The 552,818-nt window shown below is 39.2% G+C and overlaps 2 protein-coding genes and 2 long non-coding RNA genes across 7 annotated transcripts; 2 read left to right on the forward strand and 2 right to left on the reverse strand.

The window, feature by feature from the left end:
* Nucleotides 1-323: 323 nt before the first annotated feature.
* COG6 (component of oligomeric golgi complex 6) lies at nucleotides 324-89,029 on the reverse strand. 3 transcript variants are annotated; one of them, XM_078070418.1, is made up of 20 exons: nucleotides 88,824-89,029; nucleotides 85,926-86,069; nucleotides 81,547-81,618; nucleotides 76,555-76,613; nucleotides 70,818-70,929; nucleotides 69,084-69,166; nucleotides 68,647-68,717; nucleotides 65,424-65,517; nucleotides 60,121-60,249; nucleotides 59,951-60,042; nucleotides 58,350-58,414; nucleotides 54,509-54,600; nucleotides 49,320-49,437; nucleotides 22,343-22,474; nucleotides 21,839-22,006; nucleotides 18,996-19,103; nucleotides 17,403-17,456; nucleotides 15,897-15,991; nucleotides 14,574-14,653; nucleotides 1,937-2,076 (listed from the first exon to the last, which is right to left on the reverse strand). In XM_078070418.1, the coding sequence occupies exons 1-19, from the start codon at nucleotides 88,974-88,976 to the stop codon at nucleotides 14,611-14,613; spliced, it is 1,884 nt and encodes a 627-aa protein (XP_077926544.1). In that variant the 5' UTR covers nucleotides 88,977-89,029; the 3' UTR covers nucleotides 1,937-2,076; nucleotides 14,574-14,610. The 3 variants fall into 3 exon arrangements, with proteins under 3 accessions (XP_035970496.2, XP_077926545.1, XP_077926544.1); XM_036114603.2 differs by lacking the exon at nucleotides 15,897-15,991 and having other exon boundaries at nucleotides 324-2,076; nucleotides 88,824-89,027; XM_078070419.1 differs by lacking the exon at nucleotides 15,897-15,991 and having other exon boundaries at nucleotides 324-2,076; nucleotides 85,926-86,019; nucleotides 88,824-88,964.
* Nucleotides 89,030-117,372: 28,343 nt separating this feature from the next.
* Nucleotides 117,373-122,050, reverse strand: LOC118550000 (uncharacterized). Its single transcript, XR_004924356.2, has 3 exons — nucleotides 121,885-122,050; nucleotides 121,112-121,204; nucleotides 117,373-117,532 (listed from the first exon to the last, which is right to left on the reverse strand). It is a non-coding gene; the product is annotated as an uncharacterized LOC118550000 (long non-coding RNA).
* Nucleotides 122,051-125,677: 3,627 nt separating this feature from the next.
* Nucleotides 125,678-365,051, forward strand: LHFPL6 (LHFPL tetraspan subfamily member 6). Of its 2 annotated transcripts, none has more exons than XM_078070421.1 (4): nucleotides 125,678-126,103; nucleotides 127,615-128,184; nucleotides 332,990-333,088; nucleotides 334,448-334,533. In XM_078070421.1, the coding sequence occupies exons 2-4, from the start codon at nucleotides 127,800-127,802 to the stop codon at nucleotides 334,516-334,518; spliced, it is 555 nt and encodes a 184-aa protein (XP_077926547.1). In that variant the 5' UTR covers nucleotides 125,678-126,103; nucleotides 127,615-127,799; the 3' UTR covers nucleotides 334,519-334,533. The 2 variants fall into 2 exon arrangements, with proteins under 2 accessions (XP_077926547.1, XP_077926546.1); XM_078070420.1 differs by lacking the exon at nucleotides 334,448-334,533 and adding an exon at nucleotides 363,927-365,051 and having other exon boundaries at nucleotides 125,753-126,103.
* Nucleotides 365,052-474,362: 109,311 nt separating this feature from the next.
* Nucleotides 474,363-488,545, forward strand: LOC144381481 (uncharacterized). Its single transcript, XR_013446730.1, has 3 exons — nucleotides 474,363-474,468; nucleotides 476,533-476,594; nucleotides 488,394-488,545. It is a non-coding gene; the product is annotated as an uncharacterized LOC144381481 (long non-coding RNA).
* The last annotated feature ends 64,273 nt before the right edge of the window (nucleotides 488,546-552,818 follow it).

Below are 552,818 nucleotides of genomic sequence, written 5' to 3' on the forward strand. Positions count from 1 at the left end.
TCATTTTGAAAAGTGGAGAGGTGAGGTTAGCTAAGAGACGGAGTAGAACTACAAAGCAATACGATGCCATCTCAAGACTGTGATCATGAATTTAAAAAGTCATTCAGTCCATTTATGTGATTCTTCTCAGGTAACATTCATCTGTTCAAGTACAGGTGCAAAGAAAGAAACAGAAGAATTCAACCAGAAGTTTTTGCGAGGCAAATACCTTTCTCTGAGAAAATGCTAACATGTATTCTCTAAGGTTATACTTATGCCACATCAAAACAGCTCAAAATGCAAACCAGGAAGTATATAGCAAATATAAGCGTTGTGTCCATGAATTCGCACTTATAATCTTTTATTTTGACTTAGTACTCAAGATAATATTGATAACACATTCTGCTCATCAATCTTCCACCATCTCAATTTGGCTCTATATTGTACTTCCTTTTCTATTAGTACATTTTCTAAAAACACATTGATGAGATGTATAAAAATATACTTCAATTATCATTGTTCTAGAAATAGTTTTAATATTTTGAGGAAACTGTATAAAAAGCCAAATACACTTTTTTCCTAGAAAACAAAGGGATTAATTAATGATAAGGTAGCAATCTTTTTTCCATTGTAGAAATAAATTATATAAAATTTAAGCTCTCAATTTATATCATACTTTATTTTCTATCTTTTATATATCACACATACTCATTGAAGGAAAAAGGCTAAAAGCATAGATTTACACCAAAAGAGGTGATAAATAACTGCTCTTACTCCAAAAGAATCCTATTAATATAAACAATTACAAATTTCAGATACATGAATAGGCCATGTTCTATAAATAATGTGTTATACATTATATGTTATATAAATATTAGTTTTATCTTACCATTTTGCAAAATATTTTAGCTTTGTCCATTTTTTCCTTATGCCTCAGTTTTCTCATTTATAATTTAAGGACTCACCTCTTTTTACAGTTTTACCAGAAATTAAGATATTTTGCTAATAAGAATCATCCTTGAAATCTTACCAACAAAGTAAAGTCACATCAAACACATCGAGATCTATTTTTTTGAAAAACACAGTGATTCTGAATCTTACTCATAGGTAAAGTTCTAAAGTCAGAGCCCAAATCATTCTTTGTGAGGGGCCACCAGGGGGTATAGATACACTGTCAGTGAGCAGTTGCTACTCAGTATTTTTCCTCTGGTGTGAGAGTAGATCATTTTTCTTTGGTTTGAACACCAGATAAAATCCGTAGTTGGTTAGGTTTAGAGTTCATACTATATAACAAATACCTATCATTAAACACTACATTTACATGCAGCACAGGGTGCCTACATACCTAAAATCCTTTTGAAGTGCGAACTTCACCTTGAATTCAGTCCAGGGTATACACAGAGTGACATCCACCCTCTTTAAATTACTTCTCATTCTCTCTCTTTTCCCACTTTTTGCTAAGTGCATATTTCTGCTCCTCAGTTTAAATATGTCAACTCACATGAATAACTAATAAGAAAGCAACTTAATCTTTAGGTAAGGAGATGTTATGTCCCATCTTTGTACTAATTCTTAAGTTTAGACAAATTTTTTATGTATGATTAATTTGGAACTAATGTTGTAAAGAAAAATCTCTCAAACCTTTCATACGACTTTTCCCCATACATTTATATTCCAGAAAACTGCAGAGCTGGGGAGGTGGCTCGCAGAGAACACAGCATCTCTACATAAGGAGCAGATACAGAGCAGCACTAACTCAGGTCGAGATTATCTTACTTACTTCCATGTATCTGTGATCAAAGAAAAGAAACCACTGGGACCTACAATGTTATGATACAAAGAAAATCGTAACCATCAAATTTCAAAGTGAAGATTAACAGACTGAAGAACAAGAAAACCTTTAGAGTTCTAGGGATGCACTATTTTGCTAAAACATTCAAATAAGATTATCAGGAGAGAAGCGTGTGCACTTGCTGCGGCGATCGGTGTAGGATGCTCTCTGGATCTCTGTATTCATTGACTGGATTCATCACAGCAGCATATACTTCACTGTAGGCTCTGCAGACTAATTCTGTAGACTGTTTTATGATCTGCTCTCTATTGATAAACAAACAATATGTGAACACACAATCCGAAAATAAAATACTAAGAATTATAAGAAGCTTCGTATTTGAACCAACACATTTCATTTTCATAATTACCACATACATACTATAAAAAAAAAATCATTGTACAACTACACAAGTTACTTACTTTGGTTTGAGGATCAAACATACTTTTTCATATTCATTATATGTTTACTGTTGCAGAAGGGCAGGGACTGTGTTTTGTTTACAGCTGTATTTTTAGGATTATTAGACAAGAAACAGAAACTGTGACCTGCCATCAATGTCCTGATCTTGCAAACGTGACTGATAACACATTAACTTTAAAGAAAGAGGCTTATCATCATTCATATTTATCAAGTCTTCGAATCTCAGAATAACTTACAGTAAACTGTCCTTTCAGCTATAGCTCCTACACCAGTAACCACATTTTAGATTTCTCAACTATTTATATTACCAGGTTAAAATAATGTGACCCTCCAACAAGTCAGCATTTTCCACAAAAAGAATTTCTACATATGCACATAAAAGAATAAAAAGTTTTCAATGAACTGAAGCAAATTTTTAAAGATTTAGAAAAAATAGCACTGGGTTCATAAAATCTGCATCAACTCTCTCCATGTTCTCATGACATTTACTTCTTGTCATTCTCAGCTACTTCTATTCAAGTATCACTATACCTAGTGATAAAAACACTATCTTTTCTGATTTTTACAACTAAATTTAAATGTGTCTTTCATGCTTCACTCCCACACCTACTTTTTTGTTCTTATTTCTGTCAGTGGCATAACCATGTTGCGTCACCTCAGTTCAGACCCTAATGAACTCTTGTATGGAGTATAGAAAAAAGCTCCCATCTGGTCTTCCCTCTTCTAGTCTCTTCTACATTCAATCTATCATAAGCACTGCTGTTCGATTAATCTTTCTAAAGCATACCTATTATCTTGTCTCTCCCTCACCCAGGGCCTTCCTTCAAGGGGTTTCTCTGGTTTCCGAGAAGTCAAAATCCCTCATCCTGTCATTTAGAATCCTTTATAATACCTTCCATATCACAACTCTAATCCTGAGGTCCGACTCCTGACTGTTCTCTCTGCCCTGCTCATTTCACCTGAATTCCTCTGCTCTTTTCCTCCATTTGCCCAGGATGCTTTTCTCTCTCTCACCTTCAATGCCTTTAATTCTCAGTAAAAATGTACTCTCTCATTTCCTGATCCTCAGAGCTAGAAATAATTATTCCATTTTGGAAAGTCCATGACCAAAATGATACTTAAGAAGACTATCTGTGGAAACATGTATCTGTGGTCTAAGAAAGAATAAAATTAACTGGACGGAATGAGAAGGGAAGTACACTTATGATCTTTGATCATCAGCACCCTGTTCTGACAGGGTCTCAAACTGTTGGTGAGGTGAAACAACTTGACATTTCTCCCAAATTGCTAAAGCTTTCAAAATGAGAACAGGCAGAAGGAAGGTACACTGAGTGAATGCTCTGAGCAGCGTGGAGAAATGCTACTGGCTACACTACCTTTTCACTGGAAGGGAGGATGGGAGAAAGTGGTTTGGAAATCTACTTAACCAGATGAACCTTCAAGATATTTTTGATTAGTGATCATTCCTATAATTAACTGAACATAATAAATGCATCAATATGATGCAAAATTATTTTCCATACATGAAACAGATGAAAAATACTATAAACTGATTTTTAAAAATCTGTTAAATATAATACACATTTGATGCCCATTTTGCAACAAGTCACATAATGAATTTTAGGCATAGTGTTTTTTGTTCTTTACTCAAAGCAGTAAGACAGATTTTGGAGGAGTGTATAAAGCATCCATTACTTATACCTAATACTCTAAAATCTATACTCAATCTGAACATAGTGTGTTATTTATACTATATAAGGAATACAAAGAGACAAGGCTATTCCCTCTCACAAGAAGTTTAAAATCTGAATATGGTACAATAATGAATATTAAATATAATTTTAAAAAATCCAGAGTAACTGGTAAATGTAGACTGAATTGTTGAAAAATCTGAATAAATTTTAAATTTTATTCTCAAGTTCAAATAATGAAAAATTTTAAATTTATTGGAGTTTAATTGTAACCCAGAGCATGTTTCTGTTTATAAGCTAAACTAGCTTACAAATGTCTACAACTCACAATGCAGCAGAAAAATCATTATAAATCTGAAATGGAGAAAACCAGAATAAAGCAATATTGCTAAGACATAAATAAATAAAATCAAGCCAATAAGACCAAGTAAGAGTTTATAATTTATTTTCAATGTTGGTATTTGATAGTACAGCATTTCTCATTCTGTTCCTCAGTTTAGGAAGCTACCAAGACAGGGAAGGGATTAAAAAATGAACCTGGCTGTACAGAACAAGATAAGAGATACCAAAGCTCATGGAGAAAAGAAGTCTTCCATGTAGTGGGGTAAATAAAGGAAAGGGCAAAGAACTGTTCCTCCTGGCCTGTCAGCTAGGTGCTAAAGCCAAACAGGAGAGAAAGGCAATGGGAAGAGAGATTCTCCAAAGTGAATCTGAGTCAAATCCAAACTGTAAAGAGCAAGAACTGTGACTGATAATGATTTTTCACATTTCTGGACAAATATAAGAGTTCACCATCACTACCAAAGCCAGGTAAAGGTCCACACTCACATTCAATAATTTTTTTCTAATGAACTACATATAGTAGAGATCAAATGGTACAGTGATGGACATTACTGTCAGAAGACCTTGACTCTAGTTGAAGCTCTGACACTTCTTAATGTTGCCTTGAACAAGTAATTTAACATTTCTAGGACTAATTTCACTACTGTAAGGCAATATATTGAGCTTGATAATATTTACAGGGTACTTTTACTCTTAAATTATTCCATTGGATTAAGGGCATTTTAATGATCTATTTTTTAAAAAAACCTCTATGTGCATCTATTTATATGCATACATACATACATGTTATTTTGGGGAATTGGGTTCCTTAAATAATGATTTATAATAAGCATATCAGTTATTTGTATATAAATATTTTTACTTTTATATACAAATCTTGTGTTAAAGGTTTTACCTTCTTGCCATTTTACTATCCCCTTTTTATTTATAGTGCTAATTATTATGTAATTAGTATGTATCTTTTATCTTAAAAAGAATATGCATGTATCTGTATATCTATCTGTCTGTCTGCCTGGTGTCTTGGCCCAAGTTATTCACTAATATCATTTAAGAAATGCAGAGTCTCGAATAATGATGAATCATTATAGTGACAAATAATCAATGCTCAAAATGGAAGTTTCAGGTATTCTCTAACTAAATACAAAATCACCAACAAATCATGTCATCATGTCAGTCATGTGCTTCTGAAAACCTGGAATGTGCTTATCTACCGATCAACTCGTGTACAGATAGGGGGAAAAAAGCAGTATTGTTTTTTAGTGGTGTATGCTGAGCACTGGTGCTAGCCTGGGCATCCACCTCAGATCTACACACTGTATTTTGATCAATCACAGCCAAGTCCATAGCTGGTGGATGGAGAGTACTTTTAGAATTATTTCTTTTTTTTCCAATTTGAATTCAATTAATTAACATATAGTGTATTATAGTTTCAGAGGTAGAGTTCAGTGATTCATCAGTTGTATATAACACCCAGTGCTCATTACATCAAGTGCCTTCCTTAATGCTCAACATTCAGTTACCCCACCCCCCACCCACCTACCCTCCAGCAACCCTCAGTTTGTTTCCTAGAGTTAAAAGTCTCTTATAGTTTGTCTACCTCTCTGATTTCATCTTATTTTATTTTTCCCTGTTCCCCTACGATCCTCTGTTTTGTTTCTTAAATTCCACATATGAGTGAAATCATATGATAATTGTCTTTCTTTGATTGACTTATTTTGCTTAGCATAATACCCTCTAATTCTATCCACATCATTGCAAATGGTAAAATTTCATTTTTTTTTTTTTGCTGGCTGAGTAATATTCCATTGTGTGTGTGTGTATGTGTGTATGCGTATATGTATACACACACATACACACATATATATATACACACACACACATATATATATATATATACACACATATCACATCTTCTTTATCCATTCCTCTGTTGATGGACATCTGGGCTCTTTCCATAGTTTGGCTATTGTAGACACTGCTTAGAATTATTTCTGTAGGTTAAAATCTAAACATAGGTCCTGCTTTTCACATAATCAAAGAGTATGAAAAAAGGCCAGTTGAAAGGGAAAAAAATTTTGAATGTAAGCTATGATCATCTATAAAGTTAGACCATTAACCTCCTTCGTCTCTTTACTACCCATGAAAATCTCGTAGGTAGTAATTTATTAGGTGGTGCTCTATTGGCCTTTGGACAGTTTAATTATCTTCATAGTGCAAATAGAACTTTCAAAAAATAAAAACATAACTCATACAAATAAAGAATGAAAGAATGTCAAAAATTTAGTAACTCCTTCATGAGGAAACTATTAAGATGGTAAAGCTGGTCATTTTGAGGAACTGGTCATTTATAGGCATTTGGAAAGGAAGGTTAGAATAAAACAGTTTAGACAAAAAACGGGTTAATGTCCCATGGAGCAAAAAAATACACAGGACATGAGGAAGCATGGGGTCTTTAATCAACAATAAGCAGAGCATCAAACTATGAAACATCCCCCCAAATAATTAAATAATTCTCAAAGGGCCTGTTAACAATGCTTCAGTGTGACATGGAAAGGACACACTGCTTTCCCAGACCCGATTTGCCCTATTTCTAAGTTTCGGAAAGTCTTTCTTATACTTAGAAAGTAGTTTGCTATACCAGTGTATCATATATCAAGGATAATAGTCATGTAGTTAATTAACTACTGGAAAAAAGAAAAAAGAAACTGAAGGAGGAAAAGATGAGGATGTTATAAAATTGTACAGAAGGGCAATACCTTTCTTATGCATCAGAATACCATGCATTAAGAAATTCAATTTGTCCAGTTATAAACATCACAATGTCCTAAAAATTTAGTATTATAAATCTCAAAAATATTAATAAAGACTAATATATGACTAAATGGAGATATCATCCATTTTAAAACATGTTCACAAAACATTTTAAATAATTATTTAAAGCATTTAGCTGTGATAAGAAATGAACTGCTTACTTCCAGAATCAGTGAGCTTGTCATTAATCAGTACTTTAGGATTTTGGTTGCCATAACAACATGACACAACTTTTATCATTACCATAAACCCAGCATTTCTAAAAATAGCTTATTTCAACATTCAGGCTCTGTGATCACTAAATTGAGCTTTATTACAGAACCACAGTTAAGAGTGCAATCAAATGCATCACAGGAGAGAAGAAGTCATTAACAGTTTAAGCCTGAAAAACTAAAAAGAAAAGATGATAATATACTTATAAATAATAGATTGGTTAAAGAATTTTGATTTTTCTTTTAACATAATACAAACATCAAAGACGTCACAATGGGTCAAGTTAATTTTCATCCCAGGTCAGTTTTCTATCACTCACTGTAAAATTAAAGTATATCTTAGGGGCATTTGGTTGGCTCAGTCAGAAGAGCGTTCAACTCTTGGTCTTGGGGTTGTGAGTCCAAACCCCACACTAGGTATAGAGATTATTTTTTTTTAAAAAGTATATTTTACATAACACCCTACCCACATATCTCACATAAGTGTTACCTATCATGCAAACATTTTTGAGCTTCCTTTAAAAATAATAAAATAATATAATCTCAACATAGGACTAATAAAAATACAGTACAGGCCAGTGTTAAAGAGAATAGGTTCTGGAATCAGAAATACTGGATTCAAATCTTGGCTCTGCTTCTTACTAATTGCTTGCCCTTGGTTCATTTAACCTTTCTAAGCAATGTCCTCTTCTGTAAAGAGGAAATAGTAATTCATGGACTCACTGGGAGGATTAAATGAAGTTAAAGGATCAATCTTGTTGAGGTATTCAGATGGATTACATTGTAGGGGTTGGGGTGGGGCAAGGGTGAAAACAGAATAGTTCAGAAGCTAATGTGATAATACAGGCACAAATGACACTTCTTTGGACCACAGTGATAACTGTGAAGATGTTCAAAAGTAACTAGTCTCCTCTCACATAACTTTTTTTCTAGATAAACATTTAATGAAGTGGTTCCATGGGAATTTTGATTGAAGTTATATTGAATTTATTGGTTTAACTAGATCACATAACCAGTTTGAGAAGAATACTATGTGACTATGTTGGAACACTGAAAATCTACAGCAAACATCACACTTAATGATGAAACATCAGAAATATTTTCACTAAAGTTCAAAATAAGATATGCACATTCACTATTACATCTACCATTTACCTTGGAGCTCTTAACCAATATAATGAGTTTAGTTATAAATACTGAAAAAGATTAATGAAACTCATTGTTTGTAGATGTCTTTACCAAAAACTAAACAATTGATAAGCTAATAGAACTAAAATAGAGTTTAGTTGCTTGGCCAGATTCAAAATTATCATATAAAATTTAGCATGCTCCCTATATACCAGCAATATCTAATTAGAACAGGTAATGGAAAATAAAAGATCTTATTATAATAGTCACAGAATAAACCTGATAATATATAGAGAAGATTATATGAGGAAATTACAAAACCTGATTGAAAATTCTAAAAGATCTGAATAAATAAAATTCCCATGTTCATAGATGGGAATATTCACTAGTGGATTATACTTTTTCAGTTCTTTTTTTGCTCATTCTTACATTAGCGTGGTGAATGTTTCATATGCACTTGAAAAGAATGTTACCTTCTACAGTTGTGTGTGGTATTCTGTATCTTTCTATTAGGTTGAGCTGATTAGTGGCATTGTTCAGTTCTTCTACACCATACTAGATTTTTGTCTACTTTTTCTATCAACTACCAAGATCGCAGTGTTGAAATATCTACTTCTAATTGTCAGTGTATCTATTCTTCCTAAATTTTTTGAGCTTATACTGCTTGTTTTTTGAAGTTCTGCTATTATTTGCACATATTTAAGATAATTATATCTTCTTCATAAATTGATTCTATTATTATTATAAAATGTCCCTCCTTATCTTTGGTATCTGTCCTGCAGTCTAATTTTTCTGATATTAATATAGCTACTTTAGCTTTATTATGATTAGTATTTGCATGGTATATCTGTTACCATCTTTTTACTTTTAAATATCTGTATCCTTATATTTAAAGTGGATTTCTTATAGATAGGCCATGCTTTTTCATCTGATCTAAGAAGCTCTGCCTTTTATCTGGAGTGTGTAAGTCTTTTACATTTAATATAGCTATTTATAAGGCTGAACTTAAGTCTGTCATCCTGCTATTTTTTTTTTTATATTTGTCCCTCTGTTCTTTTTCCTTCTCTGCTTTGTTATGATTGTTTTTTAGCATCTTATTTTATCTATTGGCATGTTAAGATAATTTTTGTTCAAAAGCTTGCTGCAAGGTTCACAATGTACCTTCAAAAATATTATATAACCTTATAACATCACAAATGTACATTTCTACTTTCCTCCCACTCCATCTTTTGTGTATTTGTTGTCATAAATTCTATTTCTATATGTTAAAAATTCCACAATTCACTGTATTTTTGTTATAAATGGTCAACTATCAACTATATTTATATTTAGTATTTCTTGTGCTCATTATTCTCTGTGAGTTTTCTTCTGGTATTCCTTTCCTTTAGCCTGAAGGACTTCTTCTATCATTTCTTACAGTGCAGTATACTAGCAATAAATCCTCTCTGCTTTTGGTTATCTCAAAATGTATTTATTGCTCTTTCAGTTTGAAAGATACTCTTAATGAAAACACTATCAAAGTAGATATTTAAAGATGATATTCTATTGTCTTCTGGTTTGCACTGTCTCTAACAAGAAGTCAGTAATATAATATACTTACCATTATTCCCTACAAATAATCTGTCTTTTTCCCTCTGGCTGCTTTCAAGATTTTTCTCTTTATCACTGGTTTTCAGTAATTTGATTATGACGTACCTTGGTAAGGTCTTCTCTGTTGGGTTATTTAACTTCTTGAGTCTGTGGGTTCATGTTTTCCATCACATTTGGAAAAAGCTGTTTTATTTCTTCAAATTTTTTCTGACTCAATCTCACTATGACACTCCAGTTATACCTACTTTAGATTGCTCAATATTATGTCACAACTCACTAAGATTCTCCATCTTTTTCTAGTATTTAATTTTTTTTATCTGTGCTTCAGTTTCTACCATACTCTTTTCAGGCCGACTGATCTTTCTAGGTTTCCAACTGACAGGCCTACTCAGTTAATTTTTCATTTTAGATATGATACGTTTTGGGTATAGAATTCTCATTTTGTAAAATTCCTTATTTTTTCTCTCAGTATGTTTTCCTTTAAGTCCCTGAACGCACCGTAAATAGCTGTCTTAAAGATTTTACCTGCTAGTTCTATAAATTGTCATTTGTCAGTTTGTTTCTACTGACAGATTTTTTTTCTAGTTTTGGTTCATATTTTCCTACTGCTTCACCTAAGTTATTTTTTATTGCATTATAAATGCTACACTGTTGATTTTATTTGTTGTCATCTTTAAGAGTGCTAAGTTTTGTTCTGGAAGGCATTTAATTTAGTTAAAGATCAGCATGATCTTTTGGAGTTTGTTTTTAAGCTTCTTTGAGTCTAAAGTAGCCTTTACTGTAGGACTAAATTAACTCTGTTTTTAAGGCTTGGACTTTCTGAAGTCTCTAAAGCATTATGCAAGTTCCAGTTATTTTTCAGCTCACAGGTTTCCAGTAGCTGTTCTTTCCCTAGTAGTCCTATTTTCCCCCCAAACTTACTTTATTTTTATTGATACAGGTATCCTGACAGTTAATGCGGGCGGCTTAAAAGGAGGCAGTTAAAGAAAAGAGGAAAAAGAAAAATTATTCTGTCTACCTCTTTAAAAAAATATTTCCTTTAAAGGCATTATTTTTTAATTATTACATTATTTTCCTAGTATATATAATAGAGGAAGATCCCTGAACAAGAGTTCTCAAATCACATCCAATTTCTGATATGCTCACTTTAGGAAGCAACTATAATTTCCTTTATTTCTTAAATTACTCATAGAAATAATTCTGAATCATGAAGAAAAGACATTGAGAATAACTTATGTATTTTAAACTATGGTTTCTGTAATCTAATCTCTATATTTACACCATTGAAAGGTGAATATTGGAGTTTGGCACTGAAAAAAGAACACACCCTTCTAATTCACCCCAAGGAAGAAAGAAAGGAAGAATTCCTTAAACCTATTTTCTTTCCCTTTTCTTCATTTAATATACGACTTTGCTTCCTGATTATTTAAATTTATTCAATAGTTTATTTTGAGGCTGAGGGATTCAATCAAAATCTCTTTGAAAGGAGTCAAACTCTAGGACAAAGAAAAGGGAGACAAGAGTGATAGGTGTCCCAAAGGTACTGCAACCATAGTAAAGTGCAGGAGAGCAGAATATTAACAAAATTTTAAAAAGATTAAAAAAGAATATTTTACATTTCAAAGTTATTTCAAATAAACAATTGACATTTTAAATAAAATATGAATAGAAAATAAATTGGTGACATAAAAATATGAAATTAATTTTGATTTAAAAATGAATTATCATTTTGAAAAGGTTCAAAATTTAGCTGAATAAAAGGTCTGGTCCTATTCTCTCAAATGTTTTATAAATAAATACTGTGCCTCTACAGTAGCAGAAATAAGAATAAAAGTTAATTTTGAAAATAAGAAAATGCCATCAATCAAAAAAAAAGGGAAAAAAAGCAGTTAGAAAATCCTTCATGGTGCATCTTAACTGTATAAAATGTCCTTTATTTTCAAAACAGCCCTGATTTTTAAAATAAGTAGCCAAATTGCTATCACATTTTTTCTTCTGAAAATATATTCACAGGTTACATTTTAATTTTAGAATACTTAGAATACTTTGCAAATAACATCTTAGAAATTTTCTGAATGAAAAAAGTGATATTGTTAAGTAGGTAGTAACCAATTTCTCTTAGTTGTCCTATTATTACTTATATGTGTATCTCAATTTTTATTTTATTTTTTTTAAAGATTTTATTTATTTATTTATTTATTTATTTATTTATTTATTTATTTATTTGACAGAGAGAGACAGCGAGAGAGGGAACACAAGCAGGGGGAGTGGGAGGGAGAATCAGGCTCCCCGCCAAGCAAAGAGCCCAAGGAGCCCGACGCAGGGCTCAATCCCAGGACCCTGGGATCATGACCTTAGCCAAAGGCAGACACTTAACGACTGAGCCACCCAGGCGCCCCACGTATCTCAATTTTTAAATGTCACTATATTAGTAAGAATTTATAACAGGATGTTAGGTACACACTATAAAAACAAAATACTAATTAAAAAAATTTAGATTTTAAAACAATATACCAAAAACTATGTTCATTTGGTTGTTAATAAAACAACAAAATTTACATTATTATTATTAATCAATAAAGCAGTAAAAGTAAATGGAAAACTAAAATACTTCAGTAATAGAAGACAAACATCTGATTTGAAATATCATTTAAGCTTTAGAAAATCTGAGGAGTCCTCACAGATAAAGAATTCAGATAGAGTCATAGAAAGTGCTTAATCCCACTGCTAGTTCTGTAATTTTACTTTAAACTATTATTAAAGTTTATGAAAGGGAGGGAAAAATCTATTTAGAAGTATCCCTGAGTCTAAGGACGTACACTTTTAAAATTTTGATGAATGCTGTCAAATTGCCCTCTAAAAGGATTGTACTAATTTATATTCTCATCAACAGCATATGAAATAAGGCCCATTTTCCCAGACCCTTTCCATTAGCATATAACAAACTTTTTATTGTCAGTAATCTGACAGGCAGAAATTCTCATTGCTGTTTTAATTTGCATTTTTGATCATTATTATGTTCTCATATATTTATTTGCCACTTGCATGTCTTCTGTGAATTGTCCAAACATAGTGCCTGTTTTTCTACTGTTTTGTCCTGATTTGTGGGATTTTGTTCAATATTAAGGGTAACCTGTCTGTTACATAACTTGCAAATACTGTTCCACATTACTGTTTATATTTTAACTTAGTTTATATTATTGTTTTCTGTGAAAAAAACAAACTTTCAAGTGTTTTGTAGCCAAATCTGTCCATTTTCTCCTTTATGGCATCTTGGCTGCATGCCATCCTTTAAAAAACACATTAAAATTTCCCCTCAATTGGCATATTATGAAAAGAATAATGGTATGTTTTATATTTAGTGATGCCCCAAACAACTCAACACTCAAATACTAAGACTGAAACATGTGGTTAAATCTAAAAGAGCTGCAGGTATTCATTTAAAAAAATAATTTAAGAAACGCACACGACAATTTGAGCCATGGCATAATGGAGTTTCTTTTACCATCTCTCAGGTCTTTAGCCTTCCATTATGTAGATAGTATGAGATCTTTCAGGATAATAAAATATAAAAGTAAAAAAAAAAAATTAAAATCATTCACTCTAACTACACCTAATATGGGAAAATTCCCTAATTCTATGCCTGAGAAAAAAATGGTCCATCCCATTTCCAGCCAATTCTAATTGATATCAAATTTTTCTGCATGTTGAGCCAAAAGCTGCCTCCTTGCTTTATTTCTTGCTGTAGACCTACTCTGCGGAAAAACAGAAAACAAGTGTACCACCACCTCTGTACCACTGCATCCTTGCAGATAATTGAAATATTTTCCTCAAGTTTGTTCTTTCCTTATTGTACTTTTTAATATAAATATCTGTTCACATGTCTAAATGACCCAACAGACTATAATCTCCATGAAGACAGTGCAAACGTCTTTTAAATCTTAATCCTTGGTGCCTGTTATACAGAAAGCATTTAATACACAACTGGGTGAATGGAAAGAAAAAAAACGTATAGAGTTGTCTAATTTCCTACTTTTACAAGATTTAAATTTGTCAATATTTTCCTTGTAATCAAGAAAGTCAGACAATATGATCTGTTTCTTATGTGATATTCTAAGATTTTAATGTATAGTTCTTTGTCTTGAACACATTCCAGATAAATATGTGATATTGAACAATTAAAAATATATCTACAGATCCAAAATAGTCCATAAAGTAGTTCATCTGCACTGTGCAATTAATATATTATTGATCCCCCATGACATTTTCAATGTCATTGTGACATGTTAGCTAATATAAGGGAATTTGGTATTATGGCTTTACACATCCAATTATATTCACATTAATTTTATAAACCACTCACTAAATAGAGATTTTGGAGCTGTATACACGCAAGCAATAAGTATGAACAGAGTCAGGTCAGATCTCCTAGGGGACCTCAGGCATAAAACTATAGATCTTCAATGGTAAATCTATTCCGAAAATAAATTTTTTCTAAGAAATGTGCTTGGTATTTTTAAAAATATATGAATCTTCACCAACTAGTTGCAACCAAAAAATACTTACTTCACTGTGGTACTTAGAAGAAAGTTCAGCTGTGGCATCAGCAAGCTGTCTGGGGCTGAGAGGTAACGATCAAACTGAACCTACATGAAACAGAGAAAGAGCAAAACATAAAGTGCATATATTTGCTAGTAGACATCTCAAATACAGCCATCACTTATAAGGGTTAAATCTTAGCAAATATACCATGGTACAAATAATGAGTTCTTTGTGATCAAAATGAGATATTGCTTCAACATTCTAACTAAAATTCCCTAAAGTGTCAACTTCTTAATGTAGTCAATATCAGCAATAACTACTTTTAAAATTCTGAATCCAAGTCATTCATCTTAATCTCCTTCACCAAACTTTTGAGTAACAATATTAACAAGAAAGGTCATCAGATTTCAAGTCTACCTTACTTTCTTAAATCCACTGTATTTGTTAATTGTTAATTTACCTATTCATTCAACTAATATTTATTGAGTACCTACTATTAGGAAGGTACTATATTAGGTAAAGTGTGTATAATGGTGAGCAAAAGAGGCCAGACCCTAGCTTCACAGAGCTTATGATCTACTGAGAAAGGTAGTAGACAAATAATAATGTAAATAAATATATAATTACAAATTGTGTTAGATGCCATGAAGGAAAACACCAAAGTACTATAAAAGTGTAAATCAGGAGGATGGACCTAGTTTCTGTGTTTGGCAAAAGAATCTGAGGAAAGGACATGTGAAGTGAGATCTTAAGAGATGAATAGGGATTAAGTAAGAGAGTGTGTAGTGGGGGCTCAGGGGGTAGCATGGGTGGGATAGCATGGATGAAGGCTTGAGGTGAGAAAGAGAATGGCTAACAGAGATCGGTTCATGTAGGTCTCCTACACTTTTTTAAAGGATTTTAATTCTTATTGGTAAAAGCATTTAGGAAACCACTGAAGGAGGGGAATAATCTGATTTAAGTTTTAAGAAGCTACATCTGGCTACAGCAAGAAGGAGGGAAGGTTGTAATGGTAGATGCAAGGATACCAAATAGGTGGCTATTGAAGCATCTTAGACCACAAGGACAGTAACATGGTAGATAGAAGAGGAGGTATTTGAGAGAACTGGATAGTAAAACCATCAGCATTTGGTTAGTGACAAGATGTAAGGGCTGACTCCCAGATCTGGATCTGTATAATTTAATTCACAGCATTATCACAATTCATAACTGTATTCTTTTCACATTTATTTAGTTGTGCAACAGCTACACTCCTTACTAGATCACATCTATTTTCATCCCAATTCTTAGCAGGATGCCTAGGAAACAGCAGATAATGTTGAAATGATAATGGACAGATGCTCTTACCACTTTCTGTGTTGGGAAACGTGGAAGAGGACCTGGGGGTGGGGCAGGAAAGACTCAGAAGAGTTCAATTCTGGGATATGCTGAACTGAAGTGCCCTGAAGCAATTCAAGTGAAGGCAATAGTTATATATAGAATGATGGACCACACACAAAACAAGTTTAAGACCAAGCACAAAATAATTTGTAATGGGGTTTAAATATATTTTGTAGGTTTATATTATGGACTGGATATGTGTTGGTGGGAGAGAGAGAGAGGGAGGAAACACATTTATTGAGTACTAACTAAGGTTACTGATCTTTGTAATGTGTAGACTTATGTCCTCATTTGGGAGGGGGGTGGAATACCTTGAAGTGGGACTACTGGGTAGTATGGTGAGTGTATATTTAACTTTCTAAGACACTTATCTTTTTTAATTAATCTAAAATTTATTCATTTTTATTTATTTTTAAACTTTTTAGAATAAAATCTTCGTATTTTTATAGTTTTTACTGTGCTGTTTGATGAACAGAAGTTGTAACTATTACTTCTCTCTATGTGTATATATATTCTTTTATCATGACATAATATTCCTTATTTATCTTATTTAGTGTTTTTAAAATCTATCATCTAATATTAATATTGTTGGCTCTGCATTCTTTGCATTGTTAGGTATCTTGTGGGCTTATCCCTTTCATATAATTTAGCTCTGTAAGATGATAGGTAACAAAGCCTTGGTATCAAAAGTAGTCCAGGAGAACTGTGTGCTACAGTCAAGCCATTGTGGTGAGTATCTAAATACTTCGGATAGGATAGGCAGTATAGTAGTTCAGAGTGTCAGTACTAGGTTGAATGGGTTTGTTCAGAGGATTAGAGTTAACATATGAAAAACACTAGCATGCTCAATAAATGCTAAAGACACTGTTGTTATTACTGCTGCTAGTGTATTATTACAAAGCTTCCAAACAAGATCACCCTATGTTGGCTAAACGAGTGTCATATGACTGGTGGATATACATACATGCCAAGTATATATGTAAGACGTGGAAACATGCTACAAGAAGTGACGCTCACAGATGTGCAGGCAAGCTCTTCACTTGAAAAGAAGGAAATAAAGTGGAGTTTGAGGAGTCTCACACTCAAGAGGAATATGTTATTTTAAGACTGGAATCCAATTTCAGTTATCACCTCAGGAAGAAATCAAGAACTATAAGCCAAAGATCACTAACAGCAGGAAGTCTTCAATGATATATAGCCTAACAACTTTTGATCTGTCATTCCTGTTTCTCCATTACGTTAGAAGTAAGACTCTGAAAATCAAGAAAACCTAAACAGGAATGATGAGGAGTTAGGGTAGAGTGGAATATTACTACAAACGTATGTCTTGGTCAGACCTTAGTTAAAGGAAACATTATTATCGCACCCAATGTGAATGTAGTATATCAAGAGATAAAAATTACCACCCAGGACAAAATTAATAATAATCAGTATAGAGGAAACCTATGTTGAAATGCTTTACTATTCACTTACCATTGCAGCCTTCAGTGCCACAGAATCTAGGTTGGGCAAATTAGCTAAAGAGCCCTGAAAAACAAAACAAAACGGCAAAAACAAGATGTAAAAAAAGGTGCTATAGTTTCAGTTCATTTACGAAATATAGTCTATTAATAGATTCCCCAAATTTGGAAATTCAGCTCCTTTCCAAAGAACTCAAGTGTCATCTCTTCAACCTCAACTACAGCAGGGACTATGACTTGATCATTTTTATGTAACTAGCACGAAGGCACGCAATCATATTTGTTGGAGGGAGTGACAAACACAAGTTTATTAACAATGGGAATACCAGGACATTTCAGATTTACATATAAGGAAGGCAAAACGCAAGGAAGCACTTAGAAAATGTCAGTAAATCATGGAGGCTTGAAGTTGCACTCTGACAACTTTAGGTAGTATAAAACAGCAGCAGAACTGATTCCTCTTTGGTAGAAATTTGCTTGCTGCTTTATCAGAATAAAACATTTGGAACTGGTGATTTTTGAAAGCCCCATTTAAAAGTTCCTGGACTATAAAATATTCTTCATGTTAATGCCATTTAAATGAGTTCTCTGCTTTTTATTTTATTTTTTTAAATTTTATTTTATTATGTTATGTTAATCACCATACATTACATCATTAGTTTTTGATGTAGTGTTCCATGATTCATTGTTTGCGTATAACACCCAGTGCTCCATGCAGAACGTGCCCTCTTTAATACCCATCACCAGGCTAACTCATCCCCCCACTCCCCTCCCCTCTAAAACCCTCAGTTTGTTTCTCAGAGTCCATAGTCTCTCATGGTTTGTCTCCCCCTCCGATTTCCCCCCTTCATTTTTCCCTTCCTACTATCTTTTTTTTTTTTTTTAACATATAATGTGTTATTTGTTTCAGAGGTACAGGTCTGTGATTCAACAGTCTTACACAATTCACAGCACTCACCATAGCACATACCCTCCCCGATGTCAATCACCCAGCAACCCCCCATCCCTCCCATCAGAGTTCTCTGCTTTTTAAAGAAAGATCCTGACATAGGTTTCTCGGGTTCCCCCATTCCCTTCTCTATTTCCACTGGGGTTCTATAGCTTAACAAGATTTTATGCTGGCCTCAAAGTATTTACCTTTCCAAAGTAATAGATCAAGATTCACTAAGTTAAAAAGGGGACGACTGCATTTACACAGTAATCTATGCATTCAATTAACTGATAGTGATATAGGACTCTGGAAAATTTATCAGTATGAATATCCTTTATACATTTTATAATACTAAGTTTTTTTTTTTCATTATTTTTAACCAAAATTACCATAGTAAAAAGGACAGTTAATATTTGGGGGCACTCTACTACATCTCAGGTAGTCATCTAGGAACTGTACATGTATTTTCTCACTTTATCTTCAGAGCAACCCTATGATACAGATATTAATATCACCCCAATTCCACAGATGAGGAAATAGACACAGAGAGATAAGTCACTTTCCCAGTGAAAAACAGCATTAAGTGGCAGAGCCAAGATTCAAACTAGAGTCTAGCTCTAGAACTACCATGCTCTAAATGGGCACTTCTCTAATTAGGATCTCCCGTGTGCTTACCTGTTCAGGCTTATGTTGCTGTACGGTGTTATAGATAGAACTCAAGCCTGCTCTAGTTAAAACATAAGAAGCTTGCTCATTTATAAGTGTGTCCAAATGTGCTTCAATCTAAAATAAAACACAACAGAAAGAAAATATTTTAAAAGAGGAATAGGACTGATGAGAGTAGAAGTAGACCACCCTGGAGTGAGCTCTTCATCAGGGACTTGCTCCTTGCCGTGGCTATGAGGCCAGACCATGAGGCACAGGAGCTGCTTCTGTGACAAAAGCTTTTCCTTCCCCAAAGAGGAAGTCCTTCTACAAAAGGGAGAGAAAATCTCACTTTAAAAATGATAACTGAAGAGGACTCCAGGACTAGCCACTAGTCAAAAAATCTGAGTTGCCTGTCAGCTCTTTTAAAAGATGGCACTAAGCAAAACACAAACAAAAAACAAGAAACACTAAAAAATAACAACAGTGTAAAATAAAATATTTAGGAAGACTTCTGGGAAGATGAAGGCCTTATGTTCCTGACCTCCACATTCCCTTACCCTCCCAACTTATTGGACTGACTCAACCAATCAAATGTGCCGTCTGGAGAAGCAGGTTTGTTATAATTAGGGGAGAGCTGAGGACCCAGCAGAAGGTTGGTCAAAGATTTCAGGTTTAGGAACTGCCCATGAAGATGTGAACTAGCAGACGTGAGTTGTATATGCTCACCTGCTTTGTATTATCTTTGAGGAAGCCATCCAATGCAATGGGGGCAGAATCCACACAAATGGACTACCCTAATGGGTTGAAGTATCCCCTAGTGGGAAGAAGTCTGCTGCTCCCTTACTTTTACCAGTATAGGCCCGAGAGTTTGGGAGTCTTCCACTTTTCCTGACCAGGGAGTTCCCTCAGTTTTACCAGTTTGTTTGCCCACGCCACAGTATACTAACTGTGCTCTTAATATCCGAATGCTTGCCGTTGTCCAAGTAAACTCCAATAGCTGAGCCCTTCCCTCTTAAAAAAACTTAAACTAACTTAAAAGAGGTGAATATGTTCTAAGAGAAAACCCATCTGAATAATTAGAACAAATATCTTTTCCGGAGGCAACTCTATTAAAAGACACAGAGTACTTTAATTTTTTTTTTTAAGTGAATGTCCAGGAAAGTACAATTAGAGCCCTTAAGTCACTAGACTTACTGGAAATCAAAGAGAAACAAGATGTGCAAATATAAACATTTAATGAAAGAGTTACTGCTAAGAACCGAATGAGTATCTGAAGAAGAACAGAAGAAAAGTAATACGTAACATCAAAGAAAGATTAAATTAAAGAGATATAAAAAGAAATTAGAAGAGAGATTCTGGAGATAAAACCAACTAAGGGCAGGAGCTTCAGAATATAAAAAGTAACAGATGGAAAAGTGATAATTAATTAGATAGTAAAAAACTTTATTGAGCAAAAGAAAGGGTTGAATCTTCAGACTGAAATGGCTCTGCAAAATCCAAATGGAAATAACAGAAAAAGAGACATACCAAAAAATATCCTGAGGAAATATCTGAACTCAAAGGAAAATCCGTACAAGCTTCTAGATGGACAGAATAAGTCACCACAAAGAAAAGAGAATCAGACTAGCCTGAACGCCTTACTTGAAACACTGGAAGAAGGCAAGTAAGAATGGAAGAACATTAATAGACTACTGATAGAAAAACTCTGAAAATCAAGAATCTTTTTTACTCCACAAGGTGAACTTTCTTTGGAGGGCCTAAATAAACCACATCTTCCAGTATCTGCATCATTGTACAGTCCTCTCTCACACTGACTCTGGGCTGGCCCATGCAACAAGCATTGGCCAACAGCCAATGAGCAAGCATGGAGTAAGTACAGGCTGCCTAGGCACTTACACACTGGGGCTTGTCCCCTTGGAATGCAAAACATGACCACGGAATAGTTAAGAAACACAGATAATTGGGGATAAAAGAGATTGATGAACACCTGATATATCTGAACTTCTTGAGAAAAGATTTAGACAAATGGTAGAGTTTGGGGGTTGAATTAGTGATAAATACAGTAAAAACCAATGAATTAAAAAAAAAAAGAATTTTATTAATTCCACAAAAAAAGAGTTATGTAAGGAAGGAAAATTAATCATACTTCATTATATTTCTTTTAAAAGAAGGAATTAGAAATTAGAAAATATCACAAGTTTAGATGTATCAAAACTTATTCCTTAGAAACCCCTAAAACTTTAACAAATGAATTTTTACCATAGCCACTGCCAAATTACTTCTTTACTTGTAATAACACAGAACATTCAGAGTTTTTTCTTAAAAACATATTTACCAAAATCCACTATTTCAAAATCAGAAGCCAAGTATCTGGTAAATTTTACAAATGGCTTTGTTTTAGCCACTTTACAAACTCTTAAGCGATACCATTTGGCTTATAGGACTAGAGTCACTGGTATAACAAACTGTAATGTTTTGCCTAACACTGGTTTACACATAGATAAAAATATATCTGTCCTCTGTAACACCTTCTGCACTAGCTAGAAAGCTTGAAAAATATAGCATATTATTCACAGTTCAGAAACTGAAATCTGCATACAGAATAACTGTTCCAATCAATAAGAAAAGCTTCATTCCATCATCACAAACTATGGTTTGAATAAAATGTCGTATTTATTATATATTCTAGCTTCCCCCAAACAAATCCAAACTACCGAGTGTGTGTGTGTGTGTGTATGGACTTCCATCAGATTATACCAAAGGATTTATAGAAAGTAGGTCACTAAAATTGGATTAAAGCCAGTAACTGAGATCGTATACAGAAAAAAAGGCTCCATCACAGTGAGCTGTCATCTTACGGTAAAATTTACCTGAAACTGTAGCATTTCTAGACGTCTGTCAGTGAACTCAAACAGAGCTAGTGTTGTCTTCATCATATATAGTGAATTGACCATGAAAGTGGCCATGTCAGCTGTGCCTAAATTGCTGGCAGATACAGTACACATTTGGAGGAGAGGATCCAAGACACATGATAAAACCTTTAAATGAAAAATAAAATGAAATTTATTTTTTATTCCCCAATCAGTGATACAGGACCTGGGTGAACAGTACTTCAGAACGAATATCAAACTAACTGGAAGGGGGCCAACTTACAGAAGTACATTTTAAAAAGATTAAATGGTGCAGTAGTCATAATGTTTACAATGAGCATCACTGAATAAAATACTTTTCAAATTAAAGAGAGCTGGTTTAATATTTGAAGGAAAAATCAATGAGAAGGATTGTTAAAATGTATGGGTTATAAAATGCCAGAATTTCAACAGAATGTATAATAGGGAGCAATAAGTAATTATTAAAAATGATTTATAACATACTTGCACAAAGTCAGCTTGACGGGCATCTAATGGTACAACTGAAGAATCGTGAGATGCCAAAACTTCACGCAACAACATGAGTGTCTGATTTAATGCAGAACTTGGTCCAAGATCAGGTGGTGGGAGTTCAACCTAAAATAAAGGGTGGTTCATCCACTGCTTACATTTTTCCACTAAATTTTGATGTATAAATAAATGCAATTCATAGTAAAATAATACATATAAAGATGTAAAGCTTTGACATATTATAAAACCTATAATTTATCAGTAGCTTATACTAATAAGCATAGAAAGTGACACAGAAGTTTTTTGTTATATTATTACAGAATATATTCTTCTCATAGCAGTGTAGAATTTGTACTTCCAAAATTCAGAAAATTATAAGAAAACTTAGTGGTCTTTGAATTGTAGAATTATATTTTTATACAAACTTGAAATGGATTACTGTTTTGTTTTTTTTTTAGCCCAAGTCATAAGAAAAAGGCAATCCAGAAACCACCACTCCCCCAAAAGTAACATAACTGAGAATCGTCATCCACCCCAGGCCCAAATCTCAGAGATTTTGGTTCAATATGCATAGGTTTGGGGCCTAGGTATCTATCTTTCAATAAGCACCACAGGCGATTTTCAAGGGATTGGTGTATGGGCTACACACTTCACAAAAATGCAGTACACACTGTATTCTACACAGTAGAACACTGCCACTAAAATCTTAAGAACTCAAGTTAAAGATTAGTTTTACATTTTAGATTACCATTTACTAGTTGTGTGGTCCTGGGTAAGCTCTTTAACTTCTCAGAGCTTCAGAGAGATTCTGTAAGGACTAAGTTGGATTGTTGCATCTAAACTACGGGTAGAGTACTAGGCACTTAGTAACTGGAAAGTATGCCAAGTTCATTACCCCTACTTGCCAGCATCATGATATCCAAGAAGACGTCCCTGTGAATTTTTTAAAACACATTTTTCTGAGTACTTATAATATTAATATAGACAGATTTTGTTTTATTTATAAAATCTCATACTTAGAAGTCCATGTAAGAGACTATAGCCTTGTGGGTGCCTGGGTGGCTCAGTTGGTTGGGCAACTGCCTTCGGCTCAGGTCATGATCCTGGAGTCCCTGGATCGAGTCCCGCATCGGGCTCCCTGCTCGGCAGGGAGTCTGCTTCTCCCTCTGACCCTCCCCTGTCTCATGTGCTCTCTCTCATTCTCTCTCTCTCTCAAATAAATAAATAAAATCTTAAAAAAAAAAAAAAAAAAAAAAAAGAGACTATAGCCTTGTGTCAGATAGAAAGGTGTAAGAATTTATAAATATCTGGATTTATATTAAGAATGTTTTATATAGAAAAGTTAATACATAAGTGACATCAGCAGAAATGGCGAAGTATGGACCTCTGAAAATCCTCCCCTCCTTCACAAAAGCAACAAAACCAAAAAATATAAGACATGCAAAGAAACAAAAAAATATGGTCCATGCACAGAAAAAAAAAAAGTCAATAGGAACTTTCCCTGAGGAAGCCCAAACATTGGAGTTACTATTCAAAAACTTTAAATCAGCTATTTTAAATATGTTCAAAAAACTAAAGGAAACCATGTTAATGAACTAAAGTATGAAAACAGTGTCTCATCAAATAGAGAACATCAATAAAGAGATAGAAATGATAAAAAAAAGTAACCAAATGGAAATTCTGTAGTTGAAAATCTCTAAAATGAAAAATTCACTATAGGGATTCAATGGCACATTTGAGTAGGCAGAATAAATGATCACTGAACTTGAAGATAGGCCAATTAAAGTTATCCAGTCTGCAGAATTGGAAGAAAAAAAAAATGAAAGAAAGTTCACAGAGCTTCAGATACCTACAGAACACCATCAACATAAGTACAATGGGGATCTTAGAAGAGAGGAGTGCAGAAAGAATATTTGAAGAAATAATGACAAAGACTTCACAAATGTGATTAAGACAAAACATTAATCTAAACATTCAATAAGCTCACAAACTCCACACAGAATAAACTTAAATAGATCCACACTAAGACACATCACAATCAAACTGTCAAAAGACAGAGAATTTGAAAGTAGGAGAGAAGTAACTGATTATGACAAAGGAAGCTCGTAAGATTAACAGCTGATTTCTCATCAGAAAACATGGAGGCCAGAAGCCACTGGATGGCATAGTCGACGGCTGAAAGGCTGTCAACAAAAGATTTCTATATTCAGTAAAACTATCCTTCAAGAATAGTCGACGGAGAAATTGACATTCCCAAGAAACAAAAACAAAAACTGTTCACTAGGAAACCTGTTCCACAAGAAATATGGGAAATCCTTCAGGCTAAAGTACAGGGACACTAGAGATAACTTAAATTCATATGAAGAAATAAAGAACACCAGTAAAGGTTCTGACATAGATAAACACAAGACAGTATTAATATACTTTCCATTTGTAATTCCTTTTTTCCCTTATTTACAGGACAACTGCATGAAGCAATAATTATAATTCCATGTTAATGAGCACATAATGTAGAAAGATGTAATTTGTAACAATAATAGTGTGAAGGAAGAGGAAAACTAGGCTATGTAGGAGTAAAGCTTTCATGTGCTATTGAAAGTAAGTTGGTATTAACCTGAACTGTTATAAATTAAGATGTTAATTGTAATTCCCATGGCACCACTAAGAAACTAACTACACACACAAACTTTCACTCACATATATTTAAATAAATAGTAAGGGAATTAAAGTAGTATACTAGGAAATATTAACACAAAAGAAGGCAATAATAGAGGGACAGAGGAACAAAAACAGTTAAGACATATAAGAATAGCGAAATGGTACTACTTTATCAGCAATTAAATTAAATATAAATGGATTAGACATGCCATCTAAAAAGCAGAGTGGCAGATGGATTTTTTAAAAAGAATAATCCTACTATCTATATGCTGTCTTCAAAGAAACACTTTAGATTTAAAGACACAAAAAGGTTGAAAGTGAAAGGATGGGAAATGATAAACCTTGCATACAAAAACCAAAAGAGTTACAGCAGCTATACCGATTTCAGACAAAATAAACTCTGAAGACAAAAATTGTTACTAGAAACAAAGAAGGGTATTTTATAATGTTATTAAGAAGACATGACAATTACAAACACGTGAGCATTTAACAACAGAGCCCCAAATACATGAAGCCAAGTTGAAGCCAAAATTGAAGGAAAAGTATCTCTCATGGCAAATATTTATTTCAAGTTTCACATCTCTTTCAGTTTTATTTCTTTTTTTGTATTAAATTCAAATTGAATTAAGAAAGACTCCAGAATACGAAGTCATCTCCTATAAAAGTATTTTCTATTCATTCATCCAATTTAAAAAGATATATAAAATGTTAAACTGATGGCAATGAGGGGCACCTGGGTAGCTCAGGCAGTTAAGTGTCTGCCTTTGGATCAAGTCATGATCCCAGGGTGCTGGGACCGAGCCCTGCACTGGGGTCCCTGCTCAGCAGGGAAACTGCTTCTCCCTCTACCACTCCCCCTGCTTGTGCTCTCTCTCTGTCAAATAAATAAAATCTTAAAAAAAAAACTGATGGCAATGATGGTTATTTAAAATTATTTCTAAATGAAGGAATTTTTAAAAACTTTCATCTTTGTGTTTTTCTGCATGGTTTGAATCCTTATCATGAATTTATGCATATCAATTTTACAAAAATAGAGCAATCTATCACCCAAACTGAATGAAACGTGTCAACCTGTTAATAGCAATTAATTCAGGATTAACAAGGGATGGATGACCATTATTTTGTTCTTTGTGTTTTCAAATGTTTTAAACTAAACAATTTGTTATTAAAGTAAGTGTACTTAAAATTTTAGAAATTTTAATTAGAATATACAGGTATTACATATACATGCATGCATATACATAATATAAAATGCACAGAAGCTAGTCAAATAAAAAATGACTCAGGAATCTTTAGATAAGTATAAATCAGTAAGATTTGCCAGCACTCTAACAGCTTTAATACAGAAATAGGCAGCTATATAAACCAGAGAAATTTGTGTGTGTGTGTGTGTGTGTTTGTGTCAGTTTCCCAAAACCTTTCATAAAAAGAAAAAATAATAACCAAGAATTAACAAATCCTCCAGGGAAGCTTCAGTACAGCTACATACACTGTATGATTAAGACCCTAATGTTTAATGTGCAATTTTCTCTTCTAAGTTATAAACAATAGTATTATTTGGAAACAAACAAACAAAAAAACCTTAAAGATTATCTTTCAAAAATTCATAGTTTTTCAATTGCCAATCAAAACAGAAGGCCGATGAGAGAAATCTTATGTACCAATAAGAGCTGATGAGAAACCTCTTTTTACCCTCTTGAATTAAGGTCTTTAAAAGCTGTGCAAATTTAAAGCAGAAGTCATGCCTCTGTTAGCAGAGCCAATGATAAATGATACAAGTACTACTTGAACTCACTTAATTCAACAAACTGACATTCTGTGAAGCGATTTTACACACATCTATCAGATCAGCAATAGCTCAGAATCACACTTCAAAGGCAAAGTGAGAATTATGGCAGTTTCAGATAAACACGATTTATAATTTTATAATAATGTAGTAAAAATAATGGATAGAAAATTCAAAGAAGAAAAACATCTAATTAATTCAATTTAATTTCATCCAAGTGAAATGTATTTCTAATGGTTAAACTTTATACAAGATAGTGTGGTATTGGTGCAAGGACAGACAAACCAATGGGAGTAGAATAAACTTTATAAAACAAATCCACACGTTTATGGTCTTGTGATTTCTGACAAAGTTTCCATTGCAATTCAGTGGGAAAGGCTTGCCTTTATAATAAATGGTGCTTGATCTACTAGATATTCAAATGGGAAAGATTTTAACCTTGACTCCTACACCTCATGGCATACTCAAAAATTAATTTGAGATGGACCAAAGACCTAAATGTAGAAGCTAAAGCAACGAAGTTTCTTAGAAAATACATGTAAGGATAACTTAATGACCTAGGGCAGGAGAAGATTAAATGACTAAAGTTAGGATATAGGACAAAATTAAAATGAAGAACTTCTGTTCATCAAAATACACCATTAAGAGAGTGAAAACACAGGTTAAAATTGGGAGAAAATATTTGTAATGCTTATTTGTACCCAGAACACATTTTTTAAAACCCTCACAAATCAATAAGAGAAATACAGATAATCCAGTAGAAAACTGGGTAACAGACTTCAAAATACACTTCACAAAAGGGTAATCCAGCAACCAATAAACATATGAAAAACTGTTCAACATCATTAGTCTTCAAAAAAGTACAAATCACAAATGAAATACCACCACACAATTTCCACAATGGCCAAAATTAAAAAGATTAGCAATATCGAGTACTGGAGAGGATGTAGAACAACTGAAATTCTCACACATTTCTGGTGGATTAAATTGATACAAACACTTTAAAAAATGAGTGGCAGTACCTACTAAAGCTATCAGTCCTATCACCCAGATATTCCATTCCTGTATATACACACGAGAGAAATGAGAACTTACATCCATCAAAAGACATGGACAAGAATATTCATAGGATCCTTATTGACAATACCTAAGAACTGGAAACAATCCAAGTGTCCATCAATATACTGTGGTGTATTTATATAATTGAATTATTACACAATAATTTAAAAATGAACTACTGTAGACCACATGGATGAATCTTATAGATATGTTAAATGAAAGGAGTTAGATCCAAAAAAGTTCAATTGTATCAAGCTATTTATGTGAATTTAAATAGCACACAAAAACAGGAAATAGAAGTCAGATAGTGGTTTACCTTCGGGGTTACTGAGAAAAGGCATAAAGAAGCCTTCTGAGGTGCTGGAAATGTTTTATGTCTTGATTTGGGTGGAGATTAATGAGCATATACAAACAAAAAATTCAACTAACTGTACACTTAAGATCTGTGTACTGTCAGTTACATCTCCACTTAAAAAGAAAGTTCATTTGATACTTCTGTTTATATTTGTAAACACTGAGAATCAACAGTGTTTTATAAAAATATCCAAAATTCATAAACAAAGTTACCATTAATAATTATTAATGTACAAAAGCGCTTTATGAAACACAATTCATAACTATGTACATTTTCCAACTGATAAAGTTGAACTATAAAAAATTCACTTTTAAAAACATTTAGTCTACTGAAAATTTCACATTCCATATGTTAGAACCTCTCTTTTTAAAAAATGTATAGAGCTAAAAACTAAACAGTTATTCTTCCTGTAACTGTTCACCATGACACTTTTTATCCCTGATATAGAGAGGTGCTCTTTTTTAGAAGCACCATAAAAATTCCAAAAGCTGTTTTTAAGACATCATTCCACTGTAAACTTTAGTTCTGTTTTTTCAAATACCTTCCATTTAAGGTCTTCTAATTTTCTGTTCTGTAGTTTCTTAGAAGGCCACTCACCCATCTTCTTTCAAAAATAAAAACAAAACCAGCAAACCAAAAAAAAACAAAACAGAAAAACCAAAAACCCTCCTATTTTTAAACTCATTTCTTCATCTTATATATAGACTCCTTCACATACATGTATGCTCTAGCAACTGACAATAAATAGAACTGAAGTGTTTTTTAAAACCATTTTACTGAGGTATGACTGATATAACAAACAGCTGTATTTATTTAATGTATATAATTCGATGAGTTTGGAGATCCGTATACACCCATGAAACCATCATCAAATTCTAAGCTGTAAAACATATGCATCACCTCCAAAAATTTCCTCTTGTCTTATATTTTTACTTATGGAATTAAAGTTTTTAAGTCGATAAAAATATCCACAATGAATCTTAAAATGCAAACTAACATCTGTTTGAAATAACTTCAAATAATTACAACTTTTTATTTCACATAACTTTATTTAAAATTTAAAAAGCATTTTAGCTGAAAATACTGTTTTTGTTTGTTTTTCCGAACAGAACAATCTGTAAGGAATAATGTAAAACTCAAACTATTCATCTAGAACAGCATTTCTCAAACTTTAACATGCATACGAATGAGCAGGGAATCTTGTTAAAATGCATATTCTGATTCAGTAGGTCTAGGCTAGACTAAGATTTCCGAATGTCTAAGAAGCTCAGAAGTGAGGTCCAAGCTGCTGGTCCATACACTACACTTTGAACAGTAAAAGGAGGTTCCGAACACTAACTTAATACTAGAATTTAAGTCACAATTCATTTAAAGGACCATTTAGTTTAGTTCCCCCCCCCAGAGATCTAGGTAAATTAACCCTATTAATTTGATTTGGGTTTCATGTTTTTTAAAGATTTATTTTATTTATTTGAGAGAGAGAAAGAGAGAGAGTGCCTGTGCACACACCAGTGAGTGTGAGTGCGGGGAGGGGCAGAGGCAGAGGGAGAGGGCAAGCAGACTCCCGCTGAGCCAGGAGCCAGAGTTAGGCTAGATCCAGGACCCTGAGATCACGACCTGAGCCAAAACCAACAGTTGGACACTTAACTGACTGAGCCACCCAGGTGCCTCTGATTTGGGTTTCATTTATGACATATCATATACTTTTAAATTAGAATTGTCCTATCGCTATAGTGAAATATAGCAAAATAGTGAATATAGCAAATGTCTGTCTAGCTTAAATTGATATGGCATTGTGTATTTTGCAGCATAGATATATATAGAGAGTTCCCAACTAATGACGACTCAAAGTAGAATTTTTTGACCTTACAATGGAGTAAAAGCAATATACATTTAGTAGAAACTGTACTTCAAATTTTGAATTTTGATTTTTTCCCCCAGGCTAGCAAGCTGCAGCTCCCAGTCAGCCACACAACCACAAGGGTAAACAACTGATAACCATTCTGTACCCATACAACCATTTTGTTTTTCACTTTCAGTACAATATTCAATAAATTGCATGAGATATTTAACACTTTAATTATGAAATAGGTTTTGTGTTAGATGATTGTGCCCAACGCAGGCTAATGCAAATGTTCTGAACATGTTTAAGACAGGTTAGGCTAAGCTATGATGTTCTATAAGTTAGGTGTATTAAATGCATTTTCAACTTTTAATATTTTTAGGACATAAACCTACCATAAGTAGAGGAAGATTGTATTACCTTTAGACATTGCTAGGTTTGCAGTTACGAAAGTTTCAAGACAGCCTGATAAGGAAGGGAATATACATACTTGACTACTTAAGTGCTTCAAACTGCTTTGTTAGGGAAAATGTACAACTGTCAATAAAATTATGTCCTTGAATTTTTTTTTCATGGTGAATAAAGAATTAGTTCCGAAATATGTCTTTTTAAAAGCACAGAAGGACGGGCGCCTGGGTGGCTCAGTCCTTAAGCGTCTGCCTTCCGCTCAGGTCATGATCCCAGGGTCCTGGGATCCAGCCCCGCATGGGGCTCCCTGCTCAGCGGGAAGCCTCCTTCTCCGTCTCCCACTCCCCCTGCTTGTGTTCCCTCTCTTGCTGTGTCTCTGTCAAATAAATAAATAAAATCTTTAAAAAAAAAAGAAGCACAGAAGGAATCATATAAAGAGTTCATTTCTGGCTATGCCTTCATTTTAAAGGTTATTCTTCCCAACAAATTTACTATCCACTTAAAATTTTATTAACAAAAATTTCCGCTTGGGTGCTTTGCTGATGAAGACCATTCTGAGTAAGTGTTGTTTTCTTTATAAGGCCAGAATCTTTTTAAAAGAATTGAATGATTTACGAGATGTAGAATAAGAGAAAGATATAACTAATATAAAATATGGAACATTAAAATTTAATGAAAGAAAGATAATTCTTGAAAGAAACCTGAAATGGCTGCAGATGTAAGCAACATTCAAGCTGTAAAAAGTATCATATTCCAATCTCAACTTAATGTTAAAATATCCCTAAATATAGCCCAATTCATATCTGAGAAAAACATTTCAGGGCACAATTACTGATAATGGTAACAAAAACCAAAAATAGTCAAAACCCATGCACTGCTATAAACTCACGTAACTTGTACTTAAAATATTCAAATTACAATTACTTTCTTTCCCTGTTTATCCCCTATCCTGTTCTAGGTTTTAATTGAAAGATGCCATCCCTTATTATCCATTTTATTTTTCTATTTTATTATCCATTTTATTTTCCTATTTTCTTGCAACTTTCATTTTAACTTTATAAGAGAAATAAAACACAGAAGAACTTAGTAGTTTTTTGAGTAAAAATAAAATAAATGGGTAACCATTTGGGAAAAATAAATAAGATCCTTCCTCCCCAGCATGGACAAAAATAAACTTCAGGTAGATTAAAAATTTGATGTAAAAATGAAACCACAAAAACACCTAAGAACATGAATCTAAATAATTTTATTAAATAATCTAACATTTTCCCATTGACAGATGCTAACTTTATCACATATTAAATTCTAAGTGTATTTTCTGATTGTCCAGAGTTTTTAAGCATCACATGCTCCCAAGGGAGAAACCATATAGAAAAACTTGAGACTTTGCTATGTAAAAATTAAAAGTAAATTTGTTAGAAAATACTACAGGCAAATTTAAAGGCAAATGATGACTTGGAGAAAGTATTTTTAATAAAAATGACAGTTGATATTCTTTACACATGAAGAAGAGAAAACAGTTAAGACAAAACCCAGTAGAAAAATGGCAGAGGACATAAGCAATTCACAAACAGCCAATAAACATACTTTAAATGTTCATTCTCAGTAGAATCACTGAAATCCAAATAAAAAAACAGTGATACCATTTTTTGCTCATATATTGGCAAAGATATTTTAAAATGTCTATTATCCATTGTCAACAAGAGCTGGCAGTTCAAGTAGGAGGAAGTATGGTAGATTTGAGGAATAGGTAAAAGAAAGGTAAATGGGAGTCGCCGCTTAAGAACATGTAGGACTGCCATTATGGCGGGCTTTGCTGATGTTGGAAATGGTGAATTTTAGTGAATCCACTCTGCGTGGTTACATGATTTTCTTGAGCAGTGCTCAGCAGTCAGGGTATACAAAAGAGAAATTGAAAAGCTGAATTCAGGGTGTTTTTGCAAAGGAAGGATGGTAAAATGAAAAGGGTGCAAGAGATAATAGGCTAGCAGAAAACGAAGGGAAGGAGTCATTCTTGTAACCAGTATTTATTAAGTCCCATGTGATTTTTTCCTTCTTTCTTTATTTACCTATGTAACCATCTTAACCATTTGTGTGTATGTTTGTGTGTCCAATATTAAGTGCTCACTAAATGTTGGCTATGATTTGTAAAAGGCATCATTCTGATCAGTCATTCGTTAACTGAAATATAATACACTTTTTTCCCTTTTATTGAAATATATAATTAACATATATCATGATTATTCATTTTAATGCGTACAGCATTAAGATCTGACTTATATATTTTGTGAAATGATTATAATAAATTTAGTTAACATCTACCATATCATTTAGATTCAATAAAAAGACATGAAAAAGAATTCTCGTAATGAGAACTCACAGGATTTACTCTTTTAACAACATCATACAGCAGTGGTAACTACAGTCAACATGTTGTACATTATATCCCTAATACTTATTTATCTTATAACTGCAAGTTTGTACCATTTGACCATCTTTCTCCAATTCCCCCTCCCTGCAATCCCTGCCTCTATAACCACAAGTCAGACCTCTTTTTCTGAGTTTGGTTTTTGTTTTGTTTTTTGGATTTCACATTTAAGATCATACAGTGTTTGTCTTTCCCTGTTTGACATCACTTCGCATAATGCCCTCAAGGTCCATCCATGCTGTCACAAATGGCAGATTTCCTTACTTTCTTATGGCTGAATAATATTACAGTGTGTGTGTGTGTGTGTGTGTGTGTGTGTGTGTATACCACTTATGTATCTGTTGATGAACGCTTAAGTTGTTTCCATGTCTTGGCTATTGTAAATAACGCTGCTATGAAGGGGGTGATTTTTTGAGTTAGTGTTTTCATTTCCTTTGGATATATTCCCAGAAGTGGAATTGCTGGAACATATGGTAGTTCTATTTTTAATTTTTTGTGAATCCTCCATACTGTTTTCCATAGCAGCTGTACCAGTTTATGATCCCACCAACAAGAACAGAAGTATTCCCGTACCTCTACATCCTCACCAGCATTCGTTATTTCTTGTCTTTTTGATGGTGGCCATTCTGACAGGTCTAAGGTGGTGGTATCTCATTGTGGTTTTGGGTTGCATTTCCCCATAATTAATGATGTTGAGCATCTTTTCATGTACCCACTGGCCCTTCATATATCTTCTTTGGAAAAATACATATTCATGTTCTTTGACCATTTGCTAATTAAATTGATGGCTTTTTTCTATTGAGTTGTATGAGGTTTTTTTAATACGTTTTGAATAATAACCCATTATTAGGTATATGGTTTATAAATATTTTTTCCCATTCGGTAAGTTGTCTTTTCACTTTGTTGATGGTTTCTTTTGCTGTGCAGAACTTTTTAGTTTGATGTAATCCCACTTGTTTAGTTTTGATTTTATTGCTTGTGCTTTAGGTGTCATATCCAAAAAAGTCATTGCTGAGGCCCACGTCAAGGAACTTTTTTTTTTTTTAAAGATTTTATTTATTTATCAGAGAGAGAGAGAGAGCACAAACAGGGGGAGCAGTAGGCAGAGGGAGAAGCAGGCTCCCCACAGAGCAAGGAGCCCAATGCGGGTCTCAATCCCAGGACCCTGGGATCATGACCTGAGGTGAAGGCAGCCGCTTAACTGACGGAGCCACCCAGGCGTCCCAAGGAACTTTTTTCCTGTATCTTCTTCTAAAAGTTTCATGGTTTCAGGTTTCACATTTAAGTCTTTAAATTTCACTTTGAGTTAAATTTTTGTGAGTGGTATAAGACTGAGGTGAAGTTTCATTCTTTTAAACATGAGTATCCAATTTTCCCAGCACCATTTAAGATACTCTCTTTTCTCAATTGAGTATTATTGGCTCCCTTGTCAAAAATTAATGGAATGTATATACATGGGTTTATTTCTGGGATCTAGATTCTGTTTCATTGTTTCATTTCTCTGGTTTCATGCCAGTATCATATACTGCTTTAATTATTATAACTTCATAGTATAGCTTGAAATCAGTAGGTATGAAGCCTCCTGCTTTGTTCTTTCTCAGCATTACTTTGGCTTTTGGGGGGGTCTTCTGTGGCTCCATATAAATTTTAGGATTTTTTTTTTTTAACTTCAGTAAAAAGTGCCTTTGGAATCTTGTTAGAGATTGTGTTGAGTCCATAGATGGCTTTTGGTAGTATTTACATTTTTAACAATATTAATTCTTTCAGTTCATGAACACAGAGTACCTTTATATTTATTTCTGTCTTCTTCAATTTCTTTCACCGATGTCTTAACAGTTTTCAGAGTAGAGATCTTTTCCCTTCTTGGTTAAATTTATTCCCAAGAATTTCATTGTTTTTGATGCTATTGTAATGGCATTGTTTATTACTTTTGCAGATAATTCATTGTGTACAGAAACACGACTGATTTTTTAAAGATTTTATTTATTTATGAGAGAGAGAGAGAGAGAGCAAGCTCGAGCAGGGAGAGGGGCAGAGGGCAAGAATTCCAAGCAGACTTCATGCTTGAGCACAGAGCCCAGAGCCCAACCTGGGGCTCAATCTCACGACCCTAAGACCATGACCTGAGTCAAAACCAAAAGTTGGATGCTTAACTGACTGAGCCACTTAGGCACCCCAGAAACTATTGATTTTTATTTGTTGATTTTGTATCCTGAAATTTTACTGAATTTGTTGATTAAATCTGTTTTTATTTTAGTCTTTTCTATACATAAAATCATGTCTTTTGCAAATACAGACAAATTTTACTTTTTCCTTTTCCAATTCTTTTTTTTAAATTTTTTTATTGTTATGTTAATCCCCATACATTACATCATTAGTTTTAGATATAGTGTTCCATGATTCATTGTTTGTGCATAACACCCAGTGCTCCATGCAGAACATGCCCTCCTCAATACCCATCACCAGGCTAACCCATCCTCCCACCCCCCTCCCCTCTAGAACCCTCAGTTTGTTTTTCAGAGTCCATCGTCTCTCATGGTTCGTCTCCCCCTCCAATTTCCCCCCCTTCATTCTTCCCCTCCTGCTACATTCTTCTTCTTCTTTTTTTCTTTCTTAACATATATTGCATTATTTGTTTCAGAGGTCCAGATCTGAGATTCAACAGTCTTGCACAATTCACAGCGCTTACCAGAGCACATACCCTCCCCAGTGTCCATCACCCAGTCACCCCATCCCTCCCACCCCACCTCCCACTCCAGCAACCCTCAGTTTGTTTCCTGAGATTAAGAATTCCTCATATCAGTGAGGTCATATGATACATGTCTTTCTCTGTTTGACTTATTTCGCTCAGCATAATACCCTCCAGTTCCATCCACGTCATTGCAAATGGCAAGATCTCATTCCTTTTGATGGCTGCATAATATTCCATTGTATATATATACCACATCTTTTTTATCCATTCATCTGTTGATGGACATCTTGGCTCTTTCCACAGTTTGGCTATTGTGGACATTGCTGCTATAAACATCGGGGTGCACTCCAATTCTTTTTTTTTAAAGTAATGTCTATACCTAACGTAGGGCTCAAACTTACAACCCCAAGATCAAGAGTCACACACTCCACTGACTGAGCCAGCCAGACACCCCCCTTCCTTTCCAATTCTGATACCTTTTATTTATTTTTTCCTGCCTCCTTGCTCTGGCTAAGACTTCCAGTACTATACTGCATAGATGTGGTAAGGGTGGACAGCCCTGTCTTAGGAAAAGCTTTCAACCTTTATCTGTTGAGTATGGTGTTAGCTGTGGGCTCATAATTTATGGACTTTTTGTTGACATACATAACTTCCATACTTAATTCAAGGGCTTTTTTTAAAAAAAATCACAAATATGTTTTTGTCAAACGTTCTTTCTGCATCTATTGAGATGATCATGTTTCTTTTCTTTCATTCTATTTGTGATGTATTAGATAGATTTGGGTATGTTGAACCACCCTTGCATCCCAGGGATAAATGCTACTTGATCATGGTGAATGATCCTTTTAATGTGCTGCTGAATTCAATTTGCTAGTATTTTATTGAGAATTTTTTCACCTATATTCATCAGGGTTATTGGACTGTAGTTTTCATTTCTATTAGTGTTATTTTCTGGCTTTGGTATCAGAGTACAGCTGGTATCACAAAGGGACTTTGGGAGCATTCCCTCCTCTTCAATTTTTTAGAAGAGTTTGAGAAGGACTGGTGTGAATTCTTTAAATGGTAAAATATACCAGTGAAACCATCTAGTCTTGGGTTTTTCTTTGTTGAAAGATTTTTGATTACTGACTCAATTTCCTTACTCGTAATTGGTCTATTCAGATTTTCTATTTCTTTTTTGCTTTTTAAGATTTTATTATTTATTTGACAGAGAGAGAGAGAGCACAAGCTTTTAGTTGTTTTTGCCAGATGGTGCTAGGAGCCAGGCTTCACAGCAGGTGGGGCTGTGACTCAGCTCTCTGCCTAGGGAGAAGGTAGGGAGGGGTCTCTCCAAGCAACTCCCAATTTTCCCAAACAGGCTTCTCAGTTGAGAGCTACCATCAGCCTCAGGTGAAGCTATGGATTAATTCCCCTACATGGATATAGCAGGTGAATGGTCCATGCCAGAAGCAAGCAGCTCTGCTTATCCATTTCTAGGCTTGAGTGTTGCTAGGTTATGCACTATCAAGTGTTCCTGCCAGCCCTTCTAAGTCGATGGGACAAACAGTCATGCTTTGGAACAGAAATGACTACGACTCAGCTCCCTTTCATAGGTGTGGCAAACCAAGATCTAATGCCATCAAAACTCTTCAATTCAGGATCCAAATCAGGCAGACCTAAACCTTGATGAGGTCACTGGTCAGAGTGCACCTCTGAGTTGGTTCTACAGATGGGCAAAACCACTGGTTCGGACTACTACTTGGGCTCTACAGGTATGAACTTCGTCTGCCAAGATCTGAGTGCTTGTTTCAACCCCCACTCCACTGCTCCATCAGTCAGAATCCCAGTGCTTGACACCTCAAAATTCCCCTGTAATCCCCATGGGGTAAGAATAGCATAGGAGCTCCCATGAAGCAACACTGGGGAGGCTAGATGTCCACCCAGACTCTCTTTTCCCACTGGAGGAACCACATGCTTGGTGGGGGGGCTGTCTGTATGGTGCTACTCTGAGCTGGATTGGGGGGAATATATAGTTAGCATGTAGCTACTTCTCTTATTCTTGTATGTCTTGATCTCTGTGGTGCAGGGGGGTGCTTCAGTGTCACTCCAGAGTTCTAGGATTCTCTCAGTGGTGCTTTGCCCGTGAAGAGTTCTTGTGAAAGGGAGCAAAGCCAGGAATGATCTATATCACCGTCTTAGTGACCTCACCCTTCCATCTTAACCATTCTTAAGTGTACAGATCAGTGGTACTAAACATATTCTTAACACTGCACAACCCTTATCCATATCCATAACTCTTTTCATCTTGTAAACTGAAACTCTATACCCATTAAACAATAACTCCCTATCCCCCCGCCTTCCCAATTCCTGTCAGTTACCATTTTACTTCCCGTCTCTAATTTTGCCCACTGTAGACTCTCATATAGGTGGAATCATATAGCATTTATCTGTCTTATTTCATTTAGCATACTAATCTCAAGTTTCATCCATATTGTAATAATGTCAGAATTCCCTTCCTTTTCAAGGCTGAATAGTATTCTGCTATATATATATATTGCTTATCTGTTCATCCATTGACAGACATTGGCTGATTCCACATTTTAGCTATTATGAATAATGCTGCAATGAACATATATAGCTACACAAATATCTTTTTGAGACCCTGTTTTCAATCCTTTTGGACTCCCAGAAGTGGAACCGCTGTATCATAATGGTAATTCTATTTTAAATTTTTTGAGAAACTACCATATTGGTTTCCATAGCACTGCACTATTTAACATATCTACCAACAGTGCACAAGGGTCCCAATTTCTCCAATCTTGCCAACACTGCTACTTTCTGGGGGTTTTTTTGATAGTAGCCTCCTAATGGGTGTGAACCCATTAGACCCATCCTAATGGGTCTTATTGTAGTTTTGATTTCTATTTCCCGAATGATTAGTGATGTTTGAACATCTTTCCTTGAAACTTTATTGGCCATTTATATGTCTTCTAGAGTCTTCTTTTTCTCTTAGTCCATCTAACTAAAGGTTTGTTAATTTTGTTGACATTTTCAAAGAACTATATTGTGGTTTGACTGATTTTCTCTATCGTTTTTCTAATCTCCACTTATCACTGCTCTAATCTTTACTATTTCCTTTCTGTTAGATTGGGTTTAGTGTATTCTTTTCTCATTCTTTAAGTTGTAAAGTTAGTTGTGGATCTGATATTTTTCTTGTTTTTTAATGTAACTGTTTATAGCTATAAAGTTTCCCCTTGATACCACTTACACTGCATCCCATAAGTTTTGTCATGTTGTGTTTTCATTTTCATTTGTCTCTAAGTGGTTTCTAATTCCCTTGTGATTTCTTATTTGATCCATTGGTTGTTAAATTTCTACAAATTTGTGATAAAATTCCGAGTTTTCCTTTAAAAAAAAAAAAAAAGATTTTATCTGACAGAGAGAGAGCGCACAAGCAGGGGTGATCGGCAGGCAGAGGGAGAGGGAGAAGCAGGCTCCCCAAGGAGCAGGGAGCCTGACGGGGGGCTCGATCCCAGGACCCTGTGATCATGTCCTGAACAGAAGGCATACACTTAACCAACTGAGCCATCCAGGTGCCCAAATTCCGAGTTTTCCTTTTGTTACTAATTTGTAACTTTATTTTGTTGTGGTCAGAGAAAATAATTTGTATCATATCTATCTTTTAAAATCTACTGAGATTAATTTGTGGCCTAATGTATGGTCTACCCTGGAAAATGAGGCAGTGTACTTCAGAAGAATGTGTATACTGTTATTTTTGTTGGGTAGAATGTTCTGTATATGCTGTTAGATCTGGTTGGTTTACTGTGTTACCTTCTGTTTGGCTGTTCTATCCATTAATGCAAATAGGCTACTGAAGTCTCCAATTATTAATGTAGATCTATTTCTTCCTTCAATTCTGTCAGTTTGAGCTGATATTATTATAGCCACATTTGCTCTCTTTTGGTTAGTATTTGCATGGACTTTTTCCTTCCTTTCACTTTCATTAGGTGTCTTGTATCTAAAGTAAGTCTCACGTAGACAGCAAACAGTTGCATCTTGTGGCTTTATCCATTCTGCCAATTTCTATCCTTTGACTGGAGAGTTTAATCCATTTACATTTAAAGTAAATATTGATAAGAAACTTACTCCCATTGTTTTGTTATTATTTTCTATATACCTTATAGTCTTCTTTTGTCTCTCATTTCCTTCATTACTATCCTCTTTTAAGTTGGTTTTTGCAGTGAATAAACATTTAAATTTTTTTTCTCATTTCCTTCTGTGTATATTTAGCTATTTTCCTTGTAGTTACCATGGGGATTACATTTAAGGTCTGAAAATTATTTAACACTCTAACTTGAATTTATACCAACTAACTTCAATAACATACAAAAAACTCTGCTTCTTTACAGCTCCATCTCCACTCTGTCAGTTGATGTCACAAAATATAAATTAATAATCATTTTAAATGATTAGCCTCTTATGTAGAAAAAATATGGAATTACAAACCAAAGTTACAACAATACTAGCTTTTAGAGTAAATAATTTTTTAAAAAGGTTTAGTCTCTTAAATCATAGAGAAAACAAAAAGTAGAGTTCAAACCTTTGTTACAATACTAGCTTTTTTTTAAGATTTTATTTATTGAGAGAGAGAACACAAGCAGGGGGAGGGGCAGAGGGGCAGAGAAGCAGACTCCCCACTGAGCAGGGAGCCCGATGTGGGGCTTCATCCCAGCACCCTGAAATCATGACCTGAGCTGAAGTCAGATGCTTAACCAACTGAGCCACCAGGTGCCCCAGTACTAGCTTTTAATTGCTTATGTATTTCCCTTTATTGAGATCTTTATTTCTTCATAAAGCTTGAAGTTACTGTCTCTTGTCCTTTCATTTCACTCTACAGGGCTCCCTTGAGCATTTCTTTGCAGGGCAGGTGTATTGGTCATTAATTCCCTCAGCTTTAGTTTATTTGGGAATGTCTCACTTTTGTGAGAGAATACCCTCACTTTTGGAAGAGTTTTGTCAGATAAAGAACTCTTAGTTGACTTTTTTCCCTCCTTTGAGCACTTTTAATATATCTGCCACTGCTTTTTGGCCTCCAAAATTTTTGAAGATAATCTGCTGATAATTTTATGTGACAAGTGCTTTTCTCTTGGTATTTTTCAAGAGAAATTTTCAATTTTCAAATTATAATGTAATTATAATTACAATGGGTCTTGATATGGGTCTCTGAGTTCATCTTCCTGTAGTTTGTTGACCTTTTTGGGTATGTTTACATACATATTTACCATCAAATTTGGGAATTTTTCAGCCATTTCATCAAATATTCTCCACCCCCACTCAGCCTTCTTCTGTGACTCCCACAATGCATACGTTGGTCTGCTTGATGGTATTCCACAGGTCCCTTAGGCTTTGTTCACTTTTCCTATCTTTTTTTCATTTATTCCTTGGATTCGGTAATTTCCAAAGTCCTGTTTTCAAGTTTATTGATTCTGTCTTCTGCCTGCTAAAATCTCCTTTGAATCCTTATAGTGAAATTTTCATTTCTGTTAATGTACTTTTCAACTCCAGAATTTCTTTGTGGTATCTTTTTAGGTTTTTACAACTCTTTATTAATATTTTCATTTTGTCCATACATTGTTCTCTTGATTTTGTCCACATCTTCCTTTAATTCTTTGAGCATCTTTAACATAGTTGTTTTAAAGCCTTTGTCTAGTAGATCTAGTAGATCTACCAATAGATCTTCTATTTTTCAGAAACAGTTTCTGTTTATATTTTTTCCTCTGAATTGGCTTACTTTCCTCTTTCTTTGTATACCTTGTAATTTTTTTGTTGAAAACTGAACATTTCAATGTAAAAATTTGCTAACTCTGAAAAACAGATTCTCCCCATTCCACATGGTTTACCATTTTCTGTTAATGTTTTTGGTTTTTTAAAACTGTTATCACTGTACCAAGGATCAGCCTGAGATGTAACCTTAAGGTCTTCTCAGTTCTCTTCTGAGCTGCTCCATTCCCTGGACATGTGTGGTTACTTTCTAATCATCCTTGTGTATGGAGTTGCTTTTGAATTCCTACTCTTTAATGTCTAGGCTCCCAAAAAGGGGAAAAAAAGAAAAACTAATGGGGTGGGAAAATTGAAATTCCCAGGAAGTCACTCTAGCCTGAGGAGGTGTTTGCAACAATGGGGGAAGTGTAAAAACAATGGCCCTCCTCTTTGCACCTGTGTGATCAGAGCACAGATCCCCCTGAGGTTTGGAGGACAGTCTCCTTTTTGCCAACCCTGGCTCAACAAGCTGTGTGCAAGTCTTCTCCAGTGCCCATGGAACATTCTCCAGAACAGATCACATCCTAGGTCACAAATCAGGTCTCAACCGGTACCAAAAGATTGGGATCATTCCCTGCATATTTTTGGACCACAGCGCTTTGAAACTACAACTCAATCACAAGAGGAAAGTCAGAAAGAACTCAAATACATGGATGCTAAAGGCATCCTACTAAAGAATGAAGGGGTCAACCAGGAAATTAAAGAAGAATTAAAAAAATTCATGGAAACAAATGAAAATGAAAACACAACTGTTCAAAATCTTTGGGATGCAGCAAAGGCAGTCCTAAGAGGAAAGTATATAGCAATACAAGCCTTTCTCAAGAAACAAGAAAGGTCTCAAATACACAACCTAACCCTACACCTAGAGGAGCTAGAGAAAGAACAACAAATAAAGCCTAAACCCAACAGGAGAAGAGAAATAGTAAAGATTGGAGCAGAAATCAATGAAACAGAAACCAAAAGAACAGAACAGATCAACGAAACTAGGAGCTGGTTCTTTGAAAGAATTAACAAGATTGATAAACCCCTGGCCAGACCTATCAAAAAGAAAAGAGTAATGACCCAAATAAATAAAATCATGAATGAACGAGGAGAGATCACAACGAACACCAAAGAAATACAAACAATTATAAGAACATAGTATGAGCAACTATATGTCAGCAAATTAGACAATCTGGACAAAATGGATGCATTCCTAGATGTATAAACTACCAAAACTGAACCAGGAAGAAGTAGAAAACCTGAACAGACCCATAAGCACTGAGGAAATTGAAGCAGTAATCAAAAATCTCCCAACAAACAAGAGCCCAGGGCCAGATGGCTTCCCAGGGGAATTCTACCAAACATTTCAAGAAGAATTAATACCTATTCTTCTGAAACTGTTCCAAAAAATAGAAATGGAAGGAAAACTTCCAAACTCATTTTATGAGGCCAGCATTACCTTGATCCCCAAATCACACAAAGACCCCATCAAAAAGGAGAATTACAGACCAGTACCCCTGATGAACATGGATGCAAAAATTCTCACCAAAATACTAGCCAATAGGATCCAACAGTATATTAAAAGGATTATTCACCACGACCAAGTGGGATTTATTCCTGGGCTTCAAGGTTTGTTCAACATCCACAAATCAATCAATGTGGTACAATACATTAATAAAAGAAAGAACAAGAACCATATGATCCTCTCAATAGATGCAGAAAAAGCATTTGACAAAGTACAGCATCCTTTCTTGATTAAAACTCTTCAGACTGTAGGGACAGACGGTACATACCTCAATATCATAAAAGCCATCTATGAAAAACCCACAATGAATATCATTCTTAATGGGGAAAAACTGACAGCTTTCCCCCTAAGGTCAGGAATATGGCAGGGATGTCCACTATCACCACTGCTATTCAACATAGTACTAGAAGCCCTAGCCACAGCAATCAGACAACAAAAAGAAATAAAAGGCATCCGAATCAGCAAAGAAGAAGTCAAACTCTCACTGTTTGCAGATGATATGATACTTTATGTGGAAAACCCAAAAGACTCCACCCCAAAACTGCTAGAACTCATACAGGAATTCAGTAAAGTGGCAGGATATAAAATCAATGCACAGAAATCAGTTGCATTTCTATACACCAACAACAAGACAAAAGAAAGAGAAATTAAGGAGTCGATCCCATTTACAATTGCACCCAAAACCATAAGATACCTAGGAATAAATCTAACCAAAGAGGCAAAGAATCTGTACTCAGAAAACCATAAAATACTCATGAAAGAAATTGAGGAAGACACAAAGAAATGGAAAAACGTTCCATGCTAATGGATTGGAAGAACAAATACTGTGAAGATGTCAATGCTACCTAGAGCAATCTACACATTCAATGCAATCCCTATCAAAATAAGATCAACTTTTTTCAAAGAAATGGAAGAAATAATCCTAAAATTTGTATGGAACCAGAAAAGACCCCGCATAGCCGGAGGAATGTTGAAAAAGAAAAGCAAAGCTGGCGGCATCACAATTCTGGACTTCAAGCTCTATTACAAAGCTGTCATCATCAGGACAGTATGGTACTGGCACAAAACAGACACATAGATCAATGGAATAGAATAGAGAGCCCAGAAATGGACCCTCAACTCTATGGTCAACTAATCTTCGACAAAGCAGGAAAGAATGTCCAGTGGAAAAAAGACAGTCTCTTCAACAAATGGTGTTGGGAAAGTTGGACAGCCACATGCAGAAGAATGAAACTGGACCATTTCCTTACACCACACACAAAAATAGACTCAAAATGGATGAAAGACTTAAATGTGAGACAGGAGTCCATCAAAATCCTAAAGGAGAACACAGGCAGCAACTTCTTCGACCTCAGCCACAGCAACTTCTTCCTAGAAACATCACCAAAGGCAAGGGAAGCAAGGGCAAAAATGAACTATTGGGACTTCATCAAGATAAAAAGCTTTTGCACAGCAAAGGAAAGTCAACAAAACCAAAAGACAACCGACAGAATGGGAGAAGATATTTGCAAATGACATATCAGATAAAGGGCTAGTATCCAAAAATCTATAAAGAACTTATCAAACTCAACACCCAAAGAACAAATAATCCAATCAAGAAATGGGCAGAAGACATGAACAGACATTTTTCCAAAGAAGACATCCAAATGGCCAACAGACACATGAAAAAGTGCTCAACATCACTCGGCATCAGGGAAATCCAAATCAAAACCTCAATGAGATACCACCTCACACCAGTCAGAATGGCTAAAATTAACAAGTCAGGAAATGACAGATGTTGGCGAGGATGCGGAGAAAGGGGAACCCTCCTACAGTGTTGGTGGGAATGCAAGCTGGTGCAGCCACTCTGGAAAACAGTATGGAGGTTCCTCAAAAAGTTGAAAATAGAGCTACCCAACAACCCAGCAATTGCACTACTGGGTATTTACCCCAAAGATACAAATGTAGTGATCTGAAGGGGTACGTGCACCCAATGTTTATAGCAGCAATGTCCACAATAGCCGAACTATGGAAAGAGCCCAGATGTCTATCAACAGAAGAATGGATAAAGATGTGGTATATATATAGAGAGAGAGACAGACAGACACACACACACACACACACACACACACACACACACTGGAATATTATGCAGCCATCAAAAGGAATGAGATCTTGCCATTTGCAATGACGTGGATGGAATTGGAGGGTATTATGCTGAGCGAAATAAGTCAATCAGAGAAAGACATGTATCATATGACCTCACTGGTATGAGGAATTCTTAATCTCAGGAAACAAACTGAGGGTTGCTGGAGTGGTGGGGGGTGGGAGGGATGGGGTGGCTGGGTGATAGACAATGGGGAGAGTATGTGCTATGGTGAGGGCTGTGAATTGTGTAAGACTGATGAATCATAGACCTGTACCTCTGAAACAAATAATACATTATATGTTTAAAAAAAAAGAAGAAGAAGAAGATAGTAGGAAGGGAAAAATGAATGGGGAGAAATCGGAGGGGGAGACGAACCATGAGACTATGGACTCTGAGAAACAAACTGAGGGTTCTAGAGAGGACAGGGTGGGGGGTTGGATTAGCCTGGTGATGGGTATTAAGGAGGGCACGTATTGAATGGAGCACTGGGTGTTATACGCAAACAATGAATCATGGAACACTACATCAAAAACTAATGATGTAATGTATGGTGATTAATATAACATAATAAAATTAAAAAAAAAAAAAAAAAGCTGTGTGCAAGGTGGTCCAAGAACAAGTGCACAGCTGCCTGCTGCATGGCACCAGGCATGGAAGACAGGTAGTTGTTACTGTGCTAAGTAGAAATTGACCAAAATTGATCACAATTTACTGTCCAAGCCTTCCCCTAAACATTGCAAGCTTTCATTAGACTCCAGAGTTAGAAAATAATGACATTAGCCAGATTCTACCAGTGCAATTTTTGTCTAGGTGGGGAGATAAGATTACTGCTGCTTTCAACTTTGTCACCCTACCTGAAAATTTATTTTTGTATATTGACCATGTCATCAAATAACTTTCTAAATCCATTTACTAAGTTTTACAACTTCTCAATTAATTCTCTTGGCTTTCTGAAGTAGACAATCATAGCATCCATAAATAATGTCTCCTCCTTTGAAATACTTATATCTCTCATTTTTTTAATCTGGTGTTTCTATTATTTAAAAATGTTATTGGCAAACATTCTTGTCTTGTTCTTTCTTGACTTAAAGAGAATATATTGGTAGTGCTTCTGTGTTAATTATGATGTGGGCTATTAATTTTATCTTCATATGGTTAAGGAAGTATTTTTACTTTGTTATTTACTAAGATTCCCCGCCCAACAATTTAATATAAAATTTTCTTATTTAACACTGAAACATTTAATGTATTTCTAACACTTAAACATTCTTGTATTTCTGAGAAGAACCCATACTTGGTTTTAATAAAATGCTGGATTTGACCTGATGGTATTTTAACTATTTTTATTTTTTTTTTAACTTGAAGTGACTGATTTGTGATAACTGTCTTTAAAACGCTTTTATGTCAGCATTAAAACACCTAAAATGAACTGGGAAGTTTTCCATATTCTCCTACATTCTGGAGAATTATCTGTTTGTAGGTGTGAATAAATCTATCTGTATAACCTGAACTAGGCCTAGCAGCATGTTCTTTAATAGTTTTTCTTCCCTTGCAAGGTGTATTCAAGTTTTCCACTTCTTTTTCATTCTTTTTGTCAATATATATTGTTTTAAAATCAGTCTTTTTATTCAGATTTTCAGATTATTTCAGCATAAAATTGCTGTATTTTAATATGGTATTTCCTAATAAATTTTAATTATCTCTGGTTATTTCTGATATTCTAATTTTTAATTTTCTTTGGTTAAAAAATTGCTAGAAGGTTGTCAATTTTGTTGATCTTCTCAAAAAATCAATTTTTTCCTGTCTTCTAATTGATCATAAAAATTTAAGTCCATCTTTCCTTTTACCATAGTGTTTTGTTCTCTTTCAAATTTCATAATATGAATGCCTACTATATTATATTTTCAGTCTTTAGTCCATATATTATCTGACTGGTGAAGCTTTGGGTAATATGCACATCCATATGCTTTTCCACATACTGCACTCTTGCTCCTGTCCTCACCACACAGCTAAAATTGTTCTCAGTAAGTCATGGATCATCTATATGTTGTCCAGGATAACAAATCTGCTGTCCTTGTTTTACTAGAACTCTTTATACAATACCTGTCATTAACAATGTCCTCCTTCTTGAAATTCCATTCTTTTGGCTCTTCTGATAAAACTTTCCTCACTTTTCTCCTGCCTCTCATGTCATCCTCCCTCAGCATCCTACCATGGGTGGGCTTCTTTTCTTCTCTTAAATGTTAGGGTTTCCCAAGACTGTATGTCCTGTGAACTCTACTCTTATTAAACATGACTTCTAGTGACCTCATCCAAATCCATGGATTCAACTATCTTTTACATGCAAAACTCTCTAAACCCAAATGTATAGCTCCCAACTAGATTAGACAAGTAACAATGGGATATTTCAAGGTATCCTACCTAACGTGGGCAATATCATCTTTATCCTGTAAATTTTACCCTCTTCCTATATTCTATATATTTGTGATTACTATTGATATTCCCAGGTTGGTAATGTAGAAATTATTTTAGGTTCCTGCCTCTCATGTACCCATATTCAATCAGTCACCAAATTTTGAAGGTTTACCTTTACCCCTTAAGAATGTGTTCCTTCATGGCTCTTCCTAGAATCTCTACTTTAGATCATGTATTTTCATAAAAACTACCTTGATACTCCCCTAATCTTTCTGTCTGCAACCTGGTCTCTCTCCTATCTACATGCTATACCACTTTCCAAGTGATTTTTTTAATAAATGAAAAATTTGTTTACCGGTGACTCACAGCTTATGTTCTTGCCTATTCTTTTTGTTTCCTCTACTTAGGATGACCTCTGTCCACCCCCTTGTCTACCTATTTAAATTCCACGTCCTTTCAAGTTCAACTCTTCTACCTCCCTCTCTGGAAAGCTCCTCCTTTTGTGCTGGCACAGCACCTTGGCCACATATCTTTCATAAAATATGTGATTCCATAGCAATCATTGATTAATTTAACTATTCTCCACTAAAAGGGAAGCAATGTGAGGCTAACCAACCTTGTTTGCCACTATAATCTCATCAGCCAGCACATGTTTATTCATGTTCAAAGTACGCATGAATGATTTTTCAAAATTTTTGTTTAAATAAGAACTCATATAAACACATACAAAACCAGCACTGACTGTTAGTAAACTTGCAGTGTAAACAAAAATCCATATAACAGGAAAAAATTTAAATAGGTCCAGGTCTATAAATCCATATTGCTTTTCCAAAAGAATTTGAGTTGTGCATGGGGGTCAGAAAGTAGATTCCTATTAAGGCTTCTCTGAGCTTAGGAATATAAAAATTGACCAGGAAACTCTGGATTGGAATGCTACTCACTATTCTATACTATATTACAAATCTGTGCCTAATACAGCCAGCCTATTAGATTGAGTGGTATAATTAAAAGAAAAAAAAAACCAACCCAGTACAGTGATTGTGATGCATCCTTAAAAGACTTTGAGTCCTTAATGAAACAAAAATAAAGAAGGATGGGGCTCCTGGGTGGCTCAGTCGTTAAGCATCTGCCTTTGGCTCAGGTCATTATCACAGGGTCCTGGGATTGAGCCCCACATTGGGCTACCTGCTCAGCGGGGAGCCTGCTTCTCCCTCTCCCTCTGCTCCCCGGTTCCTGCTTCTTTCTCTCTATCTCAAATAAATAAATAAAATCTTTAAAAAAAATAAAGAAGGATTTGCTTATTGTAAACCCATTCATTAAGGTCTTGCCACAACACACTGCTCAAGTGAAAAATATTAGCTCTCAGGACTATTTCAGATTTTTGTTGTGGTTGTTTGTTTTTTTGTGGGAAGTTTTTTGTTATCTTATTTTCATAATGAATTGTAGTATATTACTCAAAGGAGCATAAATTTCTTAAGGATAAAACTGGACCACCAGAGAGTAAATACATAAAGCAAGCTGTTTAGAAAAAAACATTTAGTAAGAGTTCCAGTTTTCCAATCTGTATGTCATCTTAGCCCTGACCTAAATATAGTAAGTTTGCTTTAATTACAAATTAAAGCAAATTTTCTATAGAAAACTGGTAGTGAAACTAAGGCTTGAGATTCTATCTCCAATTATGACTCAATGTTATACTGTTCCAGGAACCCAGCCTATAAACCTAGATCCAGTAAAGCCATCTCAAAATATATTTTGTCGTTCAGAGGAAGAACTCAAGAGAACATTGTATGGAATGGGAAAAAATTGTCACCAATGTAAAAACTGTAAAACAATATTTTTAAATGTGAAAGATTCACACTCACACAGTTTAAGAATCGAATTTTTCAAACATACCTTGTCCATTAATTTACTTGCATGAAGACTCAAGCAATTGAAGAATATTTTTTTGCTTAACAAATGCATTTCTTCAATGGTAGTCAATAATGTAGTTGCACTATTTCCAACAATGCCACTAAAAGCAAAGAATATTTCAGGTTGCAAAACAGAAGCTAAAACAATCAATTCTTTAACTGTGTATAATTCATTTAAAAGACTGATCTAGATTTAGGGGCACCTGAGTAGCTCAGTCAGTTAAGCATCTGACTCCTGATTTCAGTTCAGGTCCTGATTCAGGGTCATGAGATTGAGCCCCATGTCAGGCTCTGTGCTGGGCGTGGAGCCTGCTTAAGATCTTCTCTCTCTCCCTCTGCCCCTTCTGCCATACCCCCCATGCTCTCTCTCTCTCAAAACAAAACAAAACCAAAAACAAACAAAAAAAACCAAAAAAACCCATCTAGATTTAAGTAAAAGTGTGTATGTAGAATATAAACTGTGAATTAACAACAACCCCTCTAGTTTCATATAAAAATGACAGGGTTTTGTGTTTTTTTTTTTAAGAGTTAGGTGATGAACAAATGGTTTCAATGTTGTACAATCTCTTCTAGAAAAACAGACACTCATGTAAACCCATCTCTCTATTTTTCTCTATTATAGTAAATGCATCTCTTGATTATCCAAGAACTAATTTTAATTTTAAGGAGGCCATTCCATCAAGCTCTATTCATAAAATATTTAAATTTTATTAACACTGAGTTATTCTTCCAATTAAACTCTTACACCATATCTAAATTATAAAGTTTCTCAATTTTTATACAACTGCCTTTAGACTAATTATGAAAAATCTGGTAGTATTTTAAAATATTTAATTATTAGCACATTCGGTACTCCTTAATTTGCTATGATATTTCTTACACCTATCCAAGGAGTTTCTCATTTTTGCCAGAATATAAGACAAGCATGTATATAAAACAATTCCCAATTTTATTCTCCAAATTCATGTATTGAAAGTCATTTAAAAATGTGATGTTAGGTGAAAAAGTTTTTTGTTGATGTGAAAGATTGCTCAAAATAAATATAATGGCATTGATAAATACCAGTAGATAGTAAGCAAAAAAAAAAAACAAAAAACCAGCAAATTTAGAGAAAACTGGTATGTTGCACATGATATATTATAAAAGCAAATACTAATACTACATATTTCAATACATTCTGAAACTGAAACAAACTGGAATGAATTCTTACATATTTAATGCACACAAAACAAATTAACAGTTAAAAATATACATATAAAGCAAACAGCAAAGTAAAAGCAAATTCCTAAACAGGCAGCCATAATACCTACATTAAAAAAAAAAAAAAAAGTATTTCGGTTAAAAATATTATTAGCTAAACACCAAAATAAATTGAAAGAAATTCTCACACATGCCTATACATGCAATAAAAGTAAGTATGCCTCTGAATAAAAGTATACCATCCTAAGCAACGGGGGGAAAACACTGAATGTATACAAACAGAAACTGATATTTTATTTATTTTTATTTTTTGGTTTTTTTTGAAGATTTTATTTATTTATTTTGGGGGGGGAGTGGGAGTAAAAGCAGGAAGAGGGGCAGAGGGAGAGGGAGAGAATCTCAAGCAGAATCCCCGCTGAGCGCGGAGCCCGACACAGGGCTCGATCTCATGACCCTGACATCATGACCTGAGCTGAAACCAAGAGTTGGACACTTAACTGAGTCACCTAGGCGCCACAGAAACTGATATTTTAATGAAAACTTTGGAGAGATACCAAGATATGTTTACATTCATTTAAAAAAAAATGGAGTTATCAGCCATATTTTGCAGTTACTCAGATCTAGAATTTACCAGTGTTTACTAACTACTCACTAGGTACCAGTAACTGGGCTAGATACTTGTAAATGCTTTTTGTATTTCACGCCATATTTCTACCCAACATCCTTATCCTCCCATTATATTTTTCAATTTTAGATATTATATAGAAAAGTTACATCTCTTACATAATGCTCATCCCCCACCACAACATACCCAAACTTCATCTTTCCCAGGTTCCCTAATACAGTTATATCATAGGGTTCTGGTGAATAAATACTCAATGTTTACATTATTACAAGCATGTAAATACTATTCAGAGCTGTCCAAGGCATCAGGGATTTCAACATAAGGGAATGAGCAGGCTGATAAAGAAGACAAAACCCTGTGTCACAGCCTTGTAGTAGGTCTAAAGAGCAACCAATTCAGACTGGAGAAAGAGAATGGCATCTCCAAGATGGATGTGGGAAGAGGTGAGGAGAGAGAAGTTAGGAAGGATTGGTTGATGTGCTTGACTATACGGTGAGAAAATGTAGAGTCTACTTAAGAGTTTGGGTCTGAAATAGTGATAAGGACATAGGAAAGGAAGCAAGTACAAAAACAAAGTGATTATTAACCACAGAGAGAAAGTTTTACAGGAAAGGAAATGTAATCAAAGTATGCTGGATTCCCTGTTTTTATGGATTCTACATCTTCCTTTCCTTGGTTTACTACGGCCTTTTGATGGAATCCATCCTTGGGGAGTTTTAGTGTATAAGATGCAAAATATTTTTGAAAATTGTGTCACCCACTTTTCCCCAACATCACTGGCTATTCTTTTCCAATTTTCTTTGTGGGTTTCTTTTTTTCCTAACCTCTTAATATTAGGATTCCCCAGGACTCAGTCCTAGGCCTCTTGTTTATCTATACTCACGTAAGTTATCTTACCTAGTCTTAGTGTTTCAAATACCATCTATATACTACAAACTGTCAGATTTATAGGTTTAGCCGATTTCTCTGTTGTCTGCTCACTCAACACCTCCCACTGAATGTTCATAGGGATGCTGAATCCGACAGTCAAAAGTGGGCTGGACTCTTCATTACCCACCCGCTCCCATCAAACTGTCCTCTCTAGAAGCCTCCCTCTCAGCAAATGACAATACCACTAATCTAACTGTTCAAACCAAAAGCCAAGAATTCATCCCTGACTCCTCATATCTCACCCTCTCTAGTCCATATATATCCTCTTGTCTCTGGAAATAATTACTTTTCACCCCCTACAAGACTATCACCCTACTCTGATTCATCACTGTCTCTGCTCAGAATACAAACAGCTTCCTAAATACCGTCCCTGTTCCCCTTTACCCCACTACACTACGTTATCCACACAGTGCCCAGAGTCACCTTGTATCATAAATCAGCTCAAGTCACTGGAACACACCCCCCCCCCCACACACACACATCTTCTTCAACCCATTCAGTATAAAATCTAAATCCTTACTAGAGCCTACAAAGTCCTACATGATCTGGCCTCTGCCTACCTCTCTGATTTCATCCCTCCCTACTTCTTCCATTCACTCTACTCCAACTACTGGCCTTCCTTCTGGTTCTTTAAAATGGAAGCTTTTTCTGGCCTCAGGGCCAGAGTGTGCCCTGCCTAGCACACTCTTCTCTGAGATCTTTACATGCCCAACTCCTTCACGCTCTTTAGGTCTGTATTCAAACATCACCTCCACCAAAAGGCCTTTAAAACAGCCACATGCACATACACCTGCTCATATGTGGTCACTCTCTATGCTTTATTTACATTCTCCCGCTTTATTTCTCCTCAGTGCCCTTATCACCAGTTAAAATTATTATTTTATACTTAGTCTTTCTCCCCCATTAGAATGTAAGTTTAAGCTATTTTGTTCACTGCCATTTCTTTAGCATCTAGAAGAGTAACATTTGTAATCAGTTTTTTAATTGACTAAATGAGGAAATATGTGAACTAAAAAAAGTACACAAAAAAAGGTATCAAAAGATCCAACTGTCATCTTCAAAATCATCACCTTCAAAGACAAAAATTGTAATTCTCAGAGTCTAAGGAACCTATTACCTTCAGAATCCAAATGATTTTTTCTTAGCATTATTTGCATTAGAAACTGAGTTATCATTATCTTCAAATAAAAATTTCATGCAGTACCATCATGGGTATTACTACATAAATAATGTAAAAATGATTTACCACTACCTTTGCCTAGTACAGCATTAGTTACAGTGTTAGCTGCTTTCAGTGGCTCTTGTGTTTCCTCAGTATGGATCATTCTCTTATTTTAGGAAGCCTATAACATCACAATTGAAACTAATTTATTGCTTTTGAGTCATAGCAAGTGGTGGTAATAAATTTATATCTAAAATGTTAGAGGACTAACCCAAATCCTATCTCTGATTAGTTTTATAGCCTGTGGCTTGTTGGTTTTGTTTAAAAATGTGAAACCCATCTCTTAGCTGTGAAGTTTTGGGTGGCTAATCTCAGCTACTAGAAGGTAGGTAACATCATTGCCATAGTCTTTCGGTGCTTCTTGAACTACTGATCCCTGTACCTCTCCTGGATCTATTAGCTATAACCCTCTTGGATTTTAACAATTGAACTTCTGTTCTTGATTCTAGCATACTGGATGAAAAGTAACTGTTAAATCATTTTTAATGGACTAATATGAAAACTATCCAAAATAGAGCTTGAAATTCAAGACATTGTTTTAACACAACTACGCATGGAACAAGGTCTTATAGTGGCATAATAAAGCTCAAGTGTATACCATAACTGCAAAGTGAAAATAAATGCACACTTTAGAGTCAAAGATCGTACTATAGAGAAAACAAGTGGTTCCTAATCAGATAAAAGAACTTTTATTTAAAGAAGATAAAGTACCTTTTATTTAAAGCAAATAAAGCTATAGTTCTGCTTTATCACTAATAGGAAACTAAATGATAAAGAATTTACATTATTTACGTCGAGGATAGGACACTTCACTTATTGTGCCCTATTTTGAGTATAATGTATAGTTACGTTAGGTGCCACGTATCTCTTTTACTGATGCAAGAAGATTAAAAATATACTCACCCTATAAACTCACACTGTTATAAGTTGTATGTGTACACGTGCATGTGTGTGAGGGTGTGTACAGTTATGTTTAGGGAAGAAAAGGAAATGACAGACCTCAAAATACAGCACAAATAATATATATGTAATGATTCATATGGTGTGGAGGTTCTGCTAGTTATATGTAGTTGTACAAATGGTACAAAACAAAACAAAATGAAAAAAACAAAAAACAAAAACCCTTATACTGTGTTCTAACTGAAATGATGTATCACATAGGATTTAATAAAGCACATTTAACCATTCCACTTACCTGATTGTATGATGGTAAAATTTGAGGAGGTTAGAAATTTTATATAACAAAACTGCCCCAGGTTCAGCAACTATTACTTGTTCAATTCGAACCTATTAAAACATGTGAAAAAAAATTAAACATTTCTTAAAGGTATAACTTTTCTTCAATAATCACATGTGGTATAAACATGCATTTAAAAAGATAAAATTTAATTATTGCAGAAATCACAAAATTCCTTCTAAGTAATTTCTGAATATTAAATTATAGGGGGGGCGCCTGGGTGGCTCAGGCGGTTAAGCGGCTGCCTTCGGCTCAGGTCATGATTCCAGGGTCCTGGGATCGAGCCCCGCATCAGGCTCCCTGCTCAGCAGGAAGCCTGCTTCTCCCTCTGCCTCTGTGCCGCTCTGCCTACTTGTGCTCTCTCTCTCTGTTAAATAAATAAATAAAAATCTTTAAAAAAAATAAAAAATAAATAAATAAATTATAGGGGATGGTAAAATAACAGAAACATTTTAACACAGATATACTCTACAAAAAAAAAACAAAACCTAGATCCAATACCTACAGAATTTGGCTGAAGGCAGTTGCTACCAGAAATAATACAATGATGAGGTCATTGTGAGGGTTTTCACCAGATTATAACGTAATGTAGTTCAGCACTATTTGCAAAGCAGCTGTTACACCCTAAAAACAGATTATCAGTGCAAATACTGCTATATCACCAAATATTCAGAAAAAAATGAAAGAATTCTTATCTTCAAACTATTACACCAAATTTCCTTTTTTATTAGACAGTAACAGACAAATCTTAAATTAGCACCAACATGTATGTCTAATTATGGCTACCAGGGCAGTATCAGATCTACTGCAAAGTTAACTTGATTACTCTTAAGATTAACTACTAGGAATTCTTACTGATCTTGCCCTTACTTTATGTTCCCTAATTAATGGATACAATCTAAATCACACTGATAATGTGTTATTTACGTATTATATCTGTTTCAAAGCTGCTGCTTACATTGTGTTTTCTTGTTTCCTAACCAGATTCTAAACACAGACAATTTGTTTTCTGCTTCTTTTACATCTCTACAGTACATACACAACAGATGCTTAATACACACTTTTGAAAACTGAAGTTTCTCTATACTTAGATTTTGGAATATGTCATAATGCCAACATATGTGATTTGCTAAAATAGATTTTACAAATGTATGTATATGAGCATATAAAACCCTCTTAGATTACAGAAAAAAAATGACCTTTACATGAATATGTTTATGAAATTCATACATCATACATACATACTGACACAAATTATAAGTCATGAATGCTGTGTGAATTTAAAAACCATGATTTTTTCACATTACATTACAATTTCTCTCTAGGTCCAAGGCCTGGATCAATAGTGATTTAAATTATATATTATGTCAATAAAAGTGATATTTTCTAAATTTTAATATAATTATTAGGACAAAATATAAAAGATATTAATGTAGATACACAGCTCTTCTCTAGCAGATTTATAACAGCATAGAACCCACATAATTTACAAAGCTCAGAGCATATAGTACACTAAAGTTTTTATTAAAGAGATGGGATTCAAATGTTAGCTGAGAATATTAGATACCCAAATGAGGTCATATAGGAAGGAAATTCTTAAAATAGTGTAAATTGTCACAAGTATATAAAGGAAGGGAAGAGTTGTTGGATCATATAATGTACCACTATCAAGCTAATTTGATATGTAACTACTGTGAACATCTGTTAAATATTCTCTAGAGTACGCATTTAATATTACTATCATATGAAAAGATCTAAGGTTTCTGTCACTTCAGAAACTGAAAGAATTTTTATTCATTTTACAATAGAAATATTTTTGCTTGCTTACGAGTTTTTTCTTCACCTTTTGATATCTTACATTAAAATTTTACAGACAGTCACAATAATGCCCTACAATTGTTGAAAACACCTTTTGGAACATAAACATTTAAGGAAAATGAAATAAGGTACATTTTAAAACAAAGGCATACTTTGGTATATAATCTCTTTATATAAGCAATGGGTATTAATTTAATTTTTTTTTTTTTTTAAGATTTTATTTATTCATAAGAGACAGAGAGAGAGAGAGAGGCAGAGGGAGGAGCAGGCTCCCCACTGAGCAGGGAGCCCGATGCGGGACTCGATCCCAGGACCCTGGGATCATGACCTGAGCCGAAGGCAGATGCTTAACCATCTGAGCCACCCAGGCGCCCTATTAATTTAATATTTTTAACATCATAATAATATTTCTTACTCAGACCAGAACAAGAAACTCTAAAGTCCATTCCAACCCTCAGATCCTAGCATTATATTTTATACAATTACTTTAACAACAACAACAAAAGGAATCAGTAATATAAGGAACATAATATCGTAAGTAAGGAAGGGGGTAAAGGGAGGTAAGGCAGATAAAATACAATTTATTCACCAAAGCAATTTATTCATTGCTATGACTCCGAGTTTCCTTTAACTCTATGTAGTTACAAAAAAATATGCAAAGTGTAGAAAGAGAAATATTTTTATACTCTCTTTTTCTATCTTTCCAATAACTGCTAGTATACAAAATAAGCAACATTTACATGAGTATAAATGTCTAAAAACCAAACTATGGCAAATAAATATTTCACTTGAGAGAACTAAGTAAAATAATTTCAAAATATTTTGCTATTTATTTACTGAATATGCAAGTGAATCCTAAGATGATCAAATTACAGTAATAATTAAATCTGTAAATCAACTGTTACAAGGGTGTGTTATCTGATATTTCCTTGCCTACAACAAAATACCAAAGAAAATCTCAGAAACAAAAAAAATTAGTTTTAAAATTTGGTTCTTGGTAAGAATAAATCATAAACCTTCTAGATTTCAATTTCTACATAGTAAGTTGAAGTCAATCAACAAGGAAATTAAACCAACAAGTACAAAGTATTCCATAAATATTATTAAAGAAAAATACTGCTGCAAGCCTAGTAGGTATCAGGAACTATGTACTTCATCTACACAGTTTTCTCATTTGATCTTCACAACCACCATTAATTTAATAGTAGCTTTTTCTTTTTTTTTTTTTTAGATTTTTATTTATTGGAGAAAGAGAAAGAGAGAGCACGAGCAGGGGGGAGGGGCAGAAGGAGAGGGAGAAGCAGGCTGCCTGCTGAACAGGGAGCCCAATGCCAAAGGGGACTAGATTCCAGAACCCTGGGATCATGACCTCAGCCAAAGGCAGATGCTTAACAGACTGAGCCATCCAGGAGCCGCACGGTAGGTATTTTTATATACAGGTTCAACAGAAGAGGCAACTCGAACAAGTGAACACAATTAAGTGGCAAAGTGGAAATTCTAACCCAAGTTTGACTTCAAATTCTGTTCCTTGTACTATAAATAGTATTGATAATAAAACTTACACATGTTATTTTATCCTTGTATTTATCATCATTTATTGTTAGACAAAAAACGTACAATGCTTGAAACAATAAAGTAAATGGAACATGTTCTTAGAAAATTTCTGTTAAGAGTTCATAAATAAGTTATTTCAACTTAAGGGACTTTTTCTCAATTGATTAACATAAATTACCATGGAAAACATAATATGGTAAAAAAAATAAGTGAATATATATAAACTAAGAATATTTCAAATTTTCTTCCTTAAAGAGAAAATTGACAATACTTACTTTAAAATGTATTTTGTTATCCTACACTAATGTGTTAACTTGAGAAAACTATAGCTTGACTTCAAGCTGTTAACAGTTCTTTTAAACTCACAGGAATAAGGCAATAATTTAGCCAGATGCCATATAACATATATAAAAAACAAAATATTTACCTTTAGAGGCCTGCACACACCCTCAGTAATGTGCCCAACAACTTCCTGGATATTTTCTTCAACACCTACAATTAATTACAACATAACTGAAAATTTTTTTCCATATCACACATAAGTTCAAAAAACTAACAAACAATAATGCATATGATTAATGGCACTAATAACAAACATTTAAAGTAACATAGTATTTTATTAAGTTCAATATCTTTTAGGACATTATTAATTATGTTAATGTCTGGGTCTAGAGCCTTGTTAATTTATTGCACTGCTGACTAATAAAATGAACATTACTTCTTTGTGAAAAAGAATAAATGTATGTATGAGTCACAGGAAAAAATGACTAGGAAACATATTAACTGAAGGAAGTGATGTAAAGACGTATTAGTATTTGTTCTACAAACGCCTTACTCTGGGCAGGGGTGCTGAACACAGAAGCTGAGGATATAAAGACGGAAAGCACACCTTGTAATCTAATAGAAAAACTGGCATTTACTAAATACTGACTATTTACCAAGGTCCTGTGTACTTGGCATTTACTGCCTGTGACCGCCTTCTTTTTTACAGATAGAGAAACTGAGGCTTGGAAGAATGAAGCCATTCCCAAAGAATAACTTGTTTCATCCAACTCCGATCTATATTCTTCCAACCTCTTCACATTGCCTCTCATATATACTTCACTAAAACATCTTTTAAGAAATTCATTCTTTTAAACTAGGTAATTAGGATAACAGAAAACAACTTAAAAAAGTTCAGACCTTGTGCCAATCAAACAGACATGCTGAGTTTAATTTGAATATCAAAGAGTAAAAAAAAATGAGGAAGGGTAAATAAGGATCTTCCCCCAATTTGTACACTAGCCTCTCCTGGAGATCACGTTGTGAGCCAGAAGGATGAGGGGCTGGGCAATGCAACACAGTCAAGTGATACCAGTCACAATATTTCTCTTTAATTCCTATCAAAAATAGAGTATCTTAATTTTCCATTTACCCCTCAAACTCTAACAAGCATCTTAAGATAGTCACAATACTAAGAAGATCTGAAATTCTGTAAGAAACAGACATAGCAACTCAAAAAGCATCATTTTTTCTTCCTTGAAATCAAGACCAAAATTTTAAGTACATTTAGTACTACCTGAGTAATTATTCAAAAAACTTTACAACAGTCACGTGAGAATGAATAAGGGGTTGGACAGTAGAAAAGAATTAGTAGCTTAATGACCTTAAACAAGTCCCTCAGTCTGTTTACTCATAGATAAAAGGAAGATAATACCACCTCCTGCCTTTAAAGCGTGGCGCGGAAGATCTGAGACAGTGTACGCTACACACTTAAAAGCAAGGCAGGGGAGCGCAGGCCTGATATGGGAAGGCTACAAGGGACCAGCACACAAGTGTGAACAGCTGTGACAGGAAAGTGATGGAGGAGAGAAGTCTATTAGCAGAAAAGGGGGGAAACCAGAGAGGAAAATTAATTAGCGTGCTTAATGTGGCACCTAGGTGTGAAGAGCTTATCTCTGTGAAGATGACAGCAATAAGAATAGAAACAGAGAAGCCTTGGGTTATTTTCTATACTTAGACATTAGCAATAACAACCAGAGGACCCACCTTGTATAGTTACATGCTTTAAGAGAGCTTCAAGGTGTTCTTTTTCAGAAGCAGTAGCTTGATGGAGCCAAGCCAACATATCTCCTACGTATCTAATGTAAAAACTAAATGTTAGTAAAGATTTCCTTCAGAAAACCATCAACTATTCCAACACTGTCTGATTACTATACCTCAAAGGGTCATGGGAGTGCATTTCAATGGGTCTTGGTGTGCCTCCTGGGCCCCCTCTCGTAAGAGCATCAATAAATCCACGAACGACAGTGCTTCTTCTGGCTGTCCCAAATTCATCTAAGGTATACCTAGAAGAAATACGTTATTTGAAAAACAGATGTGTTTCTTTTTAATGAGTATATCAAACTATTCATGCAATTTCTGAGATAACCAACACATCTACAGCTTTTTTACACAACTCTCTCAAGCAATACTGTTTTTAAACAACAAAAAAATATCTATGAAATAACTTTATCATAATGAAAATTCAGTCTAAAGGTACATATTTTTACTCCTCCTCAGAAAGAATGTTGGAATTTGGGATCAGTAACAGGGGCAATGGCAATAAGGGACAGAGCCATTGGGTCTGGTAAAAGTAAAAAGCAAGGAAAGGTGAAAATTCGGGATTCTTCAGGTTTCAGCACCCTTGGAGTCCAAAACATGATGTTCTAGTGTTCACATGGGCCATAATATCTAGTTCTCAGAGGACTGCTTACAGTTAGAACTCTGCAATCCAAAAAACAACAATTTTTCTTCTACCATCAATTTTTTCCCAAATATACTATCCATATCCAAAAGCTTATTTTGACTCCAATACTAGACATACATTCCTTAAATTTACTGACCAATGAGGCATACAGAGCAAAAACTTTTTTTATGTATATTTAGAAATCATCTATTGTGGTTAAAAGAAAAAAAAAAAAAAAGGCTTCCTAAAGTGAAGGAGTTTATAGGAAAGGGAACTTTGAACTGGGAGATCAGACAATTTGGGGTGAAATCACAGGATGGCCTGGAGTTGCCAAGAGTGCCCATTTCTTTGACTAGAATCAGCCTTGGTTTCCCACTATGACCACCATTCCTTACACCCACCCACCAATTCAAAGTTCTTGCTATTTTAAAAGTACACAGGAAAACAAGAAATTTTTTCGCAGTCCAGTGTCAGCAGATTCTAGACCCATGAACTTCTAAATCTCTAAAGAGTTTCTAACAGACTTCATATTAAGAATGATTTCATACCCTACATATAAACCAAAGTTACCAAAATTTGGGATTTGGGTTTCCAAAAGAATTAATTTCTTCTACTACTATAAAAGCTATACTGCTTTCTTTAATATGCTACTGATTTAATAAAAAATCCACATTTTTTCAGGGGTGCCTGGGTGGCTCAGTCAGTTAAGTGACTGACTCTTGATTTCTGCTCAGGTCATGATCTCAGGGTCATGAGATTGAGCCCCATGTCGGTTCCACACTCAGCAGGGAGTCTGCTTGAGATTCTCTTTCTCCCTCTGCCTCCCCACCCCCCTGTACTCGCACACACACTCTCTTCCTCTCTCAATAAAAAAATCTTAAAAAAAAATGTTAAAAAAATAAAAAAAATAAAATCCACATTTTTTTAAACATAAGAAAGCTGGAAGAGGGAATATTTTTAAATAAAAGGGAAAGTGTAGTAGAGTGGTCAATATCTACAAATTTGTAGGAATCTGAACCTTTTTAAAGGGCTGTTCACTAGAAACCAGATCATGGTTTTTTGTGTTTGTCTTCAGTTAAAAGGAAATGGGTCTGAAATTCTATGCAGTGACATACTAGCAATAAATCAAGATGAAATGCACTATGCTGCTAAGCTCTAAGCACGCAGTGACCTTGCAATCACTTTCTATTTTTTAAAACAAATTAGAACCGGGCGCCTGGGTGGCTCAGTTGGTTAAGCAACTGCCTTCGGCTCAGGTCATGATCCTGGAGTCCCGGGATCGAGTCCCACATCGGGCTCCCTGCTCAGTGGGGAGTCTGCTTCTCCCTCTGATCCTCCCCCTCTCATGCTCTCTGTCCCCCATTCTCTCTCAGATAAATAAATAAAAAAATCTTTAAAAAAAAAAAAAAAAAAAATTAGAACCAAAATGCTTTGATTTTTTCTCATGCTCTTAAACTATAAATATGTTTAGTAAAGAATGTGTTCCTTTAAGTATCACCAACTCCATGAAATGACTTATGATCAGATGATTACTTACAGCACAAAATTCACAAACTTTTAACTTCTCAAATACATAAAACTCATCCTTAGAACCCAACCTGCCACAATAAACAGAAGCAATGTAACTTCTGTTTCTAGGCCTATTCACTCTGACCACAAGTTATGTTAGAAACCAGTGAATTCACTAGCATTTTAATGGGGGTGGGAGTGAATTATCAAGCCTGACAAACACTGGACTCCGATCTGTGTAATTATATGAAATATACTTATACATTAATATGAATGTTAATCCCCCTGCAACAATAGATATAATTTGAAGCAAAACCAGCATGCACTACAATGAATCTTCAATGACATCTATATATATGAAACACCTTTTCCCAGAGAAAGAAGAAAATTTCTTTGACTAAAAAGAGATTATTTCCCAACAAAGGTCAAAAATTCAAAATGGAGCTTTACAAAGGTGAATGTTAAAATGATATAAATATTCTAAAATGCCTCTAAGCTAAAAGTAAAAATTAAAGTCCCCATTTTTAATGTCTATAGCAAAAAAAGAAAAGTTTTGGTCAAAAAGCAAATTAAAATATGAAAAATGTTGGTCAAAAACAAATTAAAAGAATAGTTTAAAAGCCTCCAAGAAATGTAACAAATACATAAAGAATGAAGAAGCCAGCAAATTACTACATTCTTTAACACTTTATATTCTGAAGGTCTACCAAAGGAAGATGTCAATCTATTCTACTTATAATAAAGTTCTTTATGAAGACATTTTTTTTTTCTTTTGAAGATTTTTTTTTTTAATTTACTCATTTGAGAGAGAGAGCACGAGCACAGGGGAGAGGCAGAGTGTGAGGAAGAAGCGAATCCCTGCTAAGCTAGGAGCCTGAGGTGGGGCTCGATCCCAGGACCCAGAGATCCCAGGACCCAGAGATCATGACCTGCGCCGAAGGTGGCAGCTTAACCACCTAAGCCACCCAGGCGCCCCTATTGAAATTTCTATACCTGATTTATTAAAAATAAATAATGCATTAGCACTCTAGTTACATACTACCTAATAAAAACTGGGTGGAAACTTTTCCCAAGGACTTCAATAATTACCATTTTTCTTGCACATGATACCTACACATTTGAGACACACTAAGGGCAGTGAAGCTTTTACACATTACTTAAATAAAGTTCATATAGTGCCATCTGGTGGTTAAGAGATACATTGTTAAATTTTTCCTAAATTTAAAGAAACTACCACTTTGAAGATAAATGATTACTTAATGAAAGGCCAATTTCCTCTTTTTTAGCATCCATCTTATGGGAATCAATTGGTCTTAAAAATCCTCCTTCTTCCCAAGTTAACTTCCAAATGCCTCTTAAAATCTTCCCAACTGCACTGCTGCCTTCCTTATTCCCTGGCATGTGCCCCTTCAACATAAATCTTTTTCGCCTATTATAGTTCTATTCTTTGTCTTTCCAGCTTTTCCTGGCTGTCACAACAGACTCTAAATACACCCCTCTGTGGTTGACAACTTTCTAGTTTATCTCCTTTCAAAATAAAAATAATAGCTAATACTTAGTGATGAGCAAAGCATTGTGCTAAACACCTTATGTGAACAATCTAATTTAATATTCACAAAAACCTGTAAGATAGGCACTATTTTCATCCTCATTTAAGTAAACTGAGGTTTCTGAAAGTAGAGGGGCTTATAAAAAATCAAATTCAGAGCTCACCTTCCAAACTATTATGCAATACTGCTCCTTTCCAAGTGTTTCTCAAGAATCAAAATTTAGTAAAAATATATTTACATGGTAGAAGTCAGCTGACCAAAACACACAAAGGCATTTTTTTAAACAAAGACTAACTTTATGAACAAATAGGAATGTGTGGACAATGTAACACTTGATTAAAATCAAATACCAAATATTTTCAGTATAAAAGACTCTCATAATTAAACACCAATACCTTAAAGTAAAAAGGCTGGGAAAGAAATTCCAAGGTAGATAAAATCTGCTGAGCTGGTGATCCATAGTGAACATGCCTTACCACATACACATGCACCACATTCAGGGCTATGACAAAGCATCTCTTGCTACCAACCCAACAGCCAGCGCAAGCTTTTGCAACCAATTTCCCCAAAATACATGTTCTTTCTCAATCTACATCTTCGCACCTGCTGTTCCCTCAACTTGGGATGTTCTCAATTCCCTTCTCTTCCTGGAAAATGCCTATTCAATCCTGAGAACTCACTTTAAACCTATTTCCCAGAGGAAACCTTCCCTAATGTTCATCCCTTTCCCCTACCACAGAACACCTGAGCCACACAGCACCTGACACAGAGACTCTAAAATAGCAATTAATACAGTCATTAAAATGGATGTGTATCTGCTCCCATAAAATAAAGCAATTTGAGGGTAGAGTTTTATTGATGTTGTGTCTCTAGCACATAGAACTGTGCTTAACATATAGTAAGTACTCATTAAGTAGTACTGGAATGTTATTATTTTACACAGCTGTCCCAGCATTTGTGTTCTGGAAACTTCTTATGGGCTAAACAATGTTCCAATCAGAAAGAATAATGGGGAAATCCTCTTAAACTATTACAAGCCTCTGAAAGGCATGACTCAGAGCAGGATTGAATGCCTATGTAGAAGTCCCCTGGTTTTCTGTTTCCTGTATTATAACTCCCCACTGGGTCTCCCTATTTCCATACTATTGCAGAAATTAAAAATTTAAAAAAAATACTTCTATTTTATATAAAGAACAAAATTAAAATACAGAATAATAGAAAATATGTGAACAATTAATAATGCATAGAATTCTTATACAAATTATCATCATACATCTCTTGGCCAGCATAACTTACGGAATCAAACACCTGAACTCTAAATCCTATTAATGGAATCCTGATTTTAAATCTCCTTTTTTCATTTCTGGGAAATTATATTTCTCAGTCCCCTATTTGACCTCTTTCTCTCTAGGGAAGGGTTGATAGAGGAGTTTTAGTTTCATGCAACCCTAAGGTAGTGAATGAGATGACAGATTGAGGAAAAGCCCCTTAACCTCTACATAAATAAAGGGTAGTCTAGATATAGGGACAGCCTGCTTTTCCCCACCTTATGGCATTCTATAATACACATTACGCAAATAAGCTGATGCTCCAATGATACACATATGAGATGAAAATATCACTGTAAATTATATTACTCAAACTAGTGTATATAATTTGATAATACTGAAAGCTAGCATAACTCATCAAAGAAAAAGCAGATTTATTTTTTTTAAATTAGGAAAAAGTCACCAACTTATATAAGACAGGTCTATCCTGCAGGGCTTCCATAGCCTGAGTTAATACTGGAGATATGTCACATGATTCTTGTGTCAATGTTCTGGATTCACCTGAAAAACAGTTAACATATAATTATAGCACTTGTTAAATTAAAATTAGGTCTTTATTATATCCATTGTACAGTCTAAATCCTTTAACAAATATTGCATAAAAAAAACGCTCAGGAAAACTTACAGAATATGCCAGTCAAAAACTATTTTATGCTGTCAACCAAACTAAAAATGTAAGCTTAAGTATTTGTATAACTTTATATGACCACACATGCTATCCAGTGCACCCCAAACCTCTATTAAACTACAGTTCCAAAGAAACCAATCAATGAACAAATTCACGGAGTAACTGCTACACACATGGCAGTGTTCAAGGGGAAGGGGGGTGAATAAAAAATACATTACCAATCCCTTCCTTTGGGAGCAAACTTTAAGCAGTTTGCTAAAAATGTTTATATAAATAATATATGGCAATAAGATTATAATTTCAAAACAGTTTAGATTCTAAACTTTTAAAAATCTCTACACCAACATCTTCTTTACTATTCTAATTTTATGCATAAAATGCTAACTAAATGTTTACTATGTTCAAAAAACTTAGAACTTGTTCAAAAATACCCAAACATTTGGTATATGTGGACCTCATACTAGCAGTATATTTTCTAGCAAGCACTGAGAAAAATGTATGCATGTTTGGAATTGAAAGTATCTTTTTTTTTTTAAACAAGACTGTTGACTATATTCCCTATGCTGTACTTTTCACCTGCATGACTTATTTTATAACTGGAAGTTTGTATCTCTTAATCCCCTTCACCTAGTTTGCCCACCACCCCCATCCAACTCCCCTGTGGCAATAGCCAGTTTGTTCTCTGTATTTAAGAGTCTGTTTGTTTGTTTTGTTTTTCAGATTCCACATATAAATGAAATCATATAGTATTTGTCTTTCTCTTTCTGACTTACTTCACTACTTCACTTAGAATAATAATTCCCTCTAGGTCTATCAATGTTGTCACAAATGGTAAGATTTCAGTTGCTTTTATGGCTGAGTAATAGCTGATTGTATATATATACATATATATACGTATATATATACATATATATACGTATATATACACCACATCTTCTTTATCCATTCAGTTGACCCTGGGTTGTTTCCATATCTTGGCTATTGTAAATAATGCTGCAATAAACATAAGGGTGTATATATCTTCCTGAATTACTCTTTTCATTTTCTTGGGGTAAGTATAATCTAGTAGTGGAATCACTGGATCATATGGTATTTGCTTGTAATTTTCTGAGGAACCTCTATACTGTTTCCCACAATGGTTGCACCAATTTACATTCCCATGAATACTGCACGAGGGTTCCTTTTTCTCCACATCCTCACCAACACTTGTTATTTCTTATCTTTGTGATATTAGTCATTCTGACTAGTGTGATATCTCATTGTGATTTTGATTTGCACTTCCCTGATGATTAGTGATGTTGAGTATCTTTTCATGTGCTTGTTGGGTCATCTGTAGGTTTTCTTTGGAAAAATGTCTATTTAGTTCCTTTGCCCATTTTTTAATCAAATTGTTTTTCTGGTGTTGAGTTGCATGAGTTCTTTATATATTTTGGATATCAATCCCTTATCAGATATATCATTTGAAAATATCTATCCCATTCAGTAGGTTGTCTTTTTGTTTTGTTGATGGTTTCCTTTGCAGAAATTAGGTATCTTAAGATGACTCCAAAGTCCTTAGGAGTCAGAAGGCCATAGTTTAGAACCACTATGTTAGGTGTTGTGGAAGCACAAAAAAATGTGAGGGAATGTCCTTGCCTTTGAGAAAGTAGAAATCTAACTGGAGAGGCTAAGATATACATATATGAAAAGTTAAGTATAATGTACCGAATGTCAAATATTTCCAGCAGTTAGAGTTTAGAGATGGGAAAAGTCACTGTGATTTAATGTAGTCATGGAGAGTTCCAGAAAGATGCAGAACCTAAGTTCAGTCTAGTATAGGTATTACTAGTTAACTGTTTGTACTCCTAACTCCTTCCAACAGTCAGTTGGTAATACCTATTAAAATGTCATGTACTTTTGGGCGCCTGGGTGGCTCAGTTGTTAAGCGTCTGCCTTCGGCTCAGGTCATGATCCCAGGGTCCTGGGATTGAGCCCCGCATCAGGCTCCCTGCTCAGCGGGAAGCCTGCTTCTCCCTCACTTCTATCCTATCCTGTCTTAACTGTCTTAACTTGGGTTTTAACAGGCAATTCTGTGAACAGATTACTGAAACATTTTAAAACAAAACTAAGAATAAACCACTTGTGGCAGGCAAAATAATGGCCCTCCAAAGATCTCTAATTCCTGGAACCTGTGAATATGTTATAGTACATAGCAAAAGGGACTTTACAGACAAAATTAAGGTGACAGATCTTAAAACAGGAAAATGTTCCCAGATTACCCAAGCAAGTCCAATGACATAGGTCTTAAAAGTAGAAGAGGCTGGCAAAAGAGTCAGTCAGAGATATGATATGGACAAAGAGGCAGGAGAGATTAAAGTGAGAGACTGACTCAATCCATTATTGCTGGCTCTAAAGACAGAGGAAGAGGCCATAAGCCAAAGAATGTAGGAAGCCTCTAAAACTGGGAAAAGCCCTCAGTGACAGCCCGCAAGGAAACTCACACCTCAGTCCGTCCTACAGACTCAAGTTACTAAATTATGCCAACAAACTAAATGAGCAAGGAAACGGATTTTTCTTAGAGCCTCCAGAAATGAAAGCAGCCCTACCAACATTATTTGTGGTGACACCATGTCTGATTTCTGACCTACAGAACTATAAGATAATAAATTTGTGTTGTCCAAAGTCATTAAGTTTGTGGTGATTTGTTAAAGCAGCAAGAGAAAAATCAATTCACCATGTATAAAACAGTTATTTAAATAATAAAAAATGTCTAATCAACTCTAAGATAATGTAGGGCAGAAATACTGACTTTATTTTTTTATTATCATCCTTAATCATACAGAGCTTCAATGATAGAAGATGCTCATGATACAAACACAGTATGTTCAAAAGTAAAGTTCATTTTTCTTTTTAAAAATACTTTTTGATTACTAAGATCAAAATATGATAACAAAGGTCAGGTGAAATAACCAAATTGAAAACTAATATTCATGCATCTAGACCGTATGAAAGAAATCACTTACTTTGAGCCCACCGATAAAGCCTTTCATAAGCTGTTTCTTGAAGCAAGGCCATCTGTTCCATAATTTCTAAACTAAGAAAATTAAAGATTTATTTTAATTTAAAGTTTTAGACAATAGCTACACCTAAGAATTTAATTGTTTTAATTACAGAGTGATCTGGTTACAACATATTAACTTTTTATCATTTTATGGAATGATTTTTCAATAATTTTTTTATGACTTAATAAATGTCAAATTTTAATACCATCACTTAGATTGGCAAGTGTTGTTTTACTCTGTAAGTATCAGGGCTAACTCCCTCCTTATCCAAAGATACATAAAGATTAAATTCCTATTTCACAAAATGTCATTATTTCAAAAAGGACCTCGGATGCCTTTAAAATTTTAGAAATATACAAGGAAATGATTTGAAATAAACTGAAAAGGCTACTACTCACCCTGCTGTTTGTTGGTTTGTACGCAAGAGAACTTTGACATCGTTATGAATCCGTTTTACTCTTCCCAATGCCTTGAAAAAATCCTTTAAAATTAAGAATGCAACTTTAAAATGTCCATGTTTTCAGGTGAAATTGCATTACTCTAAATTGAAATATCACTACAAGGGAAAAACAAATCCTTTCACTTACTCTAATGAAGGCTTCCTAAAACTGACCTCAACTTTCTCTAAATTTTTAGAGAAAGTGTAACAGATATTTATTTACATTTTAAAACATACATTAATTCAATGTCTGCTAGTACCAAATAGTATGCTAGTTGCCGGGAACACAAAATTTATAAAGACAAAAATCCCTGTCCTCAAGAAATATATAGTCTAGTGAGAGAGAATGCAAACCTAAAGATGACTACATAAAGAAAAACATGCTACGTATTACACACCTTATGACTTAATTAACCATAGCTTTGTTATCACTGAAGATGATGTTTTACATATCTTTTATATACCTGTTCCTGCCCCCTAATCCAAGAGTAGAATGTAAAGTTGGAGGTATAAAAGCTGCTCATAAATATACAGGAACTGACTGATGCTGAACTTCAAGATTTTTTTTTTCCTTTAGAAAAAGGCACTGAAGCCTTAGTTTCCAGTCACAATGTTCCAATCATGAAAATAATGAATTAGTTATTTTTCTTTGATGAGTGAAATTAAAAAAAAAAAAAAAAACTCTTCTAATACCGTTTACTATTTCTGCTAAGTGGAGGAAAGGTAAGATGTCAAATATTTCAAATGTGCAAAGTTCCACAAACTATAAAGGGCAATAACCACCAATAAGTAATGTACAAACCAATTCTCTACCTACTTAACTCCTTACTCCCAGATGACTGATTCCACTCTAGCCTAGCAGTAAGAAAAGAGTGACATCTATCAAGAGCAGCTCAGCGAGCCCCTCCCCCTTCTGAGAACTTGTCCTGTTCTCAACCCTTGAACGATGACAACGGGCTTAGGTTTATAGCTTTTCCCAGTGAGAAGACTGCAAAATTCCTTTTTGGAGAAAGTGAATGTCTTCAGGAAAAACAAAGAAACAAAACTTTAACTGGTTGTTTAGCATTTTGAGGGGCTTTAGAGTTTTGTGTCAGTTTGGAAAGAAGGGCATAGATTCAGAAATTAATTAGATGAAAAGAGAAGGAATTTCAAATTCCAGGAAAGACAAGAAGAAACATGTATTCATTGTAATGCCATGGTAATGAAAAGAGAAAATGTCATGTAACTGTACTGTAAGATAGGAAGGAAAGACAACATGTATGTGTGTAAGAGGAGGGTAAGAGACTAAAATCTCCTATTTCATGATAGGAAATCAATAGATAATAGGTAACATAGATAACCAAAGCCTTTTTTTTTTTTTTTTTAAATCAACAGATCCAGGATGCAGAATTTAGAAAAGAAGCAATTAACAAGGTTGAAAATGGTTGACAAAGGACTTAGAGATGAGGAGGAGTAGGTTTTCTTTATAAATCTGATACTCTTTGATTTCTTAAAAAAAAAGTTTAGATATTGCTTTGAATAAACAAGCAAAAAAGCCAAATTAAGGTAATTTAAGATGCATCTTAGTTTCTAAACTTAAAATACATTTTTAAATCAAACTTTTAAGATGGTAAAATAAAGCCTTAAAAAAAGTGATTTCTCTGCAAATCAGTATCTGCTATGCTTTAAATGATTGTAACAATGAACAAGATACCTCAGTAATAGGTCCTTCTCTAGTGCCTCGGAGGAGACCCATTTCATCAGAAGTCAGCTGGAACTTGGATAAGAAGGCATCTGCGACTTGTGCTCTTATTTCTAATCTTTGACTATAATTTTAAAAAAGCAATAAAAAGTCACGCATGCTGTGAATTTGCATCGCCTAAAACAAGTTATATCTCTGACATAATAATTTCTTAAAACAAGTGTGAAAGATTCTCAACATCTTTGAAAACCTCATTTCTGCCTCAAACATTAGAAGCTCATCAGGCATGTAGTTAATAAAATTAGCTGAACTTGTTCTACCTCAGATACCTGCAGACAGTAAAAGTAGTTAATCATTATGCAAAAGAAGAAATAAGTTCACAAATGGTCCCTGCACAACAAATTCTCAGCCATTTACATGTACTTGAACTGTTCATCTTGTAGTAACAAGGTTATCTTACAGGAGAGAAATATGCCCATCTTCAACTAATTTCTTCTTAGTCAATAAAAATCCTAAGCTTCTGAAGTTTTCACATGAAGTACACGGCAACCAAAAATCAGGTCTACTATTTTTTACTTCAGGTTAGAAACAGAAGTCAAGAACTCATTTACCAATTCTTCATAAATCCATAAAAGCACTTCACTTTTGTCTTCCCCACTTTTTCTGCATGATACGGTAATAAAAAAGCCTTTTAAATTACATTATCTGGATGCAACCTCTCTAGACTAGGTTGACAATTAAGAAAAGGCATGCTTGGGCACCTGGGTGGCTCAGTTGGTTAAGCAGCTGCCTTCGGCTCAGGTCATGATCCCAGAGTCCCGAGATCAAGTCCCTCATCAGGCTCCCTGCTCAGTGGGGAATCTGCTTCTCCCTCTGACCCTACCCTCTCTTGTGTGCTCTCTCTCTCACTCTCTCTCTCAAATAAATAAAGTAAAATCTTAAAAAAAAAAAAAGACACGCTCTCCTCTGGAATGTGGTCTGCAAGGACCTGAAGGACTGAGTCGAGTCACCATCTAAAAGCAAGTTAGGACTACAAACTACCTGAATGAATTTCAACATTCCTGGCTTCTCTATCTTAGATTTAAAGATATATAAATAAAATTGGGTTTCACTAGCAGTATTCACAAGGCAGTAATATTCCACAATTTAATAATATTCAAATGAGAGTGAACAAAATAAACATGAACATTTTATGTATAGAGAGTACAATGCATCTGCCGTGTTTGTTTTGTTAGTGTGGTGGGGTTGTGAGGTTTTAAATTCAGTCAAATGCTCTGAAGTAGTATAGCAAGTTAGAAAGTAAAAGTCCTCTAGGTGGCAGTAACATTCTGTTTATCTCAAATAATGTAAATCACCCAATGAAATCTACATTAGATAAATGGCATATGTCCTTAATCATCTTATTATGGATATCAGAAAGTTACCTTAACAGGTTTTGTTTTATACTCTTAAAGCTCCAATCATTAACATACAGGATTTAAAGTAATTATAAGAATTCATAAAATTCCTTCAGATTATACAGATCAATCATTTTGACTAAAACCTTTTTGATGCTTCTTTTGGATCTACCTTTAGAGTCAATTTATTAGGCACAAAGGAAATAAATTTCTTTAGTTTATAATTTACTTTTGTTTTAATTAAAGCTAGTATTACCTATCTTGATATTACTTCTTAATCATTAAATTTCATTCCAAATAATATTGTTGACTATTCTAAAAAAAAAAAAAAAAAATCCATGAAATAAAGACTTTGAACCAGAGGCTCTATATCTACAAAAGATTTGGTCCAAAAATATGTTGAACAATGGCCATACTGCTAAAACAAGGGTTTGGTATCTCAAGATGAGAACTTTTTTTAAAGTAGTGATGAAATAAATTCTAATATATTTTTTAAATCATATTACTCTTTAGTTACCATATATATTCTTCCCAGGTAAAACTGCAAAACCATTCTGATAGAAAGTTACTGTTAGATAGTCCATAGGAGCATCTGTGCAATCCAGTAACATTAAGGGGGAACCTACGATGCGTAAGAGCCCTAAGTCAAGGTCTGGTGTGACAAAAGATACATATGAAACAGACTTCATCATCATCTTACATCACAGGTGAAATATGGTATCTTTGGGAGAGCTTTTAATATTTAAATAAAACCATATGAAATAAATGTTCATATAAAACATAAATGGCTATTATAAATTACAACTTCTTTGAGATGTGTTCATGTAATCACTGCATATAAATAAATATAGCAAATACATACTGTGAAATAACATGCAGCAGATAAATATAATGTAGATCTGTATATATTAACATAAAGTGATCTACAAGGCATTTTATAGGTGCAAAAAGCAAGTCTCCAAAAAATATGTAGAGCAACACACATTTTTTTTTAAATACATATAATACACCCATCAATGAATTTTCAGGACATGTATCCATATATTACCTAAGTATTTAAAATAAACTGATTAATCCTTCTAATGATTCTTTCAAGCATTCCCAGAACATGATTTATTCATCTTATGGTGCTTCTTTTTTCTTCCTGAAAATATACCTCTATCATATTTTAACTCTACCTTTCAGACTCACTCCTACCAAATAATTTCAAAATAATAAGAAAAAGACTTTAAAAACAGGCAAAATATATAAAACAAAAAAGATTAGGAAATATAAATGGCATGACAAAATGAAAAAATACTGATTCATCAACATTCAATAAAATGTAAATTAGAATTATGATGCTATTGTTCATCTATAAAATCGGCAGTTTTTAATGACAATACCTACTACTGACAAAGGAGACAGTCTCATATATTGGTGATAGAAGTGTAAATTTGTATAACCTTTTTAGAGAGGAATTTACACAATATACGTCAAAAGTCAGGATATTTTAAAAAGTTTCTACCATTTGGGGCACCTGGGTGGCTCAGTGGATTAAAAGCATCTAACTCTTGATTTCTGCTCAGGTCATGATCTTAGGGTCCTGGGATTGAGCCCCACATGATCAGGCTCCAAGTTCAGTGGAGAATCCACTTGGGATTCTCTATCTCCCTCTCCCTCTGCCCCTGCCCTCTGCATGCTCATGAGCACTCTCTCTCTCTCAATACATAAATCTTTAAAAAAATTAAAAAGTTCCTACCATTTGATTCATTAATTACAATTCTAAGAGTATTTCCTAACGAAATAATTTGAAATGCACATAATGACTTAAAAACATCTGTCAAGCCATTATTTTTAGTAATGGAAATAATATTAGTATTCAATAATTTAAGAATGTTTAACATACATGTTGGTTCATTCACAAGATGAAATATTACCAGTAAAGTACATGTTTTTTCTAAATAAAAGACACAGAAAAATGAACATAAAATATTAGGTGAACAAAGTAAAATGGAACTACATACATATACTCATGCTGGGAAGAAATATGCCAAAATGTTAATAGTGGCTATGTCTGTGTAGTGAAGGTATATCTGATCTTCTTTTTCTTTCTCTAAATTTTATATATATAAACGAGACGAAGAAGAAAAGACGTCTATACTCTCCTGCCTGAACACATATGCTTCTGCAATATATTTTATATGTAAGTTTGTGCAAAATAAAGTTTTATATTTTTTTACAAACTTCAAAACCTGAATTAGTTTATAACAAATAACAGAATTAAAATAAAATTAGAACTATTAAAAAATAAAATAGTAAGAAAGGATGAGAAAGTAAGTAACAGCTGAGGAAAGCTATTCTAATTAAATTAGGCACAAAATAGGGGCGCCTGGTGGCTCAGTTGGTTAAGCGTCTGCCTTCGGCTCAGGTCATGATCCCAGGGTCCTGGGATCGAGCCCCGCATCGGGCTTCCTGCTCGGCGGGGGGCCTGCTTCTCCCCCTCCCTCTGCTTCTCCCCCTGCTCATATTCTCTCTCTCTCTCTCTCTGTATCCCTGTGTCTCAAATGAATAAATAAAAAAAACCTTAAAAAAAAAAAATTAGGCACAAAATAGCCTAAACTAGTTCCTACCCACCAAAGCCAATGTAGAAACAAGATGTGCTGATAGGTTTATCTCATAAAGGCTTCAGAGGAGGATGGAAGGGTAATGTTCCTTGACGGATGTCAGGCAGTGTGTTCAGCACCTAGGCATATCATCCAATCATCACAACCACCCCGGGACACAGATGTTAGTCCCTTTTTTCAGATGTGAAAACTGAGGCTGAAGGTTAAGAAGTAACTTCTACAAAATTAAAAACCTAATAAACTCTTACTCAAGATTTAGATTAGAATTCAGGGTTTTATCTTCAAAGCTTACCTTCTTTCCACTTTAACAAACTACACCTCAAAAAGAAACAAACATTCATCACAGACTATTTTTCTGAGTCCAGAAAGAAATCTGGTTGCTGGGCCTTCGCAAGAGACAAGAAAATCTATAATAGTGACTTCAATAGTATTAAAAAATATAGAAGTATATTTATGTGGATATCATTTCCTGATTATCACTGAAATCCACCCTCTATCAACTAAATAGCATAAAGAAATATTAGCTGCAGTTCTGTGAAGACAATGGAACTTTGCCTATTAGAACATCAGCTGTCACGATGACTGACCTTCTTCTAACCCAGTTGGGAAAATATTCATATCCTTTATATATGTCTCAGTAAGAATGTCATGTTATCCAAATAAGCCCACAGAATTTCTATTTCTAAAGCTAATCGCTTGTTTAACAAGGTTTCTTGCTAAAAAGAAAAGGTAATATTTAAAAATGGAGAAACAACTCCCGGCCAGCTCCCAGGAATCTGTTATAATTTCTACTATGTAATTTTCCTAAAATACTTTCTGCAAATGTTCACTTGGCACATCATATCTACAGCTCTTGGGATACTAAAATGTCAGAAATTTTCACTCCCAAAAGCATACCAGGCCAAAACGTTTTCATCAGCTTACTAAAATTATAAACATGAACAACCCTGCCTAGTTTTGAAAATATACAGATAGAAACACAATATTCTAATGTTGCCTCCTCTAGACATTAATTAGGGTCCCATATATGGTATAAGCTCCAATACAATGCTTCTTTTTCAGTTTTTATTTTATGTTCCTTTCCTGACATTAGATTAGTTGCATTCCATACTCATTTACTCAAAAATTATTTATTGAATCTACAATATATTAGGCACTGGAGACACAAAAAGCAGGTAAGAAACTGTCATTGTTCTCAACAAGCTCACAGTTTAGTAGGAATAGAGACAATCAAACCAACAACTAATTATAAAAGACTGTAATACACAGTAAAATACATGAATCCATATTCTACTCACCTTCATTAACCCATTTATTCAGTGAACAAATATTAACATACCTATCTATAAACTACCACAAGAAAAATTTATACAGTGAACTCTTAATTATATCAGAGAGGATTAATCATAGCTAAAAAAATAAGAGACAATGAGTGTGGAAAAAAATAAAATTACTAAAACTCTAAATCTACATTTTAAAAAGCAATCTTTTTAATTCCACAGCAAACAATACACAACACTGTCAACTACAAGAATGAATAATCCCTCAACCCCAGTATCAAGTTTGATACTCCTAAATTATCGTTTATGCTTATTTCCTCTTGGATAAGAGCTTAGAATCTTATATGCTGTATGAATTTTGAATCATCTTTTTTATTATCTTAACTCTGATTTGGAGTTACCTATAATTTTCTTTCCACTTAATCTCCAAATTAATGAAGAGGTAACTAAACAAAGTAAAACTTACCTTTCAGCTTGAAGCTTAGTGGTTTTTACTATTAAATCTTGCGTCTGTTCCTTTGCTGCCTAAAATTATAAACATATCTAACATCAGTACATTTCAATATTTTTATACTTCAGAAAACTAATAGTATCACTTACTGAAGTTCAAACTTACAGTGTGCGAGATCCAGAACTCAAAAGTTTAATAAAAAAGGCCAAAAAATAAATAAAATATAAACCAATAAATAAAAATTTAAAAGGCCAAATAGCTGACACAGATGTTTAAAGGCTCATACACTACCTTTACTAAGAGGAACCCACTCAGAGTTCTCAATAGACACATAATGCTAAGGCTTACAAGGAGAAAGGTATCAGGGTGCTAAGGAATTTAACAGTTCATGATGTTTTTAGTGAAACAGAAGTACTGGAAAAGAAGGCTAAGAATGAAAAACGTGAATTCTGTTATGCACATGTGACTTGAGATACCATGAGACCTCTAAATGGAGTTGTAAGGTAAGTCACTGAAATGCTAGTGTGGAACTCAACAGAAATGCCCAAGATGGAGATAAGCATTTGAGAGTTGGAATATACAAATTACTCCTCATATAGGGTTTTGGGGATGATCAGAGACAGCCATATCTAAAGGACAAGTTCCTGGCCAAGTTTTATATTAAGCAATCCTTCCTCCCCCAAGCCAGAGCTAAGAGGATCGGGAATGAAAACTTGATGAAAAGCTATTCTATCCTAAGATTAGGCAAATATTTTAAAGTGGACTGAAACAAAATTTGGACAAATGTAGCTACTTAGATTCTCAAAGAACTAAACATAAGGCAGTTAGAAAAGAGAGGAGAAACAAGTGGATGTACGGCAGCTGGAGACATGGGGTCCATGCCCTGAAAGGACACAGAGTGAGTTAGAATTATGTATAAATAAAGCCACTAGTAAGTGGAAATTACAGTTGAAGTATTTTAACTATGTGGGTCCACTTACACAAGAACTATAGTTCTGTAAATCTCTTTTCTCTTCCTTATGATTTTCTTAGTAACATTTTCTTGTCTCTAGCTTACTTTATTGTTAGAATACAGTATATAATACAAATAACATATAAAATATGTGTTAATGGCTGTTTATGTTAACAGCTTCTGGTCAACAGCAGGCTATTAGTAGTTAAGTTTTGGGGAGTCAAAAGTTATATGCAGATTTTTTGCCTGTGTGGGGGTCAACGCCCCTAACCTCTGGCATTGTTCAAGTGTCAACTGTATAAAGTAGTTACACAAACACATACAGTGGAACATCAGTCTGTTAAAGATAGGATACCAGAGCAAATATGTTAAGATATGGGTCATTTTCATGCTGGAACACTACAATAAAGAGCCAAGCTTCTGCTGCAAATGTTTCTAGAGCTGCATTAGATCTAGACAAAAATCCCTAGCCCACCGCAACTTCTGGGTTCTTAGAGGCCTAATCCTCCTACAGTCTTTCAGATTGTCAATGAAATTTTCTACCTCATTGCTTCATATGGGCATCCCAACAATAAGAATCCCAATCCCATCTCCAGTTGAGTCTGTGTTCCTTGCAACCAAATTATGTGCCTAGCAAATAGTAAATATTTTAAGAAAATAGATTTGAATCTAGGTAATTCAGCAGATCAATAACTTTTAAGGAATGGAGTCGAACACAATGGCTCCCATGGTACTATTCTAAAATTACTACTCTTTAAATCTACTAATTTCTTCAAATTCTTCCTTATCTTTCCTAATGTTGCTTTGCTTTCAAGATCCACTGCCATTTATTGTTGCCTAATATAATTGTTTAAAATATTCCCTCAATTCTAAAATATATTTATATTTTAATATTTGTGAAAAAAGAATGCTTCACAAAATCAATATCAAAAAATGCTTACTAGCTTCTTTTTTTAGTCTCAGTCATTATTAAATTGAAGGTATATCTTACAAAAAACACCATCTATTAATCGCTGAAATATGATACTTGATTACAATGGTATACAATAAGAATTATGCATATTTCCTGACTCTTCATTTATAAATTGTGGTAATGATTCCAAAATAATGTTTAACAATACCAGTGAAGATCATTATCCTAAAACAATTTCCAATTTATCTTAAATGTTAAGGATAATTATTTCTCATTAAATAATAAACACAGGCCTCTAAATGTAATTTATCCAAGCAAATTCACAAAGGGATAAACCACAGCATATAACAATTACTGATTACATTTCTTTTTTTTTTCTTAACATATATTGCATTATTTGTTTCAGAGGTACAGATCTGAGATTCAACAGTCTTGCACAATTCACAGCGCTTACCAGAGCACATACCCTCCCCAGTGTCTATCACCCAGTCACCCCATCCCTCCCACCCCACCCCCCACTCCAGCAACCCTGTTTGTTTCCTGAGATTAAGAATTCCTCATAACTGATTACATTTCTAAAAGTATCTTGTAATAATCATTTCTAAAATGTCCTAAATCCAAAGTATTTTGAAAAATATGAGCTAATTTAATTAGTCCTGTGTACAACATCCTAAAATGAAAAAATAATACTTTTTTCTATGAATGAATAAATTAAAAACATTATTCTAGAGTTGATAGTCTGAGTGGGTACTATTAAAATTCCAACAACACTACATGCAAATAAATCAGTGCCAATGGATGAACAAAACTTTCAAAATCACAGATCTAATCCCTAATCTGAGAATCAAAATTGAATGTAAACAACAAGTAGTATAAAATATTTTTAAATATTCAGTTTATTTTTTTATTTTTTTTTTTATTTTTTATTTTTAAAGATTTTATTTATTCATTTGAGAGAGAGAGAATGAGAGAGAGCACATGAGAGGGGGGAGGGTCAGAGGGAGAAGCAGACTCCCTGCCGAGCAGGGAGCCTGATGTGGGACTCGATCCAGGGACTCCAGGATCATGACCTGAGCTGAAGGCAGTCGCTTAACCAACTGAGCCACCCAGGCACCCCTAAATATTCAGTTTAAAAAGCTATGAGAGAATCTTTTGCAAGTGATGAAAATGTACATCTTCATTATGGTAGCTGTTTCATGGGTATAGAATTGTCAAAATGCACTGATTTGTACACATCAAATGGATGCAGTTTATTACTGTAAATCAATTTTTCCTCAATAAAATTGATATAAAAAAAGAAAGAAGGGCTCACGCCATTATAAGGAAAAAATAGGACTGGTGGGTGCAAAGAAAATACAAAGGACAAAACCAAAGAGGATGTTTTGTGGTTTAAAATACTTATAATCTGTTTTGAAAATAGCATGAAGAATAAAAATACTTTGATCTTTTCACATCTACAAATAGCTATGATAAAAGGATAAAAATACAATTAAAGATAAAAATTAGAAAACAAGAGATGCTGCCCCCTAAAACAGGAACTTAAGTAATCCCACAATACCAAATATAAAAATAATACTACAAAAGAAACACAAGTGTATATAATACAGAAAACCTTATAGAGTGTAATTTGAGAAAAGGCATTAAATCATGGAAGCCAGAAGATGAGAAAAGGAAATAAAGAGAAAGTTAGAGAAACAGAATAGTCATATAAAATTACTAAGCAACAAAAGTAATATTGCAAAAAATGTAAAATGACAATAATTAGCAAAGATTTTATGACTATTTAAGTAATATGTAATTCATAAGGACCTAAGGTTGAACAATAGATATGCCAGTACTGAAATTTAGTTAAGACTAGGAAAGCTAAAATCTTAGAGAAACAGGATACTGGTTCTAGAGATAGATCATGCAAGTAGCTTAGGACTGATCTGTGGAATATGCATAGATTAATGATTCTTCCTAGAATCACTGTAGCTGTCAATAGTTCCAGGAGAATCTTAAAGGTATAAGTTTTAAATAAAAATGTGAAGGTATTAAACATAATCATGACTGACTCTTAAGAGGAACCCTATTCTATTCACTATTCCAAAATTATATAAATGGGGGTAATTAGGTTAAATCTTAACTCTGTAATCAAACTAGAAGTTTCAAACTACTTTACTTTACTTTTATTTTTTTTTTTAATTTTATTATGTTATGTTAGTCACCATACAACCTATCATTGGTTTTTGATGTGGTGATCCACGATCCATTGTTTTCATATAACACCCAGTGCTCCACGCAGTACGTGCCCTCCTTAATACCCATCACCAGGCTAACCAATCCCCCCTCCCCCCTCCCCTCTAAAACCCTGTTTGTTTCTCAGAGTCCATAGTCTCTCATGGTTCATCTCTCCCTCTAAATCCCAGCCCCCCATGTTTCCCTTCCTTCTCCTAATGTCCTCCATGCTATTCCTTATGTTCCACAAATAAGTGAAACCATATGATAATTGACTTTCTCTGCTTGACTTATTTCACTTAGCATAATCTCCCCCAGTCCCATCCATGTTGATGTAAAAGTTGGGTATTCATCCTTTCTGATGGCTGAGTAATATTCCATTGTATATATGGACCACATCTTCTTTATCCATTCATCTGTTGAAGGGCACCTCGGCTCTTTCCACAGTTTGGCTATTGCAGACATTGCTGCTATCAAACTACTTTAATAAACAGATGTAGAATTATAGATATTTTCCTGAGATTTTTTTTTTTTTTTGTGGGGAGGCTGAGCACAAAACATAACTAAGCTGGGTCTTTGTTAGGCATAGCTTTAGTCTGGACTTATTCCTAAGACTTTCTACTAAGGCACTAATTCCTGCTAGATTGGGGATATTATGAGATTGAGAGGTTTATCAAAATTCTATACAGTTAGCTCTACACTGACTAGATCAAAATATAAAGGCATCTGGAGTTAACTAAACATTATCAGTAAACCATCACCCAAAATACGCATTTATAGTTAAAAAAAAGCATAATATTTATACTTGCATTTCCTATAGGACATGATATATTAGCTATCCATACATCTTGTAGATCTAGCTAACAATTTTTGAAAGCTTACTTTGAGCCAGGAACTACACTAAAATCCAACCATTACACAGTACCTGTAGGCGACTTGTCATATCTTGACAACAATTGCTCATTGCTTGAACATCTTCATTTATGCTTTCAAGTTCCTGAAAAGGAAAAAAAGTAACAGCAAGCATTACATATATTGTTAAAGAAATTCTTTTCTCTTAGCCAAATCCTTATTTTCATCTCATGAATTTTTTTTTTTTTTTTTGCCCAAGCATGACAAAAGATCCCATATTTAAGATTGGAAAAATTAAAAAGAATAACATCTAGTGTTAGAAAAGATATAAAGAAATTAGTAAATGCTTTTTGAAGAGGGTGACAATAGGAAATGGCAAATGCTTTAAGAATATTAATATCTCTTCATTCAGGTATACTAACACTAAGATTTATCCTAAGGAATGAATCAGGTAAGTGTGCAACAATATATGTAAGAAGATCAACACAGAGTGGCCTAAAACAAAAGGAAAATGTGAAACATTTCCAACCACACAATGGGAATCTGTGCATATATTAACAATGACTATATACATGTATGTGTGTACATATATATATGTTTATATATATAGGCATAAAAGATGTCTATATATGATTTTTAAAAAGTATTATGAAACAATACATATCATACCTCCCATTTTAAAAAAAGTACATATATATATATATATATATACACACACACACACACACACATACAGAAGAACACAAGAAAAGCAAGGCAATAAAACGCTGACAAAAGTTATTTCTGGGTGATAGGATAATAAGCAATTGCTCTGGCTTCTGATCTTATCTAACTTTTCTATAGTGAATTATTTGTAACTTTTAATTAATAAAAACAAGCAAATATAAAAACCCAATAAACTAAAAATTGTGCCTCCTCTACGTTGTGGAAAGTCATCACACAGTAGATCATGTCACAAAGCTGGCAATCTTCTCAGTAACATTCTCTCCCTGTGTACTTCCTCCTCTAGCCCCCTCCAGGTACATGGGAATGTAACTGGTCATTAAGTCCTATCATTTATACCCTTACTGCATGTATCTTATCCATTTCTTTTTTTTTTTTTTTTTTAAAGATTTTATTTATTTATTTAATTGACAGAGAGAGAGAGAGAGACAGCGAGAGAGAGAACACAAGCAGGGGGAGTGGGAGAGGGAGAAGCAGGCTTCCGGCCGAGCAGGGAGCCCGATGCGGGGCTCGATCCCAGGACCCTGGGATCATGACCTGAGCTGAAGGCAGTCGCTTAACCAACTGAGCCACCCAGGCACCCTATCCATTTCTTTTTTACTACTCTAACAACTACTACTTTAGTTCAGGTCAATTGGTATCTCTTATGTGAACTGATAAAAAAAAAAAAGTTTTCCAACAGGTCTCCCAGGCTCTACACTTTTTACCAAACCATCCTCTCCAGTCCTTATTGAATCAATGAAAAATATTATATGAAAAAATGACATCACAAAATCATATTTAGCTTTATACTGCACTACTACCCTTTTTTTCCCCAATTCAATTTGGTGTCACACAACAGAAAGACACACAAGGAAGTTTCAGTGGTAGACAGCAGACAATCCCTTTCAACAGAATACCCAGGCCTTCAAATAGAAGCATGACCGGCTTATGAAGGAATGAGCCAATCAGAGGGCAAGAGATAAGAAAGCTGCCCAGTGAGGCTATAAACAAAGTGTGAGGATAAACCAGTTAGAAAACCACTTATCAGAATATGAGCATAAATCTAAGTTCTAGAAGTAAGATTTTTCTCCCTTCTTTCTATGAAGTACTTTGAATTATAAATATCATAGCACCAATATTTTCAAATGTTACTCACCATACTTAACAACAAATAGCATATAAATCAAATCATTAAATGAAGTCCTAAATTGCTTTGAGGTGAACAGTAAAAAAAAAAAGAAAAGCATGATTTCAAAATATCAATATTAGCAATAGCAGAAACCTAAGTAAACTAATCTCACTATTCCCTTAAATCTCACTGTGTAATCTAATACGAATAGCACTATGACATTATCAGCCAGCTAGGTCAAGAATAACTACTCCTAATATTTACTTTAGCCATAATAATATACCAAATGGACCTGATTTGTCAGGTCCATGTATATGGAATAATATAAATTACATCTCTGAATATCTGACTTCAATGCAGAGTTTTGATGACTGTAATTCAATGGCCTGTATATTACGTATAAAGTCTTTATTTGAACTTAGGGCAAATTGTCTTCCCCTGCCCCCCAATTAAATAAAATTGTAGGCTGGGAAATACAACTGGTGTATGATAAACTTTTTAAAAACTTTTTATTGTGGAAAATTTTCAAAAATATCCAAAAGTTGAGATAATATGAATGCCAATATACATATCACCCAGCTTCGACCATTCTTGTTTCATCTATTTCTCTACCCACTTTCTACTTCTCCCCCATTCCTTTCTCCCTCCCTCACAAACTGAATTATTTTCTGTTCATGATATTTTATCATTTCATTCATAAACATCAGTATATGCTTCTAAGAAGATTCAAAAAACATAATGCCATTTTCACATCTAAATATTTAACAATAATCTCTTAATATCAAATATCTAGTCAGTGTTCCAATCTCCCCAGCTGTCCCAATTTTTAAATAATTATTGCAAGTCAGGAACCAACTAAGATTCACAAATTGCAACTTGCTGCAATTTTTCATTTCTTTTTTTAATCTATACAGTCTCACTTCCCCCTACTTCTCTTTTTCTTTTTCTTACAATTTATTTGTTGAAGAAACCAGCTCATTTGTCTCTACAGTTCCCTACATTCTATATTTGCTGACTACATATTTGTGGTGTTAACATATTTCTCTGACCCCAGTATTTCCTATAAACAGGCAGTTAGATCTAGAAGCTTTATTATATTCTGGTTCAATTTTCTGGCAAGAATTTTTCATAGGTGGTGTTGTATACCCTTATTAGGAGGGACAGATACGGCGTTAGCAGCTTTTTGTGAGGTTAGCAGCTTTTTGTGAGGTTAGCTGCTAGTGATGACCAACAGCTAGACCAGTGGTGCTCAACCAGGGCAATTTTGTCCCCCGATGGGGCATTTGGCAGTGTTTGTAGACATTCTTGGGTGAACAACTGAAGAAGAAGTGGTACTACTGGTATTTAGTGGATAGAAGCCCTGGATGCTGTTCAACATCCTAAACACAGAGGATAGTCCCCACTTGTCTGACCCAAAATGTAAAATAGTGCCAAGTTGAGAAACCTTGAACTAGATCCATAAATTTAACAGTGGTGGCAAAATCTTCTCATCTTCTATCATTCCTTCTTCATTTATTAGAATAAAGCTATAAAGAGAAGCCTCCCCTCAACAACTGTATGTAAATGGAACAAAAGACAGGATAAATGCTTGACTCTTTCCTTTTATTTAGCAGTTTTCAAAATAAGTTAGATCCCTTATATCCACGAAATATAACCAACGAGGGTTCTGTTCGGTTTTTAGATCAGTATGAATTTGTGGGTTTAAACATGTTTGATATGTTTTAGTCCACTGAGTTATTCTTATTGATGCTCTAATCATCCTATCTCTGGACAAGAGAAGCCTCATCTAGTTAGCTCCGAAGTTCTTCTGTCACTTTCCCAAGGGTCTCAGATAGCTTCCCTGCTTTCTGATATTTGTAAGATTGTTCCTTTCAGTGGGAAACGGTATTTAGGACCACAATCTGGATGTGCTCATGGATACCCTTTCTATTCTTACAAACACTACCAAACTGTCCTTCCAACCTTCCAGATTTTTAGCCTCAGTCAATGAAATCTTTCTAAACTATTAAATATCATCTGTTTATTAATTAGTCACTGAAACTATATATAACACTTTCATACAACTCATACAGAATATGTGATATTAATAAAATTAACAACATATTGCAAAAGTAAAATATAATAACATAATAAAATTCATTTTTACCCTACAGTGAGTAGTCTGCTCACTCAAGTATGATAAATTATTACTTATGCCAGAAGTAACTGATATTAATCTGAAAATTTCCTAATTTATGATGTGCTAAAGTAACTCAATCCTAATTAATCTTCAATGGAGAAGTGATTATCCAAAGGAGGTTTATTCAGTGAGGAAAAATTTCCACTGGAAAATCATTTAAAGAAATGTTTTTTCTTGTTTTTGTTGTTACAAAAGCAAAAATTTCTAAGAGAATATCCTAGAACAAATGTTACAACTTTCTAAGAAGCAGCATTAGTGGAGGTCACAGATTCCAAAATCACACTAATTGAAGGACCTGATGCTTCTGGAGTAAGTAGTTTTCTATTTGAACATGGTATGTGAACAGCAAACATATCAACCCAATTCATAAAAATACTTAGCACAGAGTTAGGCATACAATAAGTTCTCAATAAATGTTCAATGAAAAGAATTTACATACTTCCTTCACCTCCTTGAAAATGCTGACAAATTCTTCATTGATGGCCAAACTTCTGCGTTCAATATCTCCACGTAAATTTCTTCGAGTCCGTAAACTGTTTTCAACAAAAAAGGTTGAAAGTGCCTTGAGAGCTTCCAACATCTCCTACACAATTGATAATAGAAGACAATTACTGGGGCCAATTTTCAAATGTTTTCTTAATCTCAAGCCAAATTTTAATGAAATTATTTTCAAATGTTTCCATTAAATAAGCAAAAAATACCAGGTGATCTTCACATTACTGAATAGTAAACTTATTTCCAAAACACTGTTAAGGATCTACTTACTTTTATATTGCGGCATGTATACATGTATATACATCACTGCAAAATAGTTTGTAATTTTAAAGACCGCAAATACCCTTAATGTCCGTCTAAAGTGAACTGGTTAAAGAAATTATGATATATCCATTTTAACAAAGATGAAAATTCTTTATGTACTTATATAATACAAACTTCAAGATACAGTAAGTGAAATAGCAAGGTACACAAACAGTTGTAATACCAACTGTTAAAAAAGAAAAAGGACTATATACATGCATACTTCCTGATGAATGTGTAAACTATCTCTGGAAGGATATATATAAGAAAGAAGTACCACCTGTAGCCTCCAGGCTAGGAACTGAGTAACTGGGAGCAGAACTTAGAGGAAGGCCTCTCTGAGGTGACTTTTGAACTGAGGCCTAAGTAATAGGAAAGGCATCCATGGGGACAAAGCAGTTCACAGGCAGAAAAAGCTGTGAGTACAAAGACCCTAAAGCAGCAGAAAGGCCAGTATGACTGAAGCTCTGGGACACTACTAGACGCTTTGGGGAAAGGAGTAATGTAATGTGTTTTAGATGTTAAAAGTTTATTCTAACTTTGTGAGGAGAGCAGATCGGGGGGGAAGGCAAGAAAGGAAGCAGGTAGGAAGAAACTAAAATAACCCAAGCAAAGATTTGATAGTGACTTAGAACAAGAAAGTAGCACTGCAGGTGAAAAGAAGGAGATATTCCAAAACAACTTTTTTCAAGGTAGAGCCGAGAGGATTTGTTAATGGACTGAATGTAAGAAGTGAAAAAAATGACAGGAATCAAAAATTATTTAATACACTTTTTGCTCGTCTGGGTAAGTGATGTTCTTTACTAACAGTAGAAAGCAGAACCAGTTTGGAGAAAAACCAAGAGTCTGGCTATGTTAAGTTTTTATGATGTTGATCAGGTAACTAATTAGAAGTGTCATGTAAGCAACAGACTATACAAATCTGGAGCTCAGTAGAGATGTCAAGAACAGGGTTATAAATTTGAGAATCATCACCCTTTTTGTTATTTAAAACCATGAAAGTGAGAGTTCTCCTACAGAGAGAATATGCATAGAGGAGAGAAGGGAGAAGACCAAGCCCAGAATATCTAACTCCAAATATAAATTCCTACACCTGAACTAACATATATTGTAATGGGCTTACCCTTCTATGTTTCAGTTAAAACGTTATTTTGCAATATTGGCTGGACTGACAAAAATAGTAAAGCTATTTAAATTCAATTTAATATTTAAGAAAACACTACAAAGATTTATGTACAAAAAAAAGAAAAACCATAAAATGAAACCATTTCTTTTGACTATAACCTTGAAATGTCCTAGGCCTGGCTCAAGGAAGTAGTCCGAAAGCGATGAATGAACAAAATCACATAGACAGCTGCAAATTACAGCTCCACCGGTTATTGGTTACATGATTTAACCTTGTTACACTCTTTCAATACGTTATTTTTCTCTTGAGTAAAAAGGAGATAATGTTATCTACATCACAGCAGCTGTATTAAATGAGATAATAGGTGTCAGTATTAGACACATTAAACAATAAGCTGTATGATAAAATTAACATTTAATAAGAAATGGTAAGTGCTGGGCACTCTGCTGAGCACTTAAGATTCTCTTGTCAATTGAATCCTCACAACAACCCTGAGAAAGTTACCAGCAGTATTCTCAACTTAGAAATGATGAAAAATAAGCTTAGAGAAATTAAGGGGCTTACTCAAATCATAATGCTTCAGTTTGATGGTTATATCTAATAAATAGGTGGCCCCAGAGCCCGTCTTACTATATTAGGTTATTTTTTTACACACAAATTCTTATTGACAGCTTATTTTCGGTTACCTACAAATTTATCTATAAAGTTCTCTCACTTCTACATATATTTTTTCTTTATGGCATGACCAATTGACCTAAAGACTCAATGATACAGAAGAGACAACCAGCTACGACAGAAGCTGGATGGATGAGTTTCAGGAGGTACTTGGGAGAGGATGTGGACGGTTTATCTTGTGAAGAAACACAGCATGAGCCCACATATCACAGGCGGAGCTTAGCTAACAACAAAAACTAGTAGTACATAGTATTTCATCTGAGCCCTGAGCAAGCAGTTCTTCCGCGCTGCAAATTATTTCAGTCGTTCTCACCCGTCAGTGGAAATGCTCAATTATGCCTACCCCGGTTCTCCAGTTCCTCCTCACCCCCATTGACGTTGCCTAGTCTTGTAATTTACTCTTGCATGGGTTTCTAATCCTGCCCTGGGTTCTCCTCTCCCCCTGTTCGGACCCCCGAACACCTCCCGGGTAGGAGACTCCACCGTTTGCCTCCCGGAGCGAGAGCCTTCCAGGAACAGGTTTTCCAAATGGGGGGGACACCCAAGACACCTCTTCGCTTTTCCAGGGACTCCTCGGCCTCCCCCTTCTTACCGGTCCCACGTCGGATCCCGCGGGTCTGCGGTCCCCTCCACGGAGGGACGAAGGGATGAGGGAGTGGGTGCCGAACAGACGCCGCCCCCGGCCAGCCTCAGCTCGGCGGGCGACGCGGGACCCCGGGCCCTGCCAGCTCTGGTTACCTTGTCGTTGTCCAGCCGCGTCTCCAGGATCTTATTCAGCTTCCGCGACAGCGGGTTGCTGGTCTGCGCCGGGACCCCGCCTGCCCCATTGCTGAGGCCGTTGGCAGCCCCGGACGCGGGTACCGCCACTACCTCCCCGCCGCCCTCGGCCATAGTGTCGCAGGCCCCGCCCCCAACTCCGTGGCGGCCACCTCAGCCTTAGGCTGGGACGCACGCCAGCTGCGCGACTACTGCGCATGTGCACGGTCTGCCGCGCATGCGCCCCGGGTCGCGGAAGGCTCTGTGCGCACTGCCTAGCTCAGCCGGGCTGCTGGAAGGGCGGGGCGGTTAGAGAACTTAGGGCTAAGCGGGTGGATCCTTAGGGTGGGAAGGGGAGACTGGTGGGAGGTTTCTCAAAATGGTCTGAAATTTAAATTATGTTTAAAGTTTGGGTATTAAGATTTATGGGATTAAAAGGATTTCGGAATCCTGAATCTATGAAAGTCTAAGCTAAGCATGAGTAACACACTGACACCTGTTCCTGGCATATAAATTCAGTAAAAGTTAGTTCTACAGTAATTAAATCCACTTTACCTGAATTCTCTTGTTTTTTAAGTATTTATTGAAGCATATTACATGCTAGGTACTCAGGTAGGTATTGGGGGATCTACATTATATGTCTGAGAAAAAGGAGTTAAATGTTAACAAGATTGTGATGAGCGCTCGGAGGGTGCTGAAATGCAGTGAAAGAGAATAGTGGAAGGAGGGTCCTACTTTACCCAGGAAGGTCTGGTAAGGAGTTGACATTTAACCTGAGCTTTGAAGGAAAATCTGAAACATAGGGTGAAATCATTCCCAGGTAGGAGAAAGTGTAAATGCAAAGGTCCAAAGACAAGAAGAAACTTGGGTGTTCCACGAATTGGCCAAAGCCAGTGTAGTTGTAGAGTAACAGATGAGGAAGTGAGTAAGAAGATGAAAAATAAATTCTCAGGAGGGTCTAGATAACAAATATGGTTATTTTTAAATTTCTTCTCTCACTTTTTAAAATTTGGATCAGAGTAAAATATCTGAACTTCTTGTTTAGTATTTTTCTGAAACACTAACCATTTAGCTTTGGTCCTTAATCTGCCTTATGCCATATGTGTATGTATAGATAGACACATATACATATATGTGTGTGTGTGTGTGTGTGTATTACATATATATACCTGGCAAAATCACTTATCCCAATTCTGGCAAATAAAGAAGAAATGGCTCAATTAGCAAAAAGAAAAGACCCTAAAGGCCCTGTGAATTCAATAAATGTTGAAGATAATTTTAAAGTGCTACTGAGGGAAAATAAAGAGGAGGGAGGGAGGGGAGCAAGAGAAAGAGAAACTGGAAACAATCAGTGTCCATCAGTAAAGTACTGAATAAATAAATTATGGTCTGTTCACTCAGTACTATGCTATGCAGTTTATCTGCTGTGAAGGAAATTTAAATGCTAATGTGGAAATAATTCCAAAATATAATATGTGAAAAAAGCAAGGTGCATTATAGTGCATATAGTGCATATGATCCCTTGTAGATACATGTAAATTTAAGCTTTTTCGTTTTTTTCAGGATGGCATTCCTGTGAAAGGGAGGCTTTCACTTTTTATTTTGTACCTTTCCAAATGGATTGAAAATTTCTAATCTTACCCATGTGCTACTGAATATATTAACAGAGATTATTCAGGTAGAGTAATATGGCCTAATTTTCTTTGCTCACTTGTACTTCTCTGAATTTGCAATTGTAAAAAAAAGAAACAAAATCATTTGAAAATTAGAATAATATGTGGTAGTATGGGGATGGAAATTATTGTACAGTTTAAACATTCAAAGCCATTTGTATGTTTTTTAATGTTTACTTAATTATCATATGTTCTATAAGGCTAACTATAAATTATAAGTTAAGTGCTTAAAATCAGTATTTTTCCAAAGTTAAAGTAAATATTTGGGTGAGCCTCATCAGAAACCTGTTATATATGTATATACATAAAATTAAACATAAAGGTTTTCTTTTCGTGAAAATGTGAAAGATAAGTTCATATATTGAGCTCTTTAATATACTAGAGCACTAAAAGAATGAAAAAACAGGCTCTGATTTAAATATTTTAATTTCATGGGAAAATAAATACATGCATGTTGAAGAGTGAAGGAGTCTCACGTCCCTACAGAGGAACCATGCTGTAGAGTAAAACATGGAGATTCTTACCTTCCAAGTCATGGTTGAAATGAGGACCTCCCCAAAATCCCCCTCTTCTCCTTTGGATGGTTATTTAAGCTTTCTTGCTCTTTGGCTTCTGAAATAAGTAGAAGTCACGTAATAGTGGTCACTGTGGCTTCATCAAAATGTATGATTTATTAAGCCACATCTGGTGAGTGGTAGAATTTTCAACCCTCTCTACTTTTCACTGCATTAATAGCAATAGCTCCTATTCCTTAGCATTCAAATGTATTGATAATCAGGCTCAATGCTAGATCTTTTTAATATGCTGTTCTTATCTTGATAACAACCCTGCAGCATAAGGATCATTACCATGTTATCATGTAACTAGTACTCTGTTATTGATGAGTAATCCAAGACTAAGAATCTTTGTTCATGGGCCCAAGTGAACAAACTTTGTGGGTAGTTAGGAAGAAGGATGACTGACATCCAGAATCATTTTGTTCATCTGATTATTAAGAACTTCCATTGCAGGGGCGCCCGGGTGGCTCAGCCGTTAAGCGTCTGCCTTCGGCTCAAGTCATGATTCCAGGGTCCTGGGATCTAGCCCCACATTGGGCTCCCTGCTCAGCAGGAAGCCTGCTTCTCCCTCTCCACTCCCCCTGCTTGTGTTCCTGCTCTCGCTATCTCTTTCTGTCAAATAAATAAATAAAATCTTAAAAAAAAAAAAAAAGAACTTCCATTGCAATGGAGGCCACATGGTCCTCCAAAGCCTTGCCATTAGTAGGCGTATTATTCCAGAGTGGCCACAGGTGATAATTTGATTAACTTATTTAGTCATTGCAAGCCATAAGCTGCCCAAATCCCATCCCTTAATATTAGCCAGTTTTATTATTTCAGCACCAATTAGACCAGATAGAAAATACTTGATTTTCCCATCTTTTCCTTAGGGATTAGTTGCTATTGGACAAACCAAATAATCCTGAAAGCTGGAGAACCAAGCTCAGGAAATAGGCAGAAGCAGAGGGAAGCCATGTAGCCAGAACTATGGCTGAAATTACTCCACGACCAATTTGTTGAAGATGTCACTAGCCCCCAAGCTGAACCCTAGATTCTTTGGTTGATTCCGTACGTTGCACCCACCACTGGCCATATTGACACTGCTGTCATTGGAAATAGCTGTGCCACAGACCCACCTCTGGGAAAAATTCTCCACAGTGCCAGTTCCTTTGTGTCCTTGGATTGTGTTTCTATGTTTGTGTGTCTGATTAGTTGAACCTAAAGCATGTGCCCATGCTCTAGTTTCTGGAAAAGCTGAGAAATCGAGTATGAGAGTTTTAGCTTTCATTTTTAGTTAAATCAGTTTCTCTGTGGAAGTCCTCCTACTCCTAGTGTGTTCTGTCTTTGCTGCGTATTTCTCTCAGGGACTTTGAAGTAATGATCCCACGTTTCCTATGCATCTTTAATAAGGACTTCCTAACCCTTTCTTCATACCTCTTATTATTTTTTTTAAGATTTTATTTATTTATTTGGGACAGAGAGAGAGAGAGAGGGAGAGAGAGAACATACAAATGGTGAATGGTGGTGGGGAGGCAGAGGGAGAGGGAAAAGCAGATTCCCTGCTGAGCAGGGAGCCCGAGGCGGAACTCGGTCCCAGGACCCTGAGATCATGACCTGAGCTGAAGGCAGACGCTTAACCGACTGAGCCACCAGGCGCCCCATTCATACCTCTAATTATTTGCCTTTACTGCTCAGTCCTCACTCTTTAGGCATTGAGGCTTCTCACATTGAAATATATCCTGATTTCTCTGTTCTCTTTGATACTCCGTGAATTTTGAAAGCTGCCTCAAGTTTCTCATTTTCTTTTTTATTCAGGCATATGTCCTGCTGTAGTTCTCATCCTTCCATTTGTCTTTAAAATTCTCTGGAACCTTAGCAATCATGAGTGTAACGATCTCACACCTTTGTAGCAATACAATGATTTCAAATCTTCTTCAAATAAAATTGGCAGGGTGGATAACTGTGTGTGGCTGATCTGACTGAAGCATGGGTCAGGCCTCCTGCCCTTTCTCCACTAAGTATAGCCCCTTCTTCATCTGTACAGCCTACTCTAGGCTCCTGGATCACTTGGAGTTTGGGGTTGCAAAGTAACTGACAGGGTAACTTATTAGAAGGATCTGAAGGCTCAAAGGACTGAAAGGAAGGCTGAAAACTCAACTGGGAACCAGCAGGAATAGATTTCAGTGGCTAGAACCACTTGGTGTTTAGGACACTCCTGCTGGTTCTGTTTTGTGTGTGTGTGTGTGTGTGTGTGTGTGTGTGTGTGTTCATTTTTTTTGTTTTTAATTTTGCCTCAGCTCAACATTAAAAGTCCTGAAGCAAGTCCACTTTGGCCATATGCCCATCCATTGGTCAGGACATCATGATTTACAATCCCAACCCAATAGTACACAACACCAGAAAGGTAATTCTGGCCAACCTAACAGCTATAAATTTGTGGTCTGGGTGACAGATAAGGAAGGAATCTATATAAGAAAGGTGCAAAAGCAACAACATAGTAAAGATATTAGTTATAACCACAGCACAGGGGAGAGGTGGGCACTGTCCTGCAGATTTCATTAACTTTGAGCTGACAGCAGAAGTTAATTGCAACTGAGTGGGGTAAGAGCTATAATTAGGCAATTATATTTAGGAAGGAGTTATAGTAAGAGTTGTATCAGAAATTAGAGTAAAAATAAAATGGCTAAGAATAGCCAGATGAAACCATTTGTGAGAAAATGCAAGGATTTGAAAAACCTCCTTTCTATATGAACAGGTTTGGTATATTAACAGGCAGCTCAGGAAGTTATTCTGGAAATGACCACTAGGTTCCAAGTCCCTGTCCAGAATCTCTGATCACCATCTGAAATTTTTTGAATAAAGAGATGATAAAAGACTTAGCAACTCCAGGAAGATGTAAATATAACCAGAGAAAAGAGAATGATAAAATCAAATCCTTGGAATCGCTATATCTATACCAAATTTAAAAGGTTAAGTGCAAATCTAGGTGACCACAGCTGCAGAAAATAAATGAAAAAGAAAATGGGAAATTTGAGCAGTATATAATCATCTAAAAAATGTGTGTTGCCTTCTTTTTAAATCTGATATATTAAATCTGACATATTAAACATAACTTTAAAGTGTTTTTGTGATTTTAAATTTAATAGATACAATATTTGATAAATTTTTAACAGTATTTATAAGTTTAAATAAATCTGAATCATCAAATCTTTATTATTAGGTGTAAAAGTATCATTTAAGAACTTAAGGAAATTTTGTATGTTAGATTTGTAATTCCACTTATCTGTTTAAAGTACTTTAGAAAACCAGATATATTAAATATTTTAAGTTGAAAAGTTTCAGATAATTAAAACAATCACATTTACAAGGACCTTAAATTATTTAGGAGAACATACAATTTGCATGACTTTACTGTGAAATGTTTAACATAATATATGACTTAAATTTGTAAGTTGTATTTAAGTGCTTGGGGAAATTTGATATCTTACATCCAGAAACTAATTGAGCATTAATTAGCAATCACTAGATTTATAAGAGGATTTACTTTATATATAAGTTGTATCTACAACTACAAAATTTTATTATGTTGACTATTAATGAAAATGAATGCAGATGTAAGGATTTCTTTCTGCATACAAAAGCTATCCATATACATTTAAACAAACAAAAAAAAACCCTCAATTATCAAAAGATAATTCTCCAAAACAATTGATGTATTTTCACCGCAGGAAGGGAGAATGGTGCTTGATGGCCCACAAGTTACAGAAGTCTCCCACGCCGCTGCCCCTGATGTAGAAATGTCAGACCTTAGGCCTCCGTGGAGCCCATTCGAAAACCGCTACTGAAGTGGGAGATCCTCTGGTATGGGCGTCAGAAAACCCAGCTTGAGTCTCACCTTGCCACTGTATGACCTTGGGCAGCCACATTTTGCCTGCAAGTCTTAGTCTCACCTGCAAACTACGGCAGCCACCACCCGACTTACTGAGTAAGAAGGATCTGATGATATAAAATGTGTGCAAGGTATAATATATAATCTGTAAAGTGACACACACTTGCCAAGTTTATTCTGAGCGATTGCACACCACCATCAGTGGAACTAAACAATAATCTTTCATTTTTGCCCATCTCATGCAACGGTTTCACATTTTCAGGCAAAGCACATTTAGTTTCACACATCTCCTATCCTCTTTCAGCTTCAAGTTTCATCTGGCACACACATAAATACACGCTTTAATAGTAAGGTATAAACAGGGGCGCCTGGGTGGCTCAGTTGGTTTAAGCGTCTGCCTTCAGCTCAGGTCATGATCCCAGGGTCCTGGGATCAAGCCCTGCATCGGGCTCCCTGCTTGGCGGGAAGCCTGCTTCTCCCTCTCCCCCTGTTTGTGCTCTCTCTCTCTCCCTCACTATTTCTCTCTCAAATAAATAAATAAAATCTTTAAAAAAAAATAGTAAGCTGTCAAACTCAACACCCCAAAAACAAATAATCAAGTCAAAAAATGGGCAGAAGACATGAAAAGACACTTCTCTGAAGAAGACATACAAATGGCTAATAGACACATGAAAAAATGTTCATCATCATTAGCCATCAGGGAAATTCAAATCAAAACCACACTGAGATACCACCTTACACCAGTTAGAATGGCAAAAATGGACAGGGAAAGAAATAACAAATGTTGGAGAGGTTGTGGAGAAAGGGGAACCCTCTTACATTGTTGGTGGGAATGCAAATTGGTACAGCCACTTTGGAAAACAGTGTGGAGGTGCCTCAAAAATTTAAAAATAGAGCTACCCTATGACCCAGCAATTGCACTCCTGGGTATTTACCCCAAAGACACAGATGTAGTGAAAAGAAGGGCCATATGCACCCCAATGTTCATAGCAGCAATGTCCGCAATAGCCAAACTGTGGAAAGAGCCGAGATGCCCTTCAACAGATGAATGGATAAAGAAGATGTGGTCCATATATACAATGGAATATTGCTCAGCCATCAGAAAGGATGAATACCCAACTTTTACATCAACATGGATGGGACTGGAGGAGATTATGCTAAGTGAAATAAGTCAAGCAGAGAAAGTCAATTATATGGTTTCACTTATTTGTGGAACATAAGGAATAGCGTGGAGGACATCAGGAGAAGGAAGGGAAAAATGAAGTGGGGGGAATCGGAGGGAGAGATGAACCATGAAAGACTATGGACTCTGAGAAACAAACAGGGTTTTAGAGGGGAGGGGGGAGGGGGGATTGGTTAGCCCGGTGACGGGTATTAAGGAGGGCACGTACTGCATGGAGCACTGGGTGTTATACGAAAACAATGGATAGGGGCGCCTGGGTGGCTCAGTCGTTAAGCGTCTGCCTTCGGCTCAGGTCATGATCCCAGGGTCCTGGGATCGAGCCCCGCATCGGGCTCCCTGCTCGGCCAGGAGCCTGCTTCTCCCTCTCCCACTCCACCTGCTTGTGTTCCCTCTCTAGCTGTCTCTCTCTCTCTCTGTCAAATAAATAAAATAAAATCTTAAAAAAAAAAAAAAAAAAGAAAACAATGGATCGTGGAACACCACATCAAAAACTAATGGTGTATTGTGTGGTGACTAACATAACATAATAAAATTTTAAAAATTTTTAAAAAAAATAGTAAGCCATAAGCATCCATGTACTTTCTGGAGCTCTGCTTGTGGCCTCTTTCCCTATATGGATGCATGTATTCTCCAGAAGAAAGCTTCTATTCCCATGATCCTCATCTGCAGGGGTGCCAGCTAGCCTCTCTCATTTAACACTGACCACATTTAATTACTGGATAGCAATGTCTCCAATTTAAATAGCCACAGTTAAAATTTTCATTGTTCAACTTCCGTGCTGCAGCTTTAGGATATAAACTATATTTTTTCCCTTCATTTTATTTGCCTCCTCCTGTTGCCGTTCTGCGTAGACCTGACAGCCTTCCAAGTTTCATTGATTGCTATTGATTTTCTTTTCAGAATAGATGAGCCCATGCCCTCTTAGCAGAATTCAGCTGTCCACCTGTCACAGGGATTCTGATTTCTGTTGAAATCCTTCTGCTTGAGCTTCCCACATACCTGCGCCATGCCTTGGCCACTCTGTCCCCTCTGCCTAGAACACATTCCTTTCTTCCCTTGGCTACCAGCACGTAATCATACTTTTACTTTTCTCCAGAGTCTCATCTTCCAAAAATGTTCCCAGCCAGCCCAGGTGGCCCTTCCATGTGCTTGCAAATCCCCCTACAGATGGTTCTGTAATTGCACATCTCCCATTATACATCATTATCGATACATTTTTATTATTCCCACTAATCTGTGAGCTCCCTGAGGCTAGAAACAATCTCGTTAGCTTTGAATACTTGGCACTTTATGCAGTTTCTGAAATGTAGTGGGAGTAGATTAAGCATTTTTGGAGCAAATTAAAAATTAATATGAATAAATGGATAGACTGATTTATTTAAATAAACCGTGACCCAAATTGAAGAAAATCTATTCTCTTCTAAACCAAACTGAAAACATAGCATTTCTATTTTTGTCTGAAGGTTCTCATCCTGTGTTCAATTATCCGGAGGAGAAACTTGCGGCCACCTTTGGTTTGCTTCTGTGACTCCCCTCACTTTCTCTAGTAACGAATCACTTACTGGAATCCTGCAGATCTTACTTCCACAGTATTTACGGCATCTAGCTTCTCCTTCCATTTTCCACGGCTTTCTCCTTTATTCAAGCCCTGAATTATCTCAACAATTTATCAGTCACCTCCCTTCTTTCTCCTTTACAGTTCATTATCAAATAGTCTCATTTTTAGCACCTCTGGTACCACTTTTTCCCCTAGAGTTCTTGATCTTTCTTGATGCATTGATGTATCACTTCCTGGATCAAAACGTTCAATGAATCCCTAGTCCAAAATGTAGAATAGTGGTTTCTCGAAATTTGAAAAGCTATCACCCCTCTATCAGGTAAAACATTTTGAGAATGTGCTGTGTACAGACATACACTTATTTATAAATGTATATTGAAGTTATGACTGTCCTAATAATTAGATATGTTCTTAAACAGGCAGAGAAATGTAAAAAGTTGAGCTAAGATATAATAAAAAATATTTGAATAATTACTTTATTAATGTTTCAAAGAACGTTCTAGCTCTCTAAATTTTTATCATTAATATTATTTATGTTTATTTAGATAGCATATAATGTATAATTTATGCTTAATTGTTTTATATGAGTAGATTTTATATATATTTATTTATATTTAAGGCATATATATGACTAATTATTTCTGAAAACTTTGGTTAATACTTTGTGGTACAGTAACTGAGGTCGCTGTTCTTGTTCCAAGCTTAGTTTATTTCAATATCTACTTTAAGGGCTATCATGACAAAAAGAAAAAAACAATGCCTCAAGATTTCACAAAGGCATCATGTATCTCTTACCATTCATGAGAAGGTTCATTGTAAATAAAATTGGATCTATATCCATATTTCAAGTATCACTTTTTGAAACAGTTATTTCTTGTCGGATCTGTGTTTTGTAATGTGGCTGATGAACATCTTGCACATAGGGTAAAAGGAATGTCAGCTCTGCCACTTTTTATTTATCTGTGATTGTATCATTAGTCTTGTCTTCAATCCGTGGATTCTTGGAAGGAATCCTTTAAAACTGTGTATCATTTTGTGATCATGCATTTAATTAAAATTAGATGACATAGTTTATAAATCCATCTGGGCCCCCAAATCTGCAAACTCCCTGAAAGCTAGATAGCATGTTGCAATGAGCAGCTTAGTGAAAACTAGCAGAGGGAAGAGCCCCTCCTAGCCTCTCAGCATTCCGGGGCACCCACTCTTCCCTCAGGATGCCTCCCATACTGGACATGAAATAAGACATGTGACCTTGAAGTATGGTCATTGAGGGAACCAAGAGAGTAAATTTTAGTAACGCTTACTTTTTTTTTTAGTTTTTAGGTTTAAAAATGAAAATTCACTGAAGTTTTGACATCTCTTCACACCCCAGTGCATTCTCTTACGTACCTCCCGGAGTTGACGCCCCACCTTGGAGAACGCTACTGTAGAGGATCAAATCCATAAGGCTGTCTCTGGCTTCCGGGTACTCTGTGATTTGACCCCAAGCCATCTGAGAAAGAAAGCCTTCTATTTTACTCACATCTTTATTTTATGCTGCATTCCAGGTGTTTTACTTTTTATTTCTAAACATGCCCGATATTTTGGTACCCACGATGCACACGCCCTCCCTTCTGCCTCAAATGTTCTCCCCATTTGACCTCAGTATCTCTGCCTATCAGGTTTCTCTTCCATGAAACCTCTTTCCATCTGGGTATAATTCCTTTTTAACCTTATCTGAACAAAAGTTCATGGAACTTAAAGATTCTCTTTGGCACATGAATTAGAAATAATTATGTGCATGTATTATTTCTTCTATGAGCAGATTATAAACACCTTAAGAAAAGGCACTGGGTCTCATTAATGTTTCTGTTCCTAACAATTATCCTACAAATTTCTTGGCACGCAGTATGCATGCATTAGGAGGCATTGTGATACTAGAGAACAATGTGAAGTTGGGAATCACACAGACCTGACTCACAGAAGAATTAGCATTTTTGTGAAAATTTTGGAAACAAAATTACCTTCCATCATTTAGAGCTGCCCAATAAGAGAACGGTTATACGTTCATTGTCACTGGAAATTGGTAAAGCAGGAGCCAGCTGACAATCCCTCAGGGAGATGCAGAAGAGACTTCTCCATTTGGTGGAACATCAAATTGAAGTTCCCTTCAGTGGCATGACTCTATGATTTGGAGGAGAAAGAAATACCAAATCTCTAAAGGCCATTTGCAAGGAGAATGCTGTTCTATTTTGAAGTCATCTGCCATATCTCAGTTACATTGACCACTTCCATTCTTATTTATTGACTAACACTTATAGAAGGTACTGTTTTAAAACAAGAAGTGATTTCAGGTTTTGATAGGTTTGGTCATATTACATGTTAACTAGATTTACATATTAACCAGTTCAGTAATTGATTACATACAAGCTGATTTTAGAGGACTGGCTGTCCTGTTGATAACAGGAATTATTAAATCAATTAATTCAGTGTGATATCATCTAGCCATGTTCTGTAGGCACAGACAATGAAGGCAATTTAGGTAATGGAAGCTACATCACTTTTTGCAGGGCTGGTTTTGTCATCTTCCATATTCAGCAATCAGAAAAAATAGTTGCAAACACTGTTTATGACTAAGACTGTTACTAACCTACCAGCATAAAAGTATAAAATACACACACACACATCTATGGTGCTTGAAATAGTCACCATTAGAGTCTCTTTTGAGAAATAAGGTAGCAGTGCACTTTTAATTAAAGCTGATGCTCCCTGAAGGTGCCCCATAGTTATTTGTGGTATTCTCATAGTCTAGCTTGGGAAACACAAAGGATGGGTTACTGGATTAAGAATAGTAAGAGTGAAAAGTGACAAAGGACCTTGAAGCTGCTTAAAAATAGAGAAACACCCCTGATGTGGAGGAGGTGGAGGACGGTTCACATTAATTCAAACTCATTCATCATGACTACACTATGCATGACCACCCTTAGCTCCTTATGACCCCCAGCCCTGGGAGTGCATAGTCCATCAGCAGTCAGAACTGGCCTTTTAGAATGTTCTCAATCCTGCCACGTTTGGACACCAGAAAATTCACCTGTCGGTGAACCAAATCAAAGAGTACAAACAATTATCCACTTTATTTAACCAAACCCTTTATTTTACACTTACCTACCACATTCACTCAATCCTCTCCCCTATTTAATTTTCCCCAGTACAACGGAAAGGAAAATTAACTAACCCAGAATTCAGCAAACCATAGGGTAAGCTTTTTGTAAGTGTTTATTTTTGATCTTTGGCACAGACCCACTGTATCTCTTAAGAGTAAGAAGGAGGAAGATCCATGTTCAAAAGGAAAAAATGAATAAGGAAGGAAAGGAGAAAGGGAAGAAAAAGAGACAGTTTTCAGAGGAAGGAAGGAGGAAAGAAAATGCTCCCTATATAATTTTTCTATTAACCAATTTTGGGAATCTCTAACCCAGTGGTTTTTCAAAGTGTGGCTCCTCCACCAGGAACTTCAGCATCATCTGGAAACTTACTAGAAATGCAAATTCTTAGACCCCACCCCACCCCCGTCCTAGACTCATGGCATCAGAAGCTCTGGGGCTGGAGCTCAGAAATCTGTGTTTTAGCAAGTCCTCCAAGCGACTCTGTGACACACACACTAAGGTCTGTGTTCTACTGCTCTGGCCTAAAGCATGTGTTTTCCAGTGAGGGCGTACCCAAATATGACAGACCCTGAGAGGAAGCTTCATTCCTACAATAATTTTGCCCCCTCCCCTCTGGTTCTCACAGTCTTAGGGAGACAGTAAAAAAAATAAATAAACAAATAAAAAGTTGAATTTGTATTATGGTTATTGCATACGTGCCTCAACAATTTTCCTTGTTTATAGTAAGATGACTTGAGGCTAAAGAACATGTGTTATTCATTTGTCTACCCCACTGCAAAAATCAGCATAATGCCTTACACATTCATAAATATTTGTTAATGAACAAATAAACTATTGTCTTATAGAAAGCACGATTTCTGTTTGGAATTTAAAAACACACCCAGTTAGGGTGGCGGATCTTTAATTTCTGTTCTGTGGGCACACACTCATCTAATGTTACAAACATGACATATGTATTTATAGCTTAAACGTAATGGAAGTTAATTACACAATCAAGAAAAGCAATTCAAATCCCTACCAATGTGGGATCAATAGCATAATTTTCCTATATGAAGGAAAATTAGATTCTCAGTTCAGTCCTAAGTTCTTAAAACACATTCAGTAAATCATGGTTGATAATGATATTGATATCAGGTAAAGATTTGCATTTAGGTAAAGATTTATCAGAAAATTTTGTATCATTCCTGGCAACCTAAAACAAATTTATGCTGGTCAGAAAACTGGAAAATTGGGACCCCCCGGGTGGCTTAGTTGGTTAAGGTCTGCCTTCAGCTCAGGTCATGATCTCAGGGTCCTAGGATCAAGTTCCGCATCGGGCTCCTTGCTCAGTAGGGAACCTGCTTCTTTCTCTGCCTGCCGTGCTCCCCTTCTTGTGCTTTCTCCCTCTGACAAATAAATAATCTAAAAAAAATAAAATTGGAAAATATTTGCTAATAACTAACATACTAGAAAAAGTACATTGCATGTTATTAATGAAATACGATGGGTTTTGAAAATGTTAAGACCATAAAATCAAACACAGATGGTTAAGAGCAATTTTTTTCATGATTACAGATTTATGGCCCGGTTAATCAATATTTGAATTACATGTGTGTAGCTCAGTTGTTAAACCATTTCCCTACAAACTACAAATTAATATTAATGAGAAATCCAATAGCATTCAGCAGCAGCATTCTGTCACTGTGCTAGAATAATCATTGATTTTAATATTAAATATTAATGCAAGGCAATTTTTGTCAGCTTAAAGCAATAATTGCACAGAAACAACAAGACCTAAGTCAGGTGAGATTCTATTGTAGGAGATTTGATAACAAAGCTGTCCACAGTGACTGGTTAGCAAAATTTGAACAGTGCTCTCCAGCAATTGGCATATGATTATGAATGATTACCTCCCTTATAATGAATAGCTGACCCCTGGGGTTATTCAGTTTGCAGTTTTCAGCCTGTCTGTTGAAAGAGCTGCCTGGTGTCAGAGATGGAGTGCTTCCTTCCGAATAAGAAATTTGATCATGAGACTAAGGAACAGAGCCACCAAAACGGCTGGCGCTTGGTCCCAGGAGAGAGAAGAGCAGAGGAATGATGGGGAGGAGTAACCGTAGGTGAGCAGCGATCTTTGTGAAGTCCCAGCATCTCGGTGTGAGAGGCCTGATAAAATATGGACTGTGTATTATTGAGCCCAGCCATACTCTTTAGGTCTGAAAGAGGGAAAAGAGTGTGCTCTGATAATCTCAGGTTAGAGAAAACAGATTTCTCTTTCATTAGGATGAGGCAAGTCCAAAGCCCGATAACAAATTATAGAACAAAAAGCAACCAGATCTTTTCCCCCCAGGCAGGGGCCCCAAACCAGACCCGCCTCTCCTTGGGACCTCAGACCTGCCTCTCCTTGGGACCTCAGACCTAGAAAACATTATCAAATGGGAGGCGATGTACAAAGAGAAATCCTCTCTGTTTCTCCTGTGTAACTCTAGTCTGGCTTTTCAGAATCTTGTTTCTTAAGTCCATCTCCTTCTTATTTTTTAGGGTAAAGTATAAGCAACGTCATTATTCCTGTGATTAACAATGAAAAGCTTATAAATCCCTAGCCTCTGATAGGAAATCGATGTCAAAACAAAAATTAACTCGTGAGGTATATGTCTACATATTTTCCATACTTGACACAGATTTATGATGGAATTTGAAACTGAGAATATCTTTTAAACTTGTTGAATTGATGTTCATCTCCACTTAACTTTCTGAAGCAATGTAAAATTTTTGTAAACTCTAATGAAGTTAGTATCAGCCTTCTTAAAAAAAATGAAAATACCATAAAACGCCATGAGTTTGTTTTAATTCCATATGTTAATTAGCCTTTATTTCTGAAGAAATACATGTGAATTCACAGGATAATTTTCTTAAAAAATAGAAATTTACCTTAATTATTGAAATTATATCTTTCAAAAGGTACGAGATAATTTAAATTAAGTATAACAAAAGAACATCTTGTTAACTACCTATAACTCCTTATAAGCAATAACATTAATGATTTAATAAGGAAGGTGTTCCCCACCAGAGAGAGGAGAATAAAATACAGATACTGGACAGAAAAATTAATGCATATTATTGAGCCTAATATTTCCATTTGTTACCGGTAGGATGCAAACAATATACCCTGATAAAGCCTTATGTTTAATTCAAAGAAAGTACTTTCCCCCAATTCCTCATATAATATTTGAATTGTGATGAGAAATAAATCTATCCACACTATTTCTACCTTTAAAATGCTGTAATAGTTGTGTGTATTTATATAATATTTTGAATTTCGGTCTACTCTATGGAGCTTTGATTATTCACTGAGTGAATGGTACATTAAATGTGTTTTGGGAAAAGGTAGAGTAGAAATATTAAATAAAAATTGTAATTATGGGAATACTAATGTGAACATACTTTATACATTTATATATAAGTTTTTGTTTGCTATACATAAATGATTACATATATACATTATATATTTATAAATGATAATATAAGCAGGGAGAAAAATACCAGGTTGTTCGAGAAGTAGGAGGGATCGTGTGGGGAAAGGGGGAATGCATAGAAATAAAAAAAGTCTTCACTAAAAATAAACACCAGCATGTCTTCTTATTTCTGTAAAATTATGAATGTGTGGATAGACAAATTAGAGTTAAAAGTTCCAGCTACAGCTATTGACTTACAGAAAATCCCATGACAAATTACCAAATAAAAATTAGATTTTAAAGTTGACAGAGTGTGTCAGATAATGGTAAACACAAATAATGAAACGAAAGAGAGAAACCAGAGATACGTGTGTAAAAATGACTGTATTTGCCTGTTTAACTAGGAGAAAATAGGAAAGGGTGCCTACTGTTCTATTAAAAACGGATGCCCCTGGAGATTAGGAAGATGGGAAAGTTTATTAGTGTTTCCTGTAAACATCTTTGTATTATTTCACTTATACAATATAGATACCACAGGAGTTTTTTCACCTGTAAATCTTTTGTTAAGGTACAACCGTGGAAACGGCTCATAATCTTAAGTATTCAGCTCAACGAACTGTGACAAAGTGAATGCAACCATGTAACCATCACACAGATGAAAAAAAAAATTATCAGCATCTCAGAAGACTTCCTCGTGTCCCTCCCAGGCATTACCTCCAGGACCCCTCTCTCTTTCATCTTCCCTCTATTTCCGTAAATTGGGGCCTTGTCTGCTTTTCAAGTGCATATAAATGAAACAATACACTATACATGGTCTGTCTCTGGAAGCGGTCATTTCACCTTATGTTTGTAAGATTCATCCATGTTGCTTTATGTACCAGTAGTTCATTCCTTTTCATTCAGGTAGGAATACACCGTAATTCACTTAGATTCTCTACTATTGATGGACGCTTAAGTGGCTCACAATCTTGAGATAGTAGGAATAATATAAACACTGCCAGGTTCTGTTGGCAGTGAAAAACCTTGAGGGACGAGGCAACGTTCTGGGCAAAAATCAGTCTAGCTTAGCGTTTGCTATATAACAACAGGTTCCCCGAGTTCAGTGTTGCTCTCTGTATCGCCATCCGCTGTGCAGGTGCCATCTGGACCCTCTGTGTTGCCCCCATGGGACTTTGGGGGAAAGAGGAGAGACGAAAGTGATGTTCATGCTGCTTCCTGTGCCATGAGTAATAAATTCCTTTGTCTCTGACCCAGAGGTCTTGGGTCTTCTGTCAGCATCAGTGAAGTATCAACAGGCAAACTGGTTAGCTCGTAGCAAAGTAAAATCAAATCCCAAATGGATACCTGCCGCACCAAATATTCCAGTGTATGTCCCACAAACATAACTACGATAAAAACATCAGCATCAGGAAAATGACATTAAAAATGGCCTGGCTGCGCGTATTTACTGACTGCGTGCCCACCATCACAGCCCCATGTCCTGGTGGAGGACATCCACCAGTGCAGGGAGCGGACGAAGTGGGTGAAGAACTTGGAGGACCTGCCCATGGTGCTGGTTGGGAACGAGGGTGGCCGGGCGTGTGCACCGCGGTACAGCCTTCCCTACGTGGAGACATAGACCAACACGCGCCAGGGCAGCCACTCTGGCTCTAGCTCCAGCTCCGCGACACTCCGGAACCCCCAGGACAGGTATGACCCAGCGGCGCCCAGAGCTGGAGTGGAGGACCTCATGCCTTCTACTCACCGGGAGGCGAGATGGGGCAGCACAAGGTGTGCGAGCTGAGCCCGTGCGTCCGAGCGGTGGCAGTGTCTACTCTCCTGAGGTTGCTGCATGCCCTCTGCAGTCCTGCGGACCTTTGGGTCCCGCCCTGCCCAGGCGCTGGGCCGGCAGGTGCCAGATGCAGGGAGGAGGCGCAGATGGAGGAAGAAGGAAAGTAGGAAAGGAAGGAAGTGCGCTAGAGCGGGACCAGCCCAGGGACTGCGGACAGAGGTGACCACAGACCCTTCCACAGATGCCTTGCACAGGCTGTTAGGATCTGTCCCAGACGCCACCAGCCCCCCAAGCCGGTTACTCTCCTCTCAGCCCTCTCTCTCGTAGCCCTTCAAGCAGAGGCTGAATCGCAGTAAATTATCTGATAGTCTTGAAAAAGATCCTCAGATCCCACTCAAGTTTCACTGAAGACATAGTTTGGAATTGCATGGTCTTTATTTCTCAAGTCTCTTTATTCTCCTCCAGTCTGGGACAGTTTCTCCACCTTTTCTAACTTTTATGACTTTGACATTTTGACAGAGAGAGACACAGTGAGAGAGGGAACACAAGCAGGGGGAGTGGGAGAGGGAGAAGCAGGCTTCCCACTGAGCAGGGAGCCCAAAGCGGGGCTCGATCCCAGGACCCTGGGACCATGACAGGGTCATGAGCCGAAGGCAGACGCTTAACGACTGAGCCACCCAGGCGCCCCTGACTTTGACATTTTTAAAGATTATAAGCCAGTTATTTTCTAGAATGTCCCTCAATTTCACTGTCTCTGCTTACTCATTCAGTATGCATTATTGGTAGAACTATCAATGTAGTTGATGCTATGTTCTTATTGCATCTTATTAGGTGGTACAGTCCAATTTGTCCAATTTACTGATGGTGTGCATCTTGATCATTTGATTAATGTGTTGTCAGCCAGGATTCGTCACTGTAGTGTTACGCTTTTCCTGTTTCTATTTAATAAATGTTTCATGGGAAGTAATTTGAAACTATGTAAATATCCCATTTTTCATCAAACTTTAAACTTGTTTGTTTAGGACTTAGAGTTTTTTATTTTATTCAATGAGTCATAATCCATTGCTATTATTATTTATTTTTATGCTCAAATTGTCTCAGACTTGGCCAGTGGGGGGGGGGCATCCAAATTGGCTTCTGTGTCTTTCTGATACAATTCCATTTGAGTTTTTGCTTGCTTCCTGTCATAATAATATATTCCAGGCTCATCTCATACTTTCCCTGCCTACATCGATATCTACATATCCATTTACATATGTTGAAAACCATGAGTTCACATCAATCATTCTATTTCCGATCAACACCACAGGGATCATTTTAGCTTTCTACCTTTCTGTGATTATAACTCCCTTCTCCAACAGTAAGAAACTTGGCATCTACAATCCCTAATATTACTTATTTGTACATTCTGTCCTATGTAACCTAATAGAAACTGGGCAAAGGGTTTAGACAGGCAACTCACAAAAGAGAATATCTAATTGCCAAGAAGCATTAAAAAAGGCACTCAATGTCACTAATAATCAGGAAATGCAAATTCAAACCACAGTGAAATTTCACTACACACCCAAGTGGGTGAGGATGGAGAGCACAATATCACTTTATGTTAGTCAGGTATATTTTTTATTTTATTTTACTTTTTAAGTAGGCTCCACATCCAGTGTTGAGCCCGACATGGGGCTTGAACTCATGACCTTGAGATGAAGACCTGAGCTGAGATTGAGAGCCAAACTGACTGAGCCACCCAGGTGCCCCTATGCTAGTCAAGTATAAATTAGTACAGCCATTTTGGAAAAGATTTTGGAATTCATTATAAAACTTGACAGAACAATTCCACTATTAAAGTACATTCAAAGAGTAATGGATCTTTGTAATGAATCAAACTGAAACTACCTGAAAGTCCATCAACATCTGAGTCCATGAATAAATTGTGGTATATTCATACAAAGAAATATTATACAGCAATAAAAGGAACAAACTCCAAGAGATATCCAAAAACACAGATTAATTGAACAAACATAACATTGAGCAAAAGAAGGATGACCTTAAGTGATAGTATCATATGAGGTTTCACAGAAACCAGACAGAACTAAATGTTGACAGAGGTGGTAAAAGTCAGTTTGAATAGTGCTTGCAGAGGTGAAGGAAAGAACTGTATTCAAGGAAGGGCAGGGGAAATTTCTGGAATGCCCAAATGGTCTATTCCTTGCAATTTTCTATAGACATATTATATTTTATAGTTTAAAGATGTCCAAAATTGATTGGCTGTTCCTAGATGCAAATAATTGATGTAAGGTCTTATTGTGTAATAGACCAGATTCAAATTGTCAGTCAGGCTTTTAAAGCCTTCTTAAATCAGACTTAATTTATTCATCCAGTCTCAGCCCTTAGTTCTCTATGATATGTATTCTATAAATAAGTCACTGCCAAAGAAAAATTGGGGACAAGTCAAGAAAAGGCAATTCACAAAGAAGAAATACAGTAAAAACCGCTTAAAAAAATCAACCTCATTGTAAACAAAGATGCAAATGTTTAATACTTACTTACCAGATTGGCAAGATAATGATAACATCCAGTATGGTAAAGGTGTGGGGAAATAGGAATTCCCATTAAAATCTAGATAAGAAGAATAATTAAAGGAAAACAGAATATAATTAGGTGATAAAGAAATCAGCTGAAAGGAATGAAGTGATGTTAGTTGAAAAATATACCTAAGAGACAAAGAGGAGAAACCAAACTCAGTCAGTATTGAAAAAAAAATCACTTGAGAGAAATACCCAGCTCATGCAATCCAAATAATACATGAACTTATATTTTTTTTCCTAAATTCATCATCCTTTTCCCAAATGCTTTGACAATGGTCAGTTCCCTCCTTGTTTGGCTCTAAAATTCTTTGCCAGGGGACAGGGATTCCATAAAAGAAATGCAGAACAGAAAAATATTCTAATGATGAAGTTAATCCTTGAATAACTTGAGATGAGAATTATAGAGGACCCTCCTGAAAGATTCAAATATTGCCCTGATTATTTCTTAAATTACCAAATAGAAGCAATCAGAGATTCATTCAAGCGCTGAGATGTCCCGCAGAGAAGCAGCTAGGTAAGAGTAGGTGGGAGAACAGAGGAGGATACTTCCAGAGAAGGAAATAGCACTGTCATATCTACTCACAAAGCTAAATACAGGCAAAATAATGACAAAGATTGTACGTCCTAGCCTTTTCAATTCCCCATGTCTGGTTTGGGCCTCCCTTCTTTTTGTCCTTTTATAAAAAAGTTAAATACACTGAGGTAAGGCTGCCCCCATACGGCTGAAGATTTCTCAGGGAAGTCCAGCCCCTCCCACATCCCATTCTTTGTGGCCATTTCTCATTCTTTCAGGTTCCCTCTGCTGAAGTCCTAATGGATTGACATCATCCCTCTCATTGGGTGCATTTTAACCAGGACTCCGTGTCTAAGGAGGAAACTAAATATTGCTCCTTAGCTGTTAGAAGAGATATATATGGTGGGGCTTTTGTATGAGCTCCATTTATGAACTTCATCTACAAGTAATCCTTGCCTCTTCGTAAACATCTTGGCATCTGGAAACTGGACACTAATCAAGGAGAAGAACATTCCATCAAAGTGAGACAGTCTCCATCTTTTTGTCTCAAGACTTATGAAAAGAACAATGATTGCCCACTGGAATTATCATTAAACATCAAAGTCAAGGACTGACTCAAAATGAAGTCATGAAGTAGAAGCTTTAATTTTAGAACCTAACACAGCTTTTGGTTCATTCTTATCCCGGGTGGCTTGTTCCTCTAATCTGATATGCTCTGTTCAGTTTCTTCCTATCCTCACATCTTATATATCCAATAGTTTAAAAGGATCTAATGTTGGGGTGCCTGGGTGGCTCAGTGGGTTAAGCATCTGCCTTTGGCTCAGGTCATGATCTCAGGGTCCTGGAATCGAGCCCCGCATCAGGCTCCCTGCTCTGAGGGGAGCCTCCCTCTCCCCCTGCCTGCCGCTTCCCCTGCTTGTGTGTGCGCTCTCTCTCTGTCAAGTAAATAAAATCTTAAAAAGAAGGATCCAATGTTATCATTTACATTAAGGTTTACATCACTAATAATAACCTAATGTGTTACTTAAGAGATATTTGCATTTTGAATAGAGAGAACTCTTTTTTAATTCAGAAGAAGAAGGTTCAGTCCTGGAATTGCTGAGATCCGCTCCAGGTTGGAGGACAAATGTCTCTTTTCAAAAACTCTCAAAGCAGGTTTATTTTTTTTTTATTTTTTTTTTATTTATTCATTTGAGAGAGAATGAGATAGAGAGAGAGCATGAGAGGGGGGAGGGTCAGAGGGAGAAGCAGACTCCCTGCCGAGCAGGGAGCCCGATGCGGGACTCGATCCAGGGACTCCAGGATCATGACCTGAGCCGAAGGCAGTCGCTTAACCAACTGAGCCACCCAGGACCCCAAAGCAGGTTTATTTTGATATTAGTCTTGACATATTATTGAAATCAGAGACTGCAAACTGCCACACCTGGGCCAAATTTGGGCCACATACATCTCACTTAGCACAGAATTTGAAGTAAATCTAAGCCAAAACTTAAAACCTAAAAATTTGAATGAATTTCCAGCTTCTCTTAAAGAAGAAGGGGGAGGAGGAGGAGGAGGAGGAGAAGGAGAAGGAGAAGAAGAAGAAGAAGAAGAAGAAGAAGAAGAAGAAGAAGAAGAAGAAGAAAAAGAAAGAGAAGAAGAAGAAAAGAGGATGTTTGTAAATACTGACAAATTTCCACAAGGCAATAGTCATTTGGAACAAAATAGTTCTGTCTCTTTAAACGGGCCAGGAACTTTCCAGTTTGCCACAATTCACATCACACGCTTGTTCCCATGCAAATACTGAGGTCAAATGTCACTTGCTATTTATTATCAAACACCATTTGCTTACAGTAGAAAAACATCAGTTTCTTTGGGTTTTCCAAAAGTAGAAAAATAAGAGACAGTGAGGGCCACTGGACTTTTCCTAGACTCAGGCCTACTTTACCCATTTATACTCATTTGCTGGTCTCTGCAGACATTTGAGTTCGAGATTTTTAACTTAAGTATTTTAACATGCTTATCCATATTGAGCCATTCAACCAAAAAAAAAAATTTTGAGGATTAAACAGATTGGATAGAAAAATTTGCAAGAAAAGAAGAGGTGGGAGAGTCATTTTATAATTTCATATATAACAAAAATATGAATGTATATTTCTAATATATATTGCCCTCCCCCCCAAAAAAAAGAAAAAACAGCATGAAAAGTGCTAGGGAAGTGCAGAGGCTGAGGAATGTGCCCTCTGGATGCAGAGGGGAGCCTGGAGGAAGGACTGACAAAGTCATTCTTGAGCCAAGCCTTAAAGGATGAGAGAGATTTTTCTTGGCGGAGAGAATTTTATTACTTTGTGATGAAGTCTGGGAGTAAATATTGAAACTTTGACTTATTCTTTCCCATTTCCATTTTTTTTTCTTGTGGCATTCATTATAATTTTCCACACTGAAGCCCTAACACAGAGGGGGCAGGATCACATGGATACATGGAATCCAACAATATTGAGTCAATCAGTCATGCCCAACAGAATCATTTCCATTAGAATTTAAAGTTGACAAACTTGTGGGTGTAGAAAGAGTCCTGTGTTTGGGCTGTGGCCCTGCTCCTTCCTCCCTCTGTGACTTTGAGCAGGATGAAACTTCTCTGAGTCTCAGCTTCCTCCTCTATATGTTATAGATGGAAAAATTGCATCTCTCCTGTCTTGCAGAGCTGCCATGGGAGTTGAGAGGAAAGTATAAGAAAATCCATTTTCATCTGTGACATGTTCTTCAAATATGAGGTGTGATCCTGGAAAGTGTCCAGCATAGAAATGGACACACAGAAGGTACTTGAGATGTTTTTTTAAATACATTTTTTTTTTTTTGCTTTGTTTTGGAATACTTGGAAATTTACAGAAAATTTGCAAAGAGAGTTCAGAGTATTCCCATATACCCCTCACCTAGTTTCAGTTTTCTGCTAATGTTTTCATCTTACATTACTGTGGTACATTTGTCAAAACTAAGAAATCAACATTGGCACCTTAGTATTAGCTAAAATCCCAGATTTATTTGGATTTCTGCTAATGCCCCTTTTCTGTTCAGGATCCCTTCCAGGAGGCCATATTGACTTAGTCATGTGTCTCCTTCGTCTCCTCTGGTCTTTGACAATTGCTCAGTCTTCCGTGGTTTTTTTTTTTTTTTTTATAACCTTGGCAGTTTTGAGGAGTATTAATGAGGTATTTTGTAGAATTTTCCCCAATCTGAGTTGGTCTGTGGTGATTAGACTGGGGTTGTGTGTTTGAGGAAAGAATACGCAGAGGTGAAGCGCCCTTTCCTCACATCACATCAGGGGTATCTGGTATCCACACGTCACTGGTAATGTTCACCTTGGTCACCTGAATAAAGTGTTGTGGGCTTTTTACTTTTATTCCTTGCAGACTTAACCTCTGGTAAGAATGCTAAAATTAGACTTTTAGCCAACCGGCAGACAATGGGTGAGGGAATGAAGAGTCACTAAAGACCTACAAAATCCACAAACTAGAAAATAAGCCTCTTTATGCCTGAGCATTAACTATATTTCCAGCCACGTCAGAGTGCCAAAGAGCAGAGCTTCCTAGTGTGGCAAGCCATACTCCTGGGTCACCAGCAGATGGCGCGATTGAGTAACAGCCAGGCAGTCTCCCACTTAACCCGGCCTTTGTATGAACAGCAAACTCGCTGTAGACCAAAGAAACGGTGCGCTTGTTATACCCATTATTTTAATTTTGCCCTGGAAGGATATTTCCAAATTTTAATAATAAAAATAGTATTTATTTGGTTTCTGAAAACTGATCAAGATAAAATGGTGTCTGCGGTTTCTATAGCAATTCTAAAGTCTGAAGTCTATTTTCGTGGGAACAATCTCTTCTCGTGTTTGTACTCAGATGTCAGACTCTATTCTCATAATGGTCAACAATGTGAAGAATGAGAAGGTCATAGATATTTTTGCAGACTCGTATGCTTTGTATTTTATCCATAAAGGTCATTAATTGTTATTAGCTAGTACTTATGTAAATCAGGAAGAGCTATACCACTTATGAGCTGATGCTATTTAGTAAGGATTTGGGGATGGTATTAACATGCCTTCGCTATAGAACCCAAATATACATGTCCCCATTAAGCTGGATTGTCAAGATAGACTCAGAGATGGGGAAAGAAAAAGGAAAGAGAGAAGGGGGAGGGCATGGTGTAGAATCGGACTTGATTAGAGGAAAGAAAATAGACACATAGAATCTAGCTTTGGGGGGCTTCAGCCTCAGATTTCCTGAGATGAGAGAAAACGTGTATTTCTACGACATCCCCAGTGTTCAATTTTCATTAATTTAATGTATTAAAGTATCAAAGATTATTTCCATTGGAAAACTTGGGGGTTACCATTTTGTGGTATTTTATTTCACATACTGATTGAATTTTATAGAGCATCAAAGTTGGGGTACATTTTGACAAGTTTATTTATATGAAAAACTTGGTCAGAATCTGTCTTCTCTTTTCAAAGAAAGTGGGGAAAACGTAACAGATTGTGTATTGAATAATCATGTTTAAAAAGAAATCTCACTGTAATTTTTATATAGCAATCCATCTTAAAAAAGGCAGACCTTTTTTTGTAGGTTGGAATGTGTTGGATTATTTGTTACTGAGAGAATTCTAAGAGTAGAAAAGAAGTCTCACTAAAATAATAGCTTCAATCACTTCTATTTATTGAGCAGTGACTACGTGCTTAGCACTGTGGTAAGTACTTTACATATATTATCTCATTTAGTCTTTAGAATAACACTACGGGAAGGTATTATTATTTCCATCTTACAGAGGAGCAAATTGAGTTTTAGACAGGCTAAATAACTTACCTATCCAAGATGAGAGAACTGGTAAGTAGCTGAGCCCAGAATCTGCCTGCTCTAAACCATAACAGGCCTTCCTCCCCATAGGAGGTATTTCTTTCTTCCATTTTTTTCTTTTAAGATTTTATTTATCTATTTGAGAGAGAGAGAGCACAAGAAAAAGGGCAGAAGGAAAGGGAGAGAATCTCAAGAAGATTCCCTGCCGAGCATGGAGCCTAATGCAGGGCTTGATCTCATGACCCTGAGATCATGACCTGAGCCAAAATCAAGAGTCGGACACTTAACCGACTGAGCCACCCAGATGCCACTCCCCCCACCCATAGGAGGTATTTCTATGGCAAATCTAATTCAGATCAATCCTGCTTTGGTGGCAGCAAGTCATGATGCTATATCTTATACTTCTATTTGCCATTATTATACATCAACATTTAATCCAAGACACTCTGGAAAATATCTAGACCAAAACCAAAACCGAACAAAAACAAACAAACAAACAAACAAAAAACCCTTTTCTCTTTAAAAGAAGAAAGGCAACTGGACTTAGGTCCATTATCCTTTGTTATGACCTCTAAAAGGGTCCTGGTCTTTGCATGCTCCTTGGCAAACTCACTGTACCCTGAAATTCATCTTAAAAGGATAGGTCAGATTTTTATTATAGGTTTGAACACGTTGGATTTTTTGCTACTTAATGAATTTTAAGATGGCAGAAGAGAAATTCTACAGAATCTAAGAAAAGGAAATGATTAAAAACTGATGGCTTAGATTGATTTATCACATTGGAAAGCTTGACATCAGGTTGTTCTGACATGACCCAGTTCTGGTTAGTGCAACTGAACTGTTATTAAGGCTTCAGGGTGCTATTTTTATATAAGTGTAGGAACAAGAAATAGGAAAAAGTTAATCCCTGGCAGAATGGTGCATCTTTTCACCTATATAGCTGCTGGGGTTTGCTGAATCCTTGAGAAGTTTACCTCGTATACTTTCAGCTAACATGTTACAGCAGAGCATTTCCGGATACTGGCCTGATTAGACTACTGATAATCATGTTCATGTTCTCAGTCTCATTACAAAACCATGCAGCTTTTTTTTGGGCGGGGGGGGGGGGGAGAAAACAAAAGAATGATCAGATCTCTCATTTTACATTGTAACTTGCTCAAGGTCAAGCGCCAATTTAGCAGCTAAACCAAACCCAGAACTGCGTGTTCCTAACTTCAACCCCTGTGTTCAGCTCTCCCATTGGAGTCTGAGCCTCTCCCTTTTCTGCCTCTTCACAGACAAAAATGAAGGTGAGGAGCATCCATCAATACCGGCATGTTTGTTCTCTGTCCCTTCTGTTTAACTCAAAGGCTCCTCTGAATCAAGGAAGCGCCGTCTTTCCTTTCTTCACTGCGCCGTAATTGTTTTCTAAGCAACACTCAGGATCAAATAAGACTTAGAAGACTTTTGGATCAAAAGAAGGTGGTAAGTGAAGACTTAAAATTTAGCAGTGAGTACATTATACATAATTTCTGGTTAGGCGTGATGGCCATGAAAGAAACAATAACCACATATGTAAAAACCAAAGAAGAAAAAGAATTGCATCAGCAGGGAGTTTATAGCCAAGATAGAACTTGGGCTTCTCTTGGCCTGATGCCATTTTCAATATACCTATAACTGAACCACGTCTGCTCCCATGTTAATGTGTGAGGAGTGGAGACACTGGGATGCTAATCAATTTCTAACAGAAAAGTCACACAAGCTTGTGCTACAATCTAATTCACCCACACATATCTTAGAAGAAAAATTGCTGAAGGTCCATCTGGTTTGCTGTTTTTCTGCCACTAGGAGGCCTCTGGTATAAAGAAATAAACCCTTAACATTCAGGAAAATCACATTCTAACACAAGCACAACCACTAATTCAAGATCTACCCGTAACTAAAATGAGTAAGTTAATTGATTCATTTCACTTCGGGCAAGTGGTCAGAGGACAAAGAGCTTGATTAAGCAAAGCCTTGGCCTTGGTAAATGGGCCATGACAGAGCTGACATCTGAGTCATAGCCCGGTCAAGATCCAGACTCTGAATCTGAACTCAGCTCTTTGAACCCACAGCTGGACACTCTGAGTTTTGATTTTGAGAGAAGCTGGCTCTGACTCTTCTTGGAAAATATATAATTTTTTTTTAAGGCAGCAGAGTGGTGTATCTTATATATTCTTTCTTAAACCACTAATGTGGGCTTTTTATTTTAATATTTTGGCTCAAAGCGTCTCTAAGAAGATATGAAGCTCATGGTAAGTGGATGAAAAGTTGTTTTTAAAGCAATGTCTTTTGGAACATAGTCTAATAATATATTTTAAATAAGTTTGTTTTATTTTTTAAAAAGCAGACTGAGGTTTGAGCCAGTGAACACCAGAGGAAGGCACAAATCTAAGTCCCTGAGCAAGAGAACTTTTTTTTTTTAATTGGGTCCCAAGGAGGGGGGATTATCACAGTGCCTCTGGCCGTGATCACCCCCAGAGAATGAACACCAGTAAGATAAGGGAGAAAGCTGAAATGCTCAAAGAAGAGAGAGAAGAGACTTAAGTTTCCAAGGCCAACCCCAAGTGCTATGGGATTAAGGAAAAGTTTGGGGTGCAGGAAGGGGTAAATGAAGGGAGGGTCCAGAAAGAGGGACCCAACTGGCCTTGACAAATGGCCGTAGATAATAAGGAGGTAGTAACCCCTGTGAAGCTCCCCACTGCAGGGGGCTCTGGGATTAGGAGGCCTAATATTTCATTTGTTTGCAGTGCTAAAATGCAACCCCCTCCCTGGTCCTCCTGGAAGCCTTTAAAAACACTGCCACCTAGTGGAGATAAAGATGAAGGGGTCTTTTACCACTTGGGGCTACATAGGAGAATCCTGGGGTGAGACAAGTGTGTGACCCACAGCTTAACAAGAAGAGAGAGAGGGGCCCCAAGCAATCTGCAGAAATAGGTAGAGGCCTCACTGGATATGGCTTTCAGCTATTACAGAAGGGTTCGAGAGAAGGTTGACCCCAGAACATGGGAAAGGGAACAGAAAAGAATCTAATAGAACTTCAGAGCAGATCTGGATTGTTTTCTATAACATTCCTGACACATGGATATGCTCTTTGAGTGGACACCTATTGTGTTGCAGTTCATGAGTTTTTGAAATGTATGTTCCCTTCAGGGGCAACTCCTACCCCTCCTTACTCTGATCCGAAATACACTTCTCCATTAGCTTTTCTGTCCAGTGGGTTGGATTTAGTTATTCTGTGTTTCAGAGAGCTTGTTCAATGGATAATTGCCTTCTGCTTCTATTAAACATTTTAATTCTGGAAGTCATCCAGGTTATTTGAGGCGGATTAGAAGTATACTGATAAGTCAAAAGAAAAAAAGTCTCTCAGTCTTACCACACTTTAATTTTAATAATGTATATAGAGTTGTTTATTTCGATTACAACAGTAAAAATTTTACATGCAACAATCAAGGAGTGGCTGATTTGGTTAATATGTTTGTAGATATCTAAGCATTTCACATTCTGAACTTTCAGTTTTTGTAGAATGGAAATGTTTCCAAAGCACCTCCTAAAATGTAGCACCTTTAAGAAACATAGAGATGTATAATGTAAACTTTTTTTTTTTTAAAGACATATTTATTTGAGAGAGAGAGCACGAGTGGGAAGGGCAGAGGGAGAGGAAGTGAGAGAATCTCAAGCAGACTCCGTGCTGAGCAGGGAGCCCGACGTGGGACCTGATCCCCTGGCCCCGAGATCATGAACTGATCCGAAACCAAGAGTTGGATGCTTAACCGACTGAGCCACCCAGGTGCCCCTGTAGTCTTTTTTGATGATATGATGATATCCTATCAATCATGGTATCAAGTATTTTTTATCAAGTGTTTATTCAGCACTTTCTGATCACCTCACTGATGAGAGAGGGTCCCCCACCCTAAGTAGCATGAGATGGTGAACACCTGACACCTGGCACTGGCCAGATGGGATGACAGCAGTTCATTGGTCACATCTACTCACAGGCTGGGGGAGGAGGATCCTGCACGGCATGCAAAGCCACATTCGGGCTGCACCTGGGAGCAGACTGAACCAGCAGGGGCAGTGGGAGGCAAGGTTTGTAGTAACCAGAGGGGGAAGTGTCCCCGGTCTTGCAGGAGGATGCGATTGACTTGCCTGAATAATTTTGTGGGCTGGAAGGGAGCTGAGAGCGGTTAGGTTGAGGACCCGGTGAGGTGCGGCTGACCTGGCTAACAGGGAAGCTAGTCAGGTGAGCAGCCTTTCCTTCTGGGTGCAAGGCATACCTTGTAAGAGTACGGGACTCAGAGCTAGGCCTTTGGGGCCTACTGAGGCTCAAAGAGATCAAGGCAGCCCATGAAACTTTAGGCCCGACACTGTAAACACCTGCTATGTGCTTAGCAGGATGAGTAAGATGGGCCTTGAGGAACTAACGATCGAGTTTGGGATACACGTTTACAACCAAATAGTTATAATGCATTGTTGTAAGCTCTGCAGTAGAAGAGGTATACATTGATTGGAAGCATGGCAGAAGGACTGGCTGATTGCCTGGGGCACTTGGAAAAGGCATCATTTCAAACCTCAGTTATGATAGAGGGTTGTTACTGTCGGAGCTGACAGAGGGCTGGGAAACACAGCCCCCTTTCCCTGCACAGAGCAAACGGCCCTTTGCTTACTAGTGCTTCCGGGTTTACATGTCCTTTTCCTGCATGCTACTCCCCCTGGAGTAACGATTGAGACATTGGATCCATATTTTCCCATCCCTCCCCAGACATGGCAAGAACCCTATGCCTGTGCCAAGGTGGAGGACCCACAAGTGCTCTTTATCCCTCTCTCCCTGGAAACAAAGCAAAACAAATAAAAACCAAAACAGAACGGTTGTCTTCTCTCTCTTTCTGTCTTTCCCCGCCTCTATTCCTCTCCTCCTCCCTCCCTCCTTCCTCTCTCCTCCCTACCCCCTGCTGTTAGCACCCCACCAACACTTCTAACGTCTGTCGGCTGAAATGGTTGGTGCTGTATACCGCTCTTAATTCTATTTTTATTCTTGTATCTTCTGCTTCTTGTCACCTCGCCTATGTTCTTTAGCTTTTAACCCACAGGGACATTGATCTTTGGAAGACAGAAGTAGCCAAAGAGCATTCTCCTTTCATCCATACGTGCACATGTATTCTAGCTGGCAAGTCAACCAAACACAATCTTTGACAGTTCAACTCGCTGCTAACTGCTGAAGTCAGCTCCTGTCTTTTCTCCTGACCCCATTAGTACAGACCTGGTGTTGCTGCCATATTAGTCACAAAACAGTCATATTTAATTAGTATTTCCACATGTTTACGTTCAGTTTGTGATAGTTCCTATTAGGATCTCTGACAGGGGCCAATAAATAGTGCATCTCTTCCCCGATGCAATCTGGACAAATGAAGGGGAAAAAGTGGCAGACGGAGATCAGAAGATTATGGTTATTACTGTTAGAGGCTAAGGTGGAGGATGTAGCTCAGCGAGGGGCAAATGGGCCTGCTAAGTGGGTCCCAGAGCTCAGCAGAACTCTCCCAGACTCTGCCTCTCTAGAGTCTTGCCTTATGTGGGAGATTCACTCATAAGAGAAGGGTAGTACTAACCGAGCACACAAAGGGGCTTCCTCCCCGAGCCTCCAATTCCCCCAGCTGCTTGGATGAGTGGAGAGAGACCAGATGCATTTAAGAAAAATTTCTCCTGAGGAAAACTAGAGAAATGGGGAAAAAGCATTTCTCCTCTACCATTTCACAATGGCTGTAATGTGAAATTATGTACCTCAGAAAAACCAGCGTTTGTTAACCTCTCTTGGTGTTATAATACTAAATTAACTGTTTAAATTTTGGTTTTCTTCTCTTAGATCATTCTATTAGTATATTCAATACTTGCAATGCATCTTATTTTGATGAAGGGGGGATTTACAAATTTAAAATGTTGCAGAAACACATCTTTGTGAAATCTCTCAGAAGGTATGAGTGATTGGTAGCAAATATTAGTACAAAAAAAATCTTATCTCTTTCTATAGAATTCATTATATCCTCTTTCTACATATTCTGGAAAGTTTTTAAAAACCCATAAGACATAATCATAACACTGAAAAAGCCTGAGATGAATTTTGATACAAAAAGAAAAAAGAAGAATTTAAAAGTAGCAAACACATGACACTGATTCAGTATTAAACATAATTATGTACTACTTGAAAATGCTTACTGGGTCCATTAGCAAAAAAAATATATAATGTATTATGGACATTTTCCATTTTGATGGCTTAATGTGAAATATTTGCTATGTTAAATGCGATTTAACACTTCACATTTTTTGCTTCTTATGAATAAGTTATTGATTTAAAATTTGTATGCTGCTTTAATTCATAAAAGAATAATATAGAGAAATTATATGGCACTTTAGATTGCCAAAGTAGTTTGCAAACTTTAATGAATAATGCAGACAGCACCCCTGGGAGCAGGCCACAGACTCTCTGCACCTTATTTCCATGAGAGTTCCTAGGGAATACAGTCATACAAATCACTATGTTTAGAAACTGTACATAACTAGACATACACAATTTCTACAGGGAAGAGGGGCCTTGAGTCTATCAAACCCATGACAGACAGCTCATAGAAAATGACATAGGCAACCCTCCTATAATAGGATGTTAGGGCAGCTATGGTTAAATGTATGCATAACCATGTACGCAAGGAGAAAGAGCCTTCTAAAAGCAATCCATGATCTCACTCCGAGACTACTTGAAATGGAGACCAGGAAACCTGAGAGCTCACTCGTCCTGTGAGATTTTTTCCCCCTCTATATAAGATGGACACAATGCAGTAAAATACCATAGCAATACACATTTAAATTTGTCTTGAGAAGAGATTCATGGGGCATCCAAGCTCAGTTGGTTAAGCATCTGCCTTCAGCTCAGGTCATGATCCCAGGGTCCTGGGATCGAGCCCCACATCGGGGCTCCCTGCTCAGCGGGGAGTCTGCTTCTCCCTCTGCCCCTCCCCCCCATGCATGTGCTCTCTCTCTCTCTCTCTAATAAATAAATAAATTCTTTTAAAAAGAGAGAGAGAGAGAGTCATGAAGGGCAAGGGTAGTTCAGGAATGAACAAAGGAAGGAAACGGCAAAAAGAATGAACTTACCATGATTGCCAATTGTTTATTTTACACGCTCTGTCCTGAGAACTGCGATTAGTTTTCAGCGAGCAGAGCCTCTCTTCAGGCGTTTCCCTGCATCTGTGGAGGGAGCAAATGACCTATTCTGATAGAGAACTGATAAGCTCTAGGCCAGGAACAGTTGCAATCTCTCTTCCAGGGCTCTATTTAGAGCCTCACTTTTGTTATGCCCTGATTCTCTTTTACACCCTATAGCTTCCTGCATCTCTCTCTTGCTGGCCTGTATCCAGAGGTCCTTCTGGTAGCCGGTCATTTGATAATGCTGGGAATTCCTGTCTTTTTTTAATTTCTCAAGGTTAAGACTTTAATGGGAGGTATTTTGTAAACTGTGTTCATGGCTATTCCTGTTTCTATTGCCAGATGTTAAGAAGGGTCCACACCTTCTCCAATACGTGCTATAGACAATGAATGCCCACAGGAATAGCCAGGAACACAGTTTACAAAATTTGCTAGAAAAAGAATCATCCCCCAGCACTATTCTGTCCTTTCTTTGCTCTGCTTCGTGCCCCCTCACTCTGTGTCGAATCCACTTTCCCATGATACTGGCTCCTGGACTACAAAAGAACAGGTCATTTCAATAGTCTAGCGGGTGCGGGTTTGTTGCCAGTAACAGGGACTTAAACAGCTAAGGGTGTCTGAGGGTAATAGAGTAGCCTAGTGAAAAGACCAAGCATCCAGACTCTTGGTGCCATTTTACTCCATCATTCTTACTGTGTTGGCTTTTGTCATCATCATCTCACCTCATGGCTGAAGAATAGCTTCTGTGCTTCTGGTGCCATTACATCTGTTTTCTAGGCTGGAAGAAAGAGGAAGAGGATGGAGGGGGCCAGTACCACTCCACTTCCATCTCACTGGCAAGCACCGGCACATGGCCACTCAAACATCAAGGGAGGCTGGGCAATGGAGATTTTTGCTTTCACTGCTTCTATTGGAGAGAAAGAGATAGAAGAAGGGGGTTGGATATGGGCATTGTATCAGCTGAACTGTAGCTTTCATCACAAATGCCAACTGAAGAGGTCCCTTTCCAACCTCTCCCCAATGGTCAGAAGTGATTGATTCCATAGTGTTTCCTCTATCCCACTATCATACTCCTTCCCTAATTTTACATGGCACACCCTATTTGTTTAAAAATTAAATATGCACTCTGTAGGCTGCACTGGAACAAGGATAATAATCACAGTGATATTGACTTGTTCATTAATTCCCTCAGTTAATGTTCAATTACTGAGTATTTATCTTTAACTGCAAAGCACTCAGGTACAATGCTGTATTTCCTGTCATGGAACATATGTCTTACCTGTATGGTGCTTTATCGATTAGGAATGCTTCCAGCAACTACAAGCATAAGATTCAAATGACAGTAATTTAAACCATATTAACAATATATAATTTACTTTTTAAAAAAATTCAAAAGGAGATGTGTAGCTCCACCATGTTAGGGTGCTGGGATTATATTTCTGTGATTCCCCTCATGGTTGTAAGAAGGCTGCCACAGCTCCAAACACCTCATCCTTCAAGAATGTGTCCAAAGACAGCCGTTCTCTTTTATCAGAGAATACAATCTTCCCTGAGGCCTCCTCAGTAGACTCATTGGTTAAAAGGGTCATGTGGTTACCACTAGCTTTAAGGGAGGTTGGAAGGGAGTTACTCACCTAGTGAACAAGGACAAGGAGTTGGGAGTTAATCTTGGATAGCCAACCAAGAGTGTTGTCATAGATGCTTTACAGCTTCATGATCTCATCTTATGACTCAATGAGACTACTATCCCAACGTACTAGAAACTCAAACCTGGAATAAGAGGTATAAGCAGCCTCTGCTATGTGGGAGCTTCTGGCTGGGAAATAATTTAAAGATCCTTTGAAGGTGCAAATTTAATACAAGGGTTTTAAAGACATTATAATGCATTTTGCCTATAAAGTATACATACAAGAACCCAAGGAGTAATTCAGAAGATTTTATAGTTTGGGAAGATAATTACATGGTGGAATGAGAAGAGAAATCAGGATACATTGATTCTAGGCTCAGCTTTGGTTAACACACCAGAAAGATTCTAAGCCTCTGCTCCCTCATCTGTAAAATGACTCCTAGACTCCTCCTCAAATATATGAATAATTCTATAATCATGATGCTAGAAGTCATGAGCTAGAAGAACGATAAAAACCATCTATTACAGCAGCGCCTAGGTGGCTCACTCTGTTGAGCATTGCTCAGCACGGAGTCTGCTTGAGATTCTCTCTCTCTGACCTTCCCCTGCCCCCTCTTTCACCAAAATAAACCATCTGTTACAGTCTCTTTTTACAAATGAGAGCACTCAGGCTCGGAAAGGTCACCATTTGTCCAAATGCATTAATCTAATTTAGAAATTTGAGTCCTAGTATATAACATACTATACTTTCACAAATAATTAATATTACATCCTAATAGATCTTTAAAAAATTCAACCTCTTCCTCTATCTTCTTTTTCATTTTAGGCAGAATCTCTCCAATAGCATTTTACTCTATTTAATAGAATGCAGATAATGAGTTAAAGCCCACATTTTAGCTGTAAGGTCTTGGGCAAAATACCTAACCTCTCTATAAAATAATAATTACACCTTCTTCATAGTTTTTTTTTCCTTCTTTTTTTGAGGACTAGATAAAGTAATCTAATAAGAAAAGTTAGTATAGGGATTGACACAACAAGGATGTAATCCCAGCCATCCACCTCAGCGCTTAAAATTCCTCCAAACTTGAGAAATGTCCTGGACCAATTTCCCCAGCAGGTTGTGTGGAGGGTGAGTCCAAGTCTCATGATTGTAATTTTGTCTTTATATGGTTCTATCTTCTACCTTCACATTATACAGATCTGAAGGCTCTGGGTAATAGCTAAGGGCGTGGTATATAACTGGAAATCAGACCCATCATCTGAGCCATCATGGAACTCAGTAACCGGTGATTTGTATGAGACAATTTAAATCACTTGAATCAGGGATTCTGAACCTGGGATTCTTGGATGGGTTACAGGGGAACAGGGAACCACCTGACATTTCACTGAAACAGGTTTTCTTAACCTCAGCAATATTTGCATTTTGGGCTAGGTAATTCTGAGGGGTTGTCCTCTGCATTATAAGGTGTTTAGCGGCATCCCTGGCCTCTAACCATTAGATGCTAGTAGTACCTCCCTCCTCATGATAATCAAAACCTCTCCAGAGGCGCCTGGGTGGCTCAGTCAGTTGAGCATTTGACTTTTGATTTCGGCTCAGGTCACGATCTCAGGGTGGTGGGATTGAACCCAGGTTGGGCTCCGTGTTCAGCGCAGGGTCTGCTTGTCCCTCTCCCTACCTCCCTTTGTACGCTTTCTCTCTCAAATAAATAAATAAAATCTTTAGAAAAAAAATCTCCAGACCTTGCCAAATGTTCCCTAGGAGGCATAGTCTCCCTTCTCCCCTTGAGAACCACTATGATAAAGCTAAATATGTATGTATATATATATATATATATATATATATATATTTTTTTTTTTTTTTTTTTTTTTTCGGAGAGGCTTACCAGTCTCACCATATTCTGAAAAAGTTCTATATGACCTCAAAAGGGTTGGAAGTGATTCCTCAAATCCTTTCAATATGATAATGAGAGAACACATATCTCCAGCTGTGGTTGTGGGAAGAATGTACACCATTACGGCTAACTAAAATGATGCAATTTGAAAATTTACTATGAAATATCATATATACCTACCCATTTATTACTTCTAACTACTCTGTGAAAAAGCACTTCACAGACTATCTGGAGAAGTATCTGCTTTACATACTGCTATTCCCAGACGGCGGGATTCTTCAAATACTGTCTTTAGCTGAGACTGAATGTAGCTCTAAACTTCGAAAGGGGTGAGCGCTAATGACAAGCAAAAAAAGAAATCTAATGGTGGTATTGATAACAAGAGTGATTGGATGGAGGGATGGAACGGAAGGGAAGGTGGGGGAGAAGGGAAGAGAGGGAGCGGGAAAGACAGAGAGAGAGAGAGATAGAAAGAGAGAGAGGGAGAGAGAGAATACGATGGCTTGAAAGAGGTTCCCAGAAAGGCTATCTGTTGGGAGAGGCTCGCTCGCTGGAAGCCTCCCCCGCCTTCTCCCTGGCATGTCTGGAAAGACGCTTGCCAGGCAGAATCCCTGAGCCTTAGGCTTCCCGCTCTTATCTCTCAGTCCACACTGGCTTTTCTCACTCCTTCCAAAGTGACCACATCCCAAGGATCTCCTCAAAGCTCCAAAGGGTCACTTTACCCAGTTTTAAGGCCCTCCTTTTCACCTACACCGCCGGTAGGAGCCGGGCGCTTCAACCGCAAACCCCAGACCCAGAAAGGCAACCAGGGAACGTGTCTGGTCTCCCGCGGCCCCTCGGGAGCACCAAGAGGACCGGCAACTTTCTCCCCTACTTCTCGGTCTGCGTGCCTCCCCGCCCTCCCCTTGGCAGGAGTCGCCGCGAGGAGAGGGCGGGAGGGGGCGCGGGCTGGGGGAGCCGCCCGAGCTGCCCCCGGGACGGGCGGGGACTCCCGAGTCCCACGCGGCCACGCCGCGTCCCCGTTCCGCCGGCCGTGGGTCCCCGGGCGCGGGAGGGGAGGGGACAGGAGAAAGAGGAGGGCCGGGCCGCCGAGGGGAGGAGGCGGTGCGTGCCTCGCCTGCCAAAGGGAGCTCTGTTCCTCTGCGTGCGATCCCGGGCGCCCCGCGCGTGGCCACCGCGCTCCGCCCGAGCCGCCGCCGGAGAGCGCGGGCAGCGGGGGCTCCGCGGGTGGCGGCGCAGCCGGGCCTTCGGGAGACCCTCCGCCTCCGGCCGGACGCTGTTCTCTGCCCCGAGGCGGGCCCGGGGTGGCCGCGGCTGTTAGGGACAGCGGCGAGGAGGAAGGACGCTCTTCTGCGCCGTTGATTTTTCCCCCGCGGAAGACGGCAAGTTGTGTGCGCGCCCCGGCCGCCGCCCGCCAGCCGTGTGAGTAGAGCGCTGGCTGCCCGGCGCCGCGGGCTCCGCTCTCTCCCCGCGCCCCCTGCTCCCCCGCCGCCGGAGTCGGGCTGCTCCCGGCTCCGGACTTCCTGAGCCCGGCGGCGCGGTCTGCTCTCCCTGCCGCCGCGTCCGCTGTCGGCGGCTGCCTCCGGGGGGTGCTGCCTTCCCGTGCTTTCCCCTCCCTTCGGGCGGGCCGGCTGGAAAATGCCCCTCTTCCCCCTTCGGGGCTCAGGGATCATAGGGTGTCGTCCAGGGTGGGGCCATTGCGAGGGGCCGACTATGGGCTTGGCCTCACCTCGGGGCGCCTCACCCTAGCTCCAGATGAGAGCCTTCCTCCCCCCAGGCTGCCCCCCCTGCATCTCCCCCAGCCTCATGGCCCAGGCAGACCAAGTTCAGCGGCTAACGCTGACGCTGACCGCAGTTGACAAGATTAAAAAAGAAAAAAAGTAGTTGGAGCTTCCCTGGAGTGACATACTGGACTGGAAATGGGGCGGCGGGTGGGGAGGAAACGGTAGGGGTGAGGGTTGGGTTAAGGGGAGAGGCGAGGGAGAGGGAATTTGCTGTGGACACTGAGAAGCTGGAGTTACAGGTTCTGGGAATGGAACTGTGGGGTGCATGGGCTCTGCTTCTGTATTCATTTCTTTATGGAAAGTGTGGGAAATGGTTCAAGAACTCCTTTTGAAAGGAAGGGAGGGGTGGAAGTCAATGCGGTTGAACTATTTGAATGACTGGGGTTCCATGTGGAGTACTGGAAAGTATGGATTACTTTTCAGATTAGACACTGACAATCGTTCAGCGGGAGAGATAGTCCTAACAATTTTATTGGAACCAATGAATCAGAAGGAAGTCATACACAGCCTTTCTTTCATTTCCACTAGGAGAAAGAAGGGAGTTAAGACTGCGGGAATTCACAAATACTACTGAATGAGTACAGGGAATGCCCAATAGTTCCATCCATTCTATGTGCCTAGACAGTCCGTAGTATTTGTTGAATTTATGGTGCTCAGCCACTGTGAAAATTATCCTAATTATTTTGTTTGGGCTCGTGCAGAGTTAATGCACCTAAAGGGACATGGAAAAGTTGCTACAAATTATGAGCATGAACTTGCAAGCCAAATAAACAAACCATGGCATGGTTCACTTTATTCTAATATTTGGAATCATGTTTACTGCTAGTAAAAATGCTATATTACTTTTACTGCAAGCATGTGAAATAAATTCACTGACTTGGCAAATAGAAGCCATGCATTTCTTTAAGTAAATAGCTGTCAGAGTTAATTTGGGAGCATTTATGGGAGATAAAGACATGAAAAAGCTTTGAGCTAGTTTGACAAAACTTGAATTGTGGACAAGTTTCTAGGGAGAATTAGTTCTTCCCACTTTTGAAGTGTTGAGGCAAGTTTGAATGTTTATTCATTGAGAGTTGAAGCCCAACTGAATTGGTGTTATCGTTTCTCTAAAAACATTTAACTTTTAATATTTATTTATTGTCTTGCCAGGGACCATCGTCCTTACTACAGAGGATGGAAAGTTGATGGCCAGGAAGACTGAAGATCCCATCTGTTGCTAGACACCCCCCATTACGGAAGTGTGGACTACCTGCCATTCCCTGGTGGTTTCACGCCTTCCCTCACTCCTGCAGTCCCAGAACGGTTACTGTGGGTCCCCGTTGCCCTGTTGAAAGATGGCATCCAGCCTGACTTGTACCGGGGTGATCTGGGCTTTGCTCTCCTTTCTTTGTGCTGCCACCTCCTGTGTGGGGTTCTTCATGCCTTACTGGCTCTGGGGATCACAGCTGGGCAAGTCTGTGTCCTTCGGTACTTTCCGGAGGTGCTCCTATCCTGTGCATGATGAGAGCCGGCAGATGATGGTGATGGTGGAGGAATGTGGGCGCTACGCCTCCTTCCAGGGCATCCCCAGTGTGGAATGGAGGATCTGTACCATCGTGACGGGCCTGGGCTGTGGCCTCCTCCTCCTGGTGGCTCTCACTGCCCTCATGGGTTGCTGTGTGTCGGAGCTCATCTCCAGGACAGTGGGAAGAGTGGCTGGAGGAATTCAGTTTCTGGGGGGTAAGTGACTTGTTCAGTTTGACTTGTTTCCTGGAATCCCAAAGCAATATTGAAAATGATGTAGTGATCGTCTGCTGAAATCCTTATAATTGCCACTTGGAATGCTCTGGAGAAATAGACATGGGATGGCTTTGGTGATAGACTGACAGAGTCAATGTTTTTTTTTTTTTTTTTTACTGGAATAGCTTTAAAACTTGAAGAGATCTTAATTTCTGTACATCCTTAGACATATATATGTCATTGGCCTCCTAAGTACAACCTATATGAGGTGGTAACATGGAGATTGTTTATAATGTAGTAGGGGAGATAGTTTAGATTTTATAACTTCCTGCTCTTCTTGTTTGACAGTAAGCAATTAGATTATCTGTGTCTTACTGGCATCTTCAGGTCTTTAGAGATGAAAAGTAGAAAAGGTTTTTGAGTCAACATTGCTGTCATAAGCCTTTAATACTCTTTGGCAGGTATAAAATTGACCCTTGATGAATCTTAAACTATATTTCTAAATAAATGATTACGGTTTTAAATGAGAGATCAGTTTTACATGAACAACTATGGATTTCATTCTGCTACAAATACAGCTATAGGCTTAATTATCTTGTTAGGATTTAACTTCCCTGGATGCTCTTGCTGTGAAGAAAGAAAAAAATAGCGAATACTGAGTGCTTGTCCCAAATGGACTGGAGAGTCTCACTAACACCAGAAAAGGTTTGATTTTTACTTGGGTTTCCTCCAACAAGTATTACTTCAATATCTCTGGTCATATGGTTTTAATTATATTTTATATATTTTCCACTGAGCTTTTCACTTCCATTCTTCAAACTGACGGGCTGAACTTGTCTGATTTATAGTCCGTCCTGGTAAAATATGACAACCTGTAGATAGCACAGAATGAAGGGAAATAGGAAGCCAGGAAAACGTATAAAATGTATTTGTAACTTCATTACAAAGTAAAAGTCTGTTCCTCTTCGATGTGGGGTTTACTTACAGTCTTTTGTGAAAAATCCAGAAGAAGAATCCAGAAGAAGAAAAAAAAAATTAAAATGGATAGGTCTCAGATAGACTCTGTTGGAGAAACCCCAACAGATGATTGTGGGTTATTTAATAGAACACTTTCAAGTAACATTTTGAGTAAGAAAATCCTTGCACTAAAAAGGCAAGGGCCAAAAAGGTTTGTGTTTTAAAACAAATGACAGAGTTGCTTGCAGTTCTTTATTCCTGTACTGGATTAATGCTGTTCTCATCTGTGTTTTTCCCTGAAGTTTTGCATCTCACTCCGCCCTAGGAGCAGTTTGGGGGACTTAACTGTCCTTTCTTTGGTGTTTCAGTGTTCAACATTGAGCTAAAGTCATGTGTATGAGATATATATATATATGCGCGTGTGTATGTATGTGAATATATATACATTCATATAGAAATATAGTAAAACGATTAGAAAACACAAAGAGGTCATTGAAAGCCGAGATAGAAATCCAGAATTTGAAAACTTTTTGATACCACAGATTTCAGAAATAGAATGAATGCCAGGAGTATTTAAAATTTGTTTTTCTTTAAGAGTAAACTTGATTTGCTGTTTGTGTTTCACTTGGCTAAGGAAAAATGCTTAAGCAGTTTCTTTTTCTCCTCTTACGGTAAATATTACTTTCCATTTTTCCTTCATTTTAGGGCAGGGAATGCTATTATTTCTGGCAGAACAGGAAAATGCTTACAAAGAGAAATCAGTTTTTATTATCTTTAAATGTACAATGAAGGAAGGCAACAGGAAGTGAATCTGAGACCTATGAGACGTATGCTCCCCTCTTTAAGCTATGTACAGAATTTTTGGAATGATATAGAGCTAAATGTTCTATTTTACAGAAAACTCAAGGGGAAAGATCACTGGGGAAGTTATGTATATTTTTAAAAGTAACTTTTCCCCCCTTTGTACATGATTTTCATGAACTGTGCTTGGCAAGAGTCACTGACATTAAGCTAAGGATATAGTTTATTATTAGCAGTTTGATATTCTCTCCTTTCTCATATATATTTCTCCTACCTGCCAAAAGATAATTATGAACGTAAAACCTAAAAGAGTTTTTTTCTGACTAGAACCTCTTGAGGGCACAAGTAAGTAAATACATCCCATTACTCAAGATTTAGAGTAAATTTAGAAAGAAAAAATGACTCGAGTTATGGAAAAGGTTTTGAAGAACCTGCCATTTGTCACTATTGCTTAATGGTAGACGAGTTAAAAAAAAAAAAGCTTCCAAAAGAATTCTTCCTGTTATTCATTCCGTAATTGTTTGGGGTTTTATGCATAAAAACTTAAGTGGTCAGTAATTTTATTTTATGAAATTTTTCATAAAATGGGCCAGTTTCATAAAGACTGCAAAATACCAAGCCAGTGGGTTCTTCTGCATTCCAGAGATGGCCCTGCTTTCGAAATACAGTCAACATACAGTGAACTCTGCTATAAGGCGGATTCTCTTACTAAAAATGATTCACCCAGAGGGGTTATGTTTAGCTAAAGTTAGGGTTGCTCCAAAAACAACAGGAAGCAGGAGAATGGCAAAGTACAGAGGCGTCCTGCTTACCCCCGCCTGCTGTGTCTGGAGTTTGCACATATGGTGTAACATCAGGCAGTGAAGCCCCTGCAGTACGTTGGAACTAGTTAAAGGACAAAGTGTCAACCTTAATTTTGAATTGTCTTGCTGTGGTTGGTTAGAGGTTAAAATGTCACCTGCCAACTGGCAGAGCAAGGCAAGACAGGACTGTTGCGTATGACATTTGCCCCCCGTCGAGGAGTACTTCAAGGAATCAATGACTCGTGCTCTTCTTGGGGCAACTTGTACAGCATCTTCAATTGGCACATCTCCATCTTATGTTTCACGTCATGTTTCTGTCAGAAGTTTTTCGAAAACTGGCCTTGGTTGAGTTTTACCTGCAATTGAGGTTTTATTTTTATTTCTTTTATTTTTTTTAAATTTTATTCATTTATTTGAGAGAGAGAGCGCGAGTGAGAGAGCAGCAGAGGGAGAGGGAGAAGCAGGCTTCCCACCGAGCAGGGAGCATGACGTGGGGCTCGATCCCAGGACCCTGAGATCCTGACCTGAGCCGAAGGCAGACGCTTAACCGACTGAGTCACCCAGGCGCCCTTCAATTGAGTTTTTAAAAGGCATGCCGAGAGCCTCAGAGAAATAGAGTGTAAAATAAAAATGGGTCCATGCATATCGGATGGTGATGGTGCTAGGAGAAAACAGGTTTTCGTGTTGGGTTCGTTTGTTGAATATAAAATTATGTGCTTTTGGGCGCCTGGGTGGCTCAGTCGTTAATCGTCTGCATTTGGCTCAGGTCATGATCTCAGGGTCCTGGGATCGAGCCCCGCATTGGGCTCCCTGCTCCACGGGAAGCCTGCTTCTCCCTCTCCCACTCCCCCTGCTTGTGTTCCTGCTCTCGCTCTCTCTCTCTCTGTCAAATAAATAAATAAATAAAATCTTTTAAAAAAAAATTATGTGCTTTCAAGGACTGCTGTAGTCATGAAGTGCTTCTACAAAATTTTTAAATGTCAGTATCATACTTTTAATGCATGTGTTAGGGAAATGCCTTATTTGCGTGCTCTGTCAATAGAACATGGGGCAACGTTGTGAAGACAGATCAGGTCTGCCTGTAAGTTCTCTTAACTGGTGCCTGTGAACGTCAGGATCTGAGTGTGCCCAGCTAGTCCTAAGAAACTGCTTGCTGCTGTCATTAAGGGGCACGGAAGGGAGTCCCAAATTTATACTATGTCACATTTAGCTTGAACGTGTGTCACATGTATGTATAAAGTGGGTGGTCAGCAGCAAACAACGACCTTTCCAGTTTGGAAGGTGCTCTGTTCTGAGAAGCAAGGGGAGACCATCTTCTCAACTAATTGATAGTTAAGTGCTGCTGAAGACAGTAATGATGACGGAGTGTTTCTTTGAGCATCCCTTGCTCTGTGTGCTGAAGGTATCACTGCCTTTCCAGAGTCCCCTCACAGTAGGGTCCCACCCGAAGCTGTCTGTCATCCCTTTAGGATGAGGGCTCATGACTCTCCTTCCCTTGCTCCCCTTTAAACCTGACTTGTCATGTGATATGCCACCTTGTGCTTTCCTTCTTTCTGGCTGTCATGCATCAGGATCACCCAGGACCTTTAAGACACAGATTGCTGGGGCCCACCCAGAACTCTGATTCAGTCAGTTTGGGGAGGGGCCCGATACTTTGCATTTCTAACAAGTTTCCAGATGATGCTGGTTCTGAGCCCCCAGCCCTAGAACCCTGTTCTAAGTTAACCATTTCGTATTTTAGGAACATGTGACTTCTGGGAGATGGTTTACTTTCAGAAGTTAGTTAATGTTTACTTGTGTTATAATCTGATATAAACTTCTGTAATTGGGCTGTGGAAAGATCTGTATCATCCTATTGGCTGAGGACATCCTTGTTCTATCTCTCCCTGTTTTTGTCACAGAAAATCATTTTCCTCAATCTTAATACGTACTATATACATGTTATAATTGTAATATGGACATTATATAATATAGACATATATATATTCTTTCATTTACCATTGCTCTATGACACAAACAAGATTTTATAGATGGGACAACTCAAAAAAGACCTTCATACACCGTCTGTAGTTTTCATGCAGTGGATTTTCAGTCACAAATTTCTCACTGACAGACGTGAAGACCATACTGCAGCCCAGAGAGATGGGTGAAGCCAGCCCTTGACCAACTCCATAAAGCCATGTGTGTATTGCAAAAGCAGAATGACTAGGCCAGGAGGACACTCGGGAGCCAGCAGTCAGAGCTTCTGCCAGTAGGCAAGATGGCACTTCAGTTGGCTCTGACTAAGGAACGGGTCTCCTGATCTTAGACATCTGTAGGGAAAAAGATGATGCACTCTTGCTGAAGAGTGGTCCTTTCTAGGGCCACAAACCACTCCTTTCCGCACAGTCGTATGTCCCACATACATTGCTCATTGAGAGGAACAGGCTGCAGATGGAAGCTAGGCAGTGTGGCAGCGTGAGCAGGGCTTTGGCAGCCAGGAAGGGGCGAGAGGGAGCGGCAGTGCGGACAACCGACAGCGAACCCCTCAGGTGCCATCCACTCTGAGCTCTGGACTCGTTAAGGGCAGGGATGTCAATGAATTAGCTGATCTTTCATAAAACCTGAAATACCAAATTTTATATGTTTGTATTTAATGTTTTAAAATTACATTTTCAAATAGCCATAGTCACCAGTTTTCTTTTCTTTTTTTTTTTTTAAGATTTTATTTATTTATTTGAGAGAGAGTGAGAGAGAGAGAACATGAGTGGGGGGAGGGGCAGAGGGAGAGGGAGAAGCAGACTCACTGCTGAGCAGAAAGCCCGATGCGGGGCTCGATCCCAGGACTCCAGGATCCTGACCTGAGCTGAAGGCAGACACTTAACTGACTGAGCCACCCAGGTGCCCTACCAGTTTTCTTCTTTTACATACTTTTTTTTTTTTTTTTTTTTTTTTTTTTTGCCCAGAAGAACTTGTACTTCTAAGGCTTACTTTGGAAAGTTTTTTATGGTTTTCAAATTTTCCTATGAAGCTTTCAAGTTCTCCATATCAATCACTGACATCAAAATTCAATACAATATTCTTAATTCCCTAGTGGGCCTTAAAGTGCCCTAGGAGTTTATTTCTCTGGGAGAGTCCAGCTCTGTCCCAGACAGTCTGATTCGTAGGCAGGTCTGGGTGGGGCCCAGGTGAAGCCCTTTTAACGGACGCCCCAGAGGTTCTAGAACACAGATGGTCCCAAGGCCACATTTTGGGAAACAGGACCCAATTTTATTCACTTCAAACCTCATATAATACCACTGTTGTGGGCCTAGGCTTACGTCCACCACTAAGTGAAATATGGATTATCAATCTCTTTCTATCCATAGTTATTTTGGGGATAATATGATATAAGCAGCAAAATATCATAACTAATGTAGGAACAGACCAGTTTATAGCTGTGTTCTCCCTGATCTTAGAGATTTTGGGTGTTACTGGTGGATAGTCAGTCCCGTGTATACGCTCAGAAGGCAGAAGGACCAAATCTTTTCCACACTATGCTTAGATAAAGACTATTTTGATTTGTGACTTCACCTGCAAATTACAAACCTGCTATCATTTCTTGTGCTGTGTTTGCATCCTTCAACCGGAGCGTGTGTTGTTTATGTTCTGTGAGGGTGTGCTGGACTCTCTGGTTTCTTTACTGTGAAGTGTACTCCGTTTTTACCTATTTTGAATTACAGGTTTTTTACTTCCTAAGTTTGTATTTGTGAAAAAAAAATGCTAATGGTAATAACTGGTTAAAATGGTGGAAGAAAGAGTTATTCATTGCACTTGGGTCTATCATGTGAGCAGCTAGGCAAGCCTTTTAACCTAGAATTATTTAGATTGATGTTTTCGACAGGGTCCAAGCCTTCATTTACTTTATGCAGAGTAGAGTCTTTCCCAGAGAGTCATTTGATTTTTAGCTTACTTCCCTTTGTTACCACCAGCTAACATAGCCATGCCTAGACACTGCTGAGGCCAGGGTTAGCATGGGTTAGTCAGCCTCTCTAACACAGAGATTGCACATTGGTTCACCGTCAGGTAAAAATGCGTTGTCATTCACAAAGAAAGCAAACTGAGGAACGTGATTCAAAACCATTCCTATTAAAAAAAAACAAAAAACAACAACAACCCTCAAAACACACTCTGGAGAGCTTTACATCATCCTCTGTGATATCCTGAGATGCATAAAATCTGCGCTCAGGACACAGTAACCATCGGTGCCTTGAAGTACTTGACCTCTCCAGCTACCTGCAGCTTGGCAAGAGTGTCTTATGGCGTGTGCTGGTTGCAATCGGAAAGACTACCAGCCTCAGGTTCAACACTTATTCATGGATGTCATTAAAGGTCATCTTTTTTTTCTTAAGATATCACCCTCAGTGCGTTCTGAGAGACACTGATTCCTGGGTGTACCAATAGATGTTAACAGGAAAAAGCAAACAGGAACAAATAGATTTGAGAAACATTTGGTTATGGAAAATTAATCCATTTCATTACAGCAAAACTCACAGAGCATTCAGGATGTTGTCTATTACCAATCTCCTGGGAGGAATGGGGAGGGTGTAGTATTAAGTGTTTAACTAATTTATTTAGGCCCAGCGTCCTGAAGGGACCAGTAATCTACAGAACTTCCTTCGTTCTCATTTTACCCCATTGAGGCAGGCAATTTATTCTTTTTCCCAGCTGAGAACACTGAACTTTAGAGAGTGACACCCAAAGTTATCCCATTAGTTATTGTTTGTGCTGTGAATGCTATCACCCATAGTAAAGTACAACATTTTTTACTGTTCCTTGGTCCTCTGTTTATGCTTGTAGTACGATAAAACCACTTGTAGTAACACAATCTAGCAACTTTTTGCCAATTCTCAAAAAATGTTTTATAGGGGCGCCTGGGTAGCTCAGTCGTTAAGCATCTGCCTTTGGCTCAGATCATGATTCCAGGGTCCTGGGATCGAGCCCGTGTTGGGCTCCCTGCTCTGCTCGGCAGGGAGTCTGCTTCTCCCTCTCCCTCTGATCCCCCACCTCTGGCTTGCGCACTCTCTCTCTTACTTTCTCTCTCTCAAATAAATAAATAAAATCTTTTAAAAAATGGGTGCCTGGGTGGCTCAGTTGGTTAAGCGACTGCCTTCGGCTCAGGTCATGATCCTGGAGTCCCAGGATCGAATCCCGCATCGGGCTCCTTGCTCAGCAGGGAGTCTGCTTCTCCCTCTGACCCTCCCCCATCTCATGCTCTCTCTATCTCATTCTCTCTCTCAAATAAATAAATAAAATCTTAAAAAATAAAATAAAATAAATAAAATCACGTTAAAAAAAAAATCTTTTAAAAAATGCATTGCGGGTTAATGTTAATAATGTAATATGCAGTAGAGAGGCCATTAGGGGAGGATGCCAAAACATTTGACCAATGTCTCTTAACAATTATTTAACAGAAGACTGTTATCTTTCATTATTACATGCTGGCCGAGTTTTCTAGTGTAAGTGCCCCATTGTTAAAGCTAAAGATAATGTTAATTCCAGAGGACACACGTCTTAGATAACAAAACCAAGGACCTTGTATCTTTCTATAGATAATATTTGACGTTGTCAATCTTCATTATTAAAATGTTTGTGATAGAAAAAAATAGAGTTCGAGGTAGATCACTGGGAAGGAGTCTAGGGATTTCCCAGGGACTTCTGAATGGTTATTTTCAGAAGATCACGAGGTTGGATTCAACATTGCTCTAGTTCTGGTGCATTGATATTGCTGACTAATTATTGAGGGATCTGTTACCTTCTTTATATGGTAGATGTCATACCAGCTAGTGATTTGCTTTTACAGTTCATGAAGCTCAAAGGTAATGTAAGCGCCAGCACTGACCTGCTTATAACTCTAGTAAATAATTTCCCTTTCATGTGTCTCATACTTTCAATAATCAGGCAATACCAGCTACTTTGATGTACTGAAATATGTATAAAAATATTGTTGGATAAAAAGAAAGTTGTTTTATGGTTCTCTGTTTTTCTTGTATGTCTTATGTCTTCAAATAGAGCAAGAACTAAGACAATTTTCTCCTAGCCCTACAGTGACTACGATAGCAAATGTCGTCTTATATGTTCAATTAATATTTGATGATGTACTATTTAGTTTTAATTATTTACTAGCAACATTTTTATCTATAAGGTGTGACCTTGTTCTTTCCTATCTCACAGAAATATTTCAGAGATGAAATAAAGTAATGCAGCGAATATGAGGACATTTAAAGCAGTGTCTCCTTATGATGTCCCTGCATGATGTTAGTCCTTTGGGAAAAAAGTGTTCTGTGGTCATCTGTGTTGAAATGATGCTGCATAATACAACTCTCTCTTCAAGCACACTTTAAAAGCTCTGAGTGAGCTTTGTTAATTTTCTGCTATAAAGAAACCAGCTGCTATGGTCTGAAAATGTCCTCCCCCCCACCCCATTTCATTTGTTGAGGTCCTGATTTCCAATGTGATGGTAGTAGGAGGTGAGGCCTTTGGGAGGTGATGAGGTCATGAGGGTGGAGCTTTCATGAATGAGATTAATGCCACTGTAACAGAAATCAGACAGCTTCCTTGCTCCTTCTGAAGCCTCTCGAGGATAACAATAAGAGAGCCTCCACCAGCCACACTGGCACTTTAATCTTGGACTTCCAGCCTCCACAACTGTGGGAAATAAATTTCTGGTGTTTATAAGCCACTCAGCCTGTGGTATTTTGTTATTGCAGCCCCAGTGGACTAAGATACTATCTGCTTAACACTGTGTTTCACAAACTTACTTGGGAATGGCAGAGTCCTACTTACCTGTAATAGGCAATAAGATCTCTTTGAATTAATGGTCAACAGAATAAGCTTTAGGAAATGCTGAGTTAAAATACATTGTAAATCCAGGGAATTAGTGTTTATGGGCATTTAACAGTATTGAGTGCCTATAATATGCCAAATAATGTGCTAGCTGTTGGGATACAAATTGAGATAAAATCCCTGCTATTAAGGAGCCCACAGTCTTTTTTTTTAATAGTGTTTTTTTATTGAAGTATAATTAACATACGAAGTTATATTAATTTTAAGCATACAATACAGTGATTGGACAATTCTATATATTACTTGGTGCTCACCACAATAAGTGTAGTTATTATCTGTCACCAAACAACATTATTACAATATTATTGACTATATTCCCTATGCTGTACTTTTCTTCTTCTTGACTTATTTATTTTATAACTGGAAGTTTGTATTTCTTAATCTTTTTTTATCTGTTTCACCTATCCACTCATCCATCTCCCTCTGGCAACCACCAGTTTGTTCTCTGTATTTATGAGTCTGTTTTTTTTTTTTTTTGGCTTATTTGTGTTTTTATATTCCACATATAAGTGAAATTAATATTTGTCTTTCTCTGAATTATTTCACTAGCATAATGCCCCTTAGGTCTGTCTATGTTGTCACAAACGGCAAGATTTCATTCTTTTTTTATGGCTCAGTAATATTCCATTGTATATATTTACCACATCTTCTTTATCTATTCATCTATTGGGGGACCCTTGGGCAGCTTCCATATCTTGGCTATTGTAAATGATGCTGCAGCAAACTTAGCAAACTTAGATCTTTTCAACTTAGCATTCTTGTTTTCTTTGGGTCAATACCCAGCAGTGGAATTACTGGGTCATATGGTATTTCTATTTGTAATTTTTTGAGGAACCGAGGAGCTCACAGTCTTATGGAGGAAACCAACAGGTAAGGTTTAATTACCATCTAAAGGACTCGTGATACCTCCACACACATCCACGTTTTGTTGAATACAGCGACTAGCTGGTGAGGCTCACTCAGCAGCCAAGCGAGGTGCTTGCCAGCTATTTTCCATCCTGCCCTCCTCCCGCTTGGCCCTGTGTTGCAGGAGTCCGCATTTCCCAGAAGCCTTGGCACCTGGCTTCTGGGTTGCTTCAGCCAATGGGAGACCCTTTTGGAAGAAGGGAAGCAGGGAGAAGCCAGGGTATTTCTCCCTCTCCAGCTCTTCCTTGGGCAGTATCTTCTGCAGCAGTTATCTCTGTTCCTGGAATGCCCTACCTTCTGTGGCCCCTGCTTCCGCCAGGAAGCCACTGGGATGATCTTACCCCAGCCCAGTTCTTCCAGTCCCTTTCTTTTCCCACTATCTCACCAGTCGAAAGAATGGCAGCAGTTTCCTGCTGTTGCCAGTTTCTGGGTCACCTCTTTATCTCCTGTTTGGCTTTTTAGCTCTTCCATCCTCTGCGTGACCAATTTCCTATGCTCTATTAAATTGTCTATGTTCCAAATACCTTAAGATGGTTTCTGCCTCCCTGGTTGGACCCTTGCTAAAATACAATACATAATTGCAATTTCTCCCTCCAGCCAGTGGAGGATCATGTCATACTGTGAACTTTTGGGATTTGCGATGAATAGACAAAAATCACAGACGTTTAGTCAAGAATCGCCGGAGTCCATTGACATGTGAACAAAATGCTGGGGTGGGGGGGGCACAGCCTTCAGTCTGGAGGGATCTGCAAAGACTTCACAGCAGAGGTGCTAGTTGAGCTGGGGTCTGGAGGGTGAGCAGAAGACTCCCTGGGCCTTCAGGCAGGAAGAACTCCAAGCTCTCAAAGCCAAGGAGTTGTGAAAAAGATCTGATGTGAGTTTGGGGAATGGCCCCGTACTATAAGGAATGGGGCAGGTATGATGTGACAGAGGCTAGAAGTGGACAGGACAGACGGAGTCAGGTTGTGGAAGTCCTTGTTTCTATTCCATGGTGGGGATTCCATACTTAACTCAATTGAAACTTTTGAGTGGTTATGGGTAGAATTGACTTAAGAAATCTATCATCTGTAATCTAGTAGCTGTGAGGAGTAAGACTGATTTGGGGAATAACCAAAACCAAGAAAAGGGAGGGAGAAACCTGTAACAACAGTCTTAGCTGGAGGTGGTGAGAGCCTCGTGGAAGTTGTTGGAATACAGAGAACAAGAGTTTGAAGACATTTCTGAAGTAAACACGTTTTTAGATGAATAGATGAGAGAATGAATGGATGTCTCAGTAATTTTGTATTTCTATAATATAAGAAACCAGACATTTTCAAAACATTTTAAAAAGTAATAAATATTGTGGTTGCCACCGAATGTAGATATAATTTACTATACAACTGCACAATTTGAATATTTCTGCTTTAGGATTGTTTGCATGTTCATCTCTGTGTAAATGAGGGTTGCGTCATGTGCTCAGCACATTTGGGGGCTTCGAAGAGGAGCATTTTGATGACAGCTAAAGTAACTGTCAGTGTCATGAACTTCGCTAGCTTCTCACAAGCAGACATTTTCCCTTTCTGTCCCTAAAATTGCAGAAATAACAAATGAGTAAATACATAAACAGTAAGTAGACGTAAAATTGATTTTCTACATCTTATTTTCATAAAAATTGTTGACATTTTCAATTATACTTTTATTTTACCTATAAAGAAATAAATGAATGTTACTGTCAACAGGTTTATAACAAAAATTGCTGCCAGTTACCTGTAGTAAATGAATCTTTTAGCTTGGAGACCTAATAGATTACTGTCCTGGGTTAGCTAGTCATGTTACAGCTGCGTATTAAGGCAGAGCAAGAATGGAAACTAGGCATCCCTTGGTTATTACCTATGAATTAATATTATCTGTGATTATTGTCTACATTCCCTGAATCAACTGCATTGAAGGCCATGAAACACGAAATGTAGTTTTATCATTCCAGTGTAATTTATAATTCTTATATATAGGTCATATTGAATTTTTGAAAAAAAAAAAAAAGAAATAGCCCTTAAGCTCTAAAATAGTCTAATTCTGTGATTACATCTAATCCTCATCTCTAGAATGCTTCTTGGTGCAAGTCACTGTGTAAGACGCAGATCTCTACCTCTCTGCTCTAGAGTTTCACTAAAACACATGCCCCTCATGTATTTAATGATGACATTACTCAGATTGTCCTCCCAGCCATCCACGAATGTCCCTTCTGTATGGGCAGCAGATAGCAGTCAATGATGGGATTGGGCACACACAGGAAACACCGGATTCCCTATGGGACCATGGCTTTCCAGCATACATATGGCTGGAAAGGGCAAGTGTTCATGGTCAGGCTTGTTATAGCTTTTCCTTATTCCTGGCCACCATTGGCTCCCCATAACAATCCAAGCTCCCCAGATTATTTCTCCTTCCCTACTATGTGTGCATAGTTGTCTTGGATACGAATATAAAATTTTCCACATTCTCTTCATGTCTAGAAGGGACCTACAATGAAGTTATTATTTTCTATGATGTGATGTATGGTTAGCATGTCATTTTTGTTGCTGTTTGTTTTGTTTTGTTTTTCCCATTTGGTGTTACATAACCTAATTTAAGTGGAAAATTATAATCCTTAGGTAAAGCCAATTCCTTATAGTCTCTATAGTCACTTCTAAGTAAGAATTAATTCTCCTAAAAGTATTCTGAGGAAGAATATCAATTTTAGCCTCAAGGGAAGTTACTCTGGTATTTACAAGGCTTAAAAGTGTAGGCATACTGGATGTGACAACATGAAGAAATATTTACTATATAGTGGTGCTTTTCTCACTCATTATTTATTTTTTTTAAAAGATTTTATTTATTTATTTGAGAGAGGGAGAGAATGAGAGAGAGAGAACACATGAGAGGGGATAGGGTCAGAGGACGAAGCAGACTCCCTGCCGAGCAGGGAGCCCGATGCGGGACTCGATCCAGGGACTCCAGGATCATGACCTGAGCCGAAGGCAGTCGCTCAACCAACTGAGCCACCCAGGCGCCCTCTCACTCATTATTCAGCAAATGATTTTTGAGTGCTTACTATGTGTCAGGCTCTGTTCTAGCTGGAGATAGAATGCTGACATGGTAACGTATGGTTCCTTGTCTACCTAGAATTTTAGTAAGAGAGATGAAGATTAATCAAATACTTCCCCAAAACGACTGTAAATCCACAAACTTGATAAATGTTAGGAGGAAAGGTACATCATGGACAATCATGATCTAGATGAGGTGCCAAGGAAGGCTTTCCGAAGGAGAGCAGGTTTGAGTTGAGACTTGAAACATGGAAGAGGAGGAGGGGAGAACGTGCCTGTGACGGGACCTCAGGGAGGAAGCCCACCAAGTGGTCACGCAAGTTGCCTCCGAGGCATCGGCAGAAAGCACAAGGGAGGGTGGGTGGATGAGGCTGAAGAGGGAGGCACTGGGAGGATTCGTGCTGAGGATCCTGTACTCAAGATACTCCTGAGATCAGAAGCCAATGAAAAGATGAAGATATTTGTGCAGGGAGATGCTGTTTATACCTATTACCTGTTTATATGAGAACTTTGTTCATTTAAGGCAAGTTACTGGAGAGTTAAGTTGAGAGGTAGCTGGTTGGAAAGCTCCTGGATTCCTTTCACTTATACCGGTCCTTTTGAGGTAGAGGTAATCATTAGTACATTTTGAAAGGAGAAAAAGTCATTGTGGAATTTCTCTGTGTATTGTTTGAATACATAAGTAGAACCAATGTCCAGGTATTTGGTTAAGGGACACAACTGTTAAAATTGTGCACCCTTCGAAGGAATGGAATGGAATGAAAAATGAGTGGAAAAAGGTACCAATATGCAATCGTTGTTTTTTTTTTCATGTTGCTATAATCTATTATGTCTACAGTTTTCCTTCATGGCATTTGGTACACTTGTGATTCCTTAATCTTTACAATTATATGTATAATGTCTTTGCTAATCGGTTGTAATACCCCAAGGGCAGTGGCCTCCTCTGTTTTATTTGCCACTCTATCCCTAGAGCCTAGCAAAGTGCCTGAGAGAAAATGGGCAATGAGAATTTTCTGTCTGCCTGATACTTAATATAATATGATCTGTTTGGAAAGCTACTGTATATGTATTTTTTTAAAGATTTTATTTATTTATTTGACAGAGAGAGACACAGCGAGAGAGGGAACACAAGCAGGGGGAGTGGGAGAGGGAGAAACAGGCTCCCCGCTGAGCAGGGAGCCTGAAGGGGGGCTCGATCCCGGGACCCTGGGATCATGACCTGAGCCAAAGGCAGACGCTTAACGACTGAGCCACCCAGGTGCCCCTACTGTATATGTATTTTTAACCCAGTGCAACTTTGCAGGTATTGATCAAGATCTTACTTTGCAGAATGGCACAGGTGCTAGGCCTGTGTTGGATACTGACTTGAGTCAGACAGTATCTCACGTCAAGAGGCACAAGCTCTAATATGAGGAATTGTACGGACAAATGTGATACGGGTGCTGAGAGGATGCAGAGAGATGTTATTTGGTCAATGTCCTCAAGATCTTGCAAGAAATACATGTGGAACAGGTGAGCTTCTGCTAGTCTTCGCTAACCTTGGCTACAGACCCTGAGTCTTTTCTCCTGAGTCTTCATCACTGCCCGTCGAAAAAGTCGAAAAGGGCCAAGCAAGGGTATAATGGGTACTCTGAAATGTTTTGCTACTGATCCAATTCCTTTGTAAAATCCTTTCCCATTTCTTGGGGGTCAGCCTAGGTGCCATGTAATCACTGAATTGCGATCTTCTCCTACCTTGCTTTATAGGGTCGACTCTGCCCTGATTTCCTTGTTTCCCTACCCTCCACATCCCTCAGTAAGATAAAGTCTCACCAGACTACGCTTCATTTGGGTGGGCCTTAGGGATCTACACAGTGAAGCTCTGGACTCTAGGAAATAATAAGATAGAAAAGATAGGATGAAATATCTTCAACATGATTTGGCAACTGATTGCTGTTGGTGAGAATGACCTTCATTTGTGGCTCTCTGTTTTCATGTCTTTGTGTGTCTTGGAACGAGCCTGCCATTAGGAAGAGTGGGATGTCTGTAGGAGGCATGTTTTGTTGAGGCAAGGTTATGAGTTTGGTTCTGGACAGTTTGTGGTTCAGGTTCTGGTGGGACTTCAAGGTGAAGGTCAAGTGGGTGGCTGGAACGATCAGGGTTAAATATATAGATTCATGAAAATATGTCTTTGAAAACCTTCTTATGAGAGACTACTACTTCATTTCCTTTTCATAAGGCATGACTTTAAATCCTGACACTTCCTTTTGCCATGTGGCTGTCCTGGTTAGAAGGTAGGCTTCTAACTATGTCTAACTTAATCATTGATTCTAAGCCACCCCTTTGGACAATGCCGGCTGCTTTTAGCAGCTGCTATGCTGGTAAGATTATAGAGGAGTTTGCACTTTGTGGAACTAGATTTTATTTTTCTGGACAAAACAAAAAAAAAAAATCACAAGAAAAACCAAGGTAGGAAAAAAAAAAAACATTCTCCACGATGTTCACTACCCAAAGGTGCCTTGGGGAGGAGTCTAGAAATGACCATGTAGTTAAAAAAAAAAAAAAGAAAAGGAAAAAAAAAAAAGCAGAGGTGGAAAGGGTGAATAGTTTAACTTTTTTTTTTTTTTGGTGACATGCGTAAAGATGGCATTCTATTTTGATTGCCTGGTGGAAGAAAGTCAGTTCATTTATCTCATCCACCCACTGGTGGCTATCCTGATTATAGCCTCCTGGTAGGCACCATTTAAAATTCAATTTGGCTCCCTGTGCCCTTGGTGCTCAGTAGGTTTCATTAAATTACACAGCAGCAAGCTCTTCTTCCCTGTGTGGCACCATTTTATGTACATTTGACTTTAGTGTAATTTCAGACAATTATGCTTTGTGTGGAGTGGTTTTACCATAATCGTCTTACTGTCCAGTTAGGGCCGATCTGGGACTCTGAATCTGATGAGATTTTAAGGCGGTAGAAAATATTGGAGGAGGGAAATGTTTTTATTTCCCTAGACTTGCTCTTTTTAGCTTGTTCGGCTTGTAAATTGTGGCAGATTGTTTTTGTAGCATTACTTACAGCATAAGATTAGAATAACAACAGTTTTCCCCACATGGGATGCTTCAGAATTTTACATGCAATCAGATTCTGGAAACAACTGTGTTTGTGAGACTGTAAGTAAAATGAAATGTTAGTACTTTTTTTCTTGTATTAGCAAATCTTCAAGTGCTGCCTTCTGTTCGTGTGTTCGCATTACTCTCTGGCCATATGTTGTGGTGTGAAGCAAGTGAATGCAGGATCTGGACGGACAGGGTTGAATTCTGCCACTCATCAGCTTTGTGACCTGGGCAAGTGACTGCCTCTCAGCCCCGGTTCCTTCAACTAAGACAAATAGTAACCCCCACGAGCTGGAGTTTGTGGAGCTTAAATGTGCATAAGTCATGTAATATCATGATAGAGTAGATGCTCAGTAACTGGTGGCTATTACTCATAGCTCATTTGCTTTAAAATTTCCAACTTAACTTTAACTTAAAAAGCTAATATGCTTCATTCATTACCCACATATTTATTGACTCCTGCTGTGTGCTAGGGAATGTTCTAGCTGTCGGGGATAAAGTAATGAGTAGAGGCAGATTAAGAAAGAACTATAAAGTGAGAACTTTGGTATACTTCCATCTACTTTTAGTTGGCTATTGTACCCTACTGCATTTCTCCAACCAAGTTTTGAACTAATAATCTTACCTACAGGTAACTTATCATCCAGGACCTCGTAAACAGACTTTGTAACTGGCTGTATTTGACAGATCATTATTTGAAGTGAAATAGATATCTTTATAGGTATTCTCAACAACTGGACAAGTGGGTTCCCTCCCTCCCTCCCCTTTCCTTCCTTCCTTCCTTCCTTCCTTCCTTCCTTCCTTCCCTCCCTCCCTCCCTCTTTTTCTTTCTTTCTTCTTTCTTTCTTTCTTTCTTTCTTTCTTTCTTTCTTTCTTTCTTTCTTTCTTTCTTTCTTTCTTTCTTTCTTTTTCTTCTAAAGCAGATGCCCCCATATTGTGGGTTTTCTCCATCGTGATGATATTTTCTATATCATTCCCTTTAACCCTCCATGTCGTCTCTGATACACCTCCATGTATTTGTAACCTGATTATATATTTGTCTATATTTTTATCTCTTTTGAATAACCACAGAGACCAACTGAAAGCAAAATTAGTTCTTTAGAGTTCCAAGTCAACTAACGTCAGCTACTTTTAATATGGCATTTTGCAATATGCAAACACTTTTGTACACATTTTCTCATTTAGTCTTAAAATCCTGCTGCAGCTTTGTTCTGGAAACTGTGATCGCTACTATGGGAAATAAAAACGTAAATATAATACAGGCCTGTGACCTCAAGGAGTTTAAAAATTCATGGCTTTGGTCACTCGACTCTCCCTCGGAAAGATGTCATTGTTATTCTATCAACAGCCAGCTTCAGTACCGTGTTATATAGCTAGATCATTATTTTATCTTCACACAATGAGCCTTGCCAGTGATATTTGCAGGTGTGTGTTGAAGTGATGTTCTCTAAGATTAGAGCTCAATACAAGGGTTCTGGAGTTTTCATTTCGGATTCTCAGGGGAATTGAATTGAACAAACTAAAAAGAAAATATCTTTGATATTTGTGTATAATTCCTTAAAAACTACAAAGTATATTGTAAGAGGAAGATGAAATGTGTTTTGAAATTGAGGATAGAGATGGGGCAGAAGAATATGCTGTAACACAGTAAATTATTTTGACATCAGAGGCTGAATCTTATAGAATGACGAGAAATTTTATTGTCTTGAATGTACTATGAGAAAGTTAATGGCATACATAACTGTGTGTAACTGAAACATGCTGCTACCACAGTCATGATCTCTGAATGATCACTTACAAAGTCATTTGGTGTTAAATATTGTTCTCATTCAGTGTCATGGGACACCATCACATTATTTCAAATGACTCAGAGGACCTGTGCTGGTGGCGAATGTCTGTCATTCTGGGCTCCCTTCCTACACACCTGCCTTCCTCCCGTCCATCCTCACGTGGCCTCCGCAACAATCCTCTTGGCTATGATCATGGACCTTCATTCCCTAAATACCTCAGTTGTTCCCTGTAGGTTAAGGACCTTCTACGGTGTGTTCCCAAGCTCCATTTGTCACATTACCACTCACTGACATCCTTCCTGTGCATCCCACTTGGGCCAAACTAGATTTTGTTGTGTTTCCTATGCATTTTCTATGTAATCCCACTTTTGTGCCTTTGCTGACATTGTTTCCTTCACCTTCTTTCCCCTTTTTCCCAGACCCAGAATCTCTGCCTTTCTTTTTTTTTTTTAAAGATTTTATTTATTTATTTGAGAGAGAGAATGAGATAGAGAGAGAGAGCATGAGAGGGGGGAGGGTCAGAGGGTGAAGCAGGCTCCCCGCTGAGCAGGGAGTCCGATGCGGGACTCGATCCCGGGACTCCAGGATCATGACCTGAGCTGAAGGCAGTGGCTTAACCAACTGAGCCACCCAGGCGCCCGAATCTCTGCCTTTCAAGGCCTGATTGGAATCTTGACTTCTTCATACAGTCTTCTCTGGTTGTACAACTTGAAAGAATCCTGCCTTTCTTGAGCTTCTTTGGAACTTATGTTTTTTTTTTGTTTTTTTTTTCCCTCCTGGTGGAGGCCTGGGGGAGCACTCTCTGCCATGTATGATAACCAGCCGCCCTGGCTGTCATCTCTCAGCCCACCCTGGGCCTATCACCATTTTTACATTCATTTGGCTGATGATTTGCTTAAAATCATTCTGGACAATTTTAAATCTAGGTATTCAATTTGGGGTCTATGACATGTTTGACCTGTATTCTCTATGTTACACTGTTATTAATCCCCCCTTTTTTTCGGGTAGGTCACTTCTGTGTTCCGTACTCTCACACCTCATTGCAAAAGACAGATGCTGTGGAATTTTCTGTTTTGGATGCCAATAGCCCTATGTCAAAAATAAAGATCTGTTTAAATGTAAATATTCCTGACTAGGTTAATTTCGAAAGATGATCTCGTGGGGCGCCTGGGTGGCTCAGGCTATTAAGTGTCTGATTCTTGATCTCAGCTCAGATCTTGATCTACGGGTTGTGAGTTCAAGCCCCACATGGAGCCTATTTAAAAAAAATAAAAAAGATGGTTTTGTTTTACTTGTTCCTGTTTTAGTTACATTCAAACCAGCAGACAGCGCTAAAATAGCCAGCAATAGAAAATGTTACTGTGAGCTAGTCCACAGCCATTGCTCCATGATGACATGTTGATTTAGGCATTTTTGCTGGGGATCTTTAGTAGGATGCTTTTGTCCTGCCACTCCATGATGACTGATTCAGCCATTTACTTTAGATAAAAACTAACTTGTTTGTTCCTCTCCTGCAAAGGAAAAAGAGAAACTGTCTGTGATATGGGTTGGGACATGTTGCCAGTGTGTATTTTAAAGGTGGTGAATGTAGTACTAAGAAACCTTCTCTTTATTTCAATCTGTGTTGATGGAGAGCATGTCTTATCTGGCAAGCTCCCAGGACATTCTTGCTTCTGTGTTGCTGACCATTTGTATTTTAAAATATTAGCAAATGTAGCCGTCAATTTGGGGTTGTTCGAAGGAAACCCATAAGCCATCAATTAATGTGGATAATATGGTATTTATTGGGGCTGCCCTTCCAGACAGTCTGGTAGATGATCATAATACACCTAATGGGACAGTAGCTCTTGGGAAGATGTGGGACTTGGCTCTTTGGAGACAAGCAGAACACTTGAGTGTGTGCCCATTGAGATTCTTTTCTTGAACTTGTATTTGGAAGTACTTTGTACTCCTTCACAAAATGCTAACTTTTCAAATGTGTAAAATGATTTCCTGAAACCGCGGGTGACAGTTGGCCCTCAAATGTTACCACGATTTGCTTGGAGAGGCCACACTTTGTCACTCAGTGTGTAGCATGGAGGAGAGAAGGAGAGGGCGCTTCAGAAAACTAAGAGGAGCAGCAAAGTTGGGTATATTCATTCAACTTAGGACTAGATCCTTTTGAACTGCTATGTGGAATTTTTGTTCGAATTTTAAATGTTAGTTTAGCATTTAAATATTTTTTCTTCTTTAAATGTTATTCTTTTCCACAGTTCTGTTTTTTCTTTTTCCTGTTAACTCCATGGGGATAATGACTATAACTGTCTTATTAGAGTTTCTTACATCTTTGGCACATAGTATGTCTCAACAAATAGCCACTAAATGGATGAATTCTGTTCTGTTAGTAGGGAAGGAGGACAACAGATTAGTAGTGTTCACACCTCTCATGCAGGACTGGTGATATAATTGGCAGGGTCCAGTGCAAAAGGAGAACGTAGGACCCCTTGTTCAGAAGTTATTAGGAATTTCAAGATGGCGGTAGCGGAGCCTTGAGACCAGGTGTGGCCCCATGCAGTTCCACAGGCTGCATGCCATGAAGCTGCCTCGCCCTAATGCAGAGAGGAGCCAGAGGTTCGAAGCTTATGAATTAAACATATTTTATTCCCTCATTTCTGGTTAATAGTATGAAAGCTTTGCTTCTTTGATTCCCAATGAAATAGGAAGAACAAGTGCTTTATACTAGTACCTGTCACAGCACAAATTTGAACTAATGCTTAATTTACCATCTTTGAAGTCAGCCCCTGCCAGTGTTCTTAGCATAACATTTAAAGCAGCAAACTCCACCAACCTGAGCAATCTGTTCTCATCCACGGCACTAGTATTTTACTGACTTCAACTGTTTTGCACTAGTAAATCATTCTGACCCAAATCTAGTCTGTATGAACTCTGGTAAAATGATTATAAATTAGAACAGTGAAAAATGAGCTTATTTCCTCTGTAGCTTTGGAGACAGAGGGACAAATTCAAAATGGGATTGCCGGAGTCACTCGTCCCGGGTAGAGGTAAGAGAAACCTTTACATTTAAAAAAATCCCCTGGGGTAGGTTTAGTTTACAAGCGAAATTGAATTCTAATAAAGCAGAAGGAAGAGGGATCTCCTCCAGGCCTACTTGTATACTACATAAACCTGAATGGAAAGTAAATGCTAACTCCGCTGCGGTCTCCACAGATGTACAAGTAAATGGGTGATTTCTAATCAGACTTGTCAGCACAGACTATCCTTCAGCTGCTGAAAGTAAATCTGAAGATCAGGAGCTGCCTACAGTCTGCACCATGGCTAGAGATGAGCCACCAGGAGAAACTGTGTGCAGCCGGGCAGAGGGAGCTGGACCTGCAGAGGCAGGTGTGGTCCCCCCTATCCTCCTCACCTCCCACCTTGAACTTTTGGAAGGCCAAATCGCAGCTTCTCATCCCTTAGTTGACTGTCTTTGTGCCATGTCACTTATTACCAAAAGATAGACCTTTTGGGGGCGCCTGGGTAGCTCAGTCAGTGAAACATCCAACTCTTTGGTTTCCGCTCAGGTCATGATCTCAGGGTCCTGGGATCGCCTCCCCTCCTTCCCCACCCCTCGTGGGCTCTGTGCTCAGCAGGGAGTCTGCTTGTGATTCTCTCTCCTTCTTCCTCTGCCCCTTCTGCTTGTCTGCGCGCACGTGCTCGCTCTCTCTAAAAAATAAATAAATCTTTAAAAAAAAAGATAAACTTTTTGGAATTAAAATGAGGCTAAAAATAAATCTGGCCACCTATGCTTCTTGATTTCTGGGCATAAAGAATCAGGACTGAAGGAGGAAGATGTGACCCCAATGATATGTCATGACTATCTGTGGATTTTCATTATACTAGTCTTTAATTTATACAGATAATGAAGTGCTAGTAGACTGGGAAAAATGCGTTTAAAAAATCATTACTTCACCATATGTTAAAGTGTGAAATGCAAGTAAGTACACCAGCAGCTTCTGAAATGATTGTCCTGTGGGCATTAGCTGGATCATAATCCGGGGTTTATTAACACATTATGTTTCTGCCTTCGCCTCTATGCTCTGTGCTCTGCTCCTTCCAGGAGAGGTAATATAGCTCTGGTCACCCACATACATGATCATGAGTGTGTGTTTTCATTTGATGAAGCAGAGCAGGGAGGAGGGAATAGAAGTAAAACTTGTTGGATTCGCCTCCGTGCCTGAGAAAGGAAGACACCATGTCTTGAGTCCTGCTTGTACCTTCCCCCCACTGCTCATGCAGCAGTCTCAGTTACCAGGACCTCAACTGGGCATCCAACTAAATACTGATGCTAGACCTTGCTCTGCAGTGGAGCTGGGAGGACAAGATTTAAGCACACAAACATAGATGAATTATCTAAATAATATGAAATATCTATTATATACCCACTGGTACGCTGGACACTTTTATTTGTAATGTCTACCACATTTCTGTAAGGGAGGGTTGGCCCTATTTCACAGATGGGAAAGCTGAGGTTTAGAGAGGTCAAGAGCATGGAGCAAGCTAGTGGCCAAGCTGAAATACAAACATGAATCGGGTGAGCCCCAAACTGTTCCTCTCCCCATGATAGCATGTTCCTTCCCTCTCTGTGACACAGATGAATTGTGGTAAGACTGTTCCTGTTCTGCTTGGGAAGACCCTCAGTTTTCCCTGAAATAGGAAGTAAATCATTCTGACCCAAATCTAGTCTGTATGAACTCTGGTAAACTGATTATAAATTAGAACAGTGAAAAATGAGCTTATTTCCTCTGTAGCTTTGGAGACAGAGGGACAAGTTCAAAATGGGATTGCCGGAGTCACTCGTCCCGGGTAGAGGTAAGAGAAACCTTTACATTTAAAAAAATCCCCTGGGGTAGGTTTAGTTTACAAGTGAAGAAGATGATCAGAGAAGGTGCCACGGACCACATAACAGGTTTTGAATGAGGCCTGGAAACATCTATGACTTGAATAATTAGGAAATTGAGGAAAAATATATCAAGCTTCCTTTTTTATATTTTTTATGTATTTCCTATCAAATATCAAAAAGATTAACTATTAGCCAACTCATAACTATTAGTATTAGAAAGGATTTACTAGATTCAAAATTATTACCGATACTTTCTTGTAGGGCAAAGTAGAATAAAGATACACTGTCATTTAAAAACTTGTAGATTTAAGGGGCGCCTGGGTGGCTCAGTTGGTTAGGCATCTGCCTTCGGCTCAGGTCATGATCCCAGGGTCCTGGGATCGAGCCCCGCATCAGGCTCCCTGCTCTGCGGGAAGCCTGCTTCTCTCTCTCCCACTCCCCCTGCTTGTGCTTACCTGTCTGTCAAATAATTAAATAAAATCTTTAAAAAAAAACTTGTAGATTTAAAAGTATTTTGTAAGAGGTTATATAAACATAGACTTATAAAGTTCTGACCTTCAAGCCTGGAAATTTTTTGTTCATGACTGTGGTTGCTTTTCCTTCATTCTTAAATTTAAATTGTAAAATAATCTACTCCAGGAATTAATATGTTTCACCTACTTGTTTTTTCTTAATATAGGAGTAATAAGAAGAAATAATCTTTATTCTTCATTTTCTCTTATTTTGACAAGGAAAAATCTGTATCTATCCCAAAATTATTGCATTTAGGATTGTATGCTGTACATTTTTAGAAATCTCCAAAAACAGAAGATAAGGTTTTGGTTAGATGAAAACAATGTGCGTACAATACACTTAGTTTCAACCCCGGTTGTTTTTTTCTTTTATGAGAGTGTAAGCTAGGAAATTTGCCATCATCAGACATTAGATTGTGTCCCTTACCTTTAATCTCAGTGACATCATTCATTACTTGCTGTGGATCCTGATCCCCTGGCTCTAGCTTTATGACCTGGTGGGTGAAAGATCACATGCACTTGGAGAAGTAGAAACTAATGGTCACTAACTGACATCTTCCACTAATCCTGTGATTTAGGAGAAAGATAGCTTTTCCATCAGTGTTTGATGGCTCAGGCACGAAAGCTCACAAGGTTAAGGTTTGGCAATTTGTACAGTAGCTGAGGCTTAGAGGGGAAGGTGACCGTCACAGCCAGCAGAAGGTAAATAGGGCAGGAAGACAGAAAGGTGGAGGAGACACAAGACAGTCAATGTACTACAGAAGTGAACAGAAGGAAGACAAGTGGTCCAGACTACCCTCTGTAGAAAATCGGACTGTGGTGTGTTGGCCTTTTCAAAAGCCACAAAAGCTAGGTATAGAGCTTTTGCCTCTTAGAAAGAGGTTTTTGAATAACAGGTGATGCACATACTGTATAATGTTTACTGAGCATAGGCCTGGCTCCTCTGAATTAGGGCTTCTTATTTCACACATTTGTCGATTTTATGTCTGTGCTTTGCATATGTGCATGTGCACATATTGCTGGAAAGAGGTCTCAGATTTTCATCTGATTCCCAGCGGGGACTGGTACATACATACAAAGTTTAAAAAAACAACCCTGTATTACAACTGTGAGCCTTAGGGGAGTAACTCTTCACCCTGCTCTATGTCTTAAATGTTTTATTTTATATTCGATCGTATACAACTTTTGGTGACTTTCAAGTGTTTCTATGAGAGCTTACTGTCTTGCTGTCTGATTATTACTTATGTAGGACACAATACCACTAGACTTGGGAATTCCTTGTCCTGTGGTACAATATTATGCTCCAGTTCATTCCCCCAATTTATTTTTTTATTTAATAATATATTATTATAATAATTATATTATATATATATATAGAGAGAGAGAGAGTAGAAAATGGAAAAAGGAAGCAGTGATTTCTTGGGGTGCTAGAATTGTGAGGAATTGCCACTCCCCATTTTTTAATGTGTTAAAAAACACATAATGTAAAATTTAACATCCTTTTTTTAGAAAGATTTATTTATTTATTTTAGAGAGAGAGAGCAGGGGAGGGGCAGAGGGAGAGGGAGAGAACCTCCAGCAGACTCCCTGCTGAGTGTGGAGCCCAGCATGGGGCTTGATCTCAAGATCCTGAGATCATGACCTGAGCTGAAATCGAGAGTCAGATGTTTAACCGACTGAGCCACCCAGGCACCGCATAAAATTTACCATCTTAGCAGGTCAGCTGTATTAACTATATGCACCCTATTTTGTAACTGATCCTCAGAACTTTTCTTATCTCACAAGACTAGGATTCTATACACATTGAACAACAGTGCTCCTTTCCCCCTCCCCAGCCCCTGCAACCACCATTCTATTTTCTGTCTCTGTGATTTCGATTACTCTAGGTGCCTCATATAAGTAGAATCATGCAGTGTTTGTCTTTTGTTTTCATTTAGCATGACATCCTCAGGATTCATTCGTGTTGTAGCATTTGACAGGATTTCCTTCATTTTTTAGAATGGATCTTATTCTGTTGTGTGCATATGCCAAATTTTCTTTATCTATTCAACTGTTGATGGGTATTTAGATTGATTCCTCCTCTTGGTCACTGTGAATAATGTTGTAATCAGCATGGATGTGCAAATATGCCTTTGAGATTCTATTTAGTCCCTTTGGAGATGTACTCAGAAATGGGACTACTGGATCATGTGGTAATTCTGTTTGTAATATTTTAAGAAACCTCCGTATTGTTTTTCATAGCAGCTGCACTATGTTTCATTTATCCACATCCTCGGCAACACTTGTTCTTTACTGTTTTCTGTTTATTACATTTATAACCTTTTACATATATGTTCACAAACATTGATTCTTTAGCCTGATTTGTAGTGGGAAGCATCTCTTGAGAGTTCCTAAAAAGAATAAGCTTGGCTAAAATTTGGACTATCTGAAACAGTTTTTTGTTGTTTACATTTTCAAACGAATGGTTATATGGTTGTCCTAATGGGAATTGAGGCTTCTTGTTCACTGAATCTGATTGGATGAGAAGATAAAGACTGTAAACCATGAGTAAAAGAAATTATAGGGTTTTTCCTCCTTTGAACATTCCCCTTCAAGAGATAGTCTCATTTATTTTAGGCTGTGGTCTGAAACTCTTAAAAGGAACACACCACCATCACATACATAGACACACACACACGCGTGCAGTTGTTACGAGACTGATAGTTGCTATGATTTAAAATGAAAGCATCTTATATCTGCCATAGCTTCAATCTGCTTAAACTGTGGTTGCCACAAACACTAATTGCGTGGTTATTTTCCTGCTTAGCTCTTTGATTATCATTCTATCATATAAGGTTCCACCTCTACCTCCTCTGTTCTTGACATAGTATTTATGAATCCTGCTGGGTATTTAAAAATTATATAAGTCTTCTTAGGCATGAAGTAAGATTTCAGTTCTCTAGATTTTGTGAGGTTGTGGTTTGGAATGTAGAAGAAATCATTGTGGGAAGTATGAGTTTTCCTTTTTTCAAGTCCCCAAAGCCTTCCAAGAACATGACAGGGGAATGGGAGATGCAAAACGAAGAACGATTTGCTTGTGTTTCCTGCTGATAGGTCCTGATACAACTTTGGCTCCCTGTATTCTGTTCCTGAAGAAGAGTTGGCAAACACAGTATAGCAATGTGGCATTTTGGTTGAAGAGGGCTTTGGGTTCAGAGTGCCTTTAGGTTGTAACACTTACTCTTTACTATATAACCTTGTGAGCTTAACTCAGCAGATGAGGTCCTCCTTAAGGCTGTTTTGAGGAACTTGAACTAGAACTTGATATGATGGGGAGACACTGAAGGGTTTAAGAAGTGTAAAGTTATTGTTATATGTATGTTTCAGGTAGACCGCCTTCTGTAGAGTAGATTTATAAAGAGTTATGATTTGGGGTAGAGGATCATTAGGAAACTAATGGGAGAAAAGATGAGGGTCTAAATTAAAGCAGCATTAGAAGTTGAGAAGAGGACTTGGATTAGAATCTGTTGAGGACATGAAATCATCAGGACCTGGTATTGGGAATGAGTCTGTGGTTGTGTCTCTGACTAAAATAAAGAGTTCAGGGGGTAAAGGTGTATTGAGGGATATTGGTGATTTCAATTTTGAACACTGTTGTGTTTGCAGTGGGGATGTCTTGCAGGCGGTTGGACATGTGATGGTCACATGCGAAGGAGACATCATGACAAGATATAAATTTTGTACTTGTCAGTATTCAGTGATGTTAAAGCTTGCGAGAGCAAATGAGATTGTTAAGAAAGAAGGTAAAAGCCCATAGACCATTAAGCATAGTATATGCCAACTAAGATATGCCTTGTAAGACTTACAAACCTGACATTACAAGAGTCCAGGAAAAGTCGAGGTAAAAAATATTTTTTTGGGTGGACAGGATGAAGAAAAGTTTAAAGATAGCTTGTGTATGGGCCTTTGGCCATGAGGTGAATTTTAATAATGGAAGAAAATTAAAATATTAATATAATTAACATAAAATATTAAAGATATCCTCCAGGAAAAGAGGGAAGAATCTGTGAAGGTGGGAAGTTGTAGAATGTGTTTGGGAACCTAGACACAGTATCATTTTGCTGGGGTGATAAATACAGAAGGAGTAAAGAAAGATTACACTTGAAAAGCTAAACTGGAGACAGAACCTGCATATATGGTTTCCCATTATGCCCTTGTTCCCCTTCTATATATAGTCTATGTTCATAGACTTACGGAGTTTTAAAGGGAAAGACACCTAAGAGTGGATTTATCTCTGGCCATTATGAGTTTTCACTTCTAGACAGAGCCACCTTGCACTTGAGCAAGTGCGAAGACTTCTGAAAGTTGTTTCACTCATTTTACAACCTTTCTGGTTGTTAGTGTTTTCATTATTTCATTTAAGCTTGTGCTTTCCTGTCACTTCTGTTGTTTCTAGTTGGACCTCTGTGCATACAAGAAGATTAAGATACTAATTAATAACACTCCTATTAATCATTTTTTAATCAGTTTGAATCCACTTTATTGTCCTGCCATCCAATCTAGACTTCTCCATCTTGACCATAAGGAATATTAAGTTGTCAAATATCCTGCAAAAACGGAGACACGTTATGTCTGTAGCATTTTCTTAACTCATCAAAACTAAAAATGAGGTGAATATAATAAGTTTATTCTAAGTGATATAGTGTTATTTTCTGATAATCTTCTTTCTCTTGAGTAAATCTTTTAGACAATTTGGTTAATAGTTAAATCTGTAGTTTTTTGAGAGGTTCGCAATATAAAATTATTGATCAGCATTTCCAAAAATTAAAGTTTTTCCCTTTTGAAAATGAGAGCAATCATTTGAAGGGTTCTAAGATCTAGCCATCTAGATTATGCTTGTTGACATCCCTGTCATCAGTTTATTGGTAATAGAGTCCTTACAATTATAAACTCCTAAAACACCATTATTCAAAAAAAATATGTTCATAAAAACTTTTGTGGCTTAACACTGCATAGTTTGAACAACCAGCACTATTCTAATGTTTGCAGTTTGCATCCACCCATCCATTCATCCATCCATTCACCCGCCAGCGGTATTTACTTTAGTTATATATACTGTATGCCAGGCATGGAGCTAAAGGCTAAGGATCTTGGTGAGCAAGCAGACATGATCTCTACTCTCACGGATTGTACTTGGCTGAGGTTTTCAATTTTAAAGCAGTAATGAAAACCAGTACAGAAAATGCTTTCAAGCACCAATGAAAATGGTTAACTGTTCAGGTTGAGGAGAATGGGTAAGGGCTCAACAGAAAATCCTTTCTGCTTGGTGAATCTTCTAGCCCTGCCTGATGGCAGTCACTGGATAAAGTCAACACAGATTTCTGTCTGCTGTTGGGCCGCAAAGCAGGAGCCCTTCCCTGGAGGTTGTATTGGCCTCCACCTACTCTGGACAGAGCAAACGGTGGCAAAAGGCGTGGCAGAAGAGCTAGAGCCTGGAGCTTTTGAGCTGGGCTGGAAGGCGTTTGGACTTCATGCCATCATACGCAGAGAAAGTGAAATACAAGATATGAAAACAGTTTCATAGCGCTTTCCAAATTTAATTTCTAGGATAAAATATTCTGTTTATAGAATTGAGATAAAACTGGCTAGTTGGTATATGTAGCTTTTGGAAACGATTTGATTTGGATTCGATTTTTGTATTCATATAGGCAATATGTATGTATAGTGCTTTTGCTTTATTGAGATAGGTTTATAGTTTTTTTCTAGGCTAAATTGAAATTGAAGCAGCATTTTCAGAACTGACCAGGTCATTGTCCTGAGTGAATTGAGCAACTGCATTCTAAACACTAGGCAAGCTCACCCAACGTTCATGTACCACAAAAGGGTGATTTTCTTGCTTAAGTTTATGTTGTATATCCTATTTTGGGCTCTTGGACAGGCTATTTCAGCTTTGTATTGCTTTCTTTCAAAATTTCATAAGAGGCAATATTTCCTATTCTCTATTGTTACAAAAACTATGAAAATACTTGCCACCCATTTAAAGCAACAAATAGGTATCTGGAAATTTTCTCTACCCAATGCTAGTTTTATGTATAAAATTTAGTATGTTTGGCTTTTATGGAGTTTAACAATGGGGAAAAAATGTCTCAACAAAGTAACTAAGGCCATTTGTTCTAGTTCTCCCCATAGTGGAAAGGAAGAGTGAAAAGTTATATAAATGAAGAATTCTCATTACTCTAGAACAGAGATTGGCAAACATTTTTCTATAAAGGGTCAGATAGTAAATGTATTTGGCTTGTGGGCCCCTACTGTCTCCGTTAAAACTACTCAGGTCTGTTTTTGGGGTGGGAAAAAGGCTGTAAGCAATTCGAATGGCAGTAATTGTGTTCCAGTAAAACTTTATATAGAAAAGCAGGCTGCAGGCAAGATTTGGCCTCTGTTGTTGTTTTCCCGATCCCTGCTCCAGAACCAGGATTGGAAATGGCCTGTCAGCCAAATCTGGCCTGAGGCCTGTATTTTGTATTGCCTTAAAGACCAGAATGGTTTTCACATTTTTAAGGAGTTGTTAAAAACTGAAGAAGCTGGAGAGGGGGAGAGGGAGAGGGAGAAGAGGAGGGAGGGTGAGGAGGAGAAGAAGTGAAAGACCTTATGTGGCCCACAAAGCCTAAAAATATTTGCTGTTTGGATTTTTATGAAAAATGTCTATTGATCCTTACTCTAAAAGTCTGTGTACTTTTTCCTTGATAATTTCAAGTTATGGATTGGATTTTGTGCTCATTTTCTCTTTTCCTGTGGTTAAAGTCTTAGTAATATGGGGCAAGAAAGTTTGTTAGATAAAAATGCAGAACTTAAAATTTTGATAATACTTTGATGAAAAAATAATACTGATAGTTTTCTTTGGTCACTTTCATTCTTCTAAAATTTAAGATTTTACAAGGAATTTTAAAAATCTAAGTTATTCTCTAATCCTAAAAATGTTTTTAAGTGGGAATATAGAACACCATTACTGCATCTGAAATTTGGAGTTTTCTAAACTTTATTTGGGACCAAGCATACTCTCTCAATGCCAAGACCTTTTCAATAATTGAAGTGTTCTCTGATGACAGCCAAAAAATAATACTAGTTAACATTTATTCAGTGCTTACTATGTGAAAGGCACCTCACTAAGTACTTAGCATACATTTTCTCACAAAGGTCCTGGGAGATGAGTGTGATTATAAACCCCACTTTTGAGCCTAAAGAGATCAAGACACAGAGAAGTTGAGCACCTTTTCCAAGATAACACCCCAGCTAGTGGCAGATGTTGGATTTGAACCCAGGTTTTGGACAACTTCCCCAAGTAGAAGTCACTTTCAGTTTTCCTTCCGTGCCCTTCATTATTTATTACTTTATTACTTCATCAGTCTTTCATAAAGCTTTCACATGTGATGCCACAATAGATAATATATATTGGGAGTTATTGAGATACTACTTCTGCTTTCTAAGGATTTATTCTCTCAAAATGATGCTTGAGGGATAGCAAGTAGAAAAACTGGTTGCCTTAATAGAATATAAGGAAAAGGAGGAGCTAACCAATTAGCAGTCAAAAGTTCCTTTGTTCCTCTCTCCAGCTAAATACAATTTCCTTCCTTTAAAAGGGATGGCTCACACTTCCATCTGAAGACTTCCTCCTCTTTCTACTCTTTCCAACAGGATAAAATCATGCCTTGACACTTTGAACTTGAGAGGCGTATAGTTGCTATAAATATCATTCTCAGTTTCATGAGTTTCCAGAAGCTCTTTCTTGCATTTGGTTGAGTTTGTGTCTCAGATATATTTTGGGGTGGAATAGTTTAAAAATTGAGTTAAAATATAAACAAAATGGCCTTCTGGCTTTTCTTTGATTTGGCTTTTTTTTTTTTTTTTTAACTTGGCAACAAGCTTTCTCATTGTGTTTCTTGTGCCCCACAGGACTCCTCTGAGCTGGTTTGGTCCTGGAATCCCCCCATGCAGTGGGCTGGAGCTCACTGGCCTGGGAGCCCCAGTGTAGGTGGCAGAGGCTGTGAGTCCACAGGACTGGAATTTGCTCACTTCAGAGTGATAATTCTCATGCAAATAGTTCTCAGATTTTCTAAAAGAAGGGCTTGTCAGCCTTATACTTTCAAATTGACTCTGCCAGGAATTTATAGTTTTACTAGACTATACGGACTGTTCTTTTATAATAATCACATGTTCATTCAGAAATAAGCCAATTAATGCAGACCGAAAAAAAAACCCCATTGTTCCCATTAAAATCCCTCCCACACTACCCCTCACTTCTCTACTCTATTTCTTTGGTCACTTTCTCCTCATTCAGTAGCTTGTTTTCTGCTCTCGGTCATAGTTGTGCCAGCATTTCATCTTATTTTAACAACTACACAAATATAAAAACCACAACAGCAAAATTATAGTTGGGGCTTCCTTTTGCACTTTTTAAGAACTGTATTGTCATATGTAGTTTGCAGCAAACTTGAACTCAAAACAAACAGAAAACAAAAAAACCCCCAAAACAAAAAGCGACTCTTTCTTTTTTGACCAGAGTATTTGGAAATGATACTCTCTATGACATAAACTGGATTGTTTTCTTAAAAGAACACTTTATTACTCTATCATGGGCTACATTGTAGTTTAATTTAATGGCTTCTCCTCTATCTTTTCTTCCTTGGCTTATCTTCTTCTGGGTATGGGATGAGCTGGATGGCATACTTATTTCAGGATAGTTTGTTTTTTATTCTAAGTAAATGGTATCTTTTAGTGGCATGGGTCATTTCGATCTTTGGAGTTATTCTTAGAACTTTGGAATGTGGAAGAAATGTTTATAGTTTGGGATTGCCACTCCATTCAGAGGATATAGTCTTTACTTTATTGCCCTTTATTTTTATTTTACTTATTGAGGAATGCTAGCTGATATAATATCAAGATATAAAAGGCATATAGCCAGGTTTTCCAGAACCTTGCCCCATCAGCATTTTTTCACTTTGTCACATAAGAGTTGGTATATTGTCCCAGTTTCCAGAGGAGAATTGCTCGCTGGCAGAGTATGGAAGTGGTATTGTTAACCCATTGTACACAAAGGCTTTATGTTTAAATACGCAAATTTAATCTTTATCAGTGTTTCTCTTTCCTGAGGTCCAAACTCAATTCACTTGCCCATGTTTAGATGCTTTCAACTTGTATATTTCCCAAAGGCCACCAAAGTAGTTTAACATAACAGTGTAGTTTTTTCCCCAAAGGTTTTATTTATTTGTTTGACAGAGAGAGTGAGCACAAGCAGAGAGGAGGGGCAGAGGGAGAGGGAGAAGCAGGCTCCCCGCCGAGCCCACCTCTAGGTGGGGCGGTTACGGGTGACAGTGCAATCGAGGACTATTAGTCAGTGCTGTTAAGTTTGTACTGCGTGGTCCACTTACCACTGTTGAGACATTTGAAGAGGCATGAATACTTGTTGCTCTGGCCCAGTCTGGATGACACAGTCTAGATATACAGACAGATAGATATTTAATATTCATTCTTTCCTTCACGGCCTCCATTTGGAAGGAGTCCAAAGAAGGCACCTCATTTAACTCTGGCAGTAGACTTTACCATTTTTATCAAATACTCCTCGTTAAGCACTCTATATTTATAATGGTGTGTTAGGTGCCCTATTCAGAGTGCACTAAATAGAGTTTATCCCTGGACTTGGCAATTTATCTACCAATTTGGCTAAACCTGTACTGTATTTCTTTAAAAAAAAAAAAATCTCTCCAGAGGAAAACAGCTCAGAATTTCCTGTATTTAATGACTCTCGATGGCAGGAAGCCTTCCAAGGCAAGAATAGCAGCCCATGTTTACTGAGGGCTCACGATGGGCCTGGCCTGATTCTAAGAGACTCACATCTCTATCACAAAGTTTTGGTTGCCCATGGGGAATATACAACGAATGTGTGTTCTCTTACTGGACAGCCTGAGGTGATGGTGTCTATTAACCTCGTTTTACAGGGGAGGAAGCAGAGGCTTGGAGAAGTAAAGGAGCATGCCCCATTCTTTATTCCGAATTTGGTTTCCAATCCCCCGATTTAGCTGTTACACTTTATGACCTGAGATCGTGGCCATAATCTGTTACCCTGGTAGGAATAATAAAATATGGAGACATGATGGTGGATTAATAAGGATCTGAGGAGGAACAAAAACCTCCCAATCGTCTTAAGAAATGCTGCTCCCAGGAAAGTAAAAATGATGTTCCAAGTCCCATACCTCTACTTTGCCTCTTGTTTTATTATGATGAGCCAAGAAGGCATTAAAATATGTAACCACGCTGCTCTTGAGAATGCTTCCATCCTGCTGACTTGGAGGCTTTTACCCCCCAAGAACATTTTCGGTCCCTTGTCTAATTATCTAACACCTATATGGAACTGTATACGTCACTTATCAACCTGCCGGACGCATTTATTCTAGTCACTTAAGAATGTGTTTGCTTTTTCCTCTGCACAAAGATACCTTCTTTTATTTTGTTACAGTCATCAACAGATTTAGTGACTTTGGGAGAATGGAGTCTCCCAGAAGGGGTTTTCTTATTTGATCCATCCTTGTGCTTTTCTGGGTTTTTTATTTGATCTTTATAATTTAAAGTTATTGGAATTTCTGCTCCCTTTTATTTTCATTTCATCCTGATGTTTATTTTTAGTTTATTTAGCCCTGTACTTTAAAAAAGCCATTTTTTTTTGTCATTGCTACTTTGCTGGAGAATTTAGAGATATTGTATGTGTGTGTGTGTTTCTAGTATTGCCCTGTGACCTTTATGACTCATTTAATGAGGAATTTAAAAAATTATTATTACTCCTACTGAATTCATTATCAGCTAGCAGTCATCAGCCTCCTGCATAAAATATTTTTTTTTTCTTTGAATACCCTCTATTTCCCCTCTGTGAGGAATTTATTCTCCCCTTGGTGCGTGGGGACAAATTATGTTCATAACAGCCATTAATGATAATGGGAAGAGTGTGTAAATCTTTGATGCATTGAAAACCGAATGGCACCCTGGTGGGTCTTTTTCTCTATCTTACCTTCCAGATTTTGTTTGGCAGCATGTGCTATAGGCTGTTTCAAACGCCTTTCCTCATGTTTTCCCCTTTCCTGTATGCACATGGCGTACACACGCACACACACGCACAAGCGTGGTCTTGGAAAATTAAGAGATAAATGAAACAAACAGTTTTAACATGGGATTTTTTTTTTCCATAGACAGCCCGACCCTACGTCTGACTTCTGGGTCTTTCCTTCACGCTTGCCCTGCATCCTGGACTCTGGGTCTTCTCACACTGGATAAGGAGGGCTCTTTATTTGTTGCTGTCCTGCATGAGGGCACAGACTGATTTGGTCACGTCTTTCATTCTGACTACACTGCACGGCCCACGGTGGCCGGTCAGTAAGACTTTACAGCATAGAGGAATGAATGAGTGTGTGGACATTGAAAGCAGAGTGTCTGCTAATCTCACCTGGGCAGTATCCTAATACTGAAATCAATGTCCTGTGAAATATTAGATAAATACTGGTTCTTATTTATAATGCATGGAGTATAGTAGTGTAGGGAAATGAAATAAATAAGAAGATGTGGACCTCATCCTGCTAATCACTGGCTGTGTGAGTTTTAGGAAATTTTCTTTTTCTTTTTTTTTAAAATATTTTATTTATTTGAGAGAGAGAGAAAGAGCAGGAGCAGGGGCAGAGGGAGAGGGGCAGTGGGAGAGAGGGAAAAGCAGTGCTGAGCACAGAGCCTGCCCAGGGCTTGATCCCAGGACCCTGAGATCATGACCTGAGCCAAAGTCAGATGCTTAACTGGCTGAGCCACCCAGGCATCCCTAGTTGTAGGAAATTTTCTTAAATCCTCTAGCCTCAGTTTTCCCATCTTAACATAGAGAGAGTAGCTCCTATCTTAGAAGGTTGTTGTGAGAATCAAATGAGATCACATATTCACCTTGACTTAAACATTTACAGAGTATTCACTCAGTGCTGGGTCTTGTGCTGAGCTCTGAGGATACATAAGATTCCACTCATCTTACCCTGAAATCCATAGCCTGTGAGAGAAGTTCTTCTCCAAGTCTAAAGTGCATCGGAGTCAAAGAGACCTTGTTGGCAGCATCAACTCTGAGGCAGCGGGTTTGCGGAACACCAGAGATCCCTGGGAGGTGTCCCCACCGCAGGTGCATGGGTCACACCTTGATTAGTAAGGCTTTAGGGAGAGGTTGAAGACAAGTGTTGATGCAAGGAAGTAAGTGCACCTATGCTGGCATTCTAAAAGTGAGATGGAGGGAGCAGTCAGTGCTGGGGAGTGGGGAGGAGGCAGGTAAAGCTTCTGGATGGGGACCATCTGGGTCCTGAAGAGCTGAGGCCATTGGTCAGGCAGAAAAGTGGGAAAGGCCTTTGGTCAGAGGAAGCCACGTGGGTGTGGACAACTGCTGGTTCGAGCATAAGAGTGAAGAAAGCAGAGGGAGGGGAAGGATGGCAAGAGAGGAGGCTAGCGTGTCACCAGGGGCCAGTTGGTCAAGTGTCAGTCGAGTTTGCCAAGCTAAAACCTTAGGCTCAATGCTGGAGCCAACACAGAGTCACGGGGTTTAACGTAGCCGTTACATGATATGTGTAAAACTGCTTTGAAAACAGCCAAATGCTATACCATGTTAGGTAATTTCCATAACAAACTAGATCGTGCTGGAGTATTCCCAGGTAGTAAACAAAAAGAAGTCTGTATGTAGATGAGAGGCAAGCTTGTAGACTTCCACAGTTGGGAGACAAACAGCAGGAATTAAATTCTGGCTCCACTAGAAGGATTTTATCTTCTAGTTATATAACCTTGTGAAAATGTATTTACTTTCTGAATCTTCGTTTTCTCATCTATAAAGTGGAGGTAATAAATACTCTCTCAGAAGAATTGTGGAGATGAATCATTTATTCATTGCAACACCATTTAGACAAAGCGTGTGGTTTGATGCCAGCAGAAGGTGTTTGCTAACTTATAATCATTAATAATGTTGATTTTGAGCTCATACAAACTCTTGCCCAGGAAATAACGTAGTAGCGGATTTGCATGGCAGCCGTGTTGATAGATTTTCGAGGACCGGTTCTCTGCGTGGCATCGTGATGCCTATGTAGACCAGAAGCTCAGTTGGTCTTTGTGGCAGAGATCACCAGTTGAATAATTCAGCAGTGCTCTGACAGAATTTAGAAGGTGTTCTGGAAAGAATGGGAAGGATTTTCTTAAATGTTTAATGTAAGAAAGTCAAAGAAATGTTTTCTCCCGAGGGAAGAGAAGATAGAGGACTAGAGGACTGCCGTAGTAATTGTCTGAGGATTTAGTTCAACAAAACATATTGAATATATTTGAGGAGGTTTTCCTGACTTAACCAGCTCTAGGTTAGATGGCTTTTTCTGTGTCCTGCAGCATGCGGTGACCATCTGCAACAGAGTACTCATCATGTTTTGCCTCTTCCACTGGATTTTGAGCTTCTTAAGGTGGAGACAGTTGTCCTCCTCAGTTTTGATTTCCCACTGCCTGGAGCAGGGGCACAAAGTTGGCTTTCAGTGAATGGCTTTCATCTTCACAATTATTCTGTGGTATATATTGTGTTTGCTAAAAAGGAATGACACTGGAGGAGGTGGGGTTTAAGGAGCTCCATCCCATTTGCTTTGGGGATCTGCAGTGTCCTCTTCAATTAATCCAATTCTGACCCTGTGCCCTCTTTTAGATATTGTTTTTAAGATCCAAGTGCCCATCTTGAACCCGATCTGCATCCACATCTTGTTTCCTGCTCATTAGGCCAATTACATTGGAAAAAAGACCTTGTCTCCTCCATAAATCCTGTGCCCAGAAACCAGAGACTGTCTCTGAATCCCAGTCTAGGGAACAGGGTCAGTGGGTCTCTTCTATGTGTAGCTTTCCTGGGAAGGCATCTCCACCTGCCCCTAGAGGAGAGGCACTGGGTGCTCCTTTGGCCTTGAAACTGATATCACCCTTGCCACTCTCCATCACTGAGACTTCTAGTACGTGCCTGTTATCATTTCCTTGGATGCTGTGTTTGGTCAGATAGATGGGCCTCATCTCAGCACCTAGAGTGACACCTCTCCAATGGGAACTCTGGTTCCAGGCTCTGTCCCTCCCTGTCTGTTTTGTCCAATTAAACTTAGTGCACCAAGACCGAAAGCATGATTACATTAAATTAACAGGAATTTCATCAAAAGGAATGCTTTCTAGAATGTTCCTCTATTTCAAATAAAGATGTTAAAAGCTCAACTCTGCTTAACTATATGCAAAGAGAGTGACATTTAGAGATCAGAAAACACCGTTAAGAAAATGATAGATTCTTCATTTCCTGAAAGAGGATATCCTGCCTAGTACTGGGGAGAGTTAGGATGATCAAGGGTTTCTACTCTCTATGGTATTTCTATTAACCAAAGTTATTATCAGATATTCCCTAACTTTATTTCGTATGCCAGCATATGACTGAAGCCCAGACTTGTGTCAGATTGCTTTTATGAGTAAATTTATTATGGCTCTTTTAATGGCATCATCAGCCTACCATCTAGTAAACAGGGGGAGGATAAGTGACTTTGAAGCAAGTGTTATCTGTGAAAATAAAATATTTTAGCATATGAGAGCATGTTGAGTAATAAAAACAATAATAAATACAGTGGAGAGGAAACTTCTAATCATGTACTGTTGAAGTGCTCTTGAATTTTCTTGAAGATGGTGGAGAAAGGGAAATTAACATTTATTTGGTATCTGCTATATTCTGATCACTGCATGGACATTATCTCATTCGATCTTTACAACCTCCAACAAGGCAGGAATTATTCTCCCTATTTTTCAGACAACGAAATGGAGATTAGATAACTTGTCTAAGGCCCCACAGCTCATCTACAAAGCTGTGGTGGTTCCATTCTCCATAAGACCAGTGTTTTAATATTTACAGTAGTACTTGGATTAACTTGACTGTTTGTTCTTATTAATTGAAATTTCTTTTTCTTTTTTTTTAAGATTTTATTTGTTCATTTGAGACAAAGATACAGAGAGAGAACCTGAGCAGGGGGAGAGGCAGAGGGAGAGGGAGAGGGAGAAGCAGACTCCCCGCTGAGCCGGGGGCTCGATCCCAGGACCTGGAGATCATGACCTGAGCTGAAGGCAGATGCTCAACCATCTGAGCCACCCAGGCGCCCCTGAAATTTCTAACTAATTGAAAGCCATGAAAATACTCTATTTTTCACCTTTAAAAAAATCTTTCAAAATTATAGTGGTGTCTTTTGCTATCTCTTAAAGTATATTATGCATAATTTAATACTTGAAATTTTTATTATTGAAAATCTTTCATTCCCTTATATTCATTATTGTGAACATTAGTTTCAATAAACTAATGTTGAAAAAACTCACTGAGGGGCGCCTGGGTGACTCAGTCAGTTAAGCGTCTGCCTTCAGCTCAGGTCATGATCCCAGCGTCCTAGGATTGAGCCCAGCATTGGGCTCCCTGTTCAGCGGGGAACCTGCTTCTCCCTCTGCCTCTCCTTTGCCTCGTGCGTGTGCTCTCTTTCTCTCTAACAAATAAATTCTTAAAAAAAAAAAAAAGCTCAGTGAAGAGGAGCCTGAGTGGTGCAGTTGGGTAAGCATCCGACTCTTGGTTTCTGCTCTGGTGGTGCTCTCAGGGTCCTGGGGTCGGCCCATGGGCCCACGTCGAGCTCTGTGCTCAGCGTGGAGTCTGCTTGAGATTCTTTCTCCCTCTCCTTCTGCCCCTGCCCCTGCTTGTTCTCTTTCTCTCTAAAATAAATAAATGAATCTTAAAAAAAAAAAAACTCACTGAAGTTTAGTTTCAGTCACTCATTTAACAGATGAGCAAATAGGGACATAGAGGAGTTAAAAGACTTTGCTCAGGGTCGCTGTGTTTCTTGTTTCTTTTTAGAGGGGAAATGTACATGTGATTATAAAATTCTCTTCTGAAGATAATATATGCCTGACAGTAGCTAGTGCATGAGTCTTGATATCAACTTATTTTCCTTCTTCTTTTCACAGCAGCATTTATTTATTTATTTTTTTTAAAGATTTTTTATTTATTTATTTGAGAGAGAGAGAGAGAATGAGAGACAGAGAGCACGAGCAGGAAGAGGGTCAGAGGGAGAAGCAGACCCCCCGCTGAGCAGGGAGCCCGATGTGGGACTCAATCCCTGGACTCCAGGATCATGACCTGAGCTGAAGGCAGTCGCTTAACCAACTGAGCCACCCAGGCGCCCGTCACAGCAGCATTTAAAAATAAATGGTTTGCTTAACAGAGAGCTCTGTTTTTCAAGGTTTTACTGTATTTACTGTATTCAGAAGTTACCCTTCACTTATCTGATTCTGCCAAATATGCCAGACAGACAAGGGTGAGAATGGATAGAGATTATAACACTTATGGGTCCTGATTCTTTTTTTTTTTTTTTTTTAAGATTTTATTTATTTATTTGACAGAGAGAGACACAGCAAGAGAGGGAACACAGGCAGGGGGAGCAGGAGAGGGAGAAGCGGGCCTCCCGCTGAGCAGGGAGCCCGATGCGGGGCTCGATCCCAGGTCCTGGAATCATGACCTGAGCCGAAGGCAGACGCTTAACGACTGAGCCACCCAGGCGCCCCATGGGTCCTGATTCTAAATGAATTTAACATAGTCTATAGCTGTCAGTTTCCTGAATAGGTGTGAAATAGCTGATGGTGTATTGTGATATTTAAGTTTAGAATTTTGAAGGAGTCAAAAACTTAACTTCCTCTATGCATAACTTTCCATTTCTGATCAGGGAGCGAAGGGATTTATTTGTCCCACATCTAGATTTGTCTGTTGGCCAGAAAACTAAATTCGCTCTGAACAGTTCCTCTCCCTCTGAGACCCCAGGATCCCTAGCATATTACACTTGACATATTAAGCATTGTGCTGGGCATATGAGGGGTGCAAAAACTCATGTACCATGCTGCCAAAGAATTTATAACCTTCGGGTATTCAACTAAGCATAGATTAAACTGTAATGAAAAAAGGACTGAAATAGAGGCCGGTGCGAGATGTTCAGCGGAAAGGACAAATCCACCCAAGGCACTATTGGGATGGAGGTGTGAGTGGAGGGGACCACAGAAGAGGGTCAGAGAGCAGTCAGTAGTGGGGTTGGTTGGAGTTTGATGGGGAAGAGGGGCTGAAAATAACATCATGAAGGCACAGAGATGTCAAAGGGTCTGGGTAATAGTTCAGCTTGATGGTACTGAAGACATGTAGAAGGAGGCAGTGGGGAGTGACGAAGAGGGGAGATTGGGATCAGATGATGGAGCATCTCGAATCCCATGCTAAGCTGTTCAGAACATTCTGAAGGCAACTGGCAGCTATTAAAGTATCTGAGATGGGGAATATGTCCTGACATGCGTCTTACTAAAATAATGATTTCTATTTAGTAAGAAAATGACTCTGCTTTAGTGACTGAAGAATGTATTAAAGAAACAAAGGAATGAGGGAAGGAAAGCTTTGAGAAGACAAACGAAGGACCTTTACCAGTGGAATGCGGAAAGGATGGAGAAGAGCAGATAGATTTGAGACCCGCTTCTATACAGAAGCTGTAAGACTAAGTGACTGATCACGGGAAATATGAGAGAGGTCAAAGTACATTGAATAATCAGGAGTCATAGGACTAGCATTGGTGGTAGTGGTAACTGAGAAAACACAAGGGCAGGAAAAGAGAAAGATACAGAATGAACCTGAAGTTTCTTACTGTACTTGGAAAGGTAGGTGATTGTATCCGCGAGCTTGTCCTGAGTAACGAACCATCCCCAAATTTCATGGCAAAACAAGAACCATATGTTAATTATGCTCATGAGTTTATGTGTTGGCAGGGTAGTGCCTCAGGTCTCACCTGTTCTCACTCATGTGTCTGCCATCTGCAGACAAGTTGCCTGGTGGCAGGTTGGTATAGGATGGTCTCAGTTGAGATGGCTCTTCTTTATCTGTTTTGCATCATCCAACAGGTCAGCTCAGGCTACTTTTCATGACAGCAAGGCAGAATTCCCAGACATGCATGGCCTTTTGAGATCTAGTCTCATTACTGCTTTCTTTTGGCCAAAGCAAGTCACAAGGCCAGTCCATCTTCAAGGGGTCAAGCAGCAAATTTTCATTTCATGGAGGGTAGATATAGGAACGAATGAAGAATGGGGCTATTATTTTAATCCGTTTGCCACAGTGATTCTGACCATCATGATTATTAAGCGGTTATCAAAAGAATTTAAAATTGTAATCCATTAATTGTATTCATTTGTTCCCGATGAAGATTAAAATGAACAATTTTGTCATATAAGCATAAAAATGTTCGTATTTATTGAAACTTCTCATTTTTTTCGAGTTATAGAAATATTATTCTGGCTTCCCTTTGCTTGGTTCACGTGGCTTCCTATTTCTGCCATTTAACTCCATTCAAAGGCATTCGTAGAGTTTTCCCCTTTTATTTAAAATTATCCACAGAAACCTAATAGTTAAGTATACAACCAGGACTGCAAGCGTCAACCCCACTCTTGGTCACCACCTCCCAAAAAGCACCCATTAAATAAAAAGAACTCGACTAAATGAATAACTGTGCCCTCACTGTCTCTAGAAGCCCTTTGTTCCACATGCTTCCAAGACTGCATGGGCTGCTTTGTAAGATGTCACCATTGGCAAAGGTGTGCTTGTCTCTGTAATTCTTCTGCATCCTTCTTATGAATGATGTTTTGCTAGCCCCATGCAGACCCTTTGAATAACTTTCCCAGAAAGGACCACCCACAGTGAAAATATTAAGCCTATCCAGTGGACTTGAATGTATGCCTTATGAAGTGGAATCTTTATGTAAAATAGACACTTGGGAAGCAATTATTATTAATTACAGGCCCTTTCATCACAGCTTTTGATCTTGTGCATACACCAATACTCCCCACTGCTGGTCCTGTTGGTGACAGTGGGAGAGCCCAGCAATGGTTTCAATGCCATTAAGAACAAAAGGGACTCTTTTGAAAAATATTCAGTTAACCAATTACTGTCATAAACACGGTCTTTGAATATGGTCGTGTGTGTTCCTCTTAGTTCATAGATTCCTCCTTATATTAATGCTGGCCCCTGGATCTGACAGGCTTCAAGGGTCCATGTTTAAGCTGGCTTGTTGACATTGGGGGTAAGTTACCCATGTGCATAATTTATTTTGATCAAAAAACTTTGTGAATGAGATAACCGCAGGCTGTTTCTGATCCATGAAGGGAATGGTAGCTGGCACAGAGGGTACTGATTTTTAAAATTTTATCTTCTCATGAATTTTTTCTGATGTTTGAACAGTTGCCCTGTCCAGCAAAAAGCTCAGGCCAGCTATATTTAGCTAATTCGAGATATTAAGGAAGTTAACCAAGATATTTTGAGTCATTATTAGGTGGAAACTTTTAAGTACAGAAGGCTGTCATTACGTTAGTAGCTGAAAGTTTAAAAATACAAAAATATTACTTTTTATCCATGTCTTAAGCACATTCTTTAATGTGTCGAAACTTGACTTTGGGGAATGGAGTGGGGGATAGGCAGTGATGGAAAAGAAGATGCCAGAAATAGAAACTGAATTTCCCCTTAGAAAAAAAAAATCAAAGACCTACATAAAGGGAGAGACAAAATATGTCCTTGGTTGTTGGAGGAGTCAGTATTGATTGTTAAGGTGTCTCTTATCCCCCAGTTGACCTATAGATTCATTCCTAATCAGATTCCCAGTTTGACTTCTTGTAGATTTGGGGGAGTTGATTCCAAAATTTACATGGGAAGGTAATGGTACTAGAATAGCCAAAACAATTTTGAAAAGAAACACCAAAGTCAGAAGACTCATGCTATTTGATTTCAAGCTTTAGTAGAAAGCGGCATTAATCAAGTCAGTGTGATTGGGTTGGTCAGAGGATAGCCACATAGGTGAATGTAACGGTCCAGACAACCCAGAACTAGACGCATATATATGTGAGAGAACAAATGACAACAAACAGGGTAATAGGTCAGCATTAGGTAAATCTGGGTAAGTGGTATGTAGATGTTCTATGCACTGTTCTTATTCTTGCAGATTTTCCTTATGTGTGACACTTTTCAATATATAAAAAAAAATTGGACTTTGCTATTCGAAAAATCCAACATGCTTTAAGAAAGTTTACAAGAATGAAATAATTTGATTTTGGAACATTTCTTTTCAATAAGCAATTAAATTAAATTTCCCTCTGCATATGCTTTTTAAGGCTATAAAGCCCATCGTTAACATAATAAGCACATGTAAACTGAATTTATCTTATTCCTAAAACGATAATAAATAGACCCAGAGGTAGTTAATAGCTTTATAATTGTGTCTGGAAATGCAGATTACTGCATTACCTCTTACATTTATTCAAAAATGTTTTAAAAGTGGAATAACACCACTTCAGTGATAAAAAATGTAATGACAAACCATATATATTCATAGGTGTTATGTTTGTGACATACCACTGGTAATACAATATCTGGGAGAAGGTGAATAGTATTGTCGTTCTAACATGTAAATTAAAACCCACCAAAGTAATGACTATTTTTCTGATAGGAAATACAGTTGCATTTTATTTTTAACATCAGGTTTATTCAGGTATTGTTTACTTGCAGTAAAATTCGTCCTGCTGAGTTAACTGTTACACGAGTTTTGACAAACACACACAGTTGTGTACCCTCTACCACAATCAAAAGTTCCCCCAAGTCCTTTGTAGCCGATTCCTCCACCCCAGCCCCTGACAACCAGTGATTTGTTCTCTGTGCCTATAGTTCTGCTTTTTGTAGAATGTCATAGAAGTGGAATTATATAGTATACAACCTTTTTTAAAAAACAGCTTTATTGAGATACAAGTCACATGCCATACAGTTTACCCATTTGAAGTGTCCATTTCAGTGGTTTTTAGTATATTCACAGAGTTGGGCAATCATCACAATCAATTTTAGAACATTTTCATCACTTCCCCCTCCCCCTCAAATGCCGATACCTGTTCGGAGCCACTGCCTATTTCCCTCCAACCTTCCCAGCCCCGGGCGACCATTCATCTGCTTTTTGTGTCTCATGCAGCCTTTTGAATCTGGCTTCTTTCACTTGACATAATGCATTTGAGATTCATCCATGTTGTTGCCTATGACAATACTTTGTTTCCTTTCATTGATGAGTAGTATACCATCTTATGGATGTACCACTTTGATATTATATATGCTGGTTGAAAGACTTATTTTATTTTATTTTATTTTATTTTTTCGGTTGTTAGTGGATATGAATAACACTACTATCAGCATTTGCCTGAAAGTTTTGTATGAACATACAATTTTATTTCTCTTGGATAAATGACTAGGAATAAGATCGCTGTGTTGTATGTATATGTGTGCTTAACTTCATGAGCCAAACTGTTTTCCAAAGTGACAGTACCATTTTGTGTCCCATCCGTGGTATATGAGAAATTCTGGTTCCTCTGCATCCTTGCCATCACTCTGTGTGATCTGTCTTTCTAATTATAGCTATTCTTATATGGGTGTAGTGGTATCTCATTGTGGTTTTTGTGTTGTAGCTAAGAAATCTTTGCTTAACCCAAGGTCACAAAGATTTCTTCCCTGTTTTCTTCTAGAAGTTTAATTTTTTAGATTTGACACTTAGGTCTATGGTGGAAGTGAAAGGGTTTGTTGTTGTTTTCATACTGACACACAATTATCTCAATATCATTTATTGTGAAAATTATCCTCTCTCCAATGAATCGCCTTTGCATTTTGGTTGAAAAATCAATTGACCATACATGCAATTTCAATGTGCAATCTCCTAGCGGTCAGTGAGCATTATTTCATATGTCTAGTTGCCATCTATGTATCTTCTTTGATGATGCATCTCTTCAGAATCGTTGTTAATTTTGTAATAGGATTGTTTTAGTAGATTTTTTTGAGAGATTTCTTATACACTGTGGTTAGAAGTCCTGTATTAGATCTGTATTTTGTAGATATTTTCTCATTCTGTGACCTGTCTTTTCATTTTCTTGTGAATGGTATTTTACAAAGAGTAGAAGTGTTTTTGATCAAGTCTAATTTCTCAATTCCATTCTTTATATATTGTGCTTTTCATGCTTTCAAGCTGGTTCCTGCATCCTTGTGACATACACTCATCTTTTTTTCAATTATTTTCTTTCTTTCTTTTTTTTTTTAAGATTTTATTTATTTATTTGAGAGAGAAAGAGAGCACTAGAGAGAGAGCAAGCATGAGTGGGGGGCAGAGGGAGAGGGAGAAGCAGGCTCCCCTCCGAGCAAGGCCCGAGGTGGGACTCACTCCCAGGACCCTGGGATCATGACCTGAACTGAAGGCAGATGCTTAACCAACTGAGCCACCCAGGTACCCTCTCATTTTCTACTATAACAAGATGTCCCAAGTCTCACCTTGGACTTTTCCTGACCACCCTGGAATCAGCCGTCTCTCCAGACAATCCCTGGTTTCCTTTACTGAGGCATGGTAATAGGGAGGCAGAATTTTGGTGATTTTTAAAAATCTCTTTCCTCTCCAAACACACACTGTAGATTTCTGAGTAACTCTGCATAATAATTTTGGGTATGAATTTTATTCTGAAGTTAGAGAACATGACTTTTCCCGCGAAGAAATAATAAGGAAAAAAGTTTGTTAGTGACTGTGAATTAGTGACTGTGATCTTAAGACAGATCCTAATATGTCCCATAGCTAATCTACCTCAATTGCTAACTATGTAGAGATGTGGGGTGGAATAGGGTGAGGGTGGGTATATGTAGATCTGTTTTCTCCCAAAAAGAAAATGGCTTAAGTTTATGCTAAGGCATGGGATTACATAGCATTTCCCACTTTGGGGCATTTTGGCTTTACTTAACCTACCAGTTCTGATAATTGAAATAATTTATATCAGAATAATGCTTCATTCTTTTTTTTTTTTTTAAGATTTTATTTATTTGAGAGAGAGCGAGCACGAGCATGGGAGGGGCAGGTGGAGAGGGAGAAGCAGGCTGGAGGGTTCGATCCCAGGACCTCAGAGTTCAATCCCAGGACCCTGGGATCAGGACCTAAGCCGAAGGCAGACACTTAACCAACCGAACCACTCAGGTACCTAGAATGACGCTTCATTCTGAACAATGTTAGAAAACGAAGGAACAGATATTGAAAAAAGAACTTGGAATCATTAGGGATATTCTTCGATTAGTAAAAAAATTTGTGATTTCAAAGTTAGCTGAACCTTCTTGTCCATGGATTTGTTTCAGGTTTAGCAGCATCCAACAGAGAAGCTTCGTTTCTCGGTTGCTGGTACTGCTCAAGCTTGCTGTAGTATCTCACTGTTTTGCAAAATGCTTAAGAAATGTCTGTATTCGGGGCGCCTGGGTGGCTCAGTTGGTTAAGTGACTGCCTTCGGCTCAGGTCATGATCCTGGAGTCCTGGGATCGAGTCCCGCATCGGGCTCCCTGCTCAGCAGGGAGTCTGCTTCTCCCTCTGACCCTCCTCCCTCTCATACTCTCTGTCTCTCATTCTCTCTCTCTCAAATAAATAAATAAAATCTTTAAAAAAAAAAAAAAAGAAATGTCTGTATTCACTGTTTAGCTAATTTGAGCATAGTGGGAATGAATTTAAGACCAGTTCCTTGGACGGACTCTCTACATCGAGAAGTACCTGGCCACAGATGGCACCGTCCATCTTGGCCAAAAACAGAGGAAATGTTTGTTATTGGTGGATTAAATGGGTCAGCAAGTCAATTTTGATCTCTTTTTGTGCTCAAGCACTGTGCTAGGTACTGGGGACAGAAAGATCAATGGAGCAATGAGTGGACAAAACAGATACAAGAAGATAGGCAGACAAAAACACAGAGGCGGTGTGTTGGACACCATGGAGTGAAATGTAACTCAGCCTTGGGAGAAGAGAAAAGAGTGCTTGGAAATGTTTTCCAGAAAATAAGGAAATTAAAGTTGAAGAACTAGTCAGAGTTAGCTAGGGCAGTAGAATTAAAGTTGAAGAACTAGTCAGAGTTAGCTAGGGCAGTAGAATTAAAGTTGAAGAACTAGTCAGAGTTAGCTAGGGCAGTAGAATGGAGAGAGCAGAACGTGGGGAGGGAGCGGCAGGAACTGAAGTTTAGAGGTGGAAAATAGCAGAATTTGTGGAGGCAACTCCCAAGTGGTTTCATGCCGGTAGGGCAGAAAATTAGAGGCAGGGGATGGTATTGTACAGGCTGGAATGGTGGGCAGAGCCAGAGTACAAAAGGATTCATAAGCCATGCTCAAGATGTTTAGCGGCAAAAGCTATGGGAAGCCACTGAAGGGTGCCAAGTAGGGAAGTGACATTGGTCGATTTGCAGTTTTAGGTACAGCTCTGGATTGGAAAGTAACAAGATTGAAAACCCAGTGATTTGGTAGGAGGCTTTTATGTAAGTCAAGGAGTGGGAGGACAAGACTTGGAATAGAGAAGCAGAGGGAGGGATAGAGAGAGGACAAAATGAAATAAAGGAGAGAGATGGAGTGGAGTCAAGAGTGACCCCAGGTTTCTGGTGCCTGGGGCTCTCTCTCAAATAAATAAATAAATCTTTTTAAAAAATGCAGATTCCTATGCCCTAAGATTAATTGAGTTTCAGTTTCTAGGGGTCAGTTCAGGAATCTGCATTTTTTATAAAGACCAGAAGTGATTTCTAATGCTGGTGAAACCATAGACCACATTTAAAAAACAAAACAAAACACTGGTCTGGATTAAGGGTGATCTCTAGAGGCAGCCAGACATGGATTACCAACTGGTCATTTGCCTTGCATTTTCTTATCTGTAATCTCATCATAAGATTTCACAGTCTAAACGCTGGTATTTATTGTGGGCTTACTATGGGCTAGGCTCTGTATAATCACTGGTGTTCAAGGCTCTCCACACGCTGTCCCCCATCTGTGTGACATTTATGTCATCAATTATGCATAAATGCTAATGCTAATCATATTTACAGTATATTATTTTATTAAAGATTTTCCAAACTTTATAAAGTAGGTACTATTATTGTTCCCACTGTTGAGGAGATGGAACTGAGAGAGGGTAGGAACTTGCCCAAGATCCCAGAGATAATAAATAGATTCATGCCTATCTATAATTACACTGTTCAGAGTCACTGAGTGTTTGCATGGTGGATAGTTCTTGAGGGTGTGAGGACTGGCATCCTGACACTGGAGTGCTGGGGCCTTTTTGGAAGGTGTAGGCTGGTGGTGGGTGCTGAGGAAGCTCTGTGAAGTGACCATCCAAGCAGAAATGACACTGCTGTGTGTGTTTCTATGTGTGTGTGTGTCCATTGTTGCCATGTTTTTAGAGAAAAGCAGCCTTGTATATTTTTTGCTGCTAGTTCATTCATTCATTTCGTCCACTATACATATATATGTATATATTTATAGCCCAATACATTTTTATTGTGTAAATACCACATCCCATACACCATCCAGGTGAAGATTTAAAGAAGATTCCCAGCACCCCAGGAGGCTCCCCAATCTCTCCTTCCATTCAACCCTTCCCCTACCACCTGCCCGTGGTAATCTGTTCCGTGCATTTTAAATGGGCATCTACTATGTGTCAGGCGCTATTCTAGACACTGGAGTAGATACAAAGATGAATAAGGTGATCTGTGCTCTCTAGTAGATCAGAGCTCGGGTGGAAATAAACACATAAACAAATAATGGGGTCACTACTCCAACTGATGTATGTAGAAGGGGCAGCGAGAGAGAAGAGGATCCACATGAATTGGAGTAGTTAGAAAAGGCTGTGCATTAGAGGTGAGAATTTAGTTGGACTTTGGAAGATAATGGATAGGATTTGGAGAAGCAGAGTTAGATGGAGGCCTCCAGATAAGGAGAACACCACGAGGTAAGGCTCAGGCAGGAGTAATTGTGGCAGTGGGTTATAGAGGGTATAAAATCCTCGTGACTGCATAGTTGATGACAAGTGTCACACGGGTGGGGGACAACGTGTGGAGAGCCTTGAACACCAGAATGATGAAACATACCTGCAAAATTTAATTTGTTAATTTTTTTTTTGGTCCAAAATTTTTCATCAAGAGCAAACATCAAAGAATGGCAGGATTTGATTTGTCTTTGTAGCCACCAAAACCAAACTCCCCCGGTGTGGTTGTCCATGTGATCCATCTCCTCGGCAATGGCCCAGCTGGAGAGGGGAGACGGAGGGTGCTCTTAGGAACAATATCGGGTTGCCCAGGGACAGCTGAGGTTCCCATGCTGTGGACCTTGATGGTCACCATTAACACAACCTGCTAACCTACAGCAAGAATAAGCCTTTCTTAATCTTGGCAGATTTACTCATCTTGTAGAGAAAGTATACATCCAGTGTAACTCAGTGACAGTACTTACTGTGTATTAGCCATTCTTGTTTCACTTTAAACTTTTATTCAGCACTGAAGTGCTCAAGGGTGTGTTTTAGTGTCCCTCCCAGTTCATTTGTGTCCTAATGTTTGGTTGAAAAAAGTGGTAAATGCATTTGATTACTTCCTCTCAAGCTGTCCTTGATCTGAGTTACTAATGAAAGAGGTAATCTCAAATTAGCTAAACAGAGATTGGGCAATTTAAAATATTTTGAGAGGAGTGTAACTTTATTATTTCTCCATTGAAAGATTTTTTTTTTCAACTTTTAGGTAAATTCTGACCAGTGGAAGCCGATTTTGCAGAAGGATGCAACTGTTTTACAATTATGATATTAATTGCTCACCCAAAACACTCCATATGGGTGAAAACTTACTGTATTAAGTAGATCACTTATATCCCCGATGATTTTATTTCTCATCAAGAAATCCTTTCTGCTGGGTTAGAGCAGAGATAAATCTCCCCTCCTGTCAATACGTTTACATAAATTTCAGGGCACAAATTATTGTGTAAATACAATAGTGTTTCTAATAATGTATGTATTATGTTCTGGGTGAATACCATCCTTAGAAGCAGATATTTGAAAGACAAATAACATGTTTCTATAAACAACTTTCTCATAAGACTTAACAGTAGTAATTTCATTCTTCTATCTTTTCTTATGCTAGTCAATTTAAATTTAGAATGTCAAAATAATACATAGAATTAATTAGAAGACTCTAATGTGTTTCTTCACAAGTCTCCTATTTAACTGCCCAGTTTGAACCATAAAGTATATTACCATGAAAAATGTGGTCCTATATATAGCTTTGTGTTTTATTTCAACTACTTTTATGACCTTGAAACTTGGCAGGGATTCTACTCCTCCGCCCCTGCCCGCCCCCCATTTCCAAAGAATTTATAGGCTATCTTAACTCCATAGGTTTTCTTCCCTAAACATTTGAACCATGATTTAGGTTTCTTTTTATTAATAGAGGATCTATAGAACATGAATTTTCTCTCAGTTTTTACTCATCATCTCTATGAAACTCCTTTAGGAACTAAATCTATTCAAACTTCATGACATGCCATATTCTATAAAAGTTTATTACATGCAGTTTAAATGGCAGAGCACAGAGGTGGACAGACTAAAGCTTTCCACTATAAGTAAACTTTTAATAGGCAGTCTGAACCAATGGTGCAACTTAATTAATTCTCTAAATATTTTACCCTGGCTTCTGTATTTCTAATGTCATCTTGAAAAGATATTTGAGTCTGTGGGAATCATTCTTTCTTGAAGGATTGCTCATTTATGAGCATCCTGACAGACAGACACGTCCTTGTATTTGAACCTGTACCTACTTGGGGAGAGATACTGATCTCACCTATGCTGTGTGCAGGTTGAGTCTAGTTTTCTCAGTGGCTTTATCCACTGATGGTGGTTTACGCAGACCATCAACACGGGAAACTGTGTTTACTCTCCCACACCACTGGGCTCATGCAGCATACTGTACAGGAAAGTTTGGATTTGCTGCATAGCCAATATACCAAGGAACTGAAAGAGTGAATTTAGTTTCAGTGATGTAATGAGGTGAAGGGTCCAGTGACTATCCCACTTGTCTTCAAAAGCTGGTCAAGGGTTAATCAGTTCAAGAGCCGGAGATCCCTGGTTGAATTTGGCCCATAGGTTAGGAGAACCTTCTCGGTTGAATTTTCTTCTGATACGGTTATTTTGCTTTATAGGCGCATTGATTTTATTTTGTTTTTAATGAAATCTCCGAGTCACATGATGGAGAAAAGACTAGCTGCGTAGGAAACCACTTGCCAGATATAATGGATCTCAAAGGAGAAATATATACCACTGCTGTTCCAAGTGCAAAGGGAAAAAGAACTTAAAGGCTAAGGTAATGCCATGTTGTATATTGTGGCCAAGGATTGTACTGCTTATGAGCCCAGCATCTATTTTTAAATGAAGGGGGTAGATCAGGGGTCAGGAAACTATGGCCTGGAGGCTCCTGCGTTTGTAAATAAAGTATTGAAACATAGCCGCACATGTTTATTTATGTATTGTATATATTTACCTTTGTGCTACAGCAGTAAAGTTGAGTAAAAGCAACAGTGTCCGTATGGTCTGTGAAGCCTGACATATTTACTCTCTTGCCCTTTACAGAAGAAGTTTGCCAATCCTTGGGGCAGATGAATAACTGTGTGGCAGATGAATAGATCACATTTATGCACAGATATTTTAAAGTAAATTATAGATATCCTCACATTCTTCCTCTAATTTCTTTAGTGGATACCTCAGAAAAACCCACATTTTCTGCATAGTCAGTTTAAAATTATCATGCCTCACAGAGTTAATAGTAATTCCTTAATGTAATTTGAAACCAGTTCATATGAAAAATTTCTGAATTGTTTCTAAAATATCATTTACAACTTTTTTTCCCAAGCTAGGAGCCAATTGGAACTACACCTTGCATCTGATGTTTGTGTCTTTCAAGTCCCCCTCACTCAAGATATGTCCCTTTTTTCATGACACTGACTTTCTGAAAAGGCCATGCTATGTGTCCAGTAAGATGTCTCAGCTTCTGCAACATATCTGATTGCTTTTGAGGGCTATCAACTATTATGTTCCTGTCTGCCCTGGGTTTACTGTCAGCTGAAAGTTAGATCTCTATTGAATTCAGGTTAAACATGGTTGTCCAGGAATCATAAGAAGTGATCTCAAATATGCATCAGATCTGAAAACTTGTGCCACCTCTGGTCACCGTGAGATTGACCATCAGCTTAGTCAACAAGTTATTTTAAAAATAAGAAAAATGGCATCTAAGAAGTGCAAGAAGCAAAGTGCAAGAAGCAAAGAGTTAGAAATGGAACTTGCAACCTACCATTGATTTTCTGCTCTCTGTACAGTTCCGGGCTGACCCTCAGTATGGTCACCTAAACTTGGCTCTCCATTGCCTATTTTTTTAATTTAATTTTTAACTTTATTTCCAGTAGAGTTAACATATCCATTGCTTTTCAGAGTGGTTTTTGTCCCTGGATCCCATTCTGAATCAATGAAGTTCTTTGGTGATGGTTTAGTAGAGTGGGTGTCGCTGTATTTTCTTGGTAGTTGTGTCTTGTTTGGGTTCTGAGTTGTTGAGGGTTTTGCTTTTGTGGCATTTCTTCCTTTGTTTTTAAGTGAAGTAATATGAGAGAAAAACAACAAAATGGATAAAGATTGTAAAGACTGGTAATGAGATGTGAAGGAAGTTGAAAGGAGCTGTGATTGAGATTTAAATAGATAAAGAGGGAAACCCAAGCCCTAAGTTAACAATTGCTTTTAAGTAATTATAACTATTTAAAAATTTCAATGCAGTTTTTAAGGCACTGAAGTTTCATAACATGGAAAGTGGTAGAGGCTCCTTCTCTGGCATGAAATAAACTGGACGGGTAAGGATAAATCTGCCTAAGGCTGACATAGCTGGAAGCTGTGACCTTTGATGCTGGACTTCCATTGTGTTAGTCTAAGTTTTCTATTTTGCCTTATAACTCACATTTCTTTGGTTCATGGACTTGTGTTTTATAGCCCAGGTCTAGTATTTTGTGCATCTTAGCTAAAATCATGTAATATTGTTTGATGTGTATGTTTTGAAACTTGGAGCTCCAGTGACCTAATCTGTCCCATTATTTTTAGGCAGGAATGCATTTATGGGTCTTGCAAGAGGAGGGATAGAGTGTGAGGTAGAAAGACACTATAGAGAACAGTGAATGAACTTTAAAAGTTCCCAAGGGGCTCCCATCAGTAGGAAGACAGTTAATCAAAATGACAAATGCAGCGGTGTAAGCCTGTCAGAGGGAACATGATGAATAGCCTTGTAATGACCTCAAGAAAGTGTCCGAGCTTCTCTTGGATGTTGGATGTATTAGAGTAGGCATGGAGAAGAGATAGGTAAGGATGAGGAGTTGAAAAATAATCATGCTTCGTTGTTTTAGGACAAGTGACTGCCTAAAAAGAAACTGTCACCTGCCCATGAAGTCCTAAGTAGACAAAAAGTAAATCAGAACTGGATTCATTACTGATTGATTCACTACTGTACTGGTTTAAGTAGAATGTGAACTTCACTCTGCTGGTCGAGCCTGCAAGAGAGCTGAGTTGGTACGGGGAGGGAGGGAAATGCTGGTGAAGGTTAAAAGGAGAGGGATCAGGAGAAGGTGGAGAGAGCGCCTGGACTGAGCCTAGGTCTGATGCCTGTGAAATAGAGGAGGAAGGAAGAAGGGTTGGATGGGGAGAGCTTCAGACTTCAGTATAGTTCTGAGAAGACTGCATTGAGGCCAGTGGGAAATTTTCCATTAGAAGAACACTGAACTGGGTAAGAATGCGTAGAGTTAGTATTATCCTCACAGTGCTCAATCATTGGCCGGGAGAACCCTGGGGAGCCACAGCTCTGGCATGAGGTCAGAGGGCCTGAGGAGGGCAACTGGCATCCTCTGTTGACCCTGCTCCCCTGTGAGTGTTGCAACTCCATGGCTACAACAGACGGGATTGTCCATGAAAGCAACCTCTGTCACTTCTTCCTCTCTTCACTCATGGTTTCCATGTTCTTGTAGGATTGCTTGGTTGTATAATTTAACAAAGAGAATGACACTTTGCAATGTATATTTCTTTAGCATTTTAGAGATTGCTTCTATGTTTCGATAATGCAAGTTTACTACTTTCTGCTTGTAAACTTAGGGCTGTGACCTGACAAACAGGTAGATGTTTGGCTAACTGGGTAATCTAGAGAGAGCAGCGAGATTACTGTGTTTCATTTTCCCTTTCCTACATAGTGTCAAGGAGAGGGCTGAAGTAGGTCATCAATTAATGCTTTGTGAATGGTTGAGTAAATTTATTCTGACCTCTACTTACTTGAGTTATTTATTTAGAATGCTGATGGTCTCTATGTCACCTCATGCCCCTTCTTTCTTGCATCCTGACCTTAATTGTTTATTCAGTGTAATAACTAAGAACAGGTAATCGTGAGTCAAAGGAAGAGATAAAACCATAGCAGAAGAAAGGTGTTTTTGTCTCTAGAAAAGCTTCAATTTAATTCTTTATTTGCTTCAGTTTAGCTATAAAATATACAGCATACATATCTGTGTAGGTCAACTTCAACCAGGTAAAAATTGATAGCTAGTAAAACAGAGTGTGCATACTACCCCTGAATTCATACAGTAACCTGATCAAGTGCCTGATACTCTGGTTTAGTGTTATATAATGACCTTCTTTCCCTATTAATATAGCTAAAACACATCTACCCTTCTGTTCTTTGGAATTTGTACTTAAATTCCTTCCACCAAAAGATGCATGTTCATTTTTACAGTGCCAACCAAATCTGTAAAGGAAGACAAGTGATCACTGGAGTCACCCAACCACTCTGCTGTATTGAGCTCCGACCCAAGAGAAGGGGCCGAGAAATAAGGTCTATAGAATGTAATGGGTGATGATGTAGATTATGGTAGTGTTATGAGTTGATTGTGTCCCTCAGAAAGATCTGCTGAGGTCAACCCCGGGTGCCTGTGAATGTGACCTTGTTCGGAAATAGGGTCTTTACACATGTAACCATACATCTGTAAAGTTAAGATGAGGTCATACTGGACTAAAGTGGACCCTAATCCAATGTGACTGATGTCCTTATAGGAAAAGGGAAATTTGGGTATACACAAACCCCAGAAAATGCCATGTGACCATGCAGAGATTACAGTTATGCCACCACAAACCAAGGAGTGCCTGGGGCTACCAGAAGCTGGAAGAGGAAAAGAAAGACCCTCTCCTGGAGGCTTGGTGGAGAGCATGGTCCTGCCAGCATCTTGACTTCCAGAACTACAAGAGACCATATTTTTGTTGTTTTAAGACACTCAGTTTGCAGTATTTATTTGAAATTGATGCATGGATATGGGTCACAGTTATAAGTGAGGTGGGAGATATAGGCTTCCAGGTATGGAATGAATAAGTCACGAGGATAAAAGGTGGAGCATGGGGAATATAGCCAATGGTATTGCAGGAGTGATATATGGCGACCGATGCAGCTACACTCGTGGTGAGCACGACAGAATGCATTGAGTTGTCAAATCACTGTGTTGTATAACCTGAAACTAATGGAATGTGTGTCAGCTATCCTCAAATACAAAAAAAAATTTTTTTAAAGAAACAGTCAGAAAGGAAGGTAAAGTGGATCTGTCATTAAATGACTTTTTAAGACAGTTAAAAAAAAGTATAAAAGCATCTCTTGCTGTATGGCTCTGACACAATTTCAGGGTCTCCTCTAAAGGACGTCCACTGTTACCACTTTCTTGGGCATCATTCAGAAAGTGTGTAATGCATTTACATGCATAAAAGAATATCTACTTTCCTTTCCCATCCCCTTTCAACAAATGACAACATGCTTTTTACACATTTTGAACCCTGTTTATTATTTATAATATAACTTTGAGATCTTTGCATGTCGACACTTACAGAGCTACTTTGTTATAAGAAATATTTAAACTTGACTTATATAGAATTCTTTGTTTATGAAACCCAGTAATTATTTCTGTTACTATTACTTGTTAGTGTAGCACATAATCATATGCGAAATGCTTAATACTACCCTGTTTTGAAAACTATGATGGGTTACGTACTGTACAAGGTGATTTGCATATTTTACTTAACTTGAGTGGAGGTAGGATTAACAAGAAAGCTTCTATTTCCTTGGCCTAAAGGACATCAAATAATGTTTACTGTTAGAACAGGATCAAGTTCCATTTGAACTGTACGCTCCTGAGAAGAATAAAAAATGGAAATTTTTATAGGTAGTCCTGATTACTGCCAAACTGCCTCAAGGTTAGTTATATGTTAAAAGTCTTATCTCTTGTCTTTTACTTGTCATTACTGAAAAAAAAACATTACTTCTTTGGTGCCATAAATCTGATTTTTCTTTGTACAGAATTTATGCTCAGCAAAGCCGAGCCTGGTTTTGATTTTTCTGAACGTTCTTTTTTTTTTTTTTTTAATTTTATTTATTTATTTGAGGGAGAGAGAGAGAATGAGAGAGAGAGCACAAGAGGGGGGAGGGTCGGAGGGAGAAGCAGACTCCCTGCTGAGCAGGGAGCCCGATGTGGGACTCGACCCTGGGACTCCAGGATCATGAGCTGAGCCGAAGGCAGTCGCTTAACAAACTGAGCCACCCAGGTGCCCCTGATTTTTCTGAAAGTTCTTAACTAGGATCAAAGCAAGGGTACATATATATTTTATACTGAGATTGTGAGCCAGTTTTTTTATTTTTATTTTTTTAAGACTTTATTTATTTATTTGGGAGAGAGACAGAGAGAGCATGAGTGGGGGGAGGGTCAGAGGGAGAGGGAGAAGCAGACTCCCTGCTGAGCAGAGAACCTGACACGGTACTCGATCCCAGGACCCTGGGATCATGACCTGAACCGAAGGCAGACACTTAACAGACTGAGCCACCCAGGTGCCCTGTCTTCATAAAAAGAAAATGATATAATCTGACTATGTAAAATGAATATGTTCTAATAAGAAACCACTGTATCCCCTTCATATTATTTGGATTATGTGTAAGGTTTTATTGGGATAAATGGTTGGGCTGCAGCAAAGATTAGTTGTAAAACCGTCGTTGGTGTTAGTAGGAGCAGTGGTGATTGTGAGGTTGGAAAACATGAGGTGGGGCTGTACAATGGGAGAGGCGACCTTATATTTAATTTGGGTAGGCACTTGGGAGCCACTGCACGGTGTCTGGTCTGGGCAGGAGCATAATTAGTGCTGTTGTTTAAGAATAAAAATCTGACATCAGAACAAAAAATGGTTTGTGTTGTCAAATACTGGAGGGAGGCCAGGTTGTCAGGCAGGAAGCCGCCGCAATCATCTGGGGCAGAGGGACGGGAGGAATTTTCAGAATTTCCATGTTCCACAATCCTTCTGTTGATATGACATTTTTTATAGAGCTGACATGTGGGCTTTTAGAAACAGAAAGTAATAATAAAGGATCAAAAGGTAGAAGCACACCACTACACCTGGGACTGTAAGAGCCCCATCTGTTTTCCTGGTTGGACAGCTGCTGATGGAGTCCGTTGCCTGGCGCTTCACCACCTCAGCTTCTGTCCTGTGACCTTTTGTCCCTAAGTCTCTTTTCTCGGGCCCACTGGTGGCAGAGGGGGTTGAGTTATGAAATTATGTTCTGCAAAGTGTGATTGGTTCAGCACAAGTTATTTATTCTTTAGTTGAATTTCTCATGCTCTTAATGTGATGTTTGAACTTCTGTGAGGAGATTTGCAAAGCCTCCAGGCCACGCATAGCCACAGTTTGGCAGTTGATGGAGAGCTGTGGTACTTGCAGGGAATCCACAGCAAGTCCAGCTAGCTTCTCCACCTAAAGCTCAGGGTTTCTAAATTTCTGCTTTAAATGTGGTACTTCTGTGTGGTACATTTTTATTTCCAAATGTATATGTTTGCTTCGTTCCCACAGCAGTGTTTTGATTTGAGTTGTCTGGAATCTTACCAGAGCTTCCAAGTACATTTTGTTAATTTAAAATAACCTTTTCCATTTTATTTAGGTGTGCTCTAATTTTTTCTTTGTTTTTAAAAGGCTGTGTGTCCAAAGGGAAACAGAATGTAAGCACAGCTATCTGCACAGAGATGATGAGATTCATTCATTCTCATCTGCATGAAAAACACTTCTACCAGTGTAGCCTCTTCTCCTATTACAAACTAGATGCAATTTATCCAGAAAGAAAAGGACGTTTCCTAATGGTATGGTCCATATCTAGATTGTTTCTAATATTGGTTCTTAAGTTAGGCCAATAAACTTTCCTCATAGAGATCGCTGGAAAAAGCTGTAGTGTGTTCATTTGCTATAATACATGACCCTGGCATGAGTTAACTTGCAAATAATTTGTGCAAAGTGGAGGCAGTTCAGTGTCATTTGCTTGTGATCTGTAGGTATCTCATGAATGCCACCCTTATGACAATTTTTAATTAACCGAATGTCTTCCTATCTGTAACAAGCAGGAGACAGTGGTTTCAGGTGGAGCTTCTGCTGGAGTCTATCACCAGCACTATAGTTTTGACAGTGAATGTCATTTGAAGAACCTTCTTTGTCTCTGATGTTACGTAGTTGGAAGTTTGGACCCTGGCTGCAACTTTTAGGCTCTTTTCCCTATGCTCTTTCCCTCGGTGCGGTCGGAGGTGTGTGGTATCATTCATTCATGTCCTTTGTTAGGATTTCCATTTGCCCAATTCCTATGAATATGAAGAGGGTGGTGTGCTTTGGATTTGTGGGATGGGAGGACGCTGATCTTGATTCCCCACACTGTAAGCTTCCCAGTGGTGGAGTGCCATCTCATCCCCGGTGGGATTCAGTTCAAGTTCTTCAGCACAGGCCGGTGCGATGCTCCACGGTCTGCCCTTGCCCATCCCTCCAGGCCCCTCTCTTCCTACTGCCCTCCTCACCTTCTCCCAGCTTCGGAAGGGGAGCTGGGATTTTCTGAGATCTGCATACCCATACATAGCTCTGCTTTCCTAATGCTTTCCCCACTTTATGTTCCCCTAAAGAGATCCTACCTACTCATTCAATAATTCAGCAGGTATTTACTGAGGACCTACTGTGTGCCTTGCATTCCGAGAAGCACATAGAAGTGCTCAACTGTAGTCTGGAATTGGGTAAATTAATCCTTGGAGAAGCCTCAGCATAAAATTACCTCTTTTTCTGGGCCCTTTGTACAAAACTTCCTTTAAATTATCACATTGTGTTGTGGTTGCTCAGTTTATCCGTGTATTTTTTTCTCTCTAGACCGTAAGTACTCTGAGTACAAGTTATTGTTTTTTATTTATTTCCCAACAAGTAGCTCCGTGAATTGGGAAGAACAAAAATTAGAGTAGAACAGACCATTTGAATTCCAACCCCACCTCTTACTAGCTGGGCGAGTTAATTAACTTCTCTAAGTCCTGGATTCCCCATTTGTGTATCAGAGATAAGAACATCAAATTAAATCAGTTCAACAGGGTTTATTTGGTTTTACTGTGTCCTTAGACTTTAAATGAGAACATGTTTGTCCATGTCTGGTTCAGCGCCTTACCACTGAGTATGAATATACCAAGTGTCTCCCTGTAGTAATGTTCTTCTTTCCCCTTAGGGGGAACATAGTAGGAACTCATGAATGTTTGTTGAATAAATGGACAAAACACACAGGGTATCTATCACTAAATATTTTTACATAGAAATTAGGAAATAGGCATGAATTCTATGTATTATTTCTTGGCTGTTGCCTTTCGGCTAAGTGGGTATAGGCAGATAGCGACGTTGCCCTAACTGGTGCTGGCTTGAGTGAGGTTTCTGTCTTTCGATAAAAGAGAGCAATTATTTGAAAATCTAGTCATATACATTTTTCCCTCCCAAAGAGTGTAAGCGACACAATAAATACATTTATTATTCATTCCCTGTTAATTCTTGTTGTCAAAGAAGAAAAATAATTTAAAGAGAATTCCTGGAAGAATATCTGGGGACCTAAAAATAAAAATCATGGTTTTATTTTAAGCTTGTCAACAGGGGTGACAAGTGCAAGATTTGTAGCTCAGATGTACGGGAAGCAGCTCATAAATTCCATTTCTCACTGTGTTTTATCTTGCCTTCCACTTTCCCTAAAATGGAGCTTATTTTTAATATCAGAGAGAGAGATGGGAAAAATTCCACTTTTATTTGTAAAGGTGACACTATGGTGAATGAACATTTACAGGAACACTTGTCTATTTTAGTGTCTGGCTTTTGGGACAGAGGGATGCTCTACAGCCTGGCACTCAAGCCCTTCAGGATGCTACTGGGCCTGTCATCACTGTTCCTCTCGGGGGTCTCCAAGCTGCTGTGAAGGGCACTAAGAGGTGATGTGGGACCCAATTAGAATTCCTTTAATTTCCCTTGCTAAGTCAGCTTGTACAAAATTCAGAAGCCACATTCTTTTCAACCAGAGGGGAGAGGAAGGATTTGTAAATTGAGGGGCAGCAGTAAGTTTCCTCTTTGAGAAGCAGATTTAGCCCATTTGGGGGGACAGGACAGGACTAGAGTATATCAGTGAGTATAGAGCTGGCTTGGACTTTGAGGCATAGAATGGAGAAGGGGCCACATAGAGCTTCTGTTTGAGTTCTGGCTTGAGTCATGGCGTGGGCCACTCAGTCCTTTTCCTTTCCCTCAACAAAAGCTTTTTTGTAGGGTCATCTCAAGTGGAAGGAGATGAGAGTCTGTATGATTTAGAAGTAGAGCACAAGCTAGCAAATCTGTACAGAATAGGAGACAGGTCAGATACAAATTGTCTAGCTTAAATGTATTTCCTAGCTTAAATTTTTACAACCACAAATCTTATTTCTAATGCAAGTAACTGGAAGTTACTAAGTCTGGAATTCTGAAAAGCGGGTCAGACCCCTGGCATGTGCAGTAAAGTTTCTGGGATGTAAATAAAGACAACTATGAGAGTATGTCCCTGTCCTACTGATTTTATAATCAGTTTGGGAAGACTCAAAGCAACCGTTAAAGCTAAGTATAAAGGATACGGGAAAATAACAACGCTAAAACTAGAAGCATGCTTCAGTTTGATACCAACATGGGGAAGCTCTTGGGTTCAGTTCAAAACTTGAAACCTGACATAATCTATATACACTTTTTTTATTTATAACAGTTGGAGCCATGTTGTCTATAGTTTGAAGGTGGACAAGAGAAATTTCTTATTAACATGAAGTTATTCATAACTGAAATTATTTATTGTCTCTTCCCTAAGTACTATCCTCGTGTCCCATGAAGCTGCTGTTGCTTATTGCATGATATTTATTATATTTATTGAAAGCAGACCACTTTGGGCAATAGGATGAAGGTCAAAGGCTTCTTTGCTAAGAATGGACATGCGAACACGGTGGGTTAGGGATTAGTTGAGAGAAGGAAGACACTGGGGAGGATGCATACAACCACCATTTAGTAAGAAATGATTGGACAAAGGAAAATATAAAAGCTTTTAACCCAGAATGCTAATTTCTAGATAGTTATGCTTTTTAGTATATCAAAAGTCATTGAGCCATATAAGTACTAGCATTTAGTAGAATTTACTGAGTACCATTATATACTAGTCCTTGTACTAGGGACTTGGGGTATAATTGTAGCTAAGCTCCTGGGGCTTCCATCAATCAATATAGGCATGGTGTCTACTGAACAAGATTATAGTTAGATTTCTGTATGTTTGATGATATGATAATGCATGTATTTATTCCTGACCAATACAAAGATAATATTATGAAACAATGTTAGTGGAGGAAAGTGAGAGTTTTCATTTTAACTGGAATAATTTGGTTCTATCCAGAATGCTGCATTTGTTAAGGGCTAGTACCTATTAGGTAAGATTCTTTTTCTGTGACTGATCAGAAGTATTTCTTTTAACTTTACTATAGCATATGCTGAGTTTTAAGCAAAATGAGAAAAAGTTATTACAAATTAGAAACCTTGAGACTTTTTATGAGGATTATGCTTTTACTGTGTTGGTGATAATAAAGCCTTTTGCATGAGTGTTGCACTTGTTGCTATCATAGAATTACGAGATTGTCCTAATGGTTCAGCTTAAAAAGAGATAAAGGTTCTTGAATACATAATATGACTTTGGGATACATGTCTTTAGCTTGGCCATCCTTATTTTATATCATCATTGTTCTTCAGTGTCAAAGTGTGTAAAGAAGAAGATGCAAGGTGATGTAGGCACTTAAGAAGGCATTTAGCCATCACCCTCCTTTTCCAGTGGCTCGATGCTTTTTAAATCACCCCTTGAGCAGCTCGTCTGGAATTAGTGCATAACGGTAAACTTAGTATGGCTGACATGAAGGCTTAAGATAATATTAAATGCAGAGAAACTCATTACCGAATTGGATAATATCCTTCCAGAAATACAATACTATGACAAAAGATGTTCTTATGGAAATGAGTTATTTGGCCACCTTCTGCCTGTGGACTGTGGCTCTTCTCTAGCTCCTGTGCAGAACTCAAATGCCCTGAGCATTTACCAGAGGTGGTCCACAAATGCATTTTTCTTTTTCTGCCAGTCATGTTCTCTTGCATTTCTGTCAGCTGGGCTGACAATTTTCTCGCCATAATTTTATCAGCAGGGTAGCAAAGTTGCCACATCTGGTAGGTAATAGAATTTTATTCAAGAAGTTTTGTTTCCTTTGCTGATTTTCTCCTCATTCCATATATTGCAGACTTGGACAGAACCCCCAGTTATACACTATGTTAGTGCCCCTTTCTCCTTATTAATGGCATTTCCCATGAAAGTAGTTCATTATTTCTGTGCCTAGCTGTGTTAAGGTCCACCTCTCCTGATGGCCATGAGAACAGGGGACCCGTGGTCTCATTTCCCACTAAACCCACTGTTGCATAATAGGTGTTGAGAAAGGCAGTCAAGATGGCTGGTGTTTATGACATTCCTTCCAAGTGCTCTTAGCTCAAAGAAGACAGGGGTTTTCTAAAAGTCAAGGTACCTTTCTCCCTTTGTATAAAGGTACTGTCTACAGATCAAAACAGTAACTGCAGAATGTTCCAGAAGGTTGAATCCAGGTTTTGTTCTCTTTCCTCTCAGTGAACCTCTGAGTCAGGCAATGGTACCGTCTCCAAATATGCTCAGTTCCTATAAATTACATGACCTAAAATTGTAATGAATTTTGAAAGGCGTCCTAATAAATGTGGTTCCTATGGAGCCACTTAGAATCCCCCCTCCCCCCACTTTTCCAGTCCCTGCTTGTGAATTGCATCTTTCCTAAAGAACTGCTGATTAAACTATACTTATTTGGAGGAAAATCCAGTCTATATAAAATCAGTATAGGCTGGATTTTCTTTCATAGAGGCACTAAAGAGACATTTGCTGAATATTTAATTCTCCAGGATGAAGTGGCATTCCTTAGGCACAGTCCCTTAGCTACTTTATTTTCTAATCTAAGCTTGTGGAGTGCCTGGGTGGCTCAGTCGGTTGAGCGTCTGCCTTCAGCTCAGGTCATGATCTTGGGGTCCTGGGATCAAGCCCCACATCGGGCTCCCTGCTCAGTGGGGAGCCTGCTTCTCCCTCTCCCTCTGCCACTCCCCCTGCTTTTGAGCTCTCTATCTCTCAAATAAATAAATAAAATCTTTTAAAAAATAATCTAACCCTCTGTTTCATGTTTCATGCCATCAGTAACATTCTTTACATCTTTAAAGTATGACCTGTTTGTATTTCAACCATCCCATCGTCAACCTTTACTTTTTATTATCGTTTATTTGGACATGTGGCATCTTTACCTGTTGTTCCCTGATATGACTATTCAAACATCCTTTCTTTTCAGTGTAACGATAATGTTGACGGTCCTTTAAATTTCACCCAGCACATTTATGGAGTTTCTCTTTACTCTCAAGATTCGATTCCATGAAGCTCTTTTCCATCCTTCTCTCATTTTTTTCTAATACCTGCCTGAATTCTAGAATTTTTACTTGCTTTTTCATCTTTTGTGAAATAAATGGGCTCTATATTGTTCTACCTACTTGAGAGCAGAGCTGCTGTGGTAGCAAATGATGAAAAGTAAATTCTATACCTCTCTCTCAGGTCTTTTATGTTTTCTTTTTGACATTACTGTCGAATGTTCTCCAGAATCCAGTCCCACAGCCAAGTTCTCTGACCAGTGAGGAGTCCAGTTGGCTCATTCCTCTTATGCTTTGGATCTTCATATCTATTAATGCAGCTAAAGCCTGCACTAATTTTTTAATAATCATGTCACATCATTGGCTGGTGTTGAGTTTTCAGAAACTTAAATCCCTTATGATATAATGACAATCGTAGTGACGAGAAACTGCATACTTTCTATGTAACAGGAACTTTAACATGTATTGGTTCCAAAGCATAAGATTATATAGAGGATTAAATAAAGTCTCAAAATGAGTATGTAAATTGTCCAAAGCGATGCAATTAACACGAATCAAGGCAGGTTTTTTTTCTTCTTCTTTGCAAAGACTCATGAGGTTCTATTTCCCTCAACCTACATTTTAACACTGCTGATTCCAGGTCTTTATACTTATTCATATGATATTCCAATTATGTTAGTTTCAACCTATTCTTTGAGGTTGATTTTATCATGTTATTTTCTTTTTTTTTCTTTTATTTATTTTTTAAAGATTTTATTTATTTATTTGACAGAGAGAGACACAGCGAGAGAGGGAACACAAGCAGGGGGAGTGGGAGAGGGAGAAGCAGGCTTCCCGCCGAGCAGGGAGCCCAATGCGGGGCTCGATCCCAGGACCCTGGGATCATGACCTGAGCTGAAGGCAGACGCTTAACAACTGAGCCACCCAGGTGCCCCCGTGTTATTGATTTTCTATTCCTCTCATATTTTTGCATCCTCCAATGACCTGATAAATATTCTTTCTTTTTCTGCCTGAAAGTTACCAAGTCAAGACAGGACCAAAAACATAGGAAAGTTGTCCACCACCAGAAGCTTCCTATTAGGGTGACTGTCCATTAATGGACACATTTGGGTTAAAAAGTGATTAACAGTTTGTGATCTCATTTAACCATACTGTCAGTCAGCCCATATTTCTACATTGTCTATAAGAATTTATGCAACTGAAATCAATAAGCATGAGGAACTACATTAGATCCTGTGAAAAGGACACACAGAGAAAACATAGCCTTTTTGTGGTTGGAGGGGAAGAGATAACAGACATGTACCCAGGTAATTATGAGTAAAACATGATTAATTTCCTCTCAGCTAAAGACCTAGTGAGATTTGAAATGGGAAAGAGTAGATCTTGCTTGGGGGAAGATATAAGATTACATCTAGATGGGGATATGCCAACTGAATCTTAAAGGTGATGTAGAAGGCTGTGTTGGCCGAGAGAATATCACCTGTACATGTGGAGATGGACTGGTGCAGGTCATGTGTATGGAACAGTAAGTCATCTGCTTTCACTTGGGAAGCATGGGGTGCATGTTGGGGAGGACTGTATAATAATGTTGTAGAGGTCGGTCATGGACTGTGTTGGGGAGAAAAAAATTTTCTCTACTTTACAAGATTCCTTTGGCTGACCTAAGAATTAAATTGACATGAGACGAATTATAGGAGAAAATCTAACTTAATTACATATGTATGAGGGCTCCATAAGAATGTGAGTCCCACAGGGAATTGAAGCAATATGTTATCCAGAGGTAATAAGAAGGAAGTAGGGATCTGGGACTTCAAAGGGAACAAAGACAATTCACAGAAAGGTGCAAAACAGTAAATGTTTGGTAAACAAATGTTCACTGGGCAATCCAGAAACAATGAAGCACAGAGAGGACTCTAACAAACAGGCTTTGCTACATTCCTCCCTGTCTACCACACCTAGTTCATATTATACTATAGTTATCTATGGTGACAGCTCTCTTACTGGAGCAGGTCCCCTATCTAAATTCTTTTAGGCAGTTGGGGGGAAAGTCAAAGTTTCTTCCTGAACCATCTGTTTCTTAAAAATAACCAACCTAAAATAATCTACATTACAAAGAGACACAGTTTGTGTGGCAAATTTTGCTCCCCTACAACTGACATGGGGGACTTTTGCCATGCTAAAAAGCTTGCACTTGGCCGTGCTAACAGCAGTGTACTGGCCAGGAGCATGGACTCTGGAGCCAGACTGTCTGGGCTTGAATCCTGGCTGTCTAACTTTAGGTAACTTATTAACACCTGCTGTGCCTTGGTTTACCTATCTGCAAAGTGAAGTTAAAATGTCACCTACCTTTTAAAGTTTTTGTGGGATTAAATGAGTTAATATTTGTTAAGCACTTACACAATGCCTGTCAAATGGTAGATGCTAAGTGCTTCTTAAAGAAAAGAAAGATTTCGGTCTTTGGAGGAGGAAAGTGACATGACAAGAGTTGGATGGCAAAATGCTCATTCTGGTGGTGGTGAGAGTGTTGGGTTAGTAAGAGGCTGTGTGTGCGCAGGAGGTTGGGGTAAGGGAGAGGTTACAGTGAAAACAATTAGAAAACCAGTGGAATGGGCAAGAAATAATGAGGGAAGGTCTCAAAGAGAATAGTGAGAGGGCCGCTTCATTCAGTATTCCATTCATTCCCCTTCACTAATTGGCTTGTCCTTGTTGCTTGGTCAGAATTAAGTCTCAATGAGCAAGCCCTCTTCCTTCACCTTCTGAGAAAAGAAGTTATCAGCAAAATCAGTCAACAGTCAAGAATCCTTCGACTGCTCTGCAGTGGGCACAGTAAGACATGTTGTCGATATTTGGAGAGATGATGACTCTTTATCACGACTATAGTTTACTTTTATAATTCAAGGGAAGCACACAGTTCACTGCTCTCTGTAAACATGATTACAACACACACAAAAGCTCCAGCTCACAGCATATCTTATCAGCAGTCCCATTGCTATGTAAAATCCTGTGTCTGCTACTGACCAAATGACATGAACTTGATAATCAAGCCAGAAATTCTTCATATATAGTAGAGATATTTGTGATTCTCATTTTGTAGCTTCTAAATGCTTTTTCATCCCATGAGATATACATGAAACACACATCCAGCAAATGAGAGGTTAACAGTAGAACCCGGCTGTACATAATGTGGTATTTCAGGACACTCTGAAGTTCTGCTTTCTAAGATTCAATTCAAGATAAAAGGAGCACAGAAGTATTGTAACATGCAGCCCTGGATAGTGAGGTAGTTTAAAAAGAAGGAGTCTTCAAACTTGGAAGAAGTATTGATCGAAGCTCTGAGTGGGGGCTTTTGTTTCTGTGTCTGATTTGTCTAATGATCTGTCTAAAAGGCTGTAGGCACCTAATGCTGCCTCAGACCTTTGAAGGCAAGACAGTTGTTAAAGGAGCAGAACCGGTATCTGGGTAGACACAGTATCAGGATTATGTAGAATTTGAATATGGGCCTCTGGTTTTAGATACTGCCCTGGGTCCCAGCATGCTTTTGATTTTGGGTCCAGTCGCCTTTTCCCTATAGCTGGCACTGCACATGCCCCACCAGTGCTCCTCTCCAAGACCTGCAGTCATTCTCAACCCAGGCTGCACAGTAAAATCACCTTGAAGGCCAAAAAATAGCAATGCTCATGATCCATACCCGGAGAGCCTGGTGTGATTACATTGGTAGGGGGTCCAAGTATTAGTGATTCTAATGGGCAGTGAGGGCTGAGAATCTCTGCTTTAGAGACCATTTACAGCTCATGCAAGAGGAATCTAAGGAGAATGAGGTGAATGTTCTTTGGCTCAGAAATGCCACCGTTGTTGCTATTGTCTGGCCTTGATGTGGCTACATTTTTAAAGCTGGTTTCTTTACCAGCATCAAAGACCCAAATCCCCTTTGACCCTACTTTTAATAACAAGAGTCCTGCTTTCTCTCCCTGTGGTTGAGTTCACACATTGTTAATCTGCCCAGTTCATCACAGTTTCTGGAAGACCTAAACTTTTTACTTTTTATTTTATTTTTGCCCTGGAGGAATTGGAGCCTTGCTTGCTGAATTGCCACTAGAATTCCCTGCTGTCAACAAGATGTTCCATATAGTACTAAAACTGAATGCCCCCTCTCAGTATTCTGTCTCCTAAGATACACTCTTGCTCCCATTGGGTGTCCCAGACATGGGACCTGAGACAAAACCAAGAGTTGGACACTCAACCGACTGAGCCACCCAGGTGCCCCTGCTTTGGGTAGATTTAACGACATTTCAGCTTCTTTTCTTTGTTAATCATACCCAGAGTGCTTCATATATTACCTTATTTGTCCTCCAGAAATCTCTTAAGATATGAGGATGCTCACTTTTTTGACACAGAAGAGGAAAGTATGAGGCTCATCTACAGGTCACAGGAAGAGTAGGAATGGATTAGAGCTTCCATTCTTAGCCTTGATGACATATTTCTCATGTATCATGCTTAGCTTCACAATTTTAGCTGGTGGAAATGCTTAGAAAAAACTCTCTATTCGTGTTTGATAAGTAAGGACTTTTGTTTGTTGCTAAAGCCACTGAATGATGGAAGTCCCGGGTCTAACTGATCTGACATCAATTGCAGATGGGATGTGGGGGAGGATGTAATGTTTGATAACTCTTTTAATATTCAGAGTGTTAGGGACTTTGATGCTGACCTCATCAGCAATTTGAAGAAAGAGTCCTTGCTGGCTCCATTGAAAAATTCATATGTTCAAAAACCACACTTAAGACAAATAAATTAGTGACTCTTTAGAAGTAGATTCATTGTAGAACTTCTATCATTAGCAAACTCCTCAAACACATTATATTTGAATTGGACTTGCAAAATTTATAACTTTGTGTATGTAATATTTCTGTGGACATGTTTATAATCTGTGGTTCTGAGGCAACATAGTAGAAACATTATAACAACAATATTTTCACTTTGATGAGATGTTGCTTGCCTTCCAAGATTTGACTATTTTATATTAAGTGGTTTTTATGAGTGGGTTTCTTTTTGTTACTGTAATTGGTTTGAAGGGAATTAGACAGAACGTGGTTATGTTATAGTATCCCCAAAACGGCACTAAATAGCTTTGAGTGCCCTTTCTGAGTGAGAGCCTCCTTTTATTATAATATGCATTGATTTGAGAAATCTTTTGACAGGCAGGTTGAACTGTGACCCTGGTGAGAGAAACACGTAGTTGAATCAGCTTGTGGAAGTCATGAGTTAGGGAGAGCTGGGATTTGGGATTCACTGAAAGCTGACACAAGGGAGGGTTATCAGACTTCCTTTTTTTTCTTTTTAAAATCAGATAGCTTTCAGTACTGTTTTGTTTTGTGATAACTCCTTTTACTTTTTTGGCAAGAGGAAATGCTTCTGAGAAATTTGGCTTTATGGGTAATGATGGATAATACTCACATTTTTTTGAGCTCTTACAGGGTTAACTATTTTGACCATAATTCTTAGCCCTAAAGAAAACAGAAATGTTGTTAGGAGAATAATGCAAGTGAATGCACTTTGGCTTACCCCTCTAGCTTTCTTAGTTATGTGTATTTATCTCACAAATTAACATCGCTGGTATGCATGAATATGTCCTTAAAGTTTTCCCTGGACCAACTGCATCACTAAAATAAAATAAGTAAAACTATATGGATCATATGAAACTTATATGTTCAAGATAGAAATCCAGTTTGAACTCAGCATCTGCTTTTCTCTTAACAGCTTTTTATGTACACAAATTGATAATAATCTTATTATCTCCACTGTGCTCTTAGCATGTATAGGCATAATTTTAGGATTGTGTACATTTGACTAGTTTGGATAGTATGAAGCAAGATTATTAGAAATAAACCCCAGTTGTAAAATATTTACATATCAGGCTTAACACCTGATTTATTAATCCATTCTCACGTTGAAACCAAATAAGCCTTGGTTCTGCTTATTTGCCAGTTCTCTGGGTGTTCTGTTATGGATTGGATGTAACTCAACATTGTCCAACCTCAGGGAGCATCAGCAAACATACCTGTCTGGGCCTCATCTCTGGAGATTTTGATCCATTAAATCACAGGTGGGGTGCCTGAGCATCTGCATTTTTGAAAAACTCTCCAGGTGATTCCAGTGTATCTCAAAGCTGAGACACCTTTACTCAGGTAAATACCAAACAGGTGTGGCCCTTATAGACTTTTCCAGCCCTGAGATTCCCTATAGACTGGCCCAGTGGGAGGTGTCAGACAGCTTTAGAAAGGTTTGGAGAACCTATGAAAATGAGAAGTTAATAAACAGAAGAATACACATTATAAGAGATTTCTTTATCATGCAGGATTTTTCTGCAGAGCTATTTCAAATAGTAATCTTCTCTAGTACATTCAAAATTTAAGGTGTTTAAAAAAATTAAGCTATTAAAAATATGAGAAGACTGACATACAGTTTTTTAAAACACAGCTACTGGGGACAGTAGCCAGATTGGCCCAAATCTCTTGTTTTTATTTACCAGAAAAGTTCTTTGGGACCTGAAATGTTGGCTCATCAACACCTCAGAATCTGGGAAAACCGACCCTACGTTTGCATTATCACTGTTACTGGGGTGGTTCTCATAAAGTTAAATTCAACAAACATGTAATACATTTTTTCAACAAAAATGTAACAAATATGCAAAAAAAAATTATTATTGTTCTCTCCTCTCAGTTAGTACTCTTTTTTGTTTAAGCAATTTTTTTTTCAATTTGCATCTCTCCCTACCTTCCCTCTTCAGCATTCAAGGGTTGGTGTGGCTGGGAAGACCACATTTTGTTACTGAATAAAGTCACTTCACAGAGGACTTTGAACTTTAGTACTCTAAAGGATTCAAGCTTTATTCTGAAAGTAGACAAAGCCAATGAAGGAGGGAGGTGACCTGATTAGATTTTCGCTTTAGAAAGATCTACCTATACTGGATGAATCGGAGGAAGGGACCGGAGATTGTATGCCCAGTTAAAAGTATTTCAGCAGTCTGAGCTAGAGACGATGATGCAGGCCTATCTCAAGCTGGGGTGGGTGGAGTGAGGAGGTGGGGAGTGTGGATATGGTGTGATCACAGTAATTTATCCTTCCAATCTGGACCATTCTGAGAGAAAAAGGAAGCACTATTAATAATTACCCCAGGAGAGCAGGCATCGACTGGAACTATCCCAGACAAACATACAGTGGTACTAAGTGTGGGGAGAATAGAGACAACTTCTAGGGATTTTCAAAAAGTTGAGGAAAGTTGGACAGAAATTTGGATCTGGAAAATGTCTGGGCTGGAGACATGTATTTGGGATCTTTAGTATAGAAAGTAGTGATAAAGGTTAATGCTTGGCTACCTTGAGGTTATTTCAGATTTTGAAGAAAGAAAAGAGAGCCAAAGACCCCGTATCTATTTGTGAAATCAGTGCCAAAAAAACATTTTTTCATCAGATCTTCTTGAAAGTGTTGAATGTTTAGAGCCTGAGCAGATAGGATCCTTGTTTCCCACTGCCCCTCCCCCCACCGCACCATGCACGTTCCCCTGCTTAACAAGTGGTATCTTCATTTATCCTCTTTGTACTTCATTATTTCTTTCCTTTCCAATCAGCGAATTGCATTTTAAATAGTCTTGGGTACTCAGGAACTAATTATATAATGTAGAAGTGTGAAAGTTCTCATTACCCCCCTACAGTCTGCAGTGTTTTTCTTTGGAACCCTCAGAACACTTGGCAAGCCTTTCCCTTTAACACCATGGTAGGGTTTCTTTCAAACAATTTCTAGGAAAAGGTATTATTTTTGGATCACGTAGGGGAGATCAGGATTTTTTTTTTTTTCCAACCTCCTTCCCTCCTTAAAATTACATGGCACACTATATTTCCAATATGGAAGGTTTAAATTGCCACCCTGGCATGTGCTTTACATTACGAGAATGCTACACAGGCTGATTTAAGAGACTTTGTGTAATATGCTGGACAGTTGAAGTGACACATGTCCCTTCCATGCTGCCACTTTTGATGTTTGCTTTGTGTTTTGACTGTTGTCTCTGAGACTGTAAATTATCCGGGAAGCTCATCAGAAGAAATTAAAGCCAACATCTGATTTTCATCAAGGTTTTTGTTTTATCCAGTTTTACTGTTCAGCTAATCGAGGCTTACCGAGGTCAAGCGTCTTGGCCAACGTTGTCCAGCATGTCAGCGTCTTAGCTCCTGATGAGTTTGCTTTTAGTCCCCGTTGATTCCTGCATTCTATATTCATCAATCTGTTAATTAACATCCAAGTCATCCTTTTGCTCTCCCTCTGAACTGGCTGTGTTTAAGGGCCCTCAACACTAGTGGGACTCTATGGGAAGTCTGCGTGCTCATGCGCTATCTTTTATCTGCGAATGAGAAACATAGAGAGATCAGTTATGCTAATCTCCTGCATTGCAGATGCAGCTCTCTAGGGATTTGTCACCCCGTGCCAGCAAAATCAAGCTGTGGGCTGCTCAGGCTCACCACTAGGATGCCTGTGTGCGGTGGGATGATAAGTCATGTGCTGTCTGGTATTTGAAGTTGGCATGGCAGAAGGCAGAATGGCCTGCAAATAAATTACTTCATTCCAGGGGCATGGAGCCTTTGCCAGGAGAGAAATGTTTTGCATTCATTTCCTAGAGGCTGCTGGAAGTGTGGCATAGCTGTTAGACTTTTGTTGTTGCTGCTGTGTAGGGCTTTGTCTGCCCAGATACCAAATGTGAAGCTCACAGGAATCCAGCTAGCCGACTGTTCCAGAAGGATTAGACAAGAGGAACCTGTAATTAGCCTCCACAGTCTTAAGTCTTCTAGGATATGCTAGAATGCAAAAACACTTTGAAACATTCCTCCGTTGGACTTTAATTTAAACATATTAAGTGAGTAGCGTGAATAAAGAGAATGGTATACTGTGATTATGTACAATTCTTGAAGTGTTAATTCATCGAAAACTAGACACTGGCTACAGTTCTCTCCTGTGAAACTGTACTCCCATAGTAATTTTTTTTTATGAAAGCACATGTTTTCTATTATTGGTGTCCCCTCTCCATTAATAACGCTTTTTATTTAAGCAATTCCTTCAGTTTGCGTCTCTCCCGACCTTCCCCCACCGCCACTCCCGTGTTGGTGTGGCTGGGAAGACAACGTTGGTGTTGACATAGGAGCGCTCGGTGAGCCCGTTAATCACCTACCTCCGCATAGATAGCCAGGGAACTGCTCTACTGTAGGGCAGAGATTAAAAATTAGAGAGGGAGACAGATGATTTAAAGCAATACTTTCAAATGGTTATCAAACAAAGGCAAGCATTTAGGAAGCTGTTATGCCAGAGAGAAATTCCCAAGAAGGATAAGGTGACAGCCTTTATCTTGCAATAAGGGCAAATGGTAAAAATAAAGTGTCAGCCTCGGCACATTTTCTGTCAATTCAAGTGATTAAAGGCCAATTTGGCACAGCATGTGTTCGGATCATATGCCGCAAAACGCATGACCTTGTTTCCTGATGCTGACTTACAGCTTGGTGTGCTTCAAGCTTTATTTTGCCTTCTGGAAAAATCCCGGACCCTTGATGGAAAAGTGGGCAAGACCTGAAGTGGCTGCCTAAGTTTTCGGACACGTGACTTCTTGAAGGCGGTGGGGCTCTAACCCGGTTTAGATTGCTTTATAAAGTGGAGCCAATGGAAGAAGACAGCATTTTGTCAGAAAAACCGAAAATGTAAAACAGAATAAGATCCTTTGCAGGTGAAGTGGACAGAGCTGTTAGAGGTGCAACCACTCCATTTAAAGGGGTTTCAAGTCTCATCAGGATCAGATGAATGAAGTTCAACAGCCGTGGCTCAGGCAGCCCTAAAGAGAATGTGTAGGATGGCTTTGGTAGTTATCTATTGATTTTTCTATTCCTGCAAATGTCTAGAAAACTCCCATGTTCATCTTACACATGCTTTGAGCTTGTTTCAAATTTGTGGCGTCCTTATCCTGTAGCACTTCACTGTTTTTCTTTTGTGTTTTGGCTGGCTGGAATTAAATATCCATCCATCCATCGGTTGTGTCCTTGGTCAGTTTCTTCAGCTTTGGGAATATTAAATTCTTTACTGTGCAAGTGCAGAAATGCATTTGCATTTTAGTCGGTGCCTTGCTGCTCCTTCCCTGCCCCTGGTTCTGGAGTTCTGCTGAGTTGACAAAGTGGTACGCCTTTCCCTCCATCCATCCCTTGGCACTCAGTTAACTTCACTGAATGATAATGAGCTACTCAGGCAGGTTTTGTGGCTTGCATGTCTTTGGTAAATTTTGTTGTCACACGTAGCATCGTGTTCCAGCTTAGATTATTGTGGCATTTGTAACAGGTACAAACGGTGTCGGTGCGAGACCTCTTCTCCTTTGTCAGTGTCAACTGTGAGTCAATAGATCAGACTGAATAAGAGAGATCACCAGTCATTGCCCCGCGGGGGGGCAGGTGCAGCGAGGGCAGGATGAGGCTCTCCTCCTGTGCCTTTAGAGACGCCCTTGCATTTGGAACCCTGTCCCTTGTAGCTCCACCCCTTCCTTTACTCCCTTTTTCTGTCCCTTCACAGTCCACTGATGGGACTTGACAAGCCATCTTTCCAGTCATTCAGTTCACAGAGGAAGGAAATGACCCTTCATACTTTAATTCAACCAATTTAAATACTCAGTGTCTGAGGCTGGACCAGAATGTGGGTCTCCTGACTCTCGGTCTAAACCATCCTTCAGTAATCACTCAGCTTCTCGTGGAGCAGAGTCTAACAACCAGGAGTAGGGATTATGAAGATTAGTGGTTGGATTTCAAGAATCAGGTTGGAGAGCGGGCTCAGGACGGGGCCATCAGTTTTGTTGTTGTTTTTTTTGACTAGTTCTCAGAGTTGGAAAGAGGGGACCACTCTTTGGATATTGCACGAGGCTCGGAGTCGTATTCTTTGTAACACTTTTCAATTGTGCTTGGAGAAACCTGACCTCTTGCACTCATTATTAGTCGGGAGACATGTTCTTGGACAAGCCATTGATTTTTTATTTGCCTCAGCTTCCTCATGTGTAAAATCAGAATAATAGTACTCATTACTACTGGTAAGAGATGATATGAGCCACCCACTGTCCTAAGTTTCTTGTATAGGAGGCTGTGCATTCTGGGGCTGATCTAAATCAGTGGTTCTCAGGGTGTGGTCCCCACAGCAGCAGCATCCCTTGGGAACTTGTTAGAAATGTAAATCCTCGGTCCTGTCCCTTAGTTGCTGTGTCACAAACTCTGTGGGAGAGTCTAGCAATGTGTGTTCTAATGAGTCTTCCAAGTGATTTTCATGCACACTGAAGTTTGAGAGCCCCTGATCTAAACAATTCTTTCTGCTTTCCTGAAGCATAGATGATAATCGTGGAACTCAAAGTTAAAGAAAACACTTAACATGAAAATAGACTAATAGTCACAGATCACTAACATCATGATTTAAACTTTAGGAAGGAGAAAACAAATGTTCTGTAGCTCTATTCTGTGACTTTATTGGGGGGGAGGGTGAGAATCTGTATCTATAAGCTCTGCAAGGCAGAGTTCCCTATTTTTTCTCCAGCATCTATCACAGGATCTGGAACACACTTGGGACTTAATATTCTTAATATTCTTTGAAGAATGAATGAGTGGATGAATGAATGAATACATCTTAAGAATGTGCTGCACTAAAGCATGTGGAAGAAGCATAAAACTGGATAAGGGACAAGTTCAAAGTCCAAGTTTGATCCTCTTTAGCTGGGTAGATTTTATTGAGTTGCTTCCTCTGGACTTGAGGGTCCTCATCTGTGCAAAGCAAGATTGAGCTACAGTTGCTATTGGGAGGAACCCTTTTCCCCCCAAAGAGTGAATCATCTGTTAAAGAAGGTGCAAGGGCAAGGTGAGTATAGATGAAATCTTAAGCTCCATTAAGACTTACTTTAATTAGTCCTTTTCTCAAGGGTTTCCCACATCTCCACCAATCCATCAAGACTTTCCTTTTCTACCATATTGATTCTGTTTCACTCTCTGCTGTCCCCTGCACTCCCCCCAATTTTTTATGATTACATGGCTCCTAATTGAAAGAAATGGAATATATTCAGATTAAAGCTGTTGAGGACAGGGATTAACTGTATATATTATTTATCCCACAGTATACTGGTATAGTAGGGATCATAGAACACATAATAAATACCTCCTGAGTGCAGCTGGAGAAAGGCATTACTGGAACTAATGAGCATCACATACCTGTTGTGATCATAAGGGCCAGGATCTTAAAGCCCTGGGTTTAGATCTTGATTTAGAAGATATATGACCTTGGGCAATGAAATTATTCTCTCTGAAGTTCAGTTTCCCACCTGTAAAGTGGATATAATACTTTATAGAGTTATTGTGAAGAATAAATATGGTAACATGAAAGCTTCTACTATAGTGCCTGGCACATAGTAGGCTCTCAATAAAATGCAGTTTACCTTCCTCATTTTCCCATTTCTCCATGAACTGGCTTTCTAAGCATCCATCCAGTAGAACATGGACATTCATTTCTCTACTCTCAGAACTCTCTATCTTTAGGTACTTTTAGCCCTTGATATTTTCAAAGACTATTTTGAGACATTCAAATAAAGAAGGCCACTGGAAGATGTGGAAAAGAAATATAACCGAGAAGCAGGACTGTGTGTAGAAGATGATGCAAACTTGGGAGTCTAAGGGATGGGGGCTGAGAAGACTTACCTTGATGGTTAAAATAAAAGAGTTACTTTATTTTTTTTAAAGATCTTTATTTATTTATTTGTCAGAGAGAGAGAGTGAGAGAGCACAAGAAGGGGGGAGAAGCAGGCTCCCCGCTGAGCAAGGAGCCCAACGTGGGGCTCAATCCCAAGACCCTGCGATCATTACCTGAGCTGAAGGCAGATCCTTAACCAACTAAGCCATCCAGGCGTCCCTAATAAAAGAGTTACCTTAGGTCAGAATTCCGTGAATGCCATAAGAAGCATCATTCCCTTCTACTTCCAACTGGGAGTCATTTGATTTGATCTAAAATGATTAAAACACTCTCCCAACCAATATTTCCAGCTAGTAAGTTTTTAAGCTTATTTACTATTATTCAAAAAATGTCCTTTGAGCTTCCAAAGGAAGGATATTGGGGTCAGGGAGGGGAAGGCCAATAAATAATGAGGGTATTTTTCTCTAACAGCACCCAGCACATTTTGGCCATAGGTCTTGATAAATGTGGTCTCTCTAGGGGCCAAAGCAGAGAAATGAAAGGCAGAACGGTGTAGCACATGACTGGGCAGTCCTTTCCAACTCCTGCCTGCCATTTAAACCCTGCAAAGGCAAGGGATAGTTCTCAGAACAGAACTATCAGGAAGAGAGCCTACATTCTTATCTCATCTTCTTCCAGATTCCAGACATCCCAGGCTAGTCAAGCTACCCTAACTGTTTTTAGAATTGAAGAGCAGTTGGAAGATATGAGTATTTTCCAAAACAACTTCACAGAGTAAAATAGAGAAGGAGGACGAGATTGGCTTGATCATTTTGTAACTGATGACAGAGAGAGGAATTTGATTTTATCTGTTTCATATTCTACATACTATGAAAGGAATGAATGGAAGCGACTACTTGATCCTCAGGCAAGGAAACAGACAGCCACAGAGACGGAGCTGTTAGCGTGAGATGAGAGGTTACATGAAGCCAGGGCATTAAGCATGAAGGAGAAGGTAAGGATTGAGAAGTTGTTGGAGTCATAGATAAACACTGAAAACTTGATATGTTCTTTGTATTATGTCTTCAAATAAAAAAGCATTTTAACTACTCATCTCACTTCAGAACTGGAAAACAACAGGTATTAGTACATGGTCTCAGGGAGAGTCTTGAGAACCCCTTGTCTGGAGAAGGAAAGAAGCCTTTCTCAAGGACAGTTCTACACCTGTTTCTGGTGCATGAGGCAGATACCTAACAGTAGACAAAATCTTACTATGGAGCACCAGAAAAATAGATAGCAAATACCTTTTCAGTATAACTATAGATCCAGAGAAAATCAGACTTTAAATTACTGATAGATTCCAAAAAGTTACCAAAGTTCAGACAAAAAAATAGTTTTTCATTATTTTCCTAACCTTTGTCTTTTCGTTAAACACTGTGGATTTTTCACAGAAAGAAAGTGGCCTGGCTTGAGGTTATTCATTTTTCATAAAGCAAAATTTCCGTAATTATTCATAAAGTCAAGCTAATTGGTCTAGAAAGTTCAATTTTTCCCAGTCTTTAGGTTGAACCCTTTGTTTATGCCTCTTATTCATTTGTCAGGAATGGTTATTACATTTTCTTTTTCTTTCTTTCTTTCTTTTTTTTTTTTTGAATGAATTTTAATCAATTGATAGACGTTAGGAACAAAGAGGGCCATGAGTGATTACCAATGCCTGTGGAAAGTGGGAGGAAGTATATTTTTTATGCCTTACAGTTTATTCTTATTTGTCAATTTTTAATCAAGAATGATTATTTTAATAATGTATTCTATTAAGAAATAAATGAGTTTGGTAAAATGTTAAGATTAATAAATTGGACAGTGAATGGAGAAATGTTCATTATATGGTCAAAGACTTAAAATGTCCATGATTTTTGTTATATTTGAAATATCCATGAGAAAAAATTTAAAAAATAATAATCAAGGATACCAGTTCCGGTAATTTAATTTCAGGTTTAAATTGAATATTTTAAATTGATGCTTTTCTCTTTGATTATTGTTTTGTTTTACTTAACTTTTTCCACCCAGGAAGAAAAGTTACCAATTTCTGTAAAGAATACTTACTTTCAATTAATTTCTGTGACCCCCAGCTTTTACCTTCTTCCCTATTCTATCTTTTGCCCCCCTTTTTTTCTGGAAAGATGCATGCTGACCCCTTGATTAACATAGGGTTCGGTGAAGAATTTAAGCTACAGATCCAATGATTTCAGATCTATGTAAAAAATACAGTTCCCAAGTGCCCACCATTCTCACCTCCCAGTGTTAAAATTAGAATCCTGGAGCAGCAGGATAAACGGTTTCTTCTAGATTTTGAGTCTCTAGTGACCCACCCCTGGGAAGGGACAAAGCAGTGCTCTTGGCAGTTACTACAGACATTTTCACTTCAGTCTGCCCCAGGACAAAAGTAGCATTTCTGAACAACAGTGTCATGTAAAGCAGGGTCTTCAAATGGGAAGAAAAAACAAAACAAAGATAAAGGAAACTGGAGAAATGTTATTTATCAACCAGCACTGCTCAGAATGTATAATTTGATAGACTGAACTCTACCTTTAATAGATGTTATCTTTAGTTTTTCAGTTTCCAGTGAGGTTCTCTGATTGTATAGGACTTCAGAACAGCATATTCACTGTGTTAGCCTTCACTTTTACCACGTGCGGCACCATTGGTAACCCCCAGCAGGTGGGCTTCAGCCTTCTCTCAGGATGCTCCTCTCATAAAGCCTATTCGATGTCTGGTCACTTCTAAGTTGTTACTTTAATATTGTCTGGTTTATGCTATTGACTATCTTTATTTTAAAATCTGTTTATTTATCGTCTTGGCATTCCTAAAGAAAAAGAATTGCTAAAAGAATTGGAAGAGAAACATGCCTTAAAATAGTTAAAAATAGGGGCGCCTGGATGGCTCAGTCGTTAAGCATCTGCCTTCGGCTCAGGTCATGATCCCAGGGTCCTGGGATCGAGCCCCGCATCGTGCTCCCTGCTCAGTGGGAAGCCTGCTTCTCCCTCTCCCACTCTCCCTGCCTGTGTTCCCTCTCTCGCTGTGTCTCTCTCTGTCAAATAAATAAAAACCTTTAAAAAAAAATAGTTAAAAATAAAACATTTTTATATCGGGGTGCCTGGGTGGCTCAGCCAGTTAAGCGTCTGGCTCTTGATTTTGGCTTTAGTCATGATTTCAGGGTCCCGGGATCCAGCCCTGTGTTGGGGAGTCAGTGGGGAGTCTGCTTGAGAATTTTCTCTGTCTCTCGTTCTCCCTCTGTCCCTCCCCCACCCTCTGAAATAAATAAATAAATCTTAAAAAAATTTTTTTAAATAGTCAAGTATAGAATAGCAATGTAAAAGTAATCAAATAAAAAATACATATGCAATAAAGAACGTTAGCCCACACCTCATACCATATGCAAAATTAACCCCAAACATATTCTCTTCCTAAATGTAAAACCAAAAACTATATATAAAACCTCTAGGAGAAAACACAGGAAGAAATACTTATGACCTTGTGTTAGGCTAAGATTTCTTGGATACAACATCAAAACCATGACCCATAAACACACACAAAAAAATGACTAAATCTGACTTTGTCAAAATTAAGAATGTCTGTTCTTTGAAAAACACTGGGAGAAAATATTTGTAAATCACATATCCAATAAAGGACTTGTATCCAAAATGTCTAAAACCACTCAAAATTCAATGGTAAGAAAACAAACAGTGCAACTAAAAATGGGCAAAATGTTTGAACAAAGAAGATACATGGATAGCAAATAACCACATGAAAAGATGTTCAGTATCATTTGTTGTTAGAGAAATGTAAATTAAAACCACAATGAGATATCATTTAGCACCCGTTAGAATGAATAAAGTTAAAAAGACTAACCATACCGAGTGTTAGTGAAGATGTAGATGAACTGGAACTTTCACACTCTGATGGTGGCAAAGCAAAGTGGTACAGCCACTTTGGAAAACAACTTGGTGGCTTCTCAAAAAGTTAAACATACACCCGCCATATTTCCCAGCCTTCCACTCCTAGATATTTACCAAAGAGAAAGGAATGCATATATTCATAGAAAGACTTATATATGAATGTTCATAGCAGCTGTATTTGTCATAGCCCCAAAGTGGAAACAGTCTAAATGTCCATCAACAGGTGAATGGATAAACAATTTGGTATCTCCATATATTGGAATATTATTCAACAATAAAAAGGAATGAATTTATGATATGTGTGACAACCGGGATAAGTCTCAAAATAATTATGCCAAGTGAAAGAAGCTGGACAGAAAAAGAGTGTATACTGTATGATTCCATTTATATAAAATTAAAATTCAAACTAATCCATAGTGCAAGAAAGCAGATTAGTGGGGGCCTGGGTGGCTCAGTCGGTTAAGCGTCTGCCTTCCGCTCAGGTCATGATCCCAGGGTCCTGGGATCGAGTCCCATGTCGGACTCCCTGCTCTGTAGGGAGTCTGCTTCTCCCTCGGACCCTCCCCCCACTTGTTCTCTCAATCTCTCTCTCTCTCAAATAAATAAATAAAATCTTAAAAAAAAAGAAAGAAGATTAGTTGTTGCCTGGGATGGGAGAGTATAGAATGGGGACAGGGAGATGTTAACAAAGGATCAGGAGGGAACTTGATGGGCTGATGGATATGTTTATTATCTTAATTATGGTGATGTTATTACTGTTAGATACACATCACAGTTGATAAAGTTGTACACTTTAAGTTCAGCTTATTATGTGTCAATTATAACTGAATAAAGCTATTAAAAAGAAAGAAAGGGAAAGAAAAGAGAAGGGACAAGAAGGACAAAGGAAAAGAAAGGAGGAAGGAGGGTGGGGCACCTGGGTGGCTCAGTCAGTTAAGCGACTGCCTTCGGCTCAGGTCATGATCCTGGAGTCCCAGGATCAAGTCCCGCATCGGGCTCCCTGCTCAGTGGGGAGTCTGCTTCTTCCTCTGATGCTCCCCCCTCTTGTACACTCTCTCTCTCACTCTCTCTCAAATAAATAAAATCTTTAAAAAAAAAAAAAAAGAGGAAGGAGGGTGGGATGCAGGAAAGACTTGGACTGAGAGCCCGAGACCTGGGCTGCGGTCTCGGATCTGTCATTTACTTGCTATGTACTTGTGAGTAAATTGCATTCTTCGAGCCTCAGCTTTCTTTTTTATAAAATGAGTTTAATAATATCCATCTCATGCGTAGATAATGTATATAAAATATTTTGCAATATGCCAAAATTTTCAATAGCTATCGGGCATTATTATGAATATTATTGGTAATACTTATCAAGTAGATACAGCAATTTGGGGCATTTCACACCCACTTTGGGAGGAAATGTCTGGAGTCCTTTGGGGTAGGAGGGATGTTAAGATGGGTGTGGGAAGGAGAGAAGAGGCAGGTATGTTCATCTTTGGCTATGAGATGGAATATAAACTTTGAAACTTGTTAGACCGCCCATCACACAGGAAACATACTGCAGCTGCCCTCTTGTTTAGGGTCTACAGGTCCCAGCATGCAATGCTCCAATTTAATGTGGGCCACGGAGCACTGCTTGTAGGGACTTGCAGTTTCTGTGGGCTACCCCCAGTAAAGGAACTGAAGCAGAAACGGGCAATAAATTCTTAATGCATTGCACACATTATGCTTCATGTTATTTTTAAACAAAAAGCATATCATGTTTTTTCCCTGTAAGCTAAAATACATTTATGCTTACCAAAACATGGCCACTTACTGCTTGGATAATGTAAAAAGCTTTTATAAACATAAAATGTTTATAAAGAAGTTGTTTAGAAACATGCGCATACTGTTCCAAAAAAAAAGATGTGTAGTTTCTCTTTCTATTAAACATCTATTCCTTGGATAGCCCAGAGTGTGGAAGTAAATGCAAAGTACTAAGCCATTTAAAATCTAAATCAGACTTTAATAAGGGAATGTCATGTTTCATTTAAAAGCTTCTCTTCACCTTCTTTTCTTGTGCTGTCAAGTGAAAGAAGAGCTAGCTTTATAATTACATGGCTGCCTCAGCTCCAGATTATACGTGAGATCTCACATTATTTTGACATCTTTCTCTCTCAATCCCTATCCCACCTCCTCCCTTCTCTGCCATGCACCCCTCCCCCAGCCAGGCTTTCTCCTGCACACTTCCTTCCCTCCTAAGGGGCTGACAGAATGATGGAGTTCTGTTGATTAAGCTGCTGAACGGTGGTGGCCCTTATTAATTTAGGGGTGACGAGCAAAAAATAAAATCAAATGAAATATAACGATTGTGAAATGTGTCTCCCTGTGACCATCCTCTTAGCCTAGCTGGGTAGAAAATTAGGTGATTTTGGTTTCCACTGCTCATGGGAGCATGAAATCAGATGGAACTTAACTTTGGCAGATGTTTACCCTTTTCCATTCGGAACTCCCACCCCTGAGGTTGGTTCTTAAGGTTGGGTTAGCGTTCACCACTGAATATTAGGATCCTCAGCCCTTGTTAACAACTTGGCAAAGGTATTAGCAGCAGTAACAACAGGCCCCCTTGCAAATACATGGTACAGTAGCCTCTTTCCCCACCTAATCTCGAGTAACTGCCTCATTGGTCACAGTATAGGAATATTAAGTCCATGAAGCTAGTGCTGAGTACTGGAGACCATCACATTGTTCCCAAGAAAGTGGTATTGTAATGAAGGTACCATCTAAGATCATAGGGTAGAATGGAGCTACGTTATTTTAATTCTATTTCCTGCATTGATACACTTGGGGTCATTTTTGTCTGGGTCACCTTAGCGACAAGGTGGTTGGTTTTGATTGTAGGCTTGATCTGAATTTAGTGGCAGGGGATAGAGGGAGAGATGTGTCACAGATCCTTTACAGTGACTGGTAAGGAGTGAAGAAATTATGGATAATTCCACTGTATGGAATGTATCATTGAATAGACGATAGTATTTTTATTTCTACTGTAGACAAAATATTATTTAGACAATGCATAGAAGTAGATACTGTCTATCTGTCTGACTTTATCACTGGAAGCCCATAGAGAGAATGAACCTAATGGGTTTGTAAGGAACCAAGGGAGTGGTTTATTCTCTCCCTGACACGTGAATCCCTCCATGCACCCTGAGCCTTCCTTTTGAATATATTTGGTGAGAGGGAACTCATTATCTCAATGTTACTAGATAGTTCTGTTAGACAGTTCATCTTTCTTGTAGCCAAAAGCAGCCTCTCAGAGTTTGAACCACTTGATCAAACTCTGCATTCTGGAGCCTCTGAGAATAAATTGAATCCTTTTTCTGCCTGCAAGCCCTCAAGTTTTTTGAACAGCTCTTATGTCTCCACCAAATCTTTAATTCACCTAGTAAAAATTCCTCACTTCTTCCAGTACTGTCTTGCTAAATCTCCTCTAGGGTCTTGCACAACTCCTTGCACATAGTAGGCCCTCAGGGAATGTTTGACTTGACAAAATTCTCACACCACTTTGTTCTGAATCCCACTGAGATGCTCCTGACAACTGTATTCCATTCAGAGTCCACACTCTATGTAACGTGGAGACAGCAGTGTTTCCTAGGATGTTTTGATGCCAAAACATCTATACATGGTTGATTTTAAACCTCCTGTTTTCCTCCTGGATTGACTGGCTGATCCTCCCTCAGATGGATGTTCCTTTCTCTTTTTAATTTTCACCAAATGCCCAGAGAAGACTGTTGAGGAGAAAAAAGGTGTCTGTGTAAACCAATCTAAAATGAAGTATCTAGGAAGAAAGCCCAAGCTTTGAGTAGAAGTTCTTTTATTCTCCCTAGTTGATGAGAAAAATGAAAAATCTTAGTTGTAGTTAAATTAACTTTAATTAATTAATTTGTATTACTAGCCAGTTCATTTCCATTTATTATTTTGGGGATGTCATGTACATTGAATGTGAAGTTGTGTATTTTTCTTTTGCTTTGGTTGCATATATGACAGCAGATGAAGATGCAAAATAATACGCTTAATCCCGAGTAGGTTGGATTAGAATCAGAAATGTAGGTGGGCTAAATTGTGTTTCCCCCAAACTCATATGTTGAAGCCCCGAGCTCTAGTAGCTCAGAATGCAGCTACTGTATTTGGAAGTGGGGTCTTCGAAGTTAATTTTAATTAAGTTAAAATGAGGACATGAGGATGGACCCTAATCCAGTATGACTGGTGTCCTTATAAGCAGAGGAATTAAGACAGAGACACAGGCAGGGAAGACCCCATGAGGACATGGGGAGAAGAGAGCCATCGCTGAGGAGAGGGGCCTCAGAAGAAATCAAATCTGCCAGCGCCTTGATCTTGGACTTCCAGCCTCCAGAGGTGTGAGAAAATACGTTTCCATTGTTTACCCATTCAGTCTGTGGTGTTTTATTATGGCAGCCCAAGCAAACTAATACGGTGGGGAAATGCTTACAGTGTCAGTTCTGAAGTACGAAGACAAACTAAGGTGAAAGAATACTTAAGATCCCATAAGATACAACTACAAATAACAATTGGTGATATCGGGTCTACTAATCTTGTTCATCTGAATGTATTCATCTGAAATAAAACCAGTCCTGTCCTTTTAACAGTTTTGAAAGGAAAATTCACAAAACATGGTGATTAAACTTTAGGTTTAAAAACATTCTTTGTGTAACTAACAATATAATTTAGAACATGTTAGTGTTCCTCTTGCTGACTCACCCATGCCTTGCCTACTATCCTCGTGTATTTCTCATGGCTTTGCTCTGTACCTTCAAAGCTAAGTTAGCATTGTGTCAAAGGACTCATATGCCAAAACTTCTGTTTTTATCATCTTAGCATCTTTCTTATTTGTGCATGGACTGTTATCATGTATAGTTGTTTGCCGCCATTATGGTCATTTACCTTTGGGGGAGGCTTTCGTCTTTGCTGGTCAAATAGCACATTGTGAGAATTGGGGCCCTGTCTTGCACCCAGCAAGATATTGGCAAACAAAGCAACAGAATTTTAATGATGTCAGTGCTTTTCACTGGCCAAGTCGTGAATTATACCCAACGCTTGAATAAAATAAGTTAGAATAGAATTGGATTGGCTGCCTCAGAGCGCGGTGATGTAGTAAGGTTAAGTGTTGTTGTGTGAAGTTTTGTTTCCATTACAGTCATTAATTCAACATGCATTTATTGAGCACCTGCTATATGCCAGGCAGTGTTCCAGGTGCTTGGGATACCTCAGTAGACAAGCAAGGTCCCTGACCTCACGGTGCTTACTCTGTGGAGGAGATGGTGACCAAATAAGAAGCAGCATAAGTAAATTATTTGGCATGGTAGAAGGGGATAGTGTACGACAAAAAGAAAAAAGTGGCAGAAAGTAAAGGGTATTAGGAATTACAGGAGCGGGGCACGGTTGTAGTTTTAAGCCAGGGCCATCCTTACTGAGCCACAGGTGAACAGAGAGTGACAGCGGATGAGGGAGTTGGCTGTGTGCATGTCTGGAGGAAGAGTGTTCTGGGCGGTGAGAACAGCAAGTGCAAAGGTGCAGACAGGAGTTCCTGGAGTGTTTGTGGGATGGCAAGGGGCCGTGTATCCAGAGAGGAATGCGTGGAGGAGTGACAGTGGCCAAGAAATAAGAGTGGACCAGAACACAGGGCACTTGTAGGCCATTATAAGGATTCTGGCCTCTATGCTGAGTGAAACTGGGAACCCCTCAGAGTTCTGGGTGGACGACTGACATGTATCTGGACTATCATAGAAATGAATCTGGGTCTCTGAGGAAAAGACTAGAAAGAGACTGACACGTCATGAAAGTGTAAAGTTCCCATGCAATGGACTGGAATAAAACAGAAAGTTCCATAGACGGTCTCTTAAATTTTGCAATTGGTTTACCAAGCCTCAGTGAAAGTAAGAATCACTTGGATCCTTTTAAATATCCTGCTTCCCAGCCTCCTTCCAGACCTACTGGAGTCATATGTGTATTGTTATTAAGCAGCTCAGGAGATTTTTTTTTTTTTAGGAATCAAGAACATTTGCAAATCACTGACTTTTTGAAAGATCTGAGTTCAAGTCCTGCCACTTCCTAGAAATGAGGCTTGGTCAAATCACGGGAGCTGGAGCCCCAAAGCCCACCTGGGAGGGTCACTCTGAGGTGTTCTTGAGCAATCTGCAAGACGCAGTAAACACTCAGGAAACGGGAACTATGTAAGTCCTGAACATTTTCTCCAGTGCAACACTTCCAACTGGGAATAACTGGTAAAGGACTCAGAAGGGAGTGATTTATAAGAAAATGAGTTCTGCTTGTGAACAATTAATTAGTCTCACTGAGGATCTATAGTGCTGTTTGCTAACTGCTCTCAGAGAGTGAAGCAGGCCTGCTGAAATCTGTAAGCCCAGGTCCCCTTTGATCTGGCTAATTATAGGGAAGCATGAAAACAATGTTAATTGCTTGACTCTTGGCTCCTGCTTTCCCGAGCATCTTGCTTCTGTGCCCTGGCTCACTCTGGGCCAGCCCCTTGTCAAGTTTCTGAACACATGGTTGATGCCTCTTCAGAAACTCCACGACCACACTAAGAGCAAATTTCCAGCCTCTACTCCATGGAGCGAATGAAAGAGAGCAGGAGACAATGAATCTTGTTTTCCTCTTGTTGCTGCGAAATGCCACAAATAACCATTCTTCTCCACAGTGCTAATGTGGTAGAGAATTCCATAGATAAGAGTCTCTGGGAAGCCTTAATGTATTTTGTAGGAAAACTGTTAATAATTGTCAGGGGGTGAGAAAATGGGGGCTATTTTAGGCCCAGAATCTAATTTGTTTTAATGCACAGACTTTCTAAAAATGGAATTTTAGCTGAACTAGGCTGAAGGGAAAAGTACATTTTGTGATGGAAGGAAAAAAATATCTGGGCTGTTCAAAGAAAGATAATTTCCAATATTGTGATGGAACAGAGGAATAGCATGAGATGGGAGACAGATAATATTAGAGGCTGTGCTGTAGTGAAAGGTGGATTCACCTAAAAGAGATGGAAAGTTAAAAAATGTCTGAAAGGGATATTGTTGAGTGAAAAGAATCTCGGACTGGGAATCAGAAGACAATCAACCTGCAGTTGTCAACAGTGATGACGACACCCCGGTGGTAACAGTCAGAATTACTGTGCACTTACTATGTGCTGAGCCTCGTGAGAAGCACTTCAGTTCTAACCCTTGTGTGTGAGGCAAGGACATAAGTTCTATGATTGCCTCATGATACTCAGAGAGAGTGAGGAGTTTGAACGATCAGTGTCACCTGGCAACATGGCAGATCTGGATGGTCATGTCTTCTGTGTGGCTACCGAGTTCATACTCCGAGCTCTGCGCTCTGTTGCCACAGATCATAAGTTCACATGGTCATAGAGAGGCAGAGATGGAGTTCTGGATCCAGACCTCAAAGACGTGCTCTTTTCATATACGGAATGGAGGGAGGAAGGAACATGCTTCCAGTACAACCGTTCTCAAAAGTGTGGTCCTCAAACTAGAGCCTCAGCATCACTTGGGAACATGTTAGAAGTGCACATTCTCATGCCCTACACCAGACCCACTGAAATACAAACTCTAGGGGCCGGGCCAAATACAAGCTATACGTGTTTTCCTAAGCTTTCCAGGTGGTTGTGATGTTCACTCAAGTTCTGAGAACCACTGGTCTCAGGATACAACCCAGATTTCTTGTCCAAGTTGAGTTTAAAAATGCATATTTAATATTATACCAAATATTGAGTTTGGTTTGGGTCACCATATTTAATTTGTTTTGAAATTTCAGATAAAATTAAAAGAGCTGTGGAGGGCGCCTGGGTGGCTCAGTTGGTTAAGCGACTGCCTTCGGCTCGGGTCATGATCCTGGAGTCTCGGGATCGAGTCCCGCATCGGGCTTCCTGCTCAGCAAGGGGTCTGCTTCTCCCTCTGACCCTCCCCCCTCTCATGTGCTCTCTCTCTCTCTCTCAAATAAATAAAATCTTTAAAAATAAATAAATAAAAGAGCTGTGGAATTTTTAGTTATCAAAAAGAATAGGGTAGATTTCAAAAGGTTTGAGAACACTCATTGTACAATTCATGGACCTTAAGAAATTTCTAATTTAATTGAGGAATCAGCATCTCCATTAATCTATCGTCAGGTGCCTGATGAGGGAGTACGGGGAATGAATGTGCCAATGGGAGGTAGCAAGAAGAAATCAGTTGAGTTCTGAAAAAAGCCCTGAAAGACACAAAGGACTTTTATTTGGGAAGGGAGACAGTACAGGGGTTTGAGGAAATCACTGAGCCAGGACCTGGAGGGTCAAGGCAGACAGGAACTGGCATATATCTAAAGGGAGCCAATTGGAAAGAGAAAAGAGTTTGGAAGGAAGAGTAGACCAGTTTGTACATTGCAGGCAGGTCTGCAAGAATGTTGAACCAAACAACCCAGGAGAAGAGTTCTCAAGTAAGAAGGCCTTGTCAGATGTGTGGGTGGGGTTGATCACTCAGGATCCCTTCAGCTTCAAGTGACGGAAACCCGATTCAGACTGGCCAAATCAAAAAGGAAGAATTTATGGACTCCTGTCACTGACATCTAAGAATAGTCCAGGGGCCCCAGCAAGGTCATTTCTGATGGGTCCCCCTCTTGCCATTCTCTATGTCAGCCCTTTTCTCAGGGAGGTGCCCTTCTTGGGGCAATAAGCTGGTAGCCAGAAGCTTCGGGCTTACATCAAATCCCCAAAAATGCAGTCTATGTCCTAGAATTGAGCTTTGGGTTCAGATCAGCTAGAGCAAGTGCATGCCCCTCCTGGAAGCGGGGTGGGTAGAGCCGCTGACCCCCACACCTCGTGCACTACACACAGCAGTGCGGGTACTGGAAAGGGGCTGCCTAAGTCCTGGGCAGAGGCATGTCCTCTCTGTAGGGATACTGAAGTGAGGAAAGTTCAAGGAAGGAAGGTCAGCAAGGAGGCTCCTGCCGGAACTCAGGTACAGACTGATGAAGGCCAGGCTCGGAATTGTTTCTGCAAAATCTCTTGAAGAGAACAGACTCTGACTATCACTGGAAAGAAACAATCACCATGGCTTTAAACAGGGCAATTAAAAAAAAAGGCACTTCCTCGTCTTGCCGGGAGCACAGGAAAGAGATTAGTTGGTGCTCTTAACGGCCATTGTGGAGTTAAGAAGTTGGGAGAAATGGCAAAGCCTCAGGTCTCCCACTGGGAGGTTTGTGTAGTTGCTGGTGGGAGATCCAAGAGCACCCGTGTGCCATGGCCAGAGACGTCAACGGTGGACATTTGCTCTTGTATCCTTCCTCCTTGAATTCTTCGCCCAGAGAACTGGCAGTGCTTATGTGCCTTTTTGTTTCCTTTGTTAAACTAAGTATTTCGGGACTTGTTTATCCCCTCCCGATGTAGCGCTAAGCTTTGAGAGCCGGGCTATGTTTTGGATTCCTAACTGCACTCCAATGCCTCAGACTTGCAGTCTGTACTGATTTTCTCTCCCTGATTTTCACCTTTGAAATAAATAAATTTCTGGAGGAAAAGTGGCTAATAGGACTCCCTAGAGTTACAAGTATCCCTGATAGTCTGAGTTCTATATGTAGATGAAAAATGTGCAAAACGTCGGAAGCACTTTTTAACAAATGGAACGTGATGAGCTCAGATTAGCCAGGTTCGGGCTCAACCCTCTACCACGTAGGTGCTTGTAAATGCTCTTTATCCTAATGGAGCTGTGGACTAGGGAATGAAGTTTTCAGCTGATTCTTCAGAGGGCGTTGGATAATTCTGATTTGGGGAAAGTCACTTAACCTTGGTAGGTCTTACTTAGGACCCAGACCACTTAGTTACCTTCTATGGGGTGGTTTGGAAGAATGACCAAAAAAACAGGGTAAAACACTGGAAAATAAAGTGATACTAAAATATTAAATATGCCGTAGGGTAATAAAATTTTAGAGTAAAATGGGGATGTTCAATGGTTTTTGGGTTCACAACTGACAGGCACGCTAGCTGGGGTTGATTTATCATGGTTCACAGCAGAAGCTCCAACAGTAGCGAAGAAGAGCAAAGCTGCACAAGTGTGTGCTGGCACTGGAATCAGATAGTGTCTTCATTAGAGTATTAATCGCAGTAGAAGTTGGAATTAAACTTGGCAAAATGACAGAGAAGCTGACATCAGAGTTATTAAATTGAAAAGATTGCCACTCAAATCAAATCAGATAATGCTATTACTGTCATTTCCAGTGCTCTTAATGCTGTAAAGAGAGTGGAGAAAATAAACCCTAACTTAAACAGCTGTGTGCTTCTCTCCCTATCTTTGGGATTGCTGTCAAAATACCAGAAGATTAAGTATGAAATCAAAGCAGGAAGGCTTGTGACTGATTGACTCCTATACAAATATTAAAAATTCGTTAGTCACCAACGAATTTTTCCCATGGCTGTAAAAGTAAAGGAAGAACATCTTATTGCGTGAGAGAAGTAAATTATGCCAGTAAATTTTCTTTAAAAATGCACACTTGGCTCTTCTGAGGGGTATGTTCCTCATGCCTGAGAGCATCTCTAGGGATGACATGAAATTTCTCCTGAGGATGTCACTAGGGTTCCTGTGAATAGGAGTGTTCTCTTTTCATTTCTCTCCCTCAATCAGGGTGAAGTCAGTAAAATTAGAGCCCATGTATCAAGAATAAAATCAGTTCTTTCAGGTCTCTCTCGCCTTGACCTTTTCCTCTCTTAGTGTTTGCAGTCAACGCCAGTAACTAAAGTCCTTGTGGTTTAGCGATCACCCGATTTCCTACCTCATTTTTGCTTAGCATTACCATAAAACCTGACCTAGTGCCCAGTCTGCCTCTTGTGGAGACCGTAGTAAGTGGCGGTTTGGCTTAAAGCCCATTAGTAGATTTAGAAAGTAGCTTACTTGCTCAAGATCATGGGCATTCAGGAGGGCACGTGATGTGATGAGCACTGGGTGTTATACGCAACTGAGAAATTATTGAACACTTAAAAAAAAAAAAAGATCATGAGCCTAATCATCTCACTAAATCCATACTCCCGCCTGAAGTTTAATTGTTCCATCTTATTTTTCTGGCGCCACGATTTACAGCCAGCTGTTGGATTTGGGATAAGGATCTGCATTTGGGGTGTGAAGTGTTAGGATTCCAGTGAGTACATAGGTTTCCTGGGGCCACTTGCAGCCTGCACGGCAGAGATGCTGCCAATGCTGTGCCCTTTGCTCCTGGGGATTGCACTACACCAGGAGCTCCTGGAAAGTAACACCTGCACTTTATGCCTATCGGTCATTGGAAATGCCTGTGGCACGAGAGACCCCTGGATCTCTGTAGTGGCCAGCGGGGCAAATATTTTCAAAAATGGGATGTCCTTAGCCTTTTCTCTAATAGCAGATCGCCTGCCTTCCTGGGGTGACTGGGTTGGGTCTAGCTGCTCACGAAGCTGCATACTCTTTTCTACAGCTCTCTACTGATGAGTTCCCCAGTCTGCTGTGTGCAGGAGGGATGTTTTTCTTTGGCACTCATACACTTGGTCCTTCTCTGCATTTGGGAGGTGTAAATGACACGCACGTATGCATTTCTGAGGTGCTGGGATGGAAAGAGCATATTCTTTGGGGTCTGTTATATCACATTTCATAGCATTCATCTCATCAAGTATCAAGGGATTGAGTTGGTTGAGCTCTCCTTTTTTTTTTTTCCCCTTCCTGCCTAATCTTTCCTGCCCACAGAGTTCCTATTAATTGAACCACGTGCCAGAAACTTTATATCCATCCCCTTATTTTCCCTATACGTTTGCCCCAAGAGGTTGCTTCCATTGGCTCTAGATAAAGAAACTGAAGCATGGAAAAGTAAAATGACTCTCAAGGTCGCCTGGCTGGTAAGCAATTGAGACAGGATTTTAATTCCAGGCACTTGGTTTCTTAAAGCTTGGGCTCTTTCCACAGCACTGTTGGTCCCAACCTTGGATGTGCAGCAGCATAGGCTGGCGAGCTACACAAAAAAATCCTTGAGTTACATCATAGGCTTTTCCTATTCTGAGCCCAGGCTGGGGGCCTGGCTTGAGTTACATCATAGGCTTTTCCTATTCTGAGCCTAGGCTGGGGGCCTGGCTTGAGTTACATCATAGGCTTTTCCTATTCTGAACCCAGGCTGGGGGCCTGGCACTTAGAAAGCATATTACAAATATTAATTTGATGCCCAGTAATTCTTGGCAGGTAGGAAGCAATCTATAATGTTTGAGTCATGGGATGATCATATACTTATCAACAAATCCCAGTATGGTTGTTGAAAAGAGGTATGTCCTGCTCCATGTAAGACCACAACCCTCAGCTCTTCACTCCCAGCCCCTAAAAGGGCCATTGTTTCCTTTTATGCCCATAACTGAAATGCTACGATCACTCAACAGATGCTTTGAAAACTCTAAAGTACAAGACAGACGATATTCTTCTTATAAACCATAATTTCCTGGATGTACTGAATCCTATTAAATGAAATCACAGGTCAGAGAACAAGAGGTTATAAACTAGGAATGTAGCCTAGTAAAGAGGTTCTGGGAGATCCACACCCTGAAATCTGAAAAGATCCATCAACTTGAGATATGTTTTCATGTTAATAAAATGTGTTAACAAGGTCTCAAGGCAATACAGTGAATGTACGGTCGGAGTCACAACGTCTGCTTCTGAAGGCCTCTTTTTCTTTTGCGTCTGAATGTTGATTGAGTTCAACTGTTTTCCATCACTCCCTCTACCAACAGATATGAATGTGGAGAGCGAGGAGAGTTTGGGATGGGAGAATGCAGTGCAGTCATTTCACGTTCTAACTAAACGCCTGAGGACGATGTGGAGTGCGGTGCTGGGAAGGTACAACAGTTCATAGTCACGGAGCTAAACGACTTTCCTGCTTCCAGCTCAGGTGATCAGTGGTACAAACAGTGGGCTCATAAAAATGGACAGTTCTGTCCTAATTAATTAGAAGAAGAATGCCCATAATCTCAGTCAGAGAAACATCTATTTTGGCACTAGACAGTTTTCTGTGAGTGCTGTAATACAGTAAGTTTGGCCAATTTTATTCAAATTAAATCTTAAATGACTGTAGAACCTAATTCAAATGAACTGCTCCAGTGAATCTCTGGTTTTGTGAGCTTTATCTATTAAAAGGGGGTTCTGTGAATTATTATTCACTTTGATGTTAGTGGGATAATTGTTCACATTAGCTAGAAATGGCTTACAAATAGGTAAGTATGTAAACTTCATTTTGATTATGTAAACAGTGTTCAGAGCAGAGGTTAAGAGCTTGGTGGAGCTGAATGGGGATGAGAGAGAAAGCAGAGGAGCCAGGCTCCGGAGGCAGACTGCCTGGGTTGAAATCCCACCACTGATGCTTTTTTTTTTTTAAAGATTTTATTTACTTATTTGACAGAGAGAGAGATAACTAGAACAGGAACACAAGCAGGGGGAGTGGGAGAGGGAGAAGCAAGCTTCCCGCTGAGCAGGGAGCCCGATGCGGGGCTCGATCCCAGGACCCTGGGGTCATGACCTGAGCCGAAGGCAGACGCTTAACAACTGAGCCACCCAGGCGCCCGCTGATGCTTTTTTAGTAAAGGACCTCAGCCAACTTACTTATCCTTTCTACCCTTCAAGTTTTCCATATGTAAAATAAGGATATTAACAAGCTCTTAATTAATATTTCTTCATCTGCAAAAGGGGGGCATGAATGATGAAAAATAAAGGGAACTGCTTAGCATAGCATCCTCCTTATGGGCAGCACATAAAGGCAGCACTGGTAAGAGTCCTGCAAGTGGTAACAGTAGTTTTGGAGGCCATTACGCTTCAGCCATGCTTACTGCCTTTTCACGCGGGAAGCTGTTCCAGCAGTGTGGTCACGACTGTAAACCATACCACCTGCCCAGTGTGTTTGAAAGGTCTTATGGGAGACCCTTGGCAGAACCCCCTGCGTGGGACCTGAGACTCTTTGACATGGTAACACCATGATTTTTCTTTCTAATGGGAAGCAGATGAAGTTAACATTCTATGATTGTTGTTCAAGGTTTTCAGCAAGGTCACCAAGTCCTTGTGCCGCCCTCGGAAGAGGGATGAGAACGTGCACTGTGGTGAAAGTCCCCAAGTCTCCGTTTGCTTAGAGCTCATGCTCACTTGCTTCTCTCTATAGGAACAGGGACAAACTTGTCTCACAGTGTTCTAAACAACCTAAGTAAGTGACATGGATGTCACCGTGGTGTCTTCTTTGAGGACATGGTGACAACATCAGAGCACTCTGAGGTCTTAACCACAACACTCGGTGGACTCCTTAACAGACAATTACATCTATTACAGAGCTTTTAATGTATGGAAATGTTAGGGATGGAAGCAAATATAATTACTGTCTGGTCTCTCAGCTAAGGATAATCATTGCTAATATTTCTGTATTGTACACTTGGAACTAATATAACACTGTATGTTAACTATACTGAAATTAAAAAGAAAAAAAACCTTGTGAATATTTTTTCTATGTGCTTCCCAGGCTTTTTTGTTTGTTTGTTTGTTTGTTTGTTTGTTTCTCTATGCGTAGGTTTGGGTTTTGGTTTAAAAACTGGTGCCTATACTACCTATGTAATTCGATATCATGTTTTTCACTTACTCTTACAAGTATTTTCGATCTTATTTCAAAATTTTCAAAACCAACTTTTGTAAGTTTTAATATTCATATGACAAAATTTACTAATATTCTTTTATTATTTGATGTTAAAGCCTTTTAGCAGCCTTATACTATTATAAATCATTCTTTGATGCCCATGGAGGACTATTTCCTTAAGATATTTTCCCAGAAGTACTTACTAGCTATTTTAAGTCTCTTGATACAAATTGCCAAATGGCATTCTAGAATATTGGAAACAATGTAGATGACCAATAGTAGGGGTATGGTTGTATAAATTATGGCATTTTCACATGACAGAATATTATGCAGCTATTAGGATTGTTTTAGAAGAATGGGGACATTGCTCATGCTATGAAGATTTGCCTCATTTAGAGAAAAAGGATAGATAGATAGATAGATAGATAGATGGATAGATAGATAGATACAGAAAAAAGACATAAAGGAAATATAATATCTCAACAGTGAATGCCTTTGGTTATAAAATTGTGAATAACTTTTATTTTCTCCTTTATTATTTTAATGCATTCCAGCGTTACTATAAAAAGCATGTATTGCTTTTATAATCAGGAAATTGCTTTCTCAAAGCATTAAACTAAATGTATCATGGTGTTAAGGTTCTACCATTCCTATGAATCCTTTGACTCTTTTAAAGCTCTTGAGCAAAAAAAGCACTACCAGTTTCACTAAGAAAATGAAACTTCAATTCTTCCAGCTGTTCAGTTCATACACTCTAGTATTTTGATTTTTAGAGCAGTTAAGCAATGAAGTTACAGAGGTAGTCGACAGTTGCTACTTCACCTATTAAGACGTTTTCCTAAATTCAACTCTTTAAATGGTGGACTCCAAGCTGCATAGACACTGTGTTCATGCATTCACCCATTCATGTATTCATTCCAAATTGTTTACTTTGAGTACTTTATAGTGCTTAGGACTGTACTCGGGACTAGGAAATAGAAAGAGGAATGAATATTCCTGCCCTCTAGAAAGTCACAGCTAAATGTCCTTCAACAGGCACTTGACTCATGCCAAAATTTTAGGAAAGCTATCAAGAGTAATGTGAATTTCTGCCTTGTGCTATTTAAACATTTTTAATATTATGTCTCTTGATTTCTTTGACAACTTACCTGTGCGATAGTTGTTACTTGGCAACTGTCCATGTCACTAGATACATGTAGCTCTTTATATTTAAATTGATTACAATTAAATAAAATTTTAAATTCAGTTTCTTTGTCACCCTAGCCACATTTCAAGTACATATTGGGTATATGTGGCTGGTGGCTACTACATTGAACAGTGCGGGGAGTGTTTCCATTATAGCAGAAAGTTGTATTGGATGGCCCTGTTCTAGAAGGAAGTATATCACTCTCCTTTCCCACCACCCCCACTCCACAGCCTCAGCAAGTCCTTCTTATGCTTTCATCTTTCATTATAGCCCCCTATGAGGACTCCAAGGATTTCCCTCACAAGCCATCCTGCCCATCCTCATCAGACAGATAATCCTTAAAGGGCGTGATGAACTGTGGCTCCCAAATTAAAAAAAAAAAAAAAAGTTGCCTTCTCTCTAGACTTCCAAAGAAATTCCAGACTCTTCAGGCAAGTCTCCTGTAACCCATCCTCCATCTCCCTCCATGGCCCTATCTGTGACTTCATCTAGTGGCCACCATTCCCCATCTCCCAAGCTCCCTCTGCTCTCACCTGCCTCTGACTTACCCGTCATGCTAACCCAGCTGTTAGAAATGTCATTTTCCCTCATTGTCCAGACTAGGAATCACTTCAAATGCCACCTCTGCCATGAGTCTTTCTTTAATCCCCATTCAGAAGTCAGCCCTTCCCCCTTCTTGCTTATGGCTCGGAATCTGTCCCGCCTACGTAACATTATTGCATAACAGATTGTATCATATGTCTTGCTCATTCCCTTTTTCCTCGTCTAGACTGTAAAGTCTCAGAGTGGTTTAAGTGTGCCACGGTATGATTCACAGATTTTTGTTGACTAAATTCAGAGGCACACAGCAGTCACTATATTTTAATTGCAACGTTCAAGTGTGTTAAATACCCGTGTGGCCCTCATCCCAGTGAAGTTTGCGTTGATTGTCTGTTTTAGAGAGCTAATATTTTGCTCACATGCCGGATGTAATTGGAAGTACTGGGATTTAACACCGATCTTTTTGTAGGACTTCCAGGAACATCAGAGTTCATTAAACATGGAGGAGAATTACATTAACAATAGAAAAATTTCTAAAGCCAAATAAATAGGAATGAGTAAAGAAAAGCTTTATCTTTAGCAGCTGTACTCTTCAACCTTCCTTTCCAAATAAATGAATAATTAAAGACTTCTTGAGGCTTTATAGTGTTATCATTTTAATTGTTGCTGTTATCAGTTCACATATCATAGTTGCGGTTTTGTGGCAGATACTTGGCTTTACAGCTAATCACATGGCCACAGATGTGGCTGTAATTCCAGCATTAGCGACTATCTGCTTCCCTAACCACTCCAGCAGAGCTGCTTTCATTGCATCCAGCATCAGGTTTTTCCAGCGTGGAGATGGAGTTAACACAGAGATAGACACACCTGAGAAACACCCTCCCACTGGCCAAACCAGGACTCTCTCTCCTTCGGGCATCCTATTAAGGCTTATCCATCCATGCACCCATTTAGAAACTATGATTTTGTCCACCCTGCTTTGTTCCCTAGCTGGCTTTTTAAGTACCTATTCCCTTCCAGCTTTGTACTTGTATTGGCTCTGTTCTCTCTATTCAGGGCATAAAAAATACCGAAACAATTCTTGCGTCTTTTGGGATCAGTGAATAGGAAGGAGAGAGGTAGAAGAAGAGGCTGAGTCCCCCATAGAATCCTCTTTATCCCATTATTTTATCTGTTTTTTGTTGTCATTGTTAGCTATTGCTCTTTTATTTGTTGTCTCCAGCTTTCCAACTTCTGGTACAGAAATAGCAGTTTTTATTTTATATTTAAATTGATGCTTGCTTTTTAATTTCATGTTTTATTTATGTGGACTGATTTTTGTTGTTTGTTTTGTGAATCTCTAAATAGAAGTTTATTTATTTTTTATTTATTATGTTCAGTTAGCCAACGTATAGTACATCATTGGTTTTTGATGTAGTGTTCAGTGAATCATTAGTTACATATAACACCCAGTGCTCATCACAACACATATCAGTAGAAGTTTATACTTTCCAGCTCTCCCAAGGTTGCACAGAAAATTGTAATCATTCTTTCAAAAAACCACAGAATTCTCCATTCCTTTAGTATATTTTATTTTTATTTATTTATTTTTCTTATTTAAAACTTTTAAAAATTTTTTTTAATTTTAATTTTTTTTTAAAGATTTATTTATTTATTTTAGATGGGGGAGGAAAGGCAGAGGGAAAGGGAGAGTGAGAATCTCAGGCAGACTCCCCACTGACCATGGAGCTTGACTGGAGGTTCAATCTCACAACCCCGAGATCATGACCTGAGCCGAAATTAAGAGTCAGATGCTCAACCGACTGAGCCACCCAGGCACCCCCTTTATTATATCTTTTAAATACATAGTATGAAAAGTCATGGGATAATATTATTATATATCTATCTTAAGATTCATAGGGAGCTAATAGATCATCAAGTTCAACCCTTTTGAAGAAACATTGGCTTAGGGAACTGAAGTACCTTGTCTAGTACGCGCTCCTGCTCAGGGGCGGCACTGAGACTAGAATGCAAGTGCCCTGACTTTCAGGTTAGTGCTCCATCGTAGAGATTCTTTGGCTCTAGAAATAGAAGAAACTATCAGCTTTGCAAAGCAATTCCTCACAGTTGTATAGCAGTATCCTAGACCTCCCAGTCATTAGTGTTCATGTCTTAATGCCATTGTTCAGTGACTTCTGCACACCACTTATGATGTGGGCATCAACCACAACCACTTGAAGAGATGCCACAAAGCCTTCCACAGCAAAGAACAGATCAGGACTTCACAAACTTGCTGGCAGATCTGTTTCTGTAAGAAACAACAAAGAGGGGTCTTTATACGGTACTGTGCAGATCACTCATGAGAGATGGGGCAAAAGGAAAGTAAACTCAACAGATCAAGGAAGGTATAGGGGCCACATAAAGTGAACAGGTTTCCATTAAGGAGGTGTTTGCCTACAACTTCCGTGTTCATGATGAAGGACATAGAATCTGAAATGATCCACAAAGTCACATGTATAGAGTCCAAGTAGTATGTATTTGTGACAATGTACTTTTGAAACCTGTGCCATGATAAATACCTAGACTGTTTAAAAACTAATCAGCACCATTCATTGCATGGTCCCCGAACTGAGAGTGCTGTATTCGGTGGATGCTACTCTTCAGGAAGTGGGGCCCAGGGCTTGGACCTGTGCTAACAGTCTAACAGGGTCATGTGTCAGCATAAAGTTCATCACAGTTAAGAATGTATTACATGATCTAACAAGACATAATTAGGCTGCGTTTAGTAGTTAAGATTTCCTCCATATGGCTAGAGTGATAGAAGCAGGGTTTATCTAACCCAGAAAGTCTGCTTAGAAGTTTCATCTTTGTTGGGAGAGAAGAATGTGCACTGGTGGAGAGTGAGAGAGGGCATGGTGACAGTGTGAAGGGTGGGATTGGGACAAGGAACAAACTTCCGAGATAACAGGAAGAATCACCTCACTGGCCATCCATTACCTAGTCTCAGGGCTCCCATTAAAACTATCAGAGGCTGATTTTTTACTTGGATACTTTTATAATCCTCACTAAACTGGGTAAGATGTTTTAAAATTGCTTTTTCCCCTGTTCCTCCCTGGGGTAAATAGCGAGAGCAATTGTATTTCTTTTAACGTTACCTAATGTCTTGCCCACAAAGTAAGCTGCATGCACGTACATTGCAAACCCTCTCAGGTAATTCTGTGGACCATATATGTTACATTAATGTGGGAATTTGCTAACTATTGTCAAATGCTTTTAAAGCATAAAAGCCCCTTCCAAGCCCAATATGATGAATTCATGAAACACTTCAGTGAGGTGCGTAGGTGCTAAGCCTTAACGTTGTTGTCATTATCTTTCTTATTTCACAGTTGGACACACTAAAATGCAAGAAGGTTAAGTGCTTTACCCAAGGTCACTTAGGAAACCAGTGGTGCAGCCAAAGCAGGACAGGAGAGCTCCAGGCTGAAGCACAATCCTTTGTCTGCTAAAAAATGGAGAGGTTGCTCTTTTTCTACTAAAAATCAAGCCCAAAAGTCACTATAAAATTTTTGAGAATTGAAGAGCCTATTCCATCTCCCATCTGTTTCTTGAATAATGTTGGAGGGGTGCATAGTATCGCTCAAATGGATGGATGGTCCATTGGTCATTTTTAACACTTTTTGCAAGAAAGCTTTCCAGAATGACCCTTTCTGCGGTGTGATAGTTTCCAAAAGCTTCCAAGATTTTATGTTTCGTTTCTGAGAAACAGCTGTCATTTCACTGATCAGCGAGTTAAGGTAAATATGCATTCATTGAGTTGGGTGTTGACCCTTGTCTCGGCCGTGGCTGCCTGTGAAGATAGTAGCCTTTGTACTAAAGTCTCTGTTGTGCGCCAAGTAAGAACCATTGAATAAATTAACAAGAATATTCAAACAACGTTCGTATTTTTGTAAGCAAAGACACAATTTCAATTTTTTCTTTGGGACTACCCGCTTGTTCTAAATTATTGAGGCAGAGGAGCTACATTGTTTTCTCTTTTGAAATTTGACACCCTGGTATGTTAGCATTTCATTTTATTCTGTACAAGGGGCTCAGAGTGACCCCTGCATTTCAAGCTGGCGAGATTGCCTTTCCACTTGTAGTGACAGATTCAGATGTCCGTCCCCCTGACAAATCCATCTTTAGAGCAAGACACTCTGACCATAGTCGTCATGTCGGCAGCCAACCTCAGGGACCACTTGGGACTATGCTGCTTACACTCCTGGGTCTGTCCCCGAGGGTCCCCTGGGGTGGATTTGTATGTATACTAGCCATTGATAAGTGATAGCACAAGGTTGTGATACATTAAAAAAATAATAATCTCTTTTGTTGGTCGCAAAAGCACTCATACAGCAACTGCATTGCTGCCTTTTTATAGAAACAAAAATGATGCCAAAACAAACAAGAATCCCCAACCAAAATGGAGACACAATCAATAGTACTTATTGAGCATTGTGCAGAAAACAATGAGAGATGCAAAGATATGGGACTTCTAGGTCCTTGTCCCCCTAGGGACTCCTCTTCAGTCTTCCACTGGATGCTTCCAGTCTCATTAGGAAAGAGAATGAGATCTGTAAATAGTTACACCTGCCATTGAGAAGACTGTGTGGAGAGGGTTTGGGGGTCAGCCAGTTTGGGTCCAACCCTTATGATACCACTGATCCAACAGACTTTGTGGTATCGAGCACATTACTTATCCCTGAGCCTTTGTCTTCTTGTCAGTAAAATGGGAATGATAATACTGGAGGGGTTGCTATACCGATTAGAAACATTGTAAGGTGCCTTACATAGCCCAGAACTCGGTAGAAGATCAGTAAATGCCAACTGGTATTATTACTAACAGTAATAATGGCACAAACCAGTATATGCTAAGTGACAAGTTGGTGATATAAATGTGAGTGCTGGAGGAGGTCAAAACAAATTGAATTTCTTTCACTACAATTTCTAAATTGTTAAAATTGGGCTCTTTAGCCATTTCCTTTAGTTCCATCCCGATTTGTTGTTCCCTGAAAATGTACTGATTTTCATATCTGCCTTGGTATTAGCTAGCTCTTGATCATTCACCGTGGTGGACGCCAAGGAACACATGCATACAGGAAGTTCCAAAGTAGAACATGGGGAAATCTTATGTTAGTCTGTTTTCCAGTCCAGTCTTGCATTTACCAGAATTCTATCAGAAACCTAGTAAGCAACAAAGTGAGCTGTTTTAATCCTCTTTTCCCTATTTCTTTCCTATTGTCCACGGCACTGTTAATGTCTGCTGAAATGAATAAATAAGGACTATTGGGTAGAAGAAGAACAGATTTCCCTTGAATCATTTATAAATTAGATAATTAATCATAGAATACTTGAAATAACCCAACCCATTTCTCCGAATTGGACATGCACATAAGATTTTTAGAGAGTATTAAAATGCTTCCATGACATTGTTCAGTTACAAAGTAGTGGTGCTGATAATACAAACTATGAGATACACCCCAAATATTCCTTTTTGTGTTTTGTATGCAACACTGTTTTTCCTGCTGATTCATCTTCCTATATATTTTGCTTAATCTGGTATTAAATGTAGTTGGTATTCCCTGAGCAGTAACTGACTAATGAGGGGAGAGTGACCCTGAAGGATAGGAGGTATCAGTAGAAACCTTTCTGGGATTGAAAATCTGCCATGGAAAATCCACAGGCTTATAAGAGGATAATTGTGAATTGACTCTAGACGAAAACTGCCACGTTTGGTCATTTGTCTTCATCAGTGTAAATATCAGCAAGTTTTCTCTTGCTATGCAAGGAAGGAGGGGGGAGGAAGCCCATCAGTCCTTCTGAAGGGTAGGGCGAATGTAGGCCGTCACGTATACAAATCTCAAGAGAACTCGCCTCCCACACACACAGGCCTTCACCCCCACCAAAGTGAGAACTTCTGCATATAATAAAAGATAATTTTGAGAGTAGTCTATTGCAAACACGGGTGAGGTGAAGGCTGGTATTTAGAACCCTCATAACTGACTATAGCCTCTTTCTAGGATGCTTTGTTTTTTTAGAGGAAATTCACATTAATGGGGAAAAAAAAAACCCAAAAGGAAAATAAATCATCTCGGTACATGAAAAGAAGGTGGGAAAGAACATAAGGAAAGGGAGAAGAAAGGAGAAGGGCTGCTGGTTTTCTGTCAGTGGCTGCCTTCCCCCAGAAGATCCACCCTGTTTATAATTCAAGATCATGTGTTCATTGAAGAGATGACTTGTCTGACCAGCCAGGGTTTCTTCTCATTAAAATTTCTAACAACGACAGCAAACTAAAGTGAAAGTTAGAAAACTATTTGTGGAAAATAGAACTGAAAAGTACCTGTGTAATTGTGCTCCTCCAAGTGAATCTTCTCAAACTGGGAACAATAATTTATTACTCAACTGAGAAGATAACTAATAATGCTTGTGGCTGTGGTCAGTAATGTTCTCTTCCTTATGGTATGCCAGATTTTAAACTACCTTAAACATCTAAAGTCTCTTATAAACGTGAAAAGGCAAATTTCAATGAGTGTCAAGCCACTTTTTTCCATGGCAGGAATAGGGTGATGGATACTCACAAGAAGTGATGGTTGAATATCTTAGCCCCTTTCTGCTTTTTAGTCAATAAGTTGTATATATTGGCATCTCTGTCTTTTTCCTCTCTGCATTGATTATTTTGGTGCTATTGTAAAATCCTGAATTGGGTCTACTTGGATTCTGAAGCCAACAAAGAAAACGGCATCACTATTTCCTCTAAAAAAATTAAAAGGAAATACAATCTATACCAATAAACTGTGTGTTTCATGACATCATAAAATGCTTTTGCCTGAGGCAGAATTGGATGAAAAGCAACAAGATGTGATTTTGTTAAAAAATTGTGACCAGACAGACAGGGGTTTGGGATAATGTAGACCTATTTTTTTTTTTTTTTTTTTTTTTGTATATGTGACAGTTTTGTGTTAGACTTGAGTGAGCAACAAAGAAAAGTTCTGTTTTCTGGCTGAGTTTCAGAGTCACAATACTGGTGCATTTTCTTAAGCCCTTGCCCCAGACACAACCCATAGAAGGAAACAGATAAGGAGGGAAGTGTATTTGATCGCTAGAGAGCTGGAACAGTGCAGAGATTATGCCATAAAAATACTCCCTCTTTTTAACATATGTTCAAATAAATCTCTTATGCAACATAAATAATATTTTTAAAGTCTTCAGATGTTTCTAGTGTAGTTTTAAGTTTCATTCAACATTTGGTTTATAAGTAATGTTTGTTTTTATTCTGAGTGTGATATATATTCATTAGAGAAGCTTTAGAAAATACAAAAAAGAGGTGTTGTAACACGAAAATAACATTCATCAATAATCCAGTCCATCAGAGATAACTACTACTAGGATTGGAAAGATAAAATGTGGAAGCTCCCGTACTCATCCTCTACAATGTTCACCAGCTGACCCTCTACATTGACTTCCCTTTTGCTGCAACAGATGAAGGGCAACCCCTCCACTTGAGCGAGCCCTCTGTCTAATCCCTTCCCCTTCAGTCAGCTTTCATGCCTCCCTCCTTTAATGAAACCCTAAATTCCCTTCCAACTTCTTTAACTTTCATACAACTGAGTTTTCTATATTTGCTCTTCTTGCTTCCTTCTCTCCCATTCTTTCCTCATTCTGCTCCAAATGGATCTTACTTCTTCACCATTGTATTAAAATTGCCATTATCCAGGTCCCCCATGACCTTAATGTTGCAAACCCAATGGTTAATTCTCTATTCTGTTTTATTGGACTTCTGTGCAGCGTTTGGCACATAGTCTTTCAGGTCATCTTGCAAGATATCATCTCCCCCTAGTCTTTTTGATAACTTACTAGCTATTCTTTTTATCTTCTGTGCTCTACCTGTTCATTGGGACAGGATCAATTCTTCTCAAATATTCTTTATTTTCACTTACTTTTTATGTGATTCCATCCAGAACTATGCTTTTAACATCATTCATATACCAATAATTCCTGTTTTTCACCAGTCTTATCCTCTTCACTGAGCTTCAGATACCCAGCTGCCCACCACGCCCTTCATTTGGCATGTCCAACAAAACATGGCCAGAATGAACATTTCATTCTCTAGATCCACATTCTACCACCCTGAGATGTGTCTCTCTCTGTGTTAACCTCACAGTATGGCATCACCATCTAGCCATAGCTCTACGTGTTTGGGGTCATGCTTGATGTCTCTTCCTCCCTCCAACTTCACCTCTACTCCATCAGCAAGTACTCAGATGATGTCATACCCCTGTTTAAAATTTTACAACGAATTCTCATTAATTAAAATAAAATGCAGACTCATCACCCTGGCCTTGCATGATCTCACCCTTGCCTACTCCTCTCAATGCATCCTATACCAGTCTCCCCACCTTCTTGCTCCTTGTGTCCCAGCTCTAAAAAGCTCATTTCATGGAGGGGTCTTTGCCCTCATTATTACTTATTTCTCTGTGTCCTTACATCTCCACATGCTGGTTTTCCTTACTATTTAAGTTCCATCCCAGATGTCTTTCCCCCAAGCATCAATCCCTAACTGCATAGTCTAAAGTAGCTTCAACCCTTGCACTTGACTTCCATTGCTATGCCTGTTATATTTTCTTCACAGCATTTACCTGCATCTGGAAAGATCTTGCTTTACCACTCAATACTCAAGGAATAGAAGAGTGCTTGGTATGAAATAGGTGCTTAATAAATATGGGCTGGATGATTATTGAACAAATATTTTGAAGTATTTTCCTTTAGTCCATTTTTACTATGAGTGAAAATACTATTTTTAACTATATCCTATATAGTTTTTCATTGCCTGTCCAATTGCCATCATAAAATTATCTTTTCCTGTGTTATTAGACATTTTTTACAAGTATGTTTTTATTATAAAACTAATACAAGTTAGTTAGGTAAACTTAAAAATATATAAGTAAAGTTAAATAAAAAGGAAAACTGACCCATAATACTCATTAATACATATGCATTCACATATGGACTTATAAATATTTAATATATTAAATTAAATTATTCACGCTAATAAATACAATATTTATTTTTTATTTTTACTTTTTAAAGATTTTTTTCATTATATTCAGTTAGCCAGCATATAGTACATCATTAGTTTTTGATGTAGTGTTCAATGATTCATTAGTTGCATATAATACCCAGTGCTCATCACAACACGTGCCCTCCTTAATACAATATTTAAAAGCTAAATAGTGGTTTGTCTGTATGACTATGACATATTCATTAGTGTATGTTAATTCCAGGTTTTTGATACTAAGAAAACAATGCAATATGTACCTTTTTTTAAGTTTATCTATTTTTTTTTTTCATAATCTCTACACCCAACATGGGGCTCAGACTCACAACCCCGAGATCAAGAGTTTCATGCTCTTTTGACTGAGCCAGCCAGGTGCCCCAATATGTACCTGTTTTTTAACCTTTAAAAATAATTTTTAATTCTGTGATTCTAAGATTTGTTCTTTTAATAATATTGGTAAGAGATAAGCTTATAGTATTGTTGAGTTTACCCCTTCTATTAATCATAATATAATGATACCGTAGTTGCCTGATTCTGCTTTGATTTACCATGTCCAAGCCTATCTTTCCACTGGAATTTTTCTTGAGTGAAAAAGGGTAACCTCTTAAACCCAAGCAGTGTCTGTGAATGGGAAGGACTTGAATAGCCCCCACAAAGATAGTCCTATTGTGGCATTTTCTCTAAGATCTATTCACAAGCTATCAAGACATTTCTTCTGGGTAAAAGTAAATAGCCTTCATCTAAATGGGTTCGGCTTGGTATCCTTCCTTCTTTTTTCTTTTTTCTTTTTTTTTTAGAGAATGAGAGAGAGGGAGAGAGCACAAGCAGGGGGAGTGGCAGGCAGAGGGAGAGGGAGAGGCAGGTTTCCCGCTGAGCTGGGAAGCCAATGCAGGGCTCAATATTAGGACCCTGGGATCATGACCTGAGCCGAAGACAGGAAAGCAGACACTTAACCTACTGAGCCACCCAGGCGCCCGGTATTCCTCCTTCTTAACAATGCCAGAAAGGACCCTTTATATTGGGACAACAGTGGACAAATGACAAGGCCAGTTGAGAAGAATTATAGTAAATAAATGCTGTGCATGAATTTTATATATATCTAATATATATATTATAAATATATATATAATAAAATTCAGATGCAACTATCATATGTTTTGGGGAGTAAGTACTTTCACTTAAATATACATAAAAACCTTTATCCAAGAGGTTAACATGATGTATCTCATAGTCTAGGTCTAATTTCAGATTTTTTTCTTCTTGTATTTTTCTGATATTCTTTTCTTTCTTGAGACAAGAACTTTTTTTTTTAAAGATTATTTATTTATTTATTTATTTGAGAGAGAGAGAATGAGAGACAGAGAGCACGAGAGGGAGGAGGATCAGAGGGAGAAAGAAGCAGACCCCCCGCTGAGCGGGGAGCCCGATGTGGGACTCAATCCCGGGGCTCCAGGATCATGACCTGAGCTGAAGGCAGTCGCTTAACCAACTGAGCCACCCAGGCGCCAGAGACAAGACCTTCTTTAAATTGGCGCCTTTGACGGGGCACCTGGGCAGCTTAGTCAGTTAAGTGTCTGACTCTTGATTTCAGCTCCAGTCATGACCTCAGGGTCCTGAGATTGAGCCCCAGGCATGGGCTCCCCACTTTGCAGGGAGTCTGCTTCTCCCCCTCTTCCTCTCCCTCTGCTCCTCCCCCCACTTACACACATACTCTCTCTCTCAAAAATTAAATAAATAAAATCTTTTAAAAAAAATAAAATAAATTGACACCGTTGAAAGAATCTGTGCAAAATATTAATGAGGGTTTTCTATGCTTGTGGAATTATGGGAGGAGTTTTCCCTTCTTTTTATTTATCTGTATTTCCTAGTTTGTCAAACTAACTTGTTTGCAGAGTTTCCAATAACATGGGAAGATGCTAATTTTATACCATAGGTTAAAAAGAAATCAGGCTATTGTAAGAAACAGTGTATACATGTGCTGGGATCCGTGTTAATGGGGCTTTGGCTCTTTAGTAGTCTGCCTTGTCCTGGCACTTATGTGACAAGTGAGGTCAAGTCAGTCACAAGGGACTGTCAATGTCAATCTGCCCTTAAAATATGTTTTCTGACCCCACTATACACGGTGCTGATTATTGTTGATGGCATTTCTGTTACATATTCCTATTTTATCCTTTCTTTTTATCTGTCCCTGTTTTTCTTTCTTTTTTTTTAATTTAAATTCAATTAGCCAACATATAGTACATCATTAGTTTCTGGTGTAGTGTTCAGTGATTCATCAGTCGCATATAACACCCAGTGCTCATCACATCACGTGCCCTCCTTAATGCCCATCACCCAGTTACCCCAACCCCCCACCCTCCTCCCTTTCCACAACCCTCAGTTTGTTTCCTGGAGTCAAGAGTCTCTCACTATTGGTCTCCCTCTCTGATTTCTTCCCATTCAGTTTTCCTTCCCTTCCCCTATGATCCTCTGTGCTGTTTCTTATATTCCACATATGAGTGGGACCATATGATAATTGTCTTTCTCTGCTTGACTTCTTTCACTTAGCATAATACCCTCCAGGGTCCCTGTTTTTCTATTCCAAATTGTTATCACACAGTAGCTTCACAGTGACCCCGACACAACTCTGGAAAGCTGTGCAGTCCCTGCCTTACATTATGGCTGACTGAACTCCTCTGGGGAAGGGATCAGAGACCTCTTCTATGAATTTAGATAAAGTTCTTCGCAGTCTACTTCTGCCTAGTTTCCCCAGTACTCAGAAGATGTTTTCAGGATTATTTCCTCTCTCTCTCACTCCAAAAAGACATTTGTGTGGAATTGCTATTCTCTGTTCATGACCACTATGGGTAGGTTTTAACTAGGTAATTGAACTAGATTTTTTAAAAGACCAAATAGTCACACAAAGTACATTTAATGTGTTATTAGTATGCAAGTAATGTAGTGACGCTTGTGCATTCATAGGTCTAGTCTGGGAGTTCGTTCAACTGTTATTTTATTAATTATTGTATTTCCAGCATTTAGCACAGTGCCTGGCACCCCACAGAGGCTCAAAGAATGTGTATAGTTTAGTTCTGGTTACCTAAAGGAAAAATCCAATAACTATCCAAGTGACTCCACAAAACCTTCTGTGGATATCCTAAATTCCGTTTAGGTACCACTTCTCGTAACTTCCATTAATCATGGGGTTGAGCATGCCCACTCCTTGACGGGAGGGATATTCACTTCTTAGAAGCCCCCTCCACTTCCTCCTTAGGATGGTGCTGCATACATAGTAAGTGCTCAGTAAACACTGATCCATCTTTAGTTTGGTTTTGAAAATGGGAAGACTGTCCTCATTTTGGAACTTTTTTTTGTTTAATTCCTATCAAAACTAGACATTGTTTTCCAGGTCAATGCTGTTAAATTGGCATTGATTGGCTTGTATCTTCATAATTTCATCAGTTTTTTTTAGGTAAGTTTATCCATGACTAACTTTTAGGGAAATCAATATATAGATGATTCACACTTGGTAAGACCATCATTATTAGCTACCTCTTGTCTCCATGACACCCTACTAGGGTGCTTCTCATAAACCATTAAGAAGAGCTAGAACTAGAACCAAAAAATCATCTGGTCTTTCTTTGCCTCTTAAAAGTGCAACTTTCTTTTCATTTAACCAGGCAAGCAAAAGACAACATGTTTCATCTAGGGATGAACGCTTGTGTGCTATAAAAGTGCTCTCTGGTTCATATACAGAATACTCTTTCCTTCTGGACAGTGTCCTAAGGTCTGGGGAATTCGGTAGCAGGGTCATGTTCCTCTTCACAAATCCTCCTTGGTACAGAGATTTGTAGGCCCAGTTCTACTGCTAACAGTATTATTCCATAGTTCCCATGGTAGATTTAAAACGATTTTAAAAATACTTATGAATAAGTCCCTTCCTATGAAATCTACTCAGAGAGGCAGAAGCATATGAAGTACTATCATAAATAAGCAATGTAGTGCTGACTATCTACAACAGCGGTTAGGGAAAGGGGAGAACCCACCCAAGATAGAATCACTGGAACAGGCTTTGGAGTCATGGGGATAGCAGGTGGGGAGGGATGGTTTGGGCATGAAGTACATCATCAGCTTAGAAGCAGGGGCTGGGTCAGGGGCAGCTGCTGAGGGTGAGGTCAGGGGGAAATGAGGACATGGCTGGGTTGGCTGGACAGTGAGAAGGCCAGGTTTTGAAAGCATGGTATGCTTGCTGGGGAGCAAAGGGAAATGAGATTGAGTTTTTAAAGTGCCAAAACCTCTCTTTAACTACCCATGTTTGATGTGTTTGATATTTACAAATATTGTCAACAGCTAATCCAACATTGCCTTTATGTAACTGCAAAGACAATACAGAACACCCTCTTTGGCACTGGGGCAATGGGCCTCATATTTAATGAGACTCAAAGACTGTGTATTTTGGGGTGCCTGGGTGGCTCAGTCATCTGAGCATCTGCCTTCGGCTCAGGTCATGGTCCCAGGGTCCTGGGATCGAGCCCCGCATTGGGCTCCCTGCTCCACGGGAAGCCTGCTTCTCCCCCTCCCACTCCCTCTGCTTGTGTTCCCTCTCTCACTGTGTCTCTCTCTGTCAAATAAATAAATAAAATCTTTAAAAAAAAAAAAAAAGACTGTATTTCATTAAACTGAGACACTGCCTTTAAGCTTAAGAGTCTTTGTTTGCCATCATCTTGAAGGGAAGAGGTTCCTCCCAGGTTCTGGAATATTGAGCACATATATGGTTTACAAATTCTGCACAGCTGCAGTATTTTTTTTTTTTTTTTACCAGACTTATGTTCTCAGCGATGCTACAGTTGATATAAATTATATTGGAGGCTGGAGGAAATGCATTAAGAATGCACTTTGACCTCAGTTAGGTTTTTATTAAAATTTTTACTTACCTTCACCAGAAGTCCAGAGTCCTTAGGCTTAGCTACTTTGCCAAATTCTTGCTAGATCTTTAGTAGGAATTTAGAAGTCGTGCCAAGGACCAAACAACTCTTTAGCACATGGTATCTTATTTTAGTTGCAAGCCTTTATTCAAATTGTAACAATCTAATTGAATTTAAAAGAGAACTTATTTTTTATTCTGTAGTTCAAATTTTTATTTCTAATTTAATTAATGCATATTTAAATAAAAGTAGATGTTCTCCTACAGACGAACAAAATAAAAGAGAATATATGCTCCATTAGGTTAAATACACTATCGATCATGTATTTTTGTCATAATTCATTAATAGAAATAGTAAATTATCAGTTTATGGAAAAAGGTAATTAATTTTTTTTTTCCATTTGGATGAAATTTTAAAAGTTACTAGTAATCTATAGTCAAGACACAGACATAAGTACACACCATTCCCGGCCTGATTTTTCATTTCTTGCATTGTGGAACTCTGTCCTATGAGATAGTTGCTCCCCTGGGGGGTGATGCAGATTCAGCCCTTCACTTCTGGTGGCCGTGCCACGTGTTGTGTGTGTGCTCCCTACATGGTGTGGGACGGATCATCTGACTTCCTTACTGGGACTGGTCACTGGTGATGCTTCCTTTATGCTTTGATCATGGTAACCTATTGCGGCTACTCTATGTGGGGGCCGCTCTGTGATGCTGACTGTCCCCTCCTAGCTGTGGTCTCATCCAGGGCTCAGGGACCCATCATGGTGCCATCCAGAAGGTGGGTGCTCTTCTTGTGCGTCACTGTATACAGTGTCTGTGGTATTCAGGGGCCACCTGGCCTCATCTGTCAGAGGATGGGCTGCCACTGCGGTCCTCTCGCAATTTTGGTGGGCACTTTAAACCACTCTGTTCCGACATGAGTGTCTGCATTAAAAACAACAAGAGAAAAGGTATTTCTCATTTCTTCATGGGTTTATTTTTTAAAAAAAGGATCAACTAATCAAATTGAAAGGATTGATCCTCAACTTTGTTACTATCATGAAAAGTTATTAAGTACATCTGATCTTATTTCTCTTTTTTTTTTTTAACACTGAGATTGATTCTCCATCACATTTAGGATCAAGTCCATGCTCTTACACATGGTGAGCAAGGCCTTCATGGTCAGGCACCTACCTACATTTCCATCTTCCCCCTCAAATCTCTCAGTCGCCCCACGCCCGTACACGCTGCCCCGCTTGCATCTCACAGATGGTTCCTCCTGCCTGATCTACCACCCCTGCCCACACTACCTCTCCCCAGCTGCCTGCTTGATGATTCTCCAAGGGTGGTCCTGGGACCACTTGAATCAAGATCAGATGGGAGGCTTATTAAAAACACAGATTTCTGGGTCACATCTGGGACATATTTTATAGGGTTCTCTGGCGGAACAGAGTTGGACTCTATTTTTAACTGGTTCAATGTAAAATGTGAGAACCACTGATCTACAAAATAAATTCCTTCTTTGAAGAATCAGTTGCACTGTTGTCCATTTAGGAGGCCCTTCCTTCGTTGTCAGGATCTCTCCTCGCTGTACTCACGTGGACACGGTCTCTCCTGTCCACACGCTCCCTTAGCATCATGTGGCGTGAGACGCGTTACTGCCTGTGGCACCCGTCTGTCCTGCCACAGTCAGCGAGCTCCTTGTGGGCTGGGACATCGTCTGAGAGCTCCCTTTGTCCAATACTTAGCACAAGAGGTTGTGCAAAGCACAGTTGACTAAGTGCTTATTTATTTGTTCATTGCCAACTCAAGATTAGTGTGCTATGGCATTATATTAACCTAACAGTATTCTTTAAATTAAAGTCACACTGACTTCTTAATTAGACTCTAGAAGGGTAAGAAAGAAGGTAAAGAAATATTATTTTCTCCTTTTTTAAGAGAGATTCTGTTTAAACAAGTGAAGGAAAAATAAAAATACTATATTTTAAATTACAAAGTAAAAACCAAGTATGAATGAAAATAAAAAGTTGTTACCTATTTGCCTTGCTAAGTCTCTTCTTATGTGTAATTTGGCACATGGACTCAGATCTGGGAAAATGGAAAAATAAGGACCAGTGAAATTGTCTTCATGAAACTGAAAAATAATTTGCATTGTTATTTTAAACAAACCCATAAAATAGAAAAGCTGTATTATTACAACAAACAGACAATTTGTTCCTTTTCTTTCTAAAGTGATATTACTAAACCTTTTTTAGTATATTTTCACAGAACACAGATACAGAATGTTTAAGACAGGGTCATAAAAAGGCATACCTATAAAATATCTGTAAGCACCGGCTTTGCGGCAGAATTCTGGTGTTACAATTGCAGTTTTATTCAGGAAGATAAACCATCCAATACTGCCCTCGAATCAATGACTGTGTTTTCTATAGTTACCCTTTCTTCAAACTCTGTCCTCACATATTGAGGACATTTTGTGTAATTGGAAATTTTATGTAATATGGTCATCGAGTTCTGGGAAGTTTTTTTCCTCCCCATTTCTCCTTTTGTTTCTCTAGAGGGGCAGAGGAAGAAATGAATTGGATTTAACATGCTCCTTAGCCGTACGAAAAGAACCCAGAGAAATTCTGAAGTAGCACTGATGGATTTAGTCAACTTTCAAGCTGCTCTTTGCCCAGGCTCTAAGTTACACATCTAGTTACAAACTTGTCTCTGTGAGAATTTGTATTGGTAAAGGAACTGGCCTGGGAGTGACCTGTTGATGTTTACATCCTCATGGAAATACCATCCCCATTTGGAACTGTCTTCTTGATTCAGATTAATGCCTGAACTTGGACATCTCAACCATCCCAAGTATTCTTTTTGTAGAACACTAGCACTTGTGAATGATTTCGAGTTCTGATATAATGTCAGTGGTATTTACTCTGTAACTGGATATAGTATCTGGCTCTCATAAATTCTAAATAATACAATTATTCTGTGTTTTACTTTCTACTCCTGTCCATTGAAAGGTTGTTTCATACTGAATATCGGTGCGTGACGGGTTCACATCAGTGACTCAAGGAGAACTTATATCAATGAAAGGAGGGGAACCGTGGTCAATGTGCCTGAAAGAAAGAGGATTCAATGAGCTCCACTATGTCAAATCTTGTAGATTAACCTAATAAAAAAAGTGAAATTGGACGCATTCATATTGAAAGAAATTAAATTAAGCTTGAATAGCATTGTAGGGAACAGAAGCAAGACATCCTTCACCTGAACTATCATTGGCTTTCTTTCCTTCACTCTAGAGTTTCTAAGGAACTCAGTGATTGCCTGCAAGTTTTATAATATATGTCTCAGCATGGCATGTTGGACAAACACATTTTGTGTTTAATTTGTGTGTGTATGTGTGGTGTGTGTGTGTGTGTGTGTGAGAGAGAGAGAAAGAGAGATAGAGAGAGAGATCTTGTATCTTTCTGACCTTATTCTGGAAGGGTTGGGCATTTCCCTGAGGCCTTAAGGCACACCTGTTTGAAGGGGCAGGTGAAGTGGCATCAAGGCCCAGGTGGTGTGTCTATGGAGAGGACCCCAGCCATCTTTAGAACTCTAGTTTGAAAGGAGAGCTTGATGAAACCCCCCATTTCCCACTGAGCATCCCCGAGCTCTGCCCCCTGCCCACATATCTGTATACCGGATGGTGTGAGGGTTCCACTGTGCTCTGTTACCTGGAGATACCCATCCCAGCTTTGCTTCAGCTCTCCCGTCCGCTCTGGAATCACCACTCCAACAATGCAGAGTTATTACTAGAGCGCTAATACCTTCAAGGAATTTTACCTACAGTTGCAGAAAGAGCTGTACCAGTGCACAGATTACTGTTAATAAAGAAGAGGGGAAAACTTTCAGATTCATTAAAAGAAAATAAAATGTTCCCGCTCTCACTGCTGAGCCTTGACATATTCCCCAGGAAATAAAACAAACGGAAGCTGTGCTTTGTTTATCAGACTTTAAAGTATGAGTCCTGCAACAATGAAGATACCAGGAGAATGACAGGTGGGCGGCCCCACCCCTACTGTGGGGAAGAGCTTTTGGAAAGCCAGTGGAAGAGGAGGTGGTGAGGGTGTTAGTAACGAAGAAGGGGAAGGCATGTTAAATTGGATTAAACTAATCAGTGATTTGGGTTACTGTCTGATTCTTTTCTCCTATGCAAATGACTGAAGAGTACATATCTGGGCAAGATACATGGAACTGCAGGGATCAGGCGTGTTTATAAACTATGAAAAGTCTAGGGTTAGCAAGATGAGGTGAAAGGAAAACGAATTGAGAGCCAGAAGGCCTGGAAGTCCCAGGTTCAGTCTCAGCTCTGTCACCAAGCTGCTGTGTGGTTTTGGGAATACCACCTCACCTGTCTGGGGTGTTTATTCCTTTCCTATGATACCAGGTCAGAGGATAAATGCATCCCAAGTATTCCATCCACATCGTTGTTCTGGAAAGGATAGAATCGTTTGGTGGTGAGTTGCTCAAAATTTAAAATAAGTCCCTTTTTTATTGAAAATAACTTTGGATGTTGCTAGGATGACAATGAAAGAGAATGATAATCATGTTTGTATTAATTGAAAGCTTTATGCTACAAGAGTAACTTCTAATGCCTAAAGAGCGAATCCTAGTCCCCTGGTTAATTTCTCTACAAGGTTGACCATGTGGTCCCCACTGCCGTACGTGATACATATGACGTCATACCTGCATAATAACAGTACGTAACAAAGTCAGCCAGAATCCAACTTGGTAGCAGATCAATATGCGCCCTTGATAAATGTATGTATGGGGGTTCAGAGCTGAGGCTGGAAGGCAAGGAGGCTTGAGAGAGTCTTGGAGGCAGTGGGACCAATGTAGTCACCATTTTTATAGGACTTCCTGGATGGGCTGTGGTATGGATAAAGGGCCATTAAGGCATCATTGCTGTCTGCCATAGTACAGTGACAACTCTCTCCTCTCTGCACTCACTGGGTCTCACCTCATCATGGTATCTGAAGTCCTCTCAGGAATTCATTTATTAATGAATTTCTTCTAGGAGAAAATGTGGAAAGCCTGAAATAATGCAACGACAGCAAGGATGGAGAGAATACATTTCAGTGTTTTCAAGGTAGAAGGGTGGAAATGATAGAAATTCATGCTTCCTTTACCTGAAATAGCCTTCTCTCCTCCTTCTGGCCAACATGTTCTCATCCTTCAGTCTTTCAAAATTCAGTGCAAGCACCATTTCCTCTAGAAAACTTTCTTACTGTGATTGGATGTTCTCCCATCATGCAGCTTCCTTTTTTCACGGACCTGAACTGTAGTTGTTGATTTCCTGGGTGTCCCTCTGACTGGTTTCCAAGTCCTTCCAGGAAAAGGACTCTCTTATTTTACTTTATAGCCCATGGTGCCAAGAATAGAGCTTTACTAGTTGTGGTTGCACAATGACTGTTTACTGAGCAAATGTCTGAAGGCCTGAATTGGAGAGGGATGTTCAGGTTTCTGTTTTGGATCACTAATTGAAATTTTACTATCTCACTACCTTTACTCTTTTATGTAATTATTTATTACCTTTACTATTATTGTGTAATAGCATTTTACAAATTGAAAGGCGTTATCTAAAACCTGAGGAATTATTAAACTTATTTTGAAATCAGTATTTTCCACCCAGATTCTTTTTTAAATTAATGTTTAAGTTTAGAAAGTTGTTGGACTAATAATCAGACTCCTAATGCATGATTTGATAGGTTTAATTATTATTTATTATAAATTCTTTCATCCATTTGTCATAGAATATGAATTCATGGAAGTGTCCATTCCTCTGCTTAGTAAATTAGAAGCATGTGTGTGTAGCTGAAATGCAATTCATTAAATCCCAAAAGAAATTTTCATTTTGATTTATTGAGTTTTTTTAAAGTCTGCATTTGTTACTAAAAGAAATTTCCTTTTTGGTTTACTTCTTAGTACCCAATGTTTAATTATCCTATAGAAAAACTGACACAAAATGGTGATTAAAAAGTTGACAGTGTGGAAAAAATAGGATATAAACTAAGAGTAAACTGCTAAATATTAAAATGCAATTGAAGCTCACCTTTCTCTAAATTTGAAAGGAACTTTCTTAACCAATTAGACATTTGAGATAGTTTTCCTTTTGCACTTCTTCAAACATACCCAGCACAAATTATTATACTTGAAATGGGAAATGGGTTCATCTTGCCCATTTAGTTTAGCAAAACTCTGCCACAGGAATTTTCTGTTTTAGCTGGCCTCTTATGACTTTGATTATATATATATATATATATATATATATATATATATACATATGATAAAGTGGGCCAGGACAGAGTTATGAACTGAATGACCGTGAGAATCTGAATCTCAGGAGTATTTTGAATGCTAAATGACTTCTTGGTCACTGGTAATGTAAAGTGTGTGTGTTGTAGAATGGAGGGTATGAGAAAGAAAGAAAAAGAAGCTGTCGGGGAAGTCAGGAGATAAAAGGCAGAGTCTGACTTGAAGTACTTTGAGTACAGCTCTCCCAGCAAGAGTTAACGAATGTCATGCTGCAATGACTGGCATCTTACAGTTGAAATCTTTATAAATATGATTTTACTCCTGGAATAGCCAGTGCTCTTCTAGGCTTTACACAGTGATGCTAGCCTGAGGCACACAAACTTAATTAAAACATTTCTAGGACAGCAAACAGTGCTGAGGTGTTTACTTGAAGGGAATGATGAATTTTGAACTTATTATAGGTTCAAAATGTTTTTATTCTTACACTTTGGCATTTCCAACTGTACAAATTGAGAAAACAGAATGCTAGTCATAACATTAGCCTGGGTGGCTCAGTCAGTTAAGTGTCTGACTCTTGGTTTTGGCTCAGGTCATGATCTCAGGGTCATGAGATGGAGCCCTGCATCCAGCTCTGCGCTCAGAACAGAGTCTGCTTGAGGTTCTCTCTCTCCCTCTGTTCCCTCCCCCTGCTCATGTTCTCACTCTATAAACAAATAAATAAATAAATAAATAAATAAATAAATAAATAAAATCTTTTTTAAAAAGAAAGATTAAGTTTTTGATGAGAGGAAAAGAAAATCTAAAGCTGGGCTCTCTCTGAGAATTTTTATCATGTGTAGGGAAGTCCTAAGTAGTTCGTAACGAGGCTATAAAAGGATAATGTTAGATATTTTTTATATAGAAGCTGTATTCAGATCATTTCCTGGGGACCATGAATAATCCCGATGAACTTCAGAGTACAAATCATGACGTTATGTTTAGGACATGGCCAAGAATGAAGAGATACATCATGGAAGCATTACACTGGTGACAGAAATGTCAAGATATTCTATGAATCTTGGCCCAGTTCAAGAAATCAGCCAGCATTTTTTTTTCAGGAACCACTCAATACTGGATCTGCTTGGTGATTGGAGCACAAGAGCTAAGCCCCAGTCCCTGCAGCCCTCACCAACTCACTGTTTGGAATTAAATGACAAAGGCCAAGCAGAAATGCATGATTACTTTACAGCAGCTATAAAGGGATCTGTTTAATGTTCATTGTCTATGATGGGAAAATGAAAGAATAAGTAAGAAGAATGAATTAAATAATAAAGAACTTTCAGAGAGGTGGTAGGAGAAAGGCTATCAATAAGAGTGTATCAGAAACAGACACTTGCACAGATCTGCTAATACTAATCAAGAAGTTTGCACTGTGGGATATAACTGTGAAGATTCAGGGTTATGTGGATGGGTGGAAAAGACATGAGTGAGGTGCCATTTCAAGAAAATCAAGGATGGCAGTGCTTGGGGAAGCCTTCAATGTCATGGAATGTAAGGAATATGGAACCAAGAGGAATGAGTGCTGCATTAACATGACAGGCAAGAAGAGTCCTTAACTCCATGGACATGGAGACACCTTTCATAAATTATGAGAGATGAATGTTGAAAACAGTTGGGAGAAAATTTGTTAACTCACTCATTCAACACATGTGTATGGAGCACTTCCCATGTGTCAAGCGTTGTACTAAACATTAGGAATGAAAACACAAATAAGACATGATATCCAAACTCAGGACACTTGGAATCTAGAAGTGCAATAGGAATCTTAAATGAATAGAGGCAATGAAGGGGAACGGGTACTATAGAGTGTGGACACCAAGGAGATGGTGAGGAGTAAACCCAGACTCCCTCTGTAAATAAGAATCGTAACTGCTCGAACACTTTGTCTGATTTTATCAGAACTCACTTTTTGTTCTTTTAGCATGGTAGACCTCTAAGTTGTCTTCATCACTTTGTCATTAAGTAGCAAGACCAGTTTATAAAAAATAATATAAGAATTACAGAATAGAGCGAATAGATGAATAGATAGAGTGCATAATTCCCATGTTTATCCCTTATCTATTTAATATATGGTTACATAAAAGTTATAAAAACCTGAATAAGAACAACAAAGGTAATTTATTCTGCAGTGTCATCATGTGATAAATGTTTGAGAGATTTGGTCAGAAAAAGTGTTCACTGATGAACCATGGAGTCTTCTATAACCTTATTTGTTATTTATTTTTACAGAGAAGTGAACAAAGAACAAAAGCTTTAGTTACTGATAAAAGATGCTCCAAAATGAGAAGATATTCCAAATCATCTAGGGTCACATTATTTGTCACAGACTGAGTCTTATTTCAGCCGAGGACAACTGATGCTGAAGCCTGAGCTCCAACCTACTAATTAAATACTTCCCTAAAAAATCACCACACAGGGGAGGGTACTCTAAGTATTTTCTTATTTCTCTTATTTCTCTTTGGACTGTGTGAAGGCAGGCAGTATGTATGAATCATACTCATAGGTGCTTTACATCTTCTGTGCAAGATGATAAAGTATAAATACAGATAAATGTTCATCCCTGCTTTTCTCAAATGCCCAATGTATAATTAATATTTGCTAACTTGCATTTATGCTGATATCCAAGTAAAGGTGAATCTGAATTGGGAAAGCTTCCTCTTCTCCCCTCTTCCTCAGTCTTTGTGACCGAGTGTTCTATTTTTCTCAATTTGGGAGTGTCTAGAATTATGTGGCGATATTGAGGGAGCCCTAGGAAAATCCATTAGGCATCAGTCAAATTCAGATACAAATATTTTAGCTGAGCATTTTAAGACTTTCTAAAAAGGTTTCCAAATCTCTCTTTCTAGTGAAGGGAACAGAGCTGAAGAATGGAGGGAAGTGGCCTTTCTCCATAAAAGAGAGCCCACTCTGATCGAAAGGCTGGCATTGAAGAGGGAAATAATCTTTCAAAGAGCATAGAAAGCAGAGTTCCAGGCAAGGGCTTGAGCGTTCTACCCAGCAGCACCACACTTTATAGAGGAAGCCACAGATGATACAGGAAGCCACCATCGAGCTTCTCCAGCCAAGTCTTCCGGAGCGATGGGAAGCAATCTTCCAAACAGACATCTTAGCATGTCATTACTGGCCTCTGCTAAACCATTTTTCAGTGAAAGGAAACCTCTCTCCATGTAGGTGACTCCTCCCTTCTTCATATTGATTCAAGCTAGCATCCTTAAAATGCAATGTCTCTGCTCGCTCAGGTCACCCTGAAATTCTACCCCTTGTAACCAAGTAGAATAGCTTTGATCTTTTTTTCCCCTACGGAGGAACATTTCAAATATCTTCAGACAAGGATTATGAAGTAATTTCTCAGTTTGTCTTTTCTGGAGGGGCATCCCTAGTACCATGGTGTGCTCAGCCTAAACATTCCTTCTGGAACGAATTGGATGCCAGGATGGAGGGCAAGAATATGGGGGATATGAGCTCAGGACAGTGGGACTCTCATTTTCTTTAACCTAAAATTGCATTAATTGGGTAAGAGCCACTTTAAACCACTGAATATGTTGGGTAGTTTCTAAATTAGGGGGGTGAGTTCTTTAGTAGCCACAGAGGTAGGAAGACTGTAGAAATTTTGAGCTTTCACTCATGTACTATCCAGAAATCACCTCACCAAATGTCCTCTTAATGATAGATTGGGACGCCCTTGCTGTCACAGGTCACTCTAAAAATTAGTATTGGTAAAGCCATTTAAACTCTTCAGAATAGAAGTGGTTGCAAAGTATTATTATTTTATGGTTACAGTCAGTTACTTGATGGGCAGTTTCCCTTCGTGGTTTCTGATTTCTGTGAAAATCCCATAAGAATAAGGAATCGTTCAGGTAATCAATCTTCAACCCTTCCTTTATTGCCATAGCAACCACATCTGTCTTCACTACTCAAATTAGTTAATCAATGATGGTCCCTGATTTATGTTGTTTGACAGCAGCTATCCCTGAAGATTATTGCCTTTTTGTTCTTCTTTAGCTAATAAGTGCCCCTTTTAGAAGAGAGTATTCCCAGATATAGTAGACACTGAATTATCTGAAGGACTCCTTCAATATGGGAACCAGAGATCTCATTCTGGGATAATTAGTTTGAATAACAATTAAGGCTGTGTTTTCCCCCACAGTATGTTACTGATTAAGGAGAGAAGCAAGTTCACAATTTCCAGTTCTCCGGAAACAGGTCATATACTTTATTTCTGCAGTGACCAAACATTCAAAACTCAAATCAAGAAATTAGGTCTAAAAAAACACTGTTTCTTTCCCCCTAATATTTGAATTTATTTACATTGAGCCTTTCAAATGTTACAGAAATAAAATCATACTTAGTTACAGCTTTAATTAATAGATTGTTGAATAGAATAAAAGAACTGCCTTCTTTATGTTTTTTGTAGCACTTTGTTTTAAAACCTTTTTTACATCCATTCTTTCATATGGAGTCAAGTACTACGTTCCTCCAAAATTCAACATCAATGGTCTTTTTTTAAAAAGATGTAAAACATTTCCATCCACTTTTTAAAATTTTTTAATTCCAATATAGTTAACATACTGTGTCATATTAGTTTCAGATGTACAATATAGTGATTCAACAATTCTGTATATTACTCGGTGCTCCTCTTGATAAGTGTGCTCTTAATCTCCTTCACTTATTGCACCCATCCCCCAGCCCACCTCCCCTCTGGTAGCCCTCAGTTTGTTGTCCGTAATCAAAAGTCTATTTTTTGTTTGTCTCTTTTTTGTTCATTTGTTTTATTTCTTAAATTCCACATACGAGTGAAATCATAGGGTATTTGTCTTTCTCTGACTGACTTATTTCACTTAGCATTATACTGTCTGGATCCATCCATGTTGTTGCAAATGGTAAGATTTCATTCTTTTATGTGGTTGAGTAATATTCTATTATATATATATATAATATTTATTCCATTGATATTCCATTATATATATATAATATTCCATCCCATATATATTCCATTATAGTCCATATATATTCCATTATATTCCATTCCATTCCATATATATATATATATATATATAAATCCATTATATGTAACTTCCATTATATATAACATCCACTTATCTATTAATGGCCACTTACTTCTGTAATTTGGCTAGTATAAATAATGTTGCAATAAATATAGGGGTGCATATATCTCTCATACTCGGGTAAATATCCAGTAGTGGAATTACTGGATTGTATGGTAGTTTTATTTTTAATTTTTTGAGGAACTTCCATACAGTTTTCTAGAGTGGCTGTACCAATTTTTATTCCTATCAGTAGTGCAAGAGAGTTCCTTTTTCCCTGCATGCTTGTCAACACTTGTTGGTGTTGCTGAGTTCCCTGTCTCTTTTCATTTATTATCATATTTATTTTCTCTCTCCTGTTCAGCTTGATTGCTTTACATTACCCTGTCCTCCAGGTCACTGATCTGTTCTTCTGCTTCCCCTAGTCTACTACTTATTCCATCCATAATTTCATTTATTGAGTTCTTCATCTCTGATTGGTTCTTTTTTATGTTTTCTGTCTCTTCGTTAAGGGTCTCAGTGAGGTCCTCCACTCTTTTTTCATGTCCAGTGAGTATCTTCATGGCCATCATGTTAAATTCTCTAACAAGCATATTGCTTATATCTGTTTTGCTTTAGTCTCTTGCTGTGGTTTTGTCCTATTCTTTCATTTGGGGGACAATCCTCTGTCTCCTCATTTTGTCTTACTCTCTGTGTCTGTTTCTGTGTGTTAGTAACGTCAGCTACATCTCCTACTCTTGAAAGTAGTGGCCTTATGAAGAAGAGGTCCTGCGGTGCCCTGCGGTGCAGTGTCCTCTGTTCCCCAGAAGCTGGTGCTTCAGGGTGTCCCCTCTGTGTGTTGCATGTGCCCTGCTGTTGTGGCTGAGCCACCTTAGCCTTCTGTCCAATCATCTGCAATGGTTCTCTTTGCCTGTTGGGGGCAGGGTTTAGTCCCTTTGTTGTTAGTGGGCCAGTCTGGGGCCACACTGGGCTTGAGTTGAGTCAGACCAGGTTTGCCAGAGATGCAGTAGCACCAAACTGCAGGAGAACGTGGAGGCAGGGCACGTGGTGTTCGCAGTATGTGTGCAAGTCAGCTTGGGAGAGGACCTGGAGTGGAGGCCGATTGGAGGGGGTATGTCTACAGAAGAACACAGGGGTGGGGAACACCGTTAGCAAGTTAGGTAGCAAGTGTTGGCACCGTGCTGGTTCCCACAGGTGTCTGCACATCCAGGCTGAGGGGTAAGGAGGGAAATGGTGTGCACCAGCTCCTTGGTTCCTGGAGAAGTCTTCCAGTGACCCCTGCCTCTCTGGAATAAGCAAGCAACTCTCCCTCTTGTATACCCCAGGGGTTTTTTGAACCGCTGCTTCTATGCTGTATCTCTCTGGGGCTATATGTTGTGTTGTCTCATTAAGCGTAGGGACTCAGTCTCCTCTTGTTCTTCTTGCTCTCCCGCGAGCCTGCTGATTTTTAAAGTTCTAGGTTTTAAGCCCCACTGATAGTAAGAATTTGCAAAATTCAGCCCTTCTGGTTTTCAAAGCCAAATGTTATGAAAATTTATCTTCCCCATGTGGGCTTCCTGGTGTGAGGTCTGCTCTCTCCCCTGTCTGCACCTATAGAGTCCCTCCCTCCTGCAACTGTCCCTTAGGTCTGCTTAGCTCTTAACTGTGTCCCCACCCTTCTTACCCTCTTCGATGTGGCTTTTTCTCTACCTTTAGCTATGGAGACTCTATTCTGCCAGTCTTTGAGTCCTTTCTGGGTTATTTACACCGATGTGGGTGTTATCTAGTTGTATCCATGGGATGAGGTGAGCTTAGGCTCCTCTTACTCCGATATCTTCCTTGGAAGTCCCAATATTAATGGTGTTTAGCAAGTACTGGAGTTATGCATTTATCTTTGGTTTCATTTGACTTACATCTTTGTTAGTTATTTTCATTTTGTTGGTCTGGGTGAAATGTGAAACGATGACTATCTTTTGCTCTTTTATATAGGGTGTGTTTGCTAGCATCAGAACCTCAATTCACTGATTTGCATAAAAATTGCCACTGGAAAGATTTAATTGGCCCCAAAATAACACTTTTATTTTGAAATACCCCACCTATTCTCACTGATGTCTCTGTGCTGGACTGGAGATTTTTTTTTAATGCATCACTCCTTTGAGTTTGAATTCATGAACTATTTCATCACTGAGTTTGTAAGAAAGAAATGTAAATCACTGACCTACTTGAAAACTCATCTTTTTTGAACATCTCCTTAGTTCATAATTCCCTGTGTGCCTGGCATATTTTACTTGGGTAGAGTTTGTGAACATATGGATTATGACTCCAAATCCCAATTCTCACCAAAGCCTTGCAGAGGAACACATGAGGGCTACCTCATCATAGTGAAGGCCTCCATGTCCAGTCAGCTTCAATGTATTAGGGTTGCTCCATTTGTGTATCTAGAAAGTTTACAACCAGATGGGTGGGAGTAGCAGACAAGGCCTGCAGTGTGCACGTATATCTGGGATCCATGAGTCAAGGTTTGTTCACTTGTGCATGGCAATCCTAGCATGGGTGTGGTATGACAGAGTCCCTCAGGAAACCCATGACTTCAAGGGAATTCCTCACTACTAAGAATAAGTACTATGAGATTCCATACCCTTCCACCCTCTTCTCCTAACTTGCCTGATTGAAAGTCTCTGGCTGAAATCTTCAGACCTTTTTCATTCAACTGTAGAGTCTTCATAGCTCATGGTGACTCATGGACTGTCCCAGGCACCCACCTAGAGATTAAGGTAATATGACCTTTAGCCTTACCCAAATTAATATTTGTATGCAAGGTATGTGTTAATGGGAAGTTTTGGAGAGATTAGATCATTTTACATTAGATACAATTGTGTTATGTTACATAGTTTTATAATCAGTGTAAGTACCCAGCCAAGGTGGCCTCTGATCAGGTTCCATCAACTACGTCAATATCAGTGGAGTAAACGTAGTTGGATCCACAGTAGATCTTAGATCTACTGCCCCAGTTTTGAAAATGTGTAAATTACCAATGAACAAAATCATTTTATGGTTGGGGAGAAGCTGTAGGGATGATATTACGGGAGACTGAAGTCTTATGAGGTTAAAATCATTTGGCCGGACTCAACAGCAGCAAAAAGGAAGGGAGGGCAATTAGCCTTTCATAATCGATTCTGTACTCTTGTCATGACCCAGAATCTTGTCAGCCCATCACTCTTGATAGCATCTCTTAATCTGCATTGACAGTTGTAATGGAAACCCATTTCCTGTCGCAACCTTAGATGGCTTTGTGGGGGAGGTAGAGGGCACCTGTGTAGGATGTAAGGTTCCCTTGGTGGCTACTTCTCCTTCCTGAACATTCTCATGAGACCCTTCTTGCAGAACCAGAGGGCATTAGCCAGTAAGAACTTATATTATTGCAGCTTGGTTTGGCTTAGCTTTTACTTGAAGAAAACCATGGTAACACCCCCAGCCCTAACCTGAAGAATTATCACAAGCCTGTCAGTAGTGACTCTCACCTTGACCTCACAAAACTTCAATTCCTGAGGCTTTTGAGGGTCAGAATAAGCAGAGGAAAAGACACCAGTGGAACTTGGAATCACACAGACTTGGGTTTGATTCTTGCTTTCACCATGTGCCACTTGTGAGACTTACCTGAATTTGTTTCCTTATCTATGAAATAGTGACAGTAATATCCACTGCCCATTTCATGGAGCGACGCAGTACTGAAAAGTGCATAGCCTAATATGTGGCATTTACTTCTTGCTTAATACAGGTTTGTTCCCTTTTCCTAAAAGTCCTTGAATGACAGGCAACATTTTAGGGATAGGAGGGCAGAATTTGGGAATATTTGTGGAGAGAAATGATTTTCAACATTCTGACAATTACGTGAGCGAAAGCAAAGGCCAGGTATTTTCTGTTCACTAAACTTTCCCAAAGACACGGTGCATGGGATATTATAGGACACATGTTGGCAGCGGGGGGCAGAAATGCCAATCAAAGCAAAGGAATTTAAACTGCAGTGCAGAAGAAGCTCTATCCAGGAAGCAGTGTTTTGTAGTGATATTTTGATAAATAAATCCTTGCGAGAGTGTTTCTAAGAGTTGAGCCATCTCTTCTCCTTACTCTAAGGGAGTGTTAGCACACTGTCATCCCCAGGCTTTCTGAAGAGGGAGATAATGAGGGAAAAGTGTCTGCTCCATCCACAAAGAGTTACAGGATGCACAATTAGTTCAATGAGGGAAGGCTGGCCTCTAGGCAGAAGGGCAAGTTCCCTGATCCTCTGAGGTGGGAAACTCTGAGGTGGCCCCACCTCTGCTAAGCACAGACCTAACATGGAGGACTGACTGTGCATGATCCCCAGATGACAGACCCAGCCACGGGGCTTTTTCCTACAAATCCTACAAATCCTACAAATCCTCGCCTGCTCTTCTGTCTGTTGTGAGAGTTCTCAAACTCTTTTTTAAAATTTCAGGGATTGCAAATACAGTAATGGTTGATAACATGACAAATGTCTATAGTAAGCTCATATTAAGGGAGGAAGAAATTCCAACTGGCTGTACCATTGTATGCTGGTTTGAGACTATTTATTTATTTATTTAAGATTTTATTTATTTATTTGAGAGAGAGAGAGAGAACAAGCAGGGGGGAAGGGGAGAGGGAGAAGCAGGCTCCCCGCTGAGCAGGGAGCCCGATGTGGGACTCGATCCAAGGACCCTGGATCATGACCTGAGCCGAAGGCAGAAGCGTAACCGACTGAGCCACCCAGGCGCCTGGTTTGAGACTTTTTAAATACTTATCCTTCAGCAGCAGGTTTCCAGGTAGATTTTTATGTTGGTTTTTGCTTCCATCCCTCCACCTCTACCTCCTCAGTCCCTTCCCCTGGTGTAATTAGCTAAGGGTCATTTTTTTTTTTCCTTCTGGGCACAGATGAGCCTAAGTGTCTCTGAATACAAACCTCAGCTATAAGGAAAAATTTCCCAGGGGACAGTGACTTGTGGATGTTCAGGTTCTCCAGATGGGCTGTTGACTGTGGAGTTATGCTCCCCCCTCCTTGCCCATGTAGCTGTAAACACATACAGATGAGGACATTTTGTTTTAAAGCACTGGCAGGACCCCAGGGAGCCTTTTCTCCCCATTAATATTTCCAGAGAGCAAACTAAATATCTACTGAGAGGGTGCTAACTCCTACATAGAGCATCTGTTAAGAGTTTAAGTCACTTAGGAGCACGACTCTCAAAATAACTAGCACTGTTTGTGTTTGTTTTGCCATCAAATACAGTGTATTAAGTGCCCACAAACGTTGTCCTGGGTTCTGTACCAAGTAACTGAAAAGAACCTGCTCTTGCTCTTTGAGAAACTCATAATTTAGAATTGCTGAAAGCTGCTGTGAATCTTGAGCTAGCTGCTTGTCTGTTGTGTTGCTTTCTCTTTTCCTGTTTTCACACCGGTATGCATGTTGTCTTGCGAGCCCGCACCTTTAATATTTGCACCGTGGTTCTTGTCGAATTGTCTCCTTTTGAGCAATCACTGGAAAACCTAGGCTAAGCTGGAGAGGGAGAAGCTCTGAGATAAGCAGGGATGTCATCTTTGACCCAAAGGAAGGGATTGGAATTTCTTACCGATTTCATCAGAAGGTTTCTTGTGATCTGACTTTAGATAATCAACCATCGGATTCTTGAGCCTTGACTTGTAAAAAGGTAGACGCAAGCTTTACTCTTTCTTGAGCCTGCCATGGCTTCCAGGGTTGTATCAGCTGGACTACCAAGCCTCCTGTGTGAAGGTGTGGTTGAAACACCTGCCAGTTTACAGAGATCAATTAGTCATCGCATGGGAAGCGAAATGTCAATAGGGGCTCAAGGGATTTACTAAATGGCACAAAGTAAGTTAAGAAGAGAGGGGATTGAGATATATTAAGGTATATTATCTTTAAAAAAAGATCCTTATATCACATTCTTTCTGATAATTGTGGGGATCTAAAAGAGTTGAAAAGTAGGTTGATATGCCAACGCCAGTTTAGAGTATTTTCAAACCTACTTTAAGTGATTTCTTGCATATCAAATTCTTGGCTGAAACGAGGCACATTTTTTCCTGAAAATATTTATGTTTTAGGTTGTCAGAGCCTTTGTTGTTGGCGCAAACGATTATCCTTAAGTTCCTACGATTGTGTTTGCAGCCTCAACTCTGCAGGGCCCTCAGGCTGTCTTGTCAGGCTGAGCTTTAAAATCCCACGCTGAATTATGAAGACATGACATTAAGGAAATGGGGAGATAAATAAGAGTGCATAACTAGAAAATTGCTGTATCCAAAATGGCTTAAATTCCCATAGCTAAATAACATCTTACTTTTATACTTAAAAGGATTAAAGTTGGAGGATAGAACAGCCAGTGGTTGCTTCTCCTTAATATTAAAACACTGAAAGTGACTGATAAATTAGTTCTCTCCAGGCCAGTCCAAGTCCTGAGTAGAGCTCAACCCGTTGTGGTTTTGTGTCCCCAGTGGCTGGCACAGTGCTCACCACAGCGTGTGCTCAGTATTCGATGGAAGATAACAAAAGAAGGGAAGGAGAGAGGGAGAAAAGATAAAGGATGAGAAAAAAGACTGGGGGAAGGAAGGAACAAAGAAAGAGGGTTAGGGAGAAAGAAGAGTGAAATAAATGGATTGGAAGAGAGTTTGCTTTGTTAAAACCCATGAGCGCGTGAACGCGCGCGTGCGCGCACACACACACACACACACACACAGAAATTAAGGGACTTGTCTAACTCACATAGTTGCTCACAGACCTGGAACCAGGATACAGGTATGTCTTTATACTTCATCTCCTTCCTGTCTCTCTGAATGACAGGGAAGTTATTCCATAAGCATTTTTAATTCTTTGAGCAGAATCATAAAAAAATGCATAAATTAAAATGCCCCTGGAAGAGAAAGCATGCCTTAGATTGAGTTATTTAAGTTTAAGGGAGCCAAATAAGATTTCAAAAGGCCCCAGAAAGGTTCTATTTCATAGAAGGGAAACAAAATATGTTGAGAACATCTGGAAAGAAATTCAAGTTATTTCTCTGGTATTTCCTTAAAATATTTGAATTTTACAACAAAATAATACACTGGCAGGCTTAGATCTCACATTCCCATCCAAATGTGGACTTCTTATCCCTCCTTCGCTTCGTTTTTTGTCTTTCCTCCTTTGTAGTTTCCATATTTTTCTTCTCTCACCGTACACGTTCTGCTTGGTTTCCGGCCCTGCTTGCTTTCATGTGCCTTGATGCTCATTCTCACATCTCTTATTTTCCTTTGTGCTTTTCCTTTGCTATCATGTAGCTCTTCCTCTGCTTTTCCCTCACCTCCTTTCACTTGGTACTTTTCTACTGGTTTATTCATCAGCTTCCTATCTCTGGTTGGCATTCATCTCCCCACCTCTGGCTTTTTACCCTCCAGTCTCCAAGGTTTACAAAGGGCAGACTATCACTGGAAATCAGAAATCGGAAGGAGCTCTTTCTCCATTATGTAATTTAACATAGCCAAAAACAGCTGTATTGCTGCTTTTTTTCCCCCTGATGAACATTTTTGCACACGCACACAAAATGCTACTGGATAATGTTCATGGTGTTGGAAGATATTTTGCTTGGGTTGGAATTGACATTTTAGGATCTGGATTTCTGATCACTTTCTTCTGAAAAATCTCAGCCTCATTATGTTATTCTGTGGTAGTTTTCCCTGGGACTGTGCCATTTGCTCTACTAAAAGACAGCAGATAAAGAGAAATAATTACATAATTTTAATTTTACTTATTAAGGTATTTCATACAATAAAATTCACCCATCTTGTAGGGATGACCTGATGAATATTGCTAACATTTCCCTTTGTTTCACCGCTGCCACTCTCAAGAAACAGAAGGAGTCCCTCATCCCAAGAAGTCCCCCTGTGCCCTTCTATAGCTGATCTTCACCCTCTACCCCAGGTCTGCTTTTTGTCACTGTGGTGTTGCATTCGTGCAGACGGAAGCTTTCATTGCTTTTGGATAAATTTCTAGGAATGGATTTGCTGAGTCAAGTGATAAGTATATCTTTAATTTTGTAAGATATAGCCATACTGTTTTCCAAGGCATCTTGACCATTTTTCATTCTCAGTGCCAGTATATGAGGGTTCCACTTACTACGCACCCTTTTGAGCACTTGATATTGTAAGTCTTTTTAACCATAACCCATCGAATGGGGGTGGAGTCATAGCTCATCATGGTTTCAATTTATATTTCCCTAATGCCTAGTGATAATTGAATATATTTTAATGTATTTATTGCCCACTTATATACCTTCTTTTGCGAACTGCTTGTTCAAATATTTTACTTATTTTTAATTGGATTGTCTGGCTCCTTGAGTTGTGACAGGTCTTTATTCTGCAAATATTTTCTCTCAGTCTGTTGCTTGTTATTTTTTTAACTATATCTTTCAAATAAAGTTTTTAGACTTGATAAAGTCCATTTTAGCAATTCTTTCTTTTATAATCTGTGCTTAAGAAATCATTGTTTAAGAAATCTTAGCCTAACCCAATGTCACAAATATTTTTTTACTATGTTTTTTTCTAAAATGTGTAGCTACTATATTTAGGTCCATGAACAATTTAAACTTAATTTTTTAATGTTATATGAGGTTCAGAGTCAAGGCTCTTTTGTGTGTGTGTGTTGGTTTGTTTTGGGTTGTTGGTTGTTTTTTTTTTTTTCCATATAGATACCCAGTTGATTTAGCATTATTTGTTGAAAAGACTTTTTTTCTCCCATTGAATTGCCTTTGTGAATTATATTAATTTCCTTACATTTCTGGGTCATGATGGGGCCATCACTTGGTCATGATATATTGTACTAATTATGTATTTTTGATTCAATTTTAAGTATTTTGTTAAGGATTTTTTTCTATTGGTCTTTGGCTCTATTGGTCTTCAGTTCTCTTGTAATGTCTTTGGCTTATCAGGCATCAGGGTATTACAAGTCTCATAAAATGAGTGGGGACATGTTCCATCTCCCTCTATTTCTGAAGGAGTTGCTTAGGATTGACATTATTTTGATCTTTGTTTTCAAAATGTAAAGATAAACCCAAAGAGAATGATATACTGAGTGTAGATATCCACATACCCTCAACCCTTTACATCTTTAGGCTTGTTCTAGAATTTTAACTCAAAAGTGCCATGTAAAGAAATACATTGATCTCTTGATTTTCCCAATTTGTCAAAAGTCAAAATTTGTATTTTTGTTATCTAAGATGATCTTTTTACAGATTTGGGAGTAAAGTCAAACCTCTGAATCATAGTCATTTTTGAAACAGTCTTCTGAAGTTGGGAAGGGTAAGTGTATCTCCAAAAGGGCTCAGTTTTCTGCCAGTCACAAGTTATCCCCAGGAAGACTTGGCTATGGTTGGTTAATAAGCATCTATAGACACTGACACTTGTCTACATGCAAGTCCTCATATGTTAGAAATGGCCTTTGCTCTCAGGAACTTGTGTTCTCCTCTTGTCACTAGTAGATTGTTCTTATTTCCTTGTCTAACATGCTAAGTAATTCATTACAGCTTTTGCCACATTCTGCCTCTGGCAGTCAGAACTCTAGGAATCAACAATCTCCTTGAATTTATTTGTGTCCTTCATAGAGTGTGTAGGAGATGATGATTTTTGCCCTACTGTGGATTTCAGAGGCATCCATATTTACACGCATGCAGTATGGCTCATCATAAATTTGATCACATTTCTATGATCGTGTTATTTTTCATATGTGTTTTATTTAAACAGCAACACTGCTACTGTGATTTTAATGTGATTAGAAAAAAAAAACACTTCTTTTTCTCTATTCTCTCACATTGGAATCTTATTTGCCATTGATGACTGGAGCAGATGAAGTAAACACTTGGTAACATTTGATAAATACATTAATATCTACTGTGAGAAGTAACAAGAGACTTGAGAGCCTTGCTCCCTAGTGAAATAAAATCAGATTATTGTTCTCATAAACCATTTCTCTTCCTTAGGTTCTGAGCAGGAGTCATTGCTGCTGTGTCGAGCATGGCTACTCTCTCTGGAACTAATTAAACTACTGGTCATGATTTTTAATAAAATGGAAAATAGGGTTTATTATCCAAATAATTTAATTAGTTTTACACTGAAAATATTGATGGTATGTGACAACAAAGGCACACCTTTTCTTCTTTGATGAGAGCAGAGTATATCTTTGTATTCAGCTATTTCGGGATGTGCTGTGTGAACTGCAACTTCTCCACCTTCTGTATTCTTCGGTGACTAACCCAGGTTGGGTTGGGGGATGCTGCTTCTCACCCCTTTGTAGCAGCTATAGGCAGAGAGTTCCATGTACTCTGGCTGCTCAGTGACTTGTATTAAATGATTAATCATTAAAAAACTGAAAACCACTTGACTTTTACTAACAGAATCTCCAAAGGTACCACAATGAGAAGAAAAAAGTGAAGGGCACTCTATAATGATACAATGATTACATTTATTTTTCCAAATGAGTTAAAATGCCAGCAGTGGTACACGTTGTGACCTTTCAGATGAAAATATTGTATCTCCATTCTCTAAACAGTATCACTAGGAAGCCAAAAGTGATGAATATGTATGATAATAAATTCATTCTGTCTACAAAAAGCAGCTGTTTAAAGTATTAATGTTAATCAGGTGGTTCCAAAAATGGAATTATAGAAAGAAGAACTTCAGTCTTAAAGTGAACCCAACTCTTAGCCAGGGATCCCTTGATTGCAACTCTTAAGGACACATTATAGAGAGAAGATAGAAGTGTTACCAACCCAGGAAATGAAACGATGTTGGGTTATGTTTTAAAGTTTAACCATAGGTCTTGATAATCTTGGTTTCATTATTCTGGGCTTTTAACCTGTCCTACAGAGGTATACTTTTTTATAACGGAGACAGATTAGAAGTTATACTGGTATTTTGAGATCTAATAGTTCTTAAATTTTTTTTAAAGATTTTATTTATTCATTTGAGACACAGAGATACAGAGAGAGAGAGAGAGAGAGAGAGAGCATGAGCAGGGGGAGAGGGAGAAGCAGGCTCCCCGCTGAGCAAGGAGCCCTATGTGGGCCTCAATCCCAGGACCCTGGGATCATGACCTGAGCCGAAGGCAGACGCTTAACCATCTGAGCCATCCAGGCGCCCCCTTAAATTTTTTTTTTTTTTAAGATTTTATTTATTTATTTGACAGGGAGAGAACGAGCACACAAGCAGAGGGGGCAGTAGACAGAGGGAGAGGGACGGGGAGCATCAGGCTCTCCGCTGAGCAGGGAGCCCGATGCGGGGCTCGATTCCAGGACCCTGGGATCATGACCTGAGCCAAAGGCAGATGCTCAACTGACTGAGCCACCCTGGCACCCCTAATATTCCTTAAATTCCTAATTTTACATCAATTCTTGAATATCTACAGGGATGGAGGGAAGCTGGGTTGGATTATTCAAAGCAGTTGACAATCCAAAATCAATTGCATTCGCCTGGGGGACGCGGTAAAAGAGCTCAGTGGAGGTGTAGCCAGGCATGCACATGAAGACTCTCAAAACCTCTGGCCCTGACCTTGACTTTGGCCTTTTCCCAGTGTTCTCTGGTGCTGATGGTTTAGTGTTATTCCTCTCTTCAAATATATCACACACATGATTTACTTGTTGAATTCTTTTCTCCAGTCATGGTGAAGGCTTTCCATCTGTCTTGTGTAAACCACAGCCCTGGAATTGAATTTAAGAATGGGTGAGTGGACTGCCACCTCAGGGAGGCTAGTGCCGAGGCAGAAGTAGAAACAGTCCATTTCCAATTGTGTGGCTTGCTTTCCATGTAGTTTCTTTGTACATCATTTTGTACTCTTTAACAGGGGATAATAATACTTGATTCGCCAATGCCACGTTTTAATGAAAATTAAATTATTAACCTAAGGTTTTCTTTTTTAATTCAGCACTATAAAAAACATGCTACATGAAAGTTTTTATTTGCTTTCAAGTTAAAGTGTTCTGTATTTTTAGAGGAAAAGCATTGCAGGAATTTAAATGCGCATCATGATATCCTTCAAGGCTTATAATAAAAATACTACATATGTAGCTTAATTAATCTATCCTAATTAGCCTGATGCTGCCTTTTTACTGCACCCATGAACATTCAATGACATGTTGCATATTTTACTTGGATAAGCCTGATCTTAAACCGTAACTACAATGCTCTCACTTATTTAAATGTAGTTCTTCGAGTAGAGCTCTTCAGTGAAAATTGTGTTCTCTTAGGTAGAAGAATGACCCAACTCCCAGGGTAAAACCAAAAAAAGAACAGCCTTGTGTGTTCCTCTGCATCTGTGTATGTGGGGGGAGTGAAAGTCAGCAGGCTTCTCTTTATCCTAAGTGTCCATAAAAAGCTTTTGAAAGGTCAGGATTCCAGGCAGACTTCTTTGTTGCTGGCATCTCCATTTTCCCCAGGCTGCCCTTGGCACATGCATGTCTGGTCTCTGCAGAGCAGCAAGAAGGTTACACTCTCTGGGGAGAGGAAACTGGGACAGATGGACAGAGCCAGACAATGGGTCAGAATGTTAGAGAACAGGGCCAGGTCAGCAAGGAGTGGGCGTTAGAAAGAGAAAAGGACCAGGATGTCCTGTATTGTAATTGAACTGCCTTTCCAGTTGATCAGATCAATGGGCAGCTCTGTTTAACTTCTCCCACATGTATGCATGGGCCGCCATTCCTGCTGTTCTTCCTTGAGCTTCAATTACAGTCTTCCACACAGTGACTCCGGTATTTGAAGGGGAAACTTAAGGAGGCAGCAGAAGAAAAATGTGTGCGAGACGCCCAGCGTGGGGGCATCATAATGGGCCACATCACAGCCCTGTACAAAGTCCCTCTGTCACCCCATTCCAACTGCGCATGACAATACTGGTGTTTGTAAAAGAAACACATGATATAGAAAAGAAACACATGAATTTTTTAGTAAGTTTGACAGATTTAAAGACAATGTCATTGGTTTCTTTATTAGGGGAGAGTATTTACCATACATGTGAATAAAAACATTTAAATTTAATCATTGTTCGCCTTGTTATAAGTTCCTAAATTAACAAGTCCTTTATTAATTAATCAGACAAGTTTGAGAAATTTTTCCTTTGAATATATAATATGGCTTTTTTTAACCCTAAAGAATTATTATATTGTCCAAATTTTAAAGAAAAGCCTTGGGCGCCTGGGTGGCTCAGTTGGTTAAGCAACTGCCTTCGGCTCAGGTCATGATCCTGGAGTCCCTGGATCGAGTCCCGCATCGGGCTCCCTGCTCAGCAGGGAGTCTGCTTCTCCCTCTGACCCTCCCCCCTCTCATGTGCTTGCTCTCTCTCATTCTCTCTCCCTCAAATAAATAAATAAAAAATCTTTAAAAAAAAAAAAAAAAAGAAAAGCCTTAAAAATCTGCATGTACTAAATATATTAAATTGATTATATTATTTGTAGTATTTGAAATAGTTTTTCTGCTTAGTTCTAAAGTAAATATACTTTAAAATAGAAAATAGTAAAACATTTTATTTTGATATTTCAAATAATCTAGTGATTTAAGGATGAAGTAAATATTTTCGAAACATGAACTATGATTATTTTGCTATAGTTGAGTCTCGATTATTTTGATTGTTTATTCATATGATGAAAAAAAGATGTAATGATAATGCAAGACACTCACCTATGAAAACTAATTTATATATTAAAAAAAAAGAAAGAAAGAAACAGAGGAGCATCTCCCTCACTGCTTGACCTTCGATTTTAAGACATTATTCTAATATCAGCAATTGTGCTTTTACTTTTGCATTAACTAAAATGTATGACACCCTTCCTCTTCTTTAAACTGAAGGCTGTATTTCTGAATTCAGCAATTTGTATCCAAACCCCGGGTGAACTGGCTTATATAAGAGTGTCTCTTTGAAGGGCAAACATTGAACATTATTAAAATATTAAGTTCTGTTAGTACTCCGTAATCTAGGCTGGCTGAAGATTTGTTTTCAGCACAATTCACTGTGTGGGTTTTCTTTTTCTGTGAAGCTTTGCCTGGATTAAATCTCAGGTATCCTGTGGAGTGCCTCACTTCCCTCCGCAGCCTGGTAGAGAGTGGGACCAGCTGGTGTAATTCGATTGACCTCTTTTACACTCTCTGTTTCATACTCCTTTTTTTTTCTTAACATGATGTAGCTGTACATAACGAATTTTTTATGGAAAGCTTTTGTTCTTTTAACATGCAGGAGTCTGCTTGGGGCTCTGTGAGGTCAGTGTTCATTCGTTCATGGCCCTGATCCAGAAATATTTCTTAAGCCCATCTATTCTTAAAAGAGATCAGCACACACACACACACACACACACACACGCATGTCCTATCGTTTCATGCTTCTGCTTTCTGTATTACTATTTTCTTCTATTACTATGCTTAGATAGGATTTATCTCCCCAAATTTAACAGGAATGTTTGAATATACTCAAATCTTTAGGAATATGAGTGAAGGGTGTAATTTGATAAGGCTAAAAACAAACAGGAAAAGAAAACCTATTTGGTTTAATTCTATGAGACTTGTTGGAAAGAGAACATTAGCAGTAGGGACACATGCTAATAGAACATGGTAAGAATTAGACTGCTGTTACAATAACATGCTTTATTATAAACTGCTTTATGTACTTTCAAAATGTACTTCTTTAATCTTCCGCATACTCTGCACTTCAGTACAAAACAAACTCATTTCATAGTCTACAAACAGTATGAGCATTTGATATAGAAGAATCTTACCAACACTTCTGTCTTTGGCTAAGTTGTATGATCGGTTGAATACAGGTCAGTTGATCAATATTTATAAAGATGATCATTTATTATAAATCTTGATCTTCTTAAATCAAAAAGCATATACCAAGTTGGGAAAGAAATTTACCTATAATAAAATCATAACGCCATTTGATGTGGTTTTTTTTCCATTGACAATCAGCCAGTATCTTAGTTGCTGCAGAATAAACCCAAAGTATTCTGTTTTACCAGAGATATGAGCAAACTTAATAATTTCTCCCTTTGGCTCTGCAAACTATTTATAACTACCCTATGCCCTCACTAAATACATAAACAAACAAAATGGATCTCAGACTGGGAGGAAAGCCTAACAATTTCCAGTTCAGCTTTGGTGCAAATTTCCTGGGGGATCATAAGCCAACAACCAGCCGTCTTCTGGATAATAGGAATAAAATAATATCTAAATATTAGTGTAAGTTAAAATTAAATTCTTCATGCTGAATTTGTGGTAATTGAATGTCCTAATATATGACATTTCAAATATCACCTTTTTTTGTTTTTTTCATCACCATGGTTTCATTCCAGGGTCCCCACCACTATCCAGTTACTTTATGTTTACAATCTAATCTAATTTTATAATTGCCTAAGTAAAATAGAATATAGAGAAGATAACAGGTCACAAAATGGTCCATAATGCTTTGAAATGTACACTATTAGCCTTACAAACTTGCTGATATTTGACTGATTTGGCCTATAAAAATGGCATTCTCTTAGATCATGCCCCACTATTTAATCGTTCAACTTAAGAAACCACCTACTGAGTGTTTCCAGGACAGAGGTTAATATTGTGATGAGAGCATGAACTTTGGAGTAAGTCAGTCCCATGTTTCTGTCAGATTCTTGTCCTAGAACTCTACACTTTGGCCAAATTATCTACCTTTCCTGACCAGATTTTCATTGAAAAAACGGACATAGTGAAGACCTACCTTTCTCTGCTCTTTTGAGAATTAAAAATAACAAATGAAAAGAGCCTACCATAGTATGTAGGACTTTATCAACTAATAAATAAGATTTGCTTTCTTTTTATTATTACTTCTGTATTCCAGACACTGCTAAATATAAGAAGGATGTAACTAATTAAAAATTGAATTGAGGAAAAATCAGTTTGAATTTCTAAGAATGTAAGCATCCCTCTCGATAGATAGGTAGATAGATAGGTAGTTATGGCCACCCGTCTACCCACACTTGCACACATACTCACATACACACAGATATTGTTTTAAGCCTTTTAAATGGATACCTTTCTAAAATGACATAACATTTCCATGACTCGTTAAATGGACTAACCAAACAAAATATGAACTTTTCTGAGTGAATGAGACATCTGACAGGCCATCAGTTCTGTCACGTATATAATACCGTGCTGTCAGCAGGACTTACTGGGTTGTGGTAGATCTTATTGCAATCTCCCCAGAATAGTGTGCTTTTTATTTGCCAGTTTTAGTAGATTGTCTATTCTCTCTACTATTGTGGCCATTATTTCTCTGCTCTCCTAGCAAGTCCCAACCTCACTTACTTTTGGCTTCTAGTATTCTTTGGATATAGAAAGTAGGTCACTAGGTCCATCATATTTTTAGGTAAAGTATAAAATCAAATAAACTTTGAAGTTGGTGGTATAAGAGGCTTTCCTCCAAAGCACAGTAGAGACCTTTGTATTTTGTGACTTAACTCACTGATTCTCAGTTAGGCTCCAAATATGTGAGATTGCTAGATAGATATTTGTGGATAAGTGAGACTTCAGAGTAAGAGACCAGGGATGGTAAATCTGATGCAGAGCTGGTAGAAATTAAAAAATTATTCCATTTTAATTTGAAATTCTTTTTTGTTTTTTTCATTTCATAATCAGTGAACCTTTAACTGTTAGCCTTGAGTGAACTTAACAATTGAATCACAGATACAGTTATTACCCCGAGGTTGACATAGTATCATTCAGTTTTCAATGTAGCTTCTAATAGTGTCTACAGTAATAAAAAGCTTAGCTGTTTGAATATATGGCTTATTATCTATCTATCTCACTTATATTTTGTCCTAAAAACAAGCTCCACCATATAAATTAAAGATAGGGCAGCATGTTACATAAATTTAGGCTCATTTTTAATTCTAAACTTTGAAGTGAGTATTAAATATTTCATACTCGTGATATTTTTTAAATGGCAAAATTGCAACTCAGCTTTTAAATAATATTGTAGAAACATTATAGTCCTTGGAACCTTGAAAAAAACACTTTTCCTGTCAACATTACTTTCCCATAATTCCTACGACTATGTTCATTTTCACTCTTGACTGTGGCACACCAGGATGTATTGGTTATAACTCTAGCCCTTGATATAAGTAAAAATTTCTTTCTTAGCTTATCTGATTTAGAATTAGGTGTTAATTTCTTGGGTTTGACATTAAAGTACATTTCAAACATCTATGCGCTTAGTGCATATTTAAATGCAACTGTCATGAAATACAGTAAGGGATATCACTGCTCATTCAGCTCAGTCTCTGACTGACCTGGACTTCTGTTTGTATGAGCAGTAGCTGCATCAAATGCCTTTGAAGAGCTTCTCCCTCTAAGTGTGAGGTAAGTAGCACCTTCTTTGGCTCTATTAAAACTGCAAACCAGAAATCGGGTTCCATTTTTGCATCCACGTGATTGAAGCAGTTTTAGGAGGTATGACTATGTTAGCATCAGTGTTTCCCAGATTGGATGACTCCTAATGCGTCCGCTCACATGGTTTTGCCAGCTCCACTGGCCAAGTTCCCCTCAAGCTCCTTTCATTGCAAATCCAATCCTATTAGTTGTTTCCCCCGTCAGAAACAGAGTATTACTCTTCCTTTTGTCCTGAAATAAACTCATTAAGGAATTTATTAGAGCCTTCCAGTAAATGATTTCTGTTACAAGCAGTTTAAATATTTCCAAACGACCTTGTCAGATTAACATAAGTAAATTAGAATTCATCACCTTTCTGGATTTAGAGTTCTCTCATGAATGATGGTTTAAATAGCCAAAAATTCCATTAAAAAGAATTATAGCCATGTGATTTCTATTAATAAGGCTTACCCATATCTGAACGTAGAGTAACCATCAGACATTATGATAGCAATTTTGTACATAAAGTTGTATATTGTTTATAGAAAGTGAAAGTAGAGATATTGGAGGAAATTATGAATTTCTGGTGTTTGTAATGACTGGTCTTACTTTCCATCATTAGAGAATTTATTCTGTGTGCCCGAGTCTTTAGCTAACATCGTTCCGCCCTCTTCTCAGTACATACTCCATTTTGCACTCTTCCTCATTTTTCTACGTGATGAATAAATGTGCACAATGCAGTACAGGCAAAGCTCCACCACAGAAACTCTGGAACCCAGAATGTTATGTTATGCTGTTTAAGATCTAAATCCAGCACACAAAAGCCTATTTAAATCAGAATGCACCCTGAATAAACATTCTATCAAACCTAATCATCTTGGAGAACATTATTTCTATGAAAAGACAGACTTCTAAATTAAATGCAACCAACAAATCTGGTCTTGTTGAAACTCTGTAGCTTTGAGATCTATGCCTTCTTACCATTCCTGAGAAGTGGGAGGAGGTACCCACAAATCTGAAGGTGTAATCGCCAGGGCCTGCTACAATGGAGGAGATTAGGCATTTGGTAAGAAGGTAGTGCCAGGAATTACAATGAAGACGGGAAGATGTCAAGAGTTTGGGCTGAGGGAGGAAGAACGGAAAAGTAGCCCCAGAGGATTTCCCTTCCCTTCCTTTCTTCCTCCCTCCCCTTTATCCTTTCTGTTTCTCACTTTCCAGCCCTTTCAAAATTATGGGGAGCTTATGGAGGGTGGAGAAGAGCAATGGTCCACCCACTGTACCAGGTGGAGGATACAGCTCCCTCATCTGGCTTCCTTCTCTTTTCCTCCTCTGCCCGGCAAGAACCCACCCCTGAGGTGACTTGTAGGAATGAGAAGTGGATGGCGAGGACTGAGCTTGTGTGGAGAACATGGTCAATGTGCTGTTGAAGAGGCTTGACGTCCCGGAGCACCAGGTTCGGGGAAGGGGCGTCCTTTGCCAGGCTTTCTGCGCTTCCAGATCTTACCAGTTATGGGCATGGGGCTATTGCTTTCCATTGTGGACACATGTGTCTTTCAGGGATACTCTCCAACTCAGGAATTTGAGGTCGGATTTACCTATTGAGTGAAATCTAATGAATCATATGAAAAATGGCACTTTGACTATAATTCTTTTAAAGACCGGGATTCCTAGGTTAGGTATAACATCTTCAAAGAAAAAAAAGTAGCAAAACATAAGGCATTATATAGGCTTTATTATTTCAAGAGAAGGTCAAAATAAGATTATGGTTTTCTCTTATAGTTTCATGTGTTGTAGGATCCTCAGAAGGCTTGAAGTGTGCTAAATGGGAACACACTCAAAATCAGTGCATGTTAACTCTGTGCTCCTAGAAAGGGTCAGCTCAGATTTGTGGTTTGAAAGGATTTGGATCCTAATTTGTTCATTTAATAGTCTGTGGCTAATTAAGTGACTTGGTTAGAAATCAGCCCTCAGGAGCTGAAGGTCAAGGGTTGAGTTTCCCTGTGGACCAGTTTATCTTCTCTGTTTCATGGTCATTGATTACACTCCTAATCCCTTATTCAGGTGACTTACAAAGTTATGTTATTGATTATGGAGAACTGGGTATAAATGAATCAAAGCAAAGCTATTACCAGAGCAAAATGATTGTGTGTAGTTGGCAGGTCAAAATGGCCCACTAGTTATGATCGTGACGTTTACTGTTGGGCAGGACCTACCTGAAAACTGTCCTTTGTCACTTTACTATAGAGTATTTGGGAGAAGTGTTTCACTTCTCTGAGCCTTAGTTTCTCTATCTACAAACCGAGAATGAAATCAGCCTCACAGGGACGTTAGGAAGAATATCAAGATAACTGTTAGCTGCTATACACAGGATGGAATCCGATCCTTGTTTCCCCTGGCCTAGCTCTCCTGGGTACATTTTCTTCCACACCCGATGTCCCAGGGCCCCTTCGCACCCCTCCATGCTTCACTGCTCCAGCCCTGTACCCTAACCTGGTTCAGGCACCTGCTGTCCTCAGCCATAGACCAGGAGAGCTTACCTCCGAAGGCAATTTGTTCAATGATTTCATTTATCTAATAGCACCTTTAAACTAAATGGTGCTGCATGGTGGGAGTTATATAGCACAAGGAGACCATGGGAGTCTCATGGAAATGTACCTAAAGGTAAATCAGCCTATTCTGTTGGAGGAAATTGCATCAAGGGACTCAAAGCTGCACCTAATCTCCGCATTTCTTCCATGTAATCAGGGCTTTCTGGTTAGTTCTAGTCCTAAAGTCATTTTCAACTTTGTGCTCCTGAGGAACTACGCTGCACGTTTCCTCATTTGTAAGTTTGTTCATCTTCTAGGAGAGGTCGGAAGTAATAGCGACCATAAAAAAGACTCTGCATACAAATTATAAATAAGGTCAATAAAATATGATGGAATGATGCTTTTTAATTCTCCTTCTAAGATTATTAGCTCTTTTTTTGTGTGTGGAGAGAAAAATGCAAATGTGATGCTAATTATGAAGATCCATCTGTTATACTTAAAGTACCACAGAAAAAAGCCTAAATTTAAAGCTGTTCTGCAGTACCTTGCCATCTTTGAGGAGCCATTTTGGAGAAACTGTTTTTCTTTCAAACAAAGTTTGATGTCCTCTGAGGTAGCCGGTTTCCTTGAAGGACGCTGAGCTGCCATTTGGAGAGGCCGGGTTATTCTGACTGGACCACTTTTTGTTTGTTTTATTCTGCAGCAAACATGTGGGCTGGACCAAATATGTACTTACTGGATGACTGAATAACTCTTTGGAAAGGCCTATCAAGTAAATTATAGAAAGCGAGTATTACGTAATTACCATCCCCGGAGTACTTCCTCAGATTATTTGTCTCTTTTAATGTTCCACCTGGCAGGGATTCCAAAGAATACTTTAACAAAAGTTTATTTACATCTGCTTGGCCTTGGGACTGGGCACTTTGCTGTTAATTTTAGTAAGGTCCACTTTAGTAGCTGGGCGGGTAAAGAATCCAACTTCTCTCATCTTGTTTTTAGTTGGCAGAACTGGAGAAGTTATTTTCAACAGGTCTTTACAAAGGCCTGAGTTAAAGAATATTTCTAAGTACTGTTACATCCCCAAAGTGTCCTATAACCCATTTTCATTATGCGATGTGACGTCATTAGGCCTAGAGACAGAGATTTGAAAGTTACCGATGTAGGATTACCAGTGAAGACGCTAGGAAAGGTCAGCTATTTGAAACAGGGGATGAAGAGAGAGTGACCGTTCAGGAACTGAGTCACGAGGGCCAGCCATGGTTGAGGACAGGAGTCTGTGGAATGAGACCCGGAGTTGCCCTCACAATAAAAGCCAAAGAAGGAGTTTTCAGAAGGAGATTGTTGCCCATGGTGCCAACAATGCAGGGAAGTCCAGGAGGGTGACACAGAAGCCAAGAAAAGAAATTAAGAAAAGAATTCTAGAGCTTAAAGACACCTCTGAGATCTTTAATTCCAACCCTGTGGTGTTACACACATACCGAAAAACTAAGGTCAAGAAGGGTAAGGCACTTGGGCAAAGCCACACACAACGGATCAGCCCCAGATCCCAGATCCGTGCTGTCTCTGGATTCCCAGCCTGGGGTGTCTGTGGCTTAACTGCCTGCTTTGGCTGGGTGGCTGGTTGGTGCCCACACTGACCCTTCGCATTTCCAAAGTTTTGGTTAGAATGATTTTAACGTGACCGCAGATCTTCACAGAAAATTTCTCCCCACATGGGAACATTGGTATTTTGTTGCTGTTGTTGTCAAAATTTGCCTAAGAGCTTCTTACATTGTAGAACTTCTTCATAGTCTCTTAATGCTTAGAGATGTGTTTCCAAATAGGAGATAAGGAGAATTTGGGATAACAATGTTTTAAACAGTTTAATAGTGTACACTTCCCGAAATTTTCAACCTCTGTCAATTTGTTTTAGATGACTCCGTTCTCTTCCCCAACCTTGGAAGACTGTTTGATATTTGGTGAAAGAAGTCTCTTTTTTCCCCCAGAAAACCTAAATTTGGTAAATAACAAAATTTAAGCAATGTATTAGGAAGGGGAGATGTTTTTCCTCCCATATAAAAAACTTCAAGTAGGGGGGAAAAAAGGCATAAAATCAACTGCCTTGGACTTATAAATTTCTATTTCAGCCATATTTTAAGTCCCTATGGCTATGATGGGCTCGGGTTCCTTTTTTTTTTAAGCCTTTTTTAACTTCTTGATGAAATGATAGCCTAATAACCAATGCGTTTAATCAAGCCGATATCAAACACCAAAAAGGGATGTAACTGAAGCTTGTAAATAAAATGAAGAAAGGGTTCAGGTATCTGCCCTCTGTTTTGAAGCTCTGATTTCAGTCAACCCGAGAGACACTGTGGAGTTGGCAGAATTTGTCCACAAGCCTGCCCTCGCCCACCCCCCCAACCCCGCCCCTTGTATTCACCTCTCCTTTGTGAGGTGGGACACATCCCTGCACAGTCTGTCCAGGTTGCCCTCTCAAATATCTCATCCAGCCTACAGATGATGCAGTCTCCGTCCCTTCTCTTTTAAGCCATGATGAGATTTCATCCCTTTAAGCTCTATGTATTCACTGATTCATGTGAAAAGAGTTACTGAATGAGGTCAGACTGGAAGAGAAATTAACCACTATTACCCACTCTAATGATGTCTGAGGAAAGCAGGACTAAATGGGGAGTTAACGTCTAGGATTACACCAGTAACAATAGTACTAATAGTATAATAATAGAAGCACAGCAGCTAACATTTTATATTGTAATAACTCTGTGAAGTTCCTCACTTTTTGGATGAAGAAACTGAGGTTTAAAGAGGTTATAAAAGTATGCAGGGACACAAAACTTGGATTTTATTCTCATTCTGTTGGACTCCAGCAACCTAACCATTGAACCATCACGTGGCTAAGTGGACCCAACATGGAAGTCATTCTTCTCACCCCCTTCTACCATTGTTGGGGCCATAGCTATATTTTATAGTTTTTTTTTTTTTTAATTTTATTTATTTGTTTTAGAGGGAGAGAGAGAGCACAAGCTGGAGGGGCAGAGGGAGAGAGAATCTCAAGCAGACTCCATGCTGAGCATAGATGCCGGGCTCAATCCCAGTACCCTGAGATCATGACCTGAACTGAAACCAAAAGTTGGATGCTCAACCGACTGCATCACCCAGGCGCTCCAGTTTTTTGCAACTATTTTTAAGTGGGCAGTGGGATGCTGAAATTCATACTGGCTCAGGAAATTGTAAGATCAACACAATTTTTTTTTTAAGTTTTTATTTAAATTCCAATTAGTTAACATGCAGTGTTATATTACTTTCAGGTGTAGAATTCAGTGATTTATCACTTCCATACATCACCCAGTGCTCATCACAAGTGTACTCCTTAATGCTCATCACCTATTTCCCCATCCTCCACCCACCTCCCTTCTGGTAACTCTCAGTGTGTTTTCTATAGTTAAGAGTATGTTTCTTGATTTGCCTTTCTCTTTTTTCCCTTACAGTCATTTTTTTTTCTTAAATTCCACATATGATTGAGATCATATGGCATTTGTCTTTCTCTGACTGACTTATTTCGCTTAACGTAACACCCTCTAGTTCCATCCATGTCGTTGCAAATGGCAAGATTTCATTCTTTTTTTATGACTGAGTGATATCCCATTGTATATATATACCACCTCTTCTTTATCCATTCATCTGTCCATAGACATTTGGACTTTCCATAATTGGGCTATTGCAGATAATGCTGCTCTAAACATCAGGGTGCATGTGCCCCTTCGAATCAGTATTTTTGTATCCTTTGGGTAAATACCCAGTAATACAATTGCTGGATCATAGGATAGTTATATTTTTAACTTTTTGAGGAACCTCCATATTGTTTTCCAGAGTGGGCTGCACCCATCTGCATTCCCACCAACAGTGTAAGAGGGCTTCCCTTTGTCCACATCCTTGCATGACCAGCATAATTTGACATGCAACCTGCAGTACGTATGATTGCAAAAAGCATAGTGTCCCTGAGCCTTGTAATAAATAAGTGTAGAAAACAATGACTTCAGTATTTGTTGAAAATCTTCAGGTGAGAGGAAAGGTTATTTTATAAGATAAAATATCGTGGGGCCCTGAGGGTTGGGAAACCCCAACCAGGGTAGGGGCTGTGGAGAGGAAATGTAGCATATCAAGAATTGATTGCTAGACAGAAAGAAAGGAGAGGATTGAATAAAAATGAAGAGGACAATGAAGAAAGAAAGTTTCTTTCCTAACTAAAACTATTATCAAGTATGACGCAATTCAGTTATTCATTTGTTAGTTTGTTAGCTTTTACGTAAGCAAGCTATACTCATAAAAATTTTAACAGAACATTAAAAACAAAAAGAAATAAAACTAAAATTTTACCACTTACAGCTACTGTCAACACTGAAGTACATCTTCCTTCAGTCATTTTTTGGATGCATGTTGTATTTTATTTGGGGATCTTTCTGGCCATAAACTCCTGCAATATTCAGTGCCTACATAAAATTCTCTTACATCACTGGCTTTCAAATGATTTGGTCTTAGGACTCCTTTATACCCTTAAAATTATTGAAGACTTCAGGTTATTCTGGTTTGAGTTACAGCTATTGATATTTACCTTGGTAGAAATTAAAACTGAGAAATGATTAAAATATTTATTTATTTACTTATTTATTTATTTATTTAAGATAATATTAAACCCAATACATGCTAACATAAATATATTTTCCCCAAAACAAACCAACCAAACAAGAAGTTATGATTGGCATTGTTTCACATATTTGTAAGTTTCTTTAACATCTGGTTTAATAGACGACAGGTAGATTCTTATGTTTGTGCCCATAGTCAGTTGCAATATATTGTTCTGATTGAATATATGAAGAAAATCTCTGCTCATGTAGATATGTAGCCATAAAAGAGAACTGTATTTAACAGCATTGTCAGGTAATTATGGATATTCTCTTTTGAAGCTACACCAAAGTTGACAAGTGATGGTTTCTTAAAAGTTGGTTGAAATGTGGAGAATTCCATGAATTTTTCCTATTTTGTTCATTAAAATCCATCCTCTTGTCTTGCATTTTGAATGGAGCCTTTACCCGTGTGTAATTTTTGTAACATTATACATTAGTCATTTGGAAAAATTGATTTACTGAGTTACGTACATCTTCCAAATATTGATGTATTTCACTTTACTATATATAAAAAGTTGTATTTATTAATATCACTAACAACTTCACATGAAAGGCCTTTCGGTATTGAGAAGATGTCAGGCACACACTATGAGAGAAACAAATTTCCCAAAACTCTTATTTTTACCTGAAAGCTCAAATTTTATCACTGGCACAAGATGCTGCCAGCACTGAGTTCCCTTTCCTCATCATAGAGAAAACGTCTGCCAAATCCTCAAGTCAGAACAATACTTTGTCATTTGTTTTTTCAAGTAAAAAATGAAGCTAGTTCAGCTTGAAACTCAAAATAACCAATCACACAAGTGTTTTAGCTCAAGACAACCATCATACTTCTGTGGGCATCCTCCCCATTTTGTCACACAGAATATTACAAAAATAAGTACTCAAGGGTTGATATGTAATAAAATTAATACATTTTAATTCTTCATCAAAGATATTCTTAGTGAGGGGCGCCTGGGTGGCTCAGTCGTTAAGTGTCTGCCTTCAGCTCAGGTCATGATCCCAGGGTCCTGGGATTGAGCCCCAAGTCAAGCCCCACATAGGGCTCCCTGCTCAGGGGGAAGCCTGCTTCTCCCTCTGCCCGTCCCCCTGCTTGTGTACATGCATTCACTCTCTCTCAGTCTTTCTCTCTCTCAAGAAAAAAAAAAAAAAGAACTGCTTCCCCTAGTCTTAAGGAAAGCTCCAGAGTCGACATAATTTATTTCCCCTACATTAACCAGTCACTAGATGCCCAAGAGTGTGATCCTGAGTGAGTCAGCCTCTTTGATAAGGGCAATCCCTTGGTGGAGGTAGGGAATAAGCTTTGAGGTATCAATCATCAATACACCTAGCAGGCAAGGAAATGAGCTCTGCAGTCCTAAAGAGTGGGGGAGCTGGTACCAATACCCACTGCAGATAGTATTTAACTTGATGAGAAGGATGAGATCACTAAAGAAATGAACACAACTAGAGAAGATGTCCAAGGACCGAGCCCTGGGTATTCTGAAGTTAAGAAGTTGAGGTGATAACGTAGAAAGGGCAAAGGACTCAGAGAAGGGGAAGTCAGGGTTTTCCAGTGAGTGCAAGGAGGTCCTACAAGCCATGTAAAGAAACATACTGCAAGGAGACAGTGATCTCCTATGTCAAATGCTACAGAGAGATCAAGTATAAAGAGAACTGACAATTGACCTTCAGATTTAGCAAGGTAGAGGAAGTTGTTAACCTTGACAAAGAGTTGTTTCAGTGGAGTGGTAGGAATGAGAGCCAGACTGAAGTGAGAATGGAAGAAGAGGATTTGGAGACATTGAGTCTATACCATTCTTTTGAGGAGTTTAATTGTAAACAGAATCAGAAAATTCAACATCAGTAATCACATCGGGGGGTGCCTGGGTGGCTCAGTCAGTTAAGCATGTGACTCTGGATTTTGGCTCAGGTCATGATCTCAGGGGAGTGAGATGGAGCCCCACATTAGGCTCTGGGCTAGGCATGGAGCCTGCTTGGGATTCTCTCTCTCCCTCTCCCTTTGCCCCTCCCCCTCACCCCTCACTTCCACATGTGTGTGCTCTCTCTCTCTCAAAAAAAAAAAAATCACATTGAATATAAATAGTTTAAGCTCTCTAAATACAAGGCAAAGATTGCCAGATTGGATAAAAATAAGACCCAGCTATATGGTGCCTACAAGAAATGCACTTTAAATATAAAGACACAAACAGGTTAAAAAGATATGCCATGTTAACACTAATCAAAAAAAGCTGGAGTGGCTATATTAATATCATATAAGTAGATTTCAGAGCAAAGAATGTTGTTAGGGAACAAGAAGATCATTTTCTAATGATAGAGGGGTCTGTTCATCAGGATGACCTAACAGCAGTCTCACATATTTATGTACCTAATAATAGAACTTCAAAATATGTGAGGCAAAAAATGATAGAACTGCAAGCAGAAATAGAGAAGTCTATAATTAGAGGTGAGAGATTTCAATACCTTTCTCTCAATAATTGATGGAACAAGTAGAAAGAAAACCAATAAGGATATGGAAGACTTGAACTGTCAGTCAACTTGACCTAATTGACATTTTTAGAATACTCTACCCAGCAACTACACAAAGAATACATTTTTTTAATGCAAATGGAACATTTACCAATATACACCATTTTCTAGACTATAAAACAAGTTTTGATAAATTTAAACAGATTCAAGTTTTATAATATATGTCATTTCAACACAACAGAATTAACTTAGAAATAAATAACATAAAGGTATCTGAAAATTAGCAATTATTCAGAATACAAAAAGACATTTCTTAATAACCATGAGTCAAGAAGAAATAAAAAGGGAGATTAGAAAGTATTTTGAACTGAATGAAAATAAGGACAAATATATCAAAATTTGTGGGGTGCTGGTAGTGCGGTATGTAGTGGGAAATTTACCCTAATAGTATATTACTCTATTAGAATAGAAAAGCCCCAAATCAGTGACTTCCATTTTCACTTCAAAAACCTTAAAAAGGGATTAAATGAAATCCAAAGTTAGGAATGGGAATAATAAATACCAGAGGGGAAATCAATGAATACAAAACAGACAAAACAATAGAGAAAATTGCTGAAATCAAAAGCTTGTTCTTTGAGAATGTAGATAAAATTAATAAAACTCTAGCCAGACTGATCAAGAAAAAAAAGAGAGAAGACGCTAATTACAAATATCAGGAATGAGAGACATGCTATCACTAAAGATTTTTATCTGTATTAAAAGAATAAAAAGCAAATATTATGAATTATTTCATACCAATAAATTTGACAAATGAAATGGAAAATTCCTTGAAAAACACAAACAACCAAAGGAGAAATAGAAAAGATGAATAGCCCTGTATCTATTTTTTAAAATAAATTTATAGTTAAATACCTTCCCTGTAAGGAAACTCTAGGCCCAGTTGGTATGACTGATGAATTCTACCAAACATTTAGAAAAAAATAATGTTAATTTTATAAATTTCTTCCAGAAAATTGAATAGAATAGAATACTTCTCAACTCATTCTATAAGGCCAGCATTATATGTAGGTCCTGACAAAGACATCACAGGAAAAGAATACAGTTCACTATTACTCATCCACATAAGTGCCAAAGGTCTTTAAAAATTTCAGCAAGCTATATCTAATAATATGTAAAAAGTATAATATATCAGGACCAAGTGGGATTTATCCTAGTAGTGCTGGGCTGGTTTTAACACTCAAAATCAACCAGTGTAAATTACTGTATTTTTAAAATTTTTAAAATTAAAGCATATGATCATTTCAATAGAGGCAATAAAAACTTTTGACAAATCCAATATCCGTACCTGATAAACACTCTCAGCCAACTAGGAATAGAATGGAACTTCCATTGCCTAATAAAGATCATCTACAGAAAACCTATGGTTAACATCATTCTTAATAGTGAAAGACTGAATGCCTTCCCTCAAGATCAAAGACAAGGCATAGATGTTTGCTTCCTCCCTTTCATTCAACGTTGGACTGGAGGTTCTAGCCAGTGCACTAAAGTAAGAAAAAGAAATATGAAGCCTCCAGATTAGAAAGGAAGAAAGAAAACTGTTTTTAGTCTCAGATATCATGTATATCCATGTAGATATATGTATATGAGATACATGATCAGAGGGAATCTCCCCAAAAAACTTCTTGAACTAAAAAATTAATTTAGCAAAGTTGCAGGATACAAGATCAATATACAAAATGTCATTTTATTTTTATATATTAGCAATAAACACATACATGGACAACTGATTTTTGACAAAGGTGCAGAAGTGATTCAGTGGAGAATACAGTTTTTTCAATAAATTAGGCTGGAACAATTGAATATTCACATGTAATAAAATGAACTTCAAACCATACGTCACACCACATACAAAAAATTTAACTCAAAATGAGCCAAGACCTAAATATAAAACCTAATACTGTAAAAATTATAAGCAAAGATAGGAGAAAATCTTTATGATCTTTAGCTAGTCAAAAGTTTCTTAGGTATGACACCAAATACATGATGAATAAAAGGAAAACATTGATAAATTAGATTTAAGAAGAATAAAAATTTTTCTCATTAAAAGACTGTTAAGGACAAAATATGATATTTATATATGGAATATTATTCAGTCATAGAAAGGAATGAAGTTTTGATGCATGGTATATGGATCAGCCTTGAAAATATTGTGCTAAATGAAAAAACTGGAAAAAAAAGACAAATACTGGATCATTCTACTCACCTGAAATGTGTAGAATAGGGAAATTATAGAGTCACAAAGTAAATTAGAGGATACCACGGCCTGAGGGAAATGGGGGTTGGAGAACTACTGCTTATGGTTACAGTTTCTGTTTGAGGTGATAAAAAAGTTTTGGAAATAGTAGTAATGATTGCATAGAATCTAATCAATGCCACTGAATTGTACACTTAAAAATGGTTAAAATAGCTAATTTTATGTTATATATATTTTACCACAGTAAACATAAAAATAAGAAAAGACTGTTAAGTAAATAAAAAGACAAACCTAGACAGGGAGAAAATATTTGTATATCATATACTGATAAAGGACTTGTGTCCAATATATAAAAAAAACCCTCAAAACTCAATAATAAGAAAGCAGGGGTGCCTGGCTGGCTCAGTTGGTTGAGCATCTGCCTTTGGTTCAGGTCATGATCCTGGGATCCTGGGATCAAGCCCCAGTGTCTGTGTCGGGCTACCTGCTCAATGGGGAGCCTGCTTCTCCCTCTCCCTCTGCGCCCCCCCTGCCCCTCCCCCGCTCATGTTCTCTCTGTCTCTCTCTATTTCAAATAAATAAATAAAATCTTTAAAAAATTAAGAAAGCAAAAAATAGATAAACAATCCGTTAACAAAAATGGAGGAGGGCGCCTGGGTGGCTCAGTTGGTTAAGCGACTGCCTTCGGCTCAGGTCATGATCCTGGAGTCCCGGGATCGAGTCCCGCATCGGGCTCCTTGCTTGGCAGGGAGTCTGCTTCTCCGTCTGACCCTCCTCCCTCTCATGCTCTCTGTCTCTCATTCTCTCTCTCTCTCAAATAAATAAAATCTTTAAAAAAAAAAACAAAAACAAAAATGGAGGAAAGATTTGAACAGACACTTCACAAAAGACAATATATGGACAGAAAATGAGCAGATGATATGATGCTCCACATCATTAGGCATTAGGGGAATGCAAGTCAAAACCACAATGAGATGCCACCATGCAGCTATTGGAATGGCTAAAGTTAGAAAGATGGACCCTAAAACATGTGGGTGTGGACGTGGATGCACTGGAACTCGCATACACTGCAGGTAGAAAAGTATAATGGTAAAGCCACTCTGAAAAAACAGTTTGGCAGTTACTTAAAAAGTTATCCATATACCCATCATATATGATCCAGTCATTCTACTCTTAGAGATATTTTCCCAAAGAAAAGTAAATATCTGTTCATACACAGACTTGTATGCAAATATTTATAACACCTTTGTTTGTCATCGTAAAAAATGGAACCGACACCAATGTTATCAACAGGTAAATGGATAAGCAATCGTGATATATTCATACAATGGGTTATTACTCTACAATGAAAAGGAATGAACTGCTGACATATGCTAAAACATGGATGAATCTCAAAACAATTCTGCTGACTGAGAGAAGCCAAAGAGTGCATACTCTCTGATTCCATTCATATAAAACTCTAGAGAACACAGACTGCCCTGTAGTGACTGAAAGCCCATCAAGGGTTGCCTGTGGGAGGAGAGGTGCACAGGGAAATTTTGGGCAGTGATGGATATGCTCATTCTCTTGATTGTGGCCATGGTTTCATGAGTATGCCCATGTCTAAGTTTACTAGATTGTACATTTTAAATATGTGGAGTTTATTCCAAGTCACTTATACCTAGTAGATCCATCTAAAACAATTTAAGCGTACAAAGTAAAACTTTAGTAGTCAAAAAAAATGCTAAGAGGGGCGCCTGGGTGGCTCAGTTGTTAAGCGTCTGCCTTCGGCTCAGGTCATGATCCCGGGGTCCTGGGATCGAGCCCCGCATCGGGCTCCCTGCTCCACGGGAAGCCTGCTTCTCCCTCTCCTTCTGCCTGCCGTGCTGCCTACTTGTGCTCTCTCTCTCTCTCTCTAAAAAAAAAAAAAAAAAAAAAATATTGAAAAAAATGCTAAGATACTTCCCCTTATTACTTTTAAGAGTTCTGGGAAATATTCTAAGAATGTCTGGTGCCCTCTCTTCAAATTTCATACTAATTTATTACAGATAGAATTGAGATATGATAGCCACATAGACTCCAGATCTCGGAAATTATACCAGGACATGGTCATCATTTCGAAAAATTACAGTAACATTTTTTTTAACTTAGTAAAAATCTCCATAATTTTAAATTCGATGTTATCTGGTTACTTATTTATGGGAACGTAAACTGGCACATAAGCAAGTGATCTGTTTTTCTTTAGTTCTGCTTTGCTCTTTCCTTTACTCATGTGCCCTTGGACTTCACATTCGCACAGTATGAATGTTTCCTTCACAGACCACATGATTGTTAACAGTGTGATGAGGCTGAGCTCGTGATGCAATGTTGACAGCCTGTTCATAACTGCTTGGTGCTTCTCACATTCACAACTTCCATTTATTTAAAATTTCTTAAAACTTTACTCCCCTAAATTGTGGGGTTGAGATGAAAATCGGGTGGGTTGGTTTTTGTTTTTTTTTTTTCCGAATTTTCATTGAATTTCCAAATCTAAGATCAAACTATTTAAAAAAAATCTTCTCATTTTATTATCAAATTCACATAATTTTGTTTATATTTTCATTTTGATGCATAAGCCACTTGAGGAAAATCCATGATATTAGGTAACTATTTTGTACAGAGCTCTTTTAAAAAAAAATAGTTGTTTACAGAAACTCTATACAAAGGAGAGTTCACTTACTTCCCTTCTACTGCCTTTATTGTAGGTCAGACCACTCTCATCCCTGGATTACTCCTATAATCCCCAACTAGTTTTATTAGGCTTAGTTTCTACTTCTAATCTAATTTTAGCCAGAGTGAGCATTCTAAAATGTAATCATGTCCCAGTATGCCTGGAATCCTACAACTGCCATTGCTTTTGGAAAAAGAATGCAGACAGCTCACCATAACTCACATTAAGGTCCTGCGTGCCCTGCTGGCCCCGTTCTATCTCGTCTGTCCCTCTGTTCCCTGTCTCTTACTTGACTCATTCTCTGTTGAAAGTCCTCCAGGTCTTTTTCACAGATACTCTGTCCTGCGTCTGGGATCACTCCTTCCCGCCTCCAGTGCTTACTTATCTCTTGTGTCTCAGCTCATGCATTACTTTTCCCCAGAAGCCCTCCTTTTCCCAAGCTGGCTTTGCGCTTCTCCTTTGGGCATCTTGAAGCACCCTGCATTCTTCCTATCAGAAGCTTTCTTAGAGTGCTCAAATACTCCGGTAGTTGCTTCTCGCACTATACCATGATCCTGTGTGAAGTTGGGGACTCTGTCTTGATCACCATTTTATCCTCTGGGCCTGCCTAGCATAATATCTGGTATCTGATAGGGGCCAAATGACCAATGAATTATCTTGGGGGGTGGGGGAGGGCATATAATAAACTAAATGGATGTGTGATCATTTTGGAGCAAAAAGTGAGGACTTCTGTTTTCTATTCAGAATTAAAGGTATCCAAGCCAACAAAAGGAAGGCTACACATAAATAAAAGCCAGCCTAATTAGCCTGATGGGTTTATTTCTTGAGATAAGTAATCATTATTCTACTTGTGCCTTTTAAAGTTAAGACAACCTAATGCCACTTATACGAGGTATCTAGAATAGTCAAATTCACAGAGATAAAAAGCAGAATAATGGTTACCAGGGACGGGGAGGAGGGGGAGAATGGGGAGCTGTGGTTTAATGGGGACAGACTCAGTTGGAGATGAAGACAAAGTTCTGGAGATGATGTGATGAAGGCTGCACAACAATGTAAATGTACTTAATGCCACTGAACTGTACACTTAACAGTACATTCAGTCTTACGTTATGGTCAATTCATTTTTAAGTTTGAGAAAGGAGACAAGAAGGAAAACGGAAGACACAGAGAGATGGTCATTGAGAAATGCGAGGCAAAGGAGTTCCAAGGTAAACAGCTCAGGTCACTGAGTTTCTTTAGACAAATATATATCATGCACCTACTGTGTTCAGAGAGCTGCAGCATTTGAATTGATTATCTCAAATTACTATTTTCCTCTCACATTTTAATGTGCTCTTAATACCTAGAGAATTCATCCATATTAATTAGGAAACCACATGCCTTCCCACAGCAATGATGGACAAGCAAATGGATGAGTTGTCAGACAAGGAGAGGACGGAAATTTTGGCCCTGATGCTTTGATAATGAATTAGACACTAAGAGTTTCCGTCTTGTCCATGAGACTACAGATGATTCTGTGGTTACCACCAGAACATGGGATAAATTAAAGGAAATAAGATAAACGAAGGTTTTTTGCTGATATAATGCTCAGCTATAGAAATTGGCATTTGTGAAATCCCATGCAGGCTGCACTTTGTGACCTACAGCCCATATAACTTTGAAGATTTCATTGCATTGTGTGTTTGAAAAGTATATGCTTCAAATGTTCCCGAAGCAGGACTTAACCAAAGTCATTTGGCATACTGAAGTGGTGTTGATATTCCAACCCAGTAAACTTCTGTATAATATTTGATATGATCTAAGTACTGCAAAAGACCTGTTGAAAATTACACACGATGGAGCATCCTTTCATTGTTACTTGGATCCAATAAAAGACAACACAAATGAAGCTCCTGACCCAAAATAAATTGCTGAGGAAAAGGAGCTGAATTGAAAGATTTCCAGATAAAAGAGTATATTTTTATATGCAACTTGTGGCTGTCACCCACTGTATTTTCTTCTTGTACACAAGCATCATTTTTTTTTTTTTTTTTTTTAGAATTGATGCCTAACATTAAGCACACAATGTTGCCTGCTGCCATTTATATAAAAAATAATGGTAGAAGGGACACCTGGGTGGCTCATTCGGTTAAGCCGTTGCCTTCGGCTCAGGTCATGATCCCAGCATCCTGAGATCTAGCCCCGCATCAGGCTCCCTGCTCAGTGGGGAGTCTGCCTGTCCCTCTGCCCCACCCCCTCTGCCCCATCCCCTGCTTGTATGCTCTCTCTTGCTCTCTCTCCTCAAATAAATAAAATCTTAAAATATAATAATAATAATGATAGCAACAGAACTTCTTTCATAACTTGCCATTTCTTGGTACTTGGTCCCAGATTATGCACCGCGATTATCTCTGACAAAATCTGCTAAAAGGGACATAAGACAAGGTCATCTCTTGAAGATTCATAACAAACAAACAAACCCATATCAATTTTTATGTTTACTCCATCCTTTAAATTATTATACCAGTCTACCTGATTGTCTTCTCTGAGAGGTCAGATTCCTCAAATTGGCTTTGTATGTGTGTATTTCACCAGGTAAGGGAACAGAACTCAAATATGTGATAGAAAAGGTTTTGTTCATACAGCTAGCCTTCAAATTACAACATTCTGGAACCACTTTCCAACTTTCCTCCATCCTCCCTCCAAGGTCTTTTTATTGGACTGCTTTGGGTAAAGTAGAAACAGATGACAGTTGTGAGTTTCCAAAATGGCCCCAGTAATTTTTCCATTGTTTACCAGCAGGAATGAAGTTGGGACCTTGAATTTGTCAGTCCCTTAGTATGGGATCTTGCCAAGTGAAACTTCATTTGGAAATGATGATAATATTGATATGAAACATCTGATTTCATACCTTGTGAAACAAAAAGTGGAACAGTGGACTATCATTCACCCAATGAAATCATCTAAATGACACTGAGAATAGTTTTTAAATTCTTTCAATATGTAGGATCAGTCATAAAGCTGGAATCTATTTCATCACAGTATATGAGTGATTGGTATGTTATGAACCTAAGGTTTAAATGTTTGCAAATTCAACATTTAGTAACATTTGTAAGAATAATTTTAAATTATTAATTATATTTGGCAAAATACTTTTTTTAAAAAAGATTTTATTTATTTATTTGACAGAGAGAGAGCAGGGGCGGGGGAGTGGCAGACAGAGGGAGAAGGAGAAGCAGGCCCCTGGGATCATGACCCAAGCCAAAGGCAGGCACTTTAACCGACTGAGCCACTCAGGCGCCCCTGGCAAAATACTTTTTAACACAAACAATTTTATCATTAGGAATTTTAAACCAATAAGCAAATATGAAGTCTAAGCATCGCTTTTTGATGTGTGTTTTGAAGTTTTACTTTAAATCTTTCAGCTTTTCTCCATGATCGACAGCCTGTGTGTTGGGGATATTATAAGAAAGTAAATGGGCACCCACATTTGTGATACGGTTTTTTGTGTGTGATCTGATAGACATTTATAGATATTGCTGCCACCAGGAAGAAGAATGCCCTTCTGGCAAAACAGAAATGATAAAACACAACTCCTTCGCAATTCTGTTACTAAATTGTTTCCTAGTTTTGACAAAAGAATAAGGGAGACTCTGAAGTTAAAGATGAGATACTAGTGTTTGTCAGAACTGTACTGTAGGAAAGGAGGAGAGTTCTCTGCAGGACAAATAACGTCAAGACTACTGGTACAACTGAGAAAGTGCTGGGCAGATAACAGAGTGTAGAATTCAGGGCAGTTTTTACCTTGCTTCCCATTGTTTACAGCAGTATACCAGGAACATTCTCTTTCCCCGCTTCTCACCATGTTTGGCTCCCGCAAGTATCTCTTCCAATGAAAGTGGTAACACCATTCTGTCCAGCCTTTCAAATAGCCTTTTGAAAGTTTTCTAACTTTTGACAAAGCCCACCTTCCTCTTTTTGCTGAAAGTCCAAAGGCGTTTTCTCCCCTACCAAATGTCACAAAGCTCACCTCCCTTGGTATTCACAAGCTAATTCTTGGTGGGCATCTTGGGTTATACCATGTATAAAATAAATCCTGTAATTTTGATGATTTAAGAAAACTGGTATGGTGGGTCCCAGCTTCTGGCTGTGAGCACTCTCCTCTTTTCTTCCTTTAGCACAATTGTTTCAAATTGCAAAATCTTATTTTCCTCCCATAATACTAGCAACATTAATTGCTACTTATAGAAGGGAGACACAAAGGGTGATTCTTGCTAAAGAGGTTCAAGTTGAAGTATAGATTACATTTTGATAGGCAAAGACATACTCTGTATGTTGAGAATTTTATGATAACCCAAACCCATGATCTTTAGACACTCCAAAGCCTTTGGGAAATAAGTCTTATTTCTGAAGGTGTGGTTTGGATAAATTAGGAAGAGAGCTGTGGGAGAACAGTGGGTACAGACTCCAGAGAGCCTAATTTGAAGAAGGCTTGCCTGATAATATAAAGGCTGGGGCAGCTGAGCAGGTGCACAGACAGCTGGTGATCCAGATCTTCTAGGAACACACCAGCTATTGTGCTGTGTATTTTCCATAAAATCTCTTTGTGCCTTTGATCACTTTGTTGAAAATCATCACTCCCTTCATTTTTAACTTCTATAAAAGAAATAACATGTCTTAGTAACAGTAATAAAAAGTACTTGGGTATTTTTAAGTATCTCTAGAAAAATTTTAATTCTAGCCTATATTGGTAAAGCTCAACTTGGGAAATACCCTCAAGGAAAAAAAAAAAAAAGTTTCCGAACTCTGTAGGCAAGGGAACATGCGTGATGTTATTTTAAATTTGATACTGGTATGTACAAAACTCACAGTGATTAAAGATTTTAGTAAAAATTAGGATTCAGAAGGAATTATGAACTTAAACCACTTTGCCCAGTTAGGAATGTAGCAGCTTTGGTAGAAGTTAAAACATTTAAATTAATTTCAGAAGACTCTTATTTTACACACAGTGAATGAGGAATTTATTAGTTGTAAAGCTTTCAGATGAAATAAAATAGCATCTATTTTTATTATTTTAAAGTAATTCTTATTTTATCTTTAAGTAAGAATTATGATACTTTATCTCACATTTTCTTTCCAGAGGAGAGGATGGGAATACCAAATATGTGCTGAAACCATTTCTCCAAACCAGCCTGAAAATGTTTCTCTCTTTCTTTGTTCACTGATATAAAAGACGTTGACCTTAGACCACTGTGGTCCCACCAATGACATCAGTTTCAACTTACTGTTGAGAGGATATGGGATTGTACTTGTACTTTACAAGCAGCAAGAAATCCCAGCGTAGAGAAACATCCGGTTATTATGTATCATTTATTTCACATTTAAGGGTGTGTGTTTGTCTTTTGCAAGCAAGACTGAGGTCAGTCCAAAGGGAGTGCAAAGTGTCCTTGATTTGTGGGACCCGCTTCTTTAATGAACTACCATTTAAAATGTAGACTGATTCACTGTTGACAAATTGAAAAACTTGATTCACCCCCTATTTCTTTAAAAAAGGGGAGTGTGTCATATTGTTGAAACATTTCAGAAAAAGTTAATCTGTTGAATCTTTGTTCTCATCAATGGGCAGCGCCTTCCACCTTAACTCTCCAGGCAGCTGGGAATGAATGTTGACTGTTGATATGCTGTAGTCCTCAGGGCTGGTTTGCCACAGTGAATATTCTATGTTAATGCCAGAGATTAAGAGAGCATAAAATAGGAAAGGCAAAGCTGTTTAATTTCCCAAAGAGAAGACAATATGGCAGTTTCTGGGAACAAATCAAGTATTTTATTTTGATAACTGAATAAAATGCATAGCTGCTGTTTGGAGCTTTAAGGAATTCTGTCTTAATGATGAGGGTCACACAGACGTCTGTCATTTAAAGTGTATGATAATCATCAAGGGCGCACACGTTCAAACTAATACTAGCTTCTCCAGTTTTGAATACGTGGCCACATGCGTTATAAGGAGATTCCTGGATAAAATGTAAAATATGCATAAATCTATTAAAAATAAGGGAGCAATACAAAAATAAGACACGGCCAGTTCTTTTTCCTCTGATGTTAGTTCTATCGCATCCTAAATAAATGAAAGCTTTACTCTTTTCTTTAAATTTTTATTTTAGGAATCAGAGTATATTTTGAGCCAATCAATTATTTAGTTTTGAATTGATTATACTCCATGTGGATAAATGAGAACACCTAAATTAATTTGTTCTTTAAGTTCACTGAATATTTATATGTCCCTGCAGCATTTTTTCCCCAAATCTCATAAAAAAAGAATCGGCAGTTAATTCAGCCTTTGTCCCTACATTATTCATAAGGAAAAAAAATAATTATAGACAAAAGCCATAGTCAAAAATGGCCTGTTTATTCCATTCATTTGTTCCTTCGGTCATTCATTCATATGCTTATCTTGCCCTGACGGAGCAAAAGCAAGAGGTGAGGTGGGAGGAGTAGTTGTGGGTTTTGTTTTGTTTTGCTTTAATTTGAGCTTATTTTAGAAGATGTTGTATAATGCCATTGGCCTTCTTTTGGAGCAGATCTGCCTGTGGATTGGGGGCTGGGGCCCAAGAATAAATCCTCTTTCTCTCCCTTCATAATGCTCTAAATCTTCCAACAATACTGACTCAATGACTCCAAATCCCATGCCTTTTTCTTCCTTTCTTTCGTTTTTCTAAACATGTTTGTGTTATGAATCATACTCAGACACAGGGCCCATTGGAGGGCTGGGCCTGGTTTCCTTGTCACCACCTCACTGAATTGGAATGCAGCCCACAGCCTGGCCCCTGCCCCTGGCCCGGGAGCTCCTCCGGGGCTGGGCGAGAGTTCATTGATGTGCTGAATATCACAAAGACTTAATTCTGCACTGAAAGGTTAAAAAGAAAGGAGGGGGGGAGGGGAAAGGAGAGAGGAATAAAGATGAGCTCTGTGGAGAATGGTGGATTCAGCTAATGAACTTTTGCAGCAGGGCTCACAGGGAAGAATTTTGCAGAGGGAAACTTTATCATTGATATGACTCCTTCCCTTCTCTCTGCCCTTTTGAGGGGGAGGAAAGTTAAAGGAGCTGCTGGTGAAAAAATAAGTGGGAACAGAAAGATATACTTTTTTTTAAAAAAGCAGAAAAAAACTCTGACTTTAGCTTCCAGTACAGGCTTTGAGGAATGTAAGCCTCTGGTGGATTTGCTGGCGCAGCCCTGAGTATTATGCAGCTGCTGTGACCTAATTTAGCCTTGTTAGTACGGGGCTCCCAAGTCCAAGGATGCGGGGCTACCCACAGCTGCTTCTGCACCGTGGCTGCCAACAGCACCTTTGGGAGAAAGGCTGGGCAGTTAGTCTTTACGGTAAAGTCCAGTCTCCTCTTCTTGGAGGGATATGAATAAGCCAGGGTGGTTTCAAGGCAGAGATAAGACACTGATAAGAAAGTGCAATAAAGGGGGTGCCTGGGTGGCTCAGCCATTAAGCATCTGCCTTCCGGGTCATGTTCCCAGGGTCCTGGGATCTAGCCCCGCAGCGGGCTCCCTGCTCCACGGGGGATCTGCTTCTCCCTCTCCGTCAGCCTGCCGCTCCCCTTGCTTGTGCTCTCTATCAAATAAATAAAATAAAATCTTTAAAAAAAACAAAGAAGAAAAGAAATGGAGGTATCTAAGTTCCTCTTGCCCCAGAAATTGTTCTATTTGAGGTGAAGTGAGAGAATGAAAATGATTTACTATATCATCAAACTTTTACCTAATTAAAAGTTCATTATTGGGGCACCTGGGTGGCTCAGTTGTTAGGCCTCTGCCTTTGGCTCAGGTCATGATCCCAGGGTCCTGGGATTGAGCCCTACGTCGGGCTCCCTGCTCCGTGGGAAACCTGCTTCTCCTTCTCCCACTCCCCCTGCTTGTGTTCCCTCTCTTGCTGTCTCTCTCTCTGTCCAATAAAATAAATTTAAAAAAAATAAAAGTAATTAAGAAAAAAAAAGTGCAATAAAGGCAACTCAACCTCTTGCACCTATGTTTCTTTCCGGAGTTCAGAGTGTCCACTCACCTTTGGGCTCTTAAAATTTGCAATAACCTGAACGTATAGGCAGGAGAGAAGAAACCTGCAAATGACATTTTAAAACAAAAATGTATTCACGTTTGCAAAAACAACCCTATGTGATTGTACAAAATGTATTCATCCTTTAGATGCCTGTGACAAATGTTTATATGCCTCCTGGAGACGACAAGATTAAAAATAGGTGCTGGGACCAGCAGAACTGAGGTTTTAACAACTTGAGGAGGAAAATTTGATTTGCATGCCATTTACAAATAATTTCTACCACCTCTGACACCAGAGTTATAAAAGTTTAAAAAACGTCACAGTGACTTTACGACTTGCCTGTGTTTGATTTATGGTCACACAAACTGCCAAAGAGAGGAAGCTGGAGGGAAAGCTGGGCATCTTCTCCTTTCTCACAACTAAATAATGCATCGAGCATTAAGTAGATGAATCCGGTTTTACTGTTCTCCAGTTTCCAACTTTGGACTCTAGTGCCCAAATATCAAGAGATTGTATGGAAAAAGGAGCCCAAAGTGGGCCAAGAGAGAAAACCTTTTATTCTCTATCTTTTTATCCTTTGAACTGCAACAATCATTAGTATCATTGAGTAACACTACAGGTGAACAGAACCGTGATCTCCTGCTTTCCGCTGAGAAAATGTAGCGTCAATGAACTGGCCAACGAATGCACCTAATATAATAGGGTTTAATACCCTCCTCGCTCCTCTTCTTAATTTTAACATATTAAGGTTAATTCATTCATTCAACAAATAAGAATTGAGCATCTCTAATGTGCCAGCCATTGTTCTAGACCCTTGGGATATACTAATGAACAAATGAGGTAAAGACACCAGCCCTCTTGAGGTTTTATTCTAGGACAAAATCTTGGTCTCAGAACCTGATTCGAATGGTTCAGATTTTTCCCCCTAAATCTTCTTGATGTTCTTAATCCTGGCAAACCCTTCCGTTTCTATGAGTTTTATTTGCCATTCCCATTGCAGTGTATGTATGCTCAGTGCTCTGCTTTCAGATGGTACCCAGGGAAACCGCATAATCTCATCTTTGGGACATTTCTTCCATCTGTATCCCTTCTTTTTTTTTTTTTTTTTTTTAAAGATTTATTTATTTATTTGAGAGAGAGAGTACATGAGAGGGGGGAGGGTCAGAGGGAGAAGCAGGCTCCTTGCTGAGCAGGGAGCCCGATGCGGGACTCGATCCAGGGACTCCAGGATCATGACCTGAGCCGAAGGCAGTCGCTTAACCAACTGAGCCACCCAGGCGCCCCATCTGTATCCCTTCTATTTCTCATTCAACATTTTCCTTGGCCAGAGATAAAGAGAGGTGATATCTGAAGGGTTTTTCTAGTCCTTATTCTGTATATACCTAAGTATCAAATATCCTCACAGGCAAGGTAATATATGTTTTTATTTTTTCTGCCCTCATTTCTTAATGTATATACCCAAAGTCAAGGAGATCACTTGACTGCAAATAAGAAAGGCTTGAGAAGAGTCAAACTCAGCACTGAGACTATGAAATTTGGCTGTTTGTTGTATTTATTCTCCTATTGACTCATTCATTCATTTATTCTTCACCCAGTAGACTTTTGGTTACTATGAGCCACTAAGCAGAGCAAAGATAAACCAGACGGTCATTGCCCTCTGGAACTCAGTCTGGTCGGGGACCAAGATGTTTCTTTGCAAACTCAATTCCTGACTCCAAGTCATGAATGGTTTGAGTGTTTCTTCAACTGGCTTTTCTGTTTTTTTGATATCTTTGTGGCAAAGTTGTCTTTTCCATCAGAGGAATATACCATGAACATACTGATTACTGATTTGGTTTGACATGTATGTGCGCACACATCACATGCACATGCATACACACACACACACAGATTTATTTTTCCTCAATTTTGCTGAACTACCTTATCTTTAGCTATCTGGCACGGCAATACGGTGTTATACAAGCCTTTCAGAAATCCAACGGGATTCATGCCCAACTGAATTATTTCATTCTGCACTCTGTGTCAGTTCCTGGAAATTAACAATAGACCACTTCACTTTGTTCTTTGATCCCACCAGCTCAGTCAGGGTATTTTTCCAGATGTTTCCGTCTTGGGTTGCTATTATACAAAAACACAACAAAAGTTAAGCCAGGCCAAGTTGGCCTGCCCTTGGGGCTGAGGAATGTGCTCTTCCCCAAACAACTTGGTCAGGGGCTACATAAGGGTTAGAAAGAGGGAGAAACCCAAACTGTAAAATCTGAGCAATCCCTTGAATTATAAGTGTTCTTAAGAAAAATACCATGACCAGTGTCTTCACAAAGACATTGTTTCAGCCTGCTTTTAGTAAATTATTTATGTTTTGAAATAAGTTAACATGCTGTTACTTTTTTTTTAGTCTAATTTACCCTAACCTGACACTCTCAAGAGTTTAAGTGCCAGTAGACACGGAAAAAGTCTTTAACTGCCAAGGGATTATGCCATGTAGGTGTTTGGGCAGAGATAAAACAAATAACTGGCATCATTATGCCTTCTATCAAAGTTTCATAAGCAAAAATTTCATAGCATGTTTTAACACAAATGGCAAAAAAAATGAGCCCACAGCAACAGGAACTTGAATCACTCTATGTGAAATTAACTTGATTGCTCTAGAAAAAAGAATAGGAAAGTGAAAGAAGTGCTCCAAGAGAGATGCCCCAGAGCAGGGCTCCGTGTTCTACCTGTACTCCAGCCAGAATGGCCCCCGAGAATGTTTTTAGATGTTTATAAATGCTCTAATGCACATGCCCTAAAGCTTGGTGTGAGATCTTAAGAGCAGTTTCTTGGAAAATGGCAACAGTCCCTGTGATAGGCTCTTCTTGAGCTGTGGCTAGAATCTGACTCTATGGGCCCCTGGGTGGTTCAGTTGGTTAAATGTCTGCCTTTGGCTCAGGACATGATCTCAGGGTCCTGGGATCCAGCCCTGCATCCAGTTCCCTGCTCAGCGGGGAGTCTGCTTCTCCCTCTCTCTCTCTCTCTACCTCTCCCACTGCTTGTTTTCTCTCTCTCTCAAATAAATAAACAAAATCTTTAAAAAATAAAATAAATTAAAAAAATAAAATCTGACTCTGGAGTTATGTATAATTGTTGACACTTCTCACAAGCAATGTTTATTTTATTAGTGCTTTCTGATTTGGTGTGTGCTATTACTAACACATAATATTATTTACTGAGCTTGATTTCCAGGTAGGAAATATCTTTTGAAATGCCCATATATTCTCTGCTGTAGCAATTCCAGTCCCAAGTATATTCAAAACAGCAATATATAGATATGTGAATGAAAAGCCGTATATGAGAATCTTCACAGAAGCATTTTTTGGTAGCAAACAAAAACTGGAAACTATTGAATGCCTATCAGCAGGAGAGTGGATAATACTGTGATAGATTCACACATGGACTGGTATGCAGCAATAGCAAGAAACAATTATAATGACACTCAGCAATAGGGATGACATAAACATTTCACAAACATAAAGTTGAGTGAAAGAAATTGTAACAGAAGAGCACATAATTTATGATTCCATTTATATAAGTACAAAGACAGGCAAAACCAATCTAGTCTGCTAGAAGTTAGGATAATGATTACACGTGGGGTAGGTGCTGACTTAAAAGGAGGAAAAGGAAGACTTCTGGGATGCCAGTCACATTGTTTTGTGATCTGAATAAATGTTACATGGGGCATTCAGTTTACGGAAATTCTTTGAGTTGTACCCAGATTGTGTGCACTTCTCAATATACATGTTAGATTTCAGTACACTGGTGCAAATGCAAACATGTGTTCATTTATTAAAGAGAGTAGCATTAGAAAAAATTCATTTAAGACATACCTACTTTTTAAAAAAAGTAGCTCTGGGTTTGAAGTTTAAATAGAAACATATTTTGTGAGTATTCAAATCTTGTTTTCTAACTTTAAATGGTAGAAGATTTTCCTGATTGCATGTCAGTGTGGATACATTGTGTAGTTATTATTTGACTAGGAACTCTTCGAAGAGTTGGCATAAAATGGTGCTCCATAAACGTATGTTGAATTGAATTAAACAACAGATGCTATTTTCCTTTATAAAACATTCTGAATTTTGGGCGCCTGGGTGGCTCAGTTGGTTAAGCGACTGCCTTCAGCTCAGGTCATGATCCTGAAGTCCCGGGATCGAGTCCCGCATCGGGCTCCCTGCTCGGCAGGGAGTCTGCTTCTCCCTCTGACCCTCCTCCCTCTCATGCTCTCTGTCTCTCATTCTCTCTCTCGCAAATAAGTAAAACCTTAAAAAAAAAAAAAATAAAAAAAATAAAACATTCTGAATTTCTTTTGATTAGATATTATCTCTCCCTTCTTTGAAACTCCACAATATTTTGTATTGCCCTTAGGGATATGTATACTACCTTGTATTATACTTAATTTTCTAAATTCCTTGGGGCAGGGTCAAGTCTCTTACTCATCTTTGAATCTTATGTGATATTCTATAGACAGTCAATATAGTGGTGAGGTTAAGAGCTTGTATACTGGTGCTAGACTGCATGGGTTCAATTTATAATGGGCAGAGAGGGATTGCCCCTTATAAATTATATAACACTTAACCTCTCTGTACTTTAGTTTCCTTCTTTATAAAATGGGGACAATCATGGCACCTGTCTGTTGGGGTGGTTATAAAGATTAAATGAATTAGATGCATAACGTTATGAGAATAGTTCCAGAAACATAGTTAAGTGCTCAATAATTGTCAGTTTCTATTTTTGGTCATTGTCGTATCATTATGATTCTTATTTTGATTCTTGAATAAGAAAAAGAAAAGAAAGACACTGTAAAGATCTAGCAGTAGTGGTCAGTCAAGTCATATATAAAATGTAGAGGGGTGCCTGGGTGGCTCAGTCCATTAAGCATCTGCCTTATGATCCCAGGGTCCTGGGATCGAGCCCTGTGTCTTCGGGATGGTGGGTGGGGGGAGTCCCTGCTCAGCGGGGAGCCTGCTTCTTTCTCTCCCTCTGCCCTTCACCCTGCTCACACTCTTGCTCTCTCTCTCTCACTCATGCCCTCTCTAATAAAAAAAAAATCTTTAAAAAAATTTAAAAATAAACTGTGGAATTGTTTGGTAAAGATTGTGTCTGCTGATTCCCAACTACAACTTTTTTCTCAGATATTATTCAAATACAGTGTGTTGATCTCTTGTGGTTAAATGTATTCAAACTATTCTAAATCAGTTTGGTCATACACACTTATTTAGGGTTACTTTTGGCGAATATTGGTGGTCTCCTGATTCAGTTAGGAAGACTAGACTATGGTAATAAATAGGTCCCAGATGGATAATTTTGAAAGGCAATGAAAGTTTATTTCTAGCTCACGTTACAGTCCAAGTAAATATTACTGTTCAGCTTCCACATGATGGTTCAAGGACCCAGGCTCGTTCCATGGAGGCACCATTCCCTGAGCCTCATCCTTGTCCATATCCAGCTGACAGAAGAGGGAAAAGAACCTGGAGGTGCTGCATCTACTTCTTAAAACCCTGAAACAAAATGGCACACATCCTATACCCTCACATTCCCTTGGCCAGACTTCAGCTGCAATTGAAGACTTCCCATGCAATTAAGGAGAGGTTAGTAAATGGAGTTTCAGTGTATGCCCCAGAAGAACAAAGTGAGTTTTAGGAGCAATTCGCAGTGTTTGTCAGTATAAAATGAAGTAAGTGAGGGTTATCGCTTTTCTCCCGGACCACCCCGATACAAGTATAGAAGCATACTCAAAACACTTTTTTCCATGTGTACACTTATTAACAATCAGGCCCTAACAATGATAGTGTCTTTTCTGAAGCTCATCAGAATCCCAGCTCTCTGTCCTTTTAGGTGTTTCAACCACAGCTGACATGAGAGAGTCCCTTTGAGATAAACGCAACACTATTACGGGGTCAAGACTTAAGTTAACCTGAGTGATGATTCCGTCTGGCAACCAGGGTCCTATGAATCATGTCGGGATACAGCACTCTTCTGGAGTCAAGTCTCAGAAGGCATTCAGAGAGTATACACAGCTCACTAGACTCTTCTAGAAGAACACAGAAGAGTAGAGATGTCTCGATATTCTACCCAATCCACCTAGCTGCAGCACCAGTAACTTCATTAACCCAAACCCTCACCTCTTATGTCCATGTTACCAATTATAACAACTTCTCCCATCCAAGTACTAACCAGGCCCGACGCTGCTTAGCTTCCGAGATCAGACGAGATCGGGCGCGTTTAGGGTGGTATGGCCGTAGACCAATTATAACAACATCTAAGATTAGTGTGGTGATAAACACAACTAAAGCAAATCTGTAGGGGCACCTGAGATGTGGCCTTTTGATGAAACACTAGCTAACTACAGTGGAAGTGTATATTCCTAGTTACAGCAGCTAATCGCCCCTAGGGTAGAGAGGAAACACATGACTCACACTTACCTGCTGCCCACGCAGAAATATGTTTATGATAGTCAACATACCATTATGAAAAGGAAATTTAGCCTTTTAGTCAAATATCCCTCTAACAGAGATGCCCACTGGGAGGGTTTCCCTGTAATAAACCACTTAGTTATAATTCTATGGTTGAACATGTAATGCTTATTTGAAATATGGAATGTTGATTGGAAGCCAAGCTGAGCTGTGCTATGAGGAAGTTGTAGATTCCTGCCATTATTTTTTTCTCTCTTCAAAGATTAATAGGGGACAATGACTTCCTGATTCAATAATCCTCAGAAACGAAGGAAGTAATGAAATGTTAACATTCTTCAGTGACTTTGCTTTTGGAAAACCTCCCAAAGCCACGGTGCGCTGATTGATTAACTCAGCGGGGGTGTCCTCTGGGTGGTTTTGTACAAAATACTTGTGTTTAGGTTGTGCTAAAAGGAGCTGCACCTCCCTAGGATGTGGGAAGTATCTGTAGTGAATGTTATTCATACATGTTTTCAGTTATGGTAAGAATTCTTGTCTTTTCATAATGGTCTTTTGTTAGTTTTGTATCTCTGTTGCTGGTGCGATGGGGAAAAGAGGATCTTTTTCCCCCAAATGATATTTGAAGTGATGTTTTCTAGATTCTAGACAGAAGGTTTGTTTCTAAATTGTAATATTTGTTTTCAAGTTCAGTGGTGGTGTCCCAAAGGGATGTTGGAGACCACCCCACCTGTGCTGGGGGCTGCTATCTTCATACTCTATGGTTTTCACCATGGCAATGGGAATAGAATTTTCAGCTCTCTGAGCTCTTCTGCATTCTTAAGTAAGCTTGCATAATACTGCGGAGGACAAAGCAGTTGCCCGCTGAAAGCCAAATGAATGAATAAATTTGGCCTCAGGATTTTTGAACTGTTGTGAAAGACTTTTTTGTGTCGTGGCTTTTTTTTTTTTTTTTAAACGCAAAAAAATTTGTTTTTCAGATGATATCCTTGTTATCCAAAATGTGATGTACAATTCATATCGGTACAAATTTAGGACATAAAAGTTGTAGGTAAAGTACGTGGATATCTGAACAGTGATTTCCAGTCTATATAGTCTTTTAAGGAATTTTATCTTTCATAAAAGCTCCCCCTTTAAACATTTGTCTGGCATTTGGTGCTGAGCATGCTCCAGCATAGGATTATTGTGTCTGGAACAAAAAATGATAAACTCTATAGCACCTGGTTTAGAAATCTTGCCATACTATTGAATAACATTGAACACTATTGAATTATTTTTGTTCTAGAAGATAGATGCCTGAGGCCAAAAGGAACATGTTCCTTCTAAGTTATAGAACAACTTATGTTGGATTGATTTTGTTTTGTTTTGTTTTTGTCACATTATCTCTTTCCTAACCAAGTACCAGTTTTAACTACCGTTACCCAAAGACCATTCTAAGTTTTATCCAAATAATTTAATGGTTACTTTAAGAAATGTAAAGAGTTATTGTGTATGTTGAGCTGTGTATGTTTAACTCAATAAAGACTGGTTGGCCCAGAGACATATATGAGTCTCTAAAGTGCATCAAGGCTTAGAACACTGTGATGACCAAAAATGCCTATCATTGTCGGTCATGTGGAGTATCTCAGTGCATCACAATTTGAACTGTAAAGTATCAAGAGGTCTGGTCAGATGAGCCAGGGAGTTATGTCTTGAAGAGAAAACCCACTTAGAATTCTGAATCTAGCCTGTAGATCTAGGTGATGTTGTCAAGGTCAGCTCCTTAAGACCAGGAATTTCTTATATTTTACAGTACACTAAGCCACTTTCCCATGATGGTGCACAAACACACAGCTACTTTTGTTGTTGTGATAACATTCAGGTTGCTTTGTATGGATGGACCAAGCCAAAGGAGAAGGCCTTATTTTCTTAAAGACAACCAATTTAGCCAAATCAAAAAATAATAACTCACACTTCTCATCCCTTCCATTGCTATTAAAAATATTTCTCTAAATTATATTTCTGGTCATGCTGCTGGAAGCTCCAAACTGGACCTGCTTCTTTTTTTTTTTTTTTTTTGAAGTTGGCAGGCAGAATGTCATTTGATGGCATCAACTAGTTGTTTTTCATGGCCCGCTTCTATTTGAATTTGATTTTTATTTTTCAATAACTCAAGCCACAGCAGTTCAATCTGATCATAGGGTTAAAGGTATGGAAGAGTGTTTATTGTGTATTTGGTGCAAAACATAGGAAAGCACCATCACAAAAATAGAATGGGCCCAAATTATGGGAGGATGCATTATTTATTAAAGCATTTTACTTGCCTGTAATGAGAGCTGAAAAGTCTCTGGGTATTTATAATTGGTTATATGCAAGCAGCAATACTGGAAGATTCGTACAAGGATCAAATAAATTACACTTAATTAAAGTGATTATGCTAGGAACTTTGTAACACTGTTTTTAATTTGAGGATGAAAAGTTATCTTCATTACTATGAATAATTCCCTGGCCCTCTGGTCTGATAGTCTGGGCTAAGGGTTTTGTCTACATTAGGGTAGTTTAGTCTATAGGTTATCCCACCAACAAATAAAATAGCAATCTCAGTTTATGTAACTGACTTATTAAGAAGCTTACCTAAAACTCAGCTATTTCTCAGCATAATTGAATAGCTTATTCAATAGTTTTTGGCATTTCTAGGATTGCATATATATTGGGGTTTTTAATTAAATAATTAATTTTTATTTATTTACTTATTTTTATTTGAGTAAAGTTGACACACAATGTTACATTAGTTTCAGGTGTACAACATAGTGATTCAAGAGCCATATATGTTATGTTGTGTTCTCCACAGTGTAGCTCCCATCCGTCACCATACAACATTATTATAATACCATCGACTGTATCCCTATGCTGTGCCTTTCATCCTTGTGACTTGTTCATTCCATAGCTGGAAACCTGTACTTCCCACTCCCCTTCACCTGTTTTGCCCATCCCCTTACCCCACTCAATTCTGGCAACCATCAGTTTGTTCTCTGTATTTATGGGTCTGTTTCTGCTTTTGTTTGCTTATTAATTTGTTTTCTTTTTTAGATTCCCTGTATAAATGAAATCATATGATATTTGTCTTTCTCTGTCTGACTTCTTTCATTTAGCATAGTACACTTTAAGTCCATCCGTGTTGTGCAAATGGCAAGCTCTCATTCTTTTTTATGACTGGGTAATATTCCATTACACACACACACACACACACACACACACACACACACATACATATCACATCTTCTTTATCCATTTGTCTATTGATAGACACTTGGGCTGCTTCTGCATCTGGACTATTGTAAATCATGCTGCAGTACACATAGGGGTGCATATATCTCTTTGAATTTGTGTTTTCATTTTCTTTGGGTAAATATCCAGCAATGGAATTACTGGGTCATATGGTATTTCTATTTTTAAATTTCAAGGAGCCTCCATTGTGTTTTCCACAGTGGCTGCACCAATTTACATTCCCCCTGATGGAGCACGAGTTTCTCCACACCCTCACCAACACTTGTTATTTCTTGTCTTTTTGATGTTAGCCATGCTGACAATGATATCTCATTGTGCTTTTGATTTGCATTTCCCTGATGATGAATGATGTTGAGCATCTTCTCACGTGTCTGTTCATGTACACATAATGTAAATATATGTTGTTTTTACTTACTTAATTTCCACTGTATTTTGTAAAGGATTTGAGATAGCTGAGTATAAACATCCTGCTTCGTATTATGGCAGGTACAAAGATAAGTAGTCTTTGGCATCCATTTTCACTCCTTGGTTATTATGCAGAAGGAAAGCACAGTGCTGGACACTGTGTCCCAGACAGGCATCTGGCACCTTTCATGAGATCTCAGAAGGGAAATGCCCGTTTCTTTCCAAGGAAATCCAGTACTGTTTATCTGTCCCTAATAATTGGCTTGATGGCTCATTAAATAAGCCAACTTTTGTAAAATGGTTTGTGAAGAAAAAAAATTGATAGGTCATAAATCAGTTTAATAATCATGGGCAAAGTTATATGTCCTGTGTATTTATATATGTGAATGAATCAGTGAATATTAAAGTATAACACCCTTTTAAACAAATATTTATTATCTAGAAAAGCATCACCTTCACAGCTCATGACATTTATTTACTATTTGCCACCCAGATCTTTTTTTCTATTGCAAGCACATATTTTCTAAAGCTTTTTGGAATCAGTTTCCTTAGCAAAGTTTTGATGATACGACCTAATTCTTCCAGTTTTCAATTTCTGCTTGGCCCATGCTCCATTTGGCACTTACCTGAGGAGGATCAAGAAAAGTTAGTGAAGATGTTTGTAGCTAAAGGTCTGGAAAATGGAAAACTTGCATGCTGGGGAGTAATGCCTTCGCCTGCACCAAGGCGAACTTCATGCTGAGCTATGTCTAGCATATGAGGCATTCAGGAAGTTGGTCTGGAAGAACCAGATTCTACCCTAGAAATTCTCAGGCAGAAGATCTATAACAGTAGTGGAGAGACTGGAAAAATCATTAACTACTTGGTCAGCACAGACTTTTTAAATTTTCTTATTTTTTAAATTATTTTTTAGAGGGGAGAAGGGCAGAGGGAGAGGGAGAGAGAGAATCTTAAGCAGGCTCCAAGCCCAGCGCATGAGCGCAACACGGGGCTTGATCTCATGACCCTGAGATCATGACCTGAGCCGAAATCAAGAGTCAGATCCTTAAGCAGGAGCCCCCAGTACAGGCATTTTTTTAAAAAAGGGAAAGGATTCATAGAATCCAATGAAGAAATTAAGTATCTATGAAACACAAATAACCACAAATAAATACAACGGAAACAGTGAAGAATATTAGTTTTGGGCTTAATGTGGATTGCCAAATTCTGCCAGTAAAGGAAAATTAAGTAAAGATATGACTTTAATCCGGAGATCTGGGCTACAAGATCGCCTGTTTGAAAGGCATGGTCTTGAGATCCATGTTGGCCTAGTGAAGATCAAAACAGAACTTCCTTGGCATGTTGATGACAGTAGAGAGAAAAATTACCCTGGATCTCTTGTAGTCCCAGAGTTTACCTCTAGGCTAAAACCTATAGTTGATATTCAGTCACTCCCAGGACAGAATGTGGGCTCACCTCTCTGCTTTTCAGCATGACCACAAAATTGTTTAAGGTGACTTGGTTATCTTCATGAGATTCAAAATTAAAAAAAAAAAAAAAGTGTACAATGTCGAAGAGAATCACCCCACAATATTAAATGTTTTGTGTAAAGAAATCTGAATGTATTTGGCATCTTAAGTGTTTGAGTATCTCCATTGAGCCCCGTGATTAAATTGAAAAATGGGTAATTGACGATTTTATTCAGGCTTGTGGTTTTAAGTTTATAAACAATATTGAATCATTTGATATAAGTTAAGATTCACTATGTTTAAGGTTTCATTTGTTATATTTACAAGAACTGGTTATGTATGTGGTGGAGTTTGTTCTCAAACAATTCAAGGAATTAAGGAAATTAAACATTGTAAATTTGTAAATGTGGTTTAAAATGTTTAAGAAGTTTGATTGATAGGGGTGCCTGGGTGGCTCACATGGTTGGGTGTCTGCCTTCAGCTCATGATCTCCAGGTCCTGGGATCGAGCCCTGTGTGAGGCTCTGGGCTCAGTGGGGAGTCTGCTTCTCCCTCTGCCTCTCCCCACTGCTTGTGCTCTCTCTGTCTCTCTCTCTCTCAAATAAAATCTTTAAAAAAAAGAAGTTTGATTAATAAATGAGAGTAGTTATTGATCAAAGATCCGTTGAAAGAAATTGTTAATAGTTGCTAAATTTCTCAAGAGACTAAAAAAAATTTACAAATTGGGTTGAGACACTTCAGGAATATTTATTTTTTTTTAGAATAACTTCTAAGTAATCTTAACTGTGCACAAAAACCACCCTGGGGGATACTAAAAGTCACACACTCATACTCATCTGACACAGTTCTTCCTCAAATGGTGTATTGTTTATTGGAAAGAAAAGGCACCCACTGGACAACATTTTACCTAACAGTCTCAAGCCCTGATTGGGAAAGAGTTTCCGTGGCCTTTCAGGACCCAGGACTGAGCCGGAGTCAAGTGAAACTGTACCAAGTGCCTTATTGCTATTTGCCAGTCATCCTCAACTCCGGGGAGCTCAGTGACAATGCCAAAAAATAAATTAATGTCAGTCACACACACGAGGCCTCTTTAATGTTACCCACTGCAAAAACAGTTTGGACAAATTCCATCCTTTGTTTTAATAGGATGAGTCCCCCCATTAACTCAGATTTAGCTTCGAGAAAGGGCTGTTGCTGCCTCCAAGCAGCTCGGACTAATCTTGCATGTCTTCCATTAGTACTTTTACTACATGCCTTCTTTCATTCCAGAGCTCCCTAGAAAGTATTCATCCTCTCTCTCTGATGTATGGTCAGTGAACGTTACCTTAATTTGCAGCACCTGCTTCTGTTATGAGGCAAAGGGGCCTGACAACTTCTTTTGGTCTGTTTGTTTCTGTGTCAGCTTGTTGAAATTAACAAGAACATGTATTGCCCCCTGCCCCCAGTTTGGGTTCTGGAGTTATCTATTCAGGCCAGACGCAAGAATTGTGGTTTGTAGAGACAGCCCCAAAAGTGTTTACATCGTCAGGGATTTGGGTGGGAGATAAGAATACGAATGTGAGAAGAATAAATAGTTTAGAGCGCATAAACAAATCTGTTTCTGCTAACACAGCTCTATGATTCATCAGGCTAATCATTTAAATAGCATCCCAAAGGCTTGATCAAAATTAAATAAAGATGACAATCAGTTTTCAAGATGGAGATACTTCTTTCACGTTTTATGAGTGAATCTAGTTTTCTGATTCACATAAACAAAAGGCTGCTGATTTCAGCAAATGCTGCATAAAGTTCAGGAAGACTTAAACTCATAATAGAACTCAAAAATCTGAGCAAAAGGGAGCAAAGTTGGGATGGATGGTGGCAGGTTGTGCTATATGACATAAATTTGACTGTCTGTGCCCAAATTCACTCCCAGAAGTCCGGGAGAGCACATGTCCATATATCTGTGTTACTCGTCACCTTGCACGCACTGGCACTTTATGTGAGCCCTTGTTTTTTATAATTCTTCCTTTTTCACTTCTCTTATGGTTCCTTTGCATTAATCCTATTCCCAAACAGATTACAGTTCCCTCCTATCATCCCAAAGTACCTGTTAGAAAACTAATAACAGCTATCACTCAAATGTTTGGTTAGTTGGTTCATTTTCATTGGGGGAGACAGTTTCAGTGAAGTGGCAAATATTGAATTCATTGATTTATTCATTATTGACAAACAGATAATGAGCATCTCCTATGGACCAGGCATGGGATTAGCTACTTCAGATTCTGAGATTAGGAAGCCAGTCAAGGTGTTGGCCCTCGAAGGACATCCCATCTAGGAGGCAGACAGCACCAAAACAGAAATGACACAGCTAATGATAACATAAGAAAATGTCGAGAAAGCTCTAAGACACGGGAAACTAAATTATACAGGAACCTAAATTTAGGGGCAGTGATTAGTAAAGTCTGTGCTAAGAAAAATGACATCGAAGCCAGTGGTTCCCAAATGACTGCTCAATGGAATCACGTAGGGAATCGTTAAAAAATACTGATGCCTGGCTCCCACCTCTAGAGGTCCTGATTTAATTTGCGTGGGGTGTGATCCAGGCTGTGGGGTAGGTTAGAGGCTGTACGGGTGATTCTAATGCACAGCACAGTTTGGGAACGAGTGATTTAAGCTGAGACCCGAAGGGTACATCAGAGTTGACCAGATGAAAAATGGAGAGGGGAAATCACATGCCCTCAAAGCAGGAAGGATTGCACTCAAGGACTAAAAGAAGGCTCTTTGCTCGATCAGGGTGAAAAAATGGGGCAGTTGCCACCTGACCTAAGCCAGTTTGGCCATGCAGGGCGCTGAAGTTAATTTGGTTAGATCAGAGTAGTAACTAAGGAGTCCTAAGTAGGTGAGAGAAAAGCCACTGCCTTATCACCTGCCTACCAGATTATAAAACAAGTAGATTTCAAACAAAATTTTATCACATGCTTGTTTAATAAAGAGCCTTTGGTAAAGCAGGCACAAAACAGTCCATATACTTTGTTCCTTAAGCTCTATAGAGTCTCAGCTCTCTGTATTTCTGGGTGCGCTGACCTTACCTTAGAGGAAAGGTATACTTGAGACAGAAACAACAGCATTTACAAAGCGGGATTCCAGGCTTTCTACTTGGCATCAGAAATCAGAAATCCTTCTACACCGATGGCTTGGCACAAATCCAAGCAGGAACCAAGCCACAGGCACCATTCCTCCAAGAGGTGCAAGAATCAGGCCTAAGGGATAGAGGATATAGGATACAGGCCGAGCTGGATCCTTGTACCTTCGTGCAACAGTTGGGGGCAAAGCTAATTTATTTTTTCTCATGCACATATTTTGGATATCTGAAATGTCACCTAATGAGATCATGTTATTACATCTATTAAACTAATTAACAAAACATCACTTTCACCAATAGAAACACACTGTTGATATTTATTTGGTATTGGCCACGTTTCTGCTCTTGATTGATATATAGATAATGGCAGGGCTTGTAACTACCTCTAGACTGTGGCTTTCTGATTGGATGTTACCTCTCACTCTGACCTGGGCACTCTTCATAGCATGTTGGCTAACGACTTCTGGGCATGAAAGTTTAACCCAACTAGTATATGCACAGTATCACACTGATTATAATGAAGTAAGGTACAGACTTTGTAACAAGGGAGTAATGGTCATCTCTAAGCCTGGAAAGATTGGAGAGGAGGCAGAGATAAAATTTTTCTTGGATGAGAAACCTGACACCGATTAACGTCCCTTCCTGCCTATTGATAGAACACAAGAGCTTATTGAGTGCAAGGACAGAAACATGGAAATAAAAGAAGAGGCTGACAGCTGGTTGGATATTCCCTCTTCTAAACTGGGAAATGCCTTCATTGTCTGGCTCTGTGAATGACTTGAATTGCCACTTGAGAAAAACATTGCTTCTCCCGGTCCTACAATGTATTGATCCCTAATTTTCCTTATTTCTCAATATCTGGTGACTTAGATATTATTCAGAAAACTCTTGGATGTAATTATCAAATTATCATGCTATCTCCCTGGGTCATTGTATACCCCGCTGGGGAAATTCCTTCCAGGAGCCTTTGGCTCTTTTTCAGTAATGAGGTGCCATCTTTGATCAAGAGAAATCAAAGTGAGGATCTGAGTACCTCGGGACTCACAGCCCTAACCTCTAGCAGATTGTGGGAGCTGCTTTCCCACAGTCAGTTCAAAAGACAAGGCAGGGATTTTGAAATCTGTGTTTGATTTCTTTTTGATACTGCTAGATTATGTAGCTTCAGCTGCTGGCTAGGCCTTTATGTTGCTCTCAGTAGTGGAGATATTTATGATGCCTACTCCAATTCCAACCACTCATCCGCTTTTGTTGCCAGAGGATTCTTTTGCCTTCAGAGCAGATAATGTTTTAGACTCACTTTTCATGAGTCAGCATTTTCTAAGCCCTTTTGTATTACAGAAAGAGCCTGTGATCGTGGTCTGTGCCGTCAATAGAAATATAATGTGGGCCACATATGTCATTTAAAATTTTCTGGGGGCTCTATTTCGAAAAGCAAAAAGAAGCATGAATTAACTTTAATAATAATTTTTTTTGTAGTCCAGTATTTCCAAATAGTGCCATTTCAACATGCAATTGGTATAAAAATTATTAATGAGGTTTTACTTTTTTTTCATATTAAGTCTTTGTAATGCAAGTGTATTTGACACTGTTAGCGTATCTCCGTTGAGACTAGCCACATTTCAGGCTCCGTAGCTCCATGTGCCTAGCTAGTGGCTACCATCTCCTACAACAGAAGTTTATATAATATCACCAAGAAATCTGTTATCTAAATAATCCATTTCCCATTCAGCTTATCATTTGGATTGATTTTTTTAAAGCATATGTTTGGATCCTTCCCTATTTTCCCAGTGGTTCTCATGACCAGTGGTTCCTATTTTTGAGGTGACAGGATGAAGGTGATTGCTGGAAGCAAACTAATTGGCCCTGTGCAGTTCAAACATGTTACCCTTGAAGCCTTTAACCCCACACCCTAACCATTTTCGTTAACCATTCACAGCAATATAAAAGTGATAGAAATCAGACTGATGGCTCACGGTGCAGAGTATTGGCAACCCAGGAAAAGCATGAGAACGATTTGGCAGTAGAACTCATGATACTATTGAGAAACCTAAATTTTAAAAAATTCAGGAAAAAAAGGCTATGCGGGTATGTCTCTAAAAAGCTGAGATTTTCATGCTGCTAATCTTTCTGCTTTAGCACCAGTCTAATAATAATGACCGGAAAGAACAGGCACACATGGAGAATGCCCCCCACTGCACACCTTACTGAATCTGACGGCATGAGTGGATGAGGTCATGTTCCCCTTCTGCCTCCAGTCTCCCTTATTTGTGTGATCACGAAACTGATGAATTTCCCTCCTTCAGTCAGGACAGTGAAGTCCTCAGTGTTGAAGGAGAAGGAGGAACAAACTGTATTTGTTTTCTTCTTTCTAGTTTCTCCTTTCATTCTTGCTTGTATGAGAGGGTTCACGCAAATGACTTTAGCACTTGTGTGCACTTCTCTAAAAGTCCAAATAGATGTAAAATCTCCCATATTTGAGAGGACTTTGAGGGCTCTATAATTCTTGGATTTAAAATGCTCAGGGTAAAAAAAGGGGGGGGGGGCACCTGGGTGGCTCAGTCATTAAGCATCTGCCTTCGGTTCAGGTTATGATCCCAGGTGGGATCGAGCCCCGCATCGGGCTCCCTGCTCAGCGGGAAGCCTGCTTCTTCCTCTCCCACTCCTCCTGCTTGTGTTCCTGCTCTCGCTCTCTCTCTCTCTGTCAAATAAGTAAATAAAATCTTAAAAAATAATAATAAATTAAAAAAATAAATTAATTAATAAATAAAATGCTCGGGGTATCTGCTATGACCTTTGCAGTTACACTCCACATAGTGGGGAGGCCAGAACTTAATGTCATATAGGCTCCACGAAGGAATAATCCAAGTTAGTTTTCTATATATTAATTATAGGACAGCGTTTTATATGTTTAAATTACCTTTTTGTATAATATTTGTTCCTTGTTTATTTCCTTGGTAGTTAAGCTTGAAAGAGGTGAAACTGAGACATAATATTGAAAAAGAAGGAAAGAAGTTTAGGATGGACCCAACAGTTGATGCTGCCAGGCATTCTGGTGTTCAGAAGATGCAGAGGGGTCTTCCTAATGCCAGCCATCCTTAGAGTAGTCTGAAAGGTATTCCTTCTAAAACAGTGCTGTCCAATAGAACTGTCTGCAAATGATGAACATGTCTTATATCTGTGCTGTCCAATACAGTTGCCACCAGCCATGTGTGACTAATGAAGATGTGAAGTGTGGCTAGTATGACTGAAAAACTGAATTTTAATTTACATTTGATTGAACTCAGGCCAGTTTTTTTTTACAAGTTAACATGAAGAGAAGATACCAATTGAAGCAAAAGGTATCATGCTGAGGTACACATTATGGCCATTCTACTTTTTAAATTTGACTATTATTAATTCCACATCACTTTGGGGTTGCTTTCATGGATCAGATGTTAGTTTCTGTATTTCTTTATTTTAACCCTGGAAATCAACATCCTCTGATCACCAGAGCTCCTCCAACCCCTTGCGGGTGCTGGTAATGATGCAATTTATCTTACCCAAGATGCAAGAGGTAGCATTAGGCAATATTAGCCATAACATTTTGACTCAATGAATTTCTTTCTTTTCCACAGCTTGATCTTTATAGAATTCAATCCTTCTAAGACCCCATGCTTCTCCCCCTTCCACAAACAAGAGTTAATAATTCCTGCCTTGCCTTCTCAATTTTGCTGTCTTTAGATGCCAATCAAGATAAACCTACATACGTGTTCTTGATAAGAGTTTAGGAAGAACTTGGGCACCTCCCTTCTAATTCTGGCTCCTTCTTAATGGCCACATTTTCCTTCTAATAAATGCTACATGATATAGATTTCTTGATGATTTAGAACTTTACGTTTTAACATCCTTCTGCTTAAAGAAGCTAAACTGTTTTTCTTCTGAATCTTTCAGACCATTTTGAGCAGAAATGAATATACCGAAACCACCTTTGACTGTGATTTCTCAACTGTCTCAACAAGATGGATGCAAGTAGTATAGAAATGTGGTTAGTTACAGATTTTAATATAAGCAGCAGAAGAAAGCAGATTGAGTGTGAAGCTGTTTTGGCTTGCAAACACTTGTGTTGAAACTTTGAAGCCTTTGGTTGGAATTTTTATAGCATCTGAGAAGCAATAGGGTTTTAAAAAACTGGAATTCTTACACTAGTTATTGGCTCGACAAGAGACTTCGAGTCATAGGGTGGGTTGGCCGCACACATGTCCAATGACTGGAGAAGGTGCTCCGCTATATTAGAGGCGGGTGGCTCTTGGCTAAAGGCCATCAATCCACAACATCCAAGAGGGCAAACTAGTATCAACAAAGCTTCCAGGTTGGTAAAATGTAGCCCTTTGCTGAGTTGCCTCAAATATGGGCTAGTAAAGATTGAAGTGTCTTACTCCACCCTGTACAGAAGAGCTTTAGCCCTTAGCAAATTGAGAAATATAGATATTAACATTTCTCATTATGGCAAATTAAAGGTAGAGCCTCCCAGGTCAAGTCCCGAGAACCCAATGTTACATAGCACTTTTGTTTTTGTTTTCTTTTTACTAACTTCTTTCTCTAAAGAGCTCAAAAAAATCCACTGATCTTTCTTGAAACTTTGCCTAAGATCCATGAAGGTGCTCAGGAGATAGAATTGCTTACTCAAGAAGCTCAATAAGAAAACAGGCAAAGGAGAAACAGCCCTGTTTAAAATAGGGGTTGGGGCTAAAGTTCTTTCTTCTTCAGTTTCCTTGAGTATTTTTCGTCCATGTCTCCTAGCCATGGCAATCCTGGGAGGAGTTGCAATGGAACACAATCTGGAAACTGACCAAAAGAGTCGCAAAAGATGTGTGTAGTGATGAGGTGTTTGCTGAGATGCTGAGATCCCGCCTCCACCCCTAAAACACTTCTTAACAGCACTGTAATGCCACTTGGCAAGGCTATTACTCCTCTTTCTCTCTCTCTCTCTCTCCACACACACACACACACACACACACACACACACACACACACACACACACTCATGCGCACCGAGTCTCCTAAGCCTCAAGATAATCCAAGAGTACAGGCTTTAGATAAATGGTGATTTCAGAATAGATTGGGTCTTTCTGAGCAGCCACTCCCCCCCAAAAAAAGAGGTGGGGGTGGGGGAACAGGGATAATTTTCTTCTACCAACCAGGAGCTGCCAGAAATAAGGTTATATGGGAACATGAACACAGCTTCAAAATAAAAGTCTATGTACTGGAAGAAGAGAAACTTGACAATGCTGAACACAGGAATAAAGAGGACTACAAGTGGCCAAACTTGAGATGAACCAGAGCAAAGGGGGATAAGTGAATGACCTTTCTTTACCTTCTTCCTGGATGGCTTGCAAGGATTAATTAAGTAAAAGTCTGTAAATTTCTTTGAGCCCTTCAGAGAAAGAAGCTATTTAAATATCAATTATGATTACGCAGCTTGCATCTCAGACCTCAGGCATGCATGGTTAACTGTGCCTGATGCATCAATTGTGCTTTCTCCAGATGGGGATCCCTGATTGACCGGAGTTCTCTGACTCAGTGGTAAGGCAGAGATTTAGGGCGTTATGTGTGGCGTCTGAGCGCAGTCTCCCTCCTTGAACCTCAGCGTTGTGCTTGGAGAAATTGGAGGCATTTTTCTTAAGAGATATATGCAGTGGGGGGGGGGGGATTAAGGGCCCAGAGTTGGTTAGTAAACTGAGAAAAAAAACTTTCTTTTTTTTAAATGTATTTTCGTTTATCAACATATTGCCTAAGAGGGTAAAAAAAAATTAAACAGTGAGACAAGAAAGTATTTTTGACTGGGCACATTAGTTTCCTAGGGCTGCTGTAAGAAAGGATCACCCCCTGGATGGTGGAAAACAACAGAACTTGATTCCCTTGCAGTTCTGGAGGCCGGAAATTTGAAATCAAGATTTTGGCTGGTCTATGCCCCTCCTGAAGGTTCCAGGGAGGAGCCCTTCCTTGCCTCCTCCTCACTTCCAGTGGCCCAAGGTGTTCCTGGCTTGTGGCAGCCCTACTCCAGTGTCCGCAGCCATCTTCACGTGGCTGTCTTCCCGCTGTGACCGGGTGCCTTCTTAGAAGGACCCCAGTGAGATTGGATTTAGGGGGCTGCTCTACTCCACTATGACCTCATTTTAACTGATTACATCTACAGAGACCCTATTTCCAAATAAGATCACATTCTGAGGTACTGGGGGCTAGGACATAAGTCGTTGTGGGAAAGGGGACATGATTCAGTCCATAATACAGGTTAGGGTAGTTTCAAAAATATTTAGGAGCTGAACCCTTCCCCTCATAAAAGATCATAGGGAAGCCCAGCCGGAGAGCAGGGAGAGCAGCTCCGCCCCGTGGAAGGAACAGTGGAGCCCAGGGCCTTTCTGTTCACCCCTCCAGAGCTCCTGGCCCCTTCCCACCCTCCCTGTGTGCGCGTGTGTGCTGTAAAGACACTAAGGAGATTCCCACCTCCCCTCCCCCCCCCCCCCCAGGGCTTCCATGGGCACAGCATGAAAAGCTATGGAAGTAGTTGTTCCATTGGGTTCCTTTCTCAAGTAATATCCCATTCCTGTAAAGCAGCAGCTTTCGCGACCGCACATTCTAAAAATAGTCTGTTTGCAAAGCTTGTTTGAAAGCAGTTGCATTTCCTTTGTTTACTGATTTTAATATAAAGGAAATAGAATCTGCTCAGAAAGCACACCTCCTCCAGGGTCACCTTAGCGTTGTCACCAGCAGCCATTCAATGAGAGTTGGGTGAAAAACTTAATACAGATGTGTGGTGGATTTTCTTTTCCCCTGAAGTTGAACATCCACATAAAATCATGGCCTGCAGTTCACCCTCCAGAACCTAATGGTCACCTTTCATAAAACTTGGGAAAGTAGAAACTCATCCTTGGAATGATTGAAAGGGACTGATTCGCAGCTAGTCCCCATCTATGGGGTGGCACCAGGTCCACCAACAGAACCAGTTACTCCCCAATCGCAGCTAGTCCCCAGGGGTGGCACCAGGTCCACCAACAGAACCAGTTACTCCCCAACAGAAACCCTGACGGAGGCTTGTGCTGCATCCCGCCCCAGTGAGAGAGCCCCTTGGGAATAGTTGCCCAGGCTCCTGGGAAGAATGCAGACCCACTTATCAGCCTTTGGGAGGCTGCAATCTCCTTGGCAAGGAGAAAGATTGTGTTTTTTGGATGGCTAGATGCTGCTGGAAGAGCAGGCTCTGGGAAAGAATACACAAAACAGCCCAAGGGGAAAGTCCTAATGTTAACTCCATAAAAGGAGGCTTTAAATGGTCTCAGCTGATCCATATTTTTAGAAAATTGTTTTGACTCAGCCTGCCTGACTATAATACTATTGCCAGAACCAGCAATGAAAGGGAGATAAACACGGTGTTGTGATTTTTCTTTTTATGCCTCCCTGGAAGCCCTTGGTAGTACAAATCATGCTTGACAGCCTTTGATTAGCACCGGCTCAGTTCCACTAGGAAAAGGAGACATTTGTCTGAGGTTCTATTCTCCCTTTGTGAATAAGCTAGAAATTTCTATGTGGGGGGATAGTTCCCCTGGAAGAAGCCTGGTCTAAGCCATCTCTCTCACACCACCGGAGCCTGCCCCGAGGGAGACAATGGCTGGCATGGTGGGTCAAGATGGCGTCTTTCGGGCCAGCTGGGGAGTCTGCGTCTCGCTCATAGGGTAGTGCTGGGTGAGGTGCCCTGTGCCAATCAGATCAGGTGCTTTCTTTTCTGTGTTAATAGTGTAGTATTGCAGAAGAGAGTTTTGGACAGAGGGACAAGAAATATCATTGCATTTCTGATTCCTTCACTAACTGTGACTTTGAGCACATCACTTTATCTTTGTGAGCAGAAGCCTAGATTCATTCTTCCAGCTGAGCTCCACATACACTGTAAGGGGAAAGGGTCGTGCACTGTGCATCTTCGAAGGCACAGGGTAAACCCCAAATTTCTTTTGGAACATGGATATCTTATGCCATTTTGGAGAAAGCATTTTTATACAAAAAAATTAAGTTATCTGTGGAGTAGACTGGAAAATCCCTTGATAATTTATCAAGCAGAAGAAGCAAGGAAGACCTGTTTCAGAGGAGGACCAATTTAAGGTAGGACCCCTGACTCCATACGGTATGAAGTTCTCACCTCTTCCTTAGGAATGTTTTGATGGAAAAGTTTGAGAAGTACTAGATTAGATCATCTTGATGGTTTCTTTCGGCTCTTACATTTGGGAGCTTAATTCACAACTGTAAGGTCTCTTTGCCCCCTTAGTAAAGGCCAGCTTCCTTGGTGTAGAATTAATGACCTTCTGCAAGAGTCACTGACCCCATCCTAACTGCTTGGCCATCCCTGTCCTCTTTTCCCTGATTCCCATCTTGGTCGATTTTTATCTTCCTCAGACTTGCACCTGCCCATCTTCCATGTCCTTTTCTTCCCCAGGGATGACTACATCCACTTACTAGAGCCCCTCTCATCCTGCCAGTGAGTTCCAGCCAAAAATTGACTGATTTCAATGGCAATTACTGCTTTTGCTGCTAACATGGCACAAGTACAAGCTTGAAGTGTTGTTTCCATGTTACTTTTCTCCATCTCAGATGCTACAGTGAATGGATCTTATCTTCTTCAGTTTTTTTTAATTCCTCCATAGCAAAGAACGCCATGCTTTGCAGAGACCCAAAAGCCTACCAGCTCCATTCATGAAGAGATTAGTATTATTCTCTGTGTGTGTGTAGAATTCCTCTTCAGGTAACTTAATCAGCAGGCTAAGAATGAGAATTCTGGATTCTATCTTCTGTGAGTTCTACTCTGCAAGATGCAGCATTTACCCATGTGGGGGTTTGTTTCTATGTTCATTTTATTAAACCTCTTGGGATAATCTATTTGAAAAAGATATGAGTGACTTCATTGTGTCTGCTTATGATGGTATTTTAAATACTTAAGAGTGTTTTTGTCCATTGTGAAATACTTTGTAATCATGTTTCAATTTGTGTTTTTAAGTATTTTTTATTTTCTAAATATCAAAAAGGTACTTAAGACAGAATGTGGTACTTTCAAAATAGATTTAAAGAAAAAAAAACAGTATTAAGTAGACTGGAAACAAATTTTCAAGTACTTTCTAAACTTGTTTGAAACTGATCAGTAAATCACAGATGGAAAAGTAAAAAGTTTCAGTTATCCTTGACATTTCAAGAGGGAAAGAAAACAGAAAAGGAAAATCATTATAGTTGTCTCGAAAGAAATTGCTTCCAAATTGTTGTCTGTCAGCTATTCCAGATGGCTTTACTGTTTTTTTAGTGGAATTGATGGTATTTTAAAAAGACCTGAGGAAAATAAATGAGGTTTTGCTTTCCTGATACCCAAGAAGGTAGATTAGGGGGAAAAAAATCTTTAAAGAAATGTCTTTTTTTTTTTTTTTTTTAATTTTATTTATTTATTTGACAGAGAGAGAGGCAGGGAGAGAGGGAACACAAGCAAGGGGAGCAGCAGAGGGAGAAGCAGGCCTCCCGCAGAGCAGGGATCCCGACGCGGGGCTTGATCCCAGGACCCTGGGATCATGGCCTGAGCTGAAGGCAGACGCTTAACGACTGAGCCACCCAGGCACCACCTAAAGAAATGTCTGTCTTAAGTCCATTGGCCACCTGTACCACCTCAATGGCACCTATCGATGATTTTATTGTATATTAATACTCTCCATTTTTTTTTTAGTGGTGAAAAAGGTGCTTTAACGAGTATATACGTAGTGAAAATAACATATATCTAAGCCAGAAAGTTAGTAGAAACCTGTTATAAATGCCTTATAGTCTAGTCCAAAAAAACCACGTGTGTATATATAATCTGTGTATATTATACTCAAATGACAACATAGGCCATATCTGTAATTACATATTGCTTGTGTATGTGCATACATGTGCGTATATGTAAGCTTGTGTATTTGGTGCATATGTATATAAAATAATCTTTACAGAAGCTCTATGTATGGATTTTATTCCTATTTTACTGCTGAGGACCCAGGATCTCCAAGCCAGAGGGGCACATGGTCATCTTCCAAGGCTGCGCTCTGAATTGCCCTCCAACACTGTAGCAGTGTTTGTGGAATATGTTCTCACTGTGGCATCAAAACCAGTTGTAAAGACAGAGATTTTTAAGTCTAGTCTCTGCTCTGGTAGTTTGTCAAGACAAAACATCCGGACAACTCCAGGCTTTCTTTTTTTGTTGTTGTTAGGAAGGTACCTGGTAATATCTAGAACTTAAAGAGAAAGCACTACTTCACTGCATGGTAGTCATGTCTTCATTACTACATGAGATTTTCCCTTTATGCTCCCTCCATTACATTTTCAAAAGTATTTTAAATACTCTTCGAATTTGCTTGAGCTTCAAGCCTTCAAGCAGCTCACTGTGGCAGGTTATAAACTGCACAGAGGCCTCGTCCCTCTCAATTTGTAGAAAATCTTTCACTAACTGTTCATTTCAGCACATGTAGATTTTACTACTTTTTAAAAATATGCCTGGCATCTGTCTTTAGTGTTGTCGTGGGGCCCCTGATTGAAGTACTTAAGGACCTTAAAAATAAATAGGAAGATAAATCATTCTTATCCTGACACTTTTTTTTTTTTTAAGGTCAAGTAGAAATAAATGAACAGGGTTTGGAGGCATGGAATCTGTCTGTTTGTGGGCACTTGATGTTTTGGTGAAGGAGAGAGGTTTTACTCTGCCTCCTAAATATTGTTATGTTAGAACTGAAGCAGGATCCTAAAATAGCACTTACAGGGAAGCCGAAGGAAAAGCCCCAGGGAGCTCATCACTCCTTTGGAAGGTTTGTCTACTTGAATTCTCCACTGTCTTGGGTAATTTTATGATATTAGGATGTCAGAATTTGGGAGGGTGATATTTTCCTCCAAACACATTATCCTCCCTGTGGGCTTACCCTGAGTGATCTGCAGGGCACCCTCCCCTGTCATGTGCAAACCTGCCAAACCACCCTCTATGGGAGCAGCTACCATGCCCTGGGCAACTGGCGTGCATTTCTTGGGTCATCTTGCCATCCCCGAGAGGTGCAGGGGGCTTTATCCACACTGGCCGTGAGGGAGACACTGAAGATCAAAGGCAGTGATCTGCCTAAGCCGCTCCAGCCAGGGCAGAGTCTGGCTCTACCGTTCCTCTTGTTTTCATAGAGCCACTGTTGTGGAAATAAATACAAATATTTGGAATATTACCTTCCCCTTCTCTTTCCTCATCATTTCATTTTTTTTTTTTAAGATTTTATTTATTTATTTGACAGAGAGAGAGACAGCGAGAGAGGAAACACAAGCAGGGGGAGTGGGAGAGGCAGAAGCAGGCTTCCTGCTGATCAGGGAACCCAATGCGGGGCTCGATCCCAGGACCCTGCGATCATGACCCGAGCCGAAGGCAGACGCTTAACAACTGAGCCACCCAGGCGCCCCTCCTCATCATTTCATAAGAGGAATCTACTTTCATATGCCCTGCACTGTGCCGGGACGTTATAGCTCGTCCTCCGGACAACTCCGTGAAGAGGCACACTGGTAGAGCCATCTTATCCGTGGAACTCTTGGGGCTCACGTGTAAGAGCCTCACTCAGTCAGGAACTAGTAAGTAGCAGACCCAATATTCGAGGACAGGTAAGACTCCAAAGCCCTCGTCCCTAACAGTTTACTACCTGAATATTTATCTGACTGCGGTAACCACCGTTGGCCGACATGAAACTGACCCCAGTCTGGTGTGGAATTGGCATTGCATTTTCAAAACAGGGATGGACTAGGTTAAGTTTGCAGTGTGCGTTGACTTACAGCCAGGTTGTCTATTTGTCTGTCTGTTTGTTTGTTTGGTGTTGACAAGATATTGTTGGAGCCTAGTCCAGCACTCTCAGGACACTTTCATGTTGAAATGTGACCATTGTTCTTTCCTTTTTTCTTCGGTAGGGGGGATCAGGAGTGACACAGTTTGTACAAAACAGCAGTGATCCTTAAGAGAAAACATGTCCACTGAAAACTCTGAGCTGAGTGGCTGCGCTGGGCTGGAACTCTTTATGTTGTTGTCATTCTGGGCTTTGTGAAATGTCTCGTGAAGTTCTTACAGGCATTACTGGGTCAAACAGCAAGCCAGCCCTGTTTTAGGTTGTGAAGTGGTTGTTTGAGAAATGTGAACAGCTTATAGGTCTTCGTTGCTCTCGATTTATACATAAATCCCTTCCGCGCTGCTGGGTCCCCATTTAGAGGCATCAGGCCATAAGGATGTCGTGTTGCGTCAGCTGTGGCTTTTGAGTCCGACTTCTGTGTCTGCCTCTTAGCTCTGTGCAGGCTACTGGGCCAAGGGAAGAAAGAGGCTAGAGGATGAATAATGAAAGAGACATCATATGGACTGATGCTTGACACCTACCCCCCCCCAAAAAAAGATGAATTGACGGATCAATAGAGGAATGGAAAATGGATAGATAGGTAATAGAGCAGACTTTAAAACGTGTTAATCGTAGAATCTAGATCATGGGTGTATGGGCGTTCAGTATACAATTTTTCCAACTTCTTTGTAAGTCTGATCATTCTCATAATATCGTGTTGGAGGAGAAAAAAAGAATGTAATTACTCTTAGTGATAGAGATGTGGTTAGTTTCAGAAGAGATATTTGCTGTGACAACATGAGTAAGCAGTAAGGCAGAGCCCTCTGCTTTTGGTTAGTGTTTTAGTTTCTTTATCTGTTTGATGAGCACCTATAGCTGCTAATGAAGCATCTGAAACTGGAAGCTCCAATAGAATGAAATGTTTGCAATTCTAAGACAGCAGGTCCAGTGGTACAATATCAATATCAATATTGATACATATCTTATGCCAAGCACAGAAGTGGGCACTTTTATTAAGCCATTTATTTCTAATAAAAATGCTAAAGATATGGTACCACTAGGTCTGTTATGTACATTATGTAGATGAAAATCTGAGCTCAGAGAATTCAAAAGCGTGCTGCTCAAGGTCACACATCTGGTTAGGGGGTGTCAGGATTTGCACCTGACACGATCAACATCAAAGCCAGCTCTATACCCGCTCGACCCTCAGGGTCCACAGTGTGGTCCCATGTCTGTCCCACCATGACATGCTTGAATCACAGGAGACCCGGCCCCACCCCAGAACTATAGAACCAGAATTGACATTTTGAACAAGCCCCCCAAGCTGTTTTGTGTGCTGGTCAGTCTGCGAAGCACTGTACTGAGCCACACAACTCTGGAAATGCAGGACCGTGTCTTTAATTCTCTCCTGCTGTAACACTGCAGAACACCTTAGAGTCAGTGAAAATTAGCATTTTTGTTTATTTCAGAGGCATAGCTGCAGCACTGAGCATTGTTAGCTGCCTTCTCGTAGTGTCGGAGTAAAGACAGTGAACCAAAGCATAGAAGTAGGAGTCAGGTAAGCTGAGGCTGTGGCCCAGCTCTGCCCCAGGTTATCCACTTGATGAAGCTCAGACCTCCCCACCTGTCTGTGACTCCATTCCTTCATTTACTAAATGGGGACGCCGATACTGGTTCTACCTACCTCACAGAAAAGCCAAAATTGTCTTTAAAAGTAAAATGCAACAAAAACCAAAGCAAAATGGAACAGAGAAAAATATTATTAGCCTCAGTAGTAGCATATGAATTCCTCGCCTAAATGTGAGGATTATCAGGCTATTTCATTTGTTCCTACTGAGGTTTACATGGCAGATAGGACTTTTGGGGCAAGTGATTGTGGCTCACCATTCCAGGAATGTCCTTGCTGGAAACCGTCCCCGCCTTCCGGCTAAGAAGAGGACCTTCTCTGAGAGCAGAGGACTCGAGGACTCCATTTCAGGAGATTGTGTACAAACACACATTGGCTTGAACCAAATCCTCCAGCCTCCCTCCACATATGGCACAAAGTCTAAAGCCTGACAATAGAGACCATTCGTTGTACCCTTACTGTAAGGCACTGTGCCCCCTGCTTTACGTGCACGATCTCATTTAATCTTTGCCACAACTCCAAGAGGTAGATATTGTCCTCACTTTACAGATCAGGAAAACTGAGCCCAAAAAAAGTGAAGTGGTAGAACCGGAATTTCTTAACTACTACGGTTAGAAAGACCATGGCTTTTAAGCTCATGTAATTTACCAGAAATCTGCCACATAGAAATGGCAAAATGTCCCCCAAAATTTCATTGTTTGAAACAACTTGCTTTCTACCAATGATTGCCTACGACTCTAGAAAGAGCAAAGATGACAAGTCACTCATGGCTGAAATTAGTTTGAGAAGTTTTTGCTCTGAGCGAAGAAGCAGGTATTCTGATGTACGTCTTTCGTGTCTTCTGAACTGGAAAAGGAGAAGAAATAAGAACCAAGGAGCCATTTTGAAAGCATTTTAAGAAAATCTAAAGTATGTTCTCTTCTGCAAGATGTTTTCAGCAAAGAAAGAGTCTTACTGTCATTTTTAACAAGAGTTTAGATAGTTCCGAAATGGTCATGTTTCTATTTTATATTTTAGTGCTATGATAGGATATGCTTTCCTAGGCTAGACTTCTGATGATAAAGAATCCATTTTTCATCTTTATGCCTTGATGTGCTCTTTGTGGACAGAGCTCTTTGTGTGCTGGAGCGCACATCCAGGTTCTCCTTCCCTGGCAGCAGGGGAAGGGGGAAACTGTAGGGCTCTCAAGAACCCCTACCTTTGCATACAGGTGACAATAGAGTCAATCCCTAGAGAAAAGATGGCTTGCAATCCTGCTTGATCTTCCGCTCGGTTCTTCCTTTTCCATTTATATGCAGGGTTCAGTACATGTGTGGACGTGGGAGATGAGCCAGAGCTGGGACCGTGAACACTTGGGGACTTGGGAGGCATTAGAAGGTAGAGTTTAGAAATATTGGCTTAGAGCTCAGACAGACCTGGATATAAGTCCCTGCATGACCGCTTAGTAGCCTCATGAGCATGAGCCTGCTTCTCTAAGCCTCTCCTCCTTTGCTAAATGAGGGCAATGATATATTTTATATGATCTGTTCTATAAATATTTTATAATTATGCTGAGGCTTTTGTAAATACTAAATAAATCATATTACTGCTATTTAACATTTAACAAATATCATGAACCAGTGAGTTAGACGCAAGTAAACATATGGTAGAGTTTTTGGCTTTCCAGGGGTTGTAATACTTGCGAATGACTATAGCAAGGTAGTAAGGCCCAGATAAATGGTATACAGTGCAGCCCAGTAGGAGCTCCTGGCTCTGGTCGGGGGGTGGTAAAACCTGTAGCTCCCTGTTGGGGTGGCCAGGGCAGGCTGCGTGTTGAGGCTTCTAGACCTTAACAGCTAGTATTTTTTTTTTATTATGTTATGTTAGTCACCATACGGTACATCATTAGTTTTTGATGTAGTGTTCCATGATTCATTGTTTGTGTATAATACCCAGTGCTCCACGGAATACCTGCCCTTCTTAAAACCCAACACCAGGCTAACAGGTCCCCCCACCCCTGTCCCCTTCTAAAACCCTCAGTTTCCTGGACTCCATATCTCTCATGGTTCGTCTCCCCCTCTGATTTCCGCCCCCCCTTCATTTTTCCCTTCCTTCTCCTAATGTCCTCCATGCTATTCCTTATGTTCCACAAATAAGTGAAACCATATGATAATTGACTTTCCCTGCTTGACTTATTTCACTTAGCATAATCTCCTCCAGTCCCATCCATGTTGATGCAGAAGTTGAGTATTCATCCTTTCTGATGGCTGAGTAATATTCCATTGTATATACGGACCACATCTTCTTTATCCATTCATCTATTGAAGGGAATCTCGGCTCTTTCCACAGTTTGGCTATTGTGGACATTGCTGCTATGAACGTTGGGGTGCATGTGCCCCTTCTTTTCACTACATCTGTATCTTTGGTATAAATACCCAGTAGTGCAATTGCTGGGTCATAGGGTAGCTCTATTTTTAACTTTTTTTTTTTTTTTTTTTTTAAAGATTTTATTTATTTATTTGACAGAGACAGAGAGGGAACACAAGCAGGGGGAGTGAGAGACGGAGAAGCAGGCTTCCCGCGGAGCGGGGAGCCCGATGTGGGGCTCGATCCCAGGACCCTGGGATCACGACCTGAGCCGAAGGCAGACGCTTAACGACTGAGCCACCCAGGTGCCCCTCTATTTTTAACTTTTTGAGGAACCTTCACACTGTTTTCCAAAGTGGCTGTACCAACTTGCATTCCCACCAACAGTGTAAGAGGGTTCCCCTTTCTCCACAACCTCTCCAACATTTGTTGTTTCCTGCCTTGTCAATTTTTGCCATTCTAACTGGTGTAAGGTGGTATCTCAGTGTGGTTTTGATTTGAATTTCCCGGATGGCTAATGATGATGAACATTTTTTCATGTGTCTGTTAGCCATTTGTATGTCTTCTTTGGAGAAGTGTCAGCTAATATTTTCATGGTGGAGCCCGAGCATGAAGTAAGGAGTGAGAGTATCTCAAAGGGAAGGGATTCAACCTTCAGAGATAAGAAAATTCAAGACATACCCAAAGAACTGATTAGTCCCCAGTCAGAAATGCCTTTGGGACTGGTCAGGGCCCCTGAGCCACATAATGGGACCCTCTTGACTTGGCTCTGTGCCAGCTACCCAGTTCAGTGTGGGCACATCTTTAGATGAGACCCACGAAATATGGAGTTGCCGGCGAGAAGCCCCACTTAGTAAAATATGATGTTGGTGAAATCCCACACAGCTGTGGCTACACTCGGGTAGCCGGTGGCGAGGGTGTGACCTTGGAATGGCCTGATGTGCAAGCAAGCATTGGGATCATGACAGGTGGAAAAGAGGCCTGGTCTGGAATCCAGGAGCCCTGGGATTGATCTGGGTTCTATGTCCTTGGACAAGCCTCTTTCATCCTCTATACCTCAGTTTCCAGAAAGCACTTTGAAGGGAGGTGTGGTTTATGAGCCGGCATAAGCCTCCTTCTTATAGGCTACTTAAGTGCAGTTGAGCCTTGAACAACACAGGTTTGAACTGCGTGGGTCCACTTATATACGGACTTTTTTCAATAAATACAGTGCAGCACTGTACATGTATTTTCTCTTCCTTATAATTTTCTTAGTAACATTTTTTTTTCTCTAGCTAGACTGTAAGAATACAGTCTATAATACATATACAAGATATGCGTTAATTGACTTTATGTTATCTGTAAGGCTTTTGGTAAACAGTAGGCTATTAGTAGTGAAGTTTTGGGGAAATCAAAAGTTATACACAGATTTTCGACTGCACAGGGGGTCAGTGCCCCTGGCCCCTGTGTTGTTCAGGGGTCCACTGTAGCTTCCCTGTAATGGTGCTTTCAAGGTCCGAAGAGTTGTAATACTGGCCCTTGCTCTTATTTCCTCCCCACCAGTGGATTTGTTTTGTAAAGGGACAATTATGTAGGGGGTGAGAATGGATGAGAATTGTGTACATAAATTAGCATATGGAGACTTGGAGATGGAAATGTGCCAACATCATCCAAAGAGAAATCCAGATAACAGGCTCCAAGACTGAGCAGCTTGCATGAGAAGAGTAAAGAAAACAACTTCCCTCTGTGCTTGCTACAGAAAAGAAGATAAAGGAACTGGAGGATGGATAAAAGTATCCAAAAAACATAAAGGATGAAATGATGGGAAACACTGGTGTGACCACTGAAGGGGCAATAAGTGGAAAAAGTCACAGTATAAAAAAAATAATAAACTGTGGAAAAAGAATGGAGCGATAGTCATGGAAAAAAGTGAGATCACATAAAAACTTTCAAGAGTGCCTGGAAAAAATAAGGCTTTCTGAGTCTAACATGAGGACTCTATTCTTACCACCTGTGGAGAGTAATTGGCATTGGCTGGCTAGAGGTTTGTTTTGCCTTCTTGGCAGGAGCCGAATTGTTATGTTAATATTCCTCTAGCTAAGTGTTAAGTACCAACTTTGAATAGAAAGAGTTTTGCAGAAGGGAAAATTCCCAGCATCTGGTTCTTACTTTGACCACTGAGCTCTTTATACAAACTTCAGACTTCACACTTGAATTCTAAGAAATAATTAGTATCATGGCAGATATTTCCAGCATTGTGTGAAAGTGAATAGAGTTTCCACTAGGAACTCTCCCAAAGGTGGTTTATGGGCAGACAGAGTTTTAGGTAAGATTTAGGTACAAGAATCCATTTGGGGAGAAAGGTAGATGTCTTTTATAACATAACATCACAGCACAGCTCCTGATTGCTTGCATCGCATTTATGTGTGCTGTCTCTTCTCCATTAACACTGGCTTCTCCTTAGATGTCATTCCACCAACCTGGCTCTTTAACTACTGTAATTGTCATAAACAGGGTGAGACCAAAACCCTAGGGCATTCAGGTTGGAATGGCGTCATAGTCAAAAAAATGGAATTTTTTTCATTTAGGAATTATTGAGTCATTTCTTGGATTATTATTTCCATTCTTTATGGGAAGCAACATCTCTCTAAATTTCTAAGACCTCCTACAAACTGACCTTCATGATCTCTTGCTCCTGGATAGCTGATTTCAGCTAGGTGCCAGGTAAAAACTAAAGATTGAGCTAATGTATGCTAATTTGTGATTTACTCATGACCCCTTAGGATTGTAAAAATAGATTGCTTCTTAGTTACAAATGAGCCTGTAGCTGCAAATGATCTCAGACCTCCTCCATCCCCCCCCACCCCCGTTACTGCCTTCCTCAGGTTGTTGCCTTGCTTCACACTGTCTTTCCTCATTTCCACTCCTATAGGCACAGATTTTCCCAAAATGTGATAATGTGACTATTTTTTCATGACATCTTTTTATGGCAATGACAAAAGGATGTGGTTAAAATACCACATAATTAAGCTCTTGAAGTTTATAAACCACCAGATTTATAAACCTGATAAAGAAAATCCATGTAGATGATATAAAAGTTTGTGAGCCAGAGATTCTCACTGAGCCGTTTGCTCTCCAGGAGTGAATTAGGCAACAAGAGCCATTAAAACTTATTAGGTCACTAAGATATCATTTGGGCAACCACCTCAAGTTCCAGAATATTCTCTGAGCCCCATTTCAGCAGGCAGGATAACAACTAAAAGGGGTCTAGTTCAGGGATTTTCAAACTACACTTCCATGAAACATTGATTTCTACAACATGGTCTAAGGTTTAACATGTCTAAAACTGAAAAATGACAGATTTCTTCCATTAAAAAGATGTTCTCAGGGGCGGGTCCAAGATGGCAGCATAGTAAGACCCTGAACTCACTTCTTCCCACAGATACACCAAACCTATACTAACATATAGAGCAGTTCCTCCTCAAGAAGAACTGAAGTTTGATTGAACAGCTTCTGCACAACAAATGATGGAGAGACTACATATAGAAGAGTAGGAGAGACAGAGACACTGCAATGACAGAAACCCCACCTCCAACTCAGTGACCTGCAGAGTCACTGAGGGATAATAACACTGAGGGGCCCATGAGCAGACTCTCCCACCTTGGGGCACAGCAAAAAAATAGTGGTTTAAAGAGCAACCAGACTATAAGTCAAAGAAATCCATTTGCTAACCTTACAGCATCCACCAAACAGGTGAGGAACTGCTGGAACTGTCTCTAGGGTTGGAGGACCAGTGAGACCATTTTTCATATCCCCTCTTCAGCTCGATATTGTGGGCAGAAGCAGGGTCCAGGCACTCTAGCTGGCCTGCTGGCCTATCATGCCCTGGGCCCCTGGCTCACATCAGCTCCCGCCATTCCCCCAAGCTGGCCCTGGTGTGGCATACCATAGGCCCCCACTCCCATACCCACCTGAGCTGCAGCCATCTTATCAAAGTGGCCCTGGTGCTCTCGCCAGTTCTAGCCCTCCTGTCACCGGGACCCTACTGTCTCACCCTGGGACCCCTTCTCCACCTGTCTGTGTCTGTTCCTTCTCCAGCCAGCTTGCCAAAGCCACCAGGCACATGCAGTCTACAAAGGGGTTGTTTCTATACAAGGCCACTCCTTCAAGATCAGAGAAGTAGCCATTCTCCCTGATTCATAGAAACAAACACAGAAGGTCAAACAAAATGAGACAAAGGAGTATGTTCCAAACCAAAGAACAAGATAAAAACCCCAGAATCAAACCCTCATGAAATGGAGATAAGTAATTTACCTGATAAAGAGTTCAAAGTAATGGTTATAAAGACAGGTAACAAACTAGGGAAAAGAATGGAGGAACTCAATGAGAACTTCAACAAAGGATTAGGAAATGTAAGTAAGAACCAGTCAGAGCTGAAGAATACAATAACTGAAATGGAAAATACACTAGAGAGAATCGACAGATTAGATGATACAGAAGAACGGATTCACAATCTGGGAGACAGAGGAGTGGAAATGACTCAATCAGAACAGAAAGAGAGAGAGAAAGGGAGAGAGTTTTAAAAAATGAGGATTGTTTAAGAGACCTCTTGAGGCAACATCAAGTATACTAACATTTGCACCATTGGGATCCCAGGAGGACAAGAAAGAAAAAGGGTTAGAAAACATATTTGAAGAGCTAATGGCTAAGAATTTCCCTAACCAGGAAACAGACAACCAGGTCCAGGAGACACAGAGAGTCCAAAACAAGATGAATCCAGAGAGATCCACACAAAGGTGTTCAGAATTGAAAGAAAGATAAAAAGTTTCCTAGACAAGCAAATGCTAAAGAAGTTCATCACCATTAAACCAGCCATAGATAAATTCCTAGAAACACACAACTTTCCAAAATTATGAAGAAATAGAAAAATTGGAATAGACCTATTATAAGTAATAAAATTGAATTAATAACTCAAAAATCCCAAAAAAACAAAAGCCCAGGACCAGATACCTTCACAGGTGAATCTATAAACATTTAAAGAAGAGTTAGTACCTCTCCTTCTCAATTATTCCAAAAGAATTTAAGAGGAAGGAATGCTTCCAAATTCATTTTATGAGACCAGTGTTACCCTGGTACTAAAACCAAACAGAGATGCCACAAAAAAAGAAAACTATAGGCCAATATTCCTGATGAACATAGATGCAAAAAACTTCAACAAATTATTAGGAAACTGCATTCAACAATACATTAAAAGGATTATACACCACAATCAAGTGGGATTTATTCTAGGGATCCACAGTGGGTTTGCATCTGCAAATCAATCAATGTGGTATACCACATTAACGTGATAGATCACATTAATAAAACCAAGGGTAAAAATCATATAACCATCTCAATAGATGCAGAAGAAGCATTTGACAAATTTCAACCTTCATTTTTGTTAAAAACCCTCAACAAAATGGGTATAGAAAGAATATACCTCAACATGATAAAGGGCATATATGATAAACCCACAGCTAACATCAATCATACTCAATGGTGAAAAGCTGAAAGATTTTCCTCTAAGATCAGGAACAAGGTAAGATGCCCACTCTTCCCACTTTTATGCAACATAGTATTGGAAGTCCTAGACACAGTAATTAGGCAGGAAACGAAATAAAAGTCATTGAAATTGGAAAGGAAGAAGTAAGCCTATCACTAATTGCAGATGACATGATACTATATATAGAAAACCATAAACACTCCACCAAAAGACTATTAGAATTAAATGAATTCAGTAAAGTTGCAGGATACTAAATACAGAATAGATACAGAAATAGATTGTGTTTCTACATACTAATAACAATCTATCAGAAAGAGAAATTAAGAAAACAATCCCATTTACAATTGCATCAAAAATAATAAAATACCTAGGATTAACTGAGCCAAGGAGGTGAAAGACCTGTACTCTGAAAACTATAAGACACCGATGAAAGAAATTGAAGATGACACAAGTAAATGGAAAGATATACTGTGCTTATGGATTGGAAGAATTAATATTGTTAAAGTATCCATACTACACAAAGCAATCTACAGATTCATTGCAATCCCCATCAAAATACCAGTGGCATTTTTCACAGAACTAGAACAAAGCATCCTAAAATTTGCATGGAACCACAAAAGACACCAAATAGCCAAAGCAATCTTGAGAAGGAAGAACAAACCTGGAGGTATCACACGTTCTGCTTTCAAACTATACTACAAAACTGTAGTAATCAAAATAGTATGGTACTGGCATGAAAATAGACACATAGATCAATAGAATAGAATAGAGAGACCAGAAATAAGTCCATGTATATATGGTTAATTAACCTAAGACAAAGGTCAAGAATATACAATAGGGAAAAAACAGTCTCTTCAATAACTGGTTCTGGGAAAACTGGACTGCTACATGCAAAAGAATGAAACTGGACCACTATCTTACACCATATACAAAAATAAACTCAAAATGGATTGAAGGCTTGAATGTAAGACCTGAAACCATAACATTTCTAGAAGAAAACATAGTAAGCTTTTTGACATTGGTGTTAGCAATATTTTTTTGGACTAGTCTCCTCAAGCAAGGGCAACGAAAACTAAAATAAGCAAATGGGATTTTATCAAACTAAAAAGCTTCTGCACAGTAAAGGAAACAATCAACAAAATGGAAAGGCAGCCTACGGTGTTGGAGAAGATATTTGTAAATGATATATCCAATAAGGGGTTAATATCCAAAAACATATAAAGAACTTACACATCTTAATATAAAACAAAACAAAAACAGAAGCAAACAACCCAATTGAAAAATGGCCAGAGGACTTGAATAGACATTTTTCCAAAGAACATATACAGATGGCCCACAGGCACATGAGAAGATGTCAGCATCACTAGTCACCAGCGAAATGCAAATCTAAACCACAACGAGATATCACCTCACACCAGTCAGATTGGCTGTTATCAAAAGGACAAAAAGTAACAAATGTTGGCAAGGATGTGGAGAAAACAGAACCCTTGTGTGCTGTTGGTGTGAATAGCCATTATGGAAAATAGTATGAAGTTCTCAAAAAATTAAAAATAGCACTACCATACAATCTAGCAATTCCATTTCTGGGTATTTATCTGAAGAAAATGAAAACATTAATTCAAAAAGATATATGTGCCCCTGTGTTCACTACAGCATTATTTACAATAGCCAAGCGTCCACTAATAGATGAATAAAGAAGATGTGAGATATACACATATATAATGGAATATTACTCAGCCATGAAAAAGAATGAAATTTTGCCATTTGCAACAATATGGATGGACCTAAAGGTTATTATGCTAAGTGAAATAAGTCAGAGAAAGACAAATATCATATGATTTTACTTATATGTGGAATCTAAAAAAAGAAGACAAATGAACAAACAAAATATAACAGGAACAGACTCATAGATCTAGGAAATGGACTGTTGATTACCGGGGGGGGGGGGGGCGGGAATGGGATGGGAAAAGTAAGTGAAGGGGATTAAGAGGTACAACCTTTCAGTTATAAAATAAGTAAGTCATGAGGATGTAATGTAAAGCATAGAGAATATAGTCAATGATATTGTAACAACTGTATGGTGACAAATAGTAACTAGACTTATGATGATCATTTCATAACATATAAAAATATCAGATCACTATGATGTACACCTGAAACTAGTAGGATATTGTATGTCGGTAATACTTCAGTAATAAAAAAGATGTTCTCTCTTTTATGTTTAATTATCTCTAACTTTACTTCACAATATAGTACTTCGGAATGGACAATAAAATGCTAGTTGACTCCAGTTGACAAGCTAGGGGCAGTTGGTGAACATTTAGAGTATTCACTTCAGAAATTTACACTCCAGGGAGGGTTAATTAACATAAATTCCCTTAGCCACAGACCACACCACAGAGGGTTACCAGAAGCCTTCTAATATCAATCTATACTTGCTGAGGTTTAGTAATCAGCATAAGTTGTATTAGAGAGAATTTTTCATTGAGAAAATGGACACTGTACAAATTATAGGGTAGAAGAGAAAGACCTGTATCAGCACGAGTTGGGCATGTCCCAGCCAGAGTCTGACCGGTGAAAGAAACCACCACAGGTATTTCAAGTAGGAGGGATGTAGCCCAGGGATTTAAAGTTTCACAGACCTATTAGGTCTGGGGAAGTGAAGAGCAGAGAAGAATTCAGGAAATCAGGATGTGCAGGGGTAGAAAGAATCTGCAGCTGAGGATTTGCCCTTAGTGGGTGGTGCTGTGGAGACTGCCTGGAAGCCACTCCCCCAATTTCGTCTACTGTCTACAAAAAGGCATGCCCCTGGTTGCAGCTGCCAATGGGGAAGTGGTTTACTTCTCTCTTTGACCTTCTGAATCCCACACGAGAGCTTCTCATTAACAGACATGAACCAGAATTTCTGCCAGCAGAAGAGATCTGAAATGTAGTTTCCGCATCTCTAGCCCCACCTAGAAAGGGAGAATCTAAAAGAGCAGAGATGATTTTGATTAACAAGCAGTATCAGGCTTAGGATTTAAGAATCTGTCCCACCCAGCATCCTCCTGAAGGAGTGTCTTAGGTCGAGAATAGCTTTCTCCAGTAGCACTTTCTGCAATTGTAAAAATGGTCTCTCTCTGCCCTGTCCAGTATGGTAGCCAATAGCGCCATGTGGCTGTCAGGCCCTTCAAGTGTGGCCAGTGCAACTGAAGAAATGAATTTTTCGTTTAATTTTAATCAACTTAAATTTAAGTTTGCTACATGGAGCTCATGGCCACGGCGTTGGGCAGGGGTAAACTCTCTGGTCTTTAGATGGAAGACACTGTCTGGAGTGCCTTCAACATGTCGGTTGAATATTTGTTGTATTTATGGTATGTTGATGGCACTTGTTAGAATGACTATGTGATGGATTTGGGGAGGAGGGTTTCACTGAGCTTACGGAATTGGTCATCTGGCTGCTTTCTGTGCCAGCTGACTAATAAACATCATTGTATATTTGGCTGAATTTAGTCTAAGACTTGCTTTCTCCATAAACATACAACAGTAGAAAGATAGTGGGAGGCCACCAGTGGTTACCTGTGGGACCTAAAATTGCAACAGCCAATTAGACTGATCGGTTTGTGACATACATTTTTCTCCCAGAAATGTTTCCCAGACCTTTATCATCTGCGGTACTTTTGCTGTTAACAAACATTAGCAGAAGACAAAACAAAGGCTATATAAATATTAATACAAAAATCCAGATAAGCTAGTTGCCCTCCCCTAACACTTTTTTTTTTTAATGTGAGCTATGTCCGTGGTTTTTTTTTAAATCATACAAATAACACAAATTTCTTATGTACAAAATTATTCTTCATTTATATGGTTGAATTTACATTTCATTGTGTCACAAAGACACCTCAACATTCTACAAAAGAATCCTGACTGCCAAGCGTTCTACCACTTGGAAGACTACAGGTCAACGTGCTCCGTATATAATCTCCTTTCTATTTGGTTTCCCAAAGTGCCTGGCATCACCCTGGACCAGAACAGCCACTTTTGTGATACATGACACATTTTCCTGCCTTCTGAAACGAGACTATTTAATCATTTGTTTGAATATCAGAAAAAGAGAAAACTGATGGTTTAAATGTTACTATTTTTTGTTTTTCTTACATTTGAAAATTTTCTTTCTGCATTTGTCATCATTAAAAAATTGCTCACAAGTTCTCAAAAAATTGGTGTTACTTATTAATTTAAGAACTGAGTATCATGGTAGCGAGATCACATTATTTATTAAACCTTCATAGAATTCAATTTGCATAAACTTTGGCTTCCTCATTATCTCTTTACCTGATGGTGGATAACCCGGGTTTAGAGTTGTCTTCAGAATACTATAAATTCTGTCCTAAGGGGAAGAGCCTAAGGAAACCAGTTACTGGAGGCATTTGCTCAATCAGCAAAACCTTGTAGGGTTGCTTTCTGGGTTATTCTTTGGCCTCGATGCAATTCATATTTATCCAAGAAGGCATCCTGGAATTCAGGATTTGCACTTTCAAAAATTCTTTGTAGGCATTCCCTCAGATCACAGCCCCTCTGCATTAAATGGTTGTTTTACTGTTGACCAAGGGACAGACTGGAGGGAGGGGCGCCAGGGTGAGAAATCTATGTCAGTTCATGGGGGATATCTCTCCACACAGCTCAGCATAGAGGTTGGGGAGAGTATGGAAAGCAGTCCCTCCTTAGGTGCCTGTGTAGAAAGAGACTACTTATGCGTGGGGGCTATAACTGCAAGAGTCATCTGCCAAGGGCAGGGGGAGAAGCAAAAAGGGAACAGAAAGGGATTCAATACAGAAATACTGAAAGTCTCTTCTAGAGGCGCTTGGGGACCTGTCATTCCTCCTCAACGTTACCACCTTAGTAGATTTTTTTCTCATTTCAGGGGCTCTCTCATTTAGCACCGTATAACCCACATTCTCCCAGATCGGGCTGGTGTTCCCACCCATCAGACTGTGTGTGTGGTGGTGCTCCTGGCTCAGCACACTTGTGGAACTCACGGACGAGGACAGTGCTCACTCCCTGATAGGACAAGATGTTACTTTCTGATTAGCCCTCAGATTGTGGTGGTGAGTGCTTCAGCCTCATTCAGCTTCTTGTCGACCCACATTAGGCTTTGAAGCAACACTGAGGACACGCCTATTAAAAGCAGTCTGCTCAGAGTGCATTGCCATGATAACTTCATATATTAAAGTAAAATAGTCACCTTCTTCAGTTTGGTCATCAAAACTTTTGGTCTTAGCTGCAAGGAGGACTTAAATTATGTAAGTGTCCGTCTTCTAGAATATTTCTGAGCTGAAGCAATGCTCCCTGATTCTCAACTTTTCAACGGAGTGTAATAGCAGGTAGTGCAGTTAATAAGTCCAATTGTTGTGTGCCAAAGTGGTTCATGAAAATCTTTATGTTTTCTCTGTCCCTGGTAAAATTGAATGATGCCAAAACATTCTATTTTAATTCTTAAACTGGAAAAAAAAAAAATCTAATGCACGATGAAGCATAACCTATTAGGCACTTCTGCTTGCTCTTGATTCACTTGTTTACATGGACTGATGGAGGAATTGGTTGGATTTTTACAAGAGTGATTTAGAAAGCTTCTGAATCGTGTTTCCTAAACAGGGTTTGCAAGGCTTTTAATGCTTCAAAAGGCAAAGTTGGAACCAAACTGAGCTGTGTATCAGTGTTTTGTTGTTTTTTCTTTCCTTTTAAGCGGACTTGAAATTGTTCACGGAATCAGACTGACCTTAGATTGCTTACAGGAGCCGTGGCTGGTGCTTTCCAAAAAGCAGACACCATGATCTTCTGTTATATTGCTAATATCGACCCCCCCCACCCCCCCCAGTGCTGCCTTTATCTAGAGATGCAGAGGAATACTGGTAAAGCCCTCTTGGCTTCTCTCTTCTCAGGCTTGTTGATCGGTGCGGGCTGTGCCCTCTACCCCTTGGGCTGGGACAGTGAGGAAATCCGACAGACCTGTGGCTACGTTTCCGGCCAGTTTGACCTGGGTAAGTTTTCTTCATTGATGGCACTCCTTTTAGAAAAGAACCTTATCTGACCTCTCATAGAAGCGGAGAGTAGAAGAGACATGAGGAAGAGAACCATACAGCCAGCAGTCACATGTAACAATACACAGACCTTCATTTATCTGTTTGTTTAGTGAAGTTATTGGCAATCTACCGTTTGCCTGGACTGGAGGAAGTATTGTGGAGACAAAGCTAAGAAATAGTCCCTGCTCTGAAGAGTTTATATTCATTTGATCAGTTCATTCAGAATCATGTGTTTATTACTTATTGCATGTGCGAACTCTCTGGAATTTACAGGCTGCCTGAGGAGATAAAGCCAACAACACTGTCCAGGGCTAAGAAATCCAAAGCGATTTCACTCCAGAGTAGTAGACAACTTTGTTGCAGGGCTGGGTCTTGAACACAGTGATGCATGCAGGTTGTCTGGGGGTAGACAGAAGCACCTAGCGAGCCAGGAATACAGCACAGCAAAAACACCAGGGAGGAATGAGAAAAGCCCATCAGGAGACCCCATAGAGATGTGAGAAGCTGGGAGAGATGTGATTGAGTAGTCGGAAGTTCACACACTGGTGAAGGGCACCTCATGACTTTGGTTTTGTGTGTCCTGATCAGGAATTTTCACTTGTAGTTATAGTGTGTTCTATTTAGCAGTCTATAAGAAAGGTTGCAGAGTACTACATGGTTTGCATCATTATAATCTGTACTAATTGGATTATATTTCACTTGGTTGATGAACCTCCATTTCCTTAAACACGTCCTTATTTCTTTCTAGTTGGGTATTTCATCTAGTCCAGTTTTCTGTGATTTTAAGGCATATTGTAATGAGAAATTTAACGAAAGGAAGTCTTTTCTTTATTGAATTACTTTCTGAGGACTTTTTTTCCGGAATTGGTGTTACTACATCAAAGACAATTGCCAAGCAAATATACTTTCCCCTAATATAAGGATAGACAGATTAAGTTTTTGACCTTTAGTGCAAAGTGAGTTGCTAACTTAAACATTCACTTTTCCCATTAAATACTTCACTCTAAGAAGAAATGTTCGAGGGAGTTGGTCTAATGTCAGTTGGTCTATCCCAAATCATCATTTAAAAATTCAACGTTAGAACTTCTGTGAAAAAAATTTGTCAGATCTTGAGAAAAATGGACAGATGTGATACCACATCACAGTTTTGTGAATTTGAAAATAAAGCAATTTCTGTTTGACTCTGGATGACAAACACCCTGCTTCCCTCAAAATAATACTAGTTCTTTTGGTGGAGAAGCCCATACAATTAACTACTACTAATTTGCATGGATAAAAATAAAAGAGATTTCTGACTGTGCTTCCCTCCTTATGAAGGCTTTCCCAAGTCTGGATGCGTTTGTGATTGCTGGAAACGCAGAGAAGGGAAAATGCCAGCACAAAGTTGAGTGTCAGCTTGGTTTTGTTGTTGCTGTTGTTGTTTGTTTTTGGTTTGGGGGTTGTTTTTTGCCTTTTGATTTTGGTGGGGTTTTTTCATTTTGTTTGTTTGTGTTTTGGGTTTTTTTGGAAAGCAAACTGTGTCCAGGGGAGGTATTTTAACACAGTGTTTCGCATTTTTCTTTTTCTGGTGTTTGGGGCATTCTTGGCTGTTTCACACACGCCTCAACTTGATTAGAAAACTGTTCTTGCTGATCTCTTGCTATTGTGTGTGCTGTATTAATTAGCAGGTTATAATGAAACCCATATCCTGTTTTTGCAGTTTTCATTGCTGCATCCCAGTAGTTTATATCTTCTCAGCATTGTGGATTAAAAATTTGAATGTCAAACTTAAAAAAAAAAAGAAAAAATTTGCCTCTTTACTGGTGGTAATAATTTCTTTTGTGATTAAACTCACCAAGACATTTTAACAATTTAAAAACTACAGTGTTTTAATTTTTCCCTGTTTCTTTTTAAATTTCTCTTAGTTCGATGATGAGGAAAAAATAAAACTGGCATTATTTATAGATAAAATGAGCTCTAGGTCCTGCAAAACCGTCCTACAAAACTGCTTCTGTTTTCTATCTTTAAAAAATTGTTACTGTTCCCCTGAATGCTGATGAAGGCCGAACTTCAGCAAATGAGTGAAGTCACAGATTATGGTGCTAACTTGGGAGAGCCTAGGACTGGAGTTGGGAGCCACAGCATGCGTGTGAGGGGGAGCATTCTCAGGAAGGATGGGCCGGGGGCCCACGGTTTTAGCGGTACGCATGCTGGTTGTCACAGACACACCCTGCCTCTTCCACTTCTGAGAACCCAAGCCCATTGCTGCCACCTTTCAAAGGAGACAGGGAGCAGGCACATCTTCCTCCCGAGGGTTGGGAAATGTTAATGTCGTTAAGGTTCGTGTTTTCTTTATCGTGGGGCGTGGGCCACTTTCTTGGCGCCCCGTTACTGAAATGTTACTTTCTCTCTCTAAAGCATATCCTGAAAGAAACCATCGCTTTTGGTTTTGTATGGAAGATTATTTAAGGAGTGCCTTCATTCAGTTATCCAGCCAACCAGTATTTATGAGATGCTCACGGGGCACCAGGCCCTGGGCTAGGTGCTGGGGATGTGCCATCGGTAAGGCATTTTAAAAGACCCTGTTCACTGCCCTCAGGGAACTAAAAAAACCAGCAGGACAGGCAGATGTTCAAGAAGATCATATCCCTGGGATGTGTGTTAGAAAGGAAGGGTGTCGGGCACGGCAATGGACCTCGTGGTTGCCTTACCAATATTATTCCATGCTGGGTGGTGATTCTAGGCCAGAGGCTGAGAAACCGTCTCTGTAAAGAGCCAGCTAGTGACCATTTTCCGCTTTGGGAGCCATATGGTCTCTGTTGCAACGATTCAGCTCTGCAGTTGCAGCAGGAAAGACGCTCCATGTATAAATGGGTGTGACTGTCTTCCCATAACATTTTGTTTACAAGAACAGGTGGTGGCGCTCTCGTCTGAGGACCCCTGATTTCAACCAACGCATACCCCTGACACTCCAGAAAGAGGTTCATTTCAGATAATGCTCCTTTATGGATGCCTTCAGCCGCCGGGACGGCTGGTCAGGGCCAGGGCAGAGGCTGCGCAGGGCAGCCCCATCCAATTATCCTAGTATGCTGCACACATATTACACTCTTCTTGTTGTGCCGGGTTGTAAATAGGTGGCAAGCACTCAAAATTAATCTTGGTCATCTTACCTCTTAACACTAGCGTGGGATGGGAAGGCTGAAGCCCATTTGGACCAGGGATTACGGCATGAGATGTGTCCAGAGGCCTTTGGGGAAAACGGGGTCACATGCCTAAGGGAAAGGCCCCCAGAAGCCATGCTCCCCCTCCCTCTGGCAGCTGGGTAGAAAGGCAGGAAGAAGCAGCCTCCGGGGGCGCTGGGGTAGGCAGAGGAACGAGCTGAGGCTCAGCCACCCCGGAAGCAGGCCTTCCCTAGGAATTTTCAACCTTGCTGATACATAGTAATTCATTTCCTTACTGGGTAATGTTAAAGGCATCTTTTCTCTCACTGGCAGCTGAAGGCAGCCTGACAGCTATTTTATTTAGTTGCTATATCACAGTTCAAGCGGACTTGACCTCCCCTGGGGGCATCCTAAGGAAGTATTATTTTTAGCTGAGGCTTCATTCAAGGCTGTAAAGGGTTTATGTAGATAAAGGGTGAGTGTGGATGTGTTTTAGGTTGCAGGGTGGGCAGGGAGTAGAGCCAAGAAAGAGCCGAAGGGGGCACACTGGAGGAGGTAGGAATGGGGGGGTGGGGGTGGGGGTGGGTAGGAAGGGCCTCCCAGGTTAAGAGTATTTAAACTGAGTCCAAACACATAAGTAGTAGTTAGGCAAGAAACAGATTTTATAGAAACTCATGTTTGTGGTTTTAACATACTGTGGTAGAAGTCTAGTAGAATCTAGTTTTTAAAATGCCTTTTTTCCTTAGCAAGGAGATTTAGGGAGAATTTTTTATGTGCCTTGAAAACAATTTTATAAGGCTATTGATTATTTCTCAAGCATTTTAATATGTTATGAAGTGCAAAGCTTTGCAGCAATTTCGCAAAAATACCCGGTTTTACAAATCAAAGATTGTTACTGTTTACCTTTGGATCATTCTTATTTATGAAGAAGCCAGGAGCATGTTTGAATACACATATTTTTAAAACAGGGAAACAAGAGTACAAACAGGCTGCATAATGAATTCCTAAATTACCCAACTAAAATTGTACAGCTTGCCTTGACAGTAGCTTTCAGCCTTTAGCATTAAAATCAGAGGTAGACTTGTTTCTCTCATTGGTGTTTTAAACAAATATGCCAGGTGATTCAGGTGCAAGGGATCAGCAGCCATACTTTGAAACAAAATTACCCTAAGTGATATAGAAAATTACTATTTTTTAATTTTTTATTTGAGTATAGTTGACACACAATATTACATTAGTTTCAGGTGTACAACACAGTGACTCAGCATCTCTCTATGTCATGCAATGTTCACCACAAGTGTAGTTACCATCTGTCACCATCCAACACTGTTACAGTGTCATTGACTATATTCCCTATGCTGTGCCTTTTATTCTCATGTCTTACTCATTACGTAACTGGAAACTTGTATCTCCCACTCCCATCCTCCCATTTTGCCCATCTTCCCTCTGGCAACCATGTTTGTCTTTTGTACAGAAAGAAAGTTAATTTTTTGTACTTCGCTAGAATGTCGTTTAACATTCATTTTGTTTATATACATCAGGGTGCTTTCACTTTAGGTTACAAAGATCTGATTCCAACCAGCTGAAACAAAGAAGATATTTAGGACCTCTTACCATAGGAAGGCCAGAGCTAAGGTGAGCTGCAGACTTGACTGCTCCTGGAGTTCCAGGATGTTGTCCAGGGCCCAAGATTTTCCTGAACAGGAGACCTGTCACTTGCAGGTCAACCTCGGCCCCACCATCTTAAGTTTGGCTTCATCTTGAGGCTAGTTTTCTTCTCATTGGTGATTGCATTTGGCACATGTAGCTTGTGTTCATGTCAAATAAGAGAGGATGAGTTTCCCCTGGTCCCAGTAATGGAATAAGTCTCTCTCCTCAATCTAATTGGGCCAACTTGAATGAAGAGCTGCTGTCAGGGGAAACTGTACAAATTGGCTTCTTCTGGCGGAGTTTGGATGTGTCCAGAGTTTTATAGAACAGATTTTACTGAGAAGTAGTGGCATTTGTAACTGGAAGATGAGGCTAAGAACAGAAAAGACATCTCAGTCTGGTTTTTTGTTGTTGTTGTTGGCCTTGGTGCCCTGTGTTCCTTCCATCATGAAGCCTGAGGTTGGGGACTAAGCGTCAATAATGGCTTATACTGTGTAAATGTTAACAATGGTGAATTTATTTATTACTTTTTAAGAGAACAAAACAATACAGGTGATAAGAATTATATGTAGTGTAACCTAGTATCTCCACAAAATAAAAATCCAGTAGATGTTTGCCATTGTTATTCACGTTATTTGTACAGGACCATTTTTAATAAATATTTGCTGATTAATCTTTTCTTCTTCCTTTTACATTCATAACAGTAAGTTTGTATTTACACATTAAGCATAAGGTCTTTATAATCAGGTTGTCCAATTGATTTAATTCATGCCTCAGAGATATTTTCATCCACCCGACTTTTCTAATTATATCCTAATGATCAAAAGTAGTGTTTCAATTAATTTGTCTTGCTAATTTGCCAAGTAAATTTGAGTAATTATTGCTTTCATTTTGCTATTTAATTTGATTAAGAAGCCATCATGTTTCCTGTTCTCAAAATTATGCTCTTGGCTTCTCAAGAACAGTACCATAAACTCTGAAAACTCAGAAACTCTCAGTGTTGAAAAAGATGAGAGTCTGTTTCCTCCACATTTTCAGTCCAATGAAGAAATCTCTTCCAATCTGAACAATGACCATGTCACATCTCTTTGGACACATCTCTTTGACTCCTGACTCATGTTTTCTTTCCTTTCAAATCTAAACGCACTTGAGAAAAAATAATTTGCAGGTTATAGTCAGTGGGGAAAAAAATGGGAACAAAAATAGAAAATTTGTCCAAGTTGCTAGAAGTCATTTGGAAGATCCAAGAGGAGCCTGTATTCCCTCACGTAGCATGCGAGCGCAGGAGGACGACAGGAAAACGGAGAGGTTGCTGTGAGCTAAACCAAGCCCCAAACTGGGTAGACCAATGGGGACTCGTGGGAACACTCTGAGATGTGGTTCCAGATGATGCTGGGAAAGTTCCACAGGCAGAAGGAGCTCCATGTAGCCAGTAATGAAGTGATGGAGCAGGGTCCAGGCACCTCCAAAGGAAAAACAACCAGCTTTGCTGGTCGCTCAGCCTTCTTAGGGGCCTCTTTTCATGAAGAGAAGGGTTTTCTGAATTCATTCTAGCAAGCGAGGAGAAGAACCACTTCAGTTCGGGGCCATGAATACCAGTGGGACCATGACAACAATAGTAGACCATACACATATCCGCTTTAAGTTATAGCTTAGTAAAGGCCTCTAGTCTTGCTTTAGGAAATAGTACCTCTTCTGTAGAATCCTAGATCCAATTCTGTCTGCTTCCCTAAACACATCTTTGTAGGTTTCAGATGAGCCTATGGGACAGGAATTTTGCAACTTTAGGGTCTATCTCAGTGTTTGGCCCGGAGAAGTATTCAACAGATTTATTTACTCAATGGATATTTATTAAGCACATTCTTGGCATCAGAAATTGTGCCACATACTTAGGATGAAATTATGAATTAAGATAAACATGATCCTTACACATGTCACATTATCTGCCACCCACTGAATGGTTAAAAGAAGGAGGGAGAAGAGGAAAGGGGGAAGGGTGGGGATGGAGCAGGGAGAGGGAATAAAGATGAATGGGCGGAAGGAAAGAAGATGAGAGGGAAGGAAGGAAGAAACCCTACTGCTGATTTTTGACCTCTGAAAAGGAAGCCGCCATTATGTTTCTGTAGATACTTGGCCACTGATATCCTGGTGAGATTATGGCATTACTTTCTAAAGGAATATGGCTTAACCATCTCCCAGGAAAAAAATCAAGTTCAGGGTCATAGTTTAAAGAACAAAATGCCCTGAGAGATGAAAAAGAAATAGCTCTAAATTCTTTCCTTCCTAAGTCTTTTTGGTTTGGTTATTTCAGAGCAGGGTCATCCCCAAGCCTGTATTAAGACTTCTTAAAACCTAATTCAGTGGCTTACAGTGATTTGCAGCAGTGAAATTCCGTGATTGTAGAAAAAGGTAATTCTCTTTTTAAAAAAAACCTGTGGGAAATAATATTTCTTAAGACATGGCCGCCACACTCTTGAGAAGAATAGACTAGTTCCCTTTTAAAGATTCTTCTTAATTTTTTCAGTGTTATCCCCTTTATAAAAACAAAAAAATAGATACACCTGAGTGGCATGCTATTTTAGATATAGTGTACTTAAGGAACTTTAGGAAATTGAACTGGCTATTCTAATTATTCTTTTGTATTAGGTGCTCTTAACTACTTCTTAGTAAGTTCCACTTGGGTATTAATCTGGCAGTAGAGAAGCACTAATTTTAAATTTAACTGTTTTTGATATTTTAGATCCTCTCTCAGGAATGAACTTTGTTCAGCTGACTCTATCAACGATGTCTGTAAGAAAGAAAAGGCAATTAAGATAAATCGGCCATATGAACATCATCTTGAATAAATCTGTAGGTTTTACTAAAATTTCCTGGTAGTTAAGGATTTGGGGAATAATCTGCTAAGTAGGAAGAAGAACTTATCCCCTCCTCCATCCCGAAGCGCACCCCTTTTGATGATGTAATTAATACAGCCCCCTTGAGAAGTCCCCTACCTGCTCCCTGCCCTCAAAGAGATTATAGTTGAGGGGTTTATCACAGATTTATCTTAGAACATTCTCTTATTAAATAGTGACACTGAGGAAAGACCTTCCAGTGCTGTTGCTGGGAGATTTGTCTATATGAACATTAGAGTTCTTTCAAATCTTGATATTATCATTCTTAATCCCTGAAGAAATATTTCTGCCCCAGAATTGAGAACTCATGTGTTTTGTGCCCTTACTGTATATTTCTGCCTTTGTTCTACTTACCCTCCTTAGTGGGTCTTCTGTTAAGAAATGGCTATTTGTAAGCATTATTGATTAATAACATATCAAAAGTGTTTTAGAATAAAACCAAAAATATAACAAAGTCTTCAAAAGGCTGATCTGACTTCCTTCTTTTTTTTTTTTTTTAAGATTTTATTTATGTATTTGTCAGGGAGAGAGAGAGCACAAGCAGGGGGAGCGGCAGACAGAGGGAGAAGCAGGCTCCCTGCTGAGCAGGGAGCCCAACGCGGGACTCAATCCCAGGACCCTGGGATCATGACCTGAGCCTAAGGCAGATGCTTAACTGACTGAGCCACCCAGGGGTCCCTCATCTGACTTCTAATCTGATTTTTAATCTGGTGGAATGTTGACAAAAACTAATTAATGTAGAGAATTTGTAGAGCAAAACTCATTTATGAGGTCTTTTCAGAAAATTTCATAGGAATGAATTGTTCCAGAGTACTGAATTTTCTCCTTAAAGGAATAGTTAATGGGAAAAGCGTGGACTGGTTTCAATCCCAGTTTCACTCTCTTTTAGCTGTTTGATTCTCGCCTCTCAAAATTTCAGTTCTTCAGTCTCTAAAAGGGAATGACAATCCCTACTTCACAGGCCCACTGAAAAGATTAAATGTGATGAGAGTAGAAGGTGCTTTATACATGGAAGGTCTAGTGTAACCATTAGTCCCTCCTTTCTGCCTTAAAGGCCAACACACTTCCTATTTTAATCATGTTGAAATAGTTTGAGAATGTAGATGTATTATAGCCAGAATCCATCATTTTAACCAGATTATATGAAACATATAAAAAAACATGAGCAAGTCTTTAAAAAAACATCATTAGCAGTTATGTTCTCATGTGATTCAGAAGGAGTCATTCCTAAGAGTGAAGGACATTTGTAGAGTGATTTGCCTTTACACTAAATAACCAAGAATGAAAAAATTTTTGAGTTCTTTCTTGTTTTTTGCTGTTGTTTTGCAACAGTTTTATGTCACCCTGTCAGCAATTACTCATTGCAGTTATTAATTATGCTTTTCTCTCTGTATTCCCTCACTCTGATTTGTGTCCTTTCTAATCTAATCATCATAAATCATCTTAAAATCATTCTTTTAAAAGAATACAGTTCAGGGTGCCTGGATGGCACAGTCAGTTTGATAAGGAAAATCTGTGTCCTCAGATGGCCGACCGAGCCAGTGAGAGAGTCCCAGTCCTTGCCCCGGGGCTCTTCCGGGTTCTTCTCCCTGCCCTGCTTTGCGCATGCGCCAAAAGTGCGAAGCATGCGGAAGTAGAAGTGTATAATTGCCCCCTTTGTTTGTGCTCGGGGCTCAGACCTTTGGAGACCACTCTCCTCCGAGCCCGCTGGCATTAAATAAACCTCCTGTCCTCCAAGATCTCCGGGTGCCGCGTGGTTCTTCCGTCGGGTGATCCAGTCCAGGTTCCGTAACAGGTTAAGTGTCCGACTCTTGGTTTTGGCTCAAGTCATGATCTCAGGGTCGTGAGACTGAGCCCCACGTTGGGCTCTGTGCTAAGCGCAGGGTCTGCTTAAGACTCTCTCCCTCTGCGCCTCCCCCTGGTTCTCTCCTCTCTCTCTAAAATAAATAATCTTAAAAAAATAAAGGAACACAGTTCAACTCTGTTTCTGTGCACCGTGTATCTTTAAGTACTGATTTTTGTATGCACTGGACAGTTTTGTTTTGTTTTTTTCTTACCTCCTGATTTGGGGTCCTGTTTTGGATAGCCAAGAATGTCAGCTACATGGTATCTGGATAGTAAGCTGCTTTGGCTTGGCAACTGGATGTTTTGATGACACTGGTAAATGAGTTTGAGGTTACAGGAAGCCTTGTTCCAGGGATTGGTGTCTCCGGATCATTCAAGGGTCCAAAGTCTATTAATAGGCTTCAGAGATTTGTGACCCCACTGAAATTGTGTGCAAATTTTATATGCCTGGGTGTCTATGCTGTTTTCTAGAGAGTTTATTTGTAGCTTTTATATGTATTCAAATATGTCTCTGACATCAGAAAACTTAGAACCTCTGGTAATCCACATTTGGAAGTCTGATATTAGGAACCTGAGAAAAGTGACCTCTAGACTTTACCTGCCAACAATCCTCAAACAAACACCTCCCTCCCCGCACCCCCCCCCCCCGGAAGCTGGAAAGCCACTGAACCCTTTTGACTTGATTTCATTATCTGTGAAAGTGTTTGTCAGGGGGATGTTGTAGAGCAAAACATCGTAGTTACAATATGCATTATTGCAAATAGATACTCCCAAACACCAATTCTACATTGAAATCGTATCTGTGAAAATGAGTGTTCAACCTTCCTAGTGAATTCAATGTTTCCACTTAGACTGATGGCCAGTTCCATTGGTGCCACTATCAGGAGACAGTTCTCCAGCATGTCCCGAGAGCTCTTGGTTCTGAACTGTCTTGTCAAAGATGTTTGTATACCGAACAGCCTTGAATCCTGCTGGAGCAGAGGACAAGTTTGTTTGTTGTTTAGCATAATAAAGATAATGTCTCCCTCTGGGGCAAAATTTGGGCAGATTTGTTTGCAGCCTATTATAAAAAATTGGGGTTCCCTAAGCATAGGATTCCTCAACTGTGACCCAAACTCACTGAGTTTGCCACATCAGCCCCTGTGCGGGGTGGGAGGCAAGGGGATGGATGCAAATGGGAAGCTCAAGCTGCTTGCTGAGCTGTGAGTGATGCACTCCTCCACCTCTGACCTGGGAGTCTCCTGGCTTTTCCAGCATCTGTGAAAGGTGGCAATTGACTTTGCTAGTTTGCAAGTAGAGTAAAATCTCGGACTCTTCACAGTTCTTGACATCACTGTCATAATGCCTGTGATTCCTTTGAAGATACTTCAGGATAAACAGACAGAGATGTGTCTCAGGGGAAGTCACAACTCAGGTGCCTCCTCCAGAACAGATACTCAAGGCTGCTAGCACAGTGTTCAGTTATCCGTAACTCAACCAACATCAGAAGCTTGACTATTAGGATCGCCATGTCAGAAATGGATTTTTATTGGTGGAATTAGCATCTTACTAATTACCATGATGAATGCTAAAAATGGATTCCCTATCCTTGCATGAAGAGATTTAAACATCCATTTAGGCATATAGCCATTATTCTAAGTCCCAGTGATACTCAAAATCTCTAAGAACCAGTTTTTCATAGGCCCTGACCAGTCCAAACTGAGATAAATCTTGGCCACAGCACTGGAGCAGACTCCCAAGGAACCCTGCTCTGCCAGGCACTGACTCTCGGGAGTTTCTGGGTTTCTGGGACATGAGGCTAGGATTCTCTAGAGTTCTCAGAGGCAGGGAAGGGACAATGGGACACTTGGGGAACTTGGAGAGGTGGATGTTTACCCATCAGTACCGAGAGGTACATATTTTAGTATTTTAACAAGTGTACAGCTTCACTGAAGCATTCCAGCTAAATGTATGCTGACCTTAGGAATGGCAGCCAAGGCGTGATCATCCCTAAACAGCTCAATTTCCAGTCTTTCTTTGGAGGATTTCCAGTTGTTTGTTGCCAAAGGGAACAGAATCCTGCCCTAGAACATTGCTCCAGTGGTTCCTTCATGCAAAGTGGTATTTCCAAACTCTTAAAGGATAGAGAGCTAGGGTTTAACTAGCTCCCAGACCAGGTTGATGACCTGGTTTGTGCCTGCTTCTTGATAGCTGTTTGTTTAATAAGCGTCTGTCTGTGTAGCAGCATTTGGTCTGAGACTCGTGTTCATTATAACTTGGAAATGAGATTGTAGGAGAGTGGCTACCGGGCACCATCCCTCACACTTTTTCAGCAGTTACTGTAATTTACCGGCGAGTCTCAAGGTTGTGCTTGACCAAATTGGATTAGGCTTATCCCCAGCAACCACCTTACACATAAGGAGGGATCATCCAGGAAAACCTCTTAGATGGAGGGCAGCTAACCAAGATCAAAGCAGTGCTTGCTGCAGCCCATTTCCGTTTAAGTGGGTACAGAGAGTATATTCAGAGGCTGCGTGGCGGCCAACGGAAGCATGACAAACAAAGGGAGGAGGGCAGATAAAATGCCAACAGGATGGCGTGCAGCACCTCTTCATGTGGGTTTGCTGGAAAACTGGCTAAAGCCGTAGGCTACACGGAGGACCAGCAATTAGGCACAGTCTAGGTCCCTTCACACTCTCTTTTGTGGCCAATTTATGAGTCAGAGGAGCTGAATTTCAGGTCATTCCAGCCTTTATAAATGGCAGGGATAGACAGAAACCAAAGGCTAATCTGTCACCATACACTGAGTAAACCCCACTGGTGATCTCAGCCTGCCCCACACGGGGATTGCATTCTGTGTCGGCTCACAGCGTGAACACAAAGACCACTGGTGTACACTGTGTATATAGGACCCGTGTGTGTGCCTTATCACCTTAACAGCGGCGTTATCTCTAGTGACACTTTTAGGATGGATTTGGTGCTAAGGGGCAAGGATTGATAACTGTGCTAGCAGACACTCAGCCGGCCAGACGGGACAAAGGGGAAACCATTTTTCATGTGTAAATCTTGCAAATGTGTATCTTAACAAAATTATTTACTGGGCCACGGAACAGAGGTCCATTTGATTGGTGTGATCATAAGAATTCAGATGCACTCACCCTACTTTTCTGACACTTAAACTGAAATTTGATTATATTTCTGGAAGCACCAGGGTAGTTTTATTTTCTTTGGCCATTCCTTTGTGTCACGAGAATGCTACATAGGCAAAGCATCTCTGCCACCCGTTTCCCGGTTATGGGGCTTTTACCGGAATTCAGGATGGGAGGATGCAGGACCTTGAGTCAGTGTAGAGTTTAAGAGGAAGGACCCAGAATGGATCTGATGGGAAAGAAAAACAATGAGCAGGCTTGGTGTGGTAGGATCAGGAACACCCCTGACAGCCTGGGTGTGAGAGGAAGTGAAGTGTTTTTTTCCTGTGCAGCCACACCCAGCAAAATCACCTGAATGTCTGTTTTTCGCATCTTCTAGGATCCATTTCTCTGATGGACCCAATCTACTTTGTTTTCTACCTCCACGTTGTGCCAAAATGTATGTAACATAAGATTGATCATTTCAACCATTTCTAAGTATGCAATTCAGTGGCATTAAGTGCATTCACAATGTGCAACCATCATCACTGTCTGTTTTCTATTTCCAGAACTTTTCCATCATCCTAAACAGCATCTCTACCCAGTAGACAATAACTCTCCATTATTTCCAACCACCAGACCCTAGGAACCACTGTTCAACTTTCTGTCTCTATGAATTTGCCTATTCGAAGTACCTCCTACACATGGAATCCTACAAAATTTGTCCTTTCGTGTCTGCCTTTTTTCACTTAGCGTGATATCTTCAAAGCTCGTCCATGTTGTAGCACGTGTCTGAACTTCATTCCTTTTTATGGCTGAGTAATATTCCATTATATGGATACACCACATTTTGTCTATCTGTTCATCTAACCCTGCTCATTTTTTTTTAAAGATTTTATTTATTTATTTGGGAGAGAGAATGAGAGAGAGAGAGAGCACATGAGAGGGGGGAGGGTCAGAGGGAGAAGCAGACTCCCTGCTGAGCAGGGAGCCCGATGCGGGACTCGATCCCAGGACTCCAGGATCATGACCTGAGCTGAAGGCAGTCGCTTAGCCAACTGAACCACCCAGGCGCCCCTAACCCTGCTCATTTTTTATCTAGAGATCTAGAATTGTTTTCACACTGGTGATTTATTTATATTGACATGAAGTACATCTGTTCACTGGCTTATTGATAAAAGAGGTTTGTTTTTTTCCTCACAACTTTATAATTATTTGCTTTGGCTTTGTGAGGTTAACTTTAAAAGTACAGGTAGGTAATGATGTGGCATACATACTTATTACCCAATTACTCAGGACTAGATTTTTGGTTAAGAATAACCCAGCATCAGCACCCTGCTTTAGACTGGAACCAGGTAATTCAATTATAAACAAAGAGAAAGACTCTCCTACTGGACATTTGGGAGAACTGGGAAGGTGACTTTTGTCTCCTGAGCTACAGTATCCTCACTGGCGAAATATAAGGAGATGACCAACATCAAGGGTGCGAGCACACCATGTGACAAATCTGTCCTGCTTGTTTTTTCAAATTTTACTGAAACACAGCCATGCTCGTGTGTTTACTTGGCGTCCGTGGGTGCTTTTGACCTAAAATATTTACTACCTGGCTCTTTTCAGAAAATGGTTGCCAACCCTTGCCTAGATGATCCTTCTCGAATGTCCCTTTGCTCTGAAATCCATGATGCTGTGATAGGCTAGGTGAGAGGAGGAGGAGTGAGGAAAAGATAAAGTCCCAAGGACACAGAAACGGAGGTGTGATGCACTGGTTCTTGACAAGGCTTAAAACGGAGGAAAGCCTCTGACCTGTGCAGGCTGGATTCCTTACCGTAGCCCATGACCCCGCGCCCTCCCGACTTGGCGGCCCCGCACAACTGCTCACAGCCGGACCCACCAGGGATGACTTTGACATAAACCTCCCGGGGTTTTTTTCTCAGGGAGCATATGCTTTGCTCCTGTAAAATCTGTCTATCAGCTAGAGAAGCCCCTCTCCTTCAGTGGGAAGTGTTGTTTCCCACGGGGCGTACGTACAACCACTGGAGGCACTTTGCAGAGCCAGAGGACCCTTTGTGCCTCAGCGCTGCTCCGGCCTCTGCCCGGCGCCTCCGGGAGGGGATGGACTCTGGGCTCCATTTCCTCCCACCTGGACACCTGCGTTCTGCCCACAGACGCCCCTCCCTTAGCGTTTCACACTATGTTATGATCAATGCTAGAATGTCCCCTTTCTTTAGGTGAGTTTAATTTGTGGGCTGTTCGCTGTGGCCCGCTGTGGCGGGCCGTGGTTGGTGGCAAGGGGAGGAGGTTTTGTGGTATGTGGGGTGCAGCTAGAGGGCGGGGACTCCTCAGACCCTCCCCCCCGCTGAGTGCTGTACCTGTGCAAATGGAGTGGAAGAGGGTGAATGCCTATTTTCATGAGGAAAATTACACAACAAAAATTGCCATTATGCAGATGTCTCGTTTTGCATGCCATATGACCAACATATTTATTGAGTTCCGGCTTTTTATATTTACAAGCATAAAAGTCGTCCACTCATTTTATATGTGTGTGTGTGTATATATATATTTATATTTATATATGTGGGGGTATGTATATATATATATGCATACGTAGTTAAATTTTTATATTCATTTAATTTTGATTTTGAAATGAGCTCAGATTTCTAGAAAAGTTATAAAAATAGAACAAAGAATTCTCATATACTCTTCCTTCAGAACTTAAAGCCACCCCCCTCCCCCACACACACAAAGAATATAAAATGCAGAAGTGCCATTGGTATTAGTAAGTATTTTCACAACCATGAATGTCAAAGAGAGCAGGGATTTACTCTCTGGAAAAGATGGTCCAGTTTGTTTGTTTATTTATTTATTTGCATTTTATATTCTGATTATTAACATCCAGATTCCCTTAATATTAAATTTTATCATATTTGCTTTATCATTCTCCCCCATCCTCCTGCTCTATTCTGTCTCTCTCAGATACCATGCCCCTCCAACCCTAGACACTTAAGGGAATAATTCCTAAAAGTAATGTCCTTTTCCATAAAGTACAATTACCAAAATTAGAAAGTTAACATTGATGAAATACTCTTATCTAATCTATGGCCCTTAGATTGATATATTTTAAGTGTAGAATTATGCATGCGAGAAATGGAATTTATTTGCTTTTCTCATAGTGGGTATTGCTTGTTCTGGATTATATTTCTGCTATGTGGTTTTCCATTTGCAGAAAATAACAAACACAAAGTAGTATTTAAGATTTCCAGATGCTAAAAAAAAAAAAAAAAAAGCTTGCTGTCCAAACCTACATTATGATATTAGAACATACTAATCTTTCAGAAAAGAAAGAATATATTACTAGTGTTAGTAGTGGTAATAACAGTAAATAGGAATGCCCTTTGTTCCTGATGTATGTTTGCGCTCGGGCTACTGAACTTTTGGTCAAGTCCAGCTACTGTTCTGGGAGTCCAGCCCTTTTGCAAATGAGTAGCTGTGCAGATATGAGACCTCGAATAGGTATTTTCTGGTAAATCCCTAAGTGCACAATGGTTAGCACCATTTGCTTGGGGGATAGTACATAGTACTTGGGCAAAACTCTTCTTTTTTCTTCAGCTCCTCACCCTAAAGGTCAAGCTAAAACATTTCTGTGGGGACAAGAGAGACACAACAGAGCAAGTTAAAACTATGGCTTTTTAGCAGAATTTTTGTGGGGTTTCAGAAGAGAAATTTATACCATTGTGATGAGCACCGGGTGTTATACGCAACTAATGAATCATTGAACACTACATCAAAAACTAATGATGTACTATATGCTGGCTAATTGAATTTAAATTTAAAAAAAAGAACTAATTTGTAATTCAGAAAGGTTTTTTCCCTGCAGTCTGAGACCCAGATAGCACATAGTCATATTTGAATATAGGGCTTGCACACCAGTCACTGCCCCTCGTGGACTCCTCTGGAGAGCCCTCTCCTCACTCCTTCTGCTCCAGCTACAGAATGAATGAAGCTGGACAGGATCAAATTTACAAGGCTGACATATATTTTCCTATCAAAATTCACCCATAACATATCTCCTTAGACATGGTGCTGTTAGGGGCTCTTTGTAGATGCCTATCTTATCTTTTCCAGAGAGTAAATCCCTGCTCTCTTTGACATCCATGGTTGTGAAAATACTTACTAATGCCATAGCTTAAGTGTGTCAGTCCTTACCAATGGCACTTCTGCATTTTATATTCTTTGTGTGTGGGGGGGAGGGGGGTGGCTTTAAGTTCTGGTCCAGTTTGTTTATTTATTTATTTATTTGCATTTTATATTCTGATTATTAACATCTTGGTTAACTCTGTGGAGAAAATAGGGCAAACAAAGAAGGTAGGGGGAATATTTTAAGACATTCTTGCCTCCTCTTTTTTGTTGAAGTGGTTCCAGTGCTCAGAGCTAGATCATCATTCATTGAGGCATGCTCTGTGTTTGGGGGAAAAGATATCATTCAACTTCCAGAGACTTCAAATCCTACTGTTCAATATCCTGAACTTGGGAATGAGGGGCAGAACGGGTCGATAAAGGCAGCCTACTATATTTGAGTCCAAAGCCACAGTCCTTGAGGAGAAACACTGGGGCCATGCACTGTGGTGCTGCTCTAGAAATTTAGGAGGCATGAACATAGCCACGCCTTGCTAGGGCATTTGGGGACATGCAGTGCTTAGGATTCGAGGTTTCTACCGTGACACATACCTCCCCACTATTTTTTCTGGAAGTACTAAGAGGGGGCATGCCTGCTTGTAGAAGATACCTCCTGGAGCACATCCATATGGGGCACAAAGAATACAATACAACTGGGACCCTGATTACCTGGGTGGTGCAGTCGGTTAATCATCCAACTCTTGGTTTCCACTCAGGTCGAGATCTCAGGGTCCTGAAATGGAGCTCCATGTCAGACTCTGCACTCAGCACAGTCTGCTGGAGATTCTCTCTCTTCCTCTGCCCTTCCCGCTCGTGCTCTCTCTCTCTTTCTCTCTCTCTCAAATAAATGAATAAATTTTTTTTTTAAGATTTTATTTATTTATTTATTTGAGAGAGAGAGAGAGCACAAGAGGGGGGAGCGGGAGAGGGAGAAGCAGACTCCCTGCTGAGCAGGGAGCCTGATGCGGGACTCGAACCCCGGACTCCAGGATCATGACCTGAGCTGAAGGCAGTTGCTTAACCAACTGAGCCACCCAGGCGCCCAATAAATGAATAAATATTTTAATAAATAAATAAACAAACAAATAAATGGGGCCCTAAAGCTGTGTACAGGGGAGTTTATTCATCCAGTAATGAACAGATGGGCACCCGCCCAGGACCTTGAGAAAGACCCACACTTCATGTACTTTCTTCCTTCAGTCTTTTTACCTCTACATTTTGTACCCAGCCACCAAGTTTGGGTGTTCTTCTCTTCTCTTTTCAGACATACAAGGTATCATTTTAACCACTTGTTTCATTAAACATTTGAATTAAATAAAGCCTTTGTAGGTTTTAGGCCAAAGGTTTAAAACTTGTTTCTTTTTTACTAGTGACACCTTTGTTCAGTAACTTCACAAAAGAACAAATGGAATTGGTCCAGCAATAGATTCTTTTCATTCTTCGTTATTTTTGTTTGTTTGTTTTAATGCATATGCAGACAAGATGGTCTGAATATGAAGAGACATGAAGGAGTTTATTCAAGAGGAGAAAGACCTATCCAACTTTTGTCCCTGGTATTTAAGAGGACAAAAGTTTCTGTCTCTCCACTGATCCTTCCACCTTTGTGTGCCCTCATTATTTATCCAGCAAAAAGGATGATATTGAAAATGTCTGCTTCTTTTCTACACAGGCTTTGCATTTATATCATAGCATGGTGAACATTTTAAAAATCACAGAGGAAAGGTATTCCACCTTGATAAATAAAGTCAGTCGTCTTATGATATCTGGACTCAGGCCCTTGTGGCCACAAGTCTGGGAACTTGGCAGTGACCTAGTGAAGAAAGGAGGAAGCTGGGAATGGATGAGGCTCAGGTTCAAATGCAGAGCCCGGGGAGGCCAGCACACGTGGAGTTTTGTCAGAAGGCATGAGTGAGAGGGCAGGGCTGCCTGAGCTATGTGTTGGGAGAGGGTTAAGGACAGTGTAAGTTTCTAAGGAATTTTGGAAACAAGGTTTCCAGGATCCGGAGTGGACTAGCTGTTGTTGGGAAAAAGTCATTTATCACTGTCTAGTAAAACCCTAGTCATGAGACCCTCCAGATGTATATCACTGGGTCATATGCTTGGGGGATGTATCTTGGGGAGTAGAGATAAAGGAAGTTTCGAAAGGAGTTTTTATATCTTAAAAAAGACTTACAGGATCCTGGGGGTTGACTAAGATTGCCTTTTGCCCTTAGCAAAGCAACAACCTCGAGGCAGCTGAGTCCCTACAGGAAGGTCATTCTGCTTGTTTCAAGGACTTGTCGATGGGCTCTAGGTAGCCAGGAAATTTAATAATTTTAATTTTTCCTTTGTTTCCCACATCAACAAGTACTATCTTAACACATGGAAATGGGAAAAATACATTTGATGTAGGACATCCTAATACATTATCAGGAGCACAGGAGAAAGTTCTGAAATCAGTTTGACCCAACCAAGTTCAAGTCGAAGCCATTTATTTGAGATACTAGGCAAATTACTTACCTTGCAGGTAAAACAATTTCTTCCTCTTCGCAATGGGAACCATGCTGGGAAAATATAATCAGATTTGTTTCTCTAATTTCTGGAAAGCATCAGAGGCAAAAATAATGAAGTGAGAGATGCCACTTGCAAACTGTCCCGCACCTGGCTCACAGTTTATATACATGACGGCTGTTATATAATTATTAATTTCGGATTCCTGTTCTCAGCGCAGCACCTCTTCTCAGTACCGTGTCTGATACTCATTCCTGCCAGGAACTTATATTGATCGTCCGCTGTGGTGCGGGCGTTGTACTGAGCACCAGGATACCAAAGGAGACCAGGCAGACACAGTGTCAGATCTAGGCTCTGAAATGTTAATGGGACCAATTAATGAAAAAGCAGAGGTTAAACTGCCATTTCCTCAAAAGATGAAAAGATCTCTGGAATTCCATTGTTACTCGTAGTATGGCTGGATTCTTTGTACTTTTTCTTCTGTCTCTATTACTGATGCAAGCCGCACCAAAAACTAACTTGAGCCCCCGGAAAAAAATAGCCACACCTCTCGCACCCCATCTCCTCTTCCGGCCCGCCCTGGATCGCCGCCACAGCATCTTTTTCCATTGACTTGGCAGGGGACTGTGGTTTGCTGCTTTTTGTCCCATTAACCTCTATTTTATCTGTCAAGAATAGTATTCCCCATTGTTGAAAGCAGCAGTTTGCCAACCAAGCAAGCTTGGAGTCCTGTCTGATGGAGCATTACAGAGAGCAAAAGGGAAAGTTTAAACAGATTTGCTTCTCTAATTTCCTGAGGATCACAGACAGAACTTGCCCTCTAGCAAAATGCTTTTGGTTTGCATTATAATAACAAGCATTTATTGCCATGAAAGGGGGAGAGAGGGGCCTTGGAAGAATGGCCCCCACATTTCCTGGTTTCCTTAAGTCCTGTTACTACTACTCAGGGACCACCATGCCATTTAAAACATATAAACTTTCCTGATAGCCTAATGTACTCAAAAACACTTTTTCCTCTTATTATTGTAAAACATGGTGCTAATGTCTTATTATTGAGCATGTGGGTTTGAACAATGGAATCATGCTCAAAGAGAAAAAAAATAATAATAATCTCCTTTTCTTTCTCCTGTGGGGAAGTTCAAGGTACAGGGTGTCCCGTGTGCAGTTGGAAAGTCACAGAACTCTCACCAACTCTAGATATTTTGTATTTGTATTTATGTTTCATGAAAAAGAAATCCCTCTTGTATCTTATTAATTTCATCCAACTGAACTTCTACAAAATATATGTGTAAAATATACAAGGGATGGTTTCAGAATAATGCAAGTGATGTGAGCGATCCTTGGGAATCGGTCTTACTAGAACATACACTTTGTTAGGCCAAAGGCCCTTTCTGTCTTGTTCGCCGCTGGGTCTCCAGCTCCTGTTCCATTGAAACACATATAATAGGTGTTCGAGATTTATTGATCAATGTTGAATACCTTACGTTTCTATCTACTAATACAGATAAAAATTCTGGAGAGGAAGTTTTTAGGCTTCAAGCTCTCAAACTCTGGAGGTGGTCACACCCAACCCCATCTCTTGCTTACACCCAAAGTGGCGTTCATTTCTTTCTTTTTTTTTTTTTTAAAGATTTTATTTATTTATTTGAGAGAGAGAGAATGAGAGACAGAGAGCATGAGAGGGAGGAGGGTCAGAGGGAGAAGCAGACTCCCCGCCGAGCAGGGAGCCCGATGCGGGACTCGATCCCGGGACTCCAGGATCATGACCTGAGCCGAAGGCAGTCGCTTAACCAACTGAGCCACCCAGGCACCCTGTTCATTTCTTTCTTGAGCAATGCTTTAACAAGACTTAATTTGCCCATATTTCTCCTTTCCCAGCCCCCAAGTGCAAGTACACTCTTCCCTGGCCTTTCATATTTCCACTTGGCTTGGTCCTGCTCTTCTTCCAGGTCTCAGCGTGTATTTCACTTCTAATTTAAGGCTCACCTTCACTGATCTAAAGATCTAAAGATCCTTTGTGATTGGCTGTCTTAGCATCCTGAATTTTTTTTCATCAAATCGCGTGTCTCAATTATCATTATATAATAATCTGCATAATTATTGTTTTGTACTTCCTTGACTAGACAAAACTCCTTGATAGCAGGGACTATATCTATCTTGTTTCCAATAAGATCCTCATCACCCAGTGATTCCTAAAGTAGGCACTTAATAAATATTTGTTGACTCGATGAATGAATTGAGGGAGAGAGGAAGAATGGGAGGACAGGAATCAAGAATCAGGGGTTGGATGACTTAGTGTTTCTTTAGATTTGCCTAAATCCTATTGACACATGTTGATCTTACCAGATTGATCTTCACCATTTCCTGCTTCTCAAAAGGTATTTGTGTGTGTGTATCTGTGTGTGTATATGTTTTTTTGTATATTCTTTTGAGGGTAGTTTGATGGGCTGGCTATATGTCTAAATAATCCAAAATACCAGAATAAATCCATATTGATTTAATGATTCTGTATTTTATGAATTACTTAGTAAGTGAAAGTCTTCGTATCTGAAATAGAGGAATATTTTTCTTCTAAATCGCACTGAACATTAGTTGCTTATTTTGGATCTGAGCCAGTTGCTGAATTTAAATCACAAAATGTGTAGGCGCGCCTGGGTGGCTCAGTTGGTTGAGCAGCTGCCTTCGGCTCAGGTCATGATCCCAGGGTCCTGGGATCGAGCCCCGCATCGGGCTCCCTGCTCGGCGGGGAGCCTGCTTCTCCCTCTCTCTCTGCCTGCCTCTCTGCCTACTTGTTCTCTCTCTCTATCTCTCTGTCAAATAAATAAATAAAATCTTTAAAAAAATAAAAAATAAAAAAAATAAATCACAAAATGTGTAGATTACACACATAAATTTGCATAGATGAGTACTTAGTGGCAATATCTGATGACATTCTCAAACATTTTCTTTTCCTATAGCACACTTTTTTTTTTTTTTAAGATTTTATTTATTTATTCATGAGAGACAGAGAGAGAGACAGAGGCAGAGGGAGAAGCAGGCTCCCCGCGGAGCAGGGAGCCCGATGCGGGACTCGATCCCAGGACCCTGGGATCATGACCCGAGCCGAGGGCAGACGCTTAACCGACTGAGCCACCCAGGCGTCCCTCCTATAGCACACTTTTTAAATAACTTTATTTAGTTTCCTTTCTTTCTATTTTCATCTAATAAACAGCTGGTTTGATGAGTTGACTGCATGTTTTATGACACAACAAGAAGAGCTCCAGAAACAACAATTATTAGAAATACTTAACAAGGCATGGAGTTGGATTTGCCCCTTGGAAGACAGTAGTGTAGACACCTGGTGCTGAATGATGTAGGAAATGTCGGGGTTCAGAGCTGATGGCTAAGAAAGAATTCCTGAGACATCTTCAGTGCAAAAGGTGGTTTTATTAAAGCCCAGGGACAGGACCCCTGGGCAGAAAGAGTTGCCCTGCGTTTGTCAGGAGTGGCCGATTGTCTACTTTCAAGGTGGGAAGGGGTTAGGGACAAGGTAAGTCTCTAAGGAATTTTGGAAGCAAAGTTTTCAGGACCTCAAGGGGGCTAGCTATTGTTAGGAAAAGGTCATTTATCACTGTCTAGTAAAACCCTAGTCATGAGACCCTTCAGATGTAAATCAGTGGACCATATGCTTGGGGGATGATTGCCAACATATATCTTGGGGGGTAGAGATAAAGGAAGTTTCCAAAGGAGTTTTTATATGTTTAAGTAGACTCACAGGATCCTAGGGGGTTGGGATAATGTTAGCCTCAGGTTGCCTTTTGCCCTTAGCAAAGTATTAACATCGACGCAGCAGAGCTCCCAGAGGTAGGTCGCTCTACCTGTTTCAAGGACTTTGTCAATGGACATAAGTAATAAGGAAATTTAATTTTTTCTCTTTTACCTTTGTTTCCCACATCACTGAAGACTCTATCCTGTGGGTCCTTCAGCAATGGTAGGGCCTGGGTGCGTTGGGTAGGTGGGTGGTGGGGTTAAGCCTCTGACAACTGAAACCTCACAAACCTTTATTATGAAAAAGAATAATCAAGAAAGATTTTGTTCACTTGCTCTCGTCTTAAATCAAGTTCCCCAGAGCAGATCCTGAGACGAGGATTCATGTTCAAGAAACTAGTAAGGAAGTGGGAAGTAAGGTAGCGAAGGGGTAAATGCCAGGCAAGGGTGCAGTTTGAGGTGAGATCCCAGCCTCACCCTGAACTCACTGGGGCTCTGGAACATTCATTCTACCACAGATTTTGTCTCACCTGGAGGTGAGGAAACCGGCTTTCATACTTCTGCACCAGTCAGTCATTGGCTACTGGCCACACCAGGGGGCACTTAAGTCTCTGAGAGTTGGGGCAACGAGGCTCCATACTCATGGGTCCTCTGAAGAGGGTCGCAAGGGTAAGCTGTTAGGAGCAGAGCACAATCAGAAGCTAAGGGTGGGAACTCAGGACCAAAGAAAGGGTATAAAGGAATTAGGTAGAATATCTATACCATCTGCTACCAGCCTTGCCAGTTAAGAGCCCCTATATTCTATTGACTTCCGTGGAGAAAAAAAAAAAGTATGCCCTCTCTCCTGGGTCCTAAGTAGTCAATTCTTTAGTAGCTTCTTTTTCATCTTTATTTAATACACACGGCTACTGTCACATGGACTATTTTCAAATAACTGCCCTCACCAGTTACTTTTTCTTGAATAAGTGTCCAATAGTTGATAAAGAATTATGCCCTCTGCTTTTCCTGTTAGGTCATGGAACTGTGTGTAGGTCAGTACCTTGTTATTAATGAGTGATTGATTGTGTTCCATGTTATGAGCCCTAGGCTGAATGGATTGCCCACAAATTTTGCTGACTTCTTGAAAGGTTCTAAACCACTTGCCATCTCTCTTAGCTATCTATTAATTCTTCCTCCTAGATTTATTTAATCCAGCTAAAGAATAATTCAAAATGGAGATTATTCCTAAGATTTACCAGTGGATATTATTCCCCAGACACACTTGCGGATGGTTATCAGAAAATTTGGTACACGAAAGGGGATTCTGTTACCCTTGAAAAATACCTATTGAATCTATGAGGTCATTGTGCCAATGAGACCTACCCCGAGGTGGAGATGTGATCGTTCAGGATCTATTAACCTGTTACATTTAACACACTCTGTATGAGGCTGTAAATGCTATAAAGTTGGTTTGGGAACTTCTCTCCAATATTTCTGTGCCAAAACAGGACCAGAGTTATTCTTATAATAAAATTCCAGATTTACTCTGTTTTTCAGGGACTGGTATTTTCCTACTTTGCTTCCTTTCTTTCTGTTTTTCTTTTACTCTGCCTTTCATTCAACATTTATTTAGTGAGTGCCTACTATGAGCCAAGCACTGTTGTAGCAGTAGAGTAGGGAAGAAAATATACAAACATCTCCCCTAATTGAAGCTTTCATTCTAGTGGGAGAGACTGAAATTAAACACATGCACTCAGGCGCACGCGTGCGCACACACACATACACACACACGCACGCAGTATTTACAAACCATAGTAAGTGCTTGCTACAAAGGCAATAAAGTGAGGTAGAGAAATAGTGTGACTTTGATGAAGCAAGTGGGGGCGGGGGTGGGACAAATCCTTACAGAGTTGCTGTTTCAGAAGGAGCCAGCTGCCTAATGATCTGGACTAGAACTTTCTGAGTAGAAGGAATAATGATCGTGAAGCACCCAAGCCAGCAACAAGCCTCAGGAGGTCCAGAGAGGGTAGCCAGTGTATCCAGAAAGAAGACGAGAGGGGAGTTGGTCATGAGTTTTGAAAAGTAGGCAGGTAACAGGCTCATTCGAGCCCTCATAGGCCATTGGAAGGAGACTGGATGTTTGACAGTCCATTAGAAAATTTTAAGTAAGGCAGGGTCTTAACACGATTTACTTTTTACGAGATAGCTACCTGCTGTTGGTGATGCCATAAGCAGGAGCAGGGAGACAGGAAAGCGGTGATGGCAGGTAAGACGGCTCAAGGGTGTTGGCAGGCACTTGAGGAGTGGTAGCGCAGAGGATAAATTTTGGAGAGAGAGGCAAAGGATTGCCACTTACTACGGACGAGTCTTTGGGCAGGTTATTACATTTTTCTTGGCTTTAGTTTTCCCGTCTGAATGTACCTATCACATCATGTTCAGATTAGGATTAAATGCATTAATACTTACTCCATGTAAAGCTCTTCTAACGATTTGGAGCAAGTAGTAATCAGTACATGTTTGCTATGTTTAAATTGTTACTAATATTCGATATGGAAAGGGAGAAGGCAAGGATGACACCCAGGGCAAAGACTGCACATAGCCTGTTGTCTGTGTCCCCAGGTAGTGTCCTCTTGAGATGTGGAGGCCCTCGATTTAATCTTGCTGCTGTTCCTGTATGGTCACAAGCCAGTGACTCACTTGGCTTTGCCTGACCTCACCTTCTTATCTGTAAATGGGGTGAAGATACGCAAAGTGCATGCTACACTTAACAGTCTTTGTATTTTTCAAAAGAAAAGTTATTAATGAACACGATAAAATGATTGGCTTGTTAAAAAAAAAAGGGTATAGTTTTCAGTCTATGGTTTATGTGTTCAGTGACTGAAATCTAAGTATCTAGGTGTATGTGTTTGTATCTAATGTAACGTATAAATGATAACAAAAGAAAAGGGAGGGAAATCGTTGTTAAAGCATTTTCTGATAAGATCATAAGACTGGCTAAAAAAGTAATTAAAATTAGAGCAGAAAAGACAATGTTCAATGCAAGATATAGAGGCCTTCCATACTGTGCACACAAAAAGAATAATTTGAATGCTGTAAAAAAATTAGGAAGGGGAGGATTAATGAATGCAGAAACCTATTTTATTAATTCAACTAGGAGATTCTGGGTCAATGACTTCTTTTTTTTTTTGAACATGGAACCCAAGTTTGAGTCCTGGCTCTGAAGGGCATCTTGGTTGCTTTAAAGTTTTGGCAATTATGGATAAAGCTGCTAAAAACATCCATGTGCAGATTTTTGTGTGGACGTGAGTTTTCGGCTCCTTTAGGTAAATGTCAAAGAGTGTGATTGCTGAATTGTATGGTAAGAGTATGTTTACTTTTATAAGAAACCACCAAACTGTCTTCTAGAGTGACTGTATGATTTTGCATCCCCACCACCAATGAATGAGGGTTCCTCTTGTTTCACATACTCACCAGCATTTGGTGGTGTCAGTGTTCCAGATTTTGGCCATTCTAAAAAGTATGAAGTGGTATCTCATTTTAGCTTGCACTTCCGTTATGACATATAATATGGAGTATCTTTTCAAATGCTTATCTGCCATCTGTATATCTTCTTTGGTAAAGTGTCTGTTAGGATCTTTGGCCCATTTTTAAGATCAGGTTGTTTTCTTATTGTTGAATTTCAAGGGTTCTTTGTATATTTTGGATAAGATTCCTTTATCAGATATATCTTTTGCAAATATTTTCTCCCAATCTATGTCTTATCTTCTCATTCTCTTAACACTGCTTTTCACAGAGCAGAGGGTTTTTTTTTTTTAATGTTAATGAAGTTCAGCCTTTCAATTAGTTCTTTCATGGATTGTGCTTTTTATGGATTGTGTTATATCTAGAGTCATTACCGTACTCAAGGTTACCTAGGTTTTCTGTTATGTTATCTTTGAGGAGTTGTGTAGTTTTATGTGTTACATTTAGATCTATGATCTAGTTTTAGTTAATTTTTGTGAAGACTGTAAGGTCTATGTGCAATTTCCTTTTTTTGCATGTGGATGTCCAGATATTCCAGCACCATTTATTGAAAAGACTATCTTTGCTTCATTTTATTGCTTCTGCTCCTTTTTTAAAGATCACTTAACTATATTTATGTGGGTCTATTTCTGGGCTCTCTATTCTATTCCACTGATCTATTTGTCTGTTCTTTCACCAATACCACACTGTTTTGGTTACTGGAGATTCATAGTAAGTCTTGAAGTTGAGTAGTGTCAGTCCTCAAACTGTGTTGAAATTTGTTGAAATTTTGTTCACTATTCTGAGTCTTTTGCTCCTTCATATAAACTTTAGAATCAGTTTGTCAATATCCACAAAATAACTTTCTGAGATTTTGAATAGGATTGCACTAAATCTATAGACCAAATTGGGAGGGACTGACCTCTTCATACTATCAGGTCTTCCTATTTGTGAACATGGAATATTTCTCCATTTATTCAGTCCTTTGATTTTGTTCATGAGTTTTGTAGATTTTCTCATATGGATCTTGTACATATTTTATTAGATTTATACCCAATTATTTCATTTTGGGGAGTGCTAATGTAAATGGTATTATCTTTTAAATTCCAAATTCCACTTGTTCATTGCTGGTATATAGGAAGCAATTGACTTTTGTATATTAACCTTGTATATCCTGTAACCTTGCTATAATCACTTATTAGTTCCAGGAGTGTTTTGTTTGTTTGTTTGTTTGTTTTGTAGATTCTTTCACATTTTCCATAGATACAATCATGCCATCTACAAAGACAGTTTTATTTTCTTCTTCCCAATCTGTATACCTTTTATTTTCTTTTCCTGCCTTATTGCATTAGCTAGAACCTTCAGTAAAATGTTGCAGAGGAGTGGTGAGAGGGGACATCCTTACCTTGTGGGAAAGGCACAACACAGTACAATAGAGCGGTCTTCTTTTGCCATTTATTTTACCCTGAAAATATTAATAAATTATTGGACTTTCTTATTGAAGTTTAATGATAACCATGTCTAAGCAGTTTCATCAAGATCATTGAAATGGTAATCCCTCAAAATTCTCCTGAATTTCTTATAGGCACTAATGAAAATTAATCTGAAAATGAAAAGCTTTAAGTTTCTCACCATTAGGTATGATATTAGCTGTAAACGTTCTTAGATATTCTTTGACAAGTTGAGAAAGTTTCTCTCTATTCCTAGTTCACTGAGAATTTTTTTTAATTGTGAATGGATGTTGGATTTTTGTTAAATCTTTTTTTTGCATCTATCAATATGATAATGTGATTTTTTTCTTTTAGTCTTTTGATGTGATACATTATATTAATTGGCTTTTTTTAAAGATTAATTTACCCATTTTAGGCGGGGGGGTGGGCAGAGGGAGAGAAAGAATCTCAAGCAGACTCCCTGCCAAGTGTGGATTCCTGGTGTGGGGCTTGATCCCATGACCCTGAGATCATGAACTGAGTCAAAATACTTAACCGACTGAGCCACCCATGCACCCCAGTAATTAACTGACTTTTGAATGCTAAACCAGCCTTTTATATTTGGGATAAATTACACTTGGTTGTATGTATAATTCTTTTTTTTTTTTTAATTTTTTTATTGTTATGTTAATCCCCATACATTACATCATTAGTTTTAGATATAGTGTTCCATGATTCATTGTTTGTGCATAACACCCAGTGCTCCATGCAGAACGTGCCCTCCTCAATACCCATCACCAGGCTAACCCATCCTCCCAACCCCCTCCCCTCTAGAACCCTCAGTTTGTTTTTCAGAGTCCATCGTCTCTCATGGTTCTTCTCCCCCTCCGATTTCCCCCCCTTCATTCTTCCCCTCCTGCTACATTCTTCTTCTTTTTTTTCTTTCTTAACATATATTGCATTATTTGTTTCAGAGGTACAGATCTGAGATTCAACAGTCTTGCACAATTCACAGCGCTTACCAGAACACATACCCTCCCCAGTGTCCATCACCCAGTCACCCCATCCCTCCCACCCCACCCCCCACTCCAGCAACCCTCAGTTTGTTTCCTGAGATTAAGAATTCCTCATATCAGTGAGGTCATATGATACATGTCTTTCTCTGTTTGACTTATTTCGCTCAGCATAATACCCTCCAGTTCCATCCACGTCGTTGCAAATGGCAAGATCGGATTCAATTCGCTAATAGTTTGTTGAGAATTTTTGTATCTCTATTCATGAAAAATATGGTTTGTAGTTTTCTTGTAATGTTTTTGTCTAGTTTTGGTGTTAGGGCAATGATGGTTTCATAGAACGTTAATGATTTCTGCTCTAACTCATTTATTTTCTTCTGCTTACTTTGAGTTTAATTTATTCTTCTTTTTCTAGTTTCCTAAGGCAGAAACTTATATTATTGATTATAGATCTTTCTTCTTTTCTAAGATATGCTTTTGATGCTATTCATTTCCCTCTAAGCACTGTTTCCTTTGCAGTCTACAAATTTTGATAAGTTGTGTTTTCATTTTCATTTAGTTCATACTATTTTTTAATTTCTTTTGAGATTTCTTCTTTGGTCCTGTGTTATTTAGAAGTGTTGTTTAATCTCCACAAATTTTGGTATTTTCCAGTGATCTTTCTGTCACTGATTTCTGGTTAACTCCATTGTAGTCTAAGAGTAGACAAGGTATGATTTCTATTCTTTTAAATGTTTTAAGGTGAGTATTACAGCCCAGAATCTTTCTGTATTTTCCATGTGACCTTGAGAAGAATGTGTATTCTGCTGTTGTTGGTTGAAGTAGTCTGTAGATGTCAGTTATATTCAGTTGACTGATATCAACTATGTCCTTTCAGATTTTTTCTGCATCTGTCAATTTCCAGTAGAAGAGTGTTGAAGTCTCCAACTATGATAATGGATTTATCTATTTCTCCTTGAAATCTGTCAGTTTTTGTGTCATGTAATTTGATGCTCTGTTGATAAGCACACACACATTACAGATTATTATGTCTCCTTGGAAAATTCACTCCTTTATCATTATGTAAGGCCCTTTTTTATACCTGATAACTTTTCTTGCTTTGAAGTCTGCTCTCTCTGAAACTAAAATAGCTACTTCTGCTTGCTTTCACTAATTATATTTTTAGTATTGTGGGTGTGTTGTTATTACCAGGAGTACTAATCCAACTCTGACAGGTCAGGGCCCATTTGAACCCTTTTCATTTTGCTCTCATTTATGACATTTTAATTTAAAAGTGAGTGTTGACCCCAGAAGAACCTGGGAATTTTTGTTCTTCAATTAGAAAGGCAAAGTGTAAGTCATTCGGCAATTTTATATAAATAGCCGTATTCATTTTAGCATCATCCTTCAAATGGATCTCCTCCTCAGAGTGGTCCCTTTGCAGAAGGACTGTATCTATATTTTGATTTTTTTTCATTGTGCATATCAGTTTGAATGATTTCTGTTAGAACTAATACTTTTATCCCCCCATCCTGATTGCTGTCATTCCTCCTTTTCTTCAGCCAGAAGAGTGAGCATTGGTGGAAGAGAATAGGCTTCTATCTTCTTAGCTAGCAGGAGGCATGGGCCTGAGGTCCTTCTGAAATGCACACAACCATTCTTTCTTCAGTATTGAGATAGCTTTCAGCACTTGTTATCATTCCATTTGAGTGAGTACACCACACTTTTAATGGGTATTTCAGTTTTATTGCAGTACGCCAGGAGCACACACACTGGGAGAAATAACAGAGTGTCCTGAAAAATCATCCTGATCTCTGCCTGTCTTCTCTCCCCCTCCTGTGTCCCTAGGTAAGTGTGAGATCGGCTGGGCCTACTATTGCACGGGGGCAGGTGCTGCCACCGCCATGCTGCTGTGCACATGGCTGGCTTGCTTCTCGGGCAAGAAACAGAAGCAGTACCCCTACTGAGATGGAGCCACTGAGAGCAAACAGAGGAGAAGATAGGCCAAAGGGGTCTGGAGAGACTGAAACATCCAGCTGCTTTCAAAAGGTGGAATAGCGGTTCTCTAATCCATACAGTGCTAATGAAATGAAACCCAATGGAACGGTCAACATTACGTAATGGCAAAGGGTTGTGCAAGATTTGCAAAAGAAATGGAGAATATGGAAAAAGAGAGAAGAATGGACCAAAGGCTAAAACTATTGCAGGGTGTTGGGTGTTTCTATTCCACAGAGTATTGTTAACGTTGAACACATACACACACCAAACAAACCTATATATGCAAACAAGGGTTTTGGATTTTTTTAAAAGATGAGGACTATGAAAATTAAAAGGGCTAGTAGAAACAGTATTATGTTGGGAAGCAGGGTAACGCACAGATGTTCCCTGTAGGTCATGGCGCTTCTGAAAGCACATACAGACATATGCGCATCCACACACATGCCCACGCACAAACATAGACATTGTTACACAGATTGTATGCAAGGTTTAGCAGTGCATTACTCCTCTGTTTTCTTTTTAATGTACACTTAAAATACAGTATTATCACTTTATAAAGCATACGTTAAACCTAATAAATGGACCAATAAGCCACTCTATCAGTATTTTGTATATCCTGCATAAACTCTTTATGCCCTCAACATGTGTTCAGTGTTTATGCAGACATTTAGAGTTAAGCCTTTGTATTTCAATATTATTCAAAAATATGCAAGATTTCTTTATCTGAGTAGCTTCTGCTATGATATTCTTATGAAGTAAAGAGGCAACTTCCTGTCCACTGTAGGAGAGAATTCAGTTGACGGAGTGAGAGTAATGAGAGACATTATCCATTCATTAGATCTTGTTTTCTTTTGTTCATTATTGTACTGTGCTGTACCACATTTATTTCAATATTCATTTTGTATAAAAAAAATTTAAAAGTGCTATTTTGTTTGTATTTGAAAAACCCTGTGAATAAATTCTCTTTGATCAATAGTTAAATGAGTCGTGGAGTGTTAATTCAGTTGCTGGATTTGCTTCTTTAATTTTCTAAATATAGCCTTTCTACTCCAACAGTCCTATAAATTTTCCTTTTCCTCCTAAGTCCTCCCATTAATTCTCTCCCTAATCACCCAACCAGGCATTGTTCTAGGCACACAAGCTATTAAAGGTAAGTAAGAGTTCCTGCTTTCAACTGAAATTCTTTGCAACTAGAATTCTAACTACATTTAAATCATGACCAAATTCTTATGAGAGAAGAATTTCAACTCTATTCTGGATTGACTTTGAGAATCTGGACAATAGTCAGACATGGTTTAAGGCAACCAGAGCCAGGTCAATGTTGGGGAGGTGTCTGGGCCGACAGTGTCCGGGATGACGCCAGCGTCGTGACAAGCCACCTGTGACTTGCTGCCACTCCACCTTCAACACGGTGCTGCGTTTCTTTAGTACTTCTGGGCCAGGGACAATTGCACACCACTCTCTTTTAGGGTTCTTGGCCATTGGAGAAAGATTATCTCACATCTCTTCTCCCCGCATAAAGCTTTGACTAAAGGGAAGGATTTGGACCTTTTCATCACCCCGTAGCAGAACCAACACTTTAAGGAGCAAAGATTGCATCCTGGGTAATGGATATATTATTTTATTGGGCAACCCTGAGTTATTGCATCAAATCCTTAAAACTTCAGTTTGAATTAGTTTCTAAATTGTGTACTTTTCGAATTGGGGAATTGAGCATTCTGGTTATTTATACGTGTAACTACATTTTCTATTCTTTCTATACATATTTATCAATTGAGCTTGAATATCTGAATGTCACACTTGCTTCTGGTACTTTTAATCATCCAGCGTGAGGATTCATGCTGGCCTGGAAGAACAATACAAGAATCTGGCCAATAAAATTCTGGACTTTCTAAGGCTTTGTTGCTATGGAAAAAGTCATTCTGCTCTCAGATGCTTAATTCATAATGGGCTGAATGTCCTTTGATTGTGTCTCATTGTCCGCCAAGCAGGGGTTTCTCCACTTTATGTTTTCCTGCCAAGAGGAGATTACACTTTGCTTCCTCAATGAGCCCATCATTTTCATTATTGCTGGTGCTTTTCAAATGTTTTTTAACCACACCTTCCTGTCAGAATAGTATTATGATTTCTTAACTCCCATTATCAAGTGGGAGTTCTCTATGGAATTCACTGAGGTTATTTCTTGGACAGATTTAATGATGACATTGTTGTTTTTATGTGACCCATATGATTTTAGACATTAGTGAACCTCACTAGAATAAAAAGCTGATCACTCCAACAGGATGCAGTCAAATGGCAAACCCTTATATCTCGAGTTCTGACTAGTCATTTGTGTTTTTGGTTCAAGATGTCCCAGCATTTCATAAGGAGCATTTAATTTATTAAGAATTACCAAAAGAAATTACATGTACTTCCTTTCAAATAAAAACCAGGATTCATGAAATAATAACAACAGCATGAATAATAAAATCTGTGAAATGTGTCTATTCACAGGCTGCTTACTGATATACACTTAAGGGGCAGAACCCCCTCATTTTCACGATCTCATAAAGCTTTTCTTGCTTGGACACACTTGTGAGGTTAAGTGGGGAGTTTTCCTTGTTTTCAGAAAATGACATGCAAAAAAGTTAACTGATAAATGGAACTAACTCTTCCGATTTTCAACACATTCACTTGTGTATTTGGGTAATAAATTGTCCTTGAGCACCTGCTACTTGCTAAGTATCCCACTAGATATAAAACATGACTCCTGCTCTCAAGTTGGCCCCACGCTTGTGGGGGAAAAGGAAGAAGAAAAATGCATGATTTCCGTATCCTGTGATGTCAAATGAATCTCAACACAGGGGGGAAATTCCTGCTGGGTAAAGAATCTTGCACAGACAAATTAAAAAGGCATAGAAAAAGAAAGATGAGAAATTACAATTTTCTGCTCTTCAAAAGACATCATTAAGAAAGTGAAAAGGAGACTGGAAGTTATGTATCTGGCAAACGAATAATAAAAAAAATGAATAACTCAATTTTTTTTAAGCAGATAAAAACTTGAATGGGATATATCACAAAGGAGAATATACAAATGCCAATAACCATATTGAAAAGGTGCTCAGCATCATTAGTGCAGAAGAAAATGCATGTGGAGCCACAATGGCACACCACTTAACATACACTAGAATGACCAAAATAAAAATGTTAACACCCAACATTACCAAGCACAGAGATGCATGGTTGGAAGACCATTAGGCAGTTTCTTATGAAGCTAACCAAACTAATCCTCCTCCTAGGTATTTACGCCAAAAAAAAAAAAAAAAAAAAAAATCTCCGCCAGCAAAAAAGTTATATAAAAATGTACATTTCGGTTTGATACATAATACTCCCAAACTGAGAACAACTCAAATGTCTGCCAGTACATAAAGAAATTGCGGTATATTTAAATAGTAGAATACTACTCCACAATAAAAAGAAGTGAACTTCTGATATACATGATGACACAGATGAATCTCTGATGTTATGTTGAACAAAAGGAGCCAGACACACAGGCAAAACTAATATATGGTGATAGAAATGAGAGCAGTGATTACCCTGAAGGCATTAACTGGTGAGGACACAGGGAACTTCCTGGGGTGATGGAAATGCCCCGTGTGTTGATTAAGATGGTGGTTACAGATGTACACATTTTCCAGAATCCATCCATCTGTGCAATTGAAGTCTGCTCTTTATCCTATGCTCATCATATCTTGCTAAAAAGAGAGGGGAGGTCCTTAACGAGTTCTGGTGCTGTCTGCTGTCTCCTAGGGCTGCAGGGAGGGTGCCTCGGGGCATGGTGGGAGATAAGGCTAGACAGGAGGTGGAAAGGGAAGAAGTGCTCTGTAGGCCATGCTAAGAAGATCACACCTGATCGTGGAGGTGGTGGAAGCATTTGACGTGGGAGGTGGGGGGGATGTGGCCTGACGACAGGTTTGTGTGGTTTACAAAGATCCCCGGAGCTACTATGGTCGTGAGTCACTGGAGGGGCAGAGGTGGAGAGAAGAATTGTTACAATGGATTCATCTTACCAACAAAGAGTTTTGAGCTCCTACTCTGGTCTAAGTACTCAGGAAAAGGAGGTGAACAAGTAGGTTGATGTCATCAGGTGAGCACCAAGTTAGGCAAAGTTAGTGCAAGTGGAGAGGATGGGACAGAGATCAGAGAGAATAGGAAGCTAGAATCAATAGATGTTGAGATACAGAAAGTGGGAAGGATGAGAGCAGAGGTTTTTTGTGGTCTTCAGTGTGGAATGCCACACCCAGAGACACGATATCAAAGAACATCAAGGTAATGAAGGACTTGTGTGTGAAGTGCCTGTGGGATATCCGGTGGAGATGCCTAATGGGTAGTTGAAAATTAAGGCCTTAGGCTCAGGAGAAATAACAGATATGGGCAATATCAATGAGTACAGGCATTAATAAGAAATAATGGGGTGCCTGTGTGGCGCAGTCAGTTAAGCATCTGCCTTCGGCTCAGGTCATGATCCTGGGATCCTGGGATTGAGCCCCGCATCGGGCTCCCTGCTCAGTGGGGAGCCTGCCTCTTCCTCTCCCTCTGCCTACTATTCCACCTGCTTGTGCTCTCTGTCCAATAAATAAATAAAATCTTTAAAAAAAAGAAAAAAGAAATAAATGCAAGAATATTTTCACAATATTTAAAGCAGAAGCACAGCAGTTATGATTCCTTCTGTTTAAGGTTTTTTTGTAGTGTAATGTCTTAATCATAGTCTACCATCAAATATTTTAGGAGTAGCCTTAATGTTTAGATAGCATATTAGCAGCATGCAATAATTACGTCATAAGTTCTCAGGCAGAGGCAGTCTATTGCAAGAACCTTTTTTGTCACCAGTTATCCTAGGTTTTCAAGTTAGAAGACTGAAGAGCAACACCGAATACTGTAGAAACGCACTTTGCTCAGTAATACTTGAGTTGTTGCAATATTTGATTATCCATTTGGTTGTGACTCAAGTATTCTTGACTCTAACTGAGGGTTATTGCTGTAATGGCATATTCCCTTGTATTTCTACCTCTAGTAATGGGCTTTATGTGCTAGATTTTAATATCCTTGAGCCTGGGCAAATTCACAAGTCTTTTTAAAAGAAATATCATTTACTTGCACAAAATTGATCAATCTTGAGAGATCGTCAATGCCTTTGAAGTGGTTTTGTGGGTGTGAAGCACATGGTGAGAATTAGAATTGGCCCCCCTTATTTTATTTTATTTTTTTTAAGATCTATTTATTTATTTGGGAGACAGAGAGAGTATAAGCAGGGGGAGAAGCAGAGGGAGAGGGAGAAGCAGACTCCCCACTGAGCTGGGAGTGAGACGTGGGACTCAATCCCAGGACCCAGAGATCACGAGCTGAAGGCAGACGTTTAACCATCTGAGCCACCCAGGTGCCCCAGCCCCTCTTATTTTAGTATTGAAATGAAGTCTACTTAATTTATCAAGTCATGTTCATGCCCTGATTTTATATACTTGTATCTATCAATTAACCTTGTGATACTTGAAAAAAAAGGTGAATGCAAGAGAAACCTTAGGGAACATCACCATAAGATCCCTGTTGAAGGAGCAATCATGTCACAGACCTCAATGGAAGAGAAGAGAATTTCGAGAGGAAGAAAGTTCTCAATAGTGTTTATGACAAATGTCTTGTGGGAGTCAAGTTATATTTATTTTATTGGGTAACTGGAAGGTGAATAATGCCCTCAGAAGAGAGCAGTTTTAGCAGAGTGGTGGGGTGGAGCTGAAATTGTTACGGGTGGAAGAGTGAATAAGAGATGAGAAAGAAGAGATGCTAATAGAGTGGCCTTTCAAGAAACTCAGCTGTCAAGGGGAGGAGAAAATGAGGAGTTGCTGTTCAGTGGGTATAAAATTATAGCCCCACATGATGAGTGAGCTCTGGAGATCTGCTATACAATATAGTGTCTTTAGTTGACCATCCTTAAACATGTGTTAATATGGTAGATCTCATGTAAAGTGTTCTTAGTACACACACACATACAAAAGGGATACAAGGAAATGTTTAGAGGTGATGGCTATGTTTATTACCTTGATTAGGTGTCTGCCTATGTCCAAACTCGTCAAGTTGTATATGCTAAATATGTGCAGTTTTTGTATATGTTTTTACCTCATTAAGCTGTAAAAAGAAAAAGAAACCTAGCTGGGAAGGAGAAATGAAATCTAGAATTCACTTAGCATGTTTGTTAAAAGCAAAATGGTCCTTGTGAAATTGTTTTTGCAGTCCTTGGTAACTGGAGTGAATTTGTCAGAGCATCAAGTGTTCCTCATGCACCCTTCTCTGTTTCAGGCTTTCTCTCAAAATGGAGGAGGTATCTCAAGAGAGCCTTAATGGAAATAAGACCAGCAGGTTCCAACAGGCTCATAGGACCTAGAAGAAATTGCCTGTCACCTCCAGAGGGAACAGGACTGCCCTAATTCCCCAGAACAAGGCAAAAGGATGCCATGAACTGGGTCACTGCACTAACATGTAGCAATGGGGGTCAATGAGAAAATAAGCAATTTTTCCCTGGAGGAATTCACTTATTGTAGAAAGAGAACAATATTCTTATAGTCCGGGTCTTTTTTAGTTCTGTATTCTAAACATAAGTTTTATGTACTTAAGGTGGTTAAAGTAAATATTTATATCTGAAAGTATAAATTTTAGGCAGTAGTGAAAAATGAGAATATTTTCATACGAACAAGAGCAAGGAGAGAACACCATGCTATGAGGGCCATCTGTGACCACACTGACTATAAATTACTTCCAGCAGCAATTGGATCTGGAAACTCTCCCTATTCTACTTTTTTTTCTTAACGACTTTCATAATTGCCGTTTCTCTGGGATCTGGGAAAGGACTGTTGCTTGTCCTATTTCGAAGATTATGCTGTCCCTTCTACGTATGATTGCCTGAAACATTGTTTGGCTCACCCAGGATGCTCTTTTTATGACTTCTGATACCATGGTATTTTTCTTTTAATTATTCATTTTTTTAAAAAGTGGTTGCTGATCACATACCACGCATCCTACGCCGTGACACATCTAAGGCTGACATATTTTCTCTTTTACTATGAGCCTTAAGTTTTTCTATTCCTTTAAATTCTCAAAACAAATATTCTTTGTTGCAATTCTGTAAGCCTATATTAGACCATAATGCTACTACTAATAATTTTTTTAAAAATGAATGTTTAACTTGTAGCACACACAGAAATAAGCTTCATTAGGAGACACTGTTTACAAGGGCTCTTTTTCTGCACTTATCGAGAATGAATTATTATTTGCTCAAGGCAAGTTATGAAGTGGTTGGTTTCCCAGTCACTTGTCTGACAAACACCAGGTCTCTGAGGCAGCCTCGGGGTTAAGGATAGAGCTAACATAAAGAGATGGATAGGTTAGGGCTAGTTACCGGCAATGGACTTAGATGCTCTAGTTTAGCTAAAATGTCATTTGTACATCAGTGTTTAAGAGTTTCTGACTCAAGGTGCCCAAGTTTGGATCTTGATTCCATCCTGCCTTAGTCATGTGAACTTGGGCAAATTTCTTACCCTTCGTTTCCTCATTTGTAGAATCTGAACAATAATCTTATCTTCTTAGAGTTTTATGAAGATAACCCAAGATCATCAGTGGGGAGCTCTTTGTTGTTCTCAGCGGGTGATAAGCACTCAATACCTGTTAATTTTTGCTATCATCATTAGTTTTGGGTTTGTTTCATTCTGGGCCTGGAGTTTTGATTCATAGTAAGGGAGAGTCCATGCATTCCAAGTATATGTCTGTAACACTATCAAGAGAAGTGAGAGCACCTGGGGGGCTCAGTCGGTTGGGCGTCTGCCTTCGGCTCAGGTGATGATCCCAGGGTCCTGGGATCGAGCCCCGCATCAGGCTCCCTGCTCAGCGGGGAGCCTGCTTCTCCCTTTCCCCGCCCCCCCCCATTCGTACTCTCTCCCTCTCAAATAAATAAATAAAATCCTTTTAAAAAAAGAGAGAAGTGAAAGAACTCTGGATTTTATAAAGCATCTAAAAAGATTTGTTACAAATCTTTTGTAACAAGTATATCTTTTTACACATATATCCATATGTGATTGTAAAAGCCAGACACAAATGCAGTTTCTGATCCTTGTCTTCAGTTTCTCCCGAAGACCCATTGCTCACCCTTTTCTACGGAAAGTAAGGGGATGGTTCTTGCTAATTTAGTTTGTCTTCTGTGTGCTCCACATTGCTTTGTCCTGTGAGGTCTTATATGCTCTAGAATGTCTTCTAAAACATAGATCTCTAGTCTTAAGTCTTTACCAGTTTATTTCTCTACAATGCTTTGCTCTCCTCCACCTGCCCTGAAACATGCTGGCTGTGATTTTGCTGTTGCAGCTGTCTGAGATTCTAAGCTGAGCTTTCTGAGCCTCCGTCTGTGTTCTCCTTGGCACCTGCCTCCTCCATGGTCTGCCCTTTGTCATGATAAGGGAGCTTTAAATTCTTTTGTCAAGAAGAACCATTTCAATTTGCACATGTGCAAAATGATGTGTGGACGAGGTTTACACTGAGGCATTTTCAATAATAGCAGAAGTCTGGAAACAACTAAATGATGACCAGCAGCGAACTCCTTAATAAATTATGGTCCATTCGAATGTAGAACATTAGACGACCATTTAAAAAGCAGCATTTCTGTACCCATGTAGAAAGATATTCAGGGTCTTTTAAGAAAGAAGAGCAAGATGCCTAGGAGTTTTTACTGTGTGCTAAAATTTCTAAGATCTTTTTTTTTTTTAATTTGAGAGAGAGAATGAGAGAGAGAGAGAGCACATGACGGGGGGAGGGTCAGAAGGAGAAGCAGACTCCCCGCCAAGCAGGGAGCCCGATGCGGGACTCGATCCAGGGACTCCAGGATCATGACCTGAGCCGAAGGCAGTCGCTCAACCAACTGAGCCACCCAGGCGACCCTAAGATCATTTTTAAAGAAGAGCCATGTATTTTCTTTATACAAAAGGAATATCTCTAGAAAGATAAGCAAGACACAGACGATAATGGTTGCTTCTGGATAAGAGACAAAGGTGGGAAGGAGAGTTACTTTATGGGACCTTTGTATTGTCAAACTTGTGACTGCTACTTATTCAAAAATAATTTTAAAAGAATACGAAGAACATTTAAAAGTGTATAATCCAGAGATGAGATGACAGATAGGCCTGTCCCTCAAAATCTATGGAAAACAAACACTTCAGGTCCACAGTCTATTAACATTCAAAGCCAGCCCCCACATTTCTGCATATTTCTGGGGGAATGTTTTCAGAGGCTCCCCCGTATGGACCCACAGGCTACCTTTGTCCCTTAGTCCTTTGCCCTTGACCTGAAACTCCTTTTTTGGTTTCCAAAAGGAAGAAGAGTACTCACAGTAAGAATTTGAGATTTTTAGGTTTTTCTGAAGCTTTGCTGGGTAACAGGAGGGAGGGAGGGGTTTACAATGCAGCATCACAAGCAACTTTAACGGAAAAACGAGAACCTTCCTTTAGCTGCCCTTCCAAGGGGGAGTTCCAATAAACCGGCCAGCCTACTCTCTTCATCGGGCCCCCTTCTCTGTCTTCTTCCTTAAATTCTCTTTCTTTCCTGCAGAGTGGTTCTGTGTCCCAATTTTGTTGCTTAAATGTACCCCTGACACATATACTCCAGGGCAAGTATTTTTCCAAATAAAGACAATTCTTAGTTGAAAAGCAAATTTGCTCTCGGTTCTAACATTATGTAAAATGCCACGTATTAGGTAGAGTGTAACACCAAAATCTTGATGGATTTATGTGCTCCGGCACTCAGACTTTACATGGTGAAGTTCTCCTTCATGGGTCTCCTTCCCTTCTAAGCCACTATCTCCCTGGGCAATCTCATGTATTCCCGTGGCTTTAAATACATCTATTCTCAAAGGCGCCCACGGGAACATCTTTAGCCCCAGACCTCTCATACTCGAAGGCATATGCAACATCTCCATTTAGCAAACTCCCAAAGATAACACACCCACTGGCCCAAACAGAGTTGATGATCTTCCTCCTTAAACCAGCTCCATTGCCAGGGTTCCTTGTCTCTGTGTATCACATGGTACGAACCAAGCTGCTCATGCCAGAAGGCTCCCTCATCCACATCAAATCCACCCCTGATGAAGTTCCACCTTTCTCCATCTCCACACAGACTGTCTTAATCCAGTTAATGGTATCTGACTGGAGCCAAATTTTCCAATCCTGTGTTCAGGTTCTTGTTGCAAGCTATTGCTAGCTTCGGATGTTTGGAGATTTGTGAGAGCTGTAAATATCCTCCTCCACAAGTGTGCCACCAGATGGGATGTTACAATTAAAGCAAGTCTCTGACCAGATTCTGCCGCATGTTGCAAGCATTTGTTTGCAAGTAAGCACGAAAGCTGTCATACAATCTGTCCCACTTAGTTGGACTTTTGGCACTTTGGAAGGTACCCGGGCTGAAAGGTTCCCTCAAGTAGATGTGACTACTGTCTTCTAGCAGCGGGATTTAGCTCTCCTTCTTTTGGATCCGAATCCTCTGTTACGAAGTGTGACACAGAACCAAGAGTCTGGTTTCGAGGGTCTGGGCTCCTCCTTAGAAAAATGAGAGAGGCTACAGGGCTTGAGAGATTCTGAGGAGGTAGAAGTGATTCAGAGGGCAGAAGAAGTATAATTGCCGAGAGTCGATTCATAAATTTTGAATGCCTCTCCTTTCACCAATGCAATATTCCTTCTAGCATTCCTATGCCAATGAACGGACACTGTGGGGGAGGTTTAATGGCCATATTTGAAGACATTTGTGCAGCTGCCTCTGGGGAATGGATGTCTGATGAGGGTAAATCGAATGTGAAGTAGCCACCTCTAGGGCAGAAATTTTTAAAAATTTATATATATTTGTATGTAGTTACATGTAACATATATGTTATATAGTATCATGCCCATATATGTGTGTATTTATATGTAACACTTATAAAGCACATTGCAGACAGCGTATCCCTCCTATCTGCATACATCTAACTCATCTTCCCGTGTCCTCTCTTGCTCTCTGGTAAACCCATTTTCCATATGGGTGAAACAATCAAAATCACAGACCTAATCATTTCCCTGCCTCGGTGACTTCTCCTGATCTCCTGTGCTGGGCTACATCGTCCTCCCTTCTGTTCCTTCCATTGGCCGAGATGGCAAGTGCCTTGTAGCATTTGCACTTTGTCCTCCCCGTCTAGAACATCATTCTCACCTCTCCAGGCGTAACTAAACCCTATGTGTAATGGAGGCCACAACTTAAAGGAAGCTGTCACTGACTCCTCGGATGAGGTGGGCCTCTCGCCAGACCCTCCTGTGACTAAAGTTGCAATGAGTCAATTGTCTGATGTTCATCACTGGAATGTTGTTATTTTAGGGACAAGCTTCATGTCTTTCTTACTCCTTTAGCACTGCCTTCGTCTCATTGTTAGTGCTCAATAAATATTAGTTGCACGACTGAATGAATTTAAGAGCTATATTATATCTGAGGAACTTCAGCCACAGGCTTACCTTGTGCTTCCTATTGGAACATGGGTTTGTAGTTATGTCTGGGAATATCAATCTTCAATGAGATTCTTTGGAAAATGACATGGCGCATTAATTACCCAAGCCATGTTATAGAGAGAGAAAGTATAAATCTGATGTCCTTTGAAATCTAAATCCTAAATCCTCTCTATCCGAGCCTTGAGAAGAGAAACATTTAGAACAAGATGAACACAAATCATTGCATACTACGTTGGGCAATTTCTCCCTCAGTTTTCCTCAGGGTCTCCTGCAAAAAGTATAGCAGGGGTCATAGGTGGGGCACAGGAAGGCCTTCTTTTTTTTTTTTAATTTTTTTATTAACATATAATGTATTATTTGTTTCAGGGATACAGGTCTGTGATTCATCAGTCTTACACAATTCACAGCACTCACCATAGCACATACCCTCCCCAATGTCCATCACCCAGTCACTCCATCCCTCCCACCCTCCTCCACTCCAGCAACCCTCAGTTTGTTTCCTGAGATTAAGAGTCTCTTATGGTTTGTCTCCCTCTCTGGTTTCATCTTGTTTCATTTTTTCCTCCCTTCCCCTATGATCCTGTCTTGTTTCTCAAATTCCTCATATCAATGAGATCATATGATAATTGTTTTTCTCTGATTGACTTATTTCACTTAGCTAATACCCTCTAGTTCCATCCACGTCATTGCAAATGGCAAGATTCCTTTTTTGATGGCTGCATAATATTCCATCATATATATATATATATATATATATATATATATATATATACACACACACACACACACACACACACATACATGTATATATATATATCACATCTTCTTTATCCATTCATCTGTTGATGGACATCTAGGCTCTTTCTAATGGGAGTCAAAAGAAGTCTCCCAGCAAACTAGTTCGGAAGTTGTGCTGTGAATTCGCTCCACATAGGGAAATCCTACAAAGTGCAAAATCTATCTGCTCTGTTCAAGCAAACACAGATTCGAAATCTATTTGTTTGTATTGCAAGGATTGGGTTTCTTTTATAGCATTCTACGATGTCCTAGAGGCAATGCAAGAGATAATTTATACATTAAAAGATTGCCAATAACCTCTCAGGCATTAAAATCATCAGACAGTCCCCCTCCCATTGTATTGCTCATTAAAAATACAGTTGGTTGGACCTAAGTCTCAAAGAGTATTATTCAGGAGGTCTGGCCCAGGGCCCCTGAATGTGCTCTTCAAAAAATAAGTTAAGACATTAAAAGCTAGAGAAAGCCATAAGAAAGCATATAGCAAACATCCATATTAACCCTGTTCACACACATGAATCTAGTTCACCACCTTGACCAGTTGTGGAGAGTCCCATCTTGTTACAGTCCTCACCACCAGAGAGATTAGTGATCTCAGCAAGTATCGGGGTGACCTACTGAGAAAATGGGGTACCTTGAGTTTGAAATGGAAGGGAATATTATTACAAATGAGGGAATAGAAAAGAGATATTTTCTTTTTCTTCTACAGGGAGTGGTCTACATTGTCTTTTCAGCAATATTTACTAACACAAGTATGGCTTCCTCATTTCTCTTTATTAGAAAAACCTAAACTTCCACAAGAGATAAATGATGGATAATAATGTAAGCAGCATGCTTCTCTAATACATTTAATATATGAATATACCTACAATATTTTGGCTTAAAATAAGAACACACTTCCTTTCCAAAGAAAGGTATGCTCGCAAATCTATTTTCAAATAAAAAGAACAAAATGTCACCCAGTTGATGATTTTTTAAAAGAGCTGTTATTTAAAAATATGACTCTCTCTGTCAAATAAATAAATAAAATCTTTAAAAAAAAATTTAAAAAAAGTATGACCCATACATTTTGGTAGAGGGTTATGAATTAGAAACGCAAGGGGTTTGTTGACTCCTTGGTGGGCATGTAGGCTGAGGGGAGAATATGGAGGAGAAGCAGGAATGGACAGTATTGAAGTGCCAGATAAATAGGGGATGGAGGGGGGTGGTCAGTAATTTCCTTTATGTATTGAAAACTTTCGGTCCCTCCATAATTGATTTTCTAAAGGTAAGAGTTAAAGGACTTGAGGATAAACTTCTAATTTTATTAAGACAGTTTTAGTCACAAGATAAAAATGATGGTCTAGAATTCTGAGCGTCTGCCCCAGGGCATTTGATCTTTCTTCCTGAGCATCCGACAGCTGTTGCCAATGTGTTTTTCCCTCCGTGGGTCTGGATAGAGACCAGACTGGGGAAGGCTCAGCAGGTTTCTCCAGACAGTTCACCTTTGACCTGGCAAGAGTCCCACTCGCTCACTCTCAGGGTCCTGGACAAAGTTGCTCCAACCTTTCTTATTCTACGGTTTTACATCTTGGGTTTTTTTGTTTTGTTTTGTTTTGTTTTGTTTTTTTTAATTAAATCATCCTATTTGTTGTTTTAAACTCTGGCCATGTTGGAGTTTAAAGCCATGGACTAGTAGCAGTCGGAGACCTGTTTTTGCCACTTGCTAGCTGGACAGATGTCTTAATCTCTAAACCTCCATTCCCTCATCAGTTAACCAGAGGTGATACTCGTACACACCTCATGGGAAACTCACAGCACTGTGCCCGGCAAATAGTGAGTGCTCAGAAAATGTTACTATGATTTTCACCCTTAACATTTTCACATTTTGAAGTCTGGTGCTCGGTTATATCTGAAAGAATCTATCAGAACCTCGTTTACCTCATATTGAGTCTACGTGTGACTCTGAATTGGAAAATTTCTGTCCACTGGCCTGCTCTACAGTGCTCTGGCAGTTAGTTTCCTTGGGAACCTGGTAAAGCCTGTGAAGGGCTCTCTAGCTGTGCCGTCAGGGGCACTGGAGACCTAGTTTATCGGACCACCACCTAAGCAAGAATGGCTCTGCCCAGCTCGTCCGTGGACTGATCTTTTTAATTGCACCTCACAATGTTCATGGTGTTTAAATTACATCTCCTAAATGAAGATGCAACGGTTCAGACTTCTGTGTGTCCAGTGAGGCCCCGGAGGAGGAGGCATGGCAGCCTGAGAAAGGAAGGGCATGACATGAGCACAGTGCACTGTGTGGGGACCAGAGACAGCAATGGGAGGGCTCCACCACTTATTCACCACAAGTGAATAAGAAATAGCACAAACCATACAAATGGCTAACAGACACATGAAAAAATGTTCATCATCATTAGCCATCAGGGAAATCCAAATCAAAACCGCACTAAGATACCACCTTACACCAGTTAGAATGGCCAAAATGGACAGGGAAAGAAACAACAAATGTTGGAGAGGTTGTGGAGAAAGGGGAACCCTCTTACACTGTTGGTGGGAATGCAAGTTGGTACAGCCACTTTGGAAAACAGTGTGGAGGTACCTCAAAAATTTAAAAATAGAGCTACCCTATGACCCAGCAATTGCACTACTGGGTATTTACCCCAAAGACACAGATGTAGTGAAAAGAAGGGCCATATGCACCCCAATGTTCATAGCAGCAATGTCCGCAATAGCCAAACTGTGGAAAGAGCCGAGATGCCCTTCAACAAATAAATGGATAAAGAAGATGTGGTCCATATATACAATGGAATATCACTCAGCCATCAGAAAAGATGAATACCCAACTTTTACATCAACATGGATGGGACTGGAGGAGATTATGCTAAGTGAAATAAGTCAAGCAGAGAAAGTCAATTATTATATGGTTTCACTTATTTGTGGAACATAAGGAATAACATGGAGGACATTAAGAGAAGGAAGGGAAAAATGGGCGGGGGGAATTGGAGGGAGAGATGAACCATGAGAGACTATGGACTTGAGAAACAAACAGGGTTTGGGGCGCCTGGGTGGCTCAGTTGTTAAGCGTCTGCCTTCGGCTCAGGTCATGATCCCAGGGTCCTGGGATCGAGCCCCACATCAGGCTCCCTGCTCTGCGGGAAGCCTGCTTCTCCCTCTCCCACTCCCCCTGCTTGTGCTCCCTCTCTCGCTGTGTCTCTCTCTGTCAAATAAATAAAATCTTTAAAAAAAAAAAAAAAAAAGAAACAAACAGGGTTTTAGAGAGGAGGGGGGAGGGGGGATTGGTTAGCCCGGTGATGGGTATTAAGGAGGGCACGTACTGCATGGAGCACTGGGTGTTATACGAAAACAATGGATCGTGGATCACTACATCAAAAACTAATGATGTATTGTATGGTGACTAACATAACATAATAAAATTTTTAAAAATTTAAAAAAATTAAAAAAAAGAAATAGCACAAACCACAGGACCCCAGATCCCGTGGCCAGGATGAGCACTTTGTTGTTTCCTGAGTTCAGAACTTTGGGACTCTCCCCAGGCCCAGCGGGTCTATCCTCCCCTGAGGCTGGAGGCTGTCAGTAGGCTTGCCCAGGATGTAGGGCTGCTCCCGGACCTAAGGACACTCTCAAGGAGCAATTCCCATGAGCTTCCTCGACGAGGGTCAGCTCGCTGATGCAGACATTTTCGGTCACTGATTTTTTTTTTCTGCCTCTGGCAAGTGGTTTTGAGCTATTCAGTTAGTAAAGAAAAGGGTTGGGTGCTTCGGGAAGAAATGAGACAGAAGGAAAATGTGTTTTGACCTAGTTAGGCAACTGAATAGATTGTTGTGTTTCCACGATTTCTGGTTATACCGTATTAGCTACATGCGTTTATTTATTTATTTTTTAAACTGGGGCTGTCGATCGTTCTAGGAAAACATAAATTGTGAATTATAAATGTCTATCAAATAAAGTAGTAGAAACAACATTGCTTTAGAAACATGCTACATACAATTTCCTTCCTCCTTTTCTTCCTTTTTCCCTTCCTTCCTTCCTAGCTTCCATCTTTAAGGGCAAGAAACATGCTGTATGTGGGACGCCTGGGGGGCTCAGTCGTTAAGCGTCTGCCTTCGGCTCAGGTCATGATCCCAGGGTCCTGGGATCCAGCCCCACATCGGGGTCACTGCTCAGCGGGGAGCCTGCTTCTCCCTCTGCCTGCCGCTCCGCCTGCTTGTGCTCACTTTCTCTGATTTAAACAAGAAAAGAAAAAAGAAAAAGAAACGTGCTGTACGTGAGAGGATATACACGACAAATAAAAGGCCCGACCCTCAAGAAGCAGTCTAACAGGGAGGCAGCCATGTTAAGACATGGAACTGCAATTACACAATTGTGTACAGGATCCAGTTAGGGAGACAGCAGGAAGTGGTTATTCTACCTTGCTTTTGAGGGAAAACAATACAGAGAGGAATTGTCACCTGAGTTTTTGTTCTTGGTAAAGAAAACCCAGCAACTGCCTCGAGCCCTTGTCAGATTTTATTTTAGTCAGGGGTATACACACAGACACACAGACACACAGATGGGAGTCAGTAAAGATCCTCCTCAAGAAACATAAAGTAGAATTTTTAGGCAGAGGAAGTTGTTTACCAAAACCTAGGACTGAATGCTTAGCAAGAATACTTAACAGATTGGCCCTCCATGTTCATGTCCAGATCTTTAGGACCCAGCTTTGGTTTGGTTTGGCACACGTATGTTTAATTTCTATGAGTTTTGTTGTTGCTGCTTTGTGTTGTTTTTTGAGAATTTTTAGATAAGCAAATTTAGGTAAGGATTAGGATGGTACCTTGCAAAATTGTTAGTCACATATATAGTGGATGTTACTTGCAGATTCTTCCTCAGTACTAGAAAATGAGTAGATATCCAGCAGGTGGACGTGGTGAGAGAGAACGTCTGGGAAGCAAGAACAGCATGGGCAAAGACAAGGAGGCAAAGGATAGTTGGGTACTGTGGGGAGACAGAAGAGGTTCATGATGGCAGGAATGTAGGGCCAGCATAAAATGGGGCCAGTGAGTGGGACAAGGACGTAATGTGCCACTGAAGTCCTGATAGCAGCCAAGTTTGTGTGTCCAGTCCTCTCACTGAGCACCACAAGTCAAACGTCTAATGGCCACCATGCTGCTTCCACACAGATATCTAACGACATTCAAGCTAAGAATATCCAAAACAGAAGCTTTCATTTTCTCTGTGGTTCTGATTTTTTTTTTTCCCTCCAATTCTATTCATCTCTGTCAGTGGTAACTTGTACCCACAGTTAATGAAGCTGAAAATAAAAAAAGTCATCTTCATTCTTCATTTTTTTCACCGAGGTCCAAATGCAAAATAAATCACAAATCTGTTTGTCTCCAATGCCACCATGGTTATTACTCTAATCCAAGCCTCTAAATTTTTTTGTGTTTTTGTAATAATTATCTCTTTCACAAAAATATAAATCTGATCTTGACAGTTCCCTACCTTGGACCATTGACTGGTTTTTCATTGCACTCTGAGTAAAACCAAATTCTTAAGGGGTCCAGAAAGTCTCCGGCCTTTGCCTCGTGCTTCTCCAAGCTCATCTTGCCCATGTTCTCTCTGTCAGTCTCCAGCTACCCCGACCTTTGCCTCATCTTCAGGGCCTTTGCTGTTCTCTCGGCTAGGTGTTGGCCTTCTAAATATCTGAAGGGTTAACCTTCTCCTATCTTTGGGTCTCAGTTCAAGTACAGTAGTCTTTTCATGATCTCATTCTCTAAAGTAGTTTACAGAGCCACAGACTCCATAGCTCAGGGGTTAGAGCACTGGTCTTGTTTACAGAGCCACGCCCTTCCCACCTCTCACAGCCCAAGTACTATCCTATCTTTCTGTTTATTACTTCCAGGCTAATAATAACACTCCGGAATTATATTGCTGATATTTTGTGGACTTGTGGGTCTGCCTTCCCTGAGTGTAATTTTCTTGAAGGCAGAGACCTTGTCTTTCTTGTGGGTTATTGTTACCTCAGCCTCCAGATCAGTGCTTGTCATTTATTAGATGTTCAGTAAATATTTGTTGAATTGAATGAATAAATCTAGGATCTGGTCCATTATACTCAAGAATCTAAAGCGACAGTCTAGTTTTTATGGTCTAGCATTTGATTCAGAGAATGTTCCATGTGTCCTTGAGGAAACTATATTTTGCCGTTAGGTGCAGTGTTCTATTGGTGTCTGTTAGGTCGGCTTGGGTTATAGTTATACAGGTTTTCTGTATCCTTATTGATTTTCTGCCTAGTTGTTCTATCAGTTTTTGAAAGTGGGATATTGAAGTCCCCAGCTATTACTGTTGAATTGTTTATCTTTCCCTTCACTTCTGCCTATTTTGTTTGAGTTAGGTAAGTTTTTCCACATTCTTCATTCCATCCCGGGATTCCCCCTCACTTTCTAAATGATGTATTAAAAAATGTTTATATATACGTTATAGTCCACTCCTTGTGCTATAAAGTTCTATGGATATTGGCAAATGCTCCATCCCAAAGTCATTCCTGTCAGGTGGAGCTCTGGAGTTCTCCATTCTTATAACCTGCCCCTCCCCCCATCCCAGATAAGAACCTCAGAGCCCCTGAACCAGAGCTAGAGATGTGGACGGCAGCCTACTTCTCCCAGAGTGACACCTGCTCTGGTGCTTTTTGTTTTCTTGGCTTGCAGTGCTGGTGTGGAACCTCCTCCCTATGAGCAAGCTGTAGTGGAGCCCATCAGGCCCCAGGATTCCCAGTTTGTAGTACCTGCAGAAGAATCTTTGCTCTTTGAATGAGCTGGGTTGGGGAAGGGAGTACCATTTCTCTGCCATGTCTGCTCTAAACAGTGTTTTCCCAACATGAGACTGTGGAGGATGAGTAATCCTGGTGGCTTATTACTTCCAGCTTTAGACTCGATGTTAAGGAGAGCGGGAGACCCTATCTCCGCCCCCCACCCCCCCATAGCAATAGTTCTTCCATCACCCAGAATGTGGGTAGGTGATGGTGTGATGGGGGCTGGTCCTAGTTCAAACGCTGGAAACTTTTTCTGTTTTTTTTTAATCAAGATTTAGCATAATTTGAGTAAATGTCAGGCTGTTTGCTGTACATCCTTGGGGAAATTTCCAGAGACTTTAAATGGTTGTTTCCATTTCTATTTTTACAACTCCCACCAGTTAAATGGTTGTTTTGCTGGGGAAACCATTCCCCTAGATCCCCATCTAGAGGCTCACATCACCATTCCAGAACTATGCCCTCCCAGGCCAGTTTTTCAACTTTAAGCCTCAGTTAATAGGCACCCAGGAATCAGACTGTCAATTTTACATAAATATAAAACAAATGTCCTTGCTACTATTAATGAAAATAATTTAAACATGATAAATCCATATTAGTTAAATGGGCACTATTTCCCGAGTTACTGTATTCAGCTTTTCAGCTTGATGGTAGATAGCATTCATCCTAAGTGAGGTTTAGCACTCAGTATGGTTGGGGGGGGGGTTGTATTCTTTATTTTTTACTAAATTAGAGCAGCTAACTCAAAAAGAAAGCAAGTGACTTGTGAATTTGTTATTTTTCAGGGCAAGGCAAGGACTCAAAATTCCTGGAGTGAAATCTCACTGAAGACTGCTTCTGGCACCCTCAGGTGTAAAGTCAATAGGCTTATGAGTATTTTAGCTTGGGATAAAGCAGCTTACTTTTTCCTCATCTACAGTTTGATGACATTCCACTCTGGAAAGTAATTTTTTTTCCATTTCCATTGCATCCGGTGGAGGTTGTTTTAAACTATAACCAACTAATATGAAATCCACTAATTCCTGAGTGAAGCATTTCACATACTTTTTGGAGAAAGTCAGATTCTCGGCAATCAGTCTACCATATCTTGTCTTTCTTATAAAATCCTAATCTTATATCCTCAGAAGCAACATCTTCAAATTTCACCTCTGAAGCGACAGGTTTAGGCTATTCAGAGTTCTTGATATATTGTTGAGCTATGACACTTGAATAGGCTTCATGAAATTATGGAAATGTGTTTTCCTGGCCTTATAAAGTGTTGTGATGAGCTGGTTTTATCATTATTTTAATTTCAAAGGCTGATGTGAGGCATCTTCTCCTTTGATAGTCAAGAAATTCAGAAGGAGAAGGAAGCTTACACTTCCAATCTATTTGCACAAGAGGCTGAAGATACCTTTATTCTGTGGGTTTGATTTGATTGCCTTACAATTGTACCTCTCACCATAACCCTGACATGAAGATGAGGAGTCATTTGTTGATTGTCAATGGCTGTCTCTGAGAAATTGTTCAGTGAATGGTGACAGAGACCTTTCCTTGATGAGTCCTGAGCTCACGTTTTGTCAGTATTAATGTTAACACATTTTCTCCCATCCACACCATGGCTCATAAAAGAATCCTTAGCTTAAAAAAAGTTTCCTTTTCTAAATTATCATTTCAGTGTTGAATAAGTCAAAAAGCCATCAAGCCCATGTACTCAATACACAGAGGACCCATATGCCAAGAGCTGATTCGTACAGTACAGGATCACAACTCATTTCTCATACTGACTACCCAGAGTTAATGCACGCTCCACAGGTTAAGGGCAGAGTCCCCAACAAGGCTGCCCCACCTCAGATGCCGGTGGCAAAGTTCGGAGTCCTCAGGCCACCTAGACTTTTGACCAATTGGCTACAAATTCAGGAGTTCCCATAACCCCCTCAGCTTTGATAATTTGCTAAAAGGACTCACAGAGTTCAGGAAAGCTCTATACTTGTGATTACAGTTTTATGATAAAGGATACTAATCAGGACCAGTCAAAAGGGGAAGCACATAGGGCAAAGTCTGAGACCATCCTGAATGCAGAATTTCCATGTCCTGTTCCTGAGAAATCAGCATATCACTCTCCTTGCACATAAATGTGTTCATTTGCCAAAAATCTCAGACAAGCTTCAATGGTTAAAGTTTTCATTGGGATTTCATCACATAGGCATGAATGATTGAATCACTGGCACATGATTGAACTCAATCCCCAGCCCCTCCTCTCCTCCTTGGAGGTACATCTAGTATCACATGGCTCAAAGCCCCAACCCTCTGATTACATCTTTCTGGAATGGCCATCCCTCATCCTGGAACTATCCAGGGACCCACTGTGGTCACTCAGGAAATTTCAAAAGTTTAGAAGCTCCATCTCGGAAACCTGGCACAAAGACCAGATAAATTCCCCATTTTACAACATACACCTTCATCCAGATGCAAAGTTTATGCCAGCAGCATGTGTATTAGTCATTGTCTCTCCCCCTGGTATGAAGTATCCATAGCTCCGTTTGATAAAGGCCTTTGGCAATCTGTTATTAGGCTATTTCTCTGAGCTCAAGTTTACTATTATTCGTACCTGTGCATTCATGAAGAGTGTGATGCTGAGAACCCTCTATGGATTTGGACTTTGTGTTTGATGATTGCTAGTGCTTATTGAGTGTTTGCTCTTTGCCAGGCACGGTGCTCAACTCTGTACATACATTTCATCCTCATAACAAATCTATAATATCAGATAAATCTTACCTCCACATTAAACATAAGGGAAGGTGGGTAAAGAGACATTGTGTCCAAATTAATGTGCCCAGAGTCACAAAAGTAAGTGGCAGAGCTGGGATTTGCAATGGCTCATCTACTTTCAAAGCCTGTGCCCCATTAGACTGTGTTACTTACATCAATAAGAACATCAGCTTTGCACTGGAAAGTTCTGGAGAAACTCGTTTGGTTTACTATAAAAGCAATTTTTCTTTATTTGAAAAATGATGCAAAAGCATCATTGGTTAATGTCATAATATAACAAGGTTTCTTAAAAGAAAACACACTAAGGACTCATGTTACACAAAAAGACAATCCAATAAAATTCAATGTTCAAATATTTGTCATTCCTTGGATGCTTGTGAAATATCTTCATTTACAGATTTGCTATGCCAACACATGCAGAGTCAAATTCAATATTTACCCTGGGGACCTCTTCACTATTCTTCATGGTGAAGTTATTCTGAGTTGGAGTATTAATGTTTCTATTTTCAGCCCTATTTTTGCACCTTAACAAGCCACTTTTGAGGTATTGGGATATTTGAAAAATTATGGGTATTAAAATAAAAATGCAAGTTTAAGAAAATTAAGATAAAGCTTACATGAAATAAAAATGTATTGACCAAGGAGCCTTCAGTTCCTTAACTGTAGGGGTAGTCATTCAAGTAAAGTGTTGTGTGGCTTACACAATATAACATATATAAAGTGCCTCCAGGAAGGAACAGTGCTCCAAAAGACAGACAGATCTAGAATCTTCTTGTCAGTGGGCAGGAGCCAGCAGGCCCACTGGAATGCTCCATGAGTGCCCTTCGTTCCTGCTGTATTCATTTCTTATTTTGAAAAAGAAAAAACAACTATTTTTCTCTTGTGGATATGGATTGTTATTTTTGTTTTTGGCATCCACCAGGAGGGGAAATGTCAGACTAGCCAGTCAGAGAAGGAAGATGGAGTTTTTGATAAGATCTCATTAATGGAGAACAAACAGGGATATAATAGCATCAGGAGCAAAACTTCAAAGTAATGAGAGAGTGTGATGCTCTTTGTTCTTTATTTTTGTTACGTGCAGCACCAGTACTACCTACTTTTCCTCTGCTCGTTCGCTGTCTTCAAACTTATGTACTTGGAAAATGATGGAGTATTCTTTATTCATTTACACACAGATGTTTTATAAACCCCTTCCACATTTAAGAAAGAAGCAGAAGACATATTGAAATTAATTTGGTCATTTTTCTTCATGGCTTTTAATTTCTCTCCAAATTCACCAAGTGGACTGTAATTGGACCTTAATAAAAAACACAGTCTTTTATTAAATAGTTCATATCCCAATGTTTGTCCCTAGTTGCCTTGATCTGGTGGCTGTAAGTTCTTTTTCAGAAATTCAGCCCTACACATCCTCCAGGGCTACGAGACAACAGGCAAAACCAAGCTTCAGTTGTTGGAACTGTGTGAAGGAGCCCATGACAAGGGCCTTTCATAGCTTTTCTAGTCATTTTTAGTTAACTAAAAAGAGGCGGTGGGAAATTCCTCCTTTGAACTACAAACATTTAGAGCCAACTATTTACTTATATATAAAATGTAAATCTTCCTTCAAAAAAAATTTTTTTTTGGTCCAACAGCATGTAAGGTGTGCTGTGTAATTAACTGAATAATTTGCTTGAAGATCACTGGTGGGTGGAGTTGGGTTCTATTCAGAGGCAAAGCTGGAATTTTTAGCCAGCCTCCAAAAGCCCCCCAGCTCTTGGCAACACTTTGTCCTGGGCCTCTGACTTGCTTTTCCTCCTTCTTAGCCGGTTCGTTTTCTGAGTGTGTCTGCATCCTTTCTGACCCCTTCCAAAATGTCTACAGATTACCCTCCATCTCAGCAACCAACCCTTGCCTGCATCTACTCAGCCCTCTCTGCTTCCCTTCACTCATGCAAGACAGAGATCTCCTGGAGTTTGAACCCCAGCCTACCACTTACAAGCTGTGTTGATGTGGGCAAATTACTTTACTTCTACTGGCCTTGATTTCTTCATCTGTAAAATGGGACGGATATAAGTTCTTCTATATTTTAGTTAATTCAAGGAGGTATGGTTGTAAACTTCTTAGCACAGAGTCTGCCACACATTAAGGACTGGTAGCTTTTATGTTAATTATTATTTACTGTACCCAGCAAAGTGAAGAGACCTTTTCTATTTAATGTATGGAGAATGTCTCCTAGCCAATGTCATATGATGCCTAATATGACGGATTCAGTGAGTTCACCTCCATCATTTACAGGGCTTGGGGGCAAGAGTAGACATATATGTCCACTCCCACTTTCTTCCCACTGTCAGCTCTGTCCCTCACTGCAAGGTACCTCACCCATGAATGTGTGTCAGACTCCCACCTGCAGGTCTAAGCTCTGTCCAAACCGACTTCCCTCCTGCCCTGAAAATAGCCATTCTTCGGCCACCTCTCAGGTCTACGAATGGGTCCTCCAAAGACTATATCCATGGAAGAGCTCCTTGCAGGCTGGCAGTGGCTTGAGCCCTTGGATGGGGAATTTCATGATTCTGGTACGCAGGGTGTGGTGTGGAAGCAGAGGGTGGCATGGGCTTGGTGCTCAGAATTGTCTGCCACAGAGAGGCATGGCTGAAGGGTGGCCGGAACAGGGTACTCCACCATGCAGGACTTGGGGTAGGAGCCCTGGCCATCTGGAAGTAATCAAGTTGCAGGAGATGAACCACGCATTCGAGAGGGTAGTTCCTCCATATTCCACATCTCCAGCCAGCTTGAGGTCCTTGTATCCAGCCAGCACAGTTACAGAAATGACATGCCTACTCCTCTCACTAAGGTCCTGACAACCGTTTGGACCAGCCCCAATGAATATATATTCCTTTGAGTGCTCAGTTCTTGGTCTTGCAGTGTCTGTGCTTGCCTTCCCCAGAGCTGCCTCCCGAGCTGCAACACAGATCTCTCTACTCCTCCCCTTTGCTAATGTTTCCTTTGTTTGGCATTTGCAGAGTGGACACTGAAGAAACACTGGGAGAAGCTCATCTCAAATACCAGTGAGCTTGGAACCAGGGAGAACCTCAGGACACAGAGGGGGTGAAAGAGATCCATTTGCAGGTAGTAACCTTTGACTCTAGAAAGCCCAGTGAGTAAACCATGAAGGTCAGCACACCCCACTTCCTGAAGAATTGAGGTTATGATCCATCTGTTCCTTTAAAATATATGGTTATGTCTACATTAGCAGCTTTCCTTTTATTACTGAGAGTCTCAGCACCCACGTTTACTGCAGATTGCTGCAAAGGAATTGGGGTGAAGTGTTAGCTTACTGAGAATTTAGGTTGAAGAATAATTTGGCAAGAGAAAGTTACGAAATATAATTCAGTAGCAAATGCACAATGAAGATAGAGCCCATGTGGTAGATAGTAAAACCCCCAGAGAAGGAAATCGATGCCTTAAATTAGAAATTGTCAAGGAGTGACATTTGGAATCTGAGCAGAAGTGCCATCCCTGGAGTGAAAACCATTCAGTTCCAGCAATGGAAGCTTGGCTGGCTTCCCTTCTGAGGAAGAGTGCTCTGCTTCGGTGATCTCAAGGGTCTGATTCCATGCCTGTGGCGCAGCTCTCGCTCAGGACCCCATTACTTCAAGAAGTGGGCTCATCTGGTGAAGTATCCTTGTATTTAAAGCTGTATATAAGGGAAGGAACCTCTTTCAGAGGTTTTTTTGTTTGTTTCTGAAAAAAGAAATGACATATCTGACTCATATTCTAAGTAGTAGGTTGCAGAACATGAGTTTCTTGTGCTGTTAATAGAGGTTCAATATCAACAGCATCCTATTTTATTTGAATATAAGCTGAAGGGTTCTGCAATTAACAAGTTTGGGAAATGATGAATTAAAACCAAATCTATGCACATCTAGGTATACACCCAAAAGAACTGAAAGCAAATTCTCAAAGATGTATTTGCACACTCTTGTTCACAGTAGCTAAAACAGGTGTCCATCAACTGATGACTGGCTAAACAAAACATGAGGTACACACACAATGCAATATTAGTAATAAAAAGGGAGGTAGTTCTTGTGTAGGTGACAACATGGACGAACTTCCAGGTCATTATCCTCAGTGAAATGATCCAGTCACAAAAGGACAAATGCTGTATGATTGCACTTACATTAGGTACTTAGAATAGTCATGTCATAGAGACAGAAGGTAAAATGGTGGTTGCCAGGGACAGGGGAGAATGTGGAGTTAGTGCTCAATGGGGACAGAGTTTCAGTTTTACAAGATGGAAAGAGTTTTGTGGTTGGATGGTAGTGTTGGCTACAGAACAATGTGAATGTATTTAAATACAGGCATGTTAACACTCCTGAACCACAGGCTTAAAAATGAGTAAGATGTAAATTTTATTTTACGTGTATGTTAACACATACAAAATTTTTTTTTTTAAATCTAAGGATGATTATTTTAACTGCAGGATATCTCAGAGTGTCTATTATGCTCAAGTGCAATATTACTTGAAATGAGAGTGTGTAAAACACACTTTCCCAAAATAGGATATACTTTAGAAACTACGAATATAGACTGCTTTTTATTCCTTGATCTTCTTCCTATCCCCTTTCCAGAGAAAATCTTTTAGGTATTTTTATTTCTTTTAAAACATGATAATTCACAATGTTCCATGGGGGTAGGCAAGGTGGAGATTCATGAATATTGGGCCCTAATATCATCGAAAGTTGCCCATGTGAGGAGGAAAACTGGAAAATGTTACGGAAAGTTTCTCATGGAAAATAAGAGGTAGGAGAGCAATTTCTGCGTGGGCTATTCCTTGGCATCTGTGTCTTTTCGGCACCACAGAACGGCTCGGTCCAGGCAAGGACCACCCAGAGTTCCATCTCTATGTCGTGGAATAAGTTTGTTCCCACGCATGCTTCCTGAGTTCTCAGACCTCCTCCCCTAACAGACCTTCTCCTATACTTAATTATTCTTATTAAGCCGGGGCCGGAGTTTGGGGGAAAACAGTAGAAAGTTAAGCATTTAGGAAAATACTCCAGTTCTCCCACAAGCTTTTATTACGTACCCCTTAACTTTTTCTTTCTTTACTTTGTTCCACGGGGCAGCCTGCAGCCCCAGAAACATCGATTAACCTTTCTGGTGCCATCTGAGGCTGCTCGCCTTTGTCTAATTCAATAGACTTTCAGCTTTAGAGCAGTAGAAGTTGTGATTCAGAGGAAGGCCGGGGCCAAGAAATAAGGCTTGAATGAGCACTAAGACTCCGGGAGAGTTCATGTGCATGCTCTCACCTTTAAAACACAGGGCCTGCCTTTGGACATATACCTAGCTATGAGGAAGCTATCATGAATTCTATAAACATGGTGATCATAGTCTCCAAATCTCAAATTGGGACACATCATCTGGCTAAAGGTTTTTTTTTTTTAATTTGTGACGTTAGTTAATTTTTATAAGATATGCATTAATCCCGTTTTGTTAGTCAGTAATGGAAATCTTTTATTGGAGAAAGTAGAATTTTATAAAATCATGACTATACCAGGAAAGCTGGCATAGATGATCAATATATGTGATCCCCCATGATGTTTAGATTGCAGACTATCCCTAAGAATATTTTTTGTATATTTATTACTCTTTTAAGGGACTGATCCTTTGTAATTCCTTGCGAATCAAGACCTAGTCCACTCTGCCACAGTTATTTTCAAAGATGGCTTTTATCATTCCATTTCTCTCAGTGATTGAAACTGCAAGATAGTTTCTTTCTCCTTCAAAACTGTAGTTTTCACAGGGTTCCTGGGTGGCTCAGGTGGTTGCCTTCAGCTCAGGTCATGATTTCAGGGTTCTGGAATCAAGCCCAGCATCAGGCTCCCTGCTCAGTGGAAAGTCTGCTTCTCCCTACCCCCACACCCCCCCCCCCACCCGCTTGTGCTCTCTCTCTTTTTCTCTCAAAGAAATGGATAAAATCTCTTAAAAAAAAAAAAAAGCCAAAAAAAAGAAAACAACACCATAGTTTTCCCACTCTTGGACACTGCACACAGGACTTGAGAGCATGAATATGTCTCAGAGTCATGGGACTCGTTGCTGACCCAGTCATACCAAAACTCACATGTAATGCTGGAGTGGAGAAAGAATCCAAATCTTAAAGCCCAATTGCTGAGTTTCCTGTGGTATTTAATAAAGTGTTAAATGAGCGTCATCCCTGTCTAGTTCTGGTTTGTTCTTAGGTGAGCATACATGCCTACGCATGTCCGGGAGGGATGGCAGAGTGTGTGCTATTGATTACCCCCATCAGGTCCTCATATATGAGTCAAAGTTGGCTTGCAGTTGGAAGACAAAAGACAGTTGGACCTGATTAGATATGAGAAAGTTGGCAAAGCAGATCTATGGTTTCCCCCCTCCCCCACATCTTCCCCTGGATCACCTTACCCAGGGTAGAACCTTGGCCATAAATCCTTAACAATTTCACCAGCACAAGAAATTTTAGTTTCCCTTGCTTTGTAAATGACCATTAACTCACTTCCTTGAGCCTTGTAATTTTCACTTCACTAAGGGAAAGTACTGAATTTGACACCTTGGAAATTTGGAGTTTCTTACTCTACCTGTAACAGAATGTTTATCAGAGACTTTCAGCAAGACCAACGTTTGTCCAACAAATTCTCTTATGGAGAGAGACTAGGGTTTTGATTTCTTATCTGGTGGTGGGCTGGGAAAAGTTTGGCAACTCAGTAGTTGCCATTTTCCATGGTGTACGTACTCCTGCCATGGTTGACTGAGTTAGCAATGGGTCATCAGTGAACACAGGGTTGGGAAGAGGGATGGGCACAATTAGCTCTTGAAAGCCTATAGGACCTTGAGTTTATCCCCCTAATATCTTGGCTCCCAAATTTTGGTATGAATCGCTATTGCTATTACTAAAGTGTAGAGGTTGATTCAGATCTCTGCAACTGAGGCCAGACTATCTATATATTTAACAAGTTTTAGGTGATCCTTATATCGCGTTTGAGCTCTGGGGCCTATACTCATTCCTATACAAGGTTGGTCTTGTATATGTGGAGTTGCCATTCCAGATCAAGAAGTCTAAGTGCATTTTCATACCACAAAATTTCCTAAGATATTATTATGTGTTATTATATTAGGCTAAAGTCCCTCAGATGTAATGAAAATATATTCTAATATTTGGAATGAATAATGACCATCCTATTCACTTTGATATAATAGTCTATATTCAGCTCATTACTTTTCATTATCCTGAATGTAAAATATGCTATGGAAATCCAAAATCCATATATTTTAGAAATTAGATGAAATCTTTATGGAGCTCATAAATATGCTCATCCTAGAATTATGAGAAATATTTGCATCAGACATTTTCATTGTAAAAAATGATTCACATGACAGCTATCCTTGCTCGCCATCAATATTCTTCCAATAGGATTGTGCCAAGTGTGTTGGGCATATAATGATTTGTTTATGACAAAAAATTTCAGATAAACATACCAACTTCCTCTGAAAAATGTTTGGGTGATTTTCAAAAAGGCTTTGCGGAGTGAGGTTATTTATCTTCAGGGATGAACGCTTTTCATCGGAGATGGTTTCACTGCTTTAGTGCTGATCTTTTTCCAAAGACTGCATTCACCCCACGAATATCTCCCAAGACAAATTCTCTACTCTAAAGGAATTTACAGTCTCCTGGGGTTAAGAATTCCTTTTATTAACAATTAAAGAAAAAAATATGGGAGGTATTTGAAACTGTGGTGGGTATTGACTGTGTGTGAATGTTCTGTGTGTTTTGGTGGGAGAGAAGGGCGTGTAAATGACAAATGGCAAATGCGGGAAGACAGTGACTAAAGTCTCCCTGATGCTTCAGGAGGTGGGTCTTCAGGATAGTTGGAAAGGTGGGAGCATAGAGGGCATTGGAGGCAGAGGAATGAAGCCTGGGCACCCGGCCGAACAACAGAGATTTCCAGATTGTTCATTTGAATAATAAGTACTCTCCTACTCCATACATGGAGCTGTGCTTGGCCCTCCCGGGAAGGAGAGTGAATGAGGGGCACTGCCCCTGCACTCAAGGAATTGATATGCCATTTGGATGCCTAAGATGTGCAAATATTAGAGAAGGAATGGGAAAACCACACACCCAAACACCATGATGAATTACACGTAGATGTGGTGTAAAAATGTGAGAGATGTGAGCTGACATGTTTAGGAAATCTTCCTGGGTTAAACATTTTTGGACAAGAGAAGCATTTAAACAAACAACACAAAACCACCAAGCACACATAGGTGAGAGAGAACATGCTGTGTGGGAGGTGGGAAGGAAATCAGTGTGCCCAGAATAGGTAATGCTGGTTATCCGTGAGGAGGTTGGGGGAGGGCGTGGTGGGAAGCACCTAACTCAGGGTCCTGGCTCAGCTCAGGACTGGTCAGGGATTTGGGAGCAAAGGAAAAAACCTTCTATCTTTTCAGAACTCAGTTTCTTTAACTATAGAATGGGCCAGGAAAATTAACTCACAGGCTTATGAGGAACCAATAAGGCAATTTATGCAAAAGCATTTTGTTAACTGCTAGGTACTCTAAACATGGGTTATTCTCAATGGAGGGGATTCTCGAACAATGATTCCTTCCTAAGAAGCCACGGCCCCATGCCTGGATGCTTAGGCTTTCAGGAATGGCATTCTTCAGTGTGAGGATATAAGTTGTGTGCCAAATTGAGATCTTCCCACTGAGAACCAACCTCAGAACCAAAGCATTTTAAAGAGCTATGCTAAATTTAAAAAATTGCAAATTTTAAAAGCAAAATTTGGTTTTAGTTTCTTTTATTATATCTTAAATGATAGACTCAACAATTTTTACAGTTTAAATTTTACAATAACAATATTAAATAATTAATTGTTAACATTTTAGTGATATTAGTGTGTGTGAATTTTCTTAAGTAGGTCATATTCCTAGAGAAAAAAAAAGGAAGAACTTGATTTATTTAAACTAAACAAGTATTACTTGCTGATTAATGGCTGTTCTTTTTGGAAACATTGTTTGGAAAGGAAAACAATGCTGCTAATCTTAAAGTGTCCACTGATGACCTGATTTTCTCATCAAGGGAAACACTGGTGGTTAAAATAACTGAGTGTGTTTCTAAGCCTAGCGGACTACAAGGATTCTACTGACCATCCTCCCATCTAGCTACCCAGCTATGTCCATGAAAGTGACATAAGTACATCAAACATTATCAAAAAATTATTGATTTTATACATCAGAGATTGATATTTAAAAAACGAAAAATACATTTTACAAAGCTAATTTCCTATAACTTCACACAAAAAGAGTTTCCAAAAGAGGTTTTGGTTATGTTTCTCATTTGGAGAATGATATTCTTTCTCAGACATAAAACTTCAGATCTTCCCCCCAACACAGTTCTGAAGTCTTTACTGCTTGCAAGAAGACACAGAAAGTGACGCCATTAGCTGGTTCCACAGAACTTCAGCCTCAGCTAAGCTCTGGGCAGGCCCCTTGAGTCTATTTCAGATCTAACATCTGTTCAGTACATGAGGACTGATCTCACTTCACTTTTCCAATTTTGTTTTACTGCATTTCTTGGTAGAACCACCCACTTGGATTGGCTCAATGACATATGACTGAATTCCTCACCATCACGGGGCTTTTTCCCCTCCAACACATCTGGAATAAAAACAGATTTGAAAAATTACATTTCCACATTTGAGGAAAGGGCAAAGACAGTAGGTGGCTATCACTTTCTATCAAAATACTTCTCAAATATGGTTAAAATCCTTTATACTTTCAGGTACACTGTACTTATTTCCCTTGGAAGAAGAAAATGCCTTTCTTTCATTCATTTTTGGGTGTAATAAGAATGGAGACCCAGCTAATCTGGTAAATTCTGGAAAATGAAAACAGGGGTATTGAGAATTCCAGCCCCTTTGGTTGTTAGAAGGAACAAGTTGTGTTTACTGCTGCCAAAACAAAATGAAGACAAGTTGGAAAGTAATGTAAACAAACATCATGCAATCGTAAATTCTCCAATTCTTTGGTTGAATCCAATTCTTGTTGCTTTGGTGGTTGGTTTTAGTGAAATTATTTTATGTATATAAAATAGGGCATGGTAGATTTATGATGGCCACAAATTCTCTGTGACTCCTCCCACTGAGAGGTAAAGACTGGCCTCAAGGGCTCGCTTGAGTGTTGTGGAAGTGACATTTGTGTGACTCTGGCTAGGTCACAAGAAGTCTTCCTGCTTTTGCCTTTGTCTTTGGAACACTTTCTGGAGTCCTGAGCTGCCCTCTGGTAAGTCCACTTACCCTGGAACAGCCAGGCTTGAGAGGCCACATGTGGGTGCTCTAGTTGACCAACTGAGCCGAGCCCCTTTTGGAGTTACATGGGAGGTGAAGCTATCTGAAACCTGCGGACCAGCCCATCTAGTCAATACCATACAGAACAATGGAGTCACTCCCCTGAGCCCTGCCTGAATCCCTTAGCCACAGAACTGTGATATAATAAAATCGTTGTTGTCTTAAACACAATAAATAATCAAACACACAAAAAGGTATGTTCTTTGAGATAGTAATTGGATTCTTATCCATTGGCCTCTTTGCCTTACCTCGTGCCTATTATAAATGGCACCTTTTTATAATTCTTACAATAATCTTGCACTATGTATATTATTATCCTCGTATTATAGATGAGAAAATAGGCACCAAGAGAATGAGCAACTTGACTAAAATATGCAAGAGCGTTATAGACAGGATGGAAATCCAAGCCTGACAGCTTTAAATCCTCAGCTCTTATCAGAGGGAGAATCTTAGTTATTGCTGATGTGATCACATCATTAAGAATAAAGTTTTTCTGGACGTTTTGGGCTCTAACCGCATGAAATACAATTAGAGGTCAGCAAACTTTTTTTTAAAGGACGAGCCAGTAAATATTTTAGGCTGTGGGTCCTATGGTCTCCATGGCAACTGCTCTACTTGGCTGTTACACTGTGAAAGCCACTGTAGGCAACATGTAAGCAAAAGATATGGCTGTGCTCTAAAAAATTTTATTTACAAAATTGGCCGGTGGGCCAGATTTGGTTCACAGGCCATAGGTTGCTGACCCCTCATCTACACATCTGAGGTGATTATATTTGAATTTTTGGAAAAGAACCTCAAATTCTAAATGAACTGTTGATGGCACTTCCTTCCAAGCCAAATTTAAAACCAAAGTTGTAGGTTTCATTGTCAAGTCTAAACAGAATATGTGAGAGTCAATGGAATGTGTAAATCAATGTAGAAGGTAGCAAAAAAATGTACTTTTGGAAATATTATTTTAGAGATTCCTTTTGCTCTACTAAGTTACAAATCCCCCGAAAAGGATGGATTATACGTAAAGGTAAACTACAATAGCTTGGAACTTTCTCCACACTCGCATTACATATCAGAACATGTTTAGTCAATTGTTACTTTAATCCTTTGGAGTCCTAAAAAGATGTTCTTGGTAATGATGACAGAGTGTTTCAGGAAGCATTTTTGCACTATTTATGGAACTCGTTCTCCCTACCACAGCCTGACGAGACCTCCTGGCCTCCGTGGCTGAGTTGTTAGCTGCTTGACAGCTGTACATCCCTGTTATGTGCAAGGTCAGAACAGAATATTCCCGAAACTATGTGAGCCCTTGGGGGTAGGGGAGGACTATTGGTCGTAGCTGAGAACTGCTCTTGGAGCTGGAAGAGTTTGTTCTTCATAAGGGAGTTGTAAGGTCTTGAAAGTCAAGGTCGAGATTTTAACTTCTGCAAAACTTCTCTTAGTCTTTAATGTTTTAGTGTTAGTTGAACCAGCTCAAGTCATTTTAATCTATGCTGCTTACAAATTCTTTTTGTCTTTCTTGTTATCTTGGACCCATTTGTTTACTAAGTTTGAAATGACTTGAGTGCAGGAAATTTTTTCCTTTTCCCCTTTATATTATCATTTCTCCTGCCTGACATATAATTGTGTTCAATTCATTTTGAAATAAACAAATCATAAATCATTCCCACACTTCAGGGCACCTGGGTGGCTCAGTCGGTTAAGCGCCTGCCTTCAGCTCAGGTCATGATCCCAGGGTCCTGGGATGGAGCCCCACATCAAGCTCCCTGCTCAGCGGGGAGTCTGCTTCTCTCTCTCCCTCTGCCTGCCGCTTCCCCTGCTTGTGCTCTCTCTCTCTGTCAAATAAATAAATAAAATCTTAAAAAGAAAATCATTCCCACACTTCGTAGTCTAAAAATTGCAATGTCTTGCTTGACCCTTTTCCCTCAAGTTTCTAAATGTCAAATATAATTATACATATATACATATGAAGGCTTTCTATATCCAGGCTTTATCTATCTAAAAATGCTCTGAACAGAATACGTAATATTACCACCAGTAGCTCCTATTGCTATAATAACATTTATTTTACAATTTGATCTTGTGAATTGGCCACCCATAAAATTTCCAATAACATTGAATTTTTTATTCATTTAGAAGAGATAATGTATACACATGGTACATAACTTTAAAAGGTACAAAATAGGGCACCTGGGTGGCTCAGTTGGTTAAGCGACTGCCTTCGGCTCAGGTCATGATCCTGGAGTCCCGGGATCGAGTCCCACATCGGGCTACCTGCTCGGCAGGGAGTCTGCTTCTCCCTCTGACCCTCTCATGCTCTCTCTGTCTCATTCTCTCTCTCAAATAAATAAATAAAATCTTTAAAAAATAAAAAAATAAAAATAAAATAAAAGGTACAAAATAATATACAGTAGGAAAAAGTCATTTCTTCCCATTTTGTTCAACAGTCCTTGGTTTCCCACTGCTACACCCAGTTTTTTAAGCATCCTTCTATAGACACATCACGCCCACACCAGACAATCATACAGCCTATCACCCATGGGAGCATATTGTACATTGTTTTCTATGTCTTGCTTTTCTCACTTATTATATTTTGAAATTATCCCATTTTAGTACATATAGAAATGACTTTAAAAAAATATCTGCTAGGGGCCCCTGGGTGACTCAGTCTGTTGACCATCTGACTCTTGGTTTCAGCTCAGGTCATGATCTCAGGGTCATGAGATTGAGCCTCGAGTCCTCGGGCTTTGCACTCAGCTTGGAATCTGCTTGAGATTCTGTCTCTCCCTCTCCTTCTGCCCCTCCCCCACCTTCTCTCTCTCACTCTCTCTCTAAGTAAAAAAATCAGTAAAAATATCTGTTAGAATTTTATTGTGTGGGTGACCGTAGTTGACTTAAAAATATTTGTCGATGTACATTTATGCTGTTCTTAAGCATTTTGCTCTTGCAGGCAGGGTTGTAATAAATATCCTTCAACATATGTCTTTGTGTACATGTGAGAGACTATGTGTGGGATAACTTCCAAGAAATAGAACTGCTGAGTCAAAGCAATATGCATTTTGCATTTTATTAGATGTCTTCAAATTGACCTCCATAACGTGCAACAGTACACACTCAGGACAGCAATGCATCCCTTCCAGTTCCCATTCCCTCCACAGTGCCTCATCAAACTTGGACTTTTGTTAATTTGATAAGTGAAAAATGTTCTTTCCTTAGAGTTTTAAGTTGTAGTTTTGTGAGTTTGCTGAGGACTAGTCAAGATTTTCACCTAATTTTCTATGTAATTATTGAACTTTTTCTTCTTGGTTTGTAGTTCTTTGGATACTGAGGAAATGAGACCTTTGTTAGACATATGTATTAAAAGGTTTTTTTCAATTTTTTTCTTAATATAGTCAATGTTATCAATCTTTTTGGGTTTAGGAAATAGTACATAATATTGTTACCTTGTATAAAAAAGTTCACCCATATTTTCTTCTAGTACTTTTATAATTTATTCTTTCTTACTTTATTTATTTATTTTAAGATTTTATTTATTTATTTGACAGAGAGAGAGACAGCTCTCTAGGGGAGAAACAAGCAGGGGGAGTGGGAGAGGGAGAAGCAGGCTTCCCACCAAGCAGGGAGCCCAATGCAGGGCTCGATCCCAGGACCTGAGCCGAAGGCAGATGCTGAACAACTGAGCCACCCAGGCGCCCAATTTATTCTTTTTTTTATGTAATGTTAGATTCATCTGGAAATTTTGTTGTAAAAGATGGACTTCTTTTTTCACAGAAGGCTATCAAGTTGTCAAGACTCCATTTATTGAAGAATTCATCTTTTTCCCACCTCCATACAATGCCTCCTTTATCACGTTATAACTGAATGTTAACATGTTTTTTGTATTCTCTTGTGTCTGCATTTTTTTTGTTGAAATGGTCTTTTTCTATGTACAACATTATTTAATTTATTTTTTCTTTAAAATGTTTTAACACTCCAGTTTCCTTATTTTTTCTTTTCTAGTATTGTTCTAGATATGCTTGGATATTTACTTTTTCACATGAACTTTAGAATTAGTTAAGTTTAAAATTTTTCTATTTGTATTTTATAGTGGGATAAAATATGATTTATAGATTGATTTAGAAGGAATTGATACGTTTATATTATTAGTTTTCTTACTAAGAACAGAGTATACCTTGCTTTATACTCAAGTCCTCTTTGAACTATTAAAATATTTTTCTTATGGATCTAACACATCACTTGTTAGGTTCATTCCTAGCGTTTGCTTGTTTATTGGTTTGTGGTTGCTCTTGTAAATAGTTTCTTTTCTTCCATTTTAGTTTTTCTAGTTGATAGCTGCTTATATATAGTAAGGCTATTGATTTTTATATACTCATTTTGAACCCATTTACAGAAATCTCTTATTGTATATGAATAATTTTTCAGTTGATTGGCTTGAGTTCTTTCTAGACCTACAATCATATAATCTAAAAGATAATTTGTACTCACTTATTAAAATGTTTTATATCTTAGTTTTTTCTCTTGCCTTGTCTGTTTCCCCCATTACAAAAGAGCTAAATAACTGTGTTAACAGAGAGTAAACTTCCTTATCTTGCTTTTGACCTCAATGAGAATGCTTTTAGCATTTTTAGTATTAAGTATGAGGCTGGGTTTTACTTGAAATATATGATATTTCAATGTATAGATTTAAATATATATTTATTTAAATACAGAAATGTTCCAGGTGTATACGCACACACACACACACACACATACATAAATAAGTGTGTATATTTATCTAAGGAAATACTTGAAAATTTTCAGGTGATTTTGTGTGTGCATAGGAACTGTGTATAGGAAAATGTTTAAATGTGTTCAGATGATTTAATATTTTTTTCCTCTATATTCCTCTCTGCCTCAGAAAACGTATGAGTTTCCTCAGCTTTTTGTCTCATATATATCATCCTTTATTCTCTGGAGCAGGCTTATTGACTATGGCTAAGTAAAAATTGAATCATACAGGCTCCAGAGCTTTTTTTTTTTTTTACCCCAGGGTTATAGAATTCTCTGACATACTGAATCAGTCATTTGGAAAGAGGCCACAATATTTCTCCTCTACAAGGCATTTCAAGAAGTTTAATTGGATATTGTGAGCCTCACCTACTTCACTAAACACTCAACAAAAAAGAGATCTTAAAACACAAATATGGTGGGGCCCTTGAAGTTGATGAATGGTTGCTAACTTGCCTGTCTGTGATAGTGAATTTTATAGGTCAACTTGGCTGGGCCATGGTGCCAAGATATTTGGTCAAACGTTACTCTGTATGTTTCTGTGAGAGTGTTTTTGGAAGACATTTAAATGTAAATTGATAGACTTGAGTAAAACAGATTACCCTCTACAATGTGGATGAGCTTCACCAATCAGGTGAGGGCCTGAATAGAGCAAAGACTAATCTTTACTCCTCACTCCCCCTCCCACCCTGAGCAAGATTTCAGACATTAACTGCGACAGTGACTTTTCCCTGGGTCTCTAGACTGTTGGTCCACCTGGCAGATTTTAAACCTGCTGGTCTCCACAATCATATGAATCAGTTCCTTATAATCTCTCCTCCTTCTCTCTCTCTCTCTCTCTCCCGACACACTGTTTTTCTGGAGAATCCTAACATATTTCTTTTCTGCCAAATTGTGACAAGGAACAGGAAAGATTTTCTTCATTATTTTACTACTTTTGGAACAAATTCTGATATGTTAGATTTACTTTTGTTGGCTAGAGGGAGACGAGGACGATAGGAGAATGAGGTCCCCTCCCAAACTCCAGACATTCCCAATTATGCTGGAGAATGAAAGTAGAAATACCAGAGAAAAACAGACGGTGATCTGGGCCTGTGGAATTTCTGGTCTGGCTGTAGTTCTAGGAGTTTACAAGTTTTGCCAGAAATCTTATCCTTAGTCTTTCTGAGTCTTGTTTTTATTGAAAAGTCTTAGACACACACATGGTGTACCTAGACTTTGGGCTTCTGCTCATTTTCCTATTTCTATCCTTTCTGTCTTTGTCAAGCCCAGCTCTCTGGGGTCCATTGTTTCTCCTTCCTTCCTCGCTAAAAGTAAAATGAACCCAATCAGTGACGTGTTGTTGCACCAAACTGTGCTATCTTCCAGGAATAGATTTCTCCTCTTTCCCCCATCTTCTTCAACTTGAAGTGGGCAGGGCCCTGGCTTTAGAGTCAGAGTTTGTGTCTTGGCACCACCACTTAGTAGTTGTCACATGGTCTCTCACAGCCTCACTTTTCTCACTTGTAAAATGGACACACAGTACCCAACCTACAAGGCTGTTGTGTGGATTAAGTGAAATCACTCATGTGAAGGACTTCACAGAGTTTTGAACACATAAAGGGCCTCAATAATGTTATTTCCTCCCAAAACTTCCTAATTTTTTAAGACCCAGTGCAAATGTGACCTTCTGTATTAGAGCAGGCAATCCACTGAGCCTGCTAGAAAGAGATAACATGTTCAGATTACAGATAGGATTATCGGAGATGTTTTGCAAAGATATACAAGAATGTAAACAGGAGCTAAGCACCCCAGGGTTTCATTTCTTTCCTGACCAGAACATATAAAAGGACCTTGCACAGTGAACTGGAAAAATAGCTCTGCATTCATAGGGACAAGAATCAGAGCTCCAAGAACATGCTTTACCTTGGTTCATCTAGAAGAAAGGGTTCGGTGGCAGTGGTGTGCCGCCACTCAATATAGGTATAGAACACCTATATTGTGGTGGTTCCAGAGAAGGTTGTGGTAGGCAGAAGAATGGCCCTCCAGAGATGTCCATGCCCCAGTCACTGGAAACTTCAGATACACTACCCTACATGGTAAAAGGGAGTTGGCAGATGAGATGAAGATTACAGACCTGAAAATAGATTGTCCTAGATTACCAGGTGAGCCCAGTGTAATTACATGGGCCATTAAAAGTGGAAGGGGGCGTGTGGGGGGGTGGGCGGTGGTGCAAAAATGGCAGTTAGAGATGCAGGAAGAGGAAACAGAAAAGATGCAGAAGCAGGGAAAAGATTTGGCCTGTGTTTGCTGGCTTTGCCGATGGAGGAAGGGGACCTCGAGCCTTGGAATGCAGGCAGCCTACATGCTGAGAACGCTCCAGCCCACAGCCAATAAGGAAACAGGGACCTTGGATGCCGCCCTGCCGACACCTTACTTTCAACACTGTGAGATCTGTGCAGAAAGCCAGCTGAGCCCCACTGTTCTGGGATTCCTGCTACAGAAACTGTGAGATGATAAGTGGGTATTGCCTAAAGCTGTGGTAATTTTTGATGGCAATGAAAGCCGATGCATTCGGAGGACTTCCCAGAGGTGCTTCATTTACCTGGTACCAAGCCTGCATATAGATGCTTCAGCTCACGCACACGTACCTGGTGCTATCGGTTGTAACAAAGCAGCGATCAGAAATCAAAGCAGCATATGCCCACCCCCCAAAAACAGTGGGTTGGGGCCACTTTGATTAAAAGGTGGCAGTATGGAGCATCTGGGTGGCTCAGTTGGTTAAGTGTCTGCCTTCGGTCACGATCCCGGGATCCTGGGATCAAGTCCCACATCCAGCTCCTTGCTCAGTGGGGGGCCTGCTTCTCCCTCTCCTTCTACCCCTTCCCCACACTCATGTTTTCTCTCTCTCTGTCTCAAATAAATAAACAAACAAATAAATAAATAATTTTTTTTTTAAAAAGGTAGCAGTATATCACAGTACTTCACTGACAATGACTCCTTGATCCAGCATAGTTGGAAAAGTCTTCTCTCATCCTTTTAGGCATGACTTGATTGTGCAGCCATTCAATCACTTAGCAAACACATCCTGAGAGCTGACAAGCAATAATTAATTCCAATAATTCATTCATCCTAACTAATAACTAGGAGTGAATATGATCATTTTGACCCAAAGTGAAGTACTCTCGTGTTTTCTTCCCTGAAATATTGTACCACGATGGCCTTTCTACCTTTCCTGGTTGCCCTGTGACCTCTGCTCTTAAAGTGCAATAGCTAATAACAGGCTTCTGGGTGAGAAAAATACATTCATATTATTAGGCCTCTATAATCATTATTTTAAACATCCTTTGGTTTTTTATTTATCTCATCTTTTTATTATTGCAACCTTAGCCCTTTAATCCTTGCTTGGACGGTTCAATATAAAATTACAGAGAAGTATTATAGACAAGGCAGCCTCTTTCCTGGTTTACTAACATTATAGACCTAAGCATGAAACTTAAACCTCCTGTGTTCATATTCCAGCTGTTTTTTTTTTTTTTTTAATTGTGCATTCCTGGAGGAAACAGTAAGCCCCAGTTGCCTGTCTGTCATGGCATGCATGTCTTGCTCTTTTAAACCCTAAGAACTTTGTCTCTTCTGGACAATGCTGTGTTATCCTGACCTCATTCAATCAGGCTTGTTTGGGGAGAGCAAATCATTTGAGAAGACGATGCCAGTTCTTTGGTTGTCAGTGTTATTTTTGCAATATCAGCTCTAAATATTTGATAATTTTTGTAATAGAACACTTCAATATTCCCCTGACTTTTTCATTCTCACTATATTCATTAGCCCCAGAGAGCTTGAACAAGTTGTCAGACTGCTCTCAGAAGTTAAACGTGTGGAAGTAAACAAAGGCCAATTAAATGAGAAAAGCGAAGGCTATTTATTCAGGGCTTGCTACAGCAAAGGAGTCAGCCTCCATCACTTGTATTTGGCAGAGATTCAAAAACAGGGAGGGGAGTGGGAGAGCTTTATGTAGCAAAAGGGAAGGGAGCAGGAGTGGAGCAGGTGTGCCCTGCTTGGAGGCTGTTGGCAAAGGGAAGCTCAAAGCAGGCGAACGAGAAGCAGAGCATCCTGCGTGATTGGTTAGGTGTACTGGTTGGTCCTAAGCTGGAAGAGGGGACAAAAATGAGAGAAACTGTCAATTATTAATTAGGTCATGGTCATTTGAGGTTGAGTATTACGAAAGCTGTTCAACTTCCTGGATTGTCCCTAGAGGTGGCAATCTGGCTTCCTATAAGTATTATGCATGGCAGGCTGACCTCCTGGGGTATTCCTTGTAGTGAGAGGAGTTGGCTTCCTAAGCAGGTAGCTGCAGGTTGTGGGTCAGATTCTATTTTTACATACGGACTGGCCATTGTCCATTTTTATATTGTTTTTCAAATATATCTCTGGGCTTTTGAGAATAGGCTCCTGGTTCTGCACTCTGCAGTAAGCACAAGTCCAAAGCACACTTCCAAAGAATTTTCCTTTGTTAACGTTTTAGACATGGGTCTAAGGAAAGATATGAAGCTTGAGATATTAAAAACAAGTTGTACATAAACCTAAATTCTGATGGAAAAATAACCTCTGATTCAAAGAGTTCCTTTATAAAGAGAGACTTGATGGGCACCTGGGTGGCTCAGTCGGTTAAGCGTCTGCCTTCAGCTCAGGTCATGATCCCGGAGTCCTGGGATCAAGTCCGGCAGCAGGCTCCTTGCTCAGTGGGGAGCCTGCTTCTCCCTCTGCCTGCGGCTCCCCCTGCCTGTGCTCTCTCTCTCTGTGTCAAATAAATAAATAAATAATCTTTAAAAAAAAAAAAAGAGAGAGAGACTTGGAGTTTACAATTTCCATGTAATTTTCTTTGAGATCTATAGATGGGCATCTGAAGAAGCACATGACAATTTCTCTTAAAGACCTTGAGTATGAATGGGCATTGAGAATCCACCGAGATGGACACTGCACATGTATACTTGTAATTTTTAGCCCTTACAAAAATCACTTTCATGAAAGTAGAGGGAGATCAAGTATTGCAATGGAAACAAGTTTATCATCAAAGACTGTTTCTACTCTTACATAGGACATTATAATCCTACATTTGTTCCACTGTATGTTAACTGTTTCCTAGTCATCAGATCTTGGGGTCAAGCAGGTCAAGCATAGATCACAAGTTCCATAACTATTAAGTACTTATTATCTTAACCCAGGCAAGAACTTGGGAAAAGATGAAAAAAGATCATGTACAGAAAGTGTTTGAGGTCCTCTGATGAAAGATAAGCTACAAACCATTATTTCCTATTTAGTCCTTCCAGCCCCTTTGCTTTGATGAAAACCCAGATTATGTTCTCCATTTGATGAAAGGTGCTATGAAGGGTGAGCCAGGCAGCTGATGACAGGAAGGTGGAGTCTCCAAATGGACACCAAGGAATATTCGAATGAATTCAACTGACTAGACCCTTAAAGCTTTGAAAATTGGTCCATTTCTTCCTGATTTAACAGTGGAACATCTATTTTAGGATACCACATAGCTTGCCCTGAAAAATACCTTCCTGTGTTCTTACAGCCGGTGAAGTCTTCCTTACTCATTCTTTTCCAGAAAGCCAGTTCTTTCACTTATTAATTTAGTGGATCAGTCTGCATCATTTTCTTCCTTACAGAAGTTTTCAGAAGCACTCCATGAGAGGACAGATTCTCTTGGTACTGGATCCTGTGGATGTTTGCATTTCATTGCTAATTTTTCCCTATAAAGTGATAAAGAGCACTTCAAAATTCTTTCACAAAGGCAAACCCCATTCAGATTTTTTTTTCCATTTCAAATAATTTAAGGTGGAAGGACCTATTATGCACATACACAAAGAAATGTGTGATTTAACATTAGCGTTTCTCAATCCTTTTGAGTTTCTGGGCGGCATGCCTCAGTGATCTGAGTTACACTAGAATAGTTATGCCACAACAAAAGAAAATTTTTATTAGGTCTTTACAGTGTCTTTGACTTTCCCTCCCCTACCCCACCCAAGGAAATCTTGACTCATAATAAGAACACGTTTAAAAAAAAAAAACAAAAAACTACTAGTACTAGTAATTTGCTATTAATGTGATTTCTTCCAGAGAACCCCCAAAGACCACGTACTGTAAATGACCACACAGGGTATCTAGATGAACATTGGGTTAGTCAGTCAGCCTCCTGAAAGCCGTGTAGAGCAATGGCTGTCATTCTGTCTGGAAGAAAACACAGTTGAGGGTTCTCAGCCAGATGCTATGTGCTGATGACAATTCATGAAGTGCAAATGTTTCCCACAACACAATGTCTCACCATGGGTCCATCATCTAAAACTAGGAAATTGGAAAGACTTCCGGAATAATTAAAGGTACATTTCTCAACCACATGATTGATAATAATTCAGAGTCAAACATCTGATAAAAAGAACTGACAATTTTGTAAAGGCAATTCCAATTATATTATGCAGCCAAATGACCTGTTTCCATACTGACATTCTGATGACTTGTTTGTTTTTGGCTTTGTTCTAGTTCTTATTTCGTTCTGACTTGTATTTCATTTAATTATTTACATGATTATCTTTCTCATTCAGCTTTTTTTTTTATGGAGGTAAAAGCACTTTTTAGGTGATATATTATGGGATGTATCTTTGTATCTGGAGTTCATGGTGAATTTCTCCAAAGCTATCTCTTGGTGGAGGAAATTTATTATTTACAACCATCCAATAAAATGAACCCATACCAGCAAAAGTATTTCACAACATGGCTCAAAATGGAAGGAAGAGCTTCTAAATGTCCATAGCATATAGCTGAGAACATGTGCCAACAGTGTAACGTGGGAACACAGGAAATTCCTCCCTCCCGTCTCCTTCTGATCATGTAGGGAACAGTTTATACTAACACTGTACGTGCAGACTCCAGCTTAAAATATAAATTTGGCAAGAAGAACAATGCAAAAGTTTCTTGGGAAGAAATTATGTTAAAAAGCATTCACACCATTAAAATGGTGTAATTACTATGATTCAGCCACAAGTTATTCAAAAAATTCTTCATGACATCAGAAGCTTAAAATGAGAGAGCCAGCCCAAATTCAACTGAACTAAGCCTTTACACCACTTCACTCAAAAGCTTTTATTCATTCACTCATTCATTCATCCACTCATTTATTTATTCAACAAATATTTATCAATGGCATACCATGACACACTAGACCCTTTACATAGCTCATATCTAATCTTCTCATCAAAGCTGAGGAGTTCATGTTATTAGGTCCATTTTACAAATGAAGAAAGAGCTTCAGAGATTAGCTTTCCCAAAACCACATACACAAGCAAGTGATAGACTTTTATTTAAAAGGAAGTTTGGCATTCAAACTTTGAGGTTTTTCCCCTGACATCACTCTATTTCCTGATCAATTATACTTCATTCTCATAAAAAACATTTTTCCAAATCATGTTCCCTGAAACGTGAATCCTATGAAATGTTAGCAATTGTTGTGAAAAGGGGGGAGGGGTGTTCCATGGTCAAACAAGTTTGTGATATGTTGGTAGATACTCTTATTCTTAATTATCAGTGGTATCTTATCCTCAATTATCTACTCTCCTCTTCCTTATAAGAGAAGCATGCACCCTGCCAATCTCTGTGTGATGCAGTGTTTTCTGGGAGAGAGACATCACCTGCCCCACAGCCTTTGGCCTTGGCATGTGACATTCTTTGGCCAATGGAATGTGAGCATCTAAGGAGAAGCTCCAAGATGCCTTGGAAGTTTCGGCTAGCTTCCTTGCTCTCATACGTGCTACAAGAATAGCATGATCTAGGCCCTATCTATTCTTTCAGCGCAAGTCCTGGAATGACTAGACACGTGGATCAGAGCTGTGACAAGCTGCATCTACTCACATGTCTGTAAAAAGAGACCTTTGCCGTGTTGTAAGCTGCTGAAATTGAAGAGCTGCTTGTTACTGCAGCAAAGCTAATTAATATAAAAACACTGCAAAGTACATCCCCTTCTCAGATATTCACAAAGAATTTCACATTTTTTAGGTTCTGAGAAGTCCTACCATGAAGAAAATGTTTAGAAAACCAAGTGGATCGGGGCGCCTGGGTGGCTCAGTTGTTAAGAGTCTGCCTTCAGCTCAGGTCATGATCCCAGGGTCCTGGGATTGAGCCCTGCATCGGGTTCCCTGCTCCGCGGGGAGCCTGCTTCTCCCTCTCCCACTCCCCCTGCTTGTGTTCCCTCTCTCGCTGTGTCTCTCTCTGTCAAATAAATAAATAAAATCTTAAAAAAAAAAAAAAGAAAACCAAGTGTATCCAACACACGTACACTTATATCTGCTCCATCCTTAACTGTTGTTAAAATGTTAGTTAAAGAGATTTAAAAAAAAAAAAAAAAGAAACCACAAGAATAAAGAAAACAGGAAATAGAAAAGAAGTAAAGAGCAGACAGGAAATGGCATCAAAATTCTGAAAGTTGTAAAGCAGAATGTATATTAGTTGGGGGGAAAAACACACTATAACAGAACAATGTGAAGTTTCAAAATTCAGGGAACAAAAAGAACTTCCTAAAAGCTTCCAGAGAGGTTAAAAAATAATAAAAGTTGGGTCTCATATAAAGAGGATTGGGTATGAAAAGAATGGGATGAGGTACCACTATTTTTATTTAAGTTTGTAGAAGCATCTGATTTTGAAACATTGTGTTCTTTTGTTACTTGATAACAAATACAACTTCAATTTTAAAAAAATTAAAAAAAATACTGTTAACTAAGCATGCCCATTTATTTGACCGCAATCACTACTGTCCTGGTTCTTGAGGGACAAATAGTCTATTAATCTCCTTTTGAGAAAAACTTCTTTGAGGGAGGGGAAAACAACAAAGAAAAACTTGTCCAAGGACTAAACATGTAACTGTGCTCTTGAGCCTCTTACATATGTGCCAATAGTGCCTAATGAAAAAGGAAGTCACACAGAGTTCAAGGGCTCTGTCCATGACACACTTACATAGTTCCACCATTTCTATGCAACTTTCCACTGCTTACAGTTGGGTCAGCAACCTTCTGTGGATTTCACTGGGGGAGTCTTTGTAAAATTTGATCTTGCCCTAGCATACCAACAACTGGTCTTTGATGATAGTATTCCAAATACCCGAACCATCATCATTCATCAAGGAAATTGCCGAGTTACATTCCTTCACTTTGGAATTTCTGTTGTCTTTGGAGTTTTCCCTTGCTTTGTGAAGAATCTTGTTTCTAGAATTTCTGATGAGGTACCACATTTCAGTAGGTATTACAAAATTACTGGGGTGGGAGTAGGGAGGAACTTGATATTCCAAGTATCTCTGACCAGTGCCATTCTCTCTTTGATACATAATACTTTTACGATAGTAGCCACATAGACTTTCTGGAAGCTCCATTGCACTGTTGCCTCATCTTGAACTTACTCTCAACTTTGATCTAAAGGGTTTAAAACCCTTTTCACACATACCACTGTTAAGCCTGGTCTCAACAATTTTATATTTGGATTCAAGTTCCTGACCTTATATTTATCCACCCTAACTATGGGAGGGTAGCCTAAAGGAGCCTTCTGAACCATATTCTGTCACTCAGTGCATATTTCCCCTCTCACAACTCCATGTCACCCACAAATTTTATAAGCATTCTATTGCTTAAAATCATGAACCAGGTGGGCCAAGAAAATCAGTCGGTGCTTTTAGCAACCATTGATTCATCAGTTTCAAATGTGCTCAGTTGTAACCTTATCCACCCCAAATTTCCCCAGCATGTCCACTGTATATTATGTCAAATGGCTTGTTGAATTCCAGAGCCATTATACCTATCACTTTCTGCTCTGACGGTCTAGTAATCCTTTCAGAAAAAGAAAATGTAGATAATCGTATATGAATTTTAAATCAACACATTGTAGGTTGGTAATCACCATTCCTTCTTCTAAAGATTGCCTCACAAACCATTCTTTCTAAGACATTAATTTTAGAATTTTCCTTAAGATGGCTGTCAAAAGCAAAATAATCTACTTTCTTTTGAAGAATCGAAACCATATGTAGTCATGTACTGTTAGCACTTCATCTCTTTTTCATAGGTTTTCAAAACCCATTGGCGATGTCTCATGTATCTTTTTAAAAGTAATTTCAGTGTTCTGAGACATAATTTGCCCAGACTATACTATTTTTTGCTCATCTGAGGCTTCAATTTCTACTCTTTATTTCTTTCTAATGATTGTTGTCTTATAGCTTGCAGATCAACTGAAAACAAGTTTTGAAGAATATTATGAACTGCAAATGTAGAGAGGAGAGTAAGGATAATATCTTTAAACCCCCAAATATCAGTAATTACATTAATTTTAAATTGATAAAGCCTTTTAGTAAAATTTTGCCATGTGGATTAAAGAACAAAATCCAATTATTTCCTACTTACAATATGACATTTAAAATATGAAAATATAGGAAGTTTGGTGGAATAAGGATGAAAAAAAGATATCCCATGCAAACACGACCTGGAAAAAAGCAAGTGTATTAATGTCAAAGTAGTCTTTATGGGGATATCATCTCTCTATAAAAAGAAAGGTAGTTTATGATGATCAATTCACCAGGAAGATATAATAATTCTAATGAAAATGAAAAAAGGCACAAATAAATAATATCAGGAATTTATAAAAAGAGTATCTTTTCATGTTTTGAAAACCGTCAAAAATTTTAAACAGCTTATTATAAACAAACATATCTCTAAAGTTTGGTATTTAGATAAAATGTAAAGTTCTTAGAAAATACAGCTTATTAAAATGAGCACAAGAATTAACAGAAAATCTGCATACCTATTAAAGAAGTTGAATGCAAAATTTAGAGCTTCTCACAAAAACACTACAGGCCCATTTACATTTGTCTTCATGTGTGAATTTTTTCAAACAACATAAAGAAGAAATATCACCAATTTTATACAAAGTTTTCCAGAGTGAAGAAAAAAGAAGAAATACACCCTAACTTATTTTATGAGTCCAGCATATCTTTGATACTAAAACTTGGAAAGAACTATAAAAGAAAGAAAAATTATAGGTTAGCTTTATTAACGTAGATGAAATAATCCTAAATAAAATATTAGCAAAATGAAGGTAGCCATATATAAAGAAGGATCATATTCTGAATACATAAAACCTTTTAGAGATCTGTGAGAAGCAGGAAACCCGATAGAAAAATGGGCAAGAGAATTGAACAGACCTTTCATGAAAGAAATATTTGAATGGCTAATAAATATATGAAAAAATATAAAATCTAAGTAGCAGTCAGGGAAATGAAAATTAAAGACATCGTGTCTATCAGGCTGACTGTAATTAAAAGACTGACTCTAAGACATGAGCTGTTGAGCAACAGGAACCCCCACACTCTGCTGATGAAAATGTAAGTTGGTATAACTATGAAAATCTCTATGGAATTAACCATTGAGTTTAATCATATGCATAGCCTATGGCCCAGCACTTCTACCCACTAAGTATGAATATGCTCAATAGAAACAGATGCAAATATATGCCCAAGGACACGTACAGAAATGTTTATAGCAACATGTTTTGTAGTAGACGAAAGGGGGAAATAATCCAAATATCTATCAAAAGCAGATTGGACGCCACATATGAGTAAAATCATATGGTATTTTTCTTTTTCAGTCTGACTTATTTCACTTAGCATAATGCCCTCTAGGTCTATCCATGTTGTCGCAAATGGCACAATCTCATCCTTTTCTATGGCTAAGTAATATTCTGTAATAGTCCACTATTCGATATTCCATACCTAGTCTTCCTTATCCATTGGCGTAACATATAGAGAAGTTGAGTCACTCTGTTATACACCCAAAACTAATGTAACATTGTGTGTCAACTACACTAAAAAAAAAAAATTTTTTTTAAATAAAAAGTGAAAAAGGAAGTAAAGCAAAAAAAAAACCAGATTGGATAAATAAATAGTGGTTTCTTCAAATAACAGAATATTATAGAGTAAATAGACCAAACGAATGTCACATTCAGCGACATGGAAGAATCTCATATACATACTGTTGAGTGAATAACGCCAGAGACAGTACATACAAACTACAGGACTCCATTTATATGAAGGCTAAAATCAGGCAAATCTGTAGTGTCAGAAGTCCAGATAATAATTATCATTGGGAAGAAGGGAAGGAAGGGCTAGTATTTGGGAAGGGGGGCAGGGAGGAGGCTTTCTGGCTGATAATGTCTTATTTCTTGACCTGGGTGCTAGTTACATAGTTGTGTTTACTTTTGATAATTCATGAGCTATATGCTTATGATTTGTACATTTTTGCATATATATGCTTTTTTAAATTAAATAGCTTAAAAAAAATTGACGGGGTTCCGTATTGGTGAAGATGTAGAACAGCAACAATTCTCACTTAGTGCTGGTGGGAAGGTCAATTCATACAACTGTATTAGAAAATAGATTGGTGTTAACTAATACATTAGAAGAACCATGCTATGATCTAGCAAATCCTTTCCAAGGTGTGTACCTGAAGAATCTCATGTAAATCTGCACTAGAATACCTGTGGCATTGTTACCAACCTGAAAACCACCCACAAATCTATGGACATATGCATAGCTAAATCATCGTGTAGCCATAACATGATTATAACAAAGCAAATGAGTGAACGACCCCTACAAACGTGAACGAGGATGAATTCTGCAAACATGAGGCTAAGCTAAGGAAACACACAAAAGCACGCATGTAGTGTGATTTTGCTAATCGAGGTTTGGAAACATGCAAAACTATTGTTTTATGAATGTCATAAAAATTATAAATTAAGGGGAGCCTGGGTGGCTCAGTCGGTTAAGTGTCTGCCTTCAGCTCAGGTCATGATCCCAGGGTCCTGGGATCAAGTCCCGCATTGGGCTCCCTGCTCAGCGGGGAGCCTGCTTCTCCCTCTCCCTCTGCCTGCTGCTCTGCCTACTTGTGATCTCTCTCTCTCTCTGTCAAATAAATAAATAAAATCTTTAAAAAAATACGTTAAGTAAAATTATAAAGAAAGGACATTATTATCACAAACTTCCGAAGGGTGATTACGCATAGGGGGTGGGGCAGGGAGTGACTGACTGGAAGGAGCACAGAGGCTTGTTTTCTGGGGATAGTACCAGTGTTCTTTCTCATGACCTCAGTGGGTTTTCTTGAATTTTTAATTTATGCATATTTGTAAAACTAAAAATATAGGTACTTTTCCATCTCTATGTAATATTTCAAAGCAAAGAAATGATAAAAAGGCTTGCTGAATAATGCATATATTATTACATGACTTGTTTTTCTGTAATAATTATTTTTATTGCAAAATCCTATTTTTATTTCTGAGGTCAGTTATCACTCTCTTTTGGTCATAGAGCATTCAGCATATCTGGACATTATTCAGATGAAATTATTGATGAGGATCTATCTGCTTACTGATTCTGATATTGAAAAAAAACTGAAGAGCAAGGGCTGCAGACCCAGCTCCCTCTCAGAGTCTAGGAAATAACACCAATGTGGTAATTCTACGGTAATACATCACAGGCAAACTCTTATGGCAAACATCTTTAATAACTGCTTAAGACACTGTAGAGCCAATAAAACACCCAAATAAAACATATCCAGATAGGAGAGTAGGCAAGTATATTTGATCCATTCAAAGAACATGGCATCTGCCAGGCTCTTTTATATCACACACTCCAATTCTGGGTGCTCTGTTGGTAACACATTCACCACCACATGCCAGCCCTATCAATACATCTAATATTTCTGAAAATGTGCCTTCTTTCACTCAAGCTATTACCATCTTTCCTCATTCCCCTAAGAAATGATGAAAGAGAAAGTATAGTGCAATAAAAAATGCCAAAGCCAACTTTGCAAGGACGTAAGTCCATAAATAAGACCATATGCTTTGTCATTGCTCAGAATGTTCCCTAGTGTTCCACAACTCAGGTTGTTCTTAGTAAGGGTGAGCAATTCACTGAGGATGTATCTCTAGACTTTTCCTCAGTTATGTCCATCCAATCTAATTTAGGATTATACAAGACAAAAGGAGAGTTTCCTGGATGTGGCTGTAACTGCTCATGCTCGTTTTCATTTCTACCATAGTAGCTAGTCTTTTCTAGATTGTATTTTGTTGGACCGGTACAGACAAAGATTATAAAGCTGCATCAAAAGAGATCCCAAGTACAGAGTGGCTCTCAGTGTTATCAAGCCGTTCAGCTGTGAAGGCACCTGCAGAGAGCCATTTGTAATGGACGTTGTCATTTTTCTCCCCTGGAATCGCTGAAGTTCAATTACGAGGTGCCAGTGTGATGGGAGAGCAGCCTCCTGCTCGACAGAGTTATTTGGACAAAGGTATGTAGCACTGGGCATGTGTGTGGTGGATGTTCTCCAGTGATGCTATTTTTATTTGGGGGGATGATTTATTCATTTAGGGGAGGGGCAACCCAGAATAGCTCTGAAGCTATGGAAAAAAAAAACAAAAAACCATTCCTTTGAATGTCTATTTATGCCTTTCTATCTTTTATTTTATGTCTTTCTTTTTATTTTATTTTTTATTTTGAAACTTCTACCTAACACCACAAAACAGCACTGCAGAAATGACACTCCAGTTCTCCTGCGCAATTTATTAGTATTTGATGTAGTTAGAAAAAATTTTTTAAAGTTATCTATTGACTTTTTTCCAAATGTCTAGAAAGGCCACATTTTCCCCGTGGTGGTTTGCCGGGACTTAGTATTAAAGGAGGAAAGAAGTGAGTTAACAAGGTACAGGCAAGAAAACAAATCCTCAGATTTCTCTAGTTTTCCCCTTTGGCCTACATGACTGTCTTTGTGTGGGCTGCTAGCCAGCTTCGGAGCCAGCGCTGTTTTCCCTTGACTTGCTCTTGTCTCGGGCCATGATACTCACCCAGAATTGCTTCCTTTCATGGTACGGCTTTGGTTTGACCTACACCCTCCATAGAACACTACTAGCCGTAATGGAGGCAATTAATGATTATGGGTGTGGCATATGCGGCTGGTGCCCCAGGGGTCCTATTTGTAGGCTGCAGTGGGGGCTGCTGCTAATCCAGACTCCAGTAGTCTCTGGAGGATTGTTTCTGTGTGTGGAAGGTTTCTGTGTTAGGAGGTGCCTGGGTGGTATACCCTCCCCCAGTATCACCCCAGGGGGGGCCCAGAGCCAATGACCGACTGAGGTGGGGGGGATACAAAACACCCCCTCTCACCTCCAGTAGGATAGACTTGAGGTTTAATTTAAACTTCAGTGTTTCCCCATTTGATGTGGGTTAGCACCGACTTCCTTTGAAGCCACTGCATTTCATACCTACTTCTTCTTCCCCATCTGGCTGCTCTCCTTCCCCAGCAGGCTTCTCCTGAGAGCACTGTAAAGAACTGGGGAGGGCTGGAGATACGCCAGAGTCAACGTTAACCTGCCACAGTTTCATGGATATTGGAAGAAGAGAGTGCCAGTATCAGAGACAAGGGACAATTTCTCAGGCATAGCAAAGTAGGAGCCAGAGTCATCTTCGTGGCATTGGTTCCCCAGTCCCTGTGCCCAGAGGACCAAATGATGACTTGACATGGAGTCTCATTGCAGGAGAAACCTCTGAGCTTAGGGATGTTGAACCTTTTATAGCAGGAAGCGAGCAAACCTGCCCTTTGTGCACAGGCTTTACTATCTCTGTCTTCCAAAGTGGATCGCCATGCAAACATCCTTGACAAGGTAATCCAGAACACAGGCAGCCAATTCCTCTGACCACAGAACATACAGAAACATGACAGACCTGAGAAGATTGTCATTCAGCAGTATTCTACTCTTATTTCTACATCTTCTTGGTGTCTGAAAAAAGTCATCCACCGTTACACCATTTTATCAATGACTTTGATTAGCCTAACTTACAGAGGCGGGCACCAAACTGTTCAACTTGCTTCATCAGGGCTAAGGCTAATAGTACTCCAGGATAAGGCCAACCTGCAATATTCATCTCAACTGCACCTCGAGTCTCAGCCTCAAGCAGCTGAATAAATCTCATAAACTTAGGCTTCCACCTTAGAAAGTCAAGAGTTCTCTCCTTCATTTCCATATTAACCCTTCCACTTTGCCTGAGGCATTCATTCTGATAACGCAGGATATACTCTGCCTCAGCCCCCAGAAGGAGGTCTAGGGCAATTCTACTACCCCTGACAGCTCTGGCCAGTTAGTTGAGACCGATCTGAATGCCTTCAAGTACCAACGTGATGTCATTGATCACTTCAGCTACAGTCAGGGACAAATTCTGTGTTGCCTTTTCTAACTGGATGGTTCTATTGCAGGGATAACTCCTTCAGGGTACACAAAAATAATGACTCAGTTTTCCCACTGAGTGCCACCCTCGCCCACAACAAAGGATAGTCTCATTTTAGGAAGACATCTTTAGTTTTCTGAGGACTATCTGATCCATTTGTGATGCTGCTTTAAACACTTAAAGAGCTCTTAAATCAGCAGGTTTTGGGGGGAGGGAGGGAAGTTCATATCTGCCTTCCAGGTAAGTATAGTCCTGAGGGCACAGACGGCACCCCGGGAAAGAAGGTGTTGTTCAGATTGCTGGTGGGAGTGCCTTAGGATTCCTAGCTCAGCTGGAATAATTGAGCCAAGTCCTTACTTTGAAGGGACTGCCTGGTGTCAAGTTGGCTTCATGCTTCAGTTTCATTTGAAAATGAGACTGTTTAGCCCTTCCCCCCTTGTCAGTCATTGAGTTCCATGTTGTCCTACCCAAAATAAGAACACTAGGCTGAGAATCACAAGACCTCCATGGGTTAGGCATGCAGTTTTGACAAGATCCCAATGGCAAGCTGATAGCTCTTCAAAAGAGGTGTACCTAGCAGTTATATCAGGGAGGTAACAAGTCCAAAACCCTATAGGGCATCTCCAGGTGGAGACTACCTTCCTTTACCAAAGACTCTACTCATCAAAACCACTGGTTGAAGATTTGTAGCTCAAAGGACTCACTGAAGCTGTGAGGTCCCAAAGGCACTAGAACTCTGCATGCAGTTCTTCTCACTCGGGAAAATCTGCTCTGGCACTGGTGAGCATTCAGAGTATAAACATGACAAGCACCAATGCTGAGCATACATTCAGCCATGACAACAGTGCAGTCAATCAGCCCAAAGGACTCCTCCCACAACACTCCCCACTGTGAACTCTGCCCAAACCCCATTCATTAGCTAAGTCCAGGAGTCCCCCCTCACCAAGAGATCGGGTAGGATGATGACTTGGGTGCTTGCATCCTACAGAGCCATAAAACTTTCAGACCTTCCCCTTCCTCACATTCCCTACATACTCATACATGTGCATATGGCCTTTGTTCATCTTAAGACATCCTTAGAGCAGCTGAGGTTGGAATACAGGGAAGGACGGGATCAGAGCAGCTGTGTACCCGTAGGCAAGGTGGGCTCACTTTTGGTTTCAGCCAGCACAGGGGATGAACAAGTCTCAACCAGATGAAGCCCCAGTGTTTTCAGTCCACATAAAGCCCTATATCAGTCAGCAAGCTCATCACTATGGATGCCATCTATTTCAGCTATGGGGGCCCCTGGATCGAACAGCCACAGCCATGTTGTTTCCCAGTTGGGGCTGCAGAGTTCACACCTGCTTGCTGACTTGGGCTTGACTCATGCAGTGGCAACTTTGGAAAGGGCTCAACCTTAATTCAAGGCATTTACTGCTTGTTGCCTCCGTAACATCTCTTACCTTTTCACCTGCTTTTAAGATAAGGCTAAGGAAGTTTTTCTGGAAAGAGAGCTGATCACAAAATTTATCTAGAATTCTTCATGTCAGTCTCTCGTACACCAGAGAGTTACGTTCATCAGCAGTCTAAACCCATTCCTGAGTGGTAGGAGCTCTATTACTAGCCGATGCCACGTCTACAGTTTCTTGCGAGAGGTTGTTTTTTTTTAAATCAGAGAAATTTCCCCAAGAGGGTCCAGTGTTCCTTTATCGTAGCCAAGACCTACTGCAAAATAATTTACGACTTTTTATCTCTGAATAGCTCTAATGTTGGCAGGAACAGGAGGAAGGGCTGAGTCACAAGATGGCCCCCCTGTTCCCATTTGGCCATGCTAGCCATCCCATTCTCATGTCTCAAGTTTAGCAGCCCAAATTATAACAATTCACTTGTTTTCTTTCCTTGAAATTTTTTCTCTTTTCACCATATACATCTTTGTAACTGTTGTTTAGGGTGTAAAAACTTCTGCCACCCACCTTTATATTTGTTGTTACAATGGGATGGATGTGAGGCTGACTTCCAGATTGGTAAGGAAGCCCCTCCACCTGGAGGGGTGTTTGCAACAATCAAGGCACCATTCTGACAGCTGTGTTGAAACTACTTCCCAATAGTTGACCTGCAACCACCTTCCCAATTCATCCTCATTAATAGGCAATACAGTTGAGGACCACATTTTGCCTGGTTGAGCACACAACTTGGCTAAAATATTCACTACAGGTTCCCACGGACTTCCTTCAAATTTTGTTAATTGACTCAAGAAATCCTCGTTCTTCCTCTTTCAGAAATCACATCCCTATCAGCACCCCATCCTTCTTGCTAAAACTGTCAAGAACTGTGAGGGGTCTGAGATTTTACCCTCCTTGCAAGCTAGCCAGGCCACTTGCTACCATTCACGGATGCTGGAAGAAGATAGGAGACTGCTGTGTCGGCGACAAAGGACAGTTTATGATACAGAGCAATAGCAGCAGCCAGAGTGTCTCCATTTTAACACTGGTTCCCTACACCCTAATTCCCATAGGGTGATGCCCAGCGAGCCGGTGACACTCACACAGTAGGGTGCGTTATAAGAGAGAAACTTTGAGCTTAGGGAACTTCAATCTTTTATGGGGGCAAATAAGCAAACATATCTGACCTTTGTCCCAGGAGCAAATGTTATCTTTATTATGCTACACAATAAACAAAATGATCTTTTGCTGAGGAAGGAGGCATTATCTCTAGCTTCAAAGGCTCTTTGTTACCTAAATAACCTTGAAAAGATAGTTCAGAACAAAGTCAACCAGCACCGGTGCTGATAAAACAAGTAGAAATATGAGAGACCCATGAAGAAGTACCTCCCAATATGCATTCTCTTAGTAAATCAATTTTATATGAACCTTTGTCTCTAGTTCTGCTTCTTTGGAACTCAAGACAGGCGGGGAGAAATGAAGAGTTGGAGGTCCAGTTTGAAAGCCACAATAATAATGATTATGACTATCATGTCTCAGTCTGTTTGGGTTGATATGACAAAATACCACAGACCAGGCAGCTTATAAACAACAGAAATTTATTGTTCACGATTCTGGAGGCTGGAAGTCTGAAGCCAGGGTGCCTGCATGGTCTGGTGTGTGTCTGGTGAGGGCCTGCTTCCCAGTTCATAAATAAATGGCCATCTTCTTGATGTGTCCTCACATAGTAGAAGAGGTGAGGGAGCTCTGTGGAGTCTCTTGCATAGGGGCATTAATCCTATTCATGAGGGTTCCACCTTTATGACCTAACACCTCCCAGAGACCTCCCTCCCAATACCATCATGTTGGGCATGAGGATTTCAACACACAAATGTTGGGAGGACACAAACATTCAGACCATAGCAATTACTGGATGGTACCCGATAATTTTGTAGATTATTTAATGTTGAATAACAGTAAGAAGGCATTTTGGACGGCCACATGTGTTTGGCTCTCTTTCTTGGTGCTGTTAGTTGATAAATTCTAAATATTGAGAGAAAATGGGTGCTTTCCAAGGGAGCAATGTCAATAGAAACATTTCCAAATGAGAACATGCAGATTAAATGTTTAATTCAGCTAGCTTTGCAAACTACATCATCAGCACAAATTACCTTAAAGATCTCTCTAGATTTTTCTTTCTAGTTCAGTTCATTGGGTGTTGTTATTTATTATTATTATTATTATTATTATTATTATTATTATTATTACCAAGGCTCGCAGACTCTATTTCTTGGTTTAGACATTATTCCTCCTGTCAAAGAGTCTGTATAACTTGAAAGATGGAGGATTTTGAGTTCCATGATATATAAAAGGAAATGAAGATTTGTTAAGGAAATGAAGGACACACGAGTCTTCATAGATATAGAAGATGACCACAGAGATATGTATGTGCTGTGTGTTTAATACAAGTGTAGATTATACACACACATTTTTTAAAAATAAGTTCCATGGCCCATCTGGATTTTTAGGCATGGTGAGGAAATATTTTCCACTGTTTTATGCAAGCAATTACTGTCCATCTTAGAAGTTTAAATGTATGTCATCTATCACAAGCTCTATTTTTTTTTTTTAAAGATTTTATTTACTTATTTGACAGAGAGAGAGACAGCTTAACGACTGAGCCCCCCCGGCGCCCCTATCACAAGCTCTATTAATCAATACTATTACTACCTCTATAGCACCCTGTAAATAGAATATGCAACTTGGTCAGCACAGAACATACTTAGTCAATAACTGTTTTTAAAGCAAAGTACATACTACAAATCAGCAACTATCCAAATGGCTTTAAAAATATCATTTTCAAGACTTCCATATAAAAAAAGAGAAGGAAGGGAGAACAGAATCATTTGAGTAGGTATAGTAAGTCAGCAGACTTCTATCTTCTCACATGAGTGCTACAGATAGATGATGTTACCTATATTATATGAAAAAAATGAGTTTTAGTAAGGTTGATGACCTTGTTGAAGGTTCCGACACCCAGGAAGTGGCAGAGCAGAGATATAAACCCAGGCCTGAGCCTCTCTCATTGTTCTTTTCAACCAACCACAGTGCCTTAAGCTAGGAAAGATTACTCCACGTAAATAGCCTGAAGATGACCTCTCTCTCCATCCAGGGGATTTGCAACTTTAAACTGGGCCACTTAAAACAATGCCCTGGCCTCACCCTAGAGCAACTGAATCAGAATTTCTGGAGAAGAGGAAGCGGGCACGAGCACTAAAAGTTCTGCAGGTGATTGTAATTTGCACTCATGTCTGAGAACCTCTGGTTTAGATCAACTCCTTTCTCAGGATCTCTTGGATGTTTTGTAATGACTTCCAACTCAAAATCTACAAACCAGATCTCAGAGACCCCACCTCCTGACCCTTTCTCCTTGCCTGTTTCTCCAATGGCGCCATCACTCTTTCAGGCTTCATTCACCAAGCCTCAAAATTCTAGTTTCTTATTTTTTTCCTAGGGTTCCAGGACAAAGCATAGTTGTTAGTGAAGGGAAGTTAATTCTCTTCTTAGCGGCTCCAGCTCATTCCTATAGCGATTTCCGCTTCTGTTACCCTCTGCCATGTCTTCCTTGTGTGAAGGGAACTGATCTTTTCCTTGTCCAGGATAAGATATGGCTTGGTTATATACCTGTTGTGTTTACATGATTGACATTAGTTTACTCTGGACATTAATTTGCTTTCTTAACTCTTTAATGTCTTTCCAGCGAATGTTTTTTTAAAACAATGCCTTGACGTGAACAGAATCCTGAATTAAGTAGACTCAAAGAGTACTTTATATGCCTGAATGTAAATCAATCCCCGATACAAGGTAATTCTCCCAAGGATAATGTTTTTGACCTACTTGAATATACACATCTTGGGATATACAGATGAAATTGTTAAATTTCAGCTTGCAGATTTTAATGTATTAACTTAATTCCATGCATATCAATTACATATTAAATAATGCCTAATTAGTACACATTATAAATACAGATAATTATATAATATATATCATAATTTTGTTTAATTTAGAAATACTGCTGGGGCACCTGGGTAGCTCAGTCGGTTAAGCGTCTGCCTTCGGCTCAGGTCATGGTCCCAGGGTCCTGGGATCGAGCCCCGCATCAGGCTCCCTGCTCTGTGGGAAGCCTGCTTCTCCCTCTCCCACTCCCCCTGCTTGTGTTCCCTCTCTCGCTGTGTCTGTCTCTGTCAAATAAATAAATAAAATCTTTTAAAAAAATTTAGAAATACTGCTTTTTCATTCTTATATTTCCTGAAAAAATTTATTCAAATGCTTTACATACACTTTCTCACATATACTGCCCTTACTGAGCCATCATCAAGCACATTTTTTTCTTTATGTCCATGTAATTATTGGTGATGCAGAATCCAAGTATGATGCGGTCACTGAAAATTATATCCCAAGCTACATGTAACCATTTATATAATATTTATGCATTTAGTCAACAAGTATTCATTGAGCAGGTACTGTGGGCAGAGAACAGACTTAAGCACATATCATATGCTGGGGTTACGGTAGTATCCTTATGGCATATAAATTCTGATGGAGTTTATATTCTAGTATGGGAAAGACATACAACAAATATCTCTCAGGAACATTCTGTGAAGTGCTATGAAGACACACAGAGGATAGGAGAATGGAGACAGATGGTGAGGTGCTTTCTTAGGATGCCAGGGAAGGCCTCTTGAGGACTGTATTAACCATTTCTTTTATTTTCTGTATTCTTTGACATCTGGGGTCTTCTTAACTCTGTGACTCTCCCAGGGTTAGCCAATTCTTATGGGTAGTAAACAGCTCTCCCATGAACATGTTTTTCAAATTTAAACCAACCAATCCAGAGCCCACCCCTCAACCACTTCCTCTGTGTCTTTGTTGGCTCTCATACTCCGGGCCACTATCCACCTGTTCTAATCACACCAGAGCCAGATATGAGACAACTAGGGACAGACCCTTTGCTGCACAATCTACTGAAGTTATTTAAACTAGCCAATCCTAAGCCTGCTGATCCTGTCTCTTTAGTTCTTTTCTGTGGAAACAATGTAGGCTCTTGCCCACTGTCCATCCCACCTCCCGCCCTGCCTCCTGACTGACCCCGGTGTTCCCCTTGTGGTCCCACGTGATTTGGGATGCTGCCTCCTCTTGGTGACTGTGAGTGGCAAACTATCCTTTCAATGGTGGTTGTCTCTTGGTCTGTTGGCCTTACTCTACCTCAAACTTTCTACTAAGGTACTATATTTTAAACCGAGGGAGTGACATCGGGGGAGAGACCTGCAGGATGAAGTAACGTGGGGATATCTGGAAAGAGAACATTCTGTGCAGAAAGAACTGTGTGTGTTCCTGGGCTTGTCTGAGGAACAGCAAGCTGGCCATGTGGCTAGGGCAGTGTGAACAAAGGCAGGAACGTTAGGAGATAAATCAGTTGGAAGGTGGTGGTAGCATGTGCAGGTAACTCAAATGAGAGCAGTGCTATGCACCGGATGTTTGTGTCTTCCCTCCCCCAAATTCATATAGTGAAGGCCTAATCCCAATGGGATGGTTTTAGGAGGTGGGGCCTCCAGGAGGTAATGAAGTCATGAGAGTGGAGCCCTCATATGGGGCTGGTGCCCTTAAAAGAAGAGACTTGAGAGAAGTGATCTCTCTCTCTGTTACGTGAGGATACAGGGAGAAGGCCTCTATCTATAAACCAGAAACAGGGCCCTCACCAAGAATCAAAGCTGCCAGCACCTTGATCTTGGACTTCCCAACCTCTAGAACTGTGGGAAATAAATTTTTGTTGTTGAAGCTACACAGTCTATGTATTTCTGTAAGAGTAACTAGAACAGACTAAGATAGGCAGGCACTTGGGGACCACTTGAGGCTGCCAGTAACTAGACTGTCAATGGGAGAGGCAAAGGGAAAGTCTAGACACTGAAGCACTCTTCTATTTTTTTTTTTTTTTTTGAAGATTTTATTTATTTGACAGAGAGAGACACAGCGAGAGAGGGAACACAAGCAGGGGGAGTGGGAGAGGGAGAAGCAGGCTTCCCGCCTAGCAGTGAGCTCGATGTGGGGCTCGATCCCAGGACCCTGGGACCATGACCTGAGCCGAAGGCAGATGCTTAATGACTGAGCCACCCAGGCACCCCATCACTCTTCTAGATATTGAGTAATTATTGTCAAAGACTGAGACTGGGACAGGCAGATAGTTCAAATCTCCCATGAGGTGGCTCTCAGGACAAAAGTGACCAATAAATGACACTTGTGGATGACAGAAGAGAAATTCTGTTTCCTTATCGTGTTCTCTGACTATAATGGATTATTGTGCTGAATTATGGAAAAAAGCACTATGTTTCCTCAACCAGAGCATTTACAAAATGACCTGTTGGATCATCCTCATGCCCTAGATCCTATTTTGCATTTTGAATAAATGAAGCTTCCTTTCCTCTTAGTTTTCTGAAAGTGGGAAAAACTTTAGGTCAGAAGCACTGTTAATGGAGTAGGTCAGAACAGTATAATTTTTGGCCAGGATTTATGCATGTATGTTTAAATGTAGGGTTTATTATGCATGCAGTGGGCACAGTTAGTATGCATGTAGTGGGTGCAAATTAATTAGAAATTCTTTCTTGCATATCTTATCACTGATTTGGGCCTGAGGGAGTTTCAGAATTTTGAAATCGTGTTCCTCTCCAAGAGCAGTCATTCCGATAAGCACAGATAAAGAAATTGATTTGTAATAAGGAGCAGAATTTTGTGACAGAGATTTCAACTTTTCTATAAACTCAGAGGAGAGGGAGATAAGAAACGTTGGCATAATGAATGAAAAGCTTGATTTGCATTTTGATTTTGACCTTAAAGAATGTGAGATTGACACTGAAGGATCGTAGAGACACATGAAGGGAACAAACCAGGAGAGCCGAAGAGAACGTGGAGTGTTTCTGGGCAATAAAGAGTTCAACTGGTTGAAAAAGAAAAAAATATGAACAACATATGTAATTGTTTTGGAACTTGAAAATAAGATAAACAGAGTTTAGTGATAACTGGAGGAAATAGTGTATCTTTGAGCAGTTCTTTTTTTAGAAGATTTATTTATTTATTTTAGAGAGAAAGTAAGAGAGAGTGAGTGGGGGGGAGGGGCAGAGGGAGAGAATTTCCAAGCAGGCTCCCCGCTGAGCGTGGAGCTCATTGTGGGGCTCCATCCCATGACGCATGAGATCACGACCTGAGCCGAAACCAAGAGTCGGGTGTTCAACCGACTGAGCCACCAGAGGCCCCTTCATTGATCAGTTTTTTGAACAAAGAAGTAGACATAATGAGAGTGATATTTAAAGAGGGTTTTTTGGTCAGAATTAAGCTGAATGGTTAGTCAATAATAATAAAACAACCAGAATCAAGGACAACAGGTGTATTAATTTCCTAGGACTGCCATAACAAAGTACCACAAACCGTGTGGTTTAAAACAATACAAATTTATTGTCTCACAGTTCTGGAAGCTACAAGTCCAGAATCCAGGTATTGGCAGAGGTGCTCCCTTGTAGAGACTCTGAAGGAACATCTATTCCGTGCCTCTCTCCCAGCTCTGGCAGTTACTAGCCATCCTTGGCATTACGTGGCTTGTGGATGCATCATTCCAGTCTCTGCATCTGTGATCATATGGTGTTCTCTCCCTGTGTCTGTGTCCAGATTTCCCTTTTCTTATAAAGTCACCAGGCATTGGATTGGAACTCACCTTGATTTCCTATGACCTCGTTTTGCCTTAATTACATCTGCAGATTCTATTTCTAAATAGAGTCACACTCACAGGTATCAGGGGGCAGGAACTGAACACATCTATTTGGGGGACACAATTGAACCCACAACATGAGTAGTGGGTATTACCATAGCAGGCACTGTGCACTGAATTGTCTCCCCCTAAAATTCATACGTGAAGCCCTAACCCCCAATGGAATGGTATTTGGAGCTGGGGCCTTTGGGTGGAAATTAGGTTTCCATGAGGTCATGAGGGTGGAGGCTTCATGATGGGAGTAATGCTCTTATAGAAGATACACCAGAGAGCTTGTCCTCTCTCTGCCATGCAAGGACATGGCAAGAAGAAGATGGCTGCCTGCAAGCCAGGAAGAAAGCTCTCACCAGGTAACTGAGTTAGTCAGCACTTTGATCTTGGACTTCCCAGCCTCCAGAACTGTGAGAAATGAATTTCTATTGTTTAAACCCCCCAGTCGACATGGCAGCCTGGGCTGGCTAATGCAATAGGCATGAGGTGATTCATTCATTCAGTAATTGCCAGGGCCCCCCAAGTACCCAGAATTGGATGCCATGGACCCAGGGGTTGTGGTTGATGCATTAACGCATCTAGGCACCTAGGTATGTGTGTATATATTTTTCCCCTACTCTACTCCCCAAATGACTCAGGCTAGATGCTTACTTAAAAGGATTCTATTAGGAGGAAAAACAATATAGAATATATGGGAAAACAAATAGGATATGATAATTTGGATAGATGAGAATTATAAAATAATACCTGCAACTCCGAGACAACAAATTTGAAAAATGTAGAAGAAATAAAAGATCTCATGACAAAATATAAAATATCCGACTTAAATTAAGAAATAAAAAAATGATTAAACCAATTGCCATAAAAGAGATTGAAAAGGTTATCAAAGAACTTTCATTAAAAAGGTGCTGGCACCAGATGGGCTCACAGCTGAATTTTATCTAAATATTAAAAAAATAGGTGATTCTATCATTTGTTAGACTATTTTCAACCCCAGAAAAAGGTGGAAAACTTGGTAGTTTCTTTCATAAATCCAGCTCAGGTTTAATATCATAATTTCATAATGATAGTGCATAAAATAAAGCTATAAACAATCATCTGTACTGAATATAGGTGAACAAATATAAAATACTGGCAAATAAAATGCAACAGTGTATCAAAACACCAAGGCACTCTTGACGGAGTAGGCTATATTCTAAGAATGCAAGGCTTATTTTTATTGCCCCAAAATCTGTCTACTTAATTCAATTAATTAAAATGAAAGGTTTATAATTAGATGAATAGATGCGGAAAGTTTATTTAATGAAACAGAGTAGGTATTCTTTATTTAAAAGCTGTAGGTTATATGGGAATTGATAAACACTAGTTATGAAAGACAACACATACTTTTCTGAATAGCCAAGCACTAAAGTCGAGAGCCAGTCAAGGATGTCTGGTATTATTACCACTGTGTAGCAACATTTTAGAGGTGAGTAGTAGAGCGACTACTGAGGTGCCTCTGATGAACCCTGCTTCTGGAATTTACACCTTGTGCAATCTTCTCCTCTTGAGTGTAGGCTGGCCTTACAGACTTGCTCTGAATAAAAAGAATGTGGCAAAAATAATGGGCTGTCACTGCCAAGATTATGTTGCAAAAGATGGTGATTTCTGTCTTGCTAGCGCTCTCTTACACTCCCTGGCTCTTCTTGCTTGCCTCCTCTGATGAAGTAAACTGCTGTAGGCAGGAAGCCACCCTGTGGAGAAGCCCACCCAGCAAGAAACAGAGGGGAAGCCTCTAGACAACAGCTGGGGAGGAACCCTCAAAGATCTGACTCTTACTATCAACTACTTGAGTGAGCATGCACGTGGATCGTTCCCCACTTGGGCCCTGAGAGGCCAGCAGCCCAGACCAACACTTTGATTGCAGTTTGAGAGAATTCTTGATGCTGAGGACCCAGTTAAATTGTGCCTGGATTCCTGACCTATAGAAACTGAGATGATAAATGTTGTTGTTCCTTGCAAGAAAATCAAGGAGCCTGCATTTGTTGCCTAGGGATGGGAGAAGCATTAGTAACAAAACAAGGAAAATATTTTAGGAAAAGGAAATATAGAATGATTGGAACAATACACATATTGGAAGGTTAATGAGTTTGGTTGTCTGAGAAAGCGTTGTAATGCATAAGGAAGTGGCAATGATTACTTTACCTTTATAAAGTGTTGTATTATATTGTACCACTTATTGCAAATAGCATGGATTCCCATTGTATTTTTTTAATCAAATACATAAAACTCCAAAATAAATACAACATTAAGATGTTGAGGCAGGGAGCACTTTTTTTTCCTAGTGTTCAATGTTTCTGTGAAAGAAGTTCATATAATATCACTTCCAGTTTCCCTCTGCCCCTTTGCTCACCCCAAGTTAAGATGGAGAGTAGAGCTGAGGGATTTACCGATTGGTAGAACTAAATCTTTGAGCACAGTCCAATTCAGCTCTTCCTCCCCTGGGGATAAAATGATATCGGGGAGCAGGCATTCTTCTCTGCACATCCTGGAACAGGTTCTCTCCAAGGTTGAGGGAGAGCCATCAAGAACTGCCCCGGAAGGCACGGGTTGAGTGAGGAGCTGTGCTGACTTCCGGACTTCATTAGGCAAGCCCATTTAACTCAGTCACTAAGCTACTTCCTCATTTTGATCTTCCATCTGCCCTACTCTCTGTTTCTCCATTTACTCAGACTTGGGGCAGAAAGGAGGGATATCATTAGTTGATACCCTTTAAAATAAAACAACAACAGTTTTAATTTGGGTAGGAGAAGTTAGAATACAAAAACAAAAGATTGATTTGTGCATTTTAGTGTGGATTTTATCTAAAAAACACTGTAAACACATATAACCTATAGTTAGTAGTTTTGTTTTTCACAGTCGTATGGGTTCGTAATTCTGAAACTGCCTTCTGGGTATTCTGGGCTTAAGCCAATGAAGGAACATCTTGAGGATACTGGGAGCCAGGTTTCTCACTCTGGGGAGACACAAATATGGAAACATCCTGTGTTGTTGGATCAGAATTAGAGAGATCAGTATGAACTAATGATTTTTATAGGTAGGTAGATATGATAGATAGATATGTGTGATCATACATAAAAATAAAATGTCTTTCATATAACATATATTACTTAGGTCTGTCAGATTAAAGTGCCAAAAGCAATGAAATATCAATTGGAATGAGCATATCTAGTGCCCAGATCTTGGTTTTTCTATACCATTCTCCATTAAAAGGGACCTGATCTTCTTGGAGAAATGGCTGATTCCACAGCTGGGGCATCGTCAGTACAAAATGAAGCTAGAACATCTTATTGCACCAAAAGGAAGAGAGTGTTCAGATTCATGTCAAAAGGACATAGAAGCCAGTTTGAAGAGGCTTACACTGGCCCAATCTGGGACAATTTGATCATCAACATAAATAATGATAGGAATGAATTATAATCCATTGAATAAAATAAATATTCATGAGTTCATATAGATATAAATAAATAAATGCAGAGAAGGAAAACATTCTTCCTTCCAGTCAAATGCCAATTAATAAAAATAGAAAGAAAATGGAAAGAAAAATAGAAAATCTCCCATAGGTACAAAAACGAGTGAGTGGAAGTTTCACAGTTAATATGATACATAGTCACTGAGTATATCACAACTTACTTATTGATTACAAAGGGGAAAACAGTAATTCTACAAGATAAACCTGTTGATTGCCATCTTAAGCAAATTATTAAACTTAATATCATCAATACTAGGAGGAAATAACTTCCAATATCATGACCCCCATGTGCCTTTTAATAAAATACCCTGACAAGGACACAACATCATTTTAAGGATGTTCCTGTTAAAAATCTGGATCTAATCATAGGGAACATCAGACAAATCCCAACTGAGAGACATTCTGCAAAATAACTGGCTGGCACTGTTCGAAAGCATTAAAATAAAAAAAAAATAATAAACAATGAAAAGCCACAGAACTCTTTCAGAGATGTTAAAGAGACATTTATGACCTGGACTTTAATTCTGAGCCAGGGGAATAAAACGTATAAAAGGGGCAATTGGTAGAAGTTGAATATAGACTTGAACTAGATAATATAATTTTATCAATGTTAGATTTCTTGACTTCACAACTGTTTTTATCCGTAAAAAGATAGGATGTTTCCCCTTACTCTAAATTGGTTCAGATAAGAATAAATACATACACCCACAGACACAGACATAGAGAATTATGAAATAAATAGGACAAAATAAATACAACTGGGGAATCTGATATGTGTATGCGTGTGTGTATGCTATATACACATAGATATCAATGATATATGTATTTACCCGTAGTATGTATTTCATATTTAATAGACACACACACTCAATGAGAATTCCTTGTATTATTCTTGTAACTTTTCTTTAAGTTTTAAATAAAAAGTTTCCAAACTATTGGGCAATGGCATGGAATAGATCAATGTTGAAGGAGTTTATTTTTTAAGGGAATTTGTGGGGAAAAGTCTATCCATGGTGAGGTTTTGGTAGTGTCAGAATAGGTGGCTTTGGGCTTGTGGTCTATAGTGTGTGGGCAGGAAGTTCAGGGACTGGTGGCACATGTGGTCTCTATTGGGTTGGCACTTAACTTCTTCACCCAGAAGAGGCTTAAGTTTAGGCCTCATAGTATTTTGCCATTTGACTTTTAACTACAGTTTGTGATGACTTTGTCTACAGGCAAGTAAAAGTTTTTACTGAGGTCCTCACTGGGTCTTAAGCAAAGGGTCTGAGCCTCAGCAAACGTTATATAGGAGTCTGCAGGTGGACTGAGCTATGACATCGTGGAGGCTGTGCTCATGATGCCAAGTTCAGCCTCTTGCTGGGAGATTTTCCCCCATTTATTGGCTTTGCAGTTTGTGGATTCCACAACGCAGGCATTGGCTGGCATCCTAACAAAGCTGAAACCAAGGATGCCTTTGCTTTTTCTCTATCTCTCGGGCACCGTTGAGTGTCTGCTATGGCCTTAGATGACACTAAGTTTTAAACCTGGAAACATAATTATTTCCTGCTTTAGGGGCTGTGGTTTGGCTTGTTTTCTAAATTTGGTGGGTGTAAGACCTGGTAAAATCACGCGTCCTATTAACTCTTGGATTCTATTAAAAAAATGAAGCATGTAAGAATCTTGATGTTATAATTTCCAAGGCCCTGAAGAAATTACACACATTCCATTTGGAGGAAGCTCAGGCTGCACCTGCTGAATAAGCCTCAACTCTACTAAGGCACCAAGAATTCCAAATGCTGGGACTGAGCAGAATAAAGCATGAAAGAGCACAGTCTTTGATTTTGTTTTAACAAGAATTCTGGACTTCAAACTTCTAAGTCCACAGGGCAAGATAATTTAATTTTGGACTGTAATCTGCAGTGGGATGTAGCATTTAATTCTCTTCGGAAATTTGAAATTATAAGAAGGGTTCTATTAAAATCCAGAGTATCTCGGTTGTTATGGGTTGAATTTTGTCCCTTCCAAAATTCACATGATGAAGTCCTAACTCCCAGTATCTCCAAATGTGACTGTATTTGGAGACAGAGGCTTTAAAAAAGTTATTACTTTGATGAGGTCATTAGGATAGGCCCTAATCCAATCCGACAGGTGTCTTTATAAAAAGAAGAGATTAGAACACAGACAAGTACAGAAGGAAAGCCATGCAAAGACGGACACCATCTGCAAGTCAAAGAGAGAGACCAACCCTGCGAATACTTGATCTCAGACTTCCAGCCTCCATGATTGTGAGAAAACAAATTTCTGTTCAAAGTCTGTGATGCTGGGGCGCCTGGGTGGCTCAGTCATTAAGCGCCTGCCTTCATCATCAGGTCATGATCCCAGGGTTCTGGGATTGAGCCCCACATCAGGCACCCTGCTCGGCAGGAAGCCTGCTTCTCCCTCTCCCACTCCCCTGCTTGTGTTCCCTCTATCACTGTGTCTCTCTCTGTCAAATAAATAAATAAAATCTTTAAAAACAAAACAAAACAGAGTCTGTGGTACTTTGTTATGGCAAACCTAGCCAACAAGTACATCAGTATTGTTGGATTTGTTGCTGAAGTATGCCTATAAATTTTATTATTGGAGTAGCAGTGGTTGATATTGGAAAGATGGCCTAAAGATGTGAAAGATTGCTGGTCCCCTCCCCATGGGAGCTTGAGAGTTAAACCCCAAGAGTTAAGAGATCAAAATGAGAAATGTGATGAGGAATGTTTTCTCACTACTCTTGATGTTTCCGTTCTGTGAAGGGACCACAATTAAGGTAACTCCTAGCCTCTCTGCCTTTTACTCATTTCACCCCAAGGTGGCAGTGGTGTAGTGGTTTGCTCCATTGGTACCAAGTTTGAATTAAGTTGGTCACATGTAAGAGGGCTACCTCACTGAACTAGTCTTCTGACTGGGTGGGTGAGTGTTTCTAACTCCAGAGTCAGCTAGCAGACATATCAGGCTCTCCAACTAAACTGTTCTCCAAACTTCATTTCAGTTGTAAAGGTGATATTTTGATTTCCCATCTGCCTTACCTTTTTTTGCTCCATTTCTTCAGAATAGGGTGTGGGGGACGAACACCCCCTCAAAAACACCAACAAATGATTCTATGTGTTGTAATTTTCTATTCTAAAGAATTCGTTTTTTGAAAGTGCAGATTGCTATTATTGTTGGACAACTGGCTTGGATTAGCAATGTTCCCTATGTTGTCCCGCACTCCAGGAAGGAATGTAGATTAAAGATAGAATCAGTGACTGACTTCCCCTTTCCTGTTGGGGGCTACATTGTAACTAGGGAGAGCCCAACTTTTATAACATGTATATAACTTATTAAATGTTCAGCCCAATGCCAGGTCCAATTTAATGCTGATTAAAGAAAAACCTGGATGTTGATAAAAAAAATTTAGTCCTTTACAGTTTATAAAATACTTGCATATATATTATCTGATTTTCCCCCAGAAAACTGGATGACTCAGTTTATATGAATTAAGAAAAATTACAGAGCAAATTAGAGAAGATCACCCAAGCCTAGCTCTTGTGGTTCCAAGTTCAGAGATCTTTCTGCTATGTAATGCAGTTGCTTTGTAAAAATTCATTAACCCTGCTGTTTGATGACGAGTCCGAAAAATAGAGAGCTCTAAATAACCAACAATATGTTCAGTTGCATTTGTGCTTAAACCGTGTGAAATAAAATTTAAAAGAATGTAGGAACTGTAATATACCTAAAGCAGTGTGGGATCTTAGTGTTGGAATATTCAACCTTGCTTTGCTGGTTGTAAGGCAAATGAGCATCATTATTTTTTCAGAAATATCTGAGAGTTGGCAACTGCTACATCATTCTTATAGGAGAAAATACTCTGATTACTCCTAAACTGTTCTCCTCTTCCCTTCCAAAATCAGAGAGAAATGGCAGCTTCCAGAAGGTTCTTACACAATTTCTGGTTTGCAGCATCTTGAAGATTCAACATTCATGGTTTGTCTGTGAATCTTCCCACTTCCTATTTTTCCTTCTTTTTTCCTGGCCTTCATCTTTTGTCTGGGGCAGCTGAGGGTGGATCTAGATCAGAAGAGAAACTTTCAAAGCCCACTTTTTTTCTCTGCAGGCCTGATTCTAGAAAATATTAATGGAAATCTTGTTGACCTCAGTAGTTTTTCTCCATTGGGTGGGGGGCTTGTCTCCTAGTCTCCTTCATCTTTCTTCCTGTTCCCAACCCACCGTCAGTATCTTAACCCCAAAAAATACTTGCTTCCAAGGTGCTAGTGAGAGAAGGCACAAAGTCCTTGGTCGGATGATATCTACACGTTTTAAAGCGGAGTTTTCTTGGTTCACCGTAGCAGATGCAATGGTACAGGTGTATGCCCTATAAACTTGGTGGTTAGGGTCACTTTTTCCAGGCAGGGCTGTTCACAGTTTTCATATCATAGTACGGAGGCAGCTTTCATATTTTCCCCTGTGGGGCCGACCCTACTCCCAGGAAATAGATAAAATAAAACAGAATAAAAATGAACCACAGTATCTCAGAGACCTCAAATAAATGGCGATTTAACTTTAGCACTTTGGAAGTGGAATTGCCTTGTGTCGTGACACATAAAGCCCTTACCATCCAAAGCCCTAAATTTAGAGGGTAATAAAAGTCTTCTTTCCTCTTTGTTTCTACAGCCTTCTATTTTTAAACCTTGAATCACCCAAAGGTGAATAATGAAACCTCTGTGTCTGCAGCTAACATATCTTTATTTGAGATGACATAGTCATCCATTTTCATAAATTATTAATAACAAAATATATAACAATATATTATTATTTCCATATACTTAATCACATTTCTCAGCTATTTTATGAATAATTAAATAGGTTTTAAATAGATTTTTAAATCAAAATATCACTAAATATTTTATCTGTGGTAATCATCTTTCATTAATAGAGGAGGCCAGACATTTTGGTGGCTCCAAATCCAGTTTTTAATATCACCTTCTTGTCATTGTCAAGAAAGTTCTGTTGAACCTCCCCCCCTGCTCCCTGCTTCCCTGTCCCCCAGTGCCAGTCTCTGGGCTTGTGCAGATCTAGGCCATTCCCTTTAGATCAGGAGCTCCAACCGATCACAGCATAGAAAGTAAGTCACACATTCTGGAGCACAACCCCAAATATATGGATATGTTTCAGACTGTCACCATCACTGAAACAATGTGTTTAAAAGAGCAAATGTGGATTATTTTGCATATATACACATAGCGTTTCCCTTGCTGGTTAGCTGAAATAAGCATCTTGAAAAAGAAAGAGGAAGTACCAACCAATTTCATGAATTCAGTGTATGTTGTGTAGAACCAGCCCAGAACACTCTATTTTATTAAACATCCAATTAAGGAAATAAATGAAAAAGTGCATTTTCAGACTGAGTTCAGTTGACCTAACTGTACAGTATTTATACGTGTCTTATTGAATGAATATAACTTCCACAGGGAAAAAGCAAGGAACAAATTCCGGGTGCTCATTCTCAGTGTTCTCATTAAAGACAAATTCTCGCCAACACATATCTGTCGTGCAGAAAAATTTAACTTGGAAATGTGCAGGAAAAGACAATGGCTTTTGGTAAGACCTTGACCCAATCATGTAAGGTAGAATTCATCAGTCCTCTTTCCCCAGAAAGCTATTTGAAATCCTCTGATGAAAATAGAAGTGCAAAGTGTACGTATAAATAAGTAAGGATTTTTTACTGCTAAGATCAGCAGAGGCAAGTTGAGGTTTTTGTGTCTCAGAAGTGCCGAGTCCGCAGACTTGGGTGATGTGTGAAGTGCGGCAGCCATGAGAACCATGCTGGCCGCCCCTGGCCGCCCCCTGAGCCTGTGGGCTCTGCTCAGCCCCCTGCACGGGACTTTCTGTGTAGCTCAGGGCCTCTATTAATGCCACCGGCTACATTTTAATTACGCTATCTACACAACAATGGATTTCCTTTGCATTTTTATGCTCATCTTCAGCCATTCATACTAAATTGACTCTTGGTGTCACAGGACAATTAATCTGGGTTCAACATCCTCCTACCTCATTCCTTTAAGAATTTTTTAAAGGGGGGTGTAGTTAAATTGGGAACAGAGAGGGCACAAAGGCTTTACAATTTGGCAGGAGTGGTTAGAAAACAGCTGCGTCATGAACAATCTCCTCAGAGAGACACCATTAGCCGAAAATGGCTTCCCTCATTCCTTTGCCTCATCTTCCTCTCACCTCCCCATCCTGAGGAGAGATCGTCATCTCTAATGAATCTGCTGAAGTTAAAATTTTATCTTTCAAAGCCTTTGAAATTGTTTTTACCCACAAACCCAACAAACACAAAAAATAGACTTACTAAGACATTACTGCCTCTGGAAAATTCACGTTTTCACAGTGTATTTATAAAGTGTTATTTACACATGTTCGTCTCACACATGATCATGACTGGCACTTTCCTGAACTGAGTTGCAATTAATATTAACAACACTGAGGGAAACAGAAGCCTTTATAACAAAATCCTTCCCAGATGCCACAATCAATAATGGTATTTGGTCGATATTTGGTGATTTGTTTTTTCCAAAAAGTTCAAAAATGTATCTTAAGTAGAAAATATTTTCACAGTCGCAGGTAACCACTTCATCTATACTAGTACTTTTTTTTTTTTTTAATATTATAGAGTTTCAGAGTTTTCTCTCTGATGCTGGCTGGACTATAGCGTTCAGCTGAGATGATTTTAGGTCCTGGAACGAAGGTGAATTTCTCTCAATTGGAAATTAAAGACACATAGAAAGATTTGACAGCTTGACGCTAAAAGTTATCAAAATTGCTAACTAAGAGAGAATTAATTAGCCTCCATTTGGGCACCTCTCTTTGAAGTTTCCAAGAGGTAACCTCTATTTGCATGTACAGTTTTTTTTTTTTTTTTGCAAAGTGCCCAATGTTCAGAAATGATTCCCTGCTAACATTTACCTAGCTCTTTTTATTTGCAAAGGGGAAGGTGGATAGTAGTCTGTAAACTCAGCATCCTGCTCTAGATATTTCTAAAGGTCAAAAGGCATCAGGAATTTCTCAAGCTGATATACCCTGTTAGGATAAAAAAAAAAAAAAAAACACGTTTATCAAAAGATGCTTTAATTTAGTTTAAAAGTTAAATTATGCTGGTTCTCAATAATTGTAAATCATCCTCTAACGATGATTTTTTCCATGTAACTTCCATGTAACTCACATTTAAAAGCCAATCGACACGCAGACTACAGTTAAGATTAACCTGGAACTCTTCATCAACAGTGAGCCCTGAGTTTCAAAGGCCTCACCCAATAAAGAGTCAATTCTAAAATGCATTCCTAGTCATCCCAGCAAGCTGACCCTGGGTTAGTAAGGAACCCAGGCCCTTAGGCTCAGTTCAAACAAGAACTTTCTGATGGCAATGTATTGTAATAGCCTATTTATGTGACTTCACTAGAAAATAAGTTCCACAAGGGCAAGGATTGACTTATTAGCTATTATAGCACAAGCATTTTGGTAATACCTGGCAAAAAAGACAACAATAATATCGTTGAATAAACAAATGACTGTGAGAAACCTCTTGGGAGACCAGTGTCCTCGTTTATAAAATAAAGATGTGTCATTAGATGGTCAATAAGCTCTCTTTGAGCTGTATAAATCCTCTACAAAATAATAATACTACATTTAAAAAAAAAGATGTGTTTCTCTGACAATTTATTTATTTATTTATTCATTTATTCATTTTACCTTTGCCCTGAAAGTAGATTCACTTTATTTATTTACTTTTATTTATTTACTTGAGAGAGAGAGAACGAGTAGGGGGAAAGACAGAGGGAGGAGCAGACTCCGCCCGACACTGGGCTCGATCCCAAGACTGGGAGATCATGGCCTGAGCCAAAGGCAGACGCTTGACCGACTGAGCCACCCTGACAATTTATGATAATTTAATTGGATTATTCTCTATAGAATATTTGGCTTCCATGGAAGCCAAGATCTACATGCACTCAGAAAGGAGACTGTAGAGGAAGAACTGTGTGTGTGGCCGATCCGCCCGCAGGCTCTCAGCCCGTCCAGCAGCCTCCCCTCACCACCAGGCTTTGTTGGCAGTTCGGCCACTGTAGTGTAGAAAAGGATGTTACCAGGGACTCTGCAAGGGACACTGAGGCATCGTAGAGTAGATATCAGATTACCAAGGTCAGCATAAGCTGGATTTCTCCCCGTACTTAGATACACAAAGGAAATAGTTTCAAGAACCCTTTCCACAGCTCTTAACTCTCCCAGCCAGACCAGGGATATCACAAGGGTCTGTTAGAGGATCTTGTCAGGAGACTGGTAAGAGAATTCTTTGGAGGAAACTGGAGTCTTGTCATGGCGGCCACCAGGCATGGCAGCCAGCTCTGAGTCTAGCGAGGAAAGCTTTCGAAAAACGGCTTAAAGAGCTTTGAAATGTATTCTCCGGGGCGCCTGGGTGGCTCAGTCGTTAAGCGTCTGCCTCCGGCTCAGGTCATGATCCCAGGGTCCTGGGATCGAGCCCCGCATCGGGCTCCCCGCTCGGCGGGAAGCCTGCTTCTCCCTCTCCCACTCCCCCTGCTTGTGTTCCCTCTCTTGCTGTGTCTCTCTCTGTCAAATAAATAAATAAAATCTTTAAAAAAAAAAAAAAAAGAAAGAAAAAAGAAATGTATTCTCTTTTCTGATTCTTGCTTGAGAAAGGCCTGATTCTTGCTTGAGAAAACAAAAACCAACTATAGACCTAGGCTTAGTCTCTGCCTCCTGGGCCCCTAGAGGGTGAGAGAGTCCTTGCTGCTTAGGTGGTAGACCTGGATGGGGGCATGGCTTCCTTGGGACCTGGCTGCCATCCCAGTTTGTGAGCCAGGCAGGGAAGAGACAATGTGGACTGCATTTAGCCCTTGTTCCTGGAGCTATGAGGAGACCTCGGCACAACAAAACCAGCCAGAAACTGACGGATCAAGGAAACCACAAGTGAGAGGGGCCTGCCAGGGAGCATGAGAAGCCTTCGAAAGATCCCCACAAAATGAGAGATGATCTTTAATCATCTGGCATGACCAAGAGTACAGAGCCAGCACATGACTCCGCCCATCAGTCAGGCTTCTGGAATAAAGATGCAGGGAGAACACTTCAGGCTAAGGCAATCTTCGGCCAGATATTTCAATTACTATTGTGAAGTGATGCTTGCAACAGCAAAGGACTGTTTTATTTGAGACTGAGGAAAAGCGATAAGCCTGCCGAAGTCTTCAGGTTGGAGCACAGGAAGATTATTTAGGGCTATTTAAAGAGTTGGGGGAGACAAAAATAAATTTGTTTTGATTTCAGTGTATGAGTCATTGCTCATACAACATAGTGGTTACACCACATTTGCCTCAGATTGGCTAATTACATGGGAAGCCACTGAATTTTGTTTGTTGCACATGTTTGAAGTTTCATCAGGTTGCATTTCGTTCCTCAAGAGAAGAGAAGAAAAGGCTGTGAATGTGAGACCATTTTTGGAGTTCGCATTAGCAGCTGGAAGAGCAGGGGTCCAGCCTGCTGACTCTGTGAGCTGGGCGTCATGGGATTATGTGCTCTGGAGGGGTATCTGTCTCAGGACACCTGTGCACAGATGCCATGATGAGGAAGGACCTGATCAAAGAAGGGCCTTTCCTCCACCTGTTGGCTGTGGAACCCGCTGGCAGGCTTGCCCTGTGGGCTCCTCAGGGAGTGCCTTGGCTGCCTACAGACAGACTCCTCACCCAGTGTCACCGGCCTGACCCCCTGAACTCAGGACATTTCTAGCAGAAGCTTCTGCTTAGCCAGCAGCCTTACCTCTTGGAAACAAACTAACGAACTGCTGGGACAGAAAAAGAAACATTGGAGGAAAAGGCCTGAACAGATGAACCAGAAAGTGCCAGAAGTGACCAACAGTTACCTAGGCCTCCTTATAATGTTAAAATCCCCTTCTGAATATGCATCCCAAGCGCTGATCAAAGGAGCTTGCTTTCTCTCCTTCAGGGAGACATAGCTTTGGAAACTCTTCCCCATCATCTCCTTGTTAGTTAAAATATAGTTGACCTTGTGAGGCAAGCCCACCTGGGGTAGTCTCTCTCTGTAACTCACCAAGGAGTGGGCCCACTTTGGTTTGGTAACACAAGGTCAAACCTTCTTTCCAGGTGGCCCATACCTAATGACTAATCAAAGTGGGCATATGAAGGCTTGGCCATTTCAGCCCAACTCAAAATAACTCTGATGGACAGTTTTAGGGCAGCCCTCCCCATGGGGTTGTCTGAGGCCCATTTGGACTGTACTGCTGCTTGCCACCTCCCTCTGCCCAACCTGTTCCCTTCCCCTACTACTGCAGGTGTGGATGCCAAGGGTGCTTTTTTTTTTTTTTAAGATTTTATTTATTTATTTGAGAGAGAGAGAGAACGAGCACGAGTGGTGGCGGGGGAGGAGTAGAGGGAGAAAGAGAAGCAGACTCTCTGCTGAGCAGGGAGCCCGATGCGGGACTCGATCCCAGGACCCTGGGATCATGACCTGAGCCGAAGGCAGACGCTTAACCAACTGAGCCACCCAGGCGCCCCAAGGGGACTTCCTAAAAAACAATTCTGCTCACCTAACTCTCTGCTCCCCAGAGAGCCCACCCTGCCAGAGCAGCCCTCTGCATTAGCCTGTATCCTTGCAATCTTCACTTGTTTCAGATTTGCAGGGATACCCATGCACAGTTCTGTCCCTATAAAGGTGTGGTCTTGGAACAGCTAAACCCGTATGTGTGTGTTTGGGTAAAAATGTGTACCATTTAATTTGCCAATTAAAATTTGTAAAATATGTACTTAGTAAAATTTAAATCATAAGTTGCAGTTCTTTGAGGATCCTATAGCCTGAGCATGGAGACCATGGTGACGACCCCAGCTGGCCTGCCCCAGAGACAGCCATAGAGGCTGACGCATAAACTCGTCCCCGGAGCATTGCTAGGTTCCGCTCTATCCTAAATCCAAGTTTCTGTTTGATTAAAAATATATTAAACATTAATAATTTCATCACTCTCCAAAGAGTAAAGCAATAAAGTGACACAAGTATTACTCTATGTGCTTTTCCCAAGAAGAGTAGATCAAACAATGAAATCATAGGCTTTCATCTCCATTTCGTTTAAAAGGACTGCGTGCACGCTCTGAATGCAAAGGCACGGTCAGGTCCTCCACTTACGGAGTCTTAAAAACTAACTGGGTTTTTGCTTAGTCTGTACACATTTATTATTAACTCATTATTAAATTGTATTTTCCACTATGTCACAAGGCTACATGAGGCAATCCCTTTCCATTTGGGCCCATTAAAAACTTGATAAACACATTTACTAAGACAAACTGGCAGGGGTGAATTGTTCTTTACAGTAATTTGCTCTGATGCCAGTTCTGTTTCAAATCATCGCTCCTTTAGGACAGAGTATATTATAAAACTCTGCATTTACTCATAGTGTTTAGAACGGGGTCTTGCATGCAGAGCATGACTCAATACATTACACGCACAAAATTGGTTCAGTGACAAAACTTTTGGCAAAGGTACCTTTTGTTTTGTTTTGTCTTTTTTTCAAATTAAGGTATAATTGACATTTAAAATTGTATTCGTTTCACCCGTACAATATAATTACATACACACACACACACACACACACACACCCCTACAATGTCTAGTTAACATCTGTCACCATACATGGTTACAAAGAAATGTTTTTTAAGATCTACTCTCAGCAACTTTCAAATATGCAGTATAGTATTATTAACTATAGACACCATGCTGTACATTACATCCCCATGATTTATAAATGTACCTATTTTGAGAAGTAATTTTATTATGGGGCGCCTAGGCGGCTCAGTCGGTTAAGTGTCTGCCTTTGGCTTAGGTCATGATCCTGGGGTCCTGGGATTGAGCCAGCGGGCCAGCTCCCTGCTGAGTGGGGAGTATGCTTCTCCCTCTCCCTCTGCCCCTCCCCCTGCTCGTGCACTCTCTTGCTCTCTCTCTCTCTCATAAATAAATAAATCTTTTTTTAAAAAAAAGAAGTAATTTTATTATGACCTTCCTTCACAATGACTTTATGATTGCCTTTGCACTGGGAAGTCTATGTTGATGGAGTACAAAAATATTTCTACATCTTGTAATCCTAAATTCACTATCATGCCAAGCTTGTGCCACGCCCATCCAAAAAAAGTCTGATTTAGCTTCTGGTTCCAGCATTTCTATTCACACTGCTAAGAAGCAACTAAAGAAGTAACAAAGGGGCAAACCAGACCCCAGCCCTCTTAGTGAATCCAGGGGTTACATATGTCTCTCTTGACCCCAACACTACGTGAAATGGGCATGCATGCTCACATGTGCCTATGTGTACATACATCATTTCTATGTGTTTCGAGAGACTGTAGTAACATTCAGAGTTCTGCATTCCAATGAGAACACTTTGTCTGTGTACCATTTATACTTATTTGACTTTCCATGTCTACATGCAGGATTTTTTCATTCATGCCTACCTTCTCCTATGAGACTTCACTTTCCTTGAGGGAAGACATCCTGTCTGTTTTACACACCACTTGTCCCGTGCATCTAGCACAATGCCCAGTGCAGAACAGGCATTTAGTAAATATTGTGATCCAGCCCTGGACTTTAGAGTACTCCATGTGGGCACAGTGCTGCTAAACTTTTTCCATTTCTCTTTTCCTTTTGAAAAATGTGTGGATTCCTTACAGCCTTTGCAAATGTTCACCATTCAAGAATGGAACCAGCAGAGTTGCGATTCAGTGATAGGAAATGAAACTTGTTGATGGCATTACCTTTGTGCTTAAAATATGAAGAGTGACTCACAAGACGTACTGAACACATGAACTGTGCACATGATGGCCGTGAAAAGTGGAAGTCACATTATAGTCATGGTTCCATACTTGTGCCAGCACACACCAACACACACACAACACACACACCAACACACACACACACCAACACACACACAACACACACACACCAACACACACGCACACCAACACACACAACACACACACACAACACACACACCAACACACACACACCAACACACACACACACACCAACACACACACACACCAACACACACACAACACACACACCAACACACACACACACCAACACACACACAACACACACACACCAACACACACACACAGCATGCACATACTGTGAAAGCCTTTATGTGATCATGTAATCTCTTTCTGCTGAATGCAAGCAGGCCTTAGTCACATGTTTTTAAAAAATAGAATAAAGCAGAAGTGATGGAATATCACTCTGAAACTAAATCATAAAAGGCAGTGTAGCCTCTCTCTCTGTCTCTCTCTCTCCTTCTCATTACTTTTTCTTGGAAAAGCCAGCTGTTCTGTCATGAATAAACCTACGGAGAGGCCAACATGGCAAGGAACTGAAGCATTTGGTCAATGGCCACAAAAGTGAATTTGGAAACGCATCCTCCAGGCCAGTCGGCCCTCAAAGTACAGCCCGAGAGACAGTCTCTCTTCATGAGAGAATCTGAGCCTGAACCATCCAGCTAAGCTGCTCCTGAATGCCTGACCCACAGAAGCTATGAGATACTAAGTGTTTGTTGTTTTAATATCTTGAATTTGGGGTACTTTGTTCAGCAGTAGATAACTAATACATCATACAACCAATATTCATTTTCTACTAAATGCTAAGGACAGTTCTAGATGCCAAGGAATACACTATGGCAATCAAAACCAGACATTTTGTTCTCATGGGAAAAGAAACTATTATTAACTTTTTAATATTTATATGTATAAATATCATCCTGAACGTATAAATAAGGTTTTGGGAGCAGAGCAAATTATTATTATTTACTTACAGCAAATAACAATGAGAGGTTTCACCTGCGCCTCCATGCTTACCTCTGGAGTGACGGGATGAGACCCAGATACAAGCTGTATATGAAGGGGTTGTAGGTGAAGAACCTTGAACAAAATAGTCTGGCTCTTGATTAGGAGGGATGGCTGTCCCTCCTTCCCTTCTGAGAGAATCTACTTGGACACACAATGGGAAGGATTTGGGGTTCTTACCCTGATTTTATGGAGTGAAAATAAATTTCCCCAGGAGAAGATAAGCCAGTATCCAGGGATGTTTCCACTGTCCCAGCTCTCAGCCTCCCTTGAAATGCACAGACATACCTCAGGAAGGAAAATACCTCTAGAATTCTCCCACTATTCAATCATTCATAATTCTTCCAAGGCTTGCTTTTAGCTGAAATCCCAAGTTTTAGTAAAATTTGTATAGAAAACTCCAACTGTGCAGAAACATAAAAATGTCTTCTCTACAACCACAGTTATAAAATGCTCATCACTGCATTAAACACAAAATGAAAATTTTGGAACAGGTTGAATGCTTTAAAATAATGGGGATGGTAAAATAAATTATGGAAGAGAAATTAAGAATCTGTGTATCCAGCATCAGAAAATATCAGATGCCTGGAATAAATCTAACTAAAGATGTGCAAGACCCCTGTGTGGAAAACTACAATTCAAGAAAATATAGATAAATATAAGAATATACTATGGAAGGAAGGAAGGAAGGAAGGAAGGAAGGAAGGAAGAAAAGAAAAAAAGAAAGAAAGAAAGAAAGCGAAAATTGAAAGAAAGAAAGAAAGAAAGAAAGAAAGAAAGAAAGAAAGAAAGAAAGAAAGAAAGAAAATATAAATAAATGTAGAGAATAAACCACAATCAGTGGCTAAAAGTTTCAATACTGCTAAGGTGTCAATTCTTCCCAAATTGACCCATAGATTTAATGCAATCCTAGTAACAAACCCAATAGGCTCTTCTATAGAACAAGCTGATTATCAAGTGTTTTTAGAAAAACAAGGGACCCAGAATCAGAAATACAATATTGAAGAAGGGAAAACTTCAGATATCAAGAATTACTATAAATCTATGTACTATAAATCATATACTATATTATCTACTATAAGACTTGTGGTATTGACATAAGGATAGACAAATAGCAGAACAGAAAGAGGAGTCCATACATATATACACACATATACAGTCACCTGATTTATTACTAACGTTTCACTGAAATTTAATAGGGGGAAAAGATAATATCTTCAGTAAAAGGTGCTGGATCAATTGGATGTCCATATAGAAAGAAATGAATATTGACAGCATCTCACACCATACACAAAACTTCAACATGGGTCAGAGACATCAATGTAAAGGTGAAAACAGTCAAGGTTTTGGAAGATGAATCTAGAAATAGAACAGTCCTATGAATTTGGGTTACACAAGAATTTCTTTAAAAGAACAGGAAAGGGCAGTAATCCTAAAAGAAAGAACAGGCCAACTAGACTACATTAACATTAAGAACTTCTGTTTATCAAAAGCACATTAAGAGAATGGATCCAGTAAGACAATGGGTAGGCAAGCTATAAACTGGAAGAACACAACTTGCAACACATACATCCCTCAAAGGACTCTTATCCTAAATATATAAAGACCTCCTACAAATCAACACAACAAAGAAAGACAACCCAACTTATGTTATGATTTTTGACTGCCGTGAGGTTTAGAGGAGATAAAACTGTTAAACAAATTAAAATTTTTACAAAAAGCTATTATTATTGTTTCATCATTACTACCCTTCAAAGGACCAAGAGATGTCAGCACAATAGTCTAGTCTCTGTGAGAAGCACCCTCACAACTTCGAACACTTATTTATTGACACTTTTTCTATTGTTTGAATTGGGGAATAATAAGTCCTGAAATTTTTATTTGTGTCTAAATAAGATTGTATGGGATATTTTGACAAATAAATGGGGCTCTTTAGCTTTCCAACACTTTAATAACCATTAAATATTCAAACTTGTACCTGATTCAAACAAATTGGTCAACTCCATTTAAACGATCAAACTGGTAATACTTCTGTCAAAGTTCCATTGGTTTGCATTCAAAGGAGGGGTGGGGGCTTAGAGGCTGATGAGACTCAGACCAAACACTTCTTCTGATGGTGGAGTGTGAGACATCTTCATCTGTCTTTTGGAACAGTGTCATTTGCAAACACTATGGTTTCAGAACGTAATAAAGCATCGAAGCTTCTTATAGAGGCAGGAAATTAGGAAGTACAGGAGACCTTGGTCTTGCTGATTCATAAATTGGAGTAGGAATACCATGAGAGTCTGAAAAGCCACAGCATAAATGTAGCATTGATCTTCCATGAGCATGAATTGTATTCTTTCCAGTAGAAGGAAAACAGCAAATAACAATGACAGTGATTTAATAGTAACGAATTAAAAACATTCTTATACTAAAAATATGAATACACATAATATATAGAGTATATATGGTACATGAAATTTTCAGATAAAACCCAAGAATTCAAAGACTTTATCCACTTTCTGAGGGGTCTCTTTGGCAACAAGTTCTAGAACCCTGGGGATTCATGTTCAAGTTCTTTTTAGGTAGTGAAGTTTGTGGAGCACTGATAGTTCCTCTAGATCAACCCCCTTATTTTACATTTGAAGATTCTGAGGTCCAAATAGGCTAAGTTAGCGACAGATCCAGGGCCAGATCCCAGGATTTCTGCTACCTCATCTCCAGAATTTTTACTGTCTTTCCAGCCTCTGACAGAGGATGTTGCCTGAAACATTCCCAATACAGATTGGGTTGAAGTGGTATTCAATGGTTTACCAAGACCTTTCAAGAAATACCTTGATGGTTTCTGTTTGCTGACCTGAATTGAATTCATGGACGGATTAGTCTTCATTATTGCATATTTATTAATGAGCTTGTGGGGTTAAATAGTGTTCTTTTAAACTCACTTAAATGTAGCAGAAATGCTCTGATTGGGCTTCCAGTTTTGAGAACAGTGTGCCTGAGGGCGAGCCCCAGGGAGCAGGACAATATGACGATGTGATTTGCAGTGATAACCCATCGCTTCTGTGGCCCAGATGAGGCACCAGAAAAAGGTGGGCTTCAATAATACAACATACATCCACGAGATGACACGTAGTCTGCTCTAGGTAGGTTTGTAATTTTTACAGCAATCTGAGGCACTGTTTATTCTGCTTTTTTTCTGCTGAAGTTATAGAAATTGGGGAAAGAGATTTATGAAATCTCTGTTAATCAGAATTGGATATTCTAATTTTTATGAGAGGATTAATGTTATCCAAGTTTTTCTCTGAGATTAATGACAAGAATTTGAGTGGATAAACTTAACTTAAAAAAAAAAAAGATGTGCTAACCTGGGCCCTTTGGGTTTTGCCAAAGTAATTGAGAAAATCTGTCATTTGCTACCGTGGCAACGTTGGTGATGTCTTGGAGCCCACGGAACAGCTGTGGACATGGTGCTCTGGGAGACGTGCGGTGCTCTGTCTCCCTTCCCTCTGCTATGTTGCTTCATTTCATACAATGTTTGAATTTGGTTTCCAAGTCTGTGCGTGTGCATGTTTCACTCAGCATATATCATTCCTCCTGCCAGCCATGAGAATATTTCCATAATTTCTACTCATGTTCATTTTGAAAGAAACAACCCCGATTTCAATTTCCTACTTAAAGAACATTCAAGGACCCAGTGCTTTTTTTCTGACAGTGCATAGAGCACCAGATCAAATCCAGATGTATTTTAAATACAAACTTTTTAATTTATAACAGTTTAAGATTTACAGAAAAATTCTGAAGATGGCATAGAGAGTTCCCATATACCCCACACCCAGGTTCCCCTATTAGTATCTTATCTTAGTATGGCATATTTGCCACAGTGAGCCTATATGGACACATTATTATTAACTAAAGTCCCTACTTCATTCAGATTTCTTTAGTTTTTACATAATTTCCTTTTTCTTCTCTAGGATCCCATCTAGGATGCCACATTACATTAGTTGTCATATTTCCTTAGGCTCCTCTTGGCCATGACAGTTTGTCATACTCACCTTGTTGTTGATGATCTTGACAGATTTCAGGAGTACTGGTAAGGTATTTTGTAGAATGCCTCCGAACTGGGATTTTTCTGATGCTTCCCTCATGGTTAGACTGGGGCTATGGGTTTTGGAGAGGAAGGCCACAGAGGTAAAGTGCCATTCATATCACAACCTATCAAGGGTACATACTATCAACATGACTCACCACTGTTGATGTGGACCTTAATTCCCAGACTGAGGTAGTGTTTGTCAGGTTGCTGAAATGTAAAGTTGATTTTTTATTCTCCTTTCCATACTGTACTCTTTGGAAGAAAGCACTTACTTAAGCAGTGGGGAGTTATGCTGCACCTCCTTGAGGGCAGAATATCTACATAAATTATTTGAAATTATTCTGCCTGGGAGATGTGTCTATTCTTTTATTTATTTATTATTATTCTCAGTCATTTATTTACTCAATCATTTCTTTATATCAATGTGGACTCATAGATATTTATTTTCATCCAATGCTATTTTATTTATTTTGTTATTTAAATTATTCCAGCTTTGGCCTTTGGGATCTTTTTCAGTTGGCTATGTCTCTTTGACATATTCCCATTGTTTTTGTTGGTGGTGGTTTAATCTGTTACATCATTATAAGATATTCCAGGCTCATCTTAGGTATTTCCTGGCAAGTCCTAAAATCAGTCATTTCTCCAAAGAACCCTGCTTCCTTTTCTTGGAGAATGGCATTAGACACCAAGCTCTGTGTGCTTGGGGTGCTCATTTCTACTGGAGTGTCTTTGCTTTAGGCCCTGGGGATACTAACCTGCATGTGTGTGCACATATCCATGAGCATTTCTATGTGTAACAATCTGTATCTATATTAAGCTAAACATGAGTTCATGTTAATGTCTTCCCCTCTAATCCATTACTACACAGAGCATTCTAGGCATTTCCCTTTGCATATTTCTGACCTCCTACTTCAACAGTTAGGAAACTGTTTCCCACCATCTGCCATCCATTTACTTAATTATTTATTTCAAATGCACATGCATAGTATATCATGATTGTTAAACCATAACCCTGTGGGAAACAACCTTATCAACTGGAGTCTAGTACTGACGTATAGTTCTTTTACCTTTATTCTTACGGACTCTACTCTTTTTCAAAGTTACCTCGGTCAGAGCCTTTTACCCCACCTCCTTAAGTGAGGTTATTTCAAACATTTGCAATGCATTTAGATAATTTAGGCACTTTCTGTATTTCATCCTGGAATCCCTGCCCTCCTAAATGATTTTTAAAAATTTTAAAAGCTTTAATTCATTATTTCTTTTGCTGTGAAGTTCCGTAGGTTTTGACATATGCATAATATCATATATCCATCACTATAGTATCATACAGTATCATTCTGCCACCCTAAAAATCATCTCTATTTCACCCATTAATCTCCTTTACCTCCTGCCACATCCCTGGCAATCACTGATTTTTATACTATCTCTAATTTTGCCTTTTCCAGAATGTCACATATTTGGAATCACATAGTATATGGCATTTTTGGATGAGCTTCTCCCACTTGGTAATCTGCATTTAAGATTCATCCACATGTTTTTTGGCTTGATAGCTTATATTTTTATCACTGAATAATATCACATTGTATGAATGTACCACAAATTATCCATTTACCTATTCAAGGACTTCCTTGTTACTTCTAGGTTTTGGTAATTATAAATGCAGCTGCTATAAACATTTGCGTGCAGATTTTTGTGTGGACATAACTTTTCAAATCATTTGAATAAATACCTGGGAGCATGATCACTGGATTATATGGTAAGACTGTGTTTCACTTTATAATAAATTGCCAAATGGTCTTCCCAAGTGGCTGTGCTGTTGCATTCCACCAACAGCGAATGCAAGTTTCTATTGCTCCACAACTTTGCTAGCAACTGGTGTTGTCAAGGTACCCATGAGGTCTTCTACCAAATGACTATTTTATTCATCACCTACTACATCTGGGCCTAACTGACTCATCTGTCAAATCAGTTGCAATATCCCATCCTTCATACCTTTGCAAAACATGACAAAAGAGTAAATGTGTGTAAAGTGTATAGAACATAACAGAAAAAAAAGTGTCAATACATTTTAGTTTGGATACAAAAAGTCAACAACAACCCTTCTCCCCCAGGAAAAGAATATCAGAAATGTACATATCCACTTTATAAAATACCTCTGTTGCAATTACAGTAATTGGATACTTTAAGAACAGTATACTTAGTCTAGTTAGAAGTGGCTGAAAGGATCCTAAAGTCTTTCCAACCAACCAATGGACTTTATTAGAAAAATTACACAGGTGTGATCTGTATTTTCTTTCTTGTGTATGCTTATCCCCCTCTATCAGGGAAAAGGTACTAGGTAATTTTGACTAACTGGAAATGTAAGAAAGCTTGGGTTTCCCTGTCTCCTGACTAGTGCCCTATGCATTATATCTGGCTGCTCATTCTGGTTACCTTTCCAAATTATGCCTGAACTATTAACAAGTTACAGTAGGGGCCCCTGGGTGGCTCAGTCAGTGAAACATCTGCCTTCGGCTCAGGTCATGATCCTGGAGTTCCAGGATCGAGTCCCTCATCGGGCTCCCCGCTCAGCGGGGAGTTTGCTTCTCCCTCTGACCCTCCCCTCTCTTGTGCTTTGTCTCTCTCACTCTCTCTCTCTCAAATAAATAAATAAAATCTTTTTTTAAAAAGTTGACAGAGTAAATAACACTTTGCTCATTGACCTCAAGTGGCCGATCAGCCCTAGCGGCACAGGTAGTAGTGCTTGCTTGTGGCGAAGGGGATATTCAAGAAGGTCGGTCCCATTTCAAAATGGACGTGGGAAGCAGAGAGGCTAACCTGGAGGCTCGTTTCAACACTCTGCTGTCCTGTTCTTTGCTACTCTAAAACAAAGACTCCTGCATGGGGATGCCTAATATGTTTTCTGGAAAGATAGGAATAACAATCTTTAGCTTTCCCACATAGATCCACAGGTGTGAGCTCCAAATTTGCATGGAGGCGCTCTCCCCTTTACCTTCATGTGTTACATTTGCATGCTTTTGATAATGTCTAGCATTAGAAAATATACTGACATTTGCTTTTTTACTATCACATAGTCACACAGTCTATGTTAAGAACTTCTTTGGAACCACATAAATTCATATTCAAAATGTACGGAAGTGGAAGGAAGAGATGAGAATAAGATGAAAAGACTCGGAAGATGAAAGCCATTAGCTAAGACAGGTATAAGCGGCTCAATTCATTTTTATCCTGCAGCACACTAAGTGAACACAAAACTTACTTTCAAAGCTGTGTCACACTTGCTATTATGCATGTATCAAGAAAATTGACAATCCCCCATGTGAATATCTGTTCAATTAACTGCTTCTGGGGAAGAAACAGTACACAATAGCTACTGCCCTGGGACCTCCAGGTGCTTTTCCAAATGTTATCAGTGCCATAATTAATGGTCATCACTAGCTGAATATTCATGGATATAAATCTCTGTAATAGTTTGTGCAGGGTCTTCGTGTGAGTACTTAAGCGGCCTCTGTGTTGTGAAATCAGACATGTACACGTGGGTCTGCGTCAACCCGCTGGAGCGTTGAGAGGGGCTCCATTTACATGAGGACAGATGAGTCTCTTGTGGGAGAGGCAGTGATTCAGTGCTGGATTGGATTCATGGATGGATTGTCCACACGGCTAAGATTCCCAAGTCAGGATGGCACAGGGGCGACCGTGGAACCTCTCAGGCATCAAACTTTTATGGAAAAGAAATTCACTCCCAGGGAAGCCAAAGGCAGCTGTCTTCACTAAGGCCCGGGGAGTCAGGATGTGAGTGGGCAAGGGATTTTAATGAAGTAATGCACAGAGTCCTGCACCCGATTATGAATAAATAAATTTATATTCAGATTTATGACTCTAGGAGTTATGTATTTGGGTTTTTTAAGATTTTATTTATTTATTTATTTGACAGAGAGAGAGAGGGAGAGAGCACAAGCAGGGGGAGCAACAGAGGGAGAGGGAGAAGCAGGCTTCCCTCTAAGCAGGGAGCCTGATGCAGGGCTCAATCCCAGGACCCTGGGATCATGACCTGAGCCGAAGGCAGATGCTTAACTGACTGAGCCACCCAGGTGCCCCTAGGAGTTATGTATTTGGATCAGTCCCTTAGAATTGAATTACACTTAGAGCAATTCATGAAGTTAAGTTTCTGAACATGCCAAGGTGAGGATTTGACCACCTTAATCCCACTTGCTTGGCTAGCCCAAACCCCTCAGAGTTTTAGTCTCTTAAATCAGAAATCAGTGTACCGGATTTATCGCTTTTAACCCCAGATTTATTCCATGCTTATCAGTTGCATAGAAATGATGGCATAATAGATGAATTGTGTCATCCATTTTGTTTTCATGTTCTATTAAAGTACTTAATTGTGCACCCACAGCTTGATTTCCTTTCCAGTAGGTCTAATATTGCACAGACTCCAGGACAATTTGCATGTGCTTCAGATTTATCATGTAATCACGTAAACTGCTTAGGAACTGAATTTACTGATCATATGTGCCTTCCAAGAGCACTAAAACAGATCACCTCTGCATGGTGCCTACAAAAGCAGATGTTTTTAAAGAAATATCTGAGATGAATAAGAATAGAATTATATTTTATGGGGCAGCATTTTCTATGGATGTTCCTTACTAGCGCCATGATTATTAATAGTTGTTAATGACCGAAGGGCGTCACGGTCAAATAAGCTTGTGTTATGCTGAGTCAACATTAAACTGATGTCTTTACTCTAGGGCATACCAGTCTTTAATATGCTAATGAGTTATGGATCTCTAAGAAGGAGCCATGATGTGTAGCATTTCCCAGCCCCATCTAACCTTGAAAGTCAGTACATTGTGCAAGTGCTCTCTTGAATACATTTGGAATATTGCTATCCAGAGAGAGCAACAGAAATCTGGCTGAAATCCTGGTAGGCATCTGGGTATGGGATAGTACCTTGACACTGAATAGCTAACTACACGAGGTGTTGGTGAAATCTAGCCCTAACGACAGAAGCAGGAAATGATTAAGCAACACTATCTCTGAGCTTTTGTCACTAGAGCATATTTACCATGTTATTTAAGAAGTGTTGAGGGGCTGTGCAAGACACCCACTCTCAGCTGTTGCTCCGAGCTTAAAATCACTTATCTCCAAAATCGGTTTGAAGATTTTACGTTTCCACCTTGTGACCAATTCTGATCTCAGCAGAGAGAGCGGCTGTGTCCATCCACAGGTGGCATGGAGAGCCAGTATGCCACAGAGCTTGCGGGAGGGGAGAAAAGTCCTCTCAAGATGGCGATTCATGAAGATTCAGTGAACAGTGTCTGCCTGTAACATCTGCAATACAAAAAACAGGCACTTTCCAAAATGAATAATAAGGCCTCTGGAGCAAGCAGCAGATGTCCCAAAATGGACAGCTCAGGGGACAAGGAAATTGGGGTTCGCAGGAGGCCATACTGGAAATTGTCTCTTGGTCACCTTACTTAAGGGTTATCACAAGTTTCTTAGAAACGAGAAACTGGACATTGGTTCCATAATCCATTATATATCCTTTTCCATTTACTGCATGTAATAACCTTTGTTGAGTGTTTACTATGTGTTAGGTATCATTTCATCAGATTCTTACAAGTCTATCCATTCCTGAAGAGGAAACTGAGTTAAACACACCTCCAGGTATCATGCACAGGACCCAGTACTGGTAATCATTTTCCTAACCACACAGGGAAGAGGAACCACATTTTGTCTTAATGGGCTTAATTCTATCTGGATATATTTAGGGTGGGCAGACATCCAGTTTGCCCAGGACAGTCTTGATTTATATGTTATTCTTAATGGGGCTTGCTTTCACTCTCAAAATTATCCTGGACTGGATCAAAACTATATGATCACCCTAGATATATTCACATTATGAAAATACTCTTGGCCAAGAAATTTTAAAAATGTATCTTTGAGTGGAAATTAGAATATTCTATAAAGAGAAAATGAGGCAGGAGAAGGCTTATGCCAAGACTTCAGTCCCCTTACCAAATATGGATAAGAAAAAGAAGAGTATCCAGGTTTATTCAGTATGCTGTCAGGTAAAACCCTTACGTTTTGAGCAAAATGCACAAAGATTCCATATTAATATAAGGTGCAATGCGATTTTATTTTATTTATTTATTTTGCCAGACCATTTTAAAAAGATACTTTGTAACATTAGTTTTCTGCTTAAATTTAACTATGTGTATTATCTTAAGTTTATGAAGGAGTATAAAATAGAACAAACTATTCAAAATGGGAAAAAAAAGAAAACTAAAGGAATTCCTGGCTGGCAGGTACTTTTGAAAAGTATATATTGAAAACCATATCCATATTATTTAATTTTACATTTTTATTTTTTGTTACAAATTCATAAAGGAGAAAAAGAAGGAAGGAAAGAGAATAGCACGATGTACAAATACCTTTCCAAGACTGACTATTGAATCTTTAAGATAAAAATTCAGTGTCCTTAACACAGCCTGCCAGTCCCTCTGTGGTCTCGCCCCTTTTTATCTCTCTAGATGCAGTTTGCTCCATGTTGCCGCTCATCATCTGAGCTCCAACCTCACTGACCTTCTTTCAGTATCTCAAACCCGCCATGTTCCTTCTCACCATAGAGCTTCCAGTCAAGTTGTTCCTCTTCTGCCTCACTTAGTTCATTCTTATCCAAATCATCCATAGAGTACTCTCCATGAACCAACGCAGTAAGCTGGATTTATATTCAGAAGTATATCCCTCCCCATTTCCAAGAGAGGAATATTGCTCCCCATCCATTGATGGTGGGCGTGCTATTGGTTTCCTTTGGCCGATGGCATGAAAGTAGATAACAGGGAAGAATTTTGAAAAGCTCATGCACCATTAGCTTGTCTTCTCATGCCTCTCTCTGCCCTTGCCATGAGAAGAACCCTCCCAGGCTGCCTGCTGGGTCCAAGAGGAGCATGAAAGGCCTGTGAACAGAGGTACCCCTAAGCCCATCTCAGATCTACCGATCCTCACTGAACTATAGGACTAAAGAAATGGTTACTGTTCATTGGTGCTGAGATATCTTTTGGTACTTGCTATCAGAAACTATTAACTGATAGGGCTGTGTATTTCTCTTTTGCAGTATTTACAACAGCTGTAATTTTACATTTATTAGGGTTATGATGTGATCGAGGTATCTTTCCAGCACTTCAGTACACACAGAGTAACCAAGATACTGCTTCACTATCCCCTAGCAGGGTCTGACATAGAGCAGGCACTCAATAAATGCTTTTTTAAATTTTTTTTTTATTTATTTTTTTAATGAGAGAGGGAGAGAGAGAGTATGAGAGAGGGGAGAGTCAGAGGGAGAAGCAGACTCCCTGCTGAGCAGGGAGCCCGATGCGGGACTCGATCCCAGGACTCCAGGATCATGACCTGAGCCGAAGGCAGTCACTTAACAGACTGAGCCACCCAGGCGCCCCGCAATAAATGCTTTTTTAAAAAAACATAAAGGAACTAAAGGCCCCTCCACAAGCAGATATATGAATAATGAAGAAGTAAAACAGAAAGATTAAATTTCCTAACTTAAAGTGGTCAGATGGTAAGCAACTAGACTTTTGTAATCTTCTTTAAGAAGCCAATTCCCTTGCTGGGCTTGGCATTTGGACTCTCCTGTCACCTGCATGCCAAAATCAAGAACAAAAGCTGTAAACAATTGCATGTATTTACACCAGGAATCAGTGCTCCTGATGAAAAAGTCAACTGTCAAATTACATGAGGGCGAGATTGACTTTTTTTCTCACATTAATCACTAAAACAAATCTATTTCTTCCTCCTCCGTTTCCCTCTCTTCTACCCTACAGGGGAAGAATGAAAAGAAAGGGAAGGGAGAATGTCATTCCCGTGAGTCTCACTGGACACACCACCAGGCAGGCTGAGCGTGATTGATGGGGAGAACTACCGAGGGCCAGCAGTGTTTCGGAAGAGAATAAAAAGACTACTTTCAGGGCAATGCTACTCAGAGCTGCAATTCCATATCAAATAATGTCAATTCTTGCCAGAATCTTGCTCAAAAGAAGATATTTCTAAGATGCTCTTGAATGTTTCTTCAAATAAAGATCCAAATTCTGATTCTGTCCTCTCCCAATATAAGCTTCTTAAAAGCATTATGTAAATCGACAGTCACATCTCGTGCCCTACCTGCTGCCCAGACTTCAATCAGCCTGCCACGTGTCGTGGAGCCTAATTCTGCACATCATGTGCTCAGCATCTCTTATGAGTCACAGTTAATATCAAAAGTTCCAAGGCAAGGTCACCCGCGAAGAGGTGCACATACAACACAGGCCTCTGGAAGCACTGTTCTTGGATACTGAGCGTCCACAATGACCATCAGATACCCGCGCATTCCTTGGAGGGAGAAGAGAGGTGGATGGAGACGTGACAATTTAGTGGACACTGTGCCCAGGCCTGGGTGAAGGAAAGGCCACGTGGTTCCTTCTTTCAGTTCCTCATTCACTCATTTATTCCATAGTATGTACTCAGGGCCTTCATTGTGCTGGGCACTGAGGATGGAAAGATTGACGGTCTTTCTGGAGAAGACAGAGAAAGAAACCAGAAGGATCCATACACTGTGCTAAGGGTGGGATAATGTGTGAGCACAGAGCAGTGGGATCACACTGGAGAGAAGCTGACCCAGTTCTTGAATGGTCAGGGAAGCCTTCCTGAATGAGGAGATATTTAAGCTGGTATTTGAAAGACAAGTGGCAATTATCCAAGGTGATCGAGTGGTAGAGAAGCTACCATAGGCATTCAAGTCTGATATGCCAAGGCTGAGAAACAGGACGGAGAGGCTTGGCTGTGGGACTCTGGGACTGTAGCACAAGGCAGGGTTGAGGTGAGGAACAAACATAAAAGAAAACAATGGATGGGGTGCCTGGGTGGCTCAGTCGGTTAAAAGTCTCACTTGTGATTTTGGCTCAGGTCATGATCTCATGGGTTGTGAGACTGAACCCTGTGTCGGGCTTCAAGCTCAGCAGGAACTCTGCTTGAGATTCTCTCTTCCTCTGCCTCTGCCCCTCCTGCTTGTGCTCTCTCTCATGCTCTCTAAAATAAATAAATCTTGTAAAAAAAAAAAAAGAAGAAGAAGAAGACAATGGAGTCTGTAGCAGGGGCCAGAGCATCTGAGTCTTTGCAGGGCTGTCTAAGGAGTTTGGGATTTAACCTGAAGGAAATGGGAGTCACAAAGGGTTTTTACTAGGGAATGGCATGACCAAGTAGGAAAGTTGAGAGGAAGAAGTATGCTGATTTTCCTGGGTGTCTCTCCCGTGTCTTATAGTTCTGGACATACAAAGTAAGTTAAATAAAAAAGGAGGTAGTGGCTTACTGCCTTGAAAAGGGTGCTTCTGCTCACAAGGGGGGCAAGCACGACTACAGAGTGCTTAGCGGAGATGTGTAAGACTGCCTGAAGGCCACTGCCGGACACAGTGTTGGAGAGTCAGGAAGATAACAGGAGCAATGGTAAATACCTTACAAAAACTGATGGTATAAAGGGGACTTCTGAAACGGGACCTAGAAAAGCCACATTGGTGCTCCAACTCTCTCTTAAACCAGAAGATAAGAGATGACCTTTTGCAGGAACATTGAAGGACATGGATGTTAAAAATAATGTGCAGTGCTTCCTATGTGTTACTACTCTTTGGAAATCAAAAGTCATTTTCATGGGTTTAGAAACGTAAAGATGAATTATATAGAAGTTGTTCTGCCCTGAAAATGAGGTTGATATGTTGAGATATGAAACATGAGAGGAAGTCCAAACCTCTGGAGAAAATTTTCCTCTGAACTTTCAGAAGAGGCATTAAAAAAAAAACAAAAAACAAAAAACTATCAAAGAGAAAAAACAATTTAATGAAATTAGATGATCTCTAGTTGTTTTTAAGCTCTAGAATTCGACTTTTGTGTGTGTGTGTGTGTGTGTGTGTGTGGTGTAGCGATAGTATTGTAACCTTTTAAAAGTGTTTTTATGCATGTTATATAATTTAATCTTCAACCATTATCTTGGGCAAATTATTATTTTGAGGCCTGAATGGAAAGATACAACCCATACTGTCAAATAAACAAATATCATGAACATCTTCCTACCCCAACATAGATTCCTCCAATCTCTAGCAACATCCAATTCATTTTTCTTTCTTTTTTTTTTTTTAAAGATTTTATTTATTTTTCAACAGAGAGAGAGAGACAGCGAGAGAGGGAACACAAGCAGGGGGAATGGGAGAGGCAGAAGCAGGCTTCCCGTTGAGCAGGGAGCCCGATGTGGGGCTCGATCCCAGGACCCTGGGATCATGACCTGAGCTGAAGGCAGACGCTTAACGACTGAGCCACCCAGGCGCCCCACCAATTCATTTTTCTTAAATGTTGTCTTCTTTCAAAATCGAATGGCAATTTCAATTACTTCCTTGGGGGACTGGAAGCAATCATTTGGACACGGTAAGTATGGGTAAAGAAAATTCCCACAAATTCCTTCATATCCAAGTGCCATCAGCCAAGGAAAGTAGTGAGATCTCTTTGACACCCGCAGTGGGGACCTTAGAAAGAAAACAAGTACAGATACCTTTTAGGGGGTGATTTGAGAAATGGTGCTAGGCCAGAAAGTAGTATTTCTTGACTTGTGTGGGAAGATTCTCTCTCTCCCTCAACAATAACAAGAAAAAGATTACTAGAGACTAGATGTGTAGGCAGAAAAATAGCCCCCAAAGATGTCCACAGTCTGTCAGTATGTTATGTTATAAGGCAAGGGAGAATTAAAGTTGCAGATGGAATTAAGGTTGCTAATCAGGTGACCTTAAAATAAGGAGGTTATTCTGGACAATCCGGGTGGGCCTGGTTCAATCAGTTGAGAGGATTTGGGAGCAAAGTGGAAGCTTCCCTGAAGAAGAAATTCTTCCTGTGGATAGCAGATTTAATCGTGTTGGCGCGGATGAGATTTCCAGCCTGGCCTTGCTGACAGCCTGCCCCCGACTACAGACTTGCCTCCTCCCACCCCCTGACAACCGCAGGAGTCCATTCTTTGCAATGAATTGTTTAATATATACCACCTAATGGCTCTGCTTCTTTAGTTGAACCCTGACTGGTACCAGAGGTTAGGCAGTTATTTGGTGACAGCCCATTGACCATTTTTCAGTGAAGAGTAACCCTGTTTTATGAACTAGAATAATAAAGCCCAATTTTCAACGCTGTGTAACAAATGACCCTAATATTGTTTGAGTGTCTATAAGAACGTAAGCTGTCTGGCTTCTCGGCAGCATAACCGCTAAGATCTCTAGTCCATTATATTTCACCTGCTGAGCAGCATGTGCAGTACACCTAATAAACAATTATAAATAAATACTAGCTTGTTTCAGAAGAAAGTCCAGGCAGATTTTTTTAAAAAACCAATTTCAAAAAAGGAGCGAAGTAATCTTGAAGTAAAATCATCTGCTGTCAGAGTTAGAAGTTGGCACTTACACATAAAAATGTATGCGCCTCAAATTGCGGCCCCACGCATGCGCTGTGAGTGAGCGAAGGTTGAGCAGAGCGCAAACAGAACGGGAATTGCAGACCAGCAGGAACGGTGAGCTCTTGGCGCGTGCGGGAGCGCAGCCTTTTTCTCTCATTTTGGTGAAGTTCTGCGAGCTATCACACCGCGGATCTTTGTGAGCTGTGGCAGGTCTGTAGATCATAGCAGAAGTTTGATCAAGGGAAAAAGATTGCTCTCTGGGAGTAAATCCTGTCATCCAAGCTGCTGGCTGCTTCAAGATTTGAGATAAATTAACTTGCTGATTAGGATTTAGCAGCTATCAGTCACTCGAGCATCCTCAGAATAGTGAAGAGCGGAAGCTACCTCTCTTAGGAAAATAATTTTTCTACCATTTTCCTCTTTCAGCCTTAGCCCAAGCTTGTGGGGCTAAGAGGGCACTTTCATAGGTGGTCTCCTGAGATGGGGTGGTCATGGCGTGGAGAACTACAAAAGATTTCCTTCAAGAATTTACAGCAGATAGTCTTTGAGATGAGCAATAGTCTGTAAGTCTGAGGCTTGGGGAAAGTTAGTTTTGCTAGGGGTTGACAGAACTCACAGAGTTCTAACCCAACAACCAACTGAATGGGGACAATCTTAGTTTATGCCAATGGGTAGGTTTCTCCTCAAGTTGAGATGTTGCTATGTTATAATAATGAGGAATTGGAGGGGATTCCTCATTCTTCAGGGGCCCCTCTTTTACAGTGCTTGTATTATATAATAATTTTACCCCTACTTTAGAGTGCTGTGAAAATTTAGTTCATGTGTATAATCTTGCTTGTGAAAATTTTTAAGTAGGAATTTATTTGTATTAACCAAAGTGGATAAATATAGCTTAAGTTTTACCTGCATAAACTGCCTAATATAATGATTTTCACTGAAAGATTTCAGTGAAAATGTTTAGGTATAATTTCGAGCTGAGATGGTTCCTAGAGAAAAGTATAGAAAACTTTCTGTCAAGAAAGAGGGAGCCCAGATTTCCAAGAAGATGGCTGAAGAACATCTATTGAGAGATGATGATTTATAGGACCACCAAAAAGAACAGGTCTGACAGCGGGGGCTGCCCACCCAGGCAACTGGATGGATGATCTCATTCTTTAGGACCATGCCTAATTGAGGGTACAAAATTTCATAGTAATCTACCCCAAGATGAGGCAACTTCATGGTCCCTTTTCCAACTCAGAACTCTTTAAGATGATCTCTACAGTCCTCTTATTGCCCAGAGCCCAGAACATTGCTTGACCTATCAAACAACAAACATGTTTTTAATTCTGTTCATCTGTAAATTTTATTGGGGACTATATTAGAGCTCTCCAGAGAAAGAGAGCCAATGGGAGATAGATAGGTAGATAGATAGATAGATAGATAGATAGATAGATAGATAGATAGAATACGCAAATATTTTAAGGAACTGGTTCATTTATTTTAAGGAATTGGTTCATGAAATTGTGGGGGCTGACAAATCCCAAATTTGCATGGCAGGCTTGCAGGCTGGAAATCTGCCCCCAGCTTTATTGAGATATAATTGACACCATTATATTGTGTAAGTTTAAGGTGTACAGTGTGTTGATTTGATACATGTATATATTGCAAAACCATTAGTTAACACATCTATCATGTCACATGGTTACCATTTCTTTTTTGTGGTGAGAACATTTAAGATCTCTCCTTGGCATTATTCAAGTATATGAAATAGTATTATTAGCTATAATCACTATGCTGTAAATTAGATCCCCAAACTTGTTAATCATATAACTAGAAGTTGTACCCTTTGACCAATATCTCCTCATTTCTCCCACCCTTATTCCTGGTAACCTCCACTCTACACTCTGTTTTTCCAAGTTTGGCTTTCTCAGGCTCCACATGAGTGATAGAAGATAGCATTTGTCTTTCTCTGTCTGACTTATTTCACTTTTGGTGCTGCACTCTTGAGTCCAAAGGCAGTCTGGAGGGAGAATTTCTTCCTTCTGGAGAGCCCTTAAGTCTTTTCTCTTAAAACTTTCAACTGATTGGATGATCCCCATTCACATTATGGAGAGAAATCTTCTTTACTGAAGATCTATTGATTTAAATTTTAATCACATCTAAAAAATACCTTCACAGCAACATCTAGACTGCTGTTTGACCAAACAACTAGGTACCCTAGTCTAGCCAATTTGACACAAAATTAACCACCATGGGGGCAAAATGTCTCTAGGGGAAAAAAAATGAAGTTTTAAAATTGAATTGGGGTTTTTAAAATCCAAGTCCAAGATGTTTGTAGAATAATTTTGGTTTGATAACCAGATAACACACATTCTAGTACCATTTTAGTCACTCTCTGGCTGTGTGACTTTGGGCAGGCACTTGACCTCTCTGAACCTTGTCTCTGTGATCTGTAAAATCTATAGGATGGACTATATGCGTTCATTAATTCATTTTTTTTACATTGATGCAACAAAAACTTAATGCATTTCTAAGATAGGCCCACCTGGGTCTATGCTAGACATTAAAAGTTTTCTAGAGGTCTGCATTATAGAGATAGCTTAGTAAATTATTATCAAGTTAGATTTTGACAAGTACAACAGCAGTTTTATAGCTGGCCTGTTTTGCCTTTTTTTTTTTTTTTTTAATTTTCCTTCCTGTGTGGAGAGCTTCTATTCCAAGACCTTTCTGCATAAAGAGCTGGAGGCTAGGATTTAAAATATTGATTTTTGCTGAGTATAGCTCTTGCTCGAATGTGATGGGTTCTTTGGTTAATGTCTAATTAATGACGAGGCAGAACCATATGGTTTAATGAAAAATATCATTAAAATAATAAAAATGTAAGTGACTTCCTGGCCTTTAAACATCACTCTCAGAAAAGAAGCATATTTTATAGCAATTTAAAACCACAAAAAGACTAACCAGACATTTTAAAATATACTGCATTCAACAATGTACTATATTATATTTCAATATATTGAATAAAATAACGGACTAAGCCTCTGAAATAAAAAAATCGAACTTGGTTGCCATGAGTCCAGCTCTCCTCTTCCACCCAGCTCTTCTGTGAGAGGACTGGACACAGCTCGGAGGGGGACAGGGAGCGGAAGGTGGGCAGGAGAAATGGCAGCCACCTCATCTCAGGAAGTGGGGAGAAAAAAGGGCAGGTCCCTGCATTCCCAGTACTCTCCATGTCCAATATCCTCAGACACGGCCTACGAAATGGATGCCAACTGATAAAACATTCTTGGAATCATGGCTGCTCTCTTGGGATCCCCAGACATTTCAGAACATAGAAAATTCTCATCTGTATTGAAAACCACCACCTAGAACCCCAAGCTGGAGCCAGAGGATTTTAAACCTGCATCTGGACCTCTGGGGCACTGGGGTAGTCATTTTGCTAACCCCTTAATGATGAATCTGTATATTTTAGGGGATTGAACTTCCAGACTCCATGTATGGCATTATGGTGGAGGGGTTACAATGGCACACAGGAAGAACCCATTAAATAGTAGGTGATACTTAAAGTTTGAACTGATTTAAGAAGTCACACCCATTCTCCCATGTAAATCCCTAAATTTGTCTTAACATTCCTTTACATCCAGGGCGAGACCTCACTTGACAAAGATTTCTTAGATGTGGAAGTGGAGGTAAGAGAGGAGTGTTTTTAAATTCCTTAAGAGTCAAGCTTTGTTGTGCAGAAATGAAATCAAGATTTGAATTCCTATTTTTCAGACATTTGATGATTTAATTATATATAATATGCAGGCTTTGGGATAAGCATCCTATAAATATTCCAGGCCTTAGCACCATGTGAGAACATTACAAGGTCACGGTTCTTTTCAATGCCCAAGTTATCATAGCCAGAAATTATCTTCCTTCAAAGTGTCCCCTCAGCATTTCTGAGCATTCCCAGGTAGCTGTTCTAGGGGTGATCAGGATCGGGTCCCACACCCTGTTCTCCGTCCTTTTAGTCAAGCCCCTCACACTTGCTTTGATGCCCATCACAGTCAAGATGTCATGTTTCTTCTAACACTGTTGTCACCAGCCAGCAAGGATACTACTAAACTCTGGCCTTGGGAGGAAGGGGACCTCTCTTTTACCTAGTGTCCAAAACATGAGGCCAACCCCTTCCTGAGTCCCCATAGCACAGCTGAAGCACAGTTATATCTTTTAGTTAGATTTTACTTGGTCGGTGCTCAGATAAAGGAAGAAAAACTATCAAAGAAAAAAATAAAGGCAATTTTCAATTGCTACTGAAAGTGTCTCCTTTTAAATCCCACAGACCCAAACGGACTTCAGGCTCTCGGCCAGCCTGAACTTCAAGAGGCAGGGCTCTCTTCCCACCTGATCCCCACTTTCTGCCCAGCCCATCTCATTACTGATTGAAGCATCCCTCTGTCTAAGAGTCCACAGCAAATCCCCCCAACCCCCTTCCTGGCTCTGGAGAGAAGAGGCCATGGTTTTTCCTCACCCTCATATAAAGGCTGTTCTTCACAATTGACTTCTTATAATGCAGACAGTAGGAATATCTTTTGTTTGTTAGTTGTATTTATTTTCAGACATACTTTGATTTTTTAAGTTATCATTTCAGAATAAGCCCCAACCCGGCATGTGGTTTAGTTCTTTGATCATCATAAAAGTCCTACATATGTTCTTTTCCAAAGTCTAAGTTAATCTTAAAAAAAAACAAAAACAAAAGCAAAACAAAACTGTCCATTTGGGATGACTTCAGTCTTTTTCTCCAGCATGACATTAAAAAAACAAAATATCTGCCTGTCTTTATTCTTTTCCCTCTATTGTGTCTCCATATTCTTGCAAACAAATGTTCATTGGAGAACACACAGAATTCTACATAATCTAGGGAATTCTAATCCCCCACTTAAGGAAATCACTTAGTTCTGCTAAAACATATACCTAGTTTATGTTACTAAAAATAGCTCCTAACTTCTCAGCTTGGAGATTCACCATTGTTCACCTTCTTGCATTTAGGTGGTTCTCTAGAATGGTAAGTAGGTACTTAATTTTCCTTCCCACCCCGCCACCAAAACAAATGGAGAGTTTTTCTTAAAGGTAAATTCATCACTTTAAGAAATACAAGCAGCCCTGGGCGCCTGGGTGGCTCAGTCGGTTAAGTGTCTGCCTTCGGCTCAGGTCATGATTTCGGGGTCCTGGGGTTGAGCCCCACATCAGGCTCTCTGCTCAGCGGGGAGTCTGCTTCTCTCTCTCCCTTTGCCCCTCCCCCCCCACTCGTGTGTGTGCTCTCAAATAAATAAGATCTTTAAAAAAAAAAGAAAGAAAGAAAGAGAAATACAAGCAGCTCAGAACTTTCAAAATGAAGCTTTTTCAGATTAAAATAAGTATTTAATATCCTAATAGTCTCCTTCCTAAGCATTTACCCAGAGAAATGAAAACAGATGTCCACACAAAGACTTCTACAAGCAGGTTCATAGAAGCTTTATTTGTAATAAGTCAATACCAGAAACAACCAATCAGATGGTTGATAGATAAACAAATTACAATTAATAAATATAACAGAACACTTCTCAGCAATAAAAAAGAACAAACTACTATTTTTACCCAACAACGTGGATGAATCTGAAAAGCACCACATTTAGGGAAAGAGGCCAAACTCTTTCAAAAAGCTACATACTGAATTTATATGACCTTTTGGAAATTAGGGACAGAATCCTAAATCAGTGGTTGCCAGGGCTGGATATGGGGAGAGATGATTAGCTGATAAAGGGCATAAAGGAACTTTTAGGAATGATAAAAATAGTCTGTATCTTGATCGTGGTGGCGGCTAAACTCATTGAACTTAAAAAGGGTGAATTTTACTGAAGGTAAATATCTCACTAAACCTGACTTTATTTTTTTATTTGTATTTTTTATAATTTTTTTATTATGTTATGTTAGTCACCATATAATACATCATTAGTTTTTGATGTAGTGATCACGATTCATTGTTTTTGTATAACACCCAGTGCTCCATGCAATACGTGCCCTCCTTAATACCCATCACCAGGCTGACCCAACCCCCCACCCCCTCCCCTCTAAAATCCTCAGTTTGTTTCCCATAGTCCACAGTCTCTCACGGTTAGTCTCCCTCTCTGATTCCGCCCCCCCCTTCATTTTTCCCTTCCTTCTCCTAATGTCCTCCATACTATTCTTTATCTTCCACAAATAAGTGAAACCATATGATAATTGTCTTTCTCTGTCTGACTTATTTCACTTAGCATAATCTCCTCCAGTTCCATCCATGTTGATGCAAATGTTCCTCAAAAAGTTAAAAATAGAGCTACCTTATGACCCAGCAATTGCACTCCTGGGTATTTACCCCAAAGACACAGATGTAGTGAAAAGAAGGGCCACATGCACCCCAATGTTCATAGCAGCAATGTCCACAATAGCCAAACTGTGGAAGGAGCCAGGATGCCCTTCAACAGACGAATGGATAAAGAAGATGTGGTCCATATATACAATGGAATATTACTCAGCCATCAGAAAGGATGAATACCCAACATTTGCATAAACCTGACTTTAAAAAACTACTTAGTGCATACACAATGTTAGAGCACCCCTTTGCACGTATTATATATTGGACTACCTTCATTGAGCTAGTTTTGGCAGATCCACTTAAAAATAAAGAAATAGCTTGAGGTAAGCAGCCAGTTAGGAGGTGAGCCCACATCCGCTGATTTTCTGCCCAGTGCTAATACCATTCTTCCACATTGCACATATCAGTAGAGATGATTTTTTTTAATCAATGATTTTTTTTGCATGTGAAAATGATCATCTTTTGCAAGGATTTAAACAAAGAGAGATTAAAAAAGAAAGAAAGAAAAAACTCATTCCAAATGTTCTTGTTCCAAAATAATCATTAACATTAGAGGAATACCATTCTGGACCTTTCTCCATGTATATTTTCAGAGAGAAGTATGGATGTATCAGTTCTTCCTATTGAGCAGTGTTGGACCAGGAATGGTTCTAGGCCTTGAGGATAGAGTTCAAGACAAAATCTTTCCTTTTGTGGAGCTTGTTCTGAAAAGGGAGATAAAAAAATTGTTTAAAAAAGTTATAGAATATAATTTCAGATAGGAAAAATGCTACAAAGAAAGATGAAAATTGCTAAGAGAACAGAGAGCGATGGAATTTTAGATGGATTGGTCAGCAAAAGCGTCTCTGTGGAAGCTTTTTCTTTTGAGCAGAAGCGTGAGTGAAGCGTTGGAGAGATCCATGAGAACACCTAGGGGAAGAACCTTCCAGGCTGAGGGAAGGTAAGTACAAAGGGTCTGAGGTGGAAATAGATTTGGAAGGTCCGAGCTGCAAACTGTCCCCTCTTCTTAGAAGGTGCTTCCATCCCCCAGCCTTGGGAGGTCCTCCTCTTTTTTTTTTTTTTTTTTAATTGTAGCTTTGGACAGAGTGTCACAGTGTCACTAGCTCACTTTAAAATGCTTCAGTTTATCAATGTGATATTATATATGTGCCAGTTTATGCTTAAACCAGGGAGTGGTGCACTAACTCGCCATTAAGAGCCGCCAATCTAGGGGCCGGTGGTCCTCAGCTCTGTCTCTTGGGGAAGCTACTACAAGCCATCTGGAAACTGTATCTCCATTGTAAGCAACATACTCTAGCATACTAAGTGTCAGGAAAAACTAGTGACTTATTACCATGATGACTATTAGAGCTCTCATTGATGAAATTAAAAATTTTAATGGTAAGTGGATTCACTACAAGAGTTTAGAGTTACCCTCTACTCTATCCTAAAGTGCCTATAAGTACGCAGCTAAGTTTCTAACCTACACTCACGTATGGTGCCCTAGACTTACCCTTTAATGGTCCCCTACTTGGCCATTGCTTTAGGATGGGTTTTGACAGCACCATGCAGACAAAAAGGCCGAGAACCCAGCCTCTGATGGTTGTCCTGTCTTCCTTAAATGAAACTTTCAGAATTGCCTTATCTTATAGAACATTTGTATGAATACTGTGTCTGTTTTGCTGATGAGTGCTTTGTCTAATAAATGTGGTTGTATCCTCAGCACAGGGGACTATAAATGTTATTAAAAGTGATAATATGGGGGCGCCTGGGTGGCTCAGGAGGTTAAGTACCTGCCTTTGGCTCAGGTCATGATCCCAGGGTCCTGGGATTGAGCTCCGCATCAGGCTCTCTGTGCAGCAGGGAACCTGCTTCTCCTCCCTCTGCCTGCTTCTCTGCCTACTTGAGCTCTCTCTCTCTCTGTCAAATGAATAAAATCTTAAAAAAATAAAGAACAAACATTTTTTTTTTAAAGTGATAACATGTATTGGCTCTATACTATGTACCAGGTACGGCAATATGCTCTGAAGATAGCAAAATGAAAAAACCAACATAGTTACCATTTTCCTGGAAGCACCATTTAGTGACAAGACCAAAATTCAAAAATTTGCATGAAAAATTATTTAAATTCATGAAGTGCTAAGAAGCAGATATTCAGCAGACCAAGAGGGTGTATAACAGGAAGATAACTGAATAAAGGAATGAAAAGGAAAATTTACTTACAGAACATAATTTAAAGTATAGTTATTTATTATTACGTTCAATAGCTAGGGGTCACAGTCCTTGGAAAAATAGGCCAAAGTACAAAACATCTTGTTGAAAATATGAGAGAGAGGTCTAAAGAGCCTTGTATTTTTAGTCATTAAGATATATCCCTTTATAATGCCTCCATTATTTACAGAGTGACTAATCTAGGCAGTGCTGACATGAAGCCAAAGCAAATAAACATAAAACGGTTGTAGCCAGGTGTCTGGTATCATGCAGAGAGATTCCATCCATCAAGAGCATGTTTAGTCTGCAGATGCCAGGGAACCAATGTGACAGAACATAAGACGATATTTTTACTGCAAAGTTATTGATGGATGAGGGGACAGAATAATAGAATGTCAGAGTTGGAAGGCGTTCCAAGAATATGAATGACTTAGCCAACTTTAAGCCTGTTCTTAGCGGAGGTAAATTGGGCTTCCTGATCAGAGCTTTCCACCCTGTGCTTACCTCTCAACAGCACAGTGGAGGCCACAGCCATGAGACAGAGGAGACGCACTATAACCCGGAGTACACAGGAGAGCCATACACATGGATGGGTCTTGAAAATGGTCACTGCCATCTTGGATAAAGGATCACAAGGCTGTATCTGCACTGCCCTATGGTTGTGCGACTGTACGTGAGTTTTTTCTTTGTTTTCTCCATCTTCCAAATTCTCTATAATGAGAATATCGTAATATTAATAGCTAAAATGTATTGAGATTTCACATTATGCTATTCATTTAATTCTCAAAACAGCCATGTAAAATAAGAGGATGTTATTATCCCAATTAAACACATGAATCTTGCTGAAAGCTAAGAAAGACAAAAAAGACAAAAGCCCCAAGCTATGGAACTCTTGAAAAATAGAACTTGGATCTGAATCTCTGCCTATTTAAGCTTGAGCCACAACTACTGTATATCATTCTTTTTTTATTTTTATTTTTATTTTTTTTATTTTTTTTTAAAGATTTTGTTTATTTATTTGAGAGAGAGCATGAGAAGGGGGAGGGTCAGAGGGAGAAGCAGACTCCCCGCCGAGCAGGGAGCCCGATGTGGGACTCGATCCCGGGACTCCAGGATCATGACCTGAGCCGAAGGCAGTGGCTTAACCAACTGAGCCACCCAGGCGCCCATCATTCTTTTTTTTTAAAAAAAAAAATGTATTTATTTGAGAGAGAGAGAGAGTGCACACAGCAGGGAGGAGCAGAGGCAGAGGGAGAGAGAGAATCTTAAGCAGGCTCCACACTCAACACGGAGGCTAACACAGGGCTTGATCTCATGGCCCTGAGATCACGCCCTGAGCAGAAGCCAAGAGTCAGATGCTTAACCGACTGACCCACCCAGGCACCCCACTACTGTATATTATTCTAAAAAATAAAAATAATTTAATTTGAAAATATTTTGCCTTACAGTTTTTTGGCTAATAAAACTTACTTAACCAAAATTAGTTATGGTACAGGTTTGGTCTCCTTCAGTAGAATGATATTATATGTTGTGACCAGAGTTAAGCAAAACATTAGAGCTATCCAAATTCAGTTATTTAATCTTTTACAGACAGAAGAAATATATGGTCCTAAAAATGAAGGAGAAAATGTAAGATTTCATCATGTTCAAAATTATCAGCATATAGAAAACATATTCGCATCTTAGGATCCTACTGAATTCAAAAGGGCTTTAGATTCAGATATTTTCTAATATCTGCACATCTCCTGAGAAACAAAGAAAGGTAAAGTCAAATCAGTAGTGTATCTCAGTGGTAGTTAAAGATCAAGCCAACTGAGAATAGCTGATGTGTTGGAAGCCATGATGTAAGAACAATAAAAGGGAGCTCCATGAACTTTCCCAAGTATCTTTGCTCAGCTCGGAATCAATGTTAGCAGCAGCAAGAAATCTCCCATGGCCCCTTCCAATCATTACCCCACCATAGATTAGTTGTGCTTATTTTTGGACTTATGTACTGGCTTCTTTCTTTTAAAAAAATTTTTTTTAAGATTTTATTTATTTATTTGAGAGCGAGAGAGAGAGAGAGAGTGAGCGAGAGAGAGCACAAGCAAGGGGAGAGGCAGAGGGAGAAGCAGAGTCTCTGCTGAGCCAGGAGATCAATGCAGGGCTCGATCCCAGGACCCTGGGACCATGACCTGAGCTGAAGGCAGATGCTTAACCAACTGAGCCACCCAGGTGCCCCAAGACTGGCTTCTTTCAATCGACATTATGTTTGTGAAGTTCCTCCATGTTGTGGGTGTTTCTTTTTTATTCTCATTACCTGATTTCCTCTGTATTAATATTCTACAATTTATTTATCTCTTCTACTGTTGATGGGCATTGGGGCAGTTCTGACATGAACATTCTAATACTTGCCTTTCAGTGAACATAACTATGCACTTTCCCTGACTATACATCAAATAGTGGACTCACCAAGCCATGGATGTGTATACAATTATTTTTAAAAGAAACTGCCAAACACCTTTGCAAAGTCACTGTACCAATTTGCGTCCCCCCAGCAGTTTGTGAGGGTTCCAATTACTCCACATACATTTTTGTCATTTTTCATCTTTTTTATTTTAGTTATGCTAGTGGGTGTATTGTGGCCCCTGGTATGTTTATTTATGTTTCTGGAGCCTAAGATCGTGAGCATCTTTGACGATATTTACTGTTTATTTGGATATCCTTTTGTGTGAGGTGCCTCTTCCAGTCTTGAACTCACTTGAAGATTTTATTCTTTGACTTTTTCTTCCTGTTTTCTATAAATTTCTCTCTAGATAGATAGATAAACAAATATATCTATATGTCTCTAGGTATCTCTCTTTCTCTCTATGTCTCTATCTGGAGAGAATATATCCAAGACTGATATAGGACAAATAAATATTTGTATTATATTATATTTGGATATATATATATAAAATAAAATATGTTTTCCCACTCTGTAGATTCCATTCTCTCCTCATTATTACATTTTTATAAACACAAATTCTTAGCTTAGTTTTAATGTTTTGTATTGCATCAATATTTTTTATATTATGTTTAGCATGTTTTGTATCCTATTTAAGAAATCTCTGCTTATTCCAAATGTGGCAAGATCTCTTAACTAGTTTCATAAACATTTTGGATTATAAAAGTAAAAACTATTCACTGTAGAAAATGTGCAAAATGTGGAAAAGTGCAAAGAACAATATAAAAATAAATAGCAATCTCACTGCCAGGAAGATAATCACTGTTATTATTTTATATCATTTTAGTTTTAGTTTAGTGTGTGTGTGTTTTACATAATGAGTATGGGTGTATGTACACTTTTTTTTTAAGGGGAGGGTGGGCAGAGGGAGAGACAGAATCTTAAGCAGACTCCACATCTAGCACAGAGCACAGTGTGGGGGGGGCTCCATCTCATGGCCCTGAGATCATGACCTGAACTGAAATCAAGAGTCAGTCGCTTAACTAACTGCGCCATCAAGCGCCCCAGTGTGTATGCACTTTTATCATATTCTTTTTTTTTCACCCATTTACTCATTTACTCATATTACTTAAAATTCTCCAAAAGCCTCTCTTTTTAATGATTATATGTCCTGTAAAAAATCACATAACTTATATAAGGAGTCCGTTATAAATTCTGTATGTATGATGTATAATTCAGATGAATATTTATCTACATATATTTTAAGCTACATCTAATAAATATTTAAAATAAAATTACTAAGATCTGAGGTCTAAATATTTGTTTAGTCCCTTGATGACTATTGTAGAATGCCTTTTAGAAAAGTTATAGCAATTCGTTACTTTTGTCGGTGGAATGAGAGAACCCACCTATATCCTTGCCAATATTGGTATAACAGACCTGTGACAATTTGATGGCAAAAATAACTTATTCTACTTTACATGTCTTTGATTTTTAAAAGGTTGGGTATTTTTCAAATGTTTATGAGTCATTTGTATATCTTATTTTGTGACTTATATTTATATGCTTCCTTCATTAACTTTCAGAGTTACAACTTGGTTTATAGGACTCCAACTAATGTTTAACAATAATGTACATTTCTTTGTGTATAAATGTATATATTTAGATACACCAGAAAAGATCTGGAAAATAAGCTACTGAGATTACAGGGGTGGCAAAAGAGATTTCTAAACTTATGTGAAATATTTTAATTGGCTATGTATTTAACTAATGAAAAATGATTTTTTTAAATGATAAATTCTTATTTATTGAAAGACATCCAGTTGAGAAATAGAGAAATAATTGTTAAGTAGGCATATATGGCACATGATTATGATTAAGTTCCACTAATTCATATTTCCAAATTACACTTTCTGCTAAATCCAGAGCATTATATTCATGCAGCACTGGTAGGAAGCATTGATTTTTTTTTTTTTAATGTCCATCCTCTTGATAAAGCAATGTAACATTAGGAACATTTAGTAAAGTCATTTTCTACCATTTGAGTATGTGATACTCTAATGTTAAGAAATCAAGTCTAAGTCTAGGATATTTAGACTGATTATTTGTGATATACAAAACTCAAGTCAGTTATATAAATCCAGTGGTTGTACGTGGCTTTCACCTTCTTTATGTTGAAATTTTCCATCATTTATGGCTTGTCCCAAGCACAAAATCCTGAGCAAGAAAAATGATTTTTAAAAAGAATGTTCTAGTTTATTGTATGACCTTTGCTTCCATGAGACGTGAGCGGCTCTTTGTTCTTTGGTGGGGATAGCTGCAACAGTCAGCAACCTTTTGCCCACATCACTGAAATGCTGTAGCTCAGGGAGGTCTGCTCAGTTTCACCTTGTAGGCCATCCCGCAAGATTTGTAGTGTCTGCCTATATAGCGCAGAATTGATGGAGATTCTGCGGCTGATGGTTCAGTTACGCTTGTCATGGGGCTGGGGGGCACGAGGAGTGGACAGACAGCATGAGTGCCAACCAGCGGTCATCTCTGCTCTAGATACTTAGACTTTAAAATTGTGCTATATTTTAAATGAGTCAGGAGGCAGGGGGAGTAGGGTGGCAGACAGCAAATAATTTAGCACACAGGGAAAATTTTAAAATAAGAAACCCATTCAATGTTATCAAAAACAAAATAAGAAAGGTATGCAAGTGTTCTTAGCTTTTTCGTGATATTCATATTTAATTGTCACTCGATTTAAATGTATAGTTGTTACTTTGTCTAAGTAGTTTTGAGATATTCTCTTCTAATAAGTCAGTCTCTCCCTGAAACCCAAGATGTCATTATTTTGTTATATGATGACAGTTGCTAAATCTGTTCTGTCAGTTAATATGCCATTAGCTACACTACTTCTCAGAGTGTTCTTTCTAAGATGAAGAGGGCGTGTTTTACACAGGGATATTCTTTTAATCACTTCAAGGCTACCACCTCTACTCAACCATGTAGGTGACAAGGAGACAGCTGGAGACACAGATCCTAAGCCCTGATAATTTGGATGTGCTTTTGAATTTCTTTATGCATCTAGAGATGCTGCCAGTGACAATGAACTTGAAGAGTCAGGTAAGATGTTAGCAATGGTCTTTGAAGCCCTAAGGGCAGGAAAGTAGAGTGGGATGCAATAGATAATTTAACAGAGAGAGCAAATATTTCTAGGCTTTTACCAGAGCAAATGCTCTCAGGCCAGTTTGGAATGATGATTGCTGACCACCACAGGCTCCAGAACTTTGCTGTATTAGTCCTTAGATTTCAGTTCCTGTTGTTAGAATTTTGACTCACCAAACATCAACTCAGGCTCTCAGCACCATCATCATCATCATCATCATCAACATCATCATCAGAATAATAGCTGCAATTTTATTGAGTACTTAGGAAGAGTTAAGAAGTAGTAGGTACTATAATTGTTATTCTTCTGTTTCAGGCTCTGTGCTCAGGTCCTTTTATTAAAGTACACTGATCCACACTTTACAGCTGATGGCACTGAGCTCATGGATGTGAAGTGACCTGCTAGATGTCATGGGGTTGTAGGTGGTGAGGCTGAGATCTGAACCCAGTTCAGCGGAGCGCAGAGGTCACGTGCTCAGGCTAAGTGCTCTACTCTATCCTTGCCCCACTACCCACTCCTCACGCCCCGCTATGGTAGGTAGAATAATGGAGACCCAAAGATATCCACGTCCACATCTCCAGAATCTGTCAATATAATATGTTATGTGGCACAAGGGAATCAAAGTTGCAGATGGAAAGAAGTTGAGTTGAAGACCTCGAATTGAAGAGATTATCCTGGGTTACCAGGGGGAGTCTAATGTGACCACAAAGAAGAGAGAGGCAGAGAAGGGGTCAGAGTCAAGAAAAGGAGATGTGATGAAGAAGCACTCAGAATGGTTCAACGTGAGAAGGACTCAACTGGCCATGGCTGACTTTGAAGAAGGAAGGAGAAGCCACCAGCCAAGGAAGGTAAGCAGCTTCTAGAAACTGGAAAAAGCCAAGAAATGGATTCTCTCTGTGATGATTCACGTTATGTACCAATTTGACTGGGCCACGATGTGCCCCGATTAAGTATTATTTCTGGGTGTGTCTGTGGTATGTCCAGAAGAGTTTAGCAATATGGCTGGTGGCCTGGGTGGAGTCATGGAACAGTCTTGGGCAGTGGCCCGAGTGGCACTGAGGCAGTAGAGGTAGGGTTGATTGGGAGGAAGTCTGGTGTTGGAGGAAGGAGCACCAGAAGTGATCATGTGACACGTGCGTATAATGTAAGACTCATGGGTTCTCTGAAAAATGAGAAGAAGAAGGGGCTTTTTAAACTTACAAAATTTGGATGTATATTTTTGATGCAACTTCAGCGGTTCAATCAATTGCTCTTGGTTGCAGGACGATTTTATCTTTTCTAAGAAGGAGTGTGACATGTTTAGATTTATGTATTAGAAGTGGCTCTCCAGAAGGTGGAGTAAAAGATGCTTCAGAGAGGGGACACATGGTAGAAAGTCACTTAGAAAATGTATGCAAAAATCCATATGAAAGGTAAGAAGGAATTTACTTTTTTGAGAGATTTTGAGATTCTGAGAGATTTTGAGAGATTTTTGAGGGAGGATTAATAGGAATTGGTGACCTAGAGAATGCAGAGAGAGGTTGAGGAAGCCCTCGTATGACTGGAGATGCCATTATCTGTCCATGGGGAATACGGGAGAGACAGCAGGTCCCCGGTGAGGCCCTGTCTTCGCAGAGACTGTGAGCGGAGAGTGGGCAGGGACAGGCCAGCATCAGGCCACATTTGAGGGGACAACAGCTGGCACTACAGACTTGAACATCAAGCCAATTCTCCCCTTTGCCTTAATGGCTTAACGATGCCGAGCGCACTTGAGTATTTTGATGCACCTTTCACCAGGGGAACTTGAGACACTCATAACAAGTTTGTGTCTTGGTTTTTCCATCTTCAATCCCATAGTAATGTTCTTAGGTAGAGATTTATGAGCTAACGCTTGCAAAGTCCTTTGAGAACCTCGGTTGAAGGCTCAGTATAAATATCTTTATTAAGTATTGATGAATGCTTCCAGTTTGCAGGCTAACCTGAAGAGGGAGAAAGAAGGGGGAAAAGTTCTTTGAAAAGATACCCTCCTCATATGGTTGTTTTGGACTGATCCGTGGGTAAGGAGATTGTGAGAAGGGGGAAAGGACGGGGGTGGGGATGAATTCCCGTGGCAAGGCCAGCAGGATGGTGTGTTTCCAGGGTAGCAGGCAGCTAGCAATGAATGTAACGCAGAGGCATCATCCCGGCTTGTTCTAGGGAAGCAGGTTCAATTCTCCTCTATCAGAATGATTTATGGTTTCTGTAAGTGCTTGCCTAGGTACTTCAAACGGTTAAAGCCGAACCCCAGGAGGGTAAGACCATCAGGCGCAGGCTTTCAGCACATTGCAGGGGCTCACTCTGCTCTGACAGGGACAGAGGGCTGGGTGGCAATCGGAGCCCACAGCTAACTGTTTTAGGAGACAGAAATAGGTGTCCTCAGGCTGCAGAAAGTGGCAGGTAATGGGGGCTCCTTTTTGCTGAGCACTTTTAAAATGAGGTTAGAAGTGGATCAATGAATCATTAGAGAATGTTACACACAGTGATGAAAGTCGGGGAGGGCCATAAGCCAAGGACTGGACCATTTACACCTCAAATCGTCTGAGCCTGCATGCTGTTGGGGCTTCGTTTGTCTGTTGTTAACTTTACCAGTTGCTAGGACTAAAGAGTGGCACCTCAGGCTTGTCATTTTCTTTGATATGCTTTGGGATACGCTGGTGCAGTTATCTTTAGTCTTCATCTCACATTCTGACCTCTCAGATTTTGTTCAAAAGCAGACTTCTGTCATAGGATGTTGGCATTAAAGAGCCTCCTAAAAGATCGTCCTTTTCATTTTATACAGAAGGAAACTGAGGCTTGGAGAGATTATAGGATGCCGAGTTGCCCAGCTAATTAGAGGCAGAGGCAAACTATTAGCGGCCTCTCCTCTCAAAACAGTATCCATTTCTCACTTCCAGATAACACTTCCTGACCTGCTGGACCATGAGCTGAGCACTGGTGGCCTACGTTACCTCCCCAGGTGGGTCACCATCAGCACGGGACTGACAACCACAAGCCCAAAGTAAAATTCTAATGAGACATTCTGGATGCTCAAAGGAAGCGCAGAGAAGACATAAAGAAATGGGCAATAAGAAGGTCAGAAGGAGTCATGGAGCCATGAATCCTCTTGGGTGTGTTAGTCAAACCCGTGGGAAGGAGTCGTGTCAGCCCCACTCAGTTCATCCTGGAAGGACTCCAGGGGGAGCCGTAGTGGGGCCCAGCCGGGTAGGCGGGCCCCTGTTGTCCTTCCCAGGAGGCTTCATGCTTCATCCTGGTTCTGTTTGCACACCCCTTTCATTTGTGGGTGTTTTCCGGGGAGCTATGTCTGTTTTCTATTGCAAGTAGGGTGCAATTAGGTAGATGCATTTGCAATAATAAAGTTCTGTAGCAGTCACAAGATTGTGACACCAAACACCTAATTCCCCCGTGTTTCTGCAACTCTTCTTGTGGGCTGTGACACTGGATTTGAACATTTTGTTTTTAAGTGACCAAAATGTTGTTTGTAAGACTTGTGTCTTTTTTGGTTCATTTCTGCTGCTCACCAGGATTGCAGAAACTGGTTGGTCTCTTTTATTATTTTAATTAATTAATTAATTAATTTCTATTACCTATCCAGAGTGTAACCATCCAGCAACAACATATGATCCATAAATTTAATCATGACTTCAGCTTCTGGATTGCCATTTGAGCAGCTAGAATTTTGGGGGTGGAATCCCCTGCCATGCTGACAACAGCTCTTTTAGAGGAAGAGTGAGCACGTGAGCAATTGTGTTTCTTGGTCCTACGCCTGCACTAATTAAGCCTCCACAGGTTTGGGAGTGGGCCACTCAGGAGGGTGAGAGATGAGCCTCTGAGATGTTCTTATCAGGTTAAATCAATGTCACTGAACAGAGTTTGTTGGTGTGATGGAATAAAACATCAGCACTCTTCAGTTTCTTCCTGTTACTGCAGCTAGCTAGAGCCCTGGGGCCCCAGTCCTATGTAAATCCAGCCAGGTTTCTGGATCCCTGTGGTGATACTAACCTATTCCTGATATTCCTGATGGCTGGTGGCCCTGATGCTCCCAATGGAGCTGGAGCCTTGCTGTGACTGCCAGTGGGCACCAACACTGATGCCTGTCAGGTTTGCCCTTTTTCTAGTAGCTTCTGTCCATTCATCTATCTGAATGTAGTCTTCAGGTGATGCTTCTATCAGATTCCCTCCTGGAACAGTACATTTTCACCTTGATCAATCTCACCCACCCTGAGTCTCTGTTCCATTTGTCTCCCATCTTGGTAAGCTCCTCCCCCCTCTGTTTTTCTGAGATAGATCTAGCAGTCTCCGTATGGCTCTGGTGTTAGGTTCCCTGATTCCTGGATTGTGGCTAGGATGGCATGGCCCTGAGGTCATGGATTGTTCTTGGACCTTCTTTATATCCCCCGTCTTCCTGATTCTGCTAGTGGTAACAATTATCTTGGTGGGCTAGTTCTGTGGTATTATTCTTGGGATGAATCCTTCAGACTCAGCTTCTAGCAGCTTTTAAAGCATCTAAATCCCATTAAATCCAGTTCTGTTAACTGAGACTAGCCCCTGATTTTAAAAAATTAATATTTTTTTAAATGCACATCCACTTAATTTAGAAGTGTTTAGAAGCTATTTGTTGACTGCTAGTTTTGTTCAATATATGTTGTTTTATTGTCTTAAAAGTTGTCATGATTCAACTGTCAGATGGTCCCTGCATTTCTGCCTACTCAGAGATGTTTCTCACTTCCCATTGAGGGGAGTATCCTCTGTGAAGGGCCAGATCATTTCCAAGTAAGTCCTTCTATCCTCCTTAATCTCATCTTTCTCTTTGGCTTTTGAAATCAAGAAAAAGTGCTCAGAAGTACATGAAGTAGAACCCAGGTGATTTCCCAGAAATCCTAATCTTCAGGCATGTAAATTATTTTTCTAGCAGAGATGACCTTGGCTTGTCCTGCCAAACCCAATTTATCAGGCTCCGAGTCTGAGGCCAGTTGCACATGGAAAGTGACCGTGACCCTCAGATGAGAGGTATCTCCCAGTCTCCCCTCACCAATGATCACAATTGCCACAAGATTAGCATCCTCATCCTCATTCTGAGAACACTTCATGCTGATGAGAATACCTTTCCGCTTCCTGTTCTCCCAAACTTCTTCGCAAGCTTGGCATGGCTCCTCCCTCCACGTGGTTGGCCACTGTGGTTTCCTAATTCAGGAGAAGTTAGCTAGAGATCTCACTTATATGTCCCTTCTCATTCATCCACTCTTTTGACCTTTACCAAGGGCAAACAGAAGAACCCTCTTATTCTGACTCATATGCTAAATCTTTCTCACCATCCAGGCCACCCCTGAGGGCAGACTCTTCAGAAGAGTTCCCTTGTCCTGGTGACCCAGCTCTCAAAACTTTCGTCTTCCTGGCTGACTCTGGCTAACCTCTGCAACACGCTGTCTTTGTTCTGGTCCCCTTGGCTTTCCGCCTTTTCCTCATCAAGTCATAGCTTCTTGTGTTCTACAAATAGGAATATCTCCCCTCCACCCTATGACCAAGTGTTTTGAAGGATGTGAAATAGTTCCCCCACTTCTGAACTTGGAAATATATAAATCAAATGTAAACTGACCTGGATTTGCCATCCTTGTCAGAAATTTCCTTCTCTGACATCGTGCCAGGCTCCGGTGAGTCCCCATAGAAACAAGTTCAAATACCCTGTTCACTCTGTTATGCTGATAACAGGCCCAGCCCTCGGGGTTATGGTCAGGTGGACAGCAATCAAAGGACACAGCAGGCTGTCGGCATTGTTCCAAATACAGGTCCATTCGTATGAGGCACCAGGACAGAGAGGTTTTTCTTTTCCAGCGTGTAAGTCTTTCCAAACAGCAGTGCTAATGTGTAAAACAGGTGAGACAATGTGGATATGTGCCTCTGTGATTTATTGCTGTACTAACGGCCAGAGTCAGTAGAAAATTTAATAAGTCAGCAGTACCCTGAAACCCTCTCCACAAGGTCTAACTGACCTGTATAGTTCCTCCCAGAATATACTAACTTCATTCCTCTTATTTCTTCAGGCAACACTTAATATCTTTCTCTCTTTCTATCCAATGATCTTCTAAAAGGGAGCTACCAGATTTCAGGAGTGCTGGAAGAAATTTTAACATTTATATTTATTTTTTAGCTGATTTATTTAAATTTTCTTTTATAAACTTTTATACAGTACAGAAATATATTAGCATAGCAGTATGTGCATAATGATTATAAGGAAATATACACTAATTGGGATGTGTGAGCTCAATTTTTTAAACTGATAGTAATGTGTGATTAAAAGCTGCAAAACCACTGCTTTAATCAATCAACCCAACATGTAATAGTTTTTAAATTTTTGGAGTATCATAATTTATTTTTAGTTTTAAAAAATTAATTGATTGAAAAAATATAATGAACAATCAAGTTATTATGAATTCAGTAGTGCTTTAAAATTGCAGTGTATTTTATCACAGTGGCCTATACACATTTGAAAAATAATAGTACATATCTGACATATCTGTGTGTGAAATACATACTTTGTACATATTATATCTGGAGATCCTTTGCAATTACTTTATGAACTCCCAGGGGTTGCGTAGCATTGGTTGAGAAGTACTAACCCAATGGGTTTTTCATGTGCCTTATTAGGTCTTAGGTTCCCAGTCTTAAATATATCTGGCAGCTTATTTGTCTAAAAAGAGGTAGAGTCGCTGTCTAAAATGAAGGGGTGAGAACTGATAGGTCTAAAGCCCATTAGAGAACAATTATCCCTTTTAGAAAGTTCTCTTTAGCAAACCATTCATTAACTAGGGGATATCTCTGTGGTTTATAAGCACTACTCCTCCTTTAGAAGGTGAACAGTGTACTGTGACTGGCTCAAGTATAGGGCAATAAGGATTTCTAGGAAGAGAGAAGTGTCTTTTAAATACCATACGCCGAAAATATTACCTACATTAACTTCGTGCTGCTTTTCTTTTACAAATAATAGCACTGATCTTTATAAGTTAACCTTTAAGTTGAAGACATGTGACATTTATAATTAGGGTCATGTCCTTCCTCTTTATTAAATGATGCTAAGGAAACTATGTCATCACCAGAGTTCCCTTGGGCAACAATCAAACAGAATGAGGTTGACAACCAAAGGCTGTCATTTCATTTCTTTATTCAAGGTGAGGAATGGGAATGAAGACAAAATGAATCATTAGCTCTTTCTGATTGTGAAGATTTGAAAGTAATCACCTGCGTGGCTTACCAGTAGAAGTATTTATATTTTAATTTTCTTATCATCTCAACTTTTCCTGAAGCTAATGGATTACATTTTTGTAACACGGTGTACACAGTATATATGGTATTTAGATTTGAAGCTTTCTTTGCAGCCCAAGCAAGTCACTTAGATTTCTTTCTCACTTTCTTCTTCAGAATTTAATTTAAGATACTGTCAAAAGGAAAATGTTTACTGTAAAGGAGTCACCCTTTGCTGAAATCATTTTGGCAAAAGTACTTACAGTCCAGAAATACAACCCTTAATTGTATTTGTTTTTTATCAATTTGTAATTGTTTCATATCCTCTGAGCTCCCATAAGTGCCCATCTGGCTCTCGTGCCCTGGGTGAGGGCAGAGGGATACATAGCTCATTTCCACCAAACAGTATTCAAGGGTTCTATTTCTTCTGCCTGGAAATCCCTCCCACCCTTGTCTATCTCCAGCTAAAACCTACTCACACTAAAGCTTCTGCTTAAATGGCACTTCTGTGGAGAAGCCTTCTAATCTCTCATTGAAATTAAGCTCTCCTTACTACCTCATATAGGTCAGAATGGCTAAATTAAAAAGTCAGGAAACAACAGATGTTGGCAAGGATGTGGAGAAAAGGGAACCCTCTTAAACTGGTGGTGGGAATGCAAACTGGTGCAGCCACTTTGGAAAACAGTATGGAGGTTCCTCAAAAAGTTGAAAATAGAACTACCCTAGACCCAGCAATTGCACTAGTAGGTATTTATCCAAAGGATACAAACACAGTGATTCAAAGGGGCACATGTACCCCAATGTTTATAGGAGCAATGTCCACAATAGACAAACTATAGAAAGAGACCAGATAGCCACTGAAAGATGGATAAAGATGATGTAGTATATAGACACAGTGGAATAGTACTCAGCCATCAAAAAAATGAAATCTTGCCATTTGCAACGACATGGATGGAACTAGAGGGTATTATGCTAGTCAATCAAAGAAAGACAATTATCATGATTTCACTCATATGTGGAATTTAAGAAACAAAACAGATGAACATAGGGGAAGGGAAGGAAAAATAAAATAGGATGAAAACAGAGAGGGAGGCAAACCATAAGAGACCCTTAACTCTAGGAAACAAACTGAGAGTTGCTGGAGGGGAGGTGGGTGGGGGGATGGGATAACTGGTGATGGGCATTAAGGAGGGCACTTGATGTAATGAGCACTGGGTGTTGTATGCAACTGATGAATCACTAAATTCTACCCCTGAAACAAATAATACAGTATATGTTAAATAAATTGAATTTAAATAAAAAATTAAAAGTAAATAAATTAGGTTCTCTTGCTATAATCCCTCATTGCACATTATCTTTTCCCTTAGTGTTTCAATTTGTTATAATTTCTTACATCTTAAAGCAATTTATAATACTATGGCTATTTGTATTATTATTTGTTTCATGTAAGGTACACAAAGACAGGGTTTGTGTCTATTATAATATCCACATCTGTATCCCAGAATGTTATGTGGCTCATAAGAAGGAGCTCAAGATATATTCATTGAATGAATAGATTTTTTTCTACATAATCTTAATAATGTACATCAGAATTGAAATAGAGTCATCCTTTGGAGCTTTATTATAAAGTTATCATTCACTGTTATTCTCAAAGAGAAACTAAGAAACTCAATTATTTCAAGGTATCAGGGTTGTTGAAATATCTCTTTCAGGAGCAAAGTAATTTAGTAAATGATGGTCTGGTTTGCTAAAGAGGCTAAATCAGCCATTGACTTTCAGGGTTGCTGCTTCTTAAAATTTTCAGTAAAAGGTGAATATATATGAAGGGTGATTGGCCTACACATCGTTGGCTTGGGAAAAAAACATTTTAATATTGGCTACCTTTAAGATTAGAAGTTAAACCACAATGAAAATCAAGGTTCAAGTTGTCACAGTATACCAGTGGTCTTTCCCCAATGATTCTATTAAGAAATAAGGGGAGTTCAAAAGTTGTTCTCAATATTTTAAAAAACCCATGAAGCATCATACATTTATATTCAGTAAGATTTCACAGGATAACTAAAATGTACTATTCCTTTGATTTTGATTTGAATTAGATTAATCAAACATGATTACTCATGCTGATCAGTTACTTTTTTTGGCTATGAGCAAATGTTACATCAAATTAATCAAAATATAAATCTATTTATTACTTTATAAATGTAGTTTGTCTGCTAGACAGTGTCTTTCAAATACATAAGGGCAGGTGAGAAAATATTATAAAAGGAATCCCTGCTGGCAAAGAATTTAGGAACCTCATAATCAATGTCATGAGGAGAGGCATAGATGTCTAGCTTTGCCAAATAACATGACAATTTTCTTACTGGAGAGCAGCATAAATTAGGAAATAAATTATGAAAATCAGCACTTACAGTTGTCCTATTAAAAAGCCTTAATTACTCACAGCTCCTGAGGAGGTCCTAAGGGCATGACATATGTTCCATAGAAATATAAATTAAGAACTTCCAGGCAACCTAGGAAATTAATTATTTTCCCTAATTCCCAGCAAATGCTTTTGCTCTCTGCCTTACAGAAAAATTAAGCATCATCAGACAGGAACTTCCTTAGCTTTCCTGCACCATATCTGCAAACTAGCTTGCTTCTACCCGGAGGGGATGAGCTATCGTGTCTGTGCCCTGGACCCTTTCCCCAGCCATCTTAGGACCACTCTATTGAAGGACTACCCTTCTCATTCCTGCACCTTCCATCCATCCTGTAGCTCTCTGGCATTCTGGCTTTTTTCCATTAGCACCTAAACATAGTCAAGGATCTCAGCTCTTAAAGAAGAAACACAAAAGTCTATGACCACACAGTATCTTCCAGGTACTGCTCTTTCTTTCTTTTCTCCTACTGAAAGAGTTCTCTCTACTCCTCATCTTCACTACTGTGCTAGTCCCTACACTTGCAGGGTGGATTCAACACCCATTCTTCCCCAGAAACAATTCATGGCAAAGTCACCAGTAATGTTCTTGTTAGAGAATTCTCAGTCCTTATCTTACTTGGATTCTAGGAAGCCTCTGATAATATTAATGGGTCCTCTCTTCATTCAGTCATTCAGCAAGTATTGATCACTTATGAAGTGACAAGCACTGTTTTATGTGCTAGGGTAACAGCGTTGGAGAAACCAAGTCTTTCCTCCCCCCTCCAAGTTTTATTGGGATGTAATTCACATATAACATTGTGTAAGTTTAAGGTGTATAATGTGATGATTTAACACACATATGTATTCCTTAATGATTACCAGCATGTGTGTGTGGTGAGAACTCCTAAGATTTACTCTCTTAGCAACTTTCAAGTGTATACGACAGTACTATTAACTATAAACACCAAGCTGAATCTTAGATCCCCAGAACTTGTAACTGGAAGCTTGTACCCTTTGACCAACATCTCTCTATTTCTCCCACCCCTCCACAGGCCCTAGCAACCACCATTCTACTGTCTATTTCTAAGAGTTTGGCTTTTTTTGTATATGAGGAATATTTTTGCTTTTAAAATTCTCTGTCTTCAATTTTTTAAAATTATAATGTGTCTCAGAGAAGATCCCTTTCAGTTGAAATTTTTGAAGCCCTTTGAGCTTCATGACCTTGAATGCCCAAATCTCTCCCCAGATTTGGGAAGTTCTCAGCCATTATTTCTTTAAATAAGCTTTTTGCCCCTCTCTCCCTGTCTTCTCCTTCTGGGACTACAATACTGCATAGACTGTTTGTGTATCCTGTAATTCACATAGGCTGTCTTCACTCTTCCTTTTTTTCTTTGTTCTCCTCTGATTGAATCATTTTAAGTGACCTTTCTTCCACTTTAAAATCTTTCTTCTGCTTGACCAAGTCTGCTGTTGATACTTTCCACTGCATTTGTCGTCTCCTGCATTGTATTCTTCAGCCCCAGATTTTTCTCTTTGGTTCCTTTTTATGATGTCTCTTCATTAAACTTCTCATTTTCCTCATTTTCTTCATTATTTCCCTGATTTTGTCGAATCGTCTTTCTGTGTTCTTATAACTCACTTAGCTCCCTTAAAACAACTGTTTTCAATTCTTATTGGGTAAACTGCAGATCTCCACTTCTTTGGGGTCAGTTACTGGAAAGTTACTGTGTTCCTTTGGTGGTGTCATGTTACCTTGGTTTTTCATGCTCCTTGAAGGCTTACATTGTTGTCTCTGCATTTGAAGAATCAGTCACCTCCTTCAGTCTTTACTGACTGGCTTCAGGAGAGAAGTACCTTCTTTCAGCTCTGTTAGGGATTCAGAGGCTTTCTCCGACTATTTCTATGGATATTCTTGCCCTGTATTTCTTGTTCCCTCTTGAGGAAGAATTCTCAAGATTTTATGCCTTCTCTTGATCCTGCAAAGCCTTGCTGGGTGCTGACAGCCTCCTCTTTGTTTGCTTTCCTTAGAGCAACACTGAATGTTCAGATATATGTGTTTTCTCCCAATCCCAAGAAATGTCCATTTCTTGAAACTATTTCTTGGTCTATCCTAGGCCCCTTTTCTATCCACTGTGATCTCATTCACTTCAATGACTTCAGTTGCCATCTGTGTACAGTCATTCTCAACATGGATTTGGGGACCTACATCTCTCTTCTGAGCTTCTGGTCCATACACCAAGCTTTTCTCTAATATGTTCCCTTAGAAGTCCTATAAAATGCTCTAATTCAATGTATGCCAAACTGACTTCCGATCTTTCTCAGCACCACTTACTCCATTCCCGGTGCAAAAATGTGGTCATTGCTGTGATTCCTCCCTTACTTCACAGAACTTACCAGTGTGCCCTTCCTCATTTGCCTCACTCCCACAATCCATCATTTCTCACCTGCCTTCTTGAACTCTCCATATCTTTAGTCTTACTCCCTTAATCCCTTTCTTATGACTCATAGCCTAGTGGATTTTTCTAAAATGATAAATATTATTATTATTTGCTTTCTCCTTCATACCCTTCAGTGGATTTGGTTGTTTTCGGTACTGCACTTGCACTCCTTGGTATGACTTAGATGGGTCTTTTATAATCTGGTACCTCCCTTTCTCTCCAACCCAATCAACCACCCCTTTCTACCCTACTCTGTGCACACCAGCCATGATGAATTTCATTTTCTCTCAGTTTTGTTCCTTCATACATGCTGCTGTCTGTGTATATAAATACTACTGATTTTCATAAAGTAACCTGCTATTAACCTTAATGAACATTCTTAAATATTAGTTCAAATAGATATGCTGTAGATGCTATTGACTTTTATGCTGGGTAATAATAACATTCTTAAGTTTTCTTATCTCCTAATCCTTCTACTTTTTTATTTCCTAAAGATGGTTACCCATAAAGAATGACAATTCAGCTGACAGAAACTTTATCAGTAATAATAGACACTCCAAAAGGTGAAGTAGTACTTTAATTGTGTTGAAGGAGAATAATTGTCAATCTAGATTTATATAACCAATATTAATATCATTCAAGAATGAGAGTAAAACAAAGACATATGTACAATAACCTATACCCAGGGAAATTACTATTCACAACCTTTCACCAACGTACTTACTAAAACATGTGATTCAAGAAGGCAATTCAATCTAGAAAGAATTAGTGGAATGCAGTAAACAATAGCAAGCTAAGAACATTTTAAATGCATTGGCAAGGGGCGCCTGGGTGGCTCAGTCATTAAGTGTCTGCCTTCGGCTCAGGTCATGGTCCCAGGGTCCTAGGGTCAAGCTCCGCATCAGGCTCCCTGCTCTGCAGGAGGCCTGTGTCTCCCTCTCCCACTCTCCCTGCTTGTGTTCCCTCTCTTGCTGTGTCTCTCTCTGTCAAATAAATAAATAAATAAATAAATGCTTTGGGAAATATAATGTATTGACTATAAACTTATGACAATAAAAATGAGAATATTTGATGGATTTTCAAAAAGTAAAATTAAAACAATAAACAAAAATAGCATGGAAGATGGAAACATAAGATCACAGTTAAAAAGATTCAAGATCCTTATATTATTTACAAGCATGATGTAAATAATTAGGAACTTTATACCTTATCAAATTGTATATTTTTCTTAAAGTATTAAAGCTAGGCATAAGTCAGTAGAAAAAATAAAGAATAACCAATGAATCTAACAAATAAGAGGAAGAATGGGGGAGAGCAAAGAAAAACATGACAAAAAAATGACATAATGTGACAGAACTATGTCAGAAATATAAGAAACTGTAACATTTTAAATAGAAGTCATTAGTTTATAAGAGATTATCATATCAAATATATATTATTCATGAGATCATAATGATACTGAAAAAAAGAAATGTCACTGACCTCCACCGGAGGATTCTAGGAAACAAAATAATTATTCTGAAAATTGATAAATGAAGAGGAACAATATAGCTTTTATCCTGTCTTTCTAGAACAAACTGAATTTCTGGGTAACTAAACAGTGGGAAAGTTCTTTTTTTTTTTTTAATTTATTTTTAAAGATTTTATTTATTTGACAGAGAGAGACACAGCGAGAGAGGGAACACAAGCAGGGGGAGTGGGAGAGGGAGAAGTAGGCTTCCCACAGAGCAGGGAGCCTGATGCGGGGCTCGATCCCAGGACGCTGGGATCATGACCCGAGCCTAAGGCAGACGCTTAATCAATGAGCCACCCAGGTGCCCCAGAAAGTTCTTGTTGTAAAATTTCAGCTAGTACATGAAGAACAAATTATAGAATTAGAAAATCACCAATTCTCATATTAAAATAACAGATCTAGGACAAAATCATCAATTTTAGCATCAGATGCTAAAATCAGTGGATGAAACATTAGTGAACTTTATACTGGAGGAAACAAGTTGGAACCACAGACATTCTGTGCCAAATAATATGGTGCAATAGGAGGTATAGCACCGCCTGTGCATGATTATTGCCAAAAAATCCACACCTGAATGTAACCAAATCTCTAAATCTAAGGATTATTGTAATTATAGAGATTAGAAAAACAAGTTAAAAGCCACCCTGAAGAAGCAAACTACCAGATTTGGAATGTGGGATATTCTACAGGAAAAATAATTTCTTTTTTCCAACAAAACATGACATAACATGAAAAAAGAATAAGGGAAAGAGTTTTTTAAGAAAAGAGACCTAAGAGGCAACAAGAAAGTGCAACAAATGAACCTGCATTGCCTTCTGATTTGAACAAGCCAATGGTAAAGAGCTTTCATGACAATTGTGGAAATTTTAATATAGACTGGTTATTAAATATTACTAAGAAATTATTAGGTTTTTTCAGATTTTATGATGGTTATATTTGAAGAAAAAATCTTCATTAGTTAGCTGTGGGATTTATTTTAAAATACTTATTAAAAAAAGGAGGAGGAGGAGAAAAAAGTTCAGGAAAGAAAACAGCATGTGGAATGGGCAGATAAAACAATATGGAAAGAATATCTATAAGCGTTGAGTCTGAACAATGGGCTTATGGGATTTATTATACACTAGGCGCCCTTTATCCATGGTTTGGTTTTACTTTCTGTCATTTCAGTTACCTGCAGTCAACCTTGGTCCAGAAGCAGATGATCTTCCTGCAGACATATCCTCAGAAGGTCATTAGTGCCCAACGCTGCGTCACAATGTGTCCATCATTCACCACACATCATCCCATCATGTGGGCATTTGATCATCTCACATCATCACAAGAAGAAGGGTGAGTGCAGTACAATAAGATATATTGAGAGAAAGACCACATTCACATCACTTTTATTACACTATGTTATTATTGTTCTATTTTATTATTGGTTATGTTGTTATTCTCTGGGTATGCCTATTTATAAATAAAACTTTATGATAGGTTTGTACGTATAGGAAAAAACACAGTGCATATAGGGTTCAGTAGTATCCATGGCATCCGCTGAAGATCTTAGAACATATCCCCTGTGGATAAGGGGAGACTGATGTACTACTTTTGTTTGAAAAATTTCATCATAATGATCCTATAGGAAAGAGACTATTCTTATCAGATGATATTTTTAATATCCAGCTCTGTGCTTCATTGTAAGAGTCAACCTTAAGGAAAAATAAGAGATAAAAGTACATAATAAAGGTATGTAAAATGATAGATCAGGGAAATACTCAAAAGAAGTTATGAATACTACTATCAGAAAAAGATGCATTAAAGGCAAAATGATTTCTAGAGTTAAAGACACTACCAATAATAAAAGCAACAATCCACCAAAATATATGGTTATCATGAACGTGGATGCATAAAGCAAAGTCAAACAGATGGAAAATTGATAAATCTATAGTCATGTGGAGATTTAAACACATATCTCTTAGAAATTGAAAATTTCTAAGAAAAGAAATTTCATAAAAACACCAGAGATATGAATAATATGAGTCCCAAATGTGATCTAATAGCTGCCTATAAGATCTTGAACTAGTACATGGAGAATGAATATGCTTCTCAATGACCCATGGAACAGTTAGGAAAACTGACCACTTTTTAGACCACAAAGATTCAAAGAGGTGATAGCCTATAAATTGTATCCTTGACCATAATGCGAATAGATTTAATATCAGCAATAAAAGATGATAGAGTCAATCACAGTGGAAATTATGAATTTATTAAAAATAATTTCTAAAGAAAAGTTCTAAAAACTGGTAGGATATAGCTAAGCGTTGCTTAGAGAAAATTTATAACTTTAAAGACCTGTATCAAAAAAGACAAGGAAGATTAAATGTGAACAAACTCAATAGTCAACTCTAGAAGCTAGAGCAGACAACAGAGGATATTTAGACATAACTAACAATGTAAAAGAGCTCATTCTTTGAAAAGACTAATGAAAAGGTTAGTAAATCTGTAAAAACTTGTCAAAAAAGGAGAAAAAAACACTATTAGAAATGTAAATAAATTCAATATAAAAATATACAATATTTTATTATGAGGCCAGACTAGTTTGTGTTACAGTAAAAATCAAGATGAAGATTTCAGTGGCTTAACAAAATAAAAGCTGATTTATGCTCACAAAAGTGTCCTTCGTATATCCAGGTGACTCTCCAAGGTCCTTCTGGAGGTGGTTCCTCATTCTAGGGTGCTTTGATCTTCTGACATTTGCTTTCATGATCACCTCACACTGACTATTAACAATACCCTGGTACTTGGAGGTGACACCCATCACTTCCTGTCACATCGCACTGGACAAACCAGGTCAGATGGCCGGGCCTGACATCAAGGGAGTGGGAAAATGTAATCCCCCAGAGTGCTTTCTGAGAAGAAGAAAACAAGAACCATAGACCAGCATTAGGAATATCTACCCATATTATGAGTAGCATTGTGGCAATAAATTTAAACATTTACGTGAAATTGAAAATTTTCAAGAAAAATGGAAATTACCAAAACTGACTAGAAGAAATAAAAGACCCAAATATAACCAAAACTATTAGAAACACTGAAACAGTAATCGAGAATCTCCTCCTCTACACAAAGACCACGCCCAAAGGTTATACTGACAAATGTTAATAAATCTTCAAGAGCCAAATGGTACTTCACTTTTATAATTAAGAATATGTTTTAAAAAGATTAAAAGCTACCCAACTCCTCTTATGAGGTTATTATAATTTTGGTAAGAAACTAGATAAAGGTAGTATCAGAAAGGAAAACTGAAGATCATTATCATCAATAAACAGAAATATAACAATCCTAAATATGGGATTTGTGTAACTAGTACAGTGAACGAGCAAGAATCATAGGATGCACTCATAAGACAGCTTCATTTTGTTTCCCACTGTGCCTTTCAAATGTGTGTGAAGAGGTAGACTTCTCCCTCTCTCTGGGATGAAAAGGATACTCAGGCATACTCAGGATTTTTCTGATTATTCCTAGGCAAGTAAAAATCCCAAGTCAAACACAATCTCAATTCAGAAATTCAAATGTTAAGTCTCATATCAAAACCTGAAACTTAATTCAAGGATAGATCTTTCCTCCCCAGCTATAGCTGGATTTGGGAAAACGGAGTGGCTGTGGAAGGAGGCAGGAATTGGCAACCTTTTTCTAGCTAACTTCTGTTCCCACTTCAATGCTGCTAACAGCCCCTCTGAAGCTGGGAATGAGAAGAAAGTAGACAGGAAAGGAGAGGCAAAGAGACCTAGAAAGTTCTTTCTGTGTGTATCACTGCTATAACCTGTTCTGTGCTCACTGGGCCTAAAACATGTTTAAAACTAGTGCCTTGTTTTGTGAGTTTTTCATACTGTTTCCACCACACCCCCCACCCCTATCCCCAGTCATTGCTAGAGACCTCTTGCCTGCAGTTCTCATGATAATGGACAGACGCATCTCCATTCCTGCTTCTCACTTTCTCCTTAGTAGCCCTTAGAGATCTTGTGATACCCACAGCTTTTTTTCTGCTGATATCCATGTGCCCCACCAAGGGGGTCCTATTTTGCAGGACCTAATGTCCACATCAACTCTTTCCTGCATTTGACACACCTTGCCCTGACAAACACGGGGAGGGAGTTGAGCCCCAATGCCTCAGCTGTCCCCAGCAAGCCAGTCCATCGTCAGCCCCTTAAAATTTTAGGTGGGAGTCAGACATCAGTCTACTCCAGCCTGTGAACTTTGGATGACACAGAGAAAGCTCACAGGGTAGTCCTGTTGAATCCCATTCCACTAGGTTTAAGGAGGGGAGCAGACTTGCCCCAAATAATTCCTTAGTTTGAGTTAGAAAAAGGTGATCCTTTCTCCAACTGAGCTTGGTGAGTAGTACACAAGGGACTTCGGGCCCTATATAGTCCCCCTGCCTTGTGTCCTTATGCGTTGATCAGCATGCACAGATTTATGTGGAGATCCTGTCCCAGCACCACCCCTTGGGGTTATGGGGGTGGAGAGCAGGGAGGGATGGCTCATACCATATTTCCTTACAAAAAAAATACTCTTCTAAATCCCCTTTTGAAACTCTGGCTCCAGAATCTCTTATACTTTTGATACAGGTAAAAGGCTTAATAATTATCTAAGAAGCTTTACCCAAATTCTACTGGGTAGTCTATTTCAAGTTCACTATTGTGTCTGATAGCTATCGTCTTAGAGTCTCAGCCAGAACTTCTAGGCTGATAGCCTGTTCAGCCAGCAAAGCAATTCCTGTTGTCTTCTAATCAAACCAACCAAACGACTAACAGGACCACCTAGGGCTTATCCCAGGATACAGTGATTATTAAATCAGAAAACTTATTATTTCTACTCACTATAATAACAAATTAACAGAGGGAAAAAATGTAGTCATTTTATTAGATGCAGAAAAATCCCTTCAAAGATATTCAAAATAATTTTATGATTAAAACCTTCCAGCAACCTAGAATTGGAGGAAATTTCATTTGCTTGATAGCATGTATTTTCCCCAAAGCAAATAGTAAACATAATTCTTAGTGATGAAAACAATAGGAGGATTTCCACTAAAATAAGGAAGAGATGAACATGTCCACTGACATCCTTGCTGTTCAGCTTTGTGTGGGAGGATATCAGCTCTACTTCAATCAACCAATATTTAAAAAAAAATAAAATATAAAAAGTAAAAATGAAAAAAAAATCACAATATAGGAGAGTCTAGGTAGTGTGTTAATGCCAGGAAAAACAGAAACTGTGTACTGTTTGAAAGGGGAAGACAGAATTGACATTTTTTTTCTGACGATATGATTGTGCACATGGAAAACTCAAGGGGATTTACAAACTATTAAAACTAATGAAAGATTTCATTAAAGTCAGTTGATAGATAAACAACATAAAATTTAACAGTCCTATACGCTAACAATAAACAATAAAAAATGTGATAAGAAATACGTTACAAAAACATATCTAAGAATAAATCTAACAGTAGATATACAAACTGTTTTGGACAAAATTACAGGATATTATCGAAGGACATAAAAGTAGGCATAAGGAGGGGCGCCTGGGTGGCTCAGTTGGTTAAGCGACTGCCTTCGGCTCAGGTCATGATCCTGGAGACCCTGGATCGAGTCCCGCATCGGGCTCCCTGCTCAGCAGGGAGTCTGCTTCTCCCTCTGACCCTCCCCCCTCTCATGTGCTTGCTCTCTCACATTCTCTCTCTCTCAAATAAATAAATAAAATCTTTAAAAAAAAAAAAAAAAAAAAAAGTAGGCATAAGGAGGGGCACCTGGCTGGCTCAGTCAGTACACTATGTGACTCTTAATTTCAGGGTTGTGAGTTCAAGCCCCACAGTGGGTGCAGAGATTACTTAAAAATAAAATCTTTAGGGACGCCTGGGTGGCTCAGTCGGTTAAGCTTCTGCCTTCGGCTCAGGTCATGATCCCAGGGTCCTGGGATCGAGCCCTGAATCGGGCTTCCTGCTCAGCGGGGAGCCTGCTTCTCTCTCTGCCTGCTGCTCCCCCTGCTTGTGTGTGCGTGCTTTCTCTGTCTCTCTGACAAATAAATAAAATCTTTAAAAAAAATAATAAAAATCTTTAAAAGAAAGGAAAAAAGTAGGCCTAAGTAAGTAGAAAAATTCACTGAATTCATGAAAAAGATGAAATATTATACAGACAATTTGACTTATATGACAAAATAAATGTCATTCTAATAAAAGCTCCAAATAAGTTTTCCATGGACTTGAACAAATACTCTGACTCGTACAGACTAAAAGTCCAGTGATAGCGAAGACGGTTCTTTAAAAGAAAAATGAGACTCCTCTTACTAGCTATCAAAGATTTATTAACATATATAATACATATAAATATATATTGTATGTTATATATTATATGATATATGTTAATTTATATAAGCATGTGTGTGTAGTAATTAAGATAATGTATCATTATGTAGCAATAGGTACACAAATGATTAGAACAGAATGGTGAGCCCAGAAATAGACCCAAGCATATCTAGGTCATTGGTATCTAAGAGAGAGGATAATGCAAATAAAAGGGGAAATAATGGCCTGTTCAATAAATGGTGTTGGTATGATTCTAGTTCTATGCAGGTAAATAAAATGCAATCAAGACCTACCTCATATTATACAGAAAAAATAAACTCCAGATGTATTGAAGATTAAAATCTCACATAAAGAAAATTAAAACTTATCCTTGAAGAATAAGTTTAAGATCCTGGAGTAGGGAAAGATTTCTTAAACAAGTCAGACCACAAAATAAAAAAGGAAAAAATAACAAAGAATTTAGTAATAATTAATAAAAGAAATAATTGAAAAATTTGTTGGAACCCAAATTTTTTAAAACGAGTAAATGACAAGAGGAACAATGAGCAAAATTAAAAGAGAAGCAGCACACCGAAATGAACACATTTGCCAAATATACAAGAATCAGTATGGAGGCTATATACAGAAGGCCCATAGCTCCATAAGAAAAAATGGGCAAACGTTATTAAAAGACAATTTTCCAAAAAAGGAACACTTATAACCACTGAAGATATGAAAATGATCACTTTTATTATGCAAAATAAAAGTGAAAAATGAAGTGACAATGACAATTTTTAAAATGTAATTATTCCAAGTGTTGGTGAGAATACAGAAAAAAGGGTCGTTAAAACTGCTTTGGAAATTAATTTGACATTATCTGGAAAATTTGAAAATATATACACCTTATGTTTTAGCAATTTTCATTTCTAAGTATAGCCAAAGGGAGATTCTTACTCTCAGGGAGACAGACGAGGATATTTGCCATGAAACCACTTGCAATAACAAATAATTGAAATCAACCAGATATTCATCAATATGGAAATGAATAATAAATTGTGATACATGCATATGATAGACATAACATGGTTTTTTGATTTAGACATCATATAAATATGTTTATACTGGAATTATGATATATCTGTATGGCACTTAAATAAACTTATTTGTCTCAAAACAGTAAGATCTTGAAATGAGAGGAATAAAACAAGTTTTAGAGTTATGGACTGTATTTTTTTTTACCAGATACTAAGTTAAAAGCAAGAAATTATACTGTAGTTTTTTGGATATATAAATGATACTATAGTTTTTTGAATATATAAATGTGCTTTAGAGATTTAAATGCATGGACTGAGAAAACATTTACCAAATTTGTGATCTGGCTGCTTCTGGAGGGGCAGAGTTGAGTAAGAGAATAAACTTTAACCTTATTGTAATGTTTTAATCCTTTTCGCTTAAAATTTGGATTAAAAAATGAAAACAAATAAGTTGGTTAATTCTCAGCGGTGGGTACTTGGGATTGTTCTCCTTAACTGAGTATTTTCCTGTATTTTTAAGACTCCTCAAAAAAATTACATTAAAGCGGCATTCCACTGAGATAGAAGGCTTTATGATTGGTGGGTGTGGTCCTTCTCAATAGAACCTTCAGCCAGAATGCTTAAGAGATGCTAAGGTAGGAAGACAGTGGGTGGTCAAGAGACAATAGTGGACAGACCAAATTGTTTCGAACATCAAGTGCATGCAGTGTTAGGGAAAACCTTTGGTGATTAAGTGTAAGTCCTTAAGTATTAAGCTTCTGGGGCTGGGCTAAATTCGGTAGTTAATAGAGACTCATCCAAAATGTTTAGTTTAAAATAGATTTTAGAAAGACGTCTTTAGTTGGCAGAAATTGAAAAAGAAGTACACATATGTGTGGAGGGGAAAAAAAGCCACTGGAATTTTAAGTTGGTAAATTACATGTGGTCTTAAAGGGGTGGTTTCATCAGAATAGGAAGAAGATGATAAATTGCAAGAAATGAATGGGTAATAAGGAAGTAGAGGGAGTCAGGATGGATTACTTGGTTTAAAATAGAAACTTGGTAGTAAAAAGAAGCCAGGGAAGTGTGGTAGCCTGAGGCAGTATTTGGACTGGAAGAGTTATTATTTTTAATGATGGGAGACATATGAGTATACTTAAGGCCAATGAGGTGTGGTGCAAAGGAAGAAAAGGAAAATGCAATAAATAGATTACAAATAGCGTAATATTCTGAAGTGAGTAGCAGTGTAGGAGATCAAGAAGCAGCTAAGATCGTAGGTGTGTAAAGGGGAAAAAAACATGTTTTCCTCAGAAGGAAGAACAAAGCAAGAAGAGACAAGTGAAGATGCCAAAACATTTTGAGTCAGAGATGTGAAAACGCTCAGCTGATCATGTTTGTTCTCAGTTCTTCCAAATGAAGGGAGGTCATCTACTGAGCATGAGGAACAGGAGCTGATGCTGAGGATTCAATGGATGGAAATGATGTGACACGTTTGCTGGGGGCAGCATCCTACTCAGACCCAGGCTTCTGCAGGCTACTGCCATTTCTGCTGAAGTCCGGATCCAAATGTGGAAAAAGAGTGGACACAAAATTATCTCAAGTAAATCTTGCTCACTTTAAATACTGAGGGATAAAAAGCCTATGTTGCCTTGTGAAAGTGTCGCTTCCCCAGAAAAGTTTGGATTCCAAAAAGACATTTCTCAAAGGAAATATTTGCTCGTATAAAAATATTATGTTAAGAGAATTCTAATAATTTGGGCCCATATCCACCAGTAGTGATGACAAACAAGCAATCCTGATTTCTGACTGCTCGCAAAGTAATTAATTAGCCCAACAGAGTTCTTTTTAAGATCCAAAGGATGCCAGTACGGAGAAGACGAAAGGCACTGATGTAAATGTGTTTTCTGTTAAATAGGTTATGGAAGAAGCCCAAAAATATTGAAGTAGTAAACATTTCAAAGAGAAACAGTGGAGGGAGTCCAAATTCCCAGTAATTCCACTGGAATAAGTTCAGTAAGATCTGTGTGAGGTTTAACCCCTTCGTGTCCTAAAGGAATTCACCAGGATATAACAAAAACTCATCACGTTCTAATTAATTTGGAAAAAGAACTCTAAAACTGGATTCCGTGAGTGTTAAATTACTGAAGCTAAATCACATGCAACTAAACCAGAAATGGGCCTACTATTGCCCCTGGGCCAATGTCAGCTCACTGCCTGTCCTTTTTTCTTTTCTTGTTTTCTTTCTTTCTTTCTGGCCCACAGTCTAAGAATGGCTTTTACATTTTTAAATGGTATCATTTAAAATGGTTACCTAAGTACCTTCATAATGACTTTGATTTTGTCTCTTGGCTGGCAAAGCCTAAAAATTTCCTATTTGACCCTTTGCCGAGAAAGTTTGCCAACCGCAGTACCAAATGATCCTAAGACTGGGGACATAAGAAAAGGAGGCAAGCCTCAAGAGGGGATTATGTATTCCTGGATATAACTGAAATATGACTATGATGCTGTTTATCCACAAATATTAGTCCATTTATACTAGTTTTCCTATAGTAATGAGGGGTTTGCCTTGCATTTTAAATCCTTTATCTCCATAGAGGCTTTAAAAATAAATCAGTCTAACATGTTGCAGTGGTCTTAAGGTGTATACCTGTGTTCGCAAATGACTGTGAGCTACCAAGATGGCAGGCTCTGGAGCTAAATTAACCACCTGTTGGAGGGACTAAAGGTGAGTATGATGACTAACCCAAGGGGAGAGCAAAGATGGTGGGTCCTCTTGAGATCAAAGCATTTTTGTATTAGCTGTCCAAAGACATGGGGTGAGCCAGCCCAAAGTCTGAAAGCTGAGGAGCATAGTGCCATCTTGAAAGAATCCCAGAAGTTAAAGAAGCTGGGTGGGCAGCAAGCAGAACTTAACACCAAGGAAGACTTCTTGGGCGAATGGAATTTGAAGATGCTAGAACTGGATTTCCTTCTTTCACATCTTCAGGGGGTTTGGCCATATGTATGTTTCTGCTGAATGAATGACTCAGCATCTGAGTGGGTGCAGATGGTCAATTTGACCAGGGGATTTGTGGTTCCTATTGACTATCCTTGGATGGATTAGCTTCTGTGTAACAACAGAGTTCTGACAACAAAAGCTTTTTTGTTGTTAGATGATTTTTCTCTCACTTTCTCTCAATTATTCCCCTAATAATCTCACGAGTTATTATTTTTTCCATGACAGATAAGCAAGCTGACACTTAGAACAGTTAAGCAACTTGACCAAGGCCATCCACCTAGTAAATGGAAGTCAGGATCCGGACTCAGACCTTTCTTCACTCCAGCCCAAGAGCACTTTACCATTAACCTTTTATCAAAGCTTATACTCTATTAGAGTAAGCTCTTGAGTACTAGGCTTAACCAACTGGGTTAACCAGTTAACACATAATCTGAAATGCCCAGAGGACTTCTGCATGGTCCTTGTGCAAGCTAAACACATTTGGGCATTTTAAAAATCCTTATTGACTCCGAATTTTGGACAGTGGCATTTTTTTTGTTCGTTTGTTCAGTAACTTTTAAAATTTATTTTATTTTTAATAGCTTTATTGCAGTACAATTGATATAAAATAAACTAAATATATTTAAGATATAAAATTTGATGAATTTTGATGTATGTGTACACCTGTGAGACCACCCCCAACGTAAGGAACATACCCATCAACCCCCAACCTTTCCTCATGCCCCTTGTGATCTTTTCCTCCTTCTCCTCTTCCCACTACCCCAGCCCTTACCCTATCTCCAAATCTGTGTTCTGTTGCATTACATTACAGATTTGTTTGCATTTACTAGAATGTTAAATAAATAGGATCATACTGTATGTGTTCTTTTTTCTCTGGCTTCTTCCACTAAGCATGATTATTTTGAAGTTCATCGCTGTTCTAACATGTATGAATAGTTTATTGCTGAGTAGTAGTCCATTGTATGGACATACCATAGAGTTTTTTTTCCATCCATTCACCTGTTGATATGCATTTGAGTTGGTTTTTGTTCTCCTGGATAAATGCCTAAATATGGAAAGGCTGGATCATACGGTCAGTAGGTGTTTAGCTTTTTACAGAATTGTCAAACACTTTTTCAAAGTGGTTGCACCATTTTGCATTCTCACCAACTGAGTATGAAAATTCCAGTTCCTCCACAATCTTGTCAACACTCAACATGGTTAGCCTTTCTTTTTTTTTTTTTTTAAATTTTTTTATTGTTATGTTAATCCCCATACATTACATCATTAGTTTTAGATATAGTGTTCCATGATTCATTGTTTGTGCATAACACCCAGTGCTCCATGCAGAACGTGCCCTCCTCAATACCCATCACCAGGCTAACCCATCCTCCCAAACCCCTCCCCTCTAGAACCCTCAGTTTGTTTTTCAGAGTCCATCGTCTCTCATGGTTCTTCTCCCCCTCCGATTTCCCCCCCTTCATTCTTCCCCTCCTGCTACATTCGTCTTCTTCTTTTTTTTCTTTCTTAACATATATTGCATTATTTGTTTCAGAGGTCCAGATCTGAGATTCAACAGTCTTGCACAATTCACAGCGCTTACCAGAACACATACCCTCCCCAGTGTCCATCACCCAGTCACCCCATCCCTCCCACCCCACCCCCCACTCCAGCAACCCTCAGTTTGTTTCCTGAGATTAAGAATTCCTCATATCAGTGAGGTCATATGATACATGTCTTTCTCTGTTTGACTTATTTCGCTCAGCATAATACCCTCCAGTTCCATCCACGTCATTGCAAATGGCAAGATCTTATTCCTTTTGATGGCTGCATAATATTCCATTGTATATATATACCACCCCTTCTTTATCCATTCATCTGTTGATGGACATCTTGGCTCTTTCCACAGTTTGGCTATTGTGGACATTGCTGCTATAAACATCGGGGTGCACGTAGCCTTTCGGGTCCCTACTTTTGTATCTTTGGGGTAAATACCCAGTAGTGCAATTGCTGGATCATATGGTAGCTCTATTTTCAACTTTTTGAGGAACCTCCATACTGTTTTCCAGAGTGGCTGCACCAGCTTGCATTCCCACCAACAGTGTAGGAGGGTTCCCCTTTCTCCGCATCCCCGCCAACATCTGTCATTTCCTGACTTGTTAATTTTAGCCATTCTGACTGGTGTGAGGTGGTATCTCATTGAGGTTTTGATTTGGATTTCCCTGATGCCGAGCGATGTTGAACACTTTTTCATGTGTCTGTTGGCCATTTGGATGTCTTCTTTGGAAAAATGTCTGTTCATGTCTTCTGCCCATTTCTTGATTGGATTCTTTGTTCTTTGGGTGTTGAGTTTGATGAGTTCTTTATAGATTTTGGATACTAGCCCTTTATCTGATATGTCATTTGCAAATATCTTCTCCCATTCTGTCAGTTGTCTTTTGGTTTTGTTGACTGTTTCCTTTGCTTTGCAAAAGCTTTTTATCTTGATGAAGTCCCAATAGTTCATTTTTGCCCTTGCTTCCCTTGCCTTTGGCGATGTTTCTAAGAAGAAGTTGCTGCGGCTGAGGTCGAAGAGGTTGCTGCCTGTGTTCTCCTTTAGGATTTTGATGGACTCCTGTCTCACATTGAGGTCTTTCAACCATTTGGAGTCTATTTTTGTGTGTGGTGTAAGGAAATGGTCCAGTTTCATTCTTCTGCATGTGGCTGTCCAATTTTCCCAACACCATTTGTTGAAGAGACTGTCTTTTTTCCATTGGACATTCTTTCCTGCTTTGTCAAAGATTAGTTGACCATAGAGTTGAGGGTCCATTTCTGGGCTCTCTATTCTGTTCCATTGATCTATGTGTCTGTTTTTGTGCCAGTACCATACTGTCTTGATGATGACAGCTTTGTAGTAGAGCTGGAAGTCTGGAATTGTGATGCCGCCAGCTTTGCTTTTCTTTTTCAACATTCCTCTGGCTATGCGGGGTCTTTTCTGGTTCCATACAAATTTTAGGATTATTTGTTCCATTTCTTTGAAGAAAGTGGATGGTATTTTGATGGGGATCGCATTGAATGTGTAGATTGCTCTAGGTAGGATTGACATCTTCACAATATTTGTTCTTCCAATCCATGAGCATGGAATGTTTTTCCATTTCTTTGTGTCTTCCTCAATTTCTTTCATGAGTATTTTATAGTTTTCTGAGTACAGATCCTTTGCCTCTTTGGTTGGATTTATTCCTAGGTATCTTATGGTTTTGGGTGCAATTGTAAATGGGATCGACTCCTTAATTTCTCTTTCTTCTGTCTTCTTGTTGGTGTATAGGAATGCCACTGACTTCTGTGCATTGATTTTATATCCTGCCACTTGACTGAATTCCTGTATGAGTTCTAGCAGTTTTGGGGTGGAGTCTTTGGGATTTTCCACATAAAGTATCATATCATCTGCAAAGAGTGAGAGTTTGACTTCTTCTTTGCCGATTTGGATGCCTTTTATTTCTTTTTGTTGTCTGATTGCTGTGGCTAGGACTTCCGATACTATGTTGAATAGCAGTGGTGATAGTGGACATCCCTGCCGCGTTCCTGACCTTAGGGGGAAAGCTCTCAGTTTTTCCCCATTGAGAATGATATTCGCTGTAGGTTTTTCATAGATGGCTTTTATGATATTGAGGTATGTGCCCTCTATCCCTATACTCTGAAGAGTTTTGATCAAGAAAGGATGCTGTACTTTGTCAAATGCTTTTTCTGCGTCTATTGAGAGGATCATATGATTCTTGTTCTTTCTTTTGTTAATGTATTGTATCACGTTGATTGATTTGCGGATGTTGAACCAACCTTGCAGCCCAGGGATAAATCCGACTTGGTCGTGGTGAATAATCCTTTTAATGTACTGTTGGATCCTATTGGCTAGTATTTTGGTGAGAATTTTTGCATCCATGTTCATCAGGGATATTGGTCTGTAATTCTCCTTTTTGATGGGGTCTTTGTCTGGTTTTGGGATCAAGGTAATGCTGGCCTCATAAAATGAGTTTGGAAGTTTTCCTTCCATTTCTATTTTTTGGAACAGTTTCAGAAGGATAGGTATTAATTCTTCTTGAAATGTTTGGTAGAATTCCCCTGGGAAGCCATCTGGCCCTGGGCTTTTGTGTTTTGGGAGATTTTTGATGACTGCTTCTATTTCCTTAGTGGTTATAGGTCTGTTCGGGTTTTCTATTTCTTCCTGGTTCAGTTTTGGTAGTTGATACATCTCTAGGAATGCATCCATTACTTCCAGGTTATCTAATTTGCTGGCATAGAGTTGCTCATAATATGTTCTTATAATTGTTTGTATTTCTTTGGTGTTGGTTGTGATTTCTCCTCTTTCATTCATGATTTTGTTGATTTGGGTCATTTCTCTTTTCTTTTTGATAAGTCTGGCCAGGGGCTTATCAATCTTGTTAATTCTTTCAAAGAACCAGCTCCTAGTTTCGTTGATCTGTTCTACTGTTCTTTTGGTTTCTAGTTCATTGATTTCTGCTCTGATCTTTATTATTTCTCTTCTCCTGCTGGGTTTAGGCTTTATTTGCTGTTCTTTCTCCAGCTCCTTTAGGTGTAGGGTTAGGTTGTGTACTTGAGACCTTTCTTGTTTCTTGAGAAAGGCTTGTATTGCTATATACTTTCCTCTCAGGACTGCCTTTGCTGTATCCCAAAGATTTTGAACAGTTGTGTTTTCATTTTCATTGGTTTCCATGAATTTTTTTAATTCTTCTTTAATTTCCTGGTTGACCCATTCATTCTTCAGTAGGATGCTCTTTAGCCTCCATGTATTTGAGTTCTTTCCGACTTTCCTCTTGTGATTGAGTTCTAGTTTCAAAGCATTGTGGTCTGAAAATAGGCAGGGGATGATCCCAATCTTCTGGTACCGGTTGAGACCTGATTTATGACCTAGGATGTGATCTATTCTGGAGAATGTTCCATGGGCACTAGAGAAGAATGTGTATTCCGTTGCTTTGGGATGGAATGTTCTGAATATGTCTGTGAAGTCCATTTGGTCCAGTGTGTCATTTAAAGTCTTTATTTCCTTGTTGATCTTTTGCTTAGACGATCTGTCCATTTCAGTGAGGGGGGTGTTAAAGTCCCCCACTATTATTGTATTGTTGTCGATGTGTTTCTTTGCTTTTGTTATTAATTGCCTTATATAATTGGCTGCTCTCATGTTAGGGGCATAGATATTTACAATTGTTAGATCTTCTTGTTGGATAGACCCTTTAAGTAGGATATAGTGTCCTTCCTCATCTCTTATTACAGTCTTTGGTTTAAAATCTAATTTGTCTGATATAAGGATTGCCACCCCAGCTTTCTTTTGCTGTCCATTAGCATGGTAAATGGTTTTCCACCCCCTCACTTTCAATCTGGGGGTGTCTTTGGGTCTAAAATGAGTCTCTTGCAGACAGCATATCGATGGGTCTTGTTTTTTAATCCAGTCTGATAGCCTGTGTCTTTTGATTGGGGCATTTAGCCCATTTACATTCAGGGTAACTATTGAAAGATAGGAATTCAGTGCCATTGTATTGCCTGTAAAGTGACTGTTACTGTATATTGTTTGTGTTCCTTTCTGGTCTATGTTGCTTTTAGGCTCTCTCTTTGCTTAGAGGACCCCTTTCAATATTTGTTGTAGGGCTGGTTTCGTGTTTGCAAATTCCTTTAGTTTTTGTTTGTCCTGGAAGCTTTGTATCTCTCCTTCAATTTTCAATGACAGCCTAGCTGGATATAGTATTCTTGGCTGCATATTTTTCTCATTTAGTGCTCTGAATATGTCCTGCCAGTCCTTTCTGGCCTGCCAGGTCTCTGTGGATAAGTCTGTTGCCAATCTAATGTTTCTACCATTGTAGGTTACATATCTCTTCTCCCGAGCTGCTTTCAGGATTTTCTCTTTGTCTCTGAGACTCGTAAGTTTTACTATTAGATGTCGGGGTGTTGACCTATTTTTATTGATTTTGAGAGGGGTTCTCTGTGCTTCCTGGATTTTGATGCCTGTTTCCTTCCCCAAATTAGGGAAGTTCTCTGCTATAATTTGCTCCATTATACCTTCTGCCCCCCTCTCTCTTTCTTCTTCTTCTGGGATCCCAATTATTCTAATGTTGTTTCGTCTTATGGTATCGTTTATCTCTCGAATTCTGCCCTCGTGATCCAGTAGTTGTTTATCTCTCTTTTTCTCAGCTTCTTTATTTTCCATCATTTGGTCTTCTATCTCACTGATTCTTTCTTCTGCCTCATTTATCCTAGCAGTTAGCGCCCCCATATTTGATTGCACCTCATTGATAGCCTTTTTGATTTCTACTTGGTTAGATTTTAGTTCTTTTACTTCTCCAGAAAGGGTTTCTCTAATAACTTCCATGTTTTTTTCAAGCCCAGCTAGTATCTTTAAAGTGATGATTCTGAACTCTAGATCTGACATCGTACTAATGTCCATATTGAGTAGGTCCCTGGCAGTCGGTACTACCTCTTGTTCTTTTTGTTGAGGTGATTTTTTCCGTCTTGTCATTTTGTGCAGAGGAGAATAGATTAATGAGAGAACAAAATGCTAGCAGGGTAACAACGTCCCCAGAAAATATACTCTAAACAAATCAGAAAAGACCTGAAGCAGTGGGAAAAGAAAGGGAAAGAGAGAAAAAAGAAAAAGAAAGAAAAAAAGAAAAAAGAAAAAGATAAAGATAAAGATAAAAACAAACAAAAGCAGAACAAAACAAAACAAAACAAAAACAGAATGTGATCGAATATGATCAGGCTGGATTATAGATCAGTGCCACACACTAGATTTTGGGTGTATTTTGGTCTGTTAAAAGAAAGTCCCTCCCAAAATTTTAAAGAAAGAAAAACTTATATATGTACAAAAATAAGGGTTGATATGATGAAGGGATGGAATATGACTGTAAAGATGGAAATTATAAAAAATTTTAAAAAAGGATTTGATAAGTTGTTTGAAAAAAGAAAGAAGAGGATTAAAAAAAAAAAAAGAAAGAAAGAAAAAAGGGAGAGAATGTGATCAGGCAGGGGAGTAGAAAAAAACCATACACTAGAGATTTAGAGTATATTTTGATCTGTTAGAAGAAACTATCTCAAGATTTTAAAGAGAGAACAACTTATATATATATGCCAAAAATACAGGTAACTACTATGAAGGGATAGAATATGACTTTAAAAATGAAAAATAAAAATGTTTTTTTTTAAAAAGGGATTGATAAGATGTTGGTTGAAAAAGGGAAAAAGAAAAATTCAAAAAAAAGAAAAAAGGAAAAAAGAAAAAAAGACAGTTAAAAAAAATAATTAACTTTGAAAGACTAAAGAATCATGGTAAAAAAGCCATGAATTCTATGTGCAGTATTCCCCTAGCGCTGGAGTTCTGCCGTTCTCATTGATCGGTAAACTTCGTCTTGGCTGGCTGTTCTCGCTGATCTTCTGGGGGAGGGGCCTGTTGCCGTGGTTCCCAAATGGCTTTGCCGGAGGCAAAATTGCCCCGCCCTTGCCGGTCCGGGCTAAGTAATCTGCTCGGGTTTGCTTTCCGGAGCTTTTGTTCCCTGCAAGCTTTCCGTACAGCTTTGGAGGCGGAGAGTGAAAATGGCGGCCTCCCAGTCTCCGCCCCGGCGGAGCCGAGGACTCGGGGTCCCGCTCCTCAGCGAGCCCCCAGAGAAAAGCAGTCAGTCACTCCCGTCTCCCCGGTCTCCGGCCACACTCTGCGCTCACCCAGCCTGTGACCGCGCCTTTCTATCTGGCACCCGACCCCGGGTGGAGTCTCCAAACCCAGCAGATCCCCGCGGTGCGCTCCCGCACCTCTCCTCCCGGGGGAAGAAGGTGAGTCTCCCCGGATCTGCCGCTTGTCGGGTCCCTGCTGGAGGAGCAGTGGCCCGACTGTGCCGCGGATCACGGTTTATAGCAACCCCGAGCTGAGAGCCCGCGCCTGGGCTCCGTCTCTGCAGCCGGCTTCCCTGCTCCGATACCTGGGAGCTCTGCCGCACTCAGGCACCCCCGGTCTTTCTGTGACCCCGAGGGTCCTGAGACCACACTGTCCCGCGAGGGTTCCACCCCCCACTTCGCCACCAGAGTGACGTCCCTCAGCGGAGCAGACTTCTAAAAGTTCCGATTTTGTGCTCCGGGGCTCTATCACTTGCCAGAAGCGGCCGACAGAGGCCCCTCCCCCGCCGTCTATCCTCCCGAATATCGCCTCGGATTCACTTCTCCGCACGTCCTACCTTCCAGAAAGTGGTCGCTTTTCTGTTCAGAGAGTTGTTGCTATTCTTTTCTTCGATCTCCTGTTGAGTTTGTAGGTGTTCAGAATGGTTTGATCCCTATCCAGCTGAATTCCTGAGAGGAGACGAAATCCAGGTCTCCTACTCCTCCGCCATCTTGCTCCGCCCCCCATGGTTAGCCTTTCTAATTTTAGCCATTCTAATAGGTATCTCATTGTGGCTTTGACTTGCAGTCCTCTAATGACTAACAACAGTGAGCTTTCCTTCATGTGCTTGTTTGCCATCAATATACCTTCTTGGTGAAGTATCTGTTCAAATCTTTTGCCCATTTTTTATTGGGTTGTTTGTTTTCTTATTACTGAGTTTTGAGGTTCCTTAATCTCTTGTGGATTAAGTCCTTTATCAGATGCATGATTTTCAAAGTTTCTCCCAGGCTGTGGCTTGTTTTTTCATTCTCTTAACAGAGCCTTAGAAGAACTGCTTTTCGTTTTGGTGAAATCCAATTTTTTCTTTGTTCTTAATGGATTATATGTTTGTGTTTGGACACATTGTTAAACTTATGGAGAATACCACACAGAATATTTATGGTTCCCATAGAGAATTTTCTGCGTTGTTTATTTACTTTATCCCAGAAAGTCACTTTTAATGCCTTAGAGATGACGATAAATTCTCTGAAAGTTCTTTCAATTGTGTATTCCATTCCCAGAGTGTTCCTTATATTTGGAGATGAATGAGTTCCCAGGATTTTATTCATTTTAGAGAAGAAATGGTGCCCAAGGTATGACCATAATTGAAAATTTGTACAATTTACTGAATGTTGGTATTGCTGAGAAGTAAATCATATTGTCATGGTTTTATAAGGCCTTGTATCCTAAAGAGTTCAAATAATTCAGCATCAAAAGGGAATTCAGTAATCATTTTGTCCAGGTGCTTATGTAGCACAGATTTCCTTCCCACGGTCTTTTCTCTCTCTCATTCAGATTTTTGCTTAAAATTCATCTCTTCAGAGAGGCCTTGATCCTGCCTAAAATAGCAAACCCCTCCCAACCCCATCAGGGTCGATTTCCTTTCTCAGCTTTGCTTTCCCCAAAACACTTACCACTACCCAAAACCTGATTGTGTACTTAGATGATGCTTACGGGTTTATTTACTCTCTGCCCCTTCTATAGGATAGACTTCTCTGTTCATTACCATGTCCAGGCACCCACTGTGTAACCATTCAGAAAATACGTATCTAGTGAATGAATTTCATCTCAGCCTGAGTGACTGTTCTGACAAATAACATATTGTACTAGAAAGAGAGCCACATGTCCTGCGTTCTCGGCCTTTCTCTGCCGCCAGCTATGGAGTTTTGTTAATCAAATGGGTTGAGTTTGTGCTGTTAAGGACTGTTCCAGCTCCGTCATACCATGATCATAGGAAATTCATACCATAAGGCAGCCCCAGCCAGCGTGGGCCTCTGAAAGTATTAGATTTTTTTCTTTTAGGCAAACAAATTTAGCTTTCCTAAAAAAGAAAAATTGAAACCAAATGGAGACAATTTCTATTTTTTTCTACTGGATTGAGGGTCTGCTTCCTTTGGGAAACTTACTTTGATGAATGCTAGGCATGATCTGAGAACTTTGATGTTCCAACGGGCAGGTATCATTATTGGCTTCACTCTACAGATAAGAAAACGGGCATTGGGAATTCCAAAATCTGCCTAAAGCAATGGTAAGCCAGGAAGTAAAAGAACAGGATTGAGCCCAAGAAGTCTGACTCAGGAGTCCATGTTATTTCTTCTTTGTTTTATTGCATTTTACTGAATGTTATGTTTTTTTAATAGATACTACATTTACATGAAGAAGCAAAACAATATAAAAAGTTTATATACTGAGAATCTTGTTTCCACCCTCTTCTCTCCTTCCTATTGAAAACACTTTTATTAGATTTTAAAATTTACCTTTGTAAGGTTTCATTATACAAATGAGTATTTTTGTTTCTCTTCATTTTTGCCATGAAGATAACATCCCGGATCCACTTGTCTATTGGGAAAAAAAAGGCATGATTTTAAACATACATTGTTCAGCCATTATGTTGGAGAATTTCAAACCAATGGAAAAAATCAAAAGGAATATCACAATGAACACTAATATATGCTTCACCTAGATTTTCCCATTTTTAACATTTTGCCACTTTACTTTTTCTTCTCTACTGACCTGTTTGTTGTTTTGCTGAACCATTTGAAGGTAAGTTGCTGTATCATGACACATCACCCCTATATACTTCAGTGTGTAGCTTCCAAGTAAGCAAAATACCATCTTTACACCTTGCAAAAGTAATATTAATTCAGTAACATCTACTATACAATCCATATTCAGGTTTCCCTAGTACTAATAATGTCCTTATTTATAATTGTTTACTTTTTTCTGACTCAGGAAATTACAAATTGCGTTGAATTTTCATGCCTCTTTAATGTCCTTTTATGTAGAAAAGTTTCCCACAAGTTTATTTTTGTTTATCTTTCACGATATTAACATTTTTGAAGCCATGCCAGTTGTTTTATAGACCATCTCACACTCTGGATTTGTCTGCATGTGTTCTTGTATATTTCAGACAAACTCTTCTAATAAGGCCACTACATGGGTGATCTTATGTTCTTGCCACTGCATCACATCAGGAGGCACTGAATTTCAGCTTCTTCTTTTATTGACAATGTTACCTTTTATAACTTGGTTGAGGTTTGTTAACCAAAGCTCTTCATTGCGGGAAAAAAACTTTTCTCGTGGGGCTCTGTGAATATCCTGTTTCCCGCAACCTGTCACCCAATAATTCTTACTATCCACTGATAACCTGTGTCTGAATCACATTGCAATTGGGATTGCAAAATGGTAGTGTTCTAATTCTATCATTCCTTCTCCATTTATTAACTGAAATTCTCAGTAAGGGTTTCCTCTCATATACACACTTTTTAATATAGTATCATTCTCATCTTAATGGATTTTTTTTATCCTTACCATTACTATCATTATCTTTTTTGATGCTCGAAACTTTGATGTTTTAATGTTGGCCTTATCCTATATTCATTTCACCTGTTTCCATTAGTCTTCAAGTACTGTCTTGCTTTCAGGCACAGCTAAATATACATATCTTGTACTTTGCTTAAATGCCATACTTCTTTCTTTTAAAATATGTCCTGGAGATTTCCCAAATCAGTGTATTGAGAATGTCCTCATTTAAAAAAAAAAAAAAACAACCAACTGGTGCATTGTCTTTTATTCTGTGGACTGTTTACTAAACCAGTCCTCTTGCAGGACATACAGTTATTTCCAAACAACAGCATGGTGCAAAACCTGGTACATATATCTTTTCATATCTGTGCATCTGTAGAATAAATTCCTGGAAGCAGAATTGCCAAGTGAGTGAAGTGCATACTTAGTTGTTGTTAAATATGTCAGGTTCCCCTGTATGGATTGGATTGTGCCATTGTGCACTTCTACTAATGGATGATCCCCAGATTGCTGCTAGCAAGGTATATTGCTGAAGTTCTAGTGGTACTTCCAAATTTCCCATCTTCTCGATTGCGGTTGAAATCACAGCTCCACCTGTGGACCAGGTCAGGGATGACTTTCTAGGAGTTGCTCCTGGAGGCCCAGCTGAGAGCTTACTCTTTGCTTGCTTCTAATAATTTTGTAAGCACCCATTTCCCATGCTTAGATCCCTTTCTATATAAAATACTTAGAGAGGTTTCAGCTTGACTAACACATTCTTTTTTTGGCTTCCCTCCCTTCCTTGGCTTACATCCCCTACTCTCACGGGATCATTCCCACTTCCCAAATTAATCACTGCATCCCAATCTCACATCAAGGTCAGCTTTTGGAGGTATTCAAATTGAGAAAACAATGGACATGTATTACCCTTATAATTAGGGAGGAAAGTTCTTTTAAAATCTTATTATAAGGAGTTGTCAATTTTTGAAATACCAAATATCTGCTAAAGAGGATATTGTTATTTGTTTTTTTTTATTTGAACTAAAGGTATAAATCTTTATCCCCTACAAAAGTGGGATCATATTTGAAGTATGAATATGGATATTGTTTCCACATCTCTGAGACCACTAAAAATGTTCCATTCCTCCTAATCTGTTCAAGTCAGTAGAGAAGAACTAAAAATAGGCTATAAACAGAAGAAAAAATAAGGAAAAAAAAAAAAAAACCCAACCAAACAACTTTCTGACCTAGAGGAAAGAAATATGTGGTTGTTTACTTGAATAGTGGTGTTTTCTCATACCAAGAAGCTAAATGACTTTCACAGTGGCTTGAAGAAAGAAGTGTAAAGAAAGAGACCCTGTGTGTTCAGGAAGGCAAGCCGGGGCTGGAAGCCCCCTTACCAGTGGCGTTACAGGGGCAGGTGGGGCACTACAATGGTCTTATTGCCCACCTAAGACCACCAAGCTCCAAGGAGGAGCATACTGCCTATGCATCACCTTTTTGGAATTATCCTTAACTGAGGTCTGAAAACTTGCCCAGTACCCTCTGTGACCCATCCCATGTGGACAATCTCTAGCAGACATGTCAGGATACTTATAAACTCCATCTTCTCAAATGAGGATAGGAGAGCAGAACACCTCATTGGATTATGTTGGTGTGAAGGATAAACCTTTCCTTCGAGTGAAGTGTAACTGTATAAAACTGTCTTGAAATTGATTATTGAGCAGGGAAGGTGGTAAAAACATCTCCTGTATCACACTGTGACTGCTATTACTAATGTTAACTACTGATTTTTTTGAGTGCTTTGCCCCATGGTCTATATTTAATCTCACAGCAACCCTATGAGGTAGGTGTATTCTGTCTCTAGTTCTACATATCAGGAAAGTGAGCTACAGAAAGGATAAGGAATACAAAGCTTTCACTACTAATGAGTGTAGAACTGGGCTTGTGATTTAACAGCTATGGTATAAACATCATAGTTCTTACTACTGCTGATCATTAAGACGAGCAATGGAAGAGGCACGTTTAAAACTAAGCAAAACAGGTTCAGTACGGTTATCATGTTGTAGGGTTAGGAATGATTCATCACCCCTCCCCCCAAGTTGACCACTATAATACGACATTATTAATCATCCTGATGTTACTTTTACTCATGTTGATACATGGCTTGAGTCTTGGGTTTCAGAGCAGAAGCACCAGATTCTTATTTGAATGTTATAATAGGAATGGGCTTTGTTTGTGCCTTTTTCTTGCTCCTGTTATCACCAGTGCTATTAGAACAGATTCATGTGCTATCATTCCTCGTTCCCATTACAACCTTTATCACAATAATATGGTGCAGTATTGGAATTTTAATGGCTCATATATTCTGTGAAACATGATGGTAATAAACTGTAATGCTTCGACCTCAGTTTTTTAATATTTGATGCATTGCCCATTTCCTGCCCCCCCCCCCCAGCTCCCTCCTTTCCTCATGCTACTTGAATTGGGATGAGGTAGAATGGGCAGTCACTCAAAGAAGAAAACATTTAGCATCAGGTGGAATACTCCTGTTTATAAGCCTATTAAAAGTGTATACACATTCATATTCTATTATGAAAGGAACAAATCACCATTTCTCCTCATGACAGAGAATTCAAGGAGAATGCAAACTAGAAAACATGAATCAGCTCTTATTACAGGAATCACAACATAAAGAGAAACTGATACATTCATCATCTATTCTTGAGGCAATGGCTAACCTGAGGCCAAAGCACCGCAAAAGCAACTTCCTTCTTCTTGCATTTGGTTGCATATGTCTGTGAACAAAGTGCAAAATATCAGAAGGTGAATCAAAGACAAATTTAACATCAAAAAACAGCCTTATTATTTATCTAGAACCCATGCTGTGACTCAGGTATGAGCCAGGAATAAGAGCCTTTGTGGAGCTAGCCAAGAAATACCATGACGGAAAGGAGTTGTTGACCCATCTACTTCACAGTTTAATTTCTCTATCACTGGGCTCTTTATCACAATGTTCAAAACACAAAAGTACAGTTATTCTTGTTACAACTTGCCATGAAAAATGAAGTGCTATTGCTTCTGGCACCAATTATGGGTCTGTCACTTTTCTATAAAATGGTGATACCGAAATGAAAAGGCTTGACCCCCGCAAAGTGCTGAAGTTTAAAAGAAAGTCTGTGGGGAAGTAGAGGGTGCTGGCATGGAAAAGTGAACTGAATTACCTTGGGGTATTGACCATGCACTATGGCTTGACCCTCAGTTGTGTAAGTCCAGAAACTCAATTTTCAATTGCCCAGAGTATATCAGGCTCAAGTTGACATAGTCATGCAGGATACTTCATGCTGCACTATAAGCAGAATGCTAATATATTAATTTATAAAGAAAATACTGCCACAGGCTGACTCCAAAGTTTAATTAATGGGATAGCCTAATAGCATCCCCTCCCACAGCAGGGATATTCCTTCTAGAGATTGGATAGGTCAAGTCCCTGGGAGAGAGACCTCTGTTCTTTTCTCCTAATAGGATTATTAACCATTCTCCTTCTTTCAAGCTTGTATGCTTTATTGCTGGTCAATTTGTTTCTCTTGATATAAATCTTCTTTACATTTGTTACTTCCATGTTCCTTGAGTCTTTTTCTTTCTTTTTTTTCCCTTTTTTTATTTAAATTCAATTAGACAACATATAGAACATCATTAGTTTCAGATGTAGAGTTCTGTAATTCATCAATTGCATATAACACTCAGTGCTCATCACATCATGTGCCTTCCTTAATACCCATCACCCAGGTACCCCATCCCTCCCACCTACCTCCCCTCTAGCAATCCTCAGTTTGTTTTCTATAGTTAAGAGTCTCTCATGGTTTGTCTCCCTCTCTGATTTCTTCCCATTCCATTTTTCCGTCCCTTTCCCTATGATACTCTGCACTGTTTCTTATATTCCACATATGAGTGAAACCATATGATAATTGTCTTTCTCTGATTGACTTATTTTGCTCAGCATAATACCCTCCAGTTCCATCCATGTCAATGTAAATGGTAAGTATTCATCCTTTCTGATGGCTGAGTAGTATTCCATTGTATATATATACCACATCTTCTTTAACTGTTCATCTGTCGATGGACATGTCAGCTCTTTCCATAGTTTGGCTACTGTGGACACTGCTGCTATAAACATTGGGGTGCAAGTGCCCCTTCAGATCACTACATTTGTATCTTTGGATTAAATACCTAGTAGTGCAATTGCTGGGTCATAGAGTAGCTCTATTTTTAGCTTCTAGAGGAACCTCCATACTATTTTCCAGAGTGGCTGTACCAGTCTTTTGCTTTCTATATGTTTTCCCTTGCTTTTTAGTCCCAATGTATATTTTTTATTTAAAATACTTTTGCAAATGTTTAATCTGTGGTTTCCAGTTGGTATCACAGGAGATTTGTCCCAGAGATACCCTGAAAAAAGTGGTCCCACCGTCAAAGAGGCTTGGGAAATCCTGTGCGCTATGTGCTATGATTAGTGCACTTCAACATAGTACAGGCTCTGACAAACTCTATCCCATAAGTACACCTATATAGGTTTGTTAACCTAGTGTTACCCAAAATTCCTGTCCAGGGAAATCTTTCGTCTTGTAGCATCAATGAATATCTCATAAGAAACACTAATCATATCTGTTGTGAGTTTCCCTAATCACTTAACTCCCAGTCTGAATTTTAGAAATGATATTCTGGAATTTTGATGTGTCTACTATATAGATAGATCAGTATAGAATAAATTAGGAAGCAACAGTCCTGATGAATCCCTAACCTTTCCTCCAAACTCCAAATTCGTATACCCAGTTTCAGAATATTATTATCTGAATATTATTAATCGCCATGTCTTATTTGTTTTCTTTCTAAATATTTCTTGAGTTTGGTTCTCCTTCTTCACCCTATAGCCACCGCCTTGTTTTACACTCTCATTACTCCATAATATGACCATTCTATGCTGTGGACTAAAGCCTTATGCCCCCCCACCCAAGAATTCATATGTTAAAGCCTTAATCCCCAATGTTATTAGGAGGTGAGGCCTTTGGGAGGCAATTAGGTCATGAGGATGGAGGCCTCCCCTCATGAATGGGGTTAGTGCCCTTATAAGAAGAGACACTACAGAGATCTCTTTCCACCAAGTGAAGATGCAGCAAGAAGGTGGCCATCTGCAAACTGGGAAGGGGGCCCTTACCTAGAACCCAACCACGCTGGCATTCTGAACTCAGACTTCAAGGCACAAGAGCTGTGAGAAACAAATTTCTGTTAGCTAAGCCACCTAGTCTCTGTTATAGCAACCTGAACTGACTCAGACATTCCTTCATCTGGTTCACCCCAAATTTATCCACATTTTTTTTTTTTACCAAATGACCTCTTAAATTATTTTCTTTACCATTAAAATTTTTTAGTCATTTTAGATAATTTGGTCAGAGCAGATATAGATACAGAGAAATTAAAAATAAACCATTAATTACACCATGTGGACAAAAGATCGTTAAGGTTTTCTTCTGTGAATTGTTAACATGTGTCCTCTACCCACTATTGGAATGCTAGTGCTTTTCTGAACTGATTGTAGGCATTACCTATATATTAAGAATTTTAATCAATGTATTTTATTTGTTGCAAGTATTTGTCTTAGTTTTTACTTGCTTATCCAATATTTTAATTTTTCCTTTAGGTACTTTGTTATTATTTTATATTTAACTCTTTCATAGGAAAATAATATACAAAAGCGATCATGTTAGTCCCTTAGGAATAAACCTTCAGTGGCTTCCCAAGTGACTCAGTATGATGGGATCTTCCTTTCCAGTCCTCTCCATAGCCTTTCCCTCTCTATGTGTGGTGATTTAGCTTCTCCTAAATACGTGTAATCCTCTTAAAGTGGTCTGCCTCCATTCAGGCTGAGTCCTCTCTGCCAAAAAAAGTCCACCCAACCCCCAAACTGGGAAAGCCTCATTCATCCTTTAAGACTTGGTTCATCTCCCCCTCCAATTCCGCCCCCCCCATTTTTTTGGAGAGAGAGATGAACCATGAGAGACTATCGACTCCGAGAAACAAACGGGGTTTTAGAGGGGAGGCGGGAGGGGGGATTGGTTAGCCCGGTGATGGGTATTAAGGAGGGCACGTACTGCATGGAGCACTGGGTGTTATATGAAAACAATGGATCGTGGATCACCACATCAAAAACCAATGATGTATTGTATGGTGACTAACATAACATAATAAAATTTGAAAAAAAATACAAAAATAAATAAAAATTGAAACTAAAAAAAAAAAAAAACTTGGTTCAAATTGAATGCCCCATTCTCTTTCTCCAGCATCCTCTGCTTCCTTTGTAGTAGAGAAGTTACGGCGCTGTATTATAATCACTGCTTATTTCTTTCTCTCTTCCACTGGTCTAAGAAAGCAGGACACGTTCTTGTATCTACAGTGCCTGATATACAGTAGACTTCAACAAGCAATTGCAGAAAGAAAGAAAAAGAAAGAAAAGAAAGAAAGAGAGAGAGAGAAAGAAAGAGAAAGAAAGAAAGAAAGAAAGAAAGAAAGAAAGAAAGAAAGAAAGAAGAAAGAAAAAGAAAGAAAGAAAGAAGAAAGAAAGAAAGAAAGAAAAAGAAAGAAAGAAAGAAAGAAAAAGAAAGAAAGAAGAAAGAAAGAAAGAAAGAAAGAAAGAAAGAAAGAAAGAAAGAAAGAAAGAAGAAAGAAAGAAAGAAAGAAGGAAAGGAGCTAGTGTAGGTATCCAGAAGAAAGTGTGACTAACTTTGTCTGGAGAAATAAAAGTTTTACAAGAGAAGGCGATATTTGCAGAAGCTATCGAAGCAGGAGTAGGAATTTGTTAAAAACAAAACAAAACAAAAAGATAAAGAAAAGACATTTCAAACATCGACAAAAGTCAGAATCTACTACTTGCTTTTTCACTGAATTAGAAGCAATGCAGAAAAAGATTCTCTCGGATAAATATTTCTAATGCAGATATTTGGGGCCATGGTGCCATTCCATGATTAGAACAATTTTTTTAAAGAGACAAAAAAACCCTAAAAACTGCCCTCTCCCCCTCCAAAATGGAAAACACATCCATATTAGAAGATCTAAAAGAATTCACTGGAGGTAAGTTTAAAAGAATGAAAGACGGGAGCCTGACAGAGCGATCTGACCAAGTTTCTTTCTTATCCTCTTAAATAACCACAGGTAGCCTTTCAAGAAAGCAGTTTACTATTAACATCAAAGGAAATTTCTCCTTGAAGCAAGATGAGATGAGTCAAGCAAGATTGGAAACTGGTCCAAGATAAATATTTTAAGGCAATATGAAAATATTTAGGATATTTGTGATAGGATAAAAAGGAATTAATGGACTGTTGATGAACTAAAGGAAAGTCAGTAAAGATATTAAAGGAAATGCCCTCACAGAGTTGATTCTAAAAGTGATGTGATAAGTGATTGAGCATGCTCAGAGAGCAATTGTGTGCTACCAGGGCATGAGACTGAATAATTTAAAGCAATGATTACTGATAGGTGTGTGTGTGTGTGTGAACGTTCACTGGCTGGCAGAAAATAAAGCACATTCGGCCTGATCTTTGTTTGATTTATTACATGAGTTCCCATGATCTGCAGTGACCTGATCATGTAAAGAATGCATGACCTCACTGCCTCCTTTCACCCCATCCTGAAATTTCCTTAGCTTCCCATTGTCATGATGTCAGTCCCCATTATCTTCTTCAACCCAGAGCTATCCAGATTTTGTAATAGAAATTGCAGTACGCCACCCAGATCCTCCTCATTCCTCTAGGAATATAGTCAGTCATTCTGGGATTCATTCCCTTAGCTTCCAAGAGTATTGGCTTCTGCATCCCTCTGGGGGTTGCCTTCTGGGCGATGCTTCACCCAAAGTTACGCCCTCTGCTTGTGTTGATGCTGGAGTCAAAGGCCTAGGCGGGACAGCTAAACATGGTGATCTCAGCTAAGCGCACCCATGTTCTTTGCCCAAGTCTAATTTCAATCTGTATTACAGTTCAGCTTCTACCTCCACCTAATTTTGATTCCATCATTTTTATGTGTTACTTCTGAGTGCAATCCCCAGTAAACTTCCTGTACACAAATTTTCTTCTCAGACAGAACCCATTTCCAAGAATTTATGACAAAAGGTGGTGAAGTGGTCCTCGAAAGCAGAATTTAAGGTGAAGTTTTGGAGGTGCCTCATCCCCCGGCCGGATGACAATGAGGATCCCTTTACTGGTGGGGGAGTCCTCGCAGCCCTTGGCTTGCTCCATGCTATAACTGTGCAGTTTGTTAAGGCTTTTGCCCATGCAGAAGAGAAAAGAAATACCAGCAGAAGAAAAGATGCCAGCTCCTATAATATCTAAGTGTTTGAAAGGTATAAGGGAAGAAATAATTATAAAGACTATGAAACTGGATCTAGTTACTAAGTGCCACTGTGCACTGCAGAAAGATAATGGAAGGTTGAGAGTGATTGTCCTTGTGTCTACTGCTCTGTAACAAACCAATCTAAACTTGGTGGCAACAATGAAAACATTTATTTCGTTCACAAATCATCTCATCTCATCTCCCCGCCGCCCCCCTCCCCGCCCCCGGCATCAGATGGAGAGGCTGAAACACTAGAGGCTGGAATCATCCAGTGGCTTATTCAGTCATGTGTCTGGTGGCTGATACTCCCTGACGACTGAAACACTTACATGTGACCCTTCCATGCAGCTGCTTGTCTTTTTCACAGCATGATAGCTGGGTTCTCAGGACAAAAGTGCCAAGAGGGGGAAGAGAGTCAGGTGGAAACCATATTGCTTTTCTTTTTTATAAAGATTTATTTATTTATTTGCAAGAGGGGGTCAGGGCAGAGGGAGAGGGAGAGAGAATCCCAAGCAGACCCCACACTGAGTGCAGAGCTGACGTGGGGCTTTATCCCACGACCCTAAGATCACGACCTGATCCGAAACCAAGAATCTGATGTTTAACCAGCTGTGCCACCGAGGCTCCCTGAGGCCAGATTGCTTTTTATGGCTTGGCCTCGGAGGTCATGCAGTGTCAATCCAACTGCATTCTATTCATTAGGTGTGATTACAAAGGCTGTCTAGTAGGTATGTCAAAATTTGCTGATATGTTTAAAAACCACCAAAGTGATTAATCACTGATATAAGGTGAATTGTAAAAGTCAGAGGGCCTCATTTATTCCATATAAAAAGACACTCATCTCCTCTAACGCTAGAGGACAGAAAAAACTGAAGATCAGTTTCAAGACTCCAGAGATTATTAAATCTTCAACCTCAGCAAGCCTGAGGTGCCAAGGTCAGGGCCTTGATTAGGAAGGACGAAGAAGCTGAGATTTGGAATGGGGACATCTGGGTCAATGCACTCAAGAACCTTGATACCCCAGGTCATCCTGAACTCTCTGGGTCTGCAGAAGTAGCCCTCTCTCTCCTTTTAAAGGATAGCACTCCTCCCCACCCTTTGAAGACAATGCAGAGGCATCTGTCTTGCAGCACTGACTCAGCTGGGTAAGTAATGACTCTTGTAAGGGAAGAAACAGACTATACCCGGAAGAAGCTGTAAGACCTAGTAAACACAGACCACAGGAGCTCAAAGAGTATTGTGGGATTGAATCCAGACAGTGCTGAATCAAGGAAGTCTGAATAACAAATCATGTAAGAGTTTATCAATGTAAAAGTACTCTCCTGAGACACAGAATGTAAGACCCTGGCAGAGACCTCCGGAGACAGTGCTCATATGCAAGGAGTAGGACCCTTGAAAGCCAAGGAAACATGACGGCCTACACTAAATGAAGTAGAAATGCCAGAATGGTTTTGGCAAACCTAAACTCAAAAGGCTCAGAGAAGTGAGCATGCTAGAGAGAATATACCATATAAAAGCAAAACCCACAAACTGTACAATGGGAGGGCCTGGAAGAAACTGGCCTCCGTGAGAAGCTCCGTGGTGTCTGTCTTTCACAGGCCAGGCTAATGGTAGGAGATGTGATTATAGAACTGCATCTCTGATAGCAACGAGGATGATAAGATATTGAAATAATGGAGGCCGGTTGATAGTGCTTAACAACTAAAAGTAAGTGCAGAAAATTGTCATAGTAAGTGCCAAGGTCAAGTGGTAACTAGGTGGGGATTGACCCATGGAGAGCTATGGAGATGGTTAATAGTATTACGGAATCCCTAAGGACAAGATAGACGGATGACCAACAGCTGTACAGCTCAAGCTATAAAACCAAGAGAAACCAAGGAGAAAGATCAGGAGGCGCAAGCAGTTGCCTCAGTAAAATATTATGATCCCTTGCCCAGTTTCTGGACCTGAGCCAGAGCCAGAAAGTAGAAGTAAGGTGTCCCTGACCCCTGTGGCTCTGACTACTATTATATCACCTCTCTTTCAACTCTCATCTGTTGCTGCCTATGTGAGTCCCCAGCTGACAAGAGAAGGCAAAGGCCAAGCTTGGTTTAAGAATGAGTTGTCTTGGTATGTAAGTACAAGCCCCAAATAAACTGTTGTTCTCCTGTTGTTCTCCACCCCGGGTGGTATTGAAAGACACAGGTGAAGGAAAGTCCTTCCAATTACCAGAGATATGGGAAGTATTCTTGATCACCTACTTTATGAAGAAAGAGAAGTAGTCTGGCATAAAGGTAAACAGAAAAATATATACAATAGTGAATGGTTCAGGAGCTCCTGGGTGGCTCAGTCTGTTAAGCATCTGCCTTCGGCTCAAGTCATGATCTCAGGGCCCTGGGATCGAGCCCAATGTCAGGCTCTCTGCTCGGCAGGGAGCCTGCTTCTCCCTCTCCTTCTGCTTGCCACTCCCCTTGCTTGTGTGCTCAATCCCTCTCTGTCAAATAAATAAAATCTTTAAAAAAATTAGTGAATAGTTTGGCTTTTCATCAGGAGTCTGGAAGGAGACAGACAGAAAGAAGTTTGGGAAGAAGCATGTGGATGTACCTATGGAAGCAGGCACAAAGTGTGAAGACCTGTGTGTTGGGGAAGGTCATCCAAAAGATGTGACTGCCAGTTGACTCATAAGCTGGACCCAGGCACTCGGAGGCTCCTCACCCCCTCCCCTACTTTTGGAATGTGGGTTCCACTTACCTTTCCCACTCTCCAGGGCTGCTCCAAAGACATAGCCTTCAGATGGTGATGTGGTGTTGAGAACGAACACCTATGTGGTATGCGTGACTGAGCCCAGTTAGGGCTTCTTTATAAGCTTTTAAGATTTGGAGGGTGGGTGTGGGGATCCCAAGGCTGCCCAAGACAGCCTCATATATAAGTTCCTTTTTCTTATTCAAACAGCCACCTCCCAACCAGGAGTGGCCCGCCTCTTTCTTCAGTCTCTCCCTACCCTCCACATATGGAGGGCCAACTTCAGATTACACCCAGGAAGCTCCCAAAAGGGTCATGACCCAACACTGTGCATCTCAAGTTAACACCCAAATGAGAAGATCCACCACAGAAGAGGAACCAGACAACCAAGGAGACAGAATGGCTCAGTTGGTCATCAGTCAGCCAGGGCCTGTCATCAGCAGTCCCAGTTCTGGCCCAACATAGCCATGATGTCAGAATGGAAGGCTATATATGGTTCCAATAGTATGAGCTCTGCCATAAGGTTGATTTGTTTCGGCCTCTCCGAATGACCAAACTGCCAGCCACATAGATCAACACTGAGTGCCTGATATCCTATTCCTAGAAGGAACTATCCTTAGAAGGAACAAATCAGCCATTTGGCAAATTGACTACATTGGCCCACTTCCATCCTAGGAGGGGCAGCAGTTGATTTTGACTGGAATGGTAACATACTCAAGTTTGCCTTTCCTGCTCCCAGGACCCCAGTCACCAAGATTAACTGAAAACTTACAAAATGTTTGATCCACTGACACAGGTTAATGCATAGCAGCATTTCAGACCAAGAGACCTACTTTCCACCAAAAGAGATGCAGCTGAGGGCACATGGGATCCACTGATCCTATCACATACCACACCACCCAGAATCTGCCAAGCGGGTAAGAATGATGGAATGCCCTTTTAAAGATAAAGTTAAGCACCAATTTGAAGCCAAAGCCCTGCAAGAATAGGGTGTTAGCCATCAGGAAGAACATTATACACAAAGTTAAAAGACCATTATATGGTGCTGTGACTTCAATAGGTATAATGTATAGGTCCAAGACCCAAGGGGATAGAAGTAGTAGTGGCCTTGCTTACCAACATGCCTACTTTGGGACTGTGTACTTCCAATGTTCCAGGCAGTCAGGGAAGGATAGCTTTGCTCTCAGAGGCATGTCTTGAAACACTCCTAATTGTAACAGTAAATGGACAAGTTCAGCAGTCACAGTGTGAGAAAGGCACAGTGATTAGGAGTCCAAACTCCTCAGGGATGAGGGTAAATATCACACCATACAAAAAACCACCCAGACCAACAGAGCGGCTAGCCACGGGTGAAAAGAATATAGAACGGGCAGTAGAAAAAGATGATGAGAATCAGTTGTGACCTCAAAGCCAGTTAGACTGATGGGGTCTGTAGCTCATCCTACTCACCTTCCTCTTGTGGCTTTACCTAGGAAATGAGACCAATCCGAATCCTAGGGAAGCTGGTCCCAGGTGGGAGTGATCTTACCATAAGAGGTAAATGGTGCAAAGGGTAGATTCGGTGGCGCATTGTACAGATCGCACCCTTCAGACCAACACGATCGTTCTTCCAGCTGCCGGGAGTGTTAACTGCTAATGCTTCAGAGTTGGATCCCTCTCTGGGGGTTGTTATCCACCAAAGGGAGCACCTTACCCAAGTTTATGCCCCCTCACCAGGGCAGCCACACTAATGAATGATTGCTGCAGGGTGCAAAGTCTTGGCCTCGTTGTCACAATTTGTAACAACACTGAGGACCCTCTGAGAGAAAGAGCTCCTTGTAGAACTGGCCCAGTCTGGTAAAATAGCATCACCTTGAACTTCTCTGCCTGCCCAGCCCTGCTTCCCTCACTTTCTTACTGGTGATGTTCCCATAAGCACACTCCTTAATAAAACTCCTGCCATAGAACTTTCTCAGAGCCTGTTTCCCAGGGAACTAGCCTTATGACAACTCTAAACTTTATCCCTCAATCAGAATGAAATGCTAGAGAGAAATAAATGAGTTCACTGTGTTGTTTGCAGACTCTAGGGTGGTTTTGTTTGGTTCAATGCAATATCTCCCGCCCTCCCGCCCCCCACCGTTCCTTGCCTCTTATAGATCCAAGGCACACGGCCCTCCCTATCTTCATTTCTATACCCAACCTGGTCTTCCCATTTCATATCTTTTTGGTTTGTTTTGCTCACATTTATTTATTTTTTACTGAGGGGATAAGCATAGTGCATTCAGTGAACCCCCAATAATAAGTATACAATTTGATGATTTTTTCCGCATGCATATATGCCCGTAATCACCAGGTAGATCAAGATATAGACCCTTCCTGGCACCCCATAAGTGCCCCTCGTGTCCCTTCCCACTCTATATCCATCTCCCGCGTCCACAGAGAACCGTTCTTCTGAATTTTATCATCATTGCAATCATACGGGATGTTTGCTGTGTCTGAATGTTTGAGGCTATTATGTAGGAAACTGCTCTGAATATTGTCATGCACTTTTTTTGTGGACATACATATCCCTTGCTCTTGGTGTGAATTGCTGGACCATACAATCAGCCTTGTCGGCGTTAGCAGAAATTGTCAGTTTTCCACAGTGCCTGTGCTTTGGATGTTCTAGCTGGCAGTATATGAGTTTCCCTTTGCTTCACGTCCCTGCTCACGCTTGGAATCGTTAGACTTTTAAACTGTTGCCATTCCGATGTTTGTGCAGAGATCATTCTGTATTCCCCTGACGACTAAAGAAGGTGCGCATTTTCTCCTATGCTTGATGGCATTTGGATAGTCTCTTCTGGGAGCTGTGTTTGCCCATGTCTGTCATGCACTATTGATCCCTGCTCATTAATAAAATAGCCTTAAAATCACCCTACAATGCTCAAACTACTATCGATAGGTAAAATCACGGCCGGGATGTAACGTGCAAGTACTGGCTTGAGAAGTATTTTCCAAACAACATATTAAAATATCTTTTTAAGATTTGAAGTTCTAGAAGAAGCTGGGAGGTCTAGCCTGCTAATTCTGGGATGGAGCCTTATATCCCACTGCTCGCCCATTAAACACACAGGTTTTGCCTTCCTCCAGCTTCCTGTCAGCTTCTAGAGTTTATTTCTGCTTAAAAGAGCAGCCAGCTCCTTTTCCCCAAATGTTGGCAGGGCAGAGGAAAATCAAATCTGCAGCCGTTGGTTGGCCTGGCCAGCACTGGCATGCCCCTTCATCTAACTCACATTTGCCTTCCAGTGTTCTCTTAAACTTCTGAGAGCTGACAGAATCCAAGGTACATTTCTTCCAAAGTCTATGTTCCAAATCCAATTGGAAATTTAGCAAGTGTCAGCCTTGTCATCTGACAGGGAAAAAAAAAAGAATAAGAAACCCTTAACTATTTATATTCATTTGCCATGTTTCTCCTCCTCAGAGGAAAATTTAGAATGGAGACAGATTTATAGGCTTGTTCCTAAAAGCAGACATGTTCAGATGGCTTTCTGGCATACATTTTTAAAAAGCAAGTAGAAGGTTTGATTGTTTTTTGAAAGTGTTCTGTTTAGGGGGGGTGCCTGGGTGGCTCAGTCAGTTGGGCGACCCAATCTTGATTTTGGCTCAGGTCATGATCTCAGGGTCGTGAGATCGAGCCCCGCCTCAGACTCCACGCTGGGTGTGGAGCTGCTTAAGATTCTCTCTCTGCCTCTCCCTGCACTGCCCCCCCCACACTCACACTCTCTCTCTCTCTCTTAAAAAAAAAAAAAGTGGTCTGTTTAAATCCAAGAAATAATCTTACTTTTATACTGGTCATTGTCCCATGCTGTTTTTACATCCACCAACCTGTCCCACCAGAGAAATGAATGCTGTTTCTAAAGTACATACCACCTGGGATAGAAAATACCCAATGTTAATGCAAGGACTTCTCTCTCCCTTGCCTTGCTGTGCCCTACCCCACCCACCCACCTTATCATTTACAAGGGAAAACCCTATAATTAGACAGATGTGGTTTGTGCATGACATGATAATAACCAACACTGAACCTTGGCTGTGTGCCACATACTTTACATAGACTATTTTATTTAACCATTGGGGGTAGAACTGTTGCTACTTCCATATGATGGAGAAAGTTGATCCAGGGTGGTTAGGTCACTTGTCCAAGGTTAGCCAGCCAGGAAAGGGTGACGCAGCCCTTCAAACCCAGACAACCTAATTCTGAAAGGACAATCACCCCTTATTATCCTGCTTCTTAACATCCAGTGTCAGTCAACGGAGAGCATTTTGTAATGCAACTCATTGCAAAAACAGGGCAAACATTTCTTAGTGTATAAAGTCCCGAGGATTCAATATTGGTTAAGAAAAAAAAAAAAAGGAGGGTTCAAAGTTATGTTACCGGCAGAGTAGGCATTTTCCTGCACAATAGATTAAATTATTAGGAGGAAATCAATCTGCACAGTGGTGAGATGAGTTTGACTTGGATATTGTGGGAAAGGAACAGCTGCAGCCTGCGGGAAAGCCTCCTTTGTACAGCCCTTAGGCTCCCTACCCCTGGAAGACTAAAACTCATTTTCCTATTTTTCCCAGGGGCGAGAAGGCACATCCAGCCCGAAACTACCCACACTTCTTTCTGCAGAAGCAGTCATTGGATGGAAGAGAAACATAACTGTAATTTAACACTGTAGGTGGCAAATTGTGGTAAATACAGAAGCGAGAGTTGAATCAGAGAGACCCGGGCTTTAGAGGCTGGGGACACAGAGATGGACAAAATAGGGACCCAGAATGGGAAACAAAGTTAAAGGGAGCTTTACAAGATGAAAAAGAAAGCCAGGAGAAGGTAAGGAATCAGAGAATAAGGAACAAGAAAGTAAAGGATCAGGAAGTAGGAAATGAGAGAAGTCCATGGGGGGGGAAGGGCAGGCAGGAGATCTGGGAGCATCCGCATGGGACTCTTGGCAAAAAGCCTAGACAGTAAACACTGTAGCTGTGCCACAAGATAACTGGTAACCAGACCGGGGGCACAAAACCCACATTCTCTCTACGTGGACCCACCACTCATTTACCCCTCTCCCAACCCTGTCAATAAAGAGCTGCTGAACTCTCAGGAAGGTCACTGGTATTCTCCTAGGGAAAGGTATGTGAGAAGCTAAGCTGTTCCCAACACAACAGCTCCACAAGGGCATCTACAAATACTCCCTGTGGGACTAAGACAAGGCTCAAAACTACAGCCCTCCTTTCCAATACCACCACCACCACTCCCATTGTCTAAGTAAAACTTACTATTTTTTAATTGTGAAATTGAGGATACATTCCAAAGAATGAATAAACATGTAGGTGTATGTTAAAGAGTAACAGTAAAATGAATTTCCATGTACTCTCTAGCCAACTTAAAAAACAAAACATAGCAGTACTTTGGCTGCCATTGCTGTGCACTCATGAGTTCCTTCCCTCGCCACCCCCCCCACCCCGCCGTTCAATCACTGTTCTGATGTTTAGTTAATCTCTGTGCTCTTGTTCTTTGTAGTTTAATTACTCTAATTATCCTTCAACAATATATTGCTGAGTTTTTTAACTTTATATAAATGAAGTGTATTGTAGGTTTTCTTCTGGAATTACTACTTTTATCCAATGTCATATGTTTGAGGGCCATGAATGATGATATGTGTAACTGTAGTTCATTGATTTTTTCTCACTAATGTAGAGTATTCCAATAAATAAATATAAACAAAAGTATTTATCTCTCCTACTATTAATAAACATTTGGACATGTCCAATTTATATCACAATGTCACTATGTACTTACTAGGTCTTATCCCCATAAAGAAGAGTTTCCTTGTGTTATAGTCCTAGGAATAAAATGTCTAGCTCAGAATATACATAATTGTTGAATTTTACCAGGCAATGCCAAACTGTTTTTTAAAAGATTTATTTTTGCTGAGACTAACACCAACATGTGTGAGAAATCTTTGTTTCTACAGTCTTATGAACACTTGCTCTTGTCAGACTCTAATTTTTGCTAATTTGGTGAATACCAAATTGTATCTAATTTTTTTAAATTTCCATGTTACTGAATGCATATGACATTAAAGATATTGTTATATTTATAAGCTTTTTATGTTTCTGTGAAATTTTTGCTCATACGTTTGCTCATTTTTCTATTTTTTTCTTACTGATTCATAAGAATTTATTATGTCTTCCAAATAATAGCCCTCTGTTGAATATACATGAAGTAAATATCTTCTTTTAGTTTATGAGTTGTTTTGAAATCTCTTGATGATGTCTTTTGATGAACAGAATCCCTAATTATGATGTAGTTGAATTTATCCAATATATTCCATCAATTCATGTGTTTGGTTTTGGCAGTTATTTGTCATTATTTTTGGCTTTACAGCATCTAACACACCTGCCCTTGACTTTAACTTGGGAAGGAGAGATTCAGAGAGGCAAAGGGTTCTGTCTCACACAGTGGTAACAATTAGTATACATGAAGTTTGCAGGGTGGCAAGGGAGAAGTACTCAATAATGGTGTCCTTTGGTCACTGGCCAAGTTTCAGGGCCATCACCATTGAGTGTATAAGCTGCATAAGCTAGCAACAAGCTTAGATGTATGCTTTGGGGACTGTGTGTATGTGGCCGAGTAACCTCCAAGCCACATTCTCTAGGCTTGTTGCTATTCTGTGAACTACTCAGTGTCTTTTTAATAAATTTCATTTAAGTGTGAATCAATCGGAGTAGATATCGTTTGCTTGTAACAAAGAACTCTGGCCAACATGCTCAATAGAAGACTGTTTTGCATTATAAGCCATCTTTCTGCTTGATATTCCCTTGCCCTATTCTCTGCAAAAGCTCAAGTATAACAACCTCAGTGAGGGAGATAAAATAACTAGAAAAATGACCAGTAAAAATTGCCATTCTCATTCTTGCTATCTACTCATCTTGTGCAGAAATTTGGTTTCCTTCTTCATTTCTCAGTGTTTTCCCTACCCCACCCTCCTGCAATCTCCTTATTCTGCCACATCCCTGCCCGTAGTGTATTGTCAATTGGTCCCAATTTGGAAGTCTTAATGAGATCCACTCATCTTCACACTGATGCCTTCAGTTCTCCCTTCTTCCCAGTGGATCTTCAGGTTTCTGATAAGCATACTCATATGCTTATCAACATTCATTCATTCAACAAAATCGCTGTGTGTGTCTTATGGCAATAACATTGGTAAATGTGGGAACAGCTAGTGAAAATATTTTAAGGTGACAGATTGATGGCAGCTTTGCAAACAGACTCAGAAATTCTCTCTCAGACATATTATTCATACACTGATATTTTTAAAGCACTTCAGTACAGCTTTATTTCAATCCAAGCCTTATAATGAACAGGCATACAGAATATAAAGCATGGAAAGAAAGGATTTTTACAGAAAGCCTTTTATGATCAATTTAATGGATACAACAAATACACTCAAAAATGAGGTGGTTTTGAGATAAATCGAATCACTTTAGCTCATGATTTAAAGCAACTGTCAGCAATGCTTGAGTTAATCAATTTTACTATTCAGAATGTTGCTTAATACAATCAACTATCCATTCAACAGACTCTGAGTGGTAAGTACTAAAAGGGGTCAGGTGTACCATACAAGGCAGCCCATGGAAGAGCATTAAGTCCTTCCAGAAGTGAAAATAAAGACAAGGAGTAAGGTAAAAAAGTTGGAGGTGGGGGTGGAGATCTGTCTCATGTGGAGGGAAAAGCACTGGAAGGCAGAGAGGACATGGCGTCCAGGTGGTTCATTATGGCTGGAGAGTACAGTAGCTACAAGGGGAAGGGGTGTATAAGTGACAAGGTATTGGAAAGATAAGGAGAAAAGGAACTGTAAGGTCATTGTGTGATTAGTGTCCTGTAACTCATGGGGCTAAGGTGAGGTTAGAGTTGAAAGCAGCGGGATTTGGGGAGTAACATGGCTAGATCTGTGCTAAAAGGGTATTACTCTGGCTTCAGTGTCAACAAACAAGGGGTTAGGAATGAAGTCAGCAGTGGAGGGGGCCATTGAAGAGGGTGTTGCAGTAATCTGAGTAATTCAAGGATGGCTTGAACTAAGGGAGGACCTGTGTTTGGAACTGAGATAGGATATTTGAAAGATATTAGGTAAATAGAATAAATAGACTGGTTGGCTAATTGGACATGGTGGTGGAGGAAGACAAAAGATGACACTAAGGTTTCTGAGTAGATGCCACCATGATGTCCCTGAGAAAGGACGCACAGAAAGAAGGGGAGATAGGGTTGAGTTGGGAGTCACTATGTCTATCTTTTCTAATGGAATAGAAGGTCCACAGGGCAGGGCCGTGTCTTTTTTGTTTATGGATGTATCCTAAGTGGCAAAACATAAGCTTGTGTTCAATAAATACTTGTAGGAAGAATAAGAAGTCCTGTATGTAGATCTAGAGCTTAGGAGAATGTGTTAGTTGTCTACTGCTGTATCACGAATTACCATACACTGAGTAGCTTAAAGCACACCCAGTTATTAGCTCACAGTCCTATAGGAGCGAAGCCCAGGTGGGCTCTGCAGGGTTCTCCGTGTGGGGCCTCACAATGCTGGAATCAGGGTGCTGTTCAGGCTGGGCTCTAATCTAGAAGCACGGGGGAAGAATTTGTTTCCAAGCTCATTTAGGTTGTTAGCAGAATCTAGTTCCTTGTGGTTGAGGGTCTGAGGTCACCATCTCCTGACTGGCTGTCAGCTTAGCCATGGCTACTCTCAGCTCCTAGAAGTTGCCTGCATTCCTTTAAAGGGCAGGTGGAGTCCTTTTTATGCTTTGGATCTCTGGGGCTCTCTGTCTCTCACTGGCGGAAGAAAACTCGGCATTTTAAGGGCTGACTTGATTGAGTCAAGGCCTTCGGATAATTACGTATCTTAAGATCAACTGACTTGGCATTTTAATTACATATGCAAAATCCCTTCACAGCAGCACTACCTTATTGTTTGATTAAATAACCAGGAGACAGAGACCCTGGGCACCACCTTTATAATTCTGTCTACCACCAGGAAGAATCTGTTCTGGAGATATATGCTTATGGATATTTGGAGGTAATTTTTGCCAACTACGTTAGAACAGATAGATCAATTGATATTTAAATTCATTTATTAAGCTACAGGTATGTTCTGGATATTCTTATTTACTAATTGATATTTTAATAAAGAAATCATGCCTTAATTTTTTCTCTATTTAGGGAGGTGGATGTTATCTTATAAAAATAAAGAGAACTTTTTGGTCATATTTTTAAAGATTTAAAAAATCTTTATCCTGGGACACCTGGGTGGCTCAGTAGGTTAAGCGTCTGCCTTTGGCTCAGGTGATGATCCCAGGGTCCTAAGATAGAGCCCCGCATTGGGCTTCCTGCTCAGCCAGGAGCCTGCTTCTCCCTCTGCCTGCTGCTCCCCCTGCTTGTGCTTGCTCTCTCTCTCTCTCTGACAAATAAATAAATAAAATATTTTTAAAAAATTTAAAAAAATAAAAACTCTTTATCCTAAGGTTCTTTCTAGATTAGAAACTGTGTGAGGTTACTTGAGTCCCCGTTGGTCCCCTAGTCACAAGGGAGCAGGCTTGGCATAGAGGGGAGAATGTGGGTTTGGAGAAAGGCAGGCCTGGGTGTGGAACGCCCCATCCTTTTCCCTGTGACCTCCAGGAAGGTGCTTGTGCACCTTCGAGAATATTATCTCATCTTCAGAAAATTAATGACAATACCTGCATCATTAGGCTGTTTTAAGAACTTAGCTAAGTTGTAAATGAAGATCCAGGCCCATGACAAACATTTAATACAAATGCGTTCCCTTTGTCTAGATTCTGTTTTGTGACCTCTCCTGTTACGTGTCTTCACTGTGCTGTGTCCCTCAGAAGGTGCCGGCCAAGGGAAAGCCTCAGGATCAATTGTGACTCAGGTTCTCCATTTTACATTCAGGGCTCAGCTTGTCAACAGCGCTCCATCCTTCCCTGGGCCTGGCCATCGGCGCAGGATCAGCCACCTGCCCGGGCGTCTGAACCCCGAGGCTGGCTATTGTACTAGACACCCCTTCCTCCTTGGCTGTCTCCTCCTGAGGCTCCACCTCCTTCTGAGAAGCAGTGCTTTTGGTTCAAATCTTCCGTCTTTGATAAACATCAAAAAAATCTTATAAACAAATTCTCTGGTGTGCACAAAAACATGGCCTCTCATGCATTTACTCACAACAAGACATACTTGGTATTTTGTTCACATGTCCTCTTCAAAAGTGAGAGACTCAAATGTATATGCATGTGTATATGTATGTGTATATGTATATAATGTATATGTATAGCTCTATCTATACCAATTTCTCTCTACTGATCTCTCCAAGGGAGAGAAAGAGACCGTTTTAGGAAATCACCCACACGAATGGCAAAGCCATGTATGAGTCAGGGTTTTAGTTTGTACAAACCAACTCAGTTCAGTATAAACAGGAAGATGACATATTGAAAGAACATCAGCAGCCTACAGAATTACTGGACGGTCAGGTGAACTGACCGAAGCAGCCCGAAGCAATGCCAAGATCTCCCTCACTGCACTAGCCCAGCGCTCCCGCTCCCGAAAAGCCACCTTCCTGCCCCTCACATTGCTGCCAGAGAGAGTTTTCTACAGTCCCAGCATTTTGGCTCTTTGGGTTTTTTAAAAAAATATTTTTATTTATTTATTTTTGAGAGAGAGAGGAGAAGCATGAGCGGGGGGAGGGCAGAGGAAGCTGCAGACAGAGGGAGAAGCAGACTCCCCACTGAGCAGGGAGCCTGATGCAGGACTCGATCCCAGGACCCTGGGATAATGACCTGAGCCAAAGGCAGACACTTAACCAACTGAGTCACCCAGGTGCCCATAGTCTTAGCATTCTGTATCAGAAATTCCTGACCCAAGTTCCAGGATGCCTCTGACCAGCACATGCTTGTGCCCTCCAGATGAGGGAGACTGGGAAAGTGAGCCGCTGGTGTCTGCTCTTTCCAGTTACTGATAGAAAAATCTGTATTCACTTTCTGTGGTGGTTGTAATAACCACAAACTGGGTGACATAAAACAACAGGATTTTACTGTCTCACAGTGATGGAGGCCAAAGTCCAAAATCAACATGTCAGCAGGGCTCCGCGCTCTCCTCTCTTGGAGGTAGGTCCCATTTTGCCATCCCAGCATCTGGTGGGTACTGGCATTCTTTGCCTTGTGGCTACACAATTAGCCTCTGTCTTCACGCTGCCTTCCCTGTGTGTGTTGTCAAATCCCTCTCTACCTTCCTCCAATAACATGCAATGACAGATAAGGCCCACCTCGATGATTCAGGGTAATCACCTTACCTGGAGATTCTGAATTTTGTTACTTCTGCAAAAACATGACCTTATAAGTAAAATTCACAGATTCCAGGTATTCGGGTCTGATATCTTTTAAGAGCCAGATGCAACAAATTATCCTTTACCTTAGAAGGGATATCTGGACATGCTCTACATCCCTGGGCCCCCTAGAAATTTCTCGGGGGTGTTGGGCCCCTGAATTCTTGTCAGATTTATTTCCCATGCTTGGACATGTAAATGTCTTATCAACATGTCTAGAAAAATTGCTGCCTCTTGCTCACTTAGATCCAATCAGAAAAGAGGTAAGGGATTCCTAAAATATAATGAAGTTCAGATGCGATCACCTAAAAGAATGGTCAGGGTCTGGTATAATTAACATACAAGATATATAACATAAGAACCTATAGACTTTTGAGGGGCGCCTGGGTGGCTCAGTCGGTTAAGCAGCTGCCTTCGGCTCAGGTCATGATCCCAGGGTCTTGGGATCGAGCCCCGCATCGGGCTCCCTGCTCGGCGGGAAGCCTGCTTCTCCCTCTCCCACTCCCCCTACTTGTGTTCCCTCTCTCCTGTCTCTCTCTCTCTCTCTGTCAGATAAATAAATAAAATCTTTTAAAAAAATAAATAAATAAATAAAAAAAGAACCTATAGACTTTTGTTAGAAGCATGCCATAAATTTTGTTAAACTAAACTGTTTTTGGAAAACAAGATTTAACACTCAGTTTGCTTATCAATTTTGGAATTTTATTCTTCACTAAGTAGCACACTGTCACAAAGAACACACAGGTAGCTGCCCACCTAAAGCCTAAGCTTGCAGGCCCCCTCACAGCAAGGTGTGACTATGTTCTGCTCAGTGGGATATGCCCAGAAGTGATATGCGGAGCTTCTAGTTTGTGTATTAAAAGGTGCATCCCTTCACTCTCCCTTTTTCCATCTTCCACTCATTGGGTGTATTTTGCTGACGGTGACAACTACACTAGGGTGGATACATGAGATAGCAGATGATTAGTCTTCTTCACTATGGTCAGGGCCTCCCCTCCCTGGGCAGCCTTAGACACCAGCACTAAACATGCACAGACTCAACCTTGCATAGCCTCTCAGCCAGTTCTGATCAAGGTGGTCCATATATCAGCAGGAACCATACCACTGAGGTGAGTGTGGACTAAGCCCAATATATGAGGTCTTCTTGCTCTTTGAATCTCTAGTGCCGAGCAGAGGGCCTGGGGCCCTGGCTGGTCTTTGATGGATAGGCTCTAGATCACAACCTGTAACCTGGCTGCTAGGTTAGCCAGGGAAGCTAGAAAATGGAGTATCTAGCTTCTGTGTATCCCCAGAACCATAAGGGAGGGGAATTTTTAAATATGGGAAGAGTGTTCAAATGTGCTGGATGGCCAAGAAAGAGCAAATAATCTGCACTACTATGATAGAATATGCAAGCCACCTACTCTATCTAGTGCCTGGCCTAAGAAGTGATCAATACAAGAAATGGATGCTTACATGAAGAATTCAACAATGAGCATCTGGTTTGGTTCTTTTTAGTACTAAAAACTCTTTGTGGGGCTGAGTCTTTTCCAAAGCTTCGGTTATATAATTGAAGCCTTGCCAACTACCCTCTACCTTGCCAGTCCCACTTTCCCAGAGTGTCAACTCCTCCTTTGATCACTGCTCTGCTTATGGACCCGTTCTAACTCAGATCATGCAGAAACGACAGGGTTACCTCCTGCCTGGCTTCAAGCATTTGCACTGCCTAAAGACCTCTGGGACAGCTGAAGACAACCTCCTTAGTTTACCATGCACCCGTAAATTTCCAGTCACTTCTTTCAAGGGCCAGATCTATAGCCGAGTCTACTGCCAAGTCAGAACCCATAGTCTTTGATCCTGGTTCTCTACTTGCTGAGTCTGCTGAAGTCCTGGTATGTCTTGAAGTCCAGTCCATTGTAATTCTGACAGCAATACAGTGGTTCAAAGTTTAGTTTCTAGGAGTTTAGAGTAAATAATTATACTAATATAGCATGAAGTTAGAGTATCATTAGTGTCACAGATTTGCTAGCTAGATAACCTGGATTCACTAGGTCTATGATGGTGCTGGCCAATCTGTATTTTTTTTTAAAACTCCACAGGTGAGCTCTCAGACTTAAGAATCATTGTGTTAGAATAGTGCGAGTCCTACTGACTAGCAGTCACAGAAGTAGAGATGAGATGACTCAGGCCAAGAAGGCAGAGGCTCGGGTTTCAGACCAGCTAACCATTTGAAGGAAGCAATGCTTTTCTTTTTTTTTTCTTTTTTTTTTTTTAAAGATTTTATTTATTTGACAGAGAGAGACACAGCGAGAGAGGGAACACAAGCAAGTGGAGTGGGAGAGGGAGAAGCAGGCTTCCTGCGGAGCAGGGAGCCCGATGCGGGGCTCGATCCCAGGACCCTGGGATCATGACCTGAGCCGAAGGCAGCCGCCCAACCGACTGAGCCACCCAGGCACCCCGGAAGCAATGCTTTTCTACAAAATAAAAACAATGAGCTTGAAATCATTAAGGTCCCTTCCAACTTGGAAACTGTCAGATAAAATATAGAATGCAGAGTTTTCCAAAAGTATCGGGATTCATGGTGAGGCAGGAAAAAACACAACTTTGGGGTGAGACAGACAAGAGTGTGAATTCTGACTTAAGTCATCTGTTTGCTATGGGAGCCCAGCCAAATTATACAGTCATCTGAAACATGGTGTCTCACCTGAACAATAGGGGTAACACTGGCTCTCTCTTAAATTGGTTATAATTTTGAAAGCAAGAACATAGGGCTAAAAACTGCTTACTTTTTGGGGTTAATGGGAGGATGAGAGGGGTGGATATGCAGAGAGCAGTTGGAACTGTGCCCATGGAACAAAGGTTTGTTGCTGTTGGTACCATCCTAAAGACTCTGCACGGTGATTGGCACGTAGCAAATGCCCAGAAGTGTTGGTTCCTTTCTCTCTGCCAGTCCTCTGGTATTTAATCCACCAAAGGACTTTAAGCAGAAAGGTGCTAAATTCTATGAGGGTGTTAAATTGGTTTTAACTGGCTGACTGACTTGGGGCTCTTCTTTGATCTTTTCCAGTTTATTTAAATGACTTATTTCTTCTCTGTTGCAAGTCCTCTTGACTGTGATAGGGAGTGCAATGAACCTCACGCCCCATTTAGTACAGAAAGCTCATTCACTGAATATTGTTCATCTGCTATCTTACAAGCTAGGTGCTCTCTGCTGTTTTTGTGGGTAGGATAATCAGGTTGCCTGTGGGAAATGGCAATCGTGAAAGACCAATGGGTATGATGTATGGCCTAAATTAATATCAGCCGCTGCCAAATTAAGAGTGAAAGCACAAAAACATTTCTCTAGGCACAAACAAAACAGGTTACAGTCTTAATAATGGCATTGGTAATTAATTTGTGGAGAGTTACAGATGGTTAATAACTCATTGATTTGAGCAGACTCAATTACCTCTAGGAATGTGCTCAGGCGGACGTTAGAGCATATGAATGAATTTTCACAATCCTTTCCTGGAAGGCTGATTACAACATGCTACTTCAGCAGAAATGAGACTGAACCTGGATGCAAGTGACAGACGTAAAATATAAAATCTTGACCAATGGGAGCTCATCTGGTCCGACACTCTCATTTTAAAGATGAGGAGACTGAGGTCCACAGAGGTTGGGTGTTTTCATGCCAATGAATTGTAAGTCTTTTATTTGCATAAAGACAGATAATCTAAACTATAGAATAGCTTTTACTGGGACTTTAAAATTGAAACATTTGGTGATTGGAACTCTCACATTCATATACACACATATACAAACATTTATTGTCTGTGACAGAAAATGTCTGGAATACTGGAATTTATTTGGGTGTGATGAGCAGAATACTTGAAAACAGGATGGCCCGGAAAATCTAGGGTGTACCCTCATGATCGCCAAGGACCACACATGTCTTTCACCTACTGAGGGGTGGGATAGCTAAGGAGCTAAGCAACTGGACTCTGAATTCAGACTGCTTGGATCTCATTACAAGTTCTGTTTCTTACTGGCCATGTGTCTTGGAAAACCTGACTTTTGTTCTTTGTACCATAATGTCCACATTTGTATAATAGGATAATACAAGTTGGTATCTGCCTCATATGGGTAACATTAAATGAATTAATAATATAAAGTATTTAGAAGGGTGCCTACAATGATAAGCACTGTAAAATATTAGCCTTCTTCTTTATGTTTCAAGCCCTCATGGTGATATTAGTGCAGGGACTCCAGTTTTCAGTTTTAAAGCAGTCAACAGCTGTGTGCTGGTGAATGAAATTTCAGGGCATGGGCTATAGAAGCAGAGCCCAGCGACAGGGCTTTCCATGGATGGTCTCTGTTTTGGAAATATTTGTGCTCCCCTGTTGATCTTTTCCATTCATGATTCTATCCTTTTCTTTGAAAAATTCATTTCTAATTTAATTCTCCTCTGATCTGTTCTTAATAGTAATCAAAATTATCATTAATATTTTTTGTTGTTTTTGCTGGGTCACGGGCAGTCTTCCACTATAACACATGATAATTAAAGCCAAGTGTCTCATCTTTTGCTCTGAACTCTCTGTTCTAATGCCCTCACTGCTTTGTGTCTGTTTTTCTCACTCACACCCAACTCCTGCCCCCAGACAGCCAGTCTGAATGTGCCACTTTGCTCTTCCCATATTCCCTGTGTATTTTAACTATATCCTTTTCTGCTATAAGCAAAGCTATTATTTTAAGTAGTTTTGGGGTTACCTATTTGATAATGACTCAAGTCATGGTCAGATTAAGACCTTTACCAATCTCTGGTACGATTGTGGGATCCGCTCCTGCAACCTTCTTCACTCCCCCAAAACATGTAATTCAGAATGAAAAGAGTATTACAACATAAAATTCATATAACAAAGTCCAACAAAATTCTAATTTTTTTCTCCATCATGATCATTTTGGTGGTATTTTGAAATATCATGTAGCAAGTTTTTAAAGTATAAATTGTCTCATTTTTGATTCATATATCTTCTGGGAAATCCTTAGCCAAATTTCCCTTTACAGACCTAAAACCCTTTAACATTTACCAGATTGGCAATAAATTTTTTCTTCTTAAGGGAAATAAAGGAGATTAGCAAGTGGAGCCTGGTGCCTACTGTGCTGAAATAAATCTCACAATAAATTCCTTACAAAAGATAAAGTTCTTATTATTGCAACAAATGGATTAGACCGTGCTTGCAAAGTTCCTGTGAGAAATCGCTGCAAAAAATCAGGCTGGCTTGCTGTTTAATAATGCTTTAAAAAAAAGTCCAGAGAGGGATCTGTGGGCTGTTCTGGCCTTTAAGGAGGTAATGAAGTGTTCATCGGACTTCGCCTGTCCCATCATTCCTGCTCCAAGAGAAGTTCTAGGATGGGTCCAAATATTTTCTCCATCTGGAAACAAATGTTTTGTCCTAAGTCAGATCATTTATATATGCATCCTAAACTTTCAGAGGTACATTCCTCCTTGGACGTTTGAAACAAAAGGGGAAATCCCACCAATGAAGGGCTGAAACCAGTGTGGTAACATGCACATGCTGGGCCCAAGATCATGTAATCGTGTTTGGAGTAAAAACTAAATGATGTGAACAATAGCCCTCTGACAGAATCTCCTGCTTCATTTACTTTTTTTTTTTTTTTTCTGGTTAGGTACAAGTCAATTTAGGTAGTCAATGGAAGGCACGACTCTAGTTTGGGCAAGTACTTAAATGGCTCTGATTCACTGGTGCCCATTGGCAGGTACTTAGGTTGCTTTTTGCTGGAATGATGCCTGATACAGGATAAAACAGGAGGAAGACTATAGGATCAGGCAAAGAATGAGGAGGGGGGTGGGGAAGGAAGAAGGAGAAAGAGGAGAAGCAAAACTACAGAGAAGGAAGAGAATCTATTGAGTGTAAATTATGTCCCAGATACTCTTACTATACAATGCTTCCTAAAAACTTGATACGGAATGCATTTTCTTCCCCAGTTTTACAGAAGAGGCACCAGAAGCTGAAAGTTTAATAATTCTCACTGGGTCACACAACGTTCTTCCCAGTGATACTCTTTTCTTTTCTGTTTCAGTAAAGTATTCCCTGACTTTTTCAGGTGGATTTCTTGATCTCTCCTTTCTCTATGTTCCCGAATGCTTTGTACAGTGATCCCGCTGCTGTGGGGTGGGGATGGGGATTATGTTCCTTCCCACTAAGGCTGTGAGCTCTCAGAGGGCAGGAAGGGTCTCGTTCATCCTCCATGCTCAGTGCTGAGCAAGGAGTAGATAAATGCAAATATCTAGGGCAAGAATGAAAGAACTAACAAAAAGCTGCCAGAACTCTGAGGATATAACCTACTTTTTACTTCAGAAGTCCTGCCTATAGTACCCCAAAGAAATAGCTTTGACCATTTAACTCAAAAAAAAAAAAAAACCTGCTAAAAAACACTTTTTTCTAAATTCTTAAAATAGTATTCCTCTCTTTTTTAAAAGTTACTTTTACTACTTTATGTAAACTCATGTAAATCTACTCATCTATTGTGCTGAACTGTTACTAACCTTCTGGGTAACCAGTTCAATTAAAATTGCTGAATTTTGTGTGTGGCCTAAAATTCTGTTCTTGTCTCTTTCAAATCCTCTAGAGAAATATGCTGATCATCGCTTGGTCACAATCTGTTTAAATAACATGTTTTTATGCGAGATTTTAGAAAATGCTTGTATTCATTTGCTAGGGCTGCCATACCAAGGAACCACAGATTGGTGCCTTAAACAATGGAAACTTACTTTCTGACAGTTCTGGAGGCTGGAGTCCAAGATCAAGGTGCTGGCAAGGTTGGTTTCCCCTGAGACCACTCTCTTCGGCTTGTACTTGGCGGTCTTCTACAAGATGTGTCTTCATATGCTTCTCCCTCTGTATCCTGATGAGGTGTATCCTAATTTCCTCTTCTATTTTTTTTTTAAGATTTATTTATTTATTTGAGAGAAAGAGAGAAAGAGCACCAGTGAGCAAGGAGGGGGTGTAGGCGGTGGGAGTGGGGTGGGGGAGGTGCAGACAGAATCTCGAGCAGACTCCGCACTGAGTGGGGAGCCCAATGCAGGGCTCTATGTCACAACCCTGAGATCATGACCTGAGCCAAAATCAAGAGTTGGATGCTTAACCGACTGAGTCACCCAGGTGCCCCCTAATTTCCTCTTCTTATAAGGACACAAGTCATACTGGATTAGGGACCATCCTAATGATCTCATTTGAATTTAATCACTTCTTTAAAGACCCTGTCTCCAAACATGGTTAGGCTCCGAGATACGGGGGTTTAAGAACTTCAACAGATGAATTTTGCAAGGGACACAGTTCAGCCCATAGCAGGGCTTTACATCGTGTCCTTTGCTGACATTCCTTCTGGAGGATCACTCCTAAAAAAAGGAAGCTATTAAGAGGGCTGAATGTCTCCACCCAGCAGGCCAGGCCCAACACGGCAGCGTGTGTTGGGTGGTCAGGCTGGCCGAGGCTGAGGCCTGCTAAATGAGATGGAATTTAGCTGAAACCTCCAAATCTAGCTCTGTACTTCTCAAAAGGAATTCAGGAATTCGGTGCAGTGAAGGATCATGTTCTTCTGTGAGTTGTTCTCCAAACTTCTCTCAGAGCCCTGAGCCCCAGAGGTCGTGTCTATGAACACAATAGGCAAAACAATGCCTAATACGCCACTTTGTCATCTCAGAGCTATGAGAAAAATATAAAGTTATCTGCTGAGTAATGAGCCATGTCCAGGAACTCTTGGGCAGCGGGAATTGCCATGGGTTTGGCCTCGGTGCCGACAGATGCAGAGCCTCCCTGCACACACAGGAGGACAGTTCTCAGATGACAACTGATTTATGGTGCCTGTGGAGGGGCTTCTCTAATTAGTGATCAGAGCCAGGCTGCAGTATTCTGCAGGCCCTGGGACAGGCCTGCTGTGTCATGCTGTCCCTTGAAATGATGGCATTGTCCTCTGTCTATTTGCGGTGTCATTAACAAGTTAAAATAAAACTCTCTTGACAGGTGTTTGGCTTCATGACTAAGAGCCGATAGCTTTGGGAATTGCAGGATGTTTTCACGAGCACTCGTAACTCACGGGAATCTGCACGGCAGCGTGGTTTCTTCTAGGAGGCACCGACCGGGGAGGTCAGACAGAGTCTTCCTTAGACATAAACAGCCTGTTAGCCTAAAACCCGTGTGCTCTCGAAACGCTCAAAGAAGGAGGAGACAACCTTGCTCCTCCTGGCTGCCATCTGCTTGTTCGCAGCTGAGCTGGAACAAGGTAAGAGCAAGATACATTGAAAGTAACACGATCCAGCATAACCTCTTGTCCCAGCTTTTGAAAGAGTGAAGCAGCTAATAAAATGATCAAAGGTGCTCAAAGGTGCTTTGATATATCTCATCCGGGCTTACACGGCTGACTTCTTTTACAGTTGTTGAGATGATTAGAAGCCAGATCTCTTTTAGAGAGAGGTTCTCCAAAGGGAAATAGACTCTGAAAACTTTCTAAAATGTATTCCAAGCTTTAAAAATAAACAAGGTTTGGAAAAAAATATATATATATTGACTGGGAAAAAAAAGAGTTGCACCAAAAACCAATTTTCTCTCTAAACTGATTTATACATGACTCAAATTTTCCGTGGGATGGTGGCCAAATTAGCCAAATTTTCAACAATGCCTAATTTTCTCTCCTACTTATCCTTATGGCAATTGAAGAAGGTCACATACAGACAAACTAACTTCAATCACTTCTGGGGAATCGTTTATTTTTTATATTCCAAGAAAAGAAGGGACATTTTAATTTTTAGATCCATAATAAATAACAAGACGCACTTAGCATCCTACTGATTGACTTATCAACAACAATTCTAAGTGGGACTTTACAGTTCCGAATTAAGTTCACCTGAGCCTTGGTACACTAGACACGGCTGTTGAACATTGTAAAAGTCTCTAAACCACTGTTATTAGCACAGGGAATGGCCAATGCCTCACCCACAGTAGTTTATGAATGATGGCCAAGAGGACAGAGCCTAGAATTGGCCAGAATCCAGGGTGTGAGTGACACCTAGGAAATGATGCGCAGGAAACTATGGCAGCTTTTTCTCTACCCTCATGACCTTAGTGAAAGTAACAACTCTTCTGGCTTTCTTCCTACTTGACAATATTTTTTCCCATTGTTTATGAATCCCGTATCGGGAACAATAAGGTAACTTGAGGTACAGATAACATCTCTCCCATCTATCTCTGGTGTAACCTCTTTCCTGACGTTCAGAACTTGTTTCCCAAGACCTATGAGGCAAGTCTCTAGAAGAATCGCAGACATCCTAAAACCCGCATCTTCAGAACTACACTCATTCTCCTCCCTCCCCGCTAATTCACTCTTATTTTCTTTTCACCCAACAGCTTAATTAGACACTCCTAAATCATCCTCACTCTTCCTCCTCTCTTTCCTATATCCAGTCACTGATTTTCTCAGATCTTTCCCCCTGTCACTTACTTATTGCCAATTACTTGGCTAAAGTCCTTAGCAATTTATTTTGTTCCTTTTGGTTTTTTTTGATGAGCTTTTATGGGGGTCAGGCACTACTAATAATGGGTTCACATCTTCACTTTATAAACTCTTAGTTAGAAACTGTGCTAAGCAATGAAGATTCAGAGATAAAAGATACTAGCCTGAACTTACAGATCCAGAGAAATAGTTAAATCAACTTGGGGGGAGGCGGGGAATAGTGTACCTGTATTAAGTCTACCTGGTAAAATGTAAGTGGTAAGGGGTGCAGCATCAGGAAGGAGACTTTGATAATGTTGGCGTCCGATGAGGATTTTGAAAGATAAGTAGATATGAAGGAGTAAGCAGGTAGGATGGGTATTACAGGTGAAAGGAATGACATGTACAAAAGCATGCACATAGAGAAATCACAGTGAGTTCATTCAGCTGCCACTAGTTTAGCAGAGCTGAAGGATTAGGGTATGAAGAAAGTGGTATGAATATCGTAAAATGCATTGAAAGATTTTTCAGAAGATGTGATGGTCTTAACATACGTGTATGAATTTGTTCATAGTCATCCCCCCAAAAGATGGAGGCTAATTCCCTTCCTTTTTCCTCTGATGAATAGAATGTGACACGAAGTGATACTATGTGACTTCTCAGGCTAGGTCATAAAAAGGTTGGCTTCTGCGTGGTTCTTTCTCCCCTGGATCACTCACTGTGGGGAAGCCAGTAGCCTTATTGTGAGGATACTCAGAACCTGTGGAGAGGGCCCTGTGGGGAGGACCTGGGGCCTCCAGCCAAGAGCCAGTATCACCTTGCCAGTCACAGAGTGAGCCATCCTGGATGTGGATCTTCCAGCCCTGGTCAAGCCTTTAGATGACTGCAGCCCCAGCCAACATCTTGATCACAACCTCTTGAAAGACCAGGAAATAAAAACACCCAGTTAAGCCATGCCTGAAATCCTGACCCACAGAAACAATGATATTAATAAATGGTTATTTTTGTTTCAGGCCACCATATTTCAGGATGGTTTGTTATGCAGCAAGAGATAACTAAGACAAAAGAGGAGTGAGATGATCAGACTTCTATTTTATAACCAAAAATGTAATTGTATAATGAACTATGGAGAATTAATGGGAGCAGAGATAGAACAGAGGCACTTAAATAAATTAAGTAGCTGTCAGAGTAATTAAGTAGGGATGTGATAAATAGAAGTTGTGCAACAATAGAACACTGGATCACTTCAACATTTAATGATAGAAGAGGAGATAGGGCACAGTTGTGAGAGATCAAATAACAACAACCATCAAAAACCTGGAGAGAGGGTGCCTGGGTGGCTCAGTTGGTTAAGCAACTGCCTTCGGCTCAGGTCATGATTCTGGAGTCCCGGGATCGAGTCCCGCATTGGGCTCCCTGCTCAGCGGGGAGTCTGCTTCTCCCTCTGACCCTCCCCCCTCTCATGTGCTCTCTCTCTCCTCTCATCCTCTCTCAAATAAATAAATAAAATCTTTAAAAAAAAAAAAAAAAAAAAACCTGGAGAGAAAGCACAGAAATGAAAAGAGGAGAGATTTAAAGGAAAGGTTTCAGTGAACCAATTAAGATAAAGGTTAATGGGTGTCTACTAGATTTAGCAACCAGGAAGTTACTGGAAAACTTGGCAAAAGGAGATTCACCTGGGGTGATGGTGATGGAACCCAGAAGTGGTTTAAACAATGACAACAAGGAAAAAAGCAGAGGCAATAAATGCAGACTGTGATTTCTAGAAGCTCACTGTGAATAAGAGAAGACCACCTCCCAGCTGCTCCTCCTGCCTTGGCTCTGCCTGGATGTCCACCTCCCACTGACAGGAGTCCAAATCAGACTCCTGATTCAACATGGTAGACCAGCCTCGTGTGATGTTCTCTCCTCCTTCACGAGACTCCACTTAAATATGGGTAAAGACAAAAAGGCAAGTGTAAATCAAAATAATCAGAGTCATCAGTGGGTGAGAAACAACACATTTTGGGAAGAAGGAAGGCAAAGGAGGAGTGGCAAGACCTAGAGAGGAGAGCCCAAGCACCTGTAGAAGACTGGAAGGGTCTGTCTGATCTACCCTCATAGGACCTCTGGAACTCAGAACACGCAGATGTGCAGTGAGACAGAAGAGGCAGTGAAGTCCATGGCCAAAGAATCAAGAATCAATTAAGGGCTGCTTTTACACTGGCTGGGCTTCTGGGGGTGTTGAAAATCATTTTTCCAGCTAAACAGTTCAGTGACATTCCAAAAGAGAATGCCTTGGATACCAGAAAATTAAGAAAGGCTCTTGAGAAAACTGACAAAGCTCTCAGACATTTCTGCAAGCTGACCCACCGAATGACTGAGATGAGAAGGTCAAACATGTAGTGAAAGACAACTTGGAAGGTCGTCTTATAATTCGAAGGAGAATTTTCATACCACTCCCGAAATGAATCCTTGTTTTAGCTCGCTTGTTATGTGGATTCATGTGTAGAAACAATTTTTACCGAATTTTTTAACTATAAGAAATACTTTTTTGGGGCACCTGGATGGGTCAGTCAGTTGGGCATCCAACTCCTGATTTCGGCTCAGGTTGTGATCTCAGGGTCGTGGGATTGAGCCCTGTGGCAGGCTCCCTGCCAGACAGGGAGCCTGCTTCAGATTCTCTCTCTCCCTCTCCATCTGTCCCTCTCCCCCCTCAAAAAAAAAAAAAAAAAAACTTTTTAATTTTCCATTGTTGTAGATAAAGTCCTCAGCCAACCTTTGTTCCACTATTTACCCTGAAATGTTAGGCACCTTTTAAGTTCTTTTCAGGTGACCTTTTCTTGATGTCAACAATTATGGATACAAATGACCCCCTGGCTATCTCTCACCCCATGTCTCCTCACAATAGAGTTATTTCTGTCCATGTTCACGGTTTCTAACAGAAAGGTCCTCTTAGCTAGAACTGTGTCTTGCTCGTCTTGCATTTCTAGAATCTCATGCTAAATGCTTAGTAACAGAAAGAAAGAAGGGTGAGAAGGAGTGAGGAATGCATCTTATTTAGCTGTAAGAGTAACTTCCATTAGCTTCCTGCTCCTGAACAAGAACCCTGCCCTTCCAGTGGTCTGCAGTAGGGGTCATGGGGCTAGAACTGTGGCTGGACCTGAGTTGTTACTGTGGAGGGCTTCAGACTTTTCTGCTGGAGAGACCTCATCTGTAGGAGACCTGCTGGTCAGGAGCATGACCCCCACCCAGTTAAAATCTGTGTCCTGCTGTCTCTTTTCTCCCTTCCCCCAGGGTCTTGACCTGGAACAGTCACTGGAAAGGTCAGTGCCCCACCTTTCCTTTGTTATCAGTGTGATGCCGCATGGGTGTGGATGAGGAAGTGAGAAAGACAGGGCAAGTCTTACTTCCAGTGTCCACAGTTAGATTCTTTTATCTTTTAGGTGAGGCCGTAATTCATAGTTTGTCCTAGTGTTATCAGCACACAGTTCAGCCCTCACAATCTAGCAATTACGATTGGAAATGATTAGGCAATTATCACATTATTCTACAGAGAGCCCATTCTGGATCTAAGCTCAGAAAATGTCACATCGAAATAAAACTTTACTCGTACCAGTTTTAAAAACACTTATTGAATCCCCACAATCTTGAATGCTTAGACTCCCAGACCTATTTTAAGTATCTTCACATTCCTGGTAAGACACGCTTGCATTTGCTTAAAGTTGATTTTAGCATGTTCTTTTTTTTTTTCTGTTATGTTAATCACCATACATTACATCATTAGTTTTTGATGTAGTGTTCCATGATTCATTGTTTGCGTATAACACCCAGTGCTCCATGCAGTACGTGCCCTCTTTAATACCCATCACCGGGCTAACCCATACCCCCACCCCCTCCCCTCTAGAACCCTCAGTTTGTTTCTCAGAGTCCATAGTCTCTCATGGTTCGTCTCCCCCTCAGATTTCACCCCCTTCATTCTTCCCCTCCTGCTATCTTCTTCTTTTTTTCTTTTTTTTTTAACATATAATGTATTATTTGTTTCAGAGGTACAGGTCTGTGTTTCATCAGTCTTACACAATTCACAACGCTCACCATAGCACATACCCTCCCCAATGTCTATCACCCAGCCACCCCATCCCTCCCACCTCCCCCCACTCCAGCAACCCTCACTTTGTTTCCTGAGATTAAGAATTCCTCATATCAGTGAGGTCATATGATACATGTCTTTCTCTGATTGACTTATTTCGCTCAGCATAATACCCTCCAGTTCCATCCACATCGTTGTCATCTTATCAATCCCTTTTTTAAAAAATCTTTTTTATTTTTCATTTTTAGAGTCATATTCTATCCCTTCATAGTAGTTAACCTTATTTTTGGTATGTATATATAAGTTGTTCTCTCTTTCAAATTTTGGGATACAGTTTCTTCTAACAGATCAAAATATACCTAAATCTCTAATGTATAGCATGTTCTTTATAAAAGGCTGCTAAACGTCTTCCCAAACACACCAACTCTTTATAGGGGTTTTATTTTTTCCATATATTTAAAAAAAAAGAACCCATCCACACATTTATGTATAAACCATCACCAAGCTGTCTTTGAGAAGAGCGTGGTGCAGGTCTGTTCTCAAGACCTGTTCTTGCCAGAACTCCAGGGAAAAGCTGTGGTTCACCGGAGCTCTCTTGTCCAACACTGTCTTCAGCAGACATAACTTACACTGCAGGATTGCTAACTCAGCAGGTGCAGGGAAACACACAGACCCAGGCAGGTGCTAATAAAAAACCTGGAGAAGAACAAAGGGAGCATTCTCTGCACTCCTCAGAAAATGCCACCCATAGGAAGTAAAGCTTTGTCCGTGAAGCATGTGGGCTCATCACAGCCCACTAGGCAGAACGAGATCAATGCTGTTGTCTGGAATGGGCTCAATGCACACTATTGAGTGGATGAACTCCATCTGGTTCCTGTACCCTGAAATGCCCATGGCATCAAGTGGCCCACCTGCCACCTTTTCCGTTCTCACGTCCAAGGCAAGATCCCCTTGCTTGCACTGCCCTGTTTTAAGGATCACCCAGCTTCTACAATTCTGTTTATTTTCTAGGATTCTGAAGTTATACCTATACAGAAACGTGTGAAGGGCTGGGAGTGCAGAAAAGAACAGGCTGACTTTCCAAAGCCTCACTGATTTAATTCAATTCTCACCTAGTCCCCACCTGCCCCTAACCTGTTTGTGTTTATAAATTAGTCCAGCTTAGGTTTTGGTGCTTCTCCATCCCCCTGGGCACACAGATTTTGCACGGTCTGTAAGTTTCTTAGGTTGGAAGTAAAACAAATCAGATAAATGCACACTAAGGAGATTGTGATGAATCTGATTTTTTGTCTTCCTATGTTTGGGGCAAAATAATTCTTCCTTATATAAGACAGTCCCTCCCTTTTCAGGATATTCAGTAACCCTGCCTGCCTCACGTCTGCTATTCCTGTCTCCATCCTACTGCACTGTGACAACCCCAAAGTGTTCCCACACATCTCCAAACACTGGGGATTAAGATCCACCACCAGAGATGATCATGCTTATAATAGTAAGAACAGCTGTGTTGATGCTATGAAGGGCGTGCTAGATACTCAGCCCTGCACTACTGGCTTCTTCCCTAATCCTAGAGAAACTAATCTCTAATGGTGGAATTTCAGGCGCTCGATTGGGTGAATATCTGGGAGCAGATGAGACTTGCTGGTACTTCTCCAATCACACGGGAAGAGAAGCTATTCCTGTGTTAGGCCCACCCCTGGCTGAGACCCCAGTGAGGCAGTTCCGCTTTATCACTACAATTTCAGGAGCAAGAAGGCTTTATCCACAGACTCTATGGTATTTATTAGGGCCGGCCTGAGGACACAGTTCTACAAGACAAAGTAGAGCTATTTTGTCTCCCATTGCCAAAATTGATAAGATGCCAATCCAGTTTACACCAAGCTTTCCAATTTCAACTGCTCATGGGGGGTGAATGGGCTGTAGGAGTCAGAATATCTGATGGCCCGCCGTGCCTCCAGCTGGCCTGGCCCACACTGCTTTCCAGACATGCAGTTCTGACAACAGGGAGAAAAACTTCCTCAAAACTAGCTTTTGACACAAGCTCCTGGCAGCAACAGTTTGAATTCAAAGAGCCTTGAAAATCAGTTTTAGCCTGTGCCAGGAAAAGGGCTACATGCGAACGTCTGTCTTCAAACGGTGGCTTCTACAAGGAGCTTTGAGGTTCTGGAAACAATGATGCATATTTACAATGACTGAAGAACCTGAAGATACCCACCTCTATTTTTCACAGTTTACTTGGGGAAATAAAAAAGATTTTCCAACTGTTAAAAATATTTCCAGCCCAATATTGCCTGCTCTATTTAGGATAAGAGTATTCCTTGTTCAGTTTACCAGGTTAGATCTCTGAATAGGGTCGGTGATTGGTTTGAAGAGTAATGTCTGGCTAAGAAAAAAAAGAAAAAGATTCCTATGTATGTCATCTTTTTCTTGAAAATTATGGAAAAGATCATTTCCACTTTATTTTCTAGGCATTTTTAGATGCACATATATTGAAATTATTGGGGGTAACACTTAAAAAGCCATTTGCTTTCATAGACACCTCTTCTTCCACCATTTACCTTGTCTTTCACTGTGCACTATAGAAGATCAGATGTTTTTAGGTGATAGAAAGAAGGTAGTCTACAGGATAATGGGTATGAATGAGTTAAAGTCCCTCAACTCCTCCTGTCAAGGGCCTGTTTCTAGGGATTGTACAAGAAACATCATGGGCTGCTCCAGAGCCTCCCAGTTTCACTTCAGAGACCAATCAGAGACTAACTTTTGTAGTCAAAGGGAGCAGAATCTCATCATGGCCCTCAGCATACCAAGAAGTAAGCCCAAATTTCTCCAATGCAACATGAAAGGAGGACACACATAATACTAAGTGCTCTGAGGTTGCAGTTGACTCAAGGCTATTTAGTAGTTAACAATTACTACGTTCTGTTTGGAGATATCAATTAGTTTTCACTAGTTAGAAGTAAGAAACGTGAATAGATCTTCTTACTCACAGCATCGCTAACGAATGATATATTGAGAGCAACTCTCCAACCCAGTTGGAGACAAGCCTTGGCAAGCAGGCACAAAACCAATCACAGCCTATTCTGTAAGCTCAGTGAAGTAGCAGTTCCCTATCTTTTTAGGCACTCCAATCAATATCACGTCTGAAAGACTCACTCAGGGCAAAAATCCAAGAGATGAAATCCTGTCTCAGTAGCCACACATGAGACAGGTTAGACTCCTAAACCAAGGTTGCCTTTCTGAAGGGTTTGGGCTCCCAAGCTTGCTGGATTCTCGTGCTACCTTGTCTGACACTTCTAGGCAATCCACATACCTTCGGTGCCACTCATTGCACCAATGAAAAATTATTTCTAACATCCATTATGCTAATATTCACTACAGATAAAGTCTTTGATATCCACTGAAGATAGTGGAGGTTCTTATGACAGCCTCTCTAATGTAGACCTTTGAGAGAATTATCATATGATCTTACTGATATGTGGAACTTGAGAAACAAGACAGGATCATAGGGGAAGGGAGGGAAAAATGAAACAAGACGAAACCAGAGTGGGAGACAAACCATAAGAGACTCTTAATCTCAGGAAACAAACTGAGGGTTGCTGGAGTGGAGGGGGTGGAGGGATGGGGTGGCTGGGTGATGGACAATGGGGAGGGTATGTGCTATGGTGAGCACTGTGAATTGTGTAAGACTGATGAACCACAGACCTGTACACCTGAAACAAAATACATTATATGTTAATTAAAAAAAAGAAAAAATATATGCTGGGTAAGTGGTTGATAAATAAAACACTGATAATACTAAAAAAAATGTAGACCTTTGATTAAGAATCTTTCAAATGTTTATGAATCTCTCCTAGGATCTACACTCCTGATTAGAGCACATCCATTGTAAAACCATTGACCCTATGTGTAGAGTAAAAAATATAAATCACATGTTTTACAAGAACTATTGGAAAAAAATCACAGATATTATAAAAGACAGGTTAGAAAGCCACAGAAGCATGAGACAGGATGAAGCCATCTCTCACTGAAGAAGTCAAACAGAGACAGCAAGCATTTTATGGTGCAGATTCACAGAAGCTCCTAAAAAATAAATGGTCCAGGAAGATGGGGTAGACATACTTTTTCTTATTCCTCCCTCTACATAGCTAAAATTCCTGGATGTTATAGATAAAGAAACAGAAGCAGAATCGGAAAGGTAGAGAGAAAGAGCCAGACTGACCGGAGGCTTTCAGACCTGAGAAATGACATGGTGGTGAGTTCCTTGGGTTTCTCTTCTTCCTCATCTATAACCCAGACTGGGTACTTGGAGAAACTGGCAACTCAAAAATGCCAATGGACTTAGTCAAAACAACAAGAACAACAACAACAACAAACACCTGCTCTGTCTAGCCAAAGACCCAGGTAAGGGGCAGACTAGTATGACAACATTTTTAGACAATAATTTTTCTGCTCCAGCCAAACCCCACAGAGAGAACTGTGGCCCTACCCTCACCCATGCCAGCAAAAGCGGAGTGGGAAGCCTACAGCTTCCCCCCCTCACCAGACTGTATTGAGGGCTCCCTAATACCCCTCACACAGTCATCCAAATGGTGTCAGAAAAAGACGGGTAGCAGACTGGGACTTCCCCCCAACCCCCACCGGCAGTAATGAGATGCCCTACCCCTCTCCACTGGGGTGCTATCAGAACAGAACAAGTGAATAGTCAGGACTTTGACCAATATCTAGTGGCAGTGAGACCAGCTCCCCTAACATGGTGGTATTGGTGGAGCAATAAAGAGACACTTCTACCACTTCCGTCCACAGAAGTATCATTAGAGGCCTGGTGGGGAGCCAAAACGCCCAAGCCCACCCAGCAGTCATCAGGGATTCTTCTGGCGTCAATGGAGACTGTCTGGGGAACCTAGACTTCTACCCCTGTCTGCAGTAACAAGGTGGCACCTCTCCTCCTTCCCCTCCTGGAGCGCTGTCAGGGAATCACCTAAAACAGAAAGTTTAAATAAGATCCAGAGCCTCATAACATAAAATCCAAAATGTCTAGGTGTCAATAGAAAATCACTTGTCACAGCCAAGAACCGGGAATGAAATATATATTCCTCAGACGAAATGAAAAAAAAAAAAAAAGAAAAGCTGCCAGTATTTGGATGACAGAGATGTTAGAATTGTCTGACAATGATTTTAAAGCAGCCATCATAAAAATACTTCAACTAGCAATTATGAGCAGACTTGAAACAAATGAAAACAATAGGAGGTCTCAGCAAAGCAATGGAAGATATAAGGAAGAACCAAATGGAAATTTTAGAACTGTAAAACAAAATAATCAAAATTAAAAAAAACCAAAAACGTGGATGGGTTCAACTGTTAAATGAAGAAGACAAAGGAAAAAATGAGTAAGATTGAAAAATTGAAAAATAGAAACTACCTAATCCAAATAAAAGGGAAAATAATATTTTAAAAGAATAAGAATAGAGCCTCAAGGACCTATGGAGCTATAATACAAGAGGTAATGTTTGTGTCATCAGCTTTCCTGGAGGAGAAGAGAAAGAAGATGGGGCTGAAAAAGTACTCAAAGACATAATGGCCAGGGGCACCTGGGTGGCTCGGTAAGTTAAGTAGCCGGCTCTTGATTTCAGCTCAGGTCATGATCTCAGGGTGCTGAGATCAAGCCCCATGTCGGGCTCTGCATTCAGCGTGGAGTCTGCTTAAGATTCTCCCTCTCCCTCTCCCTCTATCCTTTCCTCTCACCTCAAGTGCTCTCTCTCTCTCTTTAATAAATAAAATCATTTTTAAAAAAGTATGAATAATCAAAATTAAATCCTTATGTGAAATAAAAGCCTCTTGGATATTTCATGCTCTTCTGGAAAGAAGATGAAGGGGGATGGGATTTTTTTATTGACTGAATTTAATCCTTAAAAGGATGGTATTTGCTTACAATTAAGTAGATTAAATTTCCCTATACACAGTATGGGCTTGAAATAAATTATACATATTTATTATTAATAACTATAATAATTATTATATGAAATTATGTATTAATTCATATATATTTTATATACCTATGATATTTTTGTGTCAGTATCCTGAGAAAGTCATACCATTTGCATGTTTAGTAGCAAAATAGTGGAATGATTGTTTTCTCCTGTGAATTTACAACACTCCTGTAAGTGGCACCAGGAAGGTAGTATTTAGAACTATTTGATAAAAGCAAAAATTATGTCTTAGAAGAAGTTCAATGATTCAGAAAATTGTAGATCTAAGATTAAAACCCAACTCATCTTATTTCAAGTACAGTCATCTTCAGTAAGCCTTAGGTGCATGAAAGAACAGGTGGTGTTAATTTCACTTCCTGCTTAAATGTCAATAGCTTTCACTCTGATTATCTTCCTGTCACTGAGAGCCAGTGTAACCCAGTTGTTTCATTTTTCTCACCACTACCAGGAACAGTACTTCTTTTTCTCTTCTATCGCCCAGAGCTCTGTTGCTTCATTTCATCTCTAATGTCCTAAACATTTGTCCTAAAATATTTTTGGGTATTTGTTCAGACATGTTGAACATGATATCTTAGTACATGGTATTTTTATCTAAAGCAGAATTAATCAACTAAATAACGTATTTTTGAAATGATACAAACAATATACAAATCCTGTAATGAAAACCAGGGTGCTGTGAATCAAAAAGGTCCTCAGAATTGGGTGGGCCCCCCATCCCGCACATCTCTGTTAGATAGTCCAGTCTGGGAGGTGACGCAGTCCCTTCTCCCTTATGCTCTCCTGGGGAGCCATGCTCTCTCTGGATCACAAGCACAGTATATAAAAAACAACATTACATTTGGAGTCAGAAAGCCTGAGCTTGATATAGTGGGCATCTGTCAGCTGCTCTAATATTGTGTGTGTGACAACTTAAAATAGTATAAAAACAGTGAGATGATTGGGTACAAATTCATCTTCATCTACAGTATAGTTACTTAGCATTTTGAAGTTCCTTAATCAAGCAAGACTCCCCATCCCACTTTAGAGGTGGTTATTCCCTTAAAAATATCCTTACCAAAATATACACTAGGGGGTCTATGGACTAGCATATAGGACATTACTAATTGTTAATGGTGAAGTGATTAATGCTCAGATTAGGTGATGTGGATTGGGAATATTGCAGTCTCTTTCACGAGTCAAGTGTAAAAATCCAGCAGGCCCAGTGGGCATACCACATGTCTCTTGGAGACAGGAGCAGTGGTCTTCAAATTGGGCCACATGCACCCTTGCGTGTATAAGAAAATTTTTCAAAGGGTGTTAAGGAAACCTACCTCCAGATCCTTACATTTCTGGTGTACTCTTTTCTAAAACTGGTTTTTCTGGGAATATGCCTGCCGTAGGCCACCACTCCTTTCCATCGCCATTCCTGCAATGCTCTTCTATTCAGAAGAAAAGCAGACTTCTCACCCAGGACCAGGGACATAATCTGTGGGGCTCAGTGAAAACAAAAATGTGGGGCCACTTGTTCCAAAATTATTAAGATTATCAAGATGTTGACAGCAGAGCATTAAACCTGGTGTGGGACCCTTCTGAGCTGCGGGTCCTGTGCCAGCACCCATGACGCCCACCTGCTCTCAGCCTTATCACACCTTATTATGGCACATTCTTTGGTGGCGGGTGACAATGTGAAGGCACTGGGCAACAGATGACAAAAAAAAAATTCCACAAATTGGAATTGGTATGGAGCAAGTAAATAAAGAGCTTTTATAGGTCAGGTCGTTTATAATTTATTGTTCTCAACAAAACGGAAAGGGGATAGAATCAAGTTGTCAGATGAAAGATAAAATTAATTTTGATGATAGATCACTATGTGATTTTTGACGTATAACTGAGAAGGAGTTCAAAGAAGTGAATGACATTCCTATAACAAACCTCCTTTGATTCTCATCTATTCATTTATATCAATAGGTCTTCTTTGAAATTTTGTCTATAAAAATGATAAATAGGCATAAAATCGGTGCTGAATCCTGTCCCATTTTAGTTAATAAATATACATGGACATATGTAGATATATATGAAAAAATTTGTTTTAAATCTCCTACTATCTTATAAAAGATATAATTGTAATAAAATTTTGTTTTCTGTTTGAT

The sequence above is a fragment of the Halichoerus grypus genome, chromosome 4, assembly GCF_964656455.1.
Source record: "Halichoerus grypus chromosome 4, mHalGry1.hap1.1, whole genome shotgun sequence".
In the NCBI taxonomy this organism is placed as follows: Eukaryota; Metazoa; Chordata; class Mammalia; order Carnivora; family Phocidae; genus Halichoerus; species Halichoerus grypus.

Excerpts from the sequence above, each read along its gene's own strand:
- COG6 (XM_036114603.2), bottom strand. The coding sequence starts at position 88,976 with ATGGCCGAGGGCGGCGGGGAGGTAGTGGCGGTACCCGCGTCCGGGGCT. Across the intron at positions 76,614-81,546 it reads ATATGACAAGTCGCCTACAG|GCAGCAAAGGAACAGACGCA; the intron begins GTACTGTGTAAT and ends TTATAATTTTAG. Across the intron at positions 22,007-22,342 it reads GTCAAGCTGACTTTGTGCAA|GTTTTATCATGTGTCTTGGA; the intron begins GTATGTTATAAA and ends TTTCATTTAAAG.
- LHFPL6 (XM_078070420.1), top strand. The coding sequence starts at position 127,800 with ATGGCATCCAGCCTGACTTGTACCGGGGTGATCTGGGCTTTGCTCTCC. Across the intron at positions 128,185-332,989 it reads AGGAATTCAGTTTCTGGGGG|GCTTGTTGATCGGTGCGGGC; the intron begins GTAAGTGACTTG and ends CTCTCTTCTCAG. Across the intron at positions 333,089-363,926 it reads TTCCGGCCAGTTTGACCTGG|GTAAGTGTGAGATCGGCTGG; the intron begins GTAAGTTTTCTT and ends CTGTGTCCCTAG.